At 49.7% G+C, this 573,373-nt stretch overlaps 5 protein-coding genes, 4 long non-coding RNA genes and 3 pseudogenes across 19 annotated transcripts; 7 read left to right on the top strand and 5 right to left on the bottom strand.

The window, feature by feature from the left end:
• The first annotated feature begins 2,153 nt into the window (after positions 1 to 2,153).
• On the top strand, positions 2,154 to 11,702 carry LOC150010253 (AP-3 complex subunit sigma-1 pseudogene; annotated as a pseudogene).
• A 22,248-nt stretch (positions 11,703 to 33,950) lies between these two features.
• Positions 33,951 to 38,537, bottom strand: LOC150010252 (uncharacterized). The gene is made up of 2 exons (XR_016511227.1): positions 37,590 to 38,537; positions 33,951 to 36,250 (listed from the first exon to the last, which is right to left on the bottom strand). It is a non-coding gene; the product is annotated as an uncharacterized LOC150010252 (long non-coding RNA).
• Positions 38,538 to 38,542: 5 nt separating this feature from the next.
• Positions 38,543 to 70,000, bottom strand: CHST3 (carbohydrate sulfotransferase 3). Of its 5 annotated transcripts, none has more exons than XM_090278168.1 (4): positions 69,650 to 70,000; positions 48,045 to 48,120; positions 40,787 to 41,011; positions 38,543 to 39,981 (listed from the first exon to the last, which is right to left on the bottom strand). In XM_090278168.1, exons 3-4 carry the CDS (start codon positions 40,924 to 40,926, stop codon positions 38,691 to 38,693), a joined length of 1,431 nt encoding a protein of 476 aa, XP_090134294.1. In that variant the 5' UTR covers positions 40,927 to 41,011; positions 48,045 to 48,120; positions 69,650 to 70,000; the 3' UTR covers positions 38,543 to 38,690. The 5 variants fall into 5 exon arrangements, with proteins under 5 accessions (XP_090134294.1, XP_090134297.1, XP_090134295.1 ...); XM_090278171.1 differs by lacking the exon at positions 48,045 to 48,120 and adding an exon at positions 41,948 to 42,049; XM_090278169.1 differs by lacking the exon at positions 69,650 to 70,000 and adding an exon at positions 65,540 to 65,742.
• LOC150010251 (uncharacterized) lies at positions 60,268 to 68,744 on the top strand. The gene is made up of 3 exons (XR_016511226.1): positions 60,268 to 60,424; positions 66,962 to 67,172; positions 68,630 to 68,744. It is a non-coding gene; the product is annotated as an uncharacterized LOC150010251 (long non-coding RNA).
• Positions 70,001 to 70,858: 858 nt separating the features above from the next.
• Positions 70,859 to 71,978, bottom strand: LOC150010249 (uncharacterized). The gene is made up of 2 exons (XR_016511394.1): positions 71,828 to 71,978; positions 70,859 to 71,394 (listed from the first exon to the last, which is right to left on the bottom strand). It is a non-coding gene; the product is annotated as an uncharacterized LOC150010249 (long non-coding RNA).
• An 8,623-nt stretch (positions 71,979 to 80,601) lies between these two features.
• On the bottom strand, positions 80,602 to 85,608 carry LOC150010248 (uncharacterized). The gene is made up of 3 exons (XR_016511393.1): positions 85,441 to 85,608; positions 82,780 to 82,843; positions 80,602 to 80,676 (listed from the first exon to the last, which is right to left on the bottom strand). It is a non-coding gene; the product is annotated as an uncharacterized LOC150010248 (long non-coding RNA).
• A 41,045-nt stretch (positions 85,609 to 126,653) lies between these two features.
• Positions 126,654 to 156,801, top strand: PSAP (prosaposin). Of its 2 annotated transcripts, XM_090278166.1 has the most exons (14): positions 126,654 to 126,781; positions 142,328 to 142,461; positions 144,268 to 144,342; positions 144,925 to 145,050; positions 146,108 to 146,308; positions 146,713 to 146,856; positions 147,316 to 147,372; positions 149,513 to 149,521; positions 151,378 to 151,509; positions 152,885 to 152,980; positions 153,320 to 153,506; positions 153,591 to 153,748; positions 154,124 to 154,204; positions 154,514 to 156,801. In XM_090278166.1, the coding sequence occupies exons 1-14, from the start codon at positions 126,742 to 126,744 to the stop codon at positions 154,706 to 154,708; spliced, it is 1,635 nt and encodes a 544-aa protein (XP_090134292.1). In that variant the 5' UTR covers positions 126,654 to 126,741; the 3' UTR covers positions 154,709 to 156,801. The 2 variants fall into 2 exon arrangements, with proteins under 2 accessions (XP_090134292.1, XP_090134291.1); XM_090278165.1 differs by lacking the exons at positions 149,513 to 149,521; positions 151,378 to 151,509 and having other exon boundaries at positions 126,656 to 126,781.
• A 330-nt stretch (positions 156,802 to 157,131) lies between these two features.
• On the bottom strand, positions 157,132 to 523,226 carry CDH23 (cadherin related 23). Of its 6 annotated transcripts, XM_090278159.1 has the most exons (69): positions 523,160 to 523,226; positions 517,463 to 517,540; positions 453,742 to 453,884; positions 452,989 to 453,036; positions 452,781 to 452,873; positions 394,512 to 394,706; positions 389,272 to 389,400; positions 381,811 to 381,889; positions 345,455 to 345,567; positions 343,755 to 343,943; positions 341,727 to 341,732; positions 319,124 to 319,273; positions 318,513 to 318,671; positions 287,736 to 287,800; positions 283,426 to 283,663; positions 281,858 to 281,963; positions 279,049 to 279,176; positions 275,727 to 275,799; positions 273,809 to 273,925; positions 270,108 to 270,220; positions 268,702 to 268,809; positions 262,173 to 262,362; positions 261,696 to 261,841; positions 258,899 to 259,118; positions 257,020 to 257,172; positions 255,038 to 255,151; positions 252,088 to 252,236; positions 244,105 to 244,165; positions 243,119 to 243,267; positions 238,427 to 238,562; positions 236,486 to 236,874; positions 235,511 to 235,612; positions 235,197 to 235,199; positions 231,287 to 231,436; positions 230,122 to 230,250; positions 229,031 to 229,159; positions 226,049 to 226,276; positions 190,133 to 190,354; positions 189,747 to 189,866; positions 188,903 to 189,083; positions 183,237 to 183,370; positions 182,430 to 182,639; positions 181,782 to 181,889; positions 180,327 to 180,429; positions 178,905 to 179,030; positions 177,979 to 178,182; positions 176,362 to 176,820; positions 173,173 to 173,289; positions 171,828 to 172,052; positions 170,910 to 171,079; positions 170,548 to 170,685; positions 169,475 to 169,594; positions 167,600 to 167,777; positions 167,271 to 167,482; positions 165,177 to 165,368; positions 164,889 to 165,002; positions 164,048 to 164,177; positions 163,688 to 163,939; positions 163,447 to 163,608; positions 161,710 to 161,966; positions 161,236 to 161,333; positions 160,677 to 160,797; positions 160,514 to 160,593; positions 160,330 to 160,370; positions 160,137 to 160,197; positions 159,692 to 159,821; positions 159,388 to 159,510; positions 158,875 to 158,979; positions 157,132 to 158,030 (listed from the first exon to the last, which is right to left on the bottom strand). In XM_090278159.1, the coding sequence occupies exons 1-69, from the start codon at positions 523,224 to 523,226 to the stop codon at positions 157,707 to 157,709; spliced, it is 10,062 nt and encodes a 3,353-aa protein (XP_090134285.1). In that variant the 3' UTR covers positions 157,132 to 157,706. The 6 variants fall into 6 exon arrangements, with proteins under 6 accessions (XP_090134285.1, XP_090134288.1, XP_090134284.1 ...); XM_090278162.1 differs by lacking the exon at positions 158,875 to 158,979; XM_090278158.1 differs by lacking the exon at positions 341,727 to 341,732.
• On the top strand, positions 193,660 to 218,213 carry VSIR (V-set immunoregulatory receptor). The gene is made up of 7 exons (XM_090278157.1): positions 193,660 to 193,954; positions 205,237 to 205,665; positions 206,388 to 206,444; positions 211,931 to 212,038; positions 215,240 to 215,267; positions 216,558 to 216,751; positions 216,932 to 218,213. The coding sequence occupies exons 1-7, from the start codon at positions 193,873 to 193,875 to the stop codon at positions 216,967 to 216,969; spliced, it is 936 nt and encodes a 311-aa protein (XP_090134283.1). The 5' UTR covers positions 193,660 to 193,872; the 3' UTR covers positions 216,970 to 218,213.
• On the top strand, positions 248,571 to 249,987 carry CUNH10orf105 (chromosome unknown C10orf105 homolog). The gene has a single exon (XM_090279464.1). The coding sequence runs from the start codon at positions 248,571 to 248,573 to the stop codon at positions 249,000 to 249,002; it is 432 nt and encodes a 143-aa protein (XP_090135590.1). The 3' UTR covers positions 249,003 to 249,987.
• LOC150010244 (U2 spliceosomal RNA) lies at positions 396,612 to 396,790 on the top strand (annotated as a pseudogene).
• Positions 523,227 to 542,762: 19,536 nt separating the features above from the next.
• Positions 542,763 to 542,921, top strand: LOC150010242 (small ribosomal subunit protein eS27-like pseudogene; annotated as a pseudogene).
• The last annotated feature ends 30,452 nt before the right edge of the window (positions 542,922 to 573,373 follow it).

The following is a 573,373-nucleotide window of genomic DNA, read 5'->3' as shown; positions in this document are numbered from 1 at the left end:
CAAAAGGTTTTAGGTTCGATCCTGGTCAGGGCACATACTTAGTTTGCAGATTAGATCCCTGTTTGGTGTGTGTACAGGTGGCTGCTGACTGATGTTTCTCTCTCTCTCTCTCTCTCTCAAATCAATAAACTTAGCCTGGGGTGAGAATTTTAAAAAAAAGAAAAGAAAAGAAACAACGCAAAGGAATGACTGACTGTAAGGGTGGAACTGTGTGCCTTTTGGGGCAGAAACATCACAGAGGCTCCCATTTGTTAGCTTCTCTGCCCTTATCTGTATTCACACCCCTGTGCTCTTTCAGTTTTACTCTAACAGCACCAAGTGCTCAGATTCTCACCAGGAAGTGCCACACGGATGACCTTTCTGACCTGGAGGGAGGGCTGCACCATCCTCCTCTGCTCTCATTGGGTGCTTGGTCAACAGGGGGAGGTTTTGGAAACAGGACCATATCATCCAGGACCCTTTAGTTGCAAGTGACAGAAACCCAACTCAGCCTGACCTAGACAGAGGATTCATTGGCCTTTACAGAGGGGGAAGATATTGAAACAGCTCTTGGAAGCGAAGGAAGAAGTCTGGACCAGGGCCTCAGAGATGGCAACTGTGAGGTTAATGCCCCCAGGATTCTACCCATGCTCATCTCCCCTTTACTCTGTTTCTTTTTACCTGTTGCCCTCATTCTCTCCGACTCCTTATGGGCCTTCTCCATGTGGCAGGGAACAGCTGCTCCAGCAGAGAGAGAGAGCTGCTGACTCCCCAAGTCTATATATCGATCCCAGGGAAGGACTCCGACTGGACCCATTACTGCTGCCAGGTGGATGGAGTGCTGTGATTGGCCAGCTGGGATAATGTGGCCATTCTGCAGCCAGCACATGGGTCTGTTACCAGAGGAAGGGACACAGGAAGCTTCCTGGAAAGATACAATACCAACAGTCCTCTACATAAGAGGAGAGGAGAGTAGTTTTTGAAGAAAAAATCACAGGGATGTAGAAAAATGTCACACACTCTACTTAGCATGCTGGAGAGCCCAGGATTTTTAAAGATCTTAACTCTTCACTATTAGTTCCAACCTACTGATCCCACCCAGCCACGCATTTCCATTTCAGCTAAGCTCACTGCTCGTTGCTCAGTGAATAAATATTCATAGAGGAATGAATACGTTTTTCTCTATATGGCCCACACTTCACTACTTCTGGGACTTTCATTGCTCTGTCCTCTTCTGGAACATGCCTACCACCACACCTGTTTCTCCTTTTTAAAAAAATCATATCCATTCTTTAAGTTCAAATGCCACCTCCTCTAGGAAGCCTTCCCTGATCCCACAATGAGCAGGGTTCCCTCTGCTCTTTATAGACTCTAACCTGATTTTGTCATTTGTGTTATGCATTGGTTCAGCAGAAAGAACTTTCCAATCATTAGTCCATCATAAGACAGCAGGTAGTGAGCTCTCCATCCCTGGAGCTGTAAAGTGGATGTTGTAGAAAAATGAGGACTTTTTGGGGACTGTATATTAGTCTCCTAGGTCTGCTGTAAGAAATTACCACAAATTGGGTAGCTTAAGACAACAGAAGTTTATTCTCCCACAGTTCTGGAGCCCAAAATTAAAATTTCAGTGGAGAATTCATTCCAGACCTCTCTCCTGGCTTTTGGTGGTTGCTAGTAGTCCCTGGCATTCCTTGGCTTGCAGACACATCCCTCCAGTCTGTCTCCATTTTCACATGGCGTTCTCCTCTATGTCTCTCAGTGAGTGTCCTTTCATCTTCTTCTAACACCACAAGTCATTGGATTTAGGACCCACCCTTAAACCCAGGATGATTTTATCTCAAGACCCTTTAACTTAGTACATCCACTAAGACCCTATTTCCAAATAAGGCCACATTCTGAGTTTCAGAGAGGACATGAGCATTTGGGAGACACACGCTGCAGGGATCCTGTGTAGGACAAACTGAAGACAAACAAAAGTGGCTGCAGTAGAGGCCAGACAGACCTCAGCCCCCGTCATCCTCAGATCTGGTTTGCAAAAGAAGTCAGAGATCTGGATTTTTATGTAAAACATCCAGATTTTTAAATGCTGGCAACATAGTCAAAACGTCTTTAAACGTTGTGGTCCATACATCTGTCTGTTTATAGGTGGTGCATCTAAAATCCAGGTTCGGCCTATGGAGTTCCAGGAGTTTGCGGCCTCTAGTGGAAGCTCAAGCTCGGCTTCTGTGAGCTCAGAGAACAAGGCCTTGCACTCCCACAAGACGCCACCAGATGGCGCGCCAGTCATTGCGTTAGGCAGGTCTCTTCCATCCATGCCCGGGACATGTCCAGGAATTGAAATCCAACAAAGGGGGTTTTTTAAGTCAGAAGTGGTAAGGGGAAGCGGAGGGTGTGTACTGGTTGGGGCTGAGGGTGCTGGGGAGGGGAGTGGTAGTAAGCTAATGGTCAGAGCTCACTGTATTTAAATTTACTCTTCCATTATTATCTCAATTTTTGATGCCTGCTACCTCTTGTTTGCTATTGATACTTGCTCCCTTGGCTGACAAAACTAGTCCAAAGGCAGCAAAGATATACTACAGGGAAAATAGAGAAACAGCCGATAGTGTTTAATAGCTTTTCTTTATTCTAAATAAATCAATTAACTTAAAAAAATGACACCTGCAATGGCAAAAAATTTTAAACCATACAAAAGATTCCTCCTCCCACTGCCAACCCCTGTATCTCTGTAAACACATCCCCATTGCTTCAAGGGCTCTGAATTCAGGGATTAGGATTATTTTTTGTTGGTGCACATATATAATACACTTTTCTTACAAGGGAAATTCTGCATTGTTTGCACAGTGGAATTATGAGTATCAATACAGATGGTTATTGATGTCTATATAAATATGGCCCTGATAATCCTTATAAAAATCACAGGATGTATAATAGCTATGAGAGGGACATTTCCAGGAATTTAATTATTCATAGTTTGACTTTTATATGCAAATCTTAGCAATGTACAGTATTTTCAATATTTAATGTGTTTTTTACTTTTAATTATGGAAAGATTCAAACACAGAAATGGAGGGAAGAGTATAATGAACTTTCATGCTTCAACAATTAGCATCTCAGAACCAGTCTTGCCCCTCCTCCAATGTATGCTTTTTGTTTGTTTGCTAGAAGATTTCAAAGCATATCTCAGACACAGTGTCACAACCAAAAATACTTGACTAATGCACATTCACTTACTTTTTTGTTGTTCTTTTTCTTCATAAGAGAACTCATGGCCAACTGGCCCAAGACAAATTACCACCCAACTCAGGGCAATGAGAGCCCCTATTGATTCCATTGTAGCCTCCACTGTCTTAGGGGTGGGAGTCCACATCTTTTTCTTTATTCCCATCAGCAGGTTCACTTTTCTGTTTTCCACTGATTTTTAAAAAATTATTTAATATAGGTAATACTCTAGTCAAAGAATTGCCCAAAACTCAGACGAAAATGGCCACTGCCCAAGTCCATCTGTTGGCTGACACTCAGGGCCCCTATGTCATCATAGCTCAAAGTGTGTGGGGGTCAGCTAAACCGTGAAATGGCTGAATTTTGTGTAGATAAAAGATAGTTCATGGGTGTCAATGTCAAATGTACAATAAAGGGTTGAAGATTATAGGGCTTCCATCTCCCTCAGGTTGTCTTGACTGCCCTGGATATTGGTGAGGACTCCATGTGGAAAATTATGTCTTTCGAAGATGGTTGCAGCATCTCCCAATCCACATGTTCTTGAGTGACCTTCACATGCCTCCCACTGAGAGATGATGTCCAGGCCCTTTCTCCTTGAATCTCTTGGACCTGCAGCTTGCTCATAACCAATAGAATGCAACAGAAGTAACACCAATGCTTTCCAGCACTGGCCAGAAACACATGACGCAGGTCTGCCTGGTTAGCTAGAGCACTCAGGCTTAAAGCCTGAGCTGCCAGGTAAGTTGGCTGACAGTCCTGAAGCCACCATTCTGTTAGGAAGCTCAACTGTCACCTGTGAAGAGAGCCCATGGAGAGAGAGCCCGTTCTTCAGCTGCGCCAGTCTCTTGGTGTTCCAGTACCAGGCGCCATCTGACGACAGCCTCATGAGATCTTGAGCCAGAACCACCCCACTGAGCCTGTCCTTGATTTTCTGGCCCACAGGAATCATGAAAGAGAATAAAATAATTGCTGTCACTTTAAGTCAGTAAGTTTGGAGGTGATTTGTTACTCAGCAATAAATAACCATATTGTTGGTTCGTGACAACTGTCCTAGCATATAACTTTTGTTACTGTTGTTGTGGCTATTGATTACTGTGATTTCAGTTTGCCTGTCCTGGAAAATCTCAGCAGGAGCTGGTGGCCTGTCTCTCTCTCTCTCCTCTGATGTGCTAGGAACCTCTTAGCACCTGTCAGGAACTCCTCACTGTTTAAATATTTACTTATTGTTGACAATTGGAGCCTCTTGTGTGCTAGTGATACCCACTCCCTTGGCAGAGCACCCCCATGCGCCCCTGGGGTGGGGAGTAGGAAGCTTCTAGCCTTGGGCACAGTAAATAGCTTTCTGTGTATTCTGATGCAGTAACCCCCAAACGTTCTGCTACCTGTGCCAGAGAGTACACCATGAATAGCTGCTTTCTGGGATGTGTCCCTGTCTCTCCTTGTGAAAGATGAACAGTTTCTGACCCTATCTCACCCCACTCCACTGTGAGGGGCTGAGTGAGCTTCTTTCCAGAATGGGGCCAGCAGAGGGGTGCTGCAGGGCATTTCTCATTCAGACCATCTGACATCTGCAGACCCTTCAGCCCCACATCAAAACTGACCAGCACCCTGTCCTCAGGGAGCAGGAGGGGACCCATCACACACTCTTTATAAAACAACCTCCCTCCTCCACACCACCTGCCTCTCCAGAGAACTCTAGCCTCTCTAATACCAAAAGCAGTCACTTCTATGGGGACTAGGAATTAATACCTAGAGACATTTCTGTCTTTCCTTTGGTTGCTAGAAAATGTACAGCCACAGTTGTGACTCAGCATGCTAAGGTTATAGATCATGCTGGTAGAAAAACAAAGAAAAATATCAGTTACAATTTTATTACCCAGAAATGAGGAGACTGAATTCTGTGGCATAGCCTCCCAGACTCTACATAAACATAAAAGTGGGAATTTATAACATATAGAGCTTATATACAACACAAGTGTTTTGTCACATTTTATACACCTTTCTGTAGGGCAGCGACTCAATTTCTTAGGAGCTACAGTCCTTCCAAGAATTTCATGAGACTTCCCCTTAGAAAAATACTCTTAGTCATACCTACAAATATGGCATTAGGTTCTAGGAAAAAACTATTTATAAATAAATTAGATTCTACAGCTGTAATTTCCATTTTTATGGTTGCATAGTATTCAATGGTGTGACTGTGCTGTCATTGACTTAGCCAGCCCCCTGTTGTTGGACATTTAGGTTGCTTCTAATGTTTCACTGTTTGAAACTAGACTAAAAATGTCTGTAGCAAAATCATTATGAACATCTTGTCCTCGCCTTAACTTATGCTAGTTGCAGTGTATGTGTCCTTGTGGCTGGAACAAGGCACGGCATGTTTAAATACAGGCAATTTTTAAAAAAGGAGGAATAGAATTGCCCCCACTGTAGCCCTGGGGTGCAGCCCAGGGCTCTTGACTCTGTCTCACCCAGGCTCAGCTCGGGCCAGGAGAGGGGGGCGCTGGGTGCCGCTCTAGGCCTCAGGGTGTTGAGGACGCCCGTGGTGCAGGCTGTGAGGGCTGCTGTGCTGCCTGGCTGTGCTGCCTGGGCCTGGCAGCAATGATTGATGCCATGGCCAGGGGAGAACAGGGGCTGTGTGTTCCCTCCTGGAGCCAGGCTGGGCACAACCAGGGGCTTGGGGGGGGGTAGGAGGAGGCAGGGGAAGGGGATGTAGCCAGAGGGTGGGTGGAAACAGCCACTTCCAAGGGCTTGGTGCACTGGCTGGCAAATCTTTATGTCCATAAAGCAAGGCTTCAACAGCAGGCAGGAGCCTGTCCTTGGGCCGCCAGCGAGGCCAGAGGCTGCCATGGAGGTGTGCAGGGACCAACTCAAACAGCGGCGGAGAAAGAGGCCTTTGTGGTGATCAGGGGGCTGGCTGCTGGGCTGGAGGGAGAATGCCAGCACTGTGTGGGGGCTATGGTCTACAGAGCCTGCCCTTCCATCCTCCCTTCCTTCTTTCCTCCCTTCCTTCCTTCCTCCCTTCTTTCCTTCCTTCCTTCCTCCCTCCCTCCCTCCCTCCCTCCCTTCCTTCCTTCCTTCCTTCCTTCCTTCCTTCCTTCCTTCCTTCCTTCCTTTCTTTTTCTTTCATCATTTTTCTTTTAAAATGTTTTCCTATTTATTAATTTGGTAATTACAAAACTGGCATGTGCTCCTTTACCTGGTGAATTCATTCTAAGATGGAGGAAGGGCGTAGGGATCTTCCCACCCCTGTTTCCCGCAGCTCAGGGCCCACCATGCCTGCCCAGGTCCCAGGTCCCAGGTCCCAGGTGCAAACATCTTACACAGCTAGCGTCTTTCTATCACTTGTTTCCTAAATAGATAGATAGATAGATAGATAAATAAATAAAGTACCAGGCCTCACCATCTCAATGGTTCTCAGTCTGGAATTTTTGGAAAGTGTTGAAGCTTTGCCGTTATTTTTGTGACAATGACTAGAGCGGGGGTCGGGGAGGACTGGTGCGAAACTCCATTGCACACAGGGACAAGGGATGCTAAACGCCCTTCAATGGCAGGACAGTTTCCACATCAACTGTGCAGCACGCTTGCTAGATTTAGCTCTATGTACGCTGCCCTCCAGCTAGTGGAACTATACCTCATCTATTCTCTTTAACACGCGCATAATAGGCAACAGTATGAATCTGCCAATGTTTACACAACCGCTTCTCATATGGAGAAATGGCTTTTCATGTGCCTAGGGATTTTTTTTCCTACTACTTCAAACAATATCACAAAACGATTCCTTTTTATTACATCCTTTGGGTGGGTGCTTTTATTCCCATAGGAAACTTGTAACGTTGGGGCTGCTGGGCTAAAGTAAGTGTGTATTTCCTATCTTAGAAGAAAATGTCAGATTATTTTCCAACAGGATGATGCAACATGCTCAGAACACGCACAGCTGGCTGTTCCCAGGTATCCCTGGTAGCTCAGAGTATTACTGTTTGTTTTAAATTCTTGCCTATTTGTAGGTGAAAAATACTATCTCACTATTGCTTTAATTTGAATTTTCCTAAACTCTGATGAGGCTGAGCATCTTTTTAATTTTTTTTTGGTTGTTAGCTTTCTTCTTCTCAATTCCTGCTTGACAGGCCCTCCCTCGTGGGGTGGGGGGACATTGCAGTAAGGTGCCTTACTCATCACCTCATATCAAGGGTCCGTGGTACGTACCACGGTTGGTGTTCACCGTGCTTCATAATCTTTGGACACGGGCCCCGCATGTTTGTGTTGCTGGGGCCCTGCCTCAAACCCATGCAGCCGTCAGGTGCCACCCCCAGGGCTCCTGGCTTCATTCTCCAGCACCTCAAAGTCAAGGGGACACAGGCCAAGCTCTCCTGAGAGCTCTGCCTATGGTTCTGAGCCACCAGGTGGCAGCACCTGCTCCTTGCAGGAACCCCCAGTCTCCACACACAATTCCAGGAGTTTCCCCAGCACCTGGCTGGGAGGTCGTGACAGGGTCAGCCACACTCCCACCACCATGGATCCAAGTGGAAACAGTGGCTCATCACCCTCACATTTTTCCCCCTTAAGCGGCTACCCCCTCCATGCTCTGCCTGTGACTGACTGAGGGTGGGAGCTGCTGGGATGCGCTTGGTTTGGCCAGCTTGGTGGGCGCTGGGGAGAGGTTTTGGCACACAAGCCTGTGCTGGGTGCTAGAGGCAGAAGTGAAGTAGAACCAGCCAAGGCCTAGACCCTGTGGGGCTCACAGGTTGGTGGTCTGGGACCATAAATCTGAAATGAAGCAGGTAACTAAAAGTCACCAGGCATGATGAGCATCCAGCAGAGCAGGGGGTGGGGGGCGGGAGGGACGCTGCTCACACAGTCAGGCCAGGGGTTCTTCCTGAGAGGGTGGCACTGAATGAGGCCTGAAGGGCGAGGGGGCCAGAAGAGTCCGGTTCACCATTCTGCCTTGGGGGGTGCAGAGTAGCCCTAGGGCCATCCCCACCTGACCCCCAGCACTGCTTGCCAGCCTCAGCTCAGGTGGAATTTTCCCCAGATGGGAGCCCCGCCCTGCCTGCAGCCCCCAAGCACACCTCGCTGTAAGCGTCTGTCTCCACAGCTGCCATCTGCTCCCGGGCAGGAAAGGGTGGGCGGCAGGCCTGCTTCCTCCTGCTCTTCCGTCCTCCAGCCCTGCCCCGCCTTCCCTGCCACCCCACCCTGTAATTTTGTCCTCTGCCAAGGGAACTCATTTGGGATTTACCCAGGACTGATCTCATTCAGGAGGAGAACACAGTCCTCTGCCCCCTCCCCAAGACAGGCCTCAGCCCACCTACTGCCATCACCTTCCCACTGAGGCCTGTGCCACCCGGTGGGGGTGGCACAGCTTGTCCTGGCCCTGCTGTGGCTCAGTGGGTGACTGGCACATCACTGATTCTTTCTGGGCCTTTCCAAACTAACAGCACAGAGTTCAGCTGAAGAGAACTAAGAACCCCTGAGCATCTCAGGTGGCAAGGAGCTGCGTCTTGTCCCCATGCGGCACAGGGGAAAGGAGGTCGAGTCACATGTGCTGGTTCCGAGGCTTTATGGTGTGGAGCCCAGAAGCCAGGCCTAGAGGGTAGGACCTGTGCTCTAATCTTATCTCTCACCCCCACCAGCCAGGAGGCCCAGCATGCAAGACTCAGTCTCCTCACCCATAAAATTGAGATAAAGCTCTCTTTCTCTCAGGGCTGCTATGGGATTAAAATGAGATAAAAGACAATAAAGGGTCTCAGAGAGAGCAGCTCCTGGGGAAGGCAGCTTGCCGTCTGTAGAATAAGACCCCAGCCTCAGCCCCACATAAGCCTCGGACTATATAAACCTCGTGCAACTTCAGACAGAACTCAAAGGAGTAGGTGTTAAAGATGTGCCTCCCTTGGTGGCCAGAAGGAATTTGGGAGGGGCACTATGACAGGAGGCAGACGTTCTTCAAGGGTGTCTATGTGCCAGTGGCCCATTTTGCCAATGTTCCTGGACCCCAGTTTCCCTTTCTGTAAATAAGAATCCTCATGCCTCACAGCTGCGCATATTAGCAGCTCACCAAGTTAAAAGCTCATATTATTGCTGTTGCTTTTTATCAATGAGGGAGATGAGAGGCAGGCATATGTGTTCCCATTTTAAGATGAGGAGCGTAAACCATAGAGGAACCCCAGTGACAAACTTGCCCCCTCTCTGCCTCTTCTCCAGGCGGGAGGAGACGGCTCCAGAGCCTAGAAGGTGGGTTAGGGGAGGCCTGAGCACCAGGGGCAGGGAGCAGCTTTCAACTCTAAAATATCAGATCAGGTAGGTCACCAGGGGACAGGACACTCTGGGAGACAAAAACAAGTCCCAACCATTTCCTGGTTGGGCTCTGAAAGCCAACACCAACTCTTTTTGCGCCATAAATAAATTTCACATTTAAGTAAATATGGAATGACTTGACATTTTATTCCTTCCGCAAAAGAAAAAGGGCATTTATCCCTCCTTCAAAAGCTGGTTCCTTATTTTCAGCTCCTCTCTGACCTCACCCAGAATTTTCTCTTCTCTTCTCCCGGGGGTGGTGTCAAGCCAGGCACAGGTGGGCGGTACTTGGTCCCCAGGCCACAGACGGATTCTGTAGATCTTTCTTGGGACCTCAGAGTGGATTTTCCCTCTGAAGCAATACTGTCTGTGGCTCTTTGACTCCCAGGCTAGGTCAGCGTCTATTCATGGAGGCGGAGAGGAAAAAGCAAGGGCTTTGGAGTCAGATGACCTGGTATCACCCCAGCTCTGCTATGTCTAGCTTGTGACCTTGGGGAGGTGTCTCAGCTTGTTAGTGCTCCACTTCCCCAGTCTGTCAATGTTGGAAGACAGTTCTCCTGGGGCCTCTGGAATTTCTGCAAGTCTTGTGACAGCTTTTGCTCTGGACTATTTTTTCAAGGATGTGTGTTTAGCAAACATTCTGGGAATATAGAAATAGTCTCCCCCCTCTCTAGCAAATTTGTTTCTTTTCCAGGGTAATAAAAACAATGTCTCTGTCCAGGGCAAAGGTTGGGCCAGTTTGCTAGTAGACCTCTTGTGAGATGGGGGGTTCCCTAATCTCAGGATTCCTCAGCTGTGACACAGACCCACTGGAGCCACAGCATCCACCTGGAAATGCCTCCCAGATGGCGTGTGCGACAAGGGGGCAAGGGAACCAGTACAGATATGGAGTTCATGTCACCTGTTTGGTCTGGAGTGACAAGTCCTTTGTTTTTGTCCCTGAAGTCTTGTGTCTTCTGCCAGCATTCACAGACCTGGCAAGCAGACCACTAGCCTGCAAGTAAAAGCTCAGACCCCCCCACGGTTCTTGGCAGTCTGTTTCCTGGCTGCAACACCCACCCTGCTGCTGGGAGGGTGAGACGCCAGGTCGCGCCTGGACCTTGGGGAGGGTTAATAAATAGAGGTTGGAACAATTTTACTGTCAGTGGATGGGAAGTTGGTTGTTCACAAGCACTCAGAATTCCCACCCAGGATGCCAGCAGCGCAGCATGTCCCGGGCCCTGGGGGTTAGGAATTGCATCCCATCTGGGGGGTCTGGGAACTTGGACAGGCTTGCAGGACCCGGGATAAGGGCTCCAGAAGGGTGCAGTATAAGTCCTTCTTGACCACTCTTTTAATCTCCTCCCCTCCTCAGAGACAGCCTCTATGATTAATTTAAAATCTTTTCAGACCTTCCTCTGTGCTTAAATGTGTTCAGAGAATGTAGAGTTTATTTTTACATAAATGATTTACACAGTATGTATTATTTTGCAATGCTCATTTTCACTCAAAAATACATCCCAGACACCTTTCTGTGTCAACTTACTTGGCTTTTAAGAATTGCTGGATGAGGCCCAGGCCCCACCGTGCTAGGCTTGCCCCTCGAGGCTTGCGCACCTGCCAACCCCCACTCCTCCCCACGCCACCCTGGTCCCCAGTGCCCACCCGGTCTGTCCAGCTCAGCTGTGATCAGGGCGATCCTCATCTTCAACAATCACAGGAAGCCTTACCATGAAGATACACAACAGCAAGTCATCAGGGAGACATTTCATTTGGCAACTAAGAGATGAACATCTTTGTAATTTCCTAGAAGGAGGATCATTAATTGGAGACTCTGACAACAAACTGATTTATAGACATTATGCAATGTGATATTTTGTCTTCTGTGTGGATTCTTCAGAAAGTGAATTTACTTGGCATTTTAGATCTAATTCAAGTATTTGTGGAAACATTTGACAAGTGTTTTGAAAAGGTTCATGAACTGAATTTAATTAGACAAGGTTCACAATATTCTTGCAGAAATGGTGATGGGGGGAATGGTATTGGAGACCAACATGAATGAGATAGTTACTCAAATTGATGCCCAAAATAAACTGGAGAAACTCTGAGCCTGGCTTAACGGGAGCTCCAGCCTGCGCTGTATCAGCTGTGAAGATGCTGAATCTTCTCAAGATCTCAAGAAATGTTAACATTGGTGATGCCCATACAAAGTGCCAAACCTGCCTTCTTTCAAATAAAAGAAATTAAAAGGCCACTCGCAGGTAAAATCCAGGAGGGAAAGCCATCTAAGTTTGCCATGAAGTTATTTACCAAAAATGAAGGAGTCTTAACTTTTGCTCTGGGATTTAAGTCAAGGTACTGTATAGAAGTTGTGTGAAATCAACATGGTGGGTAAATGTTGTTTTTCTTGCTCAAGTGATTTTGAAGAAATTGAGTAGTTTCAGTGTGATTTTTTCCCTTTCTTTCTAAACTGCCTTCCTAGGCACACCGAAGGCATGTCTCTATGTATTGGCTACAACAGTATTTCAAAAAGTGTTTGAAAAGCTTTTGAAGCATTGCTTTAAGTAATGTACAACCCAAAATGCTCGTGTTTGGTATGGATCACAAGTACGGCATATCTTAATTCTTTCTGTTATTTGTCACAATTGTTATTTAAAGTCAAGTATGTATTACATGGAAACATTATGACCTTTTCCTCTTAATTTAAATAAACTCCAAGGTAACTGGCCTTTAAAGTTCCTTTCTGTTTGCCTGATATCTCCTTTAGCAATTTTTTTTTACAACCCTCTTATTCAACAAAGTAAATGAAAGTATATTTTATCACTGTTCAAAAAAAAAAAAAAGAGGAAAGCCTGGCTGGTGTGGCTTAGTAGATTGATCCCCGCCCTGCGAACCAAAGGGTCACTGGATTGCTTCCCAGTCAGGACATGTGCCTGGGTTGCGGGCCAGGTCCCCAGCTGGGGTGTGTGTGAGAGGCAACCACACATTGATGTTTCTCTCCCTCCCTTTCTCCCTCCCTTTCTCCCTCCCTTGCCCTCGCTCTGAAAAATAAGAAATAAAATCTTTTTTAAGAAAGAAGAAGAAGAACTGCTGGGTGACATTCAGGATATGTCTAAACACTATGTACAACTCCCCTCTGGATGGACATTTGGTCGATTCCACTTTTCATCAGTACAGAGAAGATGCACATTGTACGTGTTGAACAGGCTCCTTGGGTGTATGGGAGAGGACTTATCCGGGGCGAAAATGAAGATGCTCCGCCCTCATATTATGAGTATGGAAATGGAGACCCAGGGCCTGCAGGCATCCATAGATCACACGGAGTCTTGGTCCCTGCTGTGTCCCCATCTCCTCCGCCCTAGGAGTCACCACCATGAGAGTGGGGGGTAGGTGTCAGACACCAGGCTGGGGAAAGGAGGGTAGGGGTGACTGGGTCACCGAGGCCCTTCTCCCCAAGATGCTGATGACAGGCCCTGTGGAGACAACTGGGAGGTCCCTGAGGAGCCACCTTGTGGGTGCCAGAGGGGGAAAACGGGCTGCCAAGGGCCCCAGGTTTCCTAAGAACCCTCTCCTAGATGCCCCACTTTGAAAAGAATCTCCGTCAAGGGTGACCCTGGGTTCAAAAGCTACGAAGCCCTTTTGCGGGGGCAGTCCCCTCAAGCTCAACCCAGCATCTGTTCACCAGCCCTCAGGTTTCCTAGGTTGCTGCTACCTATCACACATTCCTGTAGCCCAGGCATGGCATACCAAACCAGTTATGTCAGCCAACAGGGCAAGAGCTGGGGGTCAGGGCAGCCAGGACACTAGGCCTCTGACAGAAATGCCAGCTCATGTTCCTGAGAGCCCCTGCCAGGCTCTGTACTGGGCCTGCTGGGAACATCCATGGAAGACACAGCTCACTGAGGTCAGGTTGGCAGAAGGATGTGACATCAACTATAACAAGCAAATTAGAATTAACTAATAGTTAATTAACTCCCCATTTACTGGGGGCTAATGTGCCATGTTTTGTGCTAAGCTCTTCATCCCTTTTCTCCTATCCTTACAATAACCCTATGAGGTAGGTATTATTACAACCCCTATTTCACAGGCAAGGAAACAGGCTCGGAGAGGTTAAGAAATTTGGTTGAGGTCGCGCAGTCAATAAATAATGATTCTGGGGTTCAAATCAAGGACTGTGTGTCTCTAGCCTTCTGCCACCAAATAGTTCTTAGCCTGTAAAGAGTCCTGAGCCCCTGTGAGATTCTAAGGAAAGCCCTGAGGCTTCTAATCAGAAAAGCACCTGCAGTATAAACAGTCAACCCACTCATGTGCTCAGGGACCACTTAGTGGGTGCTCAGCCTGTGTAGTCACATGGGGTCTGTGCTTTGTTTAATGTACTTTTGTTGCCATCATGAAAGTATTCATACTTTTAGAACAATGGGTCCACATTTTAAAAAGTATGATATATTTTATTGATTATGTTGTTATAGCAGTTTCACTTTTTCCCCCTTTGCTCCCCTCTGCCCAGTACCCCCCTTCCCTCCAGCAATCCCACCCTGCTTAGTTTATGTTCACCGGTCATGCATATATGTTCACCCTTTCCTATATTATTCTTAACTTACCCCTGTCTATTTTGTACCAAATAATTATGCTTATTAATCCCTGCACCATTTCCCAATTTCTCCCCCTTCCCCCTCCCAGCTGATAACCCTCCAAATGATCCCCATTCCTATGATTCTGTTCCTATTCTGGTTTGCTTAGTGGATTTTGTTCTTACTTTTTAGATTCAGTTGTTGATAGTTGTGGGTTTGTTGTCATTTTATTGTTCATAATTTTGACCTTCTTTTTCTTAAGTAAGTCCCTTTGACATTTCATATAATAATGGCTTGGTGATGATGTGCTCCTTTAGCTTTACCTTGTCTGGGAAGCACTTCATCTGCCCTTCCATTCTAAATGATAGCTTTGCTGGATAGAGTAGTCTTGGTTGTAAGTCCTTGCTTTTCATCACCTTGAATACTTCTTGCCAGTCCCTTCTCGCCTGCAAAGTTTCTTCTGAGAAATCATCTGATAGTCTTATAGGCACCCCTTTGTAGGTAACTCTCTGCTTTTCTCTTGCTTCTTTTAAGATTCTCTCGTTATCTTAAACCTTTGGCATTTTAATTATGATGTGTCTTGGTGTGGTCCTCTTTGGGTCTAGCTTGTTTGGGACTCTGTGCTTCCTCAACTTGTATGTCTATTTCCTTCACCAAATTTTGCAAGTTTTCCTTCATTATTTTCTCACATAAGTTTTCAATTTCTTGCTCTTCCTCTTTTCCTTCTGGGACCCCATGATTCAGACATTGGCATGTTTAAAGTTGTCTCAGAGGTTCCTAAGCCTCTCCTCATTTTCTTCAATTCTTGTTTCCTCATTCTGTACTGATCGACTGTTTTTTTCTTCCTTATGTTCCAAATCATTGATTTGAACCCCAGTTTCCTTCCCTTCACCATTGGTTTTGTGTGAATTTTCCTTCATTTCATTTAGCATAGCTTTCACTTCTTCTCTTATGCGTTTGCCATACTCAAGCATATCTGTCAAGCCTGTGAGCATCTTTATCACCAGTATTTTGAACTCTGTGTCTGTTAGGTTGGCTATCTCCTCGTTTGTTAGGTTGACTATTTCCTCATTGCTTAGTTCTCCCACTGGAACCTTGATCTGTTCCCTCTTTTGGGCCATACTTCTCATTCTCCTCATCTTGACAGGCTCCTGTTTGTTTGCCTCAGTGTCTTAGGTAGGGCTGTCACACCTGTTATGTTGTAAGGGGTGGAGCCTTAGATTTCTCATCAGTAGAGGGCGACCTGTTTCACTACATTGGGGTGCTGTATGTGGGGGAGGGGTCTGAGAGGGAACAATGTTGCTTGCTCAGCACTCGCCTCTTTTCCAGGCACTTCTCCCACTTGGTATAGGACTGGCACTTCTCTAGTTGTTGCCCTGGCTGTCGTTCTTAGAGTGGGTGGGTCTGAAACTGTGAGGGCCCCTTAAACAAACGGACTCTGCTGTTTTTTCCTCTGCCCCAACCCCCAATGGTTTGCACAGTCAGAAGCAATGAGGCTTGATTTTCCCCGGTACTGGGACAGTGAGCTGCATGGTCTGGTCTGGTGCTGGGAACACTCCCCAGGTTTCCCTCCTGACTTTTAAAAATGTGTGACTGTGCTTTTCAGCATCCTGCTGCTGCCACCATCACACCACGTCCTCTTTGCCCTGGCTCCACCCCTCCTACCTGTCTGGATGAGTATTTCTTCTTTATATCTTTGTTTGTTGGACTTCCATGCAGCTCGATTTTCTTGAACTTCTGGTTATCTCTAGTTTTTAGGTAGTTGTATTCCTTCTTAGTTGTGGAGGGAGATGCAGTGTGTCTGTCTAGGCCTCCATCTTGGCCAGAAGTCTGGGTCCACATTTTCAATTTGTACTGGGCCCTGCAAATTATGTCCTGTCTATGCCTACACTTGATGCACACAAGCATATGTACACACACATACCACAATTTTGCAAATGACTTTAGATGCTCAGGAATCTCATGAGTTCATCTAAACACTCAAGAAAGACCATTTTTGCTTCCCCTGCTTTCTGGAAGGTGGTGTTTGTCTGTACGTGTGCGTGTTTGCAGGGGAGTGTGTGTGTCTGTGTATGTGCATGTGGCAAGTTGTCAGATGGAACCGGGTCCCCAGGAAGGGTGCTGGGCCAGTGAGCAGATGAAGAGGTGCCATGGATGGCATTGATCTTCACACAGTCTATGACAGCAACTGTTTCACCTCTGAAAGAGGAAACCCAGTCCTGGCTGTTTATTAACAGCTTTGGTAATAAAGCCATGGCCTTAAAAACCTGCCACCGTGGGGACTGGACAAGGAGGCTTTATCTGTCATGGTGGCCCAGGTAAATATGTGAAGGAGACCAGCAGCAGAGGCTCAGGCTCGCTGTCTGGGGCAGGCCGTTTAAGCCAGTCTGGTACTGTGCTCACACAGTGCCTCCTGTGGTCAGCCACAGGCTTTCTGGTCCCAGCCCGCAGCTCAGAGGTGCTTGGCAAGGGCTGAACACTAAGGTGGCCAGATGTTTAATATATCCTTGAGGACAACGAGGGCATAGGAAGCCTCAGCAGCCAGGAGGCAGCAGCCCGAGGGGCTTTTATACAGTCCTCGCTCTGATCTCTGCTGCCTTGGGCAACTGGCTAAACTAAACTCTGTGACTTGGTTTCCCTATCTGTGAGAAGAGGACAATAATAGTTTCTACCCTTGAGGTTATTGTGAGCATTGAATTTAGCTGCTGTCCTTCCAGCAAAGCACACTAATGATTGCTATTGTTGTTGTTATTACTATTATTATTATTATTATTACTATTATTATTAAAAACCGGATCAGAGGACAGGATTTTAAGCATAACCTGTAGTTTTAGTTTTGGGTTTGTTTTTATTTTCCAGTTAAAGCCCCATGTGGGATATTGAAGGGAAAGATTCTGTTGCCAACAAGGGGTTGGTGAACTAGTGCTGGGGTGGTGAGTGCCCTGAGGAGGGATATGGGGCTGTGGGAAGGGTCCTCCCTCAGAACAGGGACCCCAAGAGGGACCTGGACCAGCCCAGAGGCTGTGGCTGGGGCTGTCTGAGGCTGTCTGCAAGGGGTGGGTTTGCATAAGGAGAATTTCTTTTCTTTTCAATAGCAATAGCAAAGTGCTGTTTCTGTCTTTGAGAGTGACAAATTCCTGGGTTTCTGGCCTTGCCCCCAGCCTCTCTCTGGGCCAAGATACATAGAGGCCACCCAGAGTGCATCTGTGAGCAGGGGGCAGGGGGCCCCAGGGTTGGCCCCCAGGGTCTGAGAGACTCCACCTTCCCCTGGAGCTCTGGCCTGGGGCTCTGCAAGACCTAGGGGTGGGGGGTGTCACCAACGCCCACACCCCACCCAACCCTCCTCTCCCAGAAGGGATGTGACTTTGATGTGACTTTGATGTTTATCGCTGCCACAAGTATAAACTAACATTTTTGAAATGCTCTGCATGCCCAGCTCTCTTCTAAGTTCTTTGCCTGCATTAAACCTCACAGCATTCACACTATCCCAAGAATGATTATAGATAAGGAAACTGAGGCTATGAAAGGGACAGTAATAAACCTTTAGTTGGACATATTTATGTAGCTTTATTTCTGGGTTCTCTATTTTGTTCCATTGATCTATCAATCTCTCCCTATGACAATATCACATAATCTTTATAACCAAGCTTTATAAGAAGACCTAATATTAGGAAGAGTGATTCTTGCCACTTTATTCTTCGTTGTCCTATATACTGAAAGGTCATGGGTTCGATTCCCAGTCAGGGCACATGCCTAGGTTGTGCATAGGAGAGGCAACTGATGTTTCTCGCTCACATTGAGGTTTCTCTTCCTCTCTCTCTCCTTCCCTTCCCCTCTCTTTTAAAACCAAGAAGCATGTCCTTGGATGAGGATTAAAAATAAATAGATTATTTTAGCTCTTCTAGGACATTCTAGGACCTGCATCTTTGCATATACATTTTAGAATAAGTTTGGCTATGTCTATAGAAAATCTTGTGTGGGATTTTGATAGAAATTGCAAACCTATAGGTCAATTTGGGGAAAACTGACATCTTTATTAAGTGTGAGTTTTCCAATCCAAGAACACAGTATGTTTTTCCACTTATTTAAATTTTCTTTGATTTCTTTCATAAGGATTTTATAATTTTTCAACATGTATTTAGTTAAGTAAATACCTAAGTATTTGATTTTTTGAAATTATTGGAAATGGTGATATATTTTTAATTTTAGTTTCTTCATGTTCATTGTTAGTGTTTAGAAATGCCACAGATTTCTGTGGGTTGATCTTATATCCTGTAAACTTGCTGAACTCACATATGATGGAATATTATGTAACTATTCAAATGATGTTATAGTACCTATCTCTTTGTTTCATTCAGGGTGAATTCCCTTGGGTTAAACAGCTGTGTGCCATAGGAGGTTTATGCATTCTATTAAGTTCAATGATATATTTTTCACTTTAAAGATATAAAAGATATTTTTACATTTTTCATTGTTCTTGTTTTATTTCTTTCTACTGAGGCCTCATAAATGTTTGTTCTTTTCCTTTTTCTTTTTGTTAATTTTATTTTAAAATTACAGTTGACATTCAATATTATTTTATATTAGTTTCAAAACGTTTATTCTTTTTAAAAAATGGATTCCTTCATTGATCTGTGAGAAGCCTAAACATACTTCTTTAAAGGCTTTTCTTTCAGATTTATCTGCAGTGAATTCACTTCTGATTGTTGAGTGTCTGTTTTCTTAGCATTGAATTTCTTCGTTTGATTTAGAATGTTAGTTTCTAGGCCAGTTGCGAGTAGGAGGTTGATTTATGTTTTGTTTTCTTTTTCTCTCCCTCCTGCTCACTGTGTCTGTCTCGGGCTTTGCCATCTGAGCCCACAATCTGGGTTACATGTGGCATCCTGGGGCTCCTGCTCAGACTGGGGTGAACAGACTCAGGGAGGTGCTTGCTGCCCTGCGTCCTGTCCTGGTGCTTCTGGTCCCGACAGGCAGTTTCTCACCGGCCGTGGGGGCTTCTGACCCTGAGCCCAAGGCTTCAGCCCCTCTCCCAGCTTGGATTTGCATTTCATTTCTTCACCCAGAAACGTTTATTATGTTTTTTACTGTGACCCTCTCTTTTGGGGGAAGGGAGAGAGGAGCGAGAGTTTTAATTTTAAAAAAGATTTTGTCCATTATTGCTGTGTTTTTGAAATCATGCTGCTCTTAAAGCATGAACATAAAGCTAGACCAGAAGCCCATCCCCCCACTGCCTGCGTTTTATTTGTGGTGAAACTGAGGTTCACAGAGGCAACGGGACTTGGCTGGGGGACTCTAAGGGCCCAGTTATAAAATGACAGCCTGACTCTAAAGCCTTTAGATTCTTTTCCTCCTATCTGGGCTACGCGGAGACCAGGAGACCCCCAGGGAGGCTACAGGCAAAGATGAAAATTTAAGAAAATTAAGATGTGTTCTGTGTGCAGTGGAGCTGAGAGGACTAAGGGGCAGGATCATGGAGAGAGAGGGCAGGAAGGCATGTGAGTCAACACGCACACATCCTTTGCCATGTATGGTGTAATACCAGACACAAGGAGGTGGGATAGGTCAGTTCAAGGTCCAGATCAAGTTAAGCTGCAATACCCAGCCACTGCTCTTGGGGCCAGGTCACCATCTGTTGATGAAGATGGGAAAGGCAGACACTTTCTTGCTAGACCAGACCTGTGGGTGGGACCATGAGGGATGAGACCCCCACAGCTATCTGTTCTAAGGAGAGCATTGCAGCCCATTTGGGTAGAGGGAGTAGGGAGGGAAGAAAATTTTAATTTTGCAGAAGTTTTCAACGTTCTGGTTGAAGGTTTTAAATGGACTTTCATGTTTATTGAGCAAGGACAAGTGTAAGGGAATTTTATGAGGTATGATTCCTGTTTCTGGGGAGCCGACAAGATCAGCACAATTCATTCTCATTGTCAATGTGGCTCCAACTAATTTATAGACCTTCTCTCTCAGAGGAAGTAATTATCACCTTCGATAGGGTTATTAGGCAGATAGGGGTTCAAGTCACTTTACTTATTGGCTGTGTGTGACCTTAAGTATTACAGGTTGAATTGTGTTCCCTCAAATTCATATGCCACTTTATTCAGAAATAGGGTTGTTGCAAATTACATTAATTAAACTGAAGTCATACTGCAGGAGGGTGGGCCCCTAATCCAATGTGACTGGTGCCTCACACTCAGGGGGGACTTGGTCACAGACGGGCACACGGGAAGAGCACCATGCGAGGACGAAGGCAGGGACTGGGGTGATGCTGCTGCAAGCCAAGGACAGCAAGTATGGCAGCGAGCCCCGGAGACTCGGAGACGGGCCTGGAAGAGGTCCTCCCTCCCAGCCAGCAGCAGGAGCCAACCCTGCTGACTGCTTCCCCTCAGACGACCAGCCCCCCTACAACTGTTGTTTAAGCCACACAGCTGGGTCTCTGTTATGGCAGTCCTGGCAAACTAAAACAGCAAGTTGCCTCACCTATTGGTCTCAGCTTTCTGGCCTGTAAAATGGGGATGGTATCAGCACCTACCTGTCGCAGAGACAGTGACGATCACCAAACATTCTACTTGAAGCTCTACATTTTCTGGCTCCCCTGTCACTTGGTAGGTGCCATGTGACTAGTGCTGGTCAGTGGCCCATGGACTGAAGTAACATGAGTCACTTCTTGGGCAAAGCACATGACCCTCCAGCTGTCTTTCCTCTGCATCAGCCTCCCAGTGGCCTCCTCCTCACTTGGCTGAGTCAGAAGATCAAGACTGCCTGGCTTGCTGGGTCCCTGCATGAAGGAAAGTTGCCCTGGAGGGAGAGTCTCAAGGATCTACAGCAGACTTGGTGCAAGTGGGAAATAAACCTTTGTCATGTTAGGCCCCGAGACTTTGGGGATTGTTTGTTTCCAGCACAAACTAGTTTATGCTGACTAACACATTATCACTAGGATTGCTACAGGAATTCAATGTGTCAATGTGTGTAAAGCAACTGTAGCAGGGCCTGGCATATAGTAAGGACTCAGTAAATTCGCAAATAAGTAAATGTAGTAATTAGTAACATATAGTAACATACAGTGAGTTAGCTACCTGACCAGTTGTGTGACCGTAGGCAGGATGCTTCACCTCTCTGAGCCTCCATTTCCTCATTTTCAGAATAAGATCAACGACAGCACCTACTGGGGAGTCATTGCAGGGATTAAATAAGAAAATGCTTGCAAATGCTTGGCCCAGGGGAGGCAGAGTGTGTCTCTTCTCTCCCTGCTGCTCATCACTGCGGGCCAGTGTGCTTGCCTGCCTGCCTCTCTTTCTGGCTTGTCTGAACAGGACTTGGCCAGGATCCACTGACCCTTCCCCTCCCTCTGTGAATGTGTTGGGCCCCATTCTGTGGTGGAGTCATTGTTTTCGAAGCATCTGCTCTTCGTTTTGTAAATCTTCCCACAGCCGGGGGCTGGAGGCCCAGACCCAAAGCTCCCCCTCTGCCAGGCCTCCCAAGCAGACTCTCCTTCCCAGAGCGGCCTGGCCAGGCAGAGAACGTGGGCTCTCCAGCCACTGGCTTTTGCACAGATCAAGGCGAGTCAGCCCTCCTTGCGCTTGGTCGTAAGGAAGGCAAGACACAGGATCTCTGCACCACATGCTTTGTTTGTCTCCAAACAAAGGCAAGAGGGAGAGCATTGAGGCACCTATGAACCTGCAAACAGAGCTAAGAACTGTAACCAAGTGCCGATGCCTCAAGTCCAGCTAGAACCAGGAGTAAAGCAGGGACATGCAGAAATGGCCTCTGTGAAGCCGTAGGCAGGCCAAGTCAGAGAAAGATGTCAAGATTTCTCTTTGAGGTAAAAAAGGAACAGGAGTTAGATAAGGCCATGATGGAGAACAGCTGGATTTGAGTAAGTACTTAACCAATGTTTGTACTTATTTTTTAAAAGTGCTCTTGTAGTAGATCTCACCTTAATGGGCCCTGGAAGTGTTAGCGGTGGTTCTCTTAGGATTCCCTGGCACTTTTAAATAACGATGTCCAGACCACACTGCAGATCAGTTGAATCAGTCTCTGAGTTCGCAGGAGGTCAGGGCTCTCTATGTGTGCACTAGGACACTTGCTAAAATGCTCATTCTCAGGCCTCACCCCAGACCACTGAATCAGAAGCTCTGCGCTGGGGCTCAGAAATGTGTTCTAACAAGTCATCCAGGAGGTTCTGATGCAGCTTGAGAACCAGCTGGTGATTTTAATGTGTGTTCAGAGTTGAAAACCACTGGGTTAGTTTGGGAAGTTCTTTAGTTTTTATTTTAAAATAAGTAGTAAAAGGGGTAGTGTTGAGTTAGTGGCTTCTTCAGCTGTGGCTTATCTCTTCCATGATGAGTCCAGAGTTCAGGATGAGGGCAGCTGGCTCTGCTCCTATAGTGGGGGTTGGGGGCAGTGACCTTTCCATTCTTTGAACATCTTCTACATACATAAGTGAGGACAAGACAAAAATTAATTTTACAATTAACATTCCTGCCCACTCTGTTCTATTACCAACACCAATAATAGAAGAGGGCAAAGCCTGCTCAGGGCACCCTGTCTTTTGAGACTACTGAAATGCAAAGAAGCCAAGCCTGGGCTCCCTTAGCTTGTCCTTGTTAGTTCCATGGAAGCCAAGTTCATGCCCTGCAAACATACAGCTTTTTTTACTGGGTGTTGGCACGTTCTTCCCCATCTTACTCCCGGAGGAATTAATTTCTCATTTTGGAGTAATAGAATCGTTGTGAGAAGTGGATGGAGTGGGAATTTCTAGGAGTCACAGCTTTTTTCCCCTTTTATTTTTCTCTCATTTTCAATCTAACATCTGCCCTTCCTGATGCTCTGTCCAGAGCACTGACTCTGCTTTGTTCTGAGTCACCGGAATTTAACACCTGTGTTGTTTGTTCTCAAGCAGAGGAGGCTGAGCATCATTCGGGGTTGAACCACTGGGAGAATGGAATCTGGTTGGAACTCTCTAACCCTCTGCTTTCCACACCTGGAAGAAGGTGTGTGTGTGTGTGTGGTGTGTGTGTGTTCGTGGCTTTATGTCTGTGTCTGTGTAGGGGAAACACGGTGTTGGAGGTGAGCTCTCTGCACACCCTGGATGGCCAGAAAGACGAACAAGTGGGCCCAAGAGCGAATTAAGCCTAAAACATCAGTGGAGGCAAAAAATGACAAAACTGAAGCTGTCCTACTTTGAGCACAACATGAGAAGGCAGGGTTCTTTGGAAAAACAAAAACGAACAATAATGCCGGAAAAAATACAAGGCAAAAGGAAAGGGAGACAGAATATAAGATGGATTGACTCCACGGGAGAAGCCAGAGGTGTGAGCCAACAGGAGCTGAGCAGGGCCGTTGAGGGTGTCACTCATTCACGGGTCTCCAGAAGTCAGAGCCGACTCAACAGCATTTAGCAATGAGCAGGGGCAACAGCTACAACCTGTCCTTCCTTCAGTCCCATTCTTCCCCCACATCTGGAGGAGTCTGTGACTCAAATGAGCCAGCTCCTGCCTAGTGAGCCCACAGGAGAGGACAGAAACCCAGGTCAGGTGGGTGCTCACTGCTGGCCGCAACGGGTATGTTTCTTTCTGGCCTGGCCCATCTCTCAATTCCTGAGCAAGCCAGTCATGTGTCCCAGCCTCACCCTGAGATGCATCCTGGTCCTCCCAAGGTTCCCAACTACCCACCCTCCTCTTTTCTATCCACCTCCGCCTCTCAGCGCTCCTACCCACAACACAAGGGGTTTCTCCCTGGCTTCTTCCAAATCCACTGCATTAAGGGAAATGTCTTGGACTTATTAAAATCAGCCCTCTACTGGGGCCAGAATCTTCACAGCCAATGAGGTGGTCAGGACGAAGAGAAGAAACAAACAGGCAACACAAGGAGACCCAGCAGCGAAGGACAGACAGTCTTCCTGGGCTTCGCTGAAAAGTCTTCTTTCTTGGTGCAAGTTCTGTTCTGTCTCTCCTCCCAAATCAAACATTTGCTTATGCATTTTTGTAAACTTCCTCGTCTCACTCTGGGGCCAGCAGACCAATGTTTGCTGGGCTGTTTATTCCAAGTCCTCTCAGTGGAAAGAGGCAAGGAAGAGAACACCGGCGTCCTGGCCAGCGTGAGCTCAGGTTTGCAGGAAGTCACAGCTTGAGCTCCAGCCATGTAGGGAGCGCTGGCAGGGCTGGCTTTCCTGCTAGGTAGGCAGAGGAAGGAGGCAAACGCTCAGGCTTTTCTCCTTCCTAATTGCAAGAGCTATATTAATAATCATCACAATGATTAGTTAGAGTAATCATAGTAATAATGGTAATGATAAATCACTGTAGGCATGGTACTAGGAATTTCCCATATATCATCTCATTTCAAGCCTCCAATACCCCCTGAGCAGGGGCTTTAGTGTTATTATCCCTGTTTGTCCTTGGAGACTGAACTTTAAAAGGGTTTCTGTGGATGAAGAATGGAACTGGAATTTGAACCCAGGCAGTCTGACTCTAGAGGCTGTGTGGTTGAATGCAAGGAATATGGGTTTTTTTTAAGAAAGATTTTATTTACTTATTTTTAGAGAGAGGGGGTGGGAGGGAGAAAGAGAGGGAGAGAAATATCTCCATGCGAGAGAAACATCAATGTGCAAGACATACATTGATTGCTTGCCTCTTGCACGCCCCCATCTGGGGACCTGGCCCACAACCCAGGCATGTGCCCTGATTGGGAATCGAATGGGCAACTTTTTGATTTGCAGACCAGCACTCAACCCACTGAGCCACACCAGCCAGGGCTAGAAATATGTTTGTTAAAGAAATTGTTAAAAATTCAGATAAGTGATTTACTGTCAACAATTTGGCTTATGTCTTTCTAATCATTTCTCTGTGAAAATATATTCACATATAGAGAATATTTTACTCTATATAAATGGAGTCCAATGGTACTGACTGTTTTACAGATTAGTTTTGTCATCTAATATATCTTAAACATTGTTAACTGCCATAAAGTCTTCTGTGTGATCATTTTAATGGCTGCAGAGAACCTTATCATATGTGTAACTATAATTTATTTGACCAATCCCTTATTATTCAACACTTAAGTGGTTTTCTGGTTTTTCACTATTATAAACAATGTTTAATATTTAAGAACATTAAATCTTAGCATTCAGCCACAGCTATTTCCTTAGGATAAATTTCTGTTCTGGATTTCCTGAATGGAAAGTTTTGATACATACTACCAACACGTTAAGCATTTGATACATCCCACCACAATTTCCTCTGAAGGTCTCGCATCAAATTTCTCCACACCTTCACCAGCACTGGGTTTTACTATTTAAAAAAACAAGACAAACAAACAAATAAAAAATGTCCACCAGTTTAAGAGGTCATTGTTTGGTTTGCATTTCTAGGTTCTCTGCTGAGTTCGAGCTTTATTCCTGTGTTTCTTGTGGGCTGGTGTCTGGAGGGCAGCAGGAGACCTTTCCTCTGGGAGCTCCACACCTGACATTCCTCCTTCCTCTGCCTTAAAGACCCCAGACAACCAGGCTGACGAATAAGTGCCTTTTATTTGTCCTGTCACCAAGGAGAGTGATAAGGGTGCCAACGACCCTGAGCACACGGATGTCCCCACAGTCATGTGATACAGCACTGCTGAGGTCAAGCTCTGGAGGCAGAAAGACCTGGTTTACAAGTTGGATCCGCTCTCGTTCCACCTCTCCAAGCCCCAGTTTCCTCATTGGAAAAACGGGTGATAATCAAGGGCTCGTTTCACAGGGTCGGGGGGATAATCCAATGAGATGATGCATGGGAGGCACGGGGCAGTGCCTAGCAGATAGTACGTGCTGGATAAGTCATCATCGTGATGATTACCAATCTATTGTCTCTGGAGAGTTTTGAGTGAGAAACAATGTTACAAACGTACACGTGCTCAAAATGTTCCTGGATACACAATCATTTGAGGATCAAAGCCAGTACAATTCCATTTTTCTCTCTTTATTCCCACCTCTGACCAAGCTCTTAACAAAACAGTTAACATTTATGGACACTTACTATATGCCAAGCCCCTTACACATCTTAGTTTACTCAATCCTTACAACAGCTGCAGGAGGTAGCTACCATGTGTATTCCCACTTTACAGATGGGGAAACTGTGGGACCGACTGGTTGAGTACTTTGTCCAAGGCCACACAGCGAGGATGTGGGCAGAGCCAGGATTTGAGAACAGGCAGGCTGACTCCAGATGCCACATTTTTATCCTTTATGATACACAGATTCTGACATTTGCAAAGATGGCAGCATCTCTGTGTACATAATAAAAATGCCCATCTCACTTAAATTCCAAGAGCTTGCACGTGGCACAGCCAGGGCTCTGCCACCAGCTCCCAGGGTGGGCACTGAACCTCCTGCAGCCTCTGATGCAAACACACCCTGTCCCTCTCTGCTGGATCCTCCAGGGGAGTTTAATGACCAGAAGTTATTGCAGGGCCCTATAGTGAGAGAAGTATTATGAGTAAAAAACAATATTACAAATTTACAGTTGCTTAAAATGAGATGGCCCCCCAGTGAGCCATAGCCTGCTTCTGTCCTCAGGACCCTGCTCCGATGGCCACATGACCACAGGGCTCTCCTAAGTCAATGGTGACATATCAGTGATCCAGCTGCAAGACAGGGCGCTGGTCACCTTACTTCTATGTCCGAGATGAAGTGTACTGCAGTGGAGGTCCTAGACCTCCTCAGGAGACTGATAAGGCTCCTTCTGGGAGCTGTTGCTACAGACACAAACTGAGTGACTTTGCACTTTCAAGGGCAGAAAGGAGCTGGTGAGTTGCACTTGAACCAATGAGGCCCAAACCACTTCAAATGGGACAGTCTCATCAGCCCTATGCACGGAGGAACTGACACAGACATGGGGTTTGATGGTGGATTTTACTTTCCCCTGATTGGGCATTTTTTAGTACAGATGATTACAAATCAAGCCATCTTACAATGGTTAATAAATTTATTTTATTGGTAAGTATAAAAGTAAGTAATATTCTGAACCTGTAGGGAGTCTGACATGGGATGTCTGTTACTATGTAGAAGGGGACTGTGTTCTGCACTCTGTACCTGCAGCTGGCATGGGATCTGGCGACCTGCAGGAACACGGCCAACATTTGTTGGGCTGAACTGTTTCTGCTCCCTTTTTTTTCTTAATCCTCACACGAGGTCATTTTTTCATTGCTTTTAGAGAGGGAGGAAGGGAGAGAAACATTGATGTGAGAGAGAAGTATCAATTGTTTGCCTTCTGTATACGCCCAAACCAGGGATCGAATCTGCAGCCTCGGCATGTGCCCCCACCAATAATTGAACCCCCAACCTTTCAGTTTTGGGATGACGCTCCAACCAACTGAGCCACACTGGCCACAGCTGTTTCTGGTGCTTTTTGTCTCAGCGAGTTCCTTAAACCTTGCTGAGCCTCAGTTTCTTTATCTGTGAAATGGTGAAGTGATTTCCAGTCCATTGAGAACAGTTTTGAAGGTTCAATAAAAGATAATGAACAAGTGCCCAGCATAGTACCCGGGCCATGGTAGGTGCTCGAGAAATGTTTTTTAAATGAAAGTGAAGCTGAAAGATAGAAACAACCCATGTCTATCATTTGATGAATGAATAACAAACAAAATGTGGTATATTACTAAAAATTTAGATTTAAAAAAGAATAAAATTCTGATACATCCTGCAACATGGATGAACCTTAAAAATATTATGCTGAGTGAAAGAAGCCAGACACAAAAGAACAAGTAATGTATAATTCCATTTATGTGAAATGTTCAGAATAGGTACATCCATAGAGACGTAAAGCAGATTAGATTATCAGGGGACATGGGGGCTTCCTTTTGGGATTATGAAAATTTTCTGGAACCACATAATGATGATGTGGGTGCACATTATGAATTTACTAAATGTCACTAATAGTAAATTTTATGTCATGTGTATTTTATCACAATAAAAAATGAGCCCTGGCTGGTGTGGCTCCGTGGACTGAGCACTGGCCTGCGAACCAAGGGGTGGACAGTTGGTGCACGTGCCTGGGTTGCAGGCCAGGTCCCCAGTGGGGACATGTAAGAGGCAACCACACATTGATGTTTCTCTCCCTCTCTTTCTCCCTCCTTTCCCCTCTCCCTAAAAATAAATAAGTAGATAAATAATCTTAAAAAAAAAGAAAGTGCTTATTCCAAGTGCTTCTTAGAATTAGTCATTCGTTCGTTCACTCAGCCTGATACACTGTATCAGGCACAGTGAGAGGCAACGTGAGTACTGAAGGCTTCCGCTGAGGCCTACTCACCTGTGAAGGAGCAGGAGGAAGGCATGGCATATAGAAGTGAGATGTCAGGAGCATTTCCCTGTAACGGGCTCCTTGGATCCTCCTTCCATGGTCGAGTCTTGACACATGTTTTCTCAACTGTTTCTCTGCCTCCCAGCCAACTGAGACATGAGTCAGGAAGCAGTGGGCTCCAGGCCAAGCATGAACACACCTCTTTTTTGGGGCAACCAGCCCTCCCGACCAGCATGGGACGGGGCGGGAGGAGCTCTGCCCACCCAGCAATGTTTTGAATGAATCAATTTTAACCCGGTCTTCTTGGTTCTCAAGTGTCAGTCTCTCCACTCACACAGACAGAAGTCAGAGGGCATTTTTTCCTGGAAAGGAAACTGCTTAAAGAAATCAACATCAAGTCAGAGGAAAGAATGTGAAAACACAGAAGTGGAATTAATAAAAACTTCCCAAAGGAAACTGAAGATTAGCCCCCAGTCAGTCATCTGAGTTCTGGGAGTCGCTCTATGGGCATCACAGGGCTGTCCCTGGAAGCTCGGCTCCTGTTTTCAGTCTTTGTCCTGCAGGGGGCAGCCTGATTGGGGCAGATGCCGAAGGATTTATTCTACTTGGTCCCAGTTCTATTATAAGCTCTACCTGAGCCTTCGTTCAAGCTTTCAAAATATCTGCTGATTCACTGATTAACTGAGAGGCTCCAGGAAGAAGGCAAATGTGGGGTGAAGGGCCTCTGTCTTCAAGTCAGAGCAGCCACTGTTTATTCAGGCCTCCCCAGGTCTCATGAAGCAGGAACATTTTGTACATGTCTGTCCTCCACTTTATATTATCTCCTATTTACACATGAGCAACCTAAGGCTCAGAGAGGGCAATTCACTGGTTCAAAGTCACACAGCTAGGACACATTGCTAGTTATTCAAGCCTGGAGAAAAGCAGACTTGGGCTGACTTTGAAAAGCTGGCATTTAGGGGAGGGCTGATGTATGACCCCAACGAGAAGCCTTTGGTTCTGGGCTTGTGCCTCCATGGCATTTACACTGCTGTAGGATCTCAACAGATCAAAGTTGGAATCTTGAGGCATAAAATGGGACAGAAGGGTCTGTAAGGAGGAAAGATGTGGCTTCACATCCTAACAGTGCTGGTCGTGCCAGCTCTCTGTGCTGCACTCGCTTCATCGGTGAAATGGGATATAAGTGATCAGACCAGGCTACACTGCTTCACCCTGCCTTTCCACGGTTCTCTAGAGCTCTTAGGATCAAGTCCAATCACTCCTTAGTGTGGCTTAGAGGCTCCTGCACATTTGAGCCTTAGGTCTCCTCTCCAAATCCTTGTCTCATCACCATCTCAGCCAGAGCAAATCGTTTCTTGGTCCCCAAACTCTCCAAGTCCCCTTCTTCCTCCAGGTCTTTGCTCATGATGTCTGCTTGGTCACTCTGTTGAGCTTTCCTGGGTGAGCAAGAACAGGGTAGCACTTAAACTTGGGCACTGGGGATTGCCACATGGGTTAAGAGCATGCCCAAGGGACCTGTGTGCTCCAGAGGTGAGTGTCCCCCACTGTGTGCATCAGAGCAGAAAGAAGTTAAAAACTTTCCAAGGAGGGCAGCCCTGGCATGGACTGGATGCAGACCCACTGCCCACCCTCCAGGTCCTCTTCCTCCATGCTTGTGCAGCAGCTGCTCCAGGGTAGGGGTGGGCAGGAGAGATCCAGCTGGGTGCAGCGAGAGACAGCAATGGGGTGATTGAGTTCCATGGTGTTCTGACCAGGTCAACCTTGGTTTCCAGACCAACATTATTCCTGGTCTAAGTGTTAAGGAACCTGGGCTGGGAAAGCCAACCCAGCCCCAGCGTACCACCAGAACTTTAAGCAGAGGGACAGGGTGAGAGGTGGGGACTTGAAAACTCAACAACTTACATGAGGGCAGGCACCCCCCAGAATTATCTTCTGAAGGGTGGGCCCTTTGTACTATAGGCTTCCCCTGCTAGCTGAGTGTTCTAGGAATCCATCTGTATCAATGTACCAGCTAGTGTTGTTGTGAGAGGCTGCATTCGGCTTCAGTGAAATTTTTTGAAGACTCTTTCAATGTGTTTGCCCAATTCATGACACGTGATTTACAAGCACATCTTCCCACACAGCACGGAGTGTTCAGCAGTTTTTGACCAAAAAAGTATTACCCCCATGCCCTACCTTCCCTATTCATTTGATCTTGTCCCCAGTGACTTTTTTCTTTGTTTGTTTCCCTGGATGAAAAAAGTCCTCTTCAAAAGGAAATGTTTTGCTGATGTGGAAAAGGTGAAACAAAATATGGCAGAAGCACTAGAAGGCATCAAAACTGACAAGTTCCAAGTCTGTTTTGATCAGTGGGAAAAATGTCTTCATTGGTGTATTGCATCAAATGAAGAGTACTTTGAAGGTGACTGAAGTTTAAACATGTAAGAATAACACCCTTTTTAAATAAATAAGTTCAGCTTTTTTGGGTGCCCCCTCGTAGAACCTGGGGTGCTATTCTAATGAGTGGACTCGCAGCTGTGGCCCTCTTGGCCTGTTATTTTCACACTTCGGACAGATATGGATTCATAGAGATGTCTCTTGGAGATAAATCATCAGTCCAAGTGCTGTGAATGCTGCCTCATTATTTGAGAGACCAGTGGGAACATGGTGGCCTGCCCTTCTCCCAGCTGCTGCGCATTGTGCCTGTGAGCATGAGAGTCCCATGTTACCTATCACCTCTTGTTGCCAGGGACCAGGTACTCCCAGATCCCTACCCATCTCTCACACTTCACTCTGGAAACTTACACTGTGCTCTGGAAACTTCCAATTGCCTGAATCTTTATTTGGGGGCCTAACACTTTTCCCAGAACTCTGGAATGCTGTTCTGCCAATGGGACAGTGCTGAGGAATTACTACTCCCCAAGAGCAGCCTTCAGCCAAAGACTGACAAGAATTGGTGTAGATGTACTTCAGGCTCTCTCGCCTCACCCCTTTAATTCCGAGGCAAGGGGTTTATACCTTTATGGAGGGACTCTGCTCCAATTGTCTGGGGTGGCAGCTGGCTTCTGGCTGTCTTCCTTCCCTCCTCCCCTGGCAAGCTGTCTGAAGCTCTCAAATAAACCACTTGCTCTCAAACCCTGTTTCAGCATCAGCTTCTGGTATAACTCACAGCAAGACACCTGATTTTCAAGAGGAAGCAGATATCTGGTTTTTATATAAAACACCTTAATTTTTAAGTATTGGCCTCTAATGCCAATTGTTAAAACAAAACCAGACACTGTGTGGGCCACACACCCACAGGGCAGAGTGGATCCATGGTGTGCCGGGCTGAATGTGCACCTGGGCCTGGCCTTGCCTGCACATCTCCTAAATTCTTGGACAGTGTGGCTCTGGCTATTGGGTGATTTCAGCAAGTTGGAGTCTTCCTCCCCCTCATCTCTTGAGAATGTCCCCTCCTTGTCACTTTTCCTCCCTCCCTCTCTTCCTTCCTTCTTTCTCTCCTTCTGACTTTCTTGGGCAAACCGCTTTAGCTGAGCATTTACTAGTTGCTTGTACTTCCAATAAAGGGCGCAGCAGCATTTAGCAAGGAGTTTACTAGTTACTGGAGAATTATATCTCCAGAGGACCTGTTTACTGTTGGTAACCTTGTCCAGCTGTTTCAGAAATAGCTTCTTTAAGAAGTACCCTAAGCTCCAGTTTCTCAGATCAATAGTGTCCTGTGGTGTTTATGCTTGGCCTGGGTTCCCCAGGGTCTTCATTCTCTGAGGGTAATGTCATGGAGGCCCTGCAGGTGTGGGTTGGGTTCAGAAAGCCAAGAACCAAGGGTTTCAGGTGACTAGCAGGTTTGATGACTGCAGCATGGATGCCTTGGGGCCATGAACCCTGACCCACAGTCTCCACAGGCCAACTCTTGCTCCTGTCCTGTAGCTCAGTGAGACTCATGGGAAGGTGGGATGGGGCCCTGAAACTTGACCCTGGACTTTTTCTCTCCAGCCTCTTCTTGTCTGCTTACCCCGGCTTTTAGTGCTATGTGCTTATACTTGTAGGTTTCTGACTGCTACAGACTGTTCTGTAGAATGCCAGAGTCTGCAAAATGTTGTTTGGCAAAAAAAAAAAAAAAGTCTTCATGATAAAAGGATTCCACTCATAAAAATGATTCTGAGCAAATCCCGGTGAGCGGGTCAAAGGAACCAGGACTTCTCAGAGCCTTGACTATGCTAATGAACTTGGTGATCATAGTTCCTCCAAACACACTTGGGGACTCTCCGCTGCCAACTCCAGGGCTGGTCTGCCTGGCAGGGCTCCAGGAGCAAAGGGCATACACTCAACTGCTTCCGCTTTGGGTCCAGCTGCCTGTTACTCCCATGAGGCCCTGTGGGGTATTTAGCTCCTTCCCAGGGTTCGGTAACCTGAGGTGGAGTGGAGGCAGATTCAGGAGCCCAAAGAGGCCTGGAAGTGGGGGGAAAGATGGCTTTTGGTCTTGGCTGGTGGCTGAGGGGGTGAGTGGGTGGGGAGGTGTTGGGGCATCTCTGCTCTATCATTAGGGCAATCTGTTTCTCCAGGGGGCCATTTGTGGTAGGAAACACAACCCAGAAGTGAAAGTAAACACACCCAGTCCCCAGAAGAGTGGAAACAGCAATGGCATGTAGCTGGAGGCAGGGTGCTGCTCATCTTACTCAGGTTGGATGTCATTGTATAGATGCCTATGTCTTAAGGGCTGCGAGGAAAAGTTTGCATTTCCAAGGCCTGGCCTGGGTGAAATGGCACAGACACAGGTTTGAGGTCTTGGGAAGGGGTCCCATTCCCTCTTATCATGCCTCACCCTGTCAGTCTAGGTACCACTGTCCCCAGGGCTCAGCTCCTCTCTGTCTCTTCATGGTTCCTGCTTCCCCGTGCCCCACAAATCCACAAAGGCCCACCAGCTCTGCCTTCCTGTGTCCCAAAATGAACCTTCTCCCTGGGAAAACGCCCATTCCCTCTACGTGGCTGTGGGGAGACAAAAGGATAGGAATCTGATTCACACTAAAATTGTTATGACTGATAGAGCAATGTAATTGCAATTTGAAAGGGTTCCAATACATTTTTTTAGTGGAAAAGATCCTTAGAAATCTCATGGGATTTTTGAGATTCTGTTGAAGGCCAAATGAAATCACAGGTGCTATTTCAATATGTGAGGACAATGAATGCAGCTGTTCTGGATGAAAGGGCTGACTTTTGAATCTCTAAAAGGCTATTCGGAACAAAGGTTGTAAACCACTGATTACACCACTCACTGTCAAGAAAATTGGAGCTCAGATAAGGGCAGTTACTTGTCCAACATCACAGGGTCAGATGGTGGCAAAGTTGAGACTTGTCCCCACGTCCCCTGACCTCTAGCCAATGCTCCTGTTCCTGCCCCATGATGCCTGGATATTTATCTCTCAGACCTCATTCCTGTAGCCAGCTGCAAGCAGTCACCACCAGCTCTGCTGTCCTGGTGACATACAGAATATTCATCGTGCCCCTGTACTTAGCCATACGTCCCTTCTGCCTCTCACTTCTTGGGAGTGGCCAGGGGTTTCCTCTGCCCTGCTTCATGCTAGAGGCCACCCCACTCCTCCAGCCACTCATTTTGTCCTGTTAGTTTTTATGGTTGCTGCTGAGAACAAATGCAAAAGGAAGGCAGAGACACTTCAGATTTTGCTCATTGCATGTTTTCACTTTTAATTAAATAAGTCAAGTAAGCCATCAAGTGATGGGTTCACATTCTATTCCACAAAGCAGACCCTGACTGGCGGTGGCTGCCGCTCTCTGAAGGGCAGCTCCTGCATTTCCAGGAGACGGCAGATTATAGCCACGGCAAGGACATCTGGGACACTGATGGCATGGGGGCTGGAAGCAATGAGGCCGAGCAGAATGAACTGCATGCTATACATACACACATGTGGACACATACATACACATCATGGCTACACATGGCCATGAAGGGAATGTCCTGTACCACGTGGTCATGAAACATGACACAGGGCAACGTCTTTGCAAAAAGACAGTTTGCAGGACCCAGGAGGGAACAGGGGAGCAATGCAGACTTGGCCAAAAACATGCAGATGAGATGGAGACTTGAGGGGGTGCCAAGGTCAAGCCCAGTGTTAGAGGAAGCAGGGTACGTGGGTCATTTTATTTCCAAATAAAATACCTGATTACAATATGAGCTAGGCTCAGGCGGAAGGCACCATGTTTCTATCCTTGGAAACACATAACTGATTAGTCCCCTGGGCATAGTCATGGAATGACAAAGGACGCAAGATCAAAGGATCTTGAAGCCCTTAAGACATCTGAAGTTGCCAATTCTGCTTTGTCCTTTTGAGGTAAAGAGCAGTTTTGACTATTCCTGAAACCCTGGCAGTTGAAAGGCAAGATGGCTGCATTCAGGAAACTCCAGGCCTTCTCCCTCCGGTCCCCTGGACCATGGCCTAGGAATCTTCACAAGTAAACTCAGGAGGCTGAGGCCCCTGGCTTTCAGTGGATACTCCTTCTTTCAGTTTGTACAGCTTGACAAGACCCACTTGGCCTCTGCAGGAATTGGTTCCACCACCCTCTCTCCCCTTAGTCTCCCTGACTCAGGAACCCATCCTTCTGAGACCTGCCATTGCTTTCAGCCTTTGTGGATTGGAGTGGGAGGGGACTACCTTGGGGACACAGCCTCCCAATCTTCTGCTCCTGTCCTTCATAATCCAGGGCCTATGGAGGGACAGGCCCCATAGTCAATTACAACAGACCCTTGTGTTGGGAGAGGATCACCCAGGGGTGGAAGAGATCTTTAAGGTCAGGACCATCTGATGCTTATATCTCCTGTCTAGGCTGAGCATCCACCTTCTGGGTCAGGGATCCCCTCACCTTCTGCTGGAATTTGTTCCATCATCAGAGAGCTGGCAGAGGTGGTAGGGAAAGATGCCACTGTAATGGGCTGAGTGGGTGTCTTCTGTTCTTGAGGGAGGGGGTGTTGGTCAGCAGCTGCCCCCTTAGATCAGCCTCAGGCTGAGGGTGCTGGCAGATAGGGAGTAAACTCTTCATTGAATATTTTTTTCCTGTTCATTTAGTTATTTATTTTCAAGTGTGTGCATCACATACAAGGACAAAGGCTGGAATTACTCATGCCTCTCAACCTTAGCAATGACTCGGTGAAAACCTGTGGGTGCGTGTGACAGAGCTGCCCCCATTGACTGCTCCCAAAGACCCCCTCCTCCCCTGTGCTCTCATCCACCCCCAGGTTTACAGACAAGGCTCAGAGGAGAAGCCAGAAATGGGCAGTGGTAGTGATGGCTTGCGGGTGTTAGACACTGCCCTGTCTCACCAAGGTCTGGAATGTTCTGAGCTATTTATATAAGCCAGGCTAAAGGGATCTTCTTTAAGAAGAAAAAAGAGTAAATGCGCATTGCTGAATGGGCCTCTTGTTCTGGGGAAGCCAGTAGCTGTGAGGTGAGGCCTCCACTGCTCCCTGTCTGCAGGCAGGTGCGTGCTGAGGAGTGGAAGGCTTCTGATGGATCAACAGGAGCACAGAAACCTAGAAAAGAAGGCACTAGCCCCCATCTGGACCACCTTCCCCAGTAAAGCTCCATGCTGGAAACCCCAAAGGCATGACTCCAACCAGGTCCCAGTGAACATAAAGGCAGCAGTCACCCCCACCCTGTCCTTCCCCAACCTCCAGGGTCCCCAGAGCCCCGAGGGAACACTCACTCAAGTTGTGTCCTGTTTCAGACACCTGGGCAAAGGTCATACAGCAGAGAGGGCCTTCCTGTCGCATCTTCAAATCAACAAGAGGAAACCAAGGAATCTCCTCAAACAAAAGTCTGGGATCATCACAACTCTTGTAGTCTTGGCTTAATCTCCTCTTGTATTCTGAATTGTCTTGGAGTGTCCTTGTGTAGAGTTAGTGAATAGTTTCTATTATTCTTAGTTTGTCTTTCTTGATTTGGTTACATCTTTGAGTCCCTGCAAATAATAAGGTATTTCTGTCTCTTCTTTCTCACAAAATAAATAAATTAAGTCAACTGGCAGTGTACAAACTGTCAATGTCCTGAGAAGTCCCAAAGGTCCACTCTGGGTCCAGTCCTCAGAGCTCAGGGTGGAGGCCTTGGCTCCAGACATAGAAAGGAAGGAAGAAGTCTGCTGTCCACACTAGGAGGAGCCAGGAAGAACCCTGGATAGAGGAGCATGCCCCTGCCACCCCCAGGTGGGGGACAGCAAGGGAGCAGGGCAGGGGCTGGGGAAGAACCACCAGCACTTCTGGGCCTGCCAGAAAAATCCTGGCCCCACTCTGTCCCAGGGTCAAGTTTTCAGAGCTGGAGTCCTTTTGGACCCTAAATTAGAGCCAGCTCCCTGCACAACTTGGTCTTGGGCTGGAAAACCTAAAGCGGAGACCTCCTTGAATAGCTGAAGTCCATGGTGATGCAGACGCAGCAGCTTAAATATGGTGATTATAATGGACTCCCCCCCCCCCCCCAAGGTGGCTACCATCCTCACCTTTTTAAAAGGCTGTTTCCAGTCAGGACACAGCCCTTCCTTCCCCACAACAACACCAGCTGGACTCAGATCCTGTATTTCCCTCATGTCCATATTCCTCAAACCCAAACTCAGGCCTCTGGGTTTGACAATGAGACGGATCTGACAGAGAGATTGTCCAACAAATCAGCAATAGCCGTTAGTGAAAGGTTATAGTTTCCCGCAAGTTCTAAGATGGTCCTGAGTTTTGCTCCCCAGGTTGGGCTGGAAGTGGGGTAAGGCTTCCACTTTGGAAACACTGCTGCTTGATCACAGGCCCTGACCCCTCAGGAAGTGTGATGATGCCTGGGAGAGAGATTCCAATCTGGCCTCTTCTCAGGGCAGGGGTGAGGGCTGCTAATTTATGCTGCTTCTGGACATGTATCAAAGAATGCTGGTAGTTTCTGAGATTTGTTTCACACGGCGTTCAAACAGAAAAGCCCGTGGTGCACTGTGGGTTGCCATGTGGCCATCTAAACTCTAATCCTTCTGAGAGGAGGTTCTTCCTCCTCTCCCTCCAGGAAGAGCCAGAGTGCTTCCCATTGGTCCTCCCAGAGCCCCCTCAGCCCCTCAAGCACAGATAACTTCTAAGAGGCACTTCTGCAGAAACAATAACAAAAACACAGCCACAAAACAAGACACCAAACCACAAATACCCTAAAAACAACAACCCTAAAACAGAAAACAATGACCCAGTCTATACCAAGTTAAGCAATACTCTTCCCAGAGCCCTAAAGGAGGAATTCCAGACACTAACTATGTAACTATGGCGACCAAGCAGGAGGCTGACCTCTGTCCCTGTCTTCTCAGGGGAGGGGCTATCCTGATGTGACATCTCCCCCAAGAGCACTCTGGACTGTCAGTGGGTGCTGCCTCACAGACACCTGGCTGGAAACAGGATGCATGAGTTGCCTTTTGCTTCAAGGGACCACAGCTGCTTCTGCCAGTCAGGCCTGAGGCAGCCTTCAAATGCGGACATGATCCAGGACACCAGTCAAGCGGGGATGCGGACTTTGGGCTTCAGTCACGTGAGGGTCAGCCACGCCATTTCAAAACATCCTGCCTGCCAGCAGTGAGGACATGAATGGGCCAGAGGAAGTAGCCCTGAGACTCCAAGCGGGCAGTGGCCATGACTTGGCAGTTCTGTGTCCACTGCTCATCCCAAACCCAGTCGGGAAGCAGGGCTGTGACCCATGACCATATTTCCTTCCCCTACTCCCAAATAATTAAAGGCACCTCTTTAGGTGTGTGATACAGATAAACCCTATAAACCCCGTGGGCATAAAGCAATGGGAAGGCTTGTATTTATTTATATGTGTGTATATAGAATTGTGTTTTTGGGATGTTTTCCAGTGTGTGGTGTGCGTGTAGGTACTTGTCTTTACACGTGTGCATGTTGTAGCTCTTTACAGAGCAGATTCCATCAGAGACCCACCCAGAATCCACACTGCATTGGGTAGAGATCCAGAGACTGTGATCAGTGCCCACAGCTCCTTCTGGCTGTTAAATATTTGGACTCTGGCCCACAGGGTCTACGTACAGGCCTTTCTGCAAGCTTCATGTGTGTGTCTGTGTGCACGCATGTGTGCAAGTGTGTAAGAGAGAGAGAGAGACTGTCAATGGGCTGGGCCTGCCCCTTAGGTCTGGGTTTGATGGCCTCAAGGGGGCAGCGCACTGTCCTGTTCTCGCAAGAAACCCCAGCCCACAGCTGAGGCGGGGAGGTAGCTGACAGGAGGGGGGGGGGCGGGCTACGTCTACAGCAGAGAGGCGGCCAGCTCTCTGCACGGCTTCCCGCCCTCCTCTGCGAGCGCCACCAGCTCACAGCTGGCGTGGATGTGAGGAAGGCAGGGCGGGACTCTGTCGAGGAGGGGTGCACGTGGCCCTGGGCCTCCTACGTGACCCAGGAAGTGCCACGCTCCTCCAGCAGGCTGACAGAGCGGTTGGTGAGGGAGGAGGCGTCCTGCGCCAGTTTGTAGCCGAAGAGGCGCATGGCGGGGCCGCAGGCAGCCTGCACCACCTGCGCCAGCTTGAAGGGCATGCTGAAGCGCCACTTCTCAAACTGCTCCGAGGAGTTCTTCTGCGTGGAGTAGATGCCGCTGCTGTCCCGGGACGCCTGGGTGTTCTTCTGGATCCAGTCCTCCACCTGCGGGGTCAGGGGGATGCCCGCAAAGCGGTACATCTCCCGGGCCTTCTCCAGGGGCCTGCGGGCCACGTCCTCGTAGCGCACCAGCATGTAGCGGCCCCGCAGCCAGGCTGGCTGCCGCAGGCCCAGCTCCGCCGACAGGCGGATGCTCTCACAGTTGCCCCTCAGCCGCTGCACCTCCTCCTCTCTCAGCCGGTCCTGCCCCTCGGCCAGCCACTTCTTCCAAGTCTCGTACTTGCCAGCGAAGGCCACCATGCGGGAGGCCAGCACGGCCCGGGGGTCGCGCACCAGCTGGATGACGCGTAGGTCCAGCCGGGGGTCCTCGGCCAGGGGCTGCAGGAACTCCAGCTGCCGGATGCGGACGGCCTTGAGGGCCATGTGCTCCTTGCGGCGGCAGGCCTCGGCGGCCAGCGTCACGTTGAGGGGGCCGCAGCGGCGGTTCTTGCAGTGGTACTTCTCAAAGACCTTCTTGACGAAGGGCGTGCACACCGGGTCCTCGCAGAGGGAGCGGCTGGAGCCTCGGCGGAACATGAACGGGGTCAGGTGGTCCTCCGGAAGGGGGCTGATGAAGTGCTCCAGCACGTACAGGTCGCACAGGAAGAGCTGCTGGAGCACGTCGCGGTAGACCAGCGCCGAGCCCGCTGCGTTGGCGCCTCCCGGCTCGAAGGACACCGTGCGCTCGATGTGCCACAGTGGCTCGAAGAGGTAGAAGATGTTGCCCTGCTGGTTGAAGAACTCACCCACGAAAGAGGAGCCGGTGCGGGTGGTGGCCATAAGGAGCACGTGGCGCCGGGGGCGGGCCGTGGCGGGGCCCGGAGGCTCTCCCTCCTCCTCGTCCCCCTCCTCCAACTCCGTCTCCTGGGCTGGCTGCAAGCCCAACTGCAGACTGAAGTTTCGCAGGCGGCTCTGCAGCTGTGTAAAGGCCGAATCAAGCTCACTCAGGGACAAGAGGGATGCGTTCTCAGCCAGGACCAGGGCTGGGTCAGTGCTGTTGGCATCTACCAGGGACTGAGGGATCTGCTTCAGCTTGTCCGAGACCCTGTGAGGACAGAGGGAGACCAGCTCAGTAACTGACCCAGGACTCCATCCCCGGTGTAGCCTCCTAGGCTGATCACCCGAAGCCTGACTTAGTTGGGTTTCCCCAGAAGTGGACTTTGGTTGCAGGACAAACTGGTAGAGCTGTAGGGGAGTGAAGTGAGGAGTCAAAGAAGTCCATGAAGGATGGGCAGGCCGCTGAGAGACAGTGTAGAACACCCTCAGGATTCTCTCTCCCAAGAGGTGAAGCTTCCCGCTGGCCTTGGCGTTCCTTCCCCAGTACATGCGCCTCACCAGTGCGCAGGTGGAGAGTGCGCTCTCTGGAGAGGGTGGCAGGGGCTGGCAGGGGGCGCCTGTGGGCACGAACTGGAACAGTCCATGCTGAGGAACACAGGCAGGGCACTGACTCAGTCCAGTTCCTACCTGTCTGGCTGATGCTTTCTTGCAAGTGCTAGACATCAACTATGTGCCAGGCACTGGGCTAAGAGCTTTTACGTTTTCTCATTTAATCTTTACAATAAGGCAGGCCCCACCATTAGCCATGTTTCAGAGAAGAACTTAAGACAGAAAGTGAAATAATGTGTCTCAGCTGTCACAGCTAGAAAGGGCCAAAATTAGGATTCCATCCCAGGTTGCCTGTGTCCAGAGCCTAAGTCTCACCACTGAGGACTTGTGCATGCCCCACTGCATGGGCGTGGCAGGGTCTGAGGGTCACTAGTTGAAGGATTGCCTCTGCAGGTCCAGAGTGGCCTACAGCCACCTTTCTCCCACCCCCCTTGATAAGGAAGACTTGTGTTTGCATCTCTCACCTTGATATGATTTTATTTTCCTTTTCAATAAAGACAAAAACCACCACCACAAAAGCCAGGAAAAGGGCATATTTGCTCCTCATCCTCAGACTGTGCAGAAAGTCCCGGCAGTCCTGGGGAAAAGCAAGTCCTTTCTCCATGGGGAAGGGTGGGATCGTGGGCACTCAGCTCCAGGGCATCACTCAGGACCTGGTTCCTTGTCTTCAGGTGGGGGACACCCTCATCCTGTGGAGAGATGGGCTGTCAGGACACCCTTATCTGCAGATAAGAATGAAGAGGAGCTTTTCCACCAGACTTTTGAGGATCCTGGTCCTGCTTAGCAGCTCCAAAGAACCTTGAAATCAGGTAATTTAAAATGCTAATGAACTCTCTGATTGATCCATGCCACCTCCATCAGTTTATCCTTTGACCTCACACATGACTCAAAGGCAAGTATATGGAAAAGAATGCTCCCTGTAGTATATATATTTGCAATAGCAGGACTGCAAACACCTAAATAAAAAATGGGGGAGGATCTATAATTGCTGATGTGAATAATCTATCTATTGTAATTATATTATATATATATAAATATGGCAAGCTACAGACACAATGTGTTTACATAGACCAGGGTTTCTTAACCTCAGCACTATTGATAATTTGGACCACATAACTCTCTGTTGTGGGAGCTCTCTTGTGTATTGTAGGCTATTTAACAGCATCCTTGACCTCTACTGATTAGAAGATGCTAGTAGCATCCTCTCTGCTCAGATGCGACAATCAAAAATGGCTCCAGAAATATCCCCTAGGCAAGGGGGAGATGCAAAATCATCCTAGGTTAAGAACCTCTGATGTAGTGTAATCCCATTTGAAAAAAAATTTTTTTCAGTGAGAAAAATATAGATGCTGAATACAAATAGACTATGACTACAGGGATACACAAGGCCTCCTAACAAAGGGCTAGGGAGGCCAGGAAAGGGTGGGGTGAGTCTTATGTTTGCTGTATAACACTGTGCACAGTTAGGAATTCTTAAATTTTAACTAAAGGAAAAACCCCACCATTGCACATGAATTCTAACAAAATCCTTCTCATGTCCTTGGCCTTCAGGTATCCTGAGGAAGCCTCCCATGGGACAGGTTAGGGCTCCCTGGCCCTACCACTATACAGAGTCCCAGCAGTACCTGAGACTTTGTCATAAAACAGCCCCCCTTGTAATGGCTTGTTCAGTGCTGATCATCCCTTCATGGAGAAGGAGAAGTTTGTCTTTCATTTTCCCCTGGCATCTGGAACACAGGAGACACTCATGCACGATAGCCAAATGAGATAAGGGAATAAATGACTTTCAGTAGAAGGTGTGTATCTTTTTAAAAGCTGGAGCAACTACAGCATTGCCCAGTGGAGCATGAGTCACCATTTCTTCCATTCTTCCTGACTGTCACACACCTGTCCTGCACCATGAGCCCCAGATTCCACACAACACCCCCTTCTGAAGATCTGTCCCTTTCACCATAAGGACCTTCATCCACAGGAGACAGTCTGCTCCAAGTGTGGGAAAATCTTTCTGTGACCTCGTGCTGGGCACCCAGGACCATCCCTCTATTGTGAAAAGATGGATTTTCCCTAGGAAAGCAGCTGATACTGACATGAGGGAGCAGGCGGGCAGGGAGGTGAGTCCCAGGGCTGCACAGAGTCACACATTGGAAGTAGCTTCAGCAACAGCCAGAGAATCTGTTGTAGGGGAACGTAGTGAGCCAAGGGTTCTGCATATGAGATGTGCACCCAGCAGTCAAACAGAGGTCCCTGCTGTGCAGGGCAGAGTGGCAGGGCAGCAGGCAGCGACCTCTGACAGGTGCTGGGGTGCTTCCTGAGGGTGGGTGGGTGGAGAGGGGCCCCGGAGGGAAGAAGGATGCAAGGACAGCTGCAGGGCAACTGGAATAACACCCCCTCTTCCACGTTCTTTGGGCCTTTTCCCATGCACTTATTAAACAAATATTTCCTGAGCACCTACTGTGTGCAGCCTCTGGTCTAGGTCCTGGACATACAACAGTGACCAAGCAGACCCGGTCCATGCCCTCATGGAGCTTACACTGCGGTTGGAAGGGCCAACTGCATGCTATAGGTAGCTAAACTTTATTGAATGCTTACTACTCTATGCCAAGTACCACCCTAAGCACTTGGTTTGCATCTTCGCACCAACTTCTCACAAAAGACCTATTACAGATGAGAAAATGGAGGCTGAGAGCAGTTAAGTAACTTGCCCAAGATTCCTCCAGCAGTGGTCTGATCACCCCTGCCAGATCCAGGTCATTCAGGCCCTTAATGCTCCCCAGTGACCCCCACTGTAGCACATATGGTAAGGCTTTCTAGCTGATGGTCTGTCTGTCTGTTTCTTTTCCAGACTGCAAACTTCCTGAAGTCGGGACTAGCATCCAGAATGGCACCCAGCACAAACCAACTACCCAACAAATCAGTGACGAGTGAACCTGTCCAAGCTGGTGCCTGGCTCAGGGCCTGGCAGGCTGTCAGCATGAGTTTGAAGAATGACTGGCAGGCCCATGTTTCCCATGTACCTTGTTTAGCCCATGGCGGGTATGAGGCTGCCTGTCCTACTGAGGGTGAGACCCAACATTGAGTCTGCAGAGCACCAGAGTTAAAATCTTGACTTTTTGCACAGTTGTCTGGATCTGGTGGTATGAGTGAAGCAGAAGGGACTGAAACCAGAAGTCTTGGGTTTTAGTCCTTTCTGCATGTCTACCGTGCTGGGTAAGCCTGTTTAAGTGACTTAACCTCTCTGGGCCTGTTTCTTCACCCGTAGTGTGAGAAGGGCAATACCTATTGCATAAGGTTGCTGTGCAGAACAACATCTGGGGCATGGTAGGTATTCAATAATACTAGAGAGGGAAGAAAAGGTAGAGGTGGGAGGGGGTGGGTTGCCTTCTCTGTCTTCTCCCTTCTGAGTCTAACATTTTTTATAATATTTAAGTTTGGTTGCCTTGATGACAAAGCTCCTGAGCTTTCTCCTCCCCTCCTCTCCAGGCACTGTTTCTATTTGAGTTGCCATCCAGCCTCAACCCCCACACCCGCCTCATGCAGGGTTCCTAAGAATCTCCCGGCATTACCCTAAAAGGAAGAAGCAAGGGTGAAAACTCTCTGATGTGAAACACAAGGCAGGCTGTTGGCTCCTGTGGCCTGCCCAAAGGGCAGGTGAGTGGGGGTGGATGGGCAGCATGTGAGGGAGGTGTAGAGGTGAGGTCCCCAGACTCAGGGGGGTAGAGAAGGTCACAGGTGGCAGGAGGTCACCAAGTCATAAGCGAGGAGGACAGAGCCAGGGTGGGGTCACCCGGCAAAGCTCCAGGCAGAATCTGCCCTGCAGGAAGCCCTGTGCTAGAAGTGGGTCTGTGACATTTGTGACACAGGACAAACCTTCATGCTCCCTCCCTCCCCAAACCAGGGTGCACAGGCCAGACCCACTCCCTTGCTTAGCTCATGGGAAGAATGAAAAATACCTTCCTTCTCTTGCTGGATGTCACCTCCCAGGGGATTACTCGATGATACCCTTCCTACCCACAGAACCCAGCAATGACGTGACAGCCAAAGGACAAATGGCATCCCCCTGCCGGGATGCCAGCAGAAGTCACATTTCCAGGGCTCTGGGCCAATGGTGAAGAAGGTTGGGGGCAAGTGCCAGCCCAGTTCTGCCTGGACACAGAGTGGTAGTGGGACAGCTGGCCTCAGCCCACTTACATATCCAGTGCTCAACTCAAATGTCCCCTCCTCTGGAATCCTTCCCCAACCCCCAGCCTAACGTTGACCATCTCCCCTCCCCCATCCCTTTCCCTCTCAGCATCCTTCTATATTTCTTCTTGACAGGAATGCACTTGTTTACTGCCTATTCTGGACACCTGAATGCCAGCTCCAGGAGATGACAGCATCCTCTGTCTGCTCTGCCTTTTAGTCCACGTCCAGAATCCCAGTGCCCCACTCTGTGCATTGGGCACAGAGCAAGTACTTCCGGTGAATGGAAAAATGTCTTTCCCAAAGCATTTAGCCCAGTGTGAGAAGCTTAATCATTCTTAATGCATGGGCAATATGAAGAAAAAGCAGGTGTTCCCTATAGGAGAGAACCATGTGTGTACTGTGAGTGTGTATGCCTGGGTGTGTACTGCAGGTATGTACAATGGGTGTGTGCTCTGGATGTGTGTCTCAGTGTGTACCACATAAGCATGTGCAGAGTGTGTGCTATAAGTGTATACTATGGGTATGTACTGTGTCTTCACATACATCAGTTTGTTTCTTGAATGATTATATCAACCTAGGATGCTGTGTTGAGGATGAAGAGACTAAGCTTTGGGGCTTTCAGTTCAAGCCTCTACAGCTGTGTGCTAATGACGGGGAGAACAGAAAATAGCCAAAGGCACCAAGACAAATCCTAGTGAGGAAACACTGGAAAGAAGGTGGGCTGTGAGCATAGGTCCTAACCTCTAAGCACAGGCATCCCTACCCTGCTCTCTCCTCAAGTCTCCCTCATGGCTTGGCAAGGGGCCCTCACTAGACAACAGTTTTCTACTTGGATGGCTCCCAACCAGGCCCTTGGCTACCCTGGGACTTCCACTGAGGCTCCAAATGGACTGCAGCCCACCCCTGGCTCCTCCTGGGGAAGGTGGGGTCCCAGAGTCTGCTGTGAATGGAGCTCTGATAAGGGACAGGCCCTTCCAGACATTGCATCAGGCTGCAAAACTCCGCTCTCCTTTCACACTCAGGGCCAAGAGCAGGGTAGGGGCTGGGGCCCCAGCTGCTGCACGCCCTGCTCACACAGCCTTACCACCAGGCAGGAGCAGGAGCCACCCAGAGAAGAGGAGCTAAGGGAGGGCCAGAGCTCAGAGAGAGGAGGCTCCATCCAGCGGCCTGTCAGGCTAGGTTCTGTTACACATAGTGACACCCAGAGATGGTGTGGGAAGGACAGAGGTCCCCACTATCTCAAGCTTAGCATCTGTCAGGCTAGTAAGTGCCCAAAGGCTATTGAATGAACCAATGAGTGAAGGCAGAAGAGAAGGAAGGAAAGAAGGAGGAAGTGAATGAATGCGTGGCTGGTGCTCTCCCCTGTGCTGCTCGCTCAGGGCTATCATTACTCCCCAAGCACCCGAGCACCCCGGGGCTCCAGCTTCCTCTCCCAGAACAACCCATCTATAACCTTCTATGGGCACCTCCGCCAAGACAGAACAGAAACAACCAAAGGTGAAGGTATATGTCACTGAGTGGCAATGGGCATCCAAGAACTTGTGAGAAGCTGTGGGCCAGAGCCCCGAGGTGGACCATGTGGCTGAGAGCCAGCCTGTGGGGGGTGGGGCTGCTACAGACTCAGTGAGCCAGCCCTGGCTGGGAAAGAGCCCAGCTGCCCTGCAGCCTTGTTTCCCTGTGTGGAGGTGTGGGGGAGCACACTCTACCCTCATGTGACACAGTCACTTCATTGGGGCCAGATCAGCTGTGTGAGCGACATATCCTGTGCAAACCCCGAAGCCGACAGCTGCACAAAATACAGGGCCCCAGAGAACAGTCCCAGGCCTCCCAGTCAGCAGCGGTACTTCCCGTGCCTCTGACGCTGAACCCTGGGCCCTGGGCCAGTTTGGAACTGACCCACTGCTCAGGGCTTTGCTGCATTTGGCTGATCAGGAGCTACAGCGGAGGCTGGCGTCCAGGATGCCCATAACCACGCAGCTGGGCAGCCTGGTGAGGAGTCTGCTGGCTCGTTTGGAACTCACCTGGACATGGGCCAAGATTCATGGCCAAGGATGTGCACCCAGCCGAGGAAATCCAACATGTCAGAAGCAACCTGAGTGTCCCACCAGATGGGGCCAGCCGGCCAATGGCAGTGCGAGGGCACAATGAATGCAAGCCACACAGGTTTAAACAGCTACAAAAGTGCAATAGCAACTGATGGTTCTTTTCATTTTATGCCCTTTCATATTTGCGAATTTCTGATGACCATGCCCATGTATCAGTTTAAGAAGTTTTAAAATCTAACCTGAAGCTTAAAAAGAAAAACGTATGATCACTTTGGAAGTGGTGTGGAAAATGCATCGGACGAAGGCGGGACTTAAGGCTGGGAGATCAGTTAGTTCTTTCTGCAGTGGTCCAGGAGAAGCGGTGGCAGAGGGGTGAAGAGCGAGAGACCAAAATGTGAGACGTTATGGAAGCCGATGCGATCACTATGACAGGCACAACATGCTTGAGCCGTGAGGACAGTAGCCTGCATGAAATAAGCAAGACACAAAAGGGCAAATATTGTATGATTCCACTGACATGAGGTGCCTAAAGGAGGCAAACTCATTGAGACAGAAAGTGGAGGGTGGTTGCCTGGGTCTGGGGAGAGGGGGTGGGAGTTAGTGTTTAATGGGGACAGAGTATCAGTCTGGGAAGATGAAGAAGTTCTGGACAGGGATGATGAGGGTCGCACAACAATGTGAATGTACTTAATGCCATTGAGCTGTATACTTAAAAATGGGGAAAATGGTAATGTTTATGGAAAGTATATTTTCCACAGTAAAAAATAAATAAAATAAATAAGCAGTGATGCCTATGGGAGCAGGGAGTAGGGGAACAGAGGGCTCTGGGAGGATCCCTGGCTCTTCCCTTGGACGGTGGTCTGCTGCTCCGCTGCACCCACGGTGCCTGGCTCAGAGCCTGGCAGAGCGCCTGGCGCATGGCTGGGCTCAACAATATTTGTGAAGTGAATGAATGGATTCATACACTGTCTTGAAGAGTTAGCTGTGGTTTCCTGTAAGTTGGTCTTCTCTTCCCCAGTGCTAGTGTTGCACTGGATACATAGAAGGCACCATTGATGGAAGAGTATTAGCATAAAATTAATTTATTGCATATAAAAATATTCACATCATGCTGCTGCACTGAAAAAGGACACACCAGCATCTACAGGAGGATTCCATTTTTTAAAAAATGTGTGTGTGTGTGTACACACAGAATATATTGATATAAAAAGAGACACTCTGGAAAAGTCTGAACAAGTTCAGTGATTCTCTCTGCAGCTGTGGGTATGCTTGACTTCCTTGCTTTTACTTATTGTCTTTGAAGCCCTGTGATGTTGGGAAAGGAACTTAAACCTGAGTGGTTCCCTCATCTGAAAATGGGGGCATCTGCAAACGGGGGCATTTACAGCATCTGTTGTGAACTCAGTGGTCACAAGGAATTCAACAAGAAGATTCTAGTGAAATGCTTAACCCAAGCCAGAGATATGTTAAAAGGGACTAATAAGGAATCGCTCACCCTGTCTTTACAGATGCAGCAGATTCTGTGGCTTGAGCACTGGTGGTGAATGTTGGAATGGAGACATCTCAATCCCCTGAAAATATCAAAATGAAGGAAACAATGATAACCTGACCTGACCGCCAGCTGAAACTGTGCCTCAGGCCACCACCCACTCATTTGTGGATGGCATTTGGCTCTGGCATCTCATCCCAGACTCTTGGCTTCATCTGGAGTTAAACTCAGTGACCTTCCCTATCCCAGGCACTGCAGCCACCTGTAGCCCAAGGCAGCAGGGCAGCCAGAGGGAGATCGAGAAACACTACAGGATGAACCCTCAAGGATGCGCTCTTGCCAGCTTCCCTGGAGGCCAGAGCTGCTCACAAGTTCCATATGGCCCTGCTGGCCAGGAAGGGCTGAATGTGCTGACACGAGTGTGGCCACAGGAATGACAGGAGCCATGGGGTAGAGGTGGAACAGTGGACCCTTGCAGCACGGCCTTCCCTACTCAGACTGTTGTCATGGCCTCAGGACTCAGAGCTCTCAGGCTAAGGACAAGCTGAATCTCAATGGATTTTGCCCCCAGGACAGGATCCTGTCACCAGCAGCAGCAGTTCGGGCCAGCAGCGTTACACAAAGCAGCTGGGCTTTCCAACTTCAGTTGTCCTTGCCTTTGACTGTACAAGTCTGAGGGGGCACGTCTTTCCAAAAGGTCCAAGAGATATCTGTCCTGCACCTGACCCCACCAACTATAAAAATCATCACTCTTTTCCTAAAACTGCAGAATGTCAGGACTGGAAAGGACTTGGACATGTTCTTGTCCACCCTTCCTCATTTTTTATCTAGAGAACTTTAGGCTCAGAGAGGGGAAGCACTTGGCCACAGCATGCAACTGTATGGTGATCAAACTCGAACTACTGCATAGGTCTCCTGTCTCCCAGGATCGTGATGGCCCTGCCCAAAGTTATCACCCTGACTCTCACACCTTAGCCCCCTCAAGCAATTTCAGCATGGGATGGCAAATACATGGCATACATTCCACCACTTGGCAGGCCTGTGCCTGGAGCAGGCATCACTAATCAATCATCGTCTTCTCCAGCTGGGACTAGATGTAGCCTCATAAGCCTTCTCAATGCAGTGCCAATCCATTCGAGTTGGCCCGTGAGATAGAACCGATTTGCCCTCCCAAATTTATAGGCTATTTAGAGGCTACCAGACAAAATTATTCAGCACCCCTTAGTTTGGCATTCTACTATCTGACATCACCCAGCAATGCCAGCCCAGATCCCAAGTCTCCTCTCACACAAACCCTCCATTCAAGCACATATGTCTTGCACATCCATCCTCCAAGCCTTTCATTTAGCCAATAAAGCCCATTACTGAACAAGATACCGCAGATTACAATGAATGGTGAGGTTATTACAGTTAATGCATCAAAATTTGCCAAAGACAAATTACTTTGCAGCTCAATTGCTAAGAGTGTCATCTCAATACACCAAGGCTGCAGGTTCTATTCCCAGTCAGAGCACATACAAGAGTCAACCAATTAATGCCTCAATAACTGCAACAACAAATCTCTCTTTCTCTCTCAAAATAATTTTAACAAAAAGAACTGCAATGGATGCAAGGTGCTTATAACTCCACCTTTCCCCTTCACTTGGCTTGTGCGTTCATGAACGAGAGTGGAGGGGGAGTTGCAGAGAGCCTAGGAAATTGCACAGCATCACTGCCAATCCACTTTGCACCACAACTGGCACAGATCTTTACATGGCTAATTTTATATTATTACTCACATGCCTTTATATGTTTTTATGAATAAGAGCCAAAATTAAAAAGTCTCCAGGCTTCCCCACAGAAGGTTTTTTTGGGTTTTTGGAAAATTTGGGCAAGTCCACTAGAGTGTGTCTTGAGTGTGAACACAATCTAGTATGGGTATTAAAACAGAAAAAGGTTGAGACGAGTTGCCCAATGAAAGTGTTTAAGGACAAATTGGAATGATACGTGGTGCCATTTTTTTCCACATGGTAGATTGAAGAATAAACTGTTCTACAATATACTGTGTGAGTGGAGTTGGGGGAAACAGCTTGGTTCTCATCAAGTGCCCACATGCCCTCCCCCTCCCCCCTTGCATTTAGGCTGAGGCCATATGACCAGGTTCTGATTGGTGGGATGTAGGAAAAAGTGGGGTAAGCCCCTTCAAGTCCTGGTCCTTAAAATGATCCCACACATTCCTCTGACCCTCCCTTTTCTTGCTGTGGCAACACTGGAGGCCACACGTGCCAAGTGGGTTCGTACAAGTTGGAAGGAGCCCAGATCCTGAGCTGCTGCTTGGAGAGCTACCCACCTGCATCAGATATGATGCGAGTGAAAAATAAGCCTTCGTTGTGCACAGCCTAACACATAGGATTCATAATGTTGACAGGAGTGTCCCTTTTGAAGGGCAACTTGGCAAAACCATCCAAATTTTAAATAGGCACACTCTTAGACCCTACAGAGACCCTAGAACTCCATTTCTAGGACTTAATCTTGCAGATACACTTTCACAGTTATAAGGACACATACAACAGCAAACTGTTTATAATTGCATAAGGCTGAAAATAACCTTAATGTCTGTGAATAGGCCAAAAACAAACAAACAAAAAACCCACACTAATTAGATAAATGGCAGTACATTTATTGGTGCAATATTCTGTAATGACTAAAAAGAAAGAGACAGCCAGCGCTGTATGGGCTGATATCAAATGCTGTTCAAGGTACGTGATACAAGCAAGGGCAAGAGTGTGTGGTATACTGCCAGCTGTAAAAGTTGGGGTGGATACACCCGAATGCTGGGACATGCTTACAATATCTCGAGAGAGAAACAGAAGTTGGCAAGTGGTTGAGGGAACTGGGAAATTGGGGTGGAAATAGGAACCCACTTTTCACTTATACCTTCTTGTATTATTTGAATTTGTTGCCATTTTTATTTATTACCTTTCCCAAATAAAAGGAAGTGGTTATAAAATAAGTTGGAATAAAAAGAGTGTATGGAGTTGTGCTCCAATCCATTGCTCTATACAGCAGGTCCTTAAATAAGTCATTTGTTCAACGTCATTTCATTATAACGTTAAGAAAAAAAAAAGTCAATTCCCAGCCTGGGCCACCATCCATGTGGAGCTTGCACGTTCTCCCCACATCTTTGTGGGTTTTCTCCAGGTCCTCTGGTTTTCTCCCACATCCCAAATACATGCACGTGGGGTGAATGGCGTATCTCAGTCGTCCGTATGTGTGTGTGTGTGTGAATGCGCCCTACCAGGGAAGGGTGTCCTGTCCACCGTGGGGCTGGCCTTGCACCCTAAGCTGCTGGGGCAGGCTCTGCCATTTGACACCCTGAACTGGAATAAGCAGGTTGAAAATCATTCTATTTGTTTTTATGAATCTTCCTTATATGTTTCTTATTTCGAAATTTAGTAGTAGCAATGTTTTGGGTCTTTATTTAGAAGTTTGGTGATGTTTCTGTGACCAGAAATATGCTGTGGGAACTTAACTCTTATAGTATATCAATTAGCTTCTGGTGAGATTGATTTTATTACATGTCATTTCACTTTAAGTCGCAGCTTCCAAAAACCTACTGATGACATTAGAGGAGGACTTACTGTACACAGTTAGTGCTTAAAATTCACTTTAATGACAAGTTGTCCAAGAAACTTTGTGATGCACTTAACCCAGCACAAGCAAGAGGGAGCTTGACAAAGATGGCGACTGTACCAGGTTTACAGCATCTTGAGCCAAAGAATGCTGTTAAGCTGAGGGCAGCAACTAATTTTCATCCCGTGAGCCCAGGCCAGTAGCTTGGTACTGACTGCCTGGAGCACGATGCTGTGAATAATGCTGAGGTCAAGCTTATTTTCTGTGGTCTGGACACACCTGGACATGGCCACTGCTGAGCAGCTTCAGGCTTCCCAGCCAGGAGGGCAAATCAATGTCAATACCCAGGCCAAGGCTGATCAGCTGGAAGTGGCTGCCTGGAGAGCTGTATGTATTTGCAAAGGTGGGTGGGTATCTGGAGGAACGGAGTCGGGGGACTGTCTGGTGATGTCTGCCGTGGCGAGAGGCATGGCATGGCTGTGGCGCACTTTCTGAGTCTGCTCAGCACTGCTTTCAACCCTGAGAGTCCATGAGAATCGCCTGGGGAGTTTCAGAAGTCACTGAGGCCTGGGTCCCATCCCAGGGATTATGACTGAATTGGTCTCAGTATGGTTTGGGCACGATTGTTTAAAGCTGCTTAGGTGATTTGAACCTAGACTCGGCAAAGATTGAGAGCTGTACCTTAGAGCACCCAGCTTCCTCTGGGCCTGTCGGAGAGCTAAGCGCCTGCCTCCGCGGCCGATGGCTCAGCAGCCAAGCCACACGGGCAGGCGGTCCCCACCTCTTGCTGACCAGGATGGGCTGTCGGATAAACAGGCCTGGTCCTTGTTTTACTCAGAATGTAAGTCCTTAAGGGAGTTTCTAGGCCTGTGTTTGTGTGGTCCATTTAAAACCTGCTCCCCTGTACTGTGGTATAAAAGGAAAAACTGCAGGTTTTTTTCCTTCCTATGTAGGGAAAAGCCTAGTTCTTCCTACCATGTGTTTCTTTCCTGTGTGTTTCCTTTACTTTTACATAGAGCACTATTTCTGGTCACCAGATGTATGGGCCACCCCTCCCCTAACAAATTGTAGGGTGTCCTACCATTTGGCTCAGTTTTGACATGATCTGTGTAGCGATAGTGTCCGATCTCACAGGTGGAGGGCTCAGTCCCATAAAGCTGCCCCTCCTCACCGCCTGCCAGTCGCCAAGGCAGGACAAGAGGTGCCCTCAGCTCCCAGGAAACAACAGGGTTTTAGGGGCTCTGAACCAGGAACTGGGGTCTCCCACGTGGGATACTGCTAAGCAATAAAAGGGCACAAATTGTTGATACACACAGCAATTTGGATGAAGTTCAGGGGTATTAAGTTGTATGAAAAAAGCCCATCTCAAGAGGTTACATACTGCACGATTCCACTTTTATAACATTCTTGAAATGACGAAATTGTGAGAGAAGAACCAATTAGGATGGCCAGGAGTTAAGGAAGGGGAGGGGGCAAGAGGGAAGTGGGCATGGCTAGAAAAGGGCAACGTCAGGGATCTTTGTGGTGATGGGCGGGGTCGGTATCTTGACTGCATCAGCGTCAATATCCTGGTTGTGATATTGTACTCCAGTTTTGTAAGCAGTTTCCATCGAGAAAAGCTGGGTAACATGCACATGCGACCCCTCTGTATTATTTCTTAAAACTGCATGTGGATGTACAATTACCTCACAACTTAAAACATTTAATTAAAAAGAAGAAAACTAGCTTCCACAACAGGGTTTAGAGAGATCTTTGGAAAGTGGGGCTAGAGGTGGGTAATGAGAAAACTTCAGAAGGGCCTTCTTGGGGCAGAAGAGTGAACTGGTTGAATCCAAACTGGAACTCCAATTTTGGCATTTTGTAGCATTATGGACTGGTGACCCTCCTGGGGTCCATTCACATGCCAGAACAGGCTTGGGGGCTTTTTGAGGGGTAGGCTGAATGAGGAAGCAGAACTTGAGAAGCCCCATCGTGATAGTAGGGGAAAGAAAAAGAGGGGGACAGGGTTCTGGAGGGAACAACATGATATCTGACCCCTGATCAGTAGGAAGACCTTCCAGTGAGAGAGAAGCCAGGGGCCGGCATGGGGCCCGTGTGAGACCACACAAGACTGGGTGCCTGAGCAGTGCTGCTCAGAGATCCCTCGGGGGCCTCAGCAGTCAGGCAGGCACACCCTTGGGGGAGGGGATCTGGGCAGCCACACAGACTGTGCAACACTGGCACTCACAGGTTGGTGAGACCTGGGACATCTGTGTTACCTTTGAATTGCTCATGGGACTTAGCAAGGGGCAAAGTAAGCTTCAGGCTGCTTTACGGAAGTTCTGCAGCTCCCAGGCAAGAAGGAGGACGACAGGGTTAGGAGGAGGAGAGGATTTGAAGAGCTAAGGTGGAACTTTGAAAAAGTGAACACATTTTGGAAAGTATCTAGTGAGCTATGGATGATAAAGGCTCAAATTCAACAAGTAAATTTATTTGCCAAGTCCTTGTTCCGGGCCAAGCACGGGAGGAGGCACTGGGAGTTGAGGGAGGGAAAGTCAGCCTCTGTCCTAGGAGAGCTGAATAATAATAGAAGTTAACACTTAAAATGAACCAGGCACTGTTCCAAACACTTCACACACGCACATGTATTCAGTTCTCAGAACAACCCTGTGAGGAAGGTACAGCAGTACCTTCCTAGATAATAATACATAATAACCACAGCCTCCATCTAAGGCAATCAGAGGCCAAACAACTTGTCCTCAGTGGCAGGGTAGAGATGGGATTAGGACGCAGGCAGTCTGTCTCTGAAGTCCATGAATTCAACCACTATGCTGTATCACTGAGCAAGCAGTTAACCCAAAATGGGAGCTTTACAGCAGTGGGCAGCTCCGAGTCCCAGCCAGGAAATGGTCTGCCAGGACCTGTCACCAACTTGCTGTACGACTTTGGACAACTCTCTAGAACCCTTTATGTCTCACACTCCTCCATACAAGGTTCTTGGATAGTCTTGAAAGAAACATGTTTTGGAGGCACAAGGCCATATCTCGCCTCCCAGGAAATGGGAGCTCTCTGGCCGTCCCAGATAAGCAGCTGTTGCTGGCAGCAGGGAACAATGAGTAGAGTGCTGCTCCTGGCCCCAGACCTGCAGTTCTCTATGGCAGCTGCATGTAGGCCAGATCCAGAGACTGAGTGAGCCTAAGACAGCACTGTGAAGTGCAGCCTCCTGTGGGCTCCATTCCTCCAGAATCAAGTTCAAACCTCTCTACGTGGCATTCCACCTGGAAGCAACATGGCCCACCCTAGTTTTCCAATCACTCTCCACAGTCCCCTTTCCCCTGCCTCACAGCCTCCCTCTGGCCACATGGGCCCCCCACTTATAGCAAAGAACACAAGGACAGAATGTGGCAGTGCTGGGATTTGGACCCACGTCTGTCTGGCTGCAAAGTGGGGCAGTGTGGTGAGGGGCAGAGAACACTGATTTAGGGGTCAGACACACCTGAGTTCTTCCTGTTGCAACTCTACCTCTCACCAGCTGTGTGATCTCAGGTGCCTGCCTCATCTGTAAAACAGGGTTACTAGTAGCCCTGCATTAATCTCCTATGGCTATTGTTATACATTACCATAGACTCTGTGGCTTAAATCAACACATAGTTTTTATCTTGCAGTTCTGAATGTCAAAAGTCCAAGATCAGTCTTTCTGTCCTAAAATCAAGATGTCAACAAATTTGTTCCTTCTAGAGGCTCTAGGCTTCCTTGCCTTTTCCAGCTTCTAGAGGCTGCCTGCTTCCCATTGCTCATGGCCCCTTCCTCCATCTGTGAAGCCAGCAAGGGCTGGTTGAGCCTTTGTCTTGATGTATTACTCTAACCTCTTCTGCAGTAAATCTCCTTCTTATAAGGAACCTTATGATTATATTGGGCCCATTGGATAATCCAAGGTACTCTTCCTATCTCAAAGTCCTTAATCACACCTCAAAGTCCCTTCTATTGGTACCATGTGAGGTGTGGAGTACTTGTAAACAGACATCTACAGGTACAGAGGATTCAGATATGGATATTTTTAGGATGGCATTATTCAGCCCCTCATAGGCACCTACCTCATGCAGTGGGACACTCCATTAGATGCTTAGCACCGTCTAACTGACAGGAGGTCCGTGGTGCTTAATTCAGTTGGGCATGAGAGTCGCTTTGAGAGCTCTGACAAAATATCAGTGCTTGGGGTTTACTCCTGAAGATTCAGTGGGGGAAAGGGGTCTGTGCAGTGGAATTTTTATAAGCTCCCTCATGACTCGTTGGGCAGTCAGGGGTGGGTTAACTATAAGCACTGAATTCATGGTAGCAGTTATTCTTATTCCCCACAGCTACTTCGCACCGAACCTCAGTACCAGGAGCTATTCAATAGATGATTGTTTGGTCAGACTGAACTGAATCACTCCTAGGGCCCCAAACGGCCCCTGCGATGGGGTGGGAGGGGTGTGAGGGTTTCTCAGTGCTGCATCAGGCCCTGAAGAATGAGGTTCTGTGGGCAGACAGAGACTAAAGCCTCTGAATCAACCTCACACCCAGAAATGGCTGCCTGGGGGGCTGCAGCCCTTCCTCCTCCCACAAAGTCCAGTCAAGGGGGCCGACTGGGCAGAATCCAGCCATCAACGGGCCATTGTTAACAGAACAGAGGGGCTCTGTGCCTATTTAACACTCCCCTCCCTCACAAGGCTGCTCCCAGCTGAGGCTTGGCTTTGGAGGACTCCAAGCCTGGGGAGGGGGCCAAGGAGGCCCCCCAGGCTATGAAGGGGGAGGATAGAGGTGGGGGCTGGTTGGAAGAGCAGAGGCAGCTTAAAGCATAGGCCAGTCTCAGAAGTCAGAAGGCTGGAAAGCCAGGGTGCTGATGTGGGTGCTCAGCTACAACGCCAGGAAGAGGTTGCAGTTAAAGCTGGGAATCCAGAAGCAGGCCCAACTCAGCAGACCCCAACCAGAGCCAAGGGGACAGCTTTCCCCATGGAGTGGTCATGCTTGACCCACTTTCTTCCCTTTCAAAAAAACAGAAAGGTGAAATCCACATGATAAATGGCACCTTTCATTGCCTATAGAAGAACAGTGTTTTCAAAAGGGCTGGGAGGGTTTTATGTTTTGTGGGCTTGGGATATAAGAGGCAGGTAATTCAACCAGGCCAAGGCATAAATGTCCCTTTGCTTAGCAGACCTTTTCTACATTCAGCACTTGATATTAATAGTGGGAGCTGGAATTCAGGAGGGTGGGGTCTAAGATCCCAAAGACCGTGCCTGACCAGTATCCTCAAAAATGTCAGAGATCCACACTTCTTGCACTAGCCATTAGCAATTCTCCTCTGTTAAATAAGACAGAGGAGTCTGGTAGTCTCTGCCAAAGGAGGGTGAAATGTTCTAGGAGGGTGGGATCTCAAAGTGGGGTCCTGAGCCAGCAGCAGCACCAGGGAGCTCGGTAGAAATGCCCCTCCCCAGACATCATCAATCAGAATCTCTGGGGGTGAGCAGAACAAGCTCTCTCAACCTGCTTGGCAGGTGAATCTGATGCATGCTCAAGTTGGAAAATCACTCTTCTAGAGAGATATTTTTCAAACTTCAGCTTGGGCAATCAGTTTGGTAGGTCAGACAAGCTTTTGTTTAATAGAGTAGAACACAGCTGTGTGGAACAGAAAATCTCAGAGTGCAATAAGGACATATGGGTTTCATAAGACTTGGTTTCACTTATGTGCATGCATCTCTGTTGGAGGTTTTGAATGAACAAAATAAGGAGACGGAAAGCCACTGTTCTCGAGCCGGAACGTACTAATTTCAACCAGCTCCCCTTTGAAATTTGTCTGAATGGGGAGGCCCCACACAGTGCACTCCTGTAGGTGGAGAACAGATGAGAGGGGCTGCTTTGGGGGCAGACAGTCTCTTTACAACCCTGGCCTAAAGTTAAATGAAATTGTACATTTCCCCACATTTATAAAACTTTCTGTCTCTTGATGCTTCCTCTTCTTTGTATATATACCTCCAGAAGTATGTGGACCCAATGACTAACCCATTATATCTCAGTGGTGAAATGGAGAGGTGATTTGTTGCTTTCTTCTCTTAATTTGTCTATTTTACTTGAATCCTGCATACTAAGCATCTATCATTATTATAAAAACAATCAAGTCACTACTTAAATAATTACAAAACTGAAGGTCCATCTTTGTATGGTAATACACAGAGGGGAGGCAGTCCAATGGGCCACCCTTCACCCATCCAAGCCCGGTCAAATTCTACCCCAGGCTGAGGGCAAACCCCTCATGTGCCCAGAGCCCTCCTTGATCCAGCCCCCACAGCCATAACCAATCCCCCAGAGGAACACCGCCCCCTCCGCGCCCCGCCCCCCACATCTGTCACTCTCTCCTCCTTAGAAAGCCCTTTTGCACTTCTCAGTTCTCACACAAGCCCTGGCACAGACCAGATCCTCACCACCTACTGACCGATTGAGGCCCTCCCTCTCTGTTGGTCAGATGAGAAAGGGAGGTTCTGAAAAGCAAAGCCTCCTCCCCAAGGTCACCCAGCTAGAGGAGCAAGGCAGGAACTTGAAGGGTAAGGTCTGCTGATGTCAAATCTCAGGCTTGCTCTCCTGGCACTATTTCTCTGCCTCGGGCCATTCTTATCACTTTCCGCTTTGCATTAGAAATAACATTTGCTGTCCAGCACCAGATAACTAAGGAAGGAAAAGAGGAAGAAGGGAAAGATGCAAAAAGGATGATGGGCAAGTTGGTGAGGGGCAGAGAAGAGAGAGGATGGGAGGGGAGAGAGGGGAGGAAAAGGGAAAGGGGAGCAAGGGAGGCTTCAGGTCACGCCCAGCCATGGGAGTGAAGGGTGCACCCTGCTTTTGTGAGCCCCCACACAGAGGGGACCTTGAGCACGCAGTCTGGCCGAGAGGCAGCATGGTTTGGTCGGATCGCCATGGCCAGGCCTCGACCCCACGGGCTCCAGCTGCAGGTCCTGCCTGGCCAGGCAAGAGGGGAGAATGAAAAAGGAGCAGCTGGGAACACAGGTAACTAAGAGCCTGGTGCACGCTGCCCACGGAAGCTGACGGGCCTTCTGGGATTGCAGGGAAGGGGGACGTGAGGCCTCGGTTTTGTCCTCCGTGTCATGTGGGAGGAGTTAAAGGTGGCTGCTGAGGCTGGGGGCTGGCATGAGGGCATAGCCTGGTGAGGAGCACTGCTTAGCCATGACCCCAGTCCGTGTTCACACAACAGAGCCAGACTCTGCAGCCATCTTCCGGATTGTGCCTCAGTTTGACTAATAGTGGAACAGGAAGTCCTATGAGTATCATTTCAATGGTTTTAAAACTGGACAATTTAAAAGCAGCTTACACACAAGAAACTGATAAGGCTGGTGGCCTTTGTGGAGGGACCTGGGTGTCTGGGGAAGGCATGGGAGAGATTTTGCCTTATGCCCTTTTGTACCTTTCCAATTTTGTACCACGGGCATGGATTATGTTATCAAATTTAATCAACTAAAACAAAATAAAAGCAAGTACCAGTTTTCTACCTGTAGAAGTAGAGGCAAAGTTCTTTTGAGGTGAGATGCTCTCATTTTGGACAAGTCATTTTAACAGGCCTCAGAATATAAGCAGGGACAAAGTCAGGAAGGCAAATTTGGGGGCAGTGAGATGCAAAACTGGCCCCACAGTCTGACAATCTACTTTCTCTGCGAGAAAAGAGTTAGCTCTTCAGAAATTATGCCTGCAGTGACTGGGCCTGGATGAGGAGAGATGACTGGTTTGGGTCCTCTCCCTCCTGTAAAGGGATGCGTGGCTACTCCCAAGGCCTGAGGGGACCTGGGGGCTAAGGGCACAGTGCCAGGAAAAACTGCCCTACAGACGGTAGTATCCTGGGGAATTCCCAGATATCCTTGGGGAGGGCAACTGGAATTGCACTAACCACGTGGGACTTGGGCGTTAAAGGCAGCAGACCCTCAGAGCTCTGGGAGTCCGGCACCTATCCACTGAGAGCAAGGCAACCTGTCACATGCTGGGTGACCACTGAGGCCAGGCCCCTCCAGGGATGGGCACTGCCAGGACCAGGGTGGGGCTGGCATTCAGTGGGGACTCAGAGAAGAAACCTGCCCCCCACAACCCCCAACCAAAGCCTGGGGAGGGCCCCCATGGCTTCAAAAGTGTACTGGAAAAATGGTGACTTGTGGCCCAATTGAAATTAGAGCTTTTCTTTCACCCCAGAGGGTCGTTGCAGCACAGGGCCTGGGTAACTGCAGAAGAACCAGAAGTGCAATCCTGAAAACAGAGGCAGCACTGCTCTAGGTCAGAGGGCAGGCCTACTCCTCCCTCCTTCTGTCTCTCTCTCTGCAGAAAAGACTTGAATCTTGGTTCCTCCCCTTCCAGCCCAGGCAGTTTAGGAGAGCCAGAAAACCTTGCTAAGCCTCAGTGTCCTCACCTGGAAAATGGGGATAATCTCTCTCAGCTCAGTGCAGGGCTGGTCACCAGCTGCTCCTCTGGGCTGCTGCAGGGCAGGTGGCGTGGGAGGCAGGGGAGTTGTAGCAGCAGCTGTGGCAGCCTGACACCCTGTGCCAACAGACAGGGCTAAGGAAGCTGGCACCCAGCCCCTTGCTTGCCTCACACTCCTTTCCCAGGTCTGGCCTGCCAAAACAGGACAGGCACCCCCTGAGCCCCTGTGCTTCTCCCAGAGGGGAATGTCTCATCCCAGAAGGCCACGTCAGCAGGGTTTGCATGGCCAAGTTGCTGGGCACTCTCTGCCACCTCCTAAACGGATCCACGGTCTCCAAGAAGCTCTGGTAAGTGAGCCACACTCTGTGATGAAAGGTCCCTGGCACTTCCTGTCTGCACTGCACTGTTTGGCAGTCACAGATTCGGTGTACTCCGCCTCCTGTGATTCTCTGGTGGCTTCGCTGTGAAGCGGCTAAGGGCATAGGCACATCTGGAGTTGGACAGCCGAGGGTTTGAATTGTGGCTGTGTGACCTTAAACAAGTCACCTCACCTCTCTGGGCCCCAGCGTTGGCATCTGGGAAATGAGGCTACCCCATGCAATCAGGTTGATGCAAGTAAATCACTCAGCCTGAGGAAGCTTAGTACACAAAGTGCTCTCCAGAAAGGCAGAGGACTCTGGGACCTGGCACAGTGCTGTGCCCACAGTTCAACCAGGCTTTCCTTTTTCAAAGTGATTCCAAGAGAATAGCAGGCGCCATTCTCAAAGGAAAAGCAACTCGAAAAGCTCCACCAGAGCCTCCTGAGCTGGGCCCTCCCCACGCAGAATTCCAATCAGAGGACTGGCGTAGAGGCCCTTTTGGAAGCTTTTCATGCTGTTATGACTTCCAGAAGCTCCTGCCTCAACTGGGTTTATCAGGGGGGTGGCATGGGGACTCCAGGTAGGAGGAAAAGGGTGGGAAAGTGGGAGACAGCGGTTGGGGAGCGGAACCCAGGGCAGGAAGCTGGGGACCTGAGCTGGGGAGCTGAGCTGGCCCTGATACCTGGGGTGTGAGGGTCCCCGTGCAGGACTTTGGGCATGAGGTCACCAGGAGAACCATAGAAGGCAGACTGGCAGGTGGGCAGCAGACGGCGAGCCTCAGTGAGGTCACGTTTTCCCAGAATGACTCAGTGGCTTGCCCTGGACTCTCAATAGTGAGCTGTGTGCTGTGGCCTCAGAGCCTCCTGTCCCCTTGCCCTCCAGGTTTGCCCAACACCTCTCCTTCTGTTACCTCCTGCCCTCGCTCCCCAGGGACCCATAGCTACAGCATCTGTGCTCTGCTCCTGGCTGCAACCCCAGCCAAGGGCACATCCCATCCTGCCTCTGTCATGTCCAATCTTCACACTGAGGGACTACCAGACAGACCTGGTTTCACTACTGCCTCTGGCTCCTCCGGGCTGAGTGACCTTGGGTGATTACTCTGCCTCTCTGAGCCTTGGTTTCCTCATCTGTAAAATGGAGACATTATTAACAACTTTGTTAGGTTATGTTGGGCTTAGTGTCCCTGTCTTAAAGTACTTGGCACAGAGCAGGTGCTTAGCAAATGGAAAGTATGACATTCAAAGGACTCTATGATCTGACCTCAATTTACTTTTCTAGTTGCATCTTTTAAAAAAGAAAAAGAAAGGATAGCCCTGCCCTGGCTGGGTGGTTCAGTTTAGTTGGAGAGTCATCCCATGCACCAAAATGTTTCAGGTTCGATCCCTGGTAGGGGCGTGTACGGGAGGCAACCAATCGATGATTCTTGCTCACATCAATGTTTCTCTCTCTTCCCTCCTCTCTCTCTAAAATTAATAAACATATCTTTGGATGAGGATTTTTTTAAAAAGTTAGTATCTCTTCCTGATGCTCCCTGTGTGCCAGACGCTGCTCTGAATATGTAGAAACACAGTTTGTCCTCCTATCACCCCCGGTTAATGGATACTGTTAGTATTTCCATTTTACAGATGAGAAAACTGAGATGCACAGAGGTTAAGCTACTTGGTCATGGTCACACAGCCAGAAAGTAAGGAGCAGTGTTTTCACGCAGGCAGACTGGCTCTAGAACCTGCATATATAACCACAACTCCATCCTACCTCATGGCTCACTCTCTCGCTTTGTGCACCCTACACATTACAGTCCAGCTGGATTCTTCACCACCCTTGAATTCCATCTGAACTTTCCCATCCTGTGCTTTTGCCCAGGGACCCTTCTTGCACTGGAGCCTTCCCCAAGTCCTCCTTCATGTCCACCTTTGTGGGAAGAGGTGCCCTCTGCTACCCCCAGCCCACTTTGCACAGCGTCAGGCATGAGCAGGTGCGCAGCCCCTGGATAGGCGATGCCTGGCCGGAGCGCCTGCATGTGTGCTCCCTGGGCGGCGTGGAGAAGAATGCAGCACTCAGGGCCCCACTGCTTCTCTGAGGACAGCTCGTGGGCTGCAGCTGGAACCACTCCCAGGAAGGCTGACTACCAGCTGGGCTCCCTTCTCTGTGCTCAGGGACTAGGACTCAGCGACTGAGGCCTCCATTGCCTGGGGGTCAGGGCTGACCCCTGGAAAGGCTGAGCAGGTATCCATCCACCAAGGGGAGAACAGTAAGAACTTGCTGGTGGGGTTGAGCAGTGTGGCCATACATACTGTAACCATCCAGCAGTCCACCTGGTTCACAGGGGCCTCTCAGAGGGTTTCAGGCCCATCCTCAGGCACTCAGCCCAGCATCCATAGGGTAATGACGGTGAGAAGCTATCTGCTCTGGGTCCCACTCACGCATTCCCTCCTGTCCCACATGGGGCCTCTCATCCATGTCAGCTGCCCCTCTCACTCACCATGACTGCCACCACCTCCACCCACAGATCACTCCCAACAGGAGCACCCTGTCCTGGGAAGATGGGCACTGTCCCATATGCCCAGCCTGTAGCTCCCAGGGGGGCAGATCCACAGCTCCTTCACTCCAGGGTCCACATCGCATCCATCACTGTGGTGCCACAATCAGGTAAGTGCACTCGCTACATGCCTGGGGCTGTACTAAGCACTGGGGCCACGAGGGTGAATGAGGCGGACACTGCCCTGCCTCTCCAGAGCTCACGCCTGGTACGGAGCAGACCATGAAACCAGCAATGGCAATACGGGAGGGTAAAGTGCAGGGCTGCTGACCTAGGAAGGCTTCCTGAAGGAGACATCCAAGCTGAGGCCTGAGGATGAATGGGAGCTGCCCATAAGAAAAGAAGGAAGGAGAGAGTATTCTCAGCTGGAAAATGAAGACAGTTTGAAACTTGGAATACCGAGTACAAGGTTAATATTCCCTGGAAGATCACAGGGCCCATGGAGGCCATTAGGTGTCCCGAGCAGCTTTGTGCTCACCCCATGGTGGGATTTCTGTCTTGCTAGAATGGCCATCGGGGAGACAGAGGCCCCGACCTGCCAGTTCCTCCTTATTAATTTAAATTCCTCCTGCTGCCACCTACACCACTTCCTGAGACCAGGCAGGTCATTGCCAAGGGGGAGCGGTAATCAGCAGATAGCTGGCCTTGCAGAAGAGGCTGCTGTCCCACCAGAAATGCCCTGCCAGGTCAGCCTGGGGAAGGCGAGGCTCAGACACCCACTCACAGTGCCCACAGGGGCTGCGGCTACCCCAGAAGCCAGCCTCCAGAGCTTTCTGGCCTGAACCAGTGGCACGCCCTGGTCCAGTTACAAAACAAAATATAAAAAAGTTCTTCTGTCCATCCAGCCTCTTGGGGAGCAGCCCCAGCAGGACAGACATACACAGGTGGCATCGTCGCAGGTTAAGAGCACTGACGGGAGTCAGGCTGCAGGGCACAGGCCCAGCTTTGCACTGACTAGCTGAGGGAAGCTGGCAGCTAACCTGCCTGTCTGTGCCTGTGTGCCCATCTGTAAAATGTTGGTAACAACGGTACCTACTTCAGGAGCTTCCTGGGAGAACTCAGTGAACACAGGCCCAAAAGATGCTAAGCATGGTGCTGCTCATGCTAGCTGTTATCACCAGTATTTCCTGTGTACCCTACCCCTAGGCACCTGCAAAAGAGGCAAAAGGATGAGGAACAGTGAAAGAAAGCCAGAATCTCTCAGAATAAAAATAAGACTAGTGCCTGACCTTTGTGGTCAGGGGTGTCTCAGGTCTTCCCCTTCATGACCTCCCCCTCATGATGGGTGCACAGATTCTAGCTTCCAATCTTGATCCTCTTCAGGCCTGTCTGCCCTTAACCATGTAGCAAGAGGGCCTTCTTGAGAGGACAGCCAGGCTTCCCTGCCCCTTCTCCCCCACAGCCCCACCTGCCCACGTGGTCGGAGTTGTGAAATTCTTTGCTAAAATTCAGTGCAGTCTCAGCCAGGGGGTGGCTCAGTTTGTTTTCAAAATATTTCCTCAGATAGCGCTGCTTTGGCTCAGACACTTTAGCACTTTCCAAAATCGTCAGATGGTGAGGCAGTTGGGAAGGAAGGGAGAAGAGGGGAGTGGGGAAGAGAGCAGGAGAGGCCCAGGGCCAAATCTCAGGCAGCTGTGTGGGCTCACAGGCACAGGCATGAGCATGGCATATGTGAACAGGCATGCCCACACACACAGGGCTATGGGACACAGAGCACAATGCAGAAGGGACTTTCAACCGGCTGAGCTGTGGAGCCTTCTTAGAAAACGCCTTTCGTGGGAGGCCTAGCTCTCATTACATACAGGCACATTTCTAAACTCCTCACAGACATTAATTCACTTACAGCCTTATTACCTGTGGCCTATTACCACCACTGCCCCCCTTACCAATTAGGAAACTTAGGCTCAGAGAGGTTAAGTAAGGTCACATAGCACATTGCCCAAGGTCACATAGCACTTCAGGCATTCTGGCTTTAACATATGTGCTTGGCTTAGCCACATGCAATGGGAAGGCCCCTCTGCCCCTCCTTGGGTCTGACGGTGGACTTCAGCTGCTACCCCTACTGGGGAACAGCCCCTACCCCAGAGTCCTGGTTCACTGAGTGCTGGGTTCCAGAGTAGGTCAACTGAATTCATTGACGTTATTAAGTTATCACAAATTTGCTTCCTATCCCACAGACATAGTAACTTAATTTACAGTAGTGCTCAAGCTTCTTGAAACCATTAGTGTAAACTCATACCACCAACACCCTAAGCTGATATGGCCCAAGCTGATATGACTTGAGTCGAATGCAAAGGACCTTAACATTCTAGTTAGTCCAGGAAGCCCGACAATGGAAATGTATGGTTTTTGAGTGTTTCTTCACAGGCGAGCCCCACCTTGGAGGGACACAACAAGGAAAATCAGCGTTGGTCCATGTACTCTAAACAGATGTTTAAAACGCAAGCTTCCTCAGATGTCACAAAACTGGAAAAAGCCCCCACCATTCTCTGCAATCAAAGTCAAACTCGCCAACCAAGAGAACACCCTCTGCCTCACCCAGCAGGCGAGGCTGGGATACTTACTCAGATGAGGCAGGGCTGAGCTGCGAGCCCCGGTGGCCTTTTCTCCCTCATGCTCCTCCTGCCGCAGCCGCCGGTGAGCTAGTGTGCATGTGTCCAGCTCAGGGACAGGCGGATGGTGGGTGTGCTGCCTGACTCTTGAAGCTCCCAAAGTCAAGTAGGAGGGGCTAGACTAGGAGGGGCAGGAAGGAGGGCGCTGGAGAAGGCAGCCAGTGAGCCAGGTGTAACCAGGGCAGGGGGGGCCAAAACAGAGCTTGCAGGCTGGCTGCTGAGAGGGTTGTTTACTTGTGGCATCCAGGAGAGGCTGAGCTGGGAACTGGCTTATTTATTTTCCACACTTTTCCTCCAAATCCTTTTCAGAGAGTCCTCTGGAAGCCCAGTGATAAATTTCCCAGGGCCCAGAAAAACCCACAGTCCCTCAGCACATAGCCATCTTTGTGGGAAGAAGGGCAGGGAGGGGGAGGCATAAAGAGGGAGGGATGGGGGTGTGGAGACATGAAGTTACGGGTGGTCAGGGGCTCTGGTGGCCTGCTGGCCCCCTCCCTTCAAACCGAGGGTGGGGTGGGAGTGGGGGGTATGGGAGCAACCAGCCAGATTTGAGGCAATGGACAAAAAGGCTTGTCCACCTTCAAGCACGAAACAAACTGTCCAGGAGTTCAGGGAGTGCCCCCCGCCACTCCCTCCCCAACTCCACCGCCATGCCCAGCAGGGGAATCCACATGTTTAGGGCAGGAGAGCAGCATTTGATCATTTGTTTAGAATAAGAGAAGAAAAAAAGAACAAGTATTTCTGTTTAAGGAATGAAAAGGAAAGCTGTTTTCCTCCTGTGTGACTTCATGAAGAGCAGGGACCTCTCTGAATGTCTCCTCATGACTAAGATTCCCGTGGCTCCCTGCTTTGTGACTTCTCAGCAGAGGGACTCAGTCTGTCCCTGACCTTCACCTATTACCTGTCCACATTCCCAAGTACTTCCACATGTCAGATACCAGCACAGAGGTACAAGGCGAACAGTCCTTGCAGCTTCTCCCCATACCCAGGCTTCCAACTTCCATCCTGGATAGCATGTCCACTCCACAGGAGTGGGAAGAGGGGCTGGGGCACTGCGAAGGCCTCAGAACACACCCCAGTGGGCTTCCTGGGGCCACTGGCAGGGCTCCTTGTTCAAGGTTGCCAGCTCTTCCTGTACTATGGAAACCTGTATCATAGGCTTTGGGGCAGAGGCGAGGGGTAGCAGAGCAGTGAGGACCCTGTCCCAACAGGAGTAATCCCGCTCACCCTCTGAGGATATAGAATCCCAACCAGACTAAAAGCATGGTTGCCCCTAAATGCCTGCAGGGGACCTGAAAGGCGGCGTGGCTCACAGTCCCAAGAGCTGGGATCGTGGCACCTGCTGCATGCTCGGAGCCTCATTTCCTTACCTGCTAGGTGGAGACAGTAACCACTGTTCCTCTGTGGGGTCTATGTGAGAAAGCCTGACCTGGGGACCGGCTGGGCCATGTGGCTGTCACCTCCCGACCCCTACCGGTGCTGTGCTGGCTCTCCGGAGGATGAGACACTGCAGAGGAGTCCAGCTCCCCAGGACACCTGGTACGGGAATGAGAAAGACAGCCATGGCGGGTCCCTTTATATGTACCATGTAAGTGACAGCAGGAGATGGCAGGCGAGAGCTGCTTTCCCTGTGTAATAGACCTCTATCCTGGTGAGGGCCAAAGAGGGAAAGGGATATAGTAATCCACTGGAGCACGCTTATCTGGCACTTTCTCCCAAACCCAAACTTGTGACTTGTGGCAGCTTTGTCCCCACTTCTCAGTAAGCTATGAGTCATCTCTCACTGGAATTACTGCAACATCTCCCTGAGATCAGTCCCAAGCCCCCATTGTTTCCTGAGTCCAGATCCACATGAAAAGCTCCAGCTGCCTGGTGCCACCCAGCCTTCAGTTCCCATGGCCTATGGTGTGATCCAGGCCAGGCAGAGTGTGTGGAAAGAGGGGACTGCAGTCAGAGGTCCCAGGACCATGTCAGTAAGCGCATCACTGTTGCGTCCTTGTTGCCATGGAGAACCTGAAGGGCTTAGAAACAGCCTGGCATGGTGGAGAGAGCACGGGTCCAGAGACAGACTACCTTGGTTCAGATCCTGGCTTTGTCCCTCACCAGGTGTGTTACAGTTCTTAACTTCTCTGAGCCTCAATGTCCTAATCCATAAAGTAGTGATAAAATGCTAACGCTAGAGGTATGTAAGGGCTGACTTATTGAGAAGATGTTTGTGGAGTGCTTGATTCACAGATGTAATTAAGGTGGAAAGTTGATATTGGGAAGGGACTGGCTGGAGCGTCCCACTTGAAATTGGGGGTGGCCAACCCCAGATTACTTCCTCTCTCATCTGGGACCACAGTCCTGGGTGTTGCCCACATACTTCGCTAATTTCAGCTTAACACCATTTAGAAGCCTGAACTGCACACTGAACCTAGTCACAAAGGGACAGGGGTAGGAAATGACACACTTCTTGGCAAGTACATGTCTCCACATCCTTGCACACTCAATAGGGTGCCACAGGGAATCGTTCCCAAGATTGCTTACAATCACAGTTGCAGCAACAGGGGATGTTGCTGTTCCTCCGGGAAGTTCATGCCAGCTGGCACAGAGGTACCCACTCATTGCTCAGTCCAGGAGCTGAGAGGGCCCCTCCACCTGCTGCCACGATGGAGCCAAGCCCCTGCTGGAGGACACAGCTTCTAGACCCTTCACGAGACCCATCTGCAACCTGGACAGCAGAAGCCAGGGAGAAACATCGCACACTGGCTGCAGAAATTAAGTCTTCCCTGCTGCCCCTCGAAGGGCAGCAGATGCCAGTGATGAAACTCAAGTCCCGGATGCCAGCCCACAGGGCACAATGAAACAAGCTGCTTGGGCCATTCCCCAAGCAGATCATGCAGAGCTTCCTGCAACCACTCAGTACGCTTTCCTCTGCAGGAAGACCAATTCCACCCCAGCTGAGGCCACCAGGCTTGGCTCATAGTGAATCCGTAACAGATATTAATTATTGGTGTCATTATTTGTTAAACAACTATTTACTGTGTATCCACTATATGCCAGGCACTGTGCTAGGTCCAGGACAATCCTTGAAACATCCTGGAGCCTCAGAACACCAGGACACTTGAAAACAAACACAACTTCGGATGCAATGAAAATAAACAAGGCTTCAGTACCACCCTGGTTTCTCCGTGACCTTGGAATCTTAAAACCCCCCACCCCGTTTTACACATCCACCCCTCCGCCTGGAATCCCCTCAGTCAGACCCCAGAGGAAAGTCACTCTGAGGAAGCACATCCGCTGGGGGAAGAAGGGTCTGTGCTTCCCTCACAGGCCCGGTCACTGCCACCACCCAGCAGTCCAGCTCAGCACCGGCCTGCCAGCCTTTTCCACTTTGCTCACAGACCCCAGGACGCCAGGTCTGAGTTTATGAATCACTCCCTCCTTTCGCCGGGCCTCGCCTCCGGAAGAGCTGCGCACACCCAGACCCATCACCCAGACATCGTTTCCACACCAAACTCGCTCCTGATAAATCCTGAGAACTGACCGCAAGGTCTGCTTTCCCCTCCCCACTTCTTGGCCTCGGGGTCCTGGCTATGACTTTTCAAAGACAAGATAGTCCCTTCCAAGCTCGTAGCTTTTTTTTGGGGGGGGGGGCGCTTGTAAGGGGGGGCGGCTGCAGGGGCAGCAGACAAAGACCGTGGATTTATTTAAGGGCAGGAAGGCACGCTAGGTCTGAAGATCCACGCCGCCGCGCTCCGGGATTGTAAATTTCCTTCTGCAGCTTGTGCCTGGTCGGTGTGGCGCCTGCTCAGAGCGTGTGCGCGGTGTCGGTGGGTTGAGTGATGATGAGCTGTGTGTACCTGGCATTTGTGAATCTGGGTGCAGCGGGTCTAGAGATCGTGGATGCCTGCGTGGAGTTTTTCCCGAGCCGGGAGCTCCTTCTCCCCGCCCTGCGTTTCGCCCCCTCTCCCTACAAAGTTTGGCGCGCGCTCTTGCCCGGACGGGGAAGGGAGGGGGCGCACGCCCGGGCAGCCTCCCGGGGGCCCCGGAGGCGGTCCGGGACTCTAGTTCCCTACTTACCCCAGCCCCCGAGCCTCCTTCGGCGGGGGCGGATCCAACTCTCCGCGGCTGGGATCCGGCGCCGGCAGCATCCGCTCGCAACTCTGCCCTAGTCTCAGCGGAACCAGCTCCCGCGGGGCCCCGGCTCTGCGCCCTCCGCGGGGAAGGCGGCGGGGAAGGAGAGAGGCAGGCGCGGCCCGGCCCTCCCGGTTCGCACGCCCGGCGAAAAGAGGCGCCAGGCGGGCGGCGTCCTGGCCAGCGAGGAAGCGAGCGATCGGTGCTGCCTGGCGCCCTCCCCGCTCGGGCCCGAGCGGCGGGCGGCGAGCGGCGGCAGCGGCGGATTCCTGAACCGCGTCCAAGGCGCCCGGGGAGCCCTCCTCTCCGTCCTCACCCCACCCAGCTCCCACCCCTGCGTGCAGACAAGTTGGGAACCGTTGGCGAACTTGGCGCAGTTCGGACTGTGGGCTGCGTGCCGGCCGGGCCTCCGGGTGGAAAAAGGGGAGGAGAGGGAGGAGCTGAGTGGGGAGGGGGCCGCCCCCGCCCCCAGGGAATCTTGCTCTCCGGGACCCCTCTGTGGGTCTTTGTTCAGGGCGCTGCACCTCGGCCCGCCCCTCCCCGGGGACTCGCTTGGGGCCGCTGGGATCCCCACCCCCTTCCAGAGAGGCTGGGAGGAGCTCCTGGCCCCTGGGTGGATAGGTAGGGGAGAGGCAGCGTGGAGATCTTCGTGGCTTCTCTCTGCCGGATACTCCCAGGCCGTCACCAGCCCCCCCATCCTGTCTCCTCAGAGAGACCCCGCTGGCCTCTCCGGTTCTTCTCCATCTCTGCGGGGGGTGGGAGAGGCAGGAGGGTCAAATGATTCCCCCACCCCACCCCCGGCTTCCAAAGACCATACACCCCCTCTATGACACCGGGGAAGTGAGAAGGAAATAGGGTCCACGCGGGTCAGCTGGAGCCGCTTTGCGATATCTTCAGACCCTCCTGGGAAGCTGGTGTCTGCGGCTGGGCGCTGCTGGACAAGTGAGGACCCGGTGGCGCAGGCTCTGGGGTACAAGGCTAGCGTCACCAGGAACGTGGTAAAGAGCTCGGAACTGGAACCCAATAGGAACCTCCCCCTTACTTGTCTGGATCCTGGTGATGCCTGTGCCCCCCAGCCTTTGATTCCAGCCCCTGAGGCTTTTTATCCTGAGTCTTACCAACAGTTGGGGAATTAGACAATAATTCAGGCCTCTCTAAGACCAGTGGTCCTGACATTTACTAGCATTTAGACACAATAAACTCATCCCCTGCAAAGGAGAAATTGGAAAATCAAAAAAAGCAAAAACCTCAACATCTGTACTTGACCTCCCTCTGTCATTCTCAACATTTGTTGATGAGAAATCCAAATAGAATTGAGCATAACCCCAGCCTTCCCAGGAGCGGGTCCTCACTGATGAGCGAAGTAAGAGGTTCATTATCTGGGTCCAGACCAGCTCAGGCTTCCACAAGGCTGTGGGCTGGAGGGCGCCTTGCTCCGGACTGTGAAGTGAGACCTTCGTGTCTCTTATAGCAGAAAAACCTGACTGTGCACTTTGATTCTATTATTAACAGTTCTTTGAGCTGCGGTGGCTAGCAGGACCTGAAGCCATGTTTAGAGCATGCGCAGTAGAGCAATGACTCAGGGGGCTGATGCAGCCCCTCAACATGGGTATGGTAGATGACAAATACTTCTTTGAAGGGTAAGGCCAACCTCTCAGAGCATATGCAGGAGCGCCGTAAACCACGTGTGCCTATGGAGGTTACACAAAGAAACACGTTTCTATCAGAACTGATATAGACAACATGTGCCCACGGGGACTGAGGGAAACAACATGTGCTTATCCAAATTAGGAAAAACATGTTTACAAGAAATTGTGCAAAATCAAACATGACTTTGCAATAAAAAGAAGCATAAAAACAGAGGATTTCAGGCCATGATAGCACATCCTGAGGGTGAGTCACTTTGAGACGTCCTGCCTGTTCCTCCTCAGGACAGGAAGAGCTCCCCTGTGCCTTGCAAGACATCCATTTCCCCACCTTGCCTCCCGGACCAGACCTGATCTGGACACTTGGGGACTCAGATTCATTATCCCCTAATGCTCTTGTGTGATGTTATTGTTATTAGGTTAGTATGGGTTTGGATTGAATCTGTATTAATAAAAACTGAGTGAATAGCATACTCACCTGTGCTGACTCACTATTATTTCTTAGTGCTGGTGTCACCTGTAGGGCTGGTGGTCGGATGGGTGGCCTGGCACTTTTGGCTCTTGAGGTTGGGGTCAGACCATCCAAGCCTGACCAAAGGTTCGTTTATAGGAAAGACTACTCATATATTGCAAAACACATGCTCATGACACCTGCTAAAGGAAACCAGAGATTTGGTGAGAATTCAGACCTTAGCGCGCCTCCTGAATAAGCCCCCTGAGTCCCTCTCTCCACATCTCCTGGCTACCCTCAGGTCATATCAAAGGGGGCTGGGCTCCGCCCTTGAATCAGCCTGTGTGCTTTCCAACAGGTTTTCAGAGCAGGTGTCTTGACACATGGGTTTTTCCAGCCTCTATCACCTCTTCTCAGAAGGGAAGGTCTCCATTTCAGCCTCACAAATCTGTCATGAAGCTACATTTAACTGCACCTGCTGGCCTTATGAGGGAGGCCTTCCTGTGGAACATACGGAGTCTTGGATTTTATTGCCAGAACTTTGAAATGCACCTCAGGGGTTACAAAAGCCAAAACCTAGAACTGTGTCACCACCGGATTATAGAGAATGGGACTCTGTGCTACTTAGGTCGGGGTGGGGAGGGGGAGCTCTAGTGATCCCTGGGAAATTCCTGTGTTCATCCAATGCTTATTGAGCACATATTGAATACTGGGGCCCACAGAGGTAAACAAGCCTTAGTCCCATCTTCCATCAGGAGAAGACAGACCTATGTCTAAATAAATTCTAGTGACCAATGTGCTATGTGAGATGAGGCTGGGGCTTGTCCAAGCACCAGGCACATGTGACGTGATGTGACTGCTGGCCCCTGGAGCTGTGCAATGCTGCGGCCTTATTCCTGGAGCTGGGGACCCCAGGATTGAGCTTAAGAGATGAACTGAGTTCTGCAGGTAGAAAGGGAAAAAAAAGGCAGAGATGGGACAGGTGAAGGGATGAGTAATTAAAAGAAGCAGGTGTGTGAAAGGGTATTCATTCTCTGTGCTTCAAGCTGGCACGAAAACCAGTACTTGGGCCTTCAGTGAGAGTGTCTTGGGTACAAATGAGATGTATAGAGTAAAGGTCTGATCCAAGACATTGGAAACTGTCATCCTAAAATAGTTTCTAGATTCAACTTCTTCTCACAGTTGCTCTGTCAAGAGAGTTGGTCCCAATTTTGTTGCCATTGTTGTTCTCTTTTTACCCTGTTTGAAAAATTGAAAGAACTTTCCAGGCCAGAGGCAGAATTGCAGAGCGTTAAGAACATGGGAGCCTGAGCAGCATTTTAATCAAGCAATCCAAGTTAAAGTCACTAAGAATAGGACACATGGACATCACGTGGCTCCTGCTGTGTTACGCTGAGAAGAGCACACAGTGAGTGTGAAGTATTCCTGTCCAAAAATACATCACCTGAATCTGATCATGAGGAAACGTCGGACAGACTCAAACCAAGGGGCATTTACAAAACAACTGACCTATAATACTTAAAATATCACTGACATGAAAGACAAAGAAAAAGGCTAATAAAGCAAGCCAGATTAGAAGAAAATAATGAGACAAGAATGCTGTGGTAGACAGATTCTAAAATAATCCCCAGTGACACTTCCTCTCTCCGTTCTCACATCCTTGGGCGATCCCCTCCCCCTGGGTGTGCCTGGACCCATGACCTGCTTTTACTGAATTGAATACAGCAAAGGTGATGGGGTGTCTCTTCTGAGATTACAGAAGACTCTAAGTGACTTCTGACTTGCTAGCATTCTCTCTCTGGCTCTTCTCAACTCCCTTCTTGATCACCTGAAGCAAGTTGCCAAATTATGAGCTGCCCTATGGAGAAGCCCATGTTTCAAGGAACTGAGAGAGGGAAAACTGTGGCCAACAGCCAGTAGAACACTGAGGGCTTCAGGCCAACAGTCTGCAATGACTGGAATCCTGCCAACAGTCACCGAGTGAGCCTGGACGCAGATCCTGCTCCAGCTGAACCTTGAGATCACTGTCGCCCTGCCTAACATCTGGATTGCAGACTTGGGGGATCCTGAGTCAAAGAGCCCAGCTAAGCCACATCTGGATTCCTGACCCACAGAAACTGTGAGATGATAAAGGTTGTTGTTGTAAGCCACTAAGTTTTGGGGTGACTTGTTATGCAGCCACATATAACTAATACGACCACTATATGCAGTGAATAATCCTGAACTGAAGCCTGGAACTGAAAAATAAAACATTACTATGAAAGACACTTAGATAATGGACAAATTAGAAATAGGGACCAAATGAATAAAAATATTGTGTCAATATTAAATTTCCTGAATTTGAAAACTGTACTGTTTTGTAAGATGATGTTTGGTTTATTACAGATATACATTGAAATATGTAGGTCATGATTTCTGCTACTTCCTCTCAAAAGGTTCAGAAATAATACTAATATTTCTTTTTTTTAAAGTATATTTTATTGATTATATTGTTACAGTAGTTCCAAAGTTTTCTCATTTGCTCCCCTCTGCCCAGTACCCCCCTTCCCTCTAGCAATCCCACCCCCCTTAGTTCATGTCTGTGGGTCATGCATATAAGTTCTTTGGCTTCACCCTTTCCTATATTATTCTTAACTTTCCCCTATCTATTTTGTAACAACCAATTATGCTTCTTAATTCCTGCACCATATCCCGATTTCTCTCCCACCCCCCTCTCAGCTAATAACCCTCCAAATGATCCCCATACCTATGATTCTGTTCCTATTCTGGTTTGCTTAGTTGGGTTTTGTTTTTATTTTTTAGATTCACTTGTTGATAGTTGTGAGTTTGTTGTCATTTTAATGTTTATAATTTTGATCTTCTTTTTCTTAAGTAAGTCCCTTTGACATTTCATATAATAATGGCTTGGTGATGATGAACTCCTTTAGCTTTACCTTGTCTGGGAAGCACTTCATCTGCCCTTCCATTCCAAATGATACCCTTGCTGGATAAAGTAGTCCTGGTTGCAGGTTGCCTTTCATCACATTGAATACTGCTTGCCAGTCCCTTCCTGCCTGCAAAGTGTCCTCTGAGAAATCAGCTGATAGTCCTATAGGCACCCCTCTGTAGGCAACTCTCCGTCTCTCTCTTGCTGTCCCCAGGACTCTGTCTTTATCTTTCACCTTTGGCATCTCAATCATGATGCATCCTGGTGTGGTCCCCTCTGGGTCCAGCTCTCCCGGGACCCTCCGTGCTTCCCAGACCTGTATGTCCATCTCCTTCACAAAATTTGGGAAGTTTTCCTCATTTTTAAAAAATTCTTGGTTCCTCATTCTACACTGGTTGACTGTTTTTTTCTTCCTTATGTTCCAGATCATTGATTTGAACCCTGGTTTCCTTCCCTTCAACATTGGTTTTGTGTGGGTTTTTCTTTGTTTCACTTAGCATAGCCTTCACTTCTTCTCTTATGCATTTGCCATACTCAAGCATATCTGTCAAGCCTGTGAGCATCTTTATCATCAGTGTTTTGAATTCTGCATCTGTTAGGTTGTCTATCTCCTCGTCGCTTAGTTCTCCCACTGGAATCTTGATCCGCTCTCCCTTTTGGGCCATACTTCTCTGTCTCCTCATTCTGACAGGCTCCTGTGTTTATTTGCCTCCGTGTCCCAGGTAGAGCTGTTGCTCCTATTACATTGTAAGGGGCAGAGCCTTAGGGATTCGTCAGTACAGGGTGACCTGTTTCACCACGTTGTGGTGCTGTGGTCCAAGAGGGAACAATGCCGTGCCCAGCACTCACCCCTTTCCCAGGCACCTCTCCCACTTCTGCACTGGATTGGCACCCCTCTAGCTGCTGCCCTGGACATCGTTCCCAGAGTGGGTGAGTCTGTAGATGCCCCAGGACCGTTGGGGCCCTTTAAACAAGTGGACTCTGCTGAGAGACTGGCAGTTTCTGCCTCCACCCCAACCCTCACTGGTTTGCATAGTCAGAAGCAATGAGGCTTGATTTTCCCCAGTCCTGGGACCATGAGCTGCTAGGTCTGGTGAGGAGCTGGGAGCACTCCCCAGGTGTCCCTCCTGACTTTAAAAATGCGACTGTGCTTTCTGCCAGCCTGCTGCTGCCGCCGCCGCTGCTGCTGCTACCACACCACACCCTCTCTGCCCTGGCTCTGCCCCTCCTACCTGTCTGAATATTTCTTCTTTATATCTTTGCTGGACTTCCATGTAGTTTGATTTTCTGGAACTTCTGGTTGTTTCTAGTTTTGAGGTAGTTGTATTCCTTCTTAGTCGTGGAGGGAGATGCAACATGTCTGTCTATGCATCCATCTTGGCCAGAAGTCCCATTTCTTTTAGCATGTTTCTTAAGAAAGGTCTTCAAATCCTCGCATCAGGATCACCCGAAAAGTTTGGTCAAATAAAAGATTCCCAGAACCCATATCAGATTCAAAATGTCTGGTACTTGGGCCTGGGAATCTGAATTTTAAAGATCAAACCAGATTATTCTTATGCACACCAAAGTTTGCAAGAAATAACCTGTCATCTAGGCTTTTACCACACTTTACCTCGGTTCCCCAATCCCCCTTCTTCACTGTAAAACAAGAATTACTTGGTTATCTTGCAAGTTGGTACTGGTACTACTACTGGTTAGCAAGATTCAGAGACATGGTTGCTGAAAGGAAATTGGAATGTCTCCCTAAGGTCCACACACTGCTGGTGAATTCTGTGTTCAATTTGGGAAGACTCCATTCTGGAGATCAAGCATAGATACTTAATCCTAATATTTCTTATACATATTACATATGATACATTCCATATATTATAAAGACAGTTTCATTTACCTGTTGTGTAACATACTGCTACAAAACTCAATGGCTTAAAACAACAAAAATGTATTACTTCTTTAAAAAAAATTTTTTTTCTTTTATTGATTCTAGAAAGAGAAGAAGGGAGAGAGAAAGAGAAACATCAATTATCTCTTGTACACAACCCAACTGGGAACCAAACCCACAACCCAGGCATGTGCCCTGACCAGGAATCGAACTGGAAACTTTTCAGTTTTCAGGAAGAAGCCCAACCAACTGAGCCACACTGGCCAGTGCTACGTCTTTTAATTTTGTGGATTGACTGGATTGATCTAGAAGGCTCTGCTCCTTATGGCATCAGCTGAGGCCACTCTGCTGCATTCAGCTGGCAATTCGGCTGGGCTGGAAAGTCCAAGAGGGTTTACTCCCATGTGTGGCACCTCCGTGCTCTTCGACATGTCCTCTCTCTCCACATGTGGTAGCTTGGGCTTCCTCACAGCATGATCATTTCAGAGGAGATGGATTTCTAACATGGCAGCTAGCCTCCAAGAGAGGAATTGCAAGCTCCCTGTTTCAAGGCAGCCCAGCTGCCTGCTAGGCCAGGGAATCACTGAGCAATATCGGGTCTGACTGAGGCAAATTCTCTTCTCTGGTCCAGGAATACCTACTTGGCAGTGAAACTCAGGAAATAATCCTGGGGGCAAAGGAGGAGGGGAAGAGGAAGACTATAAAGAGGTTCTCTCAGCTGGAGTTAATGGGCACAGAGGCTGAAGAGCCTAGAGTAAGCTTTTCCCTTTCCCACTGCCTCACTTCATTTTAACTTCCTCTGCCCCCTGATCATTTTATCCTAAGAGTTCACTTAAAGATGTCAAGGGGTAGAGAGGAAGAAAAATGTCACTTAGCACGAAGTGCCAGGAACTTTACCCACCTCATTTCACTTAATCCTCACAACAACTCTACAAAGAAACCATTAGTATCCCCTTTTAAAAGAGAAGGTAGCAGAAGTCTCAGGAGGTGCAGACTCATACTGCAAAGGTATTGAGTCAGGGAATTTATTTGTTTCTTTATTTAACAAACATTTTTTTTGGCCCAGGACTGTGCTGGGCTTGGGAACACAAGGATAAATGATGTCATAATCAACTACTGCTGCAATAGTGCAAAGCAAACATCCTCCAAATCTCAGTGGCCTACAACAACCTGTATTTCCTTCATTCACAGGTCAGAGGGTCAACAGAGATTCTGTTTCGGGCCACAGGTCAGCTGGGTTTGCATCCAGCTTTTGGGCTGGGTTCACATCCCCACATTCTATCTGGACCAGTGGTTACTCAGAACACATTCTTCCCAAGGGAGTAGGAGAGAAAAGTCAAACCACCCAAGCACATTTAAGGCCTCGCTGACATTACTGGCCAAAGCAAATCCCATGCCCAAACCTAAAATCATTAAGACAAAGAAGCTTATTCTAAGTCTACCTATGCTATGGCGATGGCATAGATAATGAATTCTGTGACAAGGGCAATAAAGACTTGAGAGCAGGGATCTAATCTGCCATAGGCCTTGTCCCCAGGGAGCTAGCTCCCAGTCCAGTGGGGGCGGGGGGGGCGTGAGGGACTCATAAAGACAAGATTGCAATGCAGTGAGGTAAGTGCAATGAGGAGGCGTAAGTGGGTGGCATGGGCGTGTGCGTGGGTGTGTATGCATGCCACAGGGGCATGACGGGGGGTCCCTGCAGCCACCTAGGCTTTCTAGAGAAGGAGACTGCCAAGGTAAATGGTAATGGATAGGGTAAACAGGCACTCTCAGTTGAAATAGAGAGAAGAGGGTAGGGAAGCAAGGAAGGACATTATAGGCAGTCACGGCTGTGAGCAAAGGCGAGGAGACCAGAAACTGGCTGGTGTGTTCAGGGAAACTGAGAAGAAGTTTTCTGTCCCTAGAGCATACAGGGAAGGCAGCGGGTGTCAGGAGTTGCTGAGAGGGAGAAGCAAGCAGGAGCCCAGCCACTGGGGCCTTTGTCCCGTGCTGAACATCTTCCTCTCACTCCCAGAGCATTCCCCACCCTTTTGCACTCTGCTGCCTGTCCTGGGGACTGGCCTGGATGAACTGCAGCCAAAGCTCTCATTCTGGGAAGATGGCAGAATGTAGTTTTTGCCTCTCCCCAAATTCTCCATTATGGACTGAATTATGTCCTCCCAAAATTCATATGTTGAAGCCATAACCCCCAAAATGACTGTATTTGGAGACAGAGCCTTTAAGGGTATAATTTAGGTTAAATGAGGTCATAAGAGTGGGGCTGTAATCTGACAAGACAGGTGTCTTTAGAAGAGGAAGAGGTTCCAGATCTCCCCCCACCTCTCGTGTGTGTGCGTGCACGTGTATGTGTGTGTGTGCGTTCACAGAGGAAAGGCCATGTGAGGACGCAGTGAGAAGGCAGCTGTCTACACTCCAGAAAGAGAGATCTCACCAGAGGGGAGAGGGGTTGGGGAGCATGGGGAAATAAGTGAAGGGATTAAGAAGTACAAATTGGTAGTTACAAAACAGTCACAGGGATGTAAAGTACAGCACAAGGAATACAGTCAATAATATTGTAATAACTACGTCTGGTGCCAGGTAGGTACTGGAAATATCAGGGGGACACTTTGTAAAGTATATGTATGTTTAACCACTGTGCTGTACACCTGATAGTAATACAAAATAATATTAAATGTAAACTTTAATTGCAAAATAAAACAAAACAAAAAGAAAGGTCTCATCAGAAACCAACCCTGACAGCACCTTGATCTTGGATTCCCAGTCTCCAGAACTGTGAGAAAATAAATGTCTGTTTTTAAGACTCCTAGTTTGTGTTATTTTGTTATGACAGCCCTAACAGATTAATACACACACACTCTAAAAAACCCCAAAACAACCAGGAAAGGCAAAAACTACATTCTGCCATCTTCCCAGAATGAGAGGCTTTGGCTGCAGTTCATCCAGGCCAGTCCCCCGGGACAGGCAGTAGAGTGGAAAAGGGTGGGGAATGCTCTGGGAGTGAGAGGAAGATGTTCAGCACAGGATAACACCTAAAGCAAAACTGGGTGACAGGTTAAACTCACAAGCCCAAAATACAGGTGTGGTGGGGACAAACCACAGCCAGTTACAGTTACTAGACTCATGTGATATTAGTATCTCTATGGAAAGAAGAAGAAGGAAAACAACTGAGCTTTTCATGGTTCTGAGAACAGGTACCCCCACCCCCCAGCACACACACATCACCAGCTCATGCTAAAAAAAATATGGCAGGCCAGTACAATAACAGCTGAAACTGGAGTATAATTCTGCAGAATCCAATTTGCATGTGAGTGCCAAGGGACCAACCACTGTGCAATGAGGTCTGAAGCCATCTGGGCCCTATAAACTCACTTTTGTTTCCCCATAAACTCTTGAAACTACTATACTGAAGTTCCCTTTCATGACAAAGTGCCACACTTGGACTTTGAGAGTTGAAACCAAACTGATCAGGACAGGCACACTAGGGACAAACAAAGAGAAGCTCCAGATAAAAATGGAGTTGGAGGATGAAGGATCAAAAGATTTCACAAAATACAAAGTCCTGTGTGTGTGTGTGTGTACATGCATATTATATATACACACACACGTATACATATTATTATAGAGACAGATTTTATTTTGCAAATATGGTTGCAAAAATTATCTCCTTGTCCCACGTGCTCCTCTTACAATGTCAGCTTGACACTTGTCCCTTTAAATATTGGGATCTATGTACCTGGCTGGAACTTTGTGACTGGCTTGACCAATAGTGTACAGTGGAAGTAAAGGCCATGTGACTTCCGAGACTATTCAAATGTCATGCACATCCACCTTTTTTCCTAAAGTGTTTGCTCTTGGAAATCAACCACCATGCTGTGAGGAAGCCCAACAAACCACATAGAGATCCCATCTAGGTGTTCTATCAAACGGCCAAGCATCCACCACCAGACATGTGAGTGACAGAGCCTTCAGATGACCCCAGCCCCTAGCTACCAGGTGTCCTGAGGAGCCAGGTGTCCTGATGCAGACATGCCATCCTCACTGTGCTCTTTCTGGGTTTCCAGCCCATAGAATCTGTGAACACAATCAAATGTTTATTGTTTTATACACTACATTTGGAGTGATTTGTTATGTAGCAATAGAATTAGAACAATCAATTTGGAGACTCAACAGAACCAGGAGCCTAAAACCCACGAAGCAGGAAAGCTATTCTTATCCCATATACTGGAAAATTCACTTTACTTAAAAAGGAACATTAGAAATGCATCGAGGTTGAATCTTGTGTTAACTTACTTTTAAAAATGTAGAATAGGTAACAAAATAACATTCCTATGAATGATAAAAGCATGCGATAAAGCATGTTCACAAGAGAGATGAAAACCGAAACTTGATATTTCAGGACAAAATTAAAGAAAATTTTTATATGATAGAAGTTATGAAGTAACAAATTAAAATTAGATAAAATCAGAAGTGAGTTGATTGGAGGGTAAGGAAGTTTTGAAAAGAATGATGATAAAAGTTAGAAAATAACTAAATATGAAAGAATAAGAAATCATTTCAGAAATAAAGATGAAAGAGAAACAGGAAAGAGAATAACCACAATAGATAATATTTTAAGAGAAAAATAAGATGGAAATGAGGGCCTTTTAACATATAGAAGTAAAATATAAAGAGATAAAAAAGATTTAAGCCCTGGCTGGTATGGTTCAGCGGACTGAGCACCGGCCTGCGAATGAAAGGCCCACTGGTTTGATTCCCAGTCAGGGCACATGCCTGGGATGCAGGCTAGGTCCCCAGGTAGGGGCGTGCAAGAGGCAACCACACATTCATGTTTTTCTCCCTCGCTTTCTCTCTCTCTTCCCCTCTCTCTAAAAATAAATAAGTAAATAAATGTTTTTTAAAGGGTTCAGGAGTAAGTGATACATCCAGAACATAAAAAAGGAAGATTTCAACATACATGTAAGAGGAATCCATGAAAAACCTCATAGAAAACCAAAACCATGAATTAGAACAAATGCCGAAAACTATAATTCAGAGAAGCATTTCTCATAAAGAGCATGGCTTGAAATTTGATATTGAGGAGGAAAACTATATCTGGGTGAGTCAACCCTGAGATTTAAGTCTAGGAAAACTATCGGGCTTTAAAGAAGAAAAAAAGTGGGTATCCAAGAAAAAAGACCAAATCACTTATAAGGAAGTAAAAACAAATTGTCATCTGACTTTTCAACAGCAACGCTTTGTGCCAGAAGACAATATAATGACATATTTCAGGAACTATAAGCCAAGGATGATATACTGAGTGAAACTGACCTTCAAGCATAAACATCAAACTGTTATGAGCATGGAAAAAGCCTAAGAAATATTGTTCCCTTGACCCCTTTTTGGATAATATACTAGGGAACAGGCTTTAGAAAACCAAAAAGATTAGTGAATCATTGACATTAAGTCTTGTGAAATATCCCAGCTAAAAACAAAAGAAGAATCATAGAATTAAAATATCACCATTTTTCATTCTTAATGAATTAAAGAACCCAGGTAATGATCATATGTGGCTGCTAATATCACAAAAAATAGGTCATTGGACATTGTGCATCTCCTGATGGAAAAATAACACACCGCCTATTAAATAGTCTTGCCAAAAAGAAGAAGTAGAAGCAGGTCTCCTGATGGAAAAATAACACACCGCCTATTAAATAGTTTTGGCAAAAAGAAGAAGTAGAAGCAGGGGGAAGGGGAGGAGGAGGAAGGGAAATGAGCTTGAATCTGATCAAGCCTATAATGTGACTACTAACTTAAGGAATCATGAGGGACAAAGAAACATTAAAATGGCACCATCAATATTGACATAATCCAGATTATAAATAATTCTACTGGCTACAGACCCAAGTTTTTCAAAAACAATCAAATAAAAATTGCAAGGAGAAAACAAAGAAGAGATGGAAGGGAAAGAGAAAATTTAAAAAATTTTTAAAAATCTAAGCCGTATTAATCAAACACAATGTATGGACTTCACTTGGATCCTGATTCGAGCAAACTATTTTTAAATATATATATAAAATAATGAATGAAATGTGAACTCTGATGGCATGTTTGATGATTTAAGTAACTACTGTTAAATTTTATAAATGGTATTGTGGTAGTGTTTTTATAAAAAATAAAATAAAATAAAGTCCTTACCTTGTAGGGGTACATGGTAAAATGAAATGATATGTATGATGTTTGGAGTTTCTTTCCAAATAATCTAAAGAGGAGAAAGGCTGGTAGTATAGATGAAACATGACTGGCCATGTATCGCTAATTGCTGAAGCGGAGTAATGGGTACATTGGGTTTGTTTATACTGTTTGTTCTGTCTTGTACGCGTTCGATGGGACATGCAGAGATCATTGCAGGTAGAGAGGCGATGCTGAGGCGGCGGGTGGGCGTGGTCAGGGAGGAGCCTGGAGAGGCTCGCTCCGCCACCCTGCGGAGCTGGTACCCTGTTGGAGGAGCAGTGGACACGGGGCGATTTAGAGCACGAGAGTGGCACGACCAGGCGGTACTTGAGGACGGTCAGTATGGATGCAGAGTAAAGGAGGGTTTGGCTGTTAGAAGGCTGGAGTTAACTCCTAGTCATTAATCAATCAGGGTCCAGGTGAGGAGCGGGTGGTGGCCTGGGTGAAATGGTGGCTGTGGGATGGAGAGACGTGGCCCTAGTTAATCAAGATTTATGTAGGAGAGGCAGTGGTGGGGCCTCTGATGGAAGGCGCATGGGGAAGAGAGAGAGGAAGGAGCCCAGCAGTGATAAGACAGAAGCCCACTGGTGCCGACCTTGATCTAAGCACTTCACCAAAGGAGCTTACTTCACCTTCTCATGGACACTTAGAGGAAGATATGGTTGCATTTGTAGAAAGCAAAACTTGAGACCAAGTGCTGGAGTCTACTGCTTGGTTAGGAGTGACCCCAGGGAGCAGGAGGGAGGGACAAGAAGTGAACTGGGAAGGCGGGTGTGTGATACAACTGGCCACCACTGGGTGCAGCTGAATGAGTGCTCTGTCCCCTGGGGTATGAAATAGAGGCATGTGAAATGCACCTCAGGACAGATGGACCAGGGAGGCAAAGGAGAAAGAATTTATCTATCAGCTCTTGCCTCCCATTGGCCAATATCTACCTCAAGGGCCTTACACTGCCCCCACCTTGGTTATGCAGAAGCGGACACCAAGCCTGGCCCTGCAGCATCCCACGCTTCCACGGTCTCAGAGAAGCCCAGGACAGGAGGACAGAGGTGTGCGGCAGGGACAGGAGACCAGGCCTTGTCAGAGAAGCCAGTCATTCCACACAGAGCTAGTTGCCACCACAGCGGTGAGAATGAATAACAGCAGAGGCCACGAGCATCTCAGGTGGTGCCTAAGGGGTGTCTGATACAGGGTCACCATGAATATCACCACCACTGTCATTACCCCCATTTTACAGGTGACTCACAGAAGTCACTCACCCACATAGTCTGGCTCTGAAGAATGCATTCTTAGCCATTGCACTAAGCTGCCTCCTTGGGGCAGCTCAGCCCTTAGTGGGCCTTGGGATTCCAAAGCCTTTCAGGATGTAAGGAAAACAGAGCTACCAAGATTGGCTTCATTGTTAGGGAGGAGTCAAAGGTGGAGAAAAAAGGAGACAGAAGAAATAATAATCATATATTGGAAGATGGCTTTGCAATTCACTTAGTCAATAAATACTTGTCAGGCACCCATTGCATGCCCAGCCCTGTGTACAGGGCTGAGGAGACAGAGGTGGAACTGATGCACTGTCCCTGGGGAACCTGGTGGCACAGGCATGTGGTGAGTACTCCAGAGCAAGACAAGCAAGGCGAGGCAAGGTAGCTCAGATGCCACCTGCCGGCCGTGTGACCTTTCTGAGCCTCTGTTTCCTCATCTATAAGATGACTCTGAGGCAGAGGTACTTCGCACAGTGCCTGCACAGTGAGATAGTGCTTATTACTACCGTGATGAGGCCGGAGAGACAGAAAAGGGACATCCCTCCATGCTCAGGGTTGTTGCAAAAGGCCTTGCAGAGGAAAGAGGCTTAACATAAGTTTTGGGGTGATTCTGTTGGCCCCTCCACTGCCCCATTCATCTCTGACCTCTCAGCCTGCTCAGTGTCCCAAGGGCTGGCTGGACCGCTACTGACTGCCTCACTTTGGAATCAGGCAGACTGGGGTCTGAATCTAGGCTCCACCCTTGAATTTATTCAACAAAACTTGTTGAGTGCCCTCAATGGGCCAGCCCTGCTCTAGGTGCTGGGGTGCAGCTGTGTTCAAAGTTGACCAACTCCCGTCTGCAAGGACTTTAGTCTAGTGAGCAACACAGGTCACAAGCAATCAGATAATGACAGAATGCGATGGAGTGTGGTGTGGCAGCCAGGCAGGCATATCAGGTAGAGTTCAGGGCTGTGTACGAGACAAGGAAGGATTCATGTGGGGAGATCATTTAGATAATGTGCTCGAAGAAGAAGCATTGGCCTGAGCAAAGCTTCTAGCCCACATCTGAGCCTCAGTTTCCTCATCTGTGGCCTGGAGTGAAGTATGCCCACCTCTGGAGGGTGTTGTAAGGATCAAAAAACACCACAAAAACCTTGATGATCCAGACTAAATGATGCCAGGAAAAATGACTTATTTCTTAGCCAAAGAAATAAGTGATGTGTGTCAGGGAAGGACAGTGAGCATGTGAGTTCATTTAGTTTCTGCTTTTATGCTATGAAAGCTCCTTTTTCTTTTGTTTTGTTAAGGTTTCTGTGTAAATGGGTGGGTGAATACTCACTAAAGAAATGAAAACCTGCCCCCAAAATGTCAAAACAAAACACCTTACCTGTGTTGGGCACTCTGGTAGGTTCTCAATAACATGCCAGGTTCCCTCTTCCTGAGGAGTCGGGTTATGTGGATGCTAGAGAGGTGGCATGATGGAAGTCAAGTTCTAGTGACATTACGTGACAGCACCCAGAGGACCGCTCGAGTCTTCCTTGAGGCGGAACAGCAGGCAACCGCGTCACTGATGGCAAAGAAAGTCAGCACATCTGCAGGTGAGTGTGCACCAGGTGAGGAGGAGAGGGCATGCACTGTACCAAAGGCTGCCCTGCACTGAGCTACCCGGCCACGACGCCCCTCCAGCCTCGCCTGTAAAGCCAGCCCCAGGCTCAGCACCAGCCCACCCTCTTTGAGAAGAGATGACACACACCTGTTTCCCAGATGGCCAGTCTCAACTTGATGGAGATGAGGATGGCATGGAAAATCCAGACACCCCATCTTTCTCCCCCTCCCAGTTTTGTCTCCACTGCACCATATCCTGACCCTACTTTGCAGAAGAGACTTCTGGTCACAGAGCATCACCAAAGTGCAAGTCACAGGGGCCATCTCGAGGTCTGATTGTCTGCTGGGAATTATAGTACAGTGGCGGTCAGGCTCCCAAATTACAGGCTGCCAGGCTAACTGGTGATTGGAATGGATAAAAATAATCCATGGCTGAAGTTCAGAGGTAAGACAGGCATCTTTCCTTGGAGAACAGGGTGGCTGCAGACGTGGCCTCGGCAGGACCATGCTCCCTTTTGCACTTGGCTCTGTGGACAAACAGGTTACTGGGAAGCCCCACCCCTTGTCTGAGTCAGTCAGGGGGCCAGCCCTGCCCGGGGGTGGCCCCTGCACCCCAGCCCGGCAGCAGCTGCCAATCACCACAGTCCTGCTGGCTGGGAACCACTTGTCCAGAGACAATTTGGGCAGGAAAGAGGATTTGAAATTCTACTCCTAGTTATTTCACTTTGTTCCATCTTTGGGGACCGATTATAAAAAAAAGATCTTGGGGTAATTGTATTGAGGTCTGTTTATAGAGCTAATATATGTTGTTTTGTTTTATTTTTTAAAAGGATCCTGGCTTTTGAAATGTGCTAGAAGGGCAGAACAGTGTGCACAGTAGGCTACCATTTGTGTGAAAAATTGGCTGGGGGAAAATTCCAGCCTCTTTATACCGAAGCATGATACCACCTCAGAAGATGTCCCTAGAAACCAGTAACATCAGTTGCCTCCAGAAAGAGGAACTGGATGGCTGGGGCCACAGGTGGTGGAAAACTTTTATTTTTGCTTTTGCTTACCATAGAGAGGCTCAGATGATGCAAAATATAAAAAAGAGGCCCTGATTGGTGTGGCTCAGTGGGCTGGGTGTTGTCCTGCAAACTGAAACATTGCTGATTCAATTCCACATCAGGGCACGTGCCTGGGCTGTGGGCCAGGTCCCAGGTTGGGGGCATGAGAGAGGCAACTGATCAATGTTTCCCTCCCACATTGATGTTTCTCTCCCTCTCTCTCTCCCTCCCTTCCCCTCTCTCTAAAAATAAATCAATAGAATTTTTAAAAATAAAGAAAGAAAAAATGAGGTCAGGGCATGAGGCATGCCTTGCACCCAACAATTCCACTGCTAGGAATTTGTCCCAGGGGAGCACTGGGGACATGCACAAGATGTCTGCAAAAGGATTTCATACAGTATTGTTTGTATACTGAACTGGGATGAGGGAAATAAATTACATGTATCCAAGGAAAACTATGTAGCTCTTAAAAATGGCAATGTAGGTGTACAAACATTAACACAGAAAGACATTCACATCATTGTTGAGGGGAAAAGGTATGATATAAAACAACGTAGAGTGTACGATCCCATTTATGTGAAATTGGGTGCATGAATCATATGGGCAGGTGTCTGGGAAGATGATCACCCAAAGGTCAAGAGTGACTACAGGATCCCAGGACTGGCAGTGTCACTACTATCAGATTAGCACATCTGCCTATAATAATTATAAGTTTGGATGAAACATAAAAAGCAACTGTTTGAACCCTGGCTGGTGTGGCTTAGTGGATTGAGAACTGCCCTGCAAACCAAAAGGTTGCTTGTTCGATTCCCTGTCAGGGCACATGCCTGGGTTGCAGGCCAGGTCCCCAATTGGGGGTGTGTGAGAAGCAACTGTTGATCTTTCTCTTGAACATCAATGTTTCTCTCCCTCTCTTTCTCCCTCCCTTCTCCTCTCTCTGAAAATAAAAAAATAAAACCTTAAAAAGAAAAAACAAACTATTTGGTGGCTGGAGAGCTCCCTGAAGCAGGAGGAAGATGGAGGAGAGATGACTGGAAGGGAAGGTCCTCATACAGTGAGGCCCACGGTTCTCTAGCTGCCCGCGAGGGCACACCCCCGGCCCCACTGTGCTCCAGACAAGCTCAGGAGCAGCCACGGTACTTTGAAGAGTCAGAGGTTGGAATTCAGGGCTGGTCGAACAGCCAGATCTTGAGGGAGGAAATCTCAGCAAGGTGGGAACCACAGAAGAGGGGCCCAAAACCTGCCTGAAAACCCCCCTCAGGTGCTCAGACTCCTGAACTGCACATGTGTGAGCCACACTCTGAGGAGACCAAGGGAAATAAGGAGCAAATGGAAATCTCAGGACAGAAAAAGACAACATCTGAAAAAGTTTTAAACTGGAGGACATTAATAGCATCCTCAACTTTCTACCATCTATCTTAGCATGTTCTGTTTTTGTTATTATTCACCTAGAAATATTTTCTAATTTCCCCTGTGATTTCCTCCTTGACCTCTAGAATATTTAGAAGTGTTGCTTAATTTTAAAATACTTGGGGATGTTCTGGATATCATAATGTTACTGATTTCTAATATAATTGATGCAATGCCACTGCATGGTGTTGTTTCAATCCTTTTAAATTTGTTGAGACTCGCTTTGTGGCCCAGTGTGGTTCATCTGGATCAGCATTCCTCGGGCATATGGAAAGACCGTGTCCTCCAGAGTTGGTGAGTATGGTGTTCTACAAATTTCAATTAAGTCCGAGTTCCAGGAGGAAGAAAGTGGAAAATGAAGGTGTGACCACATCAGGAGAGAACTTCTCAGGAGACCTCTGCTTATAATTTCTTGGCTGGAACTGGGTCACATGGCTACTTCCAGCTGCAAGGCTGAGGGGAGGGGAGGTTTCAGTTTTCTAAGATCGTGTAAAAGAGGAAGTCAAGGAGAAGGGAGCCTAAATGTAATGTTTGTGTCCCCCCAAATTCCTGTGTTGAAAACTAATTCCCAATATGATGTTATTAGGAGGTGGGGCCTTTGGGAGGTGATTAGGTCATGAGGGTGGAGCCTGCATGAATGGGATTCGTTGTCGTCGTCGGCAGCCGTCTGTCTCGAGAGACGATGGTGTAGCTTCTTAAGAGTCTATCTGCACCGCCGAGAATGGTTGTGCAGTCCGACTCGGGAGTGACACGGTATCTGTCTCCTCCCGTGTTGAATCGACATCTTGCGATGACGCTGGAGTGTCCTCTCCAGTGAAGCTGAAGCTACAGAGCCTGGGCAGGGTGATATGGAGGGTCTGCTGTTGCCCATGCAGCAGACCCCCCCTCTCTTCGCAGCTGAAGGGTCCAAGGGAAAGACGGAGTCAATACAGCTTGGCTTCAGGTGCGCCGCAGGAGTTGCCGGTGTTGACTACAACGTCAAACCACCTTAGGGACTCCGGCTCCGGATTTTCTGTCGGGGTTTACTCCCTTAGCCTTTCCCCTGAAGAGGTATGCCGCAAGGCAGCGGAGGTTTTTTGGAGTCAGAGTTTTCCTTCTCTGATGTGCCCTGACTGGAAGATCGAACCAGCGACACTTAGCTCGCAGGCCGACGCTCAATCCACTGAGCCAAACCAGCCAGGGGGAGTGAGTGGGATTAGTGCCTTTATAAAGGAGGCCCCAGAAGCTCTCAGCCTTCCACCGTGTGCAGATGCAGTGAGAAGACAGCCATGTGTGAACCAAGAATTGGGCTTTCTGTGACCCTGAATCTGTTGGCGCCTTGATCTTAGACTTTACAGCCTCCAGAACTGTGAGAAATAAGTTTCTATTGTTCTGTAAGTCACCCTGTCATGTCTCTCTGGTCTTGTTTAATCTGAGGTACTTCCCTTCCCTGCTTGTCACGGCAGGGACTCTGTTGTGTCCCCAAGCCCTTCATGTGCATTCCTTTGAGTTTTCCTTGCAGTTGTTCTTGTGCTTGGGCTCCTCTGAAAGCAGAGGCTGAGACTAGGGTCCAGGTGCAGGAGTTCCTTGGGAGGAAGAAGAGAGGGAGTGCAGTGGGGAAGGAGGTGCATTCTGAGGTCAGTGCTGTGGCAGCAGAGGCTTGTCTTCTGCATGAAGCGCCCAGAATGGCCCATCACTGGGCAGGCAGGAGCAGTCAGCTACTGTCTCCTCCTCCAATAGGTTGAGGATTGCTTCAGAGGCATTAGCTTCCACACCCTTCCAGGCCGCCCCTGCCCAGGGACCCAGCAAGCAAGGTGTACCTTTTTGCCCTAATCAAATAAAAGTTCTAGAAGGCAGAGGAACAATCCAGTCTGGCCCTTCATGGCCAGTGAAGCCCAAAGCATACTCACAACTGTGGGTTCTCCACGTGTCTCTCCCCAGCTGGATCCGGAAGTCACAAGAGAAGATATTGTCTCATATGTGTCTCCTCCATGCAGGTGATCCAGGTGAGCCGAAGTGAACCATGCGGAAGGAAGAAGGGATCTCTGCTGTCTGTCTGGGCTCCAGAAGGCTTAGAGGGAAGGAACGTGTGTGAGCAGAGCAGGCGGGAAGGGGGGTGAGAGACTCAGTTCAAGAGGGAGCAGGGCCTTTTGGTGGGTAGGAAGGAACCTAGCATGTTCTGGGTGTGGTGAGGAGACCAGAGGATCGAAAGGGTTCTCCCCAGGAAGAGGGTCTCAGAGCTCTGTGCTTGCCCACCACATTCATTTCTAGTGCTGCCGTAACAAATTATCACCAACTTAGTCACTTAAAACAGCAGCACAGATTTACCGTCTTACAGTTCTTTAAGCCAGATGTCCGACATGGGCTCCCTGGGCTAAAACCAAGGTGTTGGCTGAGCTGTGTTCTCTTCTGGAGTTCTCGGGGGAGAAGCCACTTCCAGCTTCAAGGGGCCGCCCACATTCCTTGGCTCACGGCCTCTTCCTCCATCTTCAAAGCCAGTGCCTTCACATGTCTCTTAACCCTTCTTCCAAAATCATGTCTTCCTCTGATCACAGCTGGGGAAGGTCCTTGCTTTTAGGAGCTCACATGATGAGCTGGGTCCCTCCCATCCAGACAATCCAGGGTAGTCTCCCATCTCAGGGTCCATAATCTTAATCACCTCTGCAAAGCCCTTCTGCCTGGGAGGTAACACCCACAGGGCCTGGGGATTGTGCCCATCCTGGAGGGGACATTATTCAACCAACTACACAGCTTCCTCTCATCTCCACCAGGGCAGCCTCAGGCTTTGTGGAGGAGAAAGGGGAGCAGACATTTTACAGCTGGTTCATCTCCATTGATGGGAAGCCTGTGCGGACAGGCACCTCATTCTCTGCATGTGGGGCTGGAACTTGGCATAACCTCTTCAGAGAGTAATTTGATGGCAATACTAACATTGTACAGTAGTCCCTCTCTATATTGCGGTTCACTTATCGCGGCCTCACTGTATCATGGGATTTTTAAAAATATTATATTTAATTATTTATCATGGATTTTTCGCTATATCATGGGATTTTGCGGTACTGTATATGTATGTTGTTAAAGTTATGTAGGTTTAAGAGTGTAGAATATGTTTAAGAACATAAGTAGTGTTTATAAAAGTGTGGGAAAGGTTAATAAGGAAGTGGGAAAGGTTAATAAGGGACTGGAAATGGTTTATAAGTGTGTGTGAAGGGTTTATAAAGCCTTAAAAAATATATAAATACTAAAATAAATGTAAGGTTCCTACTTTGCGGATTTTCACCTATCTCAGGGGGTGGGGTAGTCTAGAACATAATACCTGCGATAAGTGAGGGAATACTGTATATCCACATACCTGCTCAGCTGAATTAGCCATCCTACTCTTAGGCATGAATCATATAGAAAGACAGCATGCCTGAAACCATCAGTTAGAGGTTGATACAAATAGGCAGTCGTAGATGTAAATGTTTGGCCCTGGCCAGGTAGCTCAGTTGGTTAGTGTTGCCTCAATACACCAGGTTTGTAGGTTCAATTCCTGATCAGCGCACATACAGAATCAACCAATGAGTGCATAAATGAGTATCTCTCTCTCTCCCTTCCTCTCTCTCAATAATTTTTTTTAAATGTAAATGTTTATCACAATATTGTAGTACAGAAAAACTGAAAATAGCACATATAATGGAATTCTGTGCAGTAACTTAAAAGGATAAAGGAGATCTATACATACTGTACTAAAGGGTGTGCAGATGCCACACCCAGTATTCCATTCAGTCCGGACATAAGTGGGGTGAGCACACTTGTAATATATACTACAGATGAGGAAACCAGGGCTCTTTTCCACCTATTTTCCAGTATTAGGAAAAGATTTGGGACACTCTTCTCAGGCCCCAAGAGCAGCTCTGAGAGAGCACATGCCAGGTGAGGGGAGTGAGGGCCTAGGAGGTGCTCCTGTGGGGTCCTAAGCTGGGTTGCTCTGGTCCTGCACATCCTGGAGAGCGGCCATGGGAGCCCATCCAGCGGCTCCAGGTGGGTCCCAGGATGGCAGCCCATATGGTCCTCAGACTCAAGAGCCCTGGACAGGGTAGGGGATCTGCATCTCACTCTGTGCCCCTGACTCTTCCAGACAGCCACTGGATGCTCTCTGCCTATCTTTACATGGGAATCTCATAGATTGCAAAAGGCAATATTATAGAGCAGTACACACAATATGACCCCAATGCATAAAAATACATATCAGTTTTAAAAATGAGATGCACATAAAGAAAAACACCCAGAAGTCTGTCTTTTTCTTTCTTTCTTTTTCTTTCTCTTTCTTCTTTCTTTCTTTCTTTCTTTCTTTCTTTTCTCTCTTCTTTCTCATCTAGTTTAAGGGAGGCACATCACACACAGGAACATGAACACCCTGTGATCGTGTTTATGACCTACAAAAAGACCTAGATTTTTTATGTGATATTTTCAAAAATATTCTCTTTTTTTTTTTACCTGATAAGATGTTTGTGATTTATTGTATTTAAAAAGCAAGTTCTTTTTATTTTTTATTTTATTTATTATTTTTTTAAAATTTCTTTTATTTTTTGGTTTTTCAATTACAGTTGTCCCATCAAAAATATTCTCAGAGTTCTCTCTGAGGATCTGGTCTAGGGTGGCTTTCCTGTCCTTCGTTTTCTGTTTCCAACAATGAACCTTGGTTTCTCATCTGCCTTCACAGGGTTGCTGCTTTGGAAGAAATGTATGTGTGAGGAGTTCTGCAAATCAGAGTCTGGAAGAAAGGGAGAGGAAGGGAGTGCGGGGATCAAGCAAACCAAACTGTAACAGCCATGTGGTTCTTCCTTGTGGTCATATTCAAGCAAAGGGAACAAAGGACAAAATCTCAAAAGTATTAGGGGGATTTGTTCCCAGAGCCACTTCCAGGGGTGGTCAACAGTGGAAAGAATCTGTGCAGTCTCCTCCCTCCCCTCGCTGGCCGCCACTCCTGTCCACTGCCCCAGACCCAGCAGCTACCGCAAGCAGACCATGGCCTTGAGAGAGGACGGGTAGCCAAGGGGTTGGGAACTGGGTTCTCAGGATTTGGGTTGTGAACCTTCCCAAGTCCCTCGCGTGGTGGCGGTGTGACCACCTGTTCTTGACTGTGTCCAGATTCACTGTCAGACTGGAGACCTGAAGACAAGGCTCAGGTTCTGTTCTTGGCATACCTGCCCCAACCTGAGCAACAATGGGTCCCAGGAAGTGTTTGTTGAATGAATGTATGGTCTTTAACCATCCTCTATTTCTGAGGGGTGACTCAACTTATCCAAGGTTATTCAAAATCCCTCAGCCAGGGATGGAACTAGAAACCAGTGTGCTAGTCGTACACCTAGTATTTCACTCTGAGGCTCAGAAAGATTATAAGTCATTTGCCCAAACTCACGTAGCAAGTGAGAGGCTGAGCCAGATTCTAATCCAGATCCTCTGCATCCTCTGGTTTGGTGGCCTTTTGGTGGTCCCAGAGACAATCAGTGACTTGCCCAAGATCACACAGTTCGGGGTGAGACCCGGTCCAGAACCAGGCCATCTACCCCTCACTTACCCTGGCTCAGGCCCAGCAAGGTAAATGTAGTAGGTCCAAAAGCTCCACAAAATTAACCCAGAACTACAGGACAGGGGTGATGTGGTTTGGCTGAGAACATGAAAAGGAAAAGTTTAAGGGTTTGAACTGGTGTCAGCTCTGATCAGTCAGCCGTGGGATGTGGCTTCCAGACGGTGCTCTGGTTGCATTAATAGGATCACGGTGGTGTGCGGAACAAAGGAGGTGGCAGGTGATCACCGGCCCTCATCTCAGGCCACAGTGGGAGGGCTGGGTTCAATTCTGCACACCAGCTCTTAAAAGAAACAGTGGCAGGAGCACAGCCATAGGGACAAAATGACGTGATAGGCCAGATAAGAAGCAGTAACAGGACTAGGAGGTATTCAAGGATACGGGGGACCCAAAGAGGACTCGATCTCTGACTTATATAAGGTCTCCCTTCCCCAGCCCCTGACAACTACTAATCTGTTTTCTGTCTCTATGGATGTCCCTGTCCTGGATATTCCATATAAATAGTCATAGAGTGTGCGACCTTTTGTGACTGACTTCTTTCACTCAGCATAATTTTTTGAGGTTCATTATGTTGTAGCATGTATAAGTGCTTCATTCTTCTTTATGACTAAATAATATTCCAACCAAACTCGTCTCCTTCAGTTCTTGGAGGGCACTAAGCCTTTTCCCACCTCCAGGCTTTTGCACAGGCCAAGCACATTAGTGGCCAGAGTTGGCACTCAATAACTTTCTAGATCGTTGCTGCCAAATTCTGCATCCTTGCATCCTCCTCAGCTCCTCTAGGTTTAGGGATCTGGGGTACCCCTCCCCTGGGCAGCTGTGGGCTTATGTAAAAGCCAGAGAAGACAGTTCAACCTCCTAATAAAACACTCAGGGTGTCATTACAGTGGGGAACTCTATAAGGTTCCTCCTGCCCCAGCCTGGCTCTTCCTTGCTCCCTGCCCCAGTCCCAGGGCACACAGCTGAGTGTCAGGCTTCATAAGATTAGGAGCAGGTACCCCACAGGGGTTAGCACAGCAAATGTTGTGTTCTTCTGCCCTCTTGTGATCTCTCTTGGGATAGCACGTACTAGTTTCCTTGCCTCCCTGATGCTAATGCTACAAACTGGCCACAAGAGGGCAGGCTTCTCAGCACTATTCCACCCAAGGCAATACTTCACCTTCATCCCACCCCTGCTTAAAAAAATACAGCTGTAGATTTCTGAAAACAGCGTCATTGAGCTATAATTCATATAGTGTACACTTCATGCATTCAAATTGTACATACGATATTTTTAGTATATTTGTACGGTTGTGTAACTATTACCACAATCTAGTTTTGGAACACTTCCAGCACTCCAAAAAGAAACTCCCATCCCTTAACTGCAACCACCCACCCTTTCCCACCCCTCAACCCTAGGCAACCGCTAATTTGATTTTTATTTCTCTATATTTGTTTGCTCTGGATATTTCATATACAGCAATCATACAATATATGGTCTTTCGTGACTGGCTTTTGTCATTCAGCACAATGCTTTGAAGGTTTATCTGTGTAGCATATATCAGTACCTTCTTTTTATTGCAAAATCATATTCCATTGAATGAATATACCACATTTTATTTATACATTCATGAATTGATGACCATTTGGGCTGTTTCTTCTTTTGGCTATTATGAGTAATGCTGCTATGGACATCTGTGTACAGAGTTTTACGAGCGTGTTAGATATATGTCTTCATTTCTCTTTGGTATGTATACTTAAGAATCAAATTACTTAAATCTATATTTAACAATTTGAGGACATGCCAGATTTTTCTCTGTTGCGGCTGCACCGTTTTACACTCTGACAGAGCTGTGAGCTCACAGAGGGCAGGATGGCTCCTTTTCCTGAGTCCCCACAGGACTCACCCAGGCTCAGCGACTGTGGTTATAATGTTTGGGGACTGATGGATAAGGCCAATGAATGGAGTGGGGCTGGGAGGTGTGGGTAACCCTGATGGACCTGGACGGAGGTTTCCTGGGGGAGATAACCTGTGGGAAGTTGCAGGAGCAGCTCGGAGAACAAGGCCGTGCAAGTTTTGGGAGCTGTGGGAGGCTCTGAGCAGGGAACTCAGACCCCCTCCCAGGGAGGGACTCCGCATGCCTGGCGCCCTGCCAGCATGAACAAAGAAGAGCGCGAAAAGCTTCCCCGAAAGGAAGTGTGGTCTGTGATTGGGGGACATGGGGGTTCAGGGCAAGAGGAGGAACACTGGTGAAGGGAGGAATGGGTTGCAGAGGCAGGGACAGAGTCAGGAGGTTGAGGAGAAGCCTGAAGGGAGGGAGTCAGGGTGCAGGGCAGGACCCCCAGGATGACCACCGGCCTGAGGAATGCACCCTCCACTCAAGGACAAAACAAGACACCCTGACACATAAAATGAACAAGCCCTAAAATGTCGCAAGTGCGGGGTCCACAGGGCTCCTCAGACTTGCCTGCTTGACCGTTGTACTGAAGGAGAACCTGAGACCAGAGTCCAATGTGACATTATCTGGGTATGGCTAGCTCTTGCCTTCGTAAAAGTTCTTGTCTGGAGAATCTCAGGGTTTCTGACTCCGACATCCTTCCTCTACTGTGCTCACATGCTCCATTTTGTGCATTTCTTTAGCTTCAAGCAGAAATCCCAGTTTCAAAGGCCAGTAGGGTCTCCCGTGGGGCCGTGCATATTGAAGGGCTCAGTTGAGGGACTGTGGCCCCACAGGAAGTCAGCCCAAATTCTATGTGTAATTTCTTTATCCCAAATGTTGGCAACTCACTGAGATTATTATTTTTTAATCAAGTGTAATTCCTTCAAGACTGCCCGTCAAACACGTCTTCAGGGGACAGGCTCAATGGCCACAGGTCTGGAGCTCCAGCTGACCAGCTGACTTCCATACTGATTTGAAATCCCTGTCTGTCACCACCCCAACCGGCAGACTGTGCTAGGAGATGTGGGATAGGACTTGGGGTTGGGGAGAGGGGGCACAGGGGCAGAGGGGACGCTGGGCTTGGAAGCAAAGCTGTCCCCTTCAAATGTGGTCAGAAACCATTATTTACATCATTAGTACAACATTCCTCAGCTTTTGGGCTGAGGGTTTTCAGTTGAGGGAGATCTGACACAGGGGTGAGTTTCTCAGGGAATCAGCAGGTTGGTGGCAGGCCCAATGGAGGGCTAGGAGGGGACAGGGGTGGAATCTGGGCCTCCAGGCTCTTTCCTCTCAGGTGGGCGGCGTTGCCAGTAACAAACGAACGTGGGATCAGTCTCAACACTCAGCACTCCGGGACCTGCCCCCATCTGACAGATGAGGAGGCTGAGGCCCAGGGAGAGGGAGTGTTTTCCTAAGGTTTCCCAGCAGTGGTAGCTGGCAGGCTCTTCTTACCACTCAGGCTCAGAGGAGAGGGAATTACTGATGAGCTGGAAGAAAGGCAGCTTCTTGAAGGAGGTGACCTGAAAGGACAGACAAGAGGGTGTGTGTGTGTGATGTTAAAATCAATCAAATATTCTGGAAAGGGGTGAAGTGAAAACCGAGTCTTCCAACTGACTCCCTTTCCAGGTAGACCCCCACCCCCACCCTCGAGGGGACCACACTTCTGCCTACCGAGCTTCCCCCAGGACCGTTGGTGCTATGAGGACTCACACAGGTACAGGCTGCGCTGGCTCCCTTCCCAGACCCCAGGGCCACCCCTCCCCAGACACCCTTGAGCCTGAACTCACTCAGCATGGTCTCTGATCCTCTTTCACTTCTCTTTCTCAGGAGGCTTTAAGCTCCATCCACCAGGGTTGCATAAAATCGCATTTCGAAAGCAGATGAGGATTTTGGCCCCTGGAAAGGTCTGGCGCAAGCTGCAGGGAGTGGGGTGGGGGTGGGGGGGTGTCAGCAGAGGGAACTGGGCCCGGATGTCAGGAGAAGCTTCCCTGAGAGCCTCCACTAACCCCCGCCCGCCCCCACAGCAGGCTCCCAGTTGAAAGGGCAATCACTGTGCCTCTAAATCAGGCTATGGAATAAGGGCTGCGGCTTATGGAGGAGGGAGAGGTGGTGATGGGCAGACGCAGTGGGACAGCTGGCAAAGTTCTTTTTCTTGGTTTCTGGTGTGTCACCTGCTAGTATTTAGTTATTAATAACTGTCTCTGTTTTGTTTTACAATAAAATAAATAGTCAACAAATTAAAGTTGCAAAAGTTAAATTCCAACTCTAACTTTCTCCTTCCTCCCTCCCTTCCTTCTTTCCTTCCTTCCTTCAAGCTTGTCTTTCTCTCTCTTCTTTTCTCTTTCTTTTTCTTTTTCTCGCTCCTTTCTTTTCTCTGCTGGTCTTTCTCTTAACACATATTTCCTGAGTACCAACCATGTGCTAGGGAATGTTCTAGGCTCTAGAACTCTATTAATAGTAGATATGTACTGGCTTCCTGGGAGCTTACTGTCTACTGAGTGGAGTGAGAAATAAATGGGAAAACAAATAAATGCATAAAATTGTGGTAAGGGTTCTGAAGTTTTAATATATATTTGAATTTTTATATGCATACACAAACATGCATACAATTTTATATATGTAGTCTTTTTAAAAACAGAAGGAGCACATACCATACACGCTGTTCCATAACTTGTCTTTCTCACAAATGCATGGTGGAAATTTGTCCCAGTGGGCACATGCAGGCTACCTTGTTATTTTTGATGGAAGCATAGTATTCCATTCTACAGCTGTAAAGTTGCTGCCTCAAAGACACGACACAGCTTCTTGGAGCCTGTTTGGTTTTAGGAGTGGCCTTGGGGACTGTTGAGGAGGGGACTCAGTGAAGTTTGTGTCTCTGTCTCAGTTTAGCAAGAACAGACCTGCTTTGATGTTTGTTCTCAGCCCTGGCTGCACAGCAGAGCCACCTGGCAGCTTTTTAAAACATTGGATCAAGATCTCTAGAGTAGACACTGGGAATGGGTATATTTTTAAAAAGTTGTTCAGATTTCTTTAAAGTATGGCCAGGATTGAGAAGCACTGTGTGATCATGGGGGAGGAGAATAGGCAATTCACAAAAGAAGAAATCTAAAAGACAGGCAAACATCTGTAAAAGAATCTCACCAAGATTTAAAGAGACTCAAATTAAACATCAATGAAACATCTTCCTACCCATACCATGGGTTAAAAATTAAAAGCTTAATGTCACAGAAATGTGGGGAAATGGTTACTTCTTTTAAATTGGTAACTACGTAATCTTCTAGAGGAAATTTGGTAATACAGAGCAAAAGCATTTTTAAAATGTATTCTGTTTGCCCCAGCAAATGCACTTCTGGGAAAAATACATGTACCAAGACATATAAGGAGAGACCCCAAAAACTGAATTTATTTATAAAAAATTGTGTATTTATTCTTACATGTTTAAACTTCAGTCGCCTTCAAAGTACTCTCCATTTGATGCAATACACCTATCAAGAAGTTTTTCCCACTGCTCAGAACAGTTTTGAACTTGTTGGTTCTGATGCCTTTTAGTGTTGCTATTTTTTTCTTTCACCTCTTCCACATTGGCAAAACGTTTCCCTTTGAGGACTTCTTTCACTGTGGACGAGATCAAGTAAACAGGGAGGGTGGGACATGGGGGTAATACTTTTTTGCTCAAAAACTGCTGAACACTCAGTGCTGTGTGGGAAGATGTGCTTGTAAATCACCCATCATGAAAAGGGCAAACACATTGAAAGAGTCTTCAAAAAAAAAGTTCACTGAAGCCAAGTGCAGCTTCTCACAACAACTCCAGCTGGTACACTGATACAGATGGGATCCTAGAACACTCACATAGCGAGGGAAGCCTGTAAGGGGCCTGCCCTCCAGAAGATAATTTCATTAAAAAAAAAAAAAAAGAACAGATAACTTACTATTCATTACAGTGATCTGTTAAGATTAAAATAATTGGCAACAACATAAAGATTTAGAAATAAAGGATTTGTTACAAAAATAGATCATTCTTTGTCCCACAGTGGAACATTAGGTAGCCATCAAAAAGGATGAGGCTGATCTAAGTGCATTGATAAGAAGGAATGGATATGCTATATGAAAAAAGCAAGTTCTAAAACAGTGTTTGGATATGGTCCCCCCCCTTTTTTTTTCCCACTGTGAATCCACTCCTGTAAGTTTTTATTGTATATTCACAGGAAAAATATAAGAAGATGCCCTAAAATGTTAATAGAAGTTCTCTTTGAATGGAGGGATTATGAATGCTTTTCTCCTCTCCTCTCCTCTTCTCTCCCCCTCTCTTCATCCTCTTCCTCTTCCTCCTCCTCCTCTTTCTCCTTATATTCATATTCTTTCTCCTCCTGTTCTGTTTTGCTCATGTGCATTTCTTTTCTTTATCCACAATCTGAGTTATTGGGCTCCAGCAGAGGGACAGTGGCTTGGCGGTGCCAGAGACACACAGGGAGAAACGGAGTTGTGCGGCTTCAGGGCAGGACTGGAGGGCCCACCACCGTGGTGCCTGTGTTGTACGGTCCTTCTGCACGGCTGACAGCCACCATCTTCCCTGTGTTGAGTGCCCCCGACCAGATATGGTCCCATTTTTGCATAAAACTAAATATACTTAGGTATTTGTGTATGTATCCATGTGTAAATGTATGCATAGAGGTGTGTGTACATGTACATATGTGTATGCCTGTTATACATGTATGTGTATGTATATGTATATTTGTGTAGATATGTGTATGGTATGTGTGACCAAGAGGATATTAACACTGGTTATGTCTGGCCAGTGGGATTACAGAGGTTCTTTCACTTTTTACTTTCTTTCCTAAGTTTTTTGAAATTTATTTTTTTATTACATTTGCCAGACAATATTATATTAGTTTCAGGTGTACAACATAGTGACTGGACATTTATATAACTCACAAAGTGATCACCTCAATAAGTCTATTACCCACCTGGCACCGCAGATAGTTATTACAACATTATTGATTGTGTTCCCTATGCTGTACCTCACATCCTTGTGACTATTTCATAACTGTCAGTTTGTCCTCAGTCCCTTCACCTTTTTCACCCAGTCCCCCAACTCCCCTCCCATCTGGCAACCCTCAGTTTATTCTCTATATCTGTAATTACTTTTTACTTTCACACATATCTATGTTGTTAAAAATTCTTTTTACTATCAGAATGTATTCATTTTATTATCTGAAAAAGCTTAAAATGTCTCCTGTTTTTTTCAAAGAAAAAACCACAAGTAACACATATTTGTTAGGGAAAATACAGAAAAGCAGAGTAAAGAACCTACATTCCCCTTGGTTCTGTCCCACAGAGGCCCCTGCAGGGCCGCATTGGCTCGTTTGCCCCGGTTTTTCTCCCAGGCCCTGTTCCTTGCGTAAGTAGCTTCACATCCTCTTTTTGCTCCGCCTTACACTTTACTGTACACTTTGCCCCGGTTGTGGAAAAGCGTTCTCAAGTGAGTGGCATGGTTATGGACTGTGTAATGTTCTGTGGCTGTCCTGATTTTCTTAATAATTTTCTTGTGGTCAGAAACTTGGAATGTCTCCAACTTTCTACCATTATGACTAATGCCCTGATAAGCACCTTTGTATGTAAGGCTTTCTTGTCCTTGAGCCTTAGGATCCATTCCCAGCAGTGGCTGAATTACTGTGCTGAAGGGAAGAACCACCCTTCAGTCCCTGGAACTTTTTGACAAACTGCTCTCTGAAAGGATGGAGCCTGTCTGCACTACCACCAGCCATGCAGGAGCTGCCCTCGAGAGGTAGATTTTTCATTTCATTTCCTAATAAGGCCAGTTCCTTTTCTGAATCCTCTCCCTGTAACAGACTCAGTTTTCTCCACTTTTGTCCTCCCTCCCGTGCTTTAGTGGACAGGGCAGGGTGCTGTGGGTTCAAATCATGACTGGCCCCCTGACTGGCTGTGTGTCTTAGAGAAAATCACTTGACTTTCCTGGGCCTCCATTTTCCTTCTCTAGTTGCTGCCTTTCTTCCCATGTGGCTTAAAGAGAAAGTACCTGACTGTGCTTTTTGATGTCAGGAGTGCTTGGATGCTATTGTTCTTCTCTAGGACAGTACCAAAACTTGTCCTTCAAGTTTCCCATGGGATCTGGCAGGAAACGCCTTCTTGCTTTGGAAGGGGAGTGCCCTGGTGTCTTCCCCAGCACCACAGTGATGGCAAAATACAGAGAGGAAGGTGCTTTCCTGATGTCAGGTGCCTAGATCATTCATTAGTTACATATTTGACTGGGGTTGACAGAGACCATCTGCTTCCCACTGGGTGCCTGGCCTGGCACAGCCTGGGAAATGCCAAGGAGCGGAAGAGCCCAGGACCCACGTTGAGGGCGGCAGGGCAGGACCATCCCAGGCTTCTTATGGCTCTTTGATTAAGTCTGAACAGCCTCAGCCTGTGGCACTCTGCCTGACCCAGCCACCTCCACCTTGAGCCCCCCCCCCCACCCTCTGCCCCTTCCCCAGACACCCACCCAGTGTTTCTGGAACCTCTGCCTGGAAGACTTTCATGCTCTGCCCTCTTTGCCAGGCTAACTTTTACTTATCCTTGGGTCCCAGTTTCAATCCACCCTTTCCCAGAAGCCTTCTAGGACTGCCCAATTCTGGATTGGGCGACCCTGTGTGTTTCTGAGGCAGCTCCTCCCTTTAAATCTGATCACATGCTCCATGGTCTTTGTTCTTTCTCTTGTAAATTTCCCCATCAGAGAGTAGCCTCTTGAGGGCAGAGATGGCGTCTGTCTTACTGAGCCTTGTATTCATTTCTTCTAAAGCAGTGCTCAGCATATAATAAGTGTTCAATAATTATTTGGGGGAGGAGGTGGAGGGTGTAAGAGCAGCAGACAGTGTGAAGTATAAGACTCTGAAAGGCACAGACCTCAAGCACACTGTGGGAGCCCAGTGGGGCTGGGCCGATGAGAGGAGACTTCCTGGAAGAAGTGGCTTATAGAGCAAGCAGGAATCACATGAGCAGGAGGAGAAAAGGCATTCCGGAGAGAGACGGCATGAGCATGGTCCGTGTGATCAGATGGGTGGAGGGCTTGCACAGGGAAGTTGCTGGGAAAGGTAGGCATGGCAGGTTGTGGGCACAGGGGCAGAGCGTGGAGGGGACGTGCTGGAGAACAATGAGAGATGAGGGGAGAAGGAGAATTCAGCATAGACTGGCCAGAAAATGACTTTGGCACCGTTCGGGGGGCAGTAGAGAGCCAGTGAAAATTACCGAGCAATAAAATGGTGGCCGAGGACAGTGGTGTGAAGTAATGGTGGAAGCAGCTCCATGCAATCAGCCCGGAGACCTGGGCTCAACTCCTGTCTCTGCAACATTCTGGCCAGACAAACCTTTTCAACTTTTCGAGTTTCATTTATTCACCGAAAGGTGCTGAGCTCCTTCATGCCTGACATTGTTCTGAGCCCTGGGAGTCCAGTGGCAGCCATGGCGGACAAGGACTGATCTCACAGATCCTTCCTTTTTGTCACAACCATACAACCTGCAATGAAGACATGCTGTGAACATGGATTATGGTGAATAAAATGTTGTTGCCTAAAGTCTGTTTTTAAAAAATGATGTCAAATTTAGGTTGTACAGTCCTTGTGAGTATCAGAGGGGGTGGCTTGTGTGAGGCCGCCTGTGGTGGCAGTAGAGGTGATCATGAAGATGACAGTGATATCTGAGATCCACAAAGCCCCCAGAGATGGCATGGGAGGTGGACGGGGCAGGGAGAATGTACAGGAAGGTCATCTCTAGGTCCACATGGGACCTCGGGGCTGACGCTCTGAGGTTCCCTCCTCTCAATACTGAGCACCTGCCTGCAGTGGGCACCAGGGTGGGCCCTCAGCAAAGGCGGTGGAGGAAATAACCATCTGCACTGTCAGCAACGGCCCACAGATCTTGGGGACAAGGCCTAGTTCTCCCAGTGACTCCAGCAGCTTAGCGATAGTGAGAGAAAGTGAGCCCCAGGCAAGGGTGGGCTCCTTCTGACCTTAGGTCCCACTCTTGAGTTCCTTCCATAACTTCACTGGGTGAGGCTTACCTGGCTTCTCAGGGAGTCAGCCACCCAGAGGGCTTTTGGGAACTGATGATACTAATTTGTGGTCCCAACTGGACACAAATGGTCTCTACTTCACTTCTGTCTTTCTAGAGCCGGGTCCCCATCCTGTTACAAATTTGGAGATAAGGGTAGTCCTCTGGGCACAGAGTGAAGGTGGGATGTCAAGTTACCTGGAGCTTATTACAAGCCTATAGAGCACAGATTACAGGGGAATTGTATTTTTTTCTTCCTTATATATTTCTGTGTTTTTCCATTTTTTTTCCTGATGAGTATGCTTTTGACAATCATTTAAAATATACACTTCAATGGATAAGATATATAAATATATGGGTTAAAGATAAAAATATAAATGGTAATTGTTTCCACATAATCAAGGCTGAGATTTGGGATTCAGTACCCTGGCACATATAAAGTGCTCAAAGTATTGGAATGGGTGGCCGGGTGCGGTGATGGGTCTCTCCTTCCTCACTGCCACCTATTTATCCATGAAGCATTAATTGAGGACCTACCAGGCTCTAGTTGCTGGGGATCCAGAGTTGACTGGGCTCCCAGGCTAAAGGGGAGGCCGCAGGTATAGGCACTGGTAAAGCTGAGTCATTGGGTTAGTTCCATGCACCAAGGGGGACGTGCTCACCTGTGGGATTGAGGAAGACTTCATGAAAAAAGAATGATACTGGAGCTGGGTTGCAGAGGATGGTAAGGACTTGGTCAGACTGGGAAAAGAACTCAGGCATTTTGGGCATTCAGATCCACATTCTTTTGCTTCTTCACTTACTCAGTCATTCCTCAAACAGTACTTATCTGTGGCCCTAACTGAATCCAAATGTCCTCCCTTCACCTGTGTTTCTGGAGAATGTTTCCAGAGCACCTACTATGTGCCAGGTCCGGACTTAGTGGCTGGAGACACAGCAACATGAACTCCACCTTCCTCACGGTGACATTCAATACACTAGACAGTAAGTAAACATAAGCTAGGACACCAAGGAAAACACCAGGAGCAAACAGCAGCGGGTGACAGAGACCGTGGAGGTAGAGGCCATTTTGGTTGTGGTGGTCCGCAAGCAGTCACCAGCATGAATATTTGGGGGAGGAATGATCTAGGCAGAGGGCAGAACAAAGAACAACAGATGGACACTGAGCTGGGTGCATTTGAAGGGCAGCAAGAAAAAAAAAAGCTCCCGGAGATTTTAATTATTATTATTTTATTATAAAAGTTTATTATCTACCATTTACACTCATGTTCCTGCTAAGAGTCCTGGAGATTTTTGAGCAGGCAACTGATGTGAACTGATCAACGTTTCATTTTATTTTAAAATAAATATTCTATTTATTAATTTTTAGAGATAGGGGAAGGGAGGGAGAAAGAGAGAGAAACATCAATGTGTGGTTGCCTCTCACACACCCCCACTGGGGACCTGGCCTAACTGGGAATTGAACCAGCAACCCTTCGGCTCACAGGCCAGCACTCAATCCACTGAGCCTCACCAGCCAGTGCTGATCAACATTTTAAAAGACAGCTTTAACAAGACAATGATCTTTGCATATTCCCCCCCTCTCCACAGGTACCCTTTAAAACACATTTGAAAAAATTTTAATCATAAATTCAAACTTGCAAATGATGCATTCTGTGGTTTGCTGTATATTGTAGATGGTTTTAAAATAGTTTTTCCCCTGACCTTGGAGCTGCTGATTGAATTCCTTTGATTTCAAGGTTATGTCTGCCACATCCGATGTCTTTCAGTCACTGCAGTCGGCCAAGGCAGATTTGCTTTTTGTCAGAAAACATCTGACTTTAACTTTTAGAATTCAAATAAGCATGTGTCCCCATGACAACCTTATCGTTTGGAGCACCAACTGCTTTGAGATTGCAGGAAAGGGAGCCTTCGGGGCCTGTGATGCTGCCATCATTTCTGTCCTCACCATGCACTGAGGGCCCCAGGGCTCAAGGTGCTCCCCCCAAAACTACCCTTTGGTTGGGTGTGGGGGTTTCAAGGGGGAATGCCCCACAGAGGACTTGGGTGGGTGGAAGGTGTGCCTTTCCTACGTGGAGGGGGAGAAGGACAGGATGGGGGGACCTCAGTTGCGTGTGTACCTCGGGGATGTGGGCACAGACAGATGGCTTTAAGGGAGAGTTTTGTGGAATTTGCATCAATGAACCCCATTCCTGGCATGAAGGGTGGAGAGCATGGGGACAAGGGAGGGGACCAGCAGGCCCCCAGAGGCATTGAGACCATCCTGTGAAATGGGAGGTGGCCTGGGCTAGGTGGTAGCAGTGGAGGCAGTGAGAGGTGGTTTTGCTCAGGAAATATCTGGCTGCCCCTGTGTTCTAGAGGCTGGTGCACTACTTTGGAAAGGTGACTGTATCCAGGCCCCATGCAAAGAGCAAAGGCCTAGGAATTTAAGGTCCAGTCCCACCACTAAGCAGCAGTGTGACCCTGACAAGGCCCAGAACCTTCCTGGGGCTTATTTGTCAAGCAGGAAAAGTTAGCTCGGAATTTCCTACCTGTCGGAGTTGTAAAGGTGAGCTGGCGAGGGGACGGCTTTGGAAAGGCCAGTGTACTAGGCTCCTGGGAGACTACCGGCAAGCCTTAGGGGCCAGGTCCCAGAGGCTCAGGTGCAGAGGATTGGAAACTCAGCTTGACTGCCTGTCGCTCTTGGCACTGTCTGAGCTCCCCTTTGCCCACACACACCATTCCAGGGCATTTCCTCAGTAATCTTGCTCAATTATGATCTGAATGAGCCCAATTCATAGGTCAGAGGGGGGCAGAAAGCAATAGCAACAGGCACCAGACCTGGCACAGCCCTGCTTAACCTGTTTGTCCCTCACAGCAGTACCTCTGGCCTCAGTTTCCCCACTTGAGGTCCTTCTGTGTGCCAAGCTGACCTCTGAGAGCATGGTGCCGAGGTTCTAATGGGGAGAGTTTAGACCTACTAGGTACCCAAGGCCCTACTGTATGCAGAGCCTGCCTGTCCATGGGGGCTGCAGGTCTGGGAAGCCACACATGCACACAGGCACAACCAGTCCAGGTTAAGAAAGAATTTTTAAAAGCCAGTACTAGCAAACTTCCAGGCTGTGCACACAGCTTCTGAATAAGAATGTGTTGTGGGGAGGGGGTGGGAGGGGAATTCAGGTGCAGGGGATCTGGGTCACAGAGATCGATCTTAAAGGGCCCTTTTGACTTTGATGGTTTCAGTTCCACTTTACTAGGATTCAAGGCTGTGTGCTACTCTCCACCGGGACTGAGATTTCTCAGGACAGGAACTTCAGTTTCTACATCCCAACAGGGGTGGACCCCATGCCTAGCGGGTCCTTAACCCCCATGTTGACCAACTCTCTAACCCGCCATGAAGCTCAGGACTGTAGGTGGGTGGGGTCACCAGATGTCTCTCATCACTCTCAAAATTGTCCTGGTGTTTACACGACAGGTTGTAGGACCCACCCACACCTTACCTTTCAAGACCCATGGATGGCTAGAATCCAACATCCTCCTGAAAGAGGAAGGGAAATTGAGGGAGTAATGCCAGATCAACTGACTGACTCATGAGGCAGCTAACCCTCAACATGTCTGTGGGCCCCAACACGCCTATGAGCCCCAACACGCCTGAGGGCCCTGACCCGCCCCTGAAAATTAAGCCTTTTCCAGGAATACCAGCTGCTACTGGCACATGTCAGCTTCTAGCCCTGCTGTGAATATGAAGCCTAGTCCCAAGCTTAATAATCATTCTCCCTTTTTCTTTGGGCAAGTTTCTGTAGTATTTAGAGATTAAATAAAATCCCAAATTAAAATTTTTAGTAGATTATCTCTAGGACAAAAGGCCAAAGCAGTGGAAAAAAGTGTCCAGGGACTCAGGAGACTTGGGTTCTGCCCCAGCTCTAGCCCCTTGCTGGGTGACTTCAGAGGAATCCCTTGCTCCTCTGGACCTCAGTTTCCTTTTCTGTATAAAACCATTGGCCTAGGGGGCTCTTTAAGGGACCGTACATTCTACATTCTCTGGTGTTGGTGTCTTGGGGTCAAGGTCTCCTCAGCCCTGCGCCTGCCATACGAGGGCCCCCACCAGGACACCAGTGAGGCCTGTGCTGATGGCCTGAAGTCAGGAACCAAGAGGAAGGATAGTTTTGATGGTCTCTCATTTTCTGAAAGTGGTATTTGGCTGGAGACCTTGGCCTACTGTCCATGTCTCAGCATATGACTGACTCCCAGGCTTCCCTGCCATCTGATTTCGAGCGCGTGACCCAGGCAACTGCAGGCTGTGACTTGCAGTACCACTTCCTCATGGCTGTGACCCCAGCTGGGGGCCCTCTGAGGCCCCAGGAGGGAGAGGAAGAGAGGCCAGGAGAGGCTGTGTTTGTCCTGAGGAGGGTGGGCACTGGGCAATATCTCCTCTAGGCCTCTTTATGTGAGGCCTTGCTTAAGGGCACCGAAAGTTTTACTTCCCTCTGAGCTCTTTCATATTCTACTATGAATTGTTGACAGTGAACACATATTCTGCTTTGGTAATGGGGCGAGAAGCCTGTTACTATTATTTTTTAATGCCATTCCTCAAGCCATCAGCATCCACTACTCTGCTCATCTCAGGCTTTTTTCTAAGGAGCCCAGGGCTGGGTGGTGGAAAGAACATCTGCTTCAGAGTCAGGCAGACCTGTGCGGAAAGCCCGGCCCCACCGTTTCCTAGCTGTGTGCCCTTGGCCAAGTTACCTCGCTTCTCTGAGCCCCAGGTTCTTATAAAGTGAAAATAGCAAATCCGTCTTCTTGTGCCTTGAACATGTGCCAGTCACTATTCTAATCACATTACATGTATTAACTAATTTAATTCTCATAACAACTCTACAAGAAAGGTACTATTATTAGTCCCATTTTACAACGAAGACTTAAGGCGCAGAGAGCGCACATATATACGTTGTTTAGGTCACTCAGCTAGTCCAAGGTAGAGCTGTGATATGGTCCCAGCCCAGTGGCTAGCCTCAAGGCCTGGATGAACCTGCTCTCCTATTCACACCCAGCTCCTGGGCTGGGGAAGTTTCAATGGGATGGAGTGTGCAGAGGGTTCGGAGCTCAGCACATGACAGGATCAAGGTAGCTTGGGTAAATGCCCAGTGACACTGGGAACACTTCCTACCCAGGGAGCCCTGGGCTTCTGAGCCACTGTGTCACCACGGGGTTGAGAGCTGGATGGGGCCTGGACAGCCTGCACTCCAGGCTCTCACTGTCCCACTGGTGATGGGGCCAGCACAGCCAGAGAGGAGCAGGGCTCTGCCCAAGGTCCCGCTGCTCAGTTGTGATGAACGGCAAGCAGGAACCAGGCCTCTTGACCCCTACCGAGGCGCTTTCTGCGGACCACAACCTGGAGGCCAGGAAAACACTGTTGGGGAAGCAGGGGCAGGCTGCTTGCATCTGGCTGTTGCCAGACAATTTTAGCACCTGCTGGCTGGGCTGGAGCTGCGGGAGCACCTGTGAGCTGTGGGCAGACCACAGGAAGAAAGAGCCCAAGCCCACAGCCAGCACAGCAGGCTCGCTGGCAGCTGGTGTGGGAGGGTTATGGCAGTGGGCTGGGATCCCCCTCCTTCCCCAGCATTGATATCACTGTCACTCGAGCCTCACAGGCCCCCTCACCCTGTAGGCCACCCACACAGGGGCGAAGTGACCGTGGTGATGGGGGAGACTGTGGATTTAGATATGAGGAGAATCCAAAATTGTGGAGCAGATAGAGGCCCAGTGGGGGACGGGGGTTGCAGAACAACTGTCCCTTGGGAAATGCAGGCTGTGGGGCAGTTTCCCTGCTTCCTTTGCCCACTTGAGGAAACCTCCTCCCCCTGCTCTTAATAAATAAGAAGAAAGAACTGAACCCACACCATCTGTCAGCTCTGACATCTCCCTGCTCCCTGTTCCCGTCTGTGCCACACTGACACCCACAGGGCCTGTGCTGGGTGCCTCATGTGCCTCATCTCATCTAATTCTCACAACAGTCCTACCACAAAGGTCCAGTTATTCTCCCCATTTTCTGGAGGCCACTGAGGCTCAGTCAGAGTCTCACAGTTGGTACAGCAAGTGGCAGACCTGGAATTTGGACCCTGGTATGTCTTTCTCTAGACATTTTAGGGCATAGATTGTTTTCGGCATTTATTTTTTTAAAAAACAATGTTTGTTTGTTTTTTAAATCCTTAATTCTTTTTTAAAAAATAATTTATTTGTTTGTTTGTTTATTTATTTTTAGAAAGAGGGGAAAGGAGAATGAGAGGGAGAGAAACCTCACTGTGTGGTTGCCTCTCATGCGCCCCCAACCGGGGACCTGACGTGCAACCTAGTCATGTGCCCTGACTGGGAGTCGAACCAGCGACGCTTGGTTCATAGGCCAACGCTCAGTCCATTGAGCCACAGCAGCCAGGGCTTATTTTTTTAAAAAGCAATGTTTTTAAGATAAATATTTAAAAAATATAAAATAGCTTTATTGCACATACCATACAAAATATACACTTACAGTGTGTAATGCACCAGCTTTTAGTACATTCATAGAATTCTGCAATGATCACCACAATCAACATTAGAACAGTTTTAGATCATTACCCCTAAAGAGATTCGATCTGTACTCCTTGGCTGTCACCCCCAATCCTCCCTTCCCCTTCAGCCTCTGGCAACTGCTGATCTCCATGGACTTGTCTATTCTGGACATCTCATATAAATGGAACCATACAATAAATGGCCTTTTAAAACTGACTTCTTTCATTTAGCATAATATTTTGAAAGTTCGCTCATGTTGTAGCATGTGTCTGTATTTCCATCCTTTTTATTGATGAATAATATTATATTGTATGAATAGACCATGTTTAGTTCATTCACTCATCAGGTAACAGACATCTGAGTTGTTTCTACTTTGGGGCTACTCTGAATAATGCTGCTGTGACTGTTCATGTTCAGGTTTTTGTGTGAATGCATATTTTGTGTGGATGCATGTTTTCAGTACCCATGGGCGTACACCTAGGATCAGATGGTAACTCTATGTTTAACTCTTTTGAGGAAATGTTTTCCACAGTAGCTGCATCATTTTACATTCCCCCAGCAATGTATGAGGGTTCCAACTTCTGCACATCCTCACCAACACTTGTAATTATCTGTCTTTTTACTAATAGCCATTCTAGTGACTGTGAAGGGATCTCTCATTATGGTTTTGATTTCCATTTCCCTGATGACTAGTGAGGTTGAGCCTCTCTTCTGACAATTAATGGTATTGGCCACTTTATAATAGATTTAATATTCTTTATGTTTTAAAATGGGAAATGCTTTTACATGGTTTCTAAATGAATTCTAAAAGAGGTTTAGTAAAAAGTTTCCCTTCTACCCGCCCTCTTTCCAGAGATATTCTATGCAAATATGATAAAAATATGTACAAATATTCTTTTTCTTTCAACACAAATGGAGCATATTAAACAACTTCTCTGTACTTTGACTTTCCACTTTCTATTGTTACATATGTCAATATTGTATTAGCGCTAGAAAAGCCACTGGAGGCCCAATGTGTCTGCAGGGTCACAACCCGTAAATTTACTTCTGGGGAAAATTGGGCATTTCTGGCACCAGAATCCTGGAGGCCCTGTCTCCGAGGCAGGGTTTTGTTTGTCTGTTTGTTTTGTTTTGTTTTAATTAACAGACTTTATTTTGTAGAGCAGTTGTAGTTTTACAGGAAATTGAGCAGGGAATAGAATTCCCATATGCTCCTTCCCTCCCCTCCCATTTCCCCTATCGTTACCATTTTGTGTTAGTGTTGTACACTTGTTACAATTAATGAACCAGTATTGATACACTATTATTAACTAATGTTCATAGTTTCCATTAGGGTTTACTCTTTGCATTGCAGTTCTGAAAAATGCATAATGTTTGGGGGAAGGAAGAAACTTTAGTTTCAAGTTTTTGTTTGCTTGTTTGTTTTTGTTTTTGGCTGGTCTAATAATCAAATACATGTGAGACTGATTAGCAAGAGAAAATAACCAAATTTAATTACATATGTACACATGGGAACCTTGCATACATGAGCAGGTCAGAGACAGAAAGTTAAAATAAGATATATATGACATTCTGAGTTAAGGATGAGGTAAGGCACCTTGGGACTTCAGAGGAAAAAGTCACTGAAGGATGATAAGAACAGCAGATGTTCAGTAATTGGATGTTTGCCCTGCCCTATAGACAGGTCATAGAAAGTTATTTCTGATGGTAACTCTTATTATGGGTAAGACCCTCAATTTAAAATCTTTGAGAGAGGTAAAAATTTCTCTTGGGCCCAGAAGGTCTCAATTACCATTGGTTCAAAATAATCTACATGCCAAAGTAGCACATCTTTGTATCCACCATAAACAATATCATACAGAATAGTTTCACTGCCTTAAAACTCCCCTGTGCTATGCAATACTCTATCCCTCCCTCACCCCTTGGCTACCACTGATCTTTTTACTGTTTGTCCAGTTTTGTATGACTGGGTTTTGAAGGGGAAGCCTGTCTTGTTCACTGGATGCTCCCAGCTCCAGGGAGGGGCTGGAGCCCACTCAAAGGCTGGGGGGCAGGAATCCTTTGAGAACTGTCAAATGACAAAACTAATAGAATTTAGTAAGAGCTTAATGCCCCTTATGCAAGGAAAACAATCCATGGATTAGGGGAGTCCAGGGCCTCACAAGCCATGGCCACTCTTCCTAAGGGATTTTGGACAAGGGCAAGTTTTATACAACATTAGAAGAAGCAAAACAAAAACAGGACATAATTGCCTGGCAGGCTGGGGTTGCTTTATGAGGCTGGGGTGATGGTGGTGGGGGTGTCCTCTTTTCTAGGGTAAGGAAGGCTAGCTAAAGCTGAGTTGGAGTGGTTGCTGTAGATTAGGTTTCCTTGACAGGTGTTCCCCATACGTGCAGGCTGATTTAGGTTTTGATTTGTGAGATAGGTGGGGCTGCTGGGGTGGCCTCTGGTTTGTGTGTCCTGCCCAATATGTACAAATAAACATTATCAGTACCGACCTTGTTGTGCCCTTGCAGAGCCCCTGAAGAGGTCAGGGACTGCATGGGTCCCCTGGGTGAAGAGTTTGGGTCTCAAATTTAAATGTCATGAGGAGCATACCTTCATAATCCTCGGTGGAGAGGAAATTGCTCAGAAACCGTCAGTCATTGTCTCCTCTCAGAAAAGGAGAGAGTTCATTCATCTGAATCTCCACCTGGACTGTGACCTCCTAGGGACAAAAAGAGAGCCGTGCCATCATATACTCAGTGCCTAGCCCAGAGCTAGCAATGAATGTGGTGTAATCGATTTGTGGTTGCATGGGCAAATCTGACCTTGCAACTGGTTTATGCCTCCCAAGGTCACACTGATTCCTTCTGTAACAGGGCGCCCCTCCTACCCAGAAATGGGGGAGGGGTTGAACTGCACATGCACGTGTTGCTCTGGCAACCAGGCCGACACGCCGCTGGTGGTCAAGGGTTTCTGGGGGAGCGTTTAAAAAGGAGTGCACAGACCTCCGCTTCTTCTTTAATCTCCCCTCTTTTTTTGCGCTGGGGCTGGAGGTCCCCTGCGTGAGCCGGGCAGCAGAGCGCAGGCTTGTCAGCAGCTGCAGCCCGCCCACTTCCAGCACGGGCCTGTCAGACTGAAATATTAGTTTCAGGGGTTTACAGAAAGGGGGAAAGTAAATGGGACCAAAGTTTATATGCCTTCGTCAGTGGTATCTTTGTGGTAGTATGTCAGACTCCGGCCTTTTCTCGCATTCCCACTTACCATTGTAACAAATGAAAGATTCCTTTCCTTTCTACCAAACTCTGCCTCCGGAGTTTTTGCCTCTTGGCAGCGAGGGGTAGGACCCCTACTGGTTGGGTTCAGTAACACTTCTGTGGGCAGAGCTCTTCGTTCCACTTCATAGGCTGTCACTATCTTGATGACGTTAGGGTGGTCCAAGGGTCTTAGCTCACCTGGCCCAGTAAGAAGTCCAATGTTTTCAGAACCCAGAGTGAATGAGACTCATGAACAAACTTACCAGTCTAATACATAAACCACAACAATAGCCTTAAAAAAAATTATATATGTATTTTTAATGGCTTAAATTAAGGTAGGAAATAAATTAAAAAAATTATCATTCTATACAAACAATACAAATCAAAGTAACCAACTTTTTGGATTCTAGAGGAAAGCTAAAAAACATCAAATTAAAATTTAAAAACAACACAGCTCTAGCTGGTGTGGCTAGTGAACTGAGCGCCAACCCACAAACCAAAGGGTCGCCGGTTCAATTCCCAGTCAGGGCACATGCCTGGGTTGCAGGCCAGTTGGGGGTGCATGAGAGGCAACCACACATTAATGTTTCTCTCCCTTTCTTTCTCTCTCCCTTCCCCTCTCTCTAAAAATAAATAAATAAAATATTTTTTTTTGCAGTTCACTTTCTAAAATATAAAAAAATAAAAACAACACAAGTAAATGAATTACTAATACTCTTATTCTAAGTACACTTTTAACAGTAACAGCCAGTAATGTTTATCTTTGCATGCTATTCTGAACCTCATGTCAGAATCTGTGCCGAACTCTCCTTTCATGCCCATGACAACACTGGAAGGTATTTGGTGTACTTCCTGTTTTGACACATGGTGAATGTGAGATGTAGAGAAATTAACTAACTTGTTTGAAGTCTTAACCAATAATAGTGTAGTTTGAATTCATGATAAGTTCTCAAATCAAAATTGTAGGGAAAAGATTCTTTCCACTTAGCATTCATCATAAGGAAGAGTCTATCAGAAATAGCTGCATTTATGGTCTGAATGCAGGTCCTGCTACCAAGAGCCATTTTAGACATACAAAAGCATGCATACCCACATAGCTTACCAGGTTGGGAGTAGAGGTGGTGATGAGGGTGGGGAAGAAGCAAAATAAGGTCCTTATGAATACATAGTCTGGGAGATCCTTTGAGAGCAGGTTGGTGTTAACACCTAGACTCTATTCTGCCACCTTGGTTGAAAGCTCACAACAATAGCCTTTACCATGCCAAATAACCCTGTCATGTGTGTAAGAAATAAGGAAATAGTGACTCCCAAACCAGTAGAAAATCATTAGGAACAAAAGGCAAATGTAATAGAGGGTCTTAAGGGCAAATGTAATTAGAGGGTCTCAAGGGCAAATGTAATTAGAGGATCTCTGAGAAGGGAGTTAACAGCATTAGCATATTTACAAATCACAACTTTGCTGCTCAAGTCCCGTGTCCCGATTTTTATTGTGAGCATTTCTCACATGTGGACAAAATAATATGCCCAGCCAAGAGCACATTCTCCCCCTGTAATCAAGGCACATAGAACCTAAATGTAGACTGCAGTTGTTTGAAGGCATCAGGCCATGATGGCTGTGGTGCATCTTCATAGTTGGCATGTGCCTGTCTTGGGCATCAAGGTGATTGTCCCAGCCAGGGCGCCCCTGGGTAATTCTGAGCATTCTCAATGGAGACAGTGTGGCATAGACTTTGGTCCCAAGCCGGCTTGGGCTTGAATCCTCGTTCTGCCAGGATCAAAATTTCCTTGACAAGTCAGCGTCCTTGGGACTCAGTTTCTTTGTCTGTAAAATGAGCATAATCAATCCTTGATTTAAAGATTTGAGATCATATATATGGAGTGAACAGTAGAGCCTGGCATACAAGAGACAGTCTGTTACTGCCAGTTGTCATTGTTATTGTTGTTATTATTATCTAATGCCAATTTGCCTTTTTGATTCTTCTGTCTGTCCCTCCCCTACATTTCAAGCTTCTAAGGAAGCTTTGGTTTTTAGAGATATGCTAATGTGGTTGATATGCTAGTAACCCAGTTCTTGCTTTCCCTTCAGGCTAAGGAAATAGTTGGTCCAATCTCATCTTTGTCATTGTTCACCCTCCACGCTTGGACAAGAGCTTGAGGGTGCTCTAGAAGTTGGAGGAATAAAAAGATGCTTGAAGCAAGAGGGATCAGGAAGGCTTCTTAGAAGGTGAAATGCAGCTGAACCTTGACATGGGGAAAGGCAGTTGATAGGTGTAAGGAATAGAGTGAAGAAATAAAATGGAGTCACTATAGTCAAGCTGCTAAATTATTAAAATCAACTAAGCTGAGGCCTGAGAAAATAATTCTATTCTTATTTTATTTAGCCTGTGGACTTAAACTTGAACTTTCCAGTCATGTGTCAATCCCTGGATAAACATCAAATTCCAGGTAACCTTCTGATTACCCTCTGAAGAACTAGAGAAAGAATGTTCATTTATCCAGACCACATGACATCCATTATCTAGACCACTGATAATCCAGAGGATTGCCATCTCCGACCAACCCAAAAGCTGAGAATTCAGGACTGATTCTTCTCAAAAATTTACTGTTTACTATATGAACCATCAGTTTCTCTTTCTTCGAAACACTCTGGGTAGTGCCTAGCTGTAGTTCTGGTTTGCAGACTCTAGGGCCCTTGAATACATTTTCATCTTTCTTTCTTGTTTTTTTTTTTTTTTTTAGCTGAAGCCTCTTGATTTCATTTCTGCTTGGTGGTTGGGACAGAACGGTTACACTGATAAGTGGAGAGGACTGGAATCCCAGAGAGCTGGTTCTGTTTCCAGTTCTGTTATTTACTGGCCCTGTGACTGGTTTAGTCACTTCTCCCCTCTGGGTTTACTGAAGTTCTGCTCTGACATGCAAAGATGAATGGTGGAGGTCTGAGAGCCTCCTGAGACCCGTGCAAAATGTTTTCTCTGAGCAGTTTTTGGCAGACTCTTCAGCAGATTCTCAAAAGGGCTCTGACCTCATGGCTTGCAGATCTCCCAGTGACTCAGCAGCAGCCCCCACGCCACCTTACACAGGCTGCGCTGACTCATCAACACTCACTCTGAGCAGCTCCTGTCGGAGCTCCCCACAGAGCAGCTGACTGGCCCAGCCAGGCACAGTCCACTGTGACTGCCCCTGAGTCCCGCCCACATCCTGGGAGCCGGCCAGCCTCATGGATAGACTGCCTGCTGGCAATGTGCTCATCCCCAGTCCAGAGGGTGGCAGGGCCTCAGGTTCCAAATGGGGCAGTGCAAGGAACCTGGAGGGAGCTGTGGGCTTGGTGGGTACCCTGGTTTCCCCAGAGGGGGCAAGGTAACACCAGGCCCCTTGTGTTTGTGTGGCCTTGTCAGTCAGCCTGGGTCTTTCAATTCAGGGTCCTCAGCTCCTAATACAGTGCTCGGTATATACTAGGTGCTCAATAAATGTACTGCTAAAACATTAACAAGACAGCTACTTGAGAAGCAGGTACTTGGGATGGAGAAATTAAGGTATTAAATTGAGAGGGCCTGGAATTCCTGAGAGCTGGTTCTTGTCCCAGTTATGTCATTTACTATGTGACTGGTTAAGTCAATTTGCCTCTTTGGGTTTACTAACGTAAAGTAAAATAAAGTAATGTAAAATAGCAAACAGAGAACAGTGGGGACAGCAAAGAAGGAGTGCCTGCCATCTCCTAAAGCAGAGGAAAGGCTTCCCTCCGGGAGTATCATTTTAACTGGGTTTTGAAGGTTAAATAAAAGTTCAGCAGGGAAAGAAATAGGAAAGGGAGTGAATTTGAGGCAGAAAAGGGAGGTACTTGCAGGGCACATAGATGTGAAACTGCATAGCTTACTTAGACAACAATAGAGGATGTGGGGCAGAGTGGCTGCAATCACGGGACCAAGGGCAAAGCTCGCAGTTTGAAGGCACAGAGATTGCAAAGTTGCATTAAGACCCAGCCCTCGTATTCTGAGAAATGTCAGAGATGTGGGGGGACAACCGAGAGCAGGGATAGTGAGTGATGCAGTGTCAAGGAACTCACTTCCCCGCTGCCTGAGGGGCCGCCTGTGGAGGGCTCACAGTTGTGCCCTTGGCTTAGCCTGGGCTGCCACAATGAAATAACCACGGACTAGGTGCCTGAAACAACATTTACTTTCCCACAGTTCAGGAGGTTTCTGCTGATTTGGTCTCTGCTGAGGGCTCCTTCCTGGTGTGCAGACACCTGTCTTCTAGGTACATCTTCATATGGCCTTTCCTCAAAGTGTGCAGGTTGGGAGGGGCAAGAGCAAGCTCTGGTGTCTCTTCTTATAGAAACTAATCTTATAGGATCAGAATCCTACCTGTATGACCTTAATTGTGTCCTTAAAGGCCCCATCTCCAAATGCAGTCACACTGAGAGTTAGGACTTTAACATATGAATTTGGAGGTGGGCACAAACATTCAGTCCTTCAGGAATTGCTCTGAGCCAAAGGGAGCCCCTGGCTCACAGTTACACCCTCCCCTGGGGAAGTATTTTGCTGAGGTATAAAGGCCATTTCCCTTGCCTCAATCAAGGACTGTTCTGCAGGACATCCCAGCCACGGGGGCTGGGCTGAGGCTTCTGTTGGAACTTTGCCGTTTGCTTTCCTCCTCTGCCCTGTTTTACTGCCCTTACTGCCTCACGTGTGTGATCCTGAGAGCACGCCCTGGTAAACTTCTGCACACACAGCTCAGCCTCAGAGCTGTTTCCCAGAGAACCCCAGCTAGGACAGGTGGCACATATGTGTCCATCCAAGAGCCAACTTTGACTTTTTGATAAAAGCAGCCATAGCTGTTGTGTTTTTTTAATAAACTGAAGGCAAGGCCCTCCACCAGCAAAAAGATTCTAACTCCCTTAGTTGTGATACTTGCTTTATTATAGTGGTCTGGAATAGAACCCACAATATCTCTGAGGTCTGCCGGTACTGAGTTGAGAACGCTTTAGGGTCAAGTTCTAGTAGTGGTGTCTGCCATGGGTAAGGAAGTGGGCAAAAGGGCTTGGGTGCTGGGTCTCTGACATCCTGCAGAGTGGTGAGGTGTCACTGATGTCAAACTGGGGTGGGGGGGAATTGTAGGAAGGAGGAGCAGATCAAGTGTCAGGCTGCAGGGAACAAGAAGGTGCTGGTGGACTTCCCATGACTATCTACTTTCAAAAAGCCATTCAGTGACATGGTGGACTGGGCTAGAGGCAGTCTGGAGGGAGAGCAGTAGAGATGGCGAGTTAGATGACTGTTTCAAGGAGTATGATAGCGAATAGAAGGTTGGAGAAAGCTCACTGGCTTAAGTGAAAGTCAGGGGTGAGCAAATATTTCTTTTGAGACGGGAGAGCACTGGGTGTATTTCTCGTCTGTGGGGGAAGAGTCAGAAGCAAGGCGTGGGGAGTGAAGATGTAGAAAAGGAAAGGACAGTTGATGGAGCAAAGTACTAGAGGGGTGATATTAAAAGTATTTAACAATTGGTAAAGCATGGGCAATGAACAAAAAGAGTGAACAGAATACCAGTTCTGTCCTAGAGGTCTCAGGAGCTTATCAGTGGAAGCATTGGAGGGTTTAGCAGCTAAAATTTAGCCTCACAAAGAGGAGGAAAGATATTTCCTCCTCAGAGACAGAAGGGAAGAGGTAACATAGGAAAGGAGCATGATGTAGGTAAGGATGAGGTCGGGGCTTGAGCATTGTTGAGAAGATCTGAAATGTTTGGTTTGAGTTTTGCATTAAAGTTAAGTTTGCCGTAGAGTGGACTTAAATAAGATACGGTGTAACAGAGCAGGGGAGGGAGCCCCAGAGTCCCCACAGCTCATAGTTTCGGGGATGGGGGAAGGAGGTAATATAGCTTTTAAGGTACTTTGCATATCTGTGGCAAGCTGATAGCTAGATAATAACTGTGCTGCCTCTGCCCTGTAAAAGGGGGAATGATAAGACTTAAAATACTTTTCATAACAATGACATATGGTGCTAGGGGTCAGCACTTAAAATTAGAGGGGGGGCCATGAAGAAGGAGGCCATGTAGTTTGAAAGGATGTAGAAGGGACCCCCTCTCTGCCATGAAGTCTGATGTGAAAGAAGGTGCCATGCGGTTTTGAGTTAAGAGCTGAAGTAAGAAAGAGGAGGCCCACCGGGAAACCTGCCCGGAGAACACAGCGGCACAGCCGATGAGGCTGGAATTGTGGGGACCTGCCTAACCAAGCACGAATTAGTGCGAGATGCCTGGAATGCTAAACTGTAACCAGGGATGCTGAGCTGCGGACTTTTGCTTCTCTGAAAGATGGCACATCTGACTGGCATATTCTGAAACTGGCTTGGTTTGGCAGGGGGAGGCAGTACTAAGTGTTTTTATGTATTTTAAAGGGAAGTGGGTACCATGATGAAGGAGCATATTGCGGAAGCATGAGGAAGGTGCCATGATATAGGAGCAGGTTGTAGCAGCCACGCGGGAAGCAGGAAGTAGCTATGCAGTTTGTAGTCAGGATTCAGCCATGCAGCCTGGCCTAGTGAGAAAAAAGGCATGTGCTGCTTTGATTGTGCCTGCTCCAGCTGACTCCAGAGCCACCAAGGGCTCTGCCTTCCAGACCTGGACTCTGTCTGGACCCCTGGAACTTGGGACATGCAGAAAGGACACTCTCTTTGTGCCTTTCCTGGACTTCACCAAGATCCAGTGTAATGTGGGACATGCCTTCCTGGACTATTATATGGAGGCCGATGACATCATACCCCAGATTCCGAAAGAGAGAGCTGACAGATAAAGAATGGGGAATATTTGGGCTTGGTTTTGGTTTATAGCCTTTTGGGGAGCAAGGGTGTCATGGGAACAGGGCTCTGAGCAGGAGTGCTCCCAGCACCCACCCCACCCCTCCACCCCCCCGGGTTGGAATATTGTAAATAAAGAGCTGTTTTTTCTCAACACTAATTGTTGGGTCACACACCGAGGCGCCACGTGAACGAGTCCCCCTTTGCTTGGTAACACTGATAAAGTCTGGAGGTGGAGAGTCTAGAGTGGGTATGATCCTCAGGGATCCAGGCTCTTACCTTGTTTTTCTGTCATCCTTAACAAGGCTTCTACCTCATGGTCCAGGTGGATGCTTGAGCTCCTGCCATTTTATCTTCCACCCAAGCAGCATAAAGAAAAAAGTTTGCAGTCAGGACTGGCACTTAGCTGATACAGCTCAGTAGAGTTGCATCAGTGGTAAAATAATTGAAATGGTTCTATACCAGCTGGTAAATAGTGGCTGACTCACTGATGCTCATCCTTCTGCTTATTCATCTCCTGGGACCACCCACTCCTTCGAGACAGCAACCTGGCTCAGTTGGGACCTTCCATGACATTCCTTCTGCACTATCGCCAGTGTCCTGGCAGTACTATTTGTGAAACAGATGCACTGGATATGTCTTTTCCTTTTAAGAACAGTACCTAGATCACAAAACTGGAACTTGTTCTTTTATCTCACTGGCCAGCATGAAGTCTAGGGGGTGCAAGGGAGGATGGGAAGTGTAGTATTTATTCTGGGTGGCCATGTGCCCAGCCAGAAGCAGAGGGTTTGATTATTAACTATCAAGATCAAGGAAAAAGAGGTGAATGATACTAGGAGACAATAGCAGACTAAGCCACATGGGAGGTCTAAATAGGTGCTGGCTGAGTAGCACAGAGGGCTTAGTTAGGCTGGATGGGATGGTTGATTCTCCAGCAGCCCTGGGCCGGAGGAGATTGAAAAGAAGAAATCAGAGGCTGTGAATTGCCTGGTTGGGTGGCTGAAGTGTTATGGGGAGAGAGGCTCTTGGGAGGGGCCAAGACTTACTTGAGTGGTTGCCTGAGGGGTCCTTGTAAGAAACAAGGACATAGTGACTACCAAACCAGTAGAAAGTCATTAGTAAGAAAGGGCAAATGTAATTAAAGGGTCTTAAGGGGACATCCTGAAGGGGGAAAGATAGTCATCACCAGACAAAGGGAAATTGGTAGAAGGGAGTTGACAGTAGTAACATATTTACAAATCACAATAGGGGTATTTAGATAATCGAGTTACATTATAACTCTGGAGTAACCAGTAATGGAGAAACGGGGGAGAAGGAGAGGGGAGGGGGAACTAATTACATTAGGGAGGGGGAGCTAATCACATTACTATAAAACCAGTTTTCTTTATCTACTTGGGGCGCACATTCTCCTGGTTGAGGGTGCGCCTGACTCTGCAGACTTGTGAATAAACGCCTCACTTTGCTGCTCAAGTCCTGTGTCCCGGTTTTGATTGTGAGCGTTTCTCACATCCTTACTAGGCAGAAAGGCAAATGTAGACATGTTATGGAGCATTAGCGAGCAAAGAGGACACGAGGCAATTTAGAAACAAATTGATGGCGTTTATTTACCTGGCCAGGGACGGTTCTTCCCACCTTCAGAGGCGGAAGATGGGAGAGCCGCGCTGCCTTACAGACTATAAGGTTTTTAAAGGTTTCTAAAGGCAAAAAAAAAAAAAAAAAAAAAAACTAGACTCATGTCCTTGGAGCTGCCCAATAAAAGTAGTAGGTGGGAGAAACTACACATAGACACTTTCTAATTTAGAGGGGGCTTTAGCTGATAAACATTTAGTGCATTTAGTGCACTTAGTGCGCCTGGGATAGAGATAACAGCCAGGGTGAGCTAACACAGGGACTTCAGCTAGTAAATTCTCGGTAGTAAATTCTTGATGCATCTGGGATAGAGATAACAGCCAGGGTGAACTAACAAGGGGGCTTCAGCTAATAAATTCTTGGTGCATCTGGGATAAGTGAGCAAAATAACTTGCCACTGGAGTAAAAAAGCAAAAATGGCAAAATAGCAAAAAAAGTAAAAAATGACTTATCACAGACAGGGGAGCCTGGAGGCCAGAAGTCTTGAAGAAGAAGCTGCTGCAGGGAGAGGAGGCTGAACCTGTTGTTTGGGGATGTGGTGTTGCCCTTCCAGGGAAGGATGTTCTGGGGTGGAGGAGCCAGAGTGGAGCTTTGGCGCCAAGTGGGTGGTCTGGGCTTTCACGGTGGATGCCTCTGTTACATCAGATATCTTGGCCAAGGATTTTTTCAGTTGTAGAAACAGAAGTGTAGGAAACAAGGAAATAGCAACTCCCAAACCAGTCGAATGTCGGCAGCCGTCCGTCTCGAGAGACGATGGTGTAGCTTCTTAAAAGTCTATCTGCACCGCCGAGAATGGCTGTGCAGTCCGACTCGGGAGTGACACGGTATCTGTCTCCTCCCGTGTTGAATCGACATCTTGCGATGACGCTGGAGTGTCCTCTCCAGTGAAGCTGAAGCTACAGAGCCTGGGCAGGGTTATATGGAGGGTCTGCTGTTGCCCATGCAGCAGACCCCCCCTCTCTTCGCAGCTGAAGGGTCCAAGGGAAAGACGGAGTCAATACAGCTTGGCTTCAGGTGCGCCGCAGGAGTTGCCGGTGTTGACTACAACGTCAAACCGCCTTAGGGACTCCGGCTCCGGATTTTCTGTCGGGGTTTACTCCCTTAGCCTTTCCCCTGAAGAGGTATGCCGCAAGGCAGCGGAGGTTTTTTGGAGTCAGAGTTTTCCTTCTCTGATGTGCCCTGACTGGAAGATCGAACCAGCGACACTTAGCTCGCAGGCCGACGCTCAATCCACTGAGCCAAACCAGCCAGGGCCTTCCCAAACCAGTACAAAATCAACAATAACAAAGGGCAAATGTAATTAAAGGGTCTCTGAGAGGGGAGTTGACAGCATTAGCATATTCACAAATCACAATAGGGGCATTTAGATAATCGTGTTAGATTGTAACTCAGGAGTAACCAGTAATGGAGAAATGGGGAAGAAGGTGAGGGGTGGGGGAAGCTAATTGCGTTAGGGCAGGAAGCTAATCAATTTCACTTTAGGGTGGCAATTTCAGAGTGGGGAAGCTAAGACTATAAAATCGGCCATCTTTGTCTACTTGGCACGCACATTCTCCTGGCTGAGGGTGCGCCTGGCTCTGCAGACTCGTGAATAAACGCCTCGCTTTACTGCTCAAGTCCTGTGTCCCAGTTTTGATTGTGAGCATTTCTCACAGAAGCAAATGGAAGCCCTCTGGAGTCAGCAAGGGAATTAAGAGGTGGAGGTTTCAAGGGATGTCAGACACTAGAAGCGGGGCCTCATGAGGAACTGCGACCCAGATCTGGAGAGTCATCAAGAACTCTGACAGATCTCCAGGATGGCTCACATTTCTGAGGAAATACGATCTTTTCAGTTCCCTGAAAACTTGAGCTCACAGGAGAAAATAAAGAGGATTTTATTTTCTTTTGTAAAATTTCCCGTAATTATTTTCTTTAAAAAGTGCAAAGTTACGTGGACATCGTGATGAGTGAAATAATGCAAAGACAAGTTGGCTCAAAGTCAGCAGACTCTCTCCCCACCTCCAATTCTCTGTTTCTCTCCTCATTGAGTATCCAGTGCCCTCTGAGGGACAGGAGTGGGGGTTTGGGGGGAGGAGGGCTATGGCTCCCTCAGCACCTGCTGCTTCTGCTTCATGGTCCAAAGCTGCTTCGAGTGTCATTGTTTCGTCCAGGCTGGTTTTCTTAGCCTCTCATTGTTTAGCATTTGGGATCTTTCCAGTTTCCACTGCTATAAAGGGCCCTTCTGTGAACTCTTTGGATAAAATACTTCTTAGCTCTGGATTATTTCCTTGGGTGGGTATATAACTGGGAATGGTATGATAAGAGGAAAGGGTCCAAATAACTTCATGGCTCTTGTTGCACAGATGATTAGGAAGGTATTTTAAGAGGATTTAAGCATCTATTGACTTGGTAAAAAGTTATAATAATCCCCTTACTCTCTTTCTCTCTCTCTCTCTCTCTCTCTCTCTCTCTCTCTCTCTCTCTCTCTCTATATATATATATATATATATGTGTGTGTAAATTCTGTTCAGAAAAAGTCCAACCATTGTTAATATAACAAGAACGGTTTGTCTGACATCGGTGTAACCTGGCAGCTAAGAAGAGTGGACTGGAATGAGTGTGTGTGAACAATGACAACTTCACTGTACAGTGGGGGCGTTAGACACAATTGAGTGAGCATGTGTACTGTGTGGCCGTCGCATTCAAAATGACTGAGTGAGTAGAGCAACAAATCTGCATCAAGTTTTGCGTTAAGCTTGAACATTCCTCAGCAGAAACTATTCAGATGATTCAGAAGGCTGCAGTTAATGGGCAACTGTGATTGGCAGCTTCATTATGACAATGCACCTGCTCATGCATTAGGTCTCGTGCAGGGTTTTTTTGCAAAACATCAAATCACCCAGGTGACTCAGCCCCCCTACAGCCTGAATTTGGTGCTCTGCAGCTTCTGGCTTTTCCCAAAACTAAAATTATCTTTGAAAGGAAGAGATTTCAGATCGTTGATGAGATTCAGGAAAATATGATGGGGCAGCTGATGGCGACTGGGAGAACTGTGTGAGGTGCCAAGGTGCCTACTTTGAAGGGGACTAAGGCATCATTGTTCTCTGTACAATGTTTCTCGTATCTTCTTCAATCAATGTCTCTATTTTGCATAGTACATGGCTGGATACCTTCTGGACAGAGCTTGTATATATTGCTTTTATATTCTTCATTAAAATTCTGTCCTTAGAGGGAAGGATGTGGATGAAGGAACATATTACTGTTTTGTTCTAGATGTATAAATGAAAGGCAGCAAAATTCATCTCAAATACACTGACATATCCCTCTAGTTAGGGGGGTGATTAAACAAGAGTCATGGTTGGTTCAGGTTCTGTCATTAGTAGCTCTGAGAGTTCAGTAACTCCACCAAAATGAGAGCATAGGATTTGAAGGTCTCTAAGGCTCCTTTTGGCTTGGAGTCTTGTAACCTCTGCATGGAACACAGGGATGTTTTGCCAGCTCTTTCAGCAAGGAGCTGGAATGGACCTGTATCCTAGAGCCCCACTTCCCTTGTGTTTATTTGGCTATTGGGATGGTCTGTCTCATGATTAGAAAGCCTACAAATGGGGCAGCCATAGGGCCTTCATCTGGCCATTGAGGCCAACTAGTGCGGTATCCAGCATAGACTAAATCTTGTTCCAATTTCATTCCGTCCTTTCATATTGCCCACTGTGGTGCACATGTACTTCCCCAACTAGTGCCCCATTGGGAAGTAAAAGCTGCAATGTGGGTGGTGGAGGAAGAGGAGAGGCAAAGGCTCTGAGACCTCTGTCTGTGAGCTGTTCCTAAGAGAGGTTACAGATTGTAGGAGGTGAATGGAATCCTTGGGTTTGCCCTGGGGTTTGCCCTGACCAGATCAGTTGGGTTCTCGATAAATGTCTTTCCCTCCCTAGGCCTGTTTCCCTTTTGGCACAATGATGGAATGGGACTAACTGACCTATAAGGGCTGGTAGGTACTTGTTCCTGGGAGTGGAGGTGGGGTAGGGGCGGGGGTGTTATCATCTCTCTGCTCAGAACTGGATAGGGTGGGCCATAGGCAAAGGTGAGTTGTTTTGAGTAGGTTACCCAAGTCTTTCTTATTCTGGAATAAGATGAGGATTAAGAGCTGGACAGGGTGGCCTCTTTCTTCTTCAACAAGGCCCCTGGCCAGTTTTTAGGAGGGTTCTCAAATTCAGACTTCACTTCTTCTCTTCCCCAATGGCTGAGGCACTTCCTTTTCTCCATATTACTCCTCGATCCCTTTCCTCCAGTCCCTTCAAGTCCATGAACAAACCATGGTAGGAATTTGGGAGGGAGTGTATTTAATACTGAAAATTATGTCTGGGAGTAATTGAGAAGAAAGTGATTATAAATATGTACTATTAAGAGGGAAAACAGGGCCCAGAAATAAGCTACGCACTGTCGCCCCCGCCCAGGTATATACTACAAACATCATCTAGAAGACAGTGTGGGTTGAATGATGAATTTGAATTCTGACTGTGAGAACTTTAAGTCGGTTAACCTTTTTGAGTATGGATTATCATCTGAAAAGTGGTACTAATAATAGAAAAATAGTGACCCATAGAAAAAATTAGAGGCTTAAAAGATTTTTTATATAATCCCAAACACTGATTTATCCAATTCTTAGTTTCCATTTTGACTACCTCTCCCGTCTCTTCCACCACACGTCCCGCCCACTCCGGTCGCCCGTCCATCCTGCCCCACCCCGCCCCTTCTTTCCTGCGCGCAGGCGCCCTGTGCGGCGCTGAGTCAGGCTGCGGTAAGAGTTCGGACAGGGCAGGGCCGGCTTGGGCGGAGCTTGCGCCTGCGCCGTAGGCGGCTTCGGGGCGAGCGCGGTGGGGGGTGGGGTGCAGGTTTATATTCGCGACGGATCAGCTGACACCCTGCATTGCAGACTGCGGGGTAAGGCGGCGCCATGTGCACTCTCTTCGTCCTGGCCAGCCTCCTGGGCGCGGGTAAGCCTTGGGACCCCCAGCCTGGGGAGGGTGTTTCCCGCAGAACCGGGCCCGCGCGTCCGGGAGCGGGTTATACCAGGCCTCGCCCCTTCGCTCCCCTTTATGGTTGGCGTGGGGCGCGCATTGCGCAGGCGTGCGCGCAGTGCCGGTGCCGCGGCACTTGCCTGGGAGAGAGGGGTGAAGCCCCAGGCCGGCTGCTCAGGGCCTGGGGTGTCTGGGCGAATCGGGGCGACCGGGTGGCATCTCCCTCAGGGCTCCAGTTGGGGCCGGCGCGGCTAGGGCCGCCGGGCGCCTTCCCCCCAGGCTGCCCTTCTAGCTCTGGGGGTGAACCTGTAGGGTGATCCCTGCGGCAGCTGTGTTGTGTTTGGCTCACGTGATTGGATGGAATGGAGCCCCGTCCAGCTGGACACGCTTTGGCCTTTGGCCCCAATTGCGCCAGTTTTTAAGAGTGTCGAGGTTGCAGGAAGCATAAAAGTACACTATACCATCTTTGTTGATGTTTATCTTTGCATATCTATATTTACTCTTGATCTACATCTTGAAGATGATACGGGGTTTTTGTGATCCGGTTGGGTTTGCAATGGCGTCCTCATTTCACCTACTTTAAAATGTCTTTGCAGAGCCATTGGCTGGCTTTAGCAGTGGCCTACATTTGGGGAAAGTGTAAGTATGTGAGTAGTTTTGCACCGGAGCATTCTTACACCTGTTTATTGCCCTGAGATAGTACTGGTTGTAAAAATCACTACAGGCTACGATGGCAACGCAAAGGAAACAGCTGCACTGTCTTCCTGGAGTTAGAAGAGGCCCTGCGCCCTCCCCAAGTCACGGTGACCTTCCCTTTCCCTTAGTTCTTGCTTTCACACCTTAACCTCATTTACATCATCGTGGTAAAGCGAAAGGAGTGAGGTTGAGTACTTAATCAAAATTCTGTAGTTTGATAGTCATGAGCCAGATTTTAATCGACATGCAGAGAGGGTCCCAGCTTTGGGTGTTTTCAGATAATAGCCCATGGAGGGAAATAAACCTGATCTTTAGGGCCAACCTCATTTTCTGTTTATTAACTATATAATTCTAACGATCACGCAGCCATCCAGTTTAATAAACTTAACAAAATGGATGAGAGTTGATGAAAAAACAGAATTAAGAAGATGCTTATAGATGAAATAGGTTTAAGATGTTTTTCCTCATGTTAGCTTTTAGCAACTCACATGAATGTGTCTTAACCTTAAACCAAGGTCTTAAACTTGTCTTACTTTAGACTATGATAGGTGATCTACTTATAAAGATTGATTTTTGGTTTTATAGTCACTGAAGAAAATTTATTTCTTGCTGGGGTTAATATTACTTGTTATTCCATGGTCTGTAATAAACTAACGCTAGTCTCTAAATTTTTTGTACTGATAGAGAACAATTGAGAATAACTTTTTTTTCTCTAGTATCAAATGATTGTTCTTAGGCAATGAGTCACTCCTCACAAGACCTTTAAGAATCCTGAATCATTCACATCATCCTGAAGGGACTTAATTTGTCATTTGGAAATATAAAGCCCTCCTCTGGTATATATGGGAAGATGGTTTACCAGAATATTAACTAAGCCAAGAGGCCCGCTCCTCTGAATACTTGGGTAAATGGGAGTGTGTTAGAATGGCCTTGCTCTAACTTTGCTGCCAGGCCTTCAGGGTTACACCAAGGTCATGCTGATAACACAGTGTATGGATGCTGACTTGCTGTGACAGTGTGGCCCCATTGTGGAAATGTTATTTCTAAAATTTTAAATAATATTGACATTGTTAATGAAGGTGCATTGTGACTGAAGCCATCATCTGCTCCTGGGAGGTTCTTAGAACGTGCTGTTCCAGCATGGCACTACTGTACATGTTGGAACAGTATCATTCTGAATCTAGAGAAGCTATGGTTTGTATTTTATTGATGTCCTCGTGGTAGAGGCACTTGCTTTTGAGTTGCTTTTTTACCCCTCCAGTTGTCTCTTCCTTTTCCCGACCTGAAAAAGAAAGGGAAGTGGTGGTATATTTGCAGAGTATCTAATCTTACCTCTTCGTAAGGAATGAAGACACTGAGGCCCTCAGAAGTGACTCTTCCAAATCCCAGGCCATTTACTGGAGAAGTCAGAATCAGAAACCAGGACTCCTGATACAGTGCTTGCTCTTTCCATATCCTTCCATCAGCACCAACCTCTTAACTTGTTTACAGACTTACTGAATTGTAATTTACCTACAGGAAACATACACGTTTTGTGTACAACCCACCATTAGCAGCGCCCGCTGCCACTCCCCCTCCCCCCTGTCAAGGAATAGAGCCTTAGCAGCATTCTGAAATCCCCTGTGCTTTTCCATTCGCTGTCCTGTTTCGCTGCCCCAAAAGGAAACATTTGTTAGCTTTTAGTATCTTAGATGTAAAAACGTAACTGTTTTTGAACTTTTTATAAAGGAATCATACAGTAAGGCCATATTGTTGGGTGATTCCTTGAGTGGAAAACGGCTGGTCCAGTGTTAATGAGGTGATATGTATAAAGCATGTGGTGTGGTGGTACGTGTTCAATGAAACCAGGCTGCCCCTGTTACTGTCCCTTGTGTGATGGCTAAGCAGCTGAATGGTGTTTGCCCAGCACAGGCAGGGAGGCTCTTTAGGGATGCTGGAATGTATTGTGTACAATATAGTCATTTGATAGCTATTGTTGTTTATGATGCAAGGCAGGAATTTATGCCATAGTCTGCTGAGTATTAACATAATTCCATTTCTCACCTGCCAGGGATTTTGGATGAATCCCCCGTTTATCAGTTGTCTATCAATACCAGTTTTAGTCTGAAAATAATGTAATTTATGAAGGGTTTATTTGTATTAACCAATCAAGTATTTGGTAAGTGCTTTAACTACATTTGGCCAGTTGTATTTAGTACCTCCTGTGAAAGTTGAAGGGTATTGGAGAGTTAGTGGTCTGGATTTTCTAGATTAGGGGAAGGAGAACTTGTTCTTATTCGAAACTGGAATGGCCAGGCTAGGACTTGACAATGGGGAAGAGGAAGGGTGGACATGGCGTTGATAGCTCAGGAAACTGCCTAATAAAGTGTGGGAAGCTCTCAGCCAAAACTGAGCCACTTGTGTGCCCCGATTTCATTCTGGATTACTGGGTGTCAGGCTGTAAGCCTTGCTCTCTGGATCCTGTTTGGTTCTTCCACCACAAGGGAAGTTCTGGATTTTCTTTAAATCAATAGAAAGGAATGCTAGTAATATATATTGCCTATTAAAAATTTTTTTTGCCATTTAAAACAATGATACAGTGATTAGGATAGAGAATTTGGCTGTTGCAGAAGTAGTAACTGCTTTACTTTTTGTTCTTAAAGTTCCAGAAAATAACCTGAATTATACCTTGCATACTGGCCTGTGCACTGAGAAAAATTATCCAAATTTCATGTTTCTGGTGGAATTTGTAATTCTTTATGATGGGACTGAGATGCTACTGTGGAGTATCATGTTACTAACAGCAGCCATGTAGCTTTGGGCAAGTTGCTTAAACTGCTTCCTCATCTGTAAAATGGGATTAACAGTCATTTCTGTCTAATTGGGTTGCTGTGAGGCTTTAAGAAATTACCATATGTCAGGACGTAGGTGGTGAGTACTGTGTTTGCTGCTAAACCATGAAACACAAACAGTATTGTGTTCATTAATGTCCTTGTCCCACCAGCACAGTGACCCTTCTCTGCCCTTGATTTTGTAATATCTCCTGGTGTCTTTCATTTCAAAGGATGTTGTAAGTTTAATAAAGAAAAATTAAATTGACTTATAAATATGTGTGCTGGACATAATTCCAGGGCCAGGAAAACAAAGCAGGGTAAGGTAGTCATCAGCAGTTAGGAGGGAAGTGGGAGTCTGTACTCTAGGCAGCCAACCTCCAGTTTTACTAGAGCAGCTCAGCAGAGATGAGGGCTGATTCCTGGTAACCTGAATGCTCAGATTTTAGGCGTCTTGTTGCTAAGTGTGGTTCCTAGGGTGAGTCTGTTTAGCTACCTCCTTCCCTTGTTCCACCTCCCTCCATACATAGATAACCACCTTCCTAGACTTGGTATTTATCATCCTCCTGTAGATCTTTATACTTTCATAGATATAATGTAACCTTCAGCAGTGTAACATTGCTTTGGATGTTTAAAACATTTTACAAATACTGTATATATTCTTGGGTTAGTTTTTTTCTTTTCCTGGTGATGTTCATCTATGTTGATAATGTGTAGCTCTATTTCATTTTCACCTCAATATATAGTATTCCATACCTATTCTCCATTCAGTTGATAGATGTTTGGATTATTAGCATTTCTTTCATTTTTCTGTTACAAACTGCTTCTATAACTATTCTGGTGCACACGAACAGACATGTCTTTAGAGGATAATACCTAGGACCAGAATTACCGAGTTGTGGAGTGCACATATTTCACCTTAACTAGAAATTGCTGAATTACTCTCTAAAATGATTTTGGCATCTTATATTCTCACAGAAGATGCATTTTTTTTATTTGAATCATTAACATTTGGTGTCAAATTTTAAATTTTGTTAAATTTGATAAGACTAAAATGGTAAGTGGTTTCCATTTTTGTTTCTCCTTCTATTTATACTTAAGAGGTCGTCGTCGGCAGCCGTCTGTCTCGAGAGACGATGGTGTAGCTTCTTAAGAGTCTATCTGCACCGCCGAAAATGGCTGTGCAGTCCGACTCGGGAGTGACACGGTATCTGTCTCCTCCCGTGTTGAATCGACATCTTGCGATGACGCTGGAGTGTCCTCTCCAGTGAAGCTGAAGCTACAGAGCCTGGGCAGGGTGATATGGAGGGTCTGCTGTTGCCCATGCAGCAGACCCCCCCTCTCTTCGCAGCTGAAGGGTCCAAGGGAAAGACGGAGTCAATACAGCTTGGCTTCAGGTGCGCCGCAGGAGTTGCCGGTGTTGACTACAACGTCAAACCGCCTTAGGGACTCCGGCTCCGGATTTTCTGTCGGGGTTTACTCCCTTAGCCTTTCCCCTGAAGAGGTATGCCGCAAGGCAGCGGAGGTTTTTTGGAGTCAGAGTTTTCCTTCTCTGATGTGCCCTGACTGGAAGATCGAACCAGCGACACTTAGCTCGCAGGCCGACGCTCAATCCACTGAGCCAAACCAGCCAGGGTGTATAGTATTAGGATTACATAATTGGTATATGCTATATGTTTAGTGTGGAAGGGAGGATAGACACAACAGACATCCAGGCAGACAGACAGCCAGAAATTGAAGCAGAGAGCTGAAGAGGTTAGAAGGTAGGAAACAGATTGAGAAAGAATTTTTCAAGAATAAAAATACAGAGTAGAAAATAGCAAGACAGAAAGGGAGAGAGGAAAGAGAGAGAGAAAGTAGAGAAGAGAAGGGTAGGAGAGAGAACAAAAGAAGAAGGGGAGGGGGAAGAGGAGGGACCAGATAAAAAATTTTAAAAACATATATATTATAAAAAAAAATTAGGAGATTAAAACATGATATAAAAAAATAGCAAGCTAGAGAGAAAGAGAGACTATATAGAGAGAGGAATAAGAGATGGGAAAGCAAAAGGATGGGGGAAGGAAAGAACACGGGGGAGGGAAGGAGATCAAGAGGAAGAGGAGATATTAGGGAGAAAAAGATTAAAATTGAAGAGTTGACAAAAGAATGAAGAAGAGAAATACAAGAGGGAGAGAAAGAAGTGAGGGGATGGGGTGGAAATAGAGAAGGGTTAAGAAGGGGAGGATGAAGGGGGAGGGGAATAGATTAGAATTAAAATTTAAATATTAAAAGATTAGAATATAAAGTGGAATAGGGAGAGAGAAAGAAAGAGAGAATATTTATAGGGAGAGAAGGAAAATAAGGGCAAGGGAGGAAAGAAAAACAAATGTAGACTGAAGGGAGACAAAATAAAGAAATTTAATAAAATTGAAAGTGCTTAGTGCAGAGAAAGGAGAGAGAGAGAAAAGAAATGGATGGAGGACGAGGATAAGGGGGAGGGAAGGGGATTAGAAGAAGGGAATAGAAAGGAAAGGGAGAGAACTTAAAATTAAAAAATTAACAATAGGATGAAGGGGAGACATGCTAAGGGGAGAGAAGGGAGGGAAGAGGAGGGAAGAAGAGAGAGAATAAGAAAAGACAGGAGGGGCAGTTAGAGAGAGAGTGAGAAATAAAAGAATACTTAAGAGGTATTTCATGCTAATCCAGATAGATCTATAGTACCTTATAAAAAAACTTCAAATTTTGGAATAATTTTAGATTTACTGAAAAGTTACAAAGATAGTACAGTGAGTTCCTATGTACCCTTCACCCAGTTTCCCCTACTGTTCTCACATCTTATATAACAGCTGTGCGTTTGTCAGAAGAATTAACATTGGGGCACTACTATTAATTAGACTGCAAGCTTTATTTGGATTTTACCAATTTTCCCACTAATTTCATGTTCCTGTTACAGGATCCAATCCAGATTACCACATTTGCACTATTATCATATCTTCTTATCTCCTCCTACCTCCCAGCTTTAAAAAAAAGAAAAGAAAAGCTGCAGAGTATTTCATTGTATGGATGTGTCAATTTAGCTAGCCCTGTTGATGGACACCTGTGTCAGAAGAAGTGAGATGAATTCTAATGACACTTCTAAATTTCAGAATTGAATTCTGGCCATATTTGGATAGATAATGCTTTTGAAAAGAAGTTATTTACATTAGCGGAAACTTCATAAATGAAATTGAAGATGATACTATAGAAAGTTCTTCTGGCCAGTCCTAAGGATACCATTTACCGCAGTAAAAACATTCTTTAGTGGCTCTGATGGTATGCTGTCTTGTGTACACAGGATCACATAGCTCCCTGTCTCTCTTCTCCCTTTCCTTCCATCAGGTCAGGGCTGCTGTCCAGACCCCTGGAGCCTTATTGTTGCCCAGGCCCTTGGCATTTTGTGTTCTACCTGTCTGAGATAACCTGAGTGGTTTACTCCCTCCATTCAGGTCTGCTCTGATGTTGCCTTATCAGAAATCCCCCTGCTCTGTCTGCAGTGGCCCTGCCATCCTCCCTAGTCTTGCTCTTTGGCTTTGCCTCATTTTTCTTCATTGCTCTCACCACTGCCTGACATCCTGTGGTATATTTATTTGCTTTCTTCATCCCCTGCTGTATCTGTAGCATGTCCAACAGTGCTTGGCACAGTAAGAACTCAGCATTACTGCATGGTGGTGTGAGGTGAAGCCAAGTGGACTTCAGCTCAGGAAGTGCTGGTAGGTTGGTGTGCACAGTGCCAAGTCTTTTCATGATTAAGTAAAGCATTTTCTTTTGCTTACTGACATGAATTTTAAGAAATCGTGTTTAGGAGTTGACAAATCAAAGGTGAGTTTGGGCTCAAGGGAAGCGTTGATCTTTATAATAGTTTATGTCCAGGTTAGAGGGGACCCCCCCGCCCACAACTGGGAGGGGAGTTTATGTGGTTGGTAGGGACAAAGGAGTCTAATATGACTTAGATACCATAGTGGCTGTGATTTGAGGTAAATCTGAAAAGGGAACCAGCTATAAATTGAGGAAGTATTTCTCCTCCTTTTTGTCCCAGAAGTGGGTTGTTTGTAAATGTTTAACTCCGTGGTTCTTGAGTGTTTCAGTCTCAGGATCCCTGTATACTTACAGGGTTTTGAGGTGCCCCAAAGAGCTTTTGTTTGTGTAGGCTGTATGTATCTGTCAATACATACCATCTTATAAATTAAGCTGACAACATTAAAAAAAATCCTTTAGAAATAATAAGGAACCTGTAACATTTACATCATCTTTATGAAAAATAACTTTTCCCAAAACACAAACACAATTAGTGAGGATTGGCCTGTTTTCTATTTTTGCAATCTTTTGAGCACCTGGCTAGATCCTCAGCGGCTTCTGCCTTCCGTCTGCAGGGTCAGGCGTCCTGTGCCTTGGGAAAATGCCTCTGCACATTTCTGAGTGAATGAGTGAAAAAGCAACTCATATCTTGGTGGTACTACGAGAATTTTGACCTCATGGAACCCCTGAAAGGACTCTGGCACCCTCAGCATTCTCTGCACTACACTTAGACCATGGTGTAGCTGATGTGAGGGAACTACAGGCATTGTAATAACCTAAAACTGAGAGTGTGTTGTGTACCCAGCACTGTTCTGAGCGCTTTTTGCCTAACATTGATTTAGTCCTCCCGAGGGCCCTCCTTGAGGTGAGAGCAACTACAGCAGAATCCTGGGGGCATGCTGATATCCTGCCCCCTTTATGCTGTGCTCTGAGTTTTAGATTTTGGCATTTCAAATGAAGGCAGTACTATTAAATATTAGCTAAAGTCAGTCAAAAGTGACACATGTATAGTAGACACACACGTATCTGAAACTTGAATTAATAAACAATCACGTGGGACAAGTCCAGAAACAACTTCCTTAGTGAGGTTTGCATGAAATCTTTTTTAGCGTATTATTGTCTTCTACAAGTGTTCTGAGACCACCCAGCCATTTAGCAGGGATGGGGTAGGGCCGTGCCAGTTTCTGGCTCACTGCATCCACTTCTGAGCAGCTCCCTGTGCTGAGTCTGGAACAATGCAGGTGTGCCTTTGACCTCTGCCTATACCTGTTCACTTGATAGACCCTGGGAAGTACTGCCACAGGCTCGCTTCTTCATGGTCCACTGTGGCATAATCTTATCAAGGGGGTTTGAGTTCACCTCTGATCATTACCTGGATAAGCTGGCACTTGGGCAGAAGAGCTTTAAAGACTAGCAAGAATTTATATTGAACTGAAGTACTCTTGAATGAACTAGATAGGAATTTTTCTTCCCCACATTTATTATGCCACAGGGCATCATTCTTGTACAATCTGAGAAGATTGCATTCTTGTTTCTCAGTGTCGGTTATTGCACAAGGTAGCTTGCCTGAAGACTCTGTTGCCTTCTCCACATAGATTTTTTTTTTTTTTGTCTTAAAATGATCTGGCTTGTGAAGGTGACAAAGCAAGGCGGTAGTGGGAGAAGAGAAACAGGGAAGAAAGAACCTTTGTCTTAATAGAAATAATAGCTTATCTGGGTCAGAGGTGATAGGATATTAGCCTAGGAAGCTTGAGGGCTTTATTGTCATGGATTTCTTTTGTGATAAAAGGAATATGTGAATCTTACTTTCTCCAGTTCCAGGCAGGCTGCCTCTGAGGATATGCTGTTCTGAATGATTAAGTGGGCATTGTTTTTATTCTCTGCAGCATGTTTTCCAAAAGCACGATCCTATAAAGAAGAGACATGCTCTTTGCTGTAGAAGGTACTTGTAACACCAGTTATAATCAGGGGGTCAATCTCTTGCTCTTAGGGGATCAGAGAAATGTCTGAATGCAAGGTAGCTGTTGCTCCCTCTGGGTTATCCTCTCTTGGTTTCCTAGCAGCCTGCCTGTTGCCATGGTGATTCATTACCCAGAGGACAAATCCACTGCCTTTGCAATGTTTGCTCTGCTTGTTGGTGCTGGGAGGCTGCATGCATTTTCTGTTATCCTTTCACTGGTACGTACACTCGAACAGTATTTGGTGTATGTTACCTAAAATATTGAAAAGGAGAAACGTAGGTTGTGTGGCAAAATAGACATTGCTATAAGAAGTAGAGCATAAGATATACCTTCTAGGAAAGGTCCCCTTCATTGTAAGGTTGCTTTTCAAAATCATTGGTAATTACATTATATACATGGGCTCTTAATATCCTCAATGGAAGTAAGCCTTGGTAAAGACTTGTCATTTGGAGACTCTTCTGGTGAATGAGGTAGATGGTTAAACAGGTATTTAGTTAAGCTTAGGTTTGACTGCAGACAACAGAGATCTAGAATAGGAGTGGTTTAAATATGATAGAACTCTTCGTATCATAGAAAGTTGAGGAGCCAGGCAGTCCAGGGCTAGAATGGTGGTTTTGCTCCCGGAAGCACTAGGAGCCTCTTCTGGTTGATGTTCTGCAGCCTTGAGGTCTAGCCCTTTTCTTCACGGTCGTCCATCATGACTGCTAAAGGTCCAGCCATCGCAGTCGTCTTTAAAGGTGTGATGGCCTGTACTAACATCCCGTCAGTATGTGGTTTCACGGCCAGAGCATGAAACCACCTTGTAAAGTTGAACTATTTTTTTTCTGCTTTTGAAGGTAACAAGGGAAAAATTAAATTATGCCAAAGTATAAAAATTAGAATGTGAATGCCTCCTCTTCGTCATCCTTCCCCTCAAGCTCACAGTTAACAATTATGTGCAAGTAACTCAGCTCTGTAGGTACTGGGAGATCTCACTGCTTTCTCTCCTTTCTCGTTAATCTTCACAGAATTCCTAAGAAAGGAGCACTGTGATTTTCCATAATGTTGTGTGAGTAAGTTGTCTGGGTCTTGGCTTTAGCAGGAAACAGGAAGGGTTTTATTCAGGTCTCTGCCCCCAACACTCAGGGCAGTAATCTTGTTGCCACGTTGCCTCCTCACCCTGCCAGTAAGAGAGAGGTTTTTGAGGGGTCTCTTATAAAGGGTGGGTTCCAAAAATAATTTGAACTCTGGCAACTTTATTGGGATTAGAGGGAAATCAGCCTGTAGCTCCAATTTCATAAATTACTTGAAAGCATTTCAGCTGTGGTACTGTTGGCGCCTTGCTGGGCACCTTACATTTTTGCTCATGCAGGACTTTTTATTAAGCACCGAGGTACACAGTTGTTGACTCCTCGGCTCATTACAGTGTGGCTTGTGACTCCTGGGTCTTGAATTGAGTAACCAGCAACTTCTGAGGTTGTTGGTATACAGCGCTCAAGGTCTTTGAGCTGCCAGTTATTACTTGATTAAATGTAAACAAATAGAACAGCCCTGATTCAGCTGTTTCACCTCTTCTGGGTAAGATAATGGGTCAGAGAAAGGGCTTACTTGCTGCTTCAGGTGCTGCTGCTGATGATAATGATAATTGCACTTACTGGACCTCTGTGGCATACCAGCACTGCACTGTGTTTTGCAAATATTGGTTAATTTTCACAAACTCTTAGGAGTGAGTACTAGTAATAGGCCCATTTTGCAAATTAGAAGACTGACATCTCAAAGTCACAGGACTAGGAGTGGTGGAGCCAAGCCAAGATCTGAACCCCTGACTTTTTGATTTCAAAGTCAGTCTGATAGGGGAGTTGAGATATGTGGGTACATTAAAATACCAGAGAGATGCTAATAAGGGCTTAATGGTGGGGAGATGTAGTATTCTGGCACTTGAAAGTGTATAATTGCCATCTTGATTGTCACAAGAATCCAATGACATCAGTGGTTTTATTTTCATTTCACAGAAGAAAAACAAGCTCAGAAGAACAGTGAATTGCTTAAGGTCATTTGGAACAGGACTTGGACTCTCCCTCCCACCCAGGCTTAGTGAGGTGTTCTGCCTAGTGTCTAGAGCTGCCACAAAGCCCATGGTTGCACGGCTGGTCCAGCTGTGGCAGCCATTCTCAATACAGTGAGATCCCATTGTCACCTATTTTTGATAAGTGACCTATATGTGGAATGGTTTAGAACATGTCTGTTTATTTTCTTTTAGGCCTGGAGAGTGAAAAGGGAACAGAAAACCCACCCATTTTCTAGGGAAATATAATTGAAGGGTTTTTTTTTTTTAATGCTTGTTTTAATAAACTGAAACTGGCCTGTAGGGCTTTAGGGTCTCTGAACTGCTAAGTTCTCTCATTTCAGCCTACCAGACTTTTGTTAGTGAGGGCTCCAATGTCAGGCCCTTCAGCTCAGAAGTGTAGTGCTTCATTCACTCTTGAGTAGAGTTCATGTCTTAATATGACACATTTAATCAGAAATCTCCAGGGGCCAGGCAGACATTCTAAGAACGTTCTTAGAGTTCAACATATTACCTCAGATAAGGAAGTTGGTGTTCGGGGCCAGACTGTGGGAGGATGAGAATAGAGATGAAAACTTTGCAAGGAACATGTTTTGAGAAATAAGTCATCAGAGAGTGATTTAGGGTAATTTTTGTGTATTGGTTATGTATTAATATTGAAAATGTCCTTTGGTTCACTATTATAAGAGTTAGGACTTGTAGCCCCTAAGAGATCTTCGGGACCTGCTCACCACTCCGAATTCTTGCACAGAATTCCTTGTAGGCTGGTCACCCTTGTGTTGTTGGCTCTTGCCGTTCCCGCTTTCTTTTAGCCTAAGACAGCGATTTTCATCTCAGAAAACTCTTCTGCCGTGGAATGTTCAGGAATGTCCCCTACGCCCTCTCCACTTAGTGAGTCTTTGGTATCTCCGTCTTTTAGGTGCCAGTTCAAATCCATTTTGAAGAAGCCTCTTCTAGCTCCCCGCTAGGCATTTAGTCATTTTCTTTGCTGCTGTGTGTGTGTTGCTCCCTGTCATTTCTATTTGACTTCCGTGTCTGTCCCTCCTTCTGTGGGGTCACATTGGTCTCTGCCTGAGGGGTCAGTGGCGTAGGTAACCCTGCCTTCATCTTGTTTTCCCACTTCTGGGGAGAAAAGCCTTGCTTGCCTCTAGCTTTTAGTACACAGCTGGGGTCCCTGGACAGGTGTGTGTGAAAACCCTCTGAATTGGTGTGAGGATTTTGTGTATAAATACATTTCCTGGGGACCGGATTTATGCCCCCGCATATGCTGGCCCATTGCTTGTTTTCCTCTCAGGAGATGAGCTCCCAAAATAAGCACCAGAACCTCTCAGAGGCAGGTAGCTCACTGGTGTCCCCCAGGCTTGCATTTCAGCCTCGCATTACGGAACCTGAGGATGTGCAGTTATTTCTCTGCCAATATACATCACTTCATCTTAGGGAATCACATCGGCTGTATACCGCAGACCGTTTTTGTAATGTGCACCTTTATAAATTTGGCTTTAGATTGGACGTAAATGGGGATGTCTTGCTGAGAACCGAATTTCCATGAGCTGGGACTCCAATTTCACTTCTCAGGGTCCATGAAATCTGCTTTAGGCTTGACTTTGATGACTTCGTACATCTACCAAATTAGCCACCATGCATGCCTTCTACCCCTAGTTCTGAGGAGGGGTCCTGCCTTGCTTAACAGACACTGTTGGGACTGGGAAATGTTAGCTGGGCCAATCTCTCTCTGTACAAGGGGCTACCCGGGTGATTTTTAGTCCAGAATAGCCTGGCTAAAACAAATAACAAAGTCATTACTGCAAATGATTACCGTTTCAAGTTCCCAGAAGCTGTAAACAAGCTACAAAGTATTCTTACTGCTTGGGCCTGTGATGGTGACTTTTGTTCCCTGAACCTGATAGATTTTCGTCATTTGTAGCCAGTTCCTGGCTGGGATGTTTGGAGAAAATCCTTGGATCATAGTTCTTGACTGTTTGTAAGGATGGAGCAGGCCTTGTGCAGAGAAGACTGCTCAGTGGCCCTCCTGTCTGTTGAAGTCTGTCCTCTTGTCTGGCTCTCTGTATCACTGTGTTTCCTTGCCTAGAGACTCCTTTTGTAGCTTCCTGTTCATTAATGGGGCTCCGTCCTCCTAATGGGAGGTAGAACCAGGCACTGTAGTTTAGTGGGTGCTTTTCAGGAGTCCTGGGGAGCCCTGTGCCTGGGAGGAACGTGGCAGGTGCTGGTGGCAGCTGCCAGGTCTAGGGCTCCCACTGTTGTCTCTGTGACCCCCACACTCCCCAGTGCATTTACTCTCATGACTCAATTTCTGTTCCTGTCCACCTCCCCAGACCTACAGCTGATGGCCTGCCCCAGCCTAGCTTGGCCACATTACTGGTTAACTACACTTTCCTGGGCCATCTGGGGAGCTTGGTACTGTTTTCAGTCTAGCACATTTTCCCATGGAAACCGCAGTTCAAACCAACAGCTTTTGGAATGTGGCTACTTCAGGCGGGTTCATGAGCCCAGTGTGGTGGGATTTTGTCTCCCAAGGGGCAGAGAAGGCTGTAAACTGGGCGGCCTATTAATTGTGCATTTGCTGGTCTCTGAAAGGATGCAGATCATCTGGCTTCAGCATTTTCGGGGACCTGTGACCCATCTTTGTGTGAATAGTGTGTGGAACTATAGCTTTGGTTGAACAGCTAGAAATAAAAGCTTTTAATTCCCTTTCCTTTCCTGAAAGGAGAGCACCTATAGACCTAACCTGTGTTGTACTGTATACTGTGTGTGCACATGCACATGTGTGTTCCATGTCTGTAGGATTACTGGGCCCTCTCGACTTACAAGTGGAGACAACATGCAGCGTGACCCTGAGGTTCTACATTCATTCTTAGGTGACCATGGGGTTTTCATCTCAGACGGCAGGAAACCAAGGGTGCTGCCTGCCGGGGTTTGCCCTGCACAGGCATCGTCCACACTAGCCCGATACAGTGTTGTTCCTCGTCAGGCTTTTCCCCATTTTCAGTTTATATCAAGGGCACCAGCATAACATTGGGAATTAAATAAGAATTCAGCCTACCACCCTGCTTTGTTGTTTTCTGATACTTTTATAACTCATAATTTCACATTCTCAAATTTTTTCTGTTATACATTATCTTCATATTTAACAGCTAAATAGTATTTTAATAAGACTATCATTGGTTTCTCTTTTTGTCTGTTCAAGTTGTATCTACATTTTAGTATTGTGAATTATACTTAATATATTTATGCATCCCATATTTTACCTTTTGAATTTCTCAGTTTCCTTAAAATGTATTTCTAGAAGTGGACTACTTTATGAAGAGGGATATTGTTTCAGTTCTTGAAACACATTAGTATATTAAGAAATACCAGTCACACTGCTATCAGCGTTTTAAGAATGCATCTTTTACTACAAACTTGTCACTGTTCAGTGACCAGACTGTTTATTTTTGTTTGTTTTTGTTCTTTTCCTTGGCTAATTTAGCTTTCAAAATACGGCACCTTTAATTTGCATTTCTTTAGTTTGAGGTGATGTTGAACCTCTGTTTTTTCCTGATTCCATTTCTCTGCACATGATTTATGCCCAGGTCCTTTTTCTCATTACCACAGTAGAGGAAATGCCTCACACCTGGTCTTGAGTGGACACGTTTCATTTTGTGCTGTGTGGTCTTGCTTCTTTGCTAGTATACTTATTTATGTGCAAAAGTTCATATAATTAGGTTTGTTAAGAGCTTTTCTATTAGAGAATTAATTATTTTTCTGTTTAATGAGGATATAAATCTTGTTTTCCCTGACAGATTAAAAAAAACCCAAAAAACTGGCTAATTTTCATTCTACAGAAGTTAAAATCTTTATTTAAAAGTCGTCTCCTGTGACTTCTTTCATTACATCATGGAATTTTTTAAAGGTTATAAAGATGAAAAAGTCTGATAATCCGTAATATGTTTTAAAAATATCAATAGTTTGAGAGAAAAAATGAGTCAGATAAATGATTCTCCTCCAGCCATGTGACTTATATGACAGCACAGCTCCTTGTCTGGATGCGGTGTTTCTGGTTTGCTTCTCATATAGCAGGGGGAGGGCCAAGCTGGAGTGTCCAGCTGAACGCCAGGGCTTGCGCCTAACCCTGGGTGGACAAGTGAGGGGGACCTGGTGCGGGGAGTGTGCCACCTCCTGACAGTGGTTTTCCTTTTAGCTCTCGCCAGCCCTGCCCTTGGTCTGAAGGAATGCACCAGAGGCTCAGCAGTGTGGTGCCAGAATGTGAAGACGGCAGCGGACTGCGGGGCTGTGAAGCACTGCCTGCAGACCGTCTGGAACAAGCCGACGGTGGTGAGTCCCTTAGTTCTGTACTCCATCCCTTTTGTCCTCTACAACTACTGCCATTTACAAAGCACTTGCTTCTGCCTCCTTTTGTTCGTTGTGGTGACCCTGGGAGGGAAGCAGGGCCTTTTGGTGTGTCCAGCTGAACCCATTTTACCATAGAGAGGCTGGAGGCTGGAGAGGGTAAGGTGACAGATATGGGATGAGGTCCTCCCACGCCCATGCTGTGTGTTCCATGCTGCCCGCCAGGCCTTGGTGCCAGTCCCACCCCTCCACACCAGTGGAGGGGCCAGCTGGGCCATTCGCTCATTCCCAGAATGGGGCACATGGGGACAGCTTTCATCCTTGGTCACTTGCCCAAAAAGTAGATGCTAAGCTTTTCGGATCCTTTCCCCCTTTCTGATGCTTTCTTTTTCTGCCTCTCAGCTGCCTGTTTGAGTCACTAAATCAGACCCTAGAGCTTTAGTAGATATTTACAATTTTATTTCCAGCTATAACCAAACTGGAAAAGGTGCCACTGACTTTTTTTTCATCTAAACAGTGTTAAATATAGCATATTAATGTGGGGCTCTTAACACTCATGGGGAAGATGACAGACCTCAAGTGCATTCTTCACGTGACCCGAACTGCATCATGAGGCGCCTGAGCTCTGCTGCCTGCACCAGCCCAGACATTCTGCTTACTCTGGGATGTGCTACCTCCTGCGGTGCAGGCCAGGTGTGACTGAGGGGAGTTCAAGATCTAAAGCTTGTCAGTGGCCAGTAGGACTCAGTAAGAGAAAAATCATTCATTAAATAACACTGCTCTTTAAGGAATATTTTCTGAATTCACTGGAACACTGTCCTCTGTGGCCACAACTACTTCCAGATTTGGTCTCTAATTTGCTTCTGATTGTGTTTTTGATACTACTTCCTCTTTTCAAGTTTAATATGTGTGTCAGGCAGGGACTTTAGATCTTTCTCTTTTGATAGGACAGTTTCATGAATGATGCCCGAATCTCTTAGTTGGCCCCATGTACATTATTAGCCTGATCAAATCCAAAGGTTCAGATTGATTTCTCCAAATGCAGCCGAGTTCACAGGTGTTTCTTAATCTTACCCAGGCATATTAGTTCCTTCTTCATGGGTTGAAAATCAGTTCATGTCAAGAAGGGGGAGCTCCATAAGAACTTTTAATTTTCCGTCGTCCTGGGCCATGTGGGGCCATGGTGCCTCAGCTTGTCAGAAGACTGATGTGTCTCTAAGCTCTGGAGTGGCGACCTGTGGCCTCCACTTGAACTCAGCACTGACCAGGAAGTGGAGGGTAGCCAGAGTGCAGGTAGCAGTGCCAGTGTGAGTGTGCAGAAGCACCAGGGTCTGGCTGGGGCTTGTTTCCCTGCCCCTCCCCCTTTAAACCGGTGATAATGATATTGGTCCCTGGTGATGTTGCATTGTGTCACTGATTTTCCCTGATTTCCACCGCTCTGATTTTCACCTTTCTGAGCCTGATCCCTCACAGAGCTGTTGTGAGCATTCATAGGAAATTTGGCCTGTACTGTGTGCACTGAGTAAGGTGCTGAGGGGTAGAGGGCACAAGAAAAGTGTTCGGTAAAAGCACAGAGTATTCTTGTCAGCCACACCGGGTCCTTCCTCCGTGGTATCTGAATGCTTCTTGTTTTGGTTGGGGAACCATGATGTGCCTGTGTGTCCGCTCTGGCCACGGTCATGTCCCTGGTTAGATAAACTGGGAAGAAGGCTGAGGGAGTTTTCCGCTGTGCGCAGCGTGAGTTGTGTCCTATAGTTACAGACTCCTCTCTTTCTTGTTCTTTCCTCTTAGAAATCCCTTCCCTGCGATGTATGTAAAGATGTCATCACCGCAGCTGACAATATGTTGAAGGACAATGCCACTGAGGTAAGCCACCACAGGTGTGTGTGACTCTGTGTGAGTGGTGGCCATGTAGCCACATGAATTCATTGCTTAAAAGCTGTGACTCTGGGGATGGGGTTGTCTAATAAGGCATGGTCTAGGCCCAGGTAGGATACAATGAGGTCATGTGGGCCACAGATTGTTTCTGTCACATAGTTTTTTTATGCCCCATCTTTTAAAAATATAAAAACCATTCTTAGCCATAAGCTGTATAGAAACAGGTTGTGGGCCCTGGTTTGCTCTCTGCTCCTCCCACGTGTTCAAGGCTCAAGGTTGCTTATGATTTTGTATCACATGTCGTTAACCTTTGGGTCCATTTGGCTCTCTCTGCTCACTTGGGATTCCCTGTGCCAGTGAGATCGCAGGTAATGGCAGGTCAGGGGATCTACATTTCGCCCTGTAGATCTGACAGCCATGGCATCCCCCACCCCCCGCCACCCAGTCCTCTTCCCTGAGGGTTGCTGTTTCCCAGCCTCCACTTTTCTGTGAACTGTGGAGGGCCTGTTGCTTTCAGCTCATTGGTAGACAAGTGCATCCTGACCGGCCCCTTGCCTGTGTCCTCTCTAGCAAGAGATCCTCGTGTACTTGGAGAAGACCTGTGACTGGCTTCCTAAGCCGGACATGTCTGCCTCATGCAAGGAGATCGTGGACTCCTACCTCCCCGTCATCCTGGACATGATTAAAGGACAGATGGTACGTGGCAGTAAATAGGTCTTCCTTCAGGCACGTCTGGGATCCAGGGGAAGTACCAGACCAGAATAGAGGGATTAAAATGGAAAGTCCATTCATGCATTTGGGTTTTCTCAACAGCTCTTTTCTACAGTTCTAACAGTCAAAATGGCTCTGGCATGGCACAACACTCTGCTTGTAACTTTAAAGGGTTGGGGAGGGTACAAGAAATAGGAGCTTATAGAATTACTGCAGGAATGCAAACTGGCATAACATTTATAGGTACTGATTTGATAACTCCTTTGGAATCTTTAACTGTCCCCTTGAGTAAGTAATTCATTTCATTTCTGTGATTTTTTTTACCCTAAGGAGTATGTCAGGGAATGTACTTGTGGGTTCAGCTACAAAGATGCCCAGCTTTCATTCAATAAGTATGTTGTGTGTAAACCATGTGCTCGAGGTTGGGTTTTCAGTAGTGAGCAAGGAGCCAGGTTTGTGGAATTTAGAAAGACCCTAAGAAAAAAGATGTGCTTAAAAAAACGGAGAGGGCCACTGTGCCAAGATAGGACCAAGGTTTTGGTAAGGAACGTAGTGTTGCATCATACAAGGCCCTTTAGGCCATGGTTAAGGGTTGCAGGTGCAGCAGGAAGTCTTTGTGGGGCTTTAAGGAGAGGAGTGCCATGTCAAAGGTACCTTTTTGAGAGGGGTTGGTCTGGGTCCCATTGATTGGGAGTTGAAAGAAGGGAAGCTGGCAGGATAGTTAGGCATCAAATGTCCTGGGGGCAGTGGAGATGGATAGATATGTATTTTTTTAGGGGATAAATGGACTAGACTTGTTGATGGAGGGGGTGTCTTCTGGGTTTCCGGCTTGAGCTGCAGGGAGAATGGTGTGTAGGCCATTGCGAAAATGGAGGTGGAAGGGGAGTGGGGCGGGCAGTTAAGTTTGAGAGGCCTGTGAGCTGGGTCTGCATGCATGAGTCAAGCTAAGAGATAAGGAAGGGGACTAAGTCAAAGGCACCCGGTGGCCTGTTTTGTTTTCCTCTGGGGAGAGAATCTCCAGCTGGGCTTCTTCCCCCACCAGAGCCATCCTGGGGAGGTGTGCTCCGCGCTCAATCTCTGCGAGTCTCTTCAGAAGCATCTGGCAGAGCTCAATCACCAGAAACAGCTCGAGTCCAATAAGATCCCAGAACTGGACGTGGCTGAGGTGGTGGCTCCCTTTATGGCCAACATCCCGCTGCTCCTCTACCCTCAGGACGGCCCCCACAGAGAGCCCGAGCCAAAGGTAAGGCAGTGGGCCTCACCGCTGGGCTCCGTCGTTGGTTGGATTAGATGTGAACGCAGCAGCGCGTGTGTGTGCTTCTGAAGCTTGGGCATTTATACCAGCCAGCCTTCAGGTGGCGGTATCCTGGAGTTTCTGGAGAACCTGGGTATTTAAATTAAACTAAATTTTAAAACTGGGGTTTTTAAAATATGCAAAGATTACCCTCCTCTCTGTTAAATTTTACTAAAATCAGTGTCAAATTGATTTTAAAACTCAATGGTTTTAGAGCCTGCAAAAACACATTTTTGAACTGTCCAGCTGTGCTGTGGGTTGTGAGCATGTGAGGAAATTTTCCTAGGAATTTGAACCCTCTTAGTTCATATAGGAACATGCAGTGTTTCCAGCCTAACCATCCCTGTCTCTAGGCTGCTGGGGATGTTTGCCAGGACTGCATTCAGCTGGTGACCGACATCCAGAATGCTGTAAGGACCAACTCCACTTTTGTTGAGGCCTTGGTGGAGCATGCCAGGGAGCAGTGTGACCGCCTGGGGCCTGGCATGGCGGACATGGTGAGCCTTGTGTCTTCGTCGGCCCCGCAGACAGGAGAGGGGGAACAAAGAAAACTTCACTTCCTGGGGTACCATTTCAAGTTCCGTCTTAAGGGCTTTAAGGATGAGATTGTTCAAACAACTCCCATTCCCTTTTAATTAGAAAGTAGCTGGGATAGGTGGGGGGTACTTAACTTTGTTGGTTAATTGCATTTGTGTATGTAACAAAACTCTTGGCACAGAAGTGGGAGGAGACCACTTTTGTGAAGATGTTTTTTTCTCTTAATAATCATAAGAAACAACGCTAGAAACAAATTGCCATTTTTATCTTCGTAAAACTTGTCCAGAGCAGACATTTACAAGACTGCTTATTGGGACTGGAAATGCTGGTTGTTGTTGTTTTTTTTTTGTTTGTTTGTTTGTTTTTTTTGCTGTGTTGTAGCAATTAACTTCACTAATAATTTGTTTCTCTGTCCACAGTGTAAGAACTATATCAACCAGTATTCTGATATTGCTGTCCAGATGATGATGCATATGGTAGGTGGCAGGAGATTTTCCTTATTAGCATTTTCTCTTTATCTCAAACTTTGTGATTACCAGGAATTTTGAAAAGTATATGGTTTTGTTTCCCTTATTTACCTTTGAGTACTAAATTGGGCCAAAATGATCCCTTTTTGACCAGCTGGCTCCCCACCTGCAGCTTACTACTTCCCCTTTACCTAGCCTGACCCTCACCACTGCCCTGGTGCCTTCCTGGTGGCTTGTTTGCCTCTGCATATGTGAGCTGGCTATCCGATTTCTAGCATTTGGCTTTCACGCTGGGCCCCATGGGAATTGTCTGCTCTGGAGCTCAGCCTGGCCTGAGAATTGCTGTGTTCCAGCCTGAATTCTGTGGAGGGGCGAGTCCTGCTGCTTAGAGTTGGTCCTGTGCCCTGCAGCGGTGTCAGCTGTCGCTGCTGCTTGAGTCCGTAACTTTCGCACTTGCTTCTGGTGTATCCAGGTGGTAGGGGCACCCCTTCATTATTACAGCTAGAAGGTACCGTCAGCTAACCAGCTCCATGCAGAAAACTGTCGTACAGAGCTGGGTGGTCTGAAGCATCATTCCATTGGGAACGTGCTCTGGTGTGTGGAGGCTTAATCTACAGGGTTTGCGGGGTGGGTTGCACTTTTTTCTTTCTGTCAAGTTTGCTTCTGATTATATTGAGATTGCCTACAGTCCTTGAATTTATTCTCTAACCAGGGGCTGTTTTGTACTTTATTGGAACTTAGCAGTGCCTACAGCAGTGGAGTTGAGTAGTTGAGACCTTAATGCCTGCAAAACCTAAAAGGTTTACTCTCTGGCCCTGCTCTAACCACTCAGGGACTCCATCCAGTCACAATAGTTTTTTGGGATTATTACACCAGGACTTGTTCTGAGGCAGCTTACAAAGATGTGCAGAGAGTAGGTGAAAATAAGCCTTTGGTGTGACTTGATCTAGGCTTTAGTTAGCTTTTCATAGCTAACTAAAAAAGATATTTTTCTCATTGTAAAAATTATACTGCATATTTTTTGAAAATATAGATAACACTTCCCAAATCAAAAATTATTTGGGGTTTTATTTTTATTTTTACTTTTTAAAAGATTTTATTTATTTATTTTTAATGGGGAAGGGAGAGTGTTAAGAGAGGGAAAGAAACATCAATGTGTGGCTGCCTCTTGCACACCCCCCAACTGGGGACCTGGCCCGTAACCCAGGCATGTGCCCTGACTGGGAGTCAACTCAACGACCCTTTGGTTTGTAGGCCGGCGGCACTCAATCCACTGAGCCACACCAGCCAGGGCTCATTTGGGGTTACAAAAAACATCGGTGGAGTCATGTTTTATATACTACTACAAATTCCGTAGTTTGCATTTTTTATCTAAAATTATATTGGTCATTAAATATTTTGTGCAAATGATTTTGAAGTGACTGCTTAATATTCTACTGTGTGACTAGAACATAATTTATATAACCAGTCCCCTATGGCTGGGTGCTTTTAGGTTGTTTTCAGGTTTGCCCTTGGGATAAAAAAAAAGCATGACGAACATTCTTATAGCCAAATTCATTTTTTTCCCTTAGTCTAGGCAGTTGAAACTGGAATTGCTGAATCAAAAGACAGTGCTTTTGATAGCGTGTCAAATGAGCCTTCCAGGCTGGCCTTTGGCCACCTGGGCAGTGGAGAGTGTGGCTAGGGGTCCCTAACCCTCCAGGTGTATTTGACAACACACCCCCTAATTTGGGCAGCCCTGTATCTTGTTCATTTTGTGGCTCATCACCAACCCGAGCAGAGGGCCTTGCAGGCGTGGTGGGGTTAGGCTTCTGGGGGTGGAGAGCCCTTCCTGATGTGGCATTTTCTGGGGACCTGCTGCCATGTGTTTTGAACATGATGTGGTGTGTCAGGGACATGGTGATGGTGCACACACAAGCTGGATGAGGTGATCTGTCCATCAAGGAGGCTGGGGCTTGATGGACAGAGTGCACTCAGTAGCAGGAACAAGGTAGGTGGCTGATTTGTGACTGCAACGGTGTTTCCCCTAAACCTCCGATATCCTTACACCTGGTTAACAGCTTGATTGTTGTTTTAATTTTTTCTTAACTACTGTGTCCTTTCCTTTCTCTTATTTTTGTCTCCGATTTCCTGTTTTTTTGTTCAACAGCAGGATCAGGTATGTGATGGGGGTTTTGCTTGTAGTAGTGGTCTGCTGCTTGTAGCTCCTTTGCTCATCTTGTTTGTATGGCATGATCCCCTCTGACAGACACAAGGCAAGATTGTGAAGGGCAGGGCCCCTCTCTGTGCTCATGGGCTGGCAGGGGAGCTCCAGGTCTCTTCCTGTGATTCAGCACATGAGGTGTTGGGGGGGTTTCATCTCCCCTTCAGGGGACCTTGTTCAGAGCCTGGCACTCTGAACAAAATCTGCCCCCAGTGGGCCAAATGCAGGCCTCTGGTGTGATGGGGGGGAACCATGGGTGGTCCCGGAGATATCTGAGCTTTCTTCACTGTAAGCTTGACTTCCGGTGAGAACTTGTTTCTGTCATGACTCAAGAGGGCACTGCATGTCTTTAGTCCTGTTTCTCAAGCCCAGAAGTGCTTCTCCTGCATGAGCAAGTCATTTGCAAATAGCAGACTGTTCCCCTGTCTGCTGGATCCAGAGTGTTGGAACCGATCTCTTGATTGTGGCTTCTGGCCCTCTGGTGGTGGGATCCTGTGGGTCCTGGAGCCCCATCTGACTGACTGAGAGCTATGCCGCCCGTGGCACAAAGTGGGGCACTGAGCCAGTTGCCCCTTTGAGGCTGTACTGAGGGCATTGCCTCCTTCTGAGCGCTGGAACTGAAGGTTTTTCAAAGGTTTTTTGAAGTCTAGTGGGAGAGGACTTTGACTTTGGCCGAAATATCTGAATTTGCACTTAGGCCCCCTCGTGGAGTGAGTAGAACAAAGCTGATCTGGGACAAAGCAGCCACACACCTTCTGAATCTTTATCTTTTTTCTAAAAGGCTTGCTGTATCTTTGGCCCCATTATACCCCCCAGCCCCATTCCTAAAGTGTGCCAAAGATGGATCCTTCAGATACACTTTCAAACTCCTCCAACCTTAATTAATTCTAGAGCCTTCTTGGTATTAAAACAAGATGAACCATAGCCATGGTCTAGCTCTCTTCCCTTAGCAGGTCTCATCTTTAGCAATCCTGTTCCCCTTGCTTTATGGCCTGGTGGTAGGAGTCAAATGCCATCAGGCCCAGAGGTAGTTGCTGGTTGCATTTGGTTTACAAAGTATACAAAGTATGTATACTTTCCTTGCTCTTGGCCATTATATAGTGAAATGGTCAAGATGCTGTCCATACTGTCTAGTTTTCTGTGGTTTGGTGTGTGGTTGGGAAAGGGGATAAACCTGGTGATGGAAAAGGGGATAAATCTGGTGATGTGAAAGGATTCATTACTTTGGGGGACTGGGTTTGTGTGTGTACTGTGTTTGTGAAATTGTAAACGTAGAATGTGTTCTTTTAAAAAGCTAACATTTCCCCTTAATGCATCATTTTAAATGGTCCTGCCATTGAATGATCTGGTGTGATCTTATTTTTTAACATTTATTTTGGCTTTCTGTTAGTTTTTTAACATAGTAGTTCCTCTTCTAGAAAGAACATAGAGCTTATTTCATACTGAACTCAACTAAAAAACAAGTTCTAGAGCAGACCAGTATCCTTGGAGATGATTGATCACCCATTAAAGGTGCCAGGAGTCTTGCTGCCCTGGGGTGCTCCCTGGTTGGAGCAGAGATAACAATTCTGTCTGATCTCCCCTCAGAGCTTTGTGTGGCCTCTTCCCCTATGTGAAACTGGCCCATCTGCATTTGCATGAACTTGTTTAGATTTAATATGGAATCTTTACTTGTCTGGGGGAGCGCAGTCAGCCTTTGACATTGGGACCAGAATGTTCCCTTAGCACTCTGACCTTTGTGTATGGAGAGTGGGACTGAGGGGTTGTGGGTGCAGACCTGCATCTGACTGCTTTTTCTGTGCTCTCTTCAGCAACCCAAAGAGATATGTGGACTGGTCGGGTTCTGTGACCAGGTCACGGAGATGCCCATGCAGCCTCTGCTCCCTGCCAGAGTGGTCTCAGAGAACGTTATCCCTGCCCTGGAACTGGTGGAGCCCATTAAGGTACCTGGTAACCTTATATACTGGCCAGCCCGTATTGAGTGCATTTATTTTCTTGGTTATAAACCCTGCAGCTCATGGATCACATCTACATTTTAGCACGTCATTCAAGATCATTTTTCAGTGCCTGGCTCCAACCTGCCCTTCTGTGATGTGTTCTCCATGGCCTCCCTCACACCCTCCTGACGCTGTAGCCACAATACAAGCTTGGCATTCCCAGAACAGTCCTAGGGCTCAACAGAAACCTCTTGGGGTGTGCTGTCGGCATGCACGCGTGTCTGTTCTGTGTACTTGGTGAAGAGCCTACTTTATTCCACAGTCAGTTTACAGTCAGCACGTCTTACAGGTCAGGCAGTGCTTTAGAGACGGAGGCCTGGAACAGCTCGCCTACAGTGGTGCACAAATTGTCCTCCTGCTTGTGGGGCTTGCAGTCTAGTTTTTAAGAGCTCGGGCTGCGTGGTGACTTACCCCATGGCGTGTGCCTGTCTGTGCTGCTTGTTCCAGAACGCCCCATGCCACTCTCCTTTAGCTGTCTTCTCCCTGTGCGTGCAGTGTGTGGGCCACAGGGAGGGTTTACGGTGTCAGATAGTTGGGAAACACTGCTACCTGCCCCTCGTCACCAGTCCAGATGCTCATAGGCCCTGGCCCACCTGGCTGACAGAATTCATGGCCAGAGAAAGTGGAGAGTTATAGCTTGTATTCTGGCCACATGTGTGTGACTACTTAAATTTAAATAAAATAGAATTTAAAAAAATTCAGTTCCTTGAATACACTAGCGTCAGTTCCAGTGCTTAACAGACACATTGGGCTGCTATATTTGACAGCAGAGGTGGAGAATGTTTCTGTTGTCACAGCAGGTCCTATTCAGGAGTATGGCTTTATTAAAGGCAGGTTCTATAAAAGCAATTTCAGATGTTAATGAGACTTGAAACCCGAAAGCAGACCCTGAAATGTATATAAAACTGGCTTCTAAATAGTAGTGAATCCTTACTTTGTTCCTGCTCCCCCACCCACTCCCCAGGACGACCGCTGGATGGAGTAATTGTAAGCAAACACATCATCACCTGGACAGCTCTGGGGCGGGGACCGCTTTCTGCTGTCACTGACGTATACGTTTCTGGTTTGGGGAGGGAGGGTGGCGGAGGCAGTGGTAGGAGAGGATTGGCAGAAGAGATGGGTCTCCCATCTCAAAAACAAGAGGGACTGGAACTTAGACACTGGGAGGAAGCCACACATCATTTTGAATTAAGTAGGAAGTGGCCCTTTGTGATGTTTACCTGTCCTTGGCCTCTGTGTCCCCTCTCCTTCAGAGGAGCAGGACCAAGGGCTGAGGTGAGGGTCTCAGCATTCAAGTAATCCCCTTTTATCCTCTCAACAGAAGGACTTGGTCCAGGCGAATTCTGATGTTTACTGTGAGGTGTGTGAGTACGTGGTGAAGCAGGTGGTCAAGCTGATTGACAGCAACAAGACTGAGGTGTGTGGATTTCGGGAATGCCACCTTCTTGGCAGAGGGAGGAGCTCTCCTGTCCCTTGAGCCAGAGTGGCCTTGCGGGAGGACTCAGCAGAAGGGGTTGGTTTGGCCCTTGCTGGTGTTAGATTCCAGCCTGGGAATCTGCGTGACTGCGTCCCCCCGGTGGTTCCCTTTGGGCCGGGGCTGGAGGAGGCCCCTTTGCCCTGCTTTGTAGCTCCTGTCTTTTACAGGAGGAAACAGCATCTTGCTGTTGACCGGTTTTCTGGTTGTGTTGGTATTTTCAGAATCTCCCCCACCCCTACCCAGCCTTCTATCTTCCCACATGCTCCTCTTGTGTTTCAGGAAGAAATAATTCACACTTTTGATAAAATATGTTCCAAACTGCCCACATCCATGTCCGAAGAGTGCCAAGAGGTGGTGGACACGTACGGCAAGTCCATCCTGTCGATCCTCATGCAGGAGGCAAGCCCTGAGTTGGTGTGCAGCCTGCTCCACCTCTGCAGCCCCCAGGGCCTGCCAGCACTGACCGGTGAGCCCAGTGTTGGGGAGGCTGGCTGGCCCCTCTTGGGGTTGGGGGGCCCTGCCAGCACTGAGCCTGTGCTCTCTTGCATAGTGCATGTGACTCAGCAGAAGGACGGTGGCTTCTGTGAGGTGTGTAAGAAGCTGGTTGACTATTTGGACCAAAATCTGGAGAAAAATAGCACAAAGGAAGAGATCCTGACTGCTCTTGAGAAAGGCTGCAGCTTTCTGCCTGACCCATATCAGAAACAGGTACACTCTGGGCTGTTTTCTGCCAGAATCAGAACCTCCCTGGGGAATACAAAGGCTGAGTTGTTCACTGATTGTACCCTTGACTGAAGTTTTGAAGCCGTTTCTGCCTAGAGGCATGGAGTCCAGTGAAATTGTCTCAGAGGCGATCTGTTTTCTCAAATGGAGCCAGGGGTGAGGGTTGGGGAGGCGGGGGCAGGTAACACAAGCAAATGAGACCAGGTGTGGGCAGGGCATCTGGGAAGGGAGGCCCTGGGGCTACTGGGCTGGCAGTGTCAGAAATTCCTGTAGAAGAGCATGTCCAGCTCCCCTCCTTTTGTGCCCTTACTCTGCTTGGACACACCTAGACCTGGACTTGTGTCCCTGTTTATTCCACAGTGTGATCAGTTTGTGACCGAGTATGAGCCTGTGCTGATCGAAATCCTGGTGGAGGTGATGGAGCCATCCTATGTGTGCTCGGTGAGCTCTGCTGAGCGGCGTGGGTTCTTGGGTAGTGTGACTTGGGATGTGCTGTGTGGACCCTGGAAGGGTCCTCTGAGAGTTTTGGACTTGGGCCAGAGTCTCTGGGGAGGGGCATGGGAGAGCTAAGAAGCTAGAGAACCAGGCTTCTAGGCCCCACCACTTGACTCAGCAGACCTGATGTTTTTGAAAGTGCACATCAGACTTCTGATTCTCGCTGCTTTTAGAAGCTGTTCATCTCAGTTTTGAAAAGGACTCGTTGGGCAGATCTAATTCTTTCCCCCACTTTGCCCTTTTTTCACCATATAGAAAATTGGAGCCTGCCCTGCAGCCCGTAAGCCTCTTTTGGGAGCAGAGAAGTGTGTCTGGGGCCCAAGCTACTGGTGCCAGAACATGGAGACAGCAACCGCGTGCAATGTGAGTAGCTCAGCAGATTGCTCCACGGGCCTGCCTTGCTGGTCGGCAGCTCGCCTGAGAATCCTGCTTTCCCTGGAGCCTCAGTGACCGGCTGTTTACTGTGTGTTCATGTGGGTGAAAAACCTGAGGTCAGGAGAGGCAGGCAGGCTTACTCCAGCTGGCTGCCCAGTGTTGGCATGGCTAACTATGTTCTGTCTTGGAGGAGTGAAGGCGGCTAAGCAGGGATATTTTTTTGTTTCTGCTTTCTTGCTTCTACTTCTAGTTCCCTTTGAGAGGGTCAGATTTGCACGAGGTACCCCCAGGGATTGCACAAGACCTATTGGATTCACTGCCTCAATTCTTGCATAAGTCCTCATGCCCCTTGGGGGTCACTGTTGCCCTGGCTGGAGCCTGGCCTGAATCTTCATCTAAGGCCAAGCAGAGCTATTCTTGAAAGGCCCTGAGAGTTGGCACCTGCCTGACAGCCCCAGGGTGCTGTGGCACCATCCTGGTGGGTGGCCAGATACCAGTTGGGTGACCTACACTACTTTCCTGGGCAGGGATGTTTGGACCTGCCTCTGTTGCTTAATGTTCTTTTGTGCAACTTTTTCTTCTATGGGGTGGGGGACTAACTGCTGGGGTTGGGGAGGTTGTATCATTTTGGTCCACTTGCAGGAGGGGTGGCGAGGCCCATCCTGGCTGTGTCCAGCTCCCATCTGCAGCCAGGCCCCAGCCCATAGCACATCAGTGGTGGAATAGGTTTCTGCTGCTGTTCTGGGTGAATGTGCCTGTGGGTCCATTTCTCAGGGCCTGAGCTGGTGTGGACTTTTGACTCTTGGGTGAGGAGTCCTGTCTTGGGGGCCTCCAGTCCTGCTGATGCGGGGGCTTAAATGTGTGGCTACCTTGCATGGGTGCTTGTCTGCAAAACACTCCAGTGCTTTGCACCTGGTGTGCCGGACGATTGTCCTTTGAGTCCCCAAATTTATAAGCACATGAGATGCTGTCCTGGGCCTTCAGTGTCTGGTGCCATCCAGCTAACCTAGGACAGAATTAACAGCTTCCATTTTGGGGTGATACCTGATGCATGAATGGGGCAGGAATGGAGTTTGGTTCTGAAGATTAATCCAGTTTTCTCTCCTGTCAGGCTGTTGAGCATTGCAGACGTCACGTGTGGAACTAGAAGGAATGTTCCATCTCGGAGAAACTACAGCATCGTTTCCTACTTATATGTCTGGAGGAACTGAATATAGATCTATCGACTTTGTTATAAAAATAGGTCCCTCTCCCCCCGACCCCGTTTCATATCTCCCTTATTGTAGCATTGCTGTCAGTGCGTGAGATGCCCAGCCCATGCTGACATAGCTGCTTTACTGCTCCTTTCCTTTCTGCGCCCTGGAGGGCTTTCAGCCGCCCTTGCACCGAGGTTCCCCGGAGGAGGAAGGGGGCTCTGTATGCTGGCAGGAGCCATAACCTAAGGAGGGATGCCTCCCCCCTTCCTAGGCTTCTTGGCTGCTAGACAAGGAAGTGAAACAATGGCAGCTTTATGTAAAACATTAGAGGCTCAAAATAATTAGGCTTTTTACACAGTGTAGTTTGCACTGATAGATTTTGGAAGTGGCTGCTCAGGAGACCTGGGTGGGGTTTGGGTTTGCTCTCCCTGGGTCCGCCTTTGTTCCAGCTTTCCTGTGTTGTCTCTGGTGATGCCTTGTTTAGAGTTCTGTGGATTTGGGTGGGAGGGGAAAAAATCTGCCTGAATGCAACCTGCTTAGCTGTGTGTGGAGGTCCTGTGGACCTGGCTTTGTGTGTGAACATGTGGACGCTGGTGGCCACCTCATGCCTGCTCTCGTGTCTGCCTACTGCTGAGGCCTGCTGTGTGCCTCTGCACTGCTGCCCGGAGCCCGCCATTGCTCCGGCGGTCCCGGCCCCTCACCTCTGACCCATTTCGTGGCTATTCTTTCTGACTTTGACATAAGTGTGGTTGACAAGCTCCTAAGCCCCTGACACTTTCAGGTGGAGGGCCTGCTGGGTGTGCTGTTCGGGGGGCCTTGGCCTCTGGTTTGGCTAAATCTTCTGTTGCTCTCCTGGTTGCCAGAAGACAGCAAGACCAGCAAGACCTGCAGTTGCCATTAAATGGACTTAATTTTTTTGTTTTGCACTTACGTTTCTGTGACTTAACAATAAAGTGTGTCAATCAGATCTGAGCGTTTGTGTGATACCTAAGCCAGAAGTTTGGTTTCTGATTAGCTCTCCAAGGCCACGGGCTTGTGGGTGCTCAACAGTCCTGTGGCACCTCTTGGTCAGAAAAGGGAAGCAAGGTGGGTAAAGAAAGTCTCACCTGGGGCTTGCTGAGACTGAGTTGCTGTGCCCTTCACCTCCACTGCCTCCCACCTCCCAAGGCCGGCCACGCTGGTAGTTTACCAGAGTGATTTCCAGTTCCTCATGAATTGCTTTTCTTTTTAAAATTCAGACCATCCCAGAAATGTCCAATGAGTACCAGTGAAACAAACCAAGGGGAAAATATCGAGGGAATAACTTAATTTAAAAAGGAATACACATGAACACTACATTCAAAACCCAAGGGCCTGTCAGTCATTTTGCTTTATGAGCCGGGCACAGTTGGGAGGCCAGTGAAATGAAGAGAATGTGGTTTGCAGATAATAACCTTGTCCACATGGGGAGGCAGGGCTCACTCACTGCCCCCACCTGGATGTCCAGCCAGGAGTGGCAGAAATGTAGTGAGACAGCTGAGGTCGGAGTTAAGGCCAGGCAGGGGATGGGGACCCAGTGGGGTAGGGAGGGCAAGAGGGCCTATTGGCCTCTTAGCTCAGCCTGGGCTGAGTTGGTCCTTAAACTCCTGGTCCCCCAGTGATGCTCCTTACCTCATCCTTAGACACAACATTTTTGTCTAGTTTTCTTAAAAAAATAACAAATTTTATGAAGGTAGTGATCAGATGCTGAATGAGCGCCTGGCAGAAGTGGAATCTGAGCTGCTGATGCAGGCTGCTGCCCCTGGACAGACCCGAGGTCATGAGCCAGGGTTGGCCTGGAGGGGGCCCGCACCCTGGGGTCCTGGTGCTGCACACACCAGTGAGGCGCTCCTGTCTAGTCATAGCTCCGTGATCTCCAGGGGGCTCTCCATGATCACGTCTCTAAGTTTGTGCAGGGGTGTGGATTTGGCGGACTCCGTGCGGGCGTTTCGCTCGAAGGCGCTGGCCTCAGCAGCTGTTAGTGTCTCCAGTGAGCGGCCCAGACCCTTCTGGTCATCCTCCGGCAGGCTGTTGAGGTCGGTGGCCAGGAGTGTGCCAGTGCTGCCGTGCACCATGGGGATTCCATCAGGTCCCTTGAGCTCAGCTGGCGGCTTATGGCAGAAGCGCAGGCTACCCTGACTTGGGCTGCGCTCCCCTGGCTCCTCCAGCTCCGTCTGGATCAACTGTAAGAGTCCAGGATTCCCCACATGCTCAGAGCTATGCCCAAGGGGTGAGCAGGTGGATGGCCCCAGAGTCCTACCTGCTGTGCACCTGTTTTCTCCCTACTGCACACAAGGAACCCTGGGTTCATGCAGTGGGCCTGTCCAGCCTCTAAACATTTCTCAAATGGTACAAAGGGGGACACAAGCTTACAGTGCTACAGATGCATTCTTGGGATTATAGGCTTCCTATGAGTCTTGAATTTTGTGTATGCGCTTTGACCTATAAAAACCCTGCGATGCAACTACAGTATTGGGTTTGTTATTAAGTTGGTCAAGGTCAATACTAGTGGCCAGGTTGCAAGTGTCCACAGGAGAACTTGGAGGGGACTAACAGGGTGGTGTGGAGACCCACACGCAGATGGCGCTTTAGTTCTGTGTGGAGCTCAGCTTTAGCCCATCTCACTTGAGAACGTTGGCCCAGCTGGTAATCTGGGTTTTAGATAAAGTCTGACTCTAAAGTGTTGACACATCACTGTATGCAAACAAATATATGTACACCTATTTGACCCTACAGGCAGTTTCTTTAAATGACATCACCCCATAAAGGTATCTTCTTGAAGTTTCTCAAATCTGAGAAACATTTCCTTGTGCCCACTCCATCCCTCAAAAGCCCACTGCAGAACCCAGAAAGCAGAGCCCGCTGTCTGTCTTCCTATATTCCCACCCATTTCTTCCTGGGTCCTGGCTGCTGAGCTCCATGGACTCAGAAGGATGAGGGCAGCAAGAGAGCTAGAGGGAGAGAGAGAGAGAGAGAGCACCCCCAGGGCTGGGGCACGGCACACAGCTCCCCTGCCCTCCCGGCTACCTCGGAGATGGAGGAGTGGCAGGAGGAGGCTTTTTGCACCATCCGCTGTGCAAAGAGCTTTTTGAGCCGCAGGTAATCCTCCAGGACCACCTTCAGCAGCGATCCCTGGGGGAGGGAGAGGGTTAACCCGCCACCACAGCCCTCCTGGCCTCCCCCACCCATCGTTTGTTCACTCCCATAACACAGATGGGGGCGATGGAAGGTGACTGGGCGTCTAGGAGGGTCAGGCCTCCAACCCTAGTGTAGAGGATCAGGAGAAGACCCTGGTGACAGCGCTCGATGGCGCTCTGGTCCTAAGGGCACCACAGGCTGAAGCAGCTCCTGGTCAGCCTCAGTGCCTAGGCCCCTCTTTTTGCCCTGGTGTTTTGCCCCAGTGGAGGGCAGGTCTAGTTGAACCTGGAGGTGGAGAAAGCTGTTTCCCCCTCCCTGTATCCTCTGGAGCAGGTCCCAGCTTAGGGGTCTGGGTGCAGGTTTCTGGGGGCAGGGGTGCAGGAGCCTGTAGGGAGGGCTCACCTTGAGGGGCCCCTCCCGAATGATCTGGCCCAGCTTGGCAATGTTGTCATACTCCTGGATGGCTGCCCGCAAGTACCGGTCATCGTCGGGTTTCACTGCTGCTGGTTCACGTCCAAAAGTTCCCTGGGGACAGAGGATGTTAGCAGGACCAGAGGTAGACAGTGTGTGGGCGTGCACACGCATACAGGGTAGGGGACCACCTCCTAGGAAACAGCTTGTTGGCCAGTGCTGGCGAAGACCTACCCTACCTCTACCCCATCCCTTGTGATCATCCACCCCTGCCCCTGGCTCTGGCCTGACTCACATGGGTGCGGGTGGGGCTGCTCCACAGATCGGCAATCTCACTCAGGTTCTCTGGCAGGTCATCCTCGTGCTCAGCCTGGGCGGCCAATTCCAGGTTCCGGCAGAAAGGATCCAGCCACACCGGGTTGGCCCTGCAGGGGGGGAGTGGGGTGGGGTGAGGATGGAAAGCTTGAGTGAACAGGTAGGTGCCCTACGAGACTTGAGCCTCACCCCTCACCCCTCCCTGTTTCCCTGACCAACTGTAGTCTTTCACAGAGCAGGGGTGCGGAGCCCAGCTCAGTGACAGTTTCTGAGGGTGTGGCTAGCCCACCAGGGGGCGTCCACACCTCAGGTTTCAGCCAGTCCGTTTCCCTTGCTGCTTGGGAGGCAGCAGGGAAGTCTCTGCCTCAGCGGGGTCCTTGGCAGGCCTTCCCAAAGCACACCAAGCAGGGTTCAGCCCCACTCACCCGTCAAAGGAATACTTGTTGGTGTTGGGCATTTCCATGATGTCGATGAAGCCGCGATTCCCTGCAGGGAGCATGGAGGGGTGCGGGCCGCTCTGCTGGGGCCAAGAAGCCTGGGCCCAGTGCAGGGCCTTGTGAGTTCCCTAGGAGCCCCTCCTGCCCTCTGACCTCCCCACCCTTCACAGCCCTCGCTCACCTGCGGAGCCAGCCACTATGGCTTTGAGTTTCCTCTTGTGCCTGGAGAGAAGCAGAGAGAAGCACTGGTGAGTGGGGCTGGGACTGGGCTTGCATCTCAGGGCACCGCCTGCCTCCCTATCGATCCCAGGAGCAGGGCTGGCCAGCCAGTCTCAGGCACAGGCACTGGTGCAGGGGTCACTCACATGGTCCTGTAGTACCAGTTCATGAGGATGAAGAGCACGGCAGTCAGGAAGAGGAGAATGGCCAGGACAATGATCGCCATCTAGGGAAATGGGACCAGGCATGAGCGGGTGAGGGCCCCCAGGCCGGCCAGGGGGCTGTGGAGCAGGTGCCACCCAGGGGTACCTGCAGGGCAGACATGTCTTCGGGCAGCCGGACAGAGATGGCAGGCTGCACATCCAGGACGTTGTAGTTTCGGAAGAGGTTCCGCAGCTGTTCCTTGTTCTCATCGATCATCTGGATCACCCTGGGTAAGGGGCAGGGGCCTCAGCTCTCATCCTCAGCCATCCCCCAACAGCTTGCCTCGGTCAGGCCAGTCTGCCCAGTTCCTGCTTTGGACCCCTAAAGCTCACCTGCCCTCCCCCCACCAAGCCTTGCAAAATTAAAACCCACCCAACTAGGGTAGCTTTGTATCTTATAGGGTTCACCATCCCTTCATACAGGATTCTGTTTGAGCCTCATAATCGGTATAATACTCCCATTTTACAGATGGGGAGAGTAAGGCTCAGGGGGCAGAGTTCTGCTCATACCCACACACAGTGCTCTCTGATGGCCCTGCCCAGCTCCTGGGGAGAGTGCCGTACAGCAGGCCTCATGGTGGTGTCTATGCTTCTGTTGGTGGGTCCCCTCCCCAGTTCCAGGGTAGGGAGGCAGACCGACAGTCAGAGCATAGACCCCCACCCACCGGTCCACGTCCAGGATGCGGTTGGTTTCTCGGTTCACCACATGGATGAGCAGCTCTGTCTGTGCGAAGTTCACCCGACCCTTGTTATCCACGTGGAACTAGGCAAGAAGGGGCACAGAGGGTGTGGCAGGTGCAAAGGATGAGCAGGGATGGGCAGGCCTCTTCTTAGAGCCCCTCCTGCCCTGCCTCACCAATAAACTCATCACTACCAACTGCTCACTAAGGACCAAGCATGATGCCCATCACTTCAGTGCACTGCCCAGGGCACTATCATTAGCCCCATTTTACAGATTAGAAAACTGATGCCCAGAGACCTAGAAGAACTTTCTCAGCGCTATGCAGGTAGGAAATGACTGAGGGGGCATATACCCCTTTTCATGCGCATCCCCTCTCCACAATAACCTGTCCCTCCTTGTGGCCTACTCTCCCTTCTCCCTCCACTGCCCCCAGCCCCAGGGTGGGCTCTCTGGGCACCTGCACGTCGTCAGTGTTGACAATGGCACCGGTGATATTGGAGAGCAGGCGGATGAACTCTTCCTCAAAGCCACGCACACGGTCGGGGATCTCATTAATGACAATCTTGACGCGCTGGTCATCCCTCAGGATGTAGATGCCGATGACAGCTGTGTCGTTGTGACCTGCCAGGTCCCGGGCCACAATGTCCACCACAAAGTAGCCAGGACTGTAGGCCATGAAGAGGTCGAAGGTGCGCAGAATGCCGTCCACACTCCCTGCAGGAAGAGCCCACCGGTGGGCAGCAGCTCAGGGGCCACCGAGTGACCCAGAATTCCCAGAAAGAGGAAGGGGTGAGGTTCAGAGATAGGTGACACACTGAGGGGAGGAAGCCATGCGTGCAGCAGTTTGGGACCCAGATGTCTGCAGAGGCCTCAGCTTGGCTGGGGGGTGGGGGGTGGCGGTGGCGGCGGTGGTGGTGTGTGTGTGTGGGGGGGGGGCTGTGCTGCCAGACGTACACCTCTTCTAGTGAACTCTCCTGATTTTTAACTATTGACCTAAGTTTTTATTTAAATATTCTGCATATTAAACAAAACAACTATGGGGTGTGCTGGCCCAAGGGGGATGAGTTTGGGAATCTGGTGTCCTTCTGAGTCTCCTTAGTGCCTGTCTCTCTCTCTCACACACACTTCAGAATCTGACCGTAGTGAAATGACCACAGGAGGTACAGCCCAGTCTTCTCTTAGAAGACAGTAGACATGGGTTTAAAATCTGTCACTTTCTAGCTGTGGGCCCTTTCGCTACTCAGCCCTTCTGTGTTTTAGTTTATTAAAATAAGAGCAGAGGGAGCTCAGAGGACAAAGGGATGGTGTCTGGTTGTGTGATTGGAGGAGGTGCCATATGAACTAGATTTTGAAGGATGGTTGTGGGGAGCATATCTGTAGGCACAGGTGAAGGTTGGGATGGTATTCCAGGAAGCAAGGAGAAGGGACCAAAGGTCCCGGGGAGGAGGGTAAAGGAATAATGAGCAGTTCAGCTTGGCTGGGCACAAGCCCTTAAGAACAGTAGGGGGATGAGGAAACAGAAAGGTGGATTAGGAGGAAGACCTGGTGAGCTTTGACTGCCAGGCCAAGAAGTCTGGATTGACTCCTACAGACAGAGAAGGGAAGGGAAGGGAAAGGGTAGGGACTGGAAGTAAGGTGATGGGACATCTACTGGGACACCTTCTAGAATGTAACTCAGAGAGGCTCAGCCACCCACAGAGGGAAGTTCACAGGTAGATGAATGAGCACACTGGTAGGTACAAGTATGCTCTTTTGAGTCCTGGCTCCCCAGTGCCTAGCACATGCCTTACATGGGACAGTGAGGTGCACAGGTGAGAAGTTCAGGTGGATATATGGAAAGGATAATGGGAAGGCGAATGGATGGATGGATGAAGGGAAGGATGGACAGATGGATGGGTGGGTAGATGGATAGATAAATAATGGATTGAGGAGGACATGGGAAGAAAAGGGGAAAAGGAAGTGGGTGGCTAGTTGTAGATATGGGTAAGTGGTTGAATAAAAGAATTAATTTAGATGACTGGCTAAATAGATGAATGACAAATGGATGAGTGAATGAACGGAAGGATTGACATGGCTGGCTGCCCATCCATACTCTGAGGTGCCCCAAGAGACCACCCCCATCTCTTCCAGACTATAGTCAATGCAGTGACAGAGGTCTTGGCTGGAGGCCGCCCCTGTGTGACCAGACCCCTACCCAAGGTGAAGACTTGGCCCACATCCTCAGAGTCGTTCGCAAAGGCCCGGAAGTAGTGAATGGTCAGGATACTGTAGAAGACCAGGCTGTTGTTGCCAATGTCCGCATCCAGGGCCAGCACCTGGATCAACTCCGAGCCCATCTTGGCATCAGTGGCCACCCCTGCAGGAATGGGCAGGTGGGTGTGCGTGGCAGGGCAGGGGCCACCCCACACCCCGTGCCCAGGCTCCAGTCCCTGCACCTGCAGTATACTCAGCCTTAGTGAAGCGTGGTGGCTGGTCGTTGATGTCCTCTAGCACAACGCGCACCTCCTGAAGGGTGAGGTCCGTGAGCAGGTCCAGGTCTGGTGCGGGCCCACGGGGAGGTGTCCAGCTGCGATTGCTGGAGGCCTTGACAATGAAGGAGAAGACAGCTTCGCGTTCCCGATCCAGGTCCTTCAGCACCAGCAGACGCCCATCAGGCTGAAGCTGGAAGTTCTTCTCTTCGTTCCCAGCTGAAGGTGGGACCACGGCACAGGGTGAGGGGGCAGGGCCAGGGCAGGGCATATTGGGGTCATCTCAAGCCCTAGGCTGGGTAGGGCACTGGCCCCATTAGGCCCCACCTGCAATGAAGTAGTACACGATGGCGTTGGAGCCCTCATCTGCGTCCACGGCGCCTGTCACGTTGCCCACGAGGGTGCCACGTGGTGAGTGCTCGGGCACTGTCAGCAACTGGTACTGGGGGCTGCCTTTCTGCAGGGGGTAGGGGAATGGCATCACAGAAGGTCATGGAAAGACTCAAGCCTCCAGCACCTGCCAGAGGGTCCTAGCCAGGGCCTTTGTGGGTGCCAAGGGAGTTAGTTGCCTACACCTTGTAGGGTGAGCAGAATGGCTATAACCTCTAGGGAACAAAGGCTGGGCCTGGGAGACCCCAGCTCTGCCCTCAGGGATGTCACCCAGTGACATCCTCTGTGAGGGCAGGGCTCGGGCTTGGTGCATTCTCTGAAGTTTCCCAGCACCTGAATGGATGCTTAAATGAAAGGCCCACTCTCTCATATGGACGTGAGTGTGCACACTTACATAGGGTCCCTAGGGAACATCCCATCCCATGTGCACACAAGAAGGAAAAACCACCAAGTTAGAAAGTCTGAGTCCACAGTATGGGCTCAGACTCAGCTCAATACATCAGAGCTGATTTTCAGGCTTCCTGTATACAGTATGTGCAATTAGGAGACTGTCACTCCAGGAGTCAGACATTTTTGTCTGCTTTTTTGACAGCTGGGTAGTACCTTGAAATAGTAGTTGCTCAATAAATATTTGTTTTATGAAGTGTACTCAGGTTTCCATGTGCAACCACGTGTGTGTATATATGGTAAAGGGTGCATAGGGGCGTATATGCACGTGTGTGCTTGCAGGCAGGGAGTCCCTGTGTGTGACCGGTGCAGGGGGTGGGTGAGAGCTCACTGGAGGCCTCAGGAACAGGGGCTCGTTGTCGTCGATGTCATCCAGGGCCACCTGCATCGGCAGCATGGTTTCATACGGTACTGGCTGGCCAAGGTCGCTGGCCACAAGGATGAGCTGGAGGTGGAGCAGTACAGTCAGAGGAGGAGACAGAGGAACCCAGGAGGGCACTTCTGGGGGGCCAGGTCACCACTCTCGAAGATATTCTATGTGGTAAGGTGGTAGCCCGGCACCCAGAGGAAAACCCCTCCCTTGGCCCCGCCCCTCAAGCGCTGGGCCTCGCCCCCTTACACTGTACATAGCCTGCTTCTCCCGGTCCAGGCGCTGAGCAGTCTGGATGAGGCCGCTGATTGGGTCGATGGTGAAGTATTCCCAGTCCCGGTTGCCCGTAGTCTTCAGGAAGCTGTAGCGCACAGCCCCGTTGAGGCCCTCATCCTCGTCTGTGGCATAGACCTCATACACGTAGGAACGCAGTGGTATCTCCTGCAAGGGGGTACAGAGTGAGGTTCCTGGGGCGTCTGGGAGAATCGCAGCTCCCAGGCTGCCACAGAGTTCTCATTCTTTCTCCTACTATAGCACCTTTCCATATCCTTAGGAGACGATTGCCTGCTTGGCTGGACTCTCCTAGACTCTGAGCATCTGCTAGAGCATCCCCTCAGTCCACCCCTAGCCGAGGCCACTGTCCATTGATGGTTCAGCCTAGGATCCACCATGCTCCAAACTCTCTAATGGTGACTGCCCTTCCAGGGGCTACTCTCATCCGTCCCATGCCATTGCAAGCTAAGATTTAGAAGAGGGGTCCAAAAGCTGAGGCCACAGCCCCTCTCTGTTCCCAGGTCTGTCTTGCTCTCTGCTACCCCAATCGCAGGAGCTCTAAATATCCCCAAACAACACCATCCACTCTATGGGGTACCTGAAAATGGGGTCAGGCAGGTAGGATGACAGACTGGATGCAGACTGGACACCTGAGTTCTAGTCTGTTACTAATACCATGTGACCTGGACATGCCACTTCACGTCTCTGAGCTCCAGTCTGCTGAGTCCCTTGAGTTTAGGCAAAGATGCCAAAAACCTAGTTGATATCATACATTGACCTCTGCATGAAAAAGCTACTCAGAGCACAAGTGAAAGAGCAAGTTTCTTTGCTTTTAGCTGAAAAATTACCAGCTCAGCATGGTTTCACTGTTTATTTCATTGATCAAGACAATCAGAACCTCTGAATGGCAGTTACAGCTAATTAATAGAAACTGGGGTGACAAACAGGTAATTACTTAACAAATGCTGGTTGTTTGGGAGACATGAATATTTTAAAATATGGAGCCCTTGAAGGGAAAAGTTAGTAAATGGGGCCTTTGGTGTGAAAAAGACCTAGATTATTATAAATTTATACCCTGCCTTATTCCACAAAGAGGATTTAAGGAAGCTTACAAGAAAGTATAAATTATAATGAGAGTGAACAAATTAAAAAAAATTAGGGTAGAGAAAAGAAGTGACCAGAAAATGGGAACTGAGGGATGGGAGGCAAGGAGTGTCCGCTGAGACTGTGCAGGGCCAATCTCGGTGAGCTGAGCACTCTGAGCTCCCTCGTGGGCAAAGCCAAGAGGACCGCTCAGTCATTACAATAGACAAAGGTAAAGGCGAAGCACAATATAAAAGCACAGTGTTTCCTAGAGCTCCGCCTGGCAGAAGTTTCTTCCATGGGACCTCAGAGAGGAAAGAGAATGACAAGAACTTACTGCTGACATTCTGAGATGCAGAGACATGCTGACGTTTGGAAGCAAAGACCAAATGGGAGCATTTGAGGCCTGAGTGCTGAAAGGAAGGAGGGGAGGGGAAGGGGACAGAGGAGGACTTCCTTATCTTTACAAGGCATTTAGAGTATGGAATGAAAGAAGTGAAGAGGTTCCAGAAGCTCAGGCATTTCCCCTTCTTCTTATTTTGATGTCCGTCCTGAACTCCCAGGCTGTCTACACTTTGGTATCAGCAGGAACAACAGACAGATGGAAGGGGTTTGTGTGTTTATTTCGAGACAAGTATGGGGGAAGTGGGTTTCTGGGGAGACTGTTCCTCTCAGCAGACGTCTAAGAGTGAGAGAATAAACATCTACTATTATTAGTCCCATTTTGCAGATGAAAAAACAAACACAGAGAAGTTGCTTGCTCAAGGTGATTTGGCTGGTGATAGAGTTAGATTTGAACCCAAGACCTTTGGCTGGCACAGTCCCTATTACTAACCACTGTTCAGTTCTGCCCTGTGTGGCCTCAATTTCCCTACCTTCAGAACAGGGTCTGCCCTTTCACTCTCCCAGGCACGACAGCAGGATGAAGGGGGCTGGCTATTGGAGGGGGCATGTTGGTAGGCAGGAGATCCTGGGAGACAGCCGTACCTCTTTGATGTGGAGAATGGTGCCGTTGGGGGGGCGCACAAAGACGGGCCGGTTGTCATTGACATCAATGACCTCCACCAGGAGCATGGTTGTGCCCCAGAGTGGGGGCTCTCCATGGTCTGTGGCCACCACGGTCAGGTTGAACCTCTCGTAGGAATGCAATGGCCGCTTTGTGGTCACCAGGCCTGAGTCCATGTCCACGTGGAAGGCCTCTGGCAGGTGGAACAGACAGCAGGGCGTGGCTCAGGCTGATATATCCTTCCCATGGCAGCCTGTCTCTCCCACCCCTCACCCTCCAAGGTGTCACGAGTGGGGAGCAGGCTACGTACCCTCTCCGGGGCCCTCAATTGAGTAGGACACCTCTCCATTGGAGCCCTCATCCTGGTCGGTGGCCATCATGGTGATGACTGAGGTGCCTGCTGGTTCATTCTCATAAACGCTTGTGCTGAACTGGGGCTTGGAGAACTGTGGCCGGCAGTCATTGACATCTAGTACCTGAATCACCACCTGCGAGGGAGTTTGGGGTCAAAGGTCAGGAGCATACTAGGGGCTACTTAAGGTGACCCAGTTACATAGGAGTAAGAAGAGGTGGACAGGGCCCACCCTTAGAGTCTGACCTCAAACAACTTATTGAATTCCCTGAGCCTCAGTTTCCTTAGTTGTACCTTGGGGATGACATATCTTTTTTTTTTTTAATTCCTCACCTGAGGATATTTTTATTGATTTGAGAGAGAGAGAAAGAGAAAGAGAAATATTGATGTGAGAAAAATTTATTGGTTGCCTGCATACATACCCCAATCAGAGGTCAAACCTGCAACCTAGGCATGTGCCCTGACTGGGAATCAAACCCTCAACCTTTTGGTGTATGGGAGGACACTCCAGCCAACTGACCCGCCTGACTGGGGGTGGGGGGCAGTATACCTTCTCTCTCAGGGGTTTGTGAGGCCCACCGCGATGATGTACTATACTCTAGATTGTGATGGTATGTGCGCAGTGCGGGCCTGAGGAACTGCTCTGCAGCTTGCACGTGGGGAGCAGGCACTGTGTCTGGGCCCCAAGCAGGGAGCCCTCCCACCCGCCTCCTACTCTGCCCTTTGCTCCTTCTCTCACTGGCTCCATACAGCTCACTCTAATCTCAGTACCGTAATGCTGGCTGGTGATTCCTCTACCCCCGAAGGTCCCTCTTGACTGGGATTTGTACCAGGGCTGGGACTTGGCTCTCCCTGCTGACCCCACAGCCCAGGGCAGGTCCTAGGGACATAAAGGGACAAGAGGCCTCCCTCCGACCCCCCGGCTGCTGTGGTCCTGCCTGGCTGCACCCTCACTGGAGCTTTTCACAGCAGTGATTTTAAGAGCCCCTCTCAGTGCACAAAGCACTTTACAAACCCTGCCCTGCACCCTCCCTCCCGCAACGAACCATCGCCCCGGGAGAGAGGCAACCTTAGTCTTCTGACTCCAAATCCTGTGCTTTTCTTCACATGGCACATGGCTGCGCACATGGCTACAAGCCTGGGACAGGATTCAGTTGTGTGTGAGTGCTCCCAGACCCTCCCTGCATCAGCTGAAGAGGATTTGCCCACCCAACTTCTCACCTCCTCACCCAGGGGAGTCTCTTGTTTTTGTTTTTGGATGGTTAGGTTATTGTGAGGAAGTAGAAGAACTGAATGTAGAAAGACATGACTGGACAAGGCAGAAAGAAGGGGGAAGAAAGAAAGGGAAAGTGAAGTCTCAAGGAAGAGGATTCTGGATGATAATGGGGTGGAGCTTAGCAGGTGGGACACTGGCTTCAGAGCAACTGTGTGGACGCTAGAACTGGGGTTGTGAATTTGATCCCTCGTGAATGTTCTTAAAGAAACATAAATAAAGGTAACTGCTTTAGAATTATGTCTGCTTGCTGGACTGTGTTTCTTCAACAGGGCACCATGGAGACACGGGCCATGGTGAGCCCTGGGCTTTATTTGGGTTACACCCAGGAATGTTTAGCTGCCTTAGCAGAGTTTTGGCACAAGAGATTTCTGCTAGCGTCCTGTCTCCCTAAGCCACAGCCATTGTGATCCACCCAGCCAAGCTCTTGCCTTTCCCTTCCTGCCACCATGTCCCTGAGGGGACCAGGTGGCTCTGCAATCATCAGTCTCTGAAGGCTTTTCTTGCTGCTTCTACAACCCCAGTCCCTGGTGTCCGTGGCCTAGCCTGGCACCCCTCACCTGAACCGAATTTTCTCGACGGTTGCTGGGTATATCCCCAGGGTTGTCTTTGGCCAAGGCAGTCAGGATATAGTGGTCCTTCTTCTCCCGGTCCAGAGAGGACAGCACATAGATGTCACCCTAGTAGGAGGAGTGTGGAATCAGGTCCTTCATCAAGTTGGCAGATATTTACTGAGCATCTACTGTGTGCCAGACAGTGCTCTAGGCTCTGGAGATACAGCACTGAACAGGAGATACAACAGCCCCTGTCCCCATGGAGCTCTCATCACTACCCCAACCACCTGGAGATGAGATGAAGAGCCCAGGCTGGTGCTTACTACCTGGCCAGGTATATGGCCATATGCCATAAATATTCACTGTGCACAGTGCCAGGCCAGGAGCATGTCTCATTGTTCACACCAAGCAGGAAGAACAGAACAGTACTGAGAGGGCAGAATGCAGGGGGATGTGGCAGGGGGAGGGAGTGGGAGGGAAAGTCCAGTTCCAGCACAGTAACTGAGAAGGCACCACCTGACCAGCCCCCCCCCCCAACCCCACCCAGGCCACAGGGCTCTGTACTGAAACAGTAGCTTCAAGCGCATTTGCAGACATTTGAAACCATCACCCATCTTTTCTCTTGAGTTTCTACTCTCCCACAAGTCTGAGCCTCATGGGAGCGCGGGGATGTACTGGGCACAGGGCCGCATATACAGGAGGTGCTCAAGCACCGTGCTCACTTTCTGCAGAGCTGCCTGTGCCTTTCTTTTGACAGTTTCAAAAAGCGGTCACATGGACTTGAATCAAGCTTTCTAGTCTGCTGGGGACATATACCAGAAGTTTTTGCCCCACAAAGGGTTAGTTTCAAAAGACTTTGGCCACCACCTTGCATGTCTGCTGGGACAGAAAAGTCTCAGTCCATGCGGTGTCTGGGACTCTGAGAACAGGGCTTGCTGACTTGGCTAAAAAACCCTCTGTGGTTACAGAGCTCCAGGAGGCAGGGCGCAGAAAAGGGGGTTAACTACAACACCTTTGGTAGAGTCTCAGCCCTTTCCATTTCCCCCTCCCCAAACCCATGCCCTCCACTGCCTGCTTACCGTAGTGGGGTGGATGGCAAACTTGCCCTCTCCATCTACGAGGCCATACTCAATGAGGGCGAAGTTGCCTGAGTCTGCATCAGTAGCACTGACCGTCAGGATGACCGTGCCCACAGGCGCGTCCTCAGAGACGGCTCCCTGGAGCCCAATGGGCAGGGGGAGAGAATAGGCCAACTTCAGTCCTCCAGGCCATGCCCCTGCTCTAGGAACTCATTGATACAGACAACCCAGGGCATCAAGCTGCTCATGGGCTGGTCATTCCCATGAGACTTAGAGGCTGGCAGGGTGGTAGTGATAGAAGACCAAAAACCCCAAGGAATGGGCACAGGTTCTAGACCCAACTTGTTGGTCTGGCCACACACCTGGTAGGAAGGGTGGTCAAATATGGGGTTGTTGTCATTGATATCCACAATCTCCAGGTAGACAGGGATCTCAGCTGCCCGGGGTGGGGACCCATTGTCTGAAGCCCTCACAGTAAAGTTGAGCCAGTGCACTTCCTCATAGTCCACCGTCCGGTTGGCAATGACCTTCCCTAAAACACAGAGGTATGCCAGTGTCATTTTGGACATTCCTCACTTATAAAGCTCTCCACAGTATAAAGAGAAGGATCTAGAGCTCTGACAGGCAGGCATGGTCCCTTGAAGGAGGATGGCCAGGCAGCACTGCCCAGTGTCAGGTTAGAGGGCTAAGAACAACTGGCATCCAGCTCTTCTCCTTAACAGAGGGGCAAGAAAGATTTTTGTAAGTCAAATAGATGAACATCAACAGACTCATTACCTCCTCCAGGATGCTCCATCTTGGCCTTTTTGTTTCCTAAGTGACACTAATATAGTTAGTCCTCCCTATCCTCAGGTTTCAATCTGCTGTTGGTTGAACCTGTGGATGTGGAACTATGGGTATGGATGGAGGGCCGGTAATGGGACGAGCATTCGTGAATTTTGGTGCCCGTGGGAGGTCCTGGAACCCATTGCCCTTTGATACCTAGGGACAAGAGTAGTGTAAGCTTGGGTGTGGAGATGGTGGTGGAGTATTCCAGGTTTCCAGCATACCTTAAAGGCCCCTTCCATCGCAAAGGGGCCCAGGACAAGGCACTCTGTCCTTTCCTCTAGTTTGGGCATCTGGGAGTGACCGGAATATTGGTCATATAGACTCTAGCCCAGCCCACAGAAGGGCCATGGTGGGGCTCTACTGGAGGGAGAGAAGTGGGGGCCAAGGTCACTCTGGGAGGTTAAACAGGCACACATATGTCCCAATCTTCCTCTGGTAGATGTCCCACCTACCCGCTGAGGAGTCTTCCAGCTGAACGTAGCCTGGGGGCATCAGGTCCAGCAGTGAGTAGGTGATCAGCCCATTGAGGCCCTTGTCAGGGTCCACGGCTGATACTGCGATGAGTGTGGTGCCCGGGGTGGCCCCCTCCAGGACCTTCTCTGTATAGTAGGTGATCCCAAAGGGCTTGAACTGCGGTGTGTTGTCATTGACATCCAGGATGTTGACTGTCAGCTTGGCTGGGGTGAAGGCAGGGGTGAGGGGGACATGAGGGCACCAATGTGACTGGGTCAGGCTTTCCTAAGTCTCAGTTATGCCTGGAGAGGATGGCAGCAACTCACAGGCCTCCTGGGACCCCCGAAGCTTGATTCAACCCTTGAGTGGTGGCACATGACCCTTTCCTTTGGTTTGGTCTCTCATTCTTCCATAGGGAAAAGAGCTTGGGTTCTACCAGTGGCTGAGTAACCTTGGCGGAGCCCCCAGCCCTACTGTGCCTCAGTTTCCTAATCTGTTCAATGAGACCTTTTCCACAATTCAGCCTTCTGTCTCCTGTCTGAGTTGTCCCTCTATATAACCAGCCTGGGCCCTTTGCCCTCTGAGTACAGGGCATGTAGGAGATGACCCTTTTTGCCCTTCCTTCCTGAGAACCTGGTCCTCTGGGCTGTAAAGATAAGCAGACAATATCTGCCAGGCCTATCTCCCCACCCCAGCAGCTGTCCTTGTCTCATGGCAGAGGCCACTTGAGGCTACCACATCCTGACATCCCTCTCCCTCCTCCCCACATTTCCCACACAAAATCCATGCCTCTAACAGCCCCTCTCAGCTCATGCCACAGCCTGCAGGCAAGATGGCCAGGGCTGGCCTGCGGAAGGCAGTGTCTGCGCCCCTCTCTTTTCTGCCGTAGGGCTGTGCACCCCAGTGTGGTGTCTGTGGCTTCAAATCATCTTTCCTTGGGCTTTCCTTCCTCTGGGCTGACCCTGTGGCTTCCTGCCAGATCTGAGGTTCCTGTCTTGCATCCCAGCCACACCCTCTTTGCCAATTCTGACAATGGATTCCAACCTAAGTCTCTGTAACCCTCCCTTTCTCACTTCCCATCCAGTCTCCACCAAGCCTCCTTCCCAGCCTGAGTCTTGGGGTTCACAAACACACATAATTCTGGGTTCTCGTTCCCCCACTGCTGAGTTCTGTCTAACAACTGCAACACATGGCTCCCCTGGGCCTCCCTGTTGCCGCCACCTTTCACTTTCCTCTGGGTCCTGCTGTTTCCTCCCTGGGGCCATGTCTGTGCCATTCCCAGCCTGTACCCCTGCTCTGATCAGCTCTGAGTAACCAATGGGAGATGCCTGTGGGGAGTCTTACCATTTGGCATGCTGACAGCGCGGTCTGGTAGGTCGCTGTTATTGTCAATCACCGAGAGAGTGACCTCATAGGTGGCAACCAGCTCCCGGTTCAGGGGGGACTTCACCATTACAGACCCTGTAGACCAGATCAGGTCAGGTTTAGCTTGAGGGAACCCCCTAAAGTCTGGATCTCCTAAGGGTGCTCCTGGCCAACCTGCCCGATCCCCACCAAGGACAATGGTCCCCAATGGACCTGAGACTTGTAGGATGAGACCACAATCACCTGCAAGTTGGGGCACATCACTCATTGCTTACTAGACAGTGACCTTGGGCAAATTATTTAACCTCTCCACACCTTTGTTTCCTCATCTGTAAAATCAGGATAATTACAGTACCCACCTCATAGGGCTATTCCGAGGATTATAACAATTAAATGAGTGTAAAGGGCTTAGAACAGTGCTTGGCACATAGAAAATGCCATGTAATTGCTTGTTTAAAAGATGCTTGTATTCCACAACACTGAATATATTGAACACTACTGTATAGTTAAAAATGGTTAAGATGGTGACTGTTATGTGTATTTCATCAAAGTTTAAAGAATGCTTGTATTCTATGGAGATCAAGTATAAAGGAAGTTCAAGGCCACTAAAACCACTGAGAGGGGTCTCTGCAGGGGACAGTGATGGAACAGACTGGATAGTCGGGACTGCTCCTTGGTCTCCGTTAAGTAGGGAGTGACATGGACCGATGGTGGGAAAAGAGCACCACCCTATGTTAAAACTAGCAAGGAGGTGTCTTCCTCTTTCCTACCTGCTGCCTCCCAGAGCCCCTGCCCACTCCCAGTCACAAAGGGTCCCTCCAGAGGCTGAGGCTTGAACTGGACAGATTTAGTCTGGCTGATCTCAGGGTTGTTCTATTGGGACCTCTGCTCCCTGCCCGTTGGAGGGTCTGGTGGCTCCTCTTCCCATGTGCCTCATCCTATGGTGATAGCTCCTCTGTCCCTTTCCAGCTCCCTCTCAGGCACTGAGGTCTTTGGGATCCCCTTCCGACTTGGAAGGTCCTCCTTCTGGGCTCCTGTCCTCCTTGGGTCCCCAGCCATGGGGAGGTCACTTACCCTGGGCCGCTGCCTCCTCCTCCTCCTCTTCCTACTCTCGCTCCCCGTCCCCGAGGCTGGGGAGCGAGCATGGGGAGAGGGTGGCTGCATTCAGTCTGCAAAGGCTGGGCCATGGCCGTGGCCTGGCCCCACTGGATGGGAAGGGTGGTGGGGTGCGGTGGGTATGGAGGAAGGCAATGGGGTGAAGCAGAGGAGAGATGAGGTGGGAAGTGACAGAGAAACAGAGCTCAAACCTGCGGGCCTGCCAGCCATGGGGAAGAGGGAAGAGAGTTAACATCAGTTAGTTCAGGGTGCAGAGGGGATGGAGCAGAGCAGGGCATGAGGGAGGCTGGGGCTCAGTGCTGACCAGGGCGTTTGGAAGGGAGGTTGGGTGGGGAAGAGGCAGAGGGGAAGGAAGCCAGGGGAGGAAGAGGGAGCCCATTTGGTAGAAGGAGGAGGGGGGAAGGAAGGTGAGCAAGAAAGGAGGGGAGAGCACGAGGCGGAGGGGGCAGAGAAGACACTGGAAAGAAAAATAGAGAGAAGGAAGTCAGTCAGAGGAAAAGAGAACAGAAAAAAGCGGTAGAGGCATTGGTACCGTGTACAGCATAAAGTTGGGAAGGGATATGGAGCAGCTCTCCAAGGTCCTGACTGACCGCAGCAGCGGGAATTCTGCTAACTTGGGACATGGCTTAACCTACCTGACTTCTCCCAGTGCTCATCGTTTTCCTGACTTCTTTCCCTTAGGCCTCAGAAGCAGACTGAGTTAATCATACTCACTGGTTCATTGCACACCATGTCATTGGCACTATCTTGTTTTATGTATGCAACTATTCCCTTTTATTTCAATTCTCCTCGCCTCTTTCCTTCTCTACAGCAATCACTGTAATGCATTGAAAATCATGTATCGTTTTGTGTGTATGTCTCTTACATTTATGCAAATGGGATTGTGGTATATATATCCCATCCTATTTCTTACTCTTTTCAGTAAGTACTTATTTTTAAAGTCCACCCTTGTTGCTCTGTGTTGTGAGTCTAATCTCTTGCCTCTAACTGATGCCTGGTATCTCATGCTGTGCATCCACAATGTTTTCATCTCCAATTTCCCAAGGATGGGTGCCCATTTGGCCTCCAACTCCCACCACCAACATTGCAGTGAACACCCTCAGATTATTGACCTGAGAATTTCCTTGGAAATTCTAACCAGGATCAGAACTGCTCAGTCATAAGGTATGAGTACACTTTGTGCTAAATTGCTGTCTAGTTGGTGGGATTGCTCTGAACTCCTATAGCAGTGTATGAGGGTTCCAATGTCCCCACATTATCACCAATGCTCAATATTGTCCAACATCCTAATATCCGCTAATCACATGTGGAAAACTGATATCTCATTGCTGTCTTACCATGCAGTTCTCTAAATAACAATAATTTTTAGCACTTTGTAAAATAATAGCCATATTAATTTTTCTGTCACTCCTCTGGGCTTTCCAGGAAGCATATGTGGGAGGTCCCATGTTCCTTCCCTAACTCGCCAGAGGAGCAAAAACTGAACTTTTGAAAAAATGGTAAAATAATCAAAATTATAATTAACTGCATAAATTCTAAAAGATAGGCTACATTTCTCTCTGTTTTTTGATAGTGTAGAAAAATCATTAAATATATATCTTTATGTATATAATATACATCTTATATATATAATATATATCTTACAGATTATTTACATGGCCAATATACATATTAAAGAAATGCATATTAAAACAGGGTATCATTTTCCTAGAAAATTACAAACATAAAAGTTTATAATACTTAATGCTAGCAAGAGTGTGGTGAGAGAAGTACTCTCATACAATACTGAAAGACTGAGAGGATCAGAAAGAGAGGGAGCTGGTCAAGGGAGAAGGTAGAAGAGAAAGGAGAGAGGGAAGTGATGAAGGGGGAGAATGAAAAGAGAGGGAAGGATGTGTTGTCAATAGGGGAGAGAAGAGAGCAGACAGAGGAGCAGCTGAGGGGAAGGGAGGGGCACAGAGAGAGAATACCAAAGAGGGAGGGTCAGGAAGAGAGCGAAGAGACTGGGGCAGGGAGTCAAGAGGAGGGGTGATGGGGAGCAGGCCCTTGTACCTGTGTTGATATTCACAGCAAAGGCGTCCTCCTGGTCTGGCACCAGACGGTCAGTGTCATCGTTGGCCACAATGCTGATGATGTGGTACTCCAGCTTTGGGTTAAGGTCACGGTCGATAGCTGTGACATTGGCAATGACAGTGCCTGGCTCGGCAGACTCCAGCACGCTCACAGTCTGGATGGGGTTGATGAACTCGGGGCGGCAGTCATTAATGTCATCGATAAGGATAGTGATGATGGCCGTGCCAGAGAGAGGAACAGTGCCCCGGTCAGTGGCCACCACTGTCAACCTGTAGGAGTCCTGCTCCTCCCTGTCAATGGTAACATTGCCAACGCGGATGACTCCCGTGACTGGATGGATGAGGAAGCGGTCCTGAGCCCCGGCTTCTATTCGGTAGATAAGCTCCCCATTGAGGCCACTGTCCTCATCTGTGGCTGTGACCTGAAGGACTGAGAATCCTGGGGGGAAAACGGGGAGGAGCTGAGCGCAGTGGCCTCTTCTAAAAACATCACAATAACATACATTGGTTTGCAATTTACAAGGGCCCCTTCTCTCCACAGCCTTGCCAGCATAGATCTTTTATACACTTTTCATGGTTGCAATACTGTTGGAAAACAGTGTCTTATTTCATTTTACATTCTTTGATTATTTGTGAGTTGAACACTTTTTAATAATTCAATGATTAGTTGTATCTTCTGTAAATTGTATGCTTTGTCTTCTGCCAATTTTTTGTCAATTTATACAAAGTATGTAATTATGATACCTTGTGACAAATAATTTTTCAGTTTGTTGTTTGCCTTTCAATATTGGTTATAATTATTTGATGTAAAGGAATTTAAATTTATATGCACCAAAATTTAATTTCCTTTTTAAAATTCTTCTGTTTCTTGTCTGCTTAGAACCTTCTTACTCTGAAGTCAGATATTCACCTAAGTTTCTTTTATTTTTTTAATGTTTTCTACTTTTTAACCTTTTCTTTAAAATGTCTTTGGCATTCATGTTTGTGTTTTGTATGGGGTAAGAATCTACACTAATATTACCAGATGCTTTGCACACTAAATAATTAGTTTTTACTACTGGTTTCATCATTTCCCTTATCACATTAATATTACATTCTTTAATCTACTGGTATGTGTTTTTGGGCTACTTTGTCCCAGACTCTTGTGCTCCTATTACCTGGTTTTTAATACTATAGTTCTGTAGAATCTGTAACGTGTTTTAATATCTGGTAAGGCAAATCTGGCTTTATTATATTTATTTTTCAAAATGTTCTTATTCTTTCAGATGATTTTCAGAATCAAATTTATTCCCCAAATCTTATTTGATTTTGATGGGAATTACATTAATCCTATTTTGACTTTAAAACAATCTTTTCACCCAGGAACATCATATCTTAATAATTTCATTTTGCAGACAAGAGAGTATGGATCAGAGAAGGGAAGTGAGGAGGACCTGGTTCTCCTGACTCCTTGTCCAGGGCTCTCTCCACCCATTCTGCTGCCTGTTCTTCTCCTGCTGAAGGTGAATTCTGCTCCGACCAGTGAGGCTCCAGTCCCCACGGACCACCAACCAGCTCCTGCCTGGGGACTGGGGCCTGTGCCCTGCACCCTGCTTACCTGGTGGGCAGTTTTCCAGCAGGTGGATAGTGAGGGCAGCGGGGCTAAAGATGGGCCAGTTGTCATTGTCATCCAGGATGGTGATGAACAGGTCAGCCGTGTCGTTGAGCAGCCCAATGTCCTCAGCCAGCAGCAGCAGCTCCAGGATGGGAGGTGAGAAGGCCTCCCGGTCAATGACAACGCCTGACTTCACTGTCACCACGCCTGACACCCAGTGCCATCAGCCAGGGAGATGCAAAGGAAAAAGGGTGCAGTGGGGAAGGAGGGCAAGAGCCAACCAGGAGGGTAGATTGAAAGACCCAGCACAATGTGTGAAAGAGTGAAAGAGGAGCAGAGAAAGCAACAAATGACTGTCTTCTCTGATGCTTACGGAGGTCCCCTAGGTGCCAGCCTCCTGGGACTGTCCCAGCCCCAGGTGCCCTCTGCATTCCTACAGAGTCCTTCCTAGGATGAGTGACCCAAGGTGGAGGATTGACCTGCTGTACTGAGAGAGGTGCTAGTATATCCCTCTTTGGTGTTACCTGTTACCAAATTGGCCTACTGTCTAGGACCAGACGGATGTGACATAATCTCTGGGCAGCTTTGGGTCTGGTGTGAGGACAGAGCTTTGGCTGCTTCTGGTTGACTAGGGGCCTGAGTCTCTGGCCTGGCCATGGGGAGATGAGGGAGTGTGTTGGGGGGCTCTCTGTCTGGGCTGAGAGTTTGTGCACTAGCAGGTCCCTTGTGTTGTCCCCCAAGCCTCCTCCTTGGTCTCCCCACCTGGTCCCCAGGTGGCCTAATCCAGCTGCAAGACTGGGGCTCTGAGGAATGGGGTCTCCATAGAGTCCAGGCCCAGCACTGAGAAGGGAGGCCCTAGATCTAGCAGCAGGCTCACCCCCACCCCAGCTGGAAAACACAGAGCCACTGGGGGTGGGCAGAGGCCTCACCTGTACTGTTGTCGATGTCAAAGAGGCCTCTCTGGGCACCCAGCAGATGGTAGGTGACCACGGCATAAATGTCCAGGTCTGCGTCCAGGGCCAGGATGGGCCCATTGAGCACTGTGATGGGGGTCCCTGGGCCAGGGGGAGAGGGGTCACTGCCAAGGCTAACCTGGCCCCCCGCCCCCTCCCCCACCCCTTTCCCGGTGAGCCATGGCTGACAATGAATGAGAGGGAGGGAGGTGAGGTGGAGGGGTGAGGAGGCCCTGGGCCAGGCTGCGGCAGCCTTGGCAGACTGACGCAGATGCCTGGGGAGCGGCCTCAAAGCCCTGCTGGGGAGAAAACACAACAGTGGTGAGCAAGCCCCTCCGGCCCGCCCGGAGCATGCCTGTCTTCCCAGCAGCCTTTGAGGCTGGCCACTCTGAGGAAGGATCTGGGGTCTCCCTGACATCCCTTCCCTGTGTGTGGGCCCTATCAAGGGATGTACACCCCTCCCAGTCTGTCCACATGTGAGTGCGCACAACACTTCATACATGTGTCTGACTGTACATGACTAGAAATCCACATGTGTGTGGGATTCTGTGTTCACATGGCCACAAGCACATACACGGGAGCACTTTTAGGCCTGGGTGTCCCCTGGCTGGTGCCTGCCTGCCTTTGCTGGTAGACATGTTCGTATAAAGAGCGCACTGTGTAGGCACCCACATGCCTATGTGTGTCTCTGCATACATGTAAGCCCACACATATGCCTTGATATGAACATGAGCTGGAGCCTGGGTAGGGGGATGCCCAGCCAGAGACAATGAGTTTCCCAGTTCATGTCTTTCTGACTTAGAATCCAAGTTGGAGGGGCTGGGGAGGCTGGAGGAAGAGTGAGGGCACCTCTTTGGGGGACAGTAAAAAGGAGACTCTATCTCTCCGGAGGAAGGTGAGACTGGTCAGTACATGTGCGTGGGGAAAAAGCTGTGCTGGTCTATGCAGGGCTCCCTAGCCCCACCTCTAATTATAGATGCTCCTGAAGCTTCCAGAAGCCTTCAGGATGCTCTGTGCTCCTGGGGTGGAGGGAACAGGGAGGGTGGGCTTATTCCCATTCTGAGTAGTTCTCACACTTAATTGCCCCTCTGGGGTGGGGGTAGTGGGGCAGCTCTCAGACCACTTTGAGGACCAATGACCACTTCCAACCAGACCTATGGCCTCTTTGGTGGCCCCTAAGAGGCCTGGCACCCTGGGCCGACCAGCGCCTTGGAGCTGTTTCCCTCCCTCCCATCCACACCCTTTTGTACCCGCTGGCTCTGTTCAGCTATGTGGTCAGGTTGTCCCCCCAGCCAGGTCCCAGCTAGGCCCACCTCAGGCACAGGTGGGTCTACAGGCATCTGGGACCCAGGTGGTGCCTCGCAGCAGCAGGAACTCCCAGGTGGGCCCAGTACCTACCAGCAGGAGAATTCTCCATCACCTCTGCCACATAGGTGCTCTCAGTAAAGAGGGGGCGGTTGTCATTCTCATCCTCAAGAAAGATCATCAGCAAGTCAAAGTCCTGTGGGAGGCACGATGGGAGGGTAGGTTGTAGACCATATTCTAGTGAAGTGCTCCAGTGGGAGAAAGGCTGAGAGGCAGGGGTCAGGGCACAGAGGTGGGTGATTTAAAAGCCCACGCTAGTGGTCCAGAGACCTGGGTTCAAGCCCCTGTTGTGCTGGCAGCTCACTGGGTGGCCTTAAGCAAATAATTTCTCCTCTCTGGGCCTCACTTTTTCAACTGGGCAAATGGGGATCTTAACTCCTTCACCGAGGTGTTGTAAAGTTCACAGGAGGATGGATGTGGGTGGTATTTAATCATGGCCCATCTCACGGTGAGAAAGGACTGCAGGCAGGCAGATTAGTGTTGGTTTGCACACATGCCAGGCATGTCCAATGGCCCACCAGAGTTCCCCCAAACTCTCACCCAGGGCTTTCCTCCACGCTTTGCAAACACCAGTCATATCTCTGACTTTCACTGCAGAGGCAAGGAAACCAAGGCCCACAGGTGACAAATCAAAACTGCATGACAGGTTAGCAGCAGAGTGGGGACTGGCCCTCAAGCCTTCTGATTCCCACACTCAGTGCTGCTGCAGCCCAGGGTGACCCAGGCCGTCCTGAAGCACAGGCAAAGGAGGGGGAACGAGAGTAGGACAGGAAAGAAGGGGAGAGGGAGTGAGGGAAGGAAAGAGAGGAGAGAGAGGCCAGTGGTTATGAGCACCTCCAGCCTGAATTCTCCTTGGCCTATACATATGGGGAAACTGAGGCACAGAAAGGGTAGTGTCTTGGCTGAGCCGTGCGACTAGTCAGAAGCAGAGCTGAAATAAGCCAGAGCCAATGACTCTTGGTCAGGGTCCTGCCCCACACTTCATGGGCTGGGAAGAGAGGGCTGAACCCTACTCCCAAGAGGGACCGTTTGCTTGCAGTACTCACCTCCTCTTAGTAAAGAGAAACAATTTCTTTGGCTTCTGATGGGAAAGCCACCCTTTCAGGGAAACTACAACCCTTTCAGAACCTCAGAGCTGTGTTGTGTGCCCAAGTGCCAGTGGTTTGAAGGGAAAAGATAGCTGAATTTACTGAGTGTTGGTCATGTGCCAGGCCCTGTGCTGAGGACTTGACAGATACTGGTTCCTTCAAGTCCACTCTATAACTTTGGAGTAAGTGTGGTCTTCAGCTTGCAGAAGAAGAAGAATATAGAGGCCGAGAGAAACTGGCTGGCCAAAGTCACACACCCACTGATGGGCAGAACTGGGATTTGAACCCAGCACTTGCTCACTCCAAGGCCTGTGAACCTAACCCCTTGGCCAGGCCACCTGTGTGTCTCTAGCACCCAGCCCTGCTTCTCCCACCTCCACCCGGTGCCCTCCAGGCTCACCCTCCTGGCTATGCGTGGGTTCTCCGGGTTGTCCTTCACGGAAATGGTCAGCTTGTACTCTGGGATCCGCTCACGGTCCAGGGGCCGGTTCACGGTGACGATCCCTGTCTGGAATGTGGAAGGCTGGTGAGCTGAGTGGTGAGAGACCTGTTCCCCACTTTGGCCTCTGGCCCACAGATGCCCAATTGCTCTGCCTGGAGCTTCAGGAGTGGCTGTGAAGTCCCTCCATAAATCACCAAAGATATGGTCTATAAGGCCAACATGGGCTGGCAAGGTCTTGCCAGGGCAAGAGTGAACCACCAATGCCTAGGTGCTGCTGTCTCAAGGGGATGGGTCCTCTGAGGACCCTGTGGTGGCAGCAGCCTGGAATACTCCAAGATATCCAGTGAAGACATCTTGGGACAAGTGGTACTGAGGCTCTAGTCCCATATCTCCATGTGACAAGCCTTGGGGGTGACAGGAACCCCAGAGATGGCTCAGCTGGGAATCTAAGATTCCATGCTTCCCCCAGAGTCCCGGTAGAGGAAGGAGGCTTGAGAAGGAAATAGAAGCAGGATACCAGACAGTAGCACAGAAAAGCCTCCAGGGCAGGGTGCTCTCTTTTGGAACCCCCGCTGTGGAACACCCTGGGATCAGTTATGGCCCTACCGTGGCATTGATGGCGAAGGCCCGCTCCCGGTTGCCTGCCGTGATGTTAAAGGTGAGGAGGGCATTGCACCCGCTGTCAGCGTCACTGGCCAGGATGTGGGCGACGAAGCTGGAGACGGGGATGTTCTCGCTGATGGTGACGTTCATGGGCAGGTTCAGCAGTACAGGGTCATTGTCGTTGATGTCCAGCACCCGAATCCCCACCAGCATCTGGGACATGTCAGGGGAGGAGGAGGAGGAAGAAGAGGTGAAGGAGAAGGTAAGGAGAAAAGGGCGTGTGGGGAGACACAGCAGAGACATGAGGGAGAAAAAGTGGTGGTGGACGTGGCAGCCAAGGGGAGGTGATGAATGAGACCAGGCAGGACAGCAAAGGGGTGGCAGTTGAAGAAGGAAGGTGCAGCGGACCATGGAGAAGATAGAGGAAGAGGAAGAAGAAAATGATAAAGGCAAGAAGATGAAGATGAGGATAAGAGAGAAACAGAAAAGGTAAAGAGGCAGAGGCGATGCAGAGGCGAGCTGAAAATGGCAGAGTGACAGGAGCCGAGGCCCACTTGCAAGGCAGCCTCCCCAGAGACCCACTGTGGGGGGACAATTCTAAGTGGCCATGACTGCCAGTCCCCAGGTCCAGCCTCTATGGGTGAGCCCAAGATACACTCATAAGTCTATTAGGAACCCTGAGGGTCTGGACTGGCTCCTGAACAGCTTGTGGCCTCTCTGGGCTTGGGGGTGCTAGTGTGTACAGGAGTCTCTATGGAGAGCTCAGGGGGCAGTGAGATAAAGTCAGTAGAATGGGGCCCCCAGACTCACCGTGGAACTGAGTGGGGGTACCCCCCTGTCACGAGCACAGATGGTCAGGTTATAGAAAGCAATGGTTTCTCGGTCCAGCTCCACATCCTTCCGGACCCGCAGCACACCTTCCACAGGAGAGATCAAAAACTCCCCTGGGTGGCACCCAGGAGAGGCCAGAGTTAGCTGGGAATGGCCAAGAGTGGTGGAGAGCCCATACTTCTCTCTGATTCCTCTAGCAAGCCTTACTTGCCAGGGATGGGGGACAGTTGGTGTGTGGGTCCTCCAATACCCTCAGCTTCAGATCCTTATGGGACCTGCCAATGTCTGGGAGTGCAGGAGGGAGGGGGACGGATATCTTTTGGATGAAGGTGGGCCTGGGCTCACTCATGCCCTGATGTACCTGAGATGCCAGGCCAGTTTCCTTCCTTGGCTCATGTGTAGCCAGGGACTGACCCTGGGTAAGATGGTCACATTGAAAAAATGGGATTCAGTAAAGTTGCAGGATACAGAATCAATATACAAAAATCTGTTGCATTTCTATACACTAATGATAAGCTATCAAAAAGAGAAATTGAGAAAACAATTACATTTATAATTGCATAACAAAGAATAAAATTCCTATGAATAAATTTAACCAAGGAAGTGAAAGACCACTACCTTGAAAACTATAAGACATTAATGAAAGAAATTGAAGACACAAGCTCTGGCCAAGTAGCTTAGTTGGTTAGAGCATTGAACTAATACACCAATGTTATGGGTTTGATCCCCAGTCAGGGCACATACAAGAATCAATCAATGTATGATAAATAAGTGGAACAACAAATCAATGTTTCCTTCTCTCTCTCTCCCTCTCTGTCTCTCTCCAAAAATCAATCAATAAAAAAATTATTAAAGAAAAAAGAAATTGAAGACACAAATGAATGAAAGATATTCCATACTCATGAATAAGGAAAATTCATATGTTAAAATGTCCCTACTATCAAAAGTAATCTACAGATTCAATGCAATTCCTATCAAAATTCCAATGGCATTTTCAACAGAAATAGAATAGACAATCCTAAAATTTGTATGGGGCAATGAAAGACCCCAAACGGCCAAAACAATCTGGAGAAAGAAGAACAAAGCTAGAGGTATCATGTTTCCTGGTATTAAAATATATTTCAAAGCTATAGTAATCAAAACAGTATGGCTTTGGCATAAAAACAGATCAATGGAACTGAATAGAGAGCTCAGAAGTAAACTCACATATATATACGGTCAATTAATTTATGACAAAGGAACAAGAATACACAAAGAAGAAAGAACAATAAATGGTGCTGGGAAAACAGGACAGCCACATGCACAAGAATCTTGCACCACACACAAAAATGAACTCAAAATGGATGAAAGACTTGAATATAAGACCTGAAACCACAAAACTCTGAGCAGAAAACAGGCAGTAAGTTCCTTGACATCTTGACAATGAATTTTTGGATTTGATACAAAAAAAAAAAAAGAAGACAACACAAGCAAAACTGAACAAGTGGGACTTCATCAAACTAAGAAGCTTCTGCACAGCAAAGGAAGCCAGTCATCAGAATGAAAAGCCAATCTACTGAATGAGAGAAGATGTTTGCAAATCATATATCTGATAAAAGGGTTAATATCCAAAATATATAAAGAACTTATACAACACAAGAGCAAAAATAAAATAAAATAAAAATAAAAAAGTAAACGGAAACTGAAACAGGAGTCCAGAGAAGGGCGATGACTCATCTAAGCTCCCTAGCAAGTTAGTGACAGACCAGGATTCCAACTGAGGGCCCTGGGTCTCAGCTCACTGTGTCTCATGGGACCTGTGGTCTTTCCAGGCACCACCACCCAGAGCTGAACAGGGTGGGAGGTATGGGAGGAAGGGGTGAGAACAGGGAGAGGGTAGAGGAGAAGAGCAGAGGGGCAAGAAGCCAGAGGAGCAAGTGGGAGCCCAGCTGGATAGAAGGAAGGGGAGGGAAGGCAAGTTGGGGAGGTGGGGAGAGTGTGAGGAAGAGGGGGTACCTGTACGTACTCCCCCAGGAACTGGGAACAGGGAGAAAAGTACTCCCTTCACTTTCCTTTTTGACACCCGCGAGAAAAGGCCCAGAGCAGGGCACTGACTGCTCAGGAAGACACAGCACATGAGGGCACAGCAAGGACAGAGACCCAAGTTCTCCAACAGTTTTCTCTGCCTGCCCACTTCACATCCTACCTCACCATTCCCCGCCCCAACTCCTATTGCTCTGATTTAAAAAACAGCCCCTTCTGCAGCTTTCCTGCAGCTGGGATTTCCCACCTGCTCTTCAGCTCCCAGCAGCCCCACAGTCTGCTTAAAGCAGGATTTCCTGAACCCGAGACTGTAAGGTCTCCAAAGAACTGAGGATTCCCTTTCTAGGGATTTCCCAGTCCTGTCTCAGCCGCTGGCCATGTGCAAGCAGATGGCCCCCTGCCCTCTCTCCAAAGTGAGCGGCCCCCTTGAAAGAAGGAAAGGAGAGGTTCTGGAGGCTCAGGAGAGCAGGCCTGAGGCTCTGAGGGCTGGGCCCAGGCTAAATTCCTAAGAAGTCAGCTCAATGGCTGAAGTGAATAGGCTAAAGGCCCCTAGGCAGTAAATTATTCCCCTGAGCAGCTTGCCCTGGGTCTGAACTCTCTATCACTCCACTCCTTCTGGAGAGAGGAGGTTAAAAGCAGAGGCTTTCCATCTAGTCATATAGGCCTGCATCCTGATTTCACTCCTTTGCGCTCTTGGCCATGTTACTGAGTCCTGCCTTGATGTTCTCACCTGAAAAATGGGCTAATAAAGAGGTACCACTGCAGGGCAGTGCTGGTGCTGGACAAGGCCTCTTACACCTTGTGTGAGCTGGATCTATGGCAGCTCTTGGTAGCATCTGGGATTGGGGGCTTCCAGGGAGGGCGAGGATATAAGAAAGGGGTCCAAGGAATTGGTCTGACCAGAGCGGTAGAGGAGAAGGTTGGGGTTTGCAGGAGAGGCTCAAGTGGACATGGCCTGTCTCCCAGCTGTTTTCCTCCTCACACCCTAGTGGGGCTTGCATGAGCCTGTCATCCTGATGTCTCCTCACCCAACAGAAGCACCCTCCGGGCTCAGGCTGCAATGGTGGGAAGGTGACTTTGAAGGTGAGTGGCCCGGAGCATGTCCCTTCACCCGTGGTGAGTCACTAAACCAGCTCTCCACAGAAAACAGCTCTGCTTTGTAGCATTTGTCTCTATTTCAAGTTACCAACATGGAGTCACTGCACCCGGAGGTGGGAAGAGACATAGGAAGTAGATATCACGACCTCGTGAGCCGTTCCCAAGTACCATGATGTCATTGCTTATCTGCTCTGACTTGGGGGCAGTGCTTGGTGATCCTGAGGTTATCACTGGGATCTGAACGGCCGGGTCACTCAGGGAGAATCCCAGGCCTTTCTCGATCCTCCAGGGGCCTGTCTCTCAGTCTTCTGGGACACCCCAGGGGACCCCAAATTCCTAGGGCTGACCCTGATCACATATGGATTTAACCCCAGAGGTTTTGCTCACGACTCCAAAGGCCCACAGCATGGAGGAGCCTGTAGTTTTCTGGGGCGCAGTTGTGCCCTGCACCCTGAAGATGGGTGCGTAGAGGGCCGTTTTGGAAGGGAGCTTGGCTGCCCACTCAGCAACCACCTCTCAACCAGGTTTCGGCATCCTCCTGGACAGGAGCAAGACCCCCATGAAATGATAAAACCTCCATAGTTTGTGAAAATAGCAGAAGAGAAAGACCCTTGCTCAGTCCTTGGCCAGAGAGGAGACTTTTGGGACATGAAGAGGTGGCATGTCAGAACAGAGTGACACACCACAAGCTCTGGACAGCGGGGACTCCAGGTTTGGCCTATAGAGTGATTTTGTTTCTTTGCCCGTTAATTGCAAATTTGCCCCAGGTTCTCAGTTCTAGCCTTGAATCTCTCCTGTTGGCTTCCTCAGTGTTCTCATCTCATGGCTTCCAACATCTCTGTGCCGATAACTCCCAACTCCAGCCCAGACTTCTCTCCTGAACCGGCTTGTACATCTAATCCCTCCCTGACACCTCAGCCTCACCTCAGCCTTCCCCCCACACCTGCTCCTGCCTCAGTCTTCCCATCTGTTCATGGCAATGCCTTCTCTGCAGCTGCTCAGGCCAAAACACTGGTGTTGAGTCCTTGGCTTTCTCTCCCACCCCATGTCCAATCAATCAGCACATCCTTTTGGCTCCACCTGTGTAATATACCAGAGCCGACCTCCTCTCACCCTGGCCACACTGCCTCCAGGCTGAGTGGCTGCAACAAACTCCACTCATCTCCCGTTTCCATTCCTTAACTCCTATGGTCTGTCCTGAGCATAAGAACTGGAGTGGTCCTGTTAAAATCTAAGTCAAGCTGTGTCCTTTCTCTGCTCAGAGCTCTCCTATATGACTCCCACATCCCTCAGAGCAAAAGTCAAGTTCTGATAATGGCACGCAGGACCCAGCATCTGGCCCCACCACATTTCTGATTGCATCTCTCCCTACTTGCCTGCTTGGTTGACTTCATGTCAGCCACAGGGCCTTTTTGCTTGCTGCCAGGCAGCTCCGACCTCAGGGCCTTTGCAGTTGCTGTTCCCTCTGTCTGGGGTGCTCTTCCCCAGGTGTCCACATGACCCACTCCTCACTTCCTTCAGGTCTTTGCTCAAATGTCACCTCCTTGGACAGGTCCTTCTTGAGCAGCCTAACTTGGCAGTTTTCACCCTGGCACTCCCCATCTGCCAAATTCCCATTTCCCTTCAGCACTTAGGAGCTACCAATATACTAAGTCATTTACATAATCAGTTATGCTCATTGCCTGTGTCCTCAAGCTGGAAACATGTGTAAGGGCAGGGATTTGCATCTGTTTTGTACTGTTCAGTACCTCAGCACCTGGAATATGATTTGCATATGGTAGGTGCTCAATAACTACCAAATGATCAATTAAAAATCAGGATGTTTTACAAAGATTTAATTTCCCAAAAACTTCCATTTTCTTTTTAAAATGGGAAGGTTGGCACCCAGGCCTTAAAAATGGGAAGACATGGCTACAATCAGCAGAAGCTGAGCAGTGGCTGCCACAGCCCCCACTGCTCCCTATTATCTTGCCTAGACCCCTTCTCCCATGTATGTTCCCTGCATAAGCCCAGTAGGCCTTTGAGTTTGGGATTCCTACTCTACAGAAATGAGTGAAAACTGACTTGAGAAAACTCTCTCTGGCCATAAACCCTGTTTTTCAACTGAGGAGCACAGCCAAGCTACTTGTGAAGGCTATGGATGGGATGAACAGAGAAATTCCAGTGCTGAATGTATGTATTTAGGGGTCCTGAAGGTTTGGGGCAAGGATGCCTGCCCTTCCTCTACCCTGGAGCCTTTTCTCTGGGTATGACACATTTTCTACTGGATTCTCAAAGGGGTCTATGACCCTCCAACGCTACCAGTCTCTGTTCCCAGATTTAAGAATGTTCTCACCATATCATGTGAGAACATTATTTTCATTGCTTTGTGGGTGGGGAATTTGAGCCCCAGAGAGGGCAAGATCACACAGCGGTGGGGCTCACTGACTTGAGGCCTCCTTTCTCATTCTTCTTCTGAGTGGGAGTGGGGGGCCACGAGGCCCTCAGGTTTGCTGCCCCAACCGCCCAGCTCAGGTCCCACTCACCCAGAGGGTCTCCGTCCACGATGCTGTACTCCACCTGTCCATTGGGGCCTGAGTCCAGGTCATAGGCTCGGAAAGTCCACACTCTAGGCCCAGGCTGGCCTTCAGTGACCTCAAATGGCCCCTCATAGTCTCGGGGGAAGGTGGGCACGTTATCGTTGATATCATTCACGTTCACAAGCACCTGAGATGGTGGACAAGCTTAGCTGGGGCTGCACTCCAGCCAGTCCTGTGCTGGGCCCAGATTCCTCATCTGGAAACTGGACCCAGTAATCCTGCCTCATGGGACTGATGAGATATACAAGATAATGGATGGAGGGGAGGCAGCTTTTAAGCAATGCGTGGATGACTTATTGTTATTGTCAAAGCCTTTTTATGGGCATACTAATATTTTTATAATAATGCTCTGAAATTCTATGTATTGTTATACTATGGGCATTTTATTGTACATGGTCTCACCTGCTCCTCCCAAACCCTGCAATAGTTTTTATTCTTCCCCTTTCACAGAGAAGGTAAGTGAAGCTTGGGCTGGTTAAGGGACTTGCCCAGAGTCACACAGCTTAGAAGTAAAAGGTCAGGGTCATGAACCCCTGCTGGTCTGACCAGAGTTTGTGCTCTTCCCACTCAGGGGAGGGAGGTAGGTGTCATCATCTATCTGATAGATGTAATCACACAGAGAGGTTCATTAACTGCCTCGAAGTCACACAGCAAGTTTGAGTGAGTTGTTGAGACCAGGACAGGGCTTAGGTGTTTCTCCTGGACAATCTTTCCCTACCCCTCTTTCCCATTTGAGCTTTCTAGACTTCATCCTCCCTGCCTCCCCAAGTTGGGGCTGTATTCCACCCACCGTGGTGGTAGAGGTGAGGCGGTGAGACAAGATGGGGCACTGGTCTGTGGCTGTGACAATCAGGGTGTAGCGGCCACGGCTGATCTCATAGTCCAGCTCCTTGGCAGCACTGATGACGCCCTGGGGGATACACAGAGGGAACAAGGGTGGATCAATGGGAGTGGGTCTGGGCCACGTTGGAGACCAGCTTCTTCACGGGGCACCCTCTGACCACCCCAGCAGGTAAGCCCTGATGGGAAACCCTTGTTGCCACCCCACCCAAGGTTTTCATTCTCCCACACTGGCTTTCCCCCCAGTTTCCTCCCAGATTCCATCTTTGCTATGCTCCCACCCCCCATGATGTCCTTGGGCTCCCCTCCTCTCAGACCCCGCTGTCAGCTGCTGACCGTGTGTCTGTCAATATGGAAAGTATTGATGATGTTGCCAGCAATGATGTCATAGGTAACTGTGCCATTGGGCCCCTCATCCAGGTCTAGCGCCTGGACGGTGATGAGGCTGGTGTTGATCGTTTCTGGGCCCTCATCCAGTAAGATCTCGTAGTGAGGCTGCTGGAACACCGGTGCGTTATCGTTTTCATCCACGATGGTCACATAGACGTGAGTGGTGGCCTGTGGAGAAGAATCTGGTGAGGTTCCTTGGTCAACTGGCTGGAGAGGTTGAGGTGGAGCCAGCTAGATATTCTTCCAGGCTGGACTCACTCGGTATGATCTAACATGGCGAGGGAAAGGGGGAAGGATGAGAGGGAGGGAAGTCGCAGGCTGACCGAGGTGGCAATCCCAGAGGCTCCACCAAAAGCCACCTAGGTAACTGCTTAGGTCCAAGACGGCACTTGGACCACCACTTCTCTGTCTACGCCCATGGCAGACATCACTAATCAATCATGGTACCGCTGAGGCCAGGTGTAACCTCAGGGTCCTCGTCAGCCCAGAGACCTAGTGATTAAAACTGGCAGATAAGATGAATCCCAGTAACACCTGAGCCCATAGCTTTGCCTGGCCCAGGGCCTTACTGACCCTGGGCCTCCATCCATATTGCAAAAAGCAGGAATGTGATGTATTTAACCCAACAGAGTATTTAAGCTTCACCTATTGTTCATGTGAATGCAAGAAATACCCATTTTTCACCATTTTAAAGAAGGAGGACATTGGATTTGGGCAATTTCATGGGCAGAATTTGTTGAGCTGTGAAAAACAAAGCTCACAGAACACGCTTCACTGCAAGAACAGTTTCTGCAACATGCTCTCTGATGATTGGTCATTTTTGGCTGATGCTTGGTCCTTGGACCACCTGTAGTATTTAGACAACTGGAACTCAGTGATCAGCACCATGGAGAAATGGCAGACTCAGCACTTCACAAGCAGAGTACATAATGGAAGACAGAAGTTAGCCATGTGCTGGCATTCTCTGTTCCTCACCCCATCTCCCTCCATTCTCTGCTCCTCCACCTGGGAGGATGTCCCCAGTGGACTGCCTCACCTGGGCTCCCTTGCCATCTGGCTTCCAGATGGATTTGGCCAATGGGAGGACCTGGCAGAAGACGAGGGGAATGAGGGGAGGAAGGCAGGGTGTTTATTCCCTACTCCCTCCTTTGCTCACTGTAGTTCTGCCAGTGGCTGCATTTCTCCTGCTGGGTGGCCCCTTTCACAACCCCAGCTCTCACTGGGTTTGTCACCTCACCTCCTCTTCTCGTCCTGTTGGATATGTGAATGGTAGTGGCTTTCTGCAGTTGCTAGTCTGCAAGTGCTTCACCAGCTCTCTGTAAACAAACCCTCCTTTAAACTCTCTTCGGTTGAGCCCTGAGTGTGCCACCTCTTTACTGCTGGGACCCTGACCATGCTGACAGCAAAAGAGCACCACCTCACAGGAAAGGGGCTGGATTCCAGCCTCACCAATGGGGGTGGCAGTGCTGACATTTTCCCACTTTCCCAGAGTCCCAGAAGTGGGTCTAACCACCTTGCAGGCTGCAGGGGCTGGGAGTGGGGGGTTCTAATGGAGCTGCCTCATGGGGTCTCTTCTCGCCAAGACCAGGCCCTCTCAGCTGAGCCCTTCCTGCCCTGGCATTGAGCAAACAGTGCTTGAGGTTTCTGGACCATGCCCACACCTTGGGCAATGCCTCTGCGTTTCACTCTGATGCAAACCTAGGAAGCTCAGCTGGTGGGAAGTATGGTGGGGAGGAAAAAAGTGAAGAGGCATCACAGACCAGCTCAGGTGTTCCAGCCCTCTGGGGAAGGGCTTGACAAGGCAGTTGCCCCCCTCCCCCTAACCCCAGGCTATTCTCACCTAACTTATAGGCCCTGGGGAAGGAGTCTGGCTTCAAGTGTGGTTTGGGTAAGGCCAGCCCAGGAAGAAATGGAGGGTTGGGGGTGGGGACAGGTGCTCCGGGGTCTCACCCTTGAGGGACCCCACCTCTGCCAGAGGATACTAGAGTAGGAAGAGGGCCCAGTACCCACCCGATTTCAATGGGCTTTCTACCTTCTCTGGGTGAAACAGCTGACACTGTGCCAGTGGGAAGGGCCTTGGGTTGCCTCCTGAAGTGGGGTCATAAGATCAGGATCAGGATCAAGGACCTGGGCTATGTCCTGGCAGTTTCTGGGGCTCCCACCCCAGGGGGAGTACAGGAGTCCCTGGCTCCAAGGGCACTGGGCCTGCACAAGGTCACCTGGTAATAGCAGGACACCCACCCTTTCTTTGTTATAGCTTCTCCTGCCCTGGGAGTGAAGGCTGACAGCTCTCAGGGAGCCTCGGACTTGGATCAGGGCACCCAGAGTTCCTGGCTGCCCTTGAGTCTCATTGCCATGATTCCTGATGCAGATGGACTCTGGCTGTCCTCTGTCCTTCAGCCTGGGGGTTGCCTGTGAGCTCAAGATCCCCAATGGAACAGCAAAGCTCCTGGAGGCTTCAGCCAGGCTGGGGTAAAACTGATACAATGGCTGTGCACTCCCTCTCTTCCAATCCCTGGCCCTAGTCATTGTCACCTCTACTCCTCCACTTAGGAAATCACTTATGCATCCCCAAAAGCTCATGGGTTAGCTCAGAAGGGCAGATGAGCTCGGATGAGATCCACTGGTTTGTAACCCCAGGCCTAGGGTGATAGCTAAAGGGGTGTAGATGTAAAGACTGGAGAGGGGACCCTGGGGGTGGGGGAGTTCAGAGTGCTTTGTGAAGGGGAAGGACTGGAGCTGAGCCCTGAGGGATAAGGAGAATTTGGAGGAGAGGAGAGAGACATGACCAGTGGTGCCAGTGTGCTGAGTGGGGTGCAAGAGTGGGCACTACCGGTGGGGTGTGTGCAAGTGCCCTAGCGTGTCCAGGCACAGGGAGTGAGATGGGGCCAAGTGGGAAGGGAAGTTGGGGCTGGGGAGAGGGGAGCACGGATGATTTTCTATGGGGCACACTGTCAGATATTGCGCATACACCCATGTATATCCTAGTGTAGGGATGTGCCAAGCCTGTTGTTTACTCCTGCACCTGTGCCACATCTGTGTGACTCCTCACAAGGGCATTGCAGGCTCTGGAATCTACAGTCAAGTCTGCTTCAAAGTTAGATTTTCTCCAGTCGTTCACTCCACAGCTGGGAGTGCCTACCACATAGCAGGCCTTGGGCTGGGCTGGAGGACGTAGGGTACAACACGCCCCTGGCCCCAGACAACTCAAAGGCTGGTGGGTAAGAGCAGACACAATCCATGATGATTATGCTATGTTACACACACATATACTTCTCAGGCCGTGCAACAATACTAATCCTCTGCAAAGAGGAATGGGGGAGAGCAGAAAAGGCTTTCAAGTGGAGAGCGAGTGGAGTTGATTTGATCGCTGGGACTCTGGCTGGCTCCCCTGTGGTGCAAGTCAGCGGAAGCCCCTCCCACGGGGTCATTGGAGGCAGTGCCCCCTACAGCCTCCTGGGGGCGCTGCGGGGCGGGGGTGCTGAGCAGGCGGCTCTCCGGAGGTGCTGGCTGCTTTCACTCGCTGGCTCTCCAGCACTCACTCCACTCACTCGCCTCACTTCACTCACTTGCCGAGAGGTTTCCTGCCCTGCCGCCTGTATCTGCTCCTTGCTACCAAGTCACCCCTCTGCGTGTCCGCAGCTCCGCTTCTGCCCTAGGCGTGCTCCGCCCAGCCCGAAGGTGACATGGGCTTTCCCGCAGCCCCAGAGGCCAGCGGCCCGCGCTGGGGGCCTGTGCTCCTCGCGCTCTTCTTGGCTGCCTCCCAAGGTAAGTTCTGTGGAGCCTGGTCACCGGGGCAGAGCATGGGAGACCTCAGACGGTGGGGTGAGGGGAAGCTTGCAGGCCGGATGGGGTACCCTGGGAGCCCCCTTCAGCCCGCTGTGCTGCCCACCCCACCGGGTTGGGAGGCTGCTGGGACTGCTTGGCAGGGGGCAGCAGCATCTCTGCCAAGTGCCCTGCCTGGGAGGTGGGCACATCTCTATGCTGTGACAGCTGCTCAAGCAGCTGCCTAACCAACCTTTTCCTCCCCTGCCCAGAGAGCCCAGGGTGAGAGAGAGTAGCTTCTGCAGAACAGCAGGTGGACATTATGAGGACGGCCCCAGTGTGTTCTAGTGGGTACCACTGGCTTATTTTCCTTAAAGTTATTTGTTTCTAGAGAGAGGAGAAGGGAAGGAGAAAGAGAGGAAGAGACACATCAATCAGCTGCCTCTTGCATGTAGCCCTGCAATCTGGGTCTCTGGCCTGCACCCCAGGCATGTGCTTTGAGTGGAATCAAACTGTTGACCTTTCGGTTTGTGGGATGACACCCAACCCACTGAACCACACCAGTCAGGGCACCACAGGCTTTTGACACCTGTGGCACTCCCTGCCCCTCCCGCCTCAGGGTTCCAGGATCTCATAGGGTACAGGGGGTGTGGTACTCTCAGCCTGTGCCCTGTCCCCTGGTGACACTCCCGTTCAGCCCTGCTGGCCACTAGTGCACTCCCAGGTGTGGGCGTCCATCTTGTCCTTATCCTGAGGGTCTGATGGCTGAGAGTTGAGTGGTCAGCTGATTCTAGGCCTCCTAGAGAAGCTGAGCTCAGGGACCCATGTGGGGTCCTGGGGAGAATGGGGGACACTTTCCCAGCTCAGCCATGAGTGCCTTCTTGGTCTTTGGATAACTTATGGCATCTTCCTGGCCTCGGTTTCCTCAGCCCAAACACAGAAGCCCTACACAAGGAAGTGCCCCTTTCCTCTTTCCAAGTCCAAACTGTTACAACTGCAGGTGATATCCTAGTGGGGACACAGGAGCTCCTGGGGGAGGGAAGAGATCCTAGTGGCCACAGCCTGGGCTCTGGTTCTTGCCTTCCCGGAACTGAAGAGGTGGGATCTCCAGGGAAGAGGGTGATGGCAGGCAGCCTGTGGAACTAAACTTTATGGGGAGGGCCCAGGGAAAGTGTGAGTCATGCAAGGAGTCAGAGGGAGGCAGGAGGGAGGTGGGGAGTTTGGCACAGAGACCCAGTGGGTGGGTCTGAGGAAGAGAAGATAAACAGGGGAAGACAGGGTAAGAGGCAGAAGAGGGGGCTGAGAGGACCTTGAAAACACCTCAGAAACCAGCGGGAGCCTGCAGGCAGCATGATATCTCAGTACTTGGATGCTGGCCTGGGCCTCTTATAAGGAAGAGGAAGCCCATGGACAGAGCTGCCTAAACTCCAGCCTGGGTCCTCCATCCTGGGGAGACAGCTGGGGAGGGGCACAGTCTTGGCACCAAAGCCATGGCTCATGCCAGGACATGGGTTCCAGAAGGGGCAGGAGACAGTGGTAGGAAGGAAGGACCTCCTTGCTCCACCTGCCCTGCCCCTTCCTCTCTACGTGACCCCACGAGGCCCTTCTGTTTTCTTACCCCTCTCGTGCCCTCCCCTGGCCAGACCCTTCTTTGTTCAGCAGCCCCGATTTCAGAAACTGAGTTCTAGAGAACTATGGTTTCGGGACCCAGCTTGCAGACCAGCCAGGAGCAGAGAGGCTCAGAGCCTCTCACTCCATATTGTCTACATAGCCAGGAGCCTTCACCCCAAGAGGCCTTGGCTATTCAAACAGCTTGGTACTCCATCTCTTCCTAGGCCCAGCTCAGGTAGATAATTAGGGCTCGAAGCAGCTTTCCATGGAAAGGAGTCTCTCAGTTTTGAACTACTCTGAGACTCAGAATTCATAACCGTATTATGGGCATACTAATGAATATTCACCCTACTGCCTAGCATAGTGCACAGGGGAGATGCCAGATGGGAGGCCTGGTTGCAGGTATGGTCAGGAGCATCTGTGAGTTGGAAAGGCTTGCTCGCCAGCCAGCTAAGGTGCTAGGTTGCCCTTGGCAGGATTGTTCAAGTCCAAGTCTTTATGTCTGGGAAGGTCAGATGGAGGTAGCTGGTGCAGCCTGTCCTCTGGCTCTGCAGTTGGGCCATCCCCCAGGAGAATGGTGGTAGTGAGCATGGTACTCTGGAGTCTAGGGAAAGTTGAAGGCACCCCTTTCTTGGGTCTGGATCAGGATGGCATGGGCAGAGTGAGGCACCTAGGGAGCCAAAACCGAGCAGAACCCCCAAATGGCCAAGTCTCTCCTTCCCCATAGGCATTCCTAGGAGCTATAGAAGCTATTGTCCTTGTCATGTCCTCATAGGCTGACCTAGGAGTCCCAAACTCTGGGACTAGCACAGGGAGGTGCACTGGAGCCAGAGAGGAGAGACTCCACCTTCCCCTTCAAAGTAAACAGCTGCAGGGCCTTGTTGAGTAACCCCATGGCACAAGCCTCTGATGTTGCAATGGTCACTGCTTAGGAAATCTAGAACCCTCAGGCCAGAGGTTGTGGGGTGATGAGTAACAGCTTTCAGGTCAGCCTATGGGCATCAACTCAATGCCAGAGACATCCAGCAATACTGGGGAGCCCCCCTCTAAGCTGGGCTGGCTGCTCCTGTTTCTGTCTAAGCAGGGAAAATGTTCCCTGCTGGGACCTGACCTCCCTAGGAGAGGTGGGGGGTGCACTTGCTGGAAAGCTGAAAGAGGTCACCTCCCTGATGCAAACACACATGGGGCCTACTAGCTGTGGCCCCTTCAACCAGCACAGATAGCCCCACATAGTGGGCTTGAAGCCCCAGGTTTTAGGCCATCTATTCATCCAGGAGCTGTCTGGCCTCCCCAGTGGAGGGTGCAGCTTCCGACGGACCCTTGAATCCCCTTAGCTGCCCAGGCATGCCCAAAGGCACCCTGTGTAGGAGGGACCTGGAGTATGTATCGAGCATGCCAGGGCTTCCCTTACAGCTCCACTACTTAACAGTTTGGCTTTGGGAGTCAGTGAGACCGAGGTTCAAATCCCAAGATCCTCTGTGACTTTGGACAAGTTACTCAGCATCTTTTAAGCAAGTTCCCTTATCTTTCAAATGGGGGTGATGCTAGTACCTCCTTCAGAGGGCTGCTGTGCCAAGTCAGTGCATAACACTTAACACAGTGCCTGGCACCTGGTGAATTCTGTGTGGTATTGTACTGTTTCTTGGCTTCTGGAGGCTACATGCCATTGGCTCTGCACCTGAGCTCCCTGCTGCCTACTGCGCCCCACGGAGTGACCTGGGCATGGTTTCACTGGCACTGGACTCCCTAGAATCCTGGAGGTCTAAAGGATGCACAGGCTGAGTCTAGCTACCTGTAGCACCTATAGGCACCTAGAGTTTGAACTCTCCATGGAGGTGAGATGCTTATGGGTTCTCCTCCTAGAGTTCCCAGAGATGGGAGTTTTCTTTCTTGTTTTTCTTTAAAACTCTCACTGGAGGATATTTTTATTGATGATTGGGGGTGGGGGGGGGGGGAGAGAGGAGAGAGAGAGAGAGAGAGAGAGAGAGAGAGAGAGATGAGTTGCTTCTCATACACACCCTGACCAGGAGATCAAACCTGCAACCTAAGTATGTACCCCAACTGGGGATTGAGCCTGCAACATTTTCGTGTATGGGATGATGCTCCAACCAGCTGAGCCACTGGCCAGGGCAGAGATGGGGACTTTTCAGCTTCAAGGCAAGTGGGGCTCAGGTTTGCTTGACTCAGTGGGGTCTTTCTTGCAACTGATCTTCACATTCATCCTCTTTGCTTTGTCTGACCATCCCCCAAGAGAAAGATAGTGGCCACCATCATACCCACCAGTAACTCAGTAATTACCAATCAAGCAAGCCCTGTCCCTTTAACCTTCCTACAAAGATCTCATTCCCCATGGGGACATGGGGTCAAGTCCTGCCTATGCTGCTCACTCATTGTGGGACGAGCACACATTCCGCCTTGACAGGAGCCATGGGCAGGCCGGGTGATGCGGTCTCAGCGAGGCTGCCTACTGTCTCCTAAAGGGCAGTTCTGTGACAGTGTGTCCTGAGCTTCAGTCAGTTTTCATCACCTTTGGGATTTCTGCAGTGCCTGCCTATCATCATAACACTTATTTTTTTTCTTTAAATCTATGCATTCTTTTACTAAAGTAATTAGGTTTTAAAAGGAAACTTTATATCACTGCCACAAATGGGAAGCCAGTATCACTTCCCATAAATAGAATGAAATTATAAAAGTATATAAAGAGGAAGACCAAATAAAGGTAAATTCTAGTAAGGAACTATAGCCTGGGGAAGGCTTCAAGACTGAAACCTGCTGTCCTTTGCAAAAAACAAACCCAAAAGCCAAACCAAAACTAAAGGAGCTTAGCAAATGACAGACGTTTTGAAGACATATTGGCATCCAACTGGGACTTTCTCTTTGATGTAATCAGGACTGAAAGAGAATTGAAAAGGGAATACCTTCTCTCTATGTGAGTCAATGTATTTAATGCCATAGAATTAAAACGACCTGTGCTGTAAATGTTGTCAGCTCCTCCATCAGCACAGAAGCAGGCTGTAAGGAGCAGTAGCTGGTGGCAGAGGGCAGTTCAGCTCTCTGGGACAAAGGGTAAGAGGCCAGCACAGATTCAGAGGGCCTCTCTGGGCTTCTTCCATCCCCCAATTCTCCCAGCCTGTGTCGCCTTCCCCAACTAAATATAGCAGGCCCCGGGCTGGGGTGTCTCCTATGCTGCAGCCAACTAGCCACCCCAGTAACCACAGGGGGAGGGGCAGAGGGGCTTGCAGGCCTCCCTGGCAGGGGCCTAACCAGGCTAGGTCCTCAGGGGTCAGGCCCTTGTCCATCTGCAGCAAGGAGGTGGGGCTTCTAGTCACTCTAGAGCATAGTCCACAGCACCAGACCTCTGGAGCCAGACTATCTGGGTTCAAATCTTGGCACCACCACTTACTTTTCACAAGTCTGTGTAAGTTACTTAACCTCTCTGTGCTTCAGTTTTCTCATCTGTAAAATGGAGATGATAACAGTACCTACCTCACAATGAGGGAAGATTAAATAAGCAAATCCATGTAAGAGTGATTAGAATGATGCCCAGCACGGAGTAAGCACCAGCTACCTCTACCCCACCGAGCCTTCATCAGTTGAGGGTAGGGCACAGGAAGACTTAAACCTGGACCTTAGGAAGTCTTCACAGCATAAGACCTTAAGGGTAGCTGGCTGGAGATGGTAGTGTAGGCTGCATACAGTCATCCCCAGGGAGGGCCTGGGGAGTTCGGAAGGAGTCAGCCAGAGAAGCAGCCACTGGCAGGGCCTTAGCCCAGAAGCCCAGGCCCTCCCTGGGGAGGCGTGCTTTCCCAAGGTGCTGGAAGTGCTGCTTCCTCCAATAGAGCTTGGCTTCCCCTTCCCGGACTCCTTGGTCCAATGTGAATGGACACTTCCTGCGGGGGCAGGTATCAATAGACACATCTGAGATGCCTTTTGTCCTGGCTGGTCACAGAGCCCCAGGGGCGGACCTGCTGGCTTCAGGCCCTCAGCCCTCTCCCAGGGGCACATCCTGGAGCTTAGTGCTGGCAGACTCGGTCCTGATTGGTTCTTGCCTGTTTCCCTCTGTGGTCTGCATTTTGATAAAGAGGAAGCCTAGCCTTTCCCTGCACCTTTCATGGACTATCCTGGGGGACAGAGCCTGGCAGGGAGCTGGAGACCAGGTCCATGTCTGTTTGGGGTCCAGTCTGAGAGTGAGGATCTGGCCTATTGCATCTTGTACAGGGCCAGCAACAGCAGATGATCAGTAACTGTTTACTTACAAGCCCTAGCAGCTGGACAGTTCAGCTGTTTGGGTGGGGCCTCTGGCCCAACCAATTAAGATAGGGACCCACCTCCAAAGACTGGGGCATTGCCTTAGCAACTGCCAGCTAAGCTTGCACCCCATCAGGGAAAATACACAAGCCTGTCCACACCCACACACACACACCCATCCCCTGCAAGCCCACGGTGGTTCATGAGGCAGGCCCTTGCTGGGTGGAAAGAGGCGAAGGTCACGAAAACCAGCTTTCTGAGACGAAGCCAGGCAAGATGTCTTTTGCCCTGTCCTGGAACAGAACCTTTTACCAGAGGTTAAGCACACCTGTGGCTGAGGGTCCCACTGTTATAAAGTAGCAGAAGCAGAACTCAATTCTGGGCAGATGTCCCTTCTGGAATACTGTACTCCCATGGCCTCTCTGTCTTGGGCCTGGCTCAGATTAGGACGTTGGTAAAACATTTGAGGAATGCAAGAGTGATGTTTTCCGTTTTGGCCTGAGGCAGGGCAAGGACGGCTATGTGGAAAGCAGTCAAGTCAGTTCGAGGTCCATTTACTCTAAGTAGCTGGAGGATGAGGTGTCTTCCCTGTCCACTGGAAGAATGGGGACTCATCTTGTCTGCAGTCTGGAATGTCCAAGGTGTGTGTCTCAGCCACACAGGGCTGTGTGGCCTTGGGCAAATTGCTTGACTCCTCTGAGTCTAATTCCTCATCTTTAAAAGGGGGTGTTATGAGAATTAAATGAGATGAATATAAACTGCTCAGCAAGTTCTAACACATAAGTAGTACTCAAAACCACTTGTGATCACCTTTGTGGCCAGTTTCTTGCCCGGGTCTCTGTCCTGAGGAAAGATAGCCCTTTCCTCCTGCTGTAGGGTTTCTGAGCTGGAGGGACTTGGGGAGTCTTCTCAAGATTAGATGAAGAAAGGGAGACCCAGAGAAGGATGGGACCTACCCAAGGGCTCACAGTAGGGGCATGGCTAAGCGGGGACAGAGTCTCAGGGATCTGACTGCCCAGACCAAGAATTTAATGCTGACACCTGGAACTTCCCAGGTTCGCAGCACTTTTCATCCAGGCACTTTTGCCTTCTCACCCAGCAGCTGGTGGGGGCCTGGGCCCCAAGGGCAGCACAGTGACTCCATGGTTCCCACCTGGCTCCGGCCCCAGGTCATTTTCCTGTCCTACATGCTTTCTGCCACCCTGGAGCAGGGACCTTTCCTCCCCACCCACTCTCTCTCTCTCAGACAATGACCTAGGTGTTCAAAAGGATCTGCTTCTGTGAATAAGCAACATCCTCCCACCAAGAAATTATAATTCCAGCTGGAATATATGTATCCCCAGTAACACGTGTGCAGCTGTGGATGGCAAGGGGCATGGGCACTATTTTCCTAAACACCGTGCTCTTCAGTGTCCTCCCAAGAACAGTCTGCCCTGCATCTTGATCTGGCTTGAGTCTCAGACACAACAAACGAGATATTTTCTCTCCCCCCAGGGCAAATCCCTGTGGACCCTTGGCCTACTCCTGTCTGGCTCTTTTGTTGAAACTGAACACCCTCCTCTGCTCCCCCAAGCCTGAGTCCTAGCTTCTCGTTTTTCTCTAAAAGGGGAAGAAGTTCTTCTGGGGTATGTGAGGAGTTGGGGATTGAGCAATGCCCCTCCTCCCACTGTCTCTGAACCCCAGTTCTCCCTGTGCCTTCCTTTAGGTTTTTAAGAAAATTGTCCCTAGGGCAGAAAAGCCCCACCTATCGCTGTCTGGGCACTTCCGTGATCATTCACACTATTGCTTGGACCCTGGGAGCTCTGGGCCTGATGCCCTCATTGGAGGTCCTCTTGCTTGCTCCCACCCTGCCCCACCACACCCCGAGCTAGCCCCACCTTGCCTACATTTCAGGCTCACTCCATCCACGCCTCTGTTCCCTTAGCAGCCCTCACCTGGCCAGCTTTGTGCTCCACTTCCTGAGTCCACTTCTACTCTGTTTGTCCCCTGCCACCCCTTCAGATGTGTGGCCCACCATTCACTGAGCCAGCCCTCCTGAGAGCCCCTAGGGCGTGTGAGCTGCAAATGCTGCTGGGTCTGGATTCAGCTCTCAGCCTTGGGATAGTTCTGGGGCTGGAGCTGATGCTGGGAAAATGGATCCAGGGGCACCAGCTGGGAGAGGGGCTGGTGGGAGCTGGAACGTGGCCTGCTGGGGATGCTGGGGGCCATGGGGCAGAGATAACACCAGGGTCTAGCTGTGGGTGTGTTTTTTGTTGTTGTCCTTCCTGAGAGCACCTGGGAAGGTCTTTTCCCTAGCCACTCCCCACCTTCATTTACTGGCATAGCCATAGTTCTGAGGTCACCCACCCTCACCCGCTGGCGCATAGGCCTGTGAGGGGGAGTCCAGGCTGTCGGGACACAGTCAGTGGCACAGCCAGGGTATCTGGGGTCCTCTTCCATCAGGTCTGCCTAGGAGGTAAGAGTAATGGGTCGGCAGTTGGAGAAGACTTGGTTAGTCCCTGGTCTGCCAGATTTCCACTGGGGACCTTGGGTGGATCATCTCCTCTCTGAGCTTGAGGGTCACCTCTGTAGGGTGATGGGCTTGGGCAATAAGAGTCCCCCACTGGCGAGCCCAAGGAGCCACACTCATGGGTCACAAACTCAAATGTCCATGGGACCAAGCAAATACGGCAAGAGAGTAAAGCAGGCCAGGTGCAAATATAGGAAGTAGTGAGGACTGTGGCAAACTGGAATACCAATGCACCATCTAAATGGGAGGCTGCTACTCAGCTCTAGCTGATAATGGCCTTGTAGGAAAGCTGGTTTTGTGTTCATTTCCTGATTTTCAAAGAGAAGCTAAGAGTCTGAATTTTCATATCCAATTCCTGGTTTTTAAATGTTGACAATTCCCCCAAAAATGTAAAAAACTTTGAGGGTCAAATAAAATATGTCTGAAGGCTAGATATGGCCTGTGGGCTGCCAGTTTCTGAACTTCCCCCCATCCCAATGTAGTGTCTAATTGCCTGAATTTAATTCTGGCTCTTGCACTTATTTACTGTGTGATCTTCAGTAAGTTACTTAACATCTCCATGCCTCAGTTTCCTGATCAGTGAAATAGGAGAAAACCGAACACCCATCTTATAGGGTTGTTGGACATGCCCGTAAAGCACTTAGCATGGCACACAATACATTTTTTTTTCTTTTTTTTTTCTTCCTCTGCCCCCAACCCCCAACACACACAATACATTTTATTTCTTCTCCCTTTAGTTCTAACTAGATCCTGCTTTACCTGAAGCCCCCACTCTCGCCAGCTTCTGAGTTCATGCCTCTGGAACTTCAGGAAAACTACTTTCCCTTTCTGGGCTTCTATATTTCTGCCTGAAAAGGAGACCAGCATTTTGCCAAAGGAGTTCTAACATCTCTGCTCACCTTAACAATGACTTTCTTTACATCTGGGGCTCCCAGACATGGCTTCCCCTCACTTGAAGGTGGTGATTGGGAGGCTCTAGTGTGTTCTGTCTCCTTTACCTTCTGGGGCCTAAAACTCCACCCTTGTGGACATATTCTTTGGGGCCATGGCTTTGCTGCCTCCACACACTCTGCTTTAAACATGCAGAGCTCCAAGACTGGATCACAAGCTGTTATCAGTCTTTCATACCTTAGTGGGAAAGACTCAGAAGCTGGCTTATCCATTCTATTGTGCAGAAGTATTTTTCACTCCTAGGAGCTGTTTTTTCAATTGCTGAAATGAATTAAGAGACCCCTCTAGCTCCCAAGCATCAAGCACCAACTCCTAGCAAAGCCCGTGCAGAGCACTTCATGTAAACTACACAATTCTTGCCTCAGGTCCAGCTGGTAGATATTTTCATATTCGTTTTCAAATGAGAAGTCCAAGGCTCAGAGTTTAAGTAACTCATAGATATTGGACTCCAGTGCCGGCTGGTCCAGTTCCAAAGCTACACCAGGCTCTTTCACTCCTGACGGGGCAAGGCTTTCAGATCTGCAGGCGGGTCACACAACCTCAAGGCAGGGGAGGAGCCTCTGAAGGAAGTGGTGTTTTCTTGGGTTCAGGCAATGGCAACGGAAAGGCCATATCCTTTTGGATTCTGTACATATTTCCAAGCTCTCCCTCCTTGTCTGCCTGACCAACAACTGCCCCTGGGATGCTAATAAAAATATCACTAACAACAACAACAAAAAAGAGTATCACTAACATATAATAATCACAGCTTTCCTCTCTATGTCTGCAGAGGGCATTAGCGCTCACATCTTGTGTTCTCATCTTTCCCTCCTTCAACCCTTTCTCAACTGTGTGTTACCGTAGGTAATATTTTCTCATCGCACACATGAGGGAACTGAGGCTCATACAGCTGGATAGAGGAGCCAGGACTCCAGCCTTGGCATTCTGTTTCCAAGGGCCAGTGCTTTTAAAGGTCAATACAGTTAAAAGGGTTGGGGGGTAAGGTAAAGAGGACCAGGGATTACATCATTGGCTTACTGAAAACAAAATGAACTAGAAAATATTTCTGCGAAGACTGGGTGACAGGTAGGTGCATGGATGAGTTGGCCTTTTATTACGCATTCCTGGTCTCTGTCCCTGAGACACCCTGGGTTTTTCTGTTTCCCCACGACCTCGCCCAGGGCAGCCTTTCTACTTGCTGAAACCCTATCCATCCATCAACCTCAAAGGCCCTCCCTCCTTCCAGAAGTCTCTTGACCATCCCCAGGAAGGCTATGTCCTCTCTCCTACAAGCGCCCTGAGGTTAGCACCAGTTTGCCCTTTAGCCAGTGGGGTTACTTTGTTGCAAATGCAGGCCTTGTCTGCCTACCTGGGCTGTAAGCCACATGTTCAGCATGCAGATGAGAGGTAGCACCCGGCACAGGCCTTGCACACATAGGAGCTCCATTAGTGCTCCATGATGAGGAGGTGGGAAGGGTCAAAGGTATTGATGACCCCCAGAAGACTGGTCCAGGACAAAGGGCTGCTGTTCCCAAACAGCCTTTCTGCTTCCTATCCTGCCTCCCACCCAACACTGCTGGGCCTGGAGGCTAGAAGTGCCAAGGACCAGCCATGGGCAGGGCCACAGTACCTACAGTGGTGGGGGCGTGGGAGCTAGAGCCAGGGAGCATGCTCCACCTGGGAGATGGACACATGGTGGCTGGCCTCAGTCTGCCACCTGCCTAGAGTCTCTCCTACTCCCTGGCCAGCAGCCCTGGGGTGGGGTGGTACCCCAGCTGGGGAAGCTCCCATGGTTCCTACCACAGAGTCTGGGTTGGAGCTGGGTTCATGAATAAGCAAAGCTCAGGAAGGTCTGCTGACTTGCCCCGGGGCCTGCAGCTAGGGAACCCTCATCTTTGGAGCACCAGGCCAAGGTTCTTCACCACTCTACAGGGCCTGAGAGTGGCACTGGCACAGGCAGGTGAAAGGTTCTTATCTCTCTGGGCAGGTCTGGTGACAGCCTTCAAGGTCACCACACCGTATTCCTTGTTCGTGTGTCCTGAGGGGCAGAATGTCACCCTCACCTGCAGACTCTTGGGCCCTGTGGCCAAAGCACATGATGTGACCTTCTACAAGACATGGTTCCGCAGCTCACGGGGTGAGGTGCAGGCCTGTTCCGATCGGTGGCCTATCCGCAACGTCACGTTCCAGGATCTTCACCTGCACCACAGTAGCCACCAGGGCACCAACATCAGCCAGGATCTGGCCCGGCACCATGGGCTAGAGTCAATCTCTGACCACCATGGCAACTTCTCCATCACCATGTTTAACCTGACCCAACTGGACACCGGCCTCTACTGCTGCCTCGTGGTGGAGGTCAGGCACCACCTCTCAGGACAGAAGGTCTATGGTGCCATGGAGCTGCAGGTGCAGAGAGGTGAGGACTTCCTATATGGGACAGCCTGGTGGTGGAGTCCCTGTGGGGATGGTATGTGTGTCCATATGGAGGGGAAGCAGAGAAGGCAGTGTGCCTGTGGCAGTGTGGTGCTGTGCATGGGTGGGTGACTGTGCACTACTGTGCTGAAGGGTGTGTGATTCCCTATGGGTGGCAGTGCCAGTCCAGGTGTGCATGTGAGGTGCGGTGGCTGCAGCGTGTGGAGCTGTATATAAGTCCCTCTCTCTGGTCAGCTGGGTGTGGTGGAGAGGGAGGGTATGTGTGGCTGTATCTGTGACAGTGGGACTTTTTAATGGAAGAGTGTGTATGAACCTGGGCTGGGAGTGGGACTGCTCGTGACTGTACCACAACCTGGGGTGTGAGTTTGTGAAGGGCTGAATGGCCACTGGGGAAGATGGATATGTGAGTGTCTCTCCAGGTGAGAGTGCAAGGGGCAGTGCACTGGACAGAGGTGTGGGCATGGCAGGCATCCACATGCTCCTGGGTGGCATGAGAGTGGGCAGGGTGTGCCCAGCTGCACAGTGAGAACATGCCTCTGTGTGTGGGTTTGTGTGTGTGCACGTGTAGGTTCCACCTGGGCTGACGCTGCTGCGTGGACAGTGGCATGAGCGGCTCTGACAGGAGAGGGACATGCCAGCCTGGACAAGCCTCGCTGGCCTCCTGGGCTGACATCCACCTAACGACCCTTCTCTTTGCTCCCACAGGCGATGTAGCACCATCCAAGTGCAAGAAATATCCATCCTCCCCCAGGGAGAGTGAGAGTAAGGGACCATCCTTTTGCCTCTTCCGGGTTTTCTGTCCTCCTCTGTCCTCCTGGACCGAGACCCCACCCGTAACTCTGACTTCATCACCCCAAGCCCACAGAACCCCCATTCCTCCTCCTCTGCTCTTGCTTCCTCCTTCCCCGGAGCCATTGAGCTTCTGCACCCAGAAGCCCACTTCCTTCCCAAGGTCTAAAACCTGAGAGAGCAGACTCTCAAGAGTCCCTGTTCTTGACTCCCTTGGTGGCCCTGTACCCTGGCAATGACCTTTGGCCAAGTACCCCCATGACAGGTACTGGGTGCCACAGGCTGCTAAGCTTGTTTTCAGTGGGCTCCCCTCCTGCCCACCAGCATTCTGCCACATGGGAAGGTTGGAGGGCTGTGGGGGTCCTCTTGGCTTGGATTCAACTACTTAAAATTTCCTCATTCCATGCATGGGTGGTGGGGAGAGGCTCAAGAAGGGGACAGAAATACCTTTCCTGGAGATCTTACTATATGCCAGGCCCTGTGCTAAATCCTTCCAATTATTGGTATCTCAGTGTATTCTCAGAACACTGGGAAGCAGGCATTACCGTCTTCACTTACACACACGGAAAAAGAGACCCCGAGAGCTGACTTGACTAGCGCAAATCTGCACAACCAATCAGGGTAGCACAGCTGGGCCTGGGCTCACTTCTCCTTCTTCCCAACTCAGGGGGATGCACAGGGCAGTGGGTAACAGCCCCCTGGTGTTTGCCCAGAGAGGTGCCCTATGGGGGGAGGGGGCACTGCCCTAAGGGGTACCTGGATAGTCAGAGCACCAGTGTGGACCAGCCCCTGCCCAGGTCCTGGCAATAAAAAAGTTCAGGCCCCCTCTCTGCCCTCCAGGAGCACGTGTACAAAGATCAAGGCAGGAATCGGGGCAGCTCAACTACAGCTTCAGCTAAACCCCAACTCAAAGGCTGCCGTGACTTTCTACTCAAACTCCTCTGTTTTTTGGAACCAAAAAAAGACCAGCCAGGAACAAAATTAGAACACACGTTTTGATCTGAGCCAGACCCACATGGAGTGGAGAAACTCTTTGGTTCAAGCCCCTCTCCCTGCACACCGTGGAGCTCACATGCCATTCGACACCAAGCCACTACCGTCCTCACTTCCTCCACCAGTGACTCCCTGGTGAGGGTGGAGAGGGGCCTCTGAGTGGCTCCTTCCCTCCCATGAAGCAGTCTCAAGACTGCAGACACGCGTGCTGGTGTACAGGATGGGGTGAGCTGCACCTGGCGGGACACGGGCGTGTTCACTTCCCCGTTGCTCCTTCCACTCTGAGTAAGCTCCCTGCACCACTTCGTCCTCCAGGAGCTCCTGCAGAACTCCCTTAGGGACAGTCGCTTCTATCACTTTCCCCATTTCACAGATGGGGAAACCGAGGTTCAGGTAGGTGAAGGGACATGCTCCCAGTCTCTCAGACCCAGAGCCACGAGGAGATGCCAGAGTGCCTGATTTTCAGTGTGCAAACTCTGTCTGAGTGCTGGGCTGCCCTACCCACAGGCAACACTGATTTTCTGATATTAGTTGTATGAGTTGAGTCTTGGAGACAGAGACCAGAGATGTTAGGGGGGACGATGCTAGAGAACGCAGGTGTAAAATGGAGAGACAGCTGAAATTGGGTTCATTTTCCCTGATCTAGACTCTAGAGAAGCAGCTGCTAGAATTAAGGGATCAGAAGTCAGCTGGGAAATCTTAGGAGACCAGCTGATAAGAGCCAGAGGGTGAGGCAGAACCTTGAACTTGACTGCCAAAAGTAGGTCAGGTTTCTTTTGCTGGGCGCCTCTGTTCTCAGGTTTCAACATTGCCTTCCTCTCTAATTTACGGGGATGTGCTGCCTGACCCTGGCCCTTGTTTCTCTGAGCTACAGTCCAGAGTGAACTGGCTCCCTGAGGGCCAGAGGGACATGCTTGCTTCTGTCCCAGCTGTTGAGAGCAGGAGGATGACTTCAGTGACCTCAGGAGTCCCCTTCCAATCCTCTTCCAGACTCTTGGTTCTGGAGGTCTAAAGTCTACAGTTCTGGTGGAGTCTTGGCATTATGGCGGGCATGTCTCAGATAAGAAGAAACCCAGTTATACTTTTGGGTGGGGTGTGTGTGCGTGTTGGCGGAGTTGGACAGCATGTCCATTCTCTGGGTACCATGTGTGCACTGAGACATGGGAGCAAGGATGTTCCTTTCCTGCTAACAGGGAGGCAAATCAGTGTTATCTAAGAAGCTGATTCAGGGCTCAAAAATTCAAATGCCCGCAAGTCCGGGGAGCTGGTGAATGATGAGTAGGGAGGGGTGAAGACTGTGGTTAGCACCCAGCTGCCAATCCATAAGTGCAGTTCCAACTGCTGCACGAAAGGAGCGGGGCCCAGGGTTGCCAGAGCCACTAGGTTTTCAAGCAAAGTGAGAATTCCAGATTTTATGTGAATGCTTGGTTTAAAATGTGGAGTTCATTCTAGTGAAGGGCAGTATGGTGAAGTGCTTAAGAGCACAGACCCTGAGATCAGCCCAGTTGCATAACCTCTCTGTGCCTTAGTTTTCTCATCTGTAGAACAGATGATTTAATTGCACTTTCTTTCCAGGTTGTTAACAGGGCTAAAATGAAATTCTATATGTAACATGCTAAGAACCATGCCTGTGTTAAGTGCTGGCTATTACTACTTCTAATGCAGAATTCTAGGCCTGGCTTCTGAAGTCAACTCATCCATTCCCCTGTGCCAAGGCAAGATGGCAAGTAGATGGCAGCAGACAGTGGGCACATCCTATTTAGAAACATTTGCCTGGTGACCCAGGTGCTCAGTGGGCCTCAGGGCTGGCCACTGTGTACTGCCCTCCATGGCCACTTACCTTTGGAAAGGTCCAAGTCCCTGCTCACAGCCAGCTTTGGTATCTGATCAGCTAATGATGCTTCCAGCCAAGAAGCTCTAAGTTTTCTTCCTCTAACAGCAGCCTGGTCTCCTGTTATCTTTGGGAAGTAGTAGGGTAGCTAGCCTGTGAAATAATCTGAAAGCCCAAGTCAGGGGGAGCAATAAGAAAGGAGTGAGACTGAGGAAGTTGGTGCCCAGGAGCCCCAGATTGCTGGGTGGTGTGGTTTTTCACTGACCCCAGGGAAGGGGGCTGGGTATCCCATCCTTCCACCCCTAGAAGCAACCTCCCTCCCTGCCATTCAACATAGCTGAATGTTTTGGTTTGCTTTTATCCAGGTCCCTTCCTGGGGAACCAGGCAGACCCATCCAAGTTTCTCCTCTATATATACCCAGGGGATCCTGGCAGGCCCAGGATAAAGACCTCTGAGCAGGCCGCACTCCACCCCCACCCCCTATCCCATCCCATCCTGCTCTCTTAAGGGCCTGGCACGGTCCTGAGTGCTGGTCCAGCAGCTGCCTCTAGCCTGTGCCTGGTCATCTTTCCAGGATGAACCTGGCTCTGGGTAGGTGCTAAACAGGCTGCCCCCACCCCCACCTGCCCAAGTACTGGCTGTGCTTATGGGGAGGGGTGGGGAGCTACATACAGTGAGGCTAGACTGCAGAAGAGCCCATGGATTCAGAGGGCTGTAGAATCTACAGAGCTGTCCCCAGACTCCTGCCCCCGACCCTGCCCCATGTTCCAGTCCCAGCCTAAACTCTCAGACCAGGTTGTAAGCAAACCAAGTCCTGATCTCCTAGAAGGGCTGCAGATGGGTTACCTTTGCCAGAGAACTGGAGTCAGGCAGGAGGCTGGGCCAACAGGGAGCCGGAATTAGTGAGCACCTGACTAACCTCATCAACAGTCACTTATTGCCAGACGGAGGAGACCTGCTTTGATGCCTAGAAAAGAGCGCTCTGCAACCGCTTCTGGGATGGGGTTTAGAAATACTCAAAAGTCTGAATTATAGAATGTGTTTACTTTCAATAGTCCATGTCAAAATGCAGCCTCGCTAAGGTCTGCGGGGGAGCCTGCTTTAATATGAAGTTGAATTTGCTTTGTAATTAGCATAGCCATTGTTCCTGCACCAGTGGGTGCTTCTAAGGCGACTGAAAAACAGTTTGTTCTCTTCTGTGGTGTGAACCAACCCCTGAACGCTTGTTTACACCACCTGGTTGTTTAGCGATACAATGAGACAAAAAAAGCCCTGATTCCAAGTAAGTAGTGCAAAAGGTAACTTGAGGCCACAGCCCTTACACCTTCCCAAAACTCCCAGGGGCCAAATTGACACACTGATGTGATGTCCTGGCCCGTTTTGGGGGAAGGGCTAAAATTGGGAAGGAAATGCGTTTACGCTGGTTGTGGTTCTGAAAGCACCGCTGTTCCCAGTTAAACTCCTGGAGTCAGCAGACAGATGCAAATAAAGCAAGCCTCTCTTGAACTGTTGGTGAGATCAAGAAGCAGTCAATCCTTCTTGGAGGGCAGTTTAGCAACAGACGGAAGGAAAATGCACCTACTCTTTGGTTCAACACTTTCACTGCTGGGAATTTATGTACAGGTGTACTGGCCTGAGGGAACCAAGATGCACACATTGCTATGTTATTGGCTATGTTGAGAAATGGAAGCAAGCTACATGTCCACCATGGGGGACTGTTTCAATACATTTTGGGTGAGTCATGTGATAAAGCCCTCGGCAGAACGAAGTAGACCTCTGTGCCCATACCAAGAGATGTCTCAGGAGTGCTAAGTGAGAAAAGCCAGTGTCACCTGAAAAGCATATCATACAGCTCCTGTATGTGCAGAGAATATATCTAAACCATACACAAGAAAACCTCGGACACTGATTACTTCTTTGGGGGAAGAAACTTTAAAATATTTCTTTAACTGAAACTTTGTTTTGTAATTTAGAAAGTTTAACATTTTAAAATGTCAGATGACGATTCACGTTTTTCTAGTTCTTGCCCCATGACTGGGAGTCTGAGATCTCTTCCTGAGCCTCCGTCCTGGAGCTAAGGGGTCTTTTAGGAGATAAGTGTGGCTCTTTATTACTTTATTTTTTATTTTGATAAAACATAAAATTGGCAGTTTTAAACATTTTAAGCCTATGATTAAGTGGCATTAATTACTCTCACAAGGTTTTACAACCATCACCACTATTTCCCAAAGTTTGTCATCACTTGGGCACCATTTGACCTTGAACTCTGTGGCATGGGGTCTGTGAAGGGTCTGCTCTCCCTTCTCAGGGAGCAACCTGTGGCCCAGGGCAGCTAAGCTGTCCCCAGTGGCTGACTGAAGACCATTCTCTCTCTTCCCAGGAGCTGTCCTAGCTGTAAGCACCTGGCCTCATTTCTGTATCCTTTGGGCCCACTTGGGGAGAAGGCATGGGACTCGCTTTGAAAGGGGGTCCCTAGAACTACCATGCCTCTGCAGGTCTCTGAGGGTTTGGCTGTGAGGCCTGGGTAAAGATAGGTCCCTCTGCTGCCTGGCTCTCCCTCTCTGGGCTTCAGTTTCCCCTCAGGAGGAACAGTGGGAACGGGGCCTCACCCCAGCTGCCTCTCTGCCCTTGCAGGCATCACGGCTGCCGCCCTGGCTACGGGCGCCTGTATCGTGGGCATCCTCTGCCTTCCCCTCATCCTGCTCCTGGTCTACAAGCAAAGGCAGGTGGCTTCCAACCGCCGTGAGTATCCCTACCTTCCTGGGATGGGTGTGGGGTGTGAGTGACCTGCCCCAGCCGCCAGCTGAGACCCTGGGATTAGCAAAGGCAAGAGGCAGGCACAAGCTACTGCAGGCCCAGCAAGGAGCTGAGCTCAGTGGTGGCGAGGAGGGGACTCAGCTGTGCCATCGCCAGGTCTGAGTGCCCACCAGCGCCAAGCAGTGCTGGCTTGGCACTCAATAAATATCTATTGATGAATGAGTAATTATATGGAGCAGTTCAAACTGGTTTATAAAAATGCTGCCACTCGTAGATCCTTTGGGGACCTGATTTAATGTATAAGTGAGCTTTTTTTAAATTAGCATAGCAATCTTTGGGAAAAAAATGACCTTTGGAGTATCATGGCTGGGAAGGATCTTGGACATAACTTAGTTCAACTTTTATAGCCGAGAAACCTAAAATCTGCAGGGTTAAATTATTAACCAAATGTTGCTTAACTTACTAAGTAGCAGAGCTGGGACTCAAACTCAGAGCTTTCAACACATGCTTTTTCCAGGGAATATAATCCCACCATATAATAAAGCACTCATTAGCATGAGCGTCGTAGCCAAGAACTGCTAACTGGCAAAGTTGCTGTGTCCAGTACCTACCAAGCTTGTCATATACATTCTCTCACTTAATTCCTCATTGTCCACATTTTACAACCGAGCAAACTGAGGCACAAAGAGAGAGGTTAAGAAACGTGCTTAAGAAACTGCATAGTGAGTAAGGGGAGGAGCCAGGTTTCAGGTAGGGTCACAAACTCCTCTACAGGTGATAGTGCCCTTTGCCCTTCTTCTGACCTCACTCATAAGCCTGGGCTGGTCTGAGTCCTCCAGGAGCGGGAGAGTGGGGATTCCTCTACCTTTAACTCGTGCGTCACCTCCCCCACCCTTTCCCCCTGCCCGGCTGCAGAGGGTAACCGAAGGAGAACTACTCTGTCACCAGGTGGCTTTTGGCTCACATCTGATTTCCTTTGGCTGGACTGGAACAGCTCCCACCACTCTCTCCTGGGGGCCTAACACAGAGCTTCACAGTGGGTCACTTCGGGGCTGTGGCCACCTCTCCCTCTCTCTTAGGACATCACATCTCACAAAGCCCACCACAACCTACCTACAAAATACCCTGATGTTGGGGGTGGGGACAGGTAAAGTGGTTGGAGCAGAAAGAGGAAGCCAGAGGCTCCACTGGGAAGGGAAATCCCTGCAGCACTGCTAGCAGCTCCTGCTCAGCTGTGCAGCATTTCTGTGCAGGTGGGTGAGGGACAAAGGAGAGAGATGTGCTCTGCTAGGCTTGGCTCCAGGGAAAGAGGTGACTTCTCTCCCCCTTACTCCAGACTACAGTGTGGCCTCCAGCAGGGAACAGGAACTGGAAAACATTCCAGGCAGAGGATGTTGGGGGGAGGCGCTGTTGTTCCTGCTTTTGTTGCCTCACAGGGTCCCCAGAGGTTGATCGAAGGCTCATGCTCATGTTCCAGGCTGGAGGGAGGAAAATCAGAGAGGGGACATCCCCAGGCCAGAACGCTGTTGGGGTGGCTGTCCTGAGGATATGGGGAAACTGGGGTCAGCCCCCAATCTTTCCTACTCCATGCACTGGGACACCTCTGAGGGCCTCCCAGACGAAGGGACCAGGAAGGGACAGGTGAAGTGGATGCTGAAGAACAGGACTGAAAGAGGGAGCAAGTGGGCACACCGGGCCGATTGGCGCTGCACTGTCACTGATGCGGAGCGCATCCTCTGAAACTTCACACAGCCCCATTTCCGTGATGGGCAGCCCCTTCACAGCCTCTTATCCCTCAATTTAATATATGCAGTAACAGACAGGTGTCAATAATTTATCTTTCAAAAGTATTTCCCCCCACCCCTTCCAAAAGAAGAAAAAAAACGAGTTGTATGATTGAAGTCTTTAGAGACAGACACAAGAGATTTCAGATGGGACGAGCCTGAGAAACCAGGTGCAAAATGAAGAGGGAGCAGTCATTTGGGTCATTTTTCTTGATCTAGAGTCTGGAGAAGCAGCTGCTGGAATTAAGGGAACAGAAGTCCCCTGGGAAATGCCAGGAGTCAGGCCACAGGGCAGAGGTTGCATGGGCCAGAGCCTGGTGCAGAGGGTGTGCTCGGGGTGAGCCCCATGCAGGGAAAAGGGAAGAGAAAGGGCTGGGAGCACCGAGGGGGGCAGTTTGCGGCAGAGACCAATGCGTGTGGAAACCTGTCCACTAGGAGACGGAGACTGGTTTCCCTGGCTGTAGAGCGGGACCGCCAGTCCACACCCCAAAGGGCGGAGGAGGGATGAGCTGAGGGGCCATAGAGAACCCACTTGAACCCTGACGCACAGGAATCCCTGCTAAACAGTAGCCATGATTCCAACACCACAGAGATTTCGGGAACTTTGTGCAACTTTCTGTGTGTTCTGTTGTTGTGCCCCTCCCCCGCCCTCTGTTTCCCCATAGTGATCTGCCGTAAAGCTCCTAAAAAGGAGAAGAATCTGTGGGAGTACATGGGGAGCTGTAAGAAAGAGGGAAGTTGGAGCCACTGCATTTGGTTGGTGTCCAGTCGCGGGGGGTGGGGAACCCCAAGAGTGCGGAGGGATGGCAGCAGCTTGGATGAGGAGCAGAAAGTGGTGGGATGGCTGAGAAGCGATGGGGTCTCAGGTCCCCTAAGAATCCTCTAAGAGGGGTTGCTGCTGAAGCCACCCTATTATGCAATGTGGAGGATGGGACAGAGAGGCCCAGGAACCCTCTATAGAGGAAATGACCTTGCAACACTCCCACCCCGTAAATCAGATAAAGACCAGACCGTGGCAAATGGCCAAATGGGAAACAGCAAATTCAGGAGCCAGGCTTTTGGGTGATACTTAAATCCTGAAGGTCTAACATCGCCATAGGAGAACACATTGGCTGCCTTTGGTCTCCTGGTGACAAATGTTGTCCTACACACTTGTAAAATGCAGCCCGAGTTTCATTTGTCACTGGTTAAATGTGCCGCTCACTGAGGCCTCCCCTGCCGGATAAACACACAGGGTACTACCGTGTGGGCCTCCTGAGTGCACGGGTGTGGGGTCTAGGGCTGAGCACAGCCCCTGCATGGGCTTGCTCCCCTTCTCCAGGGGCACCTGCCAGCAGGGGCAGGAGTGTTGTCTGAGGAAGCCTTCCCTTTGTGACCAGCTTCTCTGCCCATCTGTCCCTAGGTGCCCAGGAGCTGGTGCGGATGGACAGGTAAGGCCCATGGGGACCTTCCCGAGAAAACGTCCCCCAGCTGCCCCTGCCCTGACTCAAAGCTTGGCAGGCCTGTCCCTGCCTCTGGGGGCTTGTGGCTCTGTGGGACAGGGTCTACACCCAAACTGTGGCAGAAGTTAAAGTAGAAGGGGAGGGGTAACTTTCAGCCAGGGCAGACTGTCTCTCCACCCTTCACCACGATCCTTTCCACTCTCTTCTCTGGTAACTGGTTCTACCAGGCCAGGGGTCAGAACACAGACATGGCCTCCCTGCTCCTCCCTGTGCCCTGGGCCAGCTTTGAGGAAGGAGATAATTTCAGTGCTTTAGGGTCCTGTTTAGCTGCCGAGCACAGCTGGTTAGAAGAGCATTTGCCATCTGCCACTGAGGCCTTCACATCTGTGTGGTTGGCTGTTCTCCCTGCCCTCCCCTCACCCAGAAGGCTGAGCTCCTACGCTGCTGGGATGAACCGTGGACCCTCCTTTGGGTCTTAGTGGTCAGTGGGCTGGGGAGGGGGGAGGAAACAGCTGAGCTGGGGCAGACACTGAAACATGCAAAGAGGCCAGCACACCTGGAGCTGTGGCCCCTGCAGGGCACTCCAAGGAGACAGCTGTGGGCCACTGCCCACAGGGCATAGGCTGACTGGGCTCAGAATGGGGCAGGAGGTCGGGGATGGAGTGGGTAGGGGAGTGTGTGCTGGTATGCCCTGGGCAGAAGCTGGCATCAAAGCCTGGCATGGAGGGCATGCTCAGGAATGTGCCACACTCAGGAACTGGCCCAGAGCTCCTCTGGATGTTTGAAAGGGATGATTTTCAAGGTAGGTCAAAGGAGGTCCTGCTAGTGATCCTGCTGGGACCTCAGAGTTGGAGAGGTCTCTAGAGTTTGTTCTACTCCTAAGAGGGAAGAGGAAGAGGGTAAGAAAAGAGCACCCTCCCTTCAGCTCAAGACCCACTGTAGGGACACTCAATCTTAATGCCATTGACTCTACTGACCAAAGAGAAACTTGTCCCCAGATTCCTGAGGCTGTTGTCCTGGAAGTGCTTCTGACCCAGGGCAGATGGTCAGACCACAGGGCAGAGCTGGGGTCAGATGCCCTCAGCTCAGGGCAGGTCAGAGAGTGCACTCCATAGCCTTTCCTCTCTGGCCTGGATCCTCCCTTCCTGTTGGGAGAGGCTGCTGTGCCTGAAGTGGGAAGGCAGGTGATGGGAAGGGAGCAGGGAAGTAGGGCAAGGGGGTAGGCAGAGGCCCAAAACCCAGGCAGCACAGTGACCTTTGGTTCTGATTCTTCGGCAGCAACGTTCAAGGAATTGAAAACCCAGGCTATGAGATCTGCCCGCCCCTCCATGGGATGCCGGAGGACAGGCCCAGGCTCCCACTGTCCTACATGGCCCAGCGGCAGCCTTCTGAGTCTGGGCGGCACCTGCTCTCTGAGCCCAGCACTCCTCTGTCTCCACCAGGGCCCGGGGATGTCTTCTTCCCATCCCTAGGTGAGTACTACCCAACACTTGCAGCATCATGGCCTTCAAGGTCATGACCTCCCCTGAACCTGCAGAGTGTCAGCCTTACTCCCCACCCTCCCTGGGAGGTCCTCATAGTCTCCTGGTGTGGCTCTGTGGGGAGAAGAACAAAGGAGCCCTCCCCATTCACTCTGTTTCTTTCTTTTGCAGATCCCCTTCCTGACTCCCCAAACTCTGAGGCCATCTAAACCAACTAGGGGCCAGTGGGCAGCTGTGGCTGGGCCTGGGACAGGTGCATTTGGGCACGGCTGGCCCTCTGAGCGGTCCCTTGGCCTCAGACCTGGTTTCCTCCTTTCCGTTCTGAGCCCAGACTATTTGAGATGCCCCTGATGGCCAGATCCTTAACACCTCTGGATGCTACGTGGCAGAAGGGAGAAGGTGTCGAATCACTCAGCCCCTATCTCAAGAATGGTAGGGTGCTGAGATCCTATCCCAGAGACCTGCAATTCACCAGCTACAGATGCCAAATGACCTGCATCCGAAAAGCCCCAGAATTTCCAGTTCTGGGACAGCCTCTCCAGGACATGAGTCTTGGGGCTCGACAAGACAGATGGGAAAAGGTGGGCACTGAGCAGAACTACCCTCCCAGGAATGAGACACAGGACCAGCTGTGGAGAGCTTCCTCCCTACTGTGTTGGACCTGCTCCCCCCTCTTGCCTGAGGCTGTTTATCTGCCAGACTCACTCTTTGTAACCGTGGGGCTCTGGGGCTGGGCCTGCCCCCAGGCCATGGGAGCCTTCCCACCTGCCTCCTACCAGTTACCTCTCCCTGGAGTTGCCAACAGGTCAAACACATCTGGGGCTCCCACTGCCTGCACTCTGGTCTCCAGAGTTCATCGGCCAAAGGCCCCCAAACAGGAAGCACACTTTGGGGCACGGTGGCCATTGTGAGCCAACTGGCATCTTGGGCAATGGAGGCCGGACCACGGATTGCACACTCACCCTAAGGGGGGTGAAGGAGAGCCCAGGGGCCTGCTGGGAAGGTGAGTGGGGAGGGTTCCACTTTTCCTGCCTTCCCCATTGCCCTCCTCCACTGCTCAGTGTGGCCAATAGAGAGAGGGATCATATAATGTACTGTTCAAACTGTGACACTTTTGAGAGTGAAGAGGGAGTGCTGTTAAAAAACACGGGCAATGGTTGCAAACCCTGTGGACGGATTGTAAGAGCTGCGTTTAAATCCCTACTCTGCGTCCGAGGTGCCTGTGGCCTAGGGAGCCCACCCTGCGTTGTTCTTCCGTTCCGCTCAATCTGCTGAGTGCCCACTGCATCGACCCTGGCAGGTGGGGGGAGCAGGACACAGCCATAGAAGGGTCTGCCGCTCTGCTCTGCACCCTCTGTTCCCACCTTGTGCTTCCAGGCATAACTCCAGTTTGTTTTTATACATATATGCAAGAGAAATTGTGGAATTTTTATTAAAGGGCTATAAAGCATGAGAGGAGCTGGGGGTGTCTTTGTACACTCTGGAAACAGGGAAGGTGGGGCCTCAAAGGGGAGGGGTGAGTGTGAGCTGGGTGGGAGCCCCGGCACTGACTGCAGAGGGCCTAGCTTCAGTTGGGCATTTGTCTGCCAGTAGCCTATACTGGCTCTGCTAAGCTGGGCCTGAGTGAGGAGAGCCAGGACATCAGGCAGGGATAAGGGTCCGTCAGGCATGGTGGAGCCTGCCCAGATCAGCTGGCAGCAGTCGGGGGTGGGGTGGGAACGGGAGTGGAAGAAAGGAGCAGCTCTGGGCTCTCCAGCTGTAGTGAGCTCCAGGCCTGTGGCTGGAACCAGAGAGCCCCCTGAAGGCATGGCATTGCTTCCAATGCTGCCCTGCTCAGGCCCAAGGCCATGGGTCAATGTGGGCACCCTGCTGTGCCTGGTGAGCATGGGTCTTGAGACTGAACTGATACCTCCACTGGCTAGAACACTAAAGCCCAGACCCTGGGGGTCCCCTCTTCTATTCCATCTGCTGCTAGTTGCCACAGAAAGAGGGTGCTGTTTTCACACCTTGTGGGGGCCCATGGGCAGGGATAGACAGGGTGACACCTGCTGGAGGCAGGGCTGGGCTACCTCTAAAGTTGGACAAGCCCACAGATGAAACTGCCTGTTCCCTTCTAAAGAGCGCTCCTGCCCTGTGAGGGTGCTGGCCCGGCCCAGCCTTCAGCTTCTGACCTGGAGGCAGAGGTAACATCTCTGAGCTTGGCTGCCAGACCCCAGGCCTGCCTGTGGCTTGTGTACAGGGAGGGAGGAGGCCCCAGAGCAGAAAGCCACCACACTTCCTCCCTAGCTTCCTCCTGCATGGCCTCAAGCCCTTCTTTTCTGGACCCTTACAAGTAAGCATCTCTGTTTCGTGGTTTCCTGTTTTCAATGAATTTATTCTGAGCTCCAGGCTCCATCTGCATCCATGACCACACGCCCTACCCCCAGCAGCCCTAAAGGCTCACTCCCTGCTGCTGCCAGGGAGGGGTGGGCACTAGAATAAAGACCGTTCACCCCTGGGTTCACCCTGGGGTGGTGATGCCTATGCAGATGCCAACCCTGGTGGCTGGTCCCAGGGGCCCTGGCTCAGGACCTGTGAGCTGGGGTGCATGGAACAGAGTAGGGGAGTAGGAACATGGCGCCTGCCTTCAAGGGAGTTGGGAGGAAGCTGGGAAGGAGCAGAACCACAGGGCCTGCTTCTCAAAAGACCAGCCCTGGGGTCGTCCTCACTCCTGGGGCAGTGAGGCTGATGCATTGCCTTCTTTAGGGAGCAGCCTGCAGTGGGGGGTGGGGGGCCTAGGACACAGTGGAGGACACAGTGGGGCTGGTGGCTGCAGAGGTCCTGTAACCTTCCATCCCAGTGTGGGCACTGTAGCCCTGCCTTCTGGAAGAAGCCTTCTGGGGTAGCCACTCAAGCACTCCAGGGCTGGCATGAATGTGCTGAGGCTGAGCTACGATTTGCTCAGGGAACCAAAAGGGAAGAGTGATGGTCAGAAAAAGGAACTGGGGGTTGCCAGCCAGGGTGCTGGTCCAAAGGCCTCTCGAGAAGCAGACACTCACAGCCCTGCTGAGCATCCGTCCTAGCCCGCAGAGAGCACTAACTGTCTAGCCCCCTCACTGTGCCTGCTTTGCATTGTCACCTTTCTTTCCTGCACTGATGCCTTGGGTTAGGGTTAGGGTTCAGGTGTGACTTCCAGGAAGGTGGGTGGCCAATAACAGCCTGTGCTTTAAACTCACTTGCAGAGCTGATAACTGAAGCATAAGCCACCGAGTGAGGGGTTGAACCAGGATGGCAGAGTTCTGTTCTCTAGACCGCTCCCAGTTGGCAGGGACCTCTGACTTCCCACCAGCTCTAGTTCCCAGCACATCGACTACGCCTGGGGGAATCGCCTCCCCAGCAACCATTCCCTGAGCTTGTGCAGGCCAGGGGGAAGAGGTTTCATCTTGTTTTGCAGTTCTGATCTATCGGCATGGCATCCTAGAATATACATTGAGAGGGATACTGAAAATCAATATAGCTTAACGAGAAAGGGCTGACACTGGGTTAGCAATGTCTGCCTTGGGCACAGGATAGAGAAGTGGTAGTATGTGTGCCATGTCTTTGCCATTTGCTTTCAGACTTTGCACTTTCAAAAACACGTTCACACGTGTATTACTTCTTTGATTTCCTCCTTGCCTACCAGAAATCCCTGAGAGGCTTTATTGCCCCCATTTCATGCATTGGAAAACTGAGGTTTCAAAAGGTTTGTGTCTTGTCACAAGTGAATGAAGAACTCAGTCTAAAGCCTGGGTTTTCTGCTTCCCACGCATGTTCTCCTTTCTATGTATTGAACTGAATGGCATTACAGGGTGGGGCTTGGACTTGCTTACAGTACATACCAGGGCCCTGGGAGCAGAGCCTGTGCCCACATGCCCATGGTTCCACACCTTCCACATCAGTCCTTGCCACTCCCCTTCCTGCCTGGCAACCCTGAAGCTGCAGGACTCCTGGTAGGCATGGTGAACCATGCACCCCCCTGGTCTGCAGCAGGGCATGGGGAAGGTAAACACTTTCAGCTGACTGTGGAGCCCTGTGTCTTGGAGAAACAGAGCCAGTTGCATTTGCAGCATTTGAGCAGCCGCAGAACATCCCTCAAGGAACAGGCCTAAGAGACGGGTCTGAAGTTAGTCATATTGGGCCAGAGAAGGCCAGCCTACTTGGTGCGCAGCACAGGGCAGGGCCCAGGCTGGAGTTTCCTGAGCTTAAGCCAGGGGAAGCAGGCTTCCCAAATAGCAGCAGGGTCCAAGTTTAATAAACAGAAGAGCCCTTGGCCTAAAGATACAAGGTCAGCTGCCAAGAGCAGTGTCTCCAGCTCAGAGATTTTCATGGGGCTATCGCTGGCGATTCTTGAACCAGAGTAAGTAGGTTTTCTGTCCTGCTTGAATAGGTGACCTCTGTAGATCCCCACCAGCCCAAGAAGCTAGGGCTGGTTATGTGGGATTGTCTAACCGGCTGGCTGTCATTTGCATGGCAGAAAGGCCCAGTCAGGCCCTCCTTCTCCCCACACCACTGCAAAGGTACCTCTGTGGCTGCGTCTCAGCTTTTGACCTCCCAGTTGCCTTCCGCCCTTCCTCCCTGGGCCTGGCCCTTCCTTTTGCACAGGCCTCCCTGATGGCCACTTAGACTCCTCCCCACGCCTGGCTGCCTGGCCTCCCTGCCTGTGGCCAGCAGCTGGCCAGAGGACTGAAGCCGTACAGTGACTTCCCCTGCCCGGGTGGCATACCATTGCGTGACAGACCTGGGCTGGCCTGGATGCCCCTTTCTCTGGGTGATATGGGGCTGAGAGCTGCGTGGGGATGGCCTAGGCTGTTCGCAGGAATGTCTGGCTCTTGGGAAATTGGGGGGTGGAGGGTCCAGGGAGAAAAAAAAGATGTGAGGGCTCAGATGTAGGATTTCCCTTGGTTTCAGAAAGCCTTTGGTAGCTGAATCCAAGGCCCCCTGCCTAGAGAGCCTCATCCTTTAAGACATGGATACAAATGATGCCTTGTCCAGAAAACCTTCCCTGGCTCCTGGCTGTGAGCTCCTAGCACTCTGTCACATCAGAGTGTCAACTCTCCTTCACATGTTGCTCCCCCACTAGACTGTAGGCTCCTTGAGGGTAGAACTGTGCCCAATTCATCCCTGACTTCTTAGCCTCTAGCACAGGCCTGGCATGTATTTGGTGTTGAATGAATGAACGAATGAATAAATGAATCACTCTTACTTGCTCCTGTTCTACAGGAAGGTTGGTCCTGTGTCAGTGAGAGCTGGCTTGAACCAGGCAGATAATTGCAGGTGGGAACAGGAGGATGGTGTGTGGGTCTTCTGGGTATCCCTCCTCACCCCCATCAGACCATGGTGACCTTTCCTGGAATCTCAGGATGGCTAGTCTGATGCTGTTCAGGCTCTGGCTGGTCCAGGAGGGTTTGGGACGATCTACTTCCTCAAATACCCATCCAGTGAATCTGCCCAATACCAGAAAAGAGCCCCCCCCACCCCCACCCCTGCCCCAGCACTCATGACTCTGGGGTGAGGGGTTCATTCTCCAGAGGTGAGATTCTGGTCAGTGGAAGCAAATCTCCAAGGGTCCAGCATTCCTTGGAGGCAAATGCCAATCCTGGCTGGGCACTGGCTGTAGGGCCCTAGCTTGCCAGTTCTGCCCCATCCTCACTTTGGTTTAGCTGGGCCAAGAAAGAGTAGAGGGGGCGCTTTAGAAATTAGTGGGAGCAGCCCTTGGGGCATGGCCCAGGCAGAATGTCACAGGGAGGATATGCAGAGAGGGAGTCCTGCTCTTGGCTCTGAATGCTGCCATGAGCCTGAACTGCCTGCGGCTCCCCAAACGCACCTCTGATTATCACTTGCTCTTAGGCCTTTGTTTGTGCTGATCCCTGGAGCCAGAACATGCTTTTCCCCTTTGCTGTGCTAACTACGGCTGACTGACAAGACAGCCCAGGTGTCACCTCCTCCAGGAAGCCTTCCCTAAACCCTTGTCAGCGCTCTTCACTGCCCCCTCTGTACCTGGACCCCCACACATGGATGCCCTTATTGCCTCCCTTAGTCAATTTGCATTTCATTGTGCAGGGACCATATTGCCTTCATTTATTTATCTCTAGTGCCTGGCACATTAATAGGCATTCAGGGAACATTGGCTGACTGAATGAATAAGTAAACAAATGAATGAATGAAGGAGCTATAAATAAATGAACTATGTTCCTGGGATGGTCACTACCACTCTTCACTGGTGTCCCCTACAAAAATCAAATAAAAGAGATCTTTTCCTACCTGAAGATACAGAACAACAACAACAACAAAAAAAAAAGGCATAGATTTTTTGGGGGTGAAAGTTTTTCTCTTATAAATCTTTCCAGATGTTGTTTGTCTGTATTGTGGTATTATAGCCCAGGAGCCATATATACATGGTTTGGCAAAAGTAGGTGTACAGCTGTGAGTACATGAAACACAGAGTTTATTCTTGTATTGTTATTTACTTATTACTGTATTAACTCTGATGCCGCCCGGGCTCTGGTGTACTCACAACTCTAAACCTCCCCTCCTCCAATGTATTTCCCCTGGGATGGTCTCAGAGAACCCCATCCCTGATCCTACTCATTCTGAAGGTGTTTTCCGGGACCAGTGCTGGTGATCACCAGGATGAAGAAAGCAGAGAAAGGGAGACTGCATTTCTTACCACCCAACTTCCCACATTCTACCAGGGAGCTGGATCGGGCTGAGACCTGCTTCAAGGAGGGCCAGCATGTCAGGGACTGTGTGTGTAAAGGCCGTGCTCACAGGTCTCCACTGGGCTCGGCTGGGTCTCTCCAGGGGGTCTGATCAAAAGATGGAAACTCTTTCTGATCATTGGGACCAGTCCCAAGTTCTACAGGGGCTTCATGGGTAGTGGCCCACCCATTCTGGGTGCACAAATGTGGCTAAGGTGATTTTCTAGTTCTCCAATTCCCATTTCTTCTGGGGACCAAAAGGAAGCCAGATGTTGCCTCTACAACTCAGGGTTTTATAATGTCATGGGTCTCCAGACTGCCACCCTGGAAAACTCTAGGACTGTAGGGTGTGGGGGAGGGTGGGGAGTATGGTATGTTCACTGGCCTAGGTCAGGATGAAGAAGAGCAATATGGCAACTGCTACCAGTTGGCCGTCCCATATCTACTCTCCACTTCCTCTTCACTAACAGAGCCTTGCTCTTGCTTGAGTCAGTGAAATATCTGGCTCTCAAGGAATAAGCCCATTCTGATAATCCTGTCTCTCAGCTATTTTGCAGCTGGAGTGCCCATGCGAACCTCTTCTGGCTAATGAGACAAAAGCAGAACTCTAGAGAATAGTTCCAGAAAACCTTTTGCTTTCCTAATAAAAGGGCAGAATGGCTTGCATAGCTCTTTGTCTTTTTGTCATTTCCTGACTTCATGCTGACACGATGGCTGGAACTATAGCAGCCATATTGCAACCATGAGGGAAAGACCAAGAAACCTCAGCTCTAACATCAGTGAGCGCAAAATCAACATTTGTAATTCTCTCCAGAATTTCTGTTATGTGAGAAAAGTGCATTCTGATTTTTTAATGAGTCCACAGTTAAGTTTTTGTAACTTGTAGCCAAACACATCTCAAAATGCTGTTGGAGACATGACCAAGATGCTTCACCCTGACAGGATGTGCAGTTAGAGAGGTGTTATGTCAAAGTTATGCCCTTTCCTGTCCCCACCTTTGTTAGTTATATGTGTCCTGTAAATGTGCTTCTCTTTTGCCCACTGGGTGTGGATGGCTGAAGTGGTTACTGGTGACACTGGACAGCTATGGGCTAAGGATGCCCACTGGGTGCCTGGAGCCAGTTCCATTTCCTGATATCCTCAGAATGTGGTTTCCTAGGATGGCCCAGTTCCACCATCCTGCCCAGAGACACTTCAGATAAAGAGCCCAGCCAGGACCTACTCTGACCCCATTGTCCCCATTGCCGACATCAAAGGGGAGGGATCTAACAGAGTCAGCTGTTAGGAGCAGAGGGTCAGAACTGAGGCCTCATTTACAATCAAGGCCCCTAGGATGGACAGATTTCAAAAACATTCCCGTATCCACACTCTTTGCAATGTGACTTTACAGTTTATCCCTTCAAAAGATAGTTCATTTCCCCACATCTTGATTCTGGGCTGGCCTTGCAACTTGCTTTGGCCAATAGAACGTGGCAGAAGTACCCTTGCTCCATTTCCAAGCCCAGGTCTCAAAAGCCTTTGCATATTTTGCTCTCTCTCCTGGACTCTTTCTAGCTCCATGCAAACAAGCAGGGGCTAGAAAGAGTGTCCTGGAAGAGAGCAAGGTCACTCAAATGCCCTGTCACCCCAGCTGATAGGCAACAGAGCCCCAGAGGTATAACCATCCACCCCACCCACAGCTGCCCTATCGTACACATGGGAGCACAGCTGAGAGCAGAATCGCCCAGCTAAGCCAGCCTGCAGAACTGGAGCAAATCAATGGTTGTTTTATGCTTCTGTTTGGTTTGGTTTGTAAGGCAGCATTATTGAGGAGATAGTTAGTTGATATAATCCTCCTCCTCCTCCTCGTGGTTTACCAAGCACTTCCACAGACATGAGCTAATTCAATTCCCTAAACACCACCCACGAAAGAGATATCATCTCCCTTTCACAGGTGACAAAGACAATATTATGAGAGGTTCTGACTTGCTCGTGATCATGCAGCCAACTCCCAGTGCTCACAATTCTCTACTCAATTTGCAAATCCCAGCCCTTGGATCCTAGACTCTCATCATCCACCACACAAGCCCCACCTTCTTCTCCAACCTTGCAACCTTGCACATTGCCTTGGGCAGCAGCCCTGTCCATTCGAGCATTAAACCAGACTATGGACATTAGCTTATTCCAACCCTGACATGTTGTGACAATGACATATGACACCAACATGACATAGGGAAAGATGCCAGAGGGCACCTTTTCCTCCTTGGCACAGGGTACCACCATATGTGTTAGTGTGGCCCCATGGGCACACAGCTTGGCAAGTGGAGTTGGGGCTGGCCATGCCCTGAGGTACAGGCTCAGTCTGCACCATCCCACAGAACTGTGTGAGCAAAGAAGACTAAACAGAGAGCCTAGCTTTTGCAGGCTTCCCTATAAATACTTATGAGCCAATAGATTAAAGGCACAATGAAGGATTTGTCAAGGATTCTCTCACTCCACAGCGTCCCATTCCCTCCCATTTATCCCCCCCACATAGAAGGTACAGTTGCCCCTCACCCACTCTCCCTGCCCCGAGGCCGCCCCTGTCACTTACTGACAGCGGGGGGGTGCCCTCGTCCTCCACGGTGACCACTAGGTGGTAGAAGCTCTGGCGCTCGCGGTCGGGCGGGGCGGGCCGCGTGACGATCTCACCACTGATGCGGTCCATGCGGAACGTCATGTCATCATTGCCCTCGGTGATGTAGTAGGACAAAATGCTGTTGATCCCAATGTCACGATCGGTAGCTCTCACCTGGACCACAGCAGTGCCACCGCCCACATTCTGGGAGGAGAGGAGGAAAGCAGTCATTTTGGATTCAATAGGGGTGGGGGGAAAGTCTAGCAGTTGCTCCTGGGAGCCCAGGGGCCTCACCTGGACCCCCATAAAGCTTTGCTGTCTATGCTGGAGCCATGAGGAAGGGGGTGAAGACAATGGTGGCAAGCTTCTGTGGGCACCTACTATGTGCTGGGGCTGTGTTAACTCATCGACCTCCCTCTACAACCCTACACGTTAAGTCCTGGTGTCATCCCCATTTACAGATGAGAAAACTGAGGTGCAGGTAAGAACTGTGTGGACTTCTTGATGGCGGTGAGGTAGATACCCTTTGCCTCCTTGGGCAACCACAATCAGAATTACAATTAACCTCAAAAAACAACAACAACAAAAAAAAACAAAAAAAAAAACCCTCTAAGAACTGCCAGAAAATTGAACTGTACGGAAGTCTGACAACCAAGGATTTAAAGAAGCCACATTCATCCAGATGGGTAGGAGAGGTGATGTGAAGTTGGGGAGGAGAGGTGAGGAGATACAGGATAGCAAGGAGAGGAAGCAGCAGTGGGGGCAGAACGGGCAGTCCCACATTCATGTGTGATAGATAAAAATTGCGAGGGAGGGAGGAATACCTTGGGAGCAAGCAATCCCAGCCCCAGGCTAGACCACACAGCCCAGGGGTCCAGCACTGGGAAGATAAAGTCCCATAACTCCTGGCTGTAAAAACCAGTGGGGGTTGGGGCAGCATTGGTTTAAAGTGCCTGCATGGACTTAGAATGTATGCAAATCAACCCATTCTGGCATTCACCACCGCAGCAACAGCTGGAAGGGTGCCAGTCTCATACAGGAACTGGGTGAAGTGGCTGGAAACAGGGCAAGGGCCAGGTAAACCTTCAGAAGTCAATCAGTGGCACTGTTCCCTCTCTGAGCCCTCCCCCCGCACAGAGCCACAAATCAGTGAAGTGGGCTGCCTGTCCTGGCGAATACCTAACGCTCTGCCTCATATAACTTAATAGGTGCGTTAAGACAGGGAGTCAAAGCAGCTCTACCTAATACACAGAAACACAGAAAGGCTGCCAAAATGAGGAGGCAAAGAAATGCGGCCCAAATGGAAGAAAAGAACAAAACCCCAGAAAAACAACAAAATGAAATGGAGATAGCCAACCTATCAGATGCAGAGTTCAAAACACTAGAGAACAGGATGCTCAGAGAACTCACTGAATATGGCAAAAACATAAAGAAAGAAGAGGAGGTTACACTAAGTGAAGTAAAGAAAAATCCACAGGGAACCAATAGTAAAAGGAAGGAAGCCGGGATCCAAATCAATGATTTGGAACATAAGGAAGAAATAAACATTCAACCAGAACAGAAAGAAGAAACAAGAATTCAAAAAAGTGAAGCAAGAATAAGAAGACTCTGGGACAGCTTTAAACGTGGCAACATCTGAGTCATAGGGGTGCCAGAAGGAGAAGAGGAAGAGCAAGAAACTGAAAACTTATGTGAAAAAATAATTTTAAAAAACTTCCATAATTTGGTGAAGGGCATAGACCCACAAGTCCAGGAAGCACAGAGTCCCAAACAAGTTGAACCCAAAGAGGACCACACCAAGACACAGCATAATTAAAATGCCAAAGGTGAAAGATAAAGAGAGAATCTTAAAAGCAGAAACAGAAAAGCAGAGAGTTACCTACAAAGGAGTTCCCATAAGACTGTCAGCTGATTTCTCAAAAGAAACTTTGCAGGCAAGAAGGGACTGGCAAGAAGTATTCAATGTGATGAAAAGCAAGGACCTACAACCAGATTACTCTATCCAGCAAAGCTATCAAGGGCAGATGAAGGGAAGAGCAGATGAAGTGCTTCCCAGACAAGGTAAAGCTAAAGGAGTTCATCATCAACAAATCATTATTATATGAAATGTTAAAGGGACTTATTTAAAAAAAGAAGATAAAAAATATGAACATAAAAATGACAACAAACTATCAAGAACTAAATCTAAACAAACAAACAAACTAAGCAAACAACTAGAACCAGAACAGAATCATAGATATCACATGGAGGGTTATCTGCTGGGAGGGTGAAGGCGGAGAAAGGGAGAAAAGGTGAAGGGATTAAGAAGCATAATTGGTAGGTACAAAATAGACAGGAAGGTGTTAAGGATAGTATAGAAAATGTAGAAGCTAAAGAATTTATATGCATGACCCATGGACATGGACTAAGTGGGGAGGATTGCTGGAGGGAAGGGGATACTGGGTGGAGAGGGGCAAAGGGGGAAAAATTGGGACAACTATTACAGCAAAATAAATAAAATATACTTAAAAAAGAAATAAGGTGACGAACACCTATATTTAAAGCCAAAATTCTCTAAAATTTTATTAAAATTTAATACCAATAAATTATTCAACTTTATCACCATCTTTATAAAATTTCTGCTTTACAGATGAAATTTATTTTAAAAGTCCTCATGTAAATTAATCAGATGAATAATTTTTATGATGAATTTTCAGACAAATTTTTTTAAATTGATTTTACAGAGAGCGAGGGCAGAAGGCTACTTTCTTCTTTCCCTCTTCTCTCCTCTCCTCCTCAAGCCTGCCCCAAAAAGACACTGCACTCCAGGACCTAGCCTGGGCATTAGGACTAGAATTATGAATAAGCCACTGCCCCCATCCCTGAAATCTGAGAGACTAGTGGGCCAGCAGACATTTAAACTCATGCCCACTGTCTACCCTGGTGGTCTCTCTGTAGGGGTGCTGGAGCTGCTCTCACCTCATTCACGCTGACGTTATATCCAAAGGGGCTCTCAATCACTGGGGGGTTGTCATTGACATCCAGGATGGTCACCTGCAGGAAGTGGCTCTTCTTCCGTGGAGGGGTGCCGCGGTCAGATGCCACAACCTATGAGGAAGGGGATGACTGGAGTCAGAGCTAAAGGGTGGGGGTTAGGATCAGGGATAGGGACTAAGGGTTATCTACTCAGTGGGGAGGACTGGGAGGGCAGACAGATTCACTGGTCCATCTCAGCCCCCCAGGGGGCCTGCCAGCTTGGCTTTCCCTAAGGCTTTTTCCTTCTGCCCCATGCTCCAAGCAGTTCTTGCCCAGCTCCTGTCTGACCTGGGAGCCTCATTTGCAATCTGACGTGCGGGTGGCCAGTCTTTACCTCCCAATCTGTGTTCTGTGCTATGCAGCCTATGACCATGACCCCGGGCCTGCAACCAGACCCATGGCTCCTGCTTTTAGCTTCAAAGGCCCCTGTTCCCAAACTTAGATCTGAACTCTGGCAAAAAGAGCAAGAGCCTTGAAAGATCTTTAAGCAGCCCTAACCTCAGACTGAGCCCATCCCTGGGAGCCTTCATGCTTCTTGGATGCCTGCAGGGCAGCAGAAGTGCTTCAGGGGCTCAGGCTCCTGCAGAAGCACAGCCCTGGGGTCCCCAGAGACCTCCAGGAAAGATGCCAGCTTCAGCCTTTCAGCAGCAGTGGTGGTCTTCATGACCCCTCACCTCGGCAGAGGTAGGCCAGGCAGGGGTTTTTCTGCCCAGTGCACAAGAGAAACTAGGCCCAGAGAGAGTAAACAACTTGCCCAAGTTTCACACGGCCTTTGTGGAAGAGTTGGGGCTCTGCCTGGCTTTGCCTCCTGGCTCCCACAGCAGGGGCAGACACCTCTGCCCCTTCCTGCCCTGGCTCCAGAGACCCGTCCCAGGACACCCTCTCCAGGGTTGACATCACTCATGCTCTTGGTCCTGAGGTGCTGCGTGGCCCACAGTACTTGGTGACAGTAGGGAAGCTGACTACTAGGATATGCTGACGGGCCAAGTACTCTCCTGGATGGTGAACAGTGACCCTGGGGGGCCAGTACCCACCTTGAGGATATAGTGGTCCAGCTCTTCTCTGTCCAGAGGTTTGGCCACAAACACTTCACCAATGGAGTCATTGGTGGTGACAATCTCAAAGGCCCCCGCGATGTTTCCCGAGGCCAGGAAGAAGAACACCTGTCAGAGGGGAGAGTGTGAGTGGCGAGGAAGTGGGGAGGACAGGTGTCCATGTCAGGTCAAGGGGCACTTCCCTGACCAGCTGGGCCCTCTGCTCAGCAAGGGCGTTTGAGATGAGAGTGTATCTTCTAGAAGTAGTTATGTCCCTCAATATAGGGGTGGCAGGCTCCCGGGTGGCGGTGTCAGCATACTGGCCTAGGGGCCAAGAGGCAGCTGTGAGTCCCATGGCACTGAAGTTGCTGAGGGCAGGGACTGGGGAGTGCTGACATTTCTGGAGTCCCTGCTTGGAGCAGCACGTGCCCTGGTGTGACATGGCTGTCATTGGGAGCTCTCCTCTTCAGTTCACAGGCAGAAGCCTCAGAAACATGAAATAACTGGTTACACAGCTTGTAAGTGCCCAGGAGAATGAGAGTTTGAACTCACATGCTTCTGACCACAAAGCCAATATCTCTCAGTGCCCTGGAGATGTGCTAGAATTTTAAAATGGTGCCACCCTATTCATAAGACAGATCAAAGCAGTGTGAAGACGGACATGCTCTCTCATGCCTCCTTGTGCTCTAGGGGTGTCCAAACCGGGAGCCTGGGGAGCCCTTCCTGCTGTGGGATGGGTCCTGAGCAGCAGGAGGGAGGACGGGCATGTCTTCTTTCAGACCTGGGGCCAAGTCAGGAGGGCTGGCCCATGGCTGGCACACAGGGACAAGATGCTATGTGGTTTGTGGATACAGGTGATGAAGGAGTCACCAGGAAGGCTGAAGCCCCACCGCTTTCAGCTTGCTGTGGGGGGCTGAACTGTGGCTGGTCATCAGAGTTCATATCCATTCAACTCAGGCAGGGCCAACCCCTGGCACAGCTCTGCCTCCTTTCCCTGATCATGGACTGGGAGGAGGGCAGGGTGGTCCTGCTTGGGACTGGGCAGAGCCTGGATGCCCCCTGATTCCTGCTCAGTGGGGATGGTTTACATGGCCCCCTCCCACTGAGGGTCTATGGGAATCCCCTAGTGAGAGAGCAGATCTGGGCTCTTTCACTTGATGCCCACCTGCCCATTGCTGCCGGCATCAGCGTCGTGGGCCTTGACAGTGGCCACACGCTGGCCCACGGGGCAGTCCTCAGGCACGCTGACAGCCGAGTCCGAGGTGAAGTCAAACTGGGGGCTGTTGTCATTCTCATCCAGCACAGTGATGTAGACCTGGGGGGTGAACGTTACTAGAGACCTCCTGCCTCCTTCCCCTCCCCTGCCCCAAACACGGGGGTTCCACTGTGGGGCCAGTGGGGACCGGACCTCAATCAGCTCTGGAACAGCAGCTAGCTTGCTGAGCCGCCTAGGTCAATCCTGACTTCATGCAAAGACCCTGAGTGCACGTTTTCTAGGAGTCTGGAGGGGGAGGGCTGCACATCCTCAAATGCAGGGGCTGGGACAGCAGGGAAGGGGCTTGGGGGCCCTCAGAGGTGGTGGGCCCGAGGGGCCTGGAAGGACTGGGCTCTGACTGAAGAGGTGGAGGCCACTCCGCTCCAGATCCACGAGGGGGGCCAGACTGGCACTGGCCTAGCTTTCTGTTTTTCAAGAGGAACTAGGAATATGGATTTTTTTAAAAAAAGGATTTAGGTGGTACTTAATAAAAATTAAAGAAAAAATATGTGCAGGCTGGCTACAACATGTCTGACAGCCAGATATTGCCTGTAGGCCTCCTTGTTAGCACACCTGGATTAGAGGGAAGAAAACAGGGCTGAGGAGGAGGGAGGCCACAGGTGGCTTGGTGGTCCCTGTGGGAGGCAGCAACTGGTGAAGAGAGAGGAATGTCCGCCTACCAGATAAAAACCAGGCACAGTGCATGCAAAAGGCATATGGTTTAGTGTCTATTGCGCAGGCTCCTCCTACAGGGTCTGGATAGCGAGTCGAAGAGAAGGCCCCAGCGTGGGAGAAGCCTCCAGCTCACAGATGGCCAATGGCCACGGGCCACGAGGCCTGAACCACAGGTGCGCCTTAGGTTCACTGATGAGCGGGATGAAGTAGGGCAGGAGGAGGATCAGATTTTAGGAATCCCAGTCCAGGCCTCCTCCCCAGCTCAGGCCCCATCCTCTTCCTTGGACCTGGGGATCCAGGGCTCCCAGGCCTGCCTGTCTGCCTACTACCCTTGGGACTCCATAGGGAGCCTGCAGAACTTCGCACCTGCCCAGGAGATTCATTTCAACTTCCCCCCAACCATGTCTTTCCTCTTCTTCTTGGTCCTAGCCACGCTCCTCTACCTTTAGGCAGCTTTTAAAACCACAGGCAACAAGCCCAGGCTTCGCAGCAGGACCAATTCCACCACTTACTAGCTGTGTGATTTTGGAAAAAGTTATTCAACCTCTCTGAGTTTCCATTTTCTTAGCTGAAAATAGGAAGGAGAACACCCACAGCACCAGGATGTTGGGGGGAACACATGAGCAAGCAAAAATTTAAGGGGTGGTCCCTGCCCTGCTTCCTGCCTGGCAAGTAAGCATAATCTCATGATCCAAGATTCTGCCCATCCATCATGAATTTTGGTCAGGGGGTTCCATGAAGTCCTGGAGTCCCAGTGCTCTCACCTGTGAAATGGGCATAATACCCACCCCACTGTTCTCAGGGGCAAAACAAGCAAGGCCCCTGTACTCTGATCCTTCCCAATCTCTCCCACTTGATTCAAGACCTTGTTTGTACTCCCCACGCTACTACAGGGCCTTTGCACATGCTGTTTCCTGTGCCTGAAATGCTCTTATTTCTCTACTGTGTAAATTCCTATGCTTTCTGGGGATCTCAGCTTGAATTACTTCCTCAGGGAAGCCCTCCTTGATTTCCCTGACATTGTATTATCATGCCATATGCATGTATTTACTGATGTGATAATTTCCTCCCATTATAGCTCACGCTTGTGAAGGCAGGGGCTGTGTCTGATTTTGGTTTCCTGTTGTACTCTAAGCCCAGCCCAGAGCCTGGCCCACAATAAGTGCTCCCTCTGTAATTACTGCTTTGATGATCATGTTTGTGAGGTTCTCAGTAGATGAGGAAGAAGGGCAGATGTCAAGGTCTGTGGGAATTAGACACAAGTCTGTGTCCCCACCCAGGACCTCCTGGTCCAAATCTCCCTACCCTACCCGGAGGAGGCTGGACAGTATCACACTCAAGAACTCTTACAGAAGAGCCCCTGTCCCCCCGCCCCCAGCCTGCCCCTTCCTGCTGCCTCCCCGCCTTCCCTGGGGCCCACGGGGGCTACTGGGACTAGGGAAGAGTCAGGTGTAGGTGAGCTGTGGTTTGGGGTTCCGGCCTCACAGAGGAAATGATAGCACCACTAAAAGGCCCCTCAGCCTGTCTCCACCCTAGCACCTCAAATAAGTTTGGGGCTAACAGGGCTGATGTATCTGGGCAGTGGCCCTGGGAGCCTCTGAGGAGAAGCCAGGGAGTGTGAGTTCTGCCTGGAAGAGGGTGAAGTGGCTGTGGAAAAGCAGGGGCCTGCACAGGAATGTGTAAAAACGCCCTTGCCAGCCCATGCAGAGGAAGTGGGCAGCCTGGCCCAGGAAGGGGCTGCAGCAGCCTCAGTGGGAGCGTCCCAGCTGCTCCTCGGTATCCACCTCCCCTCAGCTCCTGGACTTCTCAGGACAGCAAGGGTGAGGAACAACTGGCCCATTTTACAGATGAGGCTGCCAAGACCCTGGGATAGGACCCCATGTTACTTTTCTGAGCTTTAGTTCCTATGGCCGGGAGGACCAGGAGCTACAGGTCACGGGGAGCCTGCCCACTGGCCCCCATCGAGAGCTCTGATCGCTGGCTGCACTCTGGGACCTCGGGGGCCTCACTGACCCCAAGCCTGGTCTCTGGATGGAGGGGGCTTTGGGGTAAGGCCAAGCCACAACCAGGGCCACTAGAGCCAGGCCTCTCTAGGGGTGAAGGACCCAACGACAGCTGCATTTTGCTCTTAGCCTGGATACTCGGTTGGCTCCTATTCCTTTAGGCTGATGGGACAGGGACTCAGTGAGGAGTGAAAATGTGGCTGTAACCAAGGCTGATAATGAGCTGATCACCCCATGTGGTCTGCAGATGGCCTCAGACTGGGCTGGCTGGTGCCCATGCCAAACCGATGGCTAAGTGTTCTCATTAACAGTGTAGGACGCCACCTCAGTGAATCCCTGCCCTGGGACCCACCTCCATTTCAACCCCCAGCCTGAGGTCACCTGCCTGCCCCTTTTACCCTCCTAGGAACCTCTGACCTCAGGGGTCACCCTCCCTGAAGTGCTCTCAGCACATGGTCTTCCCTGCTTTTCCTTATAGGCCTGGGGGGCAGTGAATCACACCACGACCACAGCTGCCCTTGCCAGCACTCCCCAGGTTCCGGCACTGTGCATTCCTCTTCACATTCACTGTAGTAGAACGTGCTCCTCACACCAATCCCCGGGAGAGGGAGGGCTCCCCTTTACAGATGCCACTCCCATCACACCTCTCTCCAAGGCTAGCCCACAAAGTGCTTCCTATCCACCATCTCCTCTACCACCTTCCTCACATCTTCTGAAGAAGGCAGGGCTGCTGGTCTGATCCTCATTTTAGACTCCAGGAAAGGAAGCACAGAGAGGTTGAACAACTTGCCTGTGTCACACAGCCGGTAAGGGGCAGAGCTGGGATGAGGCCTCAGTGTTCCTTTCATTGTGTGTTCCACCTACTCCTTGTTGGTGCACCCTCCACCCCAGGATCCCACGGAGGCTCAGCAGGATGGAGGGTGGAGAGGGCAGAGCTGGACATGGGGTATGCGCCTAAGAGGGGCCTGGACTCAGGTGAGGGAGTGGATGAATTGGGACAGTTGTGAAGGGTCTGAGCGGGGACCTACTGCACATGTCCTCTTTTCAGGGGAGGCAGGAAGGTCCAGCACCACTCAGGGCCCGAGCCAGCACTGGCCACAGCCAATATCAGAGAGTGGAGTGGCAGTCCACAGGCTACTTACCTTCTGTAGGTAGAGCCGGTGGGAGGAGGCCAAGGGAGAGAAAAGGCAAAGATGCAGGTGTTTAGCAATCTGCAGCTCTTATACTGCCCTTCGCAGCAGTGGTCTGTCAAGGATGCAACCCCCTCCCCACAACCTGTCTGAGGTCTCATCCTGGCCAGGCTGCTCTGGAAGGTGTGGCATGACCAGCTGCAATGCCACCCCTGGGCTGTCGAAGCCTGGCTTGCATGTTGGGTGGTTGTTGAAGATGTGGGTTTTGGGTGCCTTGGGTGGTGATGGGCTGCACATATGGGGCTTTTATTCAGGGACCCACTCACCACAGTGGAGTCTATTTTGGGGCCACCGTCGTCCGCCACCACTGTCAAGGTGTAGAAGTCACATTTCTCCCGGTCCACCAGACCCCTGACTGTGATCACACCCTGCAGGGAGGCATCCAGATGGGTAAGCAACCACCCACCAAGCAGAGCCTGTCCTAGCCCCATGCTTCGGGCAAGCCGGACTCTTCACTAACCCTGAACATTCTGTCCCACTGTCCCGCTTCCACATCCCTCCCTCTGCCTGACAAAACTTTTCATGAAGCTCTGTAGGTTGAAATCCTGCTGCTCTCTCAGTCCCACTCAGACACCACATCTTCCATGTAGGCTTCCTGCTTCCCCAACCAGGTATACTCGCTCACTCTTATTTGGGCCCCAGAGACACCCCTTTACACTGCTATTGTAGTTCTTTTCACATCTTTCCTTGTGGTGCTCTGAATTGTATCCTTGATTATTCCTACTTCTCCTCCTAGCCTGAGGACTCTTGGAGGACTGGGAAGGATCTTGTTCATCTTTGTATTCTCAAGGCCTGGTACACTGTAGTGATTATTACCATGCCTACCTTCAGAGAAGGGATTCTTACAAAAAACACACTAAAGCAAAGATAAAAGAATAAGAGCCAGGCAGTAGATAAGAGAGAACTGCACCAGACACCTAGCTAAAACTAGCTATTGCAATGAAGCACAAAATTTATACTGGAGCTTCCTAGTAGCCAAGGTAAAAAGGGAAACAGGATGACTTGAATATCTTTCATTGTCTAGTAAGAAGGATACCAGGTTGCCTAGGTATAAACTTTATCTTACCCCTGGATATTAAAACGAATGTATTTCAGAGATGTTTATCTCAAAGATACTTTATGACAAAGAGGAGAATGCCATTTGTATAGAAGGAGATTCATAAATGTTGGTTAGCTTTAAAAGGGTTGAGCTCCCTTCTCCTAGGGAGATCCCTCACTATGCCTACCCCAGCCTCGCTCACCGTGTAGATGTCTATATTGAAGAGAGCTTTGGCCTGGGCGCTGGTGTGGGCATCAAAGCGATAGGTGACCTGGTTGATGTTGTCGATGGAGTAGGCCTGGACCCGCACAATCTCAGTGCCCAGAGCCAGGTTCTCCAATATGGCAGCCTCATAGGAAGCATTGGAGAACTGCACGCCCTCATCCAGCTCATTGAGCAGAGTGATATAGACAGTACAGAAGCCCTGGTTGAAGGGGGGTGCCTGATCAGTGGCGGACACATTCATCAGGTAGCTGGTCTTGGTCTCGTAGTCCAGGTAATCCACAGTGACGATAAGCCCTGTGCTCTCGTCAATCTCAAACTTCCCCTCTGCGCCTGACAGGATGCGGTAGTTTATCAGGCCACCATCCCCTGCAGGAGGACAAAAGAGGTTGTGCAGTCTCAGGTTGGGGTGGGCCTTCCCTGTGGCTTCCCAAGGTGCCCACAGCACGCCCAATGCTGTCTCTGAGGGACAGGGTGAGGGGCCATGGCTGGTCTACCCAGCGTGCACTGCTCTCCACCTGTAGCAAGAATTGTCCTAGGGGATGCAACAGGGGACAGGGTTGGGTTCCAGGTGGATGGCAAGGCCCAGCACACATTGTTGACCTCCTCCGGGGCCTCCTCTGGGCATGAAAGATATGCCGCAGGGTATTTGCTTCTGGAGCTTCAAAATTTAAGCTCAAACACCTCCCTTGGGTAATTGGACCACGAGGGTGGGGAAAAAAGGAATCTCTTGTAGTGAGGGTATTGACCTAAAAAGTGTTTGATTAACAGGGGCAGCATCCTCAGAGGTGACCAAGTCTTCATTTGGTCCCTCCAGCCAAATGTTTTCAGTGTAAGAGATACCTCCCATTTCCCCAACTCCTTCACCCCAAATTCCTGGGTCTTAGAATACATCCTTCAACTAGGAGCTAGAAGCGGCATTCCTTAGCCGAAGTCCATAGACTTACAGAGGAATGGTCATGAAACCATTTAGGAAGTCCAAGCCTTCCTTGAAATTATTTGCAGAAGTATGAATTGATGTGCATTTTTCTGGGGAGGGATCCATAGCTTTTACTTGTTTTTCAAAGGAATTCCTGACCCAGGAAGATCATGAACCCCTATGCCACAGTGATGTATGTGACTTGAACTATATTAAATGGGAGAGAAAGCCTCCTGAGAGTGTTCAGATCTATTTCTATTCCTTCCCCATCCCACACTCCAGGTTAGCTGGGGATGCTGCCAGGGGCTGGGCTGGGAGTCATCGGGACAGCTGACAAAAAGGAAGCACAGGAACTGGGAAAGTAGAAGCAGCTCAGAGAGCTGCTCTTGGGGGTGGGGGGGCGGGGCGGGCAGCAGACCCCCAGGAAAGAGCTCCCCTCTGACCCTATCTCTGGCCCAGACATCCAGGCCCCATGAAGAGGGCCACTGTCTCCTGCCTGTTGCGTTGCTCACTGTGACCACCTCTGGGGCTCAGGGCCTTCAGCAAGATTGGGCTCCCTTCAGGGCAGACCACTGTCCTGCAGAACAGGGCACACTGTCCCTTGAAAGCCTGTGTGTGCCAGGCCTGGAGCCGCGGCTGGACGGAGGAGCAGGCCTCAGCCAACTTTCTGACAGGTCCTTTACCTCTCCCAGCCGCTCACCAAAGGCTAGCTGGGAGCTGCTGGGTCCTGCAATGACAAATCTGAACTTCCCAAACTTGTGACCTCTCCTCTCTCCATGCAGGTATTGGGACAACTCCCCCTGACTCCAGCCCTCTTAGTCCTGGGCATCTGGTGAGGATGCCACCAAGACTGTCCCAGGAGCTGCTCCATGGCCCAGGAGCAGCTGAAAGGGGGAGCCGGACAGGCACTGAGGATGACAGGCTCCACAGAAGCGGGAGGGATTTAGCTGAGGAGGGTCACTCTGGGGAATGAGACTCCCCGCCCTCCCCTGCTGGCCTCACCAGTGTCTCGGTCTGTGGCTTTGACGACGAGGACTGAAGTGCCAATGCCTGTTGTCTCCCGAAGTGCCAGGCGGCTGTACTGCTGCTTCGTAAACACCGGGGCCTCATCGTTGACGTCCTCCACATACACTATCACCTGTGGGAGCCGGCCCAGAGGTGGAGGTCAGGATGGGGGCAGGCCAGGAAAGCCCACAGCGGGTGCCCTGGGCCTGGGCCCGCAGGGAGCTGGGAGGAGAGGGCCTCTGGGCTGTCTGGCTGTTTACTGTGTCCCCCCACCTTGCACAGTACGTGGCACGTGGCAGCTGCTCAAACATCATCTGTTAAGGAACAAAACTTATCTGACTCTTGACTCTGCTATTAATTCTGTGGGGGCCTGTGACTAATTAGTAAATCATTTGGGCCATCAAGTTCCTCAGTTATGAAACAGTAATTATCGATACAATAATTCATGCCCCATGTCGCTCCTAGGGTTGTTATGAAGACAAAATGAGCCAGGCCCTGCAAAAGTGCTTGAACATGTTCAAAGTGACCCCATTCAAATACCAAAATGTGTCTGAGAGAATTGACATAAAAATGTTAATGATGATTATAGCAGAGGATGTCATTGCTCAGGCCCCTGCAGATTCTCAGGCATCTCCTCTGGGTGCTGTTACTGCAGCACAGCACCTACCCAGGCTGCTGGGACATGCACACCCAGAGCTGGAAGTGCCTGGGAATTACATCCCCCGGGGCAGCCCTTAGTCACTGACTGATGGGTGAGCGATAGAGAGTCTCCAGCTTCCTGGGCCTGGCGGGGGTCGCTGAGGTGACTCTCTCCAGGGTACCCCGTGGGACTAAGTCTGAGTTCCCTCTGTGCTACTTTGCTGGCTGTCTTTCCTTGCTGGTCCCATGACTCTTTCCAGTTTTTCCTGGGGACACTTCCTATCAATCACTTTCATACCAATCCTTGTATCAGGATCTGCTTTTGGAGGCCTGATCCAACTGATCCAAGACAATGGCTATTTCTGAATTGTGGAATTATGCATAATTTTTATCACTGCTTATCTGCACTTCCTAATTTCTCTTTAATGAACATGTACATCTTGTATACATTAAAACCATTTTAAAGATGTTTAAGGAGAGATGTGTATGGCTAGAGATCAGGACCTCTACCCTTCTTTTTGCCACCCCCCCACCTGCCCTGCCTCTCATACACACAGGGGTATGGGGAGGGCATGGCTCAGCTAAAGGCAGGACCTAGGCTGTGTTCAGAAGGACCAGTGCAGTGGGTAGGGGAGTTACAGCCACAGAGTACTGATGGTATTGTTGCTCAAGGAGCTGTAGGGAGGCCGAGGGCTCTCTCCCCTTTTCCTATACAGGGAAATAGAGGCCCAGAGATGGGGAGGGACTTGCCCAAGGCCTCACAGTAACTGAGATGGCTGGAAAGAGAGGGCAGGCTCTTCTGGTTCCCAGTCTACCAACACTACTGCTCTTCACACTACACTGGGGGTAAGCTGCCCCAGAACAGGAGAGACATCTTTCTTCCAGCCTAACAGAGCCAGGGCCCGCAAACTGGCCGGCAGAGCAGAGAGGGAGAAAATGGGGCTGGGGCAATGACGCACAACACAGATTTCACACATGGTCACAGCACTGATGGTGGGGCCAGGGCACAGACTGTACTAGAACATGACTATTTAGTTTCTGACTGATCACAGCCGCTGGATCAGCCCTGGCTTCTGCTCTGAGTTTAGCTGGGAATTAGCAGGAGAGAAGTGAAAGGGGTTCTTTTGTTATAAGCAGACATGGTGGCCTGATGGGTAGAGCACTCTGGGGTGGGTGGGGTGGCGGAGGGAGGGGGAGGAGAGGCATATGGGGAGAGAGGTTTCACTACGTCCCTGTTCCAAGGATTTCTGTGGCCCTGCTGTGTCATTGCATTCTTATGTCCAGACACCTAGAACCCACTATGCAAACTAAGGTGCCCGCCCCAGAGCACAGGTGTTCACCTTCTAAGTTTGGCTTCCCCGAGAATTTGGCTGGGGAGATCCTGGGTGGGGAGGGTGTTGGGGGGAACTTGCACAGATAATTTCGGGAACTCATTTTCCATAAACAGAAACTAACCATCCATCTTTCAAAAACAGTGAGCCTTCCCCTTCCTGAATCAGCTTGTCCAAATGGCCTTGAGTCCAAGGGTTGCAAGGAGTAGAAAAACAGGGCCAGTCTGAAGGTATATAAAAAGGGGGAGGGTGGGCGGAGGCCTAGAGCCTGGGTGTGGCCCATCCTCCGTGACGCTGGCTACATGCCACTCTCCTCCTGTTGGTTTCAGCCTTGTTTTTAGCAGCAGAGACAGGGGGCAAAATGGTGTGTGGTTTGCAAACCTGAGAGACACAGATGTACAGGAAACACACAGGTCTGCCAAATTCTTGCTGAACAGGAGGGCTCAGCTATTAAGCTGCTAGGCTCCCTGGAGAACCAGCCCTACTTTCTGTCTGGTGCTATGCCCTCCAACAGGGACAGGCCAGAAAACATGTGTGGACACATGTGTACATGTGTATGTGTGCGTGCACAGAATGCATGTGAGTCCTTGGTCTCTACAGGGACTGTTTTACTCTGTGCTCTGTGGACCTTCTATCTGGGCTGTCCCTGGTCTATGAAGCAGGAACTGGAGAATATGGATACTCTGCAAACCATCACTGCTGCTGCTGGGAAAATGAATCCAGGACAAAACTGAAGTCCCTACAGTATCGTCAGAAAGGTCTCAGCTTTCTTGGGGCTCAGGGTGTGGGGACTATGTACTACAAGGGTCATCCAGCCCCCACCCCAGGGGTCAGCTCCCAAATTCCCACCTTAAAAATGACTCTTGGGGCAGAGGCAGCAGCGGCCTCTGTGCTCTGAAGAGCCTTACGTAAGGCAGTGGAGGGCAGTGGTTAAGAAAATGGACCTGAGCCGACTGCCTGCTATGAAGCTCGGCTCTACCTTTACTGCTCCGTGGCCCTTAACACACTGGCTGATCCCTTTTGCCTCAGTCTCCTCACCTATACAACGAGCATAATAACAGTGCTTACTTCATAGGGCTGCTATGAGGATTAAATGAGGTCAAGTGCATGAAGTACTCAGAAAGGTGCCTGGCAAAGACTAAGTACTGCGTGAGGGTTTATTACTCCTCAGGGTTCCTGGGGAGAGGAACAAAAGGAGGGTGGCCCGGCAGGGGTGGCTCTGAGTGTCCCACCCCTGCACCTATCTGCACAGCCCGGCTTTGGTCTGTTTTACGCAGGACCTTGAGGCACTGCATACCATTTTGTTTAAAAATATTTGTGGCTTTAAAAAGTTTGCAGCCACAAAGCTGAGACAGTGACAGGAGCAGGCCGTGGAGAGAGGTGCTCCCCTGCTTCTGGGAGGGTGAGGAGTGAGGGGGCCACAGGTAGGGCTACGGTTAGGCAGCGCAGGAAGCCAACCCAGGTTATGTTGACATCAGTCACTCTGTGGCCTGAAGTTGGCCCCGCAAAGGGCGGGCTCTGATGTGAGTGTGTTAATCATGTGAATAAACAATTCACAGTCATGCAGATGAGCGTGACCATGTGGGGCTGCCCGAGTGCACATCAGGTATCTGGGTGTCACCCTCAGTCACCAGGGTTCTGGAGTTGTTCCAAGCAGCCCCAATGTGTAAAAACCCAAGAGGCTGCCTGCCTCAGCCATCTCCCTGTGCAGATCTCACCTGGAGGGGCAGCCCTAAGGTCCCTGGTTTCCCTTCCCAGCTCCTCCTGGGGCAGAGTTCTAGGGGCAGCAGCAGAGGGACGGCCAAGGCTGAGTCACCTGCTCCCCAGCCACCCCTGTGAGTGATGGTGGCCCCAGGCAGGCCTCTGCTCATTGTTTCCAGCCCCGGGGAAACAGCATGTGGAGACAGGGCTGATAAGAAGAGCCGGTTCTGCCCCCTTCAGTTCTGGGTAAAAGTCCCTCCACGTGATTTTTCCCATCTCCCTCCTACTCTTCACCTCTGGGTTCTGACTCACTTTCCACCTGGTTTAGGGGTAAGGGTGGTGAGCTGCTGACTGTGCAGTGGGGGGAGGGAGGGGTGACCTCCGGAAGCTGTTTCAGCTGTCTCCCTGCTGCTGGGCAGGAGGGTGCATCAACTGACCCAGCCTGTGGGAACTTTTGTGTCTATTTTTGAGTATTCAGGAAGATGGAGATTGATCTGGTGAGTGAAGGTGGCAGAAAAGAATACATGTGAAGGGGCAGCTGGGATATTTGGGGGACACTTTCAGTGGAAAGAGCACTGAACTTGGACTCAAAAGACCTGGGCTCTGAGATCTGTCACTAATGACATTTCTGTGCCTCAGTTTCCTCTTTTCTAAAATGAAGTGGGCAACATCTACATCTCTGAGATCATAGATGGGAGATTTCTTGGCTCACCCTATAAAGCTTTGTGGATAGAGGGGGCTAGTATGGTAAGGGCACCTCTTTTATCCAGTTATTGACCCCCTTCCACATCTGGAGAAACTGAGGCTCAGAGTAAAATGACACATCCAAGATTCTTGGCTGAGAACCCCTAGCACCAGGTGTCATTGGCAGCCTTGCCTTGCCAGGCCCCAACTGGTGGCCATCTCCAGTCCAGCTACGGCCTTGGCCCAGCCCTGAGGTCAGTGCAGAAGTCGATGTGGGGCCTCACAACCCGATGACTGGCTACCTGAGAGTCACCCAGCCCACCCCCTGCCTTACCCTGACAGAGCTCCGCATGGGGCCCAGGTCATGGTTATAGGCCTCCACCATTAGCACGTGGGATGAGGCTTCCTCCCGATCCAAGGGCTGGGGCCCTCGCATCAGGAGCCCATTGCTGACATGGATCCGGAAGTGGTCATCACGATTACCTGCGTGGAGAGACAGATGAGATGCATGAGCTCCGTCCTGGAGCAGGATTCTGGTGGGATTGTAGGGGTAAAGAAGGGGGGCCCTGCCCAGAGGTCTCAGGAGCTTGGCTGAAGCCCGCAATGGTGAACAGGCCTCTGCCTCATGCTGCTCTGGCCTGGCCGGATTTGAGGGAGGGATAGAAGTTTACTCTGTACTCTCCTAATGGGAAGCCTGTGGGACCCCTGAGGCCCCATACCCAGAGGTGTCAATGGACTCAATAGTTCAGAGGGATCTGGGCACTACAGAAAGAACTAATTCAAATTCTCTGTGGGTGCCTGAAGTCAAGATTTGGTGGATATATTTGGGCTGGCCGAGTGCCCATTCCCAGGTCTTGTAGGAAGAGCAACTTGATTTTCCTCTGGGGATCTGACCTCCTCCATTCTCAGTCATGAGCTTTGTGACTCATTTTGGGAAGTTGGGGGCACTGCCCTAGTGTCCAAGGCAATAATAGTGATTGGTTAAGGGATGGACACACGATAAATGTTGGGCCAATGACAATATCTGGGGAGTTTGCTGATGAAGGCTCCCCTGGTCCCCAAGACCCCCTGTGTTATGGTGATGTCCTGCCACGGGACACGAGGAACTTTAGGCAAAGCAATCAAATCTAGCACCCAAACTTAGAAGACATCCAACTTGGTACAAGTGACTGGAGAGTGTCCCCACTTCTTCCCTCTGGCCCGCCAGTGTGTACAGCCTGGGGGGCCTCCTTGACTTCACCTCCCAGCCCCTGGTAGCCTAGAGAAGCTCCACCAAGGGTGGAAGGGCCAGCCTCTGCTGTCCTGGGGCAGCCCACTCACCATGAAGGATGCGGTACCACACAAGCCCGAACTCGCCCTCGTCGGCATCTGTGGCCGTTAGCTGAGGGGGAATGATATAAGGTCAGTCTTTGAATCACACCCCACAGGGAGAGAAGATGTTTTGGGGTCCCTCTCCTTCCTTTCACACCACCCCCAGCCTATCCTGCCCAAACCTGTGGTTTTCCGCAGAGGCTCGGGTATGGAATAGGAGAGGGACACGTCTGTCCTCATCTCCCATGAGGACACCTGACTGTTGGTACCTGCATGCTGCCCTGTCCATGGCAGGAGACCTGCCAGCTCTGTTCTTGATCCCCCTCCAGTTCTTGGGGAGGACGAGGAGAAAGTGGGTGATGGATTCAGACTTGACTAGGTCGGCTCATACCTCCACAGTTCCCTCCTTCAGCTTTTTGGGCTCCCAGGAACCTCACCTAAGGTGGGGGATTGCATGGCTGCTGCTTAACTGAGTGACCCTGGCCAGGCCACGCTTCTTTGGACCTCAGTTTTATCGTCTGAGAGAGAGGGGGCTGGATGAGATGACTCGTCAGTCATCTAATGGACTGTGACAGTCCCCAGCAGGCTCCCATCCATTCGGGGTTGTAGGAAGAGCATGCTTCTTTTGTGGCTGAGGGGTAAGGACAAGAGGTAGAAGCTAAATACCCCAAACTAGGGCTCCAAAAAAGGGGGTGGGCCCCAGGCTCAGGTCTTGGGCAGAGCCACAACCTCCCCACTGTATTGTATTTCTAGGAGCTTGGGGTCCTTGATGTGGAAGCTGCTTAAGACTTAGGCTCCTAAGGAGACAGCTTGTTGCCAGGGAAGCTCCGGCTTCTGAAGGAAAGAAGGTTGGGGGAGGAGTGTGTCTGTGCGTGTGCGTGTGCGCGGGTGGGGGGAGGGTGGGTATGGGGGTGTGAGGGTGTGTGTGGGCATGTGTGTGTATGTGTGGGGGAGCATGTGGGTGTGGGCTGTGTGGGGGGTTTGGGCGTGCGTGCGTGCGTGCGTGTGGGGAGTGTGTGGGTGTATGTGTGGGATATGGGGGTATACATGGAAAGCCACTACCAGGACGGTCTCCAAGGGCCCACCCAAACTGTAAGGAGCACAGCTTTGGCTACCCCTCATCTTAGGCTTTCTGTCCTGTGATCTCTTTGACCTTGGAAATGCCTCTCACCCCTCACTTCTCTAGCCACCTTCCAAGGGAAAGTTCTCTGGGAAGTTGAGGGAGAAGCCTGGAAGGTGAGAGGCCCAGGGGCTGGGGGTGGGGTGGGGGGTGGGGAGGGGCCTCAAGGCCCATCTCTCTGCCTGTTCCTCCCACCCCCCGCCTGCTGCGTGCCCCTCTCCCCGGTAACCTGGAGGCTGGCAGACACTGAATAGGCTGTGGGCCATACCATTCACATATCCATGGGGGAAGGTGGGAGCCATAGGCTGCAGAGGCCGTGAAACCTTCCTGCTGGATTTCCCAGAGCCTCCGCCCCTCCAGAGGGCTCCAAGGAGACCGGGGGAGCGAGGCCCTGGGCAGGCTCAGGAACACAGTGTCCCTCTCCCTCATCCGCTCCCAACCCAGTTGTCATCCCTTCCCTCTTGGGTGTCCCCTTCCCCAAGGCAGAGCCCAAACCCTTCCAGACAAAGCCAGGTCCAGCAGGAGAGGGAAGGGACACGACCCACTCTGCCCAGCCTGGCTGACGGAGGGACACAGGGCACTGCAGAGTCCAGGGTGGGCTGGGGTCACAGGTGGCACCGGGGCTCCTTGGGTCTCCTTTGGATGGCTGAGAAGACCCTTCTGCCAGCCCGGGACTGCTGAGGGCTGGCTCTGAGGTCAGTGCTTGGGGGACTGCAGGAGAAGGCCTGGTGAGAGAAGTGGGGGTAGACCCTTGCTGGGGCAAGGTGAGGGTGTGCTCGGACCTGGGGGTCCCTCTGCTTTGGAGAGAGTGGGAATCCTAATGAGGGACAGTGGCTGACCCGAGGCCACACAGCAACATGTGCTCTGCTCACAGGCCCTGCTCTGTGGAGTTCTGAGGCAAGAAAGAAGGTTCCAGACCAAGCTTACAGAGCTAGTCCAGAGCAGGTCAGTTGGGGTGCCCTGGGCTCCAGGAATATGGGAGAGACTTCACCGGCCCTTAAGGTGATTCCTAGCCTTAGTCCGGCGGAGGCCTCCTTTTCCAGAGCAAGCAGGCCTGGTGTGTGTTCTAGGGAGGGTGGCTTGATGTTTGCAAGCTCTTTGGAATCTCTTGCTTCCAAGGGAATTACTCAGATGCTAATTATAGCCTCACGGATCTTTTTATTAAAGTGCTTCCCCAAGGACTGAAGCCAGGACCTGCTTTGCTAGCCTGATAAGGTCTTCAGGTCGACGTGAAGTCCCTGAAATAACAGTAGGACTAGCAGGATTGAAACATCTCCCACTGCAGACTGCCCTTTTCTTACTCCAGGCCAAGCACAGCCCAGGGTGGAACAGAGGGATGGCCAGTTTTCTCTCCATGGGACATGGTGGTGGGCATGCCCCATCCACCCTCCCTGCTCAGACTCAGGGAAGGGCCAGCCCACATACACACGGCTGCCTGGCCAGAGCATTCTGTAGGTGATGCCTGCAAGGCAGAGGCCCTGGGCAGCTAGATGGGCAGCAGTTTCCAGCTGGGAGCTGGGAGGAGCCCTGTTCTGCCTGGAATTGCTGGAAGTGGTGGGAGGGTGTGGGTGGGAGATGGGGTGGGGTGCACTGGATGCCTTTAGTCGGCCAGGCACAGGGCAAGGCTGTGGACAGGAAGGAGGCTGGGCACGGGGTGCTCGGCGTTAGTCCTATGGCTGTTGGTGAGTGCCTGCGGTGGGGACTGGGGTGGGGGTCAGGAGGGTGAAAGCAGGTGGCCACTGGTCACTTCCTCCTGCCTGCCGACACGGACTCTGGGCAGCCGCCTGCAGCAGTGCCACTGAGTTAGGGGAGCTGCAAGTTTGGGGAGGAAGGGACTTGCTATCCTCAGTCTCACTCAAGTCTCCAAGGTCAAAGAGTAATAAATGATTATTATTGGACCATCTTTGGGGTTTCCTGCCCTGTGTTTGTAGAAATCAAAGATCACAAATGCTGGCTTGCAAAGCTGGATGTAGTCCGCTTATGTGTTTTGTTTGGCCTGCTGTAGTGTTTTAAATATTTAAAAATTCATTCTGAATTGTTTGGAGTCGAGTTTATTTGGTCTTTGCAGTGTTTTCTCTCTCTCCACCCCCTCTCTCTCCCACTCTCACCTTAACCAAATTTGAATCACCAACATTTAAACATCAGGAAAGTTTGCCTGAAAATCCATATTTCTGGCTTCTCTTGGAAAGTTGGAAGAGCCAACTTCACAGGGCCTGCATTCAGGCACTCCATCAGCCTGGCCGAGGGCCCCACACCTCCTTGAGAGTGTTCTCCAGGTAGACCTGCTCACCTGCCCTCTTTGCTCACATGTTATTCGCCAGCCTGGCTCTGGTAGCATTTTTATTTGCAACCAACCGAAAGCTTGGCCTCCTCTATTAGGGCCACCTGCTGTCCTCCCTCTAATGGGATGGTCTTAAGTGATAACAGGGGACTGGTGTTTGTGTGGGGGTTCAAGCCCCACCTTGTCAACTGCATTGTTCTTTGTGCGTTATTTTCTACCTGTTCTCAGAGTGGCTCAGGGAGCCCTGGAGAGGGGTGGGAGCCAGAGGGTTGGCAAGGCTATGGGGCCAGGAGTCAGGAAACCTGGTTCTGACTCACAGTGTGTGCTTGGGCTTGGCTTGCCCTTGTTTGGGCCTCCGTTCCTCACTTGTCATGGGAGCAGCTTGGACTGTCTTGGGAAGCACCAACAGGAATGGCCCTGGGACCAGGCAGGGGACTCAGGTATGCAGCGGGTCTGTGGGGGGTGTGCGGAGCTGGGGGCCAGTGCTCCGTCTAAGGGAAGCAGCTGCCACTCAGCTGCAGCCACCAGGTGCCAGACACAATTGGCCTCATGTTGCCAGTGTTGAAATTCTGAAATTTCAAGAGATGCCAGATGTTCAGGTATTTATGTGAAGTCTCTTGTTTTTTGTTTGTGGTTTAAAAATCACAATTTAAATTTATAAAAATACTGCAAGAACCAAATGAAACACGTTGGTGGGCCCCCCGGTTTCCTGCCTTGGCATCAGACAATTGCTAGGCTCCTTGCCAGCTCTGGCATCCTATCATCCCTGACTCATTCCTGGTCACAGAGCCAAGTTATTGATAAAGTTAAGTCTTAGATCCCAGGTTTTCAGTTCTCAGACTACTGCAATTCACGAGGATTAATTTTTAAATGATGGAAGGCATCACTTTTCCACATCCTCCACGGAGGCAGGTAGGGAGATACAGCAGAAAGAGGCCCTGAGTTCAGGCCCAGCTCTACCGCTTTCCCACTGTGTGACCGTAGACGTGTCACCTCTGTGGGCCTCACTGTTCTAACTTGTGGAATGGCTGTGATACTATCTGCTGCTAGTGTCGCCATGCCCAGCCCCCATCAATGTTCCCCTCCCCAGCCCTGGGTCCAACTGATTTGCCTCTGAGCTTCTGTCCCATTCCTATTGCAGGAGCCATGAGCACAGAGGGCCCCAGCCTCCTCATGACTCCTGTCACTCAGGGGAGCCCTGTGGAGGCAGCGGATCCCCTCCCCATGCTCATTGCCTTGGCCTGCATCTTCCTCCTGCTGGCCTCCTGTCTGCTATTCATGACGGTCTGCAAACCGGCCACACTGGACCCAAGCTGCCAGGCTCGAGAGTGCATGCCCCACCACCCCGGGAGCCCCAGCGAGCCCCGGCTCCAGCTCTGGAAGCGCCTGGGCTCCCTGCGCCGCTCCCTGCACAGCTTCCGTTGTGGCCGGCCAGCGCCGCCAGGCTCCCTGCCAGACCACAATGACAGCCATGATTGGGAATGCACAGAATCTACCAAGATGTGACAGGCCATTCCTCGCCACCCAGGATCTACCCTTGGACCCTCCTCCCTCGAACACAGCCTCGCAACACAGGCTGCCGGAAGACAAGGGCCCAAACGTCCTGTGTGCTCAGGCTCATGGCCTTTCCCAGAGAAGGCCCTGCAGAAATACCTTCCTCTCTGCAGACCCTCTAGCTGCTGCCTGCTGAAAGATGGCCGGAACACGCATGGAGAACCTGCAGCCATCTGGACCCCTGGCCTGAGGCCCTGGAGAGTACAACCTGGGGCCCCCAGAGCCCTCTCTGGCAGCCAGGCACCAACCACCTCCAGGGAACAAGGGCCCTGCTTCCCAACAGCAGCCAAGCCCACCCTTCTTGTTAAACCCAGCTCGGATTTCAGGACGAGTTGCCGAATGACCAAGTGGAAAGTCAGCCCACACTGGGGTACTGTCCTGCACTCTGGGCCAACTCAACGCCGGAGGCTAAAGGGAACCCAGGGACTCCTCTTGGATTTCCTGTCAACATTCACCAATAATCCCTGGGAGCAGCCAGCACCCTCACGGTTGATCAGATGCCTGGGTGCCTGCTGAGAGGAGGGGCAAGTGAGGCTCTCAATACCGGCTAGCAGTTGCGATCTTGGCTGTCCCCTTTCAATGTGCCATGTCAGGACGTATCAGGAAGGGCTGAGAATGGGGTAAGGAGCTCCTTGCAGAAGCCAGGCCTGGGGATGTGTCAGAGTGGCAGGTGGTTCTGCCAGCACCTGCAGGTGAGCAACCTGAGGACACATCACAGTGGCTCCAGGCCTCATCCAGGAAAGGTGGCAGCCTCCCCTCAGGTGGGAGGGTCCAGATTTCCCCAGGACAACTATGGGACTTCAAGCCTGGACCACAATAGGTGTCCTGTCTTTTTGGTGATTGCTTCATTGACTGGGTGCCTGTCAAAGCAATCCCATCAAGGGTGGGCTTCTTAGAATCCCTAACTCTTAACCTCTCTTCACAAAGCCAGAGCTCTCTACTTTGCCTGGGTCCCACATTTGGAGAATAGGCAGAAGGAGAAGGTGTCTGAGCTGCAGGCCAGGGTCATCTTGGGCTTGGCCACGGGGCTGCCCCCGTCACCCCACTATGACCCATAGTGCAGCTAGCCAGGTCTTCTCAGAGTGCTTTCTAGGTCACTCACTATTCCCAGCTCCCAAACCATCACTGGCTCCCTAATGCTGGCTGGATAAAGCCAGAGCTCCTTAGTCTGGTGTTCAGTGACCTCTGGGAACTGGTTCTGAACTATCTTTCTAGCCTTATCTTGACCCAAGACACCAGGCAAATTGAACTACCTATGCTTCGCAAGGCACCCCCCCATGAAGCCCTCTGCTTTCCAGCTGAAAGTCACCTCCTGCCTGGAACCGCCCTACTGTTTGCACTTCTGGGAGGGAGGACAGGGATCACGTCCTTTTGGCCCTGGGGGTCATCCTTGTCTATCCATGTCTTCTGCCTTCATACAAGTCTGGAGACTGTCCAGCCCCTCACTCTGCCCCACCAGCTGGGACACGAACATACGAGGCGCTGCATACTGAGTGAAGGGAGGCCCAGTCTGGGTACACCCCCACACCCCCAAAGCCTAAGAAGTCCTCTAGAACGATCCTAGAGAGAAACTTTCTCTCCAAGCAGGCCATGTCGGAGAGAGCCACTGTGCCTTTCTTTACGTTAATACGTCAAAGAGAGTCCTGCTTGGACAGAAACTTACTTTCAGAGAAGTCACTAGTGCCTGAGTTTCTCCCTGAGAAGTGGGGAGAATCAGGGCCACCCTATATTACTCCCAGGGTCTAGGGTTTCAGTCTGAGTCGTGTTGTGTAATAGAACCCAATTGTTTGAGTTTAGAAAGTAGGGCAGGCTTTCTCCCAACAGGCTGTTACCCCCTCTCTTCCAGCTTGTTAACCTCTTCCTGGTCCCCTCCAGCCCACCCCACCTGCACCGGGAGGGCCTCCCTGAGATGTCCCAGGAGGAATCGTCCTGCAGGTAGTCACCCATGTCATCCCCTGCCCAGGTGCCCTGCTTGGCCCTAGGTGTTCTCTTCCTGGAGACTAGGGTGGGGGATAAGGTTGCCCTGAGGCCTGAAGGAGAAGGAAAGGTTGGGGATGGGGAGGGGGGCTGTCAAAGGCCTGGCCATACCCCCAGGTGTGTTCCCAGGCTGGTCCTAGAAGTCCCATTAGTGAGCCAGGGCGGCAGGTATTAGGGTAGGGGAGAGGGGCTCTCCAAACCCCCCGAGGTGGGGACCCAGAGGGAGAGAACCTCCCCCTTCCTCCTTCTGGAACCAGCCCCAGGCCCTTGCAAATCCCCATGGTCTTCTGGACTTTTGCTGCCTCTGGGAGTCAGCACCCTGCTCCCAGCCCTTTCCTGCCTCTCTCCTGGGCTGGTTGCAGGGTGGTGGACACACTCCCAGCCTCCCAAGCCCAGCGCCTGCCCGGCAGACAAGCCCAGATTTGCTGTGTTTGGCTCAGCCTCCAAGTCGGAAACCCTCGCCACTGATGAAGAGGGTAATTCATTCCCCCCCTCCCTCCCCACCCAGCAACGAAGGCCTCCGGCGCTGGGGGAGGGCTCCTGGGCCTCATTTTAAGGTCCTCTCCATTCTCCCTCTGAGTCTGCTCCCTTTCTTCTTGTGCCTGTTTACTTCCCAAGAGAGGAGCTTCGGCCAAGGGCCCCATGAAAGCCGCTCTGTTCTGGGACTCGCTGGACCCTGGCTCTCTCAACTCCTTTCTGGGAAAGTGTGACATTGCCATCTCCTCCCTGCTCTCAAAGGCCCATCTGGGTGGGGGACAAGGAGAGAGCTGTGGAGAGGAAGGGAGAAGAGGGGGCCAAGGCTTCTGCTTTTTCTGGGGTGGGGGAGGGGAGCCAGGGCCCTGTCCTTGACTATATAACCTGGGGTCCTACTCTCCCCAGGAGGGAAGAGGGGCTTGGGCCCCCTTGCCCCACAGCACTGGCTACTCCCGGATCAGCAGCCGAGCCCGCTCCTGTTTCCGTCCCTCCCTGCCACGATGCCACTGAGCACATGTGCTCAGACCCGAGTGTGGCCCTGCCTGCCCCCAGCCCACCAGCCACCCAGGGGACCACGGCTACCTACCTGCACGATGCTGTGGCCCTCAGGGATGTCCTCGGGAACACTGGCCTCGTAGCTGCTCTGCAGAAAGATGGGCCGGTTGTCATTCACGTCCAGGACAGTGACGAACACGGTGGCAGTGCCAGTTCGCCGCTTGCCGACGGGACCATTGTCTGTGGGAGTTGATGGAGAATGGGCTGTTAGCAGCTGCCTGAGAGGCAAACTTCCTGGGCACACGCCCTGTTCACCCAAGCCACGGTGGCCTTTATAGGGTGGCTCTTTTCCTTTTGACATTAGGAATAACACTGACAACATCTTATATGTCTCAGGCACTATTCTAGCTCACTCAGTCTCTCAAGCAGCCTGTGAAGTAGGAACTGTTATTATTATTATTACCCCCATTTTACAGAGGAGGGAACTGAGGCATGGTAGCCCCCAGAAGACATACGCATGTCAAATCCCTGGGAATTTGTGAATGTCAACTGACTGGGGAAAAGGGTCTCTGAAAATGTAATTAATTAAGGAGCTTGAGATGACATACATATCCTGGATTACCCGGGTGAGCCATAAATGACAAGCGTCCTTAAAGAGAAAGGCGGAGGGAGGTAGACAGAGGAGAGGGCCACGTGAAGTCAGAGGCCAAAATCCGAGTCCTGCAGCCACAAGCCAAAACCACCCAGAGCCACCAGAAAGCATCAGAGTTAAGGAAGGAGTCTCCTCTGGAGCCTTAGGAGGGAATGTGAGGCCTTAACTTCCAGCCTCCAGAGCCAAGAGAGGATACATTTCTGTTCTTCCAAGCCACGGGCTTTGCTGTGATGTGTTACAGCAGCCTAGGGGACTGGTTTAGGTCCTGAGATCACACACCCAACTGCTGCCGGGGCAGGAGGGTGAGCTCCGTGAGGCGCACCTCCAGGCACCGCTGTCCCCTGCTCCGGTCCACAGGGCAGGCAGAACATGGGCCCAGGGACACTAGATGTGATTTCTCAAGTGAAATTGAACCTGAGCTTTTAAATAAAATCTGATTTTTAAATGTTCACAACTGTCATTCATTATGAAACGTGAGATGGGCCAACAAACATGCTCAGGGGACAGAGTTGGCCTGTGGGTGTGCACCGTTCAGGGATGTGGGCCCTGCTTGATTTTTTTAAGCCTAAGATAGCCAGGGGTTCTGCCCCTTCAGCGCCCGGGTGGACCCGTCCAGAGTGGGGAGGTGGATCAGCCCCTGGGGCAGCTGTCGGGCCATCCTCCCTGGAGAAAGGAGCTGTGACCAGCACGGCCTGTCTAGGCAAGGACTGTCACCCCAGGGAGGAGTACGGGCAGCTGGAGCTGGCTGAGGACCAGTGGTGACTCTGTCCCTTCTTCCCCAGGCCAGCTGACCACATGCTGGGGCTCAGTCATCTATCCTGAGTCATCTGCCCTCCTGAGCTTCTCCCCAGGACCATCCTCCCAGCACCCTGCGGTCCTGCCTACTTGCCCCAGCTGGGGACAATGTGAGCTGGCAGGCCCATAAAAGGCCCAAGCCCAAGCCCTGTCCTCTGCTGGCCAGTGCTTGTCATGAACAGGAGGAGAGCAGGGCAGAGGGAAGATGCCTGTGGGGGTGGGCAGGCTGGGGAGGGACTTCCAGCTGGAAAGAGTGAGGCACGGAAAGGACATTCTCTTCCCACCCAGAGCTCACTGCAAACATGGAACTGCGTGCCTCTGGGGGAACCAGGGCCATCTGGGAGGCAGAGGTCTCATCACACCCTTCTTCCTAGGCAGAGCCCTCAAGGGCTCCTGCTGCCTAGGAACCGAAGAGCAAGCTGCCAGCCTCCATTCATTGGCCCTACCTGATCGCAGCCTCCCTCCCCCAGTATATGCCACACTGTGGGGCAGCAGAAGGACACACACACACTGCGCGTCTGTTTCCCACCCGCAGGCCCTTGCATGGGCTGGTTCCTCTGCCCAAGATGCCCTCCCTGCTTCTCCTTATACTAAAACCTCACTTGGCCCTCAAGGCGATAGTGGGCTTGCCTCGTTTCTGCCCATAAGCATCATCCTGCTCTTAGGGAAGCTCATGCCCTGAAGGTTGCTCTAAGAACACACATTCCTGACTCTGAGGCCTGGGGTTCCAGGTGGGTTCAACTGCCCCATCCCGGCCCCCACCTCTGAGGACAGGCATATGATTTAGGCCTAAGCCACCAGCATATCTCACCCGCCCTGTCCAGTCAGGTCTAAGCTATAGGGCAGAGGTGACTAATCAGACTCCTCTCAGGTTTCAGCTGGGGAGATGGGGAAAGAGCCAAATGCTGTCTCTTTGCTGCTGCACTTGAATCCAAGATGATTAAGGCAGGGGCTGCAGCAGCAATTTGTCTCCATGTGAGGCAGAGGAAAAAGCCAACATACAGGAGGCAGAGCTAGTGCAGAGAGACCGAGGCCTGGTGGCATCCTCTGAGACCCAAATCGTCATACCTGAAGCTCCATCTACCTTCTAGCAGATTAGTTCTGTAAGCCCGTATCCCTGAAGTCAGTTTATATTATTTTGAAATTTGTAGCCAAGACTCCTAACTGATCCAAAGACATTCCCTGTGCCACTTCCTCCAAGAAGCCTTCTTTGGTCACCCCTACCCCTACCATGTTCCTACCACTCTTTGTGCCACTGTTTCTGGGTAATCCCTTCTCCCTTTCTGTTTTGTTTTGCCTGATTCTGCAGTCATTTGTCTACAAGTTGGTCTTTCATTTGGCTCCCATGTCACTCCTGCCACACCATCTTAGTGTTGTGCATATAGCTCTGGGCACTGAGCATTATGCCTGCAAAGTACTCAGCAATATATCAGAAGTCTGGTTGCCCTTTCTCCACTGGCATCAGGGCAGAGCCTTTGGCTCGAGGACCGGCTCCTGGGATTGGGCCCAGCTGGCTCCTGGGAGGGCACCACCTGTGAACTCTGCCCAGAACAACTGTATTGGCATGCAGGGGGTTATGAGGGGTGGTGTGTACCTATGGCCTCCAGGATGAGTGTGTAGGCGGCTGTGGTCTCCCGGTCCAGGCTCACCACTGTCCTCACAACGGCATCACGGTAGCCAACGCTGAACTTCCCATCCACGTTTCCAGCTGTGGACAAAGGAGGATGAAGCTTCGGTCAGGGAACGGGGCTCCTGGCTAGGGAAGGAGAGGTGGCACCCCAACTCTGCTTCTGAGCCTGGATACTCTAGAGGTGGTCCAGGGTTGAAAGGCTGTGCTGTCCACTCAGCTCTGCCTGAGAGTGGGGTTCTGGGGGGCTCTGATGAGGGTGTGGCCTGTGTGGGCTTAGGTGGGGTGCCGAATGCCTGAAATTATAAGGGTCTATTTATTTCATGTGTACTATCACTGTCTCTTTCATAGGCAAGGAAAACAGTCCTTTAGTGAGGTTATGTGCGGTGCCCTGGGTTACAGTCACCTGTGTGGGATGTGGGACTCCAACACAGCAGCCTGCTCCCACCCTGTGTCCATCATCATTCTGTTACCTTCCTGTCCTGGAGGAGTGTCTGAGCAGTTAACCTGGGTTGGGGCTTTGATATGTAGCTGAGGTCTTTGGGGTTGGCTGAGCATTCTGTGAGAGAACTATCCCCCACCCCTTCTCTTGGGTTCTCTGAGTGGGGACTCTCAGAGGCTCCACAGAGTGAAAAGTACAGGCAGGTGGGCAGGAGACGGGTGTCCCTGAGTCTTCCTGAGTTGTGGGATGGGAAGTGGGAAGGTCTCTTTCCTGAAGTAGACAGGAGCCAGGAAAGGACTTGACCCCTCTCATGCTAGTGGGTGGGGCAGTGTGGTATTCTGGGCAGCAGAGGGCGCCACTGCACTGGGTTTGGGCTACCTGGGAACTGGACACCAGGGCTCCTAGCAACCCGTGGGAAATTAAAATCCGAGAATTCTAGGGCTGGGAAGGCTCTCAGGTGAGCAGGAACTGGCCACCTCAGGGTCCTGGGATGTCACCTGAAGGCCGACGCCACATGTTCCCTTGTTCTGACAATGGTTTGCCTCTGGGGACAGTCCTCTGCCCTCAAGCCGCCAGTACTACCTCTGCAGTGTCTGAAGCACCACCTATGGGTGACACAATCTGGCTCCTAGGGGGTGGGGGAGGAACTACTACACAAGTTGTGCTGGGGCTGAATCATGTCTGGTGCCATGAGGGGTCTTGATAATGGAGGTTTTCCCAGGGCAGTCTTGAGGACCCGACTGGGATGAGCTGGCCTGAGGGCGCTGGCCCCCCTTTATGGCGGCTGGCCATGGACAGAGGGAAGACTGAGCCAGTAGAACGGCAAGTGGGGGGCTCAGGAATTTGAGAGAACTATCCCCCTGCCACACACACACATCCCAGCACCTCTCAGGGATGCCAGAGACTGAAGGATGCTGGGACACTTCTAATCCAGGAATGACTGACACCCGGCACGTCTGCAGCACCTCCCAAGCCTGCTGTCATGGCAGACATCACTAATTGATCATGACTCCCTTTCACCTGTTGAGCCAGGGCATGACCTTATAATATTTCTGCACAGCTTTTCACCTGGTAGCTACTTGACTTTTTTGAGCTAAAACTATTTCATTTAGAGAGATCTAGACCATCTGCCTCTAAACAGATGGGAATTCTCTTCCTAATTGAAGGGTCCTCAGGGAAGGACAAGGCCATGTTCCTCCAGTCAGCTTTGTCACCCCAATGTGGAGTGGAGTGGGGTGGGGGTCAGGGCTCATCCTAGGAGTCACTGGCTCCATTTCCCTCCAGACTGAACCTTGGTAAGTCCCCTCACGCCTACCCGATTCAGGAGGCCCTTGGGGAGCCAGATCAGAGGGACGGGGGGTCCAACATCCTTGGGAAAATCAAGAGCAAATCCTCAGTGAGGCCCTAGCAGGGGCTAAATCCTGACAGCCAATGTGGGCCTCTTCTGCCTCCCTTGGCCCCACCGCGGGCAGCGCGCACGTTGGAAGGCGCAGAGGCAGGGCCGCACCTGTAATGAAGTAGCTGAGCTCAGCGTTGAGGCCCTCATCGTTGTCGGTGCAGTTCAGCCAGACCACGCGGAAATCCCGTGGCACGTCCTCAGACACAGAGACATTGTACACGGTCGGGAAGAAGGTGGGCGTCTCGTCATTCACGTCCAGCACTGTGGGCAGAGTTGTCACACAGGGCTAGGCCTGGCTTCTGTACCAGACCACCCAGCTCTCACAGACCAATTAGGAAATGGATTTCCTAATACTCAATACTTCCCAGTCATGAGCCAAGGGCCTCCACGCTGGCTGGGGCCAGGGCAGAGCCGACCAGAACTCCATACCCTTCCACAGTCCCTGTTCCTCTGGGAGCTTGCTGCTGCTCATGTTGTCCAAGGGAGGAGAACATTCTAGAGTCTCTTTCCATATATGCCTGATGACAACACTGCTGATGATGACAGTGACCATTTCTCAGCTCTTCCCATGTGCCAAGCCCACACTAAATTCTTCCTATACAGGACCATACATGGCCCTTGTAACAGCCTCATGAGGCAGCCATTATTAGACATACTGCATGGACAAGGAGACAGAAGCTCAGAGCAGTTGAGTGACTTGTTCAAAGTCACACAGCAAGAGAGTGGGGGGTTGGGGTCTTGGGGAGGCCTGTCCTCAGTTTGTGATGAGGTCCCAGGGAAAGTAATTCCTTTAAAGGACCATTTCCCCTCAAAAAATGCAATTTTCCTTAAAGATTAGTTTTTTTTTTTTTTTTTTTTTTTTTTTTTGAAGCTCTGCATGCAGACTTTATTCCTTTAGCAGATGAGGTTTGGGAGGATCTTCATAGTGAAATGTCCCCCACCCCACTTTGGCTACTCTTCCTGGTGTCACCAGGAGCAATGATGGGCTCATTTGGTGAGATGGCTTCTGTTTAGCCTTGGAGAACAATCCTCTGAGAGGGGACCAGCTAGCCACCCCCATCCCATGGAGGGATCTGGCATCCTCCCTTGTCAATCACTGGCACAGAGGTGGGTCCTCAAACTGGCACCAGGAGCCAAGAAGGCAAGGCTTGGACCAGCAGGAGAGAGGGCTCTCGGCTCTCTTTTGTCTTCCCCATCTCAGGTCATGACTAAAGAAGGTGGATGTTTGTACCTGTGCTGAGCTAACCACCCCGGTCCCATGAAGGCCAGCAGGAGCCAGGAAGGGACCTGGCCTGTCCTAGAGAGCAGGCCACATCTTGCCCATTACACTCTGCGCTTGTTTCCCAGGGGTTATTCATGTCAATGTTCCATTTTTGTCTAAAAAATTAAAGATATAGCCAGAGTGGGTGAGAAACAGTAACCCTCCTCAGCCCTGCCACGATAGAGGAGGAGACAGTGGGAATTATGGAGTGGGCCCACGGGGATGGGATGAAGAACCTCAAGGAGCCTGGAGATCCCAGCTGACCTCCTCCCAGGGCGATGCCTTTCCATTGAGATTCCAGGCACAAGGTAGGGGACGTTGCCTTTGCATCTCCAAATAAAAACTCTGGCCTTCAAAGGAGACAAAGAGCTCTGCCAGCTCCGCAGACTGTTCATGACCCTGAGGGTCCCACCCCTGCTTAAGCCCTCCCTGCTGCAGCCAAGATCAAAGAAGGGGACCTTGGCAGGGGTCCAGGCCATGCTCTTGGACTCTGGGGCACTGAAGGCAGTGGCCAGGTAGGGAGAAGACTCGCTGTCATTTTTGACTCGGTGGAGACAGGGAAGGCTCTGCTGTGCTGAATGGTTCCAGATGAGGAGGGTGCCCCGTTAACAAGGTGGCCCGTGCCCACTTGGACAGTAGACAGCAGTGGTGCGTGTGGGCTCCCCACCCTGCCTGGCACCGCCCCAGGGCCCATGCCCACGTGGTCAGCACCCTCAGCCTCCTCACCTCGGATGGTGAGTGTGCTGGTAGAGCTCTTGGTGGGTGTGCCCGCATCAGTGGCCACCACCCGCAGCTGGTACTCGGCGATGCGCTCTCGGTCCAGCTCAGTGGTGGTGACCACGACGCCGCTGCTGCTGTTGATGAGGAAGTCCATGCGGGGCATGCCCACCGGCATGCGGTAGGACACCAGCCCATTCAGGCCCTCATCCAGGTCGGTGGCCACCACCTGAGGGAGAGGAGGGGCCGCGTGAGGTGTAGGGACACCAGGACTGATGCTGGTCCCCTGAGAAGTGTCCCATACTTCCCATTGACCTATGCTCGGCTCCAGCTGGACATACCTGCTGCCCCATAGAGCCTCAGGCCAGGCTACTGTCCCCAACACACCCTTGTCAGATGTTCTCTTAAGGGGGCAGCATATCAGAGCTGAAAGTCACCAGATGCACCAAGTGGGGCCAGGGGTGGGGACATTTTAGAACAAGACTCCAGGTCCTCATGACTTTCCCCCCTCAGAACCCCAATTTCCTTGTTAGGAAGCACTCCCAGATTTATTCCATCTGGCTCAGGCCCCCCAGACACTACAGTGTTGTGACAGTCACCTCGCACCCACCCTCTGGCCCCTAAGACGCTGGCTTGGAGCAGTCGTTAAAGCTCAGACTCCCTTGATCATGCGGGGCTCAACTACAGCGAGCGCTCGCTCACCAGGATTCCCTGCTCTGCTTTGTTTTGGTTTGTAAGACAACTACAAAAATAAGATGATATCAAGGATTAATTTTTAAAATTCACTTGAGGATCTGATTCTTTTTTGGAAAGCCATGGAGCCCCGGCCAGTAAGCTCAGCTGGTTAGAGTATTGTCCCTCATCCATCAAGGTTGGGTTCTATCCCTGGTCAGTACACATATAAGAATCAACCAATGAATGCATAAATCAGTGGACAACAAATTGATGTTTCTCTCTCTTGCTCTCTCTCCCCCACCTTCCTCTCTATATAAAATCAATAAAAAAAAAAAAAGAAAAAAAGGCATTGAGGCCATGTGTAGGCAAGCCTCCTCCCAAATCCCTACACTCTTCCCATCTGCAACCTCCAGTCCTGATGAGAGATATCCTGACTCAAGACCCTCCCTGATATGTTGAAAATTTTATGGAAAAGGATTCAAGACATTTAAAAAAATGTGTAATAATAATTAAGAGTTTCACATCAAGCCAAGACTCTCAGGATTGAAAGGAAATGTCAAGGTCATCTGGTCTAATTCATACCAACAAGTGGGACAAGAGGGTGTCCAGACTCAGCTTGAATCTTTCTTGGATGGGGGGGGGGCTCACTACTAATTTTTCTGCACACAGCTCTAGTCCCTGGAGAAAGTTCTGCACATCCAGCAGAAATCATTATTGGCTGAGGTCGTAGAGGGAACTTGGGAACCAGACAGCTCAAGCCCTGTCTGAAGATAGTTTCCAAGTGAAACACCCCCCCCCCCCCCCCCCCAGCTCTTTCAACCACATTCTCATGATTCTGAGTCAGTTCCTCTGTGAACTGACGTTGTGCTGGTGGGCACTTCCTTCCTCTGTGAGTCCCCAGAGAACCAGGTCCAGGGGCTCATTGACTCTCTCACCCCAACTGGCTGCTGTTCCCTGGACCAAGGCTCCCCCTGCTGGGAGTTCGGGGAGAATATTCTGCTGGAGAGACTTGATACTCCCTGGAACCTGTCAAAAAGCACTATTAATCTCCTTTTATAGATGAAGAAACTGAGGCACAGTGGGCCTGATGAACACTCTGTATTCTCTGAATGGGATTAGGCTAACCTTTTGCCACCAGATCCTGCCTCTTGGATATACACTTTCATGACAGACACAGAATGAGCACGTCAGCTGCCATGTATTTCCTGCAGACTCAAGTGCCAGGTTGCTTTACGCTGCGTCTACACAGCCAGACAGGAACTATTATGATCCCCATGTCACAGGTGAGAAAATAGAGGCCCAAAGAGGTTAAGCCATATGCTCCAAGTCACCCAGCACACAGACAGTGGAGTTGGGATCTGCACCCATATTGGTCAGACTCCAAAGCCCATGCTCTTAATTGAGAGGGCCACCCAGTGTTTCTAAAGGCATCATCTTGCCTGAACCAGCACCTTTGGGGCCTCCCTGACCACAGGGTAATGGAGCAGGAGGTAGAAGGGCTGAGTTCAACATTAGGCCCTACCCCTTCTTGGCCACAGGGACTTGGGAAAATTTCTTAAGTTTCTTGCGGCATGGGGAGAATCCCACCCACTGTGTGAAGCTACCTTTGGGTTTACAAGAAAGCACAGGAGAGGGGACTGCCCCATGGAGGCAGGGCACATGAGCTGCCATGTCCGACCTTCTCCATACTCTAGAACCACCTACTGGCTTGGGGTATTGAGAGTTTGGGGGCAGATCTCTGTAATCAGGCCCTGGGAAACTATCTGATTTGGCTTGCCAGAATTATCTTGGTGTCCCTGTCTCTCTCTGTCTCTCCCTCTCCCCGCCCCTGCCCTCTGTTTCTGCCTTTATCCATCTCCTGTGGTGCTGTCCCCCCACCTCTGCAAACCCACCTGTCCTTCAAGACTCAGCTCAAGCCTCCAGCAAGCCTTCCATCACCCTCTCTCAGAATACTGGCTCTCCAAGCCTAGCACAGATTGTGTCCTGTCTGGTGCTCTCGGCTGGGCCCCCCTGACTTGCCCCTGCAAAGTGCTCAGCACAAGGCGAGGCACCTGCTGCCCACTTGCTGGCTGGTTGGGATGAGCTGCGGGAGACAGAGAACAGAGTCTCAGGTCAGGAAAGAGAGGCTCACCTGGTAGACGGAGACCCCCGCAGGGGTGCCTTCAAGTATCTCGGCCACAAAAGGCAGGTTTTGAAATATGGGATCATTGTCGTTGAGGTCCAAGATGTTCACAAACACCGTGGCGCTGCTGGTAGCTTTCAGAGGGGGCCTGCCACCTGGGGAGACCAGAGAAGGGGGCGAGGAGAGGGAAAGAGGGGTACAGAAGACATAGGACCAGGGAGAAGATAAGTGGGGAGAGGCAGGCTCAGTGACCCCTTTCCATTCCAGTGGCCCCTCCAGGGAGCAGCCTGGGCCTTGCACCCCCAACCTCCTTGCCCCACTGAGGGTGCTCTGGGGGAGGTCACAACTGGGAAGTGAGTGTTACTTCACTCTTAGTCATCAAGACACAGCTCTCCTAAGGAGACCTAGGAACCCCAGAGGACAAGCGTGGTGTCAGGGGCCCCAGCCCAGGTGTGTGGGGCTGTGAGGGGCGAGCGGGGCACGTACAGTCCGTGACAGAGACAATGATCTTGCGCATGAGCTCCGCCTCGTAGGGGTCAGGGTTTTCCCGGTCCAGCATGACGTGGGTGGTGCGGATCTTGCCCGTGGTGCTGTTGAGGCTGTAGTATTTGTTAGGCGGACTGATGCTGTACACCAGGGTGCCGTTCTCCCCCAGGTCTGGGTCCACGGCCACCACCTGCCCGGGAGGAAGGGAACAGACCCTCCACTGAGCACCACCCAGGGAGGGTGTTTCTGCATCCAGGCTGCCTGCCCAAGTTGTCTGAGCTCACACGCCAGTCCTGGGCACCTCACTCTGACCCAGGCAGCGGGGCTCCCTCCTGGTTCCAGCAGGGAGGCTCATGGGCGTTGGGAAGTGGAAGGGTCAGAAGATGAATTAGCAGTGGACGTCCTGGTATCCTTGGCTTCTTTACCTACTCAGTGTCGACCTTAGGTTAAGTCCCGTTCCCACTTAAACCTCGGTCCTCTGATCTTAAAAGCAACACCTAGCACACACCAGCTTATAGGAGGCTTCCAATATCTCATAAATGCCATGCCCTCTCCATAAACCACGTCAATAGCCTTATGGTGTGGATATCTATAATTATGCCCATTTCAGAGACAAGGCCCAGCAAGGCTCCCAAAGTCCCCTAACCAGGAAGTGGCTCTGGGTCCCTCACTGCCAGAACGCCTTTGAGTCCTTCCTTTCTAGACATGTGGGGCAATATGTTCATGTGCTTTGGGGAGATAGGGACCCCAGTAGGTCCATGACCATGGAATTCTTCAGGGTGAGGCTGGGAAGGGCTGGAAACCCTTGGCTGAACTTTTGGAAGGACCTGAAACCCTGGGTTTTGGGAACTGGGTTCCTCTTCCTTCTTTTGGAGCTTTTGACAGTGAGGCGACTTGAAAAGAATTAGGCCTCTGTGACACCAAGGGTGACAGGGCGTGGGAAGGGAGCCAGGGACAAGCCACCCAGTTTGGAGGGTGGGTCCTAGCAAGCTGGGACAATCATGGGGCTGGGGGAGGGGGATGCTGGAGGCGGCAGTGGGCTAAGTCTCCCTGGAGGTGGGGAACGCCATCCCCAGGGTCAAGGGTCTTGGGATAGGGGTCCCAGACACTCTGGCCCCTTTAACTATCCAGCCCCCCTTGGTTCCCCACTTGTATCCCCACCCCATGAAGGGATCGACCTCAGGGCTGTCCTAATCCAGGGCCACAAACCCCATAGCCTGTTCTTTCCCAGTTCCCCATGCCCACCCACTCCTGCTCTACAGGGAACTTCTCTAGCCATCCACCTCCCAGGAGGGGAAAGCAGGACTGAGAGAGGCACAGGCCAGACCCCAGGTCACACGGCCCCAGCTTTGGGGCCCACCCAGCAGCCCCCACCCCCCGCCATGGGTCCCAGGAAAGCAGTGGCACCACCCCTCCGCTTGCTCCTGGCTTTGTACTACAAGGCCCGCTGCAGCTCCAGAGATGGACAAGATCTGTGGGGGCAGGGGTGACTGCAGTCCCTGGGGCCACCTCAGGACAGTATCATTTTTCACTCCAGGACACTTGGCGATGACAGCCCAGCCTTGTCAGCTCCTTTATCTTACTTGATGTGGGGCCTTTTGTGCTTTGGCAGCAGAATCTGTCCCTCTTCTGGCTTAAACCCCAGCTGAGGTGTCTCTGGGGCCACCAGACCAGAACAGACAGATGGGCTGCTCTGGCCAAGGGCTCCCATTGGCCCCTGAGCCCCGCGAGGCCAGGGAAAGAGGCCAGTGCGGGCATGGAACCCTGAGCCACCCCAGGCCCTCTCTGCTTCAGAGTGGGGTGCAACCCTGCCCGCATCCTGGACTGCTCAGCCCACCCTCTCCCTTCCCAGCTCAGCTGCACCACAGGGCCGGGCTGGGGCAGGGCAGCCTTCCAGGCCTAAGGGCCCTCATGGTGCCTGGCATGCTGCCTCAGTTTGCCTAGTCTCTAGAATGGGGACCCAATCACTCCCGTATTGACAACAGGAGAAAGGGCACTTAGGCGCTCCAGGTGTGGTTTTAGTCGGGCTGTCATCCTGCTGATGGGCAGAGGCGACCAGCAAGTCCTGCGTTTCTACAACAGTTTCTCTCAAATTACAGGAGGGAGATAGTTCTTATCCCCATTTCGCTGGTTGGGGAAACTGAGATACAGGGCAGCTAAACAACCTGTTCCAGACCAGCAGCCTGTTGCTGAATGCACTGAGAGAAGTTCACACCGGGGGTTGTGGGGGAGGGGCTGCTTCTCTTCTCTCCCCTCCTCCACCCCGAAGTGCCTGAGGGCACCTAGGGCAGCTGCTTCTGAGTGACCCTAGTAGGGGGTGGGCACTGGTACCTAATCTCTGGGCCCACTCCCTGGTCAGCAGGCAGCAGGCTGTGACCCCTGCAGGCTCCCCGCTGGGCGACTGTGTAGGCTCTCACGGCTTCCCCTCATTCATTTCCCATTTCACGCTCTCGTCATTTTTCTCCTGGCCTGAGGGAACTAATTCTCTCCCTTTCCCCTCTCCTTTATTTTGCTGGAGGGCTTTGAAAGGCTCTAAATCAATGCCCATCAGCCAGGTCCTTGAAGTAGACTGCAGGAGGTAGGATGGAGAGAGGGACCAGAATGTCACTTGCAAACAGAACGGTCACCCTGTGAGCTCATGCCTGTATGGTGGATACTGTCAGTGCGCACCTGTGCACACAAACACACAGGCGCGGCCAACCCCAGTGCACCCGGATGCAGCCACACACTTGCCTGCACACAGGCTCTGAAACATCATTGGGACTGTCCCTGCCTCAGACTCCAGGGGCCAGGGCCCCCTTTAGGGGGGCCCTTGGGAGAGCCCTGGCTTATATGTCCTAGTGTCCCTCTGACAAGGAAGACCCAACTTGACCTGGTGGAACTGAGGGAAGAAAAGTGAATAAATCCTTCAACAACTTTCATCCACAAATATCTTAAAACACAATGTGCCTGGCACTGTGCTAGGAACAGAGGCTCAACAGTGGACAAGACAGATGTAATTCCAGCAAGGGAGGCAGATGATGGTGACAATAGCTCTCCTTTGTTGACGGCTCACCATTTGCCAGTGTACCTTATGTATTTTGGCTCATTAAGCACAAACCACTCTTTCTGGTCGGGACTTAAACTACCTCCATTTTCTAGATGAGAAGATTGGAGCATAGAGAGGTTAAATAACTTGCCCAAGGTCACACAGCTGGTAAGTGGTTTGGCTAAGATTAGAGTGTAAGACATTTTGGTACCAGAGGCTGCCCATTGAATCACTAAGCTATACTGCCTTTTGCTAAGCAAGGAACCTAACAAACAAGTAGACACAGGTTTGGGGACCAGCTCTGAAAGAAGCAGCATCAGAGTTATGGTAGGCAGGGTAGTCATGGAGGGCCTCCCTGTGGAGGTGGCATTTTAATCTGGGAGATGGGAGGAATTCTCAGCCATGGAAAGAGCAGGGCAGGGAGAGTAGAGGAAGAAGAGCACTCTGGGGGTATGTGTGTGGCAGGACGGTAGGTGGCGGATCTTGTGCAGAGGCTCTGAGGTGGGCAAGAGCTTAGTGAGTTCAGAAACTGAAAGGCCAGTGCATGTTGAGTGTGAGGGGTGTGGTGGGTGTGAGAAGGGTGGTGGGAGATGAGTCAGGAGATGGCAGCCTCCCTTCAAATGTCACCTCCTCCTCGATGTCACCTGTGGGTTGGCTGTTGACTGCACTGTAGCCTTCTCCCCTCACACCTCAGCAACAGCCCCTAACTCACCCAGGGCCATAGTGAGGCCTTAGCTGGGGGCTCCTCAAAGGTATTAAAACATGCCCACATATACAGGCATACATATACTTCATGGCTATACAGTTTGAAAGAATTTTTATGACTATTACTTTGGAAATTATTCTCCTATGACAAATTCAATTAATGTATGGGCTCCTTGACTTCTGATTTCCTGGTAATCATTACACATAACTGGAATTTTCAGAGAATTCTGGAAAACTCTCAAGAATTCTAGAAAATCTAACCTATACAGTGGGACCTTGGTTCTCCAACTTAATTCATTTGAGAAAACTGTTGAAGAAGTGATCTGTTTGAAAACTAAATCTCCTTTGTCACCTGAAAGATGTGTGACTGACCATACAGGTATCAGCATGAAAGGGCTGTTGGTAGAGTTGAGACCCGAAGTTTTGTTAGACGACCGAAACATTTTTTCTGTGAACAACTTAATTGAGAACCAGATTGTTCAAGATCTGAGGTTTGATTGTAATTTGCTCTCAAATGAAATGAAATTTTTACAAATACTAAATTTCATAGTTACTAAAGTTGCCATAATGTATTTGGTAGCTGTTTAACATCAGTTTTCATTCTGATTTTGCTCTTTTCCTTTGGAACTTCTGAGTTGCTGCATTCTTTTTCAGGTCTCAGACACTACCATGGGTCACTGACAAGCTCGATGCTCCCACCCTGGGGTTGCCCGAGCTGGGGAGGACCAGACATGTCCAGTCTGTGCTGAGGATGGGCTCATATGTCCATCTCCCAGAGGCAAAGTTAGGGCAGCTCTTGCTGGCGGGTAGGCCTGGTAGGGACTCCGGCTTTTATACAGTGTAAGATGGGACCCAGTGGTGAGTTCAAAGCAGAAGAGTGTCACAAAACTCCCTGAAGGCAGGGCAGAAGCATTGTTGCTTCCTGCGCTCCTGAACCTGCCAAGCATGGGGCCTGGCCCACAGTAGGTGCTCACTGAGGGTTTGCTGAGGTTTCCTAGAGTGAAGAGGTGCTGGGAAGCAGATCCCTGGCTCATTGTCTATGCCTGCTCATGGCTCAGAAGAATGCGAGGGAAGGCCAGAGACCCGGAGAAGGCCACTGGGGACCAGATCTGGGAAAAGCCCAAGGTCAAGTGCAGTCCCAACCCAGCAGACCTACTAGCTGTGTCCAGCAGGTGGACTCTTCAATAATGGCCTCCTGGCTGGTGACTCATGCAGCCACTTTCTCCCATGGACACTTCCCTCACTTGTCCCTCAATTCCCTGTGGGAAGAATTTCCCAGAAATATAAAGCAAAAGAGTTTGGGTGTTTTGAGGTGGACATCCTAACCCAGCCCTTGGGATCTCTGGCTGGGCTTGTCCAGGGCTAGAACCCAAGTGCCCACGAGGTGGCAGCAGAAAGTGCCCAGCCGATCTGGAGTCTAGGAGGGTGCCCAGGGGAATGAATGGCTTCCTAGCCTGGCCCTGGGCTGAAAGGAATCCCCTTTCCCACCAGGGCTTTGAAAAACCACCTATTCCAGATTCCTTGCCCCTGCCCTACTGGACTCTCTGGGAGGGGGACTGACTTGTCCACCCATTGAGAACCATTCAGATTTTGAACACACAGAAAAGACAGGACAGGTGCGAAGACGCTCTCTCTCTCTCTCTCTCTCTCTCTCCCACCCCACCCCGTCTAGATTGTCATTTTCTTCCATTGAGACCTAGGCAGACCCTGTCACCATGGCTTTGGTTGATGAAGAGTGGGGGCAGAGTGGCTGCTTGAGGCTGGACCACCTGCCAGGGCACCCCTGAGGCAGCAGGAGATGAGGGCTGTTGGGTGAGGTAGTTTCAAAGTCAGACAGACCGGGGTTTGAGTCCTGGTCTGGGACCTTGGGCATACCCCTCCAATTCTAAGTTTCAGTGCCTTTCATAGTACAATGGGAGCAATGAGCCCATCCGCCACAGCAGAGTTCATAAGGACAAGACAGACTTCGCGAGAAAACCCCAGCACAGCGCCTGGTGCATTCCAGACATTTAATAAATGGGGTGGCCCTGAACTGTTAGGTTCATGTCCATCATAGGGCTGACTGGGTGGCTTTGGTGAGGGACAATGGGGATAAGCCTCCCCAAGTGAGACCAAATGGGGCACAGTATGGGGGAAGAAAACAAAAAGGCCTCACAAAAGTGGGGTGCTCATCTCTGACTTTCTTCAGTTTCCCCAGGACACTGGTCTCCATTCTAGGTGCCCCGAGGCTTTGGTCCTGCCTCCCCCACCCCACCCCGTGTCCCATCCCTGCTCACAACACTTGGATGTCTACACACACAGCATGCACAGGGGTCTGCACACCCGGGACATCCCACAGCAGAAAATCCCTGGGTGAAGTTCAAATCCCCCAGGGCCAGCTGAGCCGGTGGCTACGGTGACAGAAGCAGTGAAGGAAGGTGCCAAGGGCAGAGATGAAGCTTGTGCAACTTGAGGGAGGGACCTGTGTCTTGCCAGGGCAAGTGGGGGCTCTCCTGAGGGTATCACCAGAGTCCTAGGTTCTCAGGGCAAGTGTGGCTACAAGCTGAAGCAGTCCTAACTCCCCTGGAACTGTCCCTGGGATGCCTGCACTCCCTTGGACACAGTCTGAAGCCCAATGTCCCTGAAGACAGGATGAGGGCTGTCCCCTGACCTCTGACTACCTTTCACCATGCAAGAGAGCTGGCTCAGAGGGAAACATCAGGTCCACCCACCCCCGTGGGCAGGCCCACAGAGCTCACGTGGGAATGTCAGACACCCCTTGAGAGGGCAGACCTGGAGCTCTACTGTCCCACTTACCGTGGTCACATCAGAGTCTGGAGGGGTCATCTCCACCAGGTTGATGTAGTAGGGGGCGTCCTTCCAGGTGGGGTGGTTGTCATTGATGTCCAGGAGGGTGACGTTGACCTATGAAGCCACAGTGCATGCTGTGGGACACACCCAACTGGGCCGCCCAAGGACAGTGCCCATGGGGGGGACAGACTCAGATGCCTATGGGGTATCATGGCATTAATTCCATCGACTCCACCCACTTTGGGGGAGGGGGTCTCAGGTGAGTGCCTGGGCTTTCAAGGACAAGAGGAAGTCAGGATCCTTCAGAGGATTTAGGTGCTGTCCCATCAGGAGGCAGAGGAACAGATGAGATGACCCCTGAAATCCTTCCTGTGACCTGAGACTTGTCTCATCCACCCCTAGTCTTGACTAAAGCTGACTGACAGGATAGGGGAGGTTTAGGGTGAGGGGCGTTCTGAATCCCTTGAGCTTCCCAGTCAGTCTCAGCTATAAGCCAAGCAATTTCCCTACTCACCTGTCACCAGGTAAATAATTTACAGAGCTCTAAATCCTATTAGCAGGGGCCTCCTGTGACTGAATAAGGCACTAGGGATTTTCTGCTAGGTCTCTGGCCAAGCAGTACCAACCCCAGATGCTGGATGGGCAAGGCTGGGGGCAGTGGCTGGGGTCAATGCTGTGGGTGGGATGAGGACAATGGGGAAAGGTCAGGAAAGGGGACCCAAGGGAGAGCCAAAGAAAGCAAATAAAAACCAAGGAGGGGAGGTGACTGGGATGACCTGCCAGCTGGCCTTCCTGCTCCCTTTCCCACATTGGAGTCCATTGCTTCCTACTTCCCCTGTTCTCTTTTGCCGCCAGAGCTCAGTCAGGACCCTCAACCAGCCTTCCTCTAGCTTCCTACTCTGAGGCTCCTTGGTGGGGTGACAAGGCCTTGGATGGGGGCTCTGGACCCATCCTACTTGCTCACAGGAAGGAAAGCCAGGCATCGTTTCTCAGCATCACAAGGATTAGGAGTGGGGTGGTAACAAGCCCCAGGGACCCTCCAAGGGCCCTGCTTCCTGCTTGGAGCCACGCTTCCTGGCAGAAATATCTGCTCCTGTAGGAGCCCCTATGGAGGGGTCTGTGGGTCTCCTGCCTTCTCCTACCTGACCAGCTGGCCTTTTGGAGGCAGAGGAGAAAATATTTGCTCCTCCGAGTGCCCCCATGTCCCAGGTAGGAATGCCTTTCTTCCTACAGCTGCACTGACCTTGGCTGACAGTGAGTTGGCAGCTGCCACCTCAGTCCACTCCCATAATGCCTCCCGTGCCTCAGGATGAAGTGCCTAGAGGGCTAGAGGGGCAGCCTGAAGGTGGCTGGGCAGCGGCAGCCTGGAGGGCAAGTGAGGAGCTGGGAGTGTGGGAGGGGCGGGCACTCACAGTGGCGATGCCAGTTTTCTGGTTGTTGCCCACTCCCCCGTCCACTGCTCGTACGATGAGGATGTATTCTGACTTGGTCTCACGGTCAAGCAGGGAGGTGGTGGTGAGTTCGCCTGCAGGAGAGAGGGGTGTGTGAGAGAGGGTTAGGGTGGCCCAGGGAGACATCGGGGAGGCGGGGGGAGAGCGAGGAAAGGAGGAGGGAGAGAGGGGAAGAATATAGAGAGAAACGGTATGAAAGAGAGATGCCTGTAAGATCAAATGGTTTGGCAGTGTGCATGTGTGTGCACATGTGCTGGGGCGTGGTGACACGGTGCTCATGAAGGGAGTGATAGCACCCATGCCCTGGGAAATGGAACCCTAGAGCGGGGCAATATAACTCCATGATGAGAAGGCATTTTCAAATGTGGGAAAATTGAGGCTGATTATGCGGTTGGTGGCTGGAAAACAGGGCAGAAGGCCATTTGGCTTCAAGCTCAGACACCAAGGACGTCTCAGTTAGACTTCTGACATTATCTTACTGACTTTATCACTTGGAATGGGTTACTTAAAGTCTGTGTGCCTCAGTTTCCTCAGCTAGTCAACAGGGAACAATGATAGGGCCTACCTCATCTGGCTGTTGTAGGGTTAACTGAGTGATCGTGGAGAGCTTAGGCCAGTGCTGGGCACTGTTTATTCATGTAGTCATGGAGACACAGCCACAGGACCGCACAGCCACAGGACTGAGACACGCCAAGTGTTCCACACATGGGCCAACCTGTGACTCATCACTGGACATAGTGCATTGAGGGTAGTTATAAAATAATTAATTACCTGTAACATAATGATATTTACTTGAAATTTTTAAAACTAGTTATTCTACTAAAGATAAGGATTAAGATTGACCACAACTTCTGTCAGCCTGTTTTTGGCTTTTCTTTGTATTTCAGTCTAACAAAAATATGGCGGTTACCCCGGTGGCGCGGTGCTGGTAATGCTTTGAGATGCCGCTCCCCCAGAGGGAAAAAAGGCATTTGCCAAGTTCCGTGGCATACACATTCCCACCAGGGCCCATGTTAAATTACCAGCTTGACGGCATTGAATGTGGAAGTGGGAAGAGATACATACAACCGGCGATCACAGCCGGTATGAGCCAGTACCAGCAGGTATGAGCCTACACTTTGAGGATAGTGAGACCCAGATTTGAATTCTGATTATGGCCCTTCCCAGATGCTTGGCCTTGGGAAAGTTACTTAATTTCTTTGAGCCTCGGTTTTCTCATCTGTACAAAGAAGATGAGTATGCCTTTGAATCCGAGCTGTCGTGAGGATTAAATATCTATAGGTGAAGCTCCCAACACTCAGAAAATGCTCGTTTTCTTCTGTGAGAGTTCTCCAAGGGCAGAGACTGTGTGCTATCCATCTTTTTATCCTCACTGCCTGAGCTGTGTGACTTGGGGCGAGTTGCTTAACTTCTCTGTGCTTGGTTTAGTCTATCATGAAACAAGAGAGCTGAGCCAGATGGTTGCTGGGACCCCCTCCTCTGTCACATTTCCCTCCCTTCCAGGCTGGCCTGTCCTCTGGCCTATGCAGGGCTGAGAAGGGAGCTGGGGGCAGGGGACAGGGCAGCGAAGGTGCCAAGGCCTGGAACGAAAGACTGGCAAAGGTCTGCCCACCTAGACATGATCCTTGGTGGGGTGGTGTCAATTAATTGGCAGGGCGAGGAAGAAATTACTCTCTAAAAAGTTTTAAACATGAACTTGTCGGCATGATAGATGGCTCTTCTGGTCTGGGAAATTAGATCCAATTAAGGCCACCTTTGTGAAGCGGCCTTGGCTAATTTGACCAAAGAGCTAAGAGGAAAATGCTTACACCTTCGGAGCTAAAGGAGCAGTGTTAAGGCGGCAAGAAAATGTCCGTGTCATTACTAAAGGCCCCGGGGTGGAGAAGGGGTCCCTGACTGGGGAGGCAGGGTGGGGTGCTGAAAGGTCAATGTGCCTCCTGTGGAATCCGAGGGCAGCATGAAGCTCTGACATATCTTTCTATAATGTAGCAGTTAAAATCTGGGCTCTGGAGTCAGAGAAGTTCAGGCTCTGTGAGCCCTCCATCAAGTTACTTAACCTCTCCTGTGACTCAGTTTCCTCATCTGGAAAACGGGGATGCAGCTAGCACCTGCCTCACGGAGTACTGAAGACAGTGAAACAAGATGATGCTAGAGCACTTACAAGAGTGCTATGCACTTGAGTAATGTTAATATTACTGAGCCCTGGCAAACGTGGGCTCTCTGAGGGCAGATGTTCCTAGCAGCAGGGAGGAAGGCCTCTGTTTTGTCTGAGGTGGAGAGAGAGGCACAGGACGGCTCTCAGGTGTTCAGTCTTCGTATACGCCAGCACAGCGATCTGCTCCCTAAGCTCCCAGGGAAGAGGGATCAAAGGGACTGAAGGCAGGTTTCGGCCAAGAGGTCAGGAATGACAGGAAGACTCAGTGTCCCGCTGGCCCCTGACCACCTCTGGCCAGTGCTCACCAAAGAATCCTGCTCCCTTCCCAGGCTAGGGAGACCTCTGCGAAGAGGCTGCCAGGCCAGGGACTGTGTTCCTCAGCCTTCCTTGCATCTACGTAGCACCATTGCCTGGTTCTGGCCAATAGGATGTAGGCACAAGAGATGGATGTTACCTCCAGGTTTGGCTCATAAACATCTCCCTGCACAGTACTCCATGCTCTCTTTTCCTTCTGCAGTGACCTTGGAGCCACAACATGGAAGGGACCTGGGTCCCAGGACCACCACGTGTCCGCTGAACGTGGCACTGGACTGCTGTGGAGTTAGAATTTCCATTTGTGGAGCCACTGAGATTTCAGGGTTTGCTAACAAGCATCTCCAGTTCCCTTACCTAAGGCTGAAGTGGGCACTTGGCCATGGCATCCCTGCATGCCCACTAAGCTGACTTAGAGCTCTGTGAGGGCAGGGCCATGTCCTGTTCCGTCCTGTACCCCAGCGCCGAGCACAGCACTGGCGGATATCCACTGACATGAATGAATGTCTAGGGGACTCATATTCCTTCCCAGCTTCTGAATGAAAAGCCTGGAGTCTCTTATTCCATCTTCCTGTTCCCCTTCCCTCCCAGCTTCTCAAAGAGGAGAGAAAGCTGTGGGGCGACACAGAAGAATGAAGAAGAAAGGAGAGTCACATGGGCTGAGCAGAGAGCCAGGGGTGTGGGCCCCTGGGCGAAGGGAACAAAAGAATAATGACAAGAACCTAATTTGTTAGTGCTCACGGTGTAAGGGACTACTTTAGCACTGTTTCCTTTAATGATTCACCGAAGTCATACAATTGCTCTCATATGATCGTTTTTAGGTGGGGAAACTGAGGCACACACACTGTCAGCAAGAGAAGTCAGGACTCAAGAGTGAGGTCGGCAGCCGAGGGAGGGGACACCAAGGCTTGAAGAAACATGTCCCTGAAGAATAGCTTGTAAAATGGAACACATTTCAAACATAACAGGGCTTGTCACCATTGAAAGACATTCTTTAGTGGATAATTTCATGTTGTGATTTCTTTTTTTTGTAAGATCAGTAATCTCACTCAAATGCATACTTCAGGGATGAAACCAGGTGCTCAATGCTGGCTTGCTCAAAAACATGGACTTCTGTGAAAAAAAAGGTGGAGGCGCTGACCCAGGGTGTGAGAGTCAGCCTGGGGTGCAGAGGACGAGGGCTGTGGGGGCTCACCTGTGCGGGTGCCGATCCGAAACTGGGAGGAGCCCTCCAAGGAGTAGATGAGGGACTCCTGGCCGTACTCCCGGGAGCCGTCCAGGTCCGTGGCGTTCAGTAACAGCACCATGGCTCCTTCCGGGAGACAAGGGCAGGTGGTGGGGAGGGGGCATGCAGCTCACCACTGCCTCCTCCGCCCCCTCCCTGGCTGGCTACCATATTAAATACTCAGATTGACTAACTTTGACTTCGAGTCAAAAAGAAATGAAACTCCATATTAAATTATTCTACCTTTATTATATTCAATTTCGGTCTCATCTTGTTCACAGGGGGAATTTATAAGGGTTTTATTTTCTATTTAATGTCCAGCTGAGGCCCTCACCTTCATTTCTTTCTCTGTGGAATCCTGGGCCAGCGTATCAGCCTCTCCAGGGGCCCTGGCCAGACCCTGAGAGCACCTTGTCTTGCAGCTGAGCCAGCCAGGGCATTCAGTGCCCTCCTGCCACCCAAATGCCAGTTCTGGTAGTGTGATGTGAAGGTTCAGTGCTTGGCCTCTAGAGCCACTACACCCAGGATGGAATCCGGCAGGACTGCCGGCAAGTGCCTTGACCTGCCTGAGCCTCAGCTTCTCCCTCTGTAAGATGGGTCTAACTATGGAGCCCATCTGTGGGGCTGCTGGTGAGGAGCTCACAGATAAAGCATGCAGGGTGCAGGCCTTGCCAGGTAGCTCTCACTGAACAGCAGGCTGTGCTTCCTCCTGTGCTGATGAGTCAGCAGTCCCTGGGCATCGTGCTATGGGACAGAGAGGTCATTTTGACCCCTCCCAGGTAGCTTTGGGGCCTGGTTTGACTCTCAGTCCTGCCCTTAACAGGAGGACAGATATATGGGCTCTGACACACCACTTTATCCAAGCACAGTGAACTTGAAGAGGATTAAGTGCTATGATGAAGGCTTCTACTTGGTAGAGTCTCTGGGGATGGTGGAAATGCAGGAGGCTGCTTCAGCAGTGACACTCTCCAGGGGATGCCTGAGACTGGGTTGGGGAAGGGCGGGCTGGGCACAGTCTGGTACCCACCCAGTAAATCATCAGACACTGGGGAAGTACCAGGAGGCTCTTTGTAGGAGGCTCTGTGGTGCCAAGGAAGGTCACCCTCCAGGTGTCCCTGACTTCTCCAGCTGTCCATGACACAGCTGTTTCTGATTTCTCCAGCTGTTCCTGATTCCTACAGCTATTCCTGACACCTTCAGGTGTCCCTGACTTCTCCAGCTGTCCATGACACAGCTGTTTCTGATTTCTCCAGCTGTTCCTGATTCCTATAGCTGTCCCTGATTCCTCCAGCTGTCTGGCTCCTCCAACTGTCCCTGACTCCTCTAGATGCTACAGCAAGTCCTGACATTTCTCCTAAAGAATGTCCACTCTGGGTGAAATGGTGAAGAGGCTAGCCTGTTCTGAGGACAGAACAGGTCTCCTGGATACTCAATGTGGGGCTTGTGGCTCTGGGTCTGCAAGCTAAGTCCTGGTACCTGAGACATGTCCCTACATTGGATCCTATGCCACCCTCCAAGGCCACTCCTTTGGCCACCATGGCCTGTGGGATCTGCCTCATAGCATCATAATCACAGAACTCACTGCACACTCTCCTTTAACCAAGGCTGTTGAATGAACCATCAATCATTATTGTCTTCCCTGCTGGACTGTAACTGCAGCGTAGCAGAGACCCAGTGCCTAGCTGAGCATCTGTACACAATAGGTGCTCTGTCAGTAACTGCTGGCTGGCAGATGACTGGACATGTCCAGAGGCTCCCCTCACTGGTCATGAGGCACAGACAAGGAGAGCCATGGTCTTCCCAAGTTTGTGTGCAGTGTCGGGTCTGCCCATGGTCAGTGCTGTGCCTGCCGACTCCCTGCCTTATGCCCTCCCCACCCCGGCCGTACCTGCCACGATGTTCTCCACCACGGAAATGAAGTAGGCAGGCTTACTGAAGGTGGGAGGGTTGTCATTCTCATCCTGGGAGGAAGACAGACAGGTTGCAGCAGCCAGGGCGGCAGTGGGGCTGTGCTGGGCTGGCATCAGATGGAGGCTGGGAAAGGCTGACGCCAAGGCACTCTGGCCTCGACGTGTGACCAGAGCCAGGAGGGGTGTCACATAGGGACAGGTGCCCCTCTGGCTAGGCTATAGTTCAAGGAGGTGGGATAGGCCTTGGGGAGACACATGGGGGCTATGAAGGGATGGTGAGGACTGGAGAGATGGAGAAAAAAGGCAGCAGTTGGAACTGCCTATAGCTCCCAGCTCCCCTGACCCTCTGGTCAGTCTTCCAGCTGAGCTCCAAGCTCACCCCAGTTCTCCCATCTTTAGCTCACCAGCCCCCGCGATGGGGATGCCCTCTCAGACCATCTCCCCCAGCTCTGCAAAGATGATGGTGGAAGGTCCTAGCAACCTGCCTATAAATGGAGAAAGGAGCAGCCCAACTGAGGAGATACTGAAGTATGCAGGCAGGGTTCAGGTGGTTTCCAGGCCTGAATTCCAGACCCCACTGCATATATGGCTCCTCCACCCCTGGCAGATCCTGGTCCAGAACCCCCCACCTTCAGTTCTGAAGCAATCCCTCCTCTGGCCCAGCCTCCACCAGCAACCATGGGAAGGGGAGTGGGTCAGGGGCTTGTGCTGGGCTGAGGGGCTGAACCAGCAGGGTGGGGCCCAGGTGCAGCTTGTTTCCTCCACGCTCACCTCCCTCCACTCTCAGGGGAGACTTTTCTACCCGTTAAGGCTCTCATCCTCACCCGCTGCCTTGTGCAAGCACTCAATGAGAATTCATTCCTCTTCCCTCTTGGAGGAAACCTTGCAGGCCGCCCCCCTCCCCACACCTGACTCAGAGCCTTCTCCCCTGCCCACGAGCCCAGCACAAATGCAGGCTCCCAGTGCCTCATTTACCCTGGAACTGGAGCTCCCAAGAGGAAGACTCCTGCAGTAAACCCCACTTTGCTGTAGTCACTTCTGGCTGAACAAATGGCAGTCCACCCCTTGGGACTTCAGAGGATCCCATCTTACTGAGACTGAGTACCAGGAAAGGAACGCTCTTCCTTCCCAGTTGGGTCCCTGGCTCTGGGCTGCACACTGGCTGATGCTGATCTGCCCCTCTCCCCAGTCCCAGTGAGCTGGCTGTGGGAGGGCTCGCCAGACATCCAGCGCCCCAACAGCATGTGTGTATCCCCCTGGCGCGGCACGAGTGCCCCATATGTGTGTCTATTTAAGCCTTCTGCTTGGCTGCACGAAACGGCCCCGAGAATGTCAGTGACAGAGCATGAGGCAGAAACTTATTAGCGGTGATATTTCCCCGGATCCTGGCGCTGCATTCGCTATTAGTTCTAATTCAGCAGCTCCCTCTACAAAAGCTTATTGTCCCCTAATGGGAAATCTACAAACCGAGTTTGACTTCTTTATTAAAAACCAACAAGCAGTGGATGAAAAGGGATCACCTGGCCCCTCTCACACACCCCTCCTTCTTCCAGAACTCCACTGCTTTGATCTGCCTCTCCCCACCCCCACCCTGTCCAGTAAATGCTGCCATCAATTGCTTGGTGAGGGAAGAAGCTGCTCAGACAAGTGACAGCTATTTAAAAATCACCCACATGCAAAATCAACCCAAAGGCGGTGACCTTTTCAAGTATGGTCCTTAGACACAAGTGACTACACCATCCAAAAGTCCTGCTCGAGAGGTGACGTTCACTCACAGCCAAAGTGGCACCTGACTCTGTTGCCAGGCCCTCCTGCCAGGGGGCCAAGGAAGACCTGGACGGAGAATGTGGAGCCCCTTCTGGCCCTCATGACAGCTTTGTGTGAATATAGTCATTAATATTGTAATAACTATGTGTAGTGTCAAGTAGGTACTAGACTTACCAGGTGATCACTTCATAAGGAATATAAATATCTAATCTCTATGCTGTACACCTGAAACTTATTTAATATCATATGTCAACTGTGATTCAAAAATAACTTAAAAAAAAAAACCGAATATCAGGACATGGTTACAACTGGCAGGGAATGCATTCTAGTCCTCTGATATAATCTTAGGTGTTTCAAGGTAGGTTACAGGTTACAGGCAGGCGAGTGTTTAGGCTTCTGTGGTCTGCTCTTCTCTGTCTTCCCCTGCCACTCCTTGAAGCCTGACTGCCAGATTTCAGGCCCCAGGCTCTCTGCCCTTCCCTCTGCTGGATCTGGTTCTACATTGCTTCACCCTCCCATGCCACCCCTAAATCCGCTCCCATGTGCCCACTCTTGACTTTCCCATCACTGCCAGCACCATCCTATTCCATAAGCAAGTAGGGTCCCCTGCTCAGACGAGGACCTTTCCAGCTGGGGGCTGGCCCTGCAGCCTTAGCCTTAGGTTGGGAGGACGAGGCTTGTTAAGACTGGGTATAGGGCAGTGCGAGGGGCTGTTGGCAAAGCCAGCTGGGGCAGGAAGGTCATCCAGCAAGCCTCCTCTGGGTGAGCTGTTTTCCTGAGCATATGTCAAATCACAGCGTAACTCTTAACCTGGCAATCTGATCTAATTCTCCTGGAATCGGTAATGTGCTAACTCTTCCATCAACATGTGTTCACCTTTTCCTGCAGGCAGTAGCCTTTACGGAATGGGGGTATTATGGCTGTGTGTGAGCAGTGTTAGAGGGTCTCCGGGGGAAAGGCCTGTTGTCACCACCATCTCAACCCCGGGATCACTGGGGGAGCTGCACAGGGCGAACGAACCAGCGTCAGGATAGATTTAGAGACTGTTCATTTCAGATGCAAAAAGCACTATGGTGTGCGTGACATTTGTGTCAGACAAGCTATGGTTTGGTTCCAGGCCCCTTTAGATCTTCAGAGAAGTAGAAAAAGGAAGTGAAAAGGAAAGAGGGAGATAGAGAGAGAGACAGGAGAGAAGATGGCCTTCCAGGAATTCCCTTGAACTTGCCAGAATGTGGCTATAAATGAAAGAACCCCATGTCATTTCTGCCCAGCTCCTGTTCTCCTCAGAGGCTGTCCTGAGGCCCTTGACTGAATTTAGAGGAGGAAAGTCAGGCTCTCCTTCCATTCCAGGATGCTGGACTTCCCCTGGCCAAGCTGGCAGGATTTACTAGGATAGCCTTTGGGAAGCCCCTGAGCTGTGGGGACAGTCAAGGATTTGGGGACACAGGGTTCAGGCAGGGCCCCTGACACCCTGGGAAGCACTTACCACCCCTTACCCTGGAAAGGCAAGGTCAGCACCCCTGGGGTACTTACAAACACCTCGATGGTGACAGGGACAGTGCTGTTCAGAGGCGGGTTGCCAGCGTCCTTGGCCATCACCGTCAGGTAAATCATTCCATTGGGTATCTGTTCATAATCCAGGGGGCGGTTCACGCTGATCACTGAAATGACAGGAGCAGGGTCCCAGGGCTTCAGATACCCACCCAGCCAGGGCTTCCCTTGGGGCAGAGAGGGAATGGCCAGAATGACAGGGCAAGCTCTGCCTTGTTGTCCCCTCCTGTCTCTGAACTCTTGGAGCCTCATGATCTTGGCTTAGGTTTACTGACTGCCTGGAATGTGTCAGGCCCAGTGCTGAGTCAACCAGGTATAACTACTCTGGTTGTAATTTAAGTCCCACTTGACAGATGAAGAAACCAAGGTCAGAGAGGTTTCGTAACTTACCCAAAGACACACAGCTAGGAACCTGATAGAGCCAGAATTTGAGCCCAGGTTTGTCTGAATCCAGAGCCCAGGCTCTTCTCTAGTAGGCGTTACTCCTACTTGTCTGTCTGTCTCACCCACTCATCTGATACTTCCCATCATTCTGAGGACAGGGTCATGCCCAGGCTCTAATCCTGTCCCTGTTACTGCTCCTGATACCCACCCAATAAACAGCTTGCCCATTTATTGCCCAGTATTGGAGTTGCCAGGGGGCGGGGCACAGAGGTAGCTCCTCCCTTGGTCTCCTCTGGCCCTGTCTTTTCCTCTCATGGCCTTTCTCCCGATTTCTCATCTTTCCCACCCTCCCCCTTCTATCCTACAGACTCTTCATGCCTGTCCAGTGGCTGCTCTGGGCACTGCTTAGACCCCTAGGAAGGTCACTCAGGGTATGGTGTTGCAGATTTTACCCTCTGCAACTCTGCTAGAAGGTAGGCAAAGACCCCTAACACCAAAGGCGGACAGAACTGGAGAGGCAGGGTCTGGGGGGTGGGGGTGGGGTGGCGAGGCAGAGCTAAGACAGTGGCTCAGGCCCTCAAACATCCCCACCCCTGCACAGCCTGAATTCTCAGCATGTGTACCCTCTTGTGCTAAGCCACTGATTCTCAATTTTGGATGAGAAGCATATCGGCTCGGGAATGGGCGCATGGGTAGTCTGCAAAGGCACTGCAACAATATTAAATTGTTACCTTCTATTTGGAAAACAGAAATCAAATGATTGCTTTAGTAACATAAAACCTAAGGGAGGTCCTTCTAGCTGAGAGGAAGGTGAGGTGTGAGGGTGGCAGAGGCGTGAAACTGTTCTATTTTTTAAGGGGGCAGATTGCAGAGAGAACATCAGGCTGCAGCATCCGGAGTCAGGACTATAATTTCTGCGATTGCATGTCTCTGACAAAACTGCAGGGTTGGAGGAGGAATGAGCATTGGACTCAGAGTCATCCAGTGAGTGTCGCTTTTCCAAGCATTAGGAAAGCTTCCCAGAAGAGGAGATGTCCAAATGAGCCCTTAAAGAGAGCCAGAGGTTAAAGTTAAAGGGAGGCAGGGCAAAAGGAATGGACTCTGCAGAGACATGGAAGTGACCACTGTAAAAGAAGGGGGTGCTAAGGGGTCAAAGATGCTGGATCCTGGGGGTGGGTGGGGAAAGGCTGAAAGACAAGGCTAGAGAGGCAACCAAGAGCCAGATCACAAGGGCCTCCCTGAACAGCTTTGCTGTGTGACCTAGGGCCGTTGTTCTCTGTTTCTGAGCCCGTTACTTCATTTGGGAAAAAAAAAAAGATGGTCTCTTGGGATCTTGAAGCTTGAGGTTGCTGCTGCTATTCCCTTCACAGGCTCTAGGGATCAGGACTCACAGCAGGGCATGGTCCGAAGTGCGGAGCTGTTCTTGGGCTAAGCAGGGAAAGGCCACTGCCTGGGAAGGGCAGGCGGCGGCCATAGCATACCTAAAGGCTAGAGAAGCTTGGCTAACAAGTCTCCACTCCACAGATCTGCCCAGTCAGCCTTGGTAAAAAATGGACCCGTCAGATTGTGGGGACATCAGATGCCTGGCTGGCCATGGACCTGAGGCCCAGAGAAAGATCTGGCTGATCTGAAACATAGCAGGGGAAACCCCCCAAAACCTGTAATTTATTTACAAAAATTTGCGTATTTATTTTTACATATTTAAACTTCAGTCACCTTCAAAGTACTCCCAATTTGAAGAATATACCTATTGAGATGTTTTTTCTACTGCTCAAAAACAGTTTTTGAACTCCGTGAGTTTGATGCTTTTTAGTGCTTCTGCCATTTTTTGTTTCACCTCTTCCACACTGACAAAATGTTTCCCTTTGAGGACTTCATCCAGCGAAACATAAAAAAAGTTGCTTGGGGAGAGAGCAGGTGAATACGAAGGGTGGGGCATGGGGGCCAGCTGTTTTTGGTCAAAAACTGCTGAACACTCAGCACAGTGTGGGCAGGTGTGCTCATAAGGCATCCATCATGAAATGGGCAAACGCGTTTAAAGAGTCTTCAGAAAAAAAAAATCACTGAAGCCAAACCCAGCTTCTCACACCACCACCAGCTGGTACACTGATACAGATGGGTTCCTAGATCACTCACAAAGGGGGAGAAGCCTGTACTACAAGGGGCCTGCCCTCCAGAAGACAATTCTGTTATTTGGGGCGGTCCTCCCTTGTAGATATTGATCTTATGGATGGGTGACCCCGTGCCATGTGCTGTTCCAAGCAATAGGAGCTGTGGGGGAAACTTCCCGAGTGCTCCAGGGTGTCTGGGAGACAGAAGGACCCCCTCCTTAGAGAGGTGAGTGTGCGACCTGCACCTGCCTGCCAACCCTGCTCCTGCTGGGCCCTCAGTCCTGCCCCCCACGTACCTCCATAGCCCTCATACACGCTGATGTCAAAGTAGCTGCCAAAGGCGGAGGCGTAGATGATGCTATAGGTAATCAGGTTGTTGGGAGGAGAGTCTTCATCTGTCGCCTGGAAGGAAGAGGATGGACAGGGCGCTGTGAACCCTCAGTGGCCAGGACCAGAAGAAGGTGGGTAGGAGAGAGGGCTGGTTCCTCTCAGCAACCCCTTTTTGGGCAACCTAGACCTTCCTTGCCTTTCAGCTGGAGGCTGCTGGCTGGATCCCAGCAGGCACCTCTCATGTTGGGGTGTGGAGCTATCCTGGGGAATCTAGGGGGCAGGCTGGTGGCCTATGGAGAATAGGAAAAGGCCAGGTCTTCCCCAGGGGATGGACAGGGTCTCCACCATACCTGGCATGCCCATCTCCCAGCCCCTTTAGGACCAGCTGCACATCCCACCCCCAGAAGCCTTCCTTGACCTCTAGACTGGGTTAGAGCCCTGTGCTCTGTACCCCATCAGTTCCCCCCAACTTCTTGTTTAACTCCTGCCTGCTTTGCTTCGCTCAGACTGTTTGCTCCATGGGAGCAGAAACCTTGTGTGTTTTTTTTTGTTGTTTGTTTTTTTCAGCTGCATACTGAGAGTCCAGCCTAGTGTTTGGCACACAACAGGTATCTAATGAATGCATGCTGCTTGAATGCTAGGAGGGAAGAAGGCACTTGAAATGGGGTCAGATCCTCCTTCCCCTTGACTATCCTCTGGTGTGGCTGCATTAAGTATCTTCTTTCCAGGTGTTTGACTGCAGAGAGCCTAAGGGTGACCCCCCCCCCCACGACACTTGGGGTATAACAGGAGTTGAATGGGTAGGGAGTAGAGGGACAGCAGGGTCCTATGGGGAGCCATGGCCAATGTTGGGTGGGCGCGTGATCCTGCTTCTGTGTGTCCTCCTTGCCCGCCTCCTCCACCTTGTTCACTGGGTGTGGTCACTATGGGTGGACAGAGCAAGGAAGGGGTATGAGAATGTTGAGAAGTCTCATGGTCAGATGTCACTGGAGTGTGGTGGGGACTCATTGCAGGAGGACGCTTGGAGTGTAGATAGAGTTCTGAGTCTTTGTCCTGTCTCTGCTGCTCTGCTAGTTCACTGCACCTTTTGGGGCCTGTGTCTCTCCTTGTGAGTGGGCTGCACCCGTGCTTTCTGGTTCCTGCCAGCTAAAGCAGTTCCTGATTCTAAGCAGCCTCTAAAAGGCCTGGATGGAAGTCCTTATAAAAGAAACTGCTCAGCACTTGCCAAGGGAGATGAGGAGGGTGTCCTTTTGCTAAATGGTGACCTGAAATTTAAGCTGAGACGGACACTAGCTGCACTTGGTAACCAAGGACATGAAGTGATGCTCAGAGGAAGCCTCACACAGACCAACGAAGTGACCCCCAAATCTGGGTAGACTTCTTTGTGGATGGGAGGTTGGCAGCTCTTGCAGCAGCTTCCCAAGGGAATAGGCAAGAAGAAGGTTCAGAGAGAAGGATAAGATGAATGGCTGTAGGTTGCTTTGGGTAGAACGGACACTTTAACAGTAAGATGAAGGGGAGTCTGGCATCTTACCCGGAGCCGCACCAGCTGTGTGACAGAAGGCTCATTCTCTCTCAGGGCACCCACATAGGCATCCTTTTGGAAGGTGGGCACGTTGTCATTGACGTCCAACACATTGATCCTGACCCGGCCTGTGGTCTCCTCCCCGCCCCCATCCCGGGCGAGGACTGTCAAGGTAAAGCGTTGGATGAGCTCATAGTCCAGCCTGGCAATCAGCAGGATAAGTCCTGTGTCCTTGTCCAGGGAGAACCTGTGTCAGGCAAGAAGGAGGAAGAGAGAGGAAGACCCTGGTGTAAAGCAGCTTGTAGACAGGGACTGCATTTACCAGCCTGTCCCCGCCCACAGTAATAAACAGACACAAATAAATGAAGTCTAACATCTGCCTTCTTTTTCATTTGCCTTTAATGAGAGAAGCATCTATTTCTAATGAGAGGTCGGGTGGGAGGCGGTGGGCAGGAATCAGGACCACATGGGAGGTAAAGTGGTCCAGTACTGAAAGGACAGGAGTAGGTTGATTTACTGAAAGAGGAAACTCAGAAAGAATGATCCTCCTTTGCCGTGAACAGGAGTTTCTGCCTACTGAACAGTTAGATGTTGGACAACTGTAATGGTCAGAGATTCCTTTAACCGATATCACACAAATACAATTATACACCAACAAACTGGACAACCTGGAAGAAATGGATAAATTCCTAGACACAGAAAACCTACCAAGACTGAATCAAGAAGAAATAGAAAATCTGAGCAAACCACTACTAACAAAATTGAATCAGTAATCACAAACCTCCCAACAAACAAAAGTTCAGGACCAGACAGCTACACTGGTAAATGCTACCAAACAGTCGAAGAAGAATTAATACCAATCCTTCTCAAACTCTTCCAGAATTAGAACAGGAGGGAACACTTACAAACACATTTATGAGGCCAACATTAGCTTGATACCAAAACCAGAGGAAGTCACTACAAGCAAAAAGAAATTGCAGGTTAATATTCCTGATGAACATAGATCCAAAACTCTTCAACAAAACATTAGCAAACTGAATTCAACAACACATTAAAAGGATCATACACCATGATCACATGAAATTTATTTCAGAGATGCAGGAATGCTTCAGCACCCACAAATCTACATGATACACATTAACAGGACAAAATGTTAAGGGGTAAAAATCATATGATCATCTCAATAGAGTCAGAAAAAGCATGGAACAAAATTCAACATCCTTTTATGAGAAAAACTCTCAACACACTGGGTATAGAGGGAATGTATCTCAATATAATAAAAGCCATATATGAGAAGCCCACTGCTAACATCGCACTTAATGGTGAAAAGCTGGAAGCTTTTCTTCTAAGATCAGGAGCAAGACAGGGGTATTTACTCCTATCACTTTTATTCAACTTACTATTGGAAGTCCTAGCCACAGCAATTAGGCAAGGGGAAAAAAAATCCAAGTCAGAAAGGAAGAAGTAAAACTGTCACTATTTGCAGAGGATAGGATACCATATATAGAAAACACTAAAGGCTCCACCAAAAACTATTAGAATCAATAAATAAATTCAGTAAAGTTGCAGTATAAAAAATTAATATATAAAAATCTTTTGCATTTCTACACTTGACTAGCCAAAAGACTCAGAAGTGATAAAAAAAGGTTGTATTTCTATACACTAATAATGAACAGTCAAAAAGAGAAATTAAGAAAACAATCCCATTTACAATTGCATTAAAAAAAAAAACAAAAAACCTAGGAATAAATTTAACCAAGCAAGTAAAAGATTTATACACTGAAAGCTACAAGACACTGATGCAAGTCACTGAACAAGACACAAAGGAACAGAAAGATATTCTGTGCTCATGGATTGGAAGAATTCATAGTTAAAATGTCCACACTACCCAAAGCAACCTACAGATTCAATGCAACCTCTCCCAAAATTACAATGGCATGTTTCACAGAAATAGAACAAATATTCCTAAAATTTGTATGGAACCACAAAAGACCCCAAATAACCGAAGAAATCTTGAGAAAGAACAACAAAGCAAGCTCAAATGATATTACAAAGTTATACGGTGCTGGCATAAAAACAGACACGTAGATCAATGGAACAGAATAGAGTCCAGAAATAAACCCACACATATGGGGTCAATTAATTTATGACAAAGGAGCCAAGAATATACAATACATGGTGTCAGGAAGACTGGACAGCTACATGGAAAAGAATAAAACTGTACCACTATCAAAAGGCATAAACTTCCAGTTATATAATAACTAAGTCATGGGGATGTAACATATAGCATAGTGACTATAGTTAATAATACCATATTGCATATTCAAAAGTTGCTAAGAGAGTAGATCTTAAAAGTTCTTACCACAAGAAAAATAATGCGTAACTATATATGGAGATGAATGTGAACCAGACTTATTGTGGCAATCATTTCACAATATATACAAGTATCGAATCATTATGCTGTGCACTTGGAACAAATACAAGGGGATCCCAAAAAACAAGGATTTATTTGTAAAAAACTGTGTATTTATTCTTAATGTTTAAACTTCAGTCACCTTCAAAGTACTCTTCATTTGATGAATACACCTATTGAGATGTTTTTCCACTGCTCAAACAGTTTATGAACTCATTGATTTTGATGCTTTTTAGTGCTTCTGCTGTTTTTTGTTTCACCTCCTCTACATCAGCAAAATGTTTCCCTTTGGGAATGTTTTTCATCCAGGGAAATAAAAAAAAGTCTCTCTGAGAGAGGTCAGATGAATAGGGAGGGTGGGGGTCATGCTGTTTTTTTGGTCAGAAACTGCTGAACACTCAGCACAGTGTGGGCAGGTGTGCTCTTACATCACCCATCATGAAATGAGCAAATGTGCTGACAGAGGCTTCAAAAACATTCACTGAAGCCAAACGCAGCCTCTCACAGCAACACCAGCTGGCACACTGATACAGCTGGGTTCCTACAACACCCACCTAGCAGGGGAAGACTATACTACAAGGGGCCTGCCCTGCAGAAGATAATTCCACTTTTCACGGGTCCCCCCTCATATAATGTTTATGTCAATCATATTTCAGTAAAAAATACACACATACCTAAGCAATAAAACAAATTTTGCCATCCAGATAGCTTTGCACCAAAATGTTTTAAACAGTCAGCAAAGCATCCAGCAAGGGTAGATGTGGTTGGCCTCTCTCAGGAGTTACCCTTAGTCTTCTACCTAAGGGACTGAGCCTGACAAGTCTCTCCTGGGGAGGAGTAAGGTCCAGTGAGGCCACCTCTCTATCTGCCTCCTTTCAACATCCCTTCAGGTGCCCCCCTGAGTTGTCAGTTGACATCCGTGTGCCCTGACCTGTTCCAAAGCTGCCGGCCACCAGGCCTGAAAGATCCTGGCTCTGAGACCAGGCAAGCCCCTGGCCCAGAAGATGGGAAGAGCTGAGGAAACCCAAGATGAGCAGGAGAAGGCCAGGTGAACACAGATCCCCTGAGTGACTGGGGTGCTCTGTGCATCTGTCCCACTGCTGGTTCCTCCCTCCTATTTTGAGGCTAGAATACACCTAATAATCTGTTTCTTCCTGATCATTTACACAGACTGCCGGTGCTATCCTGGCCATGATGGGTTTCTATATACATAAGACACTTCAGCTTTAGAAGCAGACCTGCCCTCTGAATTCAACTTGGCTTTCGATCATGTTAAAAATGAGAGGGCTTCTCCTGGGCTCAGTTTAACTGAAGACAAGGGAAAGAGATGCCCCAGAACCATGGTAGGTGACAGGGTACGGCTGGCATATGGCAGAGGTCAGGTGGTAAGGCATGCCACCTACCTCCTGGCTAGAAGCTGCGTGTCCTGGTGGTGAAGACCACATGCAGTGGCCTGGCCCACATGCTGTGTGCTTAACCAGTTGTGTGACTCGGAGCAAGTGACTGAGCCTCTGGGCTGCAGCTTCCCCATCTGTAAAGTGGGGATGATGATAGTGCTGAGCACCAAGTTCCCCTAACATTTACTTTGGAAAATTACATCAGATGATGCACGTAAAGCACTTGGCAAAAAGCCTGACACATGGTAAGGGCTTCAAAAATGCTGACTCCTATTGCTGTGTTGTCATTAGCATCTCAAAGTTTCAAAATGCTCTCTTTTGAGGGCCAGAGAGTTTCAGGGACTTGAGCAAGACTATACCACAATCAGGCCAAACCAGCAGCGGTGCCCTTGGCTCCCTACTCCCAGCCCCATACTCCAGCCATGGGGGTGGAGTGCCCTCCCAGGGCACATTTCCCAGTCACATGAGTGGCAGAGGGCCACTGCAAAGAAGCTGGGGCAGGGTCTCACCGGTCATGGTCATCGCTGAAAAAGTAGTTGACATCCCCAAAGGTGCCCAGGTCATCGTCTGTTGCCTGCAAAGAGAGCAAGAAGTCATTATTGCCAGACCCTGCTGAGGCTCCTGATATCACCAGGAAATGTCCACAGCAAGCCCATGGTTCTCCCACACAACTCCTCTGGCCCAGGCCATGTTTTTTTTTGTTTTTTTTTTAAGTCCTCACCCAAGGACATTTTTATTTTCTTTCGGGGGGGGGGGGTGGAGCAAGAAAGGGAGGAGAGAAACATCCACGTGAGAGAGAAACATCAATTGGTTGCCTTCCATAGGCACCCGGGCCAGGGATTGAATCTACAACCAAGGTAGGTGCCCTGACTGGGAATTGAAACCAAAAACTTTTGGTCATGGGATGATGTTCCAACCAATTGAGCCACATCAGTCAGGACAGGCCAAGTTTTCTAGAGCCAAGAGGTTCAATATGGTTGCCATCAGTCACAAATAGCAATTTAAATTTAGTACACGGGAGAGCACAGTTCTAGAAGCTTGAGCTTTTACTTAACCTCGCACTTTGTGAAACCACCAGGCCAGGCAGGGTTATTCTCTATAGATCCTTGGGAGCTTGGTGTCATAACCTGTCACTTTGAGACGTATCACAAATGACGGTGGGGGTGGGTTCAGTGTCTGGTGGATTCCCCTGGTTATTCTCTCCCCAGTCTCCAAAGACTCCAAGTGCTGTCCAGTGAAAGAGGCACCTCAGGGGGATTTCTGGTGCCTCCCTTCTTGAACCCCAGGAATAGTCCATTGCATGCACAGGACAGACTATCATATGACTGGGAACCTCTTCTGCTGCCAACAGTCTGCCTGCCGCTCACCCTACCCATCTTCTTTGGCACCTCCTTCTGCCTGAACAAGTTGTCTGAGTGGGAGCTGCCTGCTCTGCCCATGACCACAAGGACTGGGCTGGAGTGGCCCTTGACTGCCACTGGGGCCAACGGAATTCTTTTTAAGGTAGCCGGGGGTAAAATATTCCTTGAAGCAGTGAAGCTGGGACAGAGTGAACTGGGAGCTGTTGAATGGATGGGGAGGAGGAAGGTGCCCGCAGAGGGAGCTAGAAACAGGGGCTGAATCCTGGTAGTTCCAGAGTCCTGAAGCTGACATCCCATCCCAGTTCCATTTAGTCTCTGAGTCCAGTAAGACCTGTTTTATCCAGGCTGATCCAGGTTGGCTTTCTGCCACTTGTAGTCAAAAGAGACTGGAGGGAGAGAGGCATGCCTGACGCTGGTGATGACAATGGCACTAATGGTGACTGTGCTATCCTGTCTTTTACATTTTCAAAGACCATCAGTGTTTATCATGACCTAATTTTATCCTCACAACTGTCACAAATGAAGAGGAAAACTGACATTTCCACCCAACTCACAGATCACAAAACTGAGGCCCAGACCCCAGTGAGGCCCAGTGGAACCTGGTCACCACTCCAGGTTATGAGCAGTTATAAGCAGAGTGGGGGAGCAGCTGGGATCCCCAGTTCCAGATGAGGCTTCCTTGCTCCTTTCCATCTCCTCTCTTCTCCAGGATGAGGACAGTCCTAGAGGCAGTTTGGTTTCTGTGGCCTGGACCTTGTGGTTTCTGCATTGTCCCTGGCATGAGATGGTCCACAGTGCAGGCTAAATAATGCAATTCACGCGTACATTCAGTAGTTACTTAGTAAGCACACACTCTGTGCCAGGCGCTGCGGCTTCTGCTCCCCACTCAGGCCACAGCCCTGGAGATGGGCAAACTGCGGCCTGCCACCAGACGTCAGGAGGGGAAGGGTTTGGATTGACTGTGGGGTCCATTTACATCTGTTTTACACTTGGGGCTTCTCTGCAGGATCATAACTGGATAAAGTTCAGCTGCTAAAAATATGTTTCAATACATTTTCTGCTTTTTTTATTATAATTTTAGCCTTGTTGAGGTATAACTGACAAATTCAATGTATTTGCAGTGTACAACATGATGATTTGATATATGCATACTTGTGAAAGGACGGCCCCTTATGCCCAGTTTCCATTCAGTTCCCCACCATTTGTGTTCCAGGAGAGTGTGTGCAAACCTCTGTCCCTTCCCCTGCCCAGCCAGGCTTCGAGGACATCATAGGCACTCAGGGGGTGCATGTCGAATACGTGAAAAGGAAGATGCTGAGCTATGTAACTAACCCTTGAGCCCAGGACAGATTCCTTGGCAGCCCCACCCCTGGGCTCTCAGCCACACTTCTTGACACTGTTATTCATTGAGCACCTTACACTTATTATATATTTTATCTTCACAACACCCCTACAAGGTGGGTGCTTTTATTACAGAGAGAGAAATGGAGGCACAGAGAGGGCAAATGGCTCACACCAGGCTTCATAGCTGAGGAGGGGGCAGAGCTAGGATTTAAACCCAGGGCTGTCTGGCCCTGCTCTCATCTCCATGTGTTATTGCTTCTAAACTGAGAACTTGCTCTCAGAAGCAGAGGCACTTGGTTATTCTAGGGGAAAGGAGACCAAAGCGCCTCATAATACGCCCACCTCTCTCCTTCCCTTCCAGGGACTAGAGGAGGTGGGGAGGGGAGAGGCCCGAAGTTCCCTTTGCTCCACTAAAGTATGATCCTCACCATGTATAGCATTATTAGACTATAATAACTGCAGCTTGGTCTGGGCGAGCGCTGACCAGATGCCATTGAGCCCAAGGCGAGGGGTCAGAGTGCTGTAGAGAGTCCAGTTCCAGGCAGTATCAATAGCCCAGGTCACTGCGTGACCAAACAGCAACCCCCTGGGGCCTCAGCACCCTCACTTGTCAAATGAAAGCGTCTGGGGAAACTATGGGGGCAGAGCCACTCCTGCCAGGCTCGCCTCCCAGCATGGACAATGCCTGGCGCAGCAGTGCTTCAGCAACACTTGGAAAATGAATGAACACATATCAGTAAGAAGGGGTGGTGGAGAGATGGGAGCAAAGGCAAAGAGAAGAGAGGATTCAAAGGGAAAGAGAAGAAGTGGAGCAGAAGGGGCAAAGGGAAGGGGACCAGAAAAAGGCGGGGAGAGAGTGGCTAGGAAGCACAGAGGGGGTCGGGGGAGAGAAAGAGTGCTGGGCCTGTGCAGAACGTAAGGGGCCCAGGGCACATTGTAAGGGGGTTCCCTCCCCCAGAAAGTCATATCCAGACCCTGGATGCCCTCCAGAGTTGCACTTGGACTGTCTTAGTGGGAAGGACTCCTGAGGTCCCCTTGCATAGTACCCTTTGCCCTGGGACCTGGAGCAGCTGAGGCCAAGGGAAATTAAGTGTTGAGACCCTGGGGACAAGATAGCACTGTCTTCTCTCTGCAGGCAGAGGTGCTGCTGTTCTCCCTGCCATTCTCCCCCATTCCCTACCTTCTCCCCAGGTGGCCTGGCACAGCCATGGCTCTCACACGGACCCTTTCCCCTGGGGACCTGTCACTGCCTGCCCAGGCCTCCAATACTGACCTGGGAAGATTTGTGAGTCCTTTAGTGCCACTGTCTAATGACCATATGAAATATGTATGCCTGGGAAAGGGGAGAGGAACTTTCATTTTTCAAATGAATGAAGCAGAATAATAAGATGAAAAGCCGTGTCTGTGTCCCTGCCTGGGTGAGGGCAGCCAGCACAGAGGGCCTCCCTGGGGCCGTGCCAGGCTGCAGTGGGATCGCGGAGGGGCCCTGTGCCCAGGAAGCAGCAGCACATCCTGCTGAAGGCCCTCCAGGGCTTCTAGTACCCTCAGGGGACAGTCCTTCCTCTTCCGGGTGCACTTTCAGTCCCGAATTACCTTGCTGCTCGCTCCAGTCTCATCTCTGGCCCAGAATGGACCTGACTGGGTCTGGCACCTGCCTGGATCGGCCCCAGTCTCCGTAGATTGCTTCTTCCCTCTGCCTGGCTTAGCCATTCCTGTCTCCGGACTCCCCAAGGCTGGGTTCAGGCTCCACAATATTCTCAGCCCTAACTGCACTTTGAGATGAAGCTGTGAGCTAATGTGTTTCTTGCCCCATTGAGCTGTGGCTCCCTGAGGGCCGAGCAGGACGATGGGGCCTCAACCTAAAGGCAGATCAGGCGAGCTCCTGATCTCTCTCATCTATAGCTACACTAGCATCCACACCTACATGAGTGTATTAATGCACACATTGTTCAATTTTGACCACACTCCTATGAGGAGGGTAGTGTTGTAACCCCTGCTCTTCGCTTTTAACAAACAGAGGCCCCATGATGTTAAGTAACTTGCCCAAGATCTCACCACAGCTATGCGGCAGAGCTGACCTCCAAATCCCTGTTTAAAACCTTCCAGCAGCTCTGCGACGCCAGCTGGCCCAGTAGAGGGCGCTGTCGGGGCCAGTGACAGGCTGCATGCCAGCCCCACGCTGGATGTCAGGGCACTTTTTAAAAACAAACTCCTTGCCCTGGCTGGTATGGCTCAGTTGGCTGGAGTGTCTCCCCTACACCAAAAGGTTTCGGGTTTGATTCCTGGTCAGGGCACATACCTAGGTTATGGGTTGATCCCCATCTGGGACCTCCTCCCTCCCTACTCCCCCTGCCCCCAGCCCCCATGACCAGACAGGTATAGGAGGCAACCAATTGGTGTTTCTCTCTCTCCTTCCCCTCTCTCGCTAAAAGCAATGAAGAAAAGAAAAATATCCTCGCCTCCTTCCCAGACTTGCTATCTACCTGAGCAACTGAAAGACCAACAGATAAATCAAGTGCCAGACAGACAGTGGCCCTGGAGCCCCCTTCAGGAAGGAGGGTTTGAGCAGTGGCCAGGGGCTTATGCATAGAGACCAAACGCCATTCTCATATCGTGAACACCTCTTCTCTCCTGCCAAGTTCTAGGAATGAGCAGTCTGTTTCCCTGCAGGGTGACTTCTGGCCTCTCACAGGCCAGTCAGATGGCTACAGGGATGGGGGATGGGGATGGCCAGCAGTGGGTGGCTCCCCTATGGTACCTGGCAACTCTTAAGAAATGCCAAACCAGGTTCAGGTGAGCACCTCAACTGGGCTGCAGCCCCACCTCCCCCTGGTGCCTCTGTACCTGCTACTGCTACCCCAGGGCCAGAATCTCACCCACAGGTACACACCCGCACGTCTCACTGCTTGCCAAGACTCTTATAAGAGCCCAGGGCGAGAAGTCAAGACTAATGGCTAAAATGATCTTCCCCTGCTCCAACACCTTCAGTGCTGCCCATTGCTGCTGAATTAATTCCAGACCAGCACTTCATGCCCAGGCTCTGCAAGCCCAGCTGGTCTTGGTGGTCTAGTCTTGACTTCTCCCCAATGTACCCAGCCTGTTCTTTCATTGCCTGCTGCACCATCCCTTCATCCTGTAATTGCTGTCCAAACTCCGGCCCATGCTAAATGCCCCTTCCCTCAGGGCGCTCCAGACTGCTCACTGTTGTCGAGCTGAGAGCCCCTCGCTGTACCTTTTCTGGAACATGCAGCACAATCTGCCAATACTGAAAACTCCCTGTGTATGCCCCATTTCTGCCCCTTGCCAGAGAAGCCTGTACCTAACTCCTTTTTGTTATCTTCTGTTGCGCCCAGGACAGGACTCAAAATCTACGAAGTTTAGTAATATCTGAGATTTCCCTTGTTAACCACGGACAGTCAACCTGATCTTCCCTCTGGGGGCTGATGTAGACACCGCGATGGGCATCGAGCCACCAGAGTGGGGCTGCGCTGTTGCCCAGGGCATGTGGCTGGGGTTTACAAAGCATCTCCAGCAAGTCTCCCAAGCTCTGACCTCCTGCCCAAGCTCCCTACTGGCCAAACCCTAGAAGCAGATGGAGGGCGGGGACTCACTAAACGGCCCATGTAGTCGCCCATGGGGCACGTGCAGAGTGGGTAAGAAGGGCAGGGTGGGTCTGGGGCAGTTGGAGGACATGTAGAACACCGTGGGAAAAACTTTCATGATGACGGGGACCAGACTCGCACTCAGTGACATAGTCAGTAAATATTTTCTGAGCTTTTCCCATGTGCCAGCTACTGTGCCAGGCACTGAGTCACAGCCATAAGCATGACAATGCTCTTGCTGGAATGTGACTAACAATTAAAAAGGGGAGACAGACAATGGGGAAGAGAAATAACTAAATAATAATTTCAGACTGACAGTGGTTAAGAACTGTGAGAAAAATAAAGCAGAAAACGGGCTAACAGGTGACTGGGTTGTTATTTTGGAGGGATTAGTCTCAGAGAAGAGCTCTCTTTGGTCAGGTGTATTTGGGTCTATTGTCTAGACACTGGCTGGACACCAAGAGGTCCAGGTAGCTCCTGGTAAGAACCACACTCATGCAGGTGCTGAGGCCTAGAGCAGGCTCAGAACATCTATGCTTCTCCGCATCAGCCGCCCCTGGTGGAATTGTCTGCAGCCCATAAAGATGGGCCAGCAGGTCAGCATCTATCCCCATGGTCAGTATATGGGAGAGGGGCCCGGGACTGGCCGCTGCCCAGTGCCTGATTTATAAGGCATCTCCTCTGATTCTTCCCAACACTGGCATTACCAGCAAAACTAATTCCCTCATTTGGGCCTTTATAATTGCATCCGCAAGTGCTTATTTCTGTGATGGACAATGCCAACAGAACTGTAATTTTCTTCTGCTGACAAAAAGGAAAAAAAATAAATACACACGGGGGGGAAATTCCAAAGGTTAAGACAAGGTGAACTTGCAGTGGGGGAATAGTCAAATCCCCAGAATGGCCAGGCCTGGGTTTTAAATGCCCATCACTCCCCTGGCTATCAGGTGGGGAGGGGTAGATACAGTGGTGTCCCCTGCCATTTCCCTTTGCGCATGTACTATGTACCATACGCTGTGCCCAGCATTTCTCACACTTTATTTCAGTCCGCCTTCCCAACAGCCTTATATACTAATATCCCCGTTTTACAGATAAAGAAAAATGAGGCTCAGAGAGGTCAATCAACTTGCCTAAGGTCAAACAGCCACAGTGCCAGGACGTGAACTCAACAGATTGACTGCAAGAGGGTGCTCTTAACCACCCCTTCCCCTACTCCCCTGTTGGTGGTGGCAGGCTAGAGGCATCTCACTCCAAAATGAGAGCTCAGCCATGGAACCCAGGACGCTCCTATTAGGTCACTGTCCTCATCCAGTAGAAGCCAGATGGGTCCCCATGTGCAGTCTTCTCCTTCTTGCCACAGTGGCTCTTCTCCAAGTCTCTGCCCAGAGAGGCTGGGCTCTAGCAACACTGGCTGTGACTCCAGCAGAGGAAGCAGGGGTCTCTGACTGTGGTTTCCCAGGATGCAGACCCTCAGCTAAGACCCTTGGTCCTCAAAGAAAGCCCCAATTCCTGCCCCAAACTTGGCCTTGGTGTGTGTAGGGTGGCTCAGGGCTCAGACTGCTGAAGGCGGGGACAGCCTGGCTGGCTGGGGGTGCCCTTCTTGACCCACCCAGGGCTCTTCACCCAACACCCTCTGGATGTAGGTCTCCCTTTAACTTGTACGCCAGGGCTCTATGGCCAGTCCAACTCCCTGCCCTCTGACGCTCATCCCAATAGCTCATGCCCACTCCCAGGGGACCCATCATTCCAACGCTGGTCAGGTACTCTTATCCCATTGCTCCTTCCCAAGAGTCCCCTCTGACCTAGTCTGTTTTCATGAGATGCAATCACTCTCTCACTCTCTCGCATTCATTTGCCCTGGACGGAGGCCCCCCTACAGGGTGCCTGCCTTGCCCACTCGCTGCCCCATGTATCCCTGCACCTCACGCTGTCCTCATCATGGCTTTGCACATGCCCATCTGCTGGTGTTGGGCCTTATGCACCATCCTGACTCCCGCCTGCTCCAGCCTTCTCCCATATCTCCCTCCAAACTATGGCACATTGGACACCACTGCTCTCTGATTTTGCTGACCCCTTCCTGGGGACAGATGCCCTCCTCTCTCACAATTTTAAACATCCTCTACCCTTATTTACAGCTTGAAAGTCCTGTCTTTGTGTAATCTTTCTTCCGGTATCCTCACACTTCCCTACCTCTCTCTGTTTGCAGGGGCATGTGCGCGCGCGTGCGCGCGCACACACACACACACACACATTTTCTCTCTTTCTTCCTCTCCCTGTCTCAGACAGCCCCCGATACCTCCTTGTTCCCACATATTGTCATAAAAACCTTCTCTCTTTTTCTCTGTGTCTGGCTCAGGTAGACCCCGTCTTGCTATACACCACACCAACACACACCCTCAATCTCAAGCAATCCTTACCCCACTCTCAGCCTCTGTGGCCCCTCCACAACTCCTCCCCAGCCACCTGCAGGCTGGCAACTGGCAGGCACACACTCAATCACTCCCACACCGTCGTCACGCACGCTCGCCCGGACACCCAGCACGGGGCTTCTGCTCTGAAGCAAGGCAGGCCCAGCTGCCTCCCCAGCAGCCCTGGGTCCTAGCAACGGCAGCAGGCTGCGGGCGCCAGCGAGCAGTTCTGCTCCTGTGCACAAATCTGCAGAGAAGGGCACACGGTACAATTTGTTCAGGAAACAATAGCAATGTTTGACACGTCATAAGGATTGATGGAGCAGAAATTTACATGGGAGAATGCATTTTTAAACAGCTCCACAGAGCCCCGGTGCTTCGCTGGTAATGGTTTTCACATTCATCATTCTCTGAGCCCCTCTGAATAACTCCTTAAACTACGTGAGATTAAGTGCACTCTTGCAAGCTCTGGGAACTGAGGTGGTTGGCGGGAGGCAGGGGGACTGCGGGAGGAACTCGGAGGCCCAGAGGCTGGGATGATGTCCACTTGTGCTGTTTAGACCCATGAAGCCTGGTCCTCTACCCTGTTCCCATACCCCCTCCCATGGTGCTATAGATGAGGATTTCAGCTTTTCTCTGGGATAAGAGGTAAAAGCTAATGGCCAGGAAATATCATGTGGTCTGCCCCATACTTCTGGGAAAATTCTTGGTTCCTTAGTTTCCCCTGTCATCTCAGAAGGAAGCTACCTAATCTGGGAAGAAAGCCAGGGCTGGTGGGTGAAAGCAGGGTGGGTGTTAGAGGGCAGAGGCAAGTCTGGCTGGAAGCTGCTGCTTGTGGGTCCCTCAGCCAGGGGAATGCTTACCTTCCTAGGAGGAGAGAAAATGATGGTGGCTATACTTTGAAGGGGATAAGAGGGTGAGTGTTCCAGGCGGGAAGAGATACCAGGCAGTGAACAGTAGGGTGCAATAGAGATCATGGGGAGGCTGTAGAGCACAGAAAGCAAGACACACACAGGAGAGCCTGTGGGTCCTGATTTTGGTCTTCTTAGGATGTAGAAGGCCTTAAGGAAAGAGGGTACTAGTGGGGACGTTGGGGCTAAAGGCCAAGGGCAGAGGCTCAGAGCACATGACAGGGTATAGGAGCTGAGTGGGAGGGCAGTTAGAAAACGGTGGGGACCCAACTGATGGTGGGGGCTGCAGAGAAAGAGAAGAGGGCCTTTTCTCCCCCACATTCCATTGTGGACCTGGGATAGACACCCACGCCAAGGCAGGCATTACTAATCAATTATAGTATGAGTACAGAGAAGGACTCAGAATCTCTCTCAAGCCTGTCTTCTCTCCAACTAACAGCCAACTGCCATGGAACTTGTGTGAAAGCTTCTTTGCTATACATGCCAATTAAAAAATAGGCAGAGGACTTCCGGTCACGACGGAGGTGTAGGTAGACACACTTCGCCTCCTCGTGATACCACAAGAAGAATTACAATTAACTTCAAAAATAAATAACAACCAGAACCATCAGAATATCAAACTATATGGAAGTCCAACAACCAAGGATTTAAAGAAGCCACATTCATCCAGATGGGTAGGGGGGGCAGAGTTGCAGAGAGGGATGGAGAGGTGGTGTGGCTCGGACAGGCGGCACTGGTGGCAGTGGAATGGATGGTCCCACATTCACATGTGGTGGATAACGATTGGGAGGGACACCCTGGAAGCGAATGATCCCAGACCCTGGCCGGACTGCACAGCCCAGGGTTCCAGCACCAGGAAGGTAAATTCCTATTACTGTGGCTGTAAAAACCAGTGGGAGTTGGGCAGGGGAAGAAACTGCCAGATTTTCACCTGCATGGTCTTAGAATGTATGTAAACCCCAGGGCAGCAACTGGAAGGGTGCCAATCACATACAGGAAGTAGGTGAAGTGGCTGGAAACAGAACAAGTGCCAGGCAAATCACCAGAAACCAGGCAGTGGCACTGTCCCCTCTCCAAGCCCCCCCACCAGACACAGAGTCACAGTGTGGTGAAGCGGGTGGCCCTGTCCTGGCAATTACCTAAGGCTCTGCCCCACACAAGTTACAGGTGCCTTTGCTACATAGGCCACACTACTAAGACAGGGAGTAAAAGCAGCTCTACCTAATATACAGGAACAAACACAAGGAGGCTGCCAAATTGAGGAGGAAAAGAAATATGGCCCAAATGAAAGAACAGAACAAAACCCCAGAAAAAGAACTAAAAGAAACAGAGATAGCCAACCTATCAGATGCAGAGTTCAAAACACTAGTGATAAGGATGTTCAGAAACTCATAGAGTATAGCAAAAAAATAAAGGAAGAAATAAAGGTTACACAAAGTTAAATAAAGAAAAATATACAGAGAACCAACAGTGAATGGAAAGAAGCTGGGATTCAAATCAATGATTTGGAACAAAAGAAAAAAATAAACACTCAACCAGAACAGAAAGAAGAAACAAGAATTCAAAAAAACAAGGAGAGGATTAGGAACCTTTGGGACAACTTGAAACATACCAACATCCAAATCATAGGGGTGCCAGAAGGAGAATAGGAAGAGCAAGAAATTGAAAACTTATTTGAAAAAACAATGAAAGAAAACTTCCCTAATTTGGTGAAGGAAGCAGACATACAAGTCCAGGAAGCACAGAAAGTCCCAAACAAGCTAGACCCAAAGAGGCCCACATCAAGACACATCATAATTAAAATGCCAAAGGTTCAAGATAAAGAGAGAATCTTAAAAGCAGCAAGAAAAAAGCAGAGAGTGAGGTAAAGCTAAAGGAACTCATCATCACCAAGCCATTATTACATGAAATGTTAAAGGGACTTATTTAAGCAAAAGAAGATCAAAACTATGAACATTAAATTGACAACAAACTCACAACTATCAGCAGAATCTAAAAACAAAAACAAAAGCAAACTACGCAAACAACCAGAACAGGAACAGAATAATAGGTATGGTGATCATTTGGAGGGTTATCAGCTGGGAAGGGGAAGGGGGAGAATGGGGGTAATGGTGCAGGGATTAAGAAGCATAATTGGTAGGAACATAATAGATGCAGGGATGTTAAGAACAGTATAGGAAAGGGTGAAACCAAAGAACTTACATGGATGACCCATGAACATGAACTAAGAGGGGGAATTGCTGGAAGGAAGGAGAGGACAAAGGGAGAAAAGTTGGGAAAACTGTAATAGCATAATCAATACAATACACTTAAAAAAAGGAATAAAAAGAAAAATAGGCGGAGAACTTGAACAGACATACCTACAAAGATAATATACAGATGGCCAAAAGACATGAAAAAGATGCTCAACATCATGAATCATTAGGAAAATGAAAATCAAAACCACAATGAGATATCACCTCACATATGTCAAAATGGGTATTATCAGGAAGTCAACAAAAATAACAAGTACTGGCAAGGATGTGGAGAAAAGAGAAGCCTTATACACTGTTGGTGGGAATGTAAATTGGTGCAGCTGCAATGGAGAACAATACGGAGATTCCTAAAAAAATTAAAAGTAGAACTACCATACAACCCAGCAATTCCACTTCTGGATATTTACCCAAAGAAAACAAATACACTAATTCCAAAAGATATATGTACCACCGTGTTCATTGCATCATTATTTACAATAGCCAAGATATGGAAGCAGCCTAGATACCAATCAACAGACGAATGGATAAAAAAGATAAGGTACATATATGCAGTGGAATATTACTCAACCACAAGAAAGAAGGAAATCTTGCCATTTGTAACAACATGGAGGGACCCAGAGGGTACTGTGCTGAGTTAAATACGTCAAATGGAGAAAGAAATGCCATATGATTGCACTTACACATGCAAAATCTAAAAACAAGACAAAACAAATGAACAGATAAAACACAAACAGATGCAGAGACTAAACTCATGGTTGCCAGAGGGGAGGGGTGTAGGGAGCAGGGTGAAAAAGGTGAAGGGGAATAAGAGGTACAGACTTCCATTTAGGGGGAAAAAGGCCACAGGGATGTAAGGTACGGCATAGGGAAAATAGTGAATAATATCACTTCTATGCACGGTGACAGATGGCTACCAAACTTACCGTGGTGATTACATCATAAGAAATATAAATGTAGAATCACTATGTTGTACACCTGAAACTCATAATGTTGTATGTCAACTATGCTTTAATAAAAAACAAAATGTCTCTTTACTATCCCTGCTGGACTCTCTGTCCCTGGAAGGTCAGAAATGTGCTTCTCCTCAGGGGGCACAGTACAAGACCAGGCAAGAAGGGCCTCAAAAAGGATTTGTGGCTAAGTGCAGAATCATGAAAATGGCAACAAAATGGGGCAAGATCTGGGTCTGATCCAGCACCTGTGCTAGCCATCCAGCTGTGGGACCTGAGTGAGACACTGGGCTTGGGGCCTGTGGGCCACACAGCCTTCTGACTGGTCTGGGTCTGTCTGCTTCTGCTCCAGCACCAACAGCCCATGATCCACCGGAGCCAGAGGGAGAATCTAACAATACAAGACACCACTCAGCAGCCTGGATGGCTCCCGGAGCACTGAAGACAACATCCCAGCTGCCTGCCACTGACCATGAGGCCTGATGTGGACGTGGGCCAGACTCTGCAGCCTCTGCCCTGCTAACCCACTGCTCCATACTCTGCTTCCTCCTTCAGTCTTTAGGTTTCTAAGAGGCCAAGTTTGCTCCTCCTGCCTCATAACTAGGGGTTCCCACTGCCAGGAATGCTCTTCCCAGATCTCACTTATTAATTAATTTATTTATAAGGAGAGAGAGAGGAAGGTGGGGAGGGTGAGAAACATTGATTTGTTGTTCCACTCATTTTGCATTCACTGGTTAATTCTTGCATGCCCCCCCACACCATCAAACCACAATCTTGGCATATCTGGAGGATGCTCTAATCATGAGCTGCCCAGCCAAGGCTCTTCTCCAGATCTCTTGAGGCAGGCTCCTTCCCACCCCTGGAGTCTCCGGAGACAGGAATTTATTTATATTTGTAAAAACACACTCCTACTTGGGATAACAGACTCCTGGGACAGGAACTAGGAGCTGAGGTGATTTGTCTGAGTGGTGAGAGGCGAGAGGCAGTGGGGGCTTGGACAAGGTGGTCCGGGACACACTGGTAAGTGGCTGGACTCAGCTGGAGCTGAGAGGTTGTGCTGATGGATGGAGGTAGTGGGCAGAAGGGCACAGTTTTGGCAGGAGCATTTGGGTGAATTTTACTGGCTTTCTCTCTCCTTCCACTAGAATGTAAGCTTTGTGAGGGCAGGAACTGAGTCTGGCTTGTTCCCCAGGGATCCCTAGTGCTGTTGCCTTCAACAATAGGGGCTGAGTGAATGAATGAAGAAATGATATATGATGGCCTATGAGATTCTTCCTGCCAGTGACAAGCCAACTGCAAATCCTGAGTTGACGGACTTCTAGGGAGGGAAGGACACCGGGAGGATGATGATGGGGGTGGGAAGCAGAACCACAGGAGAAAGGGAGGAGAGAGAGAGGGAAGAGTGGGGCGGAAGTGGGAGGAAGAGATAAAGAGGAGAGAAGAGTGAAGAGAAAAAAGGAAGAAGGGAAGAGAACAGGAGGAAGAAGGAAGAAGAGACCAAAGGAAGAAGAGAAGAAGGAATAATCACAGTAAGAGCCACTGTAAGCCTCAGTTTCCTCCTCTGTAAAACAGGGCCAACACCACTACCTGACTCATTGGGATGCTTGTGAGGACGAAAGAAGTACTACATGTAAGGTGCTTTACACCGATGCCTGGCACGTGGTCCACATTTCTAAGTGAAGCTAGTATTAGTATTCCCACTCCCAACTCTAACTGCTCTCTTTTTCTGGCTGCTGGCCCCCCAGCAGCCAGCCAGCTAGAAGAAACGGAAGTGGTTCTGAGCCCTGCAGGAGGGGGTGCTCTGGCGGGAGCCAGGCCTGAGCCCCATGGATAAGTGTGTCAGTCCTGCGGGGAATCAGGCTGACAGGTGCTCTCAAGGTGTGGGGTCCCAGTTTGTTTGTTACTGCAGCCATGGTGGTTGTTCCTGGGTTCCCTCATCCCCTTCTGACTTTCTCTTTATTGTATTTTAAAACCTGGAAATAAAAATTGATGGGGAGCAAATTGCTCTGGGCAGGAGCTCTGTGCTTAAGGAAGTTGTTGTGGGAAAGCAATTACGGGGACGTCAAAGGCTGTCAGGGCGGCAGCAGCTGCCTAGTGGTCTTCCGGCTCCCTGAGGGGAGCTGCTGGGAGTCACCCTGGAGGAGCGGTGTGGGGCCCCTCCCAGATCACAGGGATAACTGAGATTGCCGCCTTGCTGAGTGGCACCTTGGGCCTGGCACTATGCAAGGAACATAATTTGTCCCTAATTTGTTCTAAGACAACTATCAAGACAGGGTTCACAATCCCCTTTTACAGATGAAGCAACTCCAGCTGATAATAAACACAAAAATGGTAACAGCAGCTCACCCTTGTTTAGTCCTTACCGGGTCCCAGGCGTTATTCTGAGACATCTATGTGGACGAACACATTTCATTTCCGCTCCCACTCTAGGAGGTAATAGTGCTGATACTTACCCTACTCTTCTGGATGCGGGAAGTGGCCGGCTAGAGGAAGCTGCCCGTACGGAGCCACACACAACCCTCGCCTCACCTCCACCCACCAGGGGATCCCTGTGCCTCTCTCAGCCTGAGGGCTTTTTTCGTAAGGAAGCAGTTGGCATGATGGGGTCTCCGTGTCCCTGGAAGCTGCCCTCACTCAGTGGGGGCTGGGAGTGGATGGATCAACTGCCCTGAGGGGGGATGACTCAGCACAGCCTCTCCCCCCAGATTTCCCAGTGGAATGAGCTCCAGGAGACCTCCTTGTGATAACTGGCTTCACAATGCCCCCTCAATGGCCTTGTCTCACTTCCCACTCTCACCTGAGTTTCCTGGAGTCGCTTTCCAAGTAAATCACCTGCCCCAGAACCCCTGTTGCAGGGTCTGCTTTGGGGGGAGCCAGCCCTCAGACACAGGCCTCAGGCTAGACACTAGGCACATGATGCTGAGCCAGGCAGGATGCTCCCTGCCCTCACAGTTACAAATGGCTCAGGGTCCCAGTCAGTCTGTCTGACATTCATCACACTCAAAGCAAAGAAAAAAAAAATTTCACTCCAAACCCTTTTGCAATACTGTCCATTCCCTCATGCTCTTGGGTTTGAGAAGGACTCAACTGAATGACTTAAAAAAAAAAAAAAATCACATCTGACCATCAAACAAAGAAATGGGATGCAGAAAGCCATTTTCTGAAGATGCAGGGGGAGGGAGGGAGGCTGGCTGGGTGTGAATGAGACATTCACAATCAGAAGGGACAGAGGACCTCTCTGGGGCCAGCTATCAAGCTGGGATTATGTGGTAGCAGATGAGAAGGAGAGAGTGCCAGAAAGGCGTGGGGACAGACATCGTGACTGAGGCTCACTTAAGTGGGACCTTATGTGCAGAGGAGATGGAAGGAGCGAAAGACAGTCCAATCAACCCCCTGGGTATACAGCCAAACCATGGCTGGGACCGCCTTCCCCCATTGCTGGATCTCACCACTGTACTGCACCCTGAGTCTGCCGCCCTCCCTCTTCTCCCCTGCCCCCACAGGATGTAACAGGCAGCTTCAGTGCTAGAGGAAAGGTGGGCGAGGTACTTGAGTGTGGGCTGGTCCCACCCATGAGCAGGACATGTCCTCACTCCAAGGTGACTTGGAGCATGGGTGGCATGCCCCCATGCTCGCTGCCATTGGCAGGCACTGATTGGCCTGGCACGTACTACTTGCTAATGAACCGTATTGATTCCACATTCTCTTGTTGTCTCCCTAAATGGCAAGCCACACATCTGATAGATTAAATACCCACATGATTGCCTACCTGACATCTTCATCACTCCACCTGAGGGTCCCTAATGAATTTTACAGCCCCACAATGACAGAAGAAATTAAGGTCAAAGTCCAATGCAGAAACTATAAATCACCCACGGTCTCTGAGAGTAGCAGAGGGCTGCATCCCCAGCCCCTCACTCACCTGGGCCAGTCCAGCCCAGGACTTGATGGCAAGATAGATGTTGCGCGTGAGTGCAACAATGTAGGGAGGGCATGCTGGGAAATGCATGCCTGAGAACTACCCCTGTCCATAGACATTTGGGTTCCTTCATTTCTCTGCCTGTCCCACTTCCAATAGTCAGAATGTTCTAACAGACTGAGAAATACATTGAGAGGCGAGTGGCATATCTCATTTATAAAAACTTGCATCCAAAGGAGTTCAAAACACTCTGGCCACACTGTTCTAAAAATGTCCCCAGAAAGGGGATAGGGTTCGGGAGCATTCTCTCCATTAAGCCAATGGAGAAATTGAGGCTCACAGAGAAAACGGGCTTGGCCAGGGTCATTCAGTGAATCAAAGACCTTGGTGTCCCATCTCTGAGTTTGTAGGTCTTCTTATAATAAATGCCAAAAGGGCCTTTTGTCCTGGTCTTGTTTCTCCTTGGGTAAGGGCTACCCTCTGTAGGTGGCTGGGTAGGCAGAGGGAGCTCTGGCCTGAGTTTGCATCTCCTCGTACCTCTTGGCCCCACAGTTTCCTCAGGCTCTCAGGGAGGGGCTTAGTCTCCATGAGGAGACTGAGCTGCCTCATGCATGGTTAAGGGAAAGGACTTTGGCCTCCTAGAGATAAGATTCGTGCCTAAGCTCTGGCCCTTCCACAGGTGTAAACTCTGGCAAACACCTGACTCCTCTGAACCTCAGTGCTCTCATCTATGAAATGAGGAGGCTAATTTCTAAACTCACCAGGTTGCTGTGGGGATTCAATGAGAAAAATATATGTGATTGGCTCAGTTTTGTGCCACTTAATACGAATACCTATGATCTGTTTAGCATTTACTCTGTGTCAGGCACTGTGCTGAGTTCTATACATGTATTATCTCATTGAATTCCCCACAACAAATCTGTAAGAAGCTATCATCATGACCGTGTTCCAGAAGAGGAAACTGAGGCACACAGAGGTTATCTGGCAGAGACTAAACATCCATGCTCCCTTTCTCAAATTAACAGAAGCGGCCTAAAATATTACACTTCCCAGCTTCCTTTGCAGATAGGTACAGCCACTAAGTTCTGGCCAATGAAAGACCTTTGCAAGGCATTTCTAGGAAGTCTCCTTAAAAGGAAGGGAGTGACTTCTTCCCTTTCTGCATTCTGTAGCTTAGAATGTGATGTGAAGGCTGGCCATTACTTGGACCATGAAGATGAGGGTTGTACTCTAGGAATGGTGGCGAAGAGAGATAAAAGAGTCACCCAAGGCTTTCCCCCTTTCAACTACTTTTACATGGGAGAGAATACACTTTAATCTTGTTTAAGCAATTTTTATTTTGGAGGTTTCTATCACTGGTAGTTGTATTGGGTCATTGCTGATACAAGTAACCTACTCAAAGTCATATAGCTCAGAAGTGGCTGAGTCAGAATAAACCTCAGTGGTTTAAGTCTGGAATTTTGGGTCTTTACCACCCTGGCCCCAGGAGTAAGGACTTGAGGAATATGAGTTGATATAATCATCATTATCATTACGCAGTGAAGCAGAGAAGGGTCCTTCTAGAGATGTTCAAACTTAGGTAACCAGGCATTTGTTGGTCATAAAATCAATTTAAATTAATGGGTCATGACTACCATTTTAAAAAATAAAATCTAGTAGAATAAAACTATAAGACATTGATGAAAGAAATAGAGGAAGATACAAAGAAATGGAGAGACATTCCATGCTCATGGATTAGAAGAATATTGTTAAAATGTCCCTACTACCAGGCAATCTACAGATTCAATGCAATCCCTATCAAAGTTCCAATGGCATTTTCCACAGAAATAGAACAATTTTAAAATTTGTATGGAACCACAAAGACATTGAATAGCCAAAGCAATCTTGAGAAAGAAGAACAAAGATGAAGGCATTATGCTCCCTGATTTCAAACTATATTATAAATAAAAACAGTATGATATTGGCATAAAAACTGGCACATAGATCAATGGAACAGAATAGAGTCCAGAAATAAACCTATGCATATATGATCAATTAATCTATGACAAAGGAGCCAAGAGCATACAATGGGAAAAGGACAGCCTCTTTAATAAATGATGCTGGGAAAACTGGACAGCCACCTGCAAAAGAATAAAACAGGACCACTTTCTTACACAATACATAAGAATTAACTAAAAATGAATTAAAGACTTGAATGTAGCACCTAGAAACATAAGACTCCTAGAGGAAAACATAAGCTATAAGTTCCTTGACATTGGTCTCAGTGGTGATTTGTTGAATTTGCCACCAAAAGCAAAGGCAATAATAAACAAGTGGGACTACATTAAAGTAAAAAGCTTCTACACAGCTAAGGAAACCATCAACAAAATGAAAAGGCAACCTCTGAAAAGGGAGAAAATATTTGTAAATCATATATCTGATAAAGGGTCAATGTCTAAAATATATAAAGACCTCATATAATTCAATAGCAAAAAATCAAACAAACCAATAAAAAATGAGCAGAGGATCTAAATAGACATTTTTTTTTCCCAAAGAAAACATACAAATGTCCAGCAGGTACATGAAAAGATGCTCAACATCACTCATCATCAGGGAAATGCAAATCAAAACCAGAAGGAGGTATCACTTCACACTATTAAAATGATTATTGTGAAAAAAAAAAAGAGATAACAAGTGTTGGCAAGGATGTGGAGAAAAGGGGACCCCTGTGCACCACTGGCAGAAATGTAAATTGGTGCAAACACTATGGAAAATAGCATGGAGGTTCCTCAAAAAGTTAAAAACAGAACTATCATATGACCCAGCAATTCCACCTCTGGGTATTTATCTGAAGAAAATAAAAACACTAACTCAAAAAGACATCTGCACTCCCATGGTTACTGAAGCATTATTTCCATCAGCCGAGATAAGGAAGCAAACCAAGGGTCCATCAGTGGATGAATGGATAAAGAAGATGTGGTGCACGTGTACAAAGGAATATTACTTAGCCACAAAGAAGAAGGAAGTCCTGCCATTTGCAGCAACATGGATGGACCTGAGGGCGTTATGCTAAGTGAAATAAGTGGGAGAAAGACAAATACATTATGATCTCACTTATATGGAAAATCTAAAAAACAAAATAAAACTGAGCTCACAGATACAGAGAACAGATTAGTGGTTATTGGAGGTGGGTGAGGGGATGGGCAAAATGGGTGAAGGTAGTCAAAATGTACAAACTTCCAGTTATAAAATAAATGTCATGAGGATGTAATGTACAGCATGGTGACTATAGTTAATAAAACTGTAGTGCATATTTGAAAGTTTGTAAGACAGTAGATCTTAAAAGTTCTCATAAAAAATAAAATCTAGAATAAAAGAGAAAATACTAGAGTGTATTATTGCATACAGCAATTAAATATTGTTTCATCTTAGATACAAGTGTGTGTGAGTGTGGATCTGGGTCATGAAGTTAAATGTAATTTTTATTATCGATCACAGTCAAAAAAATTCTTTTTGAAAAACACTAAATAAACCAATGGGCATATGGGGTTTTGAGCCACTCCAGAATTAAGCTGGCAAGAACCACGGCTGTCATCCCTGCCACAGGAATTGTGCAAGATTAAGCCACTAAAAACCCACAGGTCCAGCTCTATTTCTCACTAAAATTCTGTGTCAATCGCTGCCCAGACCCCCTCTCTGTTCCCTCAGCCTTTCTCCCAACAGCTCCCAGGCCAAACTCTCAGGCCTAGGCCCTGGTCGCTGCCATGGCCTCATCCCTACCCTGTCATCGCACCCCAAAGCCCAGAACCTTCTCAGCACATGGCACAGGTGGACTTTGTACAGTGACTTGGTTTGCAGCATTTATGAACTCATTCTGTCGCCGGCCACTCTTATAGCTACCCAATGTCCCCAGATCCAGGGGATCCTTTTTCTTTGCTCTGGTGTCTCCTGAGCAACTGCCTGAGCAGGAACAATGAGCAGGTAACCAATTGAAGGGTGACTGACAGGCGCAGAGTGCAGGGAATCACAGGCTTGCGGCACTGAAGGGGAATGAACGTCTGGGGGCAGGGGGTCACCCACTGTTGCCACAGGGGGCCTTTGGGAGCATCTAGCAGAGCACCTTCATTTTATAGATGAGGACATCAAAAGCCCCCAGTTCCTCAAGGTCACCCAGTGACTAAACGGCTTCCGCCTCCCAGGCCAGCACCCAGCCCATCAGATTCCAACAACGGGCTGAAGCCCAGTGTGGGAGTGGGTGCCTGATAGTGACCAGCAAACAGGAGGGAGGCCTAAGGGCTCTGGATCAGACAGACCAAGGTTTGAATCCTGGCTAGCTGACCCTGAGCAGGTTACTTAACCTCTCTGGGCACAGAAGAGATGAATCACATAGTAATGCTTGGCATTTACTAAGCTCACAACACCCACTCACCAGGGCATGATGATAAAGAACACTGTCCTCTTGTTTTTTTTTGTTTTTTTTTGAAAAGGGGCAAAGGTCAGTAGCAGACAGAGCTGCTCCTGCCAAGGATGGGGGATTCGGGAGGCACCAGGGAGGGAGGCTTCAGACTCAACAGGCAATGGAGCTTCAGATCAGTTTGTCAAAAATCAATTAGTTGAGCGACTAAATGGCTGGAAACTGTCAGGCCTTAAACAAAATCCACTGGAAAATCCGCTTGAGGGCAGGGGTGGGAGCCACAGCTCCCCATCCTCACTCAGGCCTGAGCCCTCCTGGCCCACAGGCTCTGCCTTGGCTCCTTCCGGAAGCCCAGGATGATGGCGGGCAGGTGGCAGCCAGCTGTGTCTCTGTCTTCCTCTCTGTCCTTAGCGCCTGTCCTACCTCTCACTCCATCCCATTTTGGTTTTACGGATTGATATTTAGATTAAAGAGATAAACACAGTCGGGGAGCACTGAGGCCTGACAGACAGAGGAATTCAGACCGTCAATCACCGTCAGCCAGCTCAGCTTCCTCCCAGCTCCTGGCCGGCACTGTTCTGGCCCCTTGATTGGGGATGAACCCAAGAGCAGATTAAAAGGGCCCAGAAGTATAGCCTAGACACCCCCAGGGTGGGGGAGGGTGTATCTACAGAGGCCTTCCGGCCCATTTGGGAACAGGGCTGGGGTGACATGCACACTATTTACTGATGCTTTTCCCTCTCTCTAGCCTCCCTCTTCCCCTCCCCAGGCTGCAGATAAAGAATTCAATTTTCTTTTAAACGGTGAGGAAATTGGAAGAGATTTTGTTCTGTTTAAGCACAGCTGGAGTCTCAGGTCTCAAGGGATTGGAGAACAATGAGATCAATTAAGATGCCCGTGGTGAGGGGTGTCAGGAGGAAGGGGTGGGGGGAGCAGGGGGCTGTTCTCAGGAAGGGGAAAGCCCAGGCCTATCGGGAGTCCAGCTTCCGCTCTCCCAGCATTCTCCTGTCTCACTTGTGTTTTGCTAAAGTCCCTGGATGGGGCCTACTATTAGGCTATGTTATCATCTCCTAGACCTACTAATAATTCATGTTGTCAATTTCTGTCATCAGCGTATACAATTAGAGATGCAAGTTGAAACAATGCTCTCAGAAGAGGGACAGGCCACTGTCCTAGATCAGCACAGACAGCCCCAGACGGATGCCTGGCACGCAGCAGGTGCTGGTACGACCCTCAGAGCATTTGCTGTGTGCAGGCTGGGAACTATGATGTTTTCCCCAGTGCTGCTGAGATGGGAGTTATTCTCATTTTTTAGAGGGGGACTGAAACCCAGGGTCAGCTAGCAAACTGCCCGAGGCCCAACTGTGGTAAAAGGCCAGCTCAGGGCTGTCTGCCCACTTCGGTGTTGCAAAGGTGCAGGGCCCACCTGGTAGTCACATGGAGATGGGATGGACACACCTTGCTGGGCCTGGGGAGGAGAATGTGAAGCCAGTGTCCAGACCTGTGTGTAAGACGGGAGGGGAGGTGGGCAGGGGGTTACCCCTGAAATTTCCACCTCTTCCTCTGCTGCCACCTATGTGGCTGGAGCCAGCACATTCTACCTGGTCTCCTAGCTTCTACCCTGCTCCGCAACCCCCAATCTCCACCTAGCAGCCACAGTGATCCATCGAGTCTCTCTTCAGCACAGTCACCTCCGCTGGGCTCCCTGTCCTAGACAGTCAGCTCTCCCTCCTCTCTGCATATTCACCTACACCACCAGACTCTTGTCCAGAAGCCCTTCACCGGCAGGTCCCCCAGCCTGGGGCAGCCCTTCCCCGGATTGCTGCCTTCCTTGACCGCTTGATAAGACAGAGTAACATACCACTCTGGCATTCCCCACCCTGCAGGGCTATATTTCACCCATGGTATTTATCCCCATTGGACACCCTCTATATTTCTTTGTTCATCTTCTGTCTTCTGCCTGTGGCAGGCAGAGGGCCACCTGTCTGTCTTGTTCACTGCCATCGTTCCAGATCCTCAATAAAAAGCCACTGAATGAAGGAATACGGTAGTGGCACCTGGGAGTGCTGAGAGAGTGCAGAGTCCTGTTCTGGGAGGGACAGCAGGGAAGGCTTCTGCAGCGCGAACACAGAGCCCCCCACCTGCTCCCCGGCCTGCCCAGGAGCAACTAAGGAAGCAGGGTCTGCTCCCGCTGACCTGTCTGCAGAGCCAGGCTGAGGGGTTGGTTGCACTTTAACCTTGACCTTGCAATCACATGCCCTGATTAAGATCAGAAGGCCCAGGGAGTCCTGGCACCTGGTGGCTATTGTACCACCCAGGCCCCTGCCCTTGCTCCTGGGCTGGAGGTTCTGCATCCCCAGGCCCTGCCTGACCCAGGAGGGCCCTCAGAAGGCACCCAGTCTGCCTGCTCATGGGTGCTCTAGGAGTCACACTTGCTCTGTGCAGCACACCTCAGCGGTGGGAACACTGAACTGGAGAGAACCTGCCTTCGGGAAGTTTCCAGTGGAGTGCGGAGGAAAGGACATGACCCACGAGATCCCCAAACGAGTGGTGAGAGCAGCCAGGGAAAGAGAGGAACCTGGTGTGCAGGTGAGCTGGTGAGGAGGGTGAGGACCTCAGGTACAGTGGGCTCATGCTTGTCACCACGGGGAGGGCTAGTTATGAGACTGCCCACTGGATCGGCCCTTAGGGTCAGCAAGCTTTGGACAGTCTTTGAAAGGAGAGAAGGAGAGCTAGGTGGGACAGTATGAGCAAATGCAGGGAGCTGGGAACCTGGTCAGGCAGGAGCGGAGGGATATGAGGGGTGTAGTGGGCAGAGGGCTGGAAAGCAGTTTAGGGCCAGGGTGCAAGGGTCTTGAAGGCCAACCTAGGCCCACGGCACTGGCACTTTACTGGCCACGAGGTGCCCAGGGTCAGCAGGGATTACACTACTCCCTCCCTTCCTACCACTATCCATGGAGAGCTCTTTTTAGGCTGAAAATGGAATTTGAAGGGTTTCCTCCTGCTCCTCTGCTTGTTTTTCCATGATATTCAGGAGGAGGAGAGGGACTTGCTGTCTCCCAGCACCCTGCTCACATATGACATCTCATTAAGGTATAGACTTGGAATGGGCTCGATGTGGTTGCAAAACACCTGCATTTGTGTAAATTCTTTGACATTCTTCCCATTGAGAGTTGGGGGAGCATCTCCAGCCCTTTCCCTTGAATCTGAATTTGCCTTACTGACTCACTATACCAATAGAATTCACCAAAAACGATGTGGTGCGACTTCAAGGCTGGGTCGGAAATGGCCACGCAGCTTTTGCCTGGCTCTCTTAGGTTGCTGCCTCCCCAGAGGCCCCCATGCCCGAGAAGCCCGTGCCCTGGGGAGGGGCCACGTGGAGGTGCTCAGGTGAAAACGCAGCTGCGTCAGTCCTCCAGCTGGACCATCACAGGCACCAGACATGGAAGGGAGAAGCCTCCCGCTGTTGCAGCCACTCCCAGATTTTGAGGAGCAAAGAAGGGCCCTCTGCTAAGCCCTTTCCATACTCCTGACCCACCAAATCCCTGCACATAAGAAAACGCCTGTTGCTTTATGCAGCCCAGTTGGGGTTTCCATTTCTATACTCGGGACAGACTATGTGATTTGCAAAGCCCTGGGTAAAATGAACACATGGGGCCCCTTGTTCAAAATTATGAATTCCAGGGTGGTGACAGCAGAGCATGAAACCAAGTGTGGGACTTTCTCAGTTCAGGTCTCTGAGCAAGTACCCAAACTGCACAGCCATGAGGCCAACCCACCTTCGTGCCTGCTGTCTGCTTCTAAGAGTCTAAGTCCTCTCCTGCGTCCTTACGTAACCTTTCTGCCTTCTGCTCCCTGAGTCTGGGGCCTGAATGTTAGAAGCCCAGGATTGGGCACAGAGAAGAACTCAATTAGTGTGTCAACGTCAGAGGACCCGGTGTCCAGTGAAGTCAAGAGCCAAAGGCAGACAATCCAGGCACTCATCTGCCTAAGTTTAAGAGCCATGACCACCAAATAAGATGGGGCCTACGTGGTGGATAAAAATACCAACAATAGCACTAGCAATCATAGCTGTCATTTACCCAGCACTTTCTAAATGTGCCAAGTGCTCTAAAATACTCCATTTCTCTTAATTATGGGACAGATACCATCATCATCTCAATAGCGAACGCTGGGGATAGAGGGGTAGACACAGCAAAGCAACAGCCTAGGCTCACAGAGCAGGATTTAAACCTGGGTCTCCCTAGTTTCCAAGCCTTCTTCCCAGCCAAGGTTTCCTCCTGCAGGGGCTAATGCAGCTGAGAGGTGTCCCCTCACATTGCAGGGGAGCATGCCCTTCTGCAAGGGGCCAGAGGGACCAGGGAGCACCACTTGAGGCCGACACAGGGGACTGGCCCTCGCTGACCACTTGGCTGGGCCATCAGGCTCTCAGAACCCAGGGGAGGTCCAGATTAGAGTCCTTGTATTCAGCAACATGGCAGGATGTGTGTAGGTATTCCCCAAGCCTGCTAAGCCTGCAGGAGGAGAGGACCCGGGGAGCACAGAGCTGGGGCAGTTACATCACAACATACCAGTCCCTTTAGTGTCAGTGGTACTCACTGCTGGGGGAGGGTGGAGAGAAGGGGACAGGAAGCAGGGCTGTCTCTGCTGATTTGTGGGGGTTAGGGAGGACCTGGAGGAAAAGCTGCTTGGCTCTAAGAGCAGGGAGGTGAAGGCCTTGGGAATTTTCACTAAAGCTCCAGACAGGGCAGGAGAGGGCGCTCTGGGGGCCAGTGGGTGAGCGAGGGACCCTCGAAGGGGATGAAGCATGTCTGTATCACAGGGGTGAAACTAAACCAAGAGTGACTCCCCTTTCCTCTTGGGCATGATGACTTGGAGTTAGAGCCACATGGAGCCAGAGGTCCAATCATCTTACTTTCCACCCAGGACACTGGGACTCCCCTAGGGTCATCCAGGTTACGTGGCTGCCCGGGGCAGGGCCATGACTTTGAGCGTGGTGTCCCCACTCCAGGAAGTCTCAGCCAGGAGGTTCAGCATGACTTGCTGAGCTATCATGAGAGTTCCAGGCCAGGCTCTGTGCTGAGTGCCTTCATGGACTGTTCCACTCAATTCTTGCAACAACCTTCCCAGAAAGGATGCTATCAGGGTATCTTTCCTGGGTCACAGAGGAGGAAACATGTACAGTGGCCTGTCAAGGTCCCACCTCAGCAGTGCTGCGCTTATATACAGGCTGAAGGGGTGGAGGGCAGCTGGACTGGGACCCTTTAAGGCTAATGATAATACAACACTCTTTCAGTCTGTCAGCCTTTAAATACAGGGCGAGTATAAATACAAAGTAGGTTTACAGTTGTGAGTACACAAAACATATTTATTCTTGTATATATTAATTATTATATTATTTTCCATATGAACAACTGTAAACCTATTTTTGCTCCACCCTGTATTTACACCCGTATCACCACAATGGGGTCTCCCAACAATCTAGCCATGCAGGCTGGGTAGGCACAATATTTCCTACTTCATGGGAAGAAAACCAAGTTCCAGAGAACAACTGAACCTGTACAAGATGGTACCAGCCTTCCCAGGACAGGCTGGGAAGAGGGGCAGGGACAGGAGACAGGAGTCATTCCTTTCAGCTTCCACAAGGCTGCTCTGTCTTGCCTGGGCTGAGCAGACCATGAGCTGGTCATCCTGGGGCCCACACCTGCCCAGTCAGGGCTCTTATATGCCTCTCCTTCTTGCTTTGATTTCTGCGTCTGGAGAAGAGTCCTGCCTTTTCTGACAGTCCACCTTCTGCCCGTTCCTGCTGTGCCCTACCTCCCGGAGCGGGAAGAAAAGGTCTTGGAGTACAGTAAGACCTGCCCCAGGAGTAACCTCCCTCCTGGCTCCTGTTCTGCCTCCGCACCCCTCTCTCACTGCCCCAGGGGCATGGAAATAATCTGGGAACATGGGCTCTCTACTGCGAGAGGCCATGCCGGCTCCTTGCACATCCCAAGTATAACTTCTGCCAGCTGTTTCCCAAGCCCCTGCTGTGGACGGCCAGGATGGGCTAGGTGAGAGAATGTGCGTGATTTGATATAGGACTCCTCCATTATCCATGCAGCAGCCCAGTGGTTGTTTGGGGCAGGTGGCAATTCAGGAGGAAGAGAGACAGTTGAGCCCCATATGCTCCACAAGAGCAGGACTCTGCCTCCTTGCATAGGAAGCCCCCTTCACTGCATTCCAGTCACAAGGCCTTTGCATATGCTGTTCCCTCTTTCTCCAATGTGCTTCCTTCCCCTTGCTCCTCTGTTAATGTCTACTCAATTGCCACTTCTGCAGGGAAGCCTCCCCTGACCCCAGTCAAGGTCAGTGCCCTTGTAGGTATGCAGAGCTCCCTGATCTGTCCATCATAGCAAGTAATACTTAACGTAAAGATTCATTTTGTTGTGTAAACATCAGGCATTCTCAGGAGGCTGTAAACTTCATGGGGCCAAGACTCACATCACCAGTGTGTCCTCAGGGTCCTGTGCCTGACACGTAGTAGGTGTCCAAAATATTTTGTTGAATAACTGAATGGTTCTATTACTCTCCTACTGTCTAATGGCACCCACAAACCTGCTAGGCCCCACGGACCCACTGGTCAGACTGTGGGGCTGCCCCAAGCCCAGCAGAATCCCAGGAAGACACCTCATGGTCTAACTCCTATTGTCAGGAGAGAGGCAGGATTGGAAGATGAGAATCAGAGCAGCCTGGGGATACGAGACGGGAGCAAACCACACAGCTAGAGGATGTGAAGTCACCAACATCAGACAGGAACCTGCATGCACACAAATGTGTGTATTATATACACATACCCCTGAGTGCATGTAGTTGCACACACAGGTGCACAAGCAGACACAAGAACATGCCTGTGTATGTGCATGCACACACAGCCTCCACAAACATACCTCACCCCCCACACGCATGGGTATATGTGTCCCTGCACATCTCTCCCCTGTATGGTCACCCTTCAGAGGGCCAGCTTCCACAGACATTTGTCCTGTTTCCCCTCTCCTTCCAGGAAGACAGCTCTGGGCAAAGTGCTCCAGTCTCCCTGACCTGGTCTTCCCATCAACAAAAAGTTGCTCACCTAGCCCTGACCCCTGAGCAGCTTGGGACCTAGAGAGCTGGAAAGTCACCTGATGGTGCCAGAAGTTCTTGAGGGTCCAGAATGTCACCTAGGGACAAAAATGCCTGGAAAGACTATGTGGCCTGTCCACCTGGGTCCTACAGTTCCTCTCTTTACCCTCAGTTCTAAACATTACTGAGAAGACAGGCTCAAAGGTCCAAGGTAGGGCCTTTCAGATGGGCAGCCAAGTGGTTAAGAGACTGTGGTTTGGGGTCAGGAGGTCTTTTTAGTTTCAGTTCAATCACTTATTAGCCTTGGAACTTGAAAAAGTTACTTAATTTCCCTCAACCTGTTTCCTCACTTGTACAACGAGAATGACAGTATCTACTTAGGCTGAAAATAACACATTCAAGTAAGTGGTTTAGGGCTAGTCCTCCCTAATGACAGCTGTTGAAATAACTGTTACAGCAGCAATGGCAACAGTAGCAACAGTCCTCAGAGGTCACCTCAGCTATCCTGCCTCTAGAAAGGGCCAGTGACACATTTTACTCCATCCTGTTCATTTTACAGATGAGGTGCTGCTACGCAAAGCAGCTTCTGCCCAAGTCATCCAAGGAGTTGATTCTGAAGGTCATGCCCTTGAACTCTAGGTCTCCACTCTTTCCCGTTCACCAGTGGAAACTCATTTTGTTATAACAGGGACTGTAAGGACCTCAAAGCCTGGGCTGGGGGAGGTCCAGGGGTCAGGGAAGTGAGAGGGTCCAGCCTTCCACCCCAGCTGGGATGTCCAGGCTGGAGGTGACAGCTCCCTCATATTCTGGCTCCCCAACACCACTATGAACCTGTGTTCTTCCCCAAGAACAGGCGATGAGCCACAGAAACAGGGCCATGCTGGGGTGGGGGCAGGGAGGGGGCCCTCGCAGCAGGTTGTGCCCCAGACTTCAGTGCAAATTAAAACATTTTCCTTTTCTTCATAATTTTTCCCTGACACAACTGCCCATGAAACAGTTTAATAACATCCCAGTAAAGGTCAGGGGGAGGAATTTCACAGTCCCTGAGCAGGCAGCTGGAACTTCAGCCCCTCCTGCAGCAAAGGAGGTGGAGAGGTCAAGTCGGCCCAGGGTCTGAGTAGAGAATGGCGGGGTGGGGGAGGGGAGAGTAGGGTGGTGGGTGTGGGTGGTGTGGCCACAAAACTTGCTACTGCTAGGAGGTCTGGAAGCACCCTGGGAGATGGGAGACAATGATGGGTGGGGGTCACACAGAGAGTCTTTCACGTCCATGGTTCACACATCCTGACAGCACCTCGGGGGAGGGGGGAGTCACATGCCCCTTATGCATATGAGGAAATAAAGGCTCTTGGGGTGACCTGGACAGACCAGCACACAGCAAAGGCAGGGAGACCAGGGCCCACAATGTCCTGGTGTACGTAAGTGTGCCTTCCTACATACACACCCCTGCTCCCTAGGCTCCCTCAACCCTTCCCCAGGACCACAGTTAACTTGGGACTGCAGAATGAGACCCTCTGTCCCCAGCAACAATACCAGAAAGGAATCCCTGGACCCCCTCCAAGCCTGGACATGCACTTGAATTCTATGCCACATGGTCCTAGTCCTAGGTGGTGGGGTTTCCTCCCTTTGTGAGATCCTTGAAGCATAGTCTGCTTGGGTGTCCTTCACCCTGACATTCAGAGGTGGCTGGAGGGATGAAGACACTTTCTTTGGGTCCAGAAGGCCCAGCCCCTAGGGGCTGCTGGAGTGCCCATGGGACCTCAAGCACCAGGTGACTGATTGCAAAGAGCACCTTGTGGAAGCCGGCGAAGCCACAGGCTGGGAAAGCAGGGGGAAGAAAACTGCCGCAGCAGACTTATTGTTTATGTCTGATGGCCTACCTAGCTAAACATCTGTTTGAAATATTAATAACTGTCAGCTGGGAAGGGCCTGGGGCTCAGTACAGTTTCATACCATCTGTCTGTAAACACACTTTGGAGTAGAGGGCCTGGGGTCAGCAGGCAATGTCTATGCTTGGCGTGAGAATGGAGCAAGAAATAGAAGCAAGGACTCTGGGGGCCTCAGAGTGGACAGGGAGGGGCAGCAGTGAGTAAAACTAACATTTACTGAGCACCTACTATGGGCAAGACCCTGGGCTTGTGTAACACATGTCTACCACTTGGATCTGCTCAGCAATCATTCCTCTTTTTTCTTCTGTCAGAACCCCCTTTAATACAGCCCTTCCTCATTTTTAGCCCATTTACTTTGGATGGGCTGAGCCCAACCTCTGGCTCCACAGTGTGAAACATGACCCATTTCTACACATTGGAATCATGATGACTGGCTCCAGGAAGGCCCCAAAAGCTGGGCCAACGGAAATCAGCTCTTGGACTTTTGCTGAAACTACTGAAAAATAATTATTTTCCCAATAGGGTTGATAAATTGGTCAGAAGTAAGCCTAGGGGTGCTGGTGTCCCTCTCTGCCAATACAAAAAGCAGCCTAGTGTTGAAGTCAAATTCTTGCTCAGCTGAGTGCCTGGATATAGCTATTTCTAAAATCACTCATACTTTTGAACTACATGAGCAAATCTTTTTTTGTTTGTTTGAAACACAAGTTTCTATCCCTTGAAACCAAGAGTTTGATGCAAATGGACACTGGGAAGGGACCTTATCGAAGTCCAAACAAAGGGCAGCTGTGCTCCTAGTGCTCAGACAGGGAGGGCCACCCTCCTCAGAGATGGCTGGCACCTTTTCCCATTAGAGAACGCTTCCAGGGCTCCTGGCCCATCCAGGTGCTCTCCCTCTAGAAGACAAAGCGGAACACCAAAGCATCCTTGGCCCAATCTCCTCCTCCCTCACGCTGGCCCCTTTTCCACATTGCACCCTGGCTAAGGGACACCATTGAGGAGTCCCCATGCTTTAATACACCAACACCTCAGACTCTGGGAGCTTGGGGGCACCCCCTTCCCTGACTGCCCAGACTCCTTGCGCAAAAGCCCTCTGACTACCTCCCTCCCTGTGGTTGGCCCCAGAACTCAGTGGCCCTGCAGGAGAGTGGGGACTCACCAGGACTGTCACCACAGAGGTCCCCACGGTGACATTCTCATACAAGCTGATGTTGTAGAGCGGCTGGCTGAAGATGGGCCGGTTGTCATTCTCATTGATGAGGGTGATCTTCACCTTGGCATAGCCCACGTGGTCGGGCACACTCTCATTGGCAAAAAGCTGGATGTGCAGAGCAGGGCCCAGGTAAGCTCCCATGTGCTCCTGGAGCCTTCGTCCCCATAAGTCCCCCTGGGCCCTTTGCTGGTTCCAACCCACGACACCTGTCAGAGTCACTGCCCATTCCAGGTGTGTGCTACTGTAAGTCCCTCCATCACTGGTCACAGGGGTAGGGGTCCACTGATTCTGCTGGCAGGGTGTGGACAGTAGTGCTCCTGATGGGCTTCTGAGCCTTTGATGGTACCTGGTAGAATTCCACTCAACTCTTGGACATTTCCTTGTTGTCCTTGAAAGGGGGAGCTCAGCCCAGCCCCTGCCATGGCTCAGTGAACTCAGATCCATAGGGAAGGGTGGGAAGAGGGGAAGGGGTAATTTAAGGGGATGCTGTCACCCCACCCCTCCCACCTTGCCTGAATTCCCCCACCCATCCAAGAAGATGATGAGAGGAGCCTTACGTCAAAGTCGTAGCGGTCCACGGTTTCGTAGTCCAGGGGGATGGCCACCCGGATGCGAATGTCTGCTTTCCCTTGGACGGAGGTGGGGGAGATGATGAAGTGGTGGGAGTTGTTCCCCACCAGGTACACCTCGAACATGCTGTTCAGGCCCTGCAGTTAAGAATGAGGAGAAACCAGTCAGCAAGGGCACAGGAAGCCAAGGCCTGAAGCACAGCTGGAGGGGCAGAGCTGCTTTGGTGTGGAAGGTGGATAAGGGGAAGGAGCAGGGCTGGCCCGGCCCTCACCCCTCAGTGTCACCAGCCTCCACTGAATGACTGTAGCCCAGCTCCCTGACCCCCTTCCTGTCTGTGCCTAGGCCCCCTAGGAATCTCCTCCAGCTTTTTCCCTTCATCACCCTTTTGGATGCCCACCACATCCTTTGCAGGTGGTTTGGTTCATTTTCCATCTCCTGCTCCTTTTACTCTGCCCCAGTGATGCCAAGTGGAGAGGGACCTTCCAGCTGGATGACCCAGCGGGCAGATGGAGGAGAGATCAGAAAGGAGGGGAGAGAAGCAAGCGTCTACAGTAGGCCTGGACAGGAGAGGGTACGAGAGACAGAGCAGGACACTGTTTTTGCCTGTCCTCTTTCTGGAACATGTTGGTCATGGAGAACAATGGCTTGCTTACATGTGGAACAGGAATAATTCCATAGACTGAGTGGCAGAATTAACTCCCGTGTCCCCCACATCGTAGCCAGCCCTTGGTGGCCTGGAGGACACTGGCTCTCAGACAGCCAGAGCCGCCACAGCCTTTGCAGGTTCTGTTAAGGCCCAGGAGCTTAGTTCCAGTCTATTGCGTCAGGTGGGGAGAGGAATTGCTCAGTCTAAGTCAGGTGTTTCTGGTCATCCGAACCAGTGTCAGGGCTCATGGAGACCTCAGACACTGCCCAGCTCATCCCCACACAAAGGGTGTGATGTTTCCATGTTGGCCAAGTCCCCAGATCAGGAGGGGAAGCCAACGCTGAAGATGGGAGACACAGTCAAGTCTGTCCTGCTCAGAAAGTGATTCAATCTCTTCAACCTCCTGCACAAAAAGGGGGGATTACCCCCAAGTAACCCCTCTTCAGCCTAGGAAGGTGGCATGTGGTTTGTAACCGACCAGCTGAGAGCCTCTCTGACCCCTGCTGCAGACGCCCGCCAGGTTACTGACCTAGGCTCTCAGGACCCTTCTGCTCGGCTTGTGTCACCCGCCCCTAGTCCGGGGCCCGGCACAGCCCATCTGTGCATGTGTTTGTGTGGAACTGGGGCTGGAAAGGGAAGCACACCTCTCTTCTTGGTTGCCCAAGGATATTGAGGGGCTCCCTCCTGGAACCTGTTCCTGCACAGAAGGGGGCAGCCAGGCAACCTGGAAGCCTGGAAATGACACCCTCAGCAAAGCCCAAGAGGTCACAAGATTCTTAAGTCTCTGCAGCTGTCCCACAGGTGCTCAAGTAGGTTTGTGGAATGAATACATATTCCATCAAGCTCTTGGAATTTTTTCCATTTACAACTACAGACTGGCAAAACAAGAGCACTTCCTGTTCTGAGCCTTTCCTGAGAGCCTGGAAGCAGGCCTGCACCATTCATTACTACTTCAGTGGGTTTGAAGGAGGAGGTGGAAAGGCAGCTCTTTAGCCTCTCCTGCCAACCTTGGGGTCCAGGCAAACAGCGGGCTCCCCAGAGCCCCCAGCTTGGAGTGGCTCCCACAGACTGTGCAGGCAACGCTCCTCTGGCCCTGTGGGACTGTGCAGTTTCCAGTTCTCCCTGGTGTGGAATCTATTGTCAGATGGAGGGCATCAATTAAATGCCCGAAGGGACACTAATAGCCAAAGCTGGCGGAGTGTGACAGCTCTGAGCAGGTGACACCAGCCCTTCTCCCTCCCCAGACCCGAGCCCCTCCACCATAGGACCTGGAGGCATGAGAGAGTGGGGGCAGGCTGAGCTGTGCCCAGGCAGGTGGAGCAACAGCCCCGGTGAAGACCCCTCCCCTCAGCACCCACCATGCCTCCCCAGGCCCACTTACCAAGTTCTATCAGTGGGAGTCGGTCAGTCATAGGATATGGAGACAGAGAAGGAGCCGGAGAAGTGTGGAGAGGAGGAAGGAACCAGAGAGAAAAGATGGTGAGATCCAAGGTCAGGGAAGGGAGAGGGGACACGACAGACTCCAGGAATACACCCGGCTCCAGAGGCACAACCCCCTCTGTCTCTGATGGGCCACAGCCTCTGGGGGTGCCGAGGAGGGGGTGTGTGCAGCCCCTCCACCTAGAGGAGGGGGAGGGACACAGAAGAAGAGGTACCAGTCCACAGAGCGGGAGGCAGGACTGGGGCTCCAGTCTCCCTGAGCTCACTGAGTCCTCACCCAGAGGAGGTGGGAAGGGGGGTGGAGGAGGATGGGAGAGGAAGGGCCATGTCCCTGTGTCCCACTCCCAGGAGCCTGGACAAAACCCCTGCAGGAAATGACTCCAAGTAGTGTCATGTTTTAATTTCCTAACATAAAAAATGTAAAAGACCTGATAAACACAGACATGTAAGATATTTCCGTAATTCTAAAGTGCCAAGGGCACACAACCATCCTCCTCTCTCCACTGCCTCAGCCACTCTAGAGCCTTCCCGAGAGCCTTCTCCCCGACTCCTGGCCTTGGGCCTCTTTCCCCAGGAAACCGTGCCTACATGAGCACTGTATCAATGCCTCGCCTTTGTGACATAAACAGAAGCACATTATACACATTGCTCTATGTTGGACTTAAAATTTTTTTTTTTTACTTAAAGCTATGTCTTGCAGTTTGTTCCATAACTGTACAAATAGATGATATTAAAAACAAACAGCACAGCACACATTAATTGGGCACCTACTCTTTGCCAGGCATTGTTTAGAATAACTCTCAGAGGTTGTCGTGGAAGGTCAGGAGCCCCTTGAGGCCACAGACCATGCCTCAGGCAGCATGACCCACATGGGAGCTCAGTAAACCCACAGTAGGTGCTCAGAAAATGATGGGGCTTCAGTAGTTTTTCCTCACCCATTAATTACTCTGTGCATCTCTCCCCACAGTCCATGGGGTAGAGATGAAAGAATGTTAGAGCTGGGAAACCCCTCCACAGGAAATGAGGTTCAGAGGGGTTGAACGCACCAATGAAGGCTGCACAGGTGGCTGGTGGCACAGACAGGACAAGCTCCCAGGATGGGGTGCCTTCAGGCCAAAGGAAGTAGAGCCAGGGCCTGATGCCGGTGTCTCCCGATTGCAGATCCAGTGCAATATGAGGTAGCAGAGCAAATGGATAGGGTCACCCTGAGCCCTCGGGGTGAATCTGAGAGCACGCCAGCAGTGAGCTTAAACAGGGGAGGCTGCCCAGGGAAGGGGAGTTCTGAACCGCTTTAGGAATGAAGAAAAGGAAAATGGACTCACCGAGAAGGGATGCCAGGTGGAAGGAAGTGGCTTTAGGCTCCTTCTTAGCCCTTAGGGTGTATCAGGATCACTTGGAGGCTTTGTTAAACTACATTGTCACCCTCCCTCAGGAATATTTGATTCAGTAGGTCTGGGTTGGGGCCCGTACATTTGCATTTCTAATAAGTACCAGGTAATGCTGATGAGCCACAGCTCTGAGACTGCCATTTGAGAACCTCTGGCCTGAGCAAAGGCATGGAGTTGGGAATGAATAAATCAACGATGAGACCGACAAGTGAGCTGATTCGCAAAGGGTCCATGTAGGGAAGCTGGCCTGATAGCTGGGATGACGGGAGCTTTGTGAGCCTCCCAAGTCCCACCTCAGGTACCATCTTGAGGGCTTTAGCATTATTTCCATGAGCAATGGGGAGACACTCCATGCTCTGGGGCAGAGGCAGTCAAAGAGGAAGGTAAACTTGGCAGTGCAGCCTTCTCCCCCGACTGCACATCAAATTTCCATTGGGGCTCTATAAGAACCACAGCTGCCCAGGGACCCTGTGTCACCGTCTACCAGGGCTGGAGCCCAGATAGCTGCGGTTTTTCCGACGCCCCTGAAGGCACCACATTGTACAGCCAGGGTTGGGAAGACATCAGACACAGGGGTGCAGAGGGGTGAGCAGGGGGAGAGGCACAGTAAAAATTCTCCACCAATCACAGATAAAAAGCACCTGGGGAGCTTTAAAATATCCCCGTGCCTAGGCCATGCTTGAGACTGAGGAAATCAAACTTGCAGGGTGGAAGGGGCAGAAAGCGACCAGACATCAGGATTTCAAGATGCTTTCCAGATTATTCATTCTACCGTGCAACCAAGAAAGGATGAGAACTATGAGGGTAGATCAATGGTTTTCTGAGTATGGTACAGGGACCAGCGCATTAGCATCACCTAGGAACCTGTTAGTAATGCAGATTTGGGGGCTATGCCCAGTTCTACAGAATTAGGAACTCTCGGGATGGGGCCCAGCACTGTTTTTAACAAGCCCTCCAGTGTTCTGATACACGTCAGAGTTTGAGAATCACTAGGATGAAGCAAGGCAAGGGAAGGGGCAAGTCTGCGAATGGTGAAGAAGATCAGTCAGACTGATACGGTGGATGAGCAGCTGGAGACAGAAAGATGAGTTAAAGCCTCAGGGTGGGGGCGGGGTGGGTGCTAGAGCTGTGACCACTGTGCACAGGCAGAGCGTGAGGGACTGAGGAGGTGCCTGAGAAGGTGGTGCTGAGCTTTGTGCAGATTCAGCTTGTGTCCCTGGAGCAGGAGCACTGGGTTTCCTGCCCCTTGGGGCTTCCTGGCCCCTTTAGTCTCAATGGATGAGGTCTGCTCCCTTCTCTTGACCTGCCATCAGCAGCTGTGCATTCACTCAGGCCTGGCCCTGCAGTAGTCAGGAGCCCTCACAAGGCTGTCCTGAGACTCCAGAGCCACCTTCTGCCTAAGTCCCTTCAAATGCTCAGCCTGCCCCTTCAGAACCTGCCCAGAGGTCCAGTACCTGCTGGGACTTGGCTTGTGGCAGCATCCAGGCTGTGTGGGTGTGATATTCACCCACCCAGTTCACTAAGTTGATGGACAATCCCTATTAACTGCAGCCCTGGGGAGGAGCTTCATATGAGAACCGCTTCGGTTTGTCAAGCATCAACTATGTGCTCACGTACTTTAACCAGAATCTTAACAACAGCATCAGGCCACCCCCTTTCCGCAGAGGGAAACTGAGGCCAGAGAGGGTAACTTGTTCAAACCACACAGCAGCCATCGAAGGAGTCAACCTTGAGTCTGACACAGCAGAGTCGAAGCTCTTAATCACCCCACTCTCCTGGCCTCTCAAGTGCCCCTTCCCCTGCAAAACACTGCTCCAAATGCAGGCGGGGAGAAGAGCAAGGTGGACTCCTCCCCGACTCTCCACCCAGCCCCTCTCCCAAGGTCACGGAGCAAAGCGGAGGATAGAGAAGCAGGGGCTGGTGGAGGGTGCAGCCCTCCTTCCGCCCTTGCTCACTGCCAGGCCCCCCAGGGGGACTGCTTGGTGGGGAGACGGATGGGAGGGAGGGAAGGAGGCAGGGAGAGGCAGGAGGCCCTCTTGGAGCTGTTGCGGGGCAATTTTGTTGGGAAGGGAGATAAAGAGGAACATCAAAAGGATCCAGGGTGTGTAGAGAGGAACTCAGTGGATTAAGTTCTCTTCCAGCTGGGAGAGGCGATGGGAAGGCTGATAGCTGGCAGCTGCGGGTCCTGGAGCGAGCAGCAGCGCCAGCCCTCCCCTCATCAGGCTGGGGAGCCAGCGGCTGCCCGTGTGGCTGCGATGGTTCGGCTTTGTTTATTTCTTGGGAGGGGAAAGGCCACTCCTCGCCTCCGCGGTCCCCGCCCCATGCTGGAAGCCTGCAAGCCGTGCTTTGCTTCTGGTGACTGAAGTCTTGCTGCCCCCCATGGAGGGTAATGCAACAGCCCCTGTGTTATCAGCTGCTGCCAGAAGGGGCTTTGTCCCCCTGCTGCTGGAAGTGGAGGAGGTGCAGAGGTGGCCTTGAGAGCCAGGCACTCGCTGCCCAGAAACGGTGACACTCTTTGTCTCTCTGCTGTGACCATCTCAGTGGCTCCATGAATTGACCCAGTGTTGTCTTTCAACTATTTATTGAGAGTTTATTAGGGGCTGGGTCTTTTACAAGCATCTGTTCACTGAATGCTCACACCATTCCTGAGGGGGCCTGGACTGTGATTTACATTAAGGACTGCCACACATGGGACTTTCCCTCCCCTTAAAGATACAGAATCAGGTTGGCTCCTGCAGGTGGGGTTGCCTGGGTGTCCTGGGTTTCCCAGATCTTGGCCTGACTTCTCTCTGAGTATGGCTCTCAGTCATCACCTGCAGGCTCTGGACACTGGCACTCCTCGCTGCGGAGGACCTAGTCCTGCAAAGGGAGGAAGGCCTGGCCCAGAACCTAGGCCTGCTGGGGAAGAGCCGTGGACAGTGATACCAGGGTGTGAAGCCCTAGGTTTCAATGGTGGCTAAAAGCACAGCCTTTGGCGTTAGGCCTGACTCCAGGGTTGGGCATTGACCTTGTAGCTGTGTGATTCTGTCTGAAGGATTTTACTTCCTTGAGCCTTAATTTCCTCATCTGCAAAATAGGCAGAGTAAAGGCTACCTGATAAGGCTATTGTGGGTGAGCTGCAAAATCTTAGTCAAGTTCCTGGGATAGAGTAAGTGCTCAATAAAGAAGAGTTATATTATTGTTTCAGAAGGAAGGGGCTAGGGGAGGGGCTGATTTCTAGATCTTGGCCAGGAATGAGAGGAACAGGCAGAGAAAGGGCAAAGGTTTGGATGTGTGCAGGGGTGAGGGGACACCCCTTTCCTGGGCAGGGGGCCCTAGGTCTCCCTCCTTCTTCCACTGCTCTATTGGTCTAATCCATGCTATTGAGTGGCAGAAAATCAAAGCCCACTGAAGATTCTTTATCACTCCTTTGTCTATCCTTTCACTTAATCCCAATCAGACATGCCTAAGTGAACCTTGGCAGGAGTCCGGCCTTTCCTCACCCCTTCACCTCAAAGCTTGTAGTTTCTCCTACAGACCCCCACACCTAAGGGGGGGGGGCAGTACCACATTTCTCTGCCCCTGCTTCCCCAGGGCAGCTATCTCATGCCCAGTGCACCAGGCTGCTCACGTGAAGCTGGAGTCCAGGGGACGATGGGAAGGTGCCCTGTGATTGTCACTGTCCCCTAACCCTGCCTCTATCCCCAGGGACCTTCCAAGTTTCAGAGTCTGGGAGAACTGATGCTGGCACTTCCCTGGCAATTCCTGGGTCAGGGGCCACCTCCTGTCAGCCCCTGTTCCTCCCTTCTTCTCCTGTTTTTAGGCGTGGAATTCCAGTGCGGGGACCCAGCGAAGCCTGTGTCACAGGGTCGCAGCTCAGCCCTGTCCCTTCTCTCATGCGTGCCGGGCTTGTCTAGCCGGCAGAACTTCAGGTTCTCCACCCTGGGTAGAGGGAAAATACCCTCATTTCAGGCTCTCACCCACCAGAGCCCCCTTCCCAGGCCCCTCTGTGGTTTGGGCCCTTGAGCCGCATGGGCCTGAGGTCTGGAACCTGTTTTCTCTGGATCTGCCATTTATCTCTGTGTGACTGGGGCAAACCCTCTGTTCTTGCTGGGCCTCCGTTTCCTGATCTACAGCAGAAGTGTGGCCTGGGTGGTTCTCTAAGGAGCCATTAGTACCCGCTGTGCTCTTTCAGACTGCTTTCCCTCCTCCAGCTCGAGGTCCCCTCCCCTCTCCGTGCCTTCTCTCTTACTCCTTCCTTTCCCTTTCTCTTCTCCTCTCTGTCTTTCCTTCTTTAGCTTTTCCTCACTTCCTTTCCTCTCTTCCCTCTCTCCTTTTTCTATCCTTCTTTTCCTTGCTCTTTTCCCCCTCACCTTTCTTTTTTCCATCTCCCTTTCTCCCTCTCTCCTTTATGGTCTACCTCCATCTCTTTTTCTCTCCACCTCCTGTTGCCCTTCCTCTGTTCCCTTTTCTTTTCCTCCCCCTCCCCCTGCCTCCTCTGTCCCTCTCTGCCAGACTCCCCCTTCCCCTCTCCCGGGTTATCTGTTGGATTCCACACACGCCTGCACAGACGGGATCAATCCCAGGCTGCTTTGCCTTCAGCTTATCTCTGCTCCAAATGATTGATTTTCCCTCTTTAAGAGTAATTTGCTGGTGAATTCCACGTATTGCAAAAACTCTTGTGAAATCTAATTCAATCTGATTGGCATCAGGCACTTTGGGGAAAGAATACTAGAGTCGTCAATTTCATTGAACGGATGTGTTATAGAAAAGGTGTCTATAGGAGGGGTACGAGATGGGCAGGTGCTCTTCACCTGCACAGGTGCACCTCCCCTCCCCTCCCTTCCCTTCCACTCTCACCCTCACAAAGGATCTTGTCCATTGGCCTGCCAACCGGCCCCAGATCTTCTGGGAAATGAGCTATGAGGTGCATTGGGTACTTGCTTTAAGGTACTTGCTTTCAAATTCGGTTTTCCCAATTTGTAGTCCACCATCATCGTGCACTATGGGAATCTCACACTTCCAGAGCCCAGCTACACCTGACCACCTGTCTCTCTCCTTGCCTCCCCCCACTTTCCTGGGAAGACTCCTAATTCTAGGGACCCAGCAAAGCCCATGTTACACGGCGGTAGATCAGCTCTGCTATCTCTTTTCCACGTTCCAGGCTGGTATAGCTCAGAGCCTCAGTTTCTCTACTCTGGGAATGGACCGCCTCTCAGGCCTGAATCAGAGATGATGGGGCACCAGCTGTCCCAGGTTGCCTGGCACTGAGAAGGTTCCTGGGACCTAGAATTTTCAGTGTTAAAACCTGGCAGTCTCAGGCAAACCATGAGAGTTGGTCCCCAGTTCTACCAGCTGTGTCGGAGAGCCTGGTAGGGGTCAATGGTACCACTGTCCAGGTGTGGAGGTCATGTACTTGGTGTGGTAAACACAAAGTTCTAAGCACCTAGTTCCAGCCACACTAGCCCATGTCCTGAAGATGCTCCCCAAAGGCCGCGCTGACCCCAGAGGCTCAAACCCCCTGCAGCTCACACACAGGAGCTGGTCCTGGCCAGTGAGGACAGGGGCACAGCTGATGAGCAGCCCTTGCTCAGCCCTGGTGGCCATTGCTCTGATTGGGTTCCGTTTGGGGGGGTGGGAGGGGGGATCAAAGGTGCCACCCGTGTCTACCAGATACAGCAAAGTTAACTGTATCCACCCCAAAAGTTGAAACCAGCCACTCTGACCCCATTTCCCTGCCTCAAGCGAATAGCCATTTCTGGTAGGATCCAATCTTTGGGCTGCCCTGGACCTCCAGAGCGATTAGCCCAGTGGGTACTTACTGAAACAAAGTGGCTTTAGGGGGACTGGCCAGGAGGGCTAGACTCCCCTGAATAGTGCCTGTGGGCATGGTCAAAGAGCAAGCTTTATGTGGGGTTACAGGGACCTTTCCAGTTCCACACATACAGGCCTATGCTGTCATAGGCCTCCTGGACTGGTAATTCACACAGGATTTATGGGGCTTGAGCTCTTAATTCCAGGACAACATGTTCCAAACCCTGCCAAGATCCCAAAGGAGTAAGGCCATGCCCCAGTTCTTCCTTCCCTTCCTCTGTCCTACATGTTCCCCTATTTGAAAGGCACCCTACCCCAAGTGTAAAGCTTAACAGGTCCTCCCTCATGGAGGTACACACAGTTACACTTCCCAGCACAGGTGGCCATGGTTCTAACTTGAAGGCGAGCCATTCTGATCGGCATGTGTCAACTGGAACCTCACCCCCGTACTGGCTTCTAACCCCTCCTTCACTCTACCGTCAAATTCTGCACTGGATTTTGGGCTGGGGTCGGGGCAGGGGGCTAAAGTGGGGTATAAGTGTTCTCAGTGGTGCAGGGAGGAGAGTGAAAATCTCAGGAAAAAAGGGTGTGCATCCCAGGGTGCCCCAAGCCCAGAATTGTCTCTCCCTCTCTCCAGTGGGGAGGAACACGTGACCTGAGAGACAGGTCCCTGCTGGAGGAGGATTAGTCTCATGGCTGGCCGAGTGGTCAACCAGCCCTCTGCTTTCTCCCCAGGACCTCTGACAGAGGAGTAGGGAGGGGCCGGGTGCAGAGCTGGGAGCTGGGCCTTGCACGCAGCAGCAGCTGCGGGCTCTGTCTACTTGCCGTGCTAAACTATTTCCCTGTTCCCACAGAGAGTGAAATGTGTGACCAGCCAGAGAAATCTAACCGCCTTATAGAAATCGGGAGGAGGACACCGCCTGCTGCTAATCCCACCACTTTGTATTCCTCTGCCTCTCCAACAGCCAGCCCATAGTCTTCGGGGTGCTTCTGTGTGGCAGGGAGGCGGCTGAGAGGCCTGGAGGGGGTGTAGAGAAGGAGGGAGCTCCAGAGCTGACATGCTTTGTGACTTTAGGTAAACTGTCAGTCCTCTCTGGGCTGCCTTTCAAAATGAGAGACCCATGGCCTTCAGGAGGCCTGGAGGACAGAGCTCACGACTATTCAGAGACCATGAACCTGGGAGTCCTGGGATCGTGGGAGACAAAAGAAAGCAAGTGGTTCCGTCTCGCTTTCCTTCTTAGCCCTCTGCCAGGGGAAGCTGCCCAGATTTGGGTCCCCTTCCCTGTGAACAAAGACACCACAAATGCCTTAAGAAATGGGTCCTGGGCTGAGACAGAGTACTGAGCTCCAGGCAGATGGATGACCATGCCTGGCAATAGCCCTACATGTTACGCAGCTGCCACTGGGCATCTCAGGGTCAAACCCGGACGTGGCTGCAAAGAGCCCCTCCTACTTGACACATTCCACATCTCCCAAGGCACACATGTGTTGCCCACACAGTAACTAGCCAAATGGAAAAAGGAATAAATGCATGAATGAGTGGGCTACATGTGTGTTCTGTGAATGTGCGGATGTGAGAAAAATTCAGAGAGAAGACAGAGATAGGAGGAAGTGCAGGAAGGTGGGCAAGAGAGAGAATTGGATTAAAGAGAAAACTAATAGAAACAGAAATAAAGAGACCGGGGCAAGGATGGATGCAGGACACCAAGATGAGAGACTAAATCTCAGTAAAGATGAAACCAGCACAGTGATGGCAGATAGTGGCAGCTCCCATCTTCTCCTCCTCCTCCTCCTAGCCTGCCACTCCCACCTCTGGGATTCCAAACTCTAGCCTTATTCCAACCACTGCCTTTCCCACAGACTCTGCGTGCAGTCCCTACCCATAAACTCTGTCTGCTATCACCCTTGGTCACTGTCTTCATTCTGCTGTCATTCAGATTAATCAACCTAAGGAACAGCTCTGAGGATATCACTCATGCTCAAGAACCATCAATGGCTCCCGATTGATTGCCTGCTGAATTAGGTTCAAGCTCATCACGGCAATCAAGGCCCTCCAGCCTCCCTCTCTGGCTTTACAGTAGGGTGTGCATTACATACTTGCAGAATTAAATGACGGGGAGAGAAGGATAGTGCTGACTAGAGAAGTCTAGTGATGCTGTTTATGCTGGTATGTTTCACTTCATCTTTTTTTTTTTTTGAGGGGTGGGGTGGGGATAGGTCAGTGGAGAGGTCTTTAATAATTTATAATTTTTATAATTGACATGCAGTAAAATAGACATTTTGGGATATACAGTTCTATGGGTTTTAACACATGGATAGATTCATGTTACCCTCATCTCAACTAGGGTACAGAACAGTCCCACAACCCCAAGAACTCCCTGTGCTATTTATACCTCTACAATCACCCTGCTGCTCCCCTGATCCCTGGTCACTACTGATGGATCCTCTGTCGCTGTAGTTTTCTTTTTGAGAGTGTCATGGAATCACGCAGGATGCATTTGCAGCCTTTGAAACTGGCTGCTATCACCTGCATAATGCCTTTGAGATCTCGATTTTCACTTCACCTTAGTGGTCTGCTTATCTAAGCACAGACCCGTCCCTATGGGAATGGGACCGAGTCTGCGCGTCTGCCCAGCTGCAGAACTGGGGGGAGGGGGAGTCCTGCTTCCCACTCAGGGCTGAGCCGTGGGTGGGCCAGCAGAGGGCTTTCAAAGGGGTGGGAGAAGAGGGTCAAGTGGATTTTTTAAAAAAGGCTAGCAGGCCTGCTGTATGTTATCAGATTTGGATATTCCCTAATGAGGGTAATTAAGGGTCATTATACTGAAAACAGAAAAGTAAACATATATTGAAATGCTAATTAACCACTACAGCTGGAAGTCAGGGCCAGCTGCCTCCTCCCTCTCCTGAGTCCTGCCCCTTTCTCTGTTAGGAGCCCTCCTCCACCCCTCCCACTGCCCCAGCCATTCTCCTGTCCCCCAAAGCTCCCTCTGGGTCCTCACCTCCCTCAGGGGTGTCTCCTTTTCAGTGTCTTGACTGGCTCATCCTCATCTCCCTTTACATCAGGGAACCTTGGGGCTGCTCAGCCCCAGCCCTGCTCTCTACTGTACCTGTGGCTTCACATACAATCCAGACGTTGGCCTGGCAACGCCTGCCTTTCCATCTCCAGCCAGAGCCAGAGAGTGGCAACTGGAGCCCCCTTGGCTCGTGGAGGCCCCTGTTAGATTTGCAGAATCTGGGAGAGCCAGTGAGGTCTCATCGCTTGCTGGAGTTCAGCCTCGGCAGGAGTATCTACATCATGGAAATCACCAAATGCCACGCATGAGGAACTCTCCCCCCCACCAGAGTTGCCTGTTGGGCACCCCTCTGCCTTCTGGGCACTTCCATTTGGATGTCTAACAAGCTTGTCACACATAATAGGCTGAGAGCTAGCCTGTGAATTCCACCTTGTTCTAAATGTTCACCGCCCCCTCCCCACCCCCGCACTCAGGTCAGCAAATTATGCGGACTCTCCCTTTAAAACAGTGAGAGCTGACCGCTCCTCACTCCTCCGCAGCGCTCCAGGTACTGTCCTCACTGTCCAGTCATGGCCCTCCCCTTGTTGTCTGTTCTCCCTGGGCAGCCAACAAATTTGTTACGAATAAAATTTACTATTCTAACCATCTTTAAGCATACAATTCAGGGGTTTTTAATATACTTGTGATATTGTGCAACTACCTCCTTTATCTGATCCCAAAACATTTTCATCACTCCAAAAGGAAATCCCCAAACCCATGAGCGGTCACACCTCATTCCCCCTCCCCTGGTCCCTGCAATCACTAACCTGATTTCTGCCTCTGTGGATGTGCCTCTTCTGCACATTTCGCATAAATAAAATTATCCACTATGTGGTCTTTTGAGTCTGGCTTCTTTTACCAAACATAGTGTTTTCTAGGTTCATTCCTGTGGTAGCACGTTGTCTATCAGAGCGTCACTACTCCAATGGCTCAATAATATTCCACTGTGTGGAGATACAACATTTCGTTTTGTCCACTCACCAGTTGATGGCCATTTGGGTTGCACACAGTGTCCTTTTGAAACTTCAATCAAATCAAGTCACTTGCTCCCTGCTCACTGCCCTCTCCGAAGCTTCCTGCCTCACTCACTCCTGTGAGCGCCAAGTCCTGACAGTGCCCTGGCTCATCTGATGTCCTGCAGCCTGTGGGCCTTCTCACTCTTCCTCGACTGCTGTGCAGGCACGCTCCTGCCTCAGAGCCACTGTGCTTGCTGTTCCTCTGCCTAGAATGCTCTTCCTCCCAATACCCACAAGGCTCGCCCCCCACTTCACTGAGGTCTCTCCTCAAATGTCATCAGAGGGGCCTCCTCTGACCCCTGCCCCCTCCCCAGTACTCCCTTCAACACCCTGTCCTGCTTTTTCTCCATGGCTCTCATCAGCACCTGACCACAGTATACATTCATTACATTCATTCACTTGTTTGTTTCTTAAATTATTTTTTTTTAGAAAATTTTATTTTATTTTTTTAAGGATTTTTAAAGTTTATTTTTAGACAGTGGGAAGGGGAGGGAGAAAGAGAGGGAGAGAAATATCAATGTGTGGTTGTGTCTCGGGCACCCCAAACTGGGGACCTGGCCTGCAACCCAAGCATGTGTCCTGACTGGGAATCGAACCAGTGACACTTTGGTTCACTGAGCCACACCAGCCAGAGCTTAAACTTTTTTAAAAATTGTCATCCAGGACATTTTTTTCATTGCTTATAGAGAGAGGAAGGGAGAGAAACATCGATGTGAGAAAGAAACATTGATGTGAGAAAGAAACATCAATTAGTTGCCTCTCAAATATGCCCAGACCGGGGACGGTATGTGCTGGGGCCTGGGATAGGACTCCTTGGGACCCGCAATTAGGTATGTGCCCTGACCTGGAATTGAACCTGCAACCTTCTAGTTACAGGACAATGTTCCAACCAACTGAGCCACACAGGCCAGGGCTCATTTGTTTCTTTAGTCTTCCACCACTGGAATATAAGCGGCTCAAGGGCTGGACTTGGGCTGTTGTATTCACTTATGGATAGTACCTAGAATCATATCCAGATTATAGTAGTTTCTCAACAAATGTTTATTGAATAAATGGACTAATGAAGAAATTCCCACTCCACATTCAATATAAGAGTCCCTCAAAGGCATCTCTTACTTTTTGCTGCCCCGGGCCTGGGAGTGCCCAGTACCCTGTGTGCTTCACTAGTCACTGTACGCCTCTGCGCTGCTCTGTGACTTCATGTGAAAGGTTGCTCTCTGAGCCCTGTTTTGCTCATGTGAGAAGAGCAGAGATACCTGCCTGTATCAGGGCACATGTCAGCATGAAGGAGAGGAAAACATGCTCTCCACTGGCTAACCCAATGTAAATACATGACAACCCTGACTTTGAAAATTCCTTCTTACTCTCAATTCCTTTTTCATATGAAGTGGGTAACAGATAGAAAAACTGGGGCCTGGAGAGGGAGAAGAAAAGGTCTGCCCTATGCCTTTACCACCATGAAGCCTTGCCTTGCCATGAAATGCCTCATGCCCCTCCTGTCGTATCCCTGCACTGACCTCTCCTTCCAGGTGACAGAGTCAGCAGGACCCCAGGAGAGCAGGACTGTGCACTGGCTCTGGGGAAGAGGCTCTATGCCCTCCTTGGTGGCCAAGGGACTCTTCAGTCCCTGTCACTTGTTGATTAGGTTGTTTCACAGCCCATGGTCACAGTGATGGGGCGAGACACTTAAGTACAACTCCCAGCTGAGTGTGCTTAGCCTTACTAACCCTTTGAGACAGGGGGACAAACAAGACACGCCACTATTACTATCAGGGGCACTGTGAGAGGTGGCGAATGGGGCAGGCGGGGCAGTGTGGGAGGAAGGAACCACGTTCTAGGGTGGGACCAGGCTCACTAGTGCCCACCAGGAAGGGGCACCACAGTGGGCATGGAGGGAGGAAGAGAGATGGAGGATGAAGTTTTGCTAGTTCTGCTATGTTCCCGGTGGGAGTCTTCAGGAGGGCCAGCCGCTGCATTTCGGGAGTGTGATTCCTGTCATAAAATGATCCCCACTGTCTCCCATCCATGCCAGTCCTGCTCAGGAGCCTGGGTGGTGGTGGGCTTGGAGAAGGAGACCACCACCAGGGAGCTGGGTGAAAGAAGACCGAGCCTCCAAATCCCATATGAAAGATGACCTCCAGTGGCTGGAGGGGCCTGAGCCGCGGGCACTGGGGCAGAAAGCGGGTGAGGAATAGGTCCTGGCATTATTGCTGTCAAATAACACCCTGCCTGCTTCCCACCCGACCAGGGCTACAGGGCCTAGTGTAAACAGCATGCTAATTAGATTTATGGATGAGAGTAAATTAGGAGGTGTCTGCATCATGCTGAGGACACCCTCTGGTCCTCAGGGAGGTTGGAGCTTAGCATGATGAAAGGAATTACACCATGGGATGCAGCCACGCACAGAAAAATCCTCATAATCATCATTGTCATAATAAGAGCCTCAGCAAAGGCAACTGGGGAGAAATTAATGGGAAAAGCACAGACAGGGCTGCCCTGCTTCCCCTGGCTTCCCTTCCAGAGCAGCTTTGCTTTGATGTGGACAGATATTTTCCTGGAGAGCCTAATCTTGGGGGAGAAATCCTAGAAATGTGAGCTGAAACTGTGAGAGGGTTTGTAAACAAACCCCTGTCCACTGCCAGGGCAGGAGGGGGATGGGGAAAGAGGTCAAGGTGCTCACCCAGGAACCATGGATTCCAGGTACCAGCTGGGCTAACGCTGCTCTGGGTGGACACTCGACCCTGCTATGCAACAAAACCACCAAAGAACCTCTCACTACTAGGAGCAGCCAGGACGGGCACTCTGGCTGAGGGAACGGGGATAAGGCAACACATATCTCCACGTGCTGCGCCTTGGTTGCTCCCTGGACCAAACCCCTCAGCCCCTAACTCCTCTCAGCTTTACCTCACTGGGTGAGAGGTACAGAACGTTAGAGGCATTTCGGTCACTTCCCTTACTCCGGGGGGGTGGGAGGGAGTCAGTGGGAGGTGGGTGGTTTCCAGCCAGATGCCAGTTACCTCCCTAATGGAGGGGAAAGAAGATTCTGGGTAACTGGGCAATCGTACATCCACGGAGAGAACAAGACCCTGCATCTGCCTCCATGGGTGCCGGCAGCTGGCCAGCCAGCAGGCCAGCCAGCCCTTCCCACTCTCCCCCACCTCTCTCCACTGCTTCTGGAGTTTGGTTTCTAGTTCCAGTTGCTTTGGAAACAGGGAAGCAGAGGCCCCTGCCCTGGGTCACATCAGCAGGTCGCAAGAGTTTAAGGCAGCTGGACTTACTCCCTGGGGTGGCAGGGATGTACATTCCCTGTGTCTACTGAAAAGTAGGTGCTGGTGACAAATTTATGGGGCCCAGCTGAACAGTGGCCTAGAGGGTCCAGAACTGGACAATGGGCCCTCAGCTGAATATGTCACATGGAGCCTCCCTGCTCCCACCCTACCCTGCCCTACACGGAGGTGTGGCCCAGGACCCCCAACTCAGAACCAGTAAAATGTCAGCTTTAGGACAAAAGCCTGAGGAGGGAGCTGGACCAAAGGGTGGCAGTCAGTGAGCACCGGGATTAAAGAGGGCTGTGCACTTTTCCTTTTAGATTTATTTATTTATTTATGCCCCTTTTAATTGTTGTTCTTTACAGCTGTCCCCATTGCTCTCCCCTGCCTACCCCTTGCTCCCAGAGTCAGTCCCCACCCTGTTGTCCATGTCCATGGGTCAATTATACCTGTTCCTTCACTAGACCCTTCCCCTTCTTTCCCCCATCTCCTCCATCTCCCCCGCCCCCTTCCCCTCTGGTCGCTGTCAGTCTGCTCCTTGTTTCCATGCCTCTGTTTCTATTTTGCTCATTTCTTTGTTTTATTCATTGGGTCACTTCTGGGGAGGAGGGATGCCAAGGACCTCTCTGATAGTAAGGGAAAGCCTATGAGCCCCCGTCTCAGTATAACAGTTTTAATTGCATAAAATAAAATAAGTGGGACCACAAAGTTAAGTAATTATTTTGAAATACAGTCATCAAAGTAGTTTAAAAGGGAGTTCATCATAGTAGAATTATACACCTTTTAATGCATTAAACAATGAGATTTGGCAATGGGTCTAATGTATGCTGTAATTTCAAAGTAGCAATGAATATAAATGACATCTTGAGGTCCCCGGGACACCTATAATATGAATGTGAAATATCTGAGATTTCTCTTGGGGTCAAAGTCACAGGTACCACCAATGCCACTGTGGTTTGTTTCATTTTTCATAATTAAAGGGAGTGTTCAAATTCAGTTAGAGGTCAGTGAAAATAAAGATGCAGAGTTTTCTCCATCCAGGGTCACAGATGCCTCAGGGGTTCAATGGACCCCCACTCCCAGGTCAAGAACCCCTGGACTGAAAGAAAGCCTGGGAGGAGCCTGTGCGGCCTGCAGCCACACAACCGTAAGGGCTGCGTGAGGAGAGGGGTCAGTCAGAGAGATGGCAGGCTGTACAGACTGACTAATAGAAACAAACATGAAAATAAATTTAAATAAATGCAAGGTTGTGGCTGGGCTCTCTGAGAGGCTGGAGCACATGTGAAATGGAAAATGGGGGCAATGGATAAAAATCAGTGCCAAGGTTAGCCGGAGAACAACAATCTCCCGTTCCCACTGCTCCACTCGCCATCCCTGCAAATGAACCCAGTATTCTGGAATATGGCTTTTTCTCCCGTCATTTGCTTTCTTTTATTTATTTATTTGGTGATGTTTTCTCCTTGGGGAGGTGGGTAATTCTCTCTGTTTTTTTCTTTGCCCCTCAAACAAATGAATCATGTCATCTCTGCCTGAAATAGGAATTAGCTCCTGACAGTCGTGTCTCTGTTCACCTCTGTAGTGCAGGTGCTCCTTCCTTGCCGTCCCTTCCTCCCTCCCTCCCTCCCACCAGCCACGCTGGAGGTGGGAGGCCCACCTGGACGGTGGGACCAAAACTTTGAAGTAAATGGAGAGCCATGGCTGCAAATAGGGAGGCCTGCACTACATGCGAGTAGCACAGGATTGAGAGTTCAAGGCCAAGCTCTAAGACGTCCTTGTCTGTGTGACCTTGGGGAAGCCCCTTAACCTCTCTGAGCCTCGACTTCCTGGAAAGGGCACAATAATACACATAGCTCTCATTTGTAGGCTAGGCACTGTTCTAAATACACATAGTAATTTATTTAATCCTCATAAGAGCTTTGTGAAGCAGGTTCTATAATTGTCTTCATTCTGCAGACAAGAAAACTGAATCAGAGAGGATAAATAAGTTCCCTAAAGTCACACAGATCAAAAATGGTAGAGCCAGGATTTGAACCCAGGCACTGTGGCTTCAAAGCCCTTTCTTTTAACCACCCCAGCTGCCTCTCTCTCCTTAACCTGTGGTACCAAATAAATATGTACATGAGCAGGCTGGGAAAGGTTGCTGGTAGGGGTGAGGGGGGGAGGTGAGGCCCATGGAGGTGCCAGGTCCTCTGCCCAAAGTGGGGGGGGGGGCAGAGGCAGCTGGAGCAAGTTGAGGGAAGGGAGGATGAGCCAATGTCAGGGGTGGGAGTGAAGACGGATGCTCAGGTGGCACCCTCACCTCCGCACCCAGGTCCTCTTGGACCAAAAGAATGTTAGGATGTGTAGTCTTAAGTAAGAATGACAGGACCCACTCACAGCTTTCCAGAGGTGGACACTGAGGCCCAGTGGGGCCATGACTTTCCTGGGATCACCCTGAGAGTGAGGAGCAGAGCTGAGGTGGGGCCCGGCTTCTGTGTTTTGTCTGCCACCTCCCACAGGCAGTTGAGGTAGGTCTAGCAGCAGAATATTGCGGCCAGAGTTCAAAATCCTGGGCCAGTTTTCACTTGGGAGAGCTCTGTCACAACGACTGAAGGTGGCCACTCAGTGTCCTCCTGGGAAGAGTTCTGAAGACAGTTTCTCAAGGACTCTTCAGGTTTCATTGTAAGGGCCAGGGGTCCTTGCTTTTTGGAAACAACTTAAGAATAAAATGGCTAAACTGCAAGAGAGCTTCAAGGTAGATGCTAGAAAGCTTCTGCTGGCTGGAACTGGTAGTCAGGGGAGGTGGGAGAGTTTTGTGTGGAGGAGACTATTACCTTTCCCTGTGTTCAACCCTGGCCCCTGACAGTCCATTTCCAACACAGCAATCAGATGGCTTCTTAAGAAGGAAGACTCAGAACATGTTAACTCCCTTGCTCCCCACTGGGCTCAGGGTAACAGAAAAATACTTCCCTGTGGCTGGTAAAGCCTGGCCTGGCATCTGCACATGATGTCGCCTCACCTCCTCCAGCTCTCTCAAGCTCCCCCTGGCCAGCCTCATGAGCCTTTTTTCTGCCGCCTGAAAGTGCCAGGCCACTCCCGGGGACCGCTGCCCATGCAGGGGGCACCCACTGTGAGGGTTTTCCGCCCACAGCTCTGGGTGGCTGTCCCTCCACACTACGTGACCCCTGCTCTACCAGCACCTCTGTGGAAGGCATTCTTGTGCCGCTGAGTCCAAAATAGCCCCTTCCCCCAGCCCATCATTCACCCTGTCTATTGACTTCTTGATATTAATTTCCACCTGCAATGATGCTGGTGCTTATTCTTCCTGCTTCCCCACTGGGATGACAAAGAAGCTCATGGAGGTCAGGGACCCCATCTTCAGCACTATCTTCTCACTGTCCGGCACAGAGTAGGTGCACAATGTTTGTTGAGTGAATGAGTGTATGATCCCCACCACTTGTGAAAATTTTGATATAGTCTCTCAGGAAGGTGGCAGGGAAGCAAATCAATGAGGTCTGAAGACCATTCTGAAACTATTCCAATTTCCAGAAGCAGTCAGAACGAGGCAGGAGAGGCCCTGTGGGAGAATACTGGCACCCCACTCCCCACTCTGACCCTGTTCCCCTGCAAAAATGTTCTCGAGGACAACAGCAAATATGTTCTGAGAAGCTGTGGGTCCAAAATGAGGCAGGAATAAAGTGGGCCAAGTGCTCCCAATGCCCGAGAAGAAAGACATGATGTATACGAAGCGTATTTCTCCTGACAGGCAGGCAGGTGAGAGGAACTGTCAATTCTTAGTTCTCTGAGTCAGTTGGGAGGGGTCATGCATAATGCAAAAGCAGGATTTAAAAACAAACCCTGTTGCTGGAGTTTGAAAAGCAGCCAGAGGCGTGAAAGCCCCCCCACCCAAACTCCCTGCATCCCTCCCACAGTCCTTCAGAGGCAGGATGGAGAGCACAGATCATCCACTCCCTTCTAGGCAGAAGCAGGTTTTGAAAACAACTGAACATAAAATTCCAAGCATCCCAATATCCCCATTCATGCAGCTAGGAAAACATGACAGCTTGGGGTTGGCTCAGCTGTAGGTAGGCCTGGGGAGGGTCACAGGCAAGATTAGGACAGGAAAAGTGAACTCAGTGGAGAAAACACAAAGCATGTGTTGTGGGCAGGGGGTGGGTGAGGATATGGTGGAATCCAAGAGAACAAGTGTGCTGCCTGCTTCCTGTGGCTTCCTACAGCTCTGAGGAAGCTACGGAGACCGCCCAGCAGCCAGGCACGGGGAATGAAGCTGCCACAGCCTTTAATTTGAAACTCAGAGATGAGCTTCCACACCAAGAATGACTCCTGGGGCCTTTGCCTTCAGATTTTTTTTTTTGGCATGATTTGCATAACAACCATCTATTTGCATCTCAACTGTCACACAGTGCAAATGGGTTGTTGTTGGTTTCAGCCCACCCCATCCCTTCCTTCCCTGGCTTCTGTGAGTTTTCTATACCTGGGCAAATGAGAAGAAATTACTCCGAGACTTGACAATGAGGATGGAGTTCTTGGGAGGTAGAAAGGGCCTCTTTCAAGCACCTTTGTTGTTTTGAATGGTCTGGCAGAGCCTGAGATTCAGCAAGAAACCGAGCAGAATCTTAGATCTGGAGAGGATGGCAGGCCTCATCCAGTTTCTGTGAATTAGATTAGCATCCTCATTAGGAATGATGGCTACAAAGTGCTGACTGAGAGGTGCAACTGCTTCCTCTTTCCCTTCCTGTTTTCCATCAGCACCCCCTACTGCTCCACAGTGGACATCTGGGGTCACGTTCCTATGCAAACTCCGTGGGAATGGGCTTCAGCCGAAGAGTCCTGACCGATGACCAGTTTGGGTTACTGTATCATTTAATCATGCTTTAACGCCACCAACATGCACTTCTGTACTGCCTCCCAAGTGGCAGGCAGAGTACTAGGCACTGGGCCACACTGGTGAGCAAAAGCAGACCTGCCCCTGCCTGCGGCTCCTTCAGTCTAACCAGGAGACAGGTATTGTGACCACCACACTACTAATGCAAAATCACACTCATGGTGAGTGCAAGGGAAAATCACGTGGTTCTGTAGAATCCGTGACAAAGGGAGTTCCCCTCTGCTCATGCTCCCTTTCTTCCTCCAAGTTTGCTCAAAGAGTGCATTTTTCTGCCACACTTAGCACATCCACAGTCACCTTCAACCGAGACACAAATCTCAAGAGACGGATTCTCCCATCAGAAAGGAAACAGGAAGAAATCACAATTTTTAAAACACCTCTTTCACAAATATTGCCTGATTTCTCTTTGAGTTTTCCCCAGATTCTAGACACTTGGGCTGTGCTCAAGTGTCCATGGTATCTGTCCTTTCTGTTCCTGCTGGCGATGTGGCTGAACACTCCAGCCTGGGAACACGGGGCCTGTTCCTCAGGACCCAGGACGGGGCCTTGGGAGCGATGACCTATCCAGATCTGAATCACTCTGGAGTTTTGGGGAGTAGAGAAGATATGGGATATAAAAAACATCGGGGTAATTCAGAAAGCAGCCCCTCCCTCTAATTTAGGAAGCAGCCCAGGACCCCATCTGAGGTGGTTTGGGTGCAGTTCTATCGGGAGCCTGAAGGATGAGCCAGATAACCATGTGGTGAAGAAGACCTGGTCTTGGGACGCCTGCCCCTTGTGGGTAGCTCTCTTCCTGCACCTCACTGTGCCCTAGAGAAGTGGAACACTGGCCAAGTCCATGGGGAAAACAGCAGATGGTCCCCGGCAGTGCTGGACTCCATGTATACAGCAGGCATGCTGATGCCTGTGGGAGGGATCACTAGAGGCAGGCCACATACCCAGACACCCCTCAGCATTCCTGTACACGCTTCAGACAGGCGTCCAGCAAAGACAGCCTGAGATCAATCCCACCACCAGTCACGATGGGCAGGGCCCTGGGGATTCGGGCCCTGCTGGTGGAGACGCTCCCTGGACCCCCCTGTGTATGGCGGGTACTGCACTAGGTTCTATGTGCCACGGATCTCCTCCTCTCCATATCCCTGTTGATATCTCCTGTGGCAAACACATTTATAGCTCTTTTCCCACATTCTGCAGCCTCTAGCATCGAGGTGGGTCATGTAGCTAGTTCTGACTGATGGGCTCACTCCAGAACTTAGCATAGAGGAGCTGGTGCTTAACCTGCCCACTGTCTCCTCCCTGCTGCAGGGACCAATGGAACCGCGGTGTGCACCTGAGTGACTACAGAGAGGAGGCCCCCGCCCCCCCATGCCAGACAAGTGATGTGACTTAGAAATAAACTTCTGTTTCAGTGCTAATTTGTTGCTGCAATAGAAATGGACATATTCTCCTCTTATGTCTTTTTTACACAGATGAGTGAAATGAGGCTTAGAAAGGGTCACTGACTCACCCAAGGTCACAGAACTAGCAAATGGACCCATGTGATTCCAGAGCTTAGGCCGTGAACCATTACACAAGCTACCTCCTGGCTAGGTTGCCTTAATAGCAAACTCAGATTCCTTGGCTTGGCATTCAAGGCCCTTCAAGATCCTCCAAGGCTGAGTCCCAGCCCACCACCCAAACCCTGGATCAATCTCATGAATCGCCCTCTGTTCCCTCGATCCACTTGCAGGTTTCTCCTTCTGGGCCTTCCCGGGGGCCAACGCCCGCCCTGCCAGCCCTCTTGATTCTCATTATCTGATTTATGCCCGGATGCTCAGCGGTAGTCCAACTCTTGCCAGAGAGCCTTTCCTGGTCTGCCCAGCCCCTGCGTCCCCTTTCTGTAGCTGAGCTCTGGAGCCCTCACTGCATGTGTCATGGGACCCTGGACCCACGCTCCGGTAGCAGTGCCTCTGTTCTCTTGGGCTGTTGTTCTATCTGTTCATCTCCACCTTTTAAACTTTCTACATTTCTGTATGTATTTTAAAAGGTAAATACACTTGGGTCCTTGGGACAGGGACCATGGGTTATACTTCCTGGTCTCCCTCAAGGGGCCAAATATAGATCCTTGTAAACAGTAGGCATTTGGTACACACTTTAGTATCTCAGACAGGTTAAGTTCGAAATGACTTAGCAGGAGATGGAGGTACGTACACGCATGTGCATGTGCACACACACACACACAGGGACTGACATGCCCTTGTGGCCCTGAGTCCTCACAGGGGACTATGTCCGGGTGAGAGAAGCTGGCAGGAGAGCGAAGGAATGTGGGAGGAAGGGCTCCTGGGTGGGCACGTTGGGCGGTTTGCAGAGCAGTCAGGGGGGACAGGGGCAGGAGGAGAAAGCTTGGCCTGGAGCAAGGCCAGTGCGGGGGCCCGAGTGAGGAGTGATGGCAGAGAAGGACCTCGGGCTGGGAAACCCAATGGAGTTCCTGAGCAGAGTGGGCCGGGGGAGCGGTGGTAATAAATACAAGTCCTGTTGGCCACTGTGGCTGTGACGGGCAGCGGAGATGTGGCATGAGAGGAAACTGGGGGAGGAGGCAGGCTGTGAGGGTCCCATCCATATAGAAGCCTGTCTCATCTCGGCCTGGCCTGTCGGCCGCTGATGACACAGGGCCTGCCTGCCTGCCAGGGCTCATGGGGGCTGCAGCCCCACCCTGGAGTCTCCTCCCTTCTGTCCCTCTGGACCTCTCCCTCACTTGAGGCCCATGCCCCTTCTTTTTGAGACTGGCCTCAGCCAGACAGGTCCTTGGGCAAGGGGATACAGGCATCCCAGACACCTCTGTTGCCTCCTTATGGCCTGGGATCCCATTGAAAGCACTTATATGATCATGGATACAGCTTCTTAATAAAGAACTACATGTTGGAGGTATGTACTCAAACATTTTTTGCAGGATGTAGGGGGTAATCCAAAAGTTAGAGAGCACTGGTTTTTGCAACCTTATTTATCCTCAGAACACAGCAGGGAGAAATGTTTGTTTCTGTTTTATAGATGGGGACCTGGAAGCACAGAGATAACGGGTGATTCTCCCAGAGTTGCGCAGCCCAGGAAGGGTGGTGGGTTGAGGTGGGCCCTATATTCCGGGGACTCACCTCATCCTTGTCCTCCACCTGGATGAAGAGAGGGAGGGCAAAGCCGACCTGGGCGAGCTCAGTGATGGCCACGCTGTACTCGGAGCTGTTGAACTCCGGGGCATTGTCATTGATGTCAATAACCAGGATGTTGAAAGTCGTGGTGACTGTGGCGTCAGATGGGGTGCGGTCATCATTCAGCTCTGTGCCCTGCAGATAGACGACAAACACTTCAGGTTGAAGGCAGCCATGAACACAATAATAGCTATCATTTACCAGGGCTTTCTCCATGCTAGACACAGCACTTTACATCGCTTCTGCTCTCTCACTTCATCCTCACCACAGCCCCGGGACGAAGAGTCTTATCATTAGCGTTCCCATTTTACTGATCCTCATTTACTAATGAGAAAGCTGAGGTTCAGAGAGGTTAAGTAAATTGCATAAGGACACACAGCCAGAGTAGGTAACAAACTTAGGCAGTAGGATTCTAGAACCAAGGGGATGAGGTGGGGTAGGGAGGACAAGACAGATATGGGAGCTCATCAAGGGGCAAAGTGAGAGTCTTGATGCAATTTGGCGGATGATCAAGACTAATTCAGTATCTTCCATGGCCTGAACACCGTGCTGGGCACCACAAGGGTCTGGATCAGACTCAGGTTTAGATGGACTCAGATACCTGGGTGCCCAGTCTCCGGACCAGAGCCCTCAGGTTCTAACATACCGATTCTCAGTGCCCACCCAACCTCTGAACCAGTGTCTCTGGGCAACAGGCCCAGGACTAGGTATGCTTCACCTGATCCCCAGGGGGTTTAGATTCACAGCTGAGTTTGGGCATCAACCTAACACTTTATTTAAAGATGGACAACTGAGTGCAGGGTCCCACAGTGAGCTGGTGGCTGCCATGGGACTAGGGAGCAGCTCTCTCCCATTGCAGCTGCCGCTCCTCAGGAAGGAAGGCTGAGAGGGGCCCACAGGCTTGGTGCTGGGTGGTGGAAAGGTGGTGTTCGCATGCCCTTTCCCACTTGGCCCACATATGCACATCAGGTGGAGAGGAAGGAGCCAGTGAGTGCGAGGCGGCTGCTTAACCCCTTGTTGCCCCAAGCCCTCTCAAGGTTGGGCTGCAACATCCTCCCCATACCAATGAAAGAGCTTCCTTCTCAGAGCCCCTCTCCTCAGGCTTTGCCCCATCCCCTCCCCCAGTCGATGGCTGGGGGGAACCCTGTGGCCCATGCAGAATCCATGCCCTAAATGGGATTCTCAGGGAATGGCTCAGCAAGTCATTGATTTTAATTAAAACTGGCCGTGAGTGGCAGATGGTTACAGTGGGTGTGGCTGTGGCTGCGCCACACTTTCCATTGTGGGGACCACGGCACTGCTGTTTCCTAACAAGGTGACAGCCTCAGGGAAGCTTCGAGAATTAGAAATGGGACAAAAATAAAAAAACCAAAAATGGGGTAAACTTAAGAATCTGAGGTGGCTACAGCAGAGAACTTGGAATTATGAATAACATTAAGGACCATGAGATGAGCACCTACTATGTGCCCGGCAAAGCCCCTGACATGGCCTACACCTGATATGCATTGGCTTGAGCCCCAGGAATCAGCACAGGGTGAGAGAACAGAAGTGACGTGCCTCCTGGGAACCTCTGCCTTGGCCACTGCTGGAGGCTGGCACCACACATGGGCATCCCCTCCACCTACATGGAGGGGTCTGGTTCTCACCTTCACAGTCAGGATGAAGCCATGGCTGTACAGGGGGTTCTCCCGGTCCAGCAGACCATTCAAGGTCAGTGCTCCGCTGATGTAGTCCAGGGCAAAGATGCTGTTGGTGTTCCCTGCAAGGGAGAGAAGCATTCTGGGTGTGACTGGGGCCCAGGGCAAGTGGACCGGGGGCTGAGACCACAGCTCCTCTCCATCTGTTAAGGATGAGTTAGTAACTTAACATGGAAGCTGGCTCAAGGAGGAATGTTAAGAGCTCTGGAGTCCACAGGAGCGCACGGCAGTACACAAGAGTACGCGGCCCAGGCAGGAGACAGCATGGAATCACAGAATGAGAATGGCATGCCCATTCACTCTGAGTCCGGGAGAAAGTCTTGGTTTGGTGCTAACATGTTGGTAACACCTCTCTAACACCCACTCGTTTTCCTGTTCAACAAAGAGAGAGTGGGCTTCACCTCAGAGCCTCCAGAGCGGGCAGTGCCCAGCTAGGACTTGGTAACTTTGATTTTCTGAAAGTTTATGTACCCCTACCCCCTTGGAATTCAGATGGTGAAATCCTAACCTCCAAAGCAAAGGTATTAGTAGGTGAGGCCTTTGGGAGGTGATTAAGTCACCAGGGTAAAGCCTTCATGAATGGGATTAGTCTCTTATAAAAGACCCCACACAGCTCCGGGCTGGCATCTGATCTCAGACCTCCCAGCCCCAGAATTGTAAGCAATACATTTCTGCTGTTTACAAGCCACCCAGTCTGTGTTATTTTGTGATGGTGGCCCCAATGGACTGAGGCAGTAACCTTGTTTTGCTTCCTTTGTGCTTATTTTATGGTCCTGTTCTCTTCTACTCTATTCTGTTCTATTTTAATTTTCTATTTATGACAATGATGTAAAATTTCCTTTTATGATAAATATAAGTTAAAACATAATTCAGTTTCAAGAATAAGTATTTAAGTACTTACTAAATTTTAAAATATGTGTGTAAAGTACTAGCAGAAATCATACACGAGTGACGCTGGCTCAAAGGGGGCCTCTGTACCCGACCCCTCTCCCCCACCAGCTTCATTCTACCATTCTGCCTATAGGCTCCCAGCGCCCTCACAGTGGCTGCCTCAGGCTTCCTAACCCACCAGCTCGTCCCTGCTTCCTTGTCTCTCAGGGGCCACCTTCCTCTCTTGGCCTCTCCTCCCTACCTCCCGCCTGTGCCAGCCCCCCACTCCTGGAAGGCAGTCCTACCTCTCCTGCTGACCCCTCCACCCCCCGAGGCAGTAGTCACTGTTCTGTCCCTTCTTCTATGACCTTTCACGCAGCCTAAAAGCCTCCTGGATGCCAAGGAGCGAGGACGTTTCTGAACGATGACTGCTCCCAGCCCACCTGGGCCCCTGTACTTGCCCTTGAAGCCTTGTCACCAGACTGGGAGTTCGCCTGTTTTACCTGGGAAAATCCCAGTTCCACTCTCCTCTCTTCCTCATTAACCAGAGTGTTGGTTCATCTGCATACTCACTCACTCGCTGCCGCTTGTCTACATAGTCAGCAATGCCCTGCACTTGGCATTGTGGAAGGCCTGGGATTCTGACTCCAAAGCACTTGCAGCCTGGTGATGGGTATCTCTGAGTTCATAGCAGTGAGGCTCTTCACAGATGGTAAGGCTCATGGACGAGGTAGCATTGATTCCCTATACCACTATTTAGCTGTGTGACCTTGGGCACCTTACCTAACCTCTCTGTGTCTTGGTTTTCTCATATATATATAGGCACACACACACACACACACACACACACACACACACACCAGCTCATGGCACAAAGTAAGCACTCAGTAAGTGCTGTTTGAACTGGGCCTTGGAGGACAGGCAGGACTGGAATGGGGGTGGATAGACACTGATTCCATAGGAGGGAACTAACGTCAGGCCTTCAACACACACAGGTGGACACCTGGACCATCCGTGGAAGCTGCTGTATCTCCCTATTCTTCCCTTTCCCCAGCTCTAAAGGAATTTGTAATAGAAGATTACATCATCTCTGGGATTAAATAGGGAAAAAGTAGAGGGGAGACAATTTCCTCTTCTAACTTTAGACTTTGGGACAGGGGCTGTTCTTGGCCGACCCTGTACTGGTCAACTAGGTGGCCCACTTTCACCTGTTTGGTGGCTAGAGGCCTGCTCCCACCCTGTCCTCCCACTTGCTACAGAGCTTGGCCCAAGCAGGGGACAAGCTGCTGATGACTATGGAGCCCAATTCAGGTTTCATGTCACTCTCAGACTGTGAGCTTTGGGGACTCTGACATTGGGCCAGGCCAGGGAGGGGACATCACTCCAGCCCACCTCTCCCCTCCTTCTTGCTTAAAGCTTTCTCCTGTGGTCCTGGAGAGACCTGGGTACCTTCCATGTTTGTATCGTGAGAAGGATAAGGCTGTAAGGAGGCTTATATGTGCATGAATATAAGGACGTTTCTTCAGCTAGGAATTCTGCTGCTGGGGAAACTAGAGGATGCTTGCTTTTATCTGCTGATCATTTGCTAACCCATTCAAGTTACTCAGCTCCTACAAAATACCAGGGACACAGCCTAGTAGGGGATGTGGCTCTCAACCAAGCATTCACATTACAGGGTGATCAGTGCTGAAGTGGCATGAAGTACAGGGCCCTATGGGGGCTGGCTCCTCTGGGCCCCTAAAGGCTGAGCTGAAGGACTGCCCAGAGGCAAGACCTCAGAGCCTTTTGTCACCCAGCCCCTCCCCCACCACACACAGAGGCATGGACAAGCCCCCCTCCAGCTCTCGCCTCCAGCACCCATCCCATCATTCCAGATTTTCATACAAATTTATTTTTCCCAATAAAGGAACCTATCAAATGTTTAACTGAATGTGATTCAGTTTTTATCTTTGCAAGATTTTTCCCTATAAATCATTCACAAACCAGAAGGCCCTTGCTGAACAATGTGCTTGGTTTTTATTTTGGAAAATAGGGTTGTTTACCTTGGTGCACTCACTGAGGACCTCTCACCCGGCCCCTTCACTCTACTGATGGCCACACTGTCCATCCCAAACCCAGATTCTGTCCCTAGGACACAAAAAACTCCATCTTCCGACCTACACACCTTCTCCAAGAACCCTGCAGGCAAATACTCCCCAATTGGCACACATGCGGACCTGAGGACCCTCCCCCAACACACACACACTGCTTTTTCACACATTTCTCTCTGTGTGGATCTCATTTTCCAACCTCCTGCCAAGTATGAATCACTAACTCACAGGACCGACAGCCAGAAGGGGTTACACCCAGGGAGCTGACAAGGCCACCTGGTTGAGGTACAGGGTCTGATGTTCCTACTATCACCACAGCAACATCAGCACTCACCAGGATGCTGGCTGGGTCAGGCGCAGGAAGAGAGCTTGCTCCCCCAAAACGGAGGGCCCAGTGCAGGTCTCATTCAAAGACTGATTGATTAGCTCACTCTTTCATTTTTGTTCATACTGAGCACCTACTGTGTGTAAGGTGCTGAGGAGTCAGTAGAGGAAAGCAAGCAAGGTTCATGCCTTCGGTCTCACAGTAAAGGTCCACATTCATGATACAATCACGTTACTGAACGTATAAGTATCACTTGCGGAGCTAAGGCCCCCGAAGAAAAGCAACACAGGGTGGAGTAGAGAGGTGTTAAAATCATGCCCTCTGGAGGCAGACTGAATGGGTTCAGATCATGACTCTGCTACTTGTTAGCTGGGTGACCATGGTTCAGTTACCTAACATATCTGGGCCTCAGTTTCCTGGTCTGTAAAATGGAAATCACTATAGTTACTAATAGTTATGCTGCTGTGAGGATTAAATGAGTTAACACAGTGCCTGGCACATAGGAAGCTCTCAACACTGTGGCCCACCTCCTCCACTCTGCCCCCGTCCCCCCCAAGAAGCCTGTGCCTAGAGCTGTCTGCTCAGTGGGAACACCAAGTCAACCCCATCTTCTTGCCAGGACAGCCTCACAACCAAGAACCCACGTGTACAAGCAGGCATCCCTGGGGTCAAGGTCAAGTACAAAACCTTCAGACCCAGAGGGCATTGCACTGGGCATTGGCCTCTGCGTTCTGCATCACTCACCCTTCAGGGCGGTCGCCACTTCCTGGCACCCTTTCCTTATTCTCCCTCTTACTGTTCTCTCTTCCCTGAGGGGCTGTAGCTTGGCAGCGATGCATACAAGTTTCTCTGCTATCCTAGAAGCTGATATCCCCATGTCAGCCCTCTGGTCTCCTGACATTCTTTATCCAAGTCCCATGGGAACTGGGGGGGGGGGGTTGGGGGAGGCTCATCAGGGACGCCTTTCACCTGTTCAGCCCCCATTGCTGAGCAGAAGGGCAGCTGCTTCCCTTGGATCGACAGGTGCTGTCCTAGGTGTGTGTGGAGATACCTGGTAGGGGAGGGGCTCTGGGGAGGAACAGGCTGCACCTCTAGTGCCCCAGGGCTTCTGGAACTGGTGACTTCAGGCATTCACACAAGCAAAGAAGCAGGTCCTTGTGAGTCCCGCTGGTTCTCTTGGGGGCAGCCACCTCCTCTAGAAGCTTTAGGCATCAAGCCCTCTTCAGATTTGCAAGAAAGAGGATGTGAATCAAGTGTGCAGGAGCACGAAAGGCTGCCGAGGGGTAGTCACAGCCCTCCTTCCCTTATTTATTAAAATATATGAGCTAGGTCAGACTTGAGATATGAGGGCCGGTGGGGAACAGCACTGGGGACAGAGGGTGCAGGCGCTGCTGCCCAGTTTGGTGTAAAAAACGAGAGGTCGAGTGGCAGCTAGAGGGCACAGCAGTCAAGCAAAGGGCTTCTGTGATACATAGAGAGATGGCCAGGGTGGAGGGGAGAAAGTGGGAGAGGGAACCTGGGTGGGGGTGCAGGTGGGTGGATAGTCAGAATTAGGGAGAGGGAGGCAGCTCTCTCTCTGAACCTAGGAGCAATCACCTTCCCACCACCTCGTGCCTTCCAGGCCAGCAGGCTCTCCCCTTCCCCGGCCCCCCTCCCCTGGCCCCTGCCAAATCTCATCAGTCCTACATCTTGTCCCCTTGTTATCTCCCTGGCCGCATCTCGACCCATGGCGGAGCTGGGTCTCGGCGAAAAGCAGTTTAGTGAGTGGCTGATGATGCGTGTGGGAACACAGGCTGATGACTTTCAACTGCTTTGTCTGCTCCGCTGGGCTTACAGAGACCGCTCTTTCTGCCCTCAGAGTTAAAGAAAAAGCAAGGGCTCCCATCTGAAGATCTCCCTCCAGTGTCACTGGCCTCAGGAAGTCAATCCTGGAGGCTGTGCCATCTCTCAGTCTTTCCAGCCCAGCACTGGTCTGGCACCCTCAGACCTGCCCTGTGCTGTGGGGCTCCCCTGGTACTCACGCCCAGAGACCCAGCATGGCCTTGCGGAGACCGTCTGGCTGGGGTTTCCCGCTTCTCGCCCCTGTGGCATCCACGACAATGCTCATGAAATATCTGAGGGATGGCCTGAAGTTTTGCTCCCCCTCTACAGCAGTTAGGAAGGATCAGTGGGCACACACTAGGTGGGGACATCCTTTGGGCCTGCCCTTGTGTTGGGAGAGACAAAAGAAGAAAGCAATGCTTATAAAAAGCTCATGATCTAGTTGGCCTTCATCCACTCAAATGCAAGGCCCTGCATGGAGGCAGGAGGCTGGATGAGATGGCCTGCGGGACCCTGGTCCTTCTCTGGCCCGCCCCAGGCCCAGAGTCAGGGACTCTCCCCAGGAAGTGAGCAGAGCTGGGATTTCCACCCCTTTCCCTCTGGTGGTCTCTCTTTTAGTCATGGCCTCTGCCTGGAGTTTACCCAAGTGACCACCACTGCCTGTGCATAAACTCTCCTGCTGAGGAAAGACCCAGGTGTCAACAACAGCTCTGCCACTTATGGGCTGTGAGAACCCCCCCGCCCCCCCGCTCCCCGCAAACCTCCGATTCCTTTGAGCCACATTCCTCATCTGTAAAGTGTGGGTAACAGCTCCCACCTCACTGGGCTGCGTGAGGAAGAGGCGTGATCATGTGTGTAGCACACATATCGGGGTGCCTGGCACAGTCGGTGTACGTTTTGGTCCCCATTCCTTCTTTCCCTGCTGTGCCTGCTTTCTGAAGGGAAGAATCAGACCAGGTTAGTCCCAGCTGTGGCCTACCTCATCCAGAATGAGTTGCAAGGGCCTCTCCCAAAATAGCCAACATGTATTGTGCCTGGCAAAGTATTTTGCCAGCACATCTTTTTCAATTTGCATTAAACTCCCATGAGATTGGTCCTATTATTGCCATTTTCCAGATGAGGAAGCTAAGGTACAGAGAATGACTGGCACTAGGTCATCCAGGCAGTGACGGGTGGAGCAAGGACTTCAGCTAGGCTCTCACCAAGCTAAAGAGTATTTGTCCTGCCAGAGGTCCCAAATTTTCATTTCCCCACTGCCAGGGGGAGCCCGTTAAACAGCTATGTGTGTATAGCCTAAGCCGCCTGTAACTGTCCAACGGAACCATATAATTGTGTCTGGTATAGAATCAGATCATGTTATAATGAAAATTGGGAGTCAGTCTGAGATAGGGGCTTTGGAAGATATCTTATGAATTAAAAATAGTTACTTAGCTGCCTGCTCACAAAAGCAGCCAGCATCCTGGGTGGCACCTGGGCTGGGCTGCATTCAATGGCTTTGTGATCAACATATGGCAACCAGTGGTGTGGGTTACCTCATTACCTCAGCTTTCAGTGGAGTCGGGGGACAGGCATCGGACCCTTGAGGTGGGGGGATTAGGCCTATCCCCTCCCAAGGCTTTTCCTGAAGCCACCTGGAGCCTTCTCCCTGCAGACCTTTGCTGGTCGCCTCGTCTGCATTCAGGTCTCAGCTCAAATGTCATCTCTGCAGAGAAGCCCTCCCTAACCCCCCACCGACCCACTGTCACCCCGTCACGCTCCTCTCCATGATTCTGTTTTATTGCTTTCAGACCACTTCTCGTTTCTGAACCTCTATTTTCATCCATTTATGCGGTTGCGTATTGTTGTCTCCCCTGCCCCCCACTGGAATGTAAGCCCCAGGAGGGCGGGGGACCGGTTCCAAGTAGGTGCTCAACAAACGGTTTTTGAATGAATATGAGTGGACCAGAGCAGGGATGTCTGGGGCCGTTCTGAGGCAGGTGTAAAGGACTAGGGGGCAGAATGGTCGGGCATGATGTATGATGTCGCACTGTACCAGGGCCATGAGGAGGGATCAGCCAGTTAGCAATTCCAGCTGGGGCTACCTGCCCCTCCTGAGGTGCCACAGCAATATGTTTGAGCTGAGCCAGGCTCAGTTAATTACAGTTATTACTGTCTAGTCAGGGAAAGGTAACCTTCCAAGTCCCTCAAGTAGGTGTGAATTGCAGTCTGCTTGTCTTGCTGGCCTTTCACAGACGAACGGTTTTCATCAAGCTCACTTAAACCAACAAGTGATTACCTCTCCTAGTAAGACCACAAACTGGACTCTGATTAATTTGTTAATAACTGGATCCAATTTATGAAACATTAACCTGAGTAGCCAAGGATAGTAGAGCCTATTATGTTAGGGTTGCTAAGGGTCAAGCCATGCCCCTCTCACACACAGCAGTGCCTGGCTCCCTGCAAACGGGGAGCCTCAGACAGGCGTCCTCTGAAGACACAGTAATGGGGATCAGCAAGGCATCGCCAGGGGCGATGACTTGGATCAGAATATCCCTAGTTCCTGAAAAACCTTTACTCTGCGACTGGAAGAACTTCTCCAATGGGAATAATCATGGATGTGCTCACAGAGGTAACTACCAGGATGCTCACCGTGCTAATGTTTAATGAGGAAAGTTGGGAACAAGTTAAATGTCCAACAGCATGGGATTAGTTAAATTAGTTATAATAGGAAATATGGCCAGCTACCAGAAATAATGTTGCCGAAGAGAAGTGTGTGACATGACATAACCAACTGAGCTACTGGCCAGGGCAGATGTTTGCGACTTGAGAAGACAGATATTTAAGACATTTTAAAAAGGAGTCACAAAGTACCATAGTTCTGTAAGACATGTGTTTTGTTGTTTAAAAATACAGGGGTGGGCAAAGATAGGTTTACAGTTGTTTCATATGGAAAATAATATACTACTTAATAAGTAATAATAGAATAAACTGTGTTTCATGTACTAACAATTGTAATCCTACTTTTGCCCACCCCTGTATAAGCATAGACCTAGAAATGAAATGTTAACAACATGTTAAAGACTGTCTCTGTTGAGGGAGACTGCTCTGTGCTCTGGAGGATGTTCAGCAGCATCCCTAACCTCTAGCCACTAGATACCAGGAACACCGCTTTACCCAGCTATAAAAACACCAAAATCTTCTGACATTGCCCAAATGTTCCCTGGGTGCGGGGACAAAATCACCCCAGGTTGAGAACCATTGTTTTAGAGTCATTTCAACTTCTTCCTTTTGATTATTTCTATTAAAAAAATGAATATGAGTTCTTTTAAAGAATAATCCCCAAAGTTCTAGAACTAGATGCTGGTGATGGTTGTACAACGTTGTGATGTACCTAATGCCACTGAATTTTACACTTAAATAGTAAATTTTATGTTATGTATATATTTACCACACACACAAAAAAAAAATCGCAAGGCTTGATGATACATCTCATGTCTGTTTTCTAAGTTGGTGCTAGATGCAGACTGACTGGGAAGTGAATTCACTTCAATGAGTTATTCTTCCTCCACCTGGATTACCACCTTACTAGCCACAATTTGCTGAACTTAATTTCCCTGACGACAGGGACCTTTCCTGCCTTGGTCACTGCTACACCAGCCAAGATAAAAGAAGGAATTTGCTTGAACTTGCAAGGCACCGGAGAGGCTGAGCAGCATACGATGAGGTCTCTGCTCCCAAGTGGCACCCAAGAGGATGAGGAAAGAGGACCTGTGCCAAAAAGGTGCCAGTCCAGCTGAGGGCAGCTCACAGGGCAGTGGAGGGGGGCGGGGGTCTGGTGCAGGAGGGACTCTTTCAACTGGGCCTTGGAGGGCAGGGTGTGGGTAAGTTTGGAGAGGGAGAGGGTGGTCCTGTCAGGAGGACCGGTATGAACAAAAGCATGGGGGGTGGGTACAATGGCTTCACAGGTGCAGAGCAATTAGGAGGAGCAGAGTTAACATGAAGTGGTGTCAGGAGCAACTGAGCCAGGAGGTGGGAGCCTCGAATGGCTGGTAAGTCGTCTGGATTTTTGTCTGACAGGAATGGGGAGTCCCTGGAGGCAGGAAGGCCTTCTGGGGATGAGGACGTGGACTGGGTGATGGTAGTGGGAAAAGGGGCCACTACAAAGGCCATTGGCTGTGGGCCCACTGTGTGTCAGGCCAGGTTCTAAGCACCTCACATGCTTAGTCAGTTACTCTTCATGGCAATGCCACCAGTAGACATCCTCACTGGCATCTCTGTTATTCCTGTTAATATTGTTATTCTCATTTTACAGGTGAGAAAACGGAGGCAGAGAGGAATTTGCCTGAAGTTACACTACTGATTCATGGCAGAAGAAGGGCTCAAAGCCACATTGACTGACAATGGAGCCTGTAATCTTAGTCCACATGCCAGGCTGCTCACAAGCGACAGGGAAGATGCGTGCTTCTGCCTCTGGGAGAGCACTTGGCAGGTTTTCTCACATTCATGAGCTCAATGAATTCTCAAAATGCCCTGTGAGGCCAGCATGGTACCCCATTTATCAGATGAGGAAACTGAGGCTCCGTCAGGGAGATGTCACATCCATGGACATATGATTATTTAGTGACCATGCTGGGATTGGAACCTGGGTCTTTCAGGTCTCAGATGTCCCTCCTGGCTGCCATGGTCTCTCCTGTGTGGGGCTGGAGCTCCTTAGGTCTTGGGGGCTGGAATCTGACCAGGAGAGGAGCACGGTGAGGAGAAGGAGAGCAGAGGGCTGTAGATCTCTCAGGGATGCACCTGCTCACTTGCCTGGAGCCTGGTTACCTCCAGGGCCAGGGCCAGGTGGGCCTAGAACAGCCATGCCAATCCGCAGCTGGGGCCCCTCCTTGGGCCAAGGGTGGGAGCTGGGGTGTGTCATGTTCCCTACAGGCCCGCCTGCTCTGCCTGCTGCTGAGCCCGGCCCGCATAACTCACCTGGGGCTTGGCACTTAAGAGAGCATCAGGGCTCTGGGAGATTTACGGGCTCCGATAAAGCCATCTCAATCCTCGAATAAGAAGCGTTTGATATTTGATGATCTGAAAGGCCTTGTCCTAGAGGGAGAGTGTGAAGGGGGAAGGAGGAGGGGAGACACTTAAGAAAACAAAGAGGACAGTGATCAGACGCCCAAGGAGAAGGAAGCACAAAGTGGGGGTACGCTCTTGTCTGTCATCCTGGTGGGTCGTCACCCCTCCTCTGGCATCTCTGTGCTAATCCAGCAGCAGGACATGGCAGAGAAAGGCGTTGGAGGATGGCGCTTCTTGGTGAGTGGGGGCACTAGTGACCATCTACCACAAAGCAGGCCTCTCTGTACCAGGAATAGGTAGGGGCATGAGTAATGCTCCCAGGGAACCCACCATCTACAGGGGAGACTGGTCACCCCCAGGGAAAGGATAAAGGACGTGTATAAAGAAGGCGACTGAAGAACTCATAAAGCACCTGCCACTAAGTTAGGAGACTGGATTCACACTTGTGGGCTTGTGGGCCTCCCTGAGCCTCAGTTTCCTCATTGTGGGTGAGAATACCTGTCTTGCTCATAGGGCTTTTTGGAGGTTTGAAGAAATAAGGGATCTGAAAATCTTTACAAACTGTGAAGTGCTGAGCCATGTCAGGTATGTGTCAAGGACGGTGAACCAGGTGCCTGAGGCAGGTGGAACTAAGCAGCACCTGGCGCTGCGTAATGTTAGAAAAGACTGTGACGAAGTGGGGTAGAGTGTGGTGAGGCCACAGTTCTTGCACACTGGACGTTGTGGGAAGAGAAGGCTTGTTGCCCCTGAACCTTCCCTCCCAATCCTGTTTCCCAGAGTCCAGCTGCTTCCCGTAAATGCCACTTTTTCAGTCCCTTGTCTTGCCATCATCATGATCATGTGGGAGAAACATTGGCATCAGAGAGCCCTAAGTTCGAATCCTAGCTTCACTACTTGCAGCCATGGATCTTCAGGCAAGTCTCTTCACCTCTCGGAGCCTCAGTTTCCTCGCCTGCTAAATAGGGGTGATAATAACAGAAGCTGCCGTCTAGGGTTGTTGAGCACAGAACTGGCACAAAGCAGTACTCTCCAATCCCCCAAGTCCTCCCATCTCCCCTGCCACCTTCCCTCCTAGAGTGCTGATTCCAACAGTCCCACAGGGCCCACCCCCTCCAGCCCTAAGTACTGCAAGTTCCAGAGTGAATGACTTTCAAATCTGGGAAGGAGAGCCTATCACACACACCTTGGGCTGGGTAATTTATGAATCAAATTGTGCTCCGTCAGGGCTCCGCAGCCCAGAAATAGATGTGGTCGGACGAGGTTCAGGGAGCCAGCCTCAGACACAGTTATCTTCATAGAGATGGGCCACCAGTGAACAGCACTGGCCCAGATCACTGACCTTGGAGTGCTCCCTAGGGTTGCAAAGCCACGCTCAACTTGGCCCCTGTTCCTGAAGAGAGGACAAAGATCTGCCTAGGCGTCAGGAAGACAGCTGGGCAAGTTACTCAACCTCTCTAGGCCTCAGGATCCTTCCCTGTTTAAAAAAAGAGGGACTTTTCTATGGCAGGGTTTTTTCAAATGTCTTTTAGTAGAAAATCCTCTTATAAGAGAAAATCTTGCACAAAACCCCAGTATATAAAACAGCCAAAATCAGAGCTAGCTGCACTGGCTGAAGCAGATGAAGAGGGGGTCCTGGAGTCCAGTGCATTCCGTGTCCCCCTCATCCCCAGAGGGGACTCTGAGGGATGGAATTAGAGGCCTGGGGTTTCAGGGAAGCTGAAAGTCCCCATGGACTCTTTCAGTTTTAGGATCCCATGGTTGTCTATGAGCACTCAGTTAAGGATGCATAGGGCCTGACAGAATGCCATCTGGGTCACACCCAAGGACCAAGAAACGCTGACCAGGCAGGCGAGGTTCCTGAGGTTCAGTGAATCAGCACATCTTCATCTGGATCTTTCTGAAAGAGGCAGATGTTGCAGTGGCTCTAACCAGGGCTAAAATCTCAGCTTCACTCCTACGAGCTGCGTGACCATGGGCAAGTTACCTACCCTCTCTGGGCTCTAATTTCCTCCTGTAGAAGGAGAGGAATAAGAATTATCTCACAGAGCTGATGTGAAGATAAAAGCAGGTAATACTCCTTTTTAGTCTAGCACATAGTAGGTGCTCAATAAATATGTGTTGTTATAAATTCTTTTCGAGAAGGAAGGAAACTCAGCATTTGACACATACTATGCTGCTTAATCCTTATAATAACCTTGTTAGTGAATAAACTAAGGTGAGGTAAAAGACTTTGTCCTAAGATACATGGCTGGTAAGAAGTAGAGCTGAGATTTGATTCCACAGCCTTTGATGCCAAATCTTGCGTTCTTTCTCCCCTCCTCCCTAGAAACATTGCCTCTTTAAGGCCCCACCAAGAAAGTCCCAGACTGTGCCAAGCCCCGTTTCCTGACGTTGGAGGGTTTTCTGGCATCTGGTCAGTGACTTGGAGTGTAACATCAAAGCAGATGTTTCTGATCACGAATGACTGAAGGAAAAAACTACAGATTTATTAAGTACGAAATCCACTGGACAATGTAGAAAACATAAAAATCTTGTGTTCTACTGCAAGTGAATCAGAATCATTATGTTTATAAGATGGCAAATTTGTACTTTGGGGCAGGAGACCCCAAACTGAAAACAGGAAGGCCAAGCTTTCCCAGAGGGTGTCCCCAGAACTCTGATGCATAGGGTATAGAAAAGTCCAACTTAAAAATAAATTTGGGAAACACTGAAGAGGTCTCTTAACTGCAGGACTTATTAGAGCATTTAATGAACTAATAATGTACATTGTGATTTGCACAAGGACAAGGACATTGTGATGCAGTGTCTCCAGCATACGTGGCACAGAACCCTTTTTGCAAAGGCTCTCTCAAAGGCTGGTGCAAGAGCCTCACATAGGAGACTGAAGCTGGAAGAAGGGCTGCTGCCCACAGTTACCCAACAGTGGGGTCTCTGAGCACACAAGTTAGACGTGTCCAGTGTCAGAGATGGAAGATGAAAGGACGCGTAGGGCCCTTTCACATCCTCAGGCTCAAACTTATTCTCTCCTGGAGAACTGAGGATCAGGGATGAGAAGCAACTTGATCAACATCACACAGTAAGTTAGAGGCAGAGCCGGCTCCAGACAGGTCAACTTCAAGGCTGGGGGCCCATCCAATCCACAGTCAGATGTGGATCCCACACCAGTGGTGGGTCCCCTGGCAACTTTGGGGACAACATTTAAACTGACTTTTACTATGGAAAATTTCATACATACACAAATGTAGAGACAAAGTACACTGAAGTCCCACGTACTCAGATTTAACAATCATCAACATTTTGCCATTTTTTTCCCTTTTAAATTCACTCCCCAACCTTTTTCTGGAGTTGTCAGAGCAAATCCCAGTTCATTCTTAAATGCTGTCTACATCTCTCTCTCTTTTTTTAATCCTTATTTGAGGATATGCTCATTGATTTTAGAGAGAGGGGAAAAGAGGGGGAGAGACAGGGAGAGAAACATCGATGTGAAAGAGAAACATTGATTGGTTGCCTTTCATATGCGCCCTGACTGAAACCAAACCCACAACCTCTGCATGTAACCTAATTGGGAATTGAACCCATGACATTTCTATTTGCAGGATGATGCCCAACTGAGCCACACCAGCCTGGCGCCTGCCTACACCTCTTATAAGGAGTTCTGAAATGCCTGAAACATGCCATCATTACACTAAACAAAATAAACAATTCTTAATGTTACCTAAAACACTACAGACCATATTGAAGTCTGGGACCCATTTTCAAAGCCACATTAGGATTAGAGGCTTTAGCCCTTTCTACTCAGTCTTTAAGAGACCAAGCATCTGAGATCACTGAAAGTGAAAAAAGAATTTATATTTTAAAAAATTAATAATACCTATAGTTTCATTTATTAAACAAGAATGAAAAGAAGAAAAGATCAGAAGCAAATATGGTAAAGTGTCAACAAATGTTATTGGGAGGGTGAACACATAGCAGGGAGAGTTATGCCAATTTCTTTACTCTTCTAAATATTAAATATTTCACATTTGCCAGTAATCCTGACCCTGCTTCTCTGATGCAGGCCAGGGGTCCTGGACAAGGGTGTGTGTGGGGTGGGGTGGGCTGAGTGGCCATTTCATCCTGGCAGCCTGGCCTCTAAGATGTCCCCATCCTCGCAGCTTGAGCATTAGTCCCAGATGTCACATTACGTCCCTAGGCCCTGGCCCAGAGCCCCAAACCAACTGGGCGTCTAGAATGCTTGATGAGTGAGGCCGGCCAGACAGGGAGGGGTGTCCTGAGACATTACTGTCCCCTTGGCTCACTTGGGCAAGAACTTCTGCTGAGCAAGCAAGAAGCAGGAGAAAGAGACGCCCTTGCCTTTTCGGCCTGGGAGAAGGGTCAGCAAACAAAATCTTTCCAAAGCCTCTGACTCAGAGTTCAGGGTCCTTCCAAGTGGGCCACTTCAGGATAGTGGCGTGGGGTCCTTCTCCTCTGCAGGGGCTGGCCTGGGCTCCATGCCCCTACTCTCTTGGCAGGAGGGCAGTTTCTCTGGGAAGCTCACCAGCATGGCCGAAGGAATGGGCACCCTATGACGCCCCCATTCCAAGCTCTGTCAATAGTTCCAGAGGGGGAGCAAAGGATCCAGCTGGAGACAGACACATCTTTTGGGGGTGTTTTGCAACCTTGAGACTCTCAGTACCCATGGAAAAGAGGAAGTGAGCCCTTTGTTTGTGGCAGAAGCTTCTGGCTCTGCCCCTGGCACCAAGTAGAGCCTCAGAATCTAAACACCACTTCAGCAGAAACCAGAACAGAGGGCAGTCTTTGCTCTTCAGCCCCCACCTCTGCCCAGATGTGCCACCTCTCCCTCCCAGCACTAAGCCCCAAGAAATGCCAGCTGTGGCAGCCAGAGCCTGTAGCTCCCCTGTTGGAAGATGACTTATGGCCTTAATTACCGAGGGCTGGGTGGAAGCCTCAGGAAGGAGCCAGCCCCGCCTGGCTTGGTTCCTGTTGACAAGAGCTGCCAAGCTGGCGAGGGCGGTCCTGCATGCTGCCACGCTGGGGTGCCCACAGCCTGCCCCCTGCTCTTGAGAATGGGGTGGGGCATGTGCAAAGAGCAGCTCTGAGGCCAGCCCATGAGACAGTTTACCTTGAGAGTTGTGGGAGAGACACAGGAGGGAGGAGCTGGGGCAGGAGGAGCAGGCCAGGCCAATAGGGGGCTCAGAACAATGACCAAGCCCTTCTGAAGGAGAACAGTGGTCGTCAGAGAAGCTGGGGGTGGTGAGAAAGAGCTGTGAGCAGCTGGTGGACAAATGGACAGAGCCTGAGATTGTTAGCATGACAAGCATCCTGGATTCTCTCTCACCTACTCACTCAGTGGCCTTCCCACCGGTCTCCCTGCTTCTCCTCTTGCCCTCTCTCCAGCCCATTCTCCACCCAGCAGATCTTTCTGTGATATTTTAAAAGCCTGATGCACATCAAGTTACTCCATTCTTAATGTTTTCCCAGTGCAAATGGAATAATCCCAACTCCTTGTTCTGGTCTGCAAGATCTCCAGAGATCAGTCCCTTTCCAGCTCTCTGAACTCACTGCCTACACCAAATCCTCTGCTTTCCACCACATTCTAGCTTCATTAAACCATTTTCTAATTTTCTGTTTCTTAAATATACCCAGCTCATTCTTGCCTCACGGCCTTTGCACATGCTGTTTCCTCTGCCTGGAACTCTTTCTCCACAACTCCACATGGCTGCTCAGGCCCCTCTCAGATGTGGCCACATCAAAGAGGCCTTCTCCAACCACCCCAGCTAAGTAGCTGCAGCTCAGTCATTCACCATCACATGCGAACACACACACATGCACGCACGTTTTATTTTCTTGCAAGTACTTGTCACTCTTCCCCACTAAACTATAAATCCCACGAAGGCAACAACTTTATCTGTCTTGCTCATGGCTAATATCCCCAGAAGCTGGAACATGCGAGGTGCCTGATAAATATTTATAAATAATCAAAATCTTTGTGTTACAAAGAATGACAAGGAGAGCCCTCCAAACTGCCCAGCAAGTGAGAGGCAGAGCAGTAGACCTGAAGAGACTACTCAGGCCTCAAGGACCAGGCCCCCCTCCCTTACTTTCCCTGCCCCTCTTTGCATGGTGAGTGAGTTGCCATGCCCTGCCACTCCTGTCCCACAACCACAAAAGCTCCCTTGCGAGGCAGGCTCCAAGGACTACTGTGAGGCATTCTGAGGAGTCCCTACCAGTGACAGACCTTGACAGCTTCCTGCATCTGAGGCAGCTTCAGAGCAGAATGGAGAGAGGGAGAGGGAATGGTAGGGGAGAGAGAATGGGGCAGAGTAGCCAGAAGGGCTAACCTGAGGATTAGGTACCTCCCTCACTGCTCTGGAACTCAATTTTCTCATCTATGACTTAGGAGGTTTGAACTGGACAATATCTGGGTCCCTGCAGCCTGTGACAGGTGAGTTCCATGAAATGGGGCCCCCAATGGAGAAAGATGAAGCTGGGCAAGGGGACAGCTCGGGTGATGCGCCTGCTCTGCACCCCCCACCCCCCAGCCTGCGTTATCAATCTCTTTCTACCCGGAGAACTCCCCTAAATGAAATTCCTGTTGGCACGGGGCCTGTGATATAACAAGTCACTCACTTTGCCTGGGAAATGAAAGATGATAAGGCAGAGTTCCTGGGACAGAGGTGATCTCCATAAATCTGCCAGAGTGTGCTGGGGATTACTTTGTGGGAATAATTATCTGTCCTTCAGACAAAGACCTGACCTCAGCAACTGAATATCCCCAACCCATGAGGGAGGGAGCAGCACTGGGTGGTAGGAGGTGGGACCCGGGCTGGGAGGCAGGTCCCCAGGCGGGGTGGGCCTTACAAGCAGTATTGTAAGATACTAGTTCAGCAGGTCACCCCTCCTGCGAAATCCTACTCGGCTTCCTCCTACCCCCCACAGCACATCTGCCTACCTTTCAACCCTTTCTGCAGCTTGATCCTCCTTGACCCCTCCAACAACCAGGCCTCCCATCTGTTTCTCATGCTAACCCAGGGCACTCCTATCTCATATGCTCTCCTAGTTACACTTCTGCACAGACTTGGTGGTGGTGGTGGTGGTGGGGCGGTCCTGATATGGATGGGAACGTTCATGTATACTGGACAGAATAAAGGCTGGACCAGGAGACAGTTTAGCATCTGCCACTTAATAAGCCACATGACCCTAAGTTTCTTGAGCTCTCTAAGCCTTAGTTTACCCATCTATAAAAAGAGAACAGCATAGGCAGGGTCTGTGCATGACAGTGGTCATGCCAATCCAGTGAGGCAGGGTAGCACCGTAGAAAGCACGTGGACTTCAGACTCACACAGACCTGCCACTTCTTGGCCCAGTGTGACCCTGCCTGTTACATAACCTTTGTGAATCTGTCTCCTCATCTGTGAAATGGGGACACCGATAGTGCTTGTTGTAAGCGTAAGATGCCACTGCTCGAGAAGACCTTGCATGAATGACATCCTTGGGTAGAATTCCACTGACATCCTAATTATGGCTGCAAGAGAAGTGGGGTCATAGTGGCTTTCTGTCTTCCACTCTCACCCTAGGCCAGTCCCTTCTCCCTGCTGAGCCCACACTGTGCCAAGCAGAAGGTAGCGCTCTTGGAGCCAGAGGAAATCAGTGCTGATCACAGGAGGGTTGCCAGAGCCAGGCTTCACGTCAGCCAAGCCCCAATTAGCTATTCTGAGTCACAGGGCCGTGAAGGAAAGGTGGCTGGTGCGGACTTAGCTTAATGGAAAAATAAGGAGTGGATTGCATGGTTAAAATGTGGACGTTAAGTGGTCACCTCCGGGCAGAGGTGGGAGAGTGCAACAGAAAGGTCCTAGATATGGGATGTGGGTGGCTCAGTGCCACCGCAACCTGGGCAGTTCCAAGCAGGCCACACTGGTCAGCTTCCACATTCTCGTGGGTAGAATGGGGAGGCTGTTCCTCCCTCGTAGCATTGTCCTGAAGATGGATAAGGTAGGTGAAGGGCCCTGGCAGCTGCTCAGGCCCATGCGAGCTCTTCAGGAAAGGATGGCTTCTCTCTGGGTTCTAAGGGTGAGCGGGCCTTTGGGGTTCAGTGGCTCACGGCTCGGGGACCTGCAGATGCATGAGTTCCAGGGGATTCACTGATTCCCCACGATGGGGAGGGGAAGAATGAGGCACAGGAAGTGGATGCTTGTGAACTTCTGAGCCAACCAGGCAGCCGAAGGCCAATGGTGACAGGGTCCTGGGCATGGAGTGGGGATGGCAGGCCAGAGAGAAAATGGAAGCTGAGCTGGTTGGTGAGCATGAACCTCCCCATAAGAAACAAAATGGGGGCGACCAACCTGCTCCCGTCAGCTCAGTAGACAATGCAAGTTGGGTGGTCAGGAGAGGCTTAAAGAGGCAGTGCGTGGGAAGATAAGGTTTAAGTGGGTATGTGTGGAAAGATGGCTAAAGGGGAAACAGACCGACTAGGTAAATAGAATGATGCAGGCTCCATCCTGCTGTTCCCGAGTGCCCTTCCTTCAAGAAGTACAATGAAAAGCAGTCACATTCTCTAGGTGATGTCAATGAACCTGGGAATAATAGTAGTTTACTGAGCACTTACTATATGCCAGGCATTGTGCTAAGCACTGCCCCCTCTTTGAGGCAAGTGTTGTTACCTCTATTTACAGAAGTGATCTATCAAGGTCTTACAAGCAGTTGATTTGAAGCCAGGATTAAACTCAGACCTGCCTGCTCCAAAGCTCTGAGCTGCTACCTCAGCATACCAATGCAGGTGTCATTTCCTAAGGGGCATCTAGCAGGTCACTTTGTCCTATGGGTAACAGATCCCATCACTCCAGGTTGAGTCAATGTAGGGACAGGTTCCCATACCTCCTAACTCTTTGGCCACTGTGCCTGGAGGATGGCCAGAGGTGGAGGTAGGTGCTCTGAATTCTGGAGAAGCAAGAGGAGAAAAAACAAGGATTTCCTGGGTATGGAGTGGGCGTAGAATTTAGATAAAAGGGGATTTTCCTTTTTCAGATCTTTTGGGTCTGCCTATACCTCTTTGAACTATACTCACCTCACTGGACTTCAGATTTGACATCCAAAACTGAAGCCCAAACTACCTGGGTCCAAACATTTACAAGCTGAGTGGCCTTGGGCAAGTTACTTAACCTCTCTGAGCTCAGTTTCTTCATCTGTGAAGTGGGAACAATAATAGTGCCTTCCTCACTGGGATGCTATGAGGAGTAAATCAGTTAATATATGTGAACTGCTTAAAGCAGTGCCAGGTATGTGGCAATTACCCAATAAATGTTAGTAAGTGTTATTACACTGGGTTTTTTTCCCACCCCCCTCAACTTACCCCATATTTTATGCCAAAGCGCTTTGCTAAATGTCCCTATATAAGCATGTATTGTTGTTAATGACTATAGGTACTATGGATTATTTTTTACTTACAAACATGGTGTTATGCTTTCTCATTCTATTTCTGCTATCACTCAATACTAGGTTTAAAGATTTATCTATTTGCTATATGCTATTAAGTTGAATAATATGAAATTGCTGATATTTGACCATTCTGACCTGCAAAAATGGTGATTTCATGTGATTTAACCTAACAGTATGTGGCTTTTAACTGATACAGAGTATTCTTTAGTGTAGGGGTGGGGAAACCTTTTTTGTAAAAGACCACAGTAAATATTTTATACTCCAAGAGGCAAAATAGAGGACATTGTGTTGGTATTTGACAAGAGAAAAAAATTAACTTCCACAGAACATTTTGATGGGATTAGAAATATAATAATAATTGAGCACTTTTTTTTTTTTTTTGTAATACAGGTCTACTGGGGAGAAAAATGGCATTTGGGTGGCAGGGAATAATATTTCACTTAAGTGTTCAAAGATAGTGCTTACTACCATCAAATCAGCTGAAAAAAATACTCATCTTGAAAATCCATTCTTGGCTTGTAAACCACATAAAAATGGGCAGCTGGAGGATCTGTCCCTGGTCAGGTGTGAAAAGGTTGGACATTGTAGTTGCAATTTGCATTTCTCTGATTTCTAGTCAGTTTTGTGTGTCAGCCACTGTGTTTCCCATTCTGTAAATGCCTTCTGCCGATTTTTCTACTGAACTTTCCAACCTTTTTATATTAACTTACACGAATTGTTCATGTTACTCTAAGCATTAGTCCCTTGTAGGTTTTAATTGTTGCAAAAATCTCCCCACATGTCATCTGTTGTTAACTTTGTCTATATGTTGCTATTGAATTGGAAATCCTTTGATGTAGATCATTTTTCAGCTATGGTCTGTGCTCTTTGTGTGCCAAGAAGTCCTTTCCTACTACAAGGTCACAAAGATTTACCCAACATTTCTTTTATGAGCTTTATAGTTTACCTTTCACATCGAGGCCTTTAATCCATCTGGAGTCCACGCTGGTATTTGGTATATGGCAGGGGTCTTGCTTTATTTACCTCCATATGGTGAACTAGTTTTCCCAACACCAGCTTAGTACTAAACAAGTCATTTTTCCCCATTGATTTGCAGTGCCGCCTTTATCATATATCAAGTTCTCTTATTTATACATGGTTCTAAGAGCTCTATTCTGTCCCACTGGCCTATCTGTCTATCTTTATAAATGTACTAGATGGATTTGAGGCCCTGCTGCCCTCTTGTGTGCTAGCTGCCCGGGGTCACTCCATCTCAGGCAACCTACAACTTGTGGACATGACTTGCAATGAGAAGCTGGCCAATCTGACCCTCTAGGAAACTTGGAATTGGAAAGCAAGCTTATGCAGATGGTTCACAGCTGAGACAGAAGAACCTTTCAAAGGGAGCTGTGATGGAGAAGGGGCAGTATAGCCCTCACGGACCAGGTGGGAACACAAGGGAGCCGGTGGAGTAGATGAGGGGGGAAAATGCTGAGAGAGGCAAGATGCCATGGTAAACTGAATAATGGCCGTCAAAGGCATCCAGGTCCCAATCCCGGGAACCTCTGAATGTTACCTTATATGGCAAAAGGAACTTTGCAGATGTGATTCATTAAACATCTTGAAATGGGGAGACTATATGCTTCCTATATGTAATCACAAGGACTTTAAAAAGGGAAGCAGAGGGAGATATGACTACAGAAAAGGAGAGGGTAGTGTGATCAGGGAAAAAAGAGATTGGAGTGACGCAGCCACAAGCCACAGAATGTTGTCAGCTACCACAGCTGGAAAAGAAGAGACATGGATTCTTCCCTGGAGCCTCCAGAAGGGATCAGCCCTGCTGACACTTTGATTTTAGCCCTTAGGGCTCATTTTGGACTTCTGGCCTCCAGAGCTATAAGAGAATACATTTCTGTGGTTTAAAGCCACTGAGTTTGTAATTTTTAAAAAAGTCATAGTCATAGGAAATGAAGACATGCCATAAGAAAGGAGAGTGTGTTTAAGATTGCTGTCCCAGTTCCTCATCCCAGGAAGCCTGGGACTGAGGAGGGTCTGCCCTGAATTCCGATGGGAATCCCGCAGCCTCAAAGAAATCCCCTTTCTCTGAGCTTCTTAAGTGCTCTTGGAACCACACAAGCCCTGAAAAGAACAATTCACACTCCTTAGCTTGACCCTCAAGACCCTTCAAATCACCTTCTACCTCTTCTCTTCTGCAGCCTAGTTGGTTTACCTGCTACCCCTTACCTCTGATGAACAGTCCTCCCTCTAGGCCTTCGCTCCTGTGGGACCCTCCTGTCCCCAGTGCCCTCCCCGATAACCCACCCATCCTTCATCCCAATGGCAGTATCAATACACCACCTTGTGGGTGCCAGCATTCCCCCATTTCCAAGGTGACTTCATTGATGTGCTCCTATTCAATAGAGGGCTGGTATTTCCTGAGTTCTTGCCTAGTGCCAGGCCTGTTCTGAGCCCTTTACATGCATTGATGCAACTCTCAGAACCCCTATGAGTCCTTCATCCTCTCATTCTACAGATAAAGAAAGACTCTGGTCAGGTTTTCCCTGTGTCAGCTGTGCCCAATCTTCTGTCATTTGGATGCCATCCTCCCAATTTTTGCCATATTTGCATGCAACTTGGATTATTATTACTTATTACTTTTCTTTAAATTGATTCAATATTTTCTTTCTTAAAAAAAAAAAGATTTTATTTATTTCCTAGAAGGGAAGGGAGGGAGAGAAACATTCATGTACAAGAGAAACACTGATCGGTTGCCTCTCACATGCCCCCAACTGGGGACCTGGCCCACAACCCAGCCACGTGCTCTGTCCAGGAATCAAACCAGCAACCTTTCAGCATTTAATTTTTTCTTCTAAATACTATTCTAAAAGAATGTGTTTAAGAGAGAATGAGCCAAATGGAAAACCAGTTCATTGGCTGTAAATAAAGGTGGTTGTAAAAGAGACAAAATGAACCTATATGGTTAGATTTTAGATGTACCGGCTTCATGTCTGAAGGCTCTGGTGATCTCATTTTTGTTGAATGGGGAGATGAACCAGGGAAGAGAGGTGTTAAAGGTGTGATCACCCAACTGGACTTTCTCCTGGACAGAACTGACAGAGACAGAAATCCTGACAGAGAATTGAGAAGGGAATAACCATCTCACTGTGTGATTTGATGTTATTTCATGCCCCACCCGTGAGTCACTTAGAATCGTCTCTCTGGGGAATCAGTGTGGGTGAAGCTGTTGTCCTGGCCCCAGACCCACCCCCTGCACTCTCAGCCTCCTCTGATCTCCGAGGACTTACTGGAGGCACCGGCCGTTCAGGAAATGCTGTGTGGATGGATGAGCGACTTTTCATACGCTTACCTCCCCCAGCGAGTCCTCAAGCTTCTCAGAGGAATGGTTTTCTATTTCCAATTTCCATTCTAGAGTCTGTCTCCCCAAGACCACCAAGTGTGGAAGCTGGCTCATCGAGACCTCTGTAAGCATCAGCTGTCATGAAGGGGCAACTCTTCTGCCCCTACAGATGTGTAAGAGGACCAACAGCATCCCAGGATTCAAGTTCTCATTTGCAAAGCGCTCCCTTAAGTCTCAACTAAACTGCCCTTGTGGACATTTAAGAATCCCACGGTTGTTATGAAGAAACCCCAGTCACTGGCTCCTTTAAAATAACTCTTGCTCTGCTGGACATTGCTATGAAGTACCCTTCAACCTCTGCTTTCACTGATTCAAAAGTGCTTCACTGATGTGGTCCTTCAGTGTGAGGTCCTCGTGCACCGGCAGCAGGAGGGCTAGGATGGGCAGTGAGCTGGCTAACAGAGGCAGCCTGATTCCACCCCACTTCCCTACAAAAGAAAGTCCTTGGGTGAGGGTGTTGGGGGGTGGAATGAAGCAGAGCCCAGCAGAATAAGACTACGAGCAACAAATTATTCTGTGCCAGAATGTTTGTTCACTTCAATCAATGTCTGCAAAATATCTGCCCTGAAATCTCTGTTTCCAGGATATTGGTCAAATATTTGAATGGGGCAGCCAGTTAATTGACTCAGGCAGAGCACTTGACAGAGAGGCAGAGGGAGAGGCTGCAGGGGCGCAGAAAGACAGCAGAACCCAGAGCTGGATCTGGCAACTCCCAGACTTGGGGGGTACCATCCAGTGCTCAGGGCAGGGGGAGGAGAGAGGCCAGAGACGCTGGACAAGTGTGGGTTCTAGAGCCAATCTGCTCACCTCCCACCAGCCACGTGAGCCTGGGCAAATGGGACTCAGGTTCCTCATTTGGGAAATGGGATAACAACAGTGGTACTGAGCTCATGGGGTTACTAGGAAGGTTAAAGGGTTGATGCAAGTGGAAGCATTTTGATCTGTTCCTAAACCCAAAGCATATTAGCTCTTATTACCATGTTGTTATTACTCCTCGGTCTGACAGCTGAAGCTTTCCCAGTGAGTCTCACGCTGCAACAGGGATGGAGAGGAGGGTCCCCTGAATGTGTGCTCAAACCATGCCCTGTAGCTGGTAACTCTACCTTCCTCACGGTCTTTCCAGTCATCCCTTGAGACTGCCTTTCCTTTCCTTTACGTGAATTAGTGGTGCAGATGGGTTCTTCCTGGGACCTGCACTGGACATGGCCAGTGAATTGGTGGGTGGGCTTTCAGAAGCTGACATTTTGGCTAAAAGAAAGGTCCCTTCCCTTTCTTGTTTTAATTTGCTTTAAAACATGGGTTCTATAAGAGAGATGGGGGTGGGAAGGGCCATGGTGCCTCTGTGGCCCTATCTGGGCCCTACAGAGAGAAAGACTACAGGCTGGAGAGGCCCTGTCTCTGCCCACGATTCATTTGGCTCCAGAGTCATGGAGTGTCCAGGGAATGCTGGGTCATTGCAGTGGCTATGGAGGGGCCCAGGTGAGTTACCCACCTCCAGTGGCTGGGTATAGGGGACACTCACAAGAGGTCAGGGGCAAAAGACCAGGTCAGTCAAATAGCACAGGGGATTCGCTTTCCTCCCCAGCCCACAGAGACTCCTGAAACACTTGGAGATTTTACAGAGAGCAGAAGTCTTAGGTTTTGCAGACAGAGAGGACGGGCCCAAGCTGGAGAATTTTGTATTTTTAGAGACTCCATTACCACCCACAGGCTGAGGAAGACTAGTATCTTATATGTGCTGGTCATCAACCAGGCTATAATTTAATTTTTAAAAATTTATTGATCTGAGAGAGAAACACCAAGTTATTATTCCACTTATCTTTGCATTCATTGATTGCTCCTTGTATGTGCACTGATCAGGGATCCAACCTGAAACCTTAGCATATTGGGACAATGCTCTAACCAACTGAATTACCAGGCCATGGCCCAGACCATAATTATTTTTAGATAAACTCTACTACTATTCCCATTTTACAGCTGTGGAGACAGAGGCATAGACAGAAGAAATAACCTACCCGAGGTCACTTGGACTTGAGCCAGGCTGGCTATGAGAAGGGGGTATGACTAAGGCTTCTCCTACAGTCTCTCGCTCCCCAGGGTGCCTCACCCATAGCAGGCACACAATGAATACTGATGATAAGGAAGTGCTGACAGAAATGTAGGTGCAGATGTCAACATTTTTTGTTCCCCCTGGGAAGTCATGAATCAGACTGTGCGGGGGCAGGAGGCGGCCGATGGGCTGAGCTAGTAGAACTCCATCTGCTTCCTCACCCTCTCTGCAGGGCACCCCAGGGTGTCTCCCTCCTGTGCCCCTGCCCCATCCTCTCCTCCTCCCTCCTGCTCCCGCTGAGCTGAGCTCAGAGAGTCACGGAAACAGCAGTGTGGGGTTGCGGGTGACTTCAGGCTTAATATCTTTGTTACCATATTGCAAAAGGGCATGCCTAAGACAGCGCTTTACACTTAATCTTTCTCTTTTATTGCTTTTTCTCTTGTATGATTTAACCTTGTGTTGGGTATCAAGCTAGATAAATAAAAACTTTTATTTCAGATTAGCCCCAGCTGGGGGCAGCCTTGAAAGCTGAGCAGTCATCAAGGGAACTAGGAATCTGAGCTGCTTAGAGGGGCTCATCTCAGGTTCAAAGCCCCCCAAAATATCTGAGACCTTTTCTAAGGTGGGAGGGACAAAATCTCCTCCCATATCCACAGCCTAGGGAAGCTGAGGCAGGTGAGTGAAACCTCCCTAGCCTGCCAGCATTCCCGACCCCCCTTCCTAATGCTCCCACCTTAGTTACCTTCTCCTCACCCTGGTAGTTCCTTCCCAGTGCTTCAGACAGTCTGTGGACAGTCTTTGCTGACTTATCTCTCCTCCCCACTATAACGTGAGCTCCATGAGGGCAGCAGTAGTGGCTTTCCCTTCACAGTTGGTCTCCAGGGTCTAGCATGGAGCCTGGCATGCAGTAGACACCAAATATTTGTTAGTTCATTAAATGAATGAATGCATGAATGAATCAACAAACCCTAGGGTTCCAGTCTGGCACACAGACCACGGTCAACACAAATTGTTTGCTTTCTCAGGCTGGATATTGGGATTTGAATTCTCGGCTCACCATTTCTGTGCTATGTGACCCTAAGGACGTTTCATGAGCTTTGTGAGTGTGAACTTCCTTATCTGTGAAATGACTCTGGCGAGCACATTCTGGGGTGGTGGTGGAAGTGAGAGATGATGTATGCAGCCCAAGGCAAACTCTCACATTTGTACATGATGTTCATAGCACAGTACGTAATAGCAGAAATCAACCCATACACCCATCAACAGAAAAATGGATTACCTGTAAGTATTTTCACATAATGGAATAATATGTAATAATAAAAATGAACAAATGATACCTATACCAAAAACATGGATGAATCTAGAATATATAATGTAATATTCTCCCAGGAGACTATGCATAACATAGTACTTTTAAAATAAAGTTCACAGTTTTGACGGGTGTGGCTCAGTTGGTTGGGCATCATCCCTCGAACAGAAATGTTGCTAGTTCAATTCCCAGCCAGGGCCTGGGCCTGGGTTGAGGGCCAGGTTCCTGATTGGGTGTGTGTGAGAGGAAACCGATTGATGTTTCCCTTACACATTGATGTTTCTCTCCCTCCCTCCCCCTCTCTCTAAAAATAAATAAAGTCTTTAAAAAAATAAAAATAAAATAAAGTTCGGAAACAATTAAATCTAAGCACTATGTGATCCACGTATATATGACAAAATGTTTTTTTTTTTAAAAAGCAAGGGAATAAAAAATGCTAGATTAAAAAGATACAGCTATGTGGACAGGGAGATGGGGGTTGGGCTGGAGGAGGGACCCAGGCAGGTACATATGATGGTCTAGCTCTTGGGTTGATTGGTGAGTTCACAGGTGTCCACAATCATTACTAAAACTTAATAATAAAATTAAAAAGGGCTACACATGGGCCAATGTTGATTGTGAACCAAGAATTATGTGTAAATCAGTTCTGTGTGCCTGAGGTATGTCAAGTTAAGAGAAAGAGAGAAAGTGCAAAATAAATGATGGCCAGTTTCATAATTGTCCATAGAGCTCAAGGACCTTTAAGTCCAATACAAAGCAATTATACTATAGATGAGAAAAAAGTGGAAAAGAACCAACTTTTAAAATAAGACAAATGCTGGCTGACATAGAGAAACCAGCCTAGAACTCTCCGGCAAGTAACCTTGGCCATGACTATCTACCCCCAGGCACACCTGAAGAGGACAGGTTCCCTGAGTGGAACTGAGGTCCATTCCCTGCCCACCTGGGACATGGATGCAAGGTGTAGCAGAAGAGGTTCTGGCTGGCCCTAAGGGGAGGTCTTGGGGTACATGGGGTACCCAGGAGGCCATATAGGTCCCTGAAGAGGGTGTGGGAGAGGGGAGATGCAGACTGGGACTGTCTCAGACCATGTGGCAGTGAAACCTCTTAAAAATCCACTAACCACCGTTACTCATGGGAAAGAAGAAAGAGGGAAACCATGGCTACCAACAAAGAGCGGACAGGGCATCATTAAAGGGGGGAGGAGGTACACAGAGCAAGACTCTCTGGCTTATCACAAGGGTCTGCACAGAAGAGGGCTCAGAGCAGGAGAGAAGCTGAGAGGAGGGAGACAATAAGGGGGAGAATGAAGGGCAGGCTTTCTTGTGGTTCATCATGAGGGATGTAGTGTTGGTCTATTTCATTTTTGTTTAGGTATGGTGGCGGGAGACAATGCTAAACAATATGCCAGTGTATTTGTATAATTAAATATAAAAACCCCCTCCAGAGGCACTGTCCCTAGATATTTTGGAAAGAAGAAAGCCATGAGATGCAATGGGATAAAACTTGGACACATTCATTCCAGCTCCAAAGAGACGGCATATCAGCTGCTAGTGGCAGCTGGAGGGAGGTGTAAGAAAGGCTTGGCAGCCCATCTAGGCTCAGAGGGAAAGTGTACTGGGATCAGTTAGTGATGTCTGTCTTCGTATGGGACTGGGGAGTTCTGGCACACATGCTGACATGGGTCTAGGTAGTCACAGGTGTAAATAGATCGGCTTTCCTCCTGAATGTCCCTTTCTGCGTAGGCCACCACCAGGACCCCAGAAGCCTAGATTTAGAAGTTAGAAGCTCCTTGGTCTTCTCCTTTACTTGCACCATCTATTTTCAGCACGTCCCCAGAGCCTGCTGACTCTCCTCCTGTCCACCTCTACCTAGACCCCTCTAGCCCTCTCTGGACTGGTGCAATAGCCTGTTAGCAGACTGCCCTCGTTCCAGTGCTTCCTATTCCAATCATCCCGAACTCCCATGAGATACATCTTCTGATGACCCTATGTTCACCCTCCCCAGCCCTAGCTCTGCTCAGGAACCCACTTCTTTTGCCTTCTGTGCCCTCCACCAACTGGCCCCATCCCCTGACTCTGATCTGCCCTTCATCTCTCTCAGGCTCCAGCCAGGTGGGCCATTCCCCTCTATGCCTGGCCAGGTGCTCCGAGGCTTCTGGTGCTTCCAGGCACCCACTGTGCGATCCCACAAGAGCTCTGGGGTGCAATTCAGATAGCCAAAGCATGTCTGCTTTCTTCTGAGTTTTTACTCCTCCAAGGGGAGAAAAATGCCAAGCAGCTTAATCACGAAGGCTTTGATGTTTCAAACGATGGTCTCCTGTGATAGCTGCCCCCCACCAGGCCATGGCCAAGGGCCCGATTCAATTATTGGTATATGTGGGGAGTGTGGTTTGTGAAAGTCTGGTGGTATCTGATTATTCTCCCTCTCTTCACACAAACACACACTCACACATGCAGCCTTCACTTCAAAGCACTCAGTGTATTTTCAAGGAGCTGCTTTACTTGCAAGCATTAAAAGTAAAATCCAGGGAGTGGCAGTTGAGGGCTTTGGCCTTCACCAATAGAGCTGGGCAGGGTCCCCAGTAAGACCGGTGGAAGTAAAACCGCTGCTTTTCAAGTGGGGAGTGAGGGATCGCGGCCCTGATAATGCTCACCTAGTCTTTTTTCTAGGCCAGTGTTTCTCAACCTTTTTTTTTTCATTATGCCCTGCCCCCACCCTCTGAGACACTTTTTCCTAACCACTTCCCAACCACCTGCCTGAAATTTCAATACCACAGATATAACATATCTATATGTATATCTATGCTTTATACAGAAAAGGAGTAAGATGTTTTCCTGCCCTCAGAACAAATTTTTGCCTCCTTGGGAGTGATTTCTCCCCTATTAACAACACACGTTCTTTCAGATCAGCGCTTCTTAAAGTGTGGTCTCCAGACCAGAAGCATCACCTGGGCCCCAGCAGTAGGTTTAGGGTAGGGTACAAACTTTGGCATTTCTAATAATTCCCAGGTGACACTGATGCTGCTGGTCCAGGTACCACATCATTATGAACCACTATTGTCATGGAAACTGGGAGTATTTTGGAGCCAGAGAGACATGGGTTCAAATCTCTGCTCTTCTGCTTAATAGCTGTGACCCTTGGCCAATTTATGTAAATCTGAGCCTTGCTTTCCATGTCTACAAAATGGAGTAGTTGTTCCCCTCAAATACTATTGTAGGGATAAGCATGTTCAGCCAGTGCCTGGCACACAGAAGGCACTCAGTAAGGGGGTTCCCTCCCCCTGAGGGATGTTGCAGAACCCAGAAGGTCAGGGAAGCAGGGTCAGATGGGAACGGGGATATGGGCTGCAAGGTGTGGATGAAGGGAGAGGCTGTGCCTCCCCAGCCTACAGAGAGGACAGTGGGGTGGTGTCAGGGCTGAGGTGGGGACTGTCAGGCAGGATGAAGTGCAAAGTGCCAGCGTGGGCTCATTCACCAAATTCTCCACCCCAGGTGACAAGGGCCCTTTTGGTACAAGAGTGTCTGTAGCATCAGCTAAGAGAAGAGAAGACCCAAATGACAGAATTCATCAGTCTAGTATTTGTGGAAAATGAAAACACTTTCAATACAGAAAAAAAGATTTAGCATCAGAGCCACCTGGAGAGCTTGTTAAAACCGTTTCCTAGGCCCCACTCCTGAGCGTCTGACTCAGGAGCTCTGGGTGAGGCCTGAGAATCTGTGTGTTTAACAGGTTCCCAGTGATGCTGCTGCTGCGGGTCCAAGAGCCCCACATGAGAACCACTGCTCCACAGCCTCTGTGGACGGGCTCCCTATGGCAAATGACTGAGAAAAGATAAAATGTCCGGTGCTTGTGGGAAGACGAAGGCAGGACAGAATCCTGGGCTGTGGCGCTCCTGGGGCTGACTGAGAGGGCCTTCAACCAGGACTCCTGGCCACCTGGGTGAACCTGGCAACATGGAAGAGTGGCCACAGCTGGCAATATGGGCTGCTGGCAGCATGACACTTGCTTGTTTTCACCCTGATGGGTGGTAGGCAGGAGGAAAAATGGCTGACGATGTTGAGGGCTGACTATATGCTGACCTGCGGTGGACAGTCACCCAGCGCCACCCACTTGCTCTAACGGTTTCAATGAGTTTTGTTTTCACAGCTATCTGAGAATGACACCATTGGCCCCAGTTAAAAGATGGGGACACGGATGCTTTGAGAGTTTCACTCACTCACTCACTCATGGTCACTTTGCTGAGAAGAGAGGCTGCTTCTCTGAAACAAATAGTACGTAGTTGCAAATTAAACTAAGCAACTTCTCTGACCAAAGATATCTCAGCCAGGCCAAGGGCCTGTTCTGGGCTCCTCCTGCACCTGTCGCACCATTGACATCCTGTCAACTTGGCCTCCTCACCCTCCTTAGGCCTGTCTGTCTCTGTTCTCCCACTGCGATGCCGGGGGGGGGGGGGGGGTCGGGGGGGACACTAAGGGCAGCCTCCCTGATGGCCCGCTTGCTCCCTCCTGCCCTCCTCTGACACACTGGCTCTAGTCTTACCACAGGGAGCTTCACACAAGCTCCTCTGACCACATCCCTTCCCTGCTGAACTGGCTCCCTGCGGCCCTCAGGGCCAAGGTCAGGCACTGTCCTGAGCTGGGCATTTCACAGCCTGCACAGCCAGGCCCCATCTCCTTTTGCAGCCTCCTCTCCCCATGGCCTCCCCTGAGTGCAGCGCTCAGCAACAGTGAATTACTGCAGATCCATGAACATGCCACGCTCTCTCCTACTCTCAGATTTTGGTACACGCTGCTCCTTCTGCCTACAACAGACCCTCCCTCTGCCATTCCTGGTAGGGCCAGCTCACTAGTCAGAGGGCAGCTTACATGCTCTGTGAGTCTCCCCTGCCTCCCAGTGATGGCTGGGGGAGGCACCCTCTCCCATAATTTTTTTCTCACTTCTTATTACAGGTATTTTCAAACACACACAAAAGTAGAGAGAACAGTCTAACGGACGCCCCGGGAGCCATCACTCTAAGTCAACAATTATCAACACAGCCTGTGCTTCTCTTCATAGCGTCCCATCCACCTGTCTCCCCAACCGCACAGCGAGATCCTGAGGCCGATACAGTGCCTCTCCCCTCCCCAGCCCTCAGAGAAGGCTGGCTCAGATATCAGGAGTCCCCATTTGTTGAGCATTTACTGTAAATTCAGGCCTTCTTCTAAGTGCCCGCACATTCTAGTTCACTGGATCCTCGTAGCACCCCTGTGAGGCACGGGCTATTATCACCTCCATTTATAGGTTGGAAGACTGACGCCCAGGTCACACAGCTGGTCAGTGGAGGAAGGCAAGCCAAGACAGTCTAATTCAGGAACGGAGTAGAAATAGGATGTGAGCTACATGTGTTATTTAAAATCCTCTAGTAGGCACATTAAAAGAAAAAATAAAAAGGTGAATTAATTTTAATACTATGTTGTATCCAGTACAGTATTTCTAAAATACCATTTCAACATGTCACCCATATAAGACATTTTTAATGAGATATTTGACAATCTGTTTTGTATCCTAAGCCTTCAAAGTCCTGTGGGCTACATTTGTAGCACATCTCAGTTCAGACTAGTCACTTGTCAAGTGCTCAACAGCAACTGCAGTGGCCAGCACAGCCAGTGGTCACCTCCCTGGATAGTGGCCCTAGAGCCTGCATGCTCAGCCACTTGTCTACTTAAATGAATGAAGGAGAAGATGAGTGACTACAGCCCCCAAAGACCCCCAGCCTTGATATTTCCCTGATAATTAATAGTGCTTAATATTTTATGGCCCTTCAGAGTCTCTCTGGTACCACCTTATCTGGCGTGGAGGTTATAAACCCTGTTTGCTGGATGTTATGGCATTAAGAGGGGTCAAGCACCTTGCTCAGACACACTGCTGCAGGCGGCAGAGCTGGGCCTCATACCCATAACTCTGGACTCCAAGTACAGTGCTCTGCGGTGAAGTGGGGTGCGGCTGCCTCTCAAAGCAGGACTGTCTCTGTTGGGCAGAGGAGCGTGTCTGCTCAGACCACAGGCTGGGCTGGCTGTTGGGGGCAGGAGGCTGCAGGGCCCTGTCCTGGCTGGGCCCGGAGGAAATGATGTCCTTGGAGAGTGGCAGGACAGGCCTAGGCCCAGGCCCAGGGAGAGGACGGGCCCATGCCAGGTGCTCTGTGGGAAAGAACTTTGTCATTCTTCAGTCTCAGTTTGGCCACGAGAGGCTGAGAACAAATTGACGGCAATGAAGCCATAACTTACCTCTGAAGGCCTCTTTGTTCCTGGCAAAACAGAGGGGTCATTAGTAATGGGGAAAGCACTGGAGTACAGCCATAAATCCCCCAGCTGCAGGGCTGATAAACAGCACTGAGGGGACGAGGCCTCTGGGAGCTGGGCAGGTTAAACATGTGCCGTGGATCACTGTGGATTCAGGCCTGTATCCATCCATGCGCAATCTAAGCTATCCCCTGCCCAGGCTCAGGAGCCACCTGGAGACTTGGTCACCCACAAGCCCTAAGGACTTGCACCTGGCTCTGGGAGCCCCTGAGGCCCTCAGTTCCGGCTTTCAAATGAAATGGTTCCAGAGCAGCTAGAGCTGGAGCAGGTCTCACTGGGCACTCAGGCCCAGCTTGGGATAGTCAGCGTGAAGGTGCCCTTGTGGGCATCCCTTCTTCCTGCTTCAAGCCAAATGGGAACTGGCCAAACCCCCCAGGAGAGAGCTGGGACTTAACGTCCCAAGAGATGCAGGTGTGTGAGGCCAGACTCTTGGCAAACGGTATTCTTTGCAGCAGTGTCTATGCTGACTGAAGTAAGCAGAGACAAGGCCAAGTCCTAGCCTTCTGTCTACCTGCTCCCCTGGGGACTCTGCCCTCGGGCCTGCAGGCTCATACTGAGGCTGGCTCACAGGGATACTATGCCAGTCCAGGGCCAGAGAAGAAGGGCAGGAAGGAACAGGTGGGTGGGCAGCCAGGTGAGCCAGGTGCTCAGGATGCGGAAGGAAGAAAGAGAAGGACTGACTGCCTTTCCTCAAGCCATCTGAAAGGATTTGGATGGGGTCAAGTAGTGACAAACAAAAGGACCACAGAGGCTACCCTGCAGTTGTGGTCCAAGTGCTGTCTTACCAAGGATGGCAAAGATGTGGCACAGGTATGGCCCCCCCCCTCTTTCCACACCCATAGCAGGTTCCACCAATTGAATGCAGCACTGAGCCTGTTTGGCTTCATGGTCCTCTTCAGACAGCCATTACCAATCAATCAAAGTTGGCATGTGAGAGGAAATCCATTTGTCACCCTTTCCAAAAGCCCCCAAGGCACATCTGTGCTGGCAGTGGGAATCCTATAAAGCTATGCTAAGTGCTCCAGGACTTCCAGAAGTTTCTGCCTCCTGCCCCCACCCTCACACACATCCCCTACCTATAGTTTCACATCCCAAGTCTCCTTTCTCATCCTGTCGTTTGCACTTGGAACTTGGCCCAGGGTACTAGGTCCCTGGAAACGCATAGGATGTGTCCCAGGCAATTGTCCCTATTCTAAGCTCCAAGCCCAGCCCAGACACCAGAGGCTCAGCAGCTCCACCCTCTAGCCTCCTGCTTCAAGGGAAGGTGGTAAGGAAGAAGAGCCGGTTGAGGACATTTTTTAATTAAAAAAAAATTTAAAAATATACATATTTATTGATTTGAGAGAGAGAGAAAGAGAGAGAGAGAGAGAGAGAGAGAGAGAGAGAGAGAGAGAGAGAGAGAGAGAGAGAGAGAGAGAGAAACATTGATGTGAGAGAGCACAATTGATAGATTGCTTCCCATATGCTCCCTGACCGAGGATTGAACCTGAAACCTAGGCATGTGCCCTGACCAGAAATCAAACTCCCAACATTTTGCTGTATGGGACATTGCTCCAACCAACTGAGCCACAGGCCAGGGCAGGCTGGGGCCATCCCTGAAAGCTGGAGAGGACCTGGGGGTCTGGGGCAGTTGACGGGACACTCAACCTGCACCTGGAATGGACCAGTGCCCTGCAGGACGGCCTCCTAGAGTCACTATCGGAATTTCTGGTCTGGCCATGATCTCAGGCCAAGCCTTGGCTCCCTGCTCCCCAGCCCAGAAACAATGAGTTGAGACAATCCCCCACTCAGCCAGGTGCCCCTTCACCACTGCTACCTTATTCTGGCCCTCACCCCCGACTCCATCACTCCGGGAGCTCACTGGTGTTCCCTCCAATCTCCAGCCCAAGTTCCTTGTCACCATGAGGCATTTGCTTTACTTCCCAGTTTGAAAAATGTATTGAGACCAGAAGCAGCCTGGCCACCCTCCTCCTCAGCCCACCAGAAGAGGGCCCCAATTCCCAGGGGTCTCTGCCTCCTGCAGAGTAGCTTCCTTCCTAAGACCTGCTTGCCCACATCCTGGCCAAAGGACCATCTGCATCTGAACTGCCTGGGGCACTGTGAGAAAGGACCATGCCTCGTCACCACCCCCGTCCTACAGAACGAGAATCTCTGTCAGTGCGAAGGACTCTGCACTTTTGGTAAGAGCCCCCACAGTGATTCTTGGGCTTACTAGAGTTGGAAAACCCACTATCCCAGAGTAAAATTCATCCATCCCAGAAGTGGGGTTTACTCCACTCGATCTGAATGGGGAAGCAGGGTGGGGGAATAGAAGCCCAAACCCACCCAGCTGCTGTTCTGCATGTGAGCTTGTCTGATATTTGCTCTGGGCCTGGGTACCCTGGGCTTAGAGGGACAGTAATAGCCATGTCAGCAGCTACAGGTCACAGGGAGCCTATAATACCTCTGATTTCCTGCATTTCCAAGGATGTAAAGGGTCTCCCTCCTACCGGCAAACCCCCAGCTTCCCAAGAGTATTATTAGCTGTGAGCAGTAATAATAATAATTACAACATCTAACACAAAATACCTCACACACATTAATTAAGCTCTTTACATGTATTGTCTTCTGACTTTGGAACCACTCGAGGTAAGTATTTATTGCTTCCATTTTATGGATAAGAAACTGAGGTATAGAGACCCACCCAGGAAATATGCTCAAGGCTCCATCCTCTATGTTCTTGATCACTACACCTTGGTGTCTTTTGAGCTTTGGGGAGAAAATGCTCCCAAAATGCCATTCCCTATCCTTGGGGATATGCTAGAGAGGGGCGATGGGTTGGACACAGGCCTGTTGACCTGCCATTGTCTTGGCCATCAGTCTGGCTTGCCCAGATGTGCCAGGCCAACCCTTCCCTGATGAGGGGGCAGAGCAGGGAGGCCACGTGTGGGCAGGGGTAGGAGGACAGGGACAGAGCCAGCTTCTCATCAATGTCTCACCAGCTCCATGCTCCAAAGTCACCCAGCCCTCGACAGTCAAATGAAGCTGCTACTTCAATCAGTCTTGGGGTTGAAACATCACTTAGAACCTTGTCTGTAGCTGGTCATTGCTCTGCTCACTCAACCAAGAGATCAGACTGGGAGAGGTGTGCCTTCCCCGTTATATTCCAGACCACACATAAATTTCTAATGGTCAGGAATGTGAAACTAGCTGAAGTTTCAGTTCTATTCATTCTAAATAGATATCAAAACTGCTACCTTTTCATCAAGTAAGAAAAGAAAAACAAAGAAAACCCAGAGCACCACAGGAGGTTAGATGGGAGTCCCCAATGATCCAACTTCAGAGCCCCTAGGTGCCCAGATGCCCCACACCTTGGACATGGGCACATGCTTTTGTCCCTGGCATCACCTAAGCAATCCAAGACAATTTAGCCTCAATCCAAACTCTTCTCCTCCATCCCTGCTCCTCCTCCTTCTTGCACGCAGTCCCCTTCCCAGGTCCTCGCCAGAGTTGTCCCCAGGGGCAGGTCCCCTCGTATCACTGTCCCCCACGCTCACAGACCTCTCCTCAGCCCCACAGAGCCTGACCCTCTTGCAGTGGCTCTTTTTTGATTGTGGAGAGGGACCAGGGATAGCTAGGCCTTACCTGAGACGATGGTGTAGCCAATTCCCCGGGGACGTCCTTTATCCTGGTCGATGGCAGTGATGACGCGCACGGTCGTGCCCTGCGTGGGAGAGAGGAGGGACTTGAGTTTGGTTCCCCACCACCACCCCAGGCTGCTGCTCTCTTCCTTTTTAGTTGTCCTGGAGCAGCTTCTCTCCCAGGTGGATGCCCTGCTGCAAGGCCAGCCAAGAAAGCAGGTGCCAAATGCTCAGCTGCCCGCATCGTCCCTGGGACATACATGGAGGCCCCAGGCAAACACCTGTGTCTTTTGGAGAGGCCCAATCTTGCTGATATGCTCCCTCCCTCCCCTCCATCTCCCATCATTTGATTGAAACATGTAGGAAGGAAGAGCTGATGGAGGAGCAGCCAGTACAGGTACAACAGGTCTGGTCTCTATCTCAGTCACCCATCAAATTGCTATGTGACCTCAGAAAGGTCGCTGAACCTCTCTGGTCTCAGTTTGCCCCTCCTTAATACGAACAGCAGCAAAACCCCTGGGACCTTGTTTCCACTAGGACCTGAGTAAAGGAGAACATGACTGATCAATTACTCTACAAATGAAAGCATCATAAATCCTGAAAGTGAGTATCTCCAGAGATGACTGGCAACCCTGGAGGCCACCAAAGCCCTAGGAACCATGCAGCACTGCACCTGGCAGTTCCCACATCAAATGGCTCTGCCCCACATCCCATTTATTTCCTTGCAGCACTGGAGGACAAGGGGCCAGGAGCTAGGACTACCAGGATGGCTATTCAGAGGTCCCTACTCTTGGGGAACACAGTTTGTGGCAAAGGTCAAGGACATATGCACAGACACTGCTATATACAGATGGGGGTGCTTAGGTACAGAAGTCCAACTGGAGGAACTGGCAAAGGGTTGTACATATGGCAACATTTAGGATGGGGTCATAAAGAATGAGTAGGAGTTGGCCAGAGAGAGAAAATGAAGAGGAAGGTGCTCCAGGTAAAAGATACAGCACAGGCAGGGGCTTAGAAGCAATGGGCACATTCAAATAGCAATTAATTGACTGACTGACTGACTGACTGAATGAATGAATAAATGAGAGGACCCTACTACTGTCCGTCATCACCACTTCCCGAGTCGCCCCTCGCTCAGGGCAGCCTTCATTCACTTTGCTCTCCTGGCCCGGTGGCACCACTGTCCAGCCAGCCAGGCCTGCCTCATGTTCTGGCTCCAGCTGCAGTTCTACCCTGCCTGATGGACAGCAGGGTAGCCCTGTCCCTGTCCCCTAGGGAAATATCAACCCTGACATCTGCTTGCACAGTGAAGAGCCCTGTGGCCTTGGTGCCTCTTGCCCATTCCTCAGCTGAAGGCTGAGTCCCTCAGGCTGCACCCCGCATCCTGCTCTGAGCACCTTCTCCTGTGGTGAGAGGCTTGGTCCCTGACAGGGGCCCTCTGACCTGGAGGGTGGAGCCCTGGAGTGTAAGGTGCCTCCCTCCAACTCCATCTGGTCTCACTTCCAGGACACAGGAGGGGCGTCCACCACCTCCCTCCGCAGTCAATGCTGCCCCCGCATAGCTGCCTCCGCATCCTCTCCTGGAGCCCACGGTGCAGCAACCCACAGCACCTCTAGGTTTGGCTGAGAGGTAAGAAAGTTCCAGGAGAAATGTCTGCCTCAGAGAGGTACAGGTCAGGCCCCCTCCTCTGGGCTTCTTCCCCTAGGGACAGAAGCTCTGGTTAGAGCCGCTTGGAGAAACAGGCTATTCTGAAGAAGTCAGAGAAAGATGCTGTTAAATGAGCATCTCACGAAGTGGGTTCCGAGGACCCGAGTTGTGCCAGAGACGGTGAAGTACCAGCTGCGGCAGGAGCTGTCCTGTCACTGCTGCAGATGCCTTTTCTGCACTAACTCATTGCCCCTCACAACTACCCGAGCCAGACCCATTTTACTGAAGAGGAAACTGAGGAACGAGAGTTAAGCAGCCTTTCCAAGTGAATGATGAAGCCAGGATCCAAATTCAGGTGCTTCTGCTCCCAAATGCTCCGCCTGCTAGGTGATGCTGCCTCTGCCACTGGTTCTGTTACAATAATAATAACCTTTGTCCCCAGACTTGTTGATCTGAAGACAGATTCTTTCATGTAACACTTGTTAATAGCCCCACACGGAGAGATCAGTGGGAGGTCATTTGGGAAGCAATGCATTAGACTTAAAGAGTCTGGCCTAACCGCTTCCCACCAACATCACTCCACAGGGAGCTCTTTTTTTGGAGTCTGCCCTTCCTGGGATCACTCTTCACTTAGGAGAGCCCCGGATTTGTCCCCAGGAGGAGGTCCTGAGGGTGCAGGACTCTGGCCGAAGGCTCCAGCTGTCAGAATAGGCTTTCTGGACTTGGGGACAATTCCTTTTTTCACAGCCCCACCTGGCCTGGGCCCCACATGTGTTCTAGTATGAGGGTCCCTGGGCTGCCTCTGGTCTGCTGGGGGACTGTGGGGTTAGGGGGTGGTGGACATGGCTGGGCCATGCAAAGAGGGGACTCAGTGGCCAAAGAACCCCCAGACCTCATAGCCCTGCGTGTATCTTCCTTGTGGGCACTCCTGCCCCTGGCTGCCTGGAGTCTGCCTGGGTGAGCCAGGCTCAGAGGGGTCTGGAAGGGAAACCAGCAGCTGGCAGGCAACCCAGGACCAGGCAACAAGGAGGCTGGCTGTCTCCAGGAGGAGCCACACCTGAGCTTCCACAAAGTCAGATCTACAAGGCTCCTGACAAAGTTTGGGATTTCATCTCTTTTTGGGTAAATAAATCCATTTTTAATAAAACTCTGAGCTTTTAATACAAGTGCAGCCACAAAGACTGGAAACGTTATGAGAAGGAATTAACGGGGAGGAATGGGGGCTCTTGGGAACCCTGGATGTTGTTTCAGATTATATTTTCAATATACTGAAACTTATTTCCAGAGACGAGATGTTGAAATGAGGCCTCTGCCTGACCTGGAGATGGGTCCCTTACTGGGGTCACTCTGCCTCCCTGCCTCTCAAGAGAGGGACCCCAGCTAGGGGTGCCCCGGGGCATGGTAAGGAGAGCCTGAAGGCAGGCTCAGGAGAGCTGGAGATGGGGCTCACCCTGACACGGGCTTCTTCCCTTCACAGGAACCCACGTTGCGAGGAGGAGGGCTCTTGGGCAATAGGCTCCCCACAGAAAGGCTAAAGGTGCACAGGCCTGTGGGGTCACGACTCCTTTGGTGGGAAGAGCAGTAGAGCAAGGGGTTACGTTTGACTCTATTGCCAGACTGCCTGGGTTTGAATCCTCTGAGTTACTTAATCTCTGGCAGCCTTGTTTTCTCCATCTATAAAGTGAGTATAATAATAGCTCCCACCCCTCAGCAACTGATACATGTAAAGCACTTGGAAGGGCGCCAGGTACACAGCTAATGTTGTAAAAGTGACTGTTGCTCTTCATTGGGGCCTGGAACAGCTAGGAGCATCCAAAGAAAGTTGAGGTGGCTCTTCCCAGAATGCATGTGACATTCCAAACAATTTTAGCAAGTTCAGACTCCCCAGCACCCCAGATTAACAATCCCTATCCTAGAGGTAAGGTGTTTTCTGAGGGGCAGCCAGCATTTGTTGAGCACCTACTATATGCCAAGTACCATGCTGGGCACCCAACACAGGCTCTCTCACTTGTTCCCACAACCTCTACAGTCAGGGTCTATCTGAGGAAACAGGCTTGGGGGGCTCAGGGGTTTGCCCAAAGTCACAAGGCGGGGGGGGGGGGAAGGCGACTGGGGAATGGAGGGCAGTGTTGTGGGCCTGGGTGGCTGTGCCAAGGTGAGGGGCGGGTGAGGTGTGAGAGGCAGCCCTAGCCTATGAGGCGGCGTACCAGTAGGGACACCAGGGCAAAGTCTAAGGAGCTGGGACTTTTCTAGAAGGAGTGTGTCCCCCCTTCTTTCTGAGGCCTGCCTCCTTCCAAAGGAGCTGGCCGGAAGAGCAGCTGAAGCCAGAACCCGCCTGGGCTCTGGCTGGCCTCAGGGCCATGCCCACCTCCCTCCATCCCAGTTCAGCTGGGACCACCCCTCCCCGTTTCCACAACAGGATTATGGGCTTGAAAGGTGAACATGCAGTTTGTCTCAGGAGTGGGAGATGTGCCTGGGGGGAGGCCGGTGAGGGATGAAGGGGACTTCCGACAGGAGCTGCCACAGCCGATTCTGAGGCAAAAAATCCTATTTCTCAGTTCTTAATTCCAGTCAATTCCAGTCAGAGGGCCGATAGGCATCAGCTGGCAGTAATTTGTGCAGTTTATCCGCTCTTTTCACCTTCTATCGGCCCTTCACTGACGGGCAGGCTGACATGCCGCTGCTCGAGTGAGGAAATTAAAATTTGATGCAATAATCCCAAATAAGAAGGATTTTATTAGGTAATATATACACTTTAGATGAGGCGTGCTGGCCTGATACTCTGATAGAGAGAGGCATACCTGCTGGAGCCGCAGATAAAGGGGGGCAGCGAGGGTCCGAATGGAGGCCCCGGGCGCACAGAGGCAAGGCCAGGGATGGGGAAGCCCGTGCCGGAATGCCGCCCCGGGGGCTGAACAGGCCGTGGTGCTCCTCAGCCCCAGCCCCGCCTGGGAAGTACTGTGCCTAATCAGGGTTCCACACTGTAAAGGGGCCTGGAGTGCCTGGATCAAGGCACAGAAACCGATTAGAAGCCTAGAAAAATCAGGCTTGGGATGTACGGGAATCAGCCTGCAGAAGAAAAGCTGTGCAAGAGGGACGGATGCTGGGGAGCTCCTCTCTGGCGTGGAGACGGGAGGACAGGACTCTGTGGCACTCGGGAAGCCAGGCCAGTGCCTGGGACAGCCTCAAACCCCCAACTTAGGAAGGAAGGAAGGTTTCAGTGTCCTGGTGGAAACAAAGGAACAACCCTCGCAAGGCAAAGAGATATCAAGATCCCTGAGCCTAAGAGAGAATATGTCCGATGTTAGGAAGCTGAGCATCAGGAGAGCAGGAGCTAAGGGGAACAAGTGTCCTTGTTTGCCTGGTCTGAGGGGTCACCCTAGCAGGAGCCTATGGAATTATCTGGAGAGGAGAGAGTGCGGCTTAGCACAGGGCCCTGCACACAGGAAGGGCTTAATAAATGTCTAGTTTATTAATAAAAGAATGGAACATTGAATGAACGGATAAACTCAGAAATCTGCAGATCTGAAACAATGTTACTTGACTATAATATAGGAATGAGTGAAAAATAACCTGAAGGGTATTAGGGGACCCTCACAGTGTCAACTACCAGGACTCTGAAGATGGGACCCCCAGCCCACTTGGACTGCTGTAACTGACGACCGGCTGACTCATAATCACCGTGACTGAACGTCTGCGATGCCGGTACTTGCCGGGTGCTCTACCTGAGCGTGCTCAAACCCTCAGGTGAGAGAGGCCCTGCTGTAGACATTATTAGCCTGTTTCCCAATGCGGAAGCAGTCTGGAGATTGTGTGATTTGGCCAAGGTGAGTGCATAGCTGTGCAGGACCCTCTCCAAGTTCCTCTGGCTGCCCAGCCACTACCACATCTCCACTTCAATCAACAAGTTGGCCTTGTCCATCTTCTCTGTATTTGGCCTGGGCATGATGCCCTGGGAGACCCACAGGAAGCCTGTCACAAGTGCCGGAGACTCGGGCATTTTGATTACTGGGGGCCCTGACATAACCCGCTTACCCATCAGTGAACATACAGGTGTGACTGTAACTTAGCGGTAAATGATGCAGCACAGGGAGAGTCAATTCTACCGGAGCTGAGGTGAGAGGGATGGCTGGCTGCGGGCCAGTGAGGATGAAGCCAGGAAGAAAATTCTAAGAAAGGTGGTCAGACGTGTGGTCTTTGGATTGGTGAGCAGACACTAGGAGTGATGACCAGTGTGAGAGGATTGGTATGACCAGGGCATTTGTTTGTTCGTTTGTTCGTTCATTCATTCATTCATTCATTCATTCCATAAACACTTCCTGAGCATCCACGTTGTGCTGCACCCACGGCAGGCATCATCCCTGCCAAGATACACTCTAAGTTCCTCAGAGAAGCAGAGGTCAAGCAGGCTGTTCAGAAGCACTGAGAATTAAGATGGGGGTGTTCAGGGGCAGGGGGCAGCTGGGAGGGCCTGCCTCATCTGAAATGTCAGGGAAGCCTCCCTGGGCTGAGAAGATGTGAGCTTAGCAAACATGTTTTGAGGGAGACAGCCTTCAGTCTCAAAAGCTGGAGCTTCTGCTGTTCATGGACCAAGAAAGAGAAGGCTGTGGTGGGAGGCATTGAGATGCCCCCTCTACCCTCAAAGTAGCTTCAGACAACTGCCATAGGTGGCCAAAATGTGTCTTGCTTCTTAGATCCTTCAGTCCATATCTGGGCCCAATAAGGAAGCAGCTAGCCCCGCACACCTGGAGACTGAAGCATAGTGCGACAGTCAGGACAGACCAAGTCTCCAAACTGGAGGTCAGGCTTCCCTGGTCTTGGTGGCCCAGGGGCACCACCTGGCCAAGGGAAGCCCGACTCTCACTTGTGCTCAGTTCTGCAAGTCTGTGCAGACGTGCAGGCAGGGCCCTGAACATCCACTTGTTCAGCCGGGTGTCCCACTTTGCTCTCAAAGCTGTATGTCCTTCCTCAAAGCCCACTGAGTCCTCTCAAAAAGAAGGGCACATTTTTCTCTCTGCAAGACCTGCTCCCAAGCTGCATGTCCAGGGGTTTTGACTGCCCAGGGGAGCTGCCTTTTCCTAATTTATCAGCCCAGAGCAGGTGTCTTATTCCAGCTTGCACAAAAGCACAGATGGCTACCAGGCAGCGGATGCCTGGCATTGCTTGCCTGGCCCACAGCTGAGTGGGCAGTAGCATGTGCTTTGTTCTTGAAGACATCCACTCACAACTGATTAAACCAGAGTTGGACATGTGGACCAAGGCCGGCCAATCTACAGGCTGGATGGTGATCTATGATCTTGTGACATGGCGCAAAATCATGAACACAGCTAATCAGGTGTCTCTCTTGAAAACCTGGACTTGAGACACCTAAAGCCTGAGCAGCTGGGAGGTCCCATTGAAGAACCAAGTCTGAGAGGCCCTGGGGAGCAGAAGGCAAGCTGCTACCATCTCAACCAGCAGTGTTGGTTGGCAGGAGAAGTAGATCGCCCTATTGGCCTTGGGGGATATGGCTGAGCTGCACCTATGTCTCAGTGAGCCTGGCTGAGTACAGATCTGCTCTCCAGCCCAGGCTGGATTTTCCAAAGTTGTCCCTGTCAACACACATAAGTCTTTCTGCATTGCTCCCCTTTCCTTGCCCTAGCAAGTCTTTGCTCTTTGCCACTCAGAGCCCTCTGGGGATGAAGTGAGGTGTGTTGCTGTATGAAGAGGTGCTCAGTATCTCCCTGTGCTAGGACACCCATCACTGGCATGCATAGGGATTGGGGGAAGTGGGAAATGCCAAGGATGAGCCTGTCCACAGGGCCAGGGAGGGTCTTACCGGAGGTGAGTGCTCATGGATGTTGGTGCTGTAAGGCAGGTTGATGAAGATGGGGTCCATGTCCTGGACATCTGTGATGATGATGGCCAAGTTGGCCAGGGTGGACAGAGGCCTGGTCTTGTCTTGATCCTTAGAGGACAAAAGTACACAGCCTATGTTAAGTGATGTTGTGGCCACGCACACATGTACACAATACATACACCTGAACACATGTGACATTTATATGCACAAACACATGGGCACACTCGTATACATGTTTTCCCGCATTCTAGCAGGGAAGGGTGTTAGTATGTCGTCGTCGTCGTCGTAGGCAGCCGTCCGTCTCGAGAGACGATGGTGTAGCTTCTTAAGAGTCTATCTGCACCGCCGAGAATGGCTGTGCAGTCCAACTCAGGAGTGACACGGTATCTGTCTCCTCCCGTGTTGAATCGACATCTTGTGATGACGCTGGAGTGTCCTCTCCAGTGAAGCTGAAGCTACAGAGCCTAGGCAGGGTGATATGGAGGGTATGCTGTTGCCCATGCAGCAGACTCCCCCTCTCTTCGCAGCTGAAGGGTCCAAGGGAAAGACGGAGTCAATACAGCTTGGCTTCAGGTGCGCCGCAGGAGTTGCCGGTGTTGACTACAACGTCAAACCGCCTTAGGGACTCCGGCTCCGGATTTTCTGTCGGGGTTTACTCCCTTAGCCTTTCCCCTGAAGAGGTATGCCGCAAGGCAGCGGAGGTTTTTTGGAGTCAGAGTTTTCCTTCTCTGATGTGCCCTGACTGGAAGATCGAACCAGCGACACTTAGCTCGCAGGCCGACGCTCAATCCACTGAGCCAAACCAGCCAGGGACTTGTTAGTATGTAGAGGTTCAAGAACTCAACAACCCACAATGAATATTTAAAAAAGAACGCACAGTGATCTCTGACCTGTGCAGGAAACACAAACAGGGCCTCCAAGGCCCAGTGAAAGGTGGTTTATCCAATGTCACAAACAGGGCTGGAGTAGAACCCAGTCTGCTGCCCTCTGCCCAGCCTAGGCCTGACCACCCTGGATATCTGGTGGGTAGGATAACTGGCTTGGGGTAACGGATGGTACTGTCCTTGGTTCCATCGCTGGATTCAGCCAGGGGGCTGCTGCCCCTCCCCATGCTCACTTCCTGCCCCGTTTCATCCCCGAGGAATCAAGGCAATGACTAGGATGGGTGTTCTTTAGAAGAAAGGCCCTTGGACTCCAGAGGCTACTCTGGGACCTGGTCCCTGCTCTGTGTTCTGGGTTTATTGATCAAGTAATGTTTCTGGTTAAACCAGTAGGGGGAGCTCCAGGGCCTGTCACATTTGGGGTACTCCAGGAAGGACTCCTGAGGTCTCAGGCCATACCCCTGTGGCCAGGCAGGCCATGTTTATACCCTTCTAGCAGGTGGAAATTTCGTCCCTTGAAAGCTCACCAAGAAAGGAAACCTGAAACCCATATTTTATTACCCTAAAATACACATCCCACTTAAATAGCCCACTACTACTGAATAACAATAGTTAACAAGAATAGCAACTGCATGCTGAACACACTGTGCAAGACACCTCATTCACTTTTGTAGGTACTATGTGTGCATTAGTCAGATGAGTTTACAGTGACTCAGAGAGGTTATGTAACTTGTCCAGAGTCACACGGTTGGTAAGTGTGTAGCCAGGACTCAAAGTCAGATCCTTGGAACATAAAAATCTGCCCTTAACTTTCTTACTTGGGGCCCGCTAACATAATAAGCTCAGTCTCTGACTTGCTGGGTCACCTTGAATAAGTTCTCTTCCCTGTTGGAATCTCAATTTCCTTCTCTGGGAGATGAAAGGGCTCAATAAAATGGCCTCTATGGACCCATGTGCTTGTAAATTCCCTGGTCTGGGATTTGAGGAGTAACTGTCCTTGGCTTAGACTTGCCTTGGTTTGTCTGGGGTGACCTGAACAATGCAAGGCATTCCCCACATGACAAGCCTAGTGCCTGCTTCTGCCCTCCATTGATAGAGCTGCAGAACCATCAAGAAGGAAGGGTTGGCTGTTTTAAGAGTCCTCAGGGGCAGCCAGGGAGGGAGCAGAGGGCCTTCGGGGATGAAGAGTGGGTGCAGCGATAGAGGGCAGAGTCTGGAGGCAGGAGGAACTGGGCAGAGGGACCACTGGGGAGACAGCCTGCAGGGTGCAAAATCATGGTGTCCATGGCCCAGGCTTGGGGACTGTCCATGGTGAGAGGTCTCAGCCAGGAACCTGAATGACCACCAGGTAGACAGGGCCTGGGGGGGAGGCCTGGCAGGAAGACCCTGACCTCTTGGGCAGGGGCTGCCAGTGGCTCTGATTTGCTATTACCAGGCTTTTGTTGGCAGCTGGCTTTGTCCAGCCTGATACCTACCCCCACCCCCATGGCTTCGGTCCTGCTCCTGCCACAGAGGCCCATGTCCAGCCCACACTGGACTCCTCAACTAGAGAAAGGGACTGGCAGTGGACGTATCTGTCGGAGCAGACGCCTTACTAGCCAGCTGTCACTCTGGGGCCTTCAGCTCTCAGCAGCTTGTTCCCAGGGGAGTCCTCCTGTTTCCCCACCCAACGGTGGCTGGAACCCACACTGCTCCCTGCAAGGCCACGTAGGAAGATTTTGGGGGAAATGCCCAGTGGCCAAGGGCACAGCACCAGCCCTGAAAGAGACTTGTGAGTCAGGAGCTTGGGGAAAGTCATCAGTACGGAAGGGAGTTCTGTCCCCCTCCTGTTCTACAACTTGAAGGCCTGATTGCTGGGAGAATAACAGCAATTTAACCGTATTCACCATCCCAGCTTGAGCTCAGGCCTCTTGACAGGCCCTGCCACCCAGATTCATGCCTGTGCCCCGCTCTGGTTTCTTCCCCACATGCCCAAAGCCATTTTTATGGTGGCCAAAAATTACTCCATAGGACAGGTTTACCGTGTTTCTGGGCTCAGGTGTGGTTGGAGGGCACCACCCATGTGTGGGTGCCAGGGAGTGCAGAAGGGTACAGGTACGTGCAAAAAGTGGCTTCTGGCCTTGCAAGTGCTCCCGATCCCAGAAGTCAGATTTTCAAATATCAGCACACACCTTCTCCCAGACAACTGACGCTTAACCAGCAGAGGAGAAGGAGAGGAGGGTGTTGTCTGCAGTGGCCTCTCCAGGGGCCACTGCATCCTGAGCAAGCTGGGGGGAACCCCATCTTTCAAAACCGGGCCCTCGACTCATGCAGTGTGTCTTTCCCAGGGCCCTGAGCCCTGTGACCTGCCAAACAGAGCCCCCAGCACTACTGGCAATGCCCACTGTTGTAGTACTTTGTGGTCGAGGGCGCGGAAGTAATTCCAGCAGACTGCGGGACGGTCGGAGGGCTGCCGCTCGCTCAGGCAGGATCAGCACTGAGCAGAGCAAGCACCTTCCTTTTACTGAAATCTGAGGGTGGCAATTACACGATACACATCCTATTGCTTACAGGGAAAACAGTATACCGGGGTTCAGATATTAACTGCTTAGGTACAAAACAGAACTGTAAGTCCTTAAGGCTAAGTTCCAAACAAGAATATAGGACAAGAAAGTAATGGAGTACTCAGCAAAGTCTCTTTGTTCTCAGGATACCATAGCTCAGTGGCCTGAAACAGCTTGCAAGCAGCTGCCGGCGTTAGCAAGTCCAGCTTGCTTAACTGAGTCACAGGAAACCTGGACAGGGGGACATAAAACCCCTACCCAGAGACTTGATTTCCACCAACACCCACTGCAATGACACAGAGCCGGGGGTACATGCTATGTGTCAGGCAAGTGGGTCCTGGAGAGTCAAGGACTCCAGTAATTTGTTTCACTCTTAGCCTGAGCTTTGTAAACAAATCTATTCTCCTTGCTACCAGCTGAAGGCTCCAGCTGTGCCCAGAGGCAGTGGCTGTGGGCAAGAAAGAGGGGAATGCAGGGGTAGGATCAGATTTAGGGCATGGCTTACCTGCCAGCAAACAGCTGGCAACAAATGAAAATGGCTGTGACACCCTGGAGACTCAGAGACTCTTGGTCATGGGCACTGGACTGGGCATCAGACAACCTGGTTTTGGGTTCTTGCTCCCCCACTACCCATGGGCTGTGAGCCTCAACAATGTGAGACATAAAATGGATAATTATTCCCCTCCCATCTCCCTCTCCTGACTTACTCAGCCTGGAATTCCCAGCACGGTGCTTGGCACAGATGGGAGCCCCTACTGTGTAAATGTCACCATTCTAGAGCAGTGGCTAGGGGCCCTCTGCCTCCAGTATGTTGGGTGGTGTCAGAACACAGCTGGGATCACACCTCCATCCCGTGTCCCAGGGAGCAGAGAGGTCACCCTGCACTGTAAATGTCCTGTGGGGTTACCAGTGCAGATGCTGGAGCCCAGCTGCTGGGTGACTGTGGGCAAGTTGCTAAATGACTGTGTACCTCAGCTTCCTCATCTGTAAACCAGGCATCTTTATGATACTTATGAAACAGGGCTCTTGTGAGGTTTAATGAAGACAATCCGAGTGCTTGGCACAGCATCGGGGACACAGCACGAACCCTCAGTCACATCAGCTGTTATTATTATCAGTATTACTATCACTACGCCCCTGGCTGGTTTGGCTCAGTGGATTGAGCGTCGGCCTGCGAGCTAAGTGTCGCTGGTTCGATCTTCCAGTCAGGGCACATCAGAGAAGGAAAACTCTGACTCCAAAAAACCTCCGCTGCCTTGCGGCATACCTCTTCAGGGGAAAGGCTAAGGGAGTAAACCCCGACAGAAAATCCGGAGCCGGAGTCCTTAAGGTGGTTTGACGTTGTAGTCAACACCGGCAACTCCTGCGGCGCACCTGAAGCCAAGCTGTATTGACTCCGTCTTTCCCTTGGACCTTTCAGCTGCGAAGAGAGGGGGGGGTCTGCTGCATGGGCAACAGCAGACCCTCCATATCACCCTGCCCAGGCTCTGTAGCTTCAGCTTCACTGGAGAGGATACTCCAGCGTCATCGCAAGATGTCGATTCAACACGGGAGGAGACAGATACCGTGTCACTCCTGAGTTGGACTGCACAGCCATTCTCGGCGGTGCAGATAGACTCTTAAGAAGCTACACCATCGTCTCTCGAGACGGACGGCTGCCGACGACGACGACTATCACTAGTGTTGTTATTATAGAGTCTCGGGTAGCAGGGCACTAGGTTGATGTTCTGTCACTTTCTTCAAGGGTGGGAGGAGGCCACGTCCGGTTGCCTGGGGCCCCAGTGTGGCAACTCACCGTGGCATTGACCGTGAGCTGGTAGGCTTGCGTGGTCTCGTAGTCCAGCTCCTGGATCACTGTGACAATGCCGCGGGCACTGTCGATGGCAAAGAACGGGGAGGGGGGCTGGAAGGAGTAGAGGACGCTGCCTCCTGCACCCAGGTCAGGGTCTGTGGCGTTCACGATGAAGATGGGCGTCCCCACCGGTGTGTCCTGGGGTGAAGCAAAGCAAATAAAAGGGTGAGTGAAGCTTGGAGCAGCTGCCTTCAGCAGTGACTATTCCCCCAAATCCCATTAACCACGTCCCTCCAGCCAACCAGACCTGTGGCCTTGTCATTTTTATTCTAAAAGGGTTCAGAGGAATTTAAAATGCAGTATCTATTTTTTTTTCCCTTTTTTTGATGGCCTCCTGGTGGCTATAACAGCGCCAGTTCCAAAGATGATCTGCTTATCCTGGAGTTCTGGATGAGAGCCTTTCAGTCCCCAAACCCCTGTTTCTTGGCAGTTTCGCTTCCTCTGTTGAGTGCATCCCGCCAGCCGGAGCCTCAGGCCTGGGCTGCTCTGGAGGACACCCGCCATTCTGCATGTCAGGAGGTTTCAAGGGCAGGGAGTGGGCGGTGTGCGCTATGGGCATGTGGCAGGGGTCCTGGGGGCTTTGTCTGGCACCACAGAGGTTACCTGGCTTGCCCTGGGGTGGGGCACACATATACCATCCCTGGGCCATGGCAGCCTGCTATCAGAGGGGCCCATAAGTCCTGCTCAAATGTCACCACATCCTGGGAATCTTCTGTGATTTCTTCTGCCATAGACCCCTGCCCCTTTCTGACTTGGGGTCTCTGGTTAAATGCAAATTCCTCATGGAGACCTTTTAGACCCCTCAGGCAGGGCAGCCCCCAATAGGCCCCCATCCATGTCACTGTTTATATTCAGGGTCCCACAGCACCCTGGAATTCTTTGTCCCTGACACTTCTATAATTCAATGGTCAGCACCTGTTTTCCCTCATAGCCGTGTGCTCCACAGAAGCCAGGGGTTCTATCTGCCTTGCCTAGTACAGTGCTGGGCAATAAATATCCCTTATGAAGACATGAAGGGATCTCTGACAGCACGCAGCACATTATATTTTGAGTATCTGTTTGCATCCCCTGCCCAGCTGTCAGCTTTCATCACTGCAGCGCCCGCCACGATGCCTGGTTGGTAAGCTGTGCTTGCTAACTGTTGGATGAGTTAATTTGTTCATAATTTAGTGAGCTCTGGACACATCTGAGCACAGGCAATCTAATGAGGCCCTTCACAGACACAGAAGGTAGAAATCTCTGCTCCCTTTGACTGATTGTTATGTGCCAGGTCCTGTGTTGGGGGCTGCATCTGTCGGCTCTGTGACAAGTAACTTTCTAGGTGGTAGCTATTGTCCTGTTTTTGAAAATGAAGCTGAGGTTCAGAGAGGTTAAGCAACTTGCCCAAACCACAAGAGCCAGGCAGTGGTAGAAGGCCCTGAATTCAGATCTAGCCCAGGATCTCAAGCTCTATACTCAACATTTCTCTAAAATATCGACAGCTGTCGTTCCCCTAGCTCTTCTGTGTGATGCTAAGGTCAGCTGCCAGCATGGGTGGTGCCTTCTAGCCAGGAGTGTGGAACCGGCCTGTAAGCTCCCTGAGGGCAGAGACACAATATTTCTGGTCCTCTGTGCTCTTTTTACACTGGGACAATGACTGGGTCCCTTCCGATACCTGCAGGGCTCTTTTCAAGAAGGGCATCCACATTGCTGCCCCCTCTCTGTGCTGCTGCCCACGATCAGGGCCCTGTATCACTGCCTTGAGGGACCAGGCTTGGGCAAGCAAACAGCCCTTCTCTGGGACTATCTGCTTGAGGAGGGGTGTCCTTAGTAAGGTCCCTAGTCAGGCTGGAGAGGGACCCCAGGGGAAAAAAGCCATGGAGCTGCCATTGCTTCTGAGTGTGAAGACTCTCCATCACTAGGCAAGTAACAGGCTCAATGTAGAACTGGTCCTTCTCTACCCAGCACTGAGGAGGCAGACAGGAGAGGCCCCTCTCCTCCACAACATGCAGGCCCTCATGGTCTGGCCCTGTCTCCTCCTTCACACTTTATTTCCTGGCAGTTATGGCTTCTTGGCTTTTTAGCTAAGGTCATGTGTAGTATCTGTCCTTATCAGTTTAATATTTCCTGGCAGGTAGAGCTATTTGTACTTCTCAAACCAGCAGGCTCCCTCACACCTTTGTGTTTCTGAAACTGCTTTTCCTTTAGTAGGGCTGCCCTCCCCAACTCTGTGGCTTAGAAAACAGACGCTCTTCCCTACCCTCAACCCCCCCCCCCCAAGAGCATCAAGTGTGCAAGGAGGCAGAGTGGACAAGTGCTAGGATTTCCAGGGTGGACAGCCTCGGTTGGAACCCCAGCCTTGCTGTGTATAGTCTTTGGGCTAATTACTTAATCTCACTGACCCTTAGTCTCATCTCTGCACAATGAAGTGAATAATATCTCATATGAAGAATACAGGAAGTCATGAGTGCAAACTTCCTAATACATAACTAGTGCTTCAAAGATGGCAGTTGTGACTTCACTGTCTGAATACCTTCTAGAGGACTGCTGACAGAACACCTTCAAGGGCAGGGCAGTGTGGTGTCTAGAAGCGCTACGAATGTTAATGATACTGTGCTGGGAATTCCTTGTCCGCACCATCTCCCCAGATCCACTAGGTACCCTGCTCTGCCTCCACCTCCCCATCCATTTACCCAGCCTAGGGTGACCTTGCATTCCTTTGCTGGCTGGCTTCTGACAAGGGGAGGTGCTAGTAAGAGCTGAGTTTGGGGAGGTGTCGGGAAGAGAAACAGTTTAGGGTGTTATGTCCCTACTCCCCCCAGTTCCAGCCCAGCAGCCCCTCCTCCCTGGCCCCAGCTTTTGGTGGCCTCTGGCTGCACTATCCCCTTTCCTTCCCCCTTCAGCCCTGGGTAGTAAGAGTTTCCCACTGCTGCTAGTCTCTGACACCTCAGCATCTCTTAATGCCCTTTAGCCATGCCCACCCCTCCTCAGAGTACCCAGCTACTATCTGTTCACTGAAATGCCTTTATTGGAACTACTGAGATGAACTGTCTCCCGGGGGACCCTGATGGATACAAGGACATGCAGATACATCCCAGAGCCACAATGTGCAAAGCCCAGGACCGAACTACCCTAGTGCTGGGCTCAGTGAGGCCAGCCTCTGCCCCCACATGCCACAACGGTGGCGCTGGTCTTAGGAGAGCTTTAGGATGTTCTCAGCTAACCTACAGTTCTCTCTCTTCCCCCCTGCCCCTCAGGTCCAACATGCACATGACACGTGGGTGCCAGAGTCGGCTCCATGCTCCAGAACAAAACACTCCATTGGGGCTTGTGGTTCCTGCCACACAAGGGATGATCATGCTCTGGCTGTACAGCATCTCAGACACGCCCCTCATGGAGCCAGTGCCCAGTGCTCCAGCCTCTGCCTTGGGGAGGAGAGGATATTTCACTCATCCATACCGCATGGTCTCTGAGAAGGCTCTCTGAGCAGCTGATCAGAAGATTTAAGAGCAAGATCCAAGAAGACAGAGGAAATGGAAAAAAAGAAGGGATGGTCCGTGTCTGACCTTCTTGGCTTTTATGTTTCATGCCCTGCAGCAGAAACCCATTTAATTTCTGCATAACTTAGAAAAGGTTTAAATAGGCCTGGCAAAGAGCCATTCATTCATATTCTCAGAAGGGACAAGGCATTGGAGAGAAGAGAATGCTGACTCCCCGAATTTCAGGTCCTGGGCACAGGGAAATGAGGTGTGAGGGGACAGTCATCAATCAGCGCTTACACCGGGGGCTCCTCTGAGCACCCAGCTGCTGTTCCATAGAAATGTGCAGATGTGCTCACAGGTCTACGCAAGCAGATTTCCTCTGTGGCGCCAGGTACATCTGGCTTTCCAAGTATACTGTAGGCAGTAACACTTGGTGGCTCAGAGCATGGACTCCAAGTTTGGGTCCCAGCCTTTCCACTCATTGGTTTGAGACGTCAGACATATGCTGTTAAACTCACTCTTTTGGCCTCAGTTTCCTCATGGAAAGGAAAATGTGAAGATGGAGCTGATAATAGTACCTACTTCCTAGGGTTGTGAGAAAGATTACATAAGATAAGGTGTGTGTTGGGGGGAAGCTTCTCCCGATCCCGGCACACAGCAATATTGAGCAATATTCAGTAAGTGGTTGTTGCAATTATTATTAGAGTAATAAAATACCATCACAGGCAGCCTGAGATGAGCCCTATTTAAAGGGGGAGCTATTAGAAACAGTGTAAACAGTTTATCTCTTTGCCATGAACTTAGACAAGTGGGCATTTTTTAATTCAGAAAGAGAACATCTCAGTTGACTGGTTCACAGTTGATGTTGACAGGGTCAAGGTGGGAGAACCTCTGGAGACCCTCCAATGTGGGTTTGTTCCAGAAGGGGTGGGGTCTGATACAAAAGCCAGGGGCGGGGCTGGAGGGCAAGAAATCTCCTGAACACAGCAGCCAGGCCTGACCATGCACCACTCAGGAAAGACTTAAAAGTAGGAACTAGAAGGAATTAGCCAGTCCAGCCATCCCATTTTACAGATGGGAAAAGTGAGGGTTTGTGCCTTGCTCTAGGTCTGACAGGTGGCTAATAGCAGAGCTGTGACTGGAAATCAGGTGCTTTGACTCATATGTAGTGTTTCTGTCACCCCACCCAGAGAGGCCAACCCCTGCCTCTCCACTCACCCTTCTTCCAAGTAAAGATGTTCTTTATACCTACAACTCTCTCTGCTCAAAGGGATGGATCTAGGTGGCCATGTTTGTACCAAGTGACTTCAGATTCAGGCCACATCTGATTGGCCCAGTGTGACCACCTGACTAATAGTTTAATCAGATGGGGCGCTGGAATTTAAATCAATTTCCTGTGGGAACCTGGAAAAGAAGGTTCTTGCTATCTGGCTAGGGCTTGTGTGGGCACCATGACAGGTTGACAATACACAGAAGCCACAGGTTACAGAATGGCAGAAAAGCCATGGGTAGCGCAGGAAGCCCATCTTGGGAAGAACGAAGCATAATGAGGGAGAAAAACTGAGACAAAGGGCTCGGGGAGCGCCCCTGACCTGGTCTTCACAGGCCCTGCTTGGACCTCATTTCCTGTCCCTGGCTGTGGTGTTGAAACCTGATCTCTCTGTCCTTCCTGTGTGGGTACGTCCTTTGCTCACATCCCCTGGCCCCCCCAGAATGCATTCAGCCACAAGCAAGGCCTCCTCATTGCCATAGCCCTGCCCCAGGCTCTTCCTTATCTTCACCTGTTGAGATTCTGGCCCTTTAGTGCCCACGCTAGGCCACAGAAAGCAAAGCTCCTGGCCACTGAGCCTAGACTGTTGAGGGCCTAGGAGGTAATAATGCGGAGAAGAATAAAGTGGCCTGGATGAATGAATGCTGGCTTCTTCTTCTTAAGCGTTTCTCTTATTAATATGCATATCCACTCAGGTCACTGCAATGATAAGCATGCAGCCCTTACTGGTGTGGCTCAGTGGGTTGAGTGTTGTCCAGTAAACCAAAGGGTCACTGGTTCAATTCCCCATCAGAGCACATGCCTGGATTGTGGGGCCAGGTCCCCGGTTGGAGTTGTGCAAGAGGCAACGATCAATGTTTCTCTCCCTCTCCCTGCCTCCCTTCCCCTCTCTCTAAAAATAAAATGTTTAAAAAAATGATCAGTATGCATCTGGGGGTGGCAGGGGTAGGCAGGGGACAGCTTCATCATGGGCATGTCACAGCCATGACAGGCCTGGAGGAGAGATGTCCCACAGAGCCAATCTCTGCTAACCTGGAGACAAGAAGACCAGGGAGAAGGTGCCTACCCTTATGGTGTCTGGGCTTGGGGTTCTGGGTCTACAAAACCATCACCAGGGTGGGCCTGGGCCATGGAGGCAGGGCCAAAGGCACATTTCAGCTGGGGGGAGGGCTCCCCCATTCTAGGGCAACTTCTTTCTACATATTCATCATGGAAATTGGCTCTGGGCCCACCTTCTTGTTGGAAAGAAGCAGCTGGTCTTTGGAAGAAAGGCCCCATGGGGTGAGATTACTCCTGCTTCTGAGGCAGGCTTCTGGGCCCACTGCTCTGCCCCAGCTCTGCTTCCTGTGCTCCTTCCCCATAGCACCCACTGCCCAGACCTGCCCACTCCCTCATGGCTTATGGGTCACTTCTATGGAAATCTCCCAAAATGAACCACTCAGGCCTCCTGGGAGCCAGGGAGTGTGTTCAGGCATGACCCCCTGCAAAGCCCTTACACCTGCCCAGTCGTCACCCTCAGCAAGGGGCCCACTGCAGGCAGGTGGCAGACAGGGCAGGCCCCTGCCTCTCCCAGTTCCCATTTAAGTTCCATGTCATTTTTGATGGACCTGCTGTAAATGGGCCACCCTGTGCAATTCACAGACAAATAAATCTTTTCGCTACTCCTGGGGTGACAAGGGAATAGACTCTGGGAAAGTTCTGCCGTGCAAGGGATCTTGTTCGTTAATAATAATGATAAATAGCTCACTTCTCACATGCAGTGTGAGTTACATTACACTCTAGGCTTCTACAAAGGGGGCTCGGGGCACTGACTGGAACATGTGGGGGTCCACGCCATGCACCGAGGAAGAAAGAGGGCCAGAAAGAGAGGCAAAGAGTGAGGGCAGGGAAAACTGAGATGGAGAGAGTGGAAAGAAAGGGCGAGGGGAGAGGAAGGTGAGAGGGGAGGGAAGGAGACAGTGGGCAAAGAAAAATAGGATCGGGTGGTGAAAGGGGCAGAAATGCGGGGCAAAGGGGAAATGGGAATGAGGGCGAGAGAGTCTGTAAGAGAAAAGAGGCAGAAGGAAAGTTGAGGAGAAAGTGACTAAGTTAAAGGGAAAAAAAGATCACAGAGGCAAAGACATGGCAAGAGAAAGGAAGACAGGAGAAAGAAAAAAATGCAGCTTACCCTTTCCAAGGCGTACCCCCATTAGATGTATTCTGTGCTCTCGACTAAGCCTCAGCAACAAGCCCCACCATTTCCACCACAGGTGGCATCTCTGAAGGCATTATTAATATTTATGGAATGCTTGCTAGAGGCCGCCACAGTCTTTAATATCTTATTATAAAGCCTGTTATAAAATGCATAGTAATAAATTCCTGACAGATAGAGTTCTGACAGGGTGTGGGCACCTCTGTGGATCTAAGCCAGGAACAGACCCTCCTGGAACAAATTTTTGCTGCTCAGAGCCTGGGCTTCTGGTTCCGAGGAGGGTTGGGGAGGGGAGAAATTAAGTAACCTGTCCGAAGTCATACAGTTTGTAAGTGGTGGAATCAGGATTCAGATTCAGCTTATCTCTGTTTCCCCAGACCTCAGGGACCCCAGAGATGAAGGTGGGAGTGGGCTTAGGGTCGCTGCTGAAGAGGGGCTGATTCATTTATTTGCCTCTATGGAAGGGCTAGGGCCTTTAGGTTGCCTGGATTAGACAAGAAATGGTTAATGGAGAGCTTTAACTAAAAAAAAAAAAAAAATTTCAGCAAGAAGAGGTATCTCAAAATTTGCACATTGTCACTGGGGAAAAGGAAATCCCCTCCCACTGTGACATGAAGAATTAAAGTCAGAGGGAAAGGCTTTTCTGACAAGGGGAGCCCGAGGCAAAGGGAGAGAGGCCTTTGGTTTCTGCTCAGTGCCAAAGCCCACACATCTTCACTGGTGACTCTGGAGGCGGGGGCCTAATGGGATCCCTGGGGAGAGGGTCACCTCCACCCGAGGAAGGGTTGTGGAATTCTAGCTCATGGGGATGGGAGGGTGGGGAGTGGAGTCTATGGAGGTGCGGGCTTTCTTTCTTTCTTAACTAGGCGTTAAGACGTGTGTGCGCACCAGCTGAGAGCAGGGGCTAAAGAGAGAAACAGTACAGGGAGAAGAACCAGGAGAGGCCGGTGGCCACGGGGCCTTGATGGATGTCTCAGGTGCCCTATTTCGATAGAGGAGAGAGTACAGACATGTGTGCACAAATGGACACACTCCAGCACCTCTCTGCGGAAGTCAGGAAGAGATCATATTGTGATATCCCTTGTTTTGACCAGAGTCTGCTGTCTCTTGGATGATGTGTGCTGGACTATAAATGGTGTTGGGTCTTCTCTGAGAGCCAAGGCAGGCAGCCAAGTAGAGGTGCCAGCTCTGTGGGCAGAAGAAGCCCCCAAGGGCTGGGTTCTGAGGCCCTGACACAGCTTGAGCATCTTCTGTGAGTTGGGCTGGCCTCCCCAGCTTTCCATATCTCCTTAGAGCCAGCTCAGCGCTCTCCTAATCCTGAGCCCCTCCTCAGTCTCAGCCTCCAGCTGTGTCCTGCCCATTCTGGATCCCAGGAAGACATACATCAAAGCGCTTACCTAATGCCCCTCATGACTTCCTGATGTCTGCCAGTGTCCTCACCTGATGGAGTGATCTTGGACCTGCTCTCTCTCCTAGCCTCCCACTCTTCATCAGTCACCAGGACTTGTCAATTCTTCCTTCAATATTCCCCAAGTCATTCTTTTTTCTTTGCCATTTACCTTGGCCACCTATCTAATCCTAGCACTGTCATTTGCACATAGAAGGTATTCAATGAATGTTTTAACACAGTCAGGACTTCCTGTTAAACATGGCAGATTGAACACATTCATTTACTTCAGTTTTTGTCCCAACCCCTCACCAGATGACACCAGATGATAATATGGGAATTAAAAATGCATAAATATGCAAGGGAAAAAAGAATAGGAGAAAAGAAGACAGCAGATTAGAAATGTCAACAAAATCCTGGAAATAAAACAGATGGAACTGAAAATGGCCTTAGGAAAGAGAGGAAAGCCAATAGGGTGGTGTCTCAAAACCCCAGAAAAGCTTGGGAACTGGTGACACCAGGTGAGGCTGAAACTGAAGACTGGCTGCAAATCTTTAAGAAGAGTGGTTAGACTCCCAGATGCCTTCCCCAACTCTGGCAGAAGACAGGACATTTACTCTTTGGAGGGGATGAGTTAATTAGACTCTGGACTCAGACGGAAGCTGCACAAGGCACAGAAAACAGGGAGGTTAAGTGAAAATCTGCATCTCTCTTTCACTCCTATCCCCGATCAGTCCTCTTTAGCCAGGCAGGGGACAGGAAAACTACCCCAAGAGAAAACACAACTATTAATGTGTTGGAATTCCCACAAAGAAATAGCTAGTTCCTTACCTAATCACCCCACAGTGAAGCCCACTGGTTAACAAGCAGCCCCTACCCTGCCCTAACATACACAGCAAGCTTCCAGGCAACCAAATGTAGACTCATTCTTAAATATGAACAGACAACTAAGGGTCATGAAACGCTTGAGAAGAGCCTCTAGTGTGAAAGATAAGTGGTAGGGTGGCAGCAGAGGGTGAGGGGGGCAGATAGTAAAAAGGAATAACCACAATAAGTATCTTTAACATCTTTAGAGAGATAAGACATAGCACCTTTGAAATAAGAACATTCCAAGAGAAAACAAAGAGCTATCAGAAATGTATGACTCAACAGAAGAGTTGGAAGATAAAATTAAATAAATTTCTTCAAAAGTAGGACAAAACTCAAAGAGGTGGAAAAGGGGTGGGGGAGAGTAAGAAAATTAGAGAAACAGTTCAGGAAATCTGACAACCAACTAACAGCAATTCCAGAGAGGAAACAGAGTAAATAAAGGGAGGGAATTAGCCAAGAAGAAAGGTAAGGTAAGAAAATCTCCCAGATCTGAAGGACATGTTTCCAGATCAAGAGACCACTATTTGCTCAGAAGAGAGACCCACAGTGTAAAACTATGATGTTTCAAAACACTAAGTACTTAAAAAAAAAAATTCTAGAGATTCTTAGAGAGAACACAAAAGACTACATTCAAAGGATAAGGAATCAAAATGGCATCAAAGCTCTTAATAGTTACATTACAGGTAAGAACACAATAGAAAAATTACTTCACATTATGAGGAAAACTATTTTCATTCTAGAATTCTATACCCAGCCAAACTATCAACAAATATAAGCATAGAATAAACACATTTTTAAAAAGAGTTTAAAAAATTGAATTAATCCTTTTTCAGGAAATTACTGAAGGGTATATTCCACTAAAATGAGGGTGCAAACTAAGAAAGAGGAAAATATGGGTTCCATGTAAAAGGGAATCTACTATAGGTGATAAAGTAACTCTCAGGGTGATTTCCTCTTTCTCCCCCATGCCCACCCACATCAGGCCTCTTTAGCCATTCAGCCCCCAGAACAGCAAGCAAGTCAGAGTACAGCACGTTCAGATTGGAGAAGAAAAATGGATGTTCCAGGGCGAATGTTGCTAAGAAAAACATGAACTGAGTTTAAAAATCAATATACTTTTAATATACTGAGAGGAGGTATTTAATTATGTGAGAATATTTGGGAATGAATAAGTGATAGGTTCATAAAACACTAAGCAAACAAAGAAAATTATTAATTCTAGAGAAAACAAAAAAAATGAAAATATAATTGCAGTACAATATGTGGCTCAGCTGTGAATATTTACATAATCCTAAAGACACATACACTAGATGCTTTTTGAGCTAAAAGGAGGGATATAATTATGGTGGGAGAATGGGTGAACACTTTAAGAGTGATTTGTGTATGTTTACGTGTTTGTGTATGTGTGTAGCAAATGTGAGATAGAGGGTAGTGTTCAAGTGCAATTCTCATCCTTCATAGCTGCAAGTCAGTAGATAATGTCCCAAACTGAAAAGTTTATAAGTGTGTGATTTGGAAATAAAAAGGTAACAGAAGTTGAACAAGATTACCTCAGGGTGGGAATCAGAAATGGGAAAGGATGAGGCAGAACACTCCTGTTTTTATTATAAGCCTCGCTTTACTATTTGACTTTTAAGCTCATGCATTTTTGACTTTGATAAAAATTAATACAAAAATTGAAAAAAATGTGTCTCCAGAGCTGGACCACTGAAGTGGCCTCCCTCTTTTAGCCCCGACCTGGTCATTGAACCCAAAAAGTCACTGCCCTAAAGTACTGATCTCCCTTTGTATTTTTCTTCTCAAACACTTGTCACTGGCTCCTCTTTTACCTCTAAGGCCAAGTCTCCTGGACCTTGAATATCACTATAGTCTAATCAAAGCTTTTCTCTGCAAACTCATCTTTCCTTTTTGCTGCACTGAGACCTCTGCTTCTGTCGTACTATCCTACACAGCAGCCCCCCAGTGTGTGAGTCCACCTCTAGGCCTTTGCTCATGGTGCTTCTGTCTTCTCCACTGAATTTCTTCTGTTATTTCCCCGGGAGAGCAGGTGTCATCACCCAGCATAAGGAACTGACCCTCCCTCCCTCCCTGGAAGAGTCTGTTGGCCCTCCAGGTTTCTAGGCACACATGTCCAGGCTCGGGTTGAGATGCCCTCTCTCTGCCCCACACATGGGCTCTGGCATTTACACAGGTGACACTAGGCATGCAGGGTTGGGAGGAGCCTCACTGAAGTTACATCTGGGGACTCTCTTCCTTCTTCTCAGAAGCTTGATGTTTAAAGCCAGGTGTGATACCCACATATGAAATGGCCCAGCTCCTTCTTATCTGGGGAATGAGATCCCAGGCAATTTTTCTCACCTCTCCCCATTACAGCACCCCCACCTTCCTGCACAACGAGTGACACTAGAGTTCCAAGTTCCCCCCAAACCCAGTGCCACTTCCCATTAGCATCCACATTCCAGGGCTGTCAAGCCCCTGCTCTCCTCCAGGCACTGTCTCTGCCCTCTCACTTGCTGACTTGCCAGAGCTGAGGGAGCGAACATGAGGAAGCATAGGACATTATGCATCATGGGTAGTGCACAGATGGCAGACCAGCCCAGCAGCTGGCTTGAAGACAACATGCAGAGAGGAAGGGTCAGCAAGGGCAGTGATGGTGGAGCAGCCCCAGTGACCATGCTGACCCCAGTCCTGATGACAGGATGCTTTCAACATCAGGCAGTCCCAGCTTCTACTCCCCCCAGTATAGCGTGGGAGGAGTAACCTGAGTGAAGGCATGAATCCGGACCTCAGCTGTTCAGTCTTACCCTTCCCACCCTTCCCCTACCTGAGAGGTTAATCTCATTGGCTCCTGGGAGCCTCCCCCTCCTTCCCCCAGAAGGGACTTGGAAACCAGCTTCTGGAAGGATCCACTCAGTGGTGATTATCCACCATGCACATTGGCCTGATAGAAAAAAACCCAGGAACAATTGTCCTGAAATGCTGGGTCACATTCTGACTCTTCAGTACCAATTTGCATGATTTCCTTCTCTGTTGCTACAAAGCATCAATATAAATGTCTAGGGCCTCAGTTTCCCCATCCAGGACATGAGTATAGCAATCCCTGCACTGCCTTCCACATAGAGCTGCAGGGGAGATAAAATGAGTTGACGGTGGAAACACACTTTAAAAACTCAAATGCCAAAACAAAAATCACCACCTTCTACAGAGGCAGAATATTCTAAGAGAAAATAAACTAGGAAAAGGTATGGTATGACCTATAGAAGGGTTCTCTCTGAATCCGGTTATCTGGGTTCCAGGACACGGCCACTGTGTCCAGGCCAGAAATAGGGTTCAGCTGATGCATGACATGTTCTTGAGAATTGATAGATTCTGGAAAGTGGCAACCAATAGATGCACCAAGTCTCTTCGAATTTTTTACAAATAAGAAATAGACTTCTGGATCAAGGGTAATAACTTACACCCACTGAGCACTTCCTATATGTCGGGCCCTGTTTTAAGCACTTTCCATGCAAGATCTTGTACTATCCTCATGGCATCCTGTGAAACAAACACTATTACTACCCCCATTCTCCAGATGTCCAAGGCCATGGGATAAGAAGCAAGAACACTGGGATTTGCACCCAGGCAGGCTGTTCCTGGGCCCAACCTCTTAACCACAATGCTATACTATTATCAGTGACAAGGGAGCAAAGTGTACTGTGTCCAGGAGGCAGGGAGATGGCCAAAATGACCTTGAGAAATAGGAATCCTGTCATTCTGGCTTAGTGCCAGATCCTACCAATGATGTTTAAGGGGCTTGCCACAGAATGACTTAAGCCATCCAGAGGTTCCAGGTTCAGAAGGTTCCAGTTGTCTGGCATCACCAGGAAGGTGCTGGAAATGGAGGAGTCAGTTCTTGCAGCCATCCATCCCAAATGTGTTTATGGAGCAGCACCATATGAGACCGTGCTGATCACATGCCCATTTCTTATCCTTCCAACAGAAAAATAGTTACGAGCAGTTACGAGTGATTATTGAGGGGCAGGAAAACAGACACTATGAAGGGGGACTTTGGGGGAGCAAAGGCCTGAGAAAATTTGCAGTGTGAGCTTCAGCTCTACCCCTTGTTTGCTGTGTGACTTTAGGGGAGTTAAGCAGCCTCTCTCAGCCTCAGTTTCCCTAGAGTGAGATGGGCATAATAAGATAACCTGCCTCAATGGGGCTATTGTGAGGCTTACAGGAGAAAGAACGGGGTATGTGCTTAGGGCATAACAGGTGCTCAATAAATCTCAGGGGCTATCATATCGCATTACCTCATGGAATGGATGTAAGGGTCTAGAAACTGTAAAGTACTTTGCAAATGTCACTTTTGGTGGGGAGGTCTGGAAGGGGAGGGGAGGGGATGCCTGCGAAGGCTGAGTCCTTGCTCTTCTCTCAGCAGAGATAAAAGGCCTGGGTAAGAGGCCAGGGCGGTTTGGGCAGGGAAACCCTCCTTGAGGCATGTACCGCCATCTCTGTCCCACTGGTGCCCACTCTGAGTATTGAGCATCTCTAAAGCTGCCTTGAGCTCTCTGTGCACAGCTCCACAGCTCATGAGTGGGGCTCCTTCTCCCAACCCCCAAATTCATCCCCCCCACATGATGATGAATCATGTTAAACAAAATGAATATGCAAATCTCCTTAGGGCGGACCTTACATCTATGGAGAACTAAGACTAATAAATGGATTCTGAAGAAGACAGCTCAAGCAATGCAACTTCTCATCTCTCCTCCTCAGCCCCTCAGGCTCCAACCACTGGTGTGCCTCTTTGTCCCCAGCCAGGGTGCGCATTCTGAAGGGGTGGATGAAGGAGACAGCAGAGGGCTGGGCAGGCGTGAGTAGTGGGTTAGGCCTGGCATGGGTTTTTCCTCCCAGATCCCCAATCCGCATGGCTACTGCTGCCGGCCCTTTAGGTGGCACGAGGTGGTAAGTGGACCCTGTCGCTTGGAGCCTGGAGGCTTAAGGGCTAACAGGCTGCACGCCTGGCTGCAGGGGAGCTGAGGGCTGGTGAGGGCTGAGAGAGGGGGCTTGGTGGGCCCAGGACCCAGGCAGAGAGAGGACAGCTGCAGGAACTCACTGGGCCAGGGGGCCTTGGGAAATGGTTTTAGCATCAGTAGGTAGAGACCAGAATTGTCATGGCCACAGAGGACTTTAGAAATCACCCAGCCCAGTGTTCCTTCCCTTTCCTGGCTGCACATAAGGATATCTGGGGAGCTTTTAAAGAAAAGCAATGCCGGAGGCCACTAAGCCTCTGTGGTTTTGAAGTCCCCAGAGGAAATCTCACATACAGCCAGGGTGGAGAAGCAATGCCCTACTGAGTCACCCTGTTCTGTAGGTGAGAAACACTGAGACCCAGACGGTGGAGAGGACTTGACCGAGGCCACACAGATGGTCGGTGGTGGCAGACGCCCACCTCCATGCTCACTCCCTGACCTATGCCCCCCTTTGTCCTAACAGGGATGGAAGGTAACTCCCTGAACACACAGCATGGTAGGAAAGTGTAGGAGCATGGGGCTGGGGACAGAAGACCTGGATTAATGTGACCTCCGTGTGATTCTGGACAAGTTACAAACCTCTTCGGCCTTTAGATCTTCATCTATCAGATGGGGGAGCTGAATGACATTATCTCCACATTCCCTTCCTGCTCTAAATGGGTATGACTGTAAGTCCTTCCTGACATCTACTCCAGGGCTCTCTTGCTACAAAGTCAGCCTCTTTGCTTGGGACTGTCCTCAGAAGATATAAAGGCAGCATGTTCTGAAACAAATATTGATAAAGGCATTCCTCTTTCCCTTTCCCCTTTTGTAATGTCTTGCTCTCTGCTGAGATATATAATACTCTCGTGTGGACAGGACACAAGTGAAAGTGCTCCACTGCTGGCCGCAGGTGCTCACCCTGAACTCGAACTGCAGAGTACGTACAGCCCGAGTCAGGGTCAGGAGCTGAGGAAGAACATTCTGAGAAGAACAGAGGGCACCTTGTGCCAGGAAGCCAGAGGCCTTGCACCCCCGTGGCTCTGCCTCACCAGCTCTCAAATGGTCTTGAAAGGATGGAAGGACATCAGTGCAACAATCCACGATGCCTGTCCTGCTCCTTTCTTCCACTTTGGTGTGACCTTGGACAGGGATGGAAGCTCTTTGAGCCTCAGTTTTCTCATCTGTAAAATGGGGATAAGCCTACCAGCCTCCTGCATTTGTAGGTACTAGGTGAAGTAATGATTATGAAACTCTAAGCCTAGTGCCTGATCCACAGTAATGGTGGCAGCAGCAGCCGTCATTGAAACAAACCTCATTATTACCAGGTAATGGCAGCTTCACATTCTCCTGCTTGGGTGGGGATGGCTCAGGGAGATCTGGTCACCCAAGAAACATGCCTGGGGAGGGAGGGTGCCCTGTTATGTTGTCCTTGAGAACTGTCCCCTGAGAGGGGTCATGAGGGCTCTAGAGGCTGTGGTGAGATATAGCACCTATTCCCAAAGGTCTGGGGAAGGGTCCCACCGAGGGATTGTGGATGGAATGGGGAGGGCTATCCAATTGTTTGGTCTGCTCTACCTGGTAAACAAAGGCCCACAGGCTCTACCACTGGCTTTAAACACATCCAGACGTTCTGGTACACAAAGACCATGAGAAGACTACCAGACTGATCCCAAGGAAAACTGGAGACCCAGAATCCCAGATGCACCCTGCTCGAAGGTTGCCCCAGCGCAGCCATGGCCTCATCTGTTAAGACCAGACTTGGCCAAGAAACAAAGCATCCTCCCTTCCATAACAGAACCCAGAGCAAGTGCCTCCATGCACCTCCTGGATGGTTTGATGACCAACCCAGTTAGGAAGTCCCAAGGGTCTCCTTAAGCCCCTCTTGGAATTATGAATGTGGAGACCAGTTTCCACCAAGAAACGGAGTCCTTCCCATCCCTCCCGCTCTGGGGCCCAGGGTGCCCAGTGGAGGGCTTGGTGGCTCCTAGGACACACTGGCCTTCCCCCAGGAAGTAGGAGAGACCATGGGTAGGAATTGCAAATGACTTTCATTAAGCAGGGTGCTGATACCATGAATTACAAATGAAACCCAGATGAAGAGGACCCTGGCAGCCTTACCTCTGTTTGATATTAATTGGGCGACACTTTGTTTTAATGGTACATTAATTAATGCAGAATTTCAACGGAAGTCCGCGTGACACTCACATTAATACAAATGAATTCATTACCGTCGGTGTTATTACAAGAAATGACAAATAAATCTGTAACAGTGGGACCCTTCAAATAATAATCACGAATCATTAGGTTTTCTGCTCGTTTGTACTGTAGCTTGCAAATATGTGTATATGTTTTCTTCTGCGAGTGTATCTTTGCCTTTTGGCTGGGGGGAGGCAGCCGGTGTGGACTGGCTCTGCGGTATCGGAAGGGAAAGCCCCTTCTAGACTTTTCTGTATCTGCTTTTCCCCCCTTTCTTCCTCACACCTCAGCCCCCAGAGGATTTATCTCCCCAGAGTCCTTCCCAAGGCTTAGTGACTCCATGTCAGGAGTGTGATTGGGGTTGGCCCCCCAAATCTAGCACCCCTCAGTGTGCACTGCCTGTCCCTGAGGATAGGGTGGTGGGAGAAGAAATGGAAGGAACAGGGGCTGTGGAGTGGAAGTGGGCCATTTGTTCCTGAGAGGTTTTCCACATCAGATTGGTCTTCATGATTTACCCCAAGCTTCAGAAGGCCTTGGGGACAAAATTCAGATGTCCAGTGACCAGCACTGTGCTAGAAGTTTTTTCTATTTTCTCCATTTCAGTCCTCACCATGGTCCTGGAGGCTTCATCCCATTGGTAAGAGAAGGAAATGGGTTTAGAGAGCGCAAATTTATCCACAGCTTGTACGAGGAGGCACTGAGCTTGGGACACAGCTTGGCCTTACTCCAAAGCTCCCAATACACCAGCTCTTCCCAGGTTGAAGCTGCCACCCACTCAGGATGGGTTAGTATCCTGGTGGAAACGAGATCTAGCCTGGCCAAACCAGGCGGTTCTGTCCTGACTCTCCACCTGCCCCTGCTCAGAGGTTCATGCCGTAATCTCACAAAGGTAAAAAAGGGACTTCAACAAGATGCGTCTACAGCTATCACCCTGGTTGTTTCTCACACCCTCTTATTTCCAAGAAGTTGAGGTCAGGACCAGTTTTGCTTCTAAAAGGCAATAAGCGAGGCTCAGGAAGACACACGGGAGGCAAGTGTCAGGCTGGCCTGGTGACTCAGGTGATTTTATATCTGCAAATCCTCGGCATACAGGCTGCCTCTCCTCCTTTCTGCACTCGGAGCCAACAGTGCTAAGCGATCACAGAGCTCTTCCCCAGGCTCAGTCTCAGGACTCCCAGCCCAGCGCTCTAAGCAGCTTCTACCAATGGACTAAATTTGGCACATGATTTGAATGCTTTTTGCAATCCCTGTTTTAGGGCATCCTTCCCTGGAGGACTTTAAAGTAGGATCCAGTCTCCTCTGACAGGGATGCTCAAGAGCAGTTCAGCTCAGTAGCCAAGAGAATGAATGGGTAAATGACCTCCGAGGGTCCCTCCAGCCTGGGGAATCTGGAACTTCATGAATCACTTGCTTCCTCCCCTCATACCTGTATCATGAAGCCAGTCTTAGCTCCAAGTACAATGCCTTTCTGACGTCTAGCTAACATGTAGAATAAACGGAAGCCAAATACAGTTCTTTCGACCTTTGAGACTTTGCTAATGTGGCCAACTCTTTTGGTCCCTGACCCATGACCTACCCTCCACCCGGCCCCCAGGAGTCCTAGCTCTCAGAAGTTAATGCCACCTGTCTATCAGATGCTGTTACAGAGGCTAGGCCCTGGCTGACTGGCAGTGGGCTGTAACCCACAGTGTGGTATAGTGGGGGGGCTCCAGCCCCCTCTCCTGCTCACATTCTCCCCCATTCACACTGGTACTGAATGAACCAATTAATCACCCAAGATTGTTAACTGTACTAATTACGCTCGCTCTTGAACTTGTGGAACAATTATTTACTGTCTCTGCCTCACAAGCTATCAATTATGGTGATTGCAGGCAGGCTGTCACTTCCACCGAGCCAAGACAGAGGGGGCCTAGCCAGGCTCAGAGCAGGTTCCCCAAGGAGAAGTCTCAGAGGCTTTGACTGAACTTAGGCTACACCCCACAGATGTGGCGCAGGCAGTGGCCGCTTCACGGGGACGGGCTTTGCAATCAAATACGGGGCAGCTCGACGCTGATCCTAAGTGAAGTCTTTATTACACAGAAATCGTTCCCTTGTTTCCCTAAAAGATGAAATGACAGCCACTAAGTACCTCCCTGGGCACTGTACCACTTTCTTCTTCTTGGTGCCTCTGAGTTTGTACACGTGTCTTCCTTGGCCAGGCTTGGCATCAAATCCCCCAGACCTACGAGGAGGCTGCAAGTGCACATTAGACTGTATTTTCCTCTGGTTCCCCAAGTCAGGGGCTCTATATTGCCTCTTCCCAGTCCACCTCAATGCTTCCCTGTTGCCTAACACCCTACCTGGAGGACACTTGGTGCCTCTCACCAAGATCTTTGCTAAATGAAGGAAGACAAGAAAGGTGGAAGAAGCAGTCAGACCCTGTCCAGCCTACCTGGACCTTGAGAGATTCCTGTCCTCTGAGACCACTGGACTTTGAAGCACAAATCCCCAGGCAATCATCGCCACCCACAGACACACTGTCCCCTCTCTGTCCTGCAACAGTCCCCACCCCATCCCACCGGGGTAACAGTGTGTAATGTGAGGCTGGCGTGCGGCTGTTGGGCAAACATGTATTTATTCAGGCAAGCAGCAGGCCCCAGCAGGCTGTGGCTCCTGTCCCCAGGGCTCCCTCCCCATCCCACCCCTCCCGCTGCCCACAGTGCTCGTTTCCAAACGTCAGGGCAAAAAGCACTTAGGGCCAACTGCTGAGCCCAGATCTATTCCAGTGGGGAGAAATGCACTTCGTCACCATGCAGCTGACAGGCTCCAAGCAGGCTGGAGTGTGATGGCCGGCCTCTGACCAACCCCACCCCACCAGGCCTCTCTTCTGGCTCCTATCACCAGCAGGAGTCAGACAGGCCAAGCTGCTTCTTAACCCTGGCCGCAGCTGCTGAGGGACCCCCAACCTCCATGGAGGCCTTTCTGGGTTCTGGGAAAGCCACTGCCTACTTGAGATCTCCACATGAATGTCGCAAAGACGCTACAAAGTCAGCTCTCCCAGAACGAACTCTAAGTCTCCCCTGGAGACTGCATCCCCAGCTCTGTGAATGGCAATCCAGTCCCTCTGCATCCAGCTACTAAGCCAGAAACCGGATCCCTCCTTGCAATTTCTTCTCCCAAACATCATTCTGTTCCTCTCTCTCTAGGCGCACCACCAGCTCTCACTTGGACCACTGCAGTGGCCTCCTAACTGGGCCCCTGCAATGTGGTCTCCCCAGGCAGTTGCTACAAACACTTTAAAACATGTATCTGATTGTTTTGTCACAACCCTGTCCCCGGTGCTCTAAAAACTGCCTAGTGCTTCCTGATGACCTTAAGATAAATATCGGAGAAGCCCTTCAGTGGCCCTGAGTGGCCTGGCCCTGTCCAGCTCTGCAGCCTCCGTCCTTCACTGGCTACCCTGGCTTTTGCCCATCGACTCTCTGCCCCTGGGCCTTTGCCCGTGCGGTCCATCCACCAGAATTCTGTTCTCATCTTCACCCCGATTCATGCGCACTTGGCCTTCATATCCCAACCAAGACCCATTTCCTCCAGAACTTTCTTTGATCCCTAGTCTGGGTAACACCTTTGGCCATATTTCCTCAGAGTCCCTTGAGATTTTCCTGGGGGCTCCAATCTCCCTATGTAATTATGTGGCTTTTTGATTACCATCCGTTCCCCAACTAGACTATAAGCCTTTAAGGGCAGGGGCCATGTTAGCTTTTGCTCACTGTGCCCCCCAGGGCCCGGCATGTGGCTGGTACTAAATAAATCATTGGTGAATAAATAATATTGTGGGTGCCCCTCTCTTGACACTCCCCTCATTCTCCAATCTGGTGAGATGGTTGGGAAATGCCAGCTTCCAAAGTTTCTCCCTTTTGTTCATTCAATAAACGTAGACTGAGCATCCTCTGTGTTCCAGACTCTGCTAGGTGCTGAAGGTATGCTGACAGGTACCCTCTGGGCACGCCATTTGGGAACCTGAGTACTTCAGTGCCTGAGAGGTGGATGCTGAACCTGTGTGCTGGCTCCCAGCCCCCCCCCCCCCCCCCCAATCTGGATCTATGCCTGTTGATTTCGCTCATGCTGTTCTCCTGCCTGGATCATTCTTTCTCATTCGCTCACACACCCAACAAACAACTAGTGAGCGCCTAATATGTATCAAGCAGCGTTCTAGGTGTAAGGGTCACATTGGCAAACTCCTAAGTCTCAACTTTGTTATCCCCTCCTCCAGGAAGCCTTCCCTAATTTCTGAACCTGGGTGGGTGCCATCCTATGGGCTGTCAGAGACCCCTGCCTTCATCACATTGCATTAACATCCCTGTCTTACTTACCACAGTACCCTCAGTATAATTGTACCCCTTGGCCTAGTACATAGCAGCCATTTGATAAATATTTTCTGCATGAACAAGTTCCTCCATTTCTCCCACTTGTGTCTCCATAAGCTGTGCAGGTGGAGGAGCTTTGGAAGCACTTTGGACCAAGCTACAGTTGGCTGAAGCAAACATGGGGAAGGGTCATTTGTGAGAAGGCATGGCAATGAGGAAGAGGAGGGGGGATGACTTTGAGATGAGTGAGAGTGGGGCTATAAGCTGGAAAATGGATTTCCCTGCCCCGCATCTGAGAGTACCATGGCCAACGGGCCAGGGACAAATGAGGCTGCGGGACCAGGGGTCCTCAGACAGGCCAGCCTGGCCACCACAGTTATCCAACACTCCAGATCCCTCTGCTTTTCGGCTCTGGAGCTGCCCTCTGGTGCCTACACCTCCCCAGATGCCCTCCCACAGTGCCCTCACTCTAGGGGTGTGGGACGACCTTGGCAACCACTGTGCCTGCTGTCTGGACAGCTGCCACCCCTGAGAGAGTGTGGGCTTTACTCCCTCACAGTGGCTCCCCACACAGCCTCAGGGAGGCCTTCTCTGGCCACAAAGCCTGCTGTAGTCCCTTGGCTGTTTTCTTCATGATCCATATCATCAATAGACAGAGATTTGTGTGCTAGCTCGCTCATCACCCCCACTAGATGAAAGCTGCCAACAGAGGGGACTTTGTCGGTTTCGTTCAGCCGAGTCCCCAGCTCTGGAAACAGTACCTGACACATAGTAAGCCCTCAAGAATGACTTCTTGAATGAAAGAATAAATGAATGAACAAACAAAGAGGATGCAGTGTATGTGGCATCTAACTCTTAGGAGGCTATAAGTGCAATGACTCGGAGAGAATAAACACCAGACCCCCCTCTGGACTTGTTTGTTTCGCAAACAGAAATCACCCACCGGCAGCCCCTGCCCAGGAGGCACAGTGAGTGCTCACTGATGACAACAGGGAGAGGGGAAGGTGTGAACTGCACGGAAGGCACTGCTAATGAAACACAAGGGTAGATAAGAACAGCCTAATGGGTTTCTCTCCAGGCCACTGACCTCTCTGTCAGGGACAGCTGCTCCATCATCCCCCTCCCTGTCACTCCTCCTGCCCCTGCTGGCGGCTGTTTTTTCTGGACTTGAAAATACAGCTGGCCAGCTCCCGCGACTCTTCAGTCCTACGGCTCCTCTCGGCAACCCTCTTGCCTCCTTTTAGTGGGAACTAAAGAGATTAAATGATCAATCGCCAGGAAAGGCTGCAGTGAAAAGTGCTGTTTCAAGCTATCACATCTGGTGCTTTGGGCTAACGGCTTTGTTAGTGGCCTGACAGTAGCTTATAGGGCAGATGTGGCTCGTTCTCTGCTTTGGCAAGAGGGGGTAGCCCTGACCCTGACCCGAGGCTGACCACAGGTCGGTCACACACTGCACCAGGCATGGATGGATACCAGATCCCAGTCACAGGCCACCCCATGATCTAAATCGAGCCATAAAATGACTCCTCAACTAGGAAGACACTTGAACATCATTTGATAGGCTGGCTGAGAAGTCAACTTAAAATGATATGACTCTCTTTGAGGTTGAGACAGAAAAAGAAGCACTATCTTCTTTCCCCAGACAGCTGTGGCCAACGTTCTTTGTGCTCTCATGGGCTTTTCTGTGGCATGGGTGACCTTGACTTCATCCGGAACATGGGAGGGGTTTTGGGGGTTGTGGGCCGTGCTTCCCAGGGGCATAGTGCCCAGGCCCGAGGGCCTGGAGTGGGTGTCGTTCCTTTCCTTCCTCTGGTCACTCACTCATTAACCTCTCTGCCAGCATCCCTATCCCAGCAGCCAGAGCACCGAGGAGGGGTTGGAGCAGGGCAGGCTTTGCTCACAGGGCCCTGACTGCCCATCCCTCTGTCTCCTGGCCTGCCCCCCACCCTGATTCTGAGCCACCCACCCTGCCCTCCTCTTGGTGGAGCTGGGGTGATTGGAACTCCTCCTGCTAGGACTGATTAGGCCTGATTTCACCAGTCTGCTCCCACCTCTGGAACCCTCCCCTGTTATTAAAGTTGTTTTCCGTCCACTCTCGGTCCACTGGAGGTGGTGAGTGTATTCTATTTGATTTCTCCCCCACCGCCCTTTTTTCCTCTGCTCGCATCCACCCTGCCTGTGTCTACGGCAGTTGTGCAGACCAGAATTCAGTAAGAACCAGGAAAATTAACTTCTAACCTTAGAGTAAAAATAGCTATAATAAAGCCAGGTGAATAATAAAAGCTTCATCTAATGTAGCTTTGATTAAAAGCTGAGATCTGCCTCCTCATCCCACCCCCACCCCGCAAGGGTAAGGCTGGCCCTTCAAAGCACGAGATGGCTGTATGGACAGAAAATGCAGCCTGCTCTCACCTCCAATTTACTTTGTCTCACCTTTTTTCTTTTTCTCAGCTAAGAGGTTCAAGTATCACATCAGCTAGTCTTCACTCGGCCCTCCTGTACTCAGCACCTCTGGATGAACCAAGCTACTCAGGAGCAATAGCTCCCAGCAGCCCTGGGCTCTCCCCTCCCCCAGCACAGGCTGGGGTGGCTAAGAACAGAATGCTGGAGGTGGAGCAGTCAGTTCTAACCTGGCCCCTAAACTCCTATGGGACCTAAGGGTAATTAGGTAATCGGGGCCCCTATTTTCCCATCTGTCCAATGGGATGAGAGAATCTATTCCCTTGCTGGAGTGGTCAGAAGAAGTGCCGGGATTTGCATAAAATTCAGGTCATTAATTGAAAGAACAGTGGTCTTCCCTCCTGTTTGCTCACACCATTATATCCAGATCACCCAGCAAGTATTAATCCAGTACTGGCAACATCAGTTGTATATGGACTCTAATAAGCATGTAGCTGGCGAGTCGCCCCCAGGAGCTAGACCCTGAAGAGGTGACTTTTGTGCCAACATCTGTCCTCCTTCTAGATGCTTTGACAAGTGAGGGTAAGAAGTGAGGAGAGTGGCCCCTGGACCCCATCCTCAAGTCCACCATAGCAACATTTCTTCCAGGGCTCTTTGGATGACAGAGTTCTGCAGGGCAGGAGGCCCAGAGGGTAACAAGTTCTGGATCATGCTGGAATGAAGAAGTGAGGACACTGTCCCAAGAATCAGAGGCTTGGCCCCCTACCTGATTCCCTGCACACTTGGGGCCTTGGCCCCTCACTTATTCAACGGTACCGCTGTAGGAGCATTTCATGAGTCTGTGTACCCAAGCTGTCCTGAGATATTTTAGGTGGGCACGCTTCCCAAGGACAAAGTCTACACACTCACCAACCCCCTTTGCCAATGACTCCCCCTGCCCTCCAAAACCAAGGGGCCACTAGGTACACTAAAACCCCTAGGACCATCGCAGCCCCTCCAAGCCACATTGAAAAAGGGCTCCCTGTGCAGAGCCATTGGCATCCTCAAAGGAGCTGAACTTATAAGTACCTGTTCCTCCTGCACTTTTGCTTGGAGGAGGGGTAAGGGGAGCTGAAGTGTGGCAGCTTGGAGCCCAGCCCGGCGGCAGACAGAGGGTGCCTTGCTTTCATTCACTACCCCAGCCTTCTCTCACTCAGGGCACCGGGTTGTGGAGGCAGGAGTCCGGTGCTTTTCAATTTCACGCCAGGTGTCAGTGGCCAGGCCTTAGCTGGCCTTATCTCCTCAGCCTCCTGCCCAGGTGGGTGCCTGCTGAGCTCAGCCTCCTTGCAAAGCCCAAAGAGACGCTGTTCCAGGGATAAGACTTGTGGGCAGAGAGGGCCCTAGAGACCTGACGTGGGCTGGGCAGGCGGGGATACTGGACCTCGAGTGCCCCCTCCTTAAGGGGGTGGGGGCTTATGATTAAGAATCATTAAGCACAGTAAGACCCTGAAAACAGGAACAAGGGCTGAAAATCACAGTCACAAATTAATCTTTATTCTTAGAGCAGGAAGAACCTCAGGGACTATATCATCCTCTAAGCCCACTCTTCCCCATTTTCCATGTGGGAAAACTAAGGCTCTGGAGAAAGTAAATAACTTGGCCAAGGTCACAGGGAGAGGCTAAGGCTGAGATCCAACCCCAGCTGCGATGTCCAGCTCCCCTCCTGTGCATCACTAAGCTATGCCACCCCTCTGATCCATAGGAAAGCTACACGGAAGCTCTTGAGAAGCTCTTCATATGCTCAGAGACCCCTAGTTACAACGAGCCTTCCTCCTTCATGTGACCAAAAAGCTTCCTTTCAGAGCCTCAGTTTCCTCATCAGGAAAATGATAAGGTGTGGTAAGTAAAAAACCCTTACAGCCCTTTTTAGATCTAAATCCGGAGTCAGCAAATTCTGGCCTATGGTCCAAACATGGCCTGCTGCCTGTTTTTGTACAGCCCAGCAGCTACGTATGGTTTTTACATTTTTCAGTGTTTGGAGGAAAAAAAAAATCAAAATAATAATATTTTGTGACGTGTGAAAATGACATAAAATTCAACTTTCAGTGTCCATAAAGTCATGGTGGAATGTAGCTGTGCTCATTCATTTATAAATATGTTATTCATGGTGAGTTTTGTGCCACAACAAAGCGGAGTGGTTGCCACTGAGACAGTATGGTCTGCAAAGCCTGAGCTATTTCCTACAGGCCCCTCACGGAACATGTCTGGCGAGCTCTGATGTAAAAGGCTGACCCGGGTCTGGGCTCGGAACCCGTGGAGTAGCCAGGGATGGAAAAGCTCAGTGAGGAAACTGAGTAGAACAATTCTTGCTGGGAGCTTTTTTTTTTTTTTTTTTTAAATCTAAGCTTCAACAAAGCATTTTTATTTTATTTAAAAAAAAAATTATTGTCTTTTTTCCCATTACCAGTTAGTACCCCTATGCCCCCTCGCCCCACCCCGCAATCACCACACTGTTGCCCATGTCCAGGACTCCTTTGCTGTTTTGCTCCATCCCTCCTCTCCCTACCACCCCCTGCCTCCTTAGCTGTCCTGTTCTCTGTTCTGTCTAGGAGTCATCTTCACAGGTGCAGGCCAATGAGTCACATCAATGCCAGGCCATACCACTTGCACAGTCCCAGGGACTCTTTCATGTCTGCAGTGCAGAGATTTCTTTTTTCAAAGCTCTGGGGACCTGCCTCCCAACTGCCTTCCAGCCCACAGCCAGGCCCCAGGCCTGCCTTCCTAAAGTGTCCACTCCTGCCAGCTTTTCATGGCTCACGGGTCCTGTCCAGCTGGCCTGGCCTTGAGTGTGCCATCAATAAGCGGGTGGCCCTGTGGCTGGTGCGGGGGCTGGGAGGAGAGGAATCCGAGCGGGTAATTGCTGTGAGAAAATGACAGCACAGCGACTTGCCCACCCCAAACTGGGCCCCAGCATACCAAGAGGCTGCCTGCGGCTGGGAATCAATACCGCCCCAGAGGAGGGATTATTAGGGAGACAAGGGGGTTTGGAAGATCCATATGAGTCTGATGACTGTCTATTTCCAAGGGGACCATCAGCTGCATGAGAATTGTGTGCAGGAGGAGTAGCACTCTGGTTGCCTACACCGGGGAAGGCTGAGCTGGGCGGCAGGGCCAGGCTGATCCTTCTCCTCCTGCTGACCACCAGAGGGATGCGGTTGGGTGGGTCCCCTTTTGAAGAGCCTGAGGTCAGGCCTTGGGGTGGAAACAGTGGGGTACATGAGGGAGACCATCCAGCCCAAGTATGCACCTGGCCCAGAGACAGCGAGGAGACAGGCTTGTCCCAGGCCCAGCAGCAGCCAGATTGGCTGTGTCATCTTGGGCAAGCCCTCCCATGGGGGCCTGCCATCATCCAGCCCAGTGAGACCCAAGGTCATGGGAACTCACCTGGGAACCTGAGATTAACACAAAGCTAGGAGTCTGGGAATTCCTAGGTTAGGACCCCAGTCAGCACAACTTGGCAAAGATAGGGGAGATATTGCTTCCTGAAAGGGCCTTTTTCAGCTCCGGCTCAGACCCTTCCTCTCCCTTCTCTGTTTAAAGTGATGCAGGGAAGGAGAGTAATCCTGCACCCCAATCTCTTCGGGGAATATGCAGGGGATCCCTCTTGGGCTAGTGCAGACCATATCAAGTCATTGCCAATAGCATGTGAGTGGTTTGTGCAGGGGCATCAGAGCAGTCCCCACTCCTCTGTCAATCCCCAAGGGCCTGCAGCTACGAGCCTGGGAGGATGGGGTGGGCAGGGCATTCTATGACCGTGGTCAAGTAATGGCCCACTACAGGCACTGCCCGCAGGCTTCTGGCTGCTCAACACCATGCACTGAAGACCTCAGTCAGGCTGAACTTGCCAAGGGAGGTGAGGGGAAGGGGGAGGACAAGGAGCTGCTTTCTGCCCCAGGTCTGGGATGATAAGGGAGTGGTTTCCATTACAGGCCCAGGAGGGTCATGGACTCTGGTCTGCCAGGGAACCTGGGCCCTCTCTAGCCCCATCACACCACCTAGGGCTTTGGGGGTGGGGAGACAGGAGGAAGATCACACCAACTGAACACTTAACATCTGAGATGGCGGAGTGAGTGCTCCATATCTCTATGGAGCAGAAAGCCCTGGTCTGCCCTGGGGGAGGGGTGGGCCCCTCCTCAGAACCCAGGGGGTTCCTGCTGAAAGAGGCTCTGACTCCCTAGCCAGGATCCAGGCAGCAAAAACAAGGTTATAAAGCCAGCCAGCTCCGTGCCAACCATGTCACCAGCGAGCACACCTCCTCTTCTATCATTTAATGCGAAGAAGGCAAACATGTACAGCCTGTCCCCAAAGAGAGAGACGGGAAGATGAGGGAGCAAGCAGGGGAGGGAGCAGGAGGGAAAGGAACAGAGAGACAAGAGAGAAAGGCAGAGAGGCCAACAGGTCCAGAGAAAGGATAAATGGGGGAAAGAAGGAAAGAGACAGAAAGGCAGAGAGAGACCAAGAAAGACACAGATGGGGAGAGAAAAGAGAGAGGAGAGGGGAATGACGGGAAGGGGAGAGAAGGCTGGGAGTGACAGGGACTCGAGTGCACAGAGTTCTGGAGCAGGAGAGAGGCTGGGTGGGTTGCATAGCCCTTAGGAGACAGCAGGATCAAATTGGGTTTTGAAATGAGAGATAAAAGGAGCTGTTATATCTCCAGCTTTGCATCATTTAGTACTTCAGGCTTGACATGTGTCTAACAAACAAAGCCACAAGCAGGGAAAGAAAGATACTGAAAAGAGAGAAGCAAGGAGATGGAGGGGGCCGGGGAAAGTGGCCCTCCCCTGGTTCAGAGCACTGAGCTGACATTCCTGATTTTCATTCTGAGGAGCCAATTTCCTGCTTGAAGGAGCCAGGAGCCACGGAGGGCCAGGCTACAGGTGGGACGGGCATGAGGAGTCAGTCAGGGCCCGGGAGCACCATACACTGAGGTGCTTGCTTTGGGTCCCTGCTGGAATGCCTGGGAGGGGTCCCGGGGTGCAGGGAGAATGGATCCAGGCCTCTGCCCTCTAGAGGATGCTGCTGCCTGCTTGACCCACCAGCTGGGAAGACAAAAGTAGGGAGTGGTGATCAGGCAGGGGATGCAGGGTGGGGAAGCCTCCCCACCACTCACTCAGGGGCTCATGTCTGGACTTGAGGTGGGAGGCACTGGAAACTCTCTAGGCCACCAGGAAGCAGGCAGAGACAGTCTCCTATGGTAGAAATCAAGTGAGGACAGCAGTGACAGAGCCCAGGGCTCTTGCTTTCTGACTGCCACGTTTCCCTATTTCTGATCCTTCCCCTTTACTATTATAGTCAAATGAGTAGCAGAGAGGAAATAAAGGCAGGACCCTCACCATTGCAATCTAGCAACTTAATAGAGGAGGCTAGAAGCAGAGGAAGACATGTCCCACCCACTAACTCAGCAGTCCTGGGCCTGGTCTGATTATATCGCCAGGTGTTCCAATATCACAAGAAACACTATGTTAGCATGGGAGGAGAAAAGTCCTTGGAATTCTGTGTATTGTTTCCACTATCTGGGAAGGAAAGCCTTTGAAACTGTGTTTACATCCCAATGCCCAACGGCTGGAAAGGGCCCATAGGGCCAAAAGACGGAAGCCCGTTAACATTGGGCATTCATACCCCAGTCCCGGAAAGCTGGCACCACCTTTACGTGTCAATCAACATGTAACTTCTTCACTCCATCCCCCATCCCGCCAACTATGTAAGTATTCAGAACAAAGGACTGCTGTCTTGGTGCTCTTGGCCCTCTGATCACACTAGGGCGAGCTTGCCACCCTGACCTTTGGCCACCCTTGTTTTTGCTCTCCCATTCACTAATAAACTTTGCACGCATGCTAATAGGCTTGCTGATCTGTAATTTTTTACTGTGTCGTCAAGAAGAACCAGGGTTTCTCCGATAACATTACCACGTGAACTCAGCAAATCACTGCCTCCAGCCTCAGTTTCCTCATCTGTACTGTAGAGCTAAGGACTCCTACCCTGTCTACTTCACAAGATTTTGGTGAGGATTTAATAGGATAGGGCATGCAAAAGCACCTGGTATACGTTCGGAACCCAAATGTGTTCATTTCAAGAAAACACCAACAGTTATGATTGATTGCTAACTCCTGGGCATTTATCGCATGCTGTATCTACCAGGAAGCCAGTTCTTGTAGCTGCCTGTCATTTGCCAGAATTATTTGCTTGAGCATCAGACAGTCTTGATGCACTTGACTTCTTTCTTGTTTTGCTAAAATCAGATTAGTGTGAGAATCAGAAAAAATATGTGTTGGACATGACAGGAGCAGAAGAGAAATCATTTGTTTGGGGGGGAGGCCAATGGCTCTGCCAATCATGTGCCCCCAAACAAGTCATTCCTGTTTTCTTGACCTCAGTTTCCCCAAATGGTGTGGGCCAGATAGGTCCCTCCAACCCCTGACAGTCAAGGCCTCTGAATTTTGGGGGGTCTATGGTGATCATACTACTAGATACCAGGCTGACCTAGACCCCCAGGGTTCCTTGGGGGAACCTGGTGGCAAGTTATTAATACATGCTGGAGGGTATGAGAAGTTCACAGCTTTGGGGTAACCCTTAGTGTATTTGAAAATTAACTCCCATATCACTTTCTCAGCTACACCCCACTGAGAAACATGGGGGTGGGGCTGACAGGAGGAATACAGGCTGTGTCTTTTCACCTGCCTGCAATATAACATTGGCCCTGACACTGCACCTCAGTTACTCCTGTCTGTGAAAAGGGCCCACTGATAGGATAATGCTGCCTGATCATTCTCAAGAGGGCCATGGGAGAAATTAGCAACATTTATTGGGCACCTACTTTGTAGAGAAGGAGGTGGGAAAACCACAGGTTGGAATCCCAGCTCTGCCCTACACCAGCTGAGTGATTTAAAGTAGTTGATTTCAGTTTTCCTTGGTCTCAGTCTCCTCATTTGTAAAATAAGAATAACACCATCATCTCAAAAGAGTCAGGAGGAAGAAATGAAGTGACATTTGAAATCAGTCACAGCGCTGGCCCGCAATAAGGGTTCCTTGTATGGTCACTGACAGTCTGGGGCCCTAGGATGAAACTGGATTGGTGGCTGAGAGTCCACTGGATCTTTTGGGGGTGGGCTGAGGAAATGGGAAATGAGACTGATGGGATGGGCAGGAAGCAAAGACAAGCCTGAGGCACAAACAGAGTTCATTCATTATTGGGTTTCTTGGGGCATACAAAGTAAGGGATGGGATGTGGAAATTACCTTGATAACACTCAGTTTTTAAGGAAATATAAAGAGACACTTGGAAGAGGCAAAGCTATTACTGTCTGCCTTGTCCTTTCCTTTGGATGAATGTGCTTTTGTGAATCTTGACTTCTTTGGGGGTCAGGGAGAGGGTGTTGGTGACATTCTGCTAGCTCACGAAAATGCAAATGAGATGACTCCCCCCCGCCACTGTGCCCTGTCAGGCCCCTGACTGATCCTCTCTGCTGTGTGTATTACTACTAATGACTTTCTCGTTATGATTTGGTTCTGAAATATAACTGATGGCTCTGGAGAAATCCCATTACTTCTACACATTATTCAATAGAGAACTGAGTTGCTCTTCTGCTTGGGGGATAGGGGCTGTCAGCCCCAAAGAGTGGCCACTTGCTCCTAAACCAAAGCTCTCAGCTGGGAACCTAGTGGAAACTGGGAAGATGGGATGAGGGTGGGGAGCAGTTGGGGTCAACACAGACTCCTGTGGTGGTTCCGTCAAAGGAACATGGAAGCTTCAAGATCAGCCATGTGAACAAATATGCAAATAGTTGTGACTCTTGTCCCAATTTTATAGGCCAGACTATCCACATTCCAGGATAGTGAGGTCTGCTGTAGCATGAGGAGCATGGCCGAGATGCTCACCCTTTTACAGTCTCTGGCCCCCCTCCACTCCCACCACTCCACCACGCTCTGCTGGGTCCCTTTCATCATCGCAGACGCGTGGGCTCCCAGGGTCTCTGCTCTGCTGTGACTCTCCTCGAAACCTTTTTCTCTGCCACATCACACACCCCAGCTTACCCCACTGGCCCTTTTTGGGCCTGGGTGGAGCAGGACTATAGATTGATTATTGTTAGTGGATTTCCAGGACCCACAGTCTTCAATTCTGCCCTGTCCCGAAGTGAGTCTCCAGCCTCACTCAGCCCACATCCCTGTGGCCTTGCCCACTCATTTCCTGTCTCATGAGGCTTCCATCCCACTCCCTTCACGTCATGCCATCACTCCAAACCTTGAGAGGCTCACTATGTCCACCACGTCAAAAGCGAATGCTCCACTTGCCTTTCAAAGCCTTCCGTTGACTTCTTTTCCATTAGTTCCAGCCCACCTCTCCCTCTTCCCACATGCTTTTGTTGTTTCTGTCACACCAGCTCCTCCTTGCTAGCCCACATCACACTCTCCCCACCTCTGCTCCTCTGCCCACATCCTAAGATGTGCCTCCTCTTCACCTTGGTGTCCTGTGTTCAAGAGCACCTCAAGTCCTCCTTCTACAGAGACCCTTCTGCCCCCCACAGGCTCTCAAATATCTCCCTACTCTCTGACTCCCCATCAGCAACCACAGCCTGCACCCCACAGAGTAATCATTCCCCACCCCGATTCCCTATCCCTGTCATGAAGTCTGTTTTCTGTTCTCTATCCTGTGATGGGAATGTGGGCTGCCTGAGGTCAGGGACTACGCCAAGGCTGAGGGCACTGGTGCTTCTGCCTGCCTTCTGACACGCAGACAGTGTGGAGCCATGGCAGCCAGTCCCTCAACATGCAAACTGAGAACTTCAGCTGAGAGCATGTGTCCCCTTTCCTTGGGGACTTCCTTGACTGTTTATCTGGGGCCGACAATGTCTGCTTTGGTTATGGGCACTTTCTGCAGTGTCCAAACTCAATGCCACATGCAGAGAGCTGCCTGGTCAGCACTTCTGGGTGATAACGAAATGGAGATGTGATGCCATTTGTCTGGCATAAATCATCTTGTCCCCAGGGCACACAAGGGAGAGTGGGTCCCAGCTATGCCCTGGCCTGATTAACCAAGTCCCAGCCCTGTGGGGGTCATATCAGGGGTTGGGGCCCTCCAGCTAGCCACCCCTAGTATAACGGGGGTCCCCTGAAAACACAGCCTATTCCCCACAGCCCTTGACAAGGGGAAGGAGGAGGTGGATTATACAGTGAGTAATATACTTTGCATAACAATGGTAAGTTAATAGCCATACTTTTCTTGAAGGGAGAGGACAGCTGCCCAGGGCAAAAGGTGTAGGAAAGGTGCATGTGACTTTAAGAGCACATAGTGACTCGTACCACAGCCAGGGCGGGTGGCTGCCCTTGTGGCATGGGGAACTCTTTCCCTGACTAAAGATGGCCGCTGAAAGAAGGTAAAAGATATGGGGGAACTGGCAAAAATGGCACATGACAGGAGGGGCCGGATAAGACGTCACATAGGAAGTTCTGGGGCCAAGCATTTAAAATAGGGCAGGCTGAGAGAGAAGGAGGTAGAAGCCACGTGGGCTGAAAGGGTATAAGAAGGAGCCACACAACCTGAAAGGGAGTAGATAGGAGTCAGCTACGAGGTCTGGAGCAAGAAGGAGAAGACGGCAGCAGAGCTGATGGTGCTGCATGGGGACCTGTCTAACCAAGCACAGATTCATGAGATTCTTGGAACAGAACTGCGACTAGGAATGTTGAGCTGCAGACGTCTGCTTCTCAGAAGGATGTACAGAGAAGACACTCTCTTGGGACGTGTGCCCCCCTGGAGTCCACCATAATCCAGGGTAACACGGCACATGTTTTCCTGAACCACTAAATGGAGGCTGAGAATGACGTACCCCAGATCCCGAAGGGGAGGGCGGCGGCGAGAGGATGGCGACTATGAAACCCACAAGTACATGTTTCAGAGGGGATGGAGACCTGTTTGCTCAGCTGGCTTAAGAACAGATAAGGATATGGGGAATGTCTGGGCAGGGTTTTGTCTTATAGCCTTTTGGGGAGCAAGGGAAGCACTGGGTCTTGCAGGAGAACAGGGCTCTGAGCACGAGTGCTCTCAGCACCCCCTGACCCCCGAGGTTGGAATCCTGTAAATATAAATATATTTCATTCAACACTAATTGTTAGGATATATGTCAAGGCACCACATGGCCAAGCCCTGGTTTGCTTGGTAACACCAGGGCACGTGCCTCTGGGCATGGGAACACAAAAACCCTGCTACTGGGCAGAACGCAGGTCAAATCTTAGTCTGCAAGTGCCATACAATAAATGCCCATTAGGAGGATTGTCTGCTCATCAATGAAACTTTTTTTCTGTTTCTTAAGACCCATTGGATGGCTCAACATGAGGCAGTTTTCTTGGGCTACCAGGTTGTGGAGCAAAGCCTTGTATGATGCCATGAATGTTGATACCTTTTTGACTGAGGGTCACCTTGAGAAATGAGCAGACTCATGGTGCCTGTAGTTTTGAAGACTCTTCACCCCTGGCACAAGCCCCAGGAAGGCAGGAGGGGCCTGGGCCAGGTGTGAGGGGATCAGAGCTCACCCCTCTCCTACCCAGCACAGTGATGATCTGATCAGGAATGCAAAGTGGGGATGAAGGAAGACACGGGCCATAATTTACACAATGTCTTTGGGTTTAACAAGAGGTTATAGGCACCATCCACTCCGCCTCCAAGCGGTCTGCCCTTCCTTCAGTTCTACTGCTGTCTTTCTCCTGCTCCATAAACCACCAGCTCCCAGCCATAAAAAGTGCAATGAGCAGTCTGGATGGAAGAGATTGGGCATGGAGCAGGCAGTCGGCCATAGTTCCCTGAAAAGCCTCAGAGGACCCAGGCCGGCAGTAGAGTGAGCCCAGCCCAAGGGCCCCTCTCCTGGCCACCTGCACAGGGACAGAAAGATGGGGGCTCTTTAGGCATCAGGCCGGAAACTATTGGCTGTCTTGGCTGAGTGGACCTCTTCTCTCTGCGTGTTAAATTGGGAGGGTAGGGGGAGGTGGGAGGCCTCCAGGATCCTGTAGTTTAGAGCAAAAATGAGTCACATAGACCCTGAGCTTCAGTCCTTGGTCCCAGGCAAAGTAGCCTATGCCAGTGCTCATTCCTGCCTTTCCCTCGGCACCCAGCACAGGCGGCGATTACCACCCTCAGAACAGAGCCAACAGATGTCACGGAGGCCTAACACGTTGGGTAACCTGATCTGACCATCCTATGAGTTTACCTGTTGCTTCTGACATAGCCGGTGGTGGTGACAGGGTTTGAGGAGAAAGAAAGATGGGTGTACTGGTCAAGCTGGCAAGGTAATTCTGAATACCTGGAACAAGAGGCCATTAAAGAAAGTACCAGGCTCAGAGAGGTTTAAATAAACTTACTCCCTTCCTGCATCAGCAACAAAAGACTGAACTGGGATCGGGCAGCAGCTGAGCCAGGACTCAGGGTGCTCCACAGAAGTGGAAAGTCTTGCTCAGCAGAGTGATGGCACTTTAGCGGTTGTTAGAGGCAGCCAGTTCTTCCAGAGGAAATGTAAAAAATCAGGACAGATGTCCCTTCATTGAATTGAGGGAGCTGTTCTGTGGGTTAGTTTATTAGCCAGCATGACCCAGATTCAGCCTGAGATGATGGACACTTGCCCCCAAATTTTATGGATTTGGGGTGGGCTGGAGGTGTGCCAGCCTCTTGAAAGAAACCAGTGGGATCTGGGGACAATCACATACCTGGGTGGGGATGAGAATGGGCATCTCAGAGTGAAGGGATGCATCAGTGCCTCAAGGGATGGCCTGACACACTTAGGAAAGGCATTGGAAAATATTGGGCTGTTTATCATAAAATCAGTAAAGAAAATAGAATGGTTAAAATTCAGAGCCTGACTGCGAATGAGGAGGGACAGTGGGAGCCTCAAAGGCAATGCTTTCTGAAACCTCAAGAAAAAATAATGCAGGGCAATGGGAAATGGGACAAGATGCCTTTTCTAAAACAGGGAGTTATAGATTTAGACAGTTGGTGATGATGGTGGGGTAGGGCCAGAGAGTGCCAAGCTTTGGGTGGTGGCTGCCCGGATGCTCAAGCACTGGCCCCCCACCCTGCCTTAAAATGTGCCACAATGGGTGAGCCAGGCCCAGCCAGGATCTCCTGGGGGCCGGAGACCAGGTCTCATTCCTCTTGTGTCCCCAGCACCCAGCACGGGCTTGGCACTCAGCAGGCACCCACAGGATGTGTGATGAATGAGTAATGAATGAAGAAAGGAAGGAGGGTGGGGTTCAAGGGTGATCATCTGAGCTCTGAGAGGGCCACGAACCTGCATCCAAGGGGGACCATTTGAGCTTGCAACTGGGAACCAAGGATGAGCATTCAAGCTCTGTATGCCATGGCCCAGCGTCCGGTGGGGATCACTCTGGGAGCCATGAACAGGGATCTGAGCAAGAACTGCCTGAGCTTAAGGGGGCCATTGAGGAAACGGGTCTGGAAAAGAGACAGACTGTAAGAGGGGGTGAGGATCACCCAAGCCTTGGGAGGCCACTAGCCAGAGGTTGCTGTTTAGCCCTCCAGCCTTACACATGGGTCCCCAGAAAGGCCATAAGGCCAGAATTGGATAAGGATCATAAGAGTTCTGAGAGGTCACAGTTTGAGGACCACAGTCCACAACACGGGACGGCAGTAATGAGAATCCAAAGTCTGCTTATGGGATGGAGCTGTGGATTCAAGTTTTGTTTGTGTGTTCCCAAATTTCCTGGATTTCTCTGTTCATTGTTTCAGGCCTGTGGTACTTATGGTCCAACAGGGGCCATCCTGTGTTGGCTCCTAGGGGGAGCCCTATGAATAGGATTCTAGTGGACTGGAACAGGTACAGCCATTCTCCAGCTGGTAAAGAGGAATTGGATTTTTATTGCAACACTGTTTGGCCTACACATATTTTGGACTGTGGAGAAAGATGGCTTATGTATGATTCCCTAGATTGCAAAACCGTCATGGAGTCAGAACTGTATGAAGTCAGAAGTGGGAAGAGACCTTATATGTCCAGGCACTCAGGTCATTGCACAATAGGGTGTTTGCGAGGTCTAAGCTTCAGAAAGCTGCAGGATGTCCCTGCAAATCTAGGGACTTTTAGTGGAAGATCAATATCCACGGGAAAGGGAAACTGGACCTGCACTATGGAAGGAGATTCGAAATTCCTCTTCTGGAAAAGGACAGTGAACCCAACACAGGGTGCACATGTTTTCCTGAACCACTACATGGAAGCTAAGAACAACGTACTCCAGATCCCGAAGGAGAGAGCTGCTGTGATAGGATGGTGACTCTGAAACCCACAAGTGCACATTTCTAAAGAGGATGGAGATCTGTTTACACAGCCAGCTTAAAAACAGATAAGATTATGGGGAACTTCAGGGCACGGTTTTGGCTTATAGCCTTTTGGGGACCAAGGGAAATGCTGGGTCTCTTGGGACAAGAGGGCTCTGAGCAGGAGTCCTCTCAGTGCCTCTGAGGTTGGAACCCGTTAATAAAAATCTGTTTCCTTCAACACTGTTGGGTCACATATCAAGCCACCATGTGGCCAAGCCCCAATTTGCTCCATTACAGGGCAGAGAATACCTGCATGCCTTGTTCTGCCACCCCAGCCATCCTTTCTGCAGGCACCAGAGATCATTTCCAAAGGCTCAGCCGTGACTGCATCCTCCTCTGGCTCCAAAGCCCTCTACCCCTCCCACTACCTAAAAGGAAAAAGTCCAAACCACTGACTGAGGGCCGTTGGATCCTTTATATCGTGGCTCCAATCAACCTAAGTTTTTACCTTATGTCCACTGGGCCTGCTCCAGCATTCTTCTTACTGCCCCCAAAGCATACATGGCTCTTTCCTGCTCCCATGCCTTTCTCAGGTTGATCCTCCCACCTGAGCTGCTTCCCCTCCACCTCAGCCCATTTAGCAACGTGCAAAGGCTGCCTCCCCTATTAAGTGCCCTTCGGCCTCTGCAGCTCCCAGTGAGTGTTTGCCTGTGACCTGACCAGCTAGCCTGGACTCACGTGTCTCCCTCATTAGACTAGAGGCTCCTGGATGGCAGGGCTGTGTTGCATTTCTGTGTCTTCCATATCCCAGGAGCCAGTAAGTATTCGTTAAATATTATGCATAAAATTGAAGGCTAAAAACAGCATGCCAGGGCCTAACCCTCAGAGGTGGGCAGAAAGCCAGTAATATCCTCTTTGTGCAAATGAGGAAGCAGAAGTTTATAGGAAATGACACTCAAATGTCGGGTGGCAGAGACAGAACTAGAATCAGAGGGGTTTTGTGACTCTGGAGCACGACATGTTGCTCCCCTACCCATTCGTCATTCACATGCTCACCAAGTGTCATCTGGGGTCAGGCAGTAGTGGAGACCGCGCTCCACAAAGAGTTGGAGCTCACCCAGGAGATGCCAGAACCTCAGGGAGTATCACACCCTCAAGTGCTGCCTGTAGTGCTGGGCACAAAGAGACAATTAAAAATACTCGCCAGCCATCAAACTTAATATTACTCAGCTGAAAGCTCCAGTGCTCAGTGTAAGGAAAGCTCAGGATTGGGGATTCAAAAGTGCAGGCTGTCTGAATCTCAATCCAGCCCCTGAGGGTGTTCTAAGTGGACCCCAGGGAGGACCAATTGGCAGGGCTGCACTAGTGGAGGGTGCCTGGCTGTGGCCCCTGGCCTCCAGATTTGGAAGGCTAAGGGTTAACCCACCTCCTCAAGGTCCACCCCCTCTACCAGCCCTGTCCTGACGCTCAGTTCCCTAAAGTAGGACCTGCCATTACCCTGATTGGACTCTCCAAGATAATGGTGAGGTCTCCAGCCCCCAGCTGCTCTGTTGCGTGTGCTCACCCTCAGATGCAGCCAGGAGGCTGGCAGGAGAGCAGCCTCAGTGAGAGGCAGATGGGGCTGTAATGAGCTGAAAGTATGACAGCTACAGAGGAACACGTTCATCAGTTACAGCCTTCTTGCTTGAGGACTGGGAAGGGCTGGGCTGGGGGAGGGAGGGGACTGACTGGCTTCCTTCCAGAAGGTCCTGATGCCTCAGGTTACTCACGTCCCCAAATCTCAGGGCCCTGGTGGGGGTCTCAGCCTGGGCTTCCCAGCAGCTTCTTCTGCCTGTTACTGGGGATACCAGGGGTCTCTCAGAGGGACTCCCCCTTTCTGGGAGGGCTGTCTAGGATTTTCCCTGAGGACTAAGGCTCTGCTGAACCAGAGAACTCTTTAACTCCTTAGAAAGCCAAACTCGTGAACGGAATGCAAAAATTTACACTGCTTGGGTGGAGGTGGGCAAAGGGGGGTGGGAGTGGGGGACATCTGTAATAGTGTCAACAATAAACAAACAAATAAATACATAAGTAACACTGCTGCTCCCTCTTTGGCTCTGACCCACACAGTCAGAGGTCAGGGGATGAGGAAAACTTTGCTCCAAAGGGGTAGGTGCTGAGGCACCATACTAATGCTGAAGCAGGCAAAGGAGAAGAGTTAAAAATGTCAGCCCCTCCTGCTGCACAGGAAGTGCCAAATGGGGGTGTTGTCTATGGCTAAAAGGACTGGGACACTGATGGCCTTTGGAGGCTCCCTAGTCCTCAGCCACTGCCTCAGCTTCCTAATCCCACTCAGCCTGGCTTCACCCCGGGGGCTGGGAAGATGTTCACAAGGGTAGGGGCACTGGGCCATTTGCTAGGCAGCAGAGCAAAGGAGCACAGAGCAATCACACTCTGATCAGGTGTGTATGGTCACTATTTGTGTGAGCCAGGACTGTAGGTGACTATTTCAGATGAATCTCACATTTCTATATTTTAAAATGGGAAAATGGGCATCTTAGAATGGAAGAAGTACAATATTTTTGGAGGTATATTATTGCCAATGGAGTCTGGGAACCCCCAACAAATGGGGCTCAGAATCCTGAATAGGGGACACTGGGCTTATGACCTCTAGGAAATAGGGGGCCTGACTGTTTGCTCTGATAAAAAACTAGAGGGTCCACAGCTGGGGAAGTCCTAGAGAAGAAGGAATTTCTCTAGGGTCCCCTTGTTGCTTACAAGTTCTTACAAGTTGGTCACAAGCTAGCCAGAGGCTCATGTGCTGGTGCTAATGGACCCAAGGAGTGGGTTCACCCCATGGAAGCTCCCATGGCTGCACTGTCACAGCCTGACCATGATCCCAGCCAGCAATCCTGGGTCAATGTGGTGCAAGTGGCAGGCAACCACAATCCAGCTAAAAATAGGAAGAATTTTCTGAGAGTTTAGAGATGCCTGAACTTGTCCTGGATGACTCCAGGGAATGGAAAGTTTCACATTGTAGGAAAGTGTCCAGAGGCTCCGTGTTTGTTGTGCATTATCGTAGGGTCTGCTGATCAACTGTGTGACCCCAGACAGTCATTGAACATCTCTGGGCCTCTGCTTCCTCATCAGCATAATGCAAAGAGTACACACACCTTTCTTGAAGGTGGTCTAACAATGAAATGATGCCTAGAAAGTGCTGAGCACAGTTCCTGGCACATGGGATGCGCTTGATCAGCATTAGCTGTTCAATGAGCACTCACCATGCACATGACTCTATTCAGTGGTGGGACAGATAGGTGGGGAAAATGAGCATTCAGACTCCTCACCCTTCGGATGGCCATAGGGCCTGTGAATGCCAACCCTAGTTTGGGGTGGGGGTGAGATGAAAGGCTGTCCGGAAGGGAGGTGCTTGGGAAAGAGGGAGAAAGAGAAGACGTAATGGCTCTGCCTACCTGCAAGACCACCAGAGACCAGCCTTGCACATCTGCCCACCGATGACATGTCAACAAGGCAAGATGGATGATAGCACCATTGCAGCCTCTGGCACGGCAACATTGCAGCACAAGGGAAGTCAGGTCTGAAGTGCAAAGGGGAGCTTCAGGACAGGTTGGGGTGGGAAATGGGTAAGGGAGCCTGCAGAGCCTGTCCTGTGACTGTTTCCACTGCTGAGAGGCCCCCAGGCCATCCTGGGGGAACCAGTGGGGTGAGAGGAAGGGCTGTCCTCAGCTGGGAGCCAGCAAGGCAGAGCCAGGGAAGGTGCGTGCCTTTCTCTCCTTGTCAGGCCTTGCACACGGGCCCAGGAGCCCCCAAGGAGGGCTTGTTATATGCCAGTGGAGTCCTGCGCAGGGACAGCCTGGCTGAGAGAGATAAGGTGCAATGTCCCAACACCAACCCCGGCTCCTTGGAGCTGTGAGAGCTTATATTAATGGGACCCATTCAGCTCAGCCTGCAGGGCAATTAATAACGGGCCAGGCAGAGAGACTGAGTTGGTGTGTGTACGTGTGTGTGCATGTGTGTGTACACACTGCAGGGGAGGACATTGGCTAGGTTGGGGTGGGCCAGAGTATCTTTTCTCAAGGACAACCTCTCCTTGCAGCAGACCTGGTCCCACCCCAGGTAGGGAGAGAGGAACCCATCCTAGCCTATCCCCTTCAGCTGGGTTCCATGGACCAGGAGGGAGCAGGAGGCAGAAAAGGACCTGTTTCTTAGGCTCAGGCCTCTCCCACCCACACGGGGCTGGAGTGGCTGAAAAGAGAACTGAGTCTTGAAGTATGAGTGCGATGTACTTTAGTCTCCTTTGTCTTTGGACTTCCACATCCTGCCAGCAGAAGTTGTGAAATTGGGATGCGTGATGGAGGAGGAGTGAGGGTATGCAGAAGCAGGCCCTAAGAAAGCTTTAAGTTTGGGGGCAAGGTCTGTATAGTGCCTTCGTGCAAAATGTAAAAAATGCCCCTTCAGAGTGGACCTGCCCTGCGATTACACAATGTGGTGAGCAAAACATCCCTGCGTGTCAAGAAGAACATGCTCCTTTCTCCAGGCAATGCACCTGCTCCAGGGTACACAGTTTCGTCAGCAGCGCTTGGGCTGGTTTGCCCCAGCACTCCCCTCCTTGCTCAGTACACCACAGAGGACAACTCTGCTCAGGAACTGGCTGTTGTCCCCTGAGTGTCTCCTCAGAGCTGGGCCCTGTACTGAGAATCTGGGTCCTCTTGCTTGGTCCACGGCCCTGACAGCTTCCCAGAACCTTACTCCTCCAAGTGAGGTGGGAGGACCAGCAGCACGGCCATTACCTGGGAGCTTGGTAGAAATGGAGTCTCAGCCCCCACCCCTGGTCTACTGAATCAGGAGATTCAATTTGAGAAGATCCTCAGGTGATTCGTATGTGCATTAGAATAGCTTAGAAAACACTGGGGCTGTCCAAACATTAGCAGAGGTGAGGCAGAACATGAAGAGAAAGAAATGCAGAAAGCAGAGAAAGAGACCCCTCTGCAGAATAGGGGCAGGAGACGAGTCCTGTCAGGAGAAGGCAAAGCAGTGAAGAGGGGCAGAGAATGCAGGTAACAGCCTGTTCTCCTTGTTGGAGCCCAGGACCCAGCCCCTTTCTCATGCACCTGGCATTAGAGACCCTCCATCTATCCCCAGCACACCAGGGGCGTTGGCTATCAGCTCCAGGTGGGCGGAGGCCTGGCCTGGCAGATCTGAACGCCAGGGGAGCACGTTGAGGGACAGGCCTGGGCCCTGGGATGGGGAATAAGGGTTTGGGGTGCCTAGCTCCATTCTGTCCATCCACCCCCATCTCTGCATAGACCTTTCATCAGGATTCCCAGGCTGGTGCACAGGCCCGGGAGCCTCAATCACTCCTATTGCGCTGGTCACAGGAAGAGAATAGCTTTCAGCTCAATTACCCTTCACATTCCAATATCATAACGCTCCAATGAGGCTTTTTAACCAAAAACAAAAAAGCCATGTCTGCCGCAGGCCAGCTGCAAGGCCAGCCGTGCAGAAGGGACGAGCCTGCTAGCCTGCTAGCCCTCCAGGTAAGACTATGGGAAGGGACCTATCCCAAGATACTACTTCACAGAGAGGGCACTGAGGTTCTAGGCCTCAGTTTACCAATACATGCCCCACCTCTGTTCATCAACTGTTGGGACTGATTTACCCTTGACCTGGGGGAGAGAACAGAGACCCAAGGTCAAAGAGGCACCATGTAGCAACATGCTCCAGGATGGCCTTCTCTGTCAAAACATTAGCTCTGTCTTCTGCTGCTGGAGGCAGGAATGCCATCCTGGCCCCTCTGAGAGCCATGCCTGATGGCATAATTCAACTACATCTTGGGGAGCTGGGTTTTAGTTTACATGTCATTTCATCATCAGCTCATCTGTTTCTTATGACAATCCTGACTAGCCAGGGAGCTAGCCAGAGCTAAGGTTATTAACCCCACTGCAGAGGTGGGTAAACTGAGGCTCAGGGAGAAGGAGAGGCCCAAAGACATATGGAAGCATCCCAGTCTAGTGTTCCTTTAAGATACACTGCTGCCATGGGGACAGGGAGACGAGGTCTGCTGCAGTCCGAAGAACCCAGGCAGAAATACACCTCTCTACTGTCCTGCATGTGAAGTGACTGGCCCACCTGAAAACTATTCTCCGTGGTGGTGGGGGGCGGGGGGGCAGGGCACTACAACCAAGTGTTCATGCCATGAATCCTGCTTGCTCAGTGAAATCTCAGTGAACACGCAGGTTCCATGTGTGTTCCCCATCCCATGTCACTCCCTGAAGGGCCACAGAGCTGTGCCAGAGGAGGGCTGGCCCGCTCTCTCCCAATCAGCTGTGCTTTCATCTGCCTGGCCAGCCTGGAGCTAATGGCCTTGATGGCAGCATCCCCTCCCTGTGTCTTCCTGGCCTCCCGCTGGCTATGGCCGATTTGCTCATGATTTACCACTCCAGGGTGCTGACCCGTGAGGGAGACACATGGGACAGAAGGAGGCAGGGCTGCCGTCACGCCTGAGGGGCGTGCGTGCACTGGTGCAGGGGTGGGAGGACTGTCTCTCCAAGAACATGCAGCCCAGCCTGGCTCTCTAGGACTGGGATTGGTGTCTGGCATTCCCACCCTCTCTCTGTCCCCTGCTGGCCGTGGCACTGGGCACTGTGCTGGAGAGAGGAGGGGGAGGGGAGACCTAGGGAGGGCTTCAGGGAGCCGCAGCCCAGAAGTCCTACCCTTGGAGCTAGCAGCCCTCTCACAATGGTCTGCTGCCTGCTGGGTTCTCTGAGTACCCAGGGCACGTCCATCTGATGATCAAGAAATGAGCACCTCCATGGCCCAGTCCCTCAACTCATTGTCAACAGAAGTGTAGCACAGTATGGGGGCGCTGGGGGCACACTGGGTTCACATCCCAGCTCTGCAACGACTGAACCCCTCTGAGCCTCAGGCTCCTCATCTTAAAAACGGATAATCCCAGTACCTACACCCCCAACTGGTTATAAAAAGTACACAGGTGAATGTATGTACAGTCTCTGTTATTGCTCTGAGTGCTGCTATTCAGTATTTTCTCTGGGTCCGGTACCAAGAGATCTTATGGGTTCAAGGAATTATAAGACACAGACCCCATTCTGAAAAAGGTCACAAATCCTGGAACTTAGGACCAGAAGGACCCATGTGCCAGAGAAACGGTACAAACAGATGCTGCAATAGGAGGTCAGAGTGATGGGGAAACTGGAGTTAAAATGTTTTATCTTTAGCTTATAGTTAATAGGCTTAGTGATTAGTGCACGTAGAAAGCTGTTGTTCCAGGAACAGGAATGTGTGACTGGACCTACCCCGACCCCGGGAGGCCCACAGGCAGTTCAACCTTTGTGCCCCGGGAGGCCTGCAAGAGATCAAGATGGCATCTGAGCCTTCGTGCTCCAGGGAGACCATGTCCAAAAGCAGATAAAGAATCATCGGGATGCTAGGAAAATCACTGGACTGCAACTTTTATCTGACTAGCCTTTTCCCCTCAATTACAACCCCCTTACTTCTCCTTATAAAAAAGGCTGACTTGAGATGAGATGTTAAGATGGTTTTTTAGGGTACGGAACCTGCGATCCCCTCAGACTGCTGGCCATCTGAATAAAGGCCCTGTATCAACTTATCGCTTCTGGTGGTGAAAGGCAGTGTGGACGTCGACTTTTCTGGTTTTAAGGGGAAGGTGTGGTCACTGAGCCCCTACCAGGCCTTCTAAGTGCCTTGTGCCCTGCCTCTTTCTCGGCAATGCCAGTGTGCCCTCCAGGAAGGCTTCTTCTATGTTGTGGGCCCTCTACCCACCTCAGATATAAAGAAGCAGACAGGGAGCCCAGAGGTGGGGGCGGCCTCTTTGCTTGCCCCAGACCCACATCACCACATCAGTCCCTGCTTCCTCCCTCCGCAGCCCAGACTGAAAGCAGGCCTGCAGGTGAATCCAGGCTGCTGCAGGGCAGGGTAGGGGAGAAGTGGGACAGAGCAGCAGAAAGAACCAATTTGCGAAGCTCATTTAGAGCTCGTTTGTCCAATTCTGATGCCTGGAGGGAGACATGCTTTATACTGATACTTGCCACGGGAGTACAAGGGGCTTGACAGCCAGGACAGGGTGGTTGGGAGGCAGGGCCCAGCTGTCCTGGAGCAGTAAAGCTGGGATGGGTGAACCGCCACGCTCCACTCCTCAGCAACCAAGAGAGGGCCAAGCTTTGGGTGGTGGCTGCCCGGACACTCAAGCACTGGCCTCCCACCCTGCCTTAAAGTGAGCAGGGCCCAGCCAGGACCTCCTGGGGACCGGGGGCCAGGTCTCATTCCTCTAGTGTCCCCAGCACCCAGCAGGCACCCAGGGGATGTGTGATGAATGAGTAAATGAATGAAGAAAGGAAGGAGGGTGGGGTCAGGCAATGGAACCAACACTCCTGCATCCCATTACCACTTTGGTGGCAAGCAAAGCAGATTCCTCCCTCTGGTCTCTGGGCTGGTTGGTGCCAAGAAGCCAAGCTTTCCAGCATGGTCTCCAGCAATAACACGCCTGCTAAACCCTCCTCCGTGAGGTGGGGAGGTCTTCCTGGGGTCCCAGCTGCATGGTGGCCAGTTCTTGAATGCAGCACCTTTCAGTACCACTTTCTATCCCCTCACTGGCAAGCTCTCCCTCTCCCCACACCCACTGCATGGGCTCTCAGGGTCTCCCAAGTCGCCCCTCCTGGTTCTATAGGGCCCCTTCCCAGTCAACTGCCCTCCCCAGCTCTGGGTGCCCTGACCCATGGCTGGCTCTCATAGATCATCCCCAACAACCACCAGCCTCACACCTATGCTCAGAGACCCCATCTCCAGGGGCACCCATCCTCCTGCCTGGAGGGCCCCAAAGCACCGAGTGAACTAGTTTGGGGGTGCTGGAGGGGTGCACTATAGGATGCATACCCCTACTGCTCTGCCTTCAAAGTACCCCTATAATCAGTTTCCTATCCCTCTATAAAAAATTATCACAAACTCAGTGGCTTACAACAACACAGCTTATCATCTTACAGTTCTGGGGGCCAGAAGTCCAAAACAGGTCTTCCTGAATGAAAATCAAGGGCTAGCAGGCCTGCACCTCCTCTGGAGGCTTTAGGGGAGAGTCCGTTTCCATGCCTTTTCCAGTTTGTAGAAGCCAGCCACATTCCATGGCTCATGCTTCCATGGTCAGACCAGCAGCGACACACCTGCAAATCTCTCTGACCTTGACTTCCACTGCCACAGCTTCTGGACCTCCTACCTCCCTTCAGTAAGGGCCCCTATCATTACACTGGGCCCACACAGATCAATCAGGGTATCTCCCCCTGGATGTACTTAGTCACGTCTGCAATGTCCCTTTTGCCACGTGAGAAAATATGGTGACAGGTTCCCAGGATCAGGACGTGGACATCTTTGGGGCTACCCTTCTGCCTACCATTCCCCAGCCCCATTACATGACATCCTTTCCTCCATCAGCCCTGAATGAGGCACCCTCATTCCCGCTGGCTGCCTACAATCTTGGGTGAGAACAGACTTGGCACTTGTCTGGCGGTCTCACTAGGAACTTGTCAGCACTTCTGAGACACCTCCAGCTGTGTGAGCTTTGGGACTAGCGCACACCAAGGACTGGTTCGTTTGGCTTCCCTCTGAAGGGAGGAAGGCTGCAGGGGAGAGGAGGAGGAGGAGCTCCTTGAAGACAATTGGTATGAACTGCATTGTGCCCCAAATCTTTACTGAGTCCCCACTGGGCACCAGGTCCCAAGGGTCCAGTGGTGGGGACATGGCCACAGGGACATGCCCCTGTTCTCATGGAGCTCCCTGTTTCCTGTGGGAGACCAACAGTGATCAGACTGTCCCGCAAATAAGTGAGCAATTACATCCCAAGATCATAGCTCTGGCTGCTCCGAAGGCCCAGAACACAAGAATCTGTTCTGCACTGAGACGAGGGATTAATCAGGGATGGATGACTTCAGGGGACATAGGAGTTCATGAAAAGGGAGAGGGGATGGCTGTGCAAAGACCCTGTGGCATGGAAAGCAGAGTCAAGGGGAGTCTGGAGAGGGGGCAGGGGTCAGGCCCTGACAGCCAGGTGGGACTCTGGCCACCAGCGTCAGAACACCATGGACAATTTTAGCAACATCCCTTGCACCTCACAGGCACTTAGTACTGTGGGATGAATGGATGGCAGGAAGAATAAATGAATGAATGAGCCTGTCTAGCCCCTTCCGCCCCTCACTAGTGACCTGCCTCATCCTTCCCTCTGCACAGCAACAGTTAACGGGATCTCTGAGGCTTGCTCACTTATTTATTTATTTTCCCACGGCTGCTGGCACTGGCCCGTGCAGCCCGAGGAGCGTGGCTCCGTGGGAATGTCTGTAATCGCCAGCACACTTTAGGCATTACTTCCACACCATTTAGGGCTTTCCGCCCCAGTAGTTAGTTGCTGTTGCATTTCCCTCCATCTCCATCTTTTGGGCTGTTGGGTGAATTTTTTTTAAGGTCTGGTGGCCCCTAAGTTTGGGGGATCTGATGGTTTGGGGAGGTGGGGAGAAAGATAAGACCTTACGGGAATTTGTTATTCTTCTCCCTCCTCCGTCTCTTACTCCAACCGTGACCAGGAAAGAAAAAGGAAAAAAACAAACAAAAACAAAAACAAAAAACTATCATTTCAAGCTGCTCAGAAACCTTTAAAGATTTTTGTGTTTTCCTGTGCAGGCTGAGATTGGGTTGCTGATTGAGCCCTAGCTTCGAGGGAGACTGGAGATGCTGGGCCAGAATAAAGGTCACATCAGAAGAACCCCTGTCCTTACCAAACACCCCCCCCCACACACACACCTTCTCCAGACTCAGAGCTATTCCTCTGAAGGCAGCAGGCTTACAGTAAATCCCAAACCCTGACTGGACATGCTAGGGATAAAATGCATTTGGACTTTGGACTTGCTTTGAGGGTCGTACATGAGGATAAAATCTGGGCCTTGCTGTGTGACCCTGGGCAAGCCACTTAACTTCTCTGGGCCCATTTCTCCAGCCATATTATGAGAACAATCGTACCTTTCTTACCAACATGAAGGACTCCTGCGGGAATTGAAGGAGACAGTATGGGGAAAGGGACCCTCCTTTTTTCCCTTCCTATTCCTCTCAACCCAAGTTTCACTCACTCCACTTAGCTTCCTATGACTGCCTTTGCCCCAGGCAGCCTCCAGTCCCTGCACCTGGGCAGCTCTATATTCACCTGCAGAGATGACCCCTGACCAGAGAGAGGCTGTTTAGAGGTAATGCCCACAGGGGACAATCCCTCCAGTCTTACCAGTGTAGGCTGTCAACTGAGCATTGCACATGTCACCTGCATGGTGGCAACCCTGCATCAGCACCATACCCATTTTCTGAGACAGGAAGTTTCCTGGGGACTCCAAGATGTGAGCAGTGAGATGGAGATTTAAACCACTAACTGCACCACTGGGCAACCACTGTGGGAAGTCACTTCCATGAGGAAGCTGGCTGCCAGTTCCAGGGGCTTAGGTGATAATAAAAACCAAATAGAGTATATATAATAAAATGAAAATGGGCAAAATCTTCCATGGGTTAAAGCCAGGATAGTGGTTACCCCCGAGAAGAGGGGGATGGACTGGGAAGGTCCTCATGCGGAGTCTAGGTGCTGGAGAGGTTCTGTTTCTTGATGCAGGTGTGGCAGTACAAATGTGTTCGCTTTGCAATAACTCGTAAAGCTGAGCACTTAGGATCGTTCCCTTCTCTGCATTATGCTTAAGTAAGGCATAGACCTCCTCACCTCTCCCTCAAAAAAAAGAAAACATGAAGCGAGAACGGGCGCATTGGAGAAAATACTCCTGGGGTTCATCTGCCCCATGTGTGTGAGGCTATAAGCTCAAGGCCTTCCTGCCTGTCCTGTCCTTAATCCCCCTGATGGGATGGATAGGCCTAGCACAACCAGCCCCATTTAACAGAGGGGAAAATTGAGCCCTGGGAGGGGGAAGTAACTCACCCAAGTCTCCCAGCCCCAGATGGTGGGGTTCTGGCCCTCTCCAGGTTAGAGCTCACCCCACTTGCATTCACTGAGCTGCACTAACAGGTAAGCAAGACAGGAGAAGCTGCTACTGGCTGAGCCAGCCCAAGGAAGGTTTGGCACCCACACCCTGCGTCCTGTTGGCCTCTCCTGCCCACAGTGGGGTCCTGGGGCCACTTCAGTCCCTATGCCTGGAGGTGGGCTAGCTGACTAATGAAGACCGTGAGCAGGGGTGATCATATTGCACCTAGTGATTATAGCCCAGGTGAGCTCTCCTGGCTGCATTATCACATCTGGAGAGAAGAGTGGGCTTTTTAATAGACAGATAGGAGGCTTGCACTTAAGGTTATTATAAAGAGGGAGAGCCCAGCCCCTCCCAGCTTCCAGCCAGTGCCACAAAGTTGCAAAGTAATTAAAGGCTGCTAAGGAATCAGAGAAATTATAATAATTTCATCAACCAAGAGCTCTCTGTCTCTCGCTCTCATTTTCCCCCTCCTGGCTAAAAACAAGGTGGGCCAGGCAGTCTGCAAACACATCAAAACAAGCCAGTTGTGTGTGCAGGCCTCAATGTCAGGGGGACTGCCGGGCCTGTCCCCAAGTTGTTTTGACAATATTTTTGAACTTGTTCAGGTAAGTAGAGGGGCTGAGACAAAAGCCCAAGGCCCCTGCGAACAGGAGAGACAGCAGCAGCATGCTCCTGGCTGTGGACATGCCCACGGGGGCCCCTGTGCCCTGCACTGCCAGGGTGCCCACCAGACCACCACTCTCGGGCCTGGAAGGGCTGCAGGAGCCCAGGACGCAGCACCTCCCCATTGCCACCCCAGCTTTAGACATCCAGGCTTCACCAGGAAAAGTGGTGCGTGCCTCTAGCCCAGAGATGGGGTCAGCGTTGTGGGTTCCAGAAACCATTTTCCTGAGAACCTTCCAGATTACCTTCAGTCTTCACTGGTTTGCCACTGATTTTCTGGGGGCCTTGGGCAAAGTTTTTACTCCTTTAGGTTTTGTTGACCTCTACAGAATGTGTTGTTGAACTGAGTCACTTTGATGGCCCTCTGGTGCCGTGTTTGAGGAGTCCATTTGGAATGTTCTCAACCTATTACTAATTATTTCCAAATGACCCGGATTCCATTTTTTTCCTTGTCATGTCTTCATTTCATGTTTTCCACACATTTCTTGTCTCCCACTTGACTATAAGTTTATCACTAAAACCTAGTATCAGCCAATCAGCCTGTAGCAACAGAGGTTACGTGTCAAGCTCCTTGGACCTCAATCAGCTTTCTCAAAGTTCTCCAAGAATTTTTCGAAACCAATCAGCTATCCTGGGTGTGGTGCTTCGTACACATGCTTTCACAGTAAAACCTTCACAACAACCCCGACATATCCCCTCTCTACAGATGAAGAAACTGAGGCTCTGAGAGACTACACACCTTGCTCATTGCCCCCAGTTTGAAGCCGGAGCCTCTGTGGCCATCATGCCATGCTGCAGTGGGGCTCAGGGTCCCCGTGTCACAGATGGGGCACAAGTCCTCATGCAGTAAAGCCAAAGCTGGCCCTGGCTGCTTCTTTGACCATCAGTTTCCTAAGCTTGCCTCCCACCCAGTGTCTGAGGAGACCCCGCTGCCTGGAGGAAGAGGGGTGCAGGCAGGAGACCTACCACAGGGGAGAGGAGAACATTTAAGAGAAAGAGAAATGAAAGGCGACAGATGAACTTGAGGCTGACAGGCCAACAATGCAGCTGGCACATCTCCTAGCGGGCAGCTATCATCTCCTTCCATTTAGAGCTTGTTTATTTAAAGGGCAGGGGGCACAGTAAATGGTGTCCCTTATGTGCTAGGGAATTGCTAATGCAGGGGAACTGGGCTCCACACACAGACCCTGCTTTGTATTCATGGCAGAGGGTCGTGCAGTCATTGCAATAGAATTATATGGGTCCCCAAAGACTCCCTTCCAAAATCGGTGAGGAAACCGATGTCATTAAGAACACTGTTGCCATTCAAACAAAATAATTTTAATTACATCTGGACTCCTTCGGTCCCCTGCTCCCACGCTGTCCTCTCTACTCAGGGTGAGGGTGGAGGGAGCAGACCTCCAGCCCTGGCCATGTCCCCACGGGCATGGAATGAGGAGGTGCCGCAGGGGTCACGGGGGAACTTCGCTTCATTCCACGGGGTGCAGGAGGGAGCCAGGAGCTTCTGAGTGTTGGCTGGCTGAGCTCTTTGAGCCCCGGTTTTGTGGGATTCCATTTATTCTCTTCTGAGCACCTAATACCTAGGAGGAGGTGGCAGAAAGATGTTGAATCTTCCCTGCAGGCAGGGGGAGCCAGATGACATTTACCTGTGTGGGTAGGCATCCTATTTCTCATGAACTATGTTGTGTGCACATTCGTGGGCCAAATCTTATAGGCTGCCTCTGGGAGTGACCTAATCTGAAGCTCACAAGGAAAGGGTGTCACTATGACCACAGCTGGGTCCTGACCACCAGGGTGGTCCTCTCTCCAAATAGTGGGCAGTGGGCTCTGAGTGAAGTTTCTCCACCTGACCCCTGGAGCCTGTGTATGGTGGAGGGGGGTGGTGACACCCCTAAGCCTGTGTACAAGGCCCAGGGTCCCCTATCCTGGCTGTATCAAAGCCTAATCCTTGCAACTTTTGGCAAATCCCAAGCAGGTGGTGGCAAAGTTGCAAAACAACACTTGCAAACATGCTGAAAAATGAGAAAGAACAAGACTATGGCTCTAGTTGCAAGCATATCTGACTCTGGGGGTCTTGGGAGACGTTGATGAACTTGTCTTGGCTTCAGTTTTTCTCATCTCTTAAATGGGAAGAATAATCCTTCCCTAACTTAAAGAGCTGTCATAAGGACAAATGAAAGAGAGAAAAAATTCAGGTATAGGGATGATATTACTTAAATAAGGACACACACACACACACACACAGAAACACACACACCACACCCACACATGCACACACAGCCACACATACATACACAGGACCTGAGGACTACGTACAAACAGGTGGCCCAGTTGCTTTGCCCATGTGCATATGTCACTCCATTGCTACAAGCCCAAAGCTCACAGTCCGGGAAGCTGCAGGCTATGGCACCTGCCTGCCATGAGGTAGGAGGTATTTGCCACTTGCTAACAGGGGGAGGAGACCAGAGAAGGTATACACATCTCAGGGAGCTCACAAGGGGCACTGAGACATGGCATGGGGCTGCCGCTGTGCTAGAACAAACTGCTCTGGCTCTGGCCAGCAGGACCCAGAGCCCCTGAGATTATTTACTGGTATTCCTCTCTCAGATCAATAGGCGTGTGGTTACAGATGCAGAGTGGGGTACTGGGCACCATGGCCCCAAGGAATAAATTAATATGGCCGTCAAGAGGTTTGCTGCCCCTGGCAAGGGAGACAACCCTCTCATGAGCAGAGCTGACCCCTTGGGGAAATGGCAGGCCCAAGTCAGTGGGAGAGCCCCCCACACCTCCTCCCCACCTCTTGCTGCAACCTCAGGATGTAGTTTATAAATCATTCAGCATCTGATGGGCACGCTTCGAGGAGGGCAGCTGGGGGCAGTGCTGCTGGGCTCAGCAGGTGATAATAAGCTTGGCCAAGTCTATCTCTGCATGTTCTGGCCTGGCCTGGCTACCCCTCCAGGGCTCCCCACATGCCCACAGCACAGAAATGGCATGGCTGAGATTCGGGAATGGTGGGCAACAGAGGGCGCCAGTGAGCACCAGCAAGAAGCTCTAGGGTGTCCCCAGAAGGAAAGTGCAGTGTGGGGTGCGGGAGCATGTGTGAGCACCCTCTCCAGCTCAGCACCAGGCCTGGCTGCTCCTTACCACCACCCTGGATTGTGAGCAACGAAGGACCCCTTACCTGGGTGAAACAAGCTGGCTTGGGCAAGGTACTTTGTGTAAATGCTCCTGCTGTTCTAACCCAAGGGGCAGAGGGAGCAGCAGTGCTCTGCCCTCCATCGGCCAGGCCCCCAGCTGGGCGCTGAGGACACACAGATGACCCAGCTCAATCCCTGCTCAGTCTGGCAGGAGAGACAGACATCCAAACAACTATGGCCGTGACCATTTTATTGGGCACTTACTTAGAAGGGGCCCTGAGCTAAGCATTTCCCATACATGGTCCCATTTACTCGAATCCTAACAACTGTTCTACGAGGCAGGTATAATCATGTCCATAGGACTGATCTACCTGCCATAAGTCATATAACCAGATCTGTCTTCTCATCCTGGCTCCATTCTTAACTAGCTTTGGGCAAGTTACCTCTCCACCTCTATGTCCGCCTCTATAGGAAGGGAACAGCAGAGTGACTACCTAATGAGGTGGTGGTTAGGGCTCAGCGTGTTCATGAAAAACACAGCATTAGGCACATAGAAGACTCTCAATAACAGTAACAACATCAACTTATTATTATTATCTTAGAAATAAATTACTTTGTTTCATTAACAAATGATCACCTAGAATACTATTCTCCCTGCTTTGCCATCTCTAGTATGGAGGTAAGTACAGGGAGGAATAACTTATCTGTCCGTATTAAGTGACATGGAAAGCTGGTGTGGCCTAGTGGGACCCAGGGCCAGGAGGCTGAGTTCTGGGTGTGACCCTGCCCCCAACCAGCTTTGAGGCTCAGGCAAGGACCCTCAGTCTCTACGGCCACTGTCATCTCCTCTCACTTCAACCACTCCCCTCCTCCAGCCTCATATCCACCTCATAGCTGGTCACCTGAAGCCACCAGTGACAAAGATCTGTGTAGAAACTGTCTGTCTCAGAGACCTGGGCAGGGAGCCTACTTCCAGACCAGCTTTATTTCCATGAGGTAACAGTAGGTACCTGCAAGGGGAACACATACCCACATAGCCACAGGGTTTCTTGTCAAGGGTTAGAGTTCACTTCCCTTTCGGGGAAATTCCAATATATGAAAAGAGGCTAAAGGATCTCAGAAAGCACATGATATTCAGAGACACCACAATTCCCTTCTCTAACAAATTTTCACTCATCCTGTGTATCGGCCAGGTCACTCCTTCCACAGTACTTCTGTTCCACTTTGCACTCCTAAGCATCGTAGCTTTTAATACACTTAGATGTAGTTAGACATCCACTTTCTTGTCTTTCTCTCTATAAAATTACCTTACCTGATGACGAAGACCCTGGCCTTAATCACCAGCATTTCATTGCATATACTATGAGCCACAAATTGGCCGAAGGGCTCTTCCCTGCCTTTGTTTAGAGCTCTCACAAAGACCCCACAGGGCAAATATCATTGCCCATCTTATTGAGAAAAAAGCTGAGGTCCAGAGAGGTTAAGCCACCATCCAAAGTTGCACAGTTGGCAAATTGTAGAGTCCTTTTTCTCTACTCTGCATGTCCACATCAGCTTAGGATCCCTGGCCCCTGATCCACAGCTGTTCAACAAATGTTTGTTGTGTTCATTATTTTTAAAAAATTGAGTGGATCTAGGCATGATGGGTCCATTTGGGCTTTGAAGGACAGGCAGAATTGAGTCAGGCTGAGTGAAGAAAACCACTCCAGTACTTGTTAGGGCATATGTATATGTCAGAGTGTGAGAAAAGAGACAGACAAGCACAGACATTGCATTGACCCCTGTGCTCACAGGAGTGTTCGTGTGGAGGACTAGCAGAAGGTAAGCTGGGAAATGTAGGTTGAGGCCTGATGGATAAAAGCCTCCACTGCCCAGCGAAGGTAGATGAACTTGTCAGAACTTCAAGGACATAGCCATCCCTGAGACTCCAAAGGCCCATCCAAGGAGCCACCTGGAATCATCTCATTCTAACCTCACACCATTCTCCAGCCCAAACACACTGGCTTGGGGCTCAGCTCTCCAGGGCCGAGGGCACGGCCCCAGGAGGCGAGCAACAGCATGAGACGGGACAGCACTGAAGGTCAGCAAGGCGGGCACGCACCCCAAACGGAGGTACTGAAGCAGCACTGCTGGGCACAGACACAGGCAAACACGTTTGAGCAAATTGGAAAGACATAAAAGTCTATTACAGCAAATCAAACAGCAGTCAGCATGACAGCCATTAGCCTGAAATGAATACACGGGGACTTAATGAGGTCTGTCGAGGCTGGCTTGGTGAATTAAGTTGCCAATTCTAGCAGGATTTCCCTTTCTTTACGGACTTGAAAGCATCCACGCTACCTCGTTAGGGCTTCGACAAGTGAATTGTAGGGCCTTTCGCCCTGATAAAATGGATAATCACATGGAGAACAGCTTAGTGAGGGGAGAGGGGTGGGCAAGAGGGGAACCAAGAACAAACAAACCCAAACACAGCTGCCTGGCTTCTCCTAAGGCCAGGGCAGGGGCTTTCAGAGGAAGAGGGGGCAGGCTTGGGTGAGCTGGGGCAATGAGCTTCTCCCAGAAAAGGGGCAGTGCCTGGCCTTGATCCGCCTCCTACTCACTCCTATTCCAGGTCTGAGGATGTGGGTTAGCCATGGGTCATGTCTCCAGGCAGCTATGGACAGGCTGAAAGTTCTCCTCAAGGATGGGCTGCCCCAGAACCTCTCAGAAACCCTCCAGTGGGGAAGGCGAGGGAGGTCATCCTCTAGGGCTCACTGTCACCAGGACAGTGTGTGAAAAATGCAGATTCCTGGGCCAGCTTTCCCCAAACTATGGATTCAGAATTGCAAGGACCCAGGAATACAGGGTGGGGCAAAGGAAGTTTACAGTTGTTCATATGGAAAATAATACAAAAATTAATAAATAATAATACAAGAATAAACTCTGGGCTTCAAGGATTCACAACTGTAAAGTTACTTTTGCCCCACCCTGAATGCATCCTAACTAGTCCTCCTGGAAATTCTGATGGTGTGTGTTTGGGACCCTCTGACTCATCACTTCTCCAACACTCAGTACCGAATGGCTTCTGAAACACATGGTTCTTCTGCTATTGCTTGCATAACTCCAGGGCTGGGGAGCTCAGTACACCCTCAGTAGGGCAGGGGAGTAGATTGTGGAGCAGGTATTATTTAGAAATTCTTCCTTACATAGACCTAGAATTTGCCTTCTTATAATCTGCTCCCCATGCCTGTCCCTGGGTTATGAGCACAACAGACCCAAACATATCAGGGTCTCTTGGGCTGGGGAAAGGTAACGGGTAGGTGCAGATGGCTGGGATGGTCAAGAGAGGAGCTGAGTGCATAGAGGCGGCCACTGGAGCTTCTCTGCTATCACTCAAGGGAAAAGAAGGGCTTCTTCTATTGGATTCACCCTCAGATCATAGATGTTAAACCTAGAAGGGGGTCTGGTCCAACTTCCTAGTTTAATAGCCACTGGAATTGAGCCAGCAGAGGGACAGTGACATATCTAGTCTCACCCAGACAGTTGCTGACACAGTCAGGAGTGAAACCCAGGTGTCTTGACCTCTAGTCTCCCTCTTCCCTTGACACAATACAGGAGCTCTACTGCTCACCTTGGCAAGATTCTGCTGAAATCCACCTCCTCCAGGAAGTCCACTGAGATTTTTCTCATCACTGGCAACTCCTGAGCATTGATGCTTCACAGGATCTACAATGTCCCTGTGTCTCTAGTTTGCCTTCTCACTTTGTTCAAAACTGCAAGGCCTCTGCCACAAGTAACACTTCTCAAGGGTAGGCATCTGGGGTTGCCAGGGTAGCCTCAATGCAAGCAGAAGGCCCTGGCCTCAACGTTAGGCCAGGAGTCAGCAGGTCCTTTTCCGATACCCTGTTGGGGACTGAGTCAGGCAGCTAAGTTCTAACTCAGGTGACCACAACAGGCTGGTCAGTGCCAAGCCAGCTCAGGTCAGCAGTGGCCGGCCTCCATCCAGCTGACACCACATCTCCACTGGCCACACTGAGCATCCCTGATCGAGTGTCAGGCCAGCAAAGTGACCCTGGGATGTTTACACATGAGCGAGTAAAGCACGCGGGCCTTCCTCCAAGGACTGCATGTCCTTGCAGCTAGCCCCTCTCAGTAGACTCTCCCCTAATCTGATGGGCAGGAGGAAGGCCACTTTATCCTGCCTGTCTTCTGTTTTTATCAGATAAGAAGGGCTATGGCCCAGAGAGGTTAAGTGACATGTCCAAATGGACCCAGCAATCTGGCAGCAGAGCAGGGGCTGAGCCTAAGGTCCTGTGCTGCTAGTTTGGTTCCTGTCACTGCACATTCCTCTGGCCTCCCACATCTCCATGCAGTGAGAGCCTGGCAGAGCGCCAAGCCCACAGCTGACAATAAATATTTGTTAAACAAATGAATGATGGAAGAGACTCTCTCCTTGGAGTAGAGGCCTTTGGAGAATCCCTGGAGATTCCATCAGGGTGTTGGAGGTCATATCTCTTGGCCATGGAGAGAGGAAAAGGCTGGCCCAGCCCAAGGGTTGGGGAGGACTATGACCTCTCACCCCTTTGCCATCACTGCTGCCTGCTGCCCCTGTGAGGGAAGGCAGAGGGCAGCCATGCCTGCCTGGATGGCAGCTGAGCAATGGGTCCAAGGCTCATTAACTCCAAGCCGTGCCCTTGGTTTCTGAGTCCAGGCTCGTAGTGCAGGCTGGCACGTATAGACCCTTAATTAAATTAGGGAGGCTTCCAAATGAGAGAGGGCCCAGAGCCAAGCTGCAGTCCCAGGCACGCCGGCCACAGCTCAGGGCACCACAGCCCATGCTTGGGTCTGTACGCTCTTCTTGATTATATCCTGCTGCACCAGGGGATGGGAACCTCTGGTATGTCCCCACCCACACACCTGTCCTCACTTTCCTCTGTCTGGAATAAGCTTACGACCCTTGACTCACAGCTGAGCAAGGAGGGCCAGAAACAGGTACTTGTGGGGCACGAAACAAGGTCTCTTCATCCTTGAGGGAATCTAAGGCTGTGCTGGGAATCAAGAGGCACAAAGTCAAAGCTGTGTGACTGTAGGCAAGTCACTCTACCACTCTGAGCCTCAGCTTTCTCATCTATAAACTGAATAGGTATTTTCCAAATGTTCTTCCAGTTTACCTGATCCAATGACCTATAACACAAAGGCGCCAGGACTGGCAATGGTGCTAGCCTGCTTCTTTCCAGTGGATGCATCTCCCATCATCTCCACCTCAGCCCTTCACTGCTGCCTCAACCAGAGCCCTGAAGGCAGGCCTGAGGGACATCCAGTTAGAAGCTCTTTACCCACCACCTTCAAGGTCTTTGAATCGCTGCCAGCCCAGAAAACTGCCATCAGCCATCAGGGAGAGGGATAGCAATCAGTGAGCATCCTGGTGGCATGGTGAGCCAGCAGCCAGGTTATTAACGAACCGTTGTAATGCAATAATTTGTACTTCTCAGTTACCAGCAGCGGCATGGCTTTACACGCATGCACTCATGCAAACATGCTCAGGGTACACAGATGACTCAAAGGAGCCAAGGTCCAGGGGGACAGTAGCAAAGAAAGTCCCTTCCTGGAGCTACATGCTCCCTCTGTCCTGGGGGTGAAGGGGCGCTGTTCTGGCCGAAACAGGAAGGTCTGGGGCTGCCAACCCACCTGCCCAAGGCCCCCACTGGCTATGAATGGAAGAAAAAAGAATGCAACGCTGGTCCCTCCTAGCCTCTGTCTTGTCCCTGATTCCAGCTGGAGCTTTGGGGCTCATCGGAGGCAAGTTCTCTCAAGCACGAGACCCCCACCAACCCACTCTTCCTGACCAGCTGACGGGCCCATACCCTCAGAGAGGGTGCCTGAGCTGAGGTGTGGGCAGAAGAAGAAGAGCTGGACATGCCCTTGTCCCAGCTGACTCTTTACCCTACTCCCAGCAGCAGGTTCCCAGTGTCCCCCAAGTGTGACCCAGTAGCTCCTACCTCAGGGATGCGAACACTGTAGGGCTGATTGTGAAATGTGGGTGCGTTATCATTCACGTCTCCGACCTGAATGTTCACCTTCCGTGTGATCACCTGGCAAGGGAAGGGCAGGGAGTCAGTGCTGGCACTGGCCTCTGGCTTCTTTCCACCACTTGAGGAACCCAGGAACAGTCCTCCCAGGGCAGCAGGGGCTTCTGGGAATACTCACCCCCTGGTGGTCGCTGACAGAGAACTCCACTGTGAACTCTGACTTGGTCTGAAAGAAAGGAAAGGGAGGGAGGAGGGTAGTCAGAGAGATGTGCTGAGCCCAGTGCTCTGCATGGGGCTAGAGACCTCCAGCATTGCCCTGGGAGCTGGTCTGAGATGGGGTGCCCAAAGGCTTCCCTAAAAAACAAGCAGTGCCCCCTGAGTTGGGGAAGCAGGTTCGGGATAGGGATTCTTCTCATAAAAGAGCAATAAGATTGGAACAAGAGTCTTGAGTTCTAATCTGGCCTCTACCTTTAAATTGCTGTTGACCTTGAACAAGTCACTAGATACCTCTGTGGCCACTTCTTCAAATGTAAGGAGAGAGCAGGAGTTGGGGTTTTGTTAAAGCTCTTACCTTCATTTGCTAAGGGCTAGAGAGTCATCTATTCCCAGGTCTTTGGAAAATGTCCTTTGGGGGGACATTTGCTTGGGGCAGGGGTAGATTTGTATACCCCGTGGAGCCCCCACACTACAGGGGATGAACCCAGGATCACTGGCCCTCTTGCTTATCCAATGTTGCCCCTTGCTTGGAGACACGCCCACCCACCTCATTCCAAATCCAAGTCCAAGCACTAGCTCTGGAAGAGCCACCATTCAGGGAAGAAGATGTTCCTTCAGGGTCAAAATGGGGCCTCAGAGGAAGGCCCCTCAAAGATGATGACCTGTCCTACCCCAGGGTCTACTCCTACCTCCCAGGAAGGGACTGAGGTCATACCTCTCTGTCCAGTGGCTGCCGGAGCCACACCACACCGGTGTCAGGCTCCACAGCAAAGACGCGGGAGGCTTCCTCACCAACCACACCAAATACCAGAGGGTCATTGTCCATGTCTCGAGCCAGCAACTGGGTCACAGAGGAACCTGGAGTATACAAGGGAGAGAGCAGAAGGCAAAAGTGGGGGGTCGGTCCATTCCTCAGCACCTTGCTCAGGTCACTGAATCCCAGTGGAGAGCAGTCACCCAAAAGATCCCCAGCAGGTCACTGACTACCGCAAGACCTCCTGCGTCTTTGGCTCTGACCAGGCTCCCCACCTCCACCTTGGCCGCACGTCAGTGTGTACGTGCCTATAACAGGGAACCATCATTCACCATGTTCTGGTGTGTAGTGGATAGCTGTGACTTGTGCCTATACCCCATTTTTTCTGATTTTAATGTGGAGACCCCCTTCTCCAAGAGGCTCAATGAGAACAGGCCCCCAAACTTTCAATTCTTATGTTCCAAGATGGGCATGTAACCCAACCCTAGCCAATCAGAGTATTCCACCTTCCTGGTCACAATGACTGGCTCAGGGATGAGCATGTGACCCAAGCTAGCTGAACAAAGCTACCCTGGGATTTCTGCTGAAACTGTTGGGAAGGAGAGGAGCTCTCCTTCCACTGGAGTGGCTGAACTGGCACTGCTGGCAGCAGTCTTCGCCACCACACAGGAAGAGCCTACCTGACAACGAGGCCAACAAGGAGGAAGACAGAAGCAAACGGTGCATGGAGAGAGAGTCCTGATGGCGCGAGGGTCCGCAACCAGCTGTGCTTCATGTCAGCTCTATCCTCTGGAGTTCTCGGCTATATGAACTAATAAATCCACATCCCCTTTTGTTTCTGCCTGAGTCAATTGAGTTGGATTTCAGACTTTTGCAAATGGAAGCACCCTTTCTAATTCAGAATATTTTGCAAAACCTGGCATTCATTCAACAGTGACTAGGTACTGACCTTGTGGTAAGCACTGGGGTACACAGAGGTTAGGAACATGTGGCCCAGCCTCTAGGAACTCCAGTCTAGTGCTGAGTGACAAGGTCTAGTTTCTGTTCACACACACAAAAAAGACTGAGGTGTCACCCTTCACCAGGAAACAAAGCCCTGGCCAGAGTATACCCTGGGCCTCAGGATGCCTGGCTTACAGCCTTGCCTAGGATGTCCCAGTGTAGTATAGCATCTCCTGGGGTTCACAGCTCTCCCTAGGTAGCCTTCAGATAGGGTGGCGACCACTCTAGTTTGTCTAGGACTGAGGCAGAGCACATACTAACACTAGGAGGTCCCAAGCAACTGGATCAGCTGGTCATCTTAGCTTCAGGAGATCTTTATACCCTCAGGAACTGTGCAAAATGTTAGGAGTATACAGTGTGTCATTTTCTGCAGAGAGAGGTTATAGTCTCTCATTTGACTCTCAAAGGACTGGTTAAATTAGAACGATGGCCTTGGGCCAATCATTTCTTTCAAAGCCTCAGTTTACCCTATAAAATGGGACAGACACTCTTCCCCAAATCCTGACTCTCATATTTACTGAATAGCTCTCAATGATCAGGCTAAGTAAGGAGAGATTCCAAACTCTGGGAATGTTATCTAGAAAAGAACACTAATGAGCTTTTCTAGGTGAACTTTTAAAAGCCAGTTCTAACATGACAACAATAGCTAACATTTCGAAGCACTAACCACACTCCAGACACTGGGCTAAAGAAGTTCCGTGAACTAGTGTACTGTGTAATTCAATCCTTGCTATTATTCTCCCCATAACATATAAGATAACAGAGTGATTAAGTAATTTACAACAGCCACACAGTTACAAATAACAGAGCTGGAATTCAAAGCGCAGGCACTCTGGGTTCAAAACCCATGTTTGTTTCCACAACTTTACATATTTCAACACTTGATCTGCAAACTCAAAGTTTAGGACATCCAGGGACCTGACTCTATCAAACTCTGACTGCAAGTCCAACACTGGGAAAAGGAATATATGGGGCAATCATTAGACTGTTGTGATATGCCAGATATGGTGCTAGGCCCATTCACAAATCCTTCCAGCAACTGTCTTTGGCAGTCATTATTATACCCATTCTACAGATTAGGAAATTGAGGCTCAGAGAGGAAAAACAGCCTTTCCATGGTCACACAGCAGAGTAGGACATGGCAGCATCCAAGGTGATGGGAGGAGGTGAGAAGCGGGAGAAGGAGGAATAAAATAATGGAACAGAGTTGAAACAAACTTAGAAACTATTTGGGGAGCCCAATATTCCCACTTTAAAGATGGAAAAGCTAAAGGTATTTAACAATTTTCCTAAAGCACAATGGTGAGCAATAGAGTCAGGACCGAAACCCAAGTTTCCAGACTCTCAGACTCCTAGTACAGTGCTCTTTCTACATGAGGAAGGAGCAGATATATGAGAAACTAAGCACATCTTCCCAAAGCATCTATGTTGCTCAATGACAAGCAATTATTTTATATGGAGTGGGAATATATTTGGAACACAATGTAATATTTAAAGACATCTTAAAACTGTAAAAAAATTTCCAATCTCCCCCAGACTTCCAGGGATACACATTTCCTCAAGGGTCCTTTAGTGGCAAAGTTTGAGGAATACAGCTATTTCCAAAAGCCTTCGAGAAGTTCACAAGAGGAAACTGGGGCCCAAAGGGGCTCTGCTTATCCACAGTGCAGCAATGAGTCTGTGGTAGCCCCCCGGACTGAACCTCTCACCTGCCAACTTCCTTCAGGGCCCAGCCCAGCTAGGGTGGGTGGGGATGGGGCCAAGCTCCCGGCTGGCCAATGGGGTTCTGGGAAAGCCACAATGGCCCTCCAGCCAAGGTCGAATTTCTCGGCCAGATATTCCAAATGGCTCTGTGAGGCCCGAAGCTCAGGTTCTCCCAAGAAGTGGGGGTGCTGGGCAGGACAGGGATGGGGCCATCAGCTGCTGTCACACACCCTGTAATTTTCTGGACTTTTATCCATTTTCTCCTCAATTATGTGCTGCTCAAAATGGTCCTTTTCAGCTTCCTCACGGGCTCTTGCCTGCTTACGCCTTCTTTGTGTCCCAGGTAATTGCTAGTGACCTTTTCTAAGTCTACTAATTAAAGGTACCGATTTAATATTATATTTAAGACAAGACTCCCTGCAATTTTCCAGCTGGGCACATACTCCCCCGCCCAGTGCTGTTCTGCCACTCCGCAGAAGCTGGGCATAGCCTTGGCTTCACCAGGACACAGGCCTTATTTCCACTAGGGCGGCTTCCAGCAACCTCTGTTTTTATCATTCACGTAGAAATGAGGCCAAGATAAGGGGCCCAACTGCAGCCCAATGTCCATAGAAGCCGCCACTCAGCAGGACCATCCCTGACTGTGTGACCCTGGAGTACACACGTCACATTCTGGGTTTGTTTCCCACCTGAGTAACAGACAGTACACCCTGCAACCCAGGCTGTGCCGATACCTACAGTTTGTTACTTCCTTCCTTCCTTTTCTTTCTTCTTTCTTTCTTCCTTTTCTTTTTCTTTCTTTCTTTCCCTTTCCTTTCCCCTCCTTCCTTCCTTCCTTCCTCCCATTGTAAAATACATGTAAAATGTATTATTTAAACCATTTTAAACTGTACAATTCAATAGCATTAGGTACATTCACAACGTGGTACAGCTATCACCACTATCTGTTTCCAGAACATTTTCATTACCCCAAAAGGAAACCCCATACTCGTTAAGCAGTTACTCTTCATTCCTCCTCTCCTGGCTGTCCATGAATTTGCTTGGTTTGGACATTTCATATAAAGAGAATCCTATGTGGTCTTTGTGTCTGTCTTCTTTCATTCAGCATGTATTAGCACTTAATCTATTTTTATGACTAATATTCCATTGCATGGCTATGCCATATTTTGTCTATCCATTCATCAGTTGATGGACATTTGGGCTGTTTCCCCCTTTTGGGCATTGGGCACAGTGCTGCTATAAACATTTGTGGACAAGGTTTTATTTGAACACTTCTTTTCCATGTTTTTGGGTATCAACCTGGGAGTGGAATTGCAGGGTTTAATGGTAATTCTACACTTAACTTATTGAGCAACCACCAAATTTTTTTCCACAGCAGTGGCACCATTTACATTCCTACCAGCAATCGATGAGGCCATAAGAGGAAAATCAATGACTCACAGGGTCTGGGTGCCCCTGTATGGTGGAGAGATGGGAGCTGGGCAGCACTTCATAGCAGATGCTATTGGTAGCATGCCTTCTATGCCTTAAAAGATACCATCATCACACCAGCCTGCCCAACCTCCCACTGCCAGACCCAAAGACTACTGCCTGAGGGGTTCTCACCATTCATTAGCAACTGCCCCACCCATATACAGGACAGACAGGAAGTGCCAGAGACCTAATGTCCTTGGTGGCAGCACTCAAAGAAAGAATGATGTAACAAGGTGGATAAATGGCCCAACTCCCTCAGCTGTCAGGGGTTAGCTCAGAGGCCAGGTTCCTCACTGGCTCTCAGAATCCCCCAACAGGATTCATCTCCAGCTTCCCACACTGGTGACCTGGTGGATAATGCATCTTTACGGCTTCCTTCCCTTCCTTGTCTCATGTCCTCACTCCCCCACCTGTTTCCTGGAATTCTCTTCCCAATGAACTATTTGTACTTGAGTCCTCATCCCAGGGTCTGCTTCTGGGGGAACCTACATAAGATACTCCCTAAGACTGTGGCATCAGAATCACCAGGGAGCTTGTTACAACACAGATTCCCAGACTCCAGCTGGCTCAGTTGGTGAGTGGAGGAGAGCCCAGAGTGTTAACTTTTAAACAGTAACTCCTACTATCCCTGCCAGAGATTCTGGCACACAGCCAGATTTGGAAATCCTGAGACTAGTTTGTAGCAGGATGATATTCAAATATTTAACAATGGGCACAGTACAGGCATCAACCAATCGGAAAGGACTCTGGCCATAAACAACCAGACCAGTGAGCACTGCCTGTAAGTCAGCCTGGTTTATGGCTCACATTTTAGATGCACAGAAAGGCTCCTTGGGCCTCAGAATGATTTAAAAGCTCAGTCTCAGGGCTCTTGGCTGAATCAGTGCTGCTGGAGGACCCTCTGCTTTTTGCCTCCCTGCCCTCCCAGGGGAAGGTAACCCAGTGGGCATAGCTAGCCCCTCCACTCTGTGCCCACCCAGCCCAGGCTGGGGCCCAGCCTAACCTCATGAGTGCAAAGTGGAACTTTAAAGAACTTAAATCACTGTATACCCATGTTCATAGCACCGTTATTCACAACAGCCGAAAGGTGGAGGCAACCCAAGTATCCCTCAATGAAAGAACAAATAATTAAGATGTGGTAGATGAGGTCTGTCAGAAAAAAAGTCCAACCATTATTAATATAACAAGAACTGTTTGCATAACATCGATGTAACCTGGCAGCCAAGGAGAGTGGTCTGGAATGTACATGTGTGAACGATGACAATTTCACTGTACTAGTCAGTGGGGGGTAGATGCTGTTGAGTGAGCATGTGTACTGTGTGGCTGTCGCACTCAAAATGACTAAGTAGAACAATGAATCTCCATCAAATTTTGTATTAAGCTAGAACATATCTCCACAGAAACTATTCAGGTGATTCAGAAGGTTTTCAGGGACGATGGAATGAGTGCAGCGCAAATAAAAGTGTGACACAAATGCTTCAAAGATGGTCAAGAGTCTGTTGAAAGTGATCCACATTCTGGAAGGCCTGCAGCAAGCAGAACACCTGAGAATGTTGAATGTGTACGGGCTGCAATCAGCAAAGACCAGCAACTGACAGTGCGAGAACTAAAGCTGATGTGAGGAGTCCAAAAACTACTGTGTCCGAGATTCTGACGCAGGATCTTGGGATGAAATGCATTGTGACAAAACTTGTTCTGTGGCTTCTGTTACCAGAGCAGAAGGAACATCGTGCTGTAGTTGCTAATGACTTGATTCAAACCACTACCAATGAACCAAATTTCCTCAGGAAGGTTATAACCAGAGATGAATGGTGGGTCTACAGCTATGATCAGGAAACAAAGGCCCAGTTGTCCCAGTGGGACTTGCCTGGTTCTCCACACCCAAAGAAGGCACAGCAAAGTTGCAGCAAGATCAAGACCATGTTAACTGTGTTTTTGATTGGGAAGGTGTTGTCCATCACAAGCCCGCCTGTCCAGGTCAAACAATTAATCAGGAGCACTACCTCAATGTTCTTCGTTGGTTGAGAGATGCCATATGATAAAAATGGCTGCAGCTATGGGCAACTGGTGATTGGCAGCTTCATCATGACAACGCGCCCGCTCCTGCATCACATCTTATTCAGTTTTTTGTGAAACATCAACTCACCCAGATGACTCAGCCCCACTCCAACCCAGATTTGGCACCCTGTGACTTCTGGCTTTTCCCAAAACTAAAATCACCTTTGAAAGGGAAGAGATTTCAGACCATTGATGAGATTCAGGAAGATATGATAAAGCAGCTGATGGCGACTGGGAGAACTGTGTGAGGTCCCAAGATGCCTACTTTGAAGAGGACTGATGTGTCCTTGTCCTATGTACAATGTTTCTTGTATCTTGTATCTTCTTCAGTAAATGTCTTTATTTTTCTTGTTATGTGTCTGGATACTTTCTGGACAGTTCTCATATACACACAATGGAATATTAAAAAGAAGGAAATTCTGAAAGACGCTCAAACATGGATGAACCTTGAACGTGGTGCTAAGTGAAATAAGCTAATCACAAAAAGACAAATACTAAGGGTGGCTGCCAGGGGCTGGGGGAAGTACGTAACAGGGAGTTGTTTAACGGGTGCAGAGTTTCGGTTTTGCAAGATGTAAAGCCTTTTGGAGACTGGTTCACCACAATGTGAATATATTTTACACTGTTGCACTGTACACTTAAAAACAGTCATGATGATAAATTTTACATTATGTGTATTTTACCACAATTAATAAATTTAAAATCAAAACTTAAATGATGTCCAAGGTCCTAGTGATCTAACCCCAGACAACACCTCTCACTGCCTCTCATATAAGCTCCCCAGGGCTTACCTGCCTCGGCCCCATGGCCTTCTTTCTGTTTCTGAATAGTCTGTGGTGGCCTCAGGGCCTTTGCCCTGGCTGTGCCTTCTGCTAGGAATATTCCAACCCTAGGTCACTACATGCTTCTGATTATTCACCTTGTAGGCCAAGAATTACCTTCTAAGAGAGGCCTTCCTTAAATTCTTGATCACTCGGAACCTATCTAAAGAGACATACAGTCACTCTGTGTCCCCACACAGTGAGTTACTGTCTTCACAGCCCTCCCTTCTCTGAGCTGATCTTGTTCATTCTCTTGGCTTGCTGACTGCCTGCCCCAAGACCCTTGGGCAGCGGCCTGGCCCATCAAGTTCCCTGTTGTGTCACTAAGCTAACACAGGGGCTGGCATCCCTGAGGCACTCCGTGAAGAGTCAGTGGGTAAATAAATGAATCCTGCCAACTGCCTAGAGGTGTTAAAAGAAGATAGCTTCCAAAAGTCATGAAAATCTCTGAGCCGGGACGAGAGGAGAGAGTATAGCAAGTTAATTCTTAATTATGTACACTAATGGACAGGAAAAAGCCTGGCTAATCAAAACCTAATAATGCCCAAACCAGTAGCACTTGGCTTTGGATGCAAGTGGAATCATAGTTAGGTACTGACTGGGCTCCAGTCTCTCAGGAACTGGCCCCACACCCCATCTGGAGGCCTAATATCCCATCCTAGGACATTATACCCTGTCCTGGAGTCCAGGGGCCCAGGTTGGAATGGGGATCTGCTCAGCGGCCTGCAAATGCTCCTGGGAGGTGAAGGATTGGCAACATGTCCCTCCACAGTGACCTCCGTCCCTGAGTGGCAGGCTGCATCCGTCTTCCAGGCAAGGGGTGGACAATCACAGCTTCCCTGCAGCCCTGCGGGGCCCATGCTGATCGCCGAGATGACTGTTATTACTATTATTGTTGTTATTTGCTGGGATTGCTGTGTTGTGGGCCCCTGGAGAGCTGTGAGTCATTGCCTGCTAAACTCAGGGTGGCCCAGAAACTCAGGCAGAGCAGTGGCAGGATGCAAGGCCTGTTATTTTTTCTGGGTGGGGGAAAGCTGAAAGCTGTGTTTGTTCCCAGAACACAAAGAGGGTGCTACAGAGTGAGTGAAGGGTACGGAGAATCCACCATGCCTCCTTGGTTTGACCTTGCAGCAGCATCTTCTTAAAGCAGACCTTTGATTGCACCACACCCCTCAGAATACGAACCCCCCCGCACCCCCCCACCGAGTTCCTGCAGAATTAAAATTGAATTCCTTACCATGATGGCCAGTGCTCCTCCTTCCTGTCCTCCCTCAGCTCCGTGGCCAGTCATGTTCTCATGGCAGCCCGGGGCTCAGCCCACCAGACTGCTGTCATCCCTCTAGCACACCATAGTTTCTACGCCTGTGCTGCCGCTGTTCCTTCAGCCTGAAGGGCCCTTCCTTCTCTCACTGTCTCTTAAATCCCATTCATCCTTAAACGCATACCTCAAACAGCACCTCCGTCACAAAGTTCTCTCTTCTCTGTGCTCCCCAATTCGTTGTTTGTATCTCTGCAGGCAGGGAGAGACCATCACCCCTCAAAGGTGGAGTCTGATGTTCTGCAACATGCTTGGCAAATGTCCCCACCCCTCCACAATTAACTATCATCACTCCTCTCTTGGGGCCAACCAGCTAGTAGTTCGTTCCCTTGCCCATGCAGATATCACTAATCAATCACAGCTCTCTTTTCTGATGAGCCTATATCCAACTATAGAATCCTTTCCAACACTGGGTTGCACGCACTCACTACTAATCAATTCTAAAGGCATGTGAAATTAAGCCTTTTGCAATCTGTGGCCTAAAAGGACTTCACATCAGCCTTGATTTGCTGTCCCTTCCTATCCAGAGGCACAGGACCTAGGGTCAAGCTATGCCCATATCAGGCTCAGGGCATTTTGGAGGGAGATAATCATCTTGAAGTCTACAGGCAAGCTCAGAAACAGGGACTAGTTATGGCTAAAGAGAGAGCCAGATAGACTAAGTTTCTTCTCATTTTGCAGGGGTCCTGGCTGGAAAACGGCTGCTGCAAATGGGGCTGCTCACTGGTGAGGAGCGGAGCCAAGGAGTAGCAGATGGCTGGCCCCCAATCCAAACCCCAGATTAGAGGTCAGGAGTTATGACCAAGTCTTTCTGAGACTAACCACTCCCCCACCTCCTCCTGGCATCAGGCCTGCTGCCCATCCGCCACCCCATCAGGAGAGAACTGCCCCCAGCCACCTTCCTGTTCTAGAGGGCCCTGGCTTCTCCACCCTGGTCTCTGGGAGAGCCAGAGGCCCCTGATGTCCCCTCTCTCGTGGGATGTTCCTTGGAGTCTGCATCTCCTTTGTCTCTCCTCTGGGATAAGACAGGCCAGTGAAGTGCCTTGATTCCTGGGAATAATCTCATTTGTCTTAGGTTCCCCCTTCACGCTAGCCTGCCTTCAGTTAGGCTCCTTCCATTTAGTTACCCTGGCTCTTGAACTTGGTTTGACCTCAGGGGAGCCAATTTTTGTCTTTTGCTTTTCTCTTTTTCTGTTGTCCTACACCCTGCCTACACACACCTAGAGGAAGCCGGAGAGGGACCTGACCCGGGCCCTCTCTCCTGAGAGGCTGGTGGCTGCAAGCCTGCCCTGCACTGACCAACGTTCTCACACTCATCAGAAGACTCTTGCCCTGGATAAAGGGAGCTGTCTCTGTCTCTGAAACCTGGAGGCCATCTGCACACGCTCACTCCTGCTGCTTGGTCTGCTCGGAGCAGACAGCATAAACTGTCTATGGGAAAGGAAACAGGATTCGTTCAGCACCTGCAGGGGTTCAGAACAAGCCAACCAAAGATGTACTTCTGTGGTATGCAGACTGTTTTGAGCTAAAGGCAATTTTAGTTTCAGGCTCAGGAGAACTTGAAGAACTATCTTGAAGAACTTGAATTAGGGACCTTGTCCATAATAAGAGATTATCAGATAACCCATTTGACCTATCTATATGGCAGTAAAAGCTTTTATTTACTAAACATCTGCTGTTCTTATCATCCTGCAGTGACCCTGTGAAGTCCCAAAGGTACCTTACCTCATCCTTAGCTAGAATGTCACATACCTAAATCCTTCTTTCTGTTTCTGAACCTCTCCTGCATGTGGAGTCTCTGTCTCATGTATGCAGGGTTCCCATACTTATGCATTATTAAATTTGGTTACTTTTCTCTCGCTAATGTCTCATGTCTATTTGAACCTTAAGGGTAGAGGACAGTTTGTTCCTCCCTGACACCAGGCACCGTTCTTTATGGTTTTCATCTCTATCATCTATTTCTCATAATGGCTGTACAGTGAGGGATTAGTGTCCCCACTATGCACTGAGAAAGCTGGGGCTCAGAGGGGTAAAGTGACCTGCCCAAGGTCATACAGCTAGAGCAAGGATTTGAATCCTTCTGTCTGACTCAGAATTCATGTTCCCTCCACAATCCTCATGGCTTTGATCACAAAGCCTTTTATCCAAGCCCCAGTCCAAATAGCTAAACACTGACTTCCGCTAACCCCACAGAGACTGACCCCCATGAAGACCCCAGATTCCCCCATGTTTGGGGCTCCTCCATGGTTTAGGCTGCTCTGGACCCCTGGTTACTTGGTTGGCCTGAAGGTGAGTACTCTTGAAGCAGGCACTGTGATGGGTCTTCTCCATTAGCCTGGCTTTCCCCAGCCCACTCACCATCTGCCAGCATCATGGTGATTCTTCTTGAGAGTCAGAGAAGGGAAGTGGTTGGCTTGCCTGAGCACACAGGTGTTTCAGATGGCCAAGGGGATGAGCTGATTCACCAGAGAGGGAGACACAGAGGGGTGATATGAACTCAGAGGGGCTGGTGGTGAGGAATAGTAGAAGCTACATGTTATTGTTTTAAATTAATAAAGTACAAGAAGATCAGACATTAAATACCAATATCTGAGGGACCTGGCCCTGAGTCTCAGGCACCTAAAGCTGTGCTGCTTCTGGCACAGCATAGCAAATAAGAGCTATCACTGCCAATGGTTGCCAAGCATGGTAGAAGGAACCAATGTGCTCTAAGACCCTATAATCTAATGAGTCACAGAGAAGTTAAGTTACTTGCCTAACGTCACACAGCTAGCACATGGCAGAGCCTGGATTGTTCAATGATCCTAATCCCGTGCCACCATGACAGTCCTTCACTCATTCAACAGTCATCGCCTGAGCACTTGATCTGTCCTGGGCACTGCTCTAGGTGCTGCTGATACAACAATGAACAAAGCAGACAGAAGCCCCTGCCCTCCTGGAGCTGGCATTCGGTGGATAGACCTTCATTTCCATTATGCCGCATGCTTTTCCTGGCCTTTCACTGGCACATTTGGGAAGCATGAGCATGAGTGTGGGGTCTAGTCACAGCCCAGATGGATGAGGATTATGTTCCTACTGTTCACCCTGTTCACAGGCTGTGACAGCCCCCTCTCCGCCCCCTGTATAAACACTCCTTACCCTGGTAGGGAGTTGAGGACTTGGGGTACAGGATCACATGACCCAGAAGAAGCTTCGAGTGTAAGGTAGACTCGGTGATGTTCCTCTACTAAGACAGAGGGAAGCAGAAAGGCAGAGAAGAACTAACAAGGCTGGCACTCAGCTATGACTTCCTGGTGACCATGGGCAAGTCATTCCCCTTGCTGAGCCTCCCTTTCCCCACTGACGCCACGAGGGACTGGTGTCAATGGTAAAAGCACAGAGGTCCTTATGGAGAATCGAATCCCAGCCTGACAAACAAACAGGTCAGGGTCACACACCCATGCCAGTCCAAGACATGGTTTCATGGGCAATGTGTGGAGAATGATCCCGGGGCTGCATCTGAGTTCAGCAGGGAAGGACGCTGGGATCCGTGGAGACACCTGATGGGAGTAGGGATGAGGTAGCTGTACACGTGCCACACATTCACATTCCTGATGAGGCCAACAAGCCTGTTCTACAAAGGCGGGAGCAGGGCTGGGCGGCTTGGTGACTTGTCCACCCTCACCCAGCTAACAGCTACAGGTGGGAGAGCTGACACTCAGATTGGTCCCCGGGTCCCCAATATCCTTCCAACTGTACCACATTAAGGTCCCATCCAGTTAAAACATCTAAAAGGGTACGACTGTGTTTGCCACACACTATGTATAATACAAAGTGCTGTGGAGGTGAGGAGAGCACAGGTGACTCAGCCTGGCTGGCAAGGCTTTGCAGTCTGGTTGAGACATTCCGGACGGCCCCACAGCCAGGGTCCAGGGTAGACTGGGTACAGCAGCCTGAGCATGAAATAGCCAGGAATAAAGGGGCTCTGGAATGCTCTGTTTGACCTTCCTGAGTCCTTGCGGCAGCTCCCAGGCCTGTGAGGGCTGAAATCCTGTCACAAGGGCCCAGACAGCCAAGCAGTAGTTACCAGATTTAATAATAGTGATAATAGAGGGGTGGGTATTTTCTTTCCCCTTCTGAAACTTTTCAATTCATTGAACTGTTCAATTAACTTCACAAAAGGAAATGTGGGAAAATGATGGCAAATTGAACTTGACATTATCATTAAAATAAACAGAGCACTGCAGGTCATTAAAGACTCACAAAGAGATTATCCAAACACTGGCAGGCACATGCTGACTTTTTCCTGCTCAGAGGGACCCTGGTACTTCCCTCCTGCTCTGAGTCTGTCACCACTCACACTCCCCCTAGCTCAGAAAGAGGCCATGCTAACGTGACCCGTCATCACAGTCCCCAACATGAATGTCAATATGTGGGGAAGGCAAGAGGACCACAGGGACGCCAGCCTCTGCGAACAGGCTGCCACTCCAAGAGGTCCTTTCCTTCTGCTGCAAATGATGGGGCACTTTAGTGGGGCGGGTCTCAGTCCTGGCTGCACGTTAGAGTCTCCTGTAGCGTTTTTGCAACTCCAGATGCCCAGCTGTAGCCCCAGACCAAGTACATCAGAGTCTCTGCGGAAGGTCGTAAGCACAAGGATTTTTAAGAACAAAAACAAAAATCAAGTTCCAGAAGATTCCTAAGGGCAGCCCAAGTTGATAACCAAGGTCTAGATGATCCCTGAGGTTCCTTCAATCTTCAAAATGAATCCAAGAAACTACGACGTATGAAAATCCACAGGTCAGTGGCTGGCTCTCAAACTTGTCAGCAACTAGGAATCACCTGGAGCTTTCAAACACCTGTGCCCATGCTCCCCCTACCCCAAGGTTGTGATTAATTGGTCTAGGGTACAGCTAGGCTGTGGAAAGTCCTGAATCCCCAGGTGATTCTAACATGCAGGCAGGACTGGGAGTGACTTCTCTGGCTGATGCTTTCACTTGACCAACAGGGAAGCCTGCTTGTTGATGATCCTCCAGCATAAGACGCCACAGCCTCAAATATGTGGGTGCTCCCAGGCACATTCAGCTGAGGGCAATACAACAGGCAGGTCAGAAAAAGAAAAAGAAAAATTTCTCTGCTGCCTCTTCCTATGTTCAAAAATTTCCAATCCCAATATTTTAAAAAGTTAATTCATGGCTTTGAGTAGTGAATCTCAACATGATATCATATAAGCATCACTTGGGGAGTTTTTAAAAATAAAAATGCTTAGGCCCTACCACCTAGGAATCCGATTTTAATAAATCTGTCTAGTACAGGGCCCAGACATTGTTATACGAGGTCAGTCCAGAAAGCATCCAGCCACATAATATGAAAAATAGAGACATTTATTGAAGAAGATACAAGAAACCTTGTACACAGGACAATCACACCTCAGTCCCCTTCAAAGTAAGCATGTTGGGACCTCACACAATTCTCCCAATTGCCATCAGCTGCTCTATCGTATTTTCCAAAATTTCATCAATGGTCTGAAATCTCTCCTCTTTCAAAGGTGATTTTAGTTTGGAGAAAATTCAGAAGTCGTAGGGCACCAAATCTGGGCTGTAGGGGGTCTGGGTCATCTGGGTGATTTAATGATTCGCCAAAAATCTCTGCATGAGATGTGATACATGAGTGGGCATGTTGTCGTGATGAAGCTGCCAATCATCAGTTGCCCATAGCTACAGCTGTTTTCACCATATTGCATCTCTCAACTGATGAAGAACATTGAGGTAGTACCCCTTATTAATTGTTTGGCCTGGAGGGGCATGCTCGTGATGGACAACATCTTCCCAATTAAAAAATATAGTTAACATGGTCTTGATCTTGCTGCGACTTTGCCATGCCTTCTTCAGGCATGGAGAACCAGGCAACTTCCATTGGGACGACTGGGCCTTTGTTTCCTGATCGTAGCTGTAACCCACGATTCATCTCCGTTTATGACCTTCTTAAGGAAATCTGGTTCATTGGTAGCAGTTTGAATCAAGTCATTAAAAACTGTGGCACAATGTTCCTTCTGTTCTGGGAGCAGAAACCACAGAATGAATTTTGCCACGTTTCATAACAAGATCCTGTGTCAAAATCTTGGACACGGTAGTTTTTGGAACCCCCAGATCAGCTTCCAGTTCTCACACTGTCAGTCGCCGATCTTTGCTGATTGCAGCCCATACACATTCAACATTCTCAGGTGTTCTGCTCGTTGCAGGCCTTCCAGAACGTGGATCACTTTCAACAGATCCTTGACCATCTTTGAAACGTTTGTGCCACACGCTTATTTGTGCTGTACTCATTGCCTCGTCCCCAAAAGTCTTCTGAATCATCTGAATAGTTTCCGTGGAGGAATGTTCTAGCTTAATACAAAATTTGATGCAGATTCATTGCTCTACTTGCTCAGTCATTTTGAGTGTGACAGCCACACAGTACACACACTCACTCAACAGCATCTACCACCTCCCACTGACTAGTACAGTGAAGGCGTCATTGTTCACACATGTGCATTCCAGTCCATTTACCTTGGCTGCCAGGTTACATCGATGTCGTGCTAACTGTCTCATTATATTAATAATAGCTGGACTTTTTCCAGACAGACCTTGTATAGTAAGTCTTCATTTATTGGTGTTAATAGGTTCTGTGACTTTAACTGAAACAAACTATAATTAAACCATTTTTACCACGGGCTGATTGACATAAACAAGAGTTAAGATGGTATCTCATCAATGTTATAATGAAAAAACACAATGAAATGACGTTATTGTAGGTGTAAGTAAAATGTGCAAGCAAGCTGAGAACCACTGGGTTGGGGTAGTGGTTCTTAAACTTGAGCCTTCATCAGAATCACCATCAGGGCTTGTTGAAAGGCAGATTCATGGTCTCCTCCACAAGTCTCTGGTTCAGAATTTGCATTTCCAACAAGCTTCCAGGTGATGCTAAGGCTACTGAGCTGGGGCCGCTACTTTGAGAACCACAGGGTTAGAGCTTCCATGGGCTCAGGTCCCGGCCACTTAAAGTTCTTTTCAATAGTAACTTGGACCTCAATGCCTGACTTCAGAATCCCATCCCCCCTGTGCCCCGACTATTCATCCCTTAGCCAGAGCCAGGGCCACTTCTTTTCACCTCCCTACAGTGGGAAAGGAAACTAAGGACCTAAGACAAACCAGAAAAGCAGATGAGAAGACACCCTTCCCACTTCCCTCTGTGAAGGAGGCCAGAAAAGTCCCTCTGGAAATCACTTCCTCTTTGAGGAGACTCATGATTACCCACAATGATCACAGCACCATTCATTTTGCCCTAAAATTAATACATCACGTTGAGAATGATATCGCACTAATTTATCACAAGATTTATGAAACTTGCATTTTTTCTAATGAGATTTATGCAAATGCCGCTCTTGCCACTGTTTGTGTTTTTAAAAGTTTTGACAGGGAAGTGGGAGTCCAGCCCAGTTGGCAGAGGCCCTGTCCCCACACAGGGGTTGAAGTGGAGGGAGCTCCATGGAGATCCCCACACTTAGGTGACCCCAGGTGAGCAAGCCCCTTTCCCAAGAGAAACACCTGGCTCACCCCCAAGCCCCATCTTTCCCTGGGTCCGGTCCTCTTAGTGGGCTCACCTGCAGCCGCACGTGGGAAGGCAGTTACAGGCAGTGAGGCTGGTTCTCTAGGTGAGCATGGGTCTCTCTCACCTGATCAGGGCCTTCCAGGCCCTCAGTCTCTGAGGACAACTGTGGGAGACAGCACCCCACTAGCCAGGCTATGAGATAAGAGAGGCACCCGTGATAAAGCATTTAAAGTGGCACTCATTCTCGGGTGCTGACCCTGTATTTACCTGCACAAGTCTCAGAGTGTCCCCTAAAATTTTGTGCCCTGGGTGCCTCATTTGTGTCACCTGAGTCCCAGCCTTGCCGCTACTACCATTTATTGAGCACCTCCCGTATGATAAGCCCTCTGTGAACCACTTCGCATTCACAATCTCAGTTAATATTTACCACAAATCTGTGAGGAAGGTCTTCTCACACTCAAGTGAGGAGACTGTCTCAGGGAGGTACAGCAATTGCTCAAGATCACACACAGCTAGGAAGAGGTAGAGCCAGGATTCAAACCAGGACCATCTGACCCTGAAAAGAATGTTCTGATTCAGTCCAGGCCCCAAATGATTCAGAGGAGGAGGCCTCTTTTTTGGGGAGTTAGTAACACTCCACATCTCCAAGGGTCACATCCCACATACTCAATTATCCAGAGCAATGATGAAAAGCAGGAACGTAGCCCCAGAGGGCTCTGAGCAAGGAAAAGTCAAGACACAAAAATCTATGCATGAAAAAGAGAGAAATGTGGTCAGGTGCTCACTCAGAGTCTGTTAACACTTATTTTACATACAATTATAATTAGATTGGTTCTTGGTCTTTTCAATTCATAGAAGTATCAGGGAGGTACATGAACAATAATAGGAAGCAATAACCAACAGCTCCTTCTGCTCACAAAGGGGAAAGATCAAAACTCTCTGAAAAGTAAGAACTTGAAATAACCTGAGTCCCTTCACTAGCTGCTGTCAATGACAATGCATCATTATAGAGAGCTATTCACAGTGAGGTGTTCAGTGATGTGCCGAGAAAGTGCTAAATGATGAGTCATCCCCATGGAAGAAGGCAGGTACTATATAATAGATCTTAAGAATATTCCATGCAAGTCATTATAATTAAAAAAAGATTTTGTGCTTAAAGAAATGCTTCCCGAAGTGTATTTCACGAATCATTAATTTCCTTAGAGGCTAACAGTACTCCATGAAAAAGTGTTCTTTGGTCAAAAAGGTCTAGGGAACATTGCATTCAAAAAAAATTGAAACAGGTTTCTTTCCTGCAGGACCCCTTGGAGCCTTTATTACATTAACGTGCATGGTGAAGTCCTACAAGGTGATAGAGAAGATACAGCTTTCCCCAACTTTATTTGGCCAAGAAACACTTTCTTCCAAGAACATCTCAAAGGACATCAGTGGTTTAGAAAGTAATTGGCAAAACAAGGAATTTTGTGGATGCTTTTGTCTTTTCTTGGGGTGAATGCCAAGATGGATGGATGGATGGATGGGTGGAGGGTGGGGTGGATGGATAAATGTGCAAATGAACAAATAAGTAAAGGAACAAATGACTGAATAAGCTGTTCTCATTCTAGGGAGAGTATAAGAACCTCGCACATTAGAACCTGTGAGATGGAGGGGGAATGGGAGTAGAGAGTCTAAGACTGTTCCTCCATGTGATTCAGCCAATCTCCCTGCCAGGTAGTAAGTCACTGCTTCATGAGTAGGGAACCTGGGCCTCCTAGATGGGTGGCAAGTGGGCTGCTTTTCACTCGGGTCAAATCCTGAGCACCTGAGATAATAATCATGCTAACTCTATATGTGCAGGATGCCCAAAGCTTACAGAGTACTTTCCTGGCCGCTGATTTTGGGTCTTCCATGGCCACACCCCTACATTGGGCTGGCCAGTAGCTACACATTCTCTTAAGTTGAAGAGACCATGGCTCAGAGGGACAAAGACCCCCTAAGAGTGACCTCCAGGGGCTGCTGTGGCCAGGACCTGCCCTCACGCCAAAGAAGAAAGGGGGCCTTTGGCCCCAGTGAGAACCACAGAATGTCAAGATGAGTGGGGCCTCAGATACCATGAAGTGCCCTCAGGTTACTTACAGAACACGGAGGCCCAGGATGGGTAGGGGCTGGTTGAAGTCCTGTGTATAGTGTTGGAGTCAGGACTAAAATCCAGCTCTCTGTCACAATTTAATAATTTTTTTTTACCTCATCTCTTCCAAAATGTATTTCCCCCAATCATCACCTTTGTTGTAACCCCTTCCTACCATAGATTATACAGAACATATCGAGACAACATCAGAGAACAAAATGTGATATTTCTAATTGCATCCTAAATAAAGGGCATGGACTGTGACCCTTGTTTAGGTTATTAGAAAAACAAGTCAACTCCTCTGAGAGCAACTCAGTCAAATCAGCCTCCACCACAATGGTTCAATAACAGCCCTTAGGTGGTAAACAAGTGCTGAGGCTAAGGCCAAGTCTGGAGGGAGACATTTTGTTGAACTTCACCTCTGTGCCAAAGACTGTGCAAGTCTGTTTATTTGACTGGGGACCTCAAGGTTTTCTCAAGGTGACTGATGTTTCCTAGGGGAGTACCATGTGCAGGGAGCTGGTGAGTTAGTGGTGTTAGGTGGAAGGCAGCACTGGGAGAGAATCCCAAAGATGCCCAGGAGAGCCCCACGCAGCTGGACCACAGAGCACGCTGGCACAACTCCACAGCAGTGCCCTCTCAGAAGCCCAGTCTGGACCACACAGTGAGCACTGGCTCCTGTGAGCCTTCTCCACACAAACAGGGGCCTGGGCTCCTTCCCTCCCAGCAGTAAAGATGAAGGGCAGAGACACAACTCCAGCATGGTACTGTCTAGGGGGTCACTGTCTAAGGTGAATGAATTTGTGCAGCTGTCAGAGAGAGTAATCAAAGTCTTCCCCATATATCCACCACATGGCCAGCCTGAGAGGGATCCTCTGGGAAGACCTCCATCAATCACTCTTAACCCAGCTGTGATCACATGACCCCAGGCGCTGGCAGCCTCACTCTCCTGCACCTATTTCATGCCTTTGGGACCTCAGGCAACTAGGGTTTCTGAATGGCACCAAAAGTCTTCTTGGCTGACGAATGTTGGTCAACGGGTATAAAATCTCATTTATGCAAAATGAATAAGTTTGGGGGATCTAATGTGACCATAGTTAGCCATGGTGACTGCTGTTAACAATACTGTATTGTATACTTGGCTGCCCTTAATAAGGCTCATTCAAGTAGCCTCGGTTCAGCTATCAACTATTGTGTTGGAAAGTCACTTGGTCTCAGTTTCCTTGTCCGTAATATGATCTTCCATTCTATCTACTAATCCACCCATTATTCGCTCACCTACTCAGTCATCTGTTACTCAATTAACATTTACGGAGGATCTATCATGTGACCTCAGGGTGTGCGCCAGACATAAAACTAGATAGTGAGAATCAATAAAGTCATAATATTTCAAAAAAAAAATCCTACCTTCCAATAGCCTGTAGTTTACATGGTCTTGGTTTCTAATTCTGGCAATACGGTATAGGCACCTGGATCAAGCCGAAAGTTGAAAACAACTCAAAATACCAGATAAAATGTTTTAAAATGGATAAAATGGATAAATAAGTTGATAAGAAAATAAGAACCACTCAGGCCAAATACTGAGTGAAATAAGAAACCCAGAGAGGCTGGCTCATGCCTCAGGGTCAGTAGAAGAGGTAAACCTGAGTTTTCGCTGCACAGCCCCCAGGGCTCAGAGGAGAGGAGAAGTCCAGGGCCCACTGGGCCCCGCTCCAGGCAGGGGGTCTAATAGAAAAACAGCCCCACTAAAGCAGGGACCCCAATATAAGGGTGAATTAGAAATAAATTTGGACTCCCATGTGAACCAGGAATCTTTAAAAAACGCTTCTCTGAAACTGTGGTGCTGAATAGAAAGCAGAATGTGGCCCTTAAGAATTCATAACCACTAGGAGGCTCACATTGCATTTGCAGCCAGGATCACACTGCCTGGATGTCTAAAAATCCTTACGCAAAAGTGTAATTTAAAGTGGTCCCAGACAAGAAGTAAGCCTAAGTGCTTAATAAAGACAACTGCAAATTCTCTCTGGAGTAACCCACTAAAGGTCTCAGGTCTCAAAGAATCCCTACCCCCCGACCCTTTCAGCCAAATGAGTTCACAGTCAAAATTAAGACACACACTAAATACCATGACTGAAAACCTGGAGAAAAACAGACAACATAATCAGACCCTCAAACACTTCAGATATTGGAATTATCAGACATAGAATATAAGATATGTTTACTAAAATATGCTTCAAGAACCAAAAGAGAGGCCCACCAATAGGAATAAAGAGCAAGGAAATTTAAAGAAGGGATTAAAGAGCACCTAGAAATCAAAATATAATCATGAAAATCTCACATGTGTTGGTTTTACTGAAGATTAGACATAGCTGAAAAGAGAATTGGCAAATTGAAAGATAAAATTGAAGAAACTGCCCAGAATGCAGGACAGAGGGTCAGAAGTGGAAAATATAACAGAGAGGCTAAGTAGTATGGAGGATGAAATTAAAAGGTCTAACCTACATTTAACTGAGATTCCAGAAGCAAAGAATGGACGGCAGCAATATTTGAAGAGATAAAGGCTAAGAGTGTTCCAGAATTGATCAAAGACTCCAACTTATAATTAAAGAAGCCCAATGAAACCCATGCCAGAAAACTAAATAGAAATGTACACCAGGTGAGCCATAGCAAAACTGCAAACTATCAAAGAAAAACAGAATAACTTAAAATCAACCAGAAAAGAAAAACAGACTACCATCAAGGTAGTCTAGTTTCTTGACAAAACTGGATGCCAGTCAATGGATTGACATCTTCAGTGTGCTGAAAGTAAATGCTAATCTAGACTTCTCTATTAAGCAAAAATATCTTTCAAGAGCAAGAGTGAAATGAAGACATGTTCAGACTATTTAATCGGTCTCTTTACAAATCAGTGAGGTCACAAGCTCAATGTTGGGTAAGAAACAGATGGACAAAGACGTTCAGCTGCTCTAAAGGGGGCGGCTTTCACATTAGCTGACTGTGGCCAGATCCAGTCAACAAAGACTGGAAATCCATGTTTTGATGCAAAATTTCCCAATGTTTAAATGTTGGCAACCAATCAGATGTTTAAATAAACTCTGTGTGAGCCAAATAAAGTAAGTGTGGGAACTAAATGCACCAAGTGGGTCACTAGTGCATACTGTTAGCTGGGGAAGACACATCAGGTGACAGGGTAAGAAATGTCAAAGCAGCCAGGGCAGCACTAGAAAAGGCCCTGCAGACAAACCCAGCAGCCTCAGGGGCCCAGGACTGGCAGACAGTCCTCATTCCTATGCGGAAGAGGTCCCATCTTTTTCTCTGAGCCCTGTATCCAAAGTACTCAGGAGAAGGTTCCAGGCCCAAACTCCTCTATCTGGAAGACCCTTCACTTCCTTTCTCTTTGTAAATGCCTTCTTCTCCACACTTCAGCCCTGACATCTCAAGTGAAGGCAGTGGGGAGCCTTCCCTAACCCACCCCCAAAGATGCTTGTGCTCACTGCTATCATACCATGCACTTAGCTAAGTGAAAGAGGTGTCTGTGGTCTGTCTCCCTACTCCCTCAAGAGCCTGACCCTGGCTCTCTTGCAGGGCATGGGGTAGACACCCAGTGGACAGCAGCTGAGGTTCAAGAAAGGTACAGAAAGGTACCGACAGGGGCAGGCACCAAGGCCTGGAGAATGCAGATGCCTGCACATTATTATGCAAACTCTCCACCCCATGCACAGGATGGATATACTATGCAAAGGACCTCTAGGAGAGTTGCATAAGTGATCATAAAGAGCATTACTTAGCAAAAAATGGGAAGAAAGCGGGCTGTTTTTTATGCATGGGGTCAGGGAAGGAGAGAGAATTAACAGCCAACCTGAGGATTAAGATTCAATATCCTCAACACCCTGGCTGCTGGGGCTCAGTGGATTGAGCGTCAGCCTGCAAACCAAGTGTAGCTGGTTCGATTCCCAGTCATGACACATGACTAGGTTGCACGTCAGGTCTCCAGTTGGGAGCACGAGTGAGAGGCAACCACACAGTGATGTTTGTCTACCTCTCTTTCTCCTTTCCCCTCTCTCTAAAAATTAATAAATAAACAAACAAATAAATAAATAATTTTTTTAAAAAAGAGATTCAATATCCTCAAATGCTCGTTAGGGTGTGCTAAGCACAGGTTACCATGGTGGACAAGATGGCCTTCACCAGGCTTACAGTCTGGGAGTGGAGATGGATTCTACATAAATAATTATACCATGAATTAATTATAGGGGTGATAGGGCCATATAGAGAAAAGTGAGCAGCCAGGCCTTACCCCACCAAATGACTTAACCATTCTTTTCCTTCTTTGTGTTTTTAATAATTGTTTGATCTTACTTTATTAAATATTTTAATTTACATCATTCAAAATTCAAAAGGTCCACATCTTAGTTCACTCATGTACTCACTCAGTAAATGTACATTGAGTGCCTACATAAAACTGAACAAGGGCAGACATGCTCTTGTCTTCAAGGAGCTTAGAGTCCAGTGGCCTGTCTGAAAATCTATGTAACTCCTGCATTCTACTCCCTAATACATTCATGTTTATTTTAATATAAAATTGTTTTCTCCACTCCATTGTCAAATAAAATCAGCACTCCAGGAAGATAAGTAAGATTTATCTGTACTTCTTGTGTGCCAGCTGGGTCCTTGTATCCCAGCATAAGAACCCAGATGATACTTCCTGCTTGTGTGCCTTTGTCATGGAATCCAAGAGTCTTGGGGGCAACCAGGACACAGGATTGCCAAGAGATCAGCCTAGAGCAATGGATTCCAAACCAGTTCTCGCCACCCAAGTGACAACAGGCCAACGTGCCTGCCCAGCAACCATGCCCACCCCCTCCACCTACTGCCTCTCTGCCCACACAACCTCAATTTGTTCAGGCAGCCCGTGGAGCACCCTTGACTCCACTGGCCTTAGAATCAGGACTAAGCTAAACCATTCAAACGGTCTCACCCCTATTAGCTGATTCTGACCAATGAGATGTAAGGGGAGAGCTCCTTGAGAGCAAGCGAGACTGTCTTCTCAAAGTCAAAGCCAAAGCCTTGCTTCCTGGAATGAAGAGGCAGAGGTGGTGGCTGCAGCTGTGGCAGCCCGAGGACAAAAGGTCACTGCAGGAAGGATGGCGAACAACAGAAAGAGCCTGGGTCTTTGATGGTGTCATTCATCCACTAACGTTAGTGACTAACCAACCAAGTCCAGCAGCTGCCAACTCCAGCCCTCTTTACTCGGAAAACACCAGTCCCTATTGTTTACAGCACCATCGGCCAATTTCTGTAACCTGCTGCCAGATACACACCTACACAATACAGCTCTTTACAGTGTACAAGAACTTTTGTGTAAATTATTCACATGCCTGCGAGGTATCCATTTTCACATGTGAGAGTATAAATGCATACAAGACCAACACTTGTTTGTAATAAAACTCCAGCAAACTAGGAATAGAAGGGAACTTCCTTAACGCCATAGAATCTATATAATACAGCAGGTATTATACTTAACAGAAAAAGGTTTAGACATGGTGCCTTTAAGATCAGATAAAATACAAGGATGCCCACCACTGCAGCTAATGCTTATAGATGACACACTGGGTGGTCAAACTGTATCCCCAAGGTCATTGTCAGGTTGTGGCAGAGCAGGGCCCAGCTCTGACCTGATTCTCAGCCCTGCTCTCTGCTGAAGGAGCTACAGACAGACAGGCATGTGTCTCTAGGACAGAGGACTTCCTATGAACTCAACATAAGCCTGGTGCCCAGAAAGGGCAGGGTCCTGCCAGTAGCCACGCCTGTCCACACTGGCCCTCTCCTCTGGGTTTGGAAAAGGGGTGATTCTGACAGCCTCTCTCCAGGTTGAATTATGCCTCTTGCTGAGTATCCTGCCCATTGCCTCCTCTTTCTTCCACTGCCCTGGAGATGGAGGAGGAGAGAGAAAGATACTTGGCAGGTGTCTTGCAAGCACCTCGGCCCGGTCTGCTTATCTGCGTCCCTGCCACCTCGCCACGGCAAATTGCTTGTTGATAAATGAGGCTATTTAAGAGCGAGTGATGCTGGCATTACAGTTATTAATGAGGACGACGTGGAGAGACGTTTAAGAGCGGTCTGACTGTTCTCATATCCTCCCACCTGTGAATAATGGGGCTGCTGTGCTGCAGGCCCTCGGCCCCCACATCCAGACATAGGACCTGGGAAACCACAGCCATGCTCAGTGGTCATGGGAGATGTGGGATAGCAAAGGATCAGAGAACCATGACTTCCACAGGGATGCTCGGGCCAGAGGGCAAGAGCCAGGGCCTCCTTTGGGAGCTCAGGCACTGAGGATATGAAACTGTGCATGTGAGAGCAAGCAAGTGTGTGTGTGTTTTTGTACATGTATACATGAGCTTAGGTGTGCACCCACATGCTTGTGTGCAGGAGCGTGACCAGGGGTGTAAGTGAGCATATATACTAGCAGAGTGGTTTTTGCTTCACCTGCTCTCAGGACTGGGATTCAAACTCTACGCCTCAGTCAGTCCTCCCCTGCAGAAGGGGTGAGATAATCAAACCCCCCCATACAAAATGCTGGGAGGAGTAAATCAGATAATCAGAGAATAAGGGGCCGAGCCCAGGGACCAGCAAGAGGACAAGCACAAGGACGAAAGCCCAGTGAAAGGTGGAGAGGTTTTCCTTCCTCCCATTGTTGTGATTATGAAGGCCAACTTGCTGTGGGAGCATGTGCCTGCAAGAAAGTGCCGGATGCCCCAGTGGAAGAAGCGAGATGGTGTGTCGCTGGGTTTGTGAGGGATGCTGGGAGCAGGACACTGAGAAGGACAAAAGAAGAGGCAGGGCTGGGGCCCAGCTGGGATGCGCCTGTACGGCCATACTGGTTGTTAAAACACTGAGACATCCCATGTCAATTGATAAACAGCTGTTGCCCCAAGTGCCCCCTCCCCAGGGAGCTCAAACCTGCCACCAGAGGTTCTGTGACACCTTCTCTAGCCCCATGACAGGCCAGCATCTGTTCAGTGCGTCATATCCCATGCTGGAGAAGTTAGGAAGTATCTTAACTGTCACTAGTGGCAGGTATGAGGGTGTGATGCCAGAGCCTGAGAGGTGTGTGGCTGTGCTAGGGTGAGTTACCAAGTCCTAAGAACTACCAGGCATCAGGGGGCTTCCCAGACAGCCAGGCCCCAGCCCCTCATGGAATCTGGGCAGCTGCGGTATTATCCTTAGGCCCACCTTTATCCATGGTCAATGCCAGGACGTGGGAGCAGTGCTGAGCAGCATTTCAGATCTTCTGCAAAACAGCTGCAGAAGACAATGTGGACTGTGCCCCTCAATGTCCTTTGTACTAAGACCCACATAATAAATTCGCGCTTGAGATTTCCTCCCAGGGAGAAAAACTGCCTCCATAGATTAATGGGCATGCTTTCTGTTGCCTGGAGACATCTCAGTTCAGCTCCCTTTTGGATTTAACTATCAGGACATTTAGGGCCAAATGCAATGCCCCCAGAGGTTCTAATCTGCTCAACTGGACACTGAAACCACCTAATTCCTTGGCTTTCCCGGGTACGCTGGGGTGTTTTATGCCCCGTGCACCAGTTACACTGGGCTTTTCCTGGTAAGCCCCACATGTCCTTTTGGAAATAAGAAATCCAAAAGAAACAATCAGCCCAGCAGCATGGACAATACTCTTACTCTCCAATGTCCTAAAGTGTGGCCCGGCCTGTGTGTCCTGAGCACTGGAGCCCCCATCCCACCGATGTCCTCCTGGGGGGAGGAGACAGCCTCCCGCTTGCCCATGGGTTCTGTCTCCCTCCCCTGCCTCATGCCGTTCACCCCATCTTAGAGGAGGAGAAGCTTTCCAAGGAGCCAGAAACTTCGGGCATCAACATGGAGAGGCTCCTGTGGCTGAGAGAAGACCACAGAGAGGTTTCTCTCCTGGGGCCAGTGAAGTGGTAACTGGGGTGGGGGTGGGCCTGTAAGGCATTCTGGGATCTGAGGCCCTTGATGTCAGGAAACTGGACACTGAGGTTCAGTAGTAGAGGGAATAAAGAAATGCAAAGGGAAAGGAGAGGAGGAGAGGGAGAGAGAAGGATGGGTTCCTCCTGCCTGGAAGCCCAGAGGTGCTGGAATGTGGCCTTGAGGGTGGAGAACACACAGCCAGGTCCCAGCTGGCCAGCCTTGCAAAGGGCCTCGGTCAAGCTTCTGCTCTTCTGGGGAGGGTGAGTGGGAAGGGCACTGAAGCCAGCTGTTGGCTTCCTTATCCCTTGCAGACAAGAGCAGCTCAGGCTCTCCGGGCACCACTCAGCAACTGAGCTTAGCTGAAACAATTAAGATGCACCCAGGCCCCAGCATCTCACGCCTCCCTGCTGCAGGCTTTGGAAGCCCGATTACCTGTGCAGGCAGAAGGACCCCATACAGAGCAAGACACAGGGCTGCCCCAGAGGGCCCCGCCATGGCCACCTCCCCAGAGTTGGAGACTGGGAGGAAACCCTTGGTCTCTGGAGCTTGGCTCAGAATGGAACCACCAATCACTGCCCTCTCCAGTGATTTCCCAGCTCCCCATTTTAAAAAGCTTTCCTCCCTGGCCCTAATTGTTCATTGCTTAGACAAAGGCTGGTACTGACCAAACTGTCTGCCGACTGACACCCAAGCGAAGGGATGTGGCAGGTCAGAGCCTGGCCCAGGGCATCTGGGACCCAACAACCTAATTTATCCAATGTGAGCACCAAGAAGTGCTGCCAGTCAGATAGTCTTGTAAGCGCTGCTCCCTTTCCTGGGGCTATAGGGGCCTTCTGCTCCTAAAACACATGCCCCTTCCTTCCATGTTTCCTGACTCTCAAGATGGCTGAGTGGGCAGCTGGCTGCCTGCCACAGACCTATTCTAGGTAAGCCCCCAAGTTCAAACCCTTGCCTGCTCATTTGTCCCGGCTGCTCTGTGCCCTCTGGGGGCAGAGAACTTTCTCACTTTTACTGTATCTGTTTATCAAGCACTACTATGAGGTATGGTCTGGGCTGGGCAGGGACCCTGCAGACACCCAGAAGCCAGGACACTCACAAGGAGAGCTACGGTCTAGGCCTCGGACTGAGAAAAAGAAGCTGCCACCAGGGCCACACACGGACCCTTATGAGGCTGGGAGGTGGGACTCCCTAGGGGTCTCCAAGTCCTCCTGCCCCAACCTTACCCCACACAAGGTTTCTGGGCTGTCAGGCTACAGATTTTCACAAAGCCATCTCAACATGTCCACTTGGATACCCAAAGGCTAAGAGCGAATCCCCATCTTGTTCTGTGGGGAGGGCTCCTAGAAGGATCACTAATTGTTTAGCTCTGAAAGCAGAACTGGGAGGCCACATTTGATTGCACTACCTCCCCTGTATAGCCTGCTAACAGCAGCCCATCAGCAAGTGCTGTCGAGTTTACCGCCCAAACACCGCCCCCCCCTCCATCCACATCCTTCTCCTTGTGGGGCCACAACTGCCTGCTACCTGGTGTCCCTGCACTCATTCCGGCTCCTCCAACCTGTCTCCACCCAGCATCCAAACCCCAGCCCTCCCCTCATCACACCCAACAGTGGCTTCCCAGGGCTCGCAGGATGCAGACGCCCTTCCCTTACATTCCTGGCGCTCCTTGCCTCCATCCTCCCCTTGGTCTTCTTACATCCAAGTTGTCCCTCAAGTCTCGGCTCAAAGGCCGCTTGCTAGGTGGAGGGGCCCCTGACTGCCCTCCTAGTATAGTCCTGGTTAATGTGGATGTTAGGCCCAGCAGAGCAATGCCATGTCTCATTCACTATTGTGAGCCTAGCACAAATCCTGGCACACAGTAGGATTTAATACGTGCCTGTTGGACACAGTCCTGCAGAAATGACAGGACTCGACTAGAGAACAAAGACAATACACAGATGTGGGTAAACACACTACAGACTGAACATCCTGTGTCCTGCCTGGCCGTCTGCGGCAGCTGTGTATTCACTACTCCCCGATATTTGTGTGCGCCCCTTCACTTCCCAGCCCCCGGCACCTGAGTGAGCCATGTATTGGGTCTGGCCAGCGGGACACAGGACACGTGGAGGAGCAGAGGCGAGGTCTCCTCGCTCTTCCTTCCTTGCCGTGGTGCGCTGTAGAGGGCACACATTGAGAGGGTGGCAGAGCCCCAAGATTAAAGCAGGCTGGATCACTGAATGTCCCTGTGGAGGCCAGGTGCCCAGAGAGTCACCCAATTTGCATCTGTGTGAGCGAGAATGAAATCTATCGTGTTAAGCCCCTGAGAGCATACCGATAAGCACGTGGTCTCAGTTGTGTCCCCGTCCAGTGGCTCGCCAAGCCACCCGAGCGGGGCCTCTCGTGGATACACATGTGCATACTCCTCTGAACCTTTCGCACTGCTCTCATAGCCACGGGTGCTTTGGCCGCCCTCACCTCCCTGCACCCCTGTTGCAAGCCCTCAGGTCCTCTTCCCCACCTATGTCCATCACTCGTAGTTGGTTGGTGTCCTGGTCTCAATCCTCACCTGGCTCCTATTCTCGAATGTGCTTACCCTGGCAGGCCCTCCCACGAATCGCGACCCAAGGGCTATTGAAGGTGTGATGCTTCTTAGGAACACTTTGTCTTTTATTGTTTTCTAATGAATAAAAATGTTAAAGAACCAAAGGAATGATACCCTAATGGTAGAATTTCTGACACTGACAGGACCAGAAATATGTTCCTGGTCCAGGAGAACCGTTACTGGTCCCTCTGAATCCACTCTGCCTCCTAACGAAAGTCCCCCTGCAGAGGGGCAGGCTCACCCTTGGCCTCATCCTCTTCCTCCAACTCTGCTCTCTTAAGGGATTCAGCTCATCCCCCACCCCCAACCCCTTAGACTAATCTCCCAAAAGTTTCCACCCCATCGGCTCCCCAGGGATACTGGAGAAACCACTCCCTGAGAGAGAGGGGAGAGAGGATGGAAGAAATGAGCGCAGGGACCATGAGCCCTCTCTTCCTCCATCCCTTCCCATGGGCAGGCTGTAAATCAGCCCTGACCTCAGGAAAGAGGTTTGGGGGACAGCTACATCTGGGTTTGAATCCTGCCTCCTTTACTTACCTACTGTGTGATGCTGGGCAAGGCACTTAATCTCTCTGAGTCTCATCTATATAAGGAGGACACTCATTCCTGCTTCTTAGGGTCATTCTGAGAATTAAGTGAAGAAACACATCTGAAAGTCCCTGACTTCAAGCGGATGCTCGGTAAATGACTATTCCCTTTCCTTGCCCAATCCAAAGCCATTTAGCCTGCATGTGACCAATGAACACACATAAGAATTAAGGGGACAGATAAACCAGCCCACTGCCTGCCCAACCTCTCCAGTCTTCGAAAAAAGGAGAGGGGGGAAAAAAAAGATTTCTTTTTTGGTCCTTTGTTAAGAAATGACTCTAAGAAAATTGGAAATTGTTTACCTTATATATTTCAGGCTTTTGGGACAGGCTCTTAGATTTCCCCTCAGCCAGGGAGATTACTAACGTACTGCTGAACAGGGGCTGACCCTCAGCCACAAAGACCAACATCACAGACCAGTGAGAAACATGGGGGAAGGGAAGGCACGGCATCCAAAGCTCTGCTCCAACAGCATCCGAGAGACATCTGAGGACCACGTGTGCCCAGCATAGCACCAGGTTCTGGAGATGTCAAGATGAGTCAGGAGCCATCAAAGCTGCAAATAGAACCCAGTGTTCTGAACACTCTAGGAGAACAGAGAGGGGCAACTCACTGCGATGGGGTAAGGTGGCCATGAAGGATAAGAAGGGAGGAGCAGGAGGCAGAGGAGGGACGGGTTCCATGATGTGTCACTAGAACTATAAATCCCCAGGCATGGCAGGAGGAGGGCGCAGGGCAATGAAGCAGTGGTGGGAGATGAGGCTGAGAAGCTGAGAGAGGTGGGCACATCATGAAGAGCTCTGTATGCCCGGTGAAGGAGCTTTTATTTCGTCCTGTTGGCGATGGAGAACTACCAGAGAATTTTTTTTATTATATATAATATTTGTATATATTATTTATGATAATATATAAACATTATATATAATAATATATAATTTTTTTCAATTGTGGTAAAATATACATTAACATAAAGTTTGCCATTTTAACAGTATTTCACTGTACAGTTCAATGGCTTTAAGTACATTCACAATGTTCTGCAATCATCACCATTAATCATCTCTATGACTTTGTCATCATCCCAAACTGACACTCTGTACCCATTAAATAGTAACTCCACATTCTCTCCCCACCCCAGACCCAGGCAACCGCCCTTCCTTTCTGTCTTTCTGAAATTGACTAGACTAAGTACTTCATAAAAGTAGTGGAATCAGACATTTGCTCTTTTGTGACTGGCTTATTCTACTTAATATACATCCTCAAGTTTCATCCACGTTGTAGCATGTGCCAGAATTTCATTTTTTTCTTCAATATTTTTATTGTTGTGGAATAAACGTAACATAACATATGTCATGTTACCCATTTTTAAGCGTATAGCTTAGTGGCATTCAAGTATATTGCTGTGCAATCATCACTACCATCCATCTCCAGGACACTTTTCATCTTGCAAAACTGAAACTCCATACCCGTTAAACAGTAGATATGGACAGGTTTAAGTGCAAGAGTGACCTCACTTCACTCATACTTTTAAAAAGATTCTTTTGGCAGTCGTGTAGAAGGTAGATCTGAGAGGAGAGACACTGAAGGCAAGGAGACTAGGTGGGAGGCTGTTGTGAAAGCCAGGCCATGGAAGCCACTCACTGTCACCTCATGCGCCAATTCTGGTAGATTGGTAGTGGCTGCCTGGGGCGATGTGTAGAGGAAAGGAAAAGTGCAATGACTGACTAGTGATGTCTGGCACGGGCACAGAGAAATATGGCATGAGTGCTAGAAATTTACCAATCCTGGGCTAAGCAGAGAGGATACGAGACCAGCATAAAAAGAAAGAAACAGGCAACATGTGAGGGACATTTCAGAAGTGGAAACAGTAAGAGTGACTTATTCAGCAAATAGATTTAGGGACAGGGGCTTTGACTTGCCAAGTTCTGCCAACTGGAACCACTTACTAAACTTTGGAAGATAGGTCTAAGAGACAAATTCTGGTTTAGACCTGTATTTGAGGTGCCTGAGTAGTATCTCAGGTGAGGGTCAGGAGACAGGTGAACATACATGTTTGGAAGTCTGGGGAAAGAGATAAACTAGACCTTACCATGGCAACTGAAGCTAAGAGAGAGGCGAGGAGCAGAAAAAGGGTTGCAGAGGGAGTGGGGAAGCGGGCTGAAGACAGAGCCCTGAGCAGCACTAACATTCGGGGAGCCAGGGAGGAAGGCCAAGGAGGGATGGTCAGAGAAGTAGAACGGGGGCCCTGGGAGGGTGGGTGGAGGAGCAGGAGAGGCCAGCCCCGTGGGACGCTACACAGAGGATCTCATTCAAGGTCAAGAATAAAGCAGCCCCAATGCGTCCAGAACCCCTCTCTGTCAAACCATCTTTCCAGGCTCTTTTGGAGGAGGTTCTCACTCTGAAGGAGCCCTCAGAAAGGGGTATCCCCACGCCTGAGGACGGAACCAGCCAAGCGGGCAGGAGACGGGTGTGCTTTGAAGGTCTTGGCAATGCTCCGGGTAAGATCACACAGGTGTTTGCTTTATGATATTTCTTTAATCTATATGATCAAGGTCTATACACTCTTCTATGTGATATATTTCACAATAGAGGTCAAGAGTTTAAAAAAAAAATGAATTTTAGAATGGGCACACAGGAGACGAGGCCCAGCAGACAAATACTCTCTAAGCTGTTCTGTGTCCACCCCCCTCCCCAGATGCCACCTCTGCCCCTCAGCCATGTCAGTGGTTTTCCATTTGGCCATGAAGTGACTGTTCCAGCCCCAAGTCTCTCCAGAGAACCCAGAGGAGCCAGTTGCAGCTGGGGACACATCTCCCTGCTTCATGGCTTCTCACACGGTCATCTGCTGTGTGTGTTGTTGTCTGTGCAGAGCTACGCTCAGTTCCCACTGAACAATTCACCAAAGGTTTGCAGGCCCCTAGGGGGTGGGAGCTCCGTATCCACAACCAGAAGGGTGATGAACATTGAAAATCACCTCAACCCCCTCTCATTTTGAAGAGCAGAAACTGGCACCAGAGAGGACAACCAAGCTGCCTAGGCTCCACAGGAGACTGAAATTGGAGCCAGAGCTAAAGCCCTGACCCACTGGCTGAGGTTCCTCCCACCCACCTCCAGGCTCTGGGACCCAGGCACGGACCCAGGGCCTGTTCACCCTGAGAGTCCAGCCGCTGCCCCTTAGGCCCTGCACTCCAAGCCACCAGCTGCAATCCTCACCTCCTGTAACCAGTCAGGTATCTGCCCTCCCCTTTCCTTCTCCCTCATACCCCTGCCTCCCAGCCCACCACCCTCCTCGAGTAAAGCCAGCTGGGGGGCGGGGACCCCTTGGGTGACAGATGGGCCATGTACTGTTTTCACTTGTCACACGGGCATACAGAATGACAGACCTTGGGAACCAGGCATTAATAGCAAAGATTTATAGTCAAATCTGTCACGGCTGAAGGCACTTCCCCCAAAGTTGGCTCGGCCTGAAGGTCGCTTTCGGAGGTGATAAGTGCCCCAAAGATGTCCTTACCTGCCCTCCTGGGCCCTTTTTATCCAGAGCAAGGGCTCAAGCTTCACAGAAGGGATAAGAGAAAAGGAGGCAGGAAAGGAACTTCTCCAAATGAGTCTCAGCCCCTCGCCCACATACTCCCTCCCTTCCCACACTCTCTCTACACCAGGATCCTCAAATGTGTTCACACATGACTAGGCGGTGCTGGGCAGGGCCAGGGGAAGACCGAGGGGCACAGTATGCTCCTGGGAAGCTCTCGGGGATACCACTGTGTGACCAAAGGCTAAGCCACATGAACCGCCTCCCTGGCTCCCTGGAAGCGGTGGCTGCGGATGAGGAAGGGAAGAGAGAGCCACGCCTGGCCTCAATGAAGTGGCCCTGCTCTAAGGTTACACAGCTCAGAGTCTGACCTCAGGACCCAACTGAGGGCTGGAAGCTGCTTGGAGGGGCCTGGAGGAAAAATAAATCACTGCGCCAGTCTTCCTAGTGAGGGGCAGAGACCAACGTCTATGCATGCACCAAATATTTCCCCAGAGCCTGGAGGATCACAGAATAGGAGAGCCAAGAGGGCCCTTAGAGGCTGACCAGGCCTCTTCACAGGTGGAGAAACTAAGGTTCAGAGAGGAGATGTAAGAGTCCAATGGTCATTCATTGGACAATTACTGATACCACCCTGGAGACTTAGCCTGTCAGTGAAGCTCCTGACCCCCTGTTTGCTGAGGAAAGCCCTGTACAGGGCATGAGGGAGAAACAAGGATGGATTAAAAAAAAGGCAAGGCTTAAGCATGTGAACCCTTGAACACAGCAAGAAAGAGCAATGATTTCAGGGGATGTCACAATGACCCTAGAAGTAACCCCAATCCTAACCCTAACCCTGACCTTGACCCCATTTTACCAAAGAGGAAAGTGACACATAGTTCTAACGGCCACTAGTTGTCAGAATTCAGGGCCCATCGTCTAACCACCATGCTCTGTTGTCTCCCAGAAAAAGGCAACCTTACAAACACAATCATATACAGGCCTTGATTAGCTGCCAATGTTTGGCCAGTGAGGGCTAGGCTCTCCAAGAGGAAGAAGGGCTCCTTGGGCTGAGGCAGTCTCTGAAGGCTTCCTGGGGGAGGTGGCAAAGGCATTAGAATGGAGCCAAAGCCTTCCTAATAGGAAGCTTCCCAGATTCAGGGCTGGCGGGTATACTCTCCTGACCCATCCCTGAAGGACTTGCCCTGTTGGCTCAACCTGGGGGACTCCCTGGAGGTGGGGGAAGGCACTGGACCCTGGGCAGAACAAGCTGGCCAGGGGCTTGGCAGTGCAGGCTGCACTGGCAGTTGGTGCCCCAGCACTGTGTTGAGGGGGCGGGGGAGGCATTGAATGCCAGCATCCTTGACTCCTGAGTCTGGCACAGAAGCGGCACCATTCCTGGGTTACAGATGAGCTAAATTAGCTGTGACGCTCATTAGCGGCAGCTCCTAATTAGTGAAAATTAATATTGGCTTTGATAAAGATGTTGGCGCCAGCTCTCCAAGGCGGAGGCATTCTCGACCTTGTCAGCAGGGCTAATGACTGGGTAAGTGGAGGCAACAGGAGGCCTGGGAGTGGGCAAAGGGTCACCGGGGAGGGGACAACTAGGCTCTCCAGGGCACTGTCCCTCCACTGGTCTCAGACCTGAGGACAGGGTCATGAGCATTCCGTCCCAGGGCCCACCTGACCCTCCGGCTATCATTCTGCAGGGGCCCATCCTCACACCAGAGATGTCGCTGGGAGCCCTAGCACATAGTCCTCGTGACAGCTGGCACAAGGGCCAATGAGACTTCAACTATAACTACTTTTAATATTGTTTGGCTGTTATGTGCCCCAGGCAGTGTTTTAAATGTTTTCACATGTATTTAATGCCTCCAAAATCCCTGAGAACAAATGCTTCCGTTATCTCTGTTTTATAGATGGGGAAACTGAGGCTTAGGGTGGTTGAGTAACGTACCCTGGGATATACAGGTAGCAGGATTTGAACCCAGGCAATCTGACTCCAGGGCCAGGCTGAGGACCTCTGTATTATCTTGCCCCTCCCCTGATCCCATTCTCCAAAGAGGCAACGACTTGGAGGTCAGCACAGATTAGGACACCCCTCATTTACCACAATGGGTGATCAACATGTCCTTATGAATGAGCAAACGAGTAAGCAGAGGGGACTCTGAATTCTTCCAGAGTGTTAATAACTATTTACTTTTTACATCTTTCTTACTTTACTTAGTACTATGGAGACCCAAAATTAAAATTTGGAGACACTAAGACATTTCTCCTAAAACTTCCTGGGACAGTTTCCAGACTCAATATCCCAGAATGTTGCTTCTCTGGCATGGGGGGGGGGCACATAAGGGCATCCACGCTCCCCAGGAAGTGACTGGAGGCCTCAGCTGGCCCAGCCCCCAGTTATGTCACTGCCAAGTGGTCACTCAGGTACCTCCTCCCACAGGCCCCTTGGGCGGTGACTATACACACGTGGCTCCCCTTCACCACACTCCCAGTTCCTCAGCTAGGGACCCTGAGTCCCACCCCAGGTAATGAGGGGGAGTAACAAATATATCTATTTTTAATCCAAATAAAGAGAAAATGTTTGCCACCATGGAGTTTATAAAAACAACAGTGCATTATGTGGGCACTAATAACAATGAAGATGTCAAACTGTCAGATAAGAAGTTAATCTCATTCGAGCACAATTAAAGACGCTGTTATCCCACCACCTGGGGCCACTTTGGCTCTCACCACGCAGCAGGCATAACAGACAAAGGGCCACGGCCAAGAGCACAGAGGCAGTGGTGCTGCCCCTCTTCGACCCACCACTGGCCGCAGCACAAGGACACAGGCCCCGTTTAGCTGTGGAGGACCCAGCAGGACCTTCAGGACCAAAGGATGAGGACAGAGCAAACTGGGCCTGGTCTGCCATTCATCCAGGCCCTCCCTGGAGGGAGGGATGCTGGGCCAGTCCTCAGTGCAAGCAGAGAGGCGCTGGCCCTCAAGTCCCTGAGAGTCTGAGAGGGTTCAAGCAAGAAGAGAGAGCACTGTTCATGTGGAGCAGAGAGGGAATCCGGCACGGGCACTCGGTCACACAGGTGACAGAGGAGCTGAGAGGCCAAGCAGGGGACAGGGTCCTGACCCAGGGATCAGGAACAGCAGGAAGCCACCAAAGCCAGCTTGCACCAGAGGGTCAGGGAGGAAGTGTTGCTTCCAAAGCCTGGGAGCCATGGTCACCTTGTGGGAGCTGGAGCCACCACCCAAGGAGAGTGTGAGGTCGTGCAATACCTAGGCTTCCCTCTTCTTGCTGACCAGTCTCCTGGGGGCTCCCGGTGGCCAAATCCAGATGGAAGCCAGTGTACCAGCAGTCTGGGTAAGGCAGCCCCTAGAGGCATCTCCCTGAGGTTCGGGGTAGAGGTAGAGAAGGCCAGGAATGATTCTGAGGTCAAAAATGAATCCAGCCCTGAAACTGAATCACCCGCCATTTACTGAGCCCTGAATCCATTTCTAGATGGGGGGGAGGTGAGGGGTGGGGTGGGGTGGGGATGTGAACACGAATTAGAAGTCACATCAGCCATCACAGCAATTACTGCCTAGTGAAAGGAATAAACACATGAATAGATCATTTCCATGTAATATCAGAGGTGCTAGCCTATATCCCAGGCCATGAGAAGCTAGAGGAGAGACCATGCAGAAGGAACTCCAGGAAGGCTTCCTGAAAGAGAGATGTCATGAGATGGATGAGGAAAGGAAAGAGGGAAGGAAAGCTGGGAAGGACACATAGGGCAGCAGGGACTGTATGATTAAGGTGCTGAGGCAGAAAACCGCAGGTGTGGGCACGTTCGAGATGGGGGTTCAAGGAGTTACCAGGGATATGACTGAGGGAGATGCCTCTGGCCCTCCTAGTGCAGCTGCCAGGGTACAGCTGGGCCCCTGCATTCCAAGCCTGCAGAGCTGGCTGGGCTGCAGATGGCGACCTGGGTTTCACTGGCTTGGAGGTGATCATGGCACAAGTGGAGGGGAAGATCCCACCATGCCGAGCATGTAAAGGGGGCAAAGTGCACTTTCCTAGGAAGCACCACAGCTGAGTGGGAGAAGGAGACCAAGAAGGGGCGGGCACAGAGTCAGGAGAGAAGCAGGCGCCTGAAGAGCAGGGAGGTAGGTCATGAGTCCCTACTAAGCCACACAGTAGAGAGTCTGGAAAGTAAGGTCTGAAAGCAGCCCACTGGACTAAGCAAGGGGAAGGCCATGGGCTGGCCTTGGTGCGAGCCCTGCCCGGCCTGTGGGAGCAGGAGGGGGACTGCAAAGGGTGGGGGAGTGAGAAGGAGGGCGCTGAGGTCAAGACCGCCACCAGGAAGCCTGGCTGCTCTTCCAAAGACACTGCTGAGGGATCTAAGACAAGCCACAGACTAGGAGAAGGTATTTGCAAATCATTCACATGATAAAGGACTCCTATCCAGAATATAAAAGAACTCTCAAAGCTCAATAATAAGAAAACAAACAACTCGTTTTTCAAAAATGGTCAAAGATTTGAATAGCCACTGCTCCAGAGTAGATACACAGATGGCAAATAAGTACATGAAAAAATGCTCAACATCATTACTCAGTAGGAAAATGCAAATTAAAATCACAGTGAGTTACCACCCTATACCTATTAGAATGACTGAAATTTTAACTACCTCCCATAATGGAGGTTACCAGGAGCTTGGGGGAGGAGAGAGTGGAGAGTTACTGTTTAATGGGAATTAGAGTTTCTGTTTGGGATGATGAAAATGTTCTGCAGATAGATAGTGATGATAGTGGCATGACACTGTGAATATATTTAATGCCACTGAACTGTATACTTAAAAATGCTTAAAATGATAAATTTTATGTTATGTATATTTCACCACAGTTTAAACAAACAAAGACCTCCCATGCCACGTGCCAGGGAGTGGAGCAACTGGAACTCTCACACAGTGCTGAATGTGAAACAGGACAATCACTATGAAAAACAATTTGGCAGTTTCTCAAGAAGTGAAACACACACATATGATTCAGCAATCCCACTCCTAGACACTCTCCCAAGAGAAAGAAAAGTATTACCTCTACATAAAGTGCACAAATGTCATTATCTGAAATAGCCACCAACTGAAAACAACATAAATGTCCACCAGCAGGTAAGTGGAGAAGCGCACTGTGGTCTACCTTTGCAATGGAATACAGCTCAACAATAAAGAGGAATGAACTGTTGACATATGCAACAGTATGAATGGATCTCAAAATGATTATTCCGAGTGAATGAAGACAGACAAAAAGAGTACAGACAGCGTGATCTGTTCACAAAAATTCTGGAAGATGCAAACTAATCTATAGAGACAAAGGTAGATCAGTGGTCACCTGTGTGGGAGGGCAGAAAGGAAGGATTATTAAGGGGTGTGAGAAAACTTTGGGGTTAATGTTCACCATCTTGATTGTGGCAACAGTTTCAAGGGTATAGACATATCTCAAAGTTACCAATTACAACCTTTAAAAATCTTTTTTATTTTTATTAAATCTTTATTATATTTTTTCTATTACCCTTTAGTCCCCTTACACGTCCCTCCCACCAGCAATCACCACACTGTTGTCCTTGTCCATGACTTTTAGAGAGAGAGGAAGGGAGGGAGAAAGAGAGGGAGAGAAACATTGATATGAGAGAAATGTGGATCGGTTGCCTCTTGAACCTGCAACACAGGTATGTGCCCTAAGTGGGACTCAAACTGGTGACTTTTCACTTTGTGGGATAATGCCCAACCAACTGAACCACACTGGTCAGGGCAAAATGACCAATTATACACTTTATATGGTATCATTTTCCGTATGTCAATTATACCTCAACAACATTGTAGAAAAACTTGTTTTTAAAAGAAGCTTGAATGGAAAAGGAAGAAAAGTTGGTGGAGGGAGACAGGGGGTCCAGAAGGGTTATGTTTAGGGACAGGAGGGATATGAGCCTGTCTGGGGGCTCTTGTGGGGCAAAGGGGCTGCTGAGCCTTCCTCGGGCCCACAGAGAAGGCGCCTAGGAGAAAGACAACCCAAGAGCCAGCATGAGGGGAGATGACACCCTAAAGGCAGAGGGGACCTCAAGGAAGGCTTTTTGGGAGGAGAATGTTCTGGGATATGTGAGGCGCTGAGAGTGTGAGCGTTGAGTTACCTGCCTCACCACCCCCTCCTGCCAGCTTCTGCAGTAAAGTGTAGTTGACTGTGCAGGGCAGCTTGTTCACTATGGAGCCACTGTTCCAGGTAAGGGGGACAAAAACCACCATAAACAAGGAAGGGTGTGGGATTCACGTACACAAATGGTTCTCGGAAACCGGGGCCACCTCCAGCTGTAGATCAGGAAGGAGGAGAACGTGGAGAAGAACGTGGCAGGGACAACATGGGCAGAAGGCAGAGCTGAAAAGTGCAGGGCAACCCTGACAGCGTGGCTCAGTGGTCTGGGCCTTGTCCTGCAAAGCAAAAGGTCACCTGTGCGATTCTCAGTCAAGGCTCGTGCCTGGGTTGCTGGCTTGGTCGCAGGTCAGGGTGCATACAAGAGGCAACCCAGCAGATGTTTCTCTCCCTCCCTTGCCCTCTCTCTTAAAAAAAAAAAAAAAAAAAAGGCACCAAGCAAGTGCCATAGAGCCATACTACACAAACGATGGCCCTGGAGTTGTGCTATACAGTGGACCTGAGAAAGTGTGAGGGGTGTTTTCAAGGGAACCAAGTATCCACATGGGCTGGAAGGGTGGTGAAGCAAATTACAAATGGTCTGGACTAGCGGACCAAAAGCCTGGGATTGCTGTATGGGCAGTGGGAGGCTGTTGATCTGAGGAGTGATGCCATCGGAGCAATGCTTCAGAGACCCTGCAGTTACATGGCTCAAGCATCAGTCATGGCTCACCATTACCTAGATTCGAGTCCAGGTAATGAAGATTTAGCTTTAGCGCTTCCCACCCTGGGACCCTGTCTTTTTATACCATCTTTTCTGCCATGACTCCCAACCTTAAACTCTCTCGTTCCAGACCAGCTGACCCACTCACCCACTCTTCCCTGGGCACATAAGACTATTCTCTGAATCTGCTTACAGTAAGTATCTCCCTACCCAAATGCTGTCATTTCTCCTCCAAGCTAAAGATCTATGCACTGACATTCATTCATTCATTCATTCATTCATTCAATACCACTGAAGGCTTATTGAGTGCCAAGCCCTCAGTTAGACACCAGGGACACAGCCTTGGAAGACAAAGTCCCTACCTTCACAGAGTTAGATGTGAGGAATGGGGAGGGTGGGAGACAGACAATAAATATATAAACACTAAGTACTTTCAGATGTGAAGTATTAAGAGGTAAACAAAGCACAGTAAACTGAAGAAAGGGTGGGCTACATTAGAGAGGGTGCTCAGCAATGAAGAGGTCCCAGTTTTTGCAAACGCTCTGCAAAGACCCAGGTGAAGAGTGTTCCAGGTAGAGAGAAGAGCAAAATGCAAAGTCCCTGAGGTTGGAATATGCTTGGCTTGTTCAAAGACAAAAGGCAAGTTGAGTGGTTGGAGCTGCATGAGCAGAGACGGGGGTGATAGGAAAGAAAGTCAGATGCAGGCAGGGGCTGGTCCATGGAGCTTTGTAGGCCAAGGGACTAGTATAGACTTAGCCTAACTAGAAGGGAAAGCCCAGGAAGGGTCACAATAATCTGTTTTAAAATGAACACTATAGCTGCAGGGTGGGATGGGTGGCAGTGGAGGGAGAGGCTGACCCTCTTCCTCCCTCCTGGAGGAACCTGTACTAAATACCTTCTCATCTGTTCATGAAGGCGACACTCAGTGAGTGCTTATCATGTGTCAGCCCTGTCCAGCCCCACCTCTCACCTGGGTGACACTAGGCTGGGACATGCATCCTGGCTTACATACCAAAGGTCATGAGGAAGAATGGGTTAATACACATAATGCCTCGGAAGAGTACCATCTCAGAGCAGGCGCTCAAGAGCTGTTCATTGTCATTATCCTTATTACTTCTCTGTGTTGGTGATGAGCCCTCTCTCTGAATGTCTTCATTGTAGCTACCATTTATTTTGGAGTCCATCAGAAACTCCTGTGACAGATTCTATTGGGTAATGAACTCTGGGGCTATTGAAATCTCTTCTACACTAGTGGTTGACCTTGGCTCCCAATAGACCAAATGTTCCTTTTAACTATAAACTGAAAACTCCCTTAGTGTCAAGCACAGAGCTCTGCTTGTGACATCCTTTGGATGAAGGATAGACAACAGAGGGTGGATATTAGAGGACAAAGGAGAAGGAAGAGGTCTGGCTGATTGGCAGGGGCCGGGTGTATGCCTCTGGGGGTAGAGGACATTGTTCTTACGGGAGAGGACCTGTCTGGGCACCACTAAAATGACTGAAAAGAGGCCCTGGGGATCAGGGAGACAAGGCCCAGGGGAAGGTAAGGACATTTGGGAGAAGAAAGAGGAGCAGTGATAGAGAGGGAGAGAAGGGACAGAGCATGGAGGAGAGAAAAAGTTCAAGAAAAAAGGATATGTGTTAGGATACAAAGGAGTTTAACATCTGGGTCCATCTCTGAGCTGACAGCAGGCAACCAGGATGAGGGAGTCACGGTCCCTCCCTTGAAGACATCCCCTTAGGGGGAAGTGGGAGGATGGATATGGAACTAATGGCTGGACACAAGGTGCTAAACGTGAGACAGATGACATAGAAACGAGTTCGGAAGCCCAAGGAGAAGTGGCCCCTGCTGCCTGCCAGTCCAAGGTGAGTGTCTGCAAGCAGGCAGGTAGTGAGAGGGCCCCAGGCCAGTCTTGCCTTGGAGTCTTTGCTATTCCTCTGCATTTCTGCCTGTTGAGGCTCTGCCCAGCGTCCATCAAGGCCTGCCTTAAATCTTAACTCCTGCGTCAGATCTGCCCCCAACAGTGTTCATCCAGGTGCCTGCGCTGCGCATGGAGCCCCTAACACACACACTGGCTCCTTTAATCCTCAGGAAAGACCAGCGAGGACCCTGATTCTAGCATGCCCCAGGTGCACACACAGAAATCTGGGGTCTGCCTGACTGCAGTGACTGGGCCCCGCTGGAAGGTGTGACTTCCTCATGCACCCACCCATATCCCTTTCAGCTTGTCCCAAGTTACTGCCCATATCTGGTGGTCAATGAAAGCCTGGCAGGCCAAGGCCAATGGACCTGCTGAGCATCCCCAGAGCCCAGTGGGTGCTCAGAAAACACTGTGGAGCCCTCAGAGGACGCTCACGTGCCCCAGGACTGTCATTTCCCGGGCAAAGACTGCCTTTTAGTGCAGGTTCCTCTTCCCCAGTGCATGTCAGCGCTGCTAAAAAAAAAAGAAAACTGCTCCAAATTTCCATGTTCAGGACCATCCTAGACTGGGTGAATGGGAATCTCAGGGGCCTGCCGGCTCAGCTATCTACTCTCCTTGCTCCCCTGCAAAAAAGATGCTGCCCCACAGTGTGTTCGCCAGAAGGTCCCATGGGAGTAAGGTGGGTTCCAGAGGCTGGGGCAGAGGGCAAAGACCAGCTGACAGCTCATTACATACCGCTCTTTGACCAGCTTCCTCTTCGGCCTGGAGACTTCGATTTCTGACCCATGGTGGTGGGTGCACATGCATGTGTGCATGTATGTGTACACACTCACATGCACACATGAATATAACCATTCCTCATGCTTTTCTTGTCCAGACACACCTTTACTCCCTGATTCAACTTCTGGGCGAGTGCCAAGTTTGGCTTTTAGTGATGCAGCTTCTGGGCCAAGCAGTGTGGGAGCTGCATCGGCAGAGGTCACAGGTGGGAATCAGGAAGCATGTGGGCTGGGGCAGAGGTCAGAGCTGGCCACCAGGGTTTGTTTCACCCCCACTTCCTGAGTGTGAAGGAGTTAAGGGTCTGCCTCCCCCCACACTGAAGGGAAGGTCAGGAAATGAACCTGCTGGGCCAGGAGATGGGGGCATTTGGAAGCAGACATCCCTGGTAAAGAGAACTTAATTAGCATGAGGTGGGGGGGGCAGGGTGGGGGGGCACTGGCCAGGAGTCAGGAGGCTTGAGTTCTTGTCCTAGCTTTGCCTTAGCTTGCAGTGTGACCTTGGAATGCCATCTACCCTCAGTTTACTCATCTGTGAAGCAGGGAGAAGAACATAGTGCTGTCTGGGTTCCAGGCACTGTTCTAAGCTTTTAATGTATACTGTTTCCACCACCAGCCCTGTGTGGTAGATGTTATCATCATCCTCACTGCATGGATGAGGAAGCCCACACACAGAGCAGTTAAGCCACTTGCCTAGGGGCCCATAGGTGACAGGTGACAGAGTCAGGCTTTGAACCCCAGCAGTCTGCCCCATGCTCTTAAGCACACACTACACTACCTCCTTGCCCAACTGCATGGGCTTGTGGTACTGGGGATTCATTAAAGGACTTTGTTGAAGGCATGATTAGTGGTTCTCAAAGTGTAGTCCCCAGACTAGTAGCATCAACATCCCCAGAAGCTAGTAAGAAATGCAAATTCTCAGGCTGAATCAGAAACTCTGGGTATGGGGCCCAGCGATCTCTTGCTAGCAAGCCTTCCAGAGGGTTTGGAGGCATGCTCAAGTCTGAGGACCCCTGGTATACATTATCCACTCACAAAATGTTCTTATTCAAGTTAACGCCTTTATATTTGTCAGCTTAACTGGCTGGAATCAGATGACTGTTCTCAGCAGCCCCAGTCCCAGGTAGCCTTTGCTCTTGCTCTCTGGGAGAGCCATTCTGCCTCCAGCCAGCCCCTTCTCACACCCCATTCTACCACTCTCCACCAAGAAACACCTTTGGAGCCACAGAGATAAAAGAGCCAACGTCCTTTAAGTAATAACCCTAGAGCACATGCACCCTACCAGGCTCACAAGCTGTCCTTTTGATCTCTAGATTCCAGACTCCAAGGTGGTCTGCAACCCCCTGTACCCCTCCACACACACACGCACGCACGCACGCACGCACGCACACATGCACGCACCTGCACTTGTGCCTCACTCCGCCTCATCAATGGACTGAGATGCTCCATGTAGGCTGCTACAAATGTATAGAAAAAGTAAAGTATGAAATCAAGGTGAAGTCTCTCACATACAACACACTACAAGGAGAAAGGTGTATTCACAAGCAGGGCACCACCCCACAAAGACACATCAGTACATACATACACACACACAAGAACACACACTGCAGGAGGGGACGCTGGAGGGGGAGGGGAGGCTAATGCCCCCTGCTTTACCCAAGGGCCAGCAGAGCTTGGACTCTTCTCCGGGGTGTGACAAAGGCGGGGTGATGTGTAGGCTCTTTTGAGACAGTACCTTCTGAACATCCTACTCCTCCCACTCTTGGGTGGAAAATTACGACTTTCTCAGAAAGGAGGGTTATTTTTTGTGTGTGCTTTTTCCTCTCCCCTCGTTCAGCACATAGCACTAATTTATGACTATTTTTCCAAGTCCACTGAAGTAAGAGGGTAATGGCTTTCAGCGTTTGCTTTCTCTCACCTGTCATTCACCACCAGCTACCTGACCGGACTGCAGACAATGTTCCAATCACAGGGCCAGTTTTTTTTTTTCTTTTCCCCCAGGGAAGCGAAAAATTCATAGTGGCCATGGGGAGAGTTATTTCATTCCTGGACGGAACAACATCAGGTAAACAGCTGTAAAAATTCATAACCAGCAGGACCGCCTCTGGCCGAGAGTGCGCTTATCGCCCACGGGCCCCTGGCTCTGAGCTGGCCTGGCGAGGATCCAGAGAGCTGGGTGGCACTCAGTGACTCAAGGCCCTTTGTTTTATTACCCCATGGACTCCAGCCTCTTGACTGTGAGTAGGTCATGCTGCCTCTTTGTACCTTAAGCTGCTACCTAGAGAGAATGTTTTTTGCATTCAGGGCCAGTGGGTAATGGCCACGCATAGAAAACAGTGGCCCTGGGGGGCTGTGTGTGTCCAGCTGAGTGACTATGGGCAGGTTGCTGAGTTGCTCATTTGAAAACTGAGAAACTAGCAGCACTGCCCAGCCAAATTCGCAGTGACCATGGACACGTTCTCTGTCTGTGCTATCCAGTCCAGCAGGCACTCCACACAGGGGCCTATCAAACTCTTGGAACCTCGCCAGTGTGGATAAGAGACTGAGTTTTATATTTTTATCTAATTGTAATTAATGTACATTTAAATAGCCACATGTGGCTAATGGCTACTGTTTTGGACAATGCACCATCATATTTTTTCTTGTGTTTGAAGTATCTCACACAAAAAAGAATGGAGATATGACTATAGTGCTCTCACCCTGAGTGGTTCTGAGAACTGAATGAAATAATGCACATAGTCTTGGCACCTTGTTGGCCCTCCAGCAATGACTGCTCTTATTAGTTCTATGGGACACAGAAGGACAAGGGAGAAAGTGATTTGAATACAGGACTGTCAAGGTCGAAAGGCACTTTAACTTACTTTCCTGTCCTTAGTTTTCAGTTTAACTGCAAGAAGATCTAGCTGTCACAAGTGAGGCATACACAAGGCACAAGACCAAGGTCAACAATCACCTGGCCATGAGCATTCCTGTTGAACTACACTACCATCTTCCTCCCCAATCCCATTCCTCACGCTCTTGGCATCCCCCAGAATTGTAAAGGCAAGTCCTTTGCCCAGGCTCTGGCACAGTGGGGCTGGACAGAATTCTTTCCAGAGGAGACAAGTCCTCATCACAGTTAACCGAGAAGATCCATCTTCTCTGGAGCCAGAACATGTATGAGACACAGCAGGACAAGCAGGGACTCACTGACAAGCTGCTCTGGATTTCAGTCTTGCCTCCACTCTCTACTACTTCTGTGATCATGGGCAAGTTAACTACTCTCTCTGAGCCTCAGTTTTCTCATTTGCTACATGTAAAGATTTGATGTAATATGTGTACAAAGTGCCTGGCACCTCATAGGTGCTTGATAAACAGAAGCTATGATTACTATTGTAATTACTATTATTTGGAAGTAGCAGTACAGACTGGTCAAGAGGCTAGCTGATGATGCCCAAGTTCAAATCCCAGCTCCAACCCTACTCACTAGCTGTATGACCCTGAGCAAGTTACTGCAATTTTTTGCCTCAGTTTCCCCATCTGTAAAGTAGGAATGATAATTACACATTCCTCAGGGGATTGTTATAGGATTAAAAGAATTTATAGCAGTTACTGACACGAAGTAAGTACTATATCCATTGTTTAAATTAAAATGTCTTAATTAGGCCTCCAATATAGAACAGTGGGTGGGCATGTCTACAAATGCCTCATAAAAAGAAGTGGCAATGTAAGAAATCCCAGGGATCAGTTGATGGCAGGACACTGCCCTGGCCAAAAGCAAAGGGACAGAAAATGAGGAATACAGTAGAAAATTTTCAGGCAAAACAGAGCAGTTCTAACATGAAGACATCTTTGACCTCAGTGGTCCTGGCTCTAGCACAACCTGGAAACTTTACACCCACTGATGCTTGGTCATAAGAGAGTCAACATCCTGATTTATGGACAAGAAAACTCTGGCAGGAGAGCTGGCTGCTAGGAGAATGCTAATTTCCTCCACCTCCCATCTTGCCTTCCCTGCCACTCACCCCTCTCTCCCAGAGCCAGAGAGGGGGCTGAGAAGGGGAACCTTCTGAGGATGAGAAACAGAGGAGAGGAGGGTGGGAGGGTGACCCTCTCCTCATTCCTCATTGTTCTTTTAAGGGAAGATGACCAGACAGGAAACAACTGCAAAGGAAAAGGTAACACTTGGTGCCAACAAGGTGAGGTCAGGCTGGGATGAACCAGTCTTGATGGTGTGCCAGGCCCTGTGCTGGGCATGTGTCACATGTCACAGCCCATGTGTCATCTCACCAAATGAGGGCACCAGGCTGGAGCAGGGACAGCATCCCGTGGTTCCTAGGCAGCCTATCTTCTCGATGTGGCCCCTGGTCTAAGTTCAGAATGCAGCCTCCTTGTGGCCGCTTCTCAAACACTCACATATTTATATTTTGGGAATTAAAAAGCCACTTTTCTCATCGACGTGTTTCTAGTCAATAAACTAGATAACCCAAGTTGTAAAAATATACATTTCTCTCTCCGTCCCTTGCCCCCATGACACTCGACGAAGCTATTCTCGTTTTATTTTATTTCTTACAGTGAAAGCATGAGTATTTTGTTTTATACATGATCGAGAGAGAGCTGGAAAATCAATTTTAGAAGTGAAAGGGGAAACGTGTCTTGCTCTGAGTAATTTTCCAGTGTCTTTAGGATGGTGTGCGTTACTACAGCACATGGAGCTATTTTCATTTCAGACAGAAAGAAATACTGTACACCTGCTAAATGTCTTCATTTTCCTAAATTGGCCAATAGGCAAAAGAAGAGGTTGTTCACCCTGGGATCCAGAGGCCCTGCCCAGAGGGACAGGTACCACGGGGCATTCCCCAGGAATGTCTTCTAGTTTCTTGTGCCCAAAGAATGAGGCAGGGCCTGAGCCAGACTTGTGGGGACGCTGGGCTGCCAACATCGGAATAGACTTTTGCTTTCAGAAAGCACCTGTACCAGCAGGTTGCTTCCCAGGTGGAACAGGAATTACCATTCCTGTCACGGAGCAGCTGATGGGGTCCAGGCCCTGTGCTCACCCCATTCAAGATTCCACTTAACAATCACAACAGCTCTGTCAAGGACGTGAACCCAGACCCATTTTGTAGATGAAGAAACTAGGGCTTCCCGAGGGGAAGGACCTGGTGGAGTTTCAGCATGGTGGGTGCGGGGCCAGGGTTCAGAGCTCCTTCCTCCAGGGCTCTAGGCCTTCACACACCACACTGGGAGGGCTCGGCCAAGAGCTGGTAATGGATGGTTCAGCTGTACTTTGAGGACAGTGGGTTCACTGGCTTCAGAAGTCACACTCCCCTCTTCCTCCTCCTCCTCCTCCTCCTCCTCCTCCTCCTCCTTTTCCTTTCTGCTCAGGCTCTGAAATACCCACCCCACTACCAGACCCACATCTCCTTGGGCAGGACTCCTAGAGGCACGTTGGGGTGGGGTGTCTGAGGAGGGAAGCAACTTCCTTCTCTTTAATTGATTGTAAATTGCTGCAGAGCTTTTAATGAAGCCCGTCAGGAGTAATTACATCTGCTGCTGCACAGCCACCCTGTGTAAACACAAAGGGGGGGGGCAGGGGCAAGACGTCCTGGGCATCTGGGCACCTGGCATCTCGGCTCTCGTGCCTCGCCAGTCCTCCTCGGACTCCCTCTTAAGTCACACATCTGTTACCCGAGCATGAGCCCCAGCTGAGGTGTAGAGAGCATAGGAGATATCTCAGGCAGGGGATCTGAGAGATGGTCAGGCAGGTCCAGGGAGTCCAGCCCAACGCCTGCAGGGCAGACACCACCAGGGCTGCAAACTGAACAGGCCGGTATAAGGGAGGACACACACATGCTCAGGAGCCAGTTCTGGATGCAGCAGTCTTAATGTGGGGCCGCCAGGCCAGCAGCAGCAGCATTTAAGAACTTGGAGGAAATGCAAATTCTCAGGCCCCGGGCCGAACATACTGACTTAAACACTCAGGGGATGTGGGCAGCCACCTGTGTTGTGACAAGCCCTCCAGGGGTTCTGCACTGCTGGCGGGAGGGAAGACACATTGGGAGGGGCCTGTTACCCTCAGTTCATAATATGGGGAAACTGAGGCAGTTTACTCTAGGGCACACAGTGGGAATGGAACCAGGCATGCCCTGGGGGTCAGATGGTCAGGCTCAAATCTTGGTGCCAACATTAAATGGGTCCTTTGATGGAAGACAGGTCACTAACTCGTCCCCATCCACACAGTGGGGCCAGTAGTGTCCCTTATGGGTTATGGTGAGGATCAGCCACGTGGGAACCTGGCACAGGGGCTGTAAATTGCTTTCTTCCCAAGTCACTGCTACACTCGGAGTCCCATGACATGACAGAGCATAGAGAGTGAGGATGGAGGAAACATGGCTTGTATTTAAGCCATGTGATCTGCTAGCACCAGATCACACACCACCACCCTGGCCACAGACTATTAGTTATTACTCTGGACCCCGCTGCAGGGAAGTCTCTGCAGCCTAAAGTCTCCTAACCCCAAGCTGTGCTGTGTGTAGAGTGTGCCTCACTGTCATTTCCCCTTCTAGGCGCCCTTCCCTCAGGAAGGCTTTTGTGACTGAAGATGGCACAGCCCAGGGGTAAATGTGCTTTTGGGCTGGGACAGACACTAAAGTTATACATAGCATGAGTGTCACCTGTGTTACACGCCCTGTGCCAGGCTCCAAGGGCATAGTGAAGAAGAAAGTCCATGGTGCTCATTGTCAGTGTATTGCACATGGCAGGTGACCCCACCTAATAAGGCTTTAAGACACAGTCCCTGCCCTCAAAGAGTTTACAACTTGGTCTGTTGCTTGGCTCCACCCTCGACAGTCCCTGGAATACTGTGGGGCTGCAGGAAGGACTGATTAGGACAAACACTAGAGGAACCGGGGTTGAGTTGAGCTGCCAGGGCCCCAAAAGGGGCTTTGCTCCCCTGACCTCGTGCCCTGGTGTGTCAACATTGGGCAAGGCTGATTCCACAAGGACACCTCCCCCATATGCATGAAGTCCCTGAACCACAGATCCACTCTGACCTGCCAAGGAACCTGTCAACCTGCAGAGAAAGTGTCCCTTATTGATGAGGCTGGACTGCCTCCCGGGGTAACAGGCTGCCAGAGATCAGAGATTCGTCCACAGGCTCTGGTCCCCTCACTTCCACTCTACCTAGACTGAGGCAGCCTGGATCCAGAGGCCAACACAGGGACCCGCCAGGTGAGCACCACTGCCCTTATCCCATGTCTGGGGAAGCCCAAGAGGAACAGAGAGAGGCACACTGATTGTCCAGGCCACGCTGCTCTGGACACCTAGGAAGGGTGAGCAAGGTGCCTGGGCCCCATCATACTGCTTGCCGAGGGCATGTGGGAGACAGATGCCGCCTCCCTGCCTGTCAGGGCTGAGTTATCCACAACATAGGGTTTCTCTAGAGAGCTCATAAAGCAGCTGATGCGGCGAAGCAGGTCCAACACTCAATAATCCCTCCATCTCACCCCAGCTGGACATCAGCATATTAATCTTGAATTATCCTCTTCAAAGGCTAAATCAATCCTATGAAGTGCCAGGGCTCCCTCACCACACAGTTCTGCTACCAAGAGAGTCCAGGAACAGAGGGCCCATGGGCAGCCCCTGACACCTGAGTGTGGGGACAGAGAGGCAGCTAAGGCACAACCTCTCCCTCGCCCAAGGGCAAAGGGATGGTAGGGACCAGAGTTTGAGGCTCCTGTCCCCTTCTCCACCCACTATAGTATGAAGGCAGAATAAGGCAGCAGAAGAGAGGCAAGGAATGGTGGGTGAGGACCCCACACCAGCCCTGGGGCTAGAAGGTTTTCTCTCTGCCTCCTCTGATCTACTCACCTACAAACAGAGGAGACTGTTGGCCACGGTGGGAGAAAGACCTGGGCTTGAATCCAGCTCTGCAACTTAATGGCTCTGACAGGTGACAACCTCTCTAAGCCTCTGTTTTCTCATCAGTAAGTGGGCTGAGTACCCACCTGCTTCATAGGCAGCCGTGAGGGTGGGATGAGCGAGGCAAGCACTCCTTGGTGCAGCGCCTGGCACAGCAGAGGGTGAGCAGGAGGGAGAGGGTGAGCAGGCTCTCCTGAGTCCGAGGGCTAGCTACAGGGGCAGGGGACGTCCAGAGTAGAGCCAAGACGACTAAGGACCAGGTATCTGTCTTCAGACCGTGGACAGCCATCATATGTTGAAGGACAGGTTGACTCCAGGGAACTCTAGGCAGACCAGGATGAATGGGGGGCAGCAGCAGGAGACGGATAGCCCATTACCAGGCGGGTGGTGCTCACTGCCTGGTGAGAGAGGGAGTTGGCCACCCAGCGCCTACACCACTTGTTTGGCAGACAGCTGTGCCCAGTGGATTCCTGGCCAGGCTGGGAGGTGGACCAGGGACCTTTCAGTCTCTTCCACCTGGAAAGTGAAAATGCCCCCTGGAAAAGTAATGCCTAAAACCATACCAAGCCCTTATGGTTGGACCCAGTGGGCTTTGGCCACTTTGGGCAAATTCCTGTCCCAAGCTGCTTCTTGCCCAGTTGGGAAAGCACTAGTCAATGATAACCTAATAGTTAGCATCTATTAGTGCCAAGCACAGTTCTAAATGCCCCAAATTAACTAACTTAGTCATTACCACAATTCTATGAGTATACATGGTGTGATCATCATCCTCACTTTCCAAATGAGTAAACTGAGGCAGAGAGAGGATAAGTAGTCAGTGATACACTTGCCTAAGATACACTGGAGGGCTTCTTGGAAGAGGAGGCACTTAAAGACAAATGGTTCGATAAAAACAATGTCCGCTATTTGTACAGCAATTTAGTTTTTAAAGTCTTTCATAAAGCTTGCTGTGAAGTCAGCTGGGTAAGTAAGATCATTCTCAATTGCAAGGGAAGACAAGGAGGCTCAGCAAGGCTCAGGGGCATGCCCGTGGTTACACAGCTTGTAAGCAGTAGAGCTGGGATTAGACCCAGGCCTGTGCTTCCTCTCCCAGTGCTTGGTGTCCTGTGTACCCTGCATAAATGGGCAGGGGGAGAAAGAGTAAGGCACTCAGGGGAAGGGACCTTCAAGGTGATTCTTGCACCAATGGACAACTTTCCTGGGTCAAGTGCTGACAAAAAGACTTGACTTCTTATTCCGGGCTTAACTGTAGTTGAACAGTCAGGCTCACAGGTCCTCGAGCCATGTAAAGAACAGCTGGGGCAGGAGAGTGATGGAAAGTTCAAATTCAGCTCTGGCTGCCACTGGCTCCCCACCCAGCTGGAGGGTTTTCAGCTCTTATAAATTACACCTTCACCCAGTTCCCAGGGAGCCCAAGTGTTCCCAGTTGGCAGCAAGCTCAGCACACCCTCACCCATGGACACAGCTAAGTCAGGTCCCTCAATCCCCCTAAAACAGATTCCTGTTGCCCGGCCACAGTGCGGTTAGCCGAGGCCCCTACCTGCTCTACTACCGGTCACTGGAAAAGGCCCAGTGTGCCCAAGAGCAAGCAACCTGGTTAATCTCACACTCTCATCTATTTTCCCCCAGTCATTTTCCAGCAATAATTCCAGCTCTGTGTAATACGTCAACAAGGACTAGCATCTTCTGAGTAACGCAAGGAAGGAGGCCCAGACAGGGAAATTGACCTGCCCAAGCTCACACAGCTGTGAGAGAGCAGAGTCAGGCCTGGGACCCAGGCACATGGCCCAGTCCTGGGCCTGTGCTCCCAGATCAAGCTGTGCTAGCTACTCTCCCCAACGTGGGAGCAGCTGCCCCTTGATCCAGCACCTCTCCAGTGTGAACCCTTGGTCACTGAGACCCTTTCCTGGGTGACAGACTGAGCAAAGACCCATATAACTCTGAGAAGCAGCACAGCGGGGTAATAAGTTTGTGGATGGTGGAGTTTGAACTCTTGGAATTCAAATCCTGACTTAGCTGTGGAAGCTTGGGCAGCCTGCTTGATCTCTCAGAATCTGTAACATGGGGATCACAACAGAACAGATTCCCCATCGTTGCTGTTAAGGATTCAGCGAGATCATGCAGATCATCTCATAGTAAAACACAAGTACTGAATAACTGCTACTATTATTTTCATTTTTAACCAAAACAACCTATTTCTGCCATCCAAAGCGCAACACAAGTTGCTTACCACACTATTGATCACCTTCTGAAATGCCTCTCCTATGGCTTCAGCCTGTTAAAGCCCAGCCACTCAGTGCCATCTCTGCTAGGAAGCCTTCTCCATCCACCTGCCCAGAACAAACTCCTTCCTCCTCTGAGCATTAGCAGTACTCTGTAGCTCATGCTCCTACATGCCTGGGGGTCGCTGGGCATTTACCATTGGTCCTCTCCTCCACTCCACACTGGGGCTCCTAAATACAGAATCCCAAAGTTGTGGTTAAGTGCACAGGATTTGGGGGCAGGCGGCAGAAGGTTCGAGTCCAATTTCCATCCAGTACAAAACATGTGACCCTGGGCAAGTTATTCTTTTTGAGCTTCTGCCTCCTCATGTGTATAATGGAGGTTATGAGGCCCACTCTCTCAGTTTGCTATAAGGATTCAGTGAAGCAATATATAGGAAGAGCTTAGCTAGACAGAGAGTACGTGGATAATGAAAGATAGCTGCCATTTTCCCAGTTATCTTTAACATGCGTGTCCCTACCCTACTCCCCAGCACAGCCTGGCACAGGTGTGCAGTGCAGGCCATTAAGAGTCTGCCCACATGACAGGTGGCACATCATCGTTATCATTAGTGTTATTATGGCTGCATCCAAAACACCCACCCCACCCCCACCTTGTGTTGAGGGGCAGTCCACAACTGAAGCTGCTGTAGATTGTGCCAGGCAGAGCCTCTTGGGGAGTGGGAGTGGCTGCAGCCCATGAGATCCCTTAAGATGGCAAGAGGGTACTAATCTGTCCTCTCTCCCTCTCTGAGGGCCTATGCTGCCCTGGAGAAAGGCAGAGGAGGCAAGGCCACAGAGCATCCAGGTCTTTCCCAGGGTCCTGTGATTCATCCCCCCACCTCCCAAAAGGAAGAGTAAAGTCTCTGCTCTGGGAAGGCATTAAGAACCCAGACCCCTGGGTCCCAGCATCTGATCATCAGACAGACGCTGGATCACTTCCTTCCTCTAAAATCATGCCCCCCTGATCCCAATATCCAGGGCACCGGGAAGCCCTGGGCTAACCTTACTTCCCCTCCTTAAGTACTCCCAGATTATGAAAGCTATGAGGCACCTTGAGCCCTTTCTTCAAACTCTAAGCCTACTCTCATTGCACCAACCTAACGTGCCCCTTCTTCCCCAGGCGCTGAGGCAGCATGTGCCTGCGTGGGCAGAGCTCCCTTGGATTCCTTCTGTAGCTGGTGTGTAAATTCAGGGAAGGCTGTAGTCTGGAATCCAACAGTAATTTGCTGGGGCCCTTGGGCAAGCTCCCCCTCTGGGGCCTCAGTTTCTCCATCTGTAAAGTGGGAGTGTTTGACTAAGTTAGCGGTCATTAAATGGTCCTAGGGGTTCATCATAGGCCCTCTGAAGATTCTGGTGGGGGGGCTCAAACTGAGGTGGGGAATAAAGGCTGTTACAGCCCCACTGTCTCTCACTGACCTTACCTTCAACCAAAGATGACCATTTCTCCTTTGCACCTATTATTATCTAATGTACTATATTTTTTGTATTGTTATTAGCTATTGGGCTACACTGCCTTTGCACAGGTGGTCGGCAGAAAAGCCCAGGCCACACATGCTCAGAGCACACACCCAGCTGATGTTGGAACTAAGCGGACTCCTCACATCCACATCCCTCTAGCCCTACAATTCTCTGCAGAGGAACTGTTCTGGGGTACCATGGGCCCCAGTCCCATGTGTCAGTCCTAAGGAACTCACCCTCCATCCTCTTCTGAGAGATGATTTCTTCTTTTAAAGAAACAATGGGAGAAAGGCACAGGGGGGGGGGCAACCCCTTGCAAGACACTAGGTACCCAGACCTCCCAGACTCCTTTCTTACCCACCCCCTCCACGTCTGCTACAGAATCCCATGCCCAACCCTCTCGCCATCCCCAAGTGTTCACTGCCCATACAGCCCGCAATGCACATCTGCCTACCACTCTGTGCTGGGGCAGTGGTGGGGGGGGGGGTTGCTGCAGGGAGCTGTTCCCATGCTAGCAGGGGCACAGCTCCCCCATCTGCTGAGACCGCTGACGCGGGGTCAGCTCACCTGAAAATTGCTCTCCCTGGGTCCAGACGAAACAGCTGGGCATTGATGGAGTTTGCAGAGGAATTAATCAGCACCGACTGGCAGTGGTGCCAGCCGCTACCTGGGCCCAATCCATCCTAATGAAGGCCAGCTCCTGCCTTAATGGCTGCTGACAAGACTAATTTAGTCTTGTAGGTGATTAGCATGGGCATTATCATCTGAATTGTGGCTCAAGATGCTTTGGGAGTGCTGGGGGGTCTGCCTGGGGAGGTTGGCTCCATGTGCACCAATCTTGGGGAGGGGGGCACACAGAGGGACAGGTAAACAAGGGGGGAAACTGGCAAGACAGTCACCATGCACACGCCCTTTCCTTCCTGCATTCATCCCCTGCTCATTCGACCAGCAGGTGTTGAGCCCCCTCCGCATCCAGCACTGTGCTTGGCACCGCAGACTCGTGGGCTCAGCTTGCTCAGCTGTACAATGGCAGTGACAGCGCCTCTCTCTGAGAGTCACCGTGAGGCCATGCATTTAAAATGCTTCACCGAGGCCCCAGCACGTGGCTGGCAGTCAATAAACACTTGCTAATATTGTCACCCACACATCCTATACTATACATAAATGTGAAAATTGTAATTAATTGTAATGTCGATATTAATAAAAGTAATTAGTAAAAATGAACAGCCAATGGGGAGTTACACACACATAGCAAGACAGAACTCACTAAGAGCTTTCATAGAGGCAAATGCAAAGCAGACAGAAGGTGGGCGGAGGGAGGGCTGAGGGGCCTCGCAGAGCAGGTGACATCTGAGCTACACCCTGAAAGATGAGGAGGAACTCACCAGGCACTCCTGGCCCAGGGAACAGCATGGGTGAAGGCGCAGTGGTGAGGCAGCATGAGGTGGGTCACCGTGGCTAGAAAGGAGGGTGCCTATGGGGAGTGGTGGGTGACAGGCTGTGATAAAGGCTTTCCCCTCCTTGCTGTAGGCAATTGGGAGGCTTTCAGCCAGGGGTGTTTAGAATTGGAGAGGAAGGAGTGACCTCAGTGACCAGCCCTGAGGGACACTCCTCCCTGAAGAACCTAAAGTATGAGAATCGGGTGGCAGCTGAGGTAGAGGGACCAGATTTCCCCTGCCCCTCTCAGAGCTCCTCAGTCAGCGTGGTGCCTCCAAGCTGGACTTCTGCTACTGCTTCTGTGTCCCTCCCTGGGAGCCATCCAGGGCTCGACGCCCCAAGGGTTCCCAGCGAATATGCCACACACAACTCCGGCAGGCAGCTGGGGTGATAAAACACAAGCCCTGGCACAGTGCCGACTTCGCCATTCACAAGCGCAGGCACGTACAGCGTCTGCGCCATTTGGGGGCCAAGTTCTCCTGGGCCCACTCCCTGGGCAGCCATCCCCGCTGTCACCACACTTCACTCCTGACACATTGTTGGGAGGGGAGTATCTGGCCTGAGACTCCAGGAGAGATGGCGAGCAGGCATGGAGCCATCCCCAGGCTCACCTCAAAGGTTCCCCCACAAACTTCAGACTCCATTTTTTCCCCAAGCCCCAAATGGAAGGTGGGCCCCGAGGCTGAGCCCTGGGGAATACAGATATGGCCCTGGCCACCTGGAAGCATCCACAGAGCAACAGAGGAGACAGATGAGCAACAGAATAACAATGGATACGCATGACCCGTGGACATGAACAATGGTGGGGGGATTGCCTGAGGGAGTGGGGTTTGCTGCATGGAAGGGGGAAAAGGGGGAAAAATTGAGACAACTATAATAGCATAATCAATAAATAGAATTAAAAATTAAAAAAACAATAGCACCCCAATTGGGGCTAACAGAGAGAGAAGAAAGCAAAGGAAGCAGCATTTGAACCCTGCCTGGAGAGCCTCAGAGGTGGTGGCCTCTGACCTGACTTAACTGCCCAACACAGGCTCATCACAGTCCAGGTATTCCAGGTGCAGGAGCAGCACCTGCAAAGGCTGAGAGGGCAGAACCTGCCTTTCCTGCTCAAGGAACTTCAAGGAGACCAGAGGGCTGGAGTGGAGTGCTCCAGCAGGGAGGGGTAGGGAAGGGTGTGAGAGGTAGCAGGGCCTGGACTGCAAACGGCCTTTATGCCATTTAGGAACGCTGGCTTTTGTTCCAAGAAGGATGGGGGGACTTGAGCAGATCTCATGACAGGTTCTGTCCCAGGCCAGAAAGACCCACTTGATCACCGGCTGCTACGGTGAGAAGAGGCTGCTGCAGGATAACTACTGTGACCATCAGGCAGCTAGTGGGAAAACCCATGCTTGGACCCTGGGGGTAGGAGTGGAAGGGTGGGCAGTGAGAAGATTCTGGAAGTATATTGGAGCTAGAGCCAACAGGATCCAGGTGAACTGGATGACAGGTAAAGGAGAAAGGGAAGAGTCAGAATTGATCCCAAGTTTCTGGCCTAAGCAACCGGAAGGATAGAGTCTCAACTAACTGAGGTGGGACAGGCTGCAGAAGTGGCAAGTGTTTGGGGGAAGATCAGGTCAGCTTTAAACAGGCTGAGGTGGGCAGCCCCTTAGACATCAGGTGGAAATGATGAGTAGAAGTGGATACACAAGTCTGGAATCTCCTCTGTGAGTCGTCAGCATGTAGATAGTATCTGAAGCCCTGAACTAGAGGACATCACATGGGAGTGAGAACATGAAGAAGAGATACGGGAGCTGGGCTCAAGGCCCTCCAATGCAAACAAGTCCAGGAGATGTGGGGCAACCAGCCAAGGAGACTGAAAGGAGCAGCCAGAGAGGTGATGTCCTGGGGAGAAAAAGATCAACTACTGTAAGGTCACAAGGCCTGAGAACTAACCATTGGATTTAGCCACATGAGTCACTAGTGACCTTGACATGAGCAATACTGGTGGAGTGTTTGGAGTGGATTCGGGAGGTGATCTGGAGGCAGCACCCTTGCAGCACCTGATTTTCATCCTAAAGGTGCCATGTGGCCTTCACTGCTGACAGCCAGGGCCAAGGTGTAGCAATGCCACCTAGCTGGACCAGACATTGAGTCCTTGATCTGCCCTTGCTCTGCCCTGCCACGCCGGGCTCTGCTGCCAACAACTGATGTGCATATCTAGAGCAAGATGCACAGGGACGAGGGGGCCCTGAGTGTTAACAGACTAGGTGCAGTGGGGGCAGATCTACTACTTAATAACTTCATTTTGGGGCTGTCTTCTCTGGCTGGAGATAGTCTTCAAAACAAACATCACACAGAGTGAACTGGCCCTGAGACAGGTGAGGAGACAGTAAGAGAACATGCAGCCTCTGCAAGGGGTTTCGGGTGGCCGTGCTGTGCACCCCCACTTCACTGGCCCAATGTCAGGAATGAGGCACAAGCATTAAAAATGGAAAGGCTTATAGGGTTTGGGGTGGAGAGCACATTCACAGAAACTACATGCTGATAGGGCCTATAGCCAAACTCGACCTCCGATTCTTAAAAGGAAAATTGAAATAATTAAACATTTAGGACATGGCCTTGAGCATGCAATAAACATCATTACAATAATATACGTTATACATTTATATTGTATATTATATTGTATAATATTCTATTATTATTATTCTGTAAGGTCCAGTGGTCAACGGGTAGGAGTGCCAGGGAAACAGATTTCACATTAATATTAGGAAGGGCCCTGACTGGTAGAGTTCCGTTGGTTGGGCGTCATCCTGAAAAGCAAAAGGTTGCCCATTTGATTTCCGGTCAGGGCACATGCCTGGGTGGTGGGTTCGGTCCCCAGTCAAGGCGCGTATGAGAGGCAACCATTCAATATTTCTCTCTTGCAATGATGTTTCTTTCGCCCTCTCAAAAAATAAATCAATAAAATCTTTTATATATATATATATATATATATATATATATATATATATATATATATATGGAAGAATTTTTCATTCCTAGAACTATCCCACAGCACAGAAATGAGCTGTCTGATAAGATGAAGTCTCCGCACCTCTTGGACTTCCGGCCAAGATAGAGGCCTAGACGGACACACTGCGTCTCCCTCCATAACTGAGGGGGAATATGTCTACCTCAGGGCTGGAGACAACCAGAAGTTCCAGGGTGTCGAGATGCATGGAAGTCCAGCAGACAAGGATGTGAAGAGGAGATACTCATCCAGGTGGGGCCAGGGCGGAGAGGACTCGGAGTGGTAGTGGCAGCAGCAGCAGCAGTGGTGGCGGGCCAGTGGAGAGTGCAGCCACATGTTCTAAAGGGTTGGGTGGGGGGGGACACCCGGGGAGTGCTCCCAACACCAGACCAGACTGCACAGCTTGCGGTCCCAGGGCTAGGGGAAGGTAAAGTCTCATTGCTTCTGACTGTGAAAACCAGTGGGGGTTGGGGTGGAGGAAGAGACTGCTGGTCTCTCAGCAGAGTCCACTTGTTTGGGGGGCCCCCACAGTCCTGGAGTATCCACAGACCCACCCACTCTGGGGGCTATGGCCAGGGCAACAGCTGGAGGGGCACTGATCCCATGCTGAGGCGGGAGAGGTGCCTGGAGGGGGGGGGCGAGTGCTGGGCAAGTGGCGTTGTTCCCTCTCAGACCCCTCCCCCACATACAGTGCCACAATGTGGTGAAACTGGTCTCCCTGTACTGACGAATACCTAAGGCTCCGCCTCTTACAACATAACAGGTACAACAGCTCTACCTAAAACACAGAGGCAAACAAACACAGGAGCCTGTCAAGTTGAGGAGACAGAGAAGTACGGCCCAAAAGGAGGAATAATGAGGAGATAGCTAACCTAACAAATGAAGAGATAGCCAGCCTAACAGATGCAGAATTTAAAACACTGGTGATAAAGATGCTCACAGACTTGACAGATATCCTTAAGTATGGCAAATGCATAAGGGAAGAAGTGAAGGCTATGCTAAATGAAATGAAGGAAAATCCACACAAAACCAATGGTGACGGAAAGGACACAAGGGTTCAAATCAATTATTTGGAACATAAGGAGGGAAAAAAACAGTCAACCAGTACAGAATGAGGAAACAAGAATTGAAAAAAATGAGGAGAGGCTTAGGAACCTCTGGGACAACTTTAAATGTGCCAACATCCAAACCATAGGGGTGCCAGAAGGAGAAGAGGAAGAGCAAGAAATTGAAAGCTTATGTGAAAAAAAAAATGAAGGAAAACTAACCAAATTTGGCAAAGGAAATAGACATACAAGTCCAGGAAGCACAGAGAGTCCTAAACAAACTAGATCCAAAAAGGACCTCAGCGAGACACATCATAATTAAAATGCCAAAGGTGAAAGATAAAGGAAGAATCTTAAAAGCAGCAAGAGAAAAGTAGAGAGTTACCTACAAAGGGGTGCCTATAAGACTATCAGCTGATTTCTCAAAAGAAACTTTGCAGACAAGAAGGGGCTGGCAAGAAGTATTCAAGATGATGAAAAGCAAGGACCTACAACCAAGATGATTCTATCCAGCAAAGCTATCATTTAGAATGGAAGGGCAGATAAAGTGCTTCCCAGACAAGGTAAAGCTAAAGGAGTTCATCATCGCCAAGCCATTATTATATGAAATGTCAAAGGGACTTACTTAAGAAAAAGAAGATCAAAATTATGAACATTAAAATGACAACAAACTCACAACTATCAACAACTGAATCTAAAAAAATAAAAACAAAACCCAGCTAAGCAAACCAGAATGGGAACAGAATCACAGGTATGGGGATCATTTGAAGGGTTATCAGCTGGGAGGGGGAAGGGAGATGAAATGGGGAAACAGTGCAGGGATTAAGAAGCATAATTGGTTGGTACAAAATAGACAGGGGGAAGTTAAGAGTAATATAGGAAAGGGTGAAGCCAAAGAACTTATATGCACATCCCATGGACATGAACTAAAGGGGGTACGGTCGCTGGAGGGAAGGGGCTACTCGGCAGAGGGGAGCAAAGGGAAAGAAAAAATTGGGACAACTGTAACAACATAATCAATAAAATATACTTAAAAAAAAAAAGATGATGCCTCACCATCACTGGGTGTCCAAGCAGAAGGAGATAATCAGCCCCAGGGCTGGAAGTTTAGTCTGCACACAGCAGTGACCTCCACCTGCTGGGAGCTGACATTTTCCAGCTGGCTTGGCCATGGCTCTGGTCATTAGTGCTGACCACCCCACTGGACCCAGCTCATCCATGGGCTCATCTGTCCCCGTTGCAGTCCAGTGGCTGACAGGACAGCCCATCCAGCCATCCCTGGCCACACACAGCCTATTCTTTCGGTAACAACAAAACATTCCAGGTGTGGAGGCTTTGGAGTTAACGGTATCCTATGTAAATACTCCAACAATACAGAGATGGAGCTACCCCATCCTTATTTTACAGATTGTAACACTGAAATCCAGAAAGCAAACGGTTAGTCATCTAAATCTCAGTCATCTTCCTAGACCACCCCATTGTACATGGCAGGCAAAGGCCTAGACAAACTGTTTCAACCCTTACCATCACCCTTGCCACTGTTGATCAGAGGCCTGCACTCTGCATATTCACATAAGTCCACATCCACCCTCTGAATGACCCAGGGCAACTTGTGTAGGTGACAGCACTCAGTGGAGGTCTCCAGGTCTGTCTCATCCGAGGACCTGGAGACATCTGGGGCCAGCCAGGCTGCCCAAGACAAAGACCATTGGGCCCATCTTTTCAATACCCTCTCAATGGTGAGATGGGGAGGTAGAGGCCCAGACAGCAGCAGTGCTGTACTCAAGGTCACACAGGAAGGAACAGAAACCAGGCCCCTGACTTTCAGGCCAGAGCTGTGTTGCCCACTCCTGATGCAAAAGGAAGGGAGGAGGCTAGGAGGGGACTGGGCCAGCTCCAGACCCACCTCTTGGTGGGGGAGATGAGCAGAGCTGTCTTCCAGCTCAGAGTCCTCTCACTCCTACGGCCCCCTAGAGTCATGGATCAATCCCCACTGAGCAGACAGATGGACACCACCGCTGTGACTGCCAAGCGTAGCCTTAACAGGGCCGAGTCCTGGGAGTTGGTCCTAGAGGCCGATCAATGATGGCATTGGCAGAAGACGATCAAAAGCCAGAGCCACAGGTAGCTAGATCAGGGCCTGCGGAGGGGCTCACTGGGGATCTACCAACCCCAAGCTTGTCACTGTCACCACTGGCCAAGCAATAGCCACCCCACTCAACCCATCACCTTCCCTGTACCACAGGCCTCCAAGGACCTCACATTCAGGCCTGGCAAGGCAATGCGGTGTCACAGATGAGGTGACGAAGCCAACACTGCTCACCTGAGAAGGGCCTTCACCTCCTCTGACCAGCAGCTCAGGTCACTCAGTGGCTGGCCACACCTCTGCCTCAATGTCCCACCTGTCCCAAATATATTCCCTCCGCAACAAATGGCTCTTCAGAAGGATGACGTTAAAATAGATACTAAAGAAAATCAGCCATAGGAAATAGTGTGTGAAGGAAAGGGAAGGAGTTCTGCTCAACCGTCACTACTTTCCAAAAACTTCTCCTGCAGCTTCCCGCCTCTGCCCTACCCTCAGAGAGCTGACCTCTGCTCCTTTGATCCCCTACTGGGACTTAGCCAGACAACTAGCTCAGTCCCTATCACCCACGACATTGATTTCTTTATTCCTCTGTTAATTCTTTTCTGGGTCCACAGCACCCAAGCCTGGCCCAGAGCAGGCACCCTGCCTATCTGATGAACTGATGAATGAACAACAACAACAAAAAAGACAGCCTCTAATAATGCTGCTAACATTTATTTGGTTACCTACACGCATGTGTTGGGCACCTACTCTGCTGGCTCCATGCCAGGTCTGAGTGTGGCGCGGGGCCACAGATGCATCCAGGAGCCCACAAACATCCCCCAACCCAACCCAAGAGGCTACAGGTACCTTCACACACACACACACACACACACACACACACCCAAAAGGTAAGCAAAGCCTCTGGAAGAACATTGCAGATAGCCAGGCAACCACTTTCCTAGATGGCTCTTCAAACACCCAGATCCCCAAACCCCAGTCCCCAAATTCAGCCTCACAATGCTGATCCGTAGGGGCTGCTAGTCACCAAAGGAGTGATCACAGCAGTCCAAAACACACCTCCTGTGGCCAGCACCCACTTGCAAGAAAGCTTCCATCAGGAAGAGTGGAAGGAGAGACCTGTTCAGGGGCTGCTCACATGCCCTCACAAGCAGCAGGAGGGTCTGGGGCCCGCCTAAGGCTCCTCTCTTCAAGCAGCGGCTTTCTTTGAAGAATTCTATAGCAACCAAACACCTATTTTGGTTTTATATAAAGGAGTGTTTTAAATTACCATTAGGTAAATATCTTAACACCCCTCCCCTCTCCATGCCACTTGCTTCATTTCTAAGTGCATACAAATGGTGCCCCAGAAAGAGGGACCATGCCGACCCCTGAAGTACGCTGCTTCTGGCACACAGCCCGGCCCTCACACCCATACAGCAGGCAGACTGGCATTTACGAAGCCCCAGACAACGGCCCTTTCCTACAATGACATCTATGAGAATGAGAGGACAGGGGAGAGGGTGTTGTGGAGGTGGGCGGACCTTTCCAGGCATGGCTGTTTGCATGCATGCTTGCAGGAAAGAGTGCCTTCCCGTGAGCACAGCTGCAAGACAAGGTCACTCAACTCAACTCCATCTGTGCGAGACTTCTGGGTCCCTAGAGCTGAACTAAGGCCATAGATCTTTGCATGCAGATCTCCAGCTACAGGTGTAGGAGCCAGGTCCTCGGGAGGGGCCTCATGAGGATAGACCTGGGTGATGAGGTGACAAGCTGGGGGGCAAGAGGTGAACCCCAAGATGCTCATGATCACCTCCTAAATAGCTCACTTTTTTCTAACAACAAAAACAAGCACATTCAAGGCAGGAAATGCAGTAATCATAGAAACGTATAAAAGGCTATCAAACAAAGTCTACAACAGCATCCATCTTCAAATTTTCTCAAGGAAGAAGCAAAGAAACATTTTGTAGGATAAAACTGGTGCAGAAGTGAAAGTCAGTAACTCGGGCTCAATGCAATAAACTCTTTGATACTTAGGATTCCTCTCTGTTTGAATGAGCCACCATGGGAAGTATTGAGGGCCCTATCCCTGGAGGCAACCAAGCAGAAGCCATATAAATACCCATCAGAGATGCCATGGAAAAGGTTTCAATAATGGGTGGAAGACAGTCTCAGTCTCTGAGATCACCTTCATTTGTGGGAAAGGAGCCCACCCCATGCCACATTACATGCCCACCAGCCCTGTGCCAACTCACCCACAGGTGTGTCCTCACTGATCAGCAGGTATGTTTCAAAGAAGTGGTTGATAAAGAAGGGCAGCCGGTTCACCTGGCCTGGAAGTCAGAGGACAAGAGCGTCAGTCAAGTACCCTTATGCCAACTTCATGCATTCTCCAGGGGGACACAGAGTTGTTGGGGCTGCAGTGGGCACTGAATCTGTGTCCAGCGCCATGGCCAGCTTCCTCAAGGCAAATGGGATAATGTCGGTAGACAGGCAGACGGCTATCAAGTCGTATGGTCAGCGAGGCCACCAGCCACGTGTGGCTATGAAGCCCTGGTGCACACTGAGATGTGTTCAAGTGTAAAATACAAAAGAGTTTGTAAGAAAAAGTGGGTATAAAATACCTCATTCATCTTTTATATTGATTACATGATGAACTGATAATATTGTGGATATACTGGGTTAAGTAAAATATATTATTAAAATGAACTTCACCTGTCTCTTTTCTCATGCAGCACCTAGAAAATTTTAAATCACACACCTAATTCGTATTGTATTTTTACTGGGCAGCCCAGCTCTAGGTGGAATGTGGGTGCTGCGAGGACGAGGGCCGTCTGCTGTGTTGACTGCCACAACCCTGGTGCCCAGAAGAGGGCCTGGCACCAAGGAGGGCCTCTGTAAAAATAAATAATAATAATAATAATAATAATAATAATAATAATAATAATAATAATAATAATAATAATAATAATGGCTGCCATCTATGGACACTTTCTCTGCACCGGCCACTAATTTCATCTCCACCAAGCCTCACGGTATGGAGGGTGCTACCATAACCCCATTTCACTGCTGAGGAAAACAAGACTTAGAGGGGGTAAGTAAGAACTTGCCCAGGGTCACGCAGTCAGTAAGTGGCAGGCCGTACGGGGACTCTGGGCAGGTAAGCCCGCATCACGCTGTGACACCTCAGAGTGGGGGCTGGTATGGGATGGGGTCAGGGTGATACCTGCATGGGTTGGGAAATTTCACATCTACGAAGAGCCCCCCCCCACACCACAAGTTCCCCACACAAAAACTCCATGAGGCTGGTTTCAGCTGTCCCCCCTTCTAATGGCCTTTCATAGTGTGGCATAATGAGAAATATATTTGCTGTTTGTCTCCAGTTTCTGGTGCAGACTTCCAAAAACCCTTGGGACTTCTGGAGAGATAGGAATGTCTTGTTAGTCATAAGGAGTTCCTTTGACCACACCTGAGTTTATGCCAATGAGGTGACTTGGGATGGAGCCTCCAGATAACCTCAGGATGGGGCCAGCCATCTGAAACACTGGGTGCACATGCCAAGAGGGTGGGGCCCCTGAAGGGCAAGGAGCTCTGAACCCACCCTCACCCATACCACTCTCGCCCATACCATCTCCACCTGGGGTTCCTAAGCTGTATCATTTATATTAAACCACTAATGCACGTAAAATATTTCCCTGAGTTCCCTGAGTTGTTCTAGATCATTGAACCCAAGGAAGGGTCATGGGAACCCCCAATTTATAGCCAGTTGGTCAAAAGAACAGGTGGCCTGGGACGTGCAACAGGCCTCTGAATTGGGAGCCTAAACCCTTCAATCTGTGGAATCCGATACTAACTTCAGGTAGTTAGTGTCAGAGTTAAATTATTGGATCCTCAGTCAGTGTCCAGAGAAATGATGGCCGGTGTTGGGAAACACGCAGAAGGAGACAGGTGAGGGCACTTCCCCTCGGCCTCTGCCAACCAGGGGAGCCGCTCTTTCTTGCAGGAGCCCACATGCAGCGCTTGCCCTATGCAGCTCCTGCAGGGTCGTCCAGGGGCCCTGAATGTAGGCAGGGTTGTAGTCCTCCCTCCCCTTCTCCCTGTTGGCCTGAGGCTCCCTCAGAGCTCAGGGAAGGTAACCACAGAGGCTGGAGTCAAAGGGGGCACTTCCTCCTCCTGCCTGAGATGCCTCCTAGTGGGGACCAGGCAGAACTAGTAGCATCTTTTCCTCTTCTCCCCAGTGTGCTCAGGCAGCCAGGGTGATGCCATTTCTGGTTCCTTGAGCATCCTGGCCTCTCACTTACTGGCCAGGACTATTGGTCCTTCTGCCTTCATGGGGTAACTTCCTATTCACCTTCAAGTTTCATCTGAGATTGCCCTTCTTCTGGGAAGCCTTCCCTGACCACCTCAACTATGGACATGCAACCACACATACCCCATCCACCCTCTCATATCAGGAACTCACTGCCCCCTATGCATACCATAGCCTCAGAAAGAGGCCGGTGGTCAGGGGCCTTGCCTTTGTTTGGAACCTACCTTCCTGTGCCTCTTTCCCATGCTCAGTTTGCTCATGTGTAAAAGAGTGATAATAATAGGACTTACATCATGGCTGTCCTGAGGATTAAATGAGATTAAATACATAAAGCGCTTAGTGCTATGCCCTAGCACACAGCAAATACTCAATACATGGTAGTTATTATTAATATTGGTGTTAATAACAGGGCCACCTGCTCAGCCAGAGGAGAATACTTTTGGTCCCTGCTAGGGGCCTTGGACTGAGCAAAGGTAGAAGGCTCAAGGGTGTCCAGAAAATTCAGTGGCAGACTTAGGCTCATGGGGGAGGAAAACCAGCGAGGAAAAAACTGCCCACAGCAGCATCCCTCATTTTTAAATTTTATTTTACAGGACCTGCCAATAATCAGCCGCTGAGAGCTCTGCACGGGCAGCTGGGCAGAATGTAGGGGACATGCATCGCCTGCCACATACCAAGCAGGACCTGTGTTCCTGGAACAGGCCCGCCACCCTTGCAGGATTGGCGGGAGGCCTTGGGCTGCCCATATGGCTCCAGGGACTAGGAGCGGGCTGACGGGAGGTGAGGGAAAGGGGCATGCTTATAGGCCACTTGCTCTTTTAAGAATCACTTTTAAGTCATGAAGGCTGTGTCCTCCAGAGGCAAAACCACTGTCTCAGGAGCTTGGAGGCTTCCAATGAAGTGGGAATGTGAAGGGACACACATGTTGATGTCAGGTGAGAAGCTGGCAGCCCCACGTCAGCGGCCCCACACCCAGTGCCTGGGACCGCCTCCAGGACCCAGCAGAACGCTCCCCGGCCTGGCCAGACAAGGCCAAGGCAAGGCAGGCCTGATCTTCACCTCTCACCAACAAGCCCATGGATGAAGAATAAGAAGAACCTGGGAGCGCACTGAAGCCAGAGAAGGACAGGAAGATGAATGGCAGACAAGGGGTTTTGAAATCTAGGGGGCATTTGTCCCTGAGCCTGACCCATCTCTGACTGCCAGGGGCAGGAGAAGAAATCAGCAGGGGCCAAGGGTCAGCTGGAAACAACAGAGAGAGGCGGCGTGGTGTGGTCTGGGGACAAGGCAAGTGCTAGGGGCTGGGGGCTAGTGTGGAAAGGGCACAGCAGGAGGATGGTGCCCTTCAGTCCCCAAGGTCAGCCATGGCTCCACCATGCCAAAGGAACCACATGGGCTGTTTCCGATGGGGACCAGGAAGAGGGTCTGTACCCAACTATGAGAGACAGAGAGAGACTTTCATATATATATGCAAGACGGGCTGGTTTTGTCACAGAATTGCTAAGTGGCCTCGTGCAACTCACTTTAACTTCTGCTGCCTGTGTCCCATTTTGTTCCCTTTAGAGAAAGATACAGCTGATAATAAAAGAGCTAACACTTATTTAGCACGTCATATGTGCCAGGCATTACTCTAAGTGCTTGATATATATATTTACTCGTGTGATCATTCTGACAACCAAGGAGCAACATCCTCTAGTCCTTCCTAGTTTACAGGGAAGGAAGTTGCAGCACAGGGAAGCTAAGAATCTTACCCAAAGGAAAGTGGGGTGGGAACCCAGGAGTCCTGGCTCTGTGCTGCTCCCTCATGCCCACTTCAGATGCATCTGGAATTCTCACGGGGACACTGCCACCTCTACCGAGGAAGGCAGCTGTGCAGTTAGCACCTGTTGCATTCATATATACTATACACACACACACACACACACACACCTATATATGCATATATAAATTTATATATTTTGAGGGGTGAAAGGGCATGAGTGTCCAAGGTCAGAGTCTGGAAGAGGCTGAGGAAAGTGTCCCGCCACCATCCAGCTAACCCAGAGAGTCAGAACTGGTCTTCAGGTGGCCCTCCAATAAGGCCTCCCCTGGGGGAAGGAAGTTGGGGGTGCGTATATTGACAAAAGTCCATGGCCCTGGCTGGGTGGCTCAGTTGGTTGGAGCATCATCCCATACACCAAAAAGGTTGTGGGTTCACCTCGCAGACAGGGCACATATGGGAGGCAACCAATCAATGTTTCTCTCACACACCAATGTCTCTCTTTCTCTCCCTTTCTTTCTATATAAAATAAAATTAAAAACAAACAAACAAAAACATATCCTCAGGTGAAGATTTAAGGACAAAACAACAAAGCCCCTGTGGAGGATCAGAGACCTGAATCGAGGCCCAGCTGAGCCCTGCTTTGAATGACCTCAGGCCAGCTGCTTCTCAAAGCATCAGCTTCTCCTCTGTAAAGTGGGCCGGGAGTTGAGAGAGGGTCTGAGACCGCTTCTGGCTCTGCGCGAGGGTCTCTGTGACTGTGCTGTAATCCTGGACTGCCTGAGTGGCAGTGAGCTCCTGTCACAGGAGCATTCCAGTGGAGATTCCCCAAGCATGGAGGCTGGGAGAGGGGACTGTCAAAGGACTTCCAGGCAGCAGGATGCCAGGGTCACTCCAACAACCCTGAGGCCATGCCTTCCTGCAGAGGCTCCCAGCTTCCTGGAGTGGGGGAAGAAGCTGGCCTCCCTCAGGAATGTGTTTGCCTGTTGCCAGGCACATCATGCCCACAGCTCTTCCCCAGGGACACCCTGGCCCCCAGGGACATGGTGCCAGCTGTGCCTGCTGTCCGGGCCTTCCTTCATCAGACTGGAGCTCTTCAATCCTGCAGTCCAGGACAGGCCAATGCCCAGGACTTTCCTGGCCTCGGTGAGCTCTAGAGCTGGCCCTGACCTGGCTGCCAGAAGGACTGGGACAAGGAGGGCGGTCCTCCCTGCAGAGAGAGAAGGCCCCTCGCCTCCACACCTTTGCTCAGGCTCTTCCCTCCTGCAGGACTCCCTACTTCCCAATCCCCTATTTTAAAACTGCCTCTCAGTCTTTAAAGTTTAGATTGAATGTCTCCCTTCTGGCTGGGTGTCTCCTATCCCTGCAGGCCCCATTAATCTTTCCTTCTGATGGGCTTCTCTGGAGCCACGCACGTCCTTTATTATTCACCACTCTCTTCACCCTCCCCCAGAGTAAATCCTAGCTGTGTCTTTCTCACCCCCTGAACTCAAATGAGTCATTTTTTCCACATCCCCAGAGTTGGGTGCAGGAGACACACACAGTAGGTACTCATAAGACAGCTGGAAAACTGAGCAGAACTGTGGCTAGTCCTGCACCCCAAAAGAACGGTTCATGGTCACAGGTGCCTCCTTCTCTTAGAGCTCAAGTATGTCTCAAGGCTCCTCCCACTCTCTCCAGTGGCCCAGGCCCTGGGGATGGGTATTTTCAGCCCTGTGAGTGCAGCAGAAGCAACCCAGTCACACAGCAAGGCGGGATCTCCCGAGTCCCAGAGAAGCCCTCTCCCAATTTCTGTCCCAGAGCACCATCCCCAAGAGCTGGCCCGCCCACCCTCCAGCCTGGCCTCCCGTGCTGGCTGTGGGGAAAAAAAAGAATCAAACTTACCCCAGCATCCAGAGATCAGCACAAAAAGCCAGACCACGTGGCAGCTGGTGGCAACGTGGCACCTCATGGCTCCTGGGAACACAAAGAAGGAGAGCATGAGAATCCTCCTATTGGTGGGGGGCCTGTTCTTTAAGGCCCTCGAGCACCTCCCTACCCCTGCAGCTCCAGGGCAAAGGATAAAGAGGGAAGCTACTCAAATGAGGGGAGGTGCAGGGGTGGGGAGGGTCTGTATCATTGATTTTATCACTTTCCAATCCTGGGTATAACAGAGTGACCTGAGAGTGACTGGGCTGGGGATATAGGGGCAACATGCCCTCTTTGTCCTTGTGGGGGCTGGCTGCTCAGCCATGGGTGAAGCTCAGCAGCGGCACAAGTAGAGGATCATGATGTATTCTGGGCTCAGTGGGTGGGAGGAGGAGCTGCTGCCTCCATCCTCCAGGACAGCATCCTGGTGAGGAGTGATGGAGCCTGGTTAGTTTGGGGACAGGGACAGGAGATGGGTGCTGAGCAGAAAGACAGAGGTTTAAGAGTGGGCTTGGCAGACCTACTACTCTTGCCTTGCTCCTGTCTAAGTGCCCGAGAAGCATATTTTTTGCTTTTTTTAAAAAAATTTTTTATATCCACCATATTATCCCATAACATTAGCTGTGAAACAGGGCAGCAACTACAGGGTACAAAAGGGCACAAAGAGGGGAACGGACCTGCCCAGGGCCCTACAGCAAATCTTTGGAATATTGGAGCTGAAATTGTGGCAGCTAAGAGACAAGTTCCAGAGAGATCAGGGGCCCACCTACCAGAGGCTCAGCAAGGCAAGATCCCACCTCTAAGAGTGGCGGCGAGGGTGGCCTGCCTGGCCCCAGTACAGCAGGGCCATGGTCCTTGGCTCCTTCTTACTCCTGCCATAGCTCAGGGGCAGCCCTCCCTGCAGACCAGCAGTGATACCAGGAGGGGCCTGGGCTCCTCAGCTGCTACTCCCACTGAACTGTCAGCTGTGTTAGTGCTGGGACCTGGCCCACTCACCTCCATGTCCCCCGCAGGGCCTAACCAAGGGCTTGTGCAGCATCCTTCGGTGAGCACATACGGGGCACCTTGCCTGGGTGGCATACCCTCCCTGGTCCATGGGTAGGGTCTAGAGGCTGAGAATCATTAAACTATTTGCTCAGAGACCCCCCAACTAGTGAGTGGGGGTTCAGCACCTGGACCCAAGTTGATATGCCACCTTCCTCATCAGTAAGGGATCAGGAAAGACACAGGGAGGTAAAGGGAATTGAAGGAAAGGATTTTTTAAAATAAGATTTTATTTATTTTTAGAGAAAAGGGAAGGGAGGGAGAGAAACATCAGTGTGTGAGAAAAACATTGGTCTGCTCCTTCTCATCGCACTCCAACCAGGGACTGAACCCACAACCTAGGCACGTGCTGACCAGGAATCGAACAAGCAACCTTTCACTTTGTGGGCAAATGCTCAACCCACTGAGCCACACCAGTCAGGGCTAAAGGAAAGAATATTTTTTGGAGATTTTCCACACCTCTGCAAGATCTAGGGGCAAGAGATTCAAAAAGGGCCAGGAGCTCAGCTCCCTCATTCCACACCTGGAGTGGTCTCGGTCTCTCTCAGCCCTGTGCCCAAGTGGACGATGCAGTGACCCTACCGGGGGGTCCAGACCCACACAACATGCAATGGCCTGTGGCGCCCTTTTGCTTTTCTTCTAAAGTTGTATTTAAAATGTCCTAATTACCAGATATGAAGCAGTCACTTGAAGAAGAAACGATTCTAAGGTATATTTGATAAAGAGAAACGTCCTCATCATCTCTTTGCATTCCTGCTCCCCCTGGAGTTTCTGAGTATCAACAGCCTATCCCAGGGTACAAACTGCAGTTTCTACAGGGGCCAGGCAGGGGCTCTAAGTGAGGGAGGCACCGGGTGGGGGGCTGCGGACGGTGGCCATTCCGAGGCCACATGCACTGTCCAAAAGCGACAGCTGCTGGTGTGTTTCCGCCAAGAGGGAATGTGGGCCCCATGTGGCCAGAGGTTCTGATTTTTCTCAATGAAAAGCTGGAAACTTGACTTTTTATATGAATTCAATTTTTAAATGTTGGCAAATAATTCAATTTTTGTGAGCCAAACATGACTGGTCTGATCGCCCAAGTGGCCAGTAGGGCCTGGCATGCTTCCTCCCAGGCCCTCTCTGCACGGGCATGTATGTTCACATTGTGCACCTGTACGGAGCAGGGTGGCTGCTATTCAGCTCCAGAATAATGGCGTCACCACACGCAAAAGCACCTTGCTCTTCTCATGACATAAGGTTTCATGGAAAACCCTCCAGGTCAACATTGCTATAGCTACCTCCTTCTTTTAAAGAGCTAAATAGTAGTTCAAAGTATGATGTACCATATGGGAAGCATCTACCATTGGGCATTTGGATGTCCCAGGTTCCTGCCATCGTAGGAAACGCCACAGTGGACATCTCTGCTTATAACTGTATTGGCACTTTGATAGCTCTATTTTCTCTCCCAGTCTTTTCATTGGAAGGGGGCCTATGTTTTTTATTTATTTTTATTTTTTTTAATAATTTTTATTTTTCAGTTAGAGTGGACATACAATGTTGTATTAGTTTCAGGGGTACAGCCCAGTGATTGGACATTTATATAACTTACAAAGTGATCATCCCGATAAACGTAGTACCTGGGGACTTTGTGGCTCTTGAGCTCGGTACTCTAACAGCGGGACTACAGGGTCAATTAAACACAACATGTAAACGCCTACTCAACATGGCCATACCACCTTCTGGAAAGGGAGTCGCCACTCCCTCCAGCCGGTGTGGCAGGGTCTCTGCCCACCTGGCAGTGATCGCTCTTTTAAATGGCTGCCAATAAGATGCATGAAAAATGGGACAGCATTGTGGCTTTAATTTGCATTTCTCTAACTACTAGTGAGGCTGAGCATGGTGCCTTTTCCTAAATGTGCAAACCACTTCCCATCTGTCATCTTGCATTATCCTACTATATACCCTGCGAAGACACTAGCCAGCACTGCTAGCATTAGCCCTGATTTACAAGTGGAGAGACCAAGGCACAGAGCAATTAAGTGACAATCTGACATCTCATAGTGAGTGAGTGTATTTAAAAAACTTTTCCATCCCTCTGCCTTTCCAAACCAGATGTTATGAGAATTAAACAACATCTGCTAAGAACATCGTCCAGGAATAGCTGGGGAGAGCACAGCATTCTGTGCCGTACGGCAGGAAGTTTTCAGTGGAAGGAAGGACGGGAGGAAAGGAAGGAAGGGAACTTATCAGAAATTTTCCAGAGGCCAGGGATTGTCACGGGGCATTATTCTTACTTAATCTTCAAAATCTTTCTATGACATAGATATTATTATCCCCATTTCACAGATGAGGAAATTAAGACCCAGCGGGGTCACTCTAGGATTAGAACCAAGTCCCACACTGTTTCCATCACACCATTCTGCTCCCCCGCACCCCGCCACCCTGTTTCCTAACCTATAAAACAGCAAGGCACAGCCCCTTCCTCAAGGAGCTCGACACACATACCCAACATGTCTGCCAAGAAGTGAGCACGTGCACGCAACACCTACATGTGCATAATGCACCCCTTTCCCAGGACGCTGGCACAGGCTCTGACACTGCCTGGCATGCTGGGCCCTGCCCTCTCCTCCTCAGTGCCTGTTCCTCTCCCTTCCCTCCATCAGTGACCACACTGCTTCAGTGCCTGCCCCCATTTGTCATTTAGGGGCAGCCAAACATAGTCTGAACTTTGCTGGACTAGCAGGGACCACCTCCAGAGCACCCAGAGGCAGGGACAGTCTTCACTCCGTCACAACTCTCCATCCTCACCTTGGGACCAGGCGGCACACGCACTGAGATGAGGTGGCCCAACCTTCAAAGACTGAGGCAAAATAGCCAGGCCAAGATGGGCCTATCTTGCTGCTGGGCATTCCCTGATATCCCAGAACTTGTTCTTCTTCCGGCTGCTTTCACTTTGGGGAGGAAAGTGAGGCCCAGAGACAGCAGAGGCTAATGGCAGTGACAAGAGAACCCTGGTCCCACCTCTAGTCAGGGCATTGTGATAAATGCTGCCTGTAGCTGCTGGTTTTCCCTCGGCACTGGGGCTGTAGAGGATGAGTCCCCTAGGGAACGCCTGGTCTACTCTGCCCTGTGCAACAGCCTCCCAGCCTTCCGACTTCCCGCCCAGCAGACCTACATGGCCTCGCTCACTGTGTGAGGCTGCACCACCCTCTGGATGAGGCCTGAGCTCCCTCCAACTCTCACCTGTCCCCACTGGACTGGAAGACACAGACACACCCTTCTGTGCTGAGCTTCTTGACTGGGCCTGGGAAGAAGGGCAAATACCTGCTGTGGAGGTATGAGCAAGGTCACGGTCAGCTGCCCCCAAATCTCTCAGGGGCTAGTTTAGAGCCCATTGTTACAGGGAGCCTTCCAGAAATCATTCAAACACACCCACTGCCAAGAAAACAGAGTCAGGCTCCAAGGCCCTCAGGCTTCTAATTCCAATGTCCTTCTCATGCCAAGCCCTGTTGAAGTGCACAGGGCCATGAAAATGGCTGGAAGCATGTGCTAGGGGTCAAGTAAGTGATACAGACTGTCACTGCTCAGACCATCAGAAGAGAGAAACCCACGCCCTTCTAGAGGAGGTGAGAGGTGAGCAGCACAGATTTCAAGGAATCGCAGTGCTAACACCTGCTGAGCACATGTTATATCCCAGGCTCTGTGATGTGCAGTGTGCTCTACATGCTGGGACTCAGAGAGGTGAAGTAATCTGTCTAAGGTCACATAGCTAGTAAGTGGTCAAGTCTGGATTTGAACCCCATTCTGATGGTTGTCAAAGGTCAGTCTCCAGCCTTAGCCCTAACGGTTCCTGAGCTCACATATCTGACCCAGGGCAAGGCCCAGGCCAAGGGCTTGGTAGGGAGACCCTGGGAAGGAGCCTGCCTTTTCTCAGAGGCCAATGAGCAGAGCTGGGTGAGGATTACAACATGGCTCAGAGCCATTGTGTGCCAGGGCCGGTAGGGAGGCCAAGCCGCATGCTGGGAAGAAGGCATGAGGCTAGGGGTGCAGGTGGGGTCCTGTTTTGTCTGCCCTTCCAGGCTGCCATTATCTCATAGGTGCTGGCCCTGGTACCAGCACCAATGAGACAATGCATGCAGCACCAGCAGTGAGGTCAGCAATACCTTTGTCCCTGGTGCGTGTGGGTGGCAACCCTAATCACACTGGCCTCTACCTTCTCCTGCCATCAACTCCTCAAGTCCTGCTCTTCAGGCAGGTCTGGGCTTCGTGCCAGCAGGGAAGGCTCTGGCAGGTGGCACAGTTTCAGCACTCAGGGTGTCACCCCACATGGGAATCATCCCCCAAATCAAACCAAGGCTTTCACTTACACCCCAGAGAACTGGTGAGCTGCAGAAAGAAGCTTCTGAGCCAGGTCTGGCCACAATGCACACATCTTCCCAGGCTTTTTGCTGTGTACCAGGCACTGTGCTAGACACCAAAGTACAGAAGAAAACAAACTGAAAACCTACCACGGGGGAGCTGACACTCATGGAGAAGACCAACACAGACAGTGTAAGTGAGCAAGTGCTACAGTGTTCAGAATGATAAGTGCTAAGGAAAGAGGAAAGGAGCAGAGTTGAAGGTCATCTGAAATCACTGAAGGTGGCATATGAACAAATACTTGAGGTATCAGAAATGTGAGCCATGTGGATATCTGGGAGAAACACCTCCAAGAAGAGGGAACAGCCTGTGCAAAGGCCCTGAGGCAAGCATGTGCTACTGTGCTTAAGGAACAGTGAGGGGAGCAATATAGTTAGAACAGGGTGCACAGTGGGGCAAGTTACAGGAAATGAGGCCAGAGAGACAACAGGCCCATGCCGGCCACTGTAAACCACCGATGTGAGTCAACTGGAAGTCATGGTCTTCAGACAGCCAAGAGAGGTAGGAATGAATTGAGTTTTAAAGGAGCTCTCTGGCTGCTCTGTTGAGGATTCACTGAAGGGGCAAAGGCAGAAGCAGGCACACATGTGAGGAGGCTACCACAGTGATGAGGGCCAGAGATAACTGGGGGCTGCAGCCAGGGACAGGAGTTCGGGGTGTGAGAGCTGGCAGATTCTGGACATATTTCAAGGTAAATCAGACAGGGTTTCCTATTGAAAAGGATGTGACTCTGCTAGAAAAAACCAAGCCTGAGGATTTCGGCCCAAGCACCTAGAAGAATGGAGTTGCCATTAACCAGGATGGGAGAAGGATGAAGGAGGAACTTGCCGAGGGTCAAGATCAGAAGTTCAGTTTGGGACATGGTGACTTTGCCGTGGATATTGATGACAAAGTACCCTCAACTAGAGTTCAGGCCTGAGGTAGGACTGGAGATATAAATGTGGGTGTCATCAGCATGTAAGGGGTACTTAGAGCCACCAGAGGGACAAGATTCCCAAGGCTCCCACACCCTGAAGTTGAGGCAACTTGGCTGAGAATCAATATTTGAAAATTGGATGAAGAGCCTCAAAATATATACATCTTTGTGGCCCATCCATTCCACTTCCAGAATGTAAGCTGCAGAAATCATCATGTCTGTACATGGACACTAAGCCTCAGAAATGTTCACTGCTGCATTATTTATGATAGTGAAATAGCCCAGGCACCCAACAGGGGACTGACTGGTTCAATGGTGAGACATCCACAGGAAGAACACAGAGGCTCATGTATGGATATGCACACGTGTGAATGGGGGGAGGGGGCGGTGCACATACCAGACTGTTACGAGTGGTGAGGTTATAGATAATTTTATCTTCCACATACTTTCTGTATTTTCCAATTTTTCTATAATAAACACCCAAAGTTTTTACAATCAGAGGTCCAGCTTATGTCTACTCCACTAAAACATTGCCAGCCTGTGAACAGAAAGACAACTCTGATTTCCTTCCGATACTTTGCTGAGCCTCCCTGGAGCCTACAGTCTGACGTCTGAACACTGAAGGGACTGGGAAGGTCCTCCGAGGCCCTCTGGTTGACCCCTATGCTGTTACTCAGACCCTTCTAAGGATAGGGAGCTCCCTCCCTCCCAGGCAGTGAGTCCCAGGCCAGAGGCCCTGCCTCTGTGAGCCCAGCCATGCTACCATCCTACACTAGGAGCAGGAGGTTTGAGTGCCCGTCACCAGGGGGACTTCCCTGTGTTCCATCTGTGGGAACCCACAAGCAGCAGAACAAGCTAGAACCAAGGCCTTTGAGATGAGGCCCAGGTCAAAAGCACAGCCTGTACTGAGGGCACTCCTTTTCCTCGTAAGGCCTAATAGTTCAAAAGACAGTATGTATTGCTCTGACCAGGTAGTTCAGTTGGTTGAAACATTGTCCCATACACCAAAAGGTTGTGGGTTCAAACCCCTATTGGGGTACACAAGGGAGGCAACTGATTCTTTTTTTCTCTCTCTCACTGATGTTTCTCCCTTCCCTTCCTCTCTCTCTCTCTAAAATCAATGAACATATCCTTGGGTGAGGTTTTAAAAAAATTTTTTTAAATAATTTATTTATTTATTTATTTTTAGAGAGAGGGGAAAGGAGAAAGAGAGGGAGAGAAACATCACTGTGTGGTTGCCTCTCACTCACGCCCCCGGGAACTGGGGACCTGACGTTCAACCCAGGCATGTGCCCTGACTGGGAATCGAACCAGTGACATAAAAAAAATTTTTTTTAAATTAAAGAACAGTGTGTACTCAGAATGGTTATTTATACACAAACTGGGCTCTATGAGCCCCTACAGGAGATGTGTCCACAGGATGCCTAGTGGGGTACTCCAGCCCAGCCCTGGAGGGCCCCTTCTTCCTGTCCCTATTCCTTTTGCTAGGCTGGAGGAAGCAGGTTCCTTGCAAATCTCCTCTTGATCTGTAGGGGTTTGACCAAACGCTTCTGGACCAAACCCAAGATGAAGCCCTTTGCAGGCTGGTTTCCTGGACTGGGACTGGAAAGTGTGTTCCTTGTTGCCTCCTAGAGCAAAGCATACTCCCCTCTTCTGGGAAGCCAGCCCATTCTGGGACCAACTCCTGGGGAAGGATTCTCACAGTCACTGTGTCCCACCTCTCCCTGCAGCCCAGTCAGGAGGTGCAGGGGCAGAGAGTGCATTCCACCTGGTGACAGTCAGTGCCTTTTGTCCCAGCAAGCAAGGCGCAAGAGGGAACAGAGCTGGAGGGGAGGGAAAGGGCAGGAGAGGACATCTGAGCAGTGGTTCAGTTCCTCAGGAGTGAGAGATTTTCACAGCAGGGTGCCACAATTTAGTTTGAACTATTATAAATTCCCATAAAATCAGATGCACTCAACTTTGAATAGAAATACAAAAATACACTGCAGAAATCAAATACAATTTGGGAATTATTCACCACCACTACACACACAGAGGCTCCTGCATGCAAGGAGGCACCTGCAGACGATACCATTAGGGCTGCTAATGGACAAGCCACTGTCAGCCACCAATGGCCATGCTTCAAAGCCCACACTATGCAGGCTGCCAGATGGAGAGGCTGCTGTGATGGAAGGTCACTGAGCACCCTACCTGGAAGGAGGAAAAAGACCACCTTGAGGCCATTCTGTTCTCATGAGCTCCCTGGATCCCTCCCTCAATCTCTCATTGAATGATGCCTGGAGGTAGGCAGGTAAGCAAGGCAGGGCTGGGAGAGGCACAACCTGACACCCCAGGGGGCGTCACAGTGGCCCAGCTTCCTCCACGTGAGGTCTGGTGTCTCTGAGTTCCCTCAACCTATAAGTTAAAAAAATCATCCAGCTGAAGATATACTTTAATTTATTCTTTTTGGAAGTAATACTGGACACGGTAAATAACTATACAAAAGGCTGTGCAGCAGGAAGTGAGTCTCCCCTCTACACTAGCCCCACCCTTCCGTCCCAGAGGCAACCCGTGTGGTACCATTCCTGAAGTACTGTATGTGTATATAAGGATACAGCAGACAGGTGGCTCCCTCTCTTTAAAAAAAAAAAAAAAAAAAAAATCCAGACGCTATTCATTCTACCCTGCTTCTGGCTTTTTCACATGACAATGGATCCTGAAGATTGTTCTGTTTCAGTATATACACAGTAGCCTTCTTTTTTTGTTTTGTTTTGTTCTGTTTTGTTTTCTAGCAACTGCAGAGTGTTCTACTATAAGGGGAGACCATAATTCATTTAACAAGTCTTGGGCTGATGGACATTTAGGTTATTGTCAACCTTTTCCTTTGATAAATTCAGCCACAATGGATGTCTTTTATTACTATGGCTACATATACATATGACTACATCTAGAAAAAGGAGATTTTATTTTTCTAGCTGTTGACAAACTCCAAAGAGGGAGCATCAAGTTCTGCTCCTGTCAACAATTGGGAAAGGGCTGGTTTCCCCATATCTTTGCCAGCACTGAGCACTCACTCTTTTTTTTAAGTTACAATCAAGGCAGCTGAGGCTTCTGATCCTCAAGCTTCAGCCCTATCAGAGCAAGGAGGAAAATGAAGTCGATCGAGGCCAGTTTTCTCCTATCCCCCTGACTCACCAGCAAGGCAATAGCTAATAGAACCTTGCCTAGCTCTGGGGCATTGCTGCAATCTGCATCCTCCCCCTCACTGGGGTCACTGCCAGTCACTGCACCCCACGTTCTCCCTCTGTGATTTGGCCAGCTTGCTCTCTCCATCTGGAGTACCACTTGGCTCCACCTTTAAGGCATAGCACTAATGCCACCTCTCCCATGAAGCCATCCTAGGTCCCTGCTGGAAGTGGAATTCTCATTTCCCCTCAATCTTCCTAGATTTTTGGAGGCAGCTACTCCAGCTGTGTGGGTTAGACATTCATACATCATCCTTTTCCCCAAAAGAGCCTCATCTCCTTGCAATCAAAGTCTATTTTACCTCCTATAGCCCTTTGCCCACTTAACATCTCCTCTTGGATGTCTCTAACATTTGACATATCCAGAAGTGATTCAGTTTCTTCTCCAAATAGGTTTCCATTCTTGCCCTTACCAAGATGGGTCTTGGTAAATTCACCTCCATTGATGCATTATTTTGATATATTCAGTTAATTGATAGCTTTCATGCATCCAATAAGTTGGCACTTTCATCCTTACCCCTTGGATCACCATATTTCAGGTGTACTACCCCTTCTCAGCTTCAAACCTGCTGAGTTCATTCCCACCCTTTGGCCATCACAGTAGTTGATCAAATTATTGGCCCCGACTCTTCATTCTGCGTAGGAATAGGCATCTACACCCATTCTGGGGTCTCATGGTGGCCAGAATATGATGTTCCACCCTTTATGCTGGGCTTGGCCATGTGACTTGCTTTGACCAATGGATGCTTAGGCCATCCCTCACACTAGTAGAAGAATGAACCCTGTGGCCAGGGGGTTGGCTTTTGAGCTCCTGCCTTTCAACCTGTGAAGGACATGCCCCCCGCAGAATGAGCACACTGAACCTACACATGGCCCAGAACCAAGGTCAGTTACCCCTAGCCTAGACTTGCTAGCTCCCCCGTTGACTCACAGACAGATGAGTGCAGATAAATGATTATTGTTGTGGTTTATAATGCAAGTTTATTGAGACAATAAGTGAGTGATGCTAATGCTATGAAATCTATATAACCATATAAGAAAACATAGAGGGAAACCATGACATTAAATTTGACAATAATTTCTTGGGTATAGCAAACACCAAAAGCACATGCAATAAAAAAAGATTAATTATATTTTGGTAAAATGGAAAAGTTTTGCACATCAAAGGATATTATCAACAGAGTAAAAAAGCAACCCACAAAAAATATTTGCAAATCATGTGCCTGATAAGGAATTAATATCTAAAGTATATAAAGAACTCCTAAAACTCAACAGCGAAAAAAAAAATTGATTCAAAAAAGGGCAAATGATTTGAATAGACATTTCTCCAAGGAAGATATATAAATGGTCAACTGATTTTCAATGAGGGTACCAAGACCATTCAACTGGGAATACCAGTTTTTTTATCAAATGGTAGTGGGACAACTAGACAGGCAGATGCAAAAGAATGAAGTTGGACTCTACCTTGCTCCGTATACAAAAATTAACTTAAAATGGATCAAAGACCTAAATGAGAGAACCAAAACTATAAAACTCTCAGAAGAAAAATAGTTGTGAACCTTTATGACTTTGAATTTGGCAATGTTTTCTTAGATATGACACCAAAGCAGAAACAACAAAAGAAAAAATACATAAAATGGACTTCAAAATGTAAAACTTTTGTGCTTCAAAGGATTCTATCAAGAAAGTAAAAAGACAACCCACAGAAATGGGAGTAAATATTTGCAAATGATACATATGATAAGGGACTTATCTCAAATATATGAGGGGGGACTCAAAAAATTGGAATTTATTTTTTTAATTGTTTATTTATTCTTACATGTTTAAACTTCAGTCACCTTCAAAGTACTCTCTCCATCTGATGAACTACACCTAGCAAGATGTTTTTTCCACTGCTAAAAACAGTTTTTGAACTTGTCGATTTTGATTCCTTTTAGTACTTTCCCTTTGAGGACTCTTCACCTGAGAAAAGAAACAAGCCCCACCCCCCAAACTTGGGGTGAAATCGGGTGAATAGGGAGGGTGGGGCACAGGGGTCACACTCTTTTTGGTCAAAAACTGCTGAACACTCAGTGCAATGTGGGCAGGTGCACTCATAAATTGCCCGTCATGAAACTGGCAAACACATTGAAAAGGTGTTCAAAAAAAAGTCACTGAAGCCAAATGCAGCCTCTCACAGCAATGCCAGCTGGTACACTGATACAGATGGGTTCCTGGAACACTCATCTAGTGGTGAAAGTCTTTACTACAAGGGGTCTGCTCTCTGGAAGATAATCCCAGGTTTTGGGGGGTTCCCCCTCATATAAAGAACCTTTACAACTCAATAGTAAAAAGACAAATAATTTGATTTTAAAAATGGATAAAGGATCTGAAAAAATGTTTCTCCAAGGAACATGTACAAATGGCCAATAAGCACATGAAAAAAAAATGTCAGCATCATTAATCATCAGGGAAATGCAAATCAAAAACACAATGAGATACCACTTCACACTCAGTAGTACAGTTATAATCAAAAAGACACATAATAACAGTGTTGAAGAGAATGTGGAGAAATGAAACCCTCCTTCTACATTGCTGATGGGAATGTAAAATGGTGCAGTTATTTTAAAAGAGCCTGTCTGTTCCTCAAACAATTAAACAGAGTTACCATATAAACCAACAATTACACTTCACAGTATATATACCTAAGAGAAATTCAAACATAAAACTTGTGCATAAATGTTCATAGCAGCATTATTCTTAATAGCCGAAAGGTGGAAAGAGCACAAAGGTCCATCAATGGACTAATGAATGAACAAAATGTGGTACCTTAAGTTCTCACTTAACATCATTGATAGATTCTACAACTTTTAAGTGAAACGTGTAACAGAACCAATTTTACCTTAGGCTAATTGATGCAAACAAGAGTTAAGTTCCTGCTGCATCTCCTCAATGTTATAACCAAATGATATTGAATGAAATGACATTATTTGAGGATACACTCTATATCCATACAATGGGATGTTATTCAAGCATAAAAATTAAGTACTAAAACATGCTACAACATGGATGAACCTTAAAAACTTCATGCTAAGTCAAAGAATCCCATCACAAAAGACCACACATTACATGAGTCCATTTATATGAAATGTCCAAAACAGGCAAACCTACAGAGACAGAAAGTAGATTAGGGGTTGCTTAGGACTGGGGGTGACAGAGGGTATAGGGTTTCTTTCTGATAAGATGAAAATGTTCCAAAACACCCAGTGGTGATGGTTGCATTTTTCTGTGAATACAGTCAGCCCTTCATAACACAGATTCAATTCAACTAACCAGTGAGAGAAAATAATGGAAAAAAAGGTCACATTGTTGCCGACACGTGCCATGTAGTCAGGCCTAGGATGGTTGCATCTGTACTGAACGCATACAGACCTTTCTCCTTGCCATTCCCTAAAGAACACAGAATAACAACTATTTATATTGCGCTTACATTGTATTATAAGTAACCTAGAGATGACTTAAAGATACAGGAGGCTGGTTATATGAGCATCTGATGATTTTCGTATCCTCGAGGGTCCTGGAAGCAATCAGCCCTGGATACTGAGGACAACTGTATATGCATAACCATTGAATTATATACTTTAAATGGGTATATTGTATCACATGAGTGAATTATATCTCAATCAAGCTGTTTCTTAAAAATCAATTTATAAATAAATAAAGCTAGTGTAGAAACAGAAACTTCTCAGAAGTACACTAGCTAACCTGCCAAGTGCAGGCCCTGCTGCTTGCCTCCCTGGGCCCTGCCTCTCACCTCCAACCAATGAGGCTGCTCAGCCTCACCGAGCCCCATCTTATGATGCCGACGTCCGTTCCCCGTGGTCGGCCAAGCTGGGCCAGGCAGCTCATTCGTTGTACAGAGAAGGGAACAGAGGCTGCCTTCTCCATCTCAGACCTTCATCCCAAGAATCAATAATGGAAATGAAGACCCCAGGTCCTGAGCCTGTCCCCCCATTCACTTGCTGGTGGCCCTTCTATAAGTTCTGGCCCTCCTCTGCAAAGTGGCCTTGGTTTCCCCTGGCATTCCTGTCTCTACTCTGCTTCCCAGATGCTGACCCCAACCCAAGTCAAGACCATCTGCTCAGGGGCCATGCAGGTGCTCAAGGGAACTCAGGGTGAAGCTGAGGCCACTGCGAGTACCACCTGTTCAATTTCTACTTAAGACCCACAAGACAGAGGGGTGGGAGGGAGGCCAGGACACCCTTTCTCATTTCCCCTCTCTCACCAGACAGATGTAGGGGTTCACACCTGTTCCAGGTCTCCATCTTCTTCTCATTTTGCCCTCTCCACTCTTATTCCCTGCACCCCAAAACCTGCCCAGAAGGAGTCTAGAGTGCTGGGCAGCTTTCATTCTCCACAGAGATGGGGTTTCCTTCTGCATCCTGAGGCAAAAGCCCTGACTCCAGGCAGCTGCCAGGAGAACATCTCTCTGCTGACTAACTCCGCAGAGGCTTTCTGTAAACGTGACTGCAGATCTAGATGCGCAGATGTTATGCCCATGTCAGAGATTGACAGATGAGGAAACTAAGCGTTTGTGGATCAGTTTGATGCTGAAGATCAGCCAGGGGTCAACAGCAGAGTCTGGGCCTGTCACCTGAACAGAGAGCCTCCTTCATCCCCGGGTGGGGATGAAGACGGGCGGTGGCGCAGGGAGTGAAAGCAGGAGAAAGAGCAGGCTGGTATCCACTTCCTGCTGTGATCTCGCCCACACCAGAGCCCTAAAGCCCAGGGCAGGCGCTGCTGGGGCAGTCGGGTGCTGGCAGGGAGGGAGCTCAGGGGAGGAACAAAGGCCCCTGACAGGCTCCTCACCCCCATGCCTGAAATTTACTGGCCCAGGGACCCACTCATCCCCATTCATTCTCCCTCTCAGCCCAGTGTCTCTGTCTCTCTCCCACTCATTTTAGCCAAACAGGTTCCCTTGCCTTCCACCCTCACCCGCTCCAGGCTCTCATGAACAACCGTTCAGCACTCAGCCTCTGCCCTTGGTCCTTAGGTTCCAATGAGTGTTCTCGGCCTATCACAGCCATGAAAGAATCAGGTCTCTCCAGGTCTCAGCGTCCTGGTCTGCAAAATGCCACTCAGGACATCACAGCTCCTGCCTTTACAGGGGAAGGGCTCTATGGCCAGAGGCCGTTTTTCCCACCTGGCCATGTGGGGCTCACTTGTTAGGAAGAAGAAACTCAAATGTCACCTTCCTTGAGGAGCCCTCTCTGCGACCCTTCCAACCTTCCAGGCAGAGATCCCTAATATGTGGCTTGTGCTGCTCTAAAGCACTTGGCATGGGGCAGTGCAAGCTCTGGCTTATGTGACAGTTTTACTGGCTCTGCTGAGAGCTCCTCCCCAGCCAGCCAGAGGCTGCACATAGTAGATGCACAGTCGACAGCCGATGAATAAATGATTGAATAAACAAATGAGGCCCCTTCTAGCATGAATTGCCTGAGACTGTGGGGCAGTGAAGGTGCTGGCCGGAGCCCCACTGGCCAGCAGGAAAGAAGTCCTAGGCCAAGTGGGGGAAGGGGATTCCCATGGTGGGGGGCTGTGTCCCCACCCCAGGGAATGAGGAGGAAGGGCAAGGTAAGGCTCTCTAACAGTTAACTGATAGTCCTCCCTATAAGTTAAGTGACAAATCCTTTCCAGATTGCCTCTGACAGCACCTTCCTCCCCACATAATTGTGTGAGATGCTGTTCAATTGTTTGTAAGCATATTAATATCACAGTACCTAAGAAAGGAAGAGAGACCCAGCAGAGTCTGGTGGGGGAGGAGCTTTGGACCCCTGACTAAAGAGCTCAGGGAGGAACATGGTTCCCACCAGGCTCTCTCATCATGGGGCGGGAGAAAGGGATGATTCCACACAGGAACCCTCAGGAGATTGGACCAAGAGACAGTGGTTCGGACCCCTGCTCAGCCTTAGTTTCCCCTCTGTACAAACTGAAAGAATAGCACCTACTTGGCTGGATATTATGAAGATTAAAGGCGTGTCCGCAAGCTCACCTAGCGCACAGAGAACATTCAGTCGAGTCACATGTCCTCTCGCCCTGTCCCATTCTCAGACCATCCCTTCTGCCCAATTCTCAAAACACTAACCACAGGAGTAGCAACAGCAATGCCCTGTGATGCATGTACAGCATGTCATTGTGGTCACACTCATCACAGTCCCCATCCTCCACGTGCTCCCCCTACACCTACTCTGGGAGAGTAGGCATGGGGTGGGGGGACACCATAGCACATTGTACCTGGTGGTCTGAGAGCAAAGCAGGGCACTCCATCCGCCCTGCACCACCCAGCTTAGTGCTGTCAGACTTTTAGGTCATTTGAGGTGGGAAAACATCACCCCACTTTTGAGACAATGAAACTGACTCTCAGAAAGGATAAAGTCATCACCCAACAACCCAGAAGTGCTTGGACCTTGGTACACCTGGAGACAGGAGCACCCGAATCAGTCAATTCAAAATGGAGGCTCTTTGATACCCCATCCGGGGCTCTCTCTTCTACATGCTGCAGGCTGCCCACACTGTCCTACCTGCCAGACCTGGTGCATGCGATTCAGAGCATCACTGAACACCAGGGCTGGAGAGGGCAATGGTTGCTTCCTCACTAGACTGCTAACAAACACTATAGCATCCTTCCTCACAGACCTTCACCCTGAACTTGCATACCTCCAGCAATGGGAAGCTCACTGTCTACACAGGATGCATTCCATCTTTTGGACAGCTTGGTTCATTAAGATGTCCTTCCTCTTAATGATTCAAAAATCTCTTTTTTAAATCCTCACCTGAGGATATGCTTATTGATTTTAGAGAGAAAGGAAGGGAGGGAGGGAGAGAGAGACGGAGAGAGAGACAGAGACAGACATTGATCAGTTACCTCCTTTACGTGCCCCAACCAGGAACCGAACCCACAACCTAGGTATGTACCCTGACCAGGAATTGAACCCACAACCTTTTGGTGTATGGGACAATGCTCCAACCAACAGAGCCAGGGCCAAAAATCTCTTTTAAAGACACGAAGCTTCACATGATTTCAGGCTCCCTTTGTCCACATCTGCTTCCATTCAGCTCCTCACACACACACACACACACATTTCCTCACGTCCTCCATCCAAGCCTCTTTTAATTTATTTTCTGACACTTCCTCTCTTCCCTCCCCAATACTACTTTCTAACCTTTACTAAGAAAAAAAATATTTTTTAAAATACTCAGTTTAAGAAAAAATATTTCACATTTGTATGAGCAATACACAAATCATAATTCTTAAAAATAACAAATCACAGGTCAGAGTAATCATAAGTAAATTGATATTGATAAATAAGCTTTTCTCCAGAGCAGTAGGTGGTTTATTTTAATCTAATGAGTTTTGTATTTTCCCAGCTTTCAGATTCCATGATGAAGGGCTGTCTGCAATAGAATTACGATGCTCTCCAAAAAATTGTAATTTAATGCCTCATTTTGTCAAGACTTTCTTGAAAATGAGATTTGTTCCTAGTGAAGAATTTTACTGAGCTCCTTCCCATATTCTCCCCCCGACCCCCAACTCTCCAGGCACACAGGTTCTCCTTATGCCAGGCCTGGGGTGGGGATGAAAGGCAGAGGCAGGTCAGGTAAACATGGGGGCAGACAGAGACCAGGAAAGGAACATGAAAGAACATTCCTGGCAGGCACAGCCTTGCTTTGTGGCTGAGCAGCGCCCACTGCCCAGTCCATGCCTCACACCGTTTCCTGCAAACAGCGAGGGGAGGACAGGCCTCGTCCTTCCTTATAAGACACTAAAAGGGCTCCTCTTTCAGGACTCAAGGGAGCAGGATAAGCACCTGAGACCACTACAGACAGGAAAGAAGACTGACAGACCCAGAGGCAGGCAGCAGCAGAAACCAAAGCAGGCAAAACAACAACAACAACAAGAACAACAACAACAAAAACACAGCTATCTGTGGAGCAGCCTTTGGGGGGGTGTCATTTGGTTGAATGCCCTCCAGGGACAGGGAGCTCACAACCTCCACAGCCAGACCGGTGACTATTAAGTGCACAACTACGACTGCCGGGCCACTGGAAGGACCTGTTGATAGAGGTGGTGCCAAGAAACATGGAAAGGAGACGAGCAAGGCATCCAGCAAGGCTGGACTCACATGCTGACGGACCACGTGGGTGTGCGAGCTTGCTTCAGTGACACAACCCATCCGGGCCTCAGTGTCTCGCCCCTCTGAAATGGGTTGTTACGAGGCTCAAATGAGGTAATGCATGTAAAATGCTTAGAATGCAAGCTCTCGTACAGTAAGCTCTAGGTAAGTGTTATTATTAGTGATAGCCTCATCATCATTATTACATATGTGCATAGACTCTTTGAGAGGATGTAAAGAAACAAGAAACTGACTGCCCCTGGGAGGAAGACCTAGGTGGCTGGAGGAGAGAGGTAAGAGAGAGATGTTTCACTGTATTCCATTTCAAGCCTCTTGAATTTTCTGCATGTACCTATCCAAAAATAAATTTGAAAAAAAAAGCCAAAACATGACTTGGTATTTCAAAAAAGACAAAGAAAGACAAATCTCTTCTTTTCATGACCCCAAGCAGGTTTCCAGTAACTTTGACTCTCTGTTTGGGCTTCTGACCTCCAGAGTTACACAGTCAATGCCTGCCCTTTGGAACATATCATTCGTTCTCTCAACAAACCCATCCTAAGCACAAGCCCAGAGCTGCAGGGTCCAAAGTATTCAACAGAGGCCCCATCCCTGCACCGAGGCAGGTGAGAGGGACCCTCAGCCTCACCATCCCCATTCCAGGTCTTTCAGGTGAGATTCTTCTGGTGACACCATCTTCTGCCCACTCTCCCTCAAAAAGCTCTCCTTGTGCCTGAGTTAAGTTTCAGGTCCCCATTTTTTATTTTAAAATTAGCTGAGCCCTGGCTGGTGTGGCTCAGTGGACTGAGTGCCAACCTGCAAACCAAAGGGTAGCCAGTTCCATCCCCAGTCAGGGCACATGCCTGCGTTGAGGGCTAGGTCCCCAGTTGAGGGTGTGCGAGAGGCAACCACACACTGATGTTTCTCTCCCTCTTTCTCCCTCCCTTCCCTTCTAAAAATAAATAACTAAAATCTTTAAAATAAATAAATAAAATTAGCTGAGATGATCACTTAATGATACACATGCTGAAGTACATAGGGGTGGAATGAACTGTTACACAACTAACTTTGAAATACAGCCCCCCCCTAAAATAGTTCAATAGGTGGATATGGATGCGGGAAATGTAACAAAACATAAACTGCAGAATCCTAGTGGTGCATATGTGGGCGTTCGCTGTTCAAGTCTTTCAACCTTTTGCATGCTTGAAAATTTTTATGATAAAATGTTAGGAAAAACGAGGAGAACTAAAATCACACAAAACTTAAGTGGCTTTTTACATCTGGGCGGCCTTCCAGTGCCCTTTTCTTATGGGTTAGAGACCCTGAATGGGGGAAATTAGATGAAAGAGAAATAGACAAATCCACAACCATAATGGAAGACTTCAGCACACCTTTCTCAAAAACTGACAGAAAAGGCAGAAAATAAATCAGTAAGGACACTGACATCTGATCAACATGACTTACATACCTAACCTCATTGACAAAACTGAACACTGTGTACAATAACAGAATAAACATTCTTGTGAGGCAACGGATAATATAAAAATCCACCATGCTGAGCCACAAAGTAACTTTCAAAATACTTAAAAGAATTGAAATCAACCAAAGGATAGCAGATTAAGCTCAAAAACAACTACGCACAGGCATGTGTGCACACACGCACACACACACACACACACAAACATAAATCAAAGAAAAAACTAAAATAGAAAATAATTTCAATCCTTTTCTGGCAGTGATGACCTTCCCACGACACCACGCTTCTCACGAAGGATCTCCTTCATCCTTGCCCAGGAGAGAAGAGGAAACACAAGAAGCACCTGGTGCAGAGCCCCGATTCCTACTTCATGGATGTGAACTGCCCAGGATGCTATAAAATCACCACCATCTCCAGCCATGCACACACAGTAGTTTTGTGTGGTGGCTGCTCACCTGCCCTCTGTCAGCCTACAGGAGGAAAAGCAAGGCTTAGAGAAGGATATTCCTTCAGAAGGAAGCAGCACTAAAAGCACCTGAATCAAGCAAGTGGGGAAACATCCCTATAAACACATCTTGGATAACCAAAAGAGAGAGAGAGAGAGAGAGAGAGAGAGAGAGAGAGAGAGAGAGAGAGAGAGAGAGAGAGAGAGAGAGAGAGAGAGAGAGAGAGAGAAAATATCTTCAATCATACAATAATAAAAATATGACATCAAAATTTGTGACACAGCAGCCTGCGAGACAAGTGTCGCTGGTTCGATTCCCAGTCAGGGCACATTACTAGGTTGCACGTCAGGTCCCCAGTTGGGGGCGCAAGTGAGAGACAACCACACAGTGATGTTTCTCTCCCTTTCTCCTTTCCCCTCTCTCTAAAAATAAAATAAACAAACAAATAAATAAATAATTTTTTAAAAATTGTGACACAGTACAAATTTTGTTCTTAGAGGGAACTCTATATAGAGTCTTAAATTCAGATTTTAGAAAAGAAAAAAATGTAAAAAATATTTTAAGAAGTACAAGGTATGTCCAGAAAGTATCCAGCCATGAGATATGAAAAATAGAGACATTTATTGAAGACACACGATACAAGAAACATTAAACATAGGGCAATGACACCTTGGTCCCCTTCAAAGTAGACACCTTGGGACTCACACAGTTCTCCCAGCATCCCTTCCACTGTTTAAAACACTGCAAAAATCCTTCGTTGGAATCGCCATCAGCTGCCCTGTCGTATTTTCCTAAATCTCAACAACAGTCTAAAATCTCTTCCCTTTCAAAGGTGATTTTAGTTTGGGAAAAAGTCAGAAGTCACAGGGTATCAAATCTGGGCTGTAGGGGGGCTGAGTCACCTGAGTGATTTGATGTTTCACCAAAAAACACTGCACAAAACATGATACATGAGTGGGCGTGTTGTCATGATGAAGCTGCCAATCACCAGTTGCTCATAGCTGTGGCCATTTTCATCATACTGCATTTCTCAACTGACAAAGAACATTGAGGTAGTGCTCCTTATTGTTTGGCTTGGAGAGGTGGGCTCATGATGGACAACACCTTCCCAATCAAAAAACACAGTTAACATGGTCTTGATCTTGCTGCAACTTTGCTGCGCCTTCTTCAGGCATGGAGAACCAGGCGACTTCCATTGGGACGACTGGGCCTTTGTTTCCAGATCATAGCCATCAATCCACAATTCATCTCTGGTTATGACTTTCTTGAGTAAATTTGGTTCATTGGTAGAGGTTTGAATCAAGTCATTAATAACTGCAGCATGATGTTCCTTCTGCTCTGGTAGCAGAAGTCATAGAACAAATTTTGTCATGATGCATTTTATGCCAAGATCCTGCATCAAAGCCTCAGACATGGTAGTATTTGGAATCCCCAGATCAGTTTTAGTTCTCGCACTGTAAGTTGCCAGTCTTTGTTGATTGCAGCCCATCCACATTCAACATGCTCAGGTGTTCTGCTTGCTGCAGGCCTTCCAGAACGTGGATCACTTTCAACAGATCCTTGACCATCTTTGAAGCGTTTATGCCACACTCTTATTTGCGCTGCACTCATTGCATCATCCCCGAAAACATTCTGAATCATCTGAATAGTTTCTGCAGTGGAATGTTCAAGCTTAATGCAAAATTTGATGTAGATTTGTTGCTCTACTAGCTCAGCCATTTTGAATATGATGGCCGCACAGTACACATGCTCACTCAATAGTACCAACTGCCCCACAAACTAGTACAATGAAGTCATTGTTCACACCTTGGCTGCCAGGTTACACTGACGTCATGCAAACCATTCTCATTATATTAACAATGGCTAGACTTCTTCTGGACAAACCTCATATATTAAATCCAAAGAAAGCATAAGGCAATTTTAAAACTCCTAATAAGAGCAGAAATTAATTAAATAGAAAATAACATTAAATAGACAAAAATTGGTAAACCAGAAGATGGTTCTTTGAAAAGGCTATCAAAATTGGTAAGTCCAGTGACCAGAAAGACAATGAACAAAATGAGAAGGCACATATTACCAATATCATGACTATAAAATAAAGTAACACCGCAGTTTCTATAGAGCATAAAGATTATAAAGGGACAATAAATGAGATATTATGAATATCTTTATGCCAATTCATTTAAAGGTTTATATAAAATGACTAAGATCCTCAAAAAATACCACTTACCAAAACTGACACAAAAACATAGAAATATAAACAGTGCTACTTCTACTAAAGAAATTGAAATTGTACTCAAAAACCTTCCTACTGAGAAATATAAGTTCACATGACTTCTCAATTGAACTCTCCTAAACATTTAAGAAAAAAATAACTGAAATCTTATCCAAGCCCCTGCAGAGAAACAGAAAAAGAAGGAATAGCACCCAATCTGTGCCATGAGGCAAGCATAACTGCATGCTATCATACGACAAGAATACCACCAGAAAGGCAAGTCACAGGTCCATCTCTTTCAATCTCTTTCATGAACACAGGTTTTAAAATATCTTAATAATCATTAGTTGTTAGTAGTGATAATATTAATAATTCACATACACCATGTAAGATATAATCAAAAGAAAGCTGGTGTAGCTATTCTAATAGCAGACAAGGAATTATAAAAAGGATAATACATCATGAGAAAGATTTATTCCAGGAACACAAGGTTGGTTAACTTTTGAAAATCAATCAATGTAATTCACCACATGAACAGAGAAAAGAAGAAAAATTACATGATTATTTCAATGGATGCAAAAATGCACTTGATAAAATTCCACACATATTTATGATTAAAAAAACTTTTAGCAAAAAACAGAAGAGGCCATATATGAAAAACCCACAGCTAACAACAGAATGACTAAAGACTTCCTTACGATCAGGAACAAAACAAGGATGCCCACTATTATTAATTCCATTCAACATAGTATTGAAAGTTTTAGCCAAAGTAATAAGGCAATAAATTTCCAATTCCAAATTGGAAAGGAAGAAGTAAAATTATTTCCATTCACCAATAACATAATCTTATATATAAAAACACTAAAGAGTCCATTTAAATACTGTTGCAGCTAAAAAATAAACTCAGCGAAGTTGTAGGATAAAACATCAGCATCCCCAAAATAACTTGCATTTCTATAGCAGTGAATAGCCTGAAGAGAAAATTAAGAAAATAATTCCTTTTACAATAGCATCAAAATGAATAAAATACTTAGGGATGAGTTTAACGAAGGAGGCAAATGACTCATACCCTGACAATTAGCATCAAACACTGCTGAAAGAAAATGTAAAAAGACATAAATAACTGGAAAGACATCCATGTTCATGAATTGTAAGACTTGGTATTGTTAAGATACTATACTTAATATTGTTAAAATACAATATCATCAAAAGCAATCGACAGGTTTAATACAATCCCTATCAAAATGCCTATGGTGCCCTGGATGGGTGGGTGGCTTGGTTGGTTGGAGTGTCATCCTGTATACAAAAAAAAAAAAAAAAAAAATGTGGGTTCAATTCCTGGTCAGGGCACATACCAAGGCTGAGGGTCTAATTCCCAGTCAGGGTGCAAATGGGAGGCAACTGATTGATATTTCTCTTTCACATTGATCTCTCTCTCCCCATGCCCCCTCTAAAATAAATAAAAATATATTCTCAGGTAAGGGTTTTTTTAAATGCCAATGGTGTTTTTTGTAGAAATAGAAAAACCCATCATAAGACTTATATGGAGTTTCAAGGAATCCCAAACAGCCAAAATGATCTAAGAAAAAAAAAAAGAACAAAGTTGGAAGATTCACACTTCTTGCTCTCAAAAATTGTTACAAAGTTATAGTAATCAAAACAGTGTGGTACTGACAGGTAAGAACAGGAACATATGGAATAAAATAGAAAGCATGGAAATAAACCATTGCATATATGGTTAATATATTTTTGACAAGGGTGCTAAGACCATTCAATAAAGGGAGGACCATTTTTTCAACAAATGGTGCTGGGAAAACTGGATGTCCACATGCAAAAGAATAAAGTTAGACTCTTGCTTTCACCATATATATAAATTAGCTAAAAATGGATCAAAGCCTAAATGTAAGAACTAAAACTATAAAATTCTTAGGGGAATTCTTCATGACATTGGATTTGGCAATGATTTATTAGCTACGACACCAAAACCACAGGCAACAATAATAAAAATAATTAGACGTCATCAAAATAAAAAGTTGTATGCATCAAAGGACAGTATCAACAGAGTGAAATGGCAGCCTAAGGAATGGGATAAAATATTTGTAAATCATACAGCTGATAAAGAATTAATATCCAGAACATATAAAGAACTCTTACAACTCAACAACAAAAATCAAACAACCAATTCAAAAATAGGCAAAGGACTTCAATAGACATTTCTCCATCAAAGTTGTACAATGGCCAATAACCACATGAAAATATATTCAACATCACTAGCCACTGAAGAAAAACAAATCAGAATCACAGTGGAATATCCCTTCATGCCCATTAGAATAGCTATTATTAAAAAATAACAAGTGTTAAGATAAGGAGAAATGGAAACTTCTGTGCATTGCTGGTGGGACTATATAATCAAGCAGACACTACAGAAAACAGTATAATGGTTCTTCAAAAAACTAAATGCAGAAATACCATATGACCCAGGAATTTTACTCCTAGAATATACTCAAAAGAACTGATAGCAGAGATTCAAAAAGGTACTGGTACATCAATGTTCATAATAGCATTATTCACAATACCCCAAAAATAGAAACAATACAGATGACCATCAACAGATAAATGGGTAAAACAAAGTATGGTATATACATAAATTTGAATATTATTCAGTCTTAAAAGTAATGAAATTCTGATACATGATAAACAGATATGAGTCCTGAAAACATACTAAGTGAAATAAGCCAAACACAAAAGAAAATTTTGTATGATTCCACTTATACAAGATACCTAAAATAAGCAAATTCATAGAGACAGAAAATAAAATAGAGGCTACCAGGGACTGAAGGGAGAAGAAAGGGAGAGTTATTATTAATAGGTACAGGGTTTATAGAATTTGTTTGGGATGATTAAATGTTCGGAAACGGCAGTGGTGGTGGTTGTACAATACTATGAATGTACTTAATGCCACTGATCTATACACTTAAAGATGGTTAAAATAGTAAATTTTATGTTATGTACAGTTTACCATGATTTTGGTAATACATAGAAGAAAATTTCTGTAATTTGATAAATGACATCTACAAAAAACCTACAGCAAGCATCAAACTTAATGGTGAGATATTAAAAGCTTTCTCCTCAATACTAGAATAAAAATAATGATGACCACTATCACCACTTCTATGCAACATTATGCTGGAAATCCTAGTCATTGCAATAAGGCAAGAAAAAAGATAAGCATTGGAAAGGAAAATGTTAAAATGTTATTATCTATAGAAAACATGATTGTGCAGTAAAAAAAAAAATTCCATAGACAAGCTATCAGAATTAATAGGTAAATTTAAAAAAGGTTTTAGATACAGGTCAATATTTTAAAAATCAATTGTATTGCTATATGCCAGAAATAAATAACAAGAAATTAAAAAAAAACATTAAATATCACTTATAATAGTATGAGCAAACATAAAACACATACAAATCAATCTAATAAAAGAAGTGTAAGACCTCTACAGAGACAACTAAAAAGCATACTTGAAATTTATTAAGACCTGGGAAAATGGAGGAGCATAACTCATTCATGAATCAAAAACTCAGTATTGTGAAATGTCAATTTTCCTCACATGGACCTACATATTTGTGATGCAATCTTAATCAAATCTCAGCATGGTTTTTGTGGAATTTTAAAGGCTGATTCTAAAATGTATATAGAAAAGCAAACTGCCTAAAGTAAACAAAAGTGTTGAAGTTCAAGTATGAACCTGAAGGATTTATACTACTGGATAGCAACATGACACATATGAAGTTGTAGTAATTACAATCTTATATTGGTACAAGGAGAGTCAAATATACCCAACAGAAGTACATATACAGACAGATACACACTGTAAAACCACATGATGAATGTTCATAACAGCCTTTTTCACAATAGTCAAAAACTGGGGGAAAAAACAATTATCCATCCATGGTAGATTGGGTAAATTGTGGTACAGCTACACAATGGAATACAGTACTACGCAGTAATGAGATTGAACAAACGTAACTGTGTACAACAGGATGAATCTCACCAATAATGTGAATGGAAGAAAACATCACAAAGAGAACATACTGTATGATTCAATTCCTATAAAGTTCAAAAAAGACAAAATGAACATATGATATTAGAAGTCAAGATAGGAGTTACCTTGGGGAGTAATGACAAGGAGAGGCTTCTGATAATTTCTTCTTCTTGGTGTGGGTAGTGATTCCATGGGAGCAGTCACCACACCATTCCTCTCTGCTATACTTTAATGAAAAATCTGACTCAGACATCCTAGTTGGATCAGCAGCATCAGTACTAGTAACCATATGCTGCCCTGCCTCTCTTCCTGGCCTCCCACCACGGAGGCACAGCACCAGTGTGCACAGAAAGAAGCCACAGCTTGTGGGCAAAGGAGCCTCTTCCTCCATGAAGACGTCCAAGAGTGCCCCCTCCTCCTGCCATCCCATTTGAATCTTCGCAGCCTTTCTCATGGTTACTTCTAATCACCACCACCACCACCCCCAGGCAGCCTGCAAGACTGAGCCTCAAGAATACTGGCGCTGAGGTTAAGAGAAGCATAACAGTAACTATTAGCTGAGAATAACAGTAGCATGCTAATAATGAATACCAGCCTTTGTCGAACATTCATTATATGGCAGGTGCTGTTTCTAAGCATTTTACATGCAATAACTCATTTAACCCTGAAGTAGGTACTATTATCATCCTTATTTTCCAGATGAGAAAACTATAGAACTGAATGATTAATTAAATTGCTCAAGGTCACACAGCTATAATTATAAGAGCTACGATTTGATCCTGGATGGTCTGGTGACTGGAGCCCTAGCTACACCCACCCAGACCAAGCACAAATAAAGAGATGCCTCCATCTCTTCCAGGCACGTGATGCGTCTATCTGTCTGTGAACAGAGATGAGGGGTATAGGGAAGTAAATAACCTCATGAAAGTCTAGTTCTAAGACTAGAGGGTAGCAGGCAGGTCTAGAACACTGGGCCTAGGCTCCTAAGCCTAGGGAAGCAGGCAGAGACTGAAGCATGGGTTTGGGGGGAAGTCCTATCCAAACCTAGGGAAGAGGGCCTGAGACCAACAGCACTCAGGACAAAGGAGAAAGTAGAGCCAGGGTGGGTAAGGAGGCTGTTCCCTTTCTAGGCACTAGCCAGGGGCCCTGTTTCCCACCTCAGGCTAAGGAAACAGCTCCTTGCAAGGTAAGGCCAGCTTCTCCTGGGTAGGAATTCTAGAATCTCACCACCCTCCATCCCTCATCCAACACGTCATATAACCAGTTTCTCTTTGAGTCTGCCTTTAAGCCCTGCTGCTGCAATTTAAGCTCATTTCCCTTTGCTCTGTCCTAGTGAGGCCCTCATCTCTTTCCAGAGACTCTTTGCTTTTCTTCGGGCGCGGGGTATGAGGGGTACGGAGGCTCCTTTGTGCCAGGTCTGGGCTGTTGTAGCCTGGCTCCAGTGACAAACACTTAAAATGACAGAAACCACAGCATAAAGAGGAAAAGTCAGGGTTACCTGTCCCCCACTTACATCAAACGGTGCTCCCCTTGTCAGAGGCCAGAGCTTTGGGAATCCTGCCCAGGAGCCTGCATTTTCCATGGTAGCCAGAATAGCGCAGAGAGGGCGCCACCTTGGCAAAGGTGACAGCACATCTATGCCGAAGACCGAAGCCAGCCTGACTCCCAAGTCAACAGAGAGTCAACAAACAGACCCAGAAACCAGACCTAGGGCGCACAGCCCAGCACGAGAGACCCGCTCGTACACTCAGCCATTGTTAAGGAGCCTCAGGTGCGCTGCTTCCAGCGCACCTGTGTGTGAGCACGCACGTGCATGCGCACGCACGTACGCACGCACGCACAGCCAAAACCATTTGGGTCAAAGCCAGAAGGAAAGGGAGATGTTAATACAAAAAACTTCTGAGCCAGACAGCTGAAAGGAAAGTAAGGAGAAAACAGAGATGCTGTGTCTCTGCCTGGCCTTTCCCATTCCCCCCTGCCCTTGCCTGATACCCAGGCTCTCCACAGTGGCTCCTCAAGAAGCTGTGAAACACGCAGGTGCAATGAGGTCACCTAGTTAACAGCCTCCCTCCCGCTGTATTATTCATGGGCTCCCTTCTTCCGACCTAAGCTCCAGTTTCCAACAGCCCTCAGGCTCACTTGGCAGGCCAGCCAGCCCTCCCAGCAGGACTAGCCTATGGCAACCCCCACTCTTTAGACCCCAAGACCGTCTTGTCCCCTTCCTAGGATGCAGCCGCCTCTGTGCTAACTCACCCCGAGTTGTCACACAGCACTTTGGGGTGACAGGGAAAGCTTTGGGGTCAGTGAGGAAAAGCAAAGAAGGAGAACCTTGGCTGAGTCAGACATGATATGCTGAAACTTTCAAAGGGAGCTGCAGGGTCCCCCTTTTCTCTCTCTCTCTCTTTCTCTGTCTCTCTGTCTCTCTCTCAAACACACACATGCGCGTGCGCGTGCGCGCGCGCATTGTGAATTGGCTCTACCAAATATGGTCCTCTGAATAAGTGAGAGTTCATGAAAACGAGGGCCATGGTTTGTCTACCTCTGTACCATAGTGTGCCTTAGCACTGTCCTGCAAACAGAAAGTTATTTATTTGTTGATTTGTACAGTTTCCCCAAAAGATGAGTGTCAAATTGATAGAATGGGCATAAGTCATTAAGCTATTCAAAGACACCGTTGTTGGGCTTAGAGATTTTCATGTTATTTAAATATCTATCTGTATACATCTTATAAATCCTGCATAGGTCAAGTCATAGTGATACATACATACAACCATAGTAATAACTCATAAATTATTTATCTATTAACTTATTTATTGTGATTTCTATATATCACAATTTATTTTGCCAAGCACTGTCATATATCTCAAGAGAGCCCCCTACTTCCTGAATCAGCTGGATGGGCCAGGAGGCTTTTCCCTCCTACTTCACAGATGAGAAAACTGTGGCTCAGAGAATAGAAGCACTTAAGTCAACATAGGACTGTGACTGAAGTCTTCACGTGTCCATCAGGAGTGAGTGTCTCTCCACCACGCATGCATGTCTCCCTGCCTCACGGTTACCATACATACACCAACATGAGAAAACTACAAAACAAATCTGTGGTCCCTCAGTGAGGTTACTCAGGCCAGGACCCAGAGTCCAGGCTGAGGTCACTTGGCCAGAAACACTGAGGGTAGCTCATTGACCAGCCTGGCCAATAGCAGGGGGAAGGTGTGGGGCTAACATTAAATCATAGGAGTCATTGCATTTGATCCCCCCCGGTTTCACCAATGGGAAGAGCTGAGGGTACGGCTTAGGTTCCCAGGTCCAACCAAGTACAGAAAGCACTGGAGTTCATGGCCTTCCTGATGGGGGCAACCTGGCCAGGGTAGATGACCTATAGTTTCTAGGCTGGTAAGATGTACCCCTCATTCACTTCCATGAATATTTAAATCACTGCCCAGCCTTATCTCTTAAATGTCTGGGTACCATAGGCACCTAATGACCAACCCCAGCCCAGGGGCACTCCCAAGTGAAGTTCAGACAACACTAAACAGACTTGAAAGTCCAGCCCTCTCGCTGCCTCTGTGAAGACCCAAGGTGGGTCACTTGTCCTTTCTGGGCACAGTTTCCATCTGTATAGTCAGGGATGTGGCTCTGGCTTTCTCTAAGTGCAGTACAGGGTGAAGAACAAACTGAAGATTCAGGAGTCAGACTGCCTTGACTCAAATTCTACCCACCACCTCCTAGCCATGGACTGTTTCCCCACTCTGTGCCTCAGAGTTGTGTCTGTAAAATACAAGTGCCAGTAGTCCCTATATCCCGGAAGATTGTTGTCAGACCTAAGTGAGAGACTTTATGTGTTAACCCCAGGTCCTGGCACCCAGTAAGTGGTTAATAAAGGCTTCCCATTATTTTTGCGAGCCCCAAAACTCTAAATCTAGAACAGAGGTCACACTTAAACTGGTTATCCATGTCCCACGTGCAGGTTGCTAAAGGGTTTTCCCTACAATATACATTTCACAAGGGCAGGGACTACTGAGGGACCCCAGGGGCCTCCAACGGTGCCTGGCACACAGTAAGGGCTCAATAAATATTTGATAAACGAATGGTCTCATGGTGTTTTTAAATATTTGAATCAGTTGCTAACATTTAAAGTAGGAAATTTTTGTATTTTTTTAAACTACGGATTTCTAGATAATTTGGAAATATGAAAGTGTCTGGCCATATGCATCCTGCACATCTACTGAACAACCACAGGAAAGCGTGGTAGCAGTGGCGCCCCCTTGAGACAGAGTGAGCATGTGTAGTTTGCCACAGTGCCTGCCCAGCCAGCCTCACTCTCTTACATAAGCTGTCCGGATGTTGACCCTGGCCCAGGTGAGTCACAGGTGAAGTCCAGACAGCACAGCAAACAAGACCGGCACTTACCCAGCCTCAGAGCAATCTGCCCATGGGCACTCGTTCCCAGTCCCAAGATCCCCTCCCAGTCCCACTCCCATCCCACTTCCAGGAGAGGATACAGGCCTCCACGTCTGCTAAGCATCCCGAGACATGCAAGTCCCACCTACTTTGGACAAGCCAGACCATCTCCCCCAGAGGATACAACCTCAAATGCCCCTTGTTGCTGCAACAAACTCAGCTTTCCAGGCCAACTTCCTCCTTGCTTGGAAAACTCCTAAGTGTAAAAAGCAATGGAAGATGAACTTAATACTAATCTTTCTCATGGCAAGTGGGCAGAGAAGATGTGGAAACACACACACATGCATGCACCCCAGAGACAAAGTGCTTTTCTGAAATACTGTATCCATTCCAAGCCCCATTTGGGTCTTCTATGGAGAGGGGACATGGTGTCTAATGCTGGGTAAGCATGGTGTCTGGGAAGGCTGCCTGTGGACACATGGGCCCTCCCCTTACCACTCCTCTCCCAGCTCTGCCAGGGCTCAGGTCTGTGGCAAAGGACCACATCTTCCCATCCTCCAAGAGGCCTCCCCCAACTATGCTATCTTCCGCCTTTAGCATGTCCATTACTCCTAGTTTTCTCGTAGCTCCCATGACCATTTGTAATTGCCTTGAGTGTCTATTTATTATCTCTTCCTCCAGTTCAATAATACAGTAGCCACCAGTCACGTGTGGGCCATTGGGCATTTGAAATATGCCGAGTCCAAATTGAGATATGCTGTAAATGCATAATACAGACCAGATTCTGAAGACTGAATACCAAAAAGAATGTAAAATATCTCATTAATGATTTGTTATATGGATTGCATGTTGAAATGATAATATTTTGTATACACTAGGGTAAATAAAATAAATTATCAAAAACAATTTCACCTATTTCTTCATACTTTCTTAAAGTGGCCACTGGAAAATGTCATACTACACATGGGGCTTGCATTATATTTCGATTGGGTAGCACTCCTGTAACTTTCAGCATGGATCCCCAGCAACTGGACAGAGCCTGGTTTATAGGTGAGGCTCAATATTGGTAGACTGAATGGCTGAATGAAAAGCCTCCCCAACAGTGGACATGAGACCCTAAGACATAAAAGAGGATAAATTGGAAGGACTTCCTATCCCAGGGCCCAGTATGTGCTGGTTTTCAGTGACAGTCCATCTATACATCTTCCTCTAAGGCAAATCCTCAGATCTCCATATATGGGGCAGAGAGAGGCCGGGCATAGAGTTCTGTAACCACTAGTTTCCAGGAGGTGATATCAGCTCTCCTGCCCCCACGGAGAAGGTCAGGATCAGCCTCCTTGAAGGGTAAAGGCAAATTAGAGCAGGGATGCAAAGGGCTGAGGGAAAATGAAGCCATGGATAAACCATGGCTATGCTGGGGCAGGAAGATGAGGCTTCTCCTTCTGCAGGCAAAGAACAGAAGAGAAGCAGGGCAGAGTGAAAGGGACCCTCTTGGGGGGACCCAGCCCACCCTGACAGGAGCCCTGGGGAAGCCAGGAAAAGCCAGCATTTCTTGGACACAGGACCAGTGATACAAATGGATGCCCAGACCTGGACCCAGACATCCCTTTTGTTTTCTCTCCCTTCTCTCTCTCTCTCTCTCTCTCTCTCTCTCTCTCTCTCTCTCTCTCTCTCTCTCTCTCTCACTCTCCTCTACCTCCCTCCCTCTCTCGCTTTCACTGGCTCCCAAATTATAGCCTTCTTTCAGAAACAGACACAATCAAGGAGGTGTGCAGGGGGCCCTTGTCACAAATGGCATCTCAGGTCCTCTCCAAACGGAGAATGGCCTTTAAAGAGGAAAGCCTTGCTGCTAACAGCCTGCCTTGGGGAAGATGCATCTTTGGGTAGGCTCGAGCCAGAAAAGACTCCAGCCCTCCTAGGCAAACCCTCGGGAGGCTCTGGGTGACTGTGATTGCAGGGCCAGCCCCAGGCTGCTGGGGACCAGGAGACAAAGGCCTGCCGGGCCTCCTGAAGACACCTCACGCTGGGGCAGGAAGAACAGAGATCTACCTTTAATTGGCCATCACCCAGGCCCACCTCACCCAGGGACAGGGCCTAGAACAAGCCCACTCCTTGACTCTAAGCCTCACTTTCCCCACCTGTAACATGGTAGGTCTAGCTAGTCTCTAAGGGCCCTTCCAGCCCTTGGAATAGAGGTCACAAACTCAAATGACTAAAGGGGCCAGAATAGTGTGAATGAGTACAGCGGGATCCAACATGAGACAACGGGGAATGTGGCCACTAAGGAGAACTAAAGGCTATAGGTGCACCTAAACCTAAAAAGAGGACTGCGGGCAAGACTCACATGTGTGACAAAAGTCCGAGTGAAGCCAGAAGAGTGGTAGTTCTGGAGGTGGGATACCCCCCGGGAGAGGGGGCTGACAGGCACTGGGAATGCATCTCCACCCACGTGGTGGTTACACGGGTTTATACATGTGTGAAAATTCACCACTTCTATTTACGATCTGTTTAACTTCTTGTATTAATGTAATCTCAATCGAAGAGTTTTTAAAATAAAAAATATAAATACATATAAGGGGGGACTACAACTCATCTCCAACCAACAACTGCCGACTGAGAACATAGACCCAACATTGTCAGTTCTAGTCAGATGCCAGAAATCTAAGTTTCTATGCAAAAATTCTATTTTTAAAATGTTGTAATTCAAAATGAAAAACCACAACCATAATCCCCCCACACACACACCTTCAGACAGAATTCAATGTATAAACTTATTAGAGTGTCAAGCTCTCAAAATAGGAGGCTTCACCTCTTCACTAGAATACAGTATACCTAACACATGACTCAATCAAAAGGATAGTAATAAAGCTCCTATATCATGTATGTGTACTGTGTGCCAGTACTGCACAAAGGGCTTTCTATAAATTTTTCATTTTATTAATGCTCATAGCAAGTCTATGAGGTAACTGAAAATTACTCCCATTTAACAGATGAGAAAACTAAAGCCTGGACAAGGTTACATGCCAGACCAAGGCTTCAGAGTTCAAAAGTGGAAGAACTAAGTGTTCAGTCCCAGGACTGTCTGCCTCCAAGCTGCCTTACAAAAATCACAAAGAGAATGGGTTTATGATCACATTAATAACCAACACTTGCATGGGGCTTTAGACCATGCAAAGGAAATGGTAAAAATATGAATGCTAAATCTGAGCCTGCTGTGTCATCCTTGAATGACACAGCCTGAGGCCCCTGATACTGAAGACAGATCTGTGATATTTCCATTCCCCTCGGCAATACTGAGCCACGTGGACTTTAACTGCCGGGGTCAGATGGAGCCCCCAAAAGCATAAATTCCAAGACCCAACTATGCAGCCCAGCAAGGACCAGCAGCTACAGCCCGCCCCACTCCCCAGGACAGAGCCAGATATAATTTCACAGTGAAAGACAAGAAAGCTGTCTCCATGTGGCTACTTCTTAAATATGCCAAGTTTCTCACTGATATCATTCTAGCCAATAAAGCTGGTAAGAATATGCATTTTCTGCCCTATGGGATTCAATAAAGCTATTTTTATGTTGAACTAAAATAAGTATGGCCCATACATGTTTAGTTTTTCTAAATTCTCTTCTGCACAAATGATCACTCACTACTGTTGTAGATAATTCAGATCAAGATATAGAAATTTCCAGCACTCCAGAAGCACCCCTCAAGCCCTGGAGTAACCATTCTTCTGACTTCTGTCACATAGATGGTTGCTTGCAGTTGCTCCTTTTATACGGGCCTGCACTTTTCCATTTTCTGTAGTCTCCACCCTTCCCTATTGTCTTATATTTGGCTCTCCTCTACTCTTTACTCTGCCTCCTGGCTCTTCTAGGCACGTGAAGTTGAGACTGCTACTCCAACAGTGTGTACTCAGAAAGCCCAGAATATGGCAATATGGATATCAGCTGCTCAGGCTTGAAAGGAACCAGCAGGAAAAGTTGAAACTGGTTTTGGGCACATCAAATGCCCTGGTATTAATGACCAGTTGACGATGGGGCTAGAGAAGGTAGTGGAACCATCACCTGACAATATTCCATTTAGCCAATCACTTATTGAGCACCCCCTTCGCTGGTGTGGTGGGCCCTGAGGATGTAAGAGGAATAAGACACAGATCATGCTGAAGCTCACTGTTTAGAAGAGGAGCCAGACCACTACAGAGTAGTACAGGAGTAGTACAGAGAAGGACAGTGAGGGAGGGAGGCACGGACTGGGGAGGCAACCACTTCACCCACCCACCCCAGAAGTCAGTGAAGGCTTCCCAGGTTGGTGACCCCTGAGCTGCATCTGTACCACTCATATATGCATGAGGCTGGGCATAGAAGAACATGTTCTGCTCCCCGCTTCTTTTCTGCTGACACGAAACTACTCCCATCCTGAAATAACCCATGGGGAAGGGTCCAAATTGTGAATGACCTTGCTCACATAGTAATGGACAAACAGGATTGCCCCAGTGCCAACAAAAACTCAAATCAAGGGTCAAAATAAAAAGAAATGAAATCTAAAAGAAAAACAAAACTATCAGTGACTTTAAAACAATGAGTTCAAAGGAAATTAAGTTAATATTAAAAACCATCTTTACATTTTAAAACACTGATTTTTTTTTTTAAACTGAGGGTCAAGAAAATAGTAAGACATTTATTAACCTAGTTGTTTTTAACTCATTGGCGAAAGAATGCTGTCACATTAGCATCACTGTTCTTAAGGCCCATGACCATGCTAATCCATGGCCTCCCACAGCTCTTCCTTACCACTCTGCACTCTGATTGGGCTGACCCTCTATTTTATCCTCACCCAAAGACATTTTTTTCATTGCTTTTTTAGAGAGAGGGGAAGGAGAGAGAAGCACTGATGTGAGAGAGAAACATTGACTGGTTGTCTCTCTTACATGCCTGGACCAGGGATTGTCCACGCCTGGACCGGGGATCGAACCCACAACATAGGTACGTGCACTGACCGAAAATTGAACCCGCAACCTTTTGGTTACAGGATTACACTCCAACCAATTGAGCCACTCCAGCCAGGTCATGGAGTTGACTCTTTTCCTAGCAAAGACCAGCCTAGGGGAAGAACAGTCCTCTTTTCACAAGGCTAGGAGATATGAGTCATTCCATAACCTTTCCCCTGTGACACTACTGGCCCCACCATGCCTCAGATCCAAATCCCTCCAAAGTCTTTCAGGTTCCCACTGTCAGGCCAGCCTTGATGGCTTCAGGGTTGCCATTATTCCTCCAGAGGACCAGGCAGGGGACTTGCCACTATGCCTTGGCATCATCCTTGGGTGTTGGGCCTAGGGGCCTAGGAAGCATAAGTGATACATCCAGCCAGCTGGGATGTAAGACTAGGACTTGGTCAGTATCGTCTCATATGTGGGCTCTCCCAAATTAGCATTTATGCAGTTCCCTCTGCATAAGTCCTGTGGCCACTAAGAGGTGTTATCAACAGGTCATCCCACCCACCTGGGAGGGACAGATGAAGTGGAGGACAGTTGCTTCATTCCTTCTCCTGAGGGACAGCATCTACTCAGCCCTAGGCTTCCTAGAGGTAGAGCAGCACATCTACCTTCCCAGAAACCTTGCCTCTTCTACCCACTTTCTGCTAGCCCATATGCAGCTCACACCACAGTGTTTTAATTGTACAGAAAGCTGAGCCACTACTTGAATCTGTTTATAAGTCCCCCAAACACAGGTGCTTCCAGGCATTAGCAGGAGATAGCCCCAAGGGTTGACAGCAGTGGACTGTTAACACGACCCTAGCATAACCATCCAGAAAAAGAAGCTCCAGTCTCATTCTCATCTTTCCATTCTCATCCACATCAAGACACTGAAATGCTCATTCCCTGGAAGATACTGTGGACCAGGGCTTCCCAAACTTTACTAAGCAAACAAATCACTCACGGGTCTTGTCAAATACAAATTCTGATTCAAGAGGTCTGGGGTGGGGCATGAGAATCTGCCTTCCCGCCCAGCTCCTGGCTGTTGCTAATGCTGCATGGCCACAGACCACACGGAGCCATAAGGCTCCACCAGACCTTCACTTTCCAGAAGTATGGGCATTTTATTTTAAATTAGGACTTCAGAAAGGTGCCCTTTAAAACATTAAGCTCTAAGAAATGAACCTCAAATGGTGAAACTGCAGGTAAGGAGTTGCTGGGGAGGGGAGCTATTTGGGAAGCAACCATCTGCCAACATAACCCTCAAAGTAAGCCCTTTGGTAAGCAGATGTGAGCAGCCCAGCTGTTTGGAGGTGAGGAAGGCCAAGACAGATGTGTATGGGGGCCCAGATAAAGCCAGGAGGCCAGTTCTGGGCCTCCCACTCATTCACTGCTTTCCTTCCCCACCCACAGCAGAGCACTGGGTTCACACCAGTCACTTCTGTAGTGCCACCTTTCCAGGCCACAGGATACTCTTGCTTCCCATCATGCAGGCCCTCTGCCTTCTGACCCTCCCCATCCTGGGAAAACAGCACCTGAGAGGCCCCTCCCAGCCCCTCCTGGGTATTGACATCTGGTCGCCAATGTCCATGGGTGCTGAACACAGTGTGCCTACCCCTACAACATAAACCAAAAATTAACTCCAAGCCAGCTCTCCCCACCATGGGCTGACTCATCAGCACCTTGCACCTACCTGGTCCCAATGAGGCTCTTCAAGCCCAGCCTAATTCTTCCCTATGCAAGGGTCTGACTCCACCCAATACACACAGTCTCATATACGAACACACACATAATCCTGTGTCTCTCCAGCGTGTTCGAAATCCAAATTGGGGTGGGGCTTCTGCAAAGCAGTTGAAAGGCAAGGGTCTGTGCCCATTCTGGTCTAAGAGGGCAAAGTACATAGAAGAGGTAGGCGCTGCTTTCTGAATTACTAGGGAGGGTGGGGGTGTATTACTACTTGGGGGAAAAGCTAATTTCCGAACCACCCCCTCCCCACCATAGTGGGCTGCTTACAGCACCAGGGCTGGGCGCTGGGGTCGCAGTAGGGCTGTGGCCAGCAGCACAGAAGCAGGGGCTCTAGATGCCCACTCTGAAAAAGCAAGGGACCAAGTGCCCGTAGGCTGGTGCCGCCACCGCCTTGGAACTGGCGGGCTCTACACAGGTCCCAGGCTGACCTGCAGGGGAGATGAGAGTGCAGGCCCCCGAGGACAGTCAGCACCATCGTAAAGGGACTTGGGAGGCAACTGGCCAGCCTCACAAGACTCCCTGCTCCGGGAGAGGACCGTCTTCCCATAGCCTGTTCGGGTTGAGGTGGTTGCGGGAGTAGGCTGAGATAGTTCCCTTGCGGGCACTGAGAGGTGATGAGGGTGGGGGACAGCTACGTGACTAAAGGTCCCTCAAACGCCATTGCCCATCCGCGGAGGAGGTGAACCCCACCGCATTATTCCACTGTCCAAACGGGGACCCAGAGCGCAGAATAGGACCGGATTGGATCCCGGCGCCCTCTTTATTCCCGAAATTCTCCCCATCCTAAACCCAGCTTCTCTTCGAGGTGGGAAAAGCACAGCACTCGAGTGTCACGCGTGGAGGAACGGGGGAGGGGGGTGAGAAGTGGAGTGAGTGCCTGTTCTCCCAAGGCCAATGCAGAGGGAACATTAGTTCCCGGGAATCAAAGTTGCCGCGCGTCTGGCCGCGGACTCCGAGCGGGGTGCCGAACCCCAAGCCAGGGGCCAGGATGGAAGAAGGCCACGGGAGCTTGTCGCGGACGATGGCCGCGCCGGGAACAAGTGGTTCAGCGGCTGCGGTCGCGACCCCACTGCTCCAACTTTCCCGCCGCGTGGCGGGCGAACGGCGCAGTGAAGGCGAGGGAAGCGGGGAGGGAAAGGGCCGTGCGCGGCTCTTGGTACCGTGTGCGAGTGCGGAGAGGCGCTACGCCGCGCCTCGGGCTCTGCTCTCCGCTGGGTCTGCCCCCAAGGGCCGCCTGCTCCGGTGCTGGCCACTGCCGCGTCTCGCTGCCGGTGCGAAGGCTCATCAGCGGCGCGCCAGCCGCTCCGGGGTTCCCTTGGACCGTCCGCTTGGCGCTGGCCCGTTGTTGGCTGCAACTTCAGGCACGCGAGCCGCGCTCCAAACGTCCCGAGGCTCTGAACTCCAGCACTCCATGCCCGGGGCCGGGCCTCTCCGCCCTGCCCCGCCCAGCGCGGCTCAGCGCCCGGCTGCCGTCGGACGCATCTTCTTGCTGAGCATCGCGCCCGCAGCCCGCGCCCGCTTCTTCCGAGAGGCTTCCACCGCTCAAGTGCGCGATCAACTTTCCCTCGCTTCCTCCGCCCCGCTCGGCCCCCGCCACCCAGACCCCGCCTCCTGACGCTCCTTCCCTCACCTCCCGCCTCTCCCAGCCCCCGCCAGCCGGGCCGCGCCTTTGCTGTCCGCGCCCCCCTTTCCCCGGCCCAACACACACATGATGAGCCGCCAGGATCCCTGAGCCCCCAGCCTCCCGCCCCGGACCCGCGCGGACCCCCGGGAACAGCGCGGGGCCTGGCCTGCGGCTCAGGGCATGAATATTTCAGTGCTGGCGAAGCTGCCCTCTACCGATGTCATGGCACCGGCTGCTGTGACAACTCGACGAATCCCCCAAAGGGACAAGGAGGAAGCCCGTGGAAGTGGCCCCAGGTGTGTGCTGGAGCCGTGCCCCACCGGGCCACCGGCCGTTCCGGAGAGTGGCACGCAGAGGGGTGGAGGCCCAGCCAACCTCCTGCCGGCTCCGCGCCTCTGGCGGAACCGGGAAACGCTCCGGGGAAGCCAGGGCCAGCAAGCCCAAGCACGGTCTAGGTGAGCCTGCGCCATCTGTTGGCTTTAAGCGCCCCCTCTCTGCTCTCAGAGTCGCTGATCGTCGAGCAGGGCTAGGTCCTTCTAGTCTTTGGGGCTGCTTAGCCGCGCTTCCCTCAAACAGCTGCTGTTGCCAACCCCAATCGTGAGCTCCCATCTGCGCCCTCTCAGTCGAGCTCAGAATGCCTCCAAGTGCTTCCAATGAGGGATCTCGGATTGGGAGAGACCCTTGAGATCATTTGGGCACCCCCTCCCATACAGGAGACCCTTCTGCGCACCTTGAACAATGGTCTCCCAGCTTCTCTTTACACGCCTATAGTGCTGGAAACTTTATGACTTTTCCAGACCTCTGGATTCAGGAGTCCATATTCAGGGAGTTGAAGAGGGCCGTTCCCTGACCTTGGTCCGTACTTCCCTAGGCTAAACATTCTGAGTTCTTTTAACTATTTCTCATATGATGGGATTTCTGGACCTGTCACTGTGGCAGTTAGCATATTGACAGTAGCTGCCTAGAGCCAGGTTCTGGGCTGAGATTTTTCTTGCCTCAACTCATCTATCCTCAACACAGTTTTTCCAGTAGGTCCTGTCATTTTCTTGGTTTTATAGTAAGAAAATAAGCCTTAGGGAGGTGAGTGACTTGCCTGCAAGGCAGAGTCATGTATAGAACCTAGAAACTGACTTCAAAGCTCCAGTTTTCTACCATCCATTCATTTATTCATTCACTCATTTATTCTTAGTTGTTACTCTGTGCTAACTTAAATAGGTTCTGAGAGCATAGGAACAAAAGAGGCTTGGTCCTTGTGCCATGTGGAGCTCCTCTAATGGAACCAGGTGTTAGTCAATGAAACACACAAACAGGTAAAATTACAGCCAGAACAGTGCTGAAAAGAAGAGTGCTTTAATGGCACTTGGCTAAGGGGATTAAGGAAGCCTTCTTAAAGGAGATAAAATCTGAGATCTGAAGGATGAGCAATGGAGAGAGAGTGGAGTTTTAGGGAGAAGAAACAGCATGTGCAAAGGCCCTGTGGTGGGCAGGAGCTGGCATATATAAGGGAGTGAATGAAGACACAACTGGAATGTGGAGAGAATGGGGAGGGCAGTGAGTATAGGGCTAGAGTGGGAGCAGGGGCCAGGCTGTTTAGGGCATGTTGGCTTTAATGTGGGTTGATCTTTACCCTATGAATTGAGGCTTTGAAGCAGGTAGTTGAGGTAGAGATTGAGGGATGGGACTGTCATGATTTAATTTATGGCTGGAAAAATGGGAAATTGATTTGGAGGCAATAGATGATAAGAGGAAACCAATTTAATTTAAAATATTTACTTGTCATCCACTATGTGCCAGAAACTTTTCTAGATTGGGGGTCCGCAGATTATAGTCTTCTGGTCAAATTCATCCTGCCACCCACTTTTGTAAATAAAGTTTTAGTGGAATACCCATCCAGTTATGGCTCCTTTCATGCTACAACTGCAGAGTTAAGCAATTGCAACAGAGACTGTATGGCCCAGAAAACCTGAAATATTCACTACCTGTATCTATACAGAAAAAGTTGGCTGACCCCTGTGAATCTAGATACTTAGAATACATCAGTGAACAAAATACACACACACACACACACACACACACACACACACACACAGGCACTCAAATCCCTGTCCTCTTGGTGCTCACATTTTTGTAGACTATTGAACTCTCCAGGTGACAGAGGCCTGGTCTGGGGTAGTAGTGACAGAAGTGACATTCGGGAGATAAAAATCTACAGAATTAGGAGAGGGGATTATTCTGGAGTGAGATAGAGGTAACTAACTATTAAGAACACCCCCAGGTTTGTGGCGTGTGGAAGTAGATGGGACAGAGTGCTGTTCCCTGAGATGGGATTGTAGGAGGAGGGCCCCTGTGGGGAGATGAGCAAGAGTTCCCTTACAACATGTTGAGTTGAGAGGCCTGTGTAGTGACTGAATGTAGACGTGAAATAGCCCGCTGGACACATGGGTCTGGAGCTTGAGGGCAAAGGACAGGGCTAGAGTTATGGTGTGACAGGTCTCAGGTAGTCACGTTTTTAGACAGGGTGGTAGAGTCAGGAGTGGGGAGCTGGGTTCTGAATAATGGACTACTCTCTAGCTGGATGGCTTTGGGCTGGACACTGGACCTCTCTCAGCCTTATGTTCTTAACTCATAAAATGAAAGTGCTAGATGAAGAGTTCTTTAACGTTTCTCAAACCCTAAAATCTTTTCTTCTTTCTGGTTTGTCACCATCTATCTCTCTTAAACTACAACTCCCCAAACTGTCTGCAGTCATTTTACCTGTGAACAAAACAGCTCTGAGCTCAGGGAGACAGACCATCAGCTACTCTGATGTGGGCACCGCACTTCTGTTCACAGGACCTCTTCAGCAGCCACTTTTATTCCACAAGCCCACTTTGTGCCAAGCACCGTGACAGGAACTGGGGTGTCCCTCGGGGTGCAACCAGCCCACAGAACCACTCTGAGTGTGTAACAGACATGGAATTCAAAATGAATTTGGTCACATTGTGATTTTAAAAGAAAAAAAAAAGCTGACAATTTAAGCAGAAGATGGAGAGGTACCCCAGGTCAGCAACAGCAAGAATTTGCTGTACTTCCCCTACGCTGGAGGAACAATAGGAGAAAGCAGAGTTACAGGTTGGGTTGGGCACTGGAAGACAGAACCACAGTGGGCCTCTCTGATGGGAACTGGAAATACCAGAGATGCCGTGGCCAGAGACACTGCTTAAGGCCAAGTATGCAGAAGAGGCGCCCTGGGTTCTCCTTCCCCAGCCCTCTGGTCTCCCACGAGGGCCTTCCTTTGGCAGACCCCAGCCAGAAGCCAGCAGACCCCGAAGCTTGAGGATTGCAGCCTGCAGGGTCCTCTCTGCTAGGACACATAGAGAGCACTGCAGAGGAGAGTGACGAATGGATCTGAGAGGAAACAAGCCTGCAGCGCACATTGGGGACAGAGGTGTGAGGAACTTATGGCTTCTGTCTTTGAGACCCAGTCCAAGAGGGAGGCAGACATGCAAGTCAATTATAATCTACCAAGATAAGTGTGGCAAAGAAAGAGGTAGCCCAAAGGAGAGTGGGTGGTGGAATTTCAAGAAAGCTGAGCCCAGAAAGGCTGCCTGGATATTGGACCTCCGATCTGGGCTTTGCTGAGATGATCAGAAGTCCCACAGGCGACAGAAGCAGTAGACATTCCAGGCAGAGGGAACAGCACTAGCACTGCTCTGGAAGCACGGGTACAATGCTCCCTGTGGGAGCCAGGGGAACTTGTTGTTCCTGGAGGTGAATGACAATTGCTGTCCTGCACAGGAAGCAGCAACAAGCAGGATGACAGCAGGCATCTGCAGGAGACTCAGAGCTGGGCAAAAGAACTTAGCCTCTATCCTCTGAACCAGCATGTTTTTCAGCTTCAGGTGATTCATCCCCAGAATTAGCCTTTCTCCCTGGCTGGGGTTTCCATCCCTCCAAGCACGTCAGGGCTGTCCACCCACAGCTCTCCGAGTTCTCCCCTCTCCGCCTCGCTTTCCTTAGAAAACACTTGCCCCTCTCCCAAGCACCCGGGGCATGGAGGAAGGTGGTCTAGGGTGATAAAGAGGCACCTCTTACCACCTGTAGGGTTTGGACAAATTGCTTAACCTCTCTGAGCTTTGGTCTTCCCTTCTGTAATTGAGATCATGAATCCTGGGGTGGAGTGTGAAAGCACTTTGACAACCGCAAAGAACTACAGAAATGTTAACTGCCCAGGGCCCAGCTTCATGCAACCCCCCTCCTGCTAGGGGGATCTACAGCCATGAGGACCCTGCCTGGTCTGGACCATATGATGAATCTCCTGATGATTGTGGGGGATTGATCACAGCATTACATGGGGTCAGCATAAAGAGTACCTCTACCTCCCCTTTTCCAAAATTTAAAAGAGAGAGAAGAAAAGAGAGAGGGGGGAAAAGACAGGCAAATTGATACAGTGGCTCCTTCCATATCAGAACACAATGTCCAGATATTGCCAGAAATTTAGGATCCCCAAAGGCAGGGATTGTGTCTTTGTTTATTCACGTAACAGTTATTCCTGGAGGGTCCACCATGTACCAGGCTCTGGGCTGGGTGCTGAAGACACAGAGAAGCACATAACATCAGTTGAGTCTGGTCCTCAGAGAAGCTACAATCTAGTGGAGAGACAGAAACAAATAATCAGGAAGCATAGGAGGCCAGGCCAGGACCAGGTTTAGCAGTGAGAGAGGGACCCCAAAAAGGGTACAGTCTACTCTAAGCAAGGAGTGTGTGGGCAACTTCCAACAGGAGGGACCCCTTAAGCAGAGCCTTGAAAGATGAGTGAACCTGGCAAGATAAGGCCAGCAAGAGCACCTGAGGTCCAAGGGACTGGATATGTGCAAAGTCACAGAGGCCTCAAACAGTTTAGAGACTTCAGGCAGTGCGATGGTTGGGATGGACCAAGGCACACGGGGCAGAGGTGACAGATGCATCTCAGCAGATGAGCAAGGGCTGGCCCGTGAAGGATCTTGCATGCCATGCTGGGGCCTGGGGCCTTGGAGTCACTCAGCAAGTGACACTGAGGTGGAGGGGATTGGGGTGGGCTTAGAGGTAAAGATGCACAATAATGGCAAAGCATGATGAGCTAAAGGATGGAGAGGGAGAGACAGTATATTGTTCCAGGGTGGCCCTGGGCCGGCATGTTGAAAGCAGGGACATCTCCCCTTCACTATCTTTGTATCCCCCAAACAGCAAGTGATCAGCTGGCTCCCTGGCACTCTCAATAATTGAGGAAGGGAAAGAGGGAAGGAGGGAGGGAGGGAAAGAAGAAAAGAGGGAAGGAATCCAAACCTGTTACTTTAAACCTGTCCAGCCTATTAAATCACCTGGGATTGGACTGGATTCCTCCTCAGCTTCACATCCCCCACTAGGGAGCCTTCTGCCCCTGCTACCTTCCCTGGGGATGAAGGTGAGGCGGTGTGTGTAATGCAGAGGTCCCGAGATAAAATGGAGTGGACGGGGGTCTTAACTGATTTGTCAGAGGATCAGTTTCCTCAACTGTCCATGGCATTATAGCACCCAGCTTCCCTGAACACCTCCCAAGGTTGCTGTTCAACGTGAAAGAGAAAACACACAAATTCAATTGCTTTATAAACTGAGAAAACAAAACAACACTCCCATTCAAATCTCTCTTCCCCATGAGAGTCGATTATTATTTCTAAAGCACATACACACCTCTCCTCTGGGTGTTCTCCATAATAGCTTCCCTTCCCCACCTCACAGTGAAGCACAGTTGCCTGCTCCCCTTTATTCCCATCCCTGAGCTGGTGAAAGCTGTTTGTTGCTTCCTGCCGGTGTCCCCAGCCTGCTGGCCCCTCTCCCAGGGCAGAGCCTGCCACCATAAACCAAACATGTGTGCTCCTGAGTTTGGTTTGTAGGCCCTTGGAGCCTGGCACAGCTGTGGCAGCTCGGAGCAGCTTGTGAAGGAGCAAGGCTGGAAGGAGAACAAGATGGGTTGGGGCCACCCAACTGTAGAGTCGAGGACCTCCAGGAACCCCCCTGGACCCCTACCCTAGAAGCTTACCCTCCCCCATGAGGCCTAAGGAGCCAGGCTTCTTCCCTCATGTTCCTGCCCCACTCCCTGTTCTCCTCACATTATTTATTTATAAGGTGTTCATAGCAAAATGAATGACAAAAAGTTAGAAACTAATTAAAGCTGGCACAGATTGGCACACGGGGGCATGAATTATGCATTGGTGCAGAATGGCGCTTGGTGGCAAGGACTGGCATTAAGTACCCTGCACACTGGTAGGAAGCCGGTATGGGGGCCCCGGCTCTGCCAGGGCCTCACTCCTCCCATGCCCCGCCCCCCTCCCAAGAAGCCCTCCATCCAGGGTCTTCTGTCTTTCTCTGGAGGCATCTGGAGCCTTGTCAGTCACCACCTTACAATGAGAAATTTCCTTCTGCACGGCTCAGCACATCCCAACACCATCATCAGAGGCTGGATTCATCCCACAGAATCACGTCTCATCTTCCCTAAGCATGTACCTGCTGTAGCCTCTGCACAAAATAGGCAGACCTGGGCTTCTGAAAGGGTGGGGGCGGAGGAGGCCTGAGATCCAGCCACTTCTTGCTGACATGAGCACAGCAGAGCTGGAAGACACCTTCCAAGACCATGTAGTCCACACTGCGCCATGTCTTCACAGATGGCGAACCCAAGCCCCACACAGGGACAGGCTCTCCACTGAACTACATAGCAATCAATAATACAGTAACAGTAATAATCTTTCTAGCATTTACTTAAAACTGATTTTGTGCCAGACACTCTTGCAAGTGCTTTACATAGATTATCTCACTCAGTTGTCACATGAAGAAGACATTGTAATGATCCAATCTGATGGATGAAGAAACTGAGGCAGCACAGAAATGTAAAGGCAGTTTGTCCAAGGTCACTGGGGGCAAAGTCTGATTAAACTAAACCCAGGCCCTGCCCACCTGTGTCCTAGGGAGTGGCTCTCAAGCTCCTGGGAGGTGGTAGGGGTGGATGTAAAAACAGGATGAGAGATTTAGATTTGATTGGTCTGGGCTGACATCTGGACACAGCATTTTGAAAGCTCCCTGTATGATTTCAATGTGCAGAGCAAAATCACTGGTCTGGGGACAGGGACAGGGGGTAGATTTTGAACCCAAAAGTCACAGATGTGAGTTCTTATTCTGCCACTCCTGACTGTATGAGTTTGAATGTATGGCTAAACCTTTTTGTGCCTCAGTTTCCTTATCTGTAAAATGAGGTTAGTAAAAGCTTGGGCTCTGAAGTTGGGCCATTGAGTTTGGTTTGAATCTTGGCTCTGCCTCTTGGTCAGGTTCTCTAACTTCTCTTTGCCTCAGTTTGCTTGCCTGTAAAATGGTGACACTACTAATACAGTTGCAAGGATTGAATGAGTTGACAAACATAAAATGGTACCTTGGAGCCATGGTCTTTAGCAGCCTTGGGGACAGTATGTTGCCCTTCCTGGCCTACAGGGCTGTGGCCAGGATCAATGAGGACAGGGATGACAGAGAAGCTGTGTGTACTGTGGGACACTGTGAGAGGCATCAGTAAGAAAAGACTAAGCCTCCTGGCTGCCTGTCTTGGGCCCTGACTCCTTTTCTTTACACACAGGAGACAGGAATACATTATCATCTCAAACATTTCAGACCAAATAGACAAACCACTGTTCTCAATTTTGGTATGTATTCTTCCAAGTAATGTTCTATGTGCATATGGAAATATATCATTTTTGGCTGGGGGCAGTGGTAGGAGAGAGAGAGACGTCTATTATGGCACCCTTCTGTACTTCTGAATTTTGAACCATATGAACGGCTCAAATATAAAAATAAATATAAAGGGTATGCTTCAGGCAAAAGGGACGTGGTCCCAGATGGAGACTTGGATTTCAGGAAGGAAAGAAGAGAAATAGAAAGGGAAATATGGGTAAATACAAATGAATCTTAGTTGCATAAAACAATGATACTAATGCCTGAAATAAAGAGAGAGAATTAAAATTCATGACACAATAGTACATGAGTCAGGAAGGGGGTAAATGGAGTTAGAATATTCTCAAGTCCTTGCTTCATCCTGGAAGTGGTTAAAAATGTGAATGTGTGGTAAACATTAATAAATCAAGGATGCTTGCTTTATCTCCAGGCTAACCCTAGAAGAATGGTAAATGGATATCTAACTAACCAGCCAATGGAGGGAAAAATGGAATAACAAAGTTATGCGTGTGTATTTAAAAAATTGTCCGTTGTTTATAAATAGTCATACTTCACACATTGTTCTAGAACTTGACTTTTTCTCTTAAAATATGTCCTTGGAGCTCTTTCCACATTGGTACATAAAGGGCCTATCTCCTCTTTTTAATCTGCCAGCATGCATCCCACAGAACAAAGGTGACGACAGAGCATTGGGCCCTTTGAATCGTAGGGCCCTGTGTGACTGCACAGGTCACCTGCCTACAGAGGCGGCCCTGACAGCAGAGGGCAGAGCAGAGACAAGCTGATGTCCTTGGGTCTGTCTGCAGCCTGGACCTGGGGCAGGAAGCAAGACCTTTTCTCTCCAGGCTCCGAGCCCTGACCCTTGCCCAACCAGCCACACACTAGGAAAACTGATGTCCAGTGAAGCCTTCCCTGCCTACCTTCAAGACCACCAGGTCCTTCTCTGACCCTCAGAACCCTTACTATCTGGACAACTCATCACAGGTGTTCATGACATGCAATTTTTAGTGATCTTTTTATATTATGTCTTTCTGTCTTATTTCCAATTAAGTCATAAGCTCCTAGAGAACAGGGGCTGAGGTATATCTGGATAAGCTTCAGATGGAGGCAAGAAGACCCAGGACACAGCCCTGACTCTTCCCCTGTCTGCCTGAATGACCTTGAACAAGGCATTTCTTCCTCTGAGCCTCTGTTTTCTTTTCTGACCATAAGGAGTGAGTTCAAGGTCCTCCCAGGATCCCTCTGGTCCTGAGAGGCTAAGGTTATTTTGTGCTTTTCTGTCCTTTCCTGTAGAAGTAATTAAAATAAGATTTTATATATTAAGAGCATTGCATTTATTATCTCATTTAATCCTCACAATTTTGTGAGAGGGCTACCATTATTGTCCCCATTTTGCTGGTGAGAAAATTGAGGCCCAGGAAACTCTAACGGTGAAGTTAAAGTCCTAGGTCGTAGTGCAGTATAAACAAACCCTGAAATCTCATGACAATGAATTTTACTTCTTGCTCACATATAGTGCAGTGCTGGTAGCTTAGCTTTCCTCCAAGGGTAACCTGGGGACTCAGGGTGCTTCCCTCTTAGAGATGTACTATCTGAAACACATGTCCCTGTGGCCACACACAGGTCACTGTGGCAGAGCAAGGGATGGATGAGGTCCACAGGCTCTTAACTGCCTTGGTCTGGAGTGACACTCTACTCCCATTTCCCTGGTCGGAACTAGTTAGACACATGGCTCCCACCTATCTATGGGGGGTGAGGGGGGATACTGGAGTATATATTAGTGAGCACTAAGAATCTGCAGTGCAGAAGCTAAGGAACTTGACCAACGCCACACAGAAAGTGGCAGAGGTGAGGATCTGAACCCAAATAGTGAGACCTCAGAGCCTTCTGCCTAACCACTATCCTATGTTGTCTCTTAGGAGGTACCAGGCCACAGGGGTTGGGTAATAGAGGTTGTTGGTGATGGACAAGGCGTGTTGCAATGGACTGGCATAGTGCAGTGCAAAAGATGGAAAAAAAAAAAAGGCACCATCCACGGGAACAATGCTAATAAACAGCACGTCCTCCAATAATGTTTCGTTAAACGTCGATGAGATGCCGTAAGAACTTAACTCTTGTTTATATCAATTAGTCTGTAGTAAATTGGTTTTGTGATACGTTGTTTCACTTAAAGTTTCAGAACTTATAGAAGATGTTAAGTGAGGACTTACTGTAGCTCCCATCTATTGAGCACCTTCAACGGGCTATAAAATGTTCCATCTGATCCTCTCGATATCCTGGAAATAAAACCCACTTTCACTCTGCAGATGGAATGAGTGAGGCTCAAAGAGGTTGAGCAAACCACCCAAGGTCAAGCAGATGGGAAGCACCTGGATACTCCCAAATTCCTCGGGAGGGTCTCACCCAGAGGCCTGCAGAGGGCTTACAAGGAAGGCTGGGGGTTGAGGCGTGAGCTCCCGGTATGGGTCCTGCCAACCCTTTACTGCCAAAGCCAAATTAGAGGTTGCCTGGGGAGAACGAAGAGCTGTCCTGTTCGAGGGCAGCCTGAAAGCTCTAGGGACAGACCAGCGCCCGGGTCGATCAATTCCCGCGGGCTTGGCTTCCTGAGGGAGTCCAGGTCTGCGGTGCGGGTGCCACCTAGAGGCCGAGCGCTGCGCCGCACTTTTCACCCATCCCGGAACCCCTCCATTTCCACCCTCACACGCCCTGCTATGAAGGTAACGGGGCTCTTTTTGCAGAGATCTGGGGGAGAAAATATGGAGGACTGGTGCCTGACCTCCATCACTTGCTCCACCTCCCCCAGCTCCCCTATCCCTAGCCATCCTAGGTCTCTCTTCCTAGACTTGTTTCTCTGACAACCGATGGGCCAGGCACCCTTACGGTTTCATTTGGGACTGAGATCCTAGATTCATGGGTTTATTATCAGCTCTGCCACTACCTGACTGTGTGACCCTGAGCAAGGCACTGCCCCTCTCTGAGCCTCAGCTCCCTCCCTTATAAAATGCAGGCTATAACTAGAAGTAACATAAGAAACACAGTAGGGCCTGGAATCAAACAGGCCTGAGTTTGAATCCCAACTGTGCAACTTCTTTGCTGTGTGCCCCAGTTAACTCATCTATAAAGTGGTTTAATTATGCCTCTCCAAAGAGCTTTACTATCAAGATTAAATTATTGCAAGGGGGGACCCAAAAGTACAGAATTTATTTATTAAAAATTGTGTATTTATTCTTACATATTTAAACTTCTGTCACCTTCAAAGTACTCTTCATTTGATGCAATACACCTATCGAGACATTTTCACTGCTCAGAACAGTTTTTGAACTTGCCAATTTTGATGCTCTTTAATGCTTCTGCTGGTTTTTGTTTCACCTCTTCCACATAGGCAAAATGTTTCCCTTTGAGAACTTTTTTCATCGAGGAGAACAACCAAACAAAAAAGTCACTCAGGACAAGATTGGGTGAATAGGGAGGGTGAGTCATGAGGGTCGTATCGTTTGGGTGTGGGCAGGTGCGCTTGTAAATCACCCATCATGAAATGAGCAAACACATTGAAAGAGTCTTCAAAAAACATTCCTGAAGCCAAATGCAGACTTTCACAACAATGCGAGCGGGTACACTGATACAGATGGGTTCCTGGAACATTCACCTAGCAGGGGAAGCCTGTACTACAAGGGGCCTGCCATCCAGAAGATAATTCTGGGTTTTGGGGTGGGGTGAGTCCCCTCTCATAGATGTGTAATATAGTATATAAAGCACCTGGCTCAGAGTCTTGCTCCTATCCTCAATTTTTTCAGGTTTTAAAACTTGGGTTCAGGTCCCAGGGCTT

The sequence above is a fragment of the Furipterus horrens genome, unplaced genomic scaffold (assembly GCF_987537825.1).
Source record: "Furipterus horrens unplaced genomic scaffold, mFurHor1.1.pri manual_scaffold_5, whole genome shotgun sequence".
In the NCBI taxonomy this organism is placed as follows: domain Eukaryota; kingdom Metazoa; phylum Chordata; class Mammalia; order Chiroptera; family Furipteridae; genus Furipterus; species Furipterus horrens.
This window is presented reverse-complemented; position numbering and strand designations above follow the sequence as displayed.

Coding starts and splice junctions, on each gene's coding strand:
- VSIR (XM_090278157.1), top strand. CDS start 193,873: ATGGGCTTTCCCGCAGCCCCAGAGGCCAGCGGCCCGCGCTGGGGGCCT. Junction 205,666..206,387: donor GGAGCTGCAGGTGCAGAGAG/GTGAGGACTTCC, acceptor TTGCTCCCACAG/GCGATGTAGCACCATCCAAG. Junction 206,445..211,930: donor CTCCCCCAGGGAGAGTGAGA/GTAAGGGACCAT, acceptor CTGCCCTTGCAG/GCATCACGGCTGCCGCCCTG.
- CHST3 (XM_090278168.1), bottom strand. CDS start 40,926: ATGGAGAAAGGACTTGCTTTTCCCCAGGACTGCCGGGACTTTCTGCAC. Junction 39,982..40,786: donor GAAAATAAAATCATATCAAG/GTGAGAGATGCA, acceptor CTGTCCTCACAG/GGTCTCGGACAAGCTGAAGC.
- CDH23 (XM_090278159.1), bottom strand. CDS start 523,226: ATGAGGTGCCACGTTGCCACCAGCTGCCACGTGGTCTGGCTTTTTGTG. Junction 273,926..275,726: donor GGTGGAGAACATCGTGGCAG/GTACGGCCGGGG, acceptor GTCTCCCGGAAG/GAGCCATGGTGCTGTTACTG. Junction 235,613..236,485: donor TCAATATAGACATCTACACG/GTGAGCGAGGCT, acceptor GCCTCCCTGCAG/GGTGTGATCACAGTCAGGGG.
- PSAP (XM_090278166.1), top strand. CDS start 126,742: ATGTGCACTCTCTTCGTCCTGGCCAGCCTCCTGGGCGCGG. Junction 126,782..142,327: donor GGCCAGCCTCCTGGGCGCGG/GTAAGCCTTGGG, acceptor TTTTCCTTTTAG/CTCTCGCCAGCCCTGCCCTT. Junction 146,857..147,315: donor GGCCTGGCATGGCGGACATG/GTGAGCCTTGTG, acceptor CTCTGTCCACAG/TGTAAGAACTATATCAACCA.
- CUNH10orf105 (XM_090279464.1), top strand. CDS start 248,571: ATGTTCCCCTCCCCAGCCCTGGGTCCAACTGATTTGCCTCTGAGCTTC.